This window comes from Panthera onca, chromosome A3 (assembly GCF_046562875.1).
Source record: "Panthera onca isolate mPanOnc1 chromosome A3, mPanOnc1 haplotype 2, whole genome shotgun sequence".
Lineage (NCBI taxonomy): Eukaryota > Metazoa > Chordata > Mammalia > Carnivora > Felidae > Panthera > Panthera onca.
In genome coordinates this window covers 105,000,598-105,441,759 of record NC_138341.1, presented here as the reverse complement: position 1 = coordinate 105,441,759, position 441,162 = coordinate 105,000,598, and the positions used below count along the sequence as shown (strand labels likewise).

The 441,162-nt window shown below is 40.5% G+C and overlaps 1 protein-coding gene across 15 annotated transcripts; it reads left to right on the top strand.

The window, feature by feature from the left end:
* The first annotated feature begins 11,273 nt into the window (after window positions 1–11,273).
* On the top strand, window positions 11,274–431,512 carry PLCB4 (phospholipase C beta 4). 15 transcript variants are annotated; one of them, XM_078444267.2, is made up of 42 exons: window positions 11,275–11,768; window positions 44,180–44,234; window positions 143,403–143,479; window positions 178,965–179,025; window positions 251,888–251,949; window positions 266,539–266,637; window positions 289,872–289,952; window positions 290,820–290,879; window positions 292,402–292,545; window positions 316,371–316,450; window positions 319,191–319,244; window positions 325,177–325,258; window positions 326,207–326,307; window positions 326,928–326,985; window positions 333,896–334,004; window positions 338,590–338,800; window positions 340,219–340,312; window positions 343,212–343,291; window positions 343,746–343,830; window positions 346,536–346,626; window positions 348,328–348,423; window positions 354,568–354,668; window positions 357,891–357,926; window positions 360,110–360,251; window positions 360,870–360,954; window positions 361,296–361,420; window positions 363,594–363,645; window positions 377,565–377,667; window positions 378,990–379,154; window positions 381,687–381,891; window positions 395,357–395,445; window positions 395,996–396,146; window positions 401,115–401,164; window positions 401,298–401,363; window positions 412,622–412,737; window positions 414,032–414,107; window positions 415,873–416,048; window positions 419,280–419,381; window positions 424,288–424,345; window positions 424,748–424,834; window positions 427,811–427,847; window positions 429,985–431,512. In XM_078444267.2, exons 6-42 carry the CDS (start codon window positions 266,554–266,556, stop codon window positions 430,071–430,073), a joined length of 3,621 nt encoding a protein of 1,206 aa, XP_078300393.1. In that variant the 5' UTR covers window positions 11,275–11,768; window positions 44,180–44,234; window positions 143,403–143,479; window positions 178,965–179,025; window positions 251,888–251,949; window positions 266,539–266,553; the 3' UTR covers window positions 430,074–431,512. The 15 variants fall into 15 exon arrangements, with proteins under 15 accessions (XP_078300399.1, XP_078300393.1, XP_078300389.1 ...); XM_078444263.2 differs by lacking the exon at window positions 251,888–251,949 and adding an exon at window positions 89,094–89,222; XM_078444265.2 differs by lacking the exons at window positions 11,275–11,768; window positions 251,888–251,949 and adding exons at window positions 11,920–12,060; window positions 89,094–89,222.
* The last annotated feature ends 9,650 nt before the right edge of the window (window positions 431,513–441,162 follow it).

The following is a 441,162-nucleotide window of genomic DNA, read 5'->3' as shown; positions in this document are numbered from 1 at the left end:
TTTGTGCAAGTTTGTGTTAGTCACCTTCCCACGAGTGCCTAAGTGCAACCCACGGTGGAGGGGCCCAAACCACAGCACAAATGGTATTATAAGGACATTATAATAGCCTCAAGGGTTACTAGCCAGCACGGTCTTAGGTGCGCATGCTCCAGAGTTGGGGCTGTCCCCGCCACCTGTTCTGTCCCAAACCGCGTAGGGTGCCGGTCTAAGAGAGAAGGGGCGTCTCTGGGTGGAAACTGGGTGGACCCTGGCAATTGTCCATTTGTCCTCCTCCTTTCTCCCTTCCTGCTCATGTCTATCGAACTGCCTACTCTAACAGAAGTATTGCTGTTCTTTTCCTGTTTTAAAATGTCCTAGTAAAGAAAATGCTATGTCCCTTTCCTGTTCAAAATCACCCTAAAACAAAAGAAAATGAGGAAAAGAAACATGACTCCATAACTCTTTATAAATATGTAACTAAGGGTTGCCACATCCAATGAAGATCAAATAGGGGTACAGGAAAATGCTGAAAGAAGACCCCTCCAACCTCCCCCAGCCCCTTTCACCTTCCCCCACCCTCCACCTTCCCCCACCCTCCACCTTCCCCCACCCTCCACCTTCCCCCACCCTCCCCCTCCACCCCAGCAATAGATCTGAGACAGGCAGTAGAGGACAGCTCTCCACAGCTCTCCAAAGCAGACTGGCCCACACTGGGGGAGGGGTGGGGTGGGAAGAGTGTTTGTTTTGTTTTTCTTTTGATGTAATTTACATATAATTTTTGTTTTGAACAACAGGAAGGCAGATTATCAGCTGGTGGTGAGGGCTTTACTGGGCCAAGTTTGTTACCAGAGAGTCAAGGCTGATGAAGATTCACATAGACACAACACAGTTGGAGGAAGCAGTTTCTTATAGCAGACAGGAGAGAGACCCTGCCTCAGGAATAGCCCTGAAGCTGCCTTTTTTGTGGGCTGAAAAGAGGAGAATGTAAACTTATTTCACAAAGATCTCAGAGAAGATACGAGACATAACAAGAAGAGCAGATATGAGAAAAAATGAAAGAGAATGTTAACAAAGAAGATGGAATTAAGACACAGCGAGCAGAATAGAACATAAAAGAACAAAGAATTAAAAAGGAATAGAAAAGTGATAAATGGGGGGTGCCTGGGTGGCTCAGTCAGTTAAGCTTCCAACTCTTGATCTCAGTTCAGGTCATGATCTCAGGGTTCCTGAGGTTGAGCTTCACATGCCTCTCTGTGCTGATGGCAATGGTGTGGAGCCTGCTTGGCATTCTGTCTCTCCTTCTCTCTGCCCCTCCTATGCTTATGCTCTCTCTCTCACTCACTCCCTCTCTCTCTCAAAATAAATAAATAAACTTTTAAAAAATATTTTAAAAAGATAAATGGAAGACCAGACAAGACAATCAAATGCATATATAACTCATCTCTGAAATAGTGAACTGAAACAATAGAACATAAAATATTTACAGATATAATCCAGGAAAATCTTGCAGACATAATAACTTTGAATTCACACCTTGAAAAGGCATACTATCTCTCACATTTAAATATAACCATTGATGCAAAAATATTCTGGTAATGTTTTACTTCAAAGATCAAGATTCCTTTGGGAATGTGGGTACAAAAATTAACCACCTGAAAGGAGGAAATCATCAAGCTGGCCTGAGACTCCCTCCCAGAAACATCAGATGCTAGAAGCAAGACCTACAAAGTCTTAAGGAAGGAAAATATAACTAAGAATTTTATACAAAGCAAACAATCATTTAAGTATACAGTGAACAGACAGACATATTGACATGCAATCATTAGGGAATATGGATCCTATAATCCCTTTAAAAAGAAATTCTTCAAGGCCAATGTCAGCAAACTTGAAAGGAAAGAAAAATAGAGCAAATAGACCACTGGTGAATCCATTTACTCCTAAGGATAGGACTAAATCAAATGCCAATCAATCCCTGAAAATGTAGGAATAATGGAAATAGCATTCAGGAAAGGAAGGGAGGAGGTAAAAAGTGGTATAAGTCTACCGATAACCTTATCAGTCAGATGTCCAAGATATTATTATACACCGAATAAAGCAAGCCAAGGAAGTGAAGATATATTTAAAAGCTATAAACATAAATATTACAAAAATAATGCAAACAGCTAAAATGTTGGATGGAAAAGAGGCGTAAGAGGAGTGGGAAGGAAGTGCAAACTTACTGCTTTCGTTATTGCTTCTAGCAAGGGGGGGTAACCAATCCCACAGATCCAATAAATTTTGGCACATCCATACAATGAAATGACATGAAGCTATTCAAAAGATTAAGACTGCTTTACATGTGTAGATATAATTTCTAAAATAGAATAAGTTTAAAAAACAGAGTGGTGTGTGAGAAAAGGGAAGAACACATGTTGTAAGTTGGTATGGTAAACTCACAGGCAGAATAAATAAGGCATGGGAATATGAGTTCCTCTCTGTACTCGAAGGTTTGGTGGTGGGAGGCAGCCCTTGCTTTTCACTACATACCCTTTTTTATGCCTTTAGAATTTTGAATCTTGTGCGTGTACCCCCTATTTTAAAATATATACCGTTATTTCTCTGGCAAGAAAAAAAAATGAGCTTGAATCCTGATTTTGCCCTCCAGAGTTTCACACTTCTTTCAGGTGAAACAGACAAACGGAGAAGTCTACAACAATGAGGCAAGTGCTATAAAATAGAAATGTACAAGGTGCTTTGGGGAGCTATAAGAGGTTTAATTTCTCCTGGAGGGTTTGGTCTTTAGTCCTGTGTCTTGAATGGAAAAAGGAATGATTTAAGAGATATTTTTAAAATGGAGTCAATCAATAGTACTTAATGGCTGCTGTAGGTATAACGTGAAGCTGCGGAAGAAGTAAAAACTGACACTGGTTCTGGTTTCAGCCACTCAGTGGATTGCAGGGCCATTCATTTTTAGTTCCCGAAACATTTGTTACTACCTCACTATGTTCCAAGCACCTGGTTGAGCCCTAGGGATTAAAAGCTAAAAAAGAAATGGCCCGTGTCCTTAAGGAATGCAAAAATTTGGATAATGCAAGGTGGTAGATGGCAATGATGGCCTCAGTTATTCACCTCTCCCTTTGCCACACCCTTCCACCGTGTTCAGGTCACCCTCCTCTGTCCCTAACACTGGGCCCCACCCAGTGACTTGCTTGGGGCACTGAGATGTTAGCAGACATGGCACTAGCAGAAGTGTGAAATGGACTTGTGCATTGGCACTTGCTCTGTTACTCTGTCATCACCATGAAGTTGAGATGGAATAATATGTGATCCACCAAGATGGACACAGTCATTTCTGGTTGCATTGACATTATTTTGAAATAGGAGTGGGGCAGAGGGAAGCACAAATATTACACAGATCCTTTGTTGTTAATTATTTGCCTGCAAATCTGCTTTAATTAGCAGAATATTATACATATAAGGGGAGTCTGGCGGCTGCGTGTGCCCTATAGGGTCTGGCCTATGCCATGACTTTCTGGAAATTAGAAAAATGTATCCCTTCTCTGATGGGTAAATACAGCCCTGTGTCAGGGAGAAGGCATGGAAAAGGGTGCACCTCAGCTGCCAGTTGCCCCTCTGCCCCTGCATTATTGTGCAGTGGACAACCTGGCCTATCATAGTGGTAGCCCTAAATCCGAGGTAGTACTTTCTTTAGTATCAGAAGCTCATGTTGGGGCCAGAAACTCAGTCTTCTCATTAATTCTATGCTAATGCATTTGTCACCTTATTTTATAAAGGGAAACTTCTTTGAGGAAACACTTATAAAATACAAAGAGAGGGGAAACACTTATAAAATACAAGGAGAGGGGCTCTTGGGTGGCTAAGTTGCTTAAGCATCCAATTTTGGCTCAGCTCATGATCTTGCAAGTTCACAAGTTCAGTTCGTCCAGCATCTGACTTTGGCTCAGGTCACGATCTCATGGCGCATGGGTTCGAGCCCCATGTCGGGCTCTGTGCTGACAGCTCAGAGCCTGGAGCCTGCTTTGGATTCTGTGTCTCCCTTTCTCTCTGTCCCTCCCCTGCTCGTACTCTGTCTCTCTCTCAAAAATAAATAAAACATTTAAAAAATTTTAAAAAATACAAGGAGGAAAAAAAATTGATCAAGAGGTAAATTCTAGGCTTTATAGATTTCTGTCAATATTCAATTAAACTTGTCTTTGTTATGTGATTGGATTTTGTTGAACTGATGTTCCTACAACTTCTGAAATGGAAGTTGGGGACTGAACACGTTACCAGCTGGGCATTTAACCTGAACAAAAGCCACACAGCATCTCTGAGACTTAACACATTCATCAATTAGTAGAAGTGATTGGATCACATGATCCTCTAAGTCACTTCTAGGTGGAAATTGTAAGAATCCATCGTTTTAATCTCAACCTGCATGAATCACAATGGCAGACTTGACTGAAAAAGTCAGAGAAATTCATTCTTGTGCATGGATGAAAATGTTGAGCTTCCTGAGACACAGAGGAGCATTTAACTGAATTATACTTCTGTTTTGATTCCAACCACATGGAGTCAGTGAAGGAAAGAAAAGAACATTGAGTCTTGCTGAATGTGCGATTGATATTTATATTGTAAATTAATTTATTTTTTCTAATCTTGCTGCAGCATAACAGAGATGGTAAGAACAAATCATTGTATTTACAAAACTGATCTGTTCACATTTAAAGAGTGGAGAGAAATATAAAGCCATGCAATTAGGCCAGCAGTGTGGCAGCCTCATTAAGCAGTGTGTATATTTTCCATACGCTCTCATTTCAGTTTATGTAATCTTGCCATAAACATTAGGTAAGTAGGAACAGTGTTCTCATTTGTAAATCACATCCTGTAGGTTACATGCTGACATCCATGTGTGAGGCTTTTTAATTTACATCTAACAGCACGAATTCATCACACTTCAAGGAAATGATTACAAATGTTTGGGCATCAGAAAAAATAATTTGCCTTTTGAATTATTTGGGGAAAAATCCTTTATTTTTTTTTATCCAGTTATAGGACACAATTTTACTGTGTTTCATGCATGAAACACTTAGAAGTTCACCACGACAAAGAATAACCTTTATTTTCACAGAACAACCCATTAACACAAGTACTGAGTACTTAATATACTATATTGTATCAGTAATGGGAAATACAAAGAAGTAGTATGGGAATATAGGGCCAATTTTCAAGGACCCTCCAGTGCACTTTTTAAAAACTGCAAAATTTTACCCTCATCATAGATCGGATGAATATATTTTGATATATTCATGCAGTGTATGTACAACAATAGAAAGGTATAAACACTAGATACAAACCACAAATGGATGAATCTCACACACATAATAATGAATGAAAGAAACCAGACACAGAAGAGTACGTTGTACCTGATTCCATTTATATGAAGTTCAAAAACAGAGAAGACAATTCTATGGTGTTAGAATAGTGATTACCCGTGGTGGTGTTAGTGGTGGTGGCAGAGTGTCTGTGTGTGTGTGTGTGTGTGTGTGTGTGTGTGTGTGTGTGTGTGGCACTGACTGGGAAAGAGCATGAGAGAAAATTTTGGAAATTGAAAATATCTTGATCCAAGTGGTGATCACATAGGAGTTTATGGAAGTAAAAATTCCTTGCACTCTCACTTGGAATTTTCATATTTTATTGCATATATGTTATATCTTCATAATATCAATCATCATCATCATCACACCAGTGCTTTTGAACTTTTGCAGTCTAGTCATATTCTAAGCCTAGCTCACAGGTAGAAAATTCCATTTTTTTCAAAAAAAATTTATTTTAGAAAGAGAGCGAGAGAGTGCGCGAGCAGAAGCGGGAAAAAGGGCAGAGGGAGAAAGAGTCCCAAGCAAGCTCCACTCTCAGTGTGGAGTCCAATGGAGCCTGACTCGGGGCTCAATTCCATGACCCTGGGATCATGACCTGAGCTGAAATCAAGAGTTCCACATTCCATAGACTGATCCATCCAGGCGCCCTGACAATCCCATTCTTTTTTTTTTTTTTAATCTAATTTTTTAAAATGTTTACTTTTAAGAGAGAGACAGAAAGACAGAGTGCGAGTGGGGGAGGGGCAGAAAGAGAAGGAGACACAGAATCCAAAGCAGGCTCCAGGCTCTGAGCTGGCAGCACAGAGCCTGAAGTGGGGCTCAAATTCAGGAACTGTGAGATCCTGACCTGAGCCACCCAGGCGCCCCCCCCCCCCCCCATTCCATTCTTAAGCTAAATTGTTTGGAATGGAATTAAACTGTCCTCTTTATTTTGCTTTTGTTTCTATTCTCTCTTTAGACCCCAATCAACAATTGATTTAACAGAAACTTTACTAGGTTTTTTGGTGATGTCATATTCTACATAAACTTAATCCTTGGGCGATTTTACCCATTACCTTTTTCTTTGGTTTTCAATGCCTCTAACAAGTTGTTTTTTCCTTCAGTACACAGAGGAACAGGATGCAGGTTAGGGAAGAGATACCCTGGGGCTAAGACCGCCTGTGTCAGGCTGGTCCTGTGCCGCCCACTTTCAAAGCTGTATGTCCCTAATTAAGGCAAACTGGACAAATGGGCCAGTGGTGATCTTTTCATTTACAAAGGACAGCATGTAAAAAGCTAGGAGGAAGCAGTGATTAATGTATCACTTTAAATCAGGACAAGAGATGTGCTGCCCTTTCTCTAAAAAGAATACAATGTGATCTTTTGCCAGCACAGTTGTGGCTATTAACCTGAAGGTCCTGATTATCTACTGTCCTCCTTTCATATAAAGCAACAATAACAAGTAAGACTTTATGAAAATGGTAAGGAACTGGTGGCATTGACAGTTTGCTTGGGCCTTTCTGGTGGTGAATGTTAATTCTCATAACAAGATGTGGCCCTGAAACTGATAACTAGAACCTGCAGTTGAGCACAAAGAGGTGCTCAGGGTCTCCTACTCTGGAGAAAGCCCCATAATTTCTGCCTCCTCAGGGCAGAAATGACTCCGTTTTACCCACCTTCTTTCTTACCAGCCTTTCAATCTGGTGCTTCCAGTGGGCACTGTGGAAGGCTGCTCGGCTTAACTTTCTTGTGGGTGGCCCACCCAGTAGGTGCACCCAGTAGGATGGCATGTGAGTCCTGGCAGTAAGATGCACTGCGCTGGGCCACCGTGGACAGCGTTGTGGGCTTGGACTAAAAGGAACAGTGCTGGGGGTGGGGTCCAGAAGGACCCTCCAAGGGCCTTACTTATGTCCTTTATAGCAGAGTACTGGCAATGGGGCACTGCCCCAGTGTCACTGGTGTCTTAGAGAAGCAGCTACAGTGAACTTAGAGAGGACCACAGTGGCCACAGGTCAAGAGTAGATACATTCATTCATTTCCTTCTTCTTCCTTCCTGCCCAACATGCTGGCTGAGCTAGACCTTGAAGGGCAGGTGGCATGAGAGAAAGTGTTTAAGGACTAGATCCTGTAGCACCAGCCTTCTGGTTCAAGGAGCAGTGGACCCAGTTAGAGCGTGCAAGGCATAAAGAGAAGACTGGACTTAAACTGAGTTTAAAGTTGAAGATTTAACATAGTCTGAGGTTTTTTTTTTTTTTTTTTTTAATGTTTATTTATTTTTGAGAGAGACAGAGACAGAATGTGAGTGGGTTAAGGGCAGAGAGAGAGAGAGGGAGACACAGAAGCAGAAGCAGGCTCCAGGCTCTGAGCTGTCAGCACAGAGCCTGCCGCGGGGCTTGAACTCATGAGCTGTGAGATCATCATGACCTGAGCCGAAGTTGGACGCTCAACCCACTGAGCCACCCAGGTGCCCCAGCATAGTCTGAGTTTTAATCCTGAAAGTGATAAACTCTGTCCAAGTGGAACCGCTGCTGTGTCCTTTTACTCAGCTCCCCTTTTGAATTTTTGTCTCTACAGGCAATCTCAACGTGAGCTGGCTAAACCACTGATAAGAATATGTCCTGAGCTTGCTCAAAATACTTCAATGGGTTTATATCACACTCGGACTGAAGCCCAAAGTCCTTTCTGTGGTCTTCCAGGTCCTGGCCCCTGCTGCCTCTGTGACCCCAATACCACTCATTCTATCCCTTGCTCTGCCAGTCTGGCCTCCTTTCTGTTTCCTGAATATGCCAATCACATTCTCATCTCAGAGATTTTGCTGTTCCCTCTGCTGAAAATGCTGTTCCCCAGATATTCAGATCTCTGTCTTCATTTAGGTCTCTATTCAATGCTGCATCCTCAGAGAAGCTGTCTGTGACCCCTATCTAAAAAAGCGGCCAGGCGCCTTGGTGACTCAGTCAGTTAAGCGTCTGACTTTGGCTTAGGTCATGATTTCATGGTGTGTGGGTTCGAGTCCCACGTCAGGCTCTGTGCTGACAATCAGAGCCTGGAGCCTGCTTTGCGTTCTGTATCTCCCTCTGTCTCCGCCCCTCCCCCATTCCTGCTCTGTCTCTGTCTCTCTCTCTCTCAAAGTTAAATAAACATTAAAAAAATAATAATAAGATAAAATAGCTGCCATTGCTAGTCACCTCATGCAGCTTTTGTTTATCCTTTCTACCCTGACTCTCAATACTACTAGATGTTATATACACTTTTATTGATTGATTGATTGATTTATACTTTTTAAGTTTACTTATTTATTTTGAGAGAGAGCACATGCACAAGTTGGGGAGGGGCAGAGAGAGAGGGAGAGAGAGAGAATCCAACCAGGCTCCACAATATTAGCACAGTGCCTGATGCGGGGCTCCAACTCAGGAACTGTGAGATCGGGGCTTGAATTCATGAACCGTGAAATCAAGAGTTGGACACTTAACCTACTGCACCACCTAGGCTCTTAACATACTTTTAATATAATATGCTACTTCTTGTCTTTCTCCTCCAATAGTATCTAAACTTCATAGGGGCAATGATTTTGCCTCTTGTTTACCTTGGTATCCTGGGCAAAGAACAGTACGTGGCACATTTAAAAGTTTCAAAAAATGTTTCTTGAGTGAATGGCTATCTAAGATAGCATTAAAGGGAGGGAAAGAGAATTTAGAATTGAATTGAACTCAGTACTTTGTGCTAAGTACAACTGAGTTAAGTAAGATTCCTTAATAAACTCACTATTAGATTGAAGGCCTAAGCATAACAACAAATGATTGCTATGGCATGGTTTAGCAATATGTAAAATTAAAGATAAGCTTAATCTATGCAACCTTGAGTGAACTCTAGGGCAAAAGGGCTAGTTTTATGGAAGTTGGTGTGTGTGGTAGATTGGAAAAACAAACAAACCCTTTCATCATGCATCTCCTTTCATCAAAGAATGAAGTTTATTATTATTTTTTTTTCATGCTTTGCATCTGGACATAGCCATGCGGCTTTCTTTGGTGAATAGGACATCAGCCAAAGGAAGTATGAAATGCTATTTTAAGTTGAGGCTTGCCCTGCCTTGCTGCTGAAAACCAGAAGTTCTCCATGTGAAGAAGCCATATAGAGAGAACACTCTTTCCTCCCAGCCATCTGATGAGGCTCCAAGCTTTCCATGTCTGCAACAGAGTGAGTGGGCCCAGCAGAAAACAGTGTAACTGATCTGTTGATTCCAGCCCAAACTGCTGATTCACAGAATTGTGAGCTAATAAATAGTTGTTTCAGGCTACTACATTTTGGTGTGGCTTTATACAGCAGAGGCTAAATGATGCTATATGTTTAAGTGCACTACATACTCAATGAAATTCCACTGTAAAAATGGTCAAGACACATAGATGATAGCTTGTAGCTCATCTGTGTATGAGTGATGCTGGGGGAATACAGTAACATCAACAGGATGTCCTGGAGGCACTGGGTTTGACACTAGCTACACTACTTATTGGCTGTGTGACCCAGGGCAACTTGCTTAGCCTTTCTAAACCTTAGTTTTCATAAATATAAATAGAGAACAGTCCTAAAAATACTGCCCTAACCTTTTGCTACTCAGAGTCTGATCTGAAAACTAGTAAAACCAGCGTGACATGGGTGCTAGTTAGAAATGCAGAATCTCAGGTCCCACCCCAGAACTGCTGAATCGAAACCTGCTCTTTAACAAGAGGATCTGTGTGCACATTACAGTTTGAGTAGAGCTGCTGGAGTACCCTGGCCTCACTCAACATCACCACATCTTGAAGACCCCTGCACAGTGAAGAGCCACTCAGCTTTTCCCTGGGATCTGCCTTCCTTTCCTTTCCAGACTGGCTGGGAAACTTGGTTTAGGCTATTTTTCTTGGCTTGTGCACAAGCAGACAGGCTCAGCTCACTTAGGCGCTTGTTTCAGGGCTCAGCTAAAATTCCAGCTTAGCCGCTCAGCTGGGGAGTTGTCAGTGGGCGCTCAGCCCCCTCCCACTTAAGGATACCCAGCTGATAAACTTTTGATCCCCCCCCCCCCCCCCCCAGCTGCCAGCCCCCTTTTAGCCCTGCCTGGAAAAGGCCAGGATGTGCCGGAGGAAGGAGACTTTGGTATCTACAACTGCTTCTGCCCATCAAGAGCCTGGACACCCACCCCCCGTCCATTCCCCACACTGCACGGGCAGCCAGGCTCGCTCTCTCCTCCTAGCCAGCCGGACCTGCTTAGGCGGCTGAGCATGCCCAGTTTAGCTGCGAGCGTGGCCCCAGTCCCCAATGCGCAGGTGCCACGTCTCCGGGTTTTGGTGCCCGCCGGCCGGGAGGAGGAGGTGGAGTGGCCTGGGGGAGGAGGGAGCCCTCCCGGGAGTTCTGGAGCAACGCGTTGAGGGTCCACACAAAGAGTGATGCGAGACTCTGCTCTGTTAAGGGTCTGAGTGCGAAGGGGACCCGGATCCACTGCGTGCCGTCGTAGGACAGAGGCAAGCCAAGAACTGGCTGGAGCAGAGCCCCGGCGTTCCAGGGACCAAAGTCTGGGGGTTTTGCGTCTCTGAGGTTGCACTTGGGGGAGGACTTTTTGGAACCACTTACTCTGTGGCTCAGTTTAAACCTCGAGAAAAAAAGGGGGGGGGGATAATAGCACTTGCTTTGGAAGATTGTTTTAAGGATTACTTGAATAAAAAGCGTTTAGAATAGTGCCTGAAGCCCTGTAAGCGCTTTATGTGTTTATAAAACAAAGTGTAATCAAATAAACACCTCCCCCACCTCTCGCCAGCCGCTTTGGGGTACCAGTTGCCGCCAGTCCTGACCCCCCTCCACTTTTCACCGCCACTCCCGCCCCGGGGCCCACGCTGCTGGTCTCCTAGCGGAGCAGGGTGCCACTCCCCCCTACCCCCAAGGTTCTGCGCCCCGCGCCACCCAGCGCGCACCCCGACCCCCAGACACTGGGCACGTGCCGCGGGGTTGGGGCTGCGGTGGACTGCCGGGGAGACCCCCGAGGAGTGCCCCGCAAGGCGGCTTTCCCGGATGCCCCACCCACCTCCTCCCAGCGCGGTCCGCGACCCTCCAAGAGTCGCTCGCCCCAGGCCGCGAGGCTGCGCCCCCGGCCCGCCGGGCGCCCCCTCCCCGCCCGCCGGCTCGCGGCAGCCGGGCGGCCAGCCCTGCCCCTGCCCACCCCCAGCCCAGCCCGGGCGCGCCGCACTGGGCATGCTCCGTAGCCTGGGCAGGTTGGGGCTGCGAGGCGACAGCTTGGGCTCTGGAGCCGGGAGGCGAACCGGGAGGGAGACTCGGGGCTGGGGCGGAGGGAGCGGCCGGCCACGAAGCGGCGGCAGGGCCCGGGGTCGGGGACACGCCGAGCCCCGCGGGCGGGCGGGCGGAGCGGGCCGGCGCTACCCCTCGGGTTCGGCAAGGAGCGCCCGCGGAGACCCCCCGCCCTCGGCAGAGGTGAGGATCGCGCGCGGGGAGGCGGGGAGGCGGGGAGGCGGGGAGGCAGGGAGGCGGGGAGGCTGGGGGCGGGCGGGGGCCGGCGGGAGGGCGGGACCGGACGCGCCGGGAGGGGGCTCGGCGGCCCGCTCTCTATGGGGGGAGGGGGCTGGTGGCGCGGGGAGCAGTAAGTGAGCCGCACCGCAAACAAGATCTCACACACATACGCGCGCACACACGCGCGCGCACACACTGGGTCTCCAGGCGGCGGCCGTGGCCGCATCCCCGGCAGCAGCTCCGGGCCAAGTGACAGGTAGGAGAAGGCATTTCGGGTCCCGCCCGAGGATGCTCCCGCCCGCCCGGGCCCGCCGGGCTTGTTTGCTCCCGGCGGGTGCGTCCCGGACGCGCGCGCGCGCACCCGGATGCCCTGCCGGGGAGCCGGTGCAGGTGCGGGGTGCGAGGCGCCGAGCGCGCGGGAGGCAGGGGTCCTCGCGCCACCCCCTCCTCTATAATCATCGCCCACTGGGTTTCCTCAGACTCGGTGCAGACATACACCGCTTCTGGCTAGAAATAGCTCGGCCCGACGTGTATATGATTATTTTGGTTGGAAATAGTTGGCACTGTGCAAAGCATGTAAATGTGTATGCATGGGGATCTTCTTACCTCTTCTGGAGAGGTAATAGAAATGATTATTTCCACTTAAAACAACACTGACAGGCCAGCATTCGGTGGGGGGCAGTGTTCCTGCCTCCTAAAGGCATATGAGTGATGGAGATTAAAGGCTGTCTTATTTTCAGAATTTTAAAGTTGCCTTTTCCTTAACTAATTAGACCCTGTTTATATAGTACAGTACTTCTGACTGTAGACTTTATAGGCAGGACAGTATAGAAATACGGAAATACAGAATTCAATTTCCAGTTGTTTCTAAATGTACCTTAATCTAGAATCATAAAACTCTCATAAAGTATCATTTTTCTAGAGAAAATACAAATGTCCATTATATTTTTAAACACTTGCATGTATTTGAGAGATCACTTCCTACTCCTCTTTTTTTTTATACTCTTGTAGTGAGTCTATTGTTATAAACACAGATGTTTTAAGTTTAATTTCGTTCAAACCATTAATGGCAGGTCACTTTTTTTTTTTTGCCATAAATATGATACATGGTGGTCTATAAGTTAAGTTATGAGTGTGTGGAAATAGATGCTTAATAATTGTTTGGCTGGCAATAGTATCATTCAAACATAGCTCTATGATACCTAAAATTGTATTGAGTTTCCTCTTTAAAGGGAAATAAGATTCATAGAGTAAACATGACTAGGAAAAGCAACTGGTGAATTTACCTGGGCCATCTACAAAGAGGGTAAGAAAGTGTCTAAGGAACTGTGTTCTTCAGGACAAACTGTGTGTGTGTGTGTGTGTGTGTGTGTGTGTGTGTGTGTGTGTGTGTAAAATTTAACTTTATCCTTTTAGTTTTTTCAGGACTCTTGGTTTCAAAAACATGTGGTTGAACTGAGAACCTAATGTTATGTACTCTTCAAACTTCAGTGGCCTAAGTTGTAGAGTCCTCTAGAAGCACAGAAATCCAGCTAGGTAGGGGCGAGTGGTTTAATCTGCCATTATCCATGTTATGTAATCTAGAATGCTGTGTTTTTCATAGGACAGTCTTGCATAGTTTTCACCTGGTGTTTCAATCTATTATGTCATCTTCATTTTGAACTGTAGAAGTTTAATAAATGATTGCCATCTTGGGAGAACACCTGTTTTCATAGAAATTTACTTCTTAAGAGCATTTTTTATCGGCATTTTTATATTACGAGATTTGCTGCCAGAGCTAGTAACCCTTTGCATATAACATAGCAGAGCTAAAGGCACCCTCTATTAGATTAATTGTGTTATTACTCAACCATCCGAACTTCGTTTTGATTTAGCTTTGATGATATCACCACCCAGCTTTGAATTAATGGCTGTTGAAAATGCTATTCTACAAGTAACTGTCAAAACAGAATTTCTAAGACTCTGATCACTGGATACACATTTCTATCTGTCGGAATAATTCTACCTTTATTTTACAAATGCACACCCACACAGAAGAGCTTTGTTCTCAAATACTGTCTTCTGAGTTTTATATTTGTGTGCCTAAAAATGTGAATGATATTAAACTGCTTATGTCCCTGGAATCTTGAGGTGGTATGTTTTTGCTTATGAGATAGCGAAAACTGGAGGTTTCAAGAGTGGTAGGGTTACCAAAAAGCTTTTGCAGAAGTGGACGTTTAAAATCTTTAAAATCTGTCACTTTGAGCTATTTCATGTCCAGCAGAGACCTAGCCAGTGCCTTTGACCCTGCTCTTTTGTCTTTCCCAAGAGTGCATCCAACTGTCTTTGCCTTCGTGTGTACTGCTGATTTTGGTAACATGGGCCAGTTATACTTATTAAGAATTGAAATGTGTTTACCTAGTAGTTATTCCAACCCCTTTAAGTTAAAATTGGGGTGAAAGTGACTTTTCTTGCTGCTGTATTTTCCTTAAACGGATCAAACTGGCGTGCTAATTTGTGAACGGATGTGATAGGAGTGAAGTCAGCTTCTGGATTTTGTGTTGCATTTCCATCCTAAAACTTTCAGATGTGGTCAGCAAACTCAAATATCACAATTAAGTAATACGTTTTATGGATTATGTATTTATTTGTTTAGTGTTTATTTTTATTTTTGAGAGAGAGACAGAGTGTGAGTGGGGAGGGGCAGAGAGAGAGGGAGACACAGAATCTGAAGCAGGCTGCAGGCTCTGAGCAAGCTGTCAGTACAGAGCCCGATGCGGGGCTCGAACTCACGAACTGCGAGATCATGACCTGAGCTGAAGTCGGACACTTACTGACTGAGCCACCCAGGCGCCCCCTCCCGTTTTATGGATTATTTTAAAAAATTGTTAGTAATTAGCTGCTGAGTTTGATTGTTGACGTTTTAAAGTCTTGTATTGAGAATAAATTTTTATCTTTTTGAATCACAGCACTTAATGTAGTCATAGAAAAGAAAGATTATTTCTCATATTCTCCACAAATGCCCTTAATAGTGAACTCAAATATTTTTGGAGAAGCAAAGATATTCTTTGAAACTTAAAATTATTTACCAGATTGCAGCTAAGTTGTCGTCCTTTGTGACCACTTGTAAAGTAGAGATGAAACCGCGTGTTTATTGGCATTCATGACCTAGGCTTTTAATAAACTGGCTATCACAGTAGGTCTTGTCAAACCAAGAACTTCTGCGTTTTATACGCAGAATGAGGTCAAGGACTAATGGAGACGCTTTAATGATCACACTTAGTATTTCATGTCCAGACTGAAGTTTCTAAAATAGGTGATTTTCCCCTTGTAATGTGAACTTGTAGGCCATATTAGTGTCAGCCAAAAAGACCCACCGTCTATCGAGAAATAAATACAGCTTTTCATTGCTGACGGTGGGCAGCAGCGACTTTCTGTGGTTTTGCTGGTGGCGTTCAGGTATTAACTGTGTCTGCAGGGACACTGCTTAGTTTTCATTACTGTCCAATCTGTGTTCTTTGTCTCCCCCGTGGTGTTTAGGAAATACAATAACCTTACATAGGTCTTTCCCCCATTCCTTGTTATTTGTTTTTCTGTGTCATAGTTTCTTTTTTGATAAAGCCTTCCCCTTTCAAGTAGAAATACTTCCTCAAGGTGTAGTATTGTTTGTCTAGTTATACCTTAGAATAATAGAAAGGTCTGGCACATTCAGAGGCTGTGATTCTTTAGCTAACCAAATATAAAAATGGGTGGTTTACTTCTACTCCCCCAGTGGAAGTAGAGCTGGGTGATAATGCATTACTGAGTAGGTGAGTGAAAAGTTTGCATTGCCCTCATGGGAATTAAGCCTGCTTTCAAAAAAAAAAAAAAAAAAAAAAAAAAAAAGAAATCACCCAGAGTTGCTTTTTATTCTGAAGGCCAATTTCACTTAATTGCAACAACCGCCCCCAAATCCCACTTTGTAAAAGTTTCTGTGGAAGCTCATGCCTTTGGACGCTTTTCATATGCTCAAGGTGTAATCCCAAGTTCATAGAGGAAGTGGAATCACTAAAACCCTACCTTCCAGGTCTTAGCTGGGAGATCCTTCTGTGCAAGAGGATGAATGGTCAGCAGTTTTTATTTTTCTCTGCATGAACTCTATCCACTTTTTCTTTTCTGTTCTTTGAGGAATCAAAATAGTTGAAAGATACATAAATCAAAAGAAAGTTTTTCTCTGAACACCTCTGTAGCCTACTACCTATAAATCCTTCAATGAGAAGGTCGCATACCAAGTGAAGGCCAGATAGCCTTATCTTATCCTGTTGACTGGGAGTCTCCTTCAGGGCTCCTCTCCCATGATCCTTTGGTATGCTGAGGGTTGGGAAATTCTACCTCTAGCTACCACACCACCCTTGGGCCAGGCAAATCACTGCTCTAAGATCCATTGCTCTTAAAGCATTCTTTTCCTCCTGAACAATTAAAGGATGTTTTTGGCTCCCTGACATGGCTGAAGTAGCCATTTCTTTAGAACCAGAGGAAGAGGGTCACTTGAAGTAATTAGTGATAAGCGGCTCATCCAGAGAGAAGAGACCACACAGACCATTAGATTTACACTTGACAGCTTGCGCTCACTTCTAGAACAGGAGTTCTTCTTCTTGGGTCTACCTCGTAATGGTTTCAGGATGGACTTTGGTGGGTCTGTGAGTATAGCTGGCAAATGAATTACATCTTTATTTGCACTTACTTCCAAGTGACAGACTAAGTATTATTGTCGCTCTGAATCTTGATGTTTAATGGGTTGCAAAAAAAGCACATATACTACTAGGTATGTCCAGTTTGTTTTTCTTTAATTATTTCGATAAGGATATTCCAATGTAGTTTCCTTTGCACTTGATTTTTTTAAAGTTTATCTATTTATATTTTTGAGAAACAGAGAGAGAGTACAAGTGGGGGAGGGGAAGAATGAGAGGGATAGAGCACAGAGCCCGATGTGGGACTAGATCCCATGAACTACAAGATCATGACCTGAGCCAAAATCAAAAGTTGGACACTTTATCAACTGAGCCACCCAGGTGCCTCATTTTTTTTTTTTTTAATTTTAATGTTTATTTTATTTTACTTTTTTTTTGAGAGAGAGACAGAGTGCAAGTGGGGGAAGAGCAGAGAGAGAGGGAGACACAGAATCAAAAGCAGGCTCCAGGTTCTGAGCTGTCAGCACAGAACCCAATGTGGGGCTTGAACTCATAGATCATGAGATTATGACCTGAGCCAAAGCCACCCAGGTACCCTCTTCCTATTTTTTTTTTTTAAGTTTATTTGTTTTGAGAGACAGTGTGAATGGGGGAGGGGCAGAGAGCCAGGGAGAGGGAGAGAATCCCAAGCAGGCTCCGTGCTGTCAGCACAAGCTTGACACGTGGCTGGATCTCACATATGGTGAGATCATGACTGAGCCAAAACCAAGAGTTGGATGCTTAACCAACTGAGCCACCCATGCAACTGTGCACTTAATTTTATGCGTTTAAAAATATTACGGGTGGCTCAGTCAGTCAAGTGTCCAACTCTTGATTTTGGCTCAGGTCATGATCTCGTGGTTCGTGAGTTCGAGCCTGGCATTGAGGTCCGCACTGACGGTGTGGAGCCTGCTTGTGATTCTCCTTCTCTCTCTCTCTTTTTCTGCCCTTCCCCTTTTCATTCTTCCTCTCTCTCTCTCTCCCCCAAAATAAATAAATACACTTAAAAAAATATTATGCTCATAAGGGTCTATACAATTCACTAGATTTTGAGGGTGGGGTCTGTGACCCCACTGAAGGTAAAGGACAACTGCTCTAGAAACACTTCGTCTTAGAGACAGGTGGAGGGTAAGCACGGGGTGGTGGGGGTGGCAGGGGCTGCACACTTTCAGCAGTGTGACGTTGCTAAGACCCTGAGGTGTTGGAATCAGGCAGACCCGAGTTCAAATCTTGACTGTGTTATCTATTAGTGTGTGACCCTGGGCATCTACTCAGTTCCCCCGTCTGTAACACAGGGAGAATGACTCCATAGGACAAAAGTGCCTGGCACTGTACTGTGCACGATACTGGGTGTTGTGTTACTGTTGCTGTTGCTGCTACTGTTATCAGTCCTTCTGATGCTGCTAGGGTTACTGCTCACCCTCTCCTTCTCCTCCTCTGTAGGAGCAGATGTTGGACCTATCCTTACAAAGCAGGCTGAGTCAGTTCCTGTAGAACTTAGGACGCTTGCTCTGCTCTCCCTGCAAGTTACAGAAAGTTCTGGGCACCTTTTTGGGCTGCTGTGAGGTTCTAGATCTTCCTCTGGATTCTCTGTGACTGCGGTTGGACAGGGACATGTGACATTAATTCAGCCCTAACTGCCTCAAATTCGGTGACTGTCACTCAGTGAGTCAGATGCTGTCACTAGGTCATCTGTGCCTCCCGCCAGGCTTGTACAAGAGACCATAGTAAGCCATCGAGGCCTGGAAGGAGAGAGGTATCCACGAGAGCAGTTTGGAGGTCGCTGGTGTTAGGAGGCTTGGTGGCTCCTGTTTTCCCACTGGGGCTTCAGTGGGTGCACTCAGTGTCTCCACTTTACATGGTAACAGCAACAGCGGCAACAAAACAACAGACATTTGTTGAGCAATTAAAGTGTGCCCTGTCATTTAATTTTTTTTTGGGTGGTTACTGGTAGTCTCTCCATTTTACACTTGGAGGCTTGGGAAGGTAAAGTGACTTTGTGGGGTTCAGTTTAGAGGTAGGATGCAAACCCAGGGAGACTGATGTTGGAACGCCGACTTCTAACCATTGGGCTGTTATCTGCAGCTGAGGTACATGCTGCCGAAGGATTTGTTGCCATAAAAACCTTTGTGACCTGGGGCGCCTGGGTGGCTTGGTGGGTTAAGCATCTGGCTCTTGATTTTGGCTCCGGTCATGATCTCAAGGTTTGTGAGATCAAGCCCCACATCGGGCTCTGCACTGACAGTGTGGAGCCTGCTTGGGATTCTCTCCCTCTCTCTCTGTCCCTCTCCTGCTTGTGCTCTCTCTCTCTCTCTCTCTCTCAAAATAAATAAACATGGGGAAACAAAAGCTTTGTGACCATTATTTTAAGTGACTGGGGTGAGGGATGACAGAGAAGCTTCTGGCAACCCTGCTGTAAACATGGCATTGAAATAGGAAGTTGAGCATCACACCACGGGTCTTCATCTAATCCTACATAGTTTTGTTTCTGCAGGTGCATGGGCCAGAGTCTGAGAGAAGGAGATTACTAACTACTACTCTGGGGTAGCCTAAAAAAGAGTTTTAGATTTCTGCAGGGCCAACTTTTACCTGGTAAGGTCCCTCCTGGTGCCATCCAGGGTGTGGCACACTCTTATTTTTCTGAGGGCCAGGTAAACAATAGGTAGCTGCCTGGGTGTTAGAGACCTTAGGGAGTGGTAGGGGTCTCATGTATCCAGGAGGCCCGTAGTGCCCCTTCCTAGGGAACAGCTGCCATGCAGGGCTGACACGTTTGCGCCAGGTGGGCATGGAAATTCTCTACAATCTTAAGAGAAGCATGAAATCCAGATTTATTTTTAAGTGTGTGATCTCATTTAAAAATGTTTAGAAATGAATTAAAGAAAAACAAGCATGTCAACCCCTGGGGTGGCCAAACAAAACCCACTTGTGGAACGAATTCTGCCCATCAGGTCCCGTTTTGGTCCTTTTGTCAACTGCACTGGGAAACGCTGAGTACTAGAAAGGGTCAGTACTGTACTTTCATCTTTAAGTAAGCATGGCATCTTCTCTATTCATGCGTGGCTTTTTTTCCTGTTAAATTTCTTACAAAGGTTGCTATGGCCATTTATTTTCAGTGCATATAGATCTTAGATTCTGAATTTCTGCCTGTTTTTCCTCACCCTCATTATTCTAAGACGTTAGCAAATTTACAAAGTTAAGGGAGGCAGGACATGGTTTTCTCTCCGATTACATGGTGCTGCTTTAAAATAAGAATACCTTGGGGTGCCTGGGTGGCTCAGTTTAGTGTCCAACTTTGGCTCAGGTCATGATCTCATGGTTCATGAGTTTGAGCCCCACATTGGGCTCTGTGCTGATAGCTCAGAGCCTGGAGCCTGCTTCAGATTCTTTGTCTCCCTCTCTCTCTTCCCCTCCCCTGCTTGTGCTCTGTGTGTGTGTGTCTCTTTCTCTCAAAAATAAGTAAACGTTAAAAAAATTAAAAAAAATAAAACAAGAACACCGTAAGTGTGGAGAATTAGGTGACTTCATTTATGGGGACATGCAGGTTTTTGCATACGTCACAGTCTCAAACTCAAACCAGTCCCCCACAACCCCCCAGCTATTTGGTGTTTGCTGTACCTGTCCTGGACATACAGAATGTAGATCTGTTTCTGCAGGTTAGCTTTGCAAGGTGCAATCTACTTAACAGCCCTCATTTTCCTTTTGGTTCTTAAATGAGTGATCACAAGTGATCAAATCAGAGTAAAGTCCCTTTGAGATGGATTTCTCCCATATCTGCTGATGCATTATCATTGGGCAAATCACCAAACCCCTTCTAGGATTTCTGTTAATTTTTTATTTTCACTGGTTTTTAAGATGATTAATGTGATGCATTAATATGTACCAATCCAAATGACAATATAGAAACACAGAAACAAAATGTAAAATACTCTTACCCACCTGCACTTATCCCCAAATATGATCATTGGCAACAGCTTAGAGTGCCTGTTTCTTCTCCCTTTTCTGTGCATTTATGTGTGTAAGTATATATTCATCTTTTTATTATTATATAAGTACCATTATTCTGTCTACATTTTTTTGTGACTTGCTTTTGTCCAATTAAGGTATGTCATGAAGCTCTTCCCATGTCACTGTACTGGTTATCTTTTTCCTTCTAACATTACAGAAACTTTGGTAGTGTGGGTACACCATATTTTATTTAACCATTCACCTGTTTTCACTGTTGCACACTGGAAGATTGGAAGATCATTGTACATAGGTCTTTGTGCACAAGTGCAAGATTTTATTGTAGCTAAGTTCCTAGAAATAGAACTAATTGGTCAAAGGGGTATGCATATTTTACATTTTGAGAGAGCAATGCCAAATTGCCTTTAAGAAAGGCCTCCAAGGAATTTCTATCTCATGGAACTTCAAATTATGAACATATCCTCTAACTGAAGCCTGTCTCATGTTGTTACATTGTTTCACTAATTCAGTGGGATTTCATTTATATACCCTGCACCAGGAAATGACTTGAGAAATAGCCTATGTCCTTAAATTTCTTGAAAATGCAATACTTAATCAAAATGAATTCTCAGTTCAGAGGCCGGTTTAAAAACTCCTTAGTAAAAAGATACCTTGTAGACTCTGAATTGAAAATCTGTATTCTGACCAGTTTGGTTAGCTGTGAAATTCTAGATTTCTCACACCAGGGACATGTCATAAGTGCCCTTGAATATGTGGTCAGAGAAGTGAGGCACTGGAAAGGCAACAAAGGTTGATTTTGACCTGAGAAAATCAAGTTAATTTCATTGCTAAAAATTCTGTCCAGGTGTATTTATAGCTTTTGACTTTCAAATACTTACTTATTTAAGAATCTCATTTACTTTCTACTTAGAGAATTATAAAGTTCAGAGGTAATGCTATTTTATTGAGATTTATTATTTAATAGATACCTGAAGGTAATTTTGGTAATATTTAGAAATGATATATAGACAAATGATATATATATACATTAGAAACCACTCTTTATTTTCATTTAAAAGAGAGATACTGGGAAAATGCAGAAAATCCAGGTCACCGATTCTCAATTTTTTTCAGAAGTCACAACTTCAACAACTATAGTTGTGACCAATAACACGAAGTGAATTAGTACTTTTTAGAATTTTGTGCCATCCCTTGAAAGACTGACTTGCTTGACCTTAAAGTATCGTGGGATCAGGTTTAGTAATCTTGATCTGGATAAAGTGTAGGAAAGTGAAATATTTCTGTTTTTAAAGATGGCTTTGGTTCTCTCATGTCTCTCCAGATATCCATTTAAAAAAATTTCTGGTTAGGTTGGCAGTGACATTCGGATTCTGATTGTGTGCCTTCTGCATGTTTATTTTTACAGCACGCTGAATTGTAGAAATATGGTAGGATTCATTTATATTTCCTTGGCATCGAAACCTTGCTATTCAAGAAAGTGTGTACTAGGTTTTGCTCATGGAAATGTTGCAATGATTTACAGTTTACAGACAATTTCCTTTGATAATGTCTGTGAGAGCCACAGTGGAGGGCCCCACCTGGTCACTCTTTAACTCTGTGTCATTCAGGGCCTGCCAAGGAACAGATGGCATGTGTAAACTGAGTCCTGCAGAGGGTTTAATAAAGGGACCCTTTGGAAGGTATGGGCAGGTGTAGGGAACACAACCAGGTGGGTGCTGCAAAGGGACTTAGCAACGGTGGGGAGCTGTTCTTGTTCTGATTGAAGGGGAAAGAAGGGCTGTCTGGCATGAGCTGTGTCCTTTCGTAGGGGGACACAGTCGACCTGGAATGTGCCTGCAGGGACACCGTGGAGGAATAAATATGCCTGCCTCACGCTTCCCTTGCCCCCCAAGCTTCTGTCTGGTGCCATCCATTAGCTGAATCCAGTCAGAAACCAAAGGGCACAGGGGAGGAGGCAAGGCTGGAGAAGGATGGCAAATGGGTCTGGGGAGTCAAATGGTGGACTCCACCCACCTGCCATTCCTTAGCAGAGGTATCAGAGGTCAGGCCAGGGTGGAAAGCCCATGGCCTGGTTTGGTGGGCAAAAAAGAGCAAACAGCTACAGTGATTACATTTAAATTGAAGATGGGAGTGTTCTACCATGCCACATGGCTAACATCAGTAAGATTTGTGTGGTGGGCCTTAGAGAAACCTTTTTTTTTTTTTTTTTTGGTAATTTTTGGTTCATTTGAAATGGATTCTGTTTCTTGGCATATGCATAGAATGGAAAACTTTATGGGTTTATCTGAAGAACCAAAAGTATAGGCTGTAGACAGCTGAGACAGAAGAGATTCATAAAGTCTGTCAATATGGAGTTGGATACGTAACATATAATTCTTTTGCTTTTAATATTTTATGAAAATATTTTACTTAAAATGTCAGGTACCTGGGGGAAGAGACTAGGAGGAAATTAAGGTTATTAGCAGTAATTTCCCTTCAAAGAAGTCAATTTAACTGAATCATTAGCATCACTGAATGGAAACGAACAAGCTTTATTTTTCCATTTGTTCAACATGGCAGTAAGACTCTGAGATTTTGGGCTCATTTATTTCCTCTTTTCCGTGGCCCTGTTGTTTGAAAAGGTAGACTGCTCTGTTTGGTTTGTGTACTTGTTCTGAATGAACAAGCAGTGAAACTTGATTAGAATCATAAAATCTTACTGCTGAAAGGAATATCAGAGTTCATCTCTTCTTACCTCCACATGTTATGGTATAAGAAAGCAAGGCACTAGCTGTTAGCAGCTACCACTGTGCAAATTCCCTGAGTTGGTGACTCTGGGGAAGTCATGTCACTTTGCCAACCTGAGGGATTGTAGATTAGTTCACTTTTGCTGTTACCTTACACACTCCCGAAGTCCTTGACTGCAAGTGCTTGCTTGTTCAACTTCTACAGTTTTATGTGTTAGAGACAGAGCTTGCTGAACCTCTTGTCCACCACCCAGCTCTTAAAATGGTATTCTCTGGAGGTCTCTTCCTGACTCCTCTTGCTCTGTTTTCTTTCTGTACAACATAACTCATCCACTTCTACCATTTTTACAACCTATTTGCTGATGACTCCTATATCCCTGACCTCTTGTCTGAGCTCCCCTTGTAGCCTGTTGTCTGCTGGATAGCTTAACATTCAAATCCTATGGATACTTTCACATCAGTGTGTCCAAAAGAGAAGTCCTCAACTTCGCTCCAAATCCATGTCTCATCCTGGGTTTTAAATCTTCGTGAAACAAGTCACTGATTTGTGGAGTCTATCTCATGAGTACCTTGCAATTCTGTCTGCTTCTCTCCATTCCTGTGCCTGAGTTTTGTTCTTAACATTCTGTGCATTGATTCTGCCTGTAATTTAAAAAAAAAAAAATTTAATGTTTATTTTTGAGAGAACTGGCAGCACGGAGCCCGATGTGGGGCTTGAACTAACGAACTGAGAGATCACGACCTGAGCCAAAGTCTGACACTTACCCAGGTGCCCCTATTCTACCTGTAATGTTTTAATCTGCCTCCCTGTTGTTCTCTCATTCATTCCTTATCCTTGTGTTGTGCTGGCTATTAAGTGAGTATCAGGTACTGTAACAGCAAGTGAGTTGCAGCTCTTGCCCTCAGGGCTTTACAGTTTACTGGAGGAGGTGGATAAATAGCTACTTTATAAATATACATCTCTGCCACTTTACCCCATTCTCTTTACTCAGCCAAAGTAATTTGCACAAAACAAATCTTTCCATAGTGTTACTTCTGAAATGCTTCAACAGCTCCTTATTGTTTTCAGGACTGAATTCTGTTTCTCTGATTTGCCAAATATAAGCCATCCCCAGCCAGACCGCAACAGTGAAGTTTTAATGCTTTAATTTGCCTGTACTAAGCTACATGAAAATTCTAAGAACACGAGGTCGGTGGCCATAGTGCCTTTGCTGACTTTGCATTCGACCCCCTTCTGCAACTGGCTGAATCCTGCACACCTCCCACAGTTGTCTCCTTCCCTGACTGGATTTCAGCTCCAGGTTGGGTGTCCCCACCTTAGTCCTCCTGTTGAATGGTTTGACAATTTTAGCCACAGTACAACTTTCTTGGGGGAAAGGAAAAATCTGGCGCATATTGGAAGACTAAATCATCGTCTCTTAAGTGATTGAATAACTAAATGCCATTATCGCAGAGTCTGCAGATTGGGCAAATTAAGGAAGCAGTCTGATGAGTCAGCAGAAGAGGTGCCATGTTACATAAATTGAAACCATCTGCAGACTTACAACGGAGGGAAAACATATTCCCTGATTATTTACACTGGCCTCTGAGAAGTAGCACAGTGATCAGTTTGGAAGGATGATCAGTAGTTTGAAAACTCTACATTCATTAATTTTCCTGGCAGAAGTTCTGATATTGATAGTATCCCAGAACCAGAGGAGACATTTCCCTGAAGATAGCTTATCATTCATTCCTGCTGGGCACACTCTCACATTGTTTTTTCTATGTTATGAGTTCGATTTTAATCAAGTTCTGCTTATTTTTCTTACGGCGTGTTAGATCTCCTAATCAGAGAAGCTTTTTTTTTTTTTTTCCTACTTGACTAGAAACTCACAGGAAAAATGTATTTATTTAATCAGATTATTTTTATTAAGTGGGACTCTTGGTAATCTAAAATGCTTTGTATTTATTTTCTTGTAGCATTTTATTTTCAAAATGGCCTGTGAACATATCAGTGCCAGACAGAGAGAGAGAGAGAGAGAGCGAGCGAGCAGGAGAGCTATTAATTAATTGAAGGAAAATACGCTGCTGAATATTGTTTTTTATTTTATTTTATTTTTTTTATTTTTAAAAAAAATTTTTTTTAACTTTTTTTTTTTATTTATTTTTGGGACAGAGAGAGAGACAGAGCATGAACGGGGGAGGGGCAGAGAGAGAGGGAGACACAGAATCGGAAACAGGCTCCAGGCTCCGAGCCATCAGCCCAGAGCCTGATGCGGGGCTCGAACTCACGGACCGCGAGACCGTGACCTGGCTGAAGTCGGACGCTTAACCGACTGCGCCACCCAGGCGCCCCTGAATATTGTTTTTAAGAGAGCATCTTTTGTAGTTCCCAAATCAGGAGGAGCATTTTATTTATGATGTTGGTTTGAATCCTACGATGATAGTGACTGTGATGGTGTTAACCCTGCTGCCCGTCCCACCAAGCTTACGGTGTCAGTTGTGGTTTAAGAGGTAGAGTTCCTGGGGTGCCTGGGTGGCTCAGTCAGTTAAGCGTCCGACTTCAGCTCAGGTCACGATCTCCCTGGTCTGTGAGTTTGAGCCCTGCATCGGGCTCTGTGCTGACAGCTCAGATCTAGAGCCTGTTTGGATTCTGTGTCTCCTTCTCTCTGCCCGTTCTCTCTCTCTCTCTCTCTCTCTCTCTCTCTTTCAAAAGTAAATAAGCATTAAAAAAAAGAAAGAGGTATAGGTTCCTTCTTTGTAATTGGCATCTTTTTGATGTAGCAAATTTCTTTTAGCTTTGTGTTGAAAAAGGTGCTGGCGAAGTATGTTAATTATTGGATATATCATCATTCCGATTTAAATGGAGATAACATTTAGAAGGATGGTAGGTTAGCTACTGTAGGTTTCACAACAGCACCATGAAAATACAGATAGGGAATATTTCCTTTCATTTAGCCTTTTTTTGGACCTGTGAGGCCCTCTGAGAACCTTAAGGCTGGCCTCATTCTGTCCATTCTTCATTCCCTTTGAAAGAACTTCAAAGTATCTAGTTAGAAGTTCCTCTCCCCTCTGTCATCAGCAGCATACAGAGATCTCTTGTGCCGCTACCAGAGGGAAAGGAGTGCATTTGGAAGCGCAGATGATTTGGGTGTGAACCTTTGGTGAAAGTGGCCGCCCTTGAAGCCAGCTGTCCTGCACCCTTCTGCTACATGTTAATTTTTATTTCCTCAGCTTGCATTGATAAATGTGGCAAACCAACAGCTTTTACATCAAGATTGATAACCAGGAAGAAGCCACTCCTTGATTAAGAGCAACAATGCGGCTGGAAATGTTGCACTTTTTACCCAACCAAGGCTCTTCCAGGCTTTGTCAGAGAGGTGAAGGCATAAATTACCTGAAAGATATACCTCACTGCTGAATAGGGACAGTGGTTTGGAATATCTCAAGAAAAATTCCCGAGAGCAGCTGTTTGATTGCAGAAGGGGTATGATGCAAGGAACAGAGAGCTAGTGAATCAGTGCTTCCTCCCCTCACTCGAGCTGCGAAGACCATCAGAAAGGAGTTGTTACGCATGTGTACACACACATGCACAGTTGGGGACCGTAGGCTCATAGGCCATGCTGTGGACCGGGATGTGTCAAAAGGCACCCTATAAAGAAATGGAGTCAGTTCTTTGATTCTTTTGAGTCATTACAGGGTGGCTTTGTGATTTTTCAGAATGTTGTTATTTCCCAGGATACTTGAAGACCAGGCCCCAAATCCACTGTCCCTTTAGGGCTTAGACAGTGTGCCCTGGGCTTGACAAAGGAATGCAACCCTATTTAATTCTCTGAGTAATTCTGCAGGTTAGGTGTAATTACCACCTTTGAAAACTGAGTGATTAGAGCACTTACTCAAGGTCGCAAGGTTGATCAGTATAGTACAGACACACAGGCTTCCAACTAAGGGCATCCCTACAGCTACATCTGTGGTCAGCCAGCTGCGCAGGACACAGTACTTCCCTGTTGTCTGATGAACTTGTGGTTCTGATTCAGGGTAGCAGTGTGTCCACTTGAAAATATTCCCCTCCTTGGCCTCCTCTGCAGCCGGGACTGCTTACCCAGTTCTGGCCAGCAAGATATGGATAGACATCTTTGGGTAGACTTTTCCTTCCTGATTTCTTCCTTTCCTTCCTGGCACCTGGACGTGATGCCTAGACTTGCAGATGCCATCTTGTGGTTGTGACAGTGAGCACAGGAAGTAGGAGTCCAGTTTCCTGATGACTTATTTAAGTGGCTTTACCAGCTCTAATCAACTTACCTGTGAGTTTCTTGTGAATTGAGAAGGATAAGTGACTGATTAAGTCGCTTTGATGGGTATTATAGACTGAATTGTGTCCCTCCACAATTCATACATTGAAGCCCTAACCACTAACTCATAATGTGACTATATTTGGAGATAAAGGCCTTTAAAGAGATAAGTTTAAAATGAGGCTATTAGGTTGGGACTTAATCCAATCTGACTGGTGTCCGTATAAGAAGAGGCTATTAGGACTCTGGAGAGAAACCAGGGAGGTGTGTGCACACACAGGAAAGGCCATGTGAGGACACAGTGAGAAAGTGGCTATCTTTACGCCAAGGAGAGTTTCCAGAAAACAACTGTGTTGGCACCTTGATTTTGGACTCACAGCCTCCAGAACTATAAGAAAAAACATCTCTGTATTAATTAATTAATTAATTAATTAATCATCGCAAGCAGGCTTCGTGCTGTCAGCAAAGAGCCCCATGCAGGTGGTGGGGGGCGGGGGATGGGGTTCCATCTCACAGACTGTGAGACCATGACCTGAGCCAAAATCAAGAGTCAGATGCTTGACCGACTGAGCATCCAGGTGCCCCCAACATTTCTGTTATTTTATTTTATTTTTAATTTTTTAACATTTATTTATTTTTGAGAGAGAGACAGAGACAGAGACAAGAATGTGAGTGAGGGAGGGGCAGAGAGAGAGGGAGACACAGAATCTGAAACAGGTTCCAGGCTCTGAGCTGCCAGCATAGAGCCTGACATGGGGCTTGAACTCATGAACCATGAGATCATGACCTGAGCCAAAGTCAGACACTTAACCAACTGAGCCACCCAGGTGTCCCCAGCATCTCTGTTATTTAAACCACCCAGTCTTGGTATCTCATGTGGCAGCCAAAGCCCTTAATACTGGGTGGGGGGGAGGGGTTCTTATACATGCAGCTGAAAGCAATCCTATGAATAGAGTAACCAAAACAAATGGAAGTATAACAGAACAAAATAATTTAGATGATTTATTAGTTCTAGTATTTATTTTTTTAATAAATGCTGTCCCCATAGTATTCATGACACTATGTTTACTTTAACTGCCACTGTTCTGTCCCAACACAGCCACGCATGTATGCACATGCACACCCACACGCGCGCGCGTGCACGCGCGGACACACACACACACACACACACACACACACTCTGAGCTTCCTTAGACTGAGGTTGCCTGTTTCTGTTTCCTCATTCATAGCACAATATTTGCACATAGCAGGTACCTTTTACTTGTTTGTAGAATAAGGTATTTAAAAGAATGTACAGTTGACCCTTGAACAACATGGGGCTTTAAGGCACCAACTGGCCAAGCAGTCGAAAATTTGCCTGTAATTTTGATTCCCAGGAAACTTTACTAATAGACTACTGTTGATCAGATGCCTTCCTGATAACACAGATCATTAAGATGTAGTTTGTGTGTTAATATATATTATATACTGTATTCTTACAATAAAGTGAGCTAGAGAAGAAAATATGTTATTAAATCACAAGGAAGAGAAAATACATTACAGTCCTATACTGTAGGACTTTTTTTTGAAAAAAAATTTTGAAAAAAAATTTTTTTTTGAAAAAAATTCACACATAAGTGGACCTGCACAATTCAAACTCCTGTTATTCAAGGATCAACTGTACTTGGCAATATTTAGGAAAACAGAATGGTCAGATCAGAATAATGATACAAAACATGTGTGCTCTTTTTATCATTTCTAAATAAGAATTTTGGTGTTTGAACACATATTCCTAATTTCAAAAGGTGATTTTTGTCTTAAATTGGTTTAGTTTACAGGGGATTTGTTTCCCTTGAACTTTCCTGTCAATTCATTGGTAGGCAGGGATTTAGATAAATCATATATTGCCTTTAGTCTGTTTCTCTTATTTTTTTCTGTATGAGTTTAACATGCTTCTTTAAGGAGTCATAGAGTTGAAACATTTCATGTTAAATGAGCTTAAATCATTTCCCATAATTAGGAACTTGAAGCACTGCCTGATTTGCAATTTGATAAGTAATGTGCGTTTATTGAATTTTGCTGCTATCAATCTAAGTCCTGGGGTTAGTTTTTTAAAACAAAATAAAAATGCTTTTGGTTCTTCTTTCTTTGCTTTTAACTTCTAACTGAGCTTTTAAGTAGTTCAGGAGATACTTTAATTTCTTTTTAGGTAGTTGGTGCTTTTAATATTCTTTTGTGTGAAGAATAAATACTTTTGCACATGAGGCGCAGTATAATGCTTTGCCTGACTTGGTGCTGTTTAGACTGTATAGTACTATTAGTTAAGTCATGCAGAAACTTGACAGCTTAGATATGATATATTTTTTTTAGAATACTCTACCCAGAACCTGACAGAGCTACAGTATTGAATGGGGTCAAGGTAATAACGTGTCTTGACTCCTTTTATATGTGTGTGGAATTTCCGTGACCACATGAATTCATCTGAACTTATTTGAATACACTAATTATGAGTCCTTTGGCTCTTTCAAGCAATCATAACTCATTCGTAATTTTTAAATTAGATTTGTGCAGTAGCTAACACACAGATTCTTAAATGTATCGTAAGATGAATTTGTAAGATGGGGACACTGACCATATGCTGTCATAATACTTCTCTTTATTTCACGGGTTTGTATGTCCTATTTTAGATTTGTATGCATTCTGCTGTTTCTAAAATTGGTAGCTAAGCAATGCATTTTTTAACATTAATTATCAAGTTTGGTCTTACTCTTAAATTTCTTGTGGTTGCATGAGGCAGCACAGTGAGCATCTACCTTGGTGATCCCCACTTTCCTGGGTTTAAATTATATTGATCTTGACTATAACCTTGACATTTAGGAGAGTTGCCTAGACCCTGAAAATATAAAGCCCAATGTGATCGTAAATGCCTGTTTCTATAATGTCCTCAATTACGCAACAAAAATAATCCAGAAAAATTGTCAGGATACATGAACATTTTATGTAGGTATTGGCCTTGTATAGCCCAGACTTACCCACAAGAAAGAGTTCATTTTCTGAAGAATCCTTCACCAAACCAAGGGTTAGGTTTACAGTCCCGAGGCTGTGACTCTTTGGTTATTATAATCACAACATCTGGAGGAATCTGTTTCTTCCTTTGAACATAATGGTATGCTTATGCTTTTTTTTTTTTTTTTGCTTTGCTTGGTATTTTTTGGAGGGATGTTATCAAATGTGTCTATCGCATGACTCATTTTATGGTGTAAGAGGTTATTTGGATTAAATTGTCATTGCAATTTTTACCCTGTCTGCTTTACTCACTTAGACTATACGACCTTATGAAGAGTCAGGCGAAGCCAACATGACAGAAGAAAAAGTGATTATCTGAAACTCATCTAGATCAAAAAGGATGTATTTTATAGCTTAGGACGTCACATAGAAAATATCTTTGCAGAGTTACTCTCTCAAGTGTGGCATCAACGTATGGGAAGAAAACCAGCATTTTTCAAGTGCCTAGTAAAGGTTAGGTATCCCACCAGGGGCTTCTGGACGTAACTCATTGGGGAGACGGTTTCACAGAATGGTTATGCCTGGAGTATTGTGGGGTCCCAGCTTTGTCAGAGTATCCTTGGGCAAGTTCCTGACCTCCTTCTCATTGTCACTTTTTACATGAATCCTTTGAGGTAGGCAGTGATATCCCCATTCTATAGAAAAGAAAACAGGCTCATTGAAGTAAATTTGTTCAGAGCCACATAGCTAGCAAGTTGCAGTGCTTGAATCTGGTGCCAAACCCTGCTTAAGATCCAACTCCCTCTCTCCCATTCCATGTCATCTCCTTTCCAAAGCTGTGTCTCAAACTTCAGTATGGCTACTGAGTTGAATGTTTCAACTAAGTAGGCTGGTCACTTTCATGTTGAATGAGCCAGATTAGAAGTACTGGTTATAAGAAGAAGGCTCGGAAAAGGGAATTGGGAGAAGGGACTTGGAGCTGGTCGTTCCCCTAGCTTGACTAAGTGGCCTTGAAGAAGTCACCTGTCCCACTTACCTCATAAGTGAACTGTTTAGGCTTACAGAACTTTCACATCAACCCTTTTATCATTGTGAACTATTCCTCTTTGTCTCTGGTAAAACTTCTTATGTTAAAGTCTGTTTGTCTTAATATAGCCAGTTCAGCGGTCTTTTGCTTACTTTTTGAATGCATGGTGTAACTTTACCCTTTCTTCTGACCTATTTGTGTATTTCTATTTAAAGTGTTTCTCTCTCTTGGGTGAGTATAGTTGATTCTTGCTTTATTGTTATTAATATCATTATCATTATTACTACTATTTTTATCCATTCTGACAGTCTGCCATTTGAATGGAGTGTTTAGTCCATTACGTTAAAAAAATTTTTTTTAACGTTTATTTATTTTTGAGACAGAGGGAGACAGAGCGTGAGTGGGGGAGGGGCAGAGAGAGAGGGAGACACAGTCTGAAACAGGCTCCAGGCTCTGAGCTGTCAGCACAGAGCCTGATGCGGGGCTCAAACCCACAAACTGTGAGATCATGACCTGAGCCGAAGTCGGATGCTTAAACAACTGAACCACCCAGGTGCCCCTAGTCCATTACGTTTAAAGGAGCTGTTGATATAGTTCTGTATTCTGGAGATAAAGTTTTAAGAGGCATATTACATTTGCATCTTGATTTTCTGTATCTTCTCAGTTTCTAATTTCTAATTAGAAGTTTTTCTTTCTAATTTAACTTTATGAAAAAAAGTCTTGTATAGGTTGGATGCTTATTAATGTAACTGGTTTGTTGTGTGGGTCACACTTAGTGAGACACAAGCAGAAAGCAGTTTTATTCTTTTCCCACCTTGATGTTGGGTGATATTTTTGGCAGATTCCATAGCTGTTGAGTCATTTTGTTTGAACTATTGAAACCACCTAATTTTCAAAAATTAGGAAAATGTGTTTATAATATGAATCAAAACTTCCTTTTTCCCATCCAGGGTACAGCTTCTCCCGTTTTCTGTCCTTGAGTCTGACCAGTGGCTTGGTCATCATGAGTGAGGAAGAAAGGTCATTTCTGGTCTAATTCTCCTCTCTGTTCTTCTCTCTATCCAGGGTCTCTGGCTCCTCCATAGTTGGCAGGGGGCAGAAAAAAGGTTTAAGACTGTTTTACTTAGCTGGTGCTGTTTGTTTTCATGGCCAGTTCATCCTCATACACATCCTGATGGGTTTTTGTGGAGGTACCACGCAAGTTCATTGACACCATGCCATTACTGGATGTGGGCATTGCAGCTCCTGGGTAACCATGGATAATCTTCAGCTCCTATCCTCTACTGGTGTATCACTGGAGCATCTCTGAGCCCTTGTCCAGGCTGCCTATTTGGGTGGAGATTTTTTAAGATCACTCAAACCTTACTACAATGTGTAGTATCCATTTGGTCTATAGGAAGACTCACATGTCAGCACCATCAAGCTCTGTAGTGTAGCCCATTTCCCCTTTCACTGAGACTCTGTTGCCTTGCTCTAATATTGAAGGCAGCATCTGCCAGGCTCCTGTGCTCCAGCCTCACGCATGGCCCACAGAACAGGCGAGGAGTTTCTGTGCAGAGGCAAGCATTCAGCCAAGGGAGAGAATATCAGCCTCCCTCCTGGCAAGTTGCTCCAGTGTGTGAGGGGTTGTTGTAGGCAGTTGGTCTGAGCTGATGGGAAGGAAAGGGAACCAACTCTTTGTTCTTGAGAATTCTCTCTGAAGAAGTGTCTTCTCATATGGAGACTCTGGGGGGTGACTTCTGGACTGGTTTGGTGTATGTAGCAAGTTCTGTGGTCACATGAAGGGAAATCCTCACTTATTGTCTTTAGCATTGAGACTTTAGCTGAAAATTTGAAACAGTAAGAGACTTCATCTTCTACTTCTGTTTAAAAAAATTTAGAAATTACTGTCTCTACAGCAGAATGCACAGATAAGTGTTATACTTTCAGTTACATTTATAACTTGTGAACTACCTACCACACTTTATAATCTTCTCCCTTCACAGTAATGAGAAATGCTAAGTATAAAATAAATGCTTAATGAATTTACTCATGGTGATTACAGGATATTGGTCTCTGGGGAAAGTAAGGATGACCAATACAATAAGAGGAATGAGGTTTCTAATCTGTAACACTTTCTGCTAATTTGATTAGCAAATTTGGTCACTTAAATGGAAAAAAATGTAATTTAAAACTATTGTTACCTTTTGGTTTTGTTGATGGTTTCCTTTGCTGTGCGAAAGCTTTTTTGTTTGGTGTAGTCTCAACAGTTTATTTCTGCTTTTCTCCTGGCCTGAGGGGACATATCCATAAATATGTTGCTAAGAGTGATGTTTAACAGATTACTACCTATGTTTTCTTTCAGGAGTTTTATGGTTTCAGGTCTCGTATTTAAGTCTTTAATCGATTTTGAGTTTATTTTTGTGTATGGTGTGAGAAAGTGGTCCAGTTTCATTCTTCTGCATGCAGCTGTCCTGTTTTCCCAGCACCATTTATCGAAAAGACTTGTCTTTTCCCCCATTGTATATTCTTGCCATAGATTAATGTCATAGATTGTCATAGATTAGTTGATCATATATGCGTGGGTTTATTTCTGGGCTCTCTATTTTGATCCATTGATCGACGTGTCTGTTTTTATGCCAGTATATTGTTTTGATTACTACAGATTTGTAGTATATCATGAAATCTGGGATTGTGATACCTCCAGCTTTGTTCTTCTTTCCGAAGATTGCTTTAGCTATTCGAGGTCTTTTGTGGTTCCATACAAATTTTAGGATTATTTTTTCTAGTTCTGTGAAAAATGCTGTTGGTATTTTGATAGGGGTTGCATTGACTCTGTAGATTGCTTTGGGTAGTATGAACATTTTAATGATATTAATTCTTCTAGTCTGTGAGCATGATATACCTTTCATTTGTTTGTATCATCTTCAATTTCTTTTATCAATGTCTTGTTGGTCAGGTTGGCCAAGGCAGGTGGAACCTGAAACTGGGTTGAAGGCATCTGTGGTGGAAATCTCTAAACAGTTTAGATCATATATGTGTATTTATATATTTTATATATATATTATATGTACACATCATACATATGTATATGTACTATGTGTATAAGTATACACGTGTAGGTGAATGTTTATTTAATGTATATGTATACATACACATAAATGTATGTATTTATAGTTCTGATATAGCTGTCAGAGAAAGCAATGACATATGATGATGTTAACTCAAATATATTTTAAGAGTTGGCAATGAATGAATAGCATAAATAAAGCAGAAAGATTTGGAACAGGAAACAGGTAATTCTCCTAATTTATGGAGCAGATACAGATAAATATAAAATGTATTTATCAGTCTTTTGGTCAGCTTATCTTGAAGTAGAAAATAATCTCAAAATATTTAATATGCTTTTGTACTAGAGTCTATAGGTGACAGCATGATGATTTTAACGGTATAGATTTAATCCTGATTGGAGTTGATTACCAATATACTTTCAAAATATATTAACATGTATCATTTATTACACAATAATGATTTATCTGAATAAAAAGTTCTAAATAGGTACTGTCTAATGCTTAAAAATAACCTTGGAGCTTATGAAAGTTATGCATGATCAACCTAAAAAGAGAGTAACTGAAAAGCACAAAGAAGGCAGGAAAGTGCTCTTAATCTAATCATAAACAGGTAACCATTAGAGGCCAGAATGAGAAACCCCAGATTGCTTTTGCTTATTGATACATTTTTTTGCCATGACTTAGAAAAATTGGTCTTTTCATAGTAGAACTTCCTTTGATCTATATTTAATTTGCTCACTTTATTTTTCTGTTAAAGACTAATAAGAATTCCCTTTCATGGCAAGACTTTATATGTGGAAAGCTATACCAGGATTGTATCCAATATAATCAGAAATCTGCTAAATATAACTTTCAAACATTATTTGTAGAGTAGAGTTTGATGTAATTTTCTGAGCCTTAGTCAGTTGTTAAGAATTACTTTAAGGTGCAGAAAAAGAAATAAGGAAAGTGAGCTGGTGCATAAGAAAAGAGGGATTTTAACATTTAAGACTGTTTTTAGTTCTAGCACTGGAAACTACTTTTGGCAGTTAATTTAATGTGGACCTCAATATTTCATTTTGTAAATGGGGAAGTGCCTGATTGTGGGGTGAAATGCAAGGGGGAATATAAATGCTTTTGGCCTGTTTTGGGGGGTTTGCTTTAAGTAAGATAAGCATTCACGAAGGAGTCCAAATGTGATAGAAAGCTTGGAGTTTTAAGCAAGATATTTAAAAGAAGTTGTGTACAGAGTTATACTTTATTACCAGACACTGTCTTTGTAAAAGTAACTTCATTATCTTTTTTCTTTCATAATGAAGCTTGTCTGTTAAAATCATTAGCCTTTGGTGAAGAGTGAATACTTAAAATTTTTTTTAACATTTCTTTATCTTTGGGAGAGAGAAAGAGAGATAGAGAATGCCTGAGTGGGGGAGAGTGGGGGGTGGGCAGAGAGAGGGAGGGAGACAGACCCAAGCAGCCTTGGCATTGTGAACACAGAACCCGATTTGGGGCTCGAACCCAGAAACTGTGAGATCGTGAACTGAGCTGAAATCAACAGTCAGCTGCCCGACTGAGCCATCCACGTGCCCCAGGAGTGAATACTTCAAAAAATAACTTTACAGAAGAAAAACTGAGTGCTATAGAGTTATTTAATTGAGAATACTGTTTTTTTTTCTGTGTCAGGGGAAAGTATTGAAAGGGGTTAGCTTAAAAAAAAAAGAGTATGTCCTTTTTTTTTAATGTTATTTTTTAATAATTTACATCTCAATTAGCTAGCATACAGTGCAACAGTGATTTCAGGAGTAGATTCCTTAATGCGCCTTACCCATTTAGCCTATCCCCCCTCCCACAACCCCTCCAGTAACCCTCTGTTTGTTCTCCATATTTAAGAGTCTTTTATGTTTTGCCCCCCTCCCTGTTTTTATATTATTTTTGTTTCCCTTCCCTTATGTTCATCTGTTTTGTCTCTTAAAGTCCTCATATGAGTGAAGTCATATGATATTTGTCTTTCTCTGACTGACTAATTTCACTTAGCATAATACCCTCCAGTTCCATCCACGTAGTTGCAAATGGCAAGATTTCATTCTTTTTGACTGCTGAGTAATACTCCATTGTATATGTATATACCACATCTTCTTTATCCATTCATCCATCGATGGACATTTGGGCTCTTTCCATACTTTGACTATTGTTGATAGTGCTGCTATAAACATTGGGGTGCATATGTCCCTTTGAAACAGCACACCTGTGTCCCTTGGACAAATACCTAGTAGTACAATTGCTGGGTTGTAGGGTAGTTCTATTTCTAATTTTTTGAGGAACGTCCATGCTGTTTTCCAGAGTGGCTGCACCAGCTTGCATTCCCAAAAGAGTATGTCCTCTTAAAGATAATCCAGCCATTATTTGGAAAAAGATTCAGCATCCTTATACTAAATTATGATTTTTTCCCCCAAAGATCTATGTACGGAAAAAAATTTCAAATATACCTAATAACTAATGAAAAGGGAGAGGAAAAATTGGAAATGTGTTGTATCACATAATAACTATCCCAATTGAAGTTTTAAAAAAAATGGGTAGAGGGGCGCCTGGGTGGTGCAGTCGGTTAAGCGTCCGACTTCAGCTCAGGTCACGATCTCGCGGTCCGTGAGTTCGAGCCCCGTGTCGGGCTCTGGGCTGATGGCTCAGAGCCTGGAGCCTGCTTCGGATTCTGTGTCTCCCTCTCTCTCTGCCCCTCCCCCATTCATGCTCTGTCTCTCTCTGTCTCAAAAATAAATAAACTTAAAAAAAAATGGGTAGAATCCATTTCTAGCTGTCCTGATGAAAATCATGACTTACAAAATACTTTGTATTGTTTAAAAATCAGTAGAAATGTTAACCTGAAATGGCAGAACAGAGAAGCTCATGTTTAGTCTAATGCACTGTGGTTCACTTTTCCATCTATGCACGTATATCATAGACTGTGCACATATTGTGTAAAAATAATTACCAAATGTTTCGGGGGTGGTGAGTCTATTTCTCCATCAGAATTTATGAAGTTGTTAAATTGGAGTCATAACAGTTTATTTCATTAAGATGTTTACTGGATAAATATTTTCACCAAATTTTCATCAACTTCGAGGAGGAATTATTTATTCAGTGAAAAGTGTTAGTAGTCTATTGCAAAATTTACCTATTTTTAAAATTCTTTCTGCAGTAGATTTTTTTCCTCTTTTGGTTCAAATGAGCCTATTATTTTAACTGCTTCAATATATCTGATATCTTGTATGCTTAGAAACGATAGGTGTTATGCCCGCCTGCCAACCAGTCTCTAAGATATTGGGGCCATATGATCTATTAATGTGCCCTGGAAAGAGTAGCTCATGTGTGTCCCTATGTGGGTGGGGGTGTGGGAGCTATTGATTTCTGAGAGAAACTGAAGCCATCGACTCGTGGGTTTATTTTGCATCATTTCTAGGTCATATAGTACCTTGTTTTTAATATGCCATGTGTATAGAAATTTGGTAATTCCTTACAGCTGTAAGATGAGCTAGAGAAGGTCACTATCTGTGTCATGCCAAACCACGTCAGATTTCTGACATGGACAAGAAATAATTGTGCTTAAGGTTACAGTGGACCCTTACTTACCCTGCGTGTGCTTTTGAGGTCACGAACTGAAGGTTCTTGTGACTGTTACCTCGGCTAATGTGTACGTTTTATAAACAATATTTGAGTAAAGATCAGAGAGAGGAAGCAGCATGGTACAGCAGAAAAGTGAGAGCTGACCTTTTTGGGTTTGAATATCAAGTCTGCCTTTTACTAGATAGATACGTGGCCTTAGGTGAGCTCCTTAGCTCCTTATGAACTTGTCCCCGTCTGAAAGGGGAGCCCCCAGTAACTAACTGGTGGGTCGTGAAGGTTATGAAATAGTGGCTGCAAAGTGCCTAACACATTGTCTGGCTTATCTAGCTACTTCTTGAGTGTAGTTCTTTCATTTCTCTAGACATTTGACAGTTGAATATGTCATGTTGGGTCAGTTGAACAGTTCATACCATCATTGTATTTCTAGAAATGATGCTCACAAATATTTTTTTAATAAGGATTGCATGAGGGGAAAGTGGGTGATGGGCATTGAGGAGGGCACCTGGTGGGATGAGCACTGGGTGTTGTATGGAAACCAATTTGACAATAAATTATATTTAATAAAAAAAAGAAAGAAAAAGTATATTTAAAAAATACTGTAAAAAATTCATACAGTAGTACATTTTACAGTAGTACCATTCCCATGCTTACTTCTATTCTGTCTGGAAGCGATCACTGCTATTAATTTCAAAAATGTTTAAATATACACAAAATCTTAATTTCTTTTCTTTTCCAGTTTTTCTTCATGTCCTTCCTCCTTTTCTTCCTCTGGCTATTGCCCTCTGACTGTGTCCAGGTTATTCATGTTAATTACATAAGAAGTAGCCTTTGCTGTTATCCCAGAGAAAAACAAATATATTTACTCATGAATTCTCATACAGACAATATATTAAAAAATCATGTTCAGGGTGTTTGAAATTATTATTTTACAAAATTACGACCATGTTATGTGCATTTTTCTGCATTTTTTTTGCTCATTCAGCAATATCACAGGAAAACATCTCCAAACCATTTGTCAAAGCCATCATTGCTTATTTTACATGGTGAATATTTCCCATTCTGTGACTATATTAATTATTTAGTGAGTTTACTATTAAAGTACTCTGTATTTTTCCCCATCTTTGGCCATTAAAACATTTCTACATCAAAAATAAAAAAAGGATTGCATACTTTTCATAAAGTCTGTTGGTAATGTGTAGTTTTACCCATTCATTCATTCGGTACTTGTCAGTACTTGTTACATGCCAGCTTTCCTCAGCTCTAGGAGTTTATGTTTTATCAAGAGAGGTCAATCTAAGAGAAATGACTAGAATTTTAAGTTCCACAGAAAGTACATCGCTGAGGCTCTGTGGAAGCACAGAGTAAAGGCATCTGAACTAGGATGCAGGGCAGCCCTTCAGCCCTCAAGATGTATCCTCCTGTTCCTGTTTTCTGTTTTTTAGAAATGTTTCCTTTTTTTTTTTAATTTTTTTTATGTTTATTTTGTTTTAGAGAGAGAGAGAGAGAGAGAGAAAGTGTGAGTCAGGGACGGCCAGAGAGAGAGGGAGACACAGAATTCAAAGCAGGCTCCAGGTTCTGAGCTGTCAGCACAGAGCTAGATGCAGGACCTGAACCCACCAACCGCGAGATCATGACCTGAGCCAAAGTCAGCACGTAACCCACTGAGCCAGCCAGGTGCTCCTGAGATGTTTCCTTTCTGATGTTGAATTTAGTTGGCCATACCTCTAAATATTTCCTTTTCTTTGTTGAGACATACAGATTTTGTAGATAGTCTTTAGGTAGAGCATGTTCCATTTCTTGATCACTGGAATAACATTGCTCTCTTTTTTGGCATCTTTTAATTTAATTTTATTTTTTTAAATTTTTGTATCCCTGACAGAGTGAGGTGGTCCACAGGAGGGTGCCGTGTGGCTTGGTAGAATGACATGGCCTGTTGTTTGCTGATGGTTTTCCTCATGACTGCTCACCCTCAAGCTTGTTGCCTTTTACTATGAGGCGTGCTCTTAATGAGTGGAAACTGTTGATGAGTCAGCAATAGTTCCGTGACTGTGTTATTGGATAGTTCTGTGGAGCATCAGTCAGTGGAAATAGGAGGGGCTTTGAGAACATAGCATGGGGTGGGGGGGATGAATCATATCTCGTGTTAGAATATTTTTGGCTGTGAGTTATAGAAAATGGCAACTTGAACCAGCAGAGGTTTGTCATTCCTAACATGAGATGCCAGTTTAGGAACCTAAGCATTTTGGGGAGGTGTAGCATCTCAGCAAAGCCACAAGAGAACCGGGTTCGTTCTGCTTTCTTTCTACTCATTTTTTGTCTGCCTTTTGTTCTTGTGGTTGTGAGATGGCTCTACACCTCCCAGTAGCTATTCCCAGGAAAGAGGGAAGGGAATGGGTTCATGTAATGAGAACAGACTTTGTTAGAGCCCTTTCTTTCGCATCTCATTGGTCAAAACTGTGTCACATGCATACTCCTAGCTGCAAGGGAGTCTGGGGCACAAACCATTTTAGCCTGGCGTATTGCCGCCTACAAGAAAATTAAGGTTATGCATGTTGGTTAGACAAATAGCCATAACTGCTATACCTGAGGATTTTATTTCTAAAAAAATTCTAATTTTATTTCTAATGACCTTAGGTTGAGATTTCATGATTGGTAGGTATTAGTTGCCACCTCATTAATGCATTTATTTGACAAATATCTATTAAATGCATAATTAAATGCCATTCCGAATTGAATAAAATATGAAAAATTTCTGAGTATGGATGTAAGCTAGTGAAAGTTTTTCTTAGCCTATATGTAGTAAACCACTGGAACTGTGATGTTTCAAATTGAAAACAAGTGAATTTTGTTTAGCTGACCTCCATCATGCAACTTGTTAATAATTATTACCCACACACTCCCTTCTCTAACCCTTGATCATTTTGCTGATAAATTTGGAAGCCTGCCCCATAAGGCCGAGTTGCTCTGGTTTTCCCATAATACTCCCTTTTCCAGCTTTTATGTGCTTACCCATTAGGTCAGACAAATTTCCTTTTCAGAATTTGGCATTGTTTCTTCATTGGAAAGGAAAAAGATTGTTTTAGGCCAGGAAAACTTAAAAAGGAAAATAGAAAACTATCAGCTTCTTTAAAAAAAAAAAAAAAAGATCAAATCTCGTGTTAGGATTTAGAGTTGGTCTTGTGCTGTTCTGTTCAGAGGGAGCCAAAGTTTGTTATTGCCCCTGGTTCATCTTTGGAGAAGACTTGGTAAAGCTTTACACATGTTCTTTTCCCAAACTATGATATAAATCCTGCTTTTTAATTTATGTCCAGTGTCAGATTTTCAATAGTGGTGTCTGGCAGGGTCAGTAAGTCAAATTCTGAGGCTGTAACGATGATTTTACTTGGCATGTGAGTTTCCCTGCTTATTGTGAAAGCTGCGACTACCCTCATATGACCCCTCCTAGTCTCTTTCAAATTCTAGCTGCATGAGTAGTGAGTCGTATGAGTGCCCATCTTTTGGCTGTTCCCCAGGAACAGATCATTCAGCTACATCAGTGGGTTGCAGATCTGATAGTTTATATCTGCAAACCCAAAATTTATACCAATAGAATCCCTCTGTCTGTCTCTCTCTTTCTCTTTTAATGATCCCCTCTTGGATCTTAGTTACAAAGATTTTTAGTTCATGGAACAGATCGCATTGATATTAATTATAGGTCATCCATTTTCCTACTTCTTTTAATCAAAGTCATACTTAATGAGCAACAATGTCTGACAATCCTGAGAAAAGCCATGCTTCTATGTTTCTGTCACTTAATTAAAAGCAGAGATACTTGAAATAATAATAAAAAAATAAGTTTATGGTAGGTAAGTACATACTTGTCATTTGGCTTTTAAAATATTTAAAGAAAGATTCAAGGCCATTATTACTTCATTAATAAAATTGTAACTGAAGGCTTTTCATCTTTTCTAGTATGTTATTTAATTTAAAATTTTTAAATTTATTTCCCCTTTTTGATGAAGGGTGTTTGGAAAACAGGAAGATTGTGATATTTATGCTCTGTGCATTTCTCTCTTTGTCATATTTTCACACATAACTTTAATTAGATGACCATCTTTTAATATTTTATTATGGAAAATTTAATGATAATGTAAAAGTAGAGCAAATATTACAGTGAACCTTCATGTATCCTTCATTGAACTACCACAAACTCACTGACGCTTTTTTGATTTGTTACCTCTCCTTGTCCAAACCCTGACTGGATTCTTTCAAAGCAAATCCTAGATATCTTCTTGTTTCTGGGTGGCCAATTTTATTATTTATTTATTTATTTATTTATTTATTTATTTGATAGAGTGCATGTGAGCAGGGGGCGGGGCAGAGAGAGAGAGAGAGAGAGAGAGAGAGAGAGAGAGTCTCAAGTTGGCTCCTTGCTCAGCACGGAGCCCGACGTGGGGCTTGATCTCATAACCATGAGATCATGCCCTAAGCTGAAATCGAGAGTTGGACGCTTAACTAAGCCACGCGGGTACCTCTGGATGGCCAGTTATGAACTGAAGATCTATGAGGACCTCCATACAGTTGTTACTGGGCCGTAGATTATGATTTCGCTCAGCCTGTGCATGTTGAACCATGTTTCTGAATCGATCGTGATTTGTCCTGGCTTTTTGTTGTTGTTGCCAGCAGAGTTTACCTGCACCTATAAGACCTTAGGTAATTTCAGAAAACAGAATAGGCAGCTGTTACCCTAACTGTCCTGTGTTGGTAGTGAGAGAGCCAAAGTAATGCTGTTTCTAAAGTGAAGAGAAGCAGGAGAGACAAGGCCCCAGATGCTGGCAGACTTTGGGAGTCCATGTAGGGATTTGGTATTGCTTCTAAGGAGAGACGTTCTGGAGCTAAGTGTGACCAAGATGGTCGTACTCAGGAAGGGCATATGCAGGTATGGATGTGGTTACAGGAGTCACATGCCTTTCAGCAAGATTTCTTACTTTAAAGGGGGTTTTTATTGTCTGAAAAAAAGGTGACAACTGGAATGAGCACAGGCTAATCTAGGGAGTCCCCATCCAATGTGTGTGTATGAGTGATTCCATTTACTCCGGAGCGTAATCTCCATGAATTAAATGCATTGGCAGTCATTCCAATTTTTCGAGTTCTTTTGGGTTAGAAATTATGGTCATTGTTTTTCAAAAACTCTCCATATCATTATCCCCACTGGGAGTTACATTGCTTTACACATGGAATCTAATGTATCAGGGTCAGAGTCACAATTACATTCGTGTGGACGTGATTCCATTGGCTGTTTTAATTAGATTTGGTTGAAACAGTTTAAGGAGTAGATGATTAACTTAGACTATAAACCTTTTACTTATTTGGACTTCAGTATATAAAGTTAAAATATTGGAATACTTTAATCTTTGCCAACAAGTAATTTTGAAGAGAAAAATCATATTTAGTATTTATTAGGGACTAGCAGGTTTTCTATGTCAATTATTTATTGAAAATAATAAATGTAAAATGAAATCACAGCGATCTTATTTTGATTTAGTTTCCTTTATATATTTTTCTTGATCCAAAAGTCTTAGCTAAGAAATACAGAGCCTGTAAATATGGCTTATTAGCTTGGAAAATAAAAAGTATACAACAGAAGGAAACAGCTGCTTATAATTCTGTTACCTTCTGTTACCTACACAGGCTATTACAACTTCTTCACCTCATTTCCCCCTTGGAAAAATAGAAACAGGAGTGGAATTTTATACATTTACTTCATGGAATGAAAGTATTGAGTATATGTCATTGGGATAGATGGGAAGTAAATACTTTAATTCTAATTTTGAAAAATTCCTATCTATATCCATTTGATTTTATTCATTTGCTCCTCAGAAATCAAATCATTGGAATCAGAATCTTTAAAATATTTCATTTAGAGAGAAATGAAGAAATATTTTAAGTCTAACTTGAAAGATTTCTATTTGTTTAATATTATAAATGAAGGCATAACATAAGGAAATTATAGCGTTACGGTCTTAAAAGTTCACCTTTGCTACTTTCTGTTATTAGTGGATGGTCTTTCTTCTTTTCCACCCCCACAGGAAGAGATGGTTACTGTATGATATGGAATCGTGAAACGTGATCTTTCTTAAAAAGGTAGGCGTGTGTGCTTTTTAAAATTAATTTGTGACATTTAAAAAAATGTGTTATCTTGAGTAAATTACCACCCGAGACTACTTAATCAAGAAGCAATTTTTATGCTGCTAATGCATGCCATTGTGAATTGAATTAAAACCTCAGATTCAGCTTTCTCAATTCAATACTGTGTTTCCCAGTCTTTTAAAGCATGACCGTTTTGAATGAATTGTTGATGTCTATAGCAGTCAATGCACGTGAAGTGTAGTAAGTGAATGTCTTTCAGTAGATCCATTTTAAAAATTGAAATAGATTAATTTCAGCCTATCTTGATGAACTATGTTCCTCTTTTTTCAGTGGGTGACTTCATTGTAGGAAGCCCAGAGTTTGGAAGTATAAAATGGTCTGTGGTTCAATCTGTCATATCTTATGTTTTCTTCTGTGAGACTTCTTTTTCAGAGTGTGGATTGTGATTTGCATGATACTATGTCAGACCTTGATCTTCTTTGAAGCTAGAATAATAATTGGAATTAACTGCTACATAAATAATTTATATTATACCTCTTGATACTTTACAGCTGTAATGAAATTGTGGGCATTCTTAGGTTTATGGAGCTTTTTGTAAACTATGGAGTCTCCAAGAGGTGTCTAGATTTCATGGGCTGAGCTCCAAAACTAGCAGTTGCTTTTGTTTTCATACGGTACCTTTTACTCTGTAATGTGAACCAACATCAGCCAGCTCCCCTGTTCTAAAATGTTCTCAGGAAAGTGGCATGTCCTGAGAGGTCCTTGGAGACATGAGTTATGGTGGGGTCTGATGGGGCTGTCACCCAAGCCACAGGATCTCCTCATAGGTTTTGGGATGTTCCAAGATCACAGAAGTCAAACCTGACTTTGTGCCATTATCCTTCTATGTCAGTTTCCTCTCCAACTGTAAGATTTTAGTTCTTTGGTCATTTCTGAGCAGAGAGGTTATAGTGTGGAAACATTTCTCCCCATTTTACAATCACAGACTTGTGGTGTTAATGGCATCTTCTTCATTCTTCCATCTGCTTCACAGAAGTGACTTTTCATCTTCAGGGGCACCTGGGTGGCTCAGTCAGTTAAGCGTCTCTTCTCTTGATTTTGGCTCGGGTCATGATCTCACAGTTTGTGAATTCAAGGCCCACATCGGGTTCTGAGCTGTCAGCTTGGGTTTCTCTCTCTCTCCCTCTCTCTCTGCCCTTCCCCTGTGTGCTCTCTTACTCTCTCTCTCTCAAAGATAAATAAATAAGGGTGCCTGGGTGGCTCAGTTGGTTAAGCATCCAGCTTCAGCTCAGGTCATGATTTCATGGTTCATGAGTTCGAGCCCCTCGTCAGGCTGTGTGTGGGCTCTGTGCTGACAGCTTGGAACCTGGAGCCTGCTTCAGATTCTGCGTCTCCCTCTCTCTCTCTCTGCCCCTCCCCCACTCCTGCTCTGTCTTTCTCTCAAAAATAAAGAAAAACATTATAAAAAAATAAATAAACTTAAAAAACAAAAGTCACTTTTCACCTCCAGCTTAAAATGAACTTGTCCAGAACATGGCCAACTCCAGTCTGGGAACCACTCAGTAAATGTTTGCTTTAAATTTTTTTCCTCAAATTATTTCTTTAGATTTTGGTTTCCAAGTTGACACAGAGAAATGAGTTAATCAGAGAGTGAGTGTATTTTTGACAAAATGATGATAGGAAGAGAGCTGATGAACATCATATAACTGTTGAGTTATAACAGTACACTTTTAGGAAACCCAAATTGTAAGACCTTGATCTTCTTTGAAGCTAACAGGATGATCGAGCTTCAGTACAGCATAAATAATCTATATTGTACATCTGCTATCAGATAGATGTTGAAAATACTTGACTGCCATGCATTAGGAAAGTTACTTTTTCTCATTCTCCATTACTAATCCAAAGCCCCTCTTGTGAACAGAGACCCTCATTTGTGCCACATATCATCACAGATCTGCTGACCACTTAGGGATGTGTCTTTAGAAGAGGTTTCCTAACCTGTGTGGGTCATGGAGCCCAGGATGCTGTGGGATATTGTAAGATGTCCTAGAATCTATGGTAATATCAAGGATTGCTCATGTATTGAATAAATTACCATCTCCTGTGTTTTCTATCTACATAGCTGCTATCATGATGAAGAAATATGCATGAATATAAAGTATTACTGACTTATGAGGAGCTTTTTTTTACTCTAATGGGTTTTCTTAATAGGAGTTAAAGCACCACTCTTATAAATGGTTAATAATGTGTTTTGACATGAAAAATGGGTCACTGTAATCAGAGACATTGAGAAACATTGTTCTAGAACATAGTGAAGGTACCTAAATCAAGGTAGGGTTGAACCCATGATCTAACGAAAACGGAGCCAGAATGAATGTTCTTCAATAGTTATGGGAAAGAAATATCCACATTTTTTAAAAAGATACTAGATAAGGTTACTTGGGGCAGTGGATTGGTTAGACACCACCAGAAAGGCTAGTCTGCACTGTCAGGTACAGATAGCCCGAAGCCGCATGTGGTTATTGAAACCTAAATTTGTATCTATCTATCTATCTATCTATCTATCTATCTATCTATCTATCTATCTATTTTCAACGAGGGCTTGAACTTACGATCCTGAACTGAGATCAAGAGTTGGATTCCCAACCAAGTGAGCCATCCAGGCGCCCCTAAATGTAAATTTTAATTAGGAAAATTAACAATTGAGTTCATCATTGACACTAGTCACAGTTCAGATGCTCAGTGGCCACATGTGGCAAGAGGCTACATCCTGGACAGCGCATAGATAGAACCTTTCCATCATCACAGGAAGTTTTGTAGGCAGTGTTGGGGATGATGGTCCATACTTTTGTAGCTTCGCCCATGAGGTCCTGCCACTGAGTGGACATAAAGCCTGGCTTGCCTTATAGAATCTTGGGGGATTTTATGGACATGAATTCCCTAGTGCACGACTGGAAAAGAAAATTGTTCTCCCCATATTCTTTTTCCAGTTTTCTCTCTCATGACCGCTCCCATTCCATGACAACCAACAGGGGTCTGTGTGCATTTGATTTGTTAATATTTTATTGTGTCTGTAATAGACCTTTGTCACTACTGGGGCTGCCTGGCATCTGAATCCTTTTCCTGAATTTAGGGGAATCCATCATTGTGTGAAGCTGGGTGGGTGAGAGTACCCTGTTCTTAATTTCCCAAACAGAAACTCCCGTGTTTGTGTTTTTTCGGACTTCTGCCAGCTAGAGGAAGCACAGGACTTAAGGTCTGCCAAACCTGGGACTGTACCCCCTGGCTTGAGTGATAACTCAGTGAGGCAGAAGGTGCTTTAGAATTCTCCCCATCCCTGGTGCAGTCAGCAGCCCTAGTGGCTGTGGACAGAGCCAGCTGTGGTGACCAGGGCCAGTGGCCTTGGTGGTAGGTGTGACAGAATCGACTGTGGAGAATGAAAGAGAAATGAGGAAAACAGCTTTTCTGCATATGTAAATAGTTTCACCTGTTCCAGCGGCCATCCCCCTCTGCGTGGAATAATGATAACAAGGTAACTAAAGAGCATCCAGAGAACCAGAAATCAGTGATTCCATAAATTAGCCAGGACACAAGTAAGATATTCTGATCTTCTTTTATGGAAAGAAATACTTTCATTATCCTTACCTGAAAGAATACATATATAAGAATTATGGACACCTCACACTGTGTTAGTAGTGGGACAACTCTTTTTTATTATTTTTGGTAGAGATTGGTGTTTGTAATTCTGTTTCTTTACACTGAGAATCTAATCAAAACTGTTGCCTGTGAAAATCACATTTTTGATTCTTGCCAGCTAGGTCGATTGGCCTGTTTTACTTGTTTCCCAGAATAAGTAGACTGTGGCATGTTGTTTTACGTTGTGTTTGAGCATATAGTCTGTTCCTCTTGTGTGCTGCTTCCTCACTTTGAGGCACACAGCAGCTGTGTGACCATCTGTGTCAACATGGGTGTCAGAACTGGGACAAGGCTTCTAAACCCATGTTCTACCTTCGTTCTTCCTCTGCTTGGATGGAGATGACCATGGACTGTAGTGGGTGGTGAGGGAGACAGGACTGAAGAAATCAGGTCTATATTGTTGTGTGAAGAAGCACTCTTCCCTAGCCAGGAACACCCACATATTCTTGAATAGAAAATCGCTGATGGCAATATTTTCAGTCTTTCGCAGTAACAACCGTATGCAATGGAAGAAGGAGCATAAATTATGTGAGCATGAGAGAGAGAGAGAGAGAGAAAATTAAACTTCTTTTGTGTTGAGAGTTTGTATATTTTTGGATCTATTTGTTACAAAAGCTGACATTACTCTTGTATGCCCTCATTCAGCACATAAATATCATTATTTCTTATCAGTTAATTAACTGACATTTTTCCTTGTTAGTTGCCCTTTATCTGCCTCTCCACTGAATTATTAGCATAGGTTACGTATGTAGTTATGACGAGGCTGTGGAAGAAGGTAGGGCACGTATTTCCCCACATTGCCTCATATTGCTTACAGATAGACCTAAGAGCCAGAAGGCAGCTTAATTCTTCATTGGAAAAACAATTTGCCAGTTTTATAAAATGTAGATTCAGCATTTTGAGTGAGTTTTTTAGCCATGAGGATTGTAGTGCCTGAGTATCCAAGTTCAGTGACTAATTTTTGCTTCATTAACATGTAGAAAATCTTTTATTCGTTTATTTATTTTTGAGAGAGAGTATGTGTGAGTGGGGGCAGAGAGAGATAGAGAGAGAGAAAGCATCTCAAGCAGGCTCCATGCTGTCAGCACAGAGCCTGACGTGGGGCTCGAACCCACAAACTGTGAGATCATGACCTGAGCCAAAATCAAGATTTGGACATTAACCGACCGAACCACCCAGGCACCCCTGTAGAAGATTTCTGACAGTCTTATTAGGAAGCATTTTTCCAGGCTTAAGGGTTTCAGGTAGGCTGTAGAGATAGTGAAGGTGGAAAGGGTGCTCTGAAATTATCTCAGTTTAATGTGCTGCTCATTCAAAAGCTTCAAATGTGGTGGTTCAAGAGATTATCCATTTTGTGTTTTGCATGATGTGTGAATGATTGGTGGGCAGAGATGAGGCATTAGGGATTTAATATTTCTGTATTGTAGTTTACTGTGTATTAACTAATAAAATTTTCCTCTTCTAAAATGTGGAAACAGGAACTGTGTACTTTGTGAGGTTATTAGTGGAGGTTTTAATGCATGCTAATACATTTGAAATGTTTGAGTCCTTTGGGGGAAGAGTGCTTAATAAACACGAATAACTACTTATATCAACAGTTCATTTCTGTTGACTTAAGTATACGGACATTTTTTTTTTCTCTTAATAATGCCGGAGCATCTTAGAAGCAGTATGTAGCAGCTTGAACAAAGTAGAAGACGTTTTTAGTGTCAGCACTGTGTAACCTGTCACAGTTGATTCAGTCTCTCCTGCCATATTCTTTACTGTTTAAAGGCACTATTCAGCAGGATTATTATGAACAAAGTAAAAAGTTTGAATGGAAAAAGCCACATGGCTGTCACTTCTACCTAAATTATGAAGGTGATGATATTTAAGTCTAAGACCATTCCTATAGGAACCCCACAAACTCATGCCTATTGCTTCCACTCTCCTTAAAGTATGCTCCCCCATTGTACTTTTGAATGCATTGGCGCATACTCTGTGCCATAGTATGGAGTGTATCTCAAACTTTTTGGTCTTAGATCCCTTTATACTCTTAAAAATCAAGAGGGTCTCGAACAGCTTTACTTTATGTGCCTTAACATCATAATTATTTGCCATATGAGAAAGGAAAAAGGGGACACAAAACTATTTCTGTATCAATTAATTTTAAGTAAGTAATAAACCCATCACATAACATAAAAAATTAAAAAAATTTTTTTTTAATGCTTATTTATTTTTGAGAGAGAGAGACAGAGCACGAGTGTGGGAGGGTCAGAGAGAGAGGGAAACACAGAGTCTGAAGCAGGCTCCAGGCTCTGAGCTGTCAGCACAGAGCCTGATGTGGGGCTCGAACTCACAGACCGTGAGATCATGACCTGAGCTAAAGTCGGATGCTTAGCCAACTGAGCCACGCAGGTGCCCCTAAAAAATATTTTAAAATGGAACATTAACTATATTTTTCTAAAACAAGATACATTTCGTAAGAAGCATGGCACTGTTTATATTTTCGTAAACCTTTCATTTCTGGCTTAATGGAAGATACTTGGATTCTCTTACTTGCTTCTGCAGTCCGTCAATGGAGATTTCAAACATGATGAGGCCTCTGTAAACCTCCACCTTGTGAGATAATGGGAATGCAAAAAGGCAAATAATGTCATAGGACCATTATAAAAATAATTTTGACCTCCTGGCTTCTCTGAGGTGGCAGTAGGCGCCATACTTTGAGAGCTGCTGCTGTGCAATGAATCCCAAAAGCCTGTCTTTAGAGATCTCCTGTTTTGTCACATTTGCTGCTTTGTACCAGAAACATTCCGCCCCCCCCACCCCCCATCCAGTGAATGAGTAAGAAAGCAACGATGAGGACAAAAACATTGTGTAATTTACTAAAACATTCTCTTTTGGTTTCATGGACAGAATGCTGCCTCACCTAATAACCCAAATGGAAGCATTTGAATTATCGGTACATGTATCTACCCATATTTCTTCAACTGAGCAGTGTCCCTAAGTAATGATAACTAGGATTATGATCGTTAACGTTTGTGATGAGATGGTGGGCCATTCTCAAATATTAGTAAATGTATTTGTCAGACACCGTGACATCTATATAGGAAATCAGTGGCATACAACCAGAAGCAGTTATTTATTTATTTATTGCAATGACTTATCACTTGTATTCTGTTGTTTATTACAATAAGTATTTCTGGCCTGCGTGTTTGGAGGTTGGCTGGGGTTTGAATGACCTACGCTAGGCTCCACTGGGCTCAGCTCCAAGCTGTGGGTTGGATTGAGGATTGCTCCTGGTGTCTTTCTCCTGAGACTTGAATGTCGCATGGTCTTCTGCCATAGCAGAAGTGTAAAGACCAAGTAGAAACTTGCAGTGTCTCTTAGGGCCTGTCCTTGGAGTTGACCCAGTATCATGTCAAGCTCACATACCATTGATATAGCAAATTGCATGGCTAAGCTCAATATTGATGTGGCAGGAAAATACACTCTTCCAGTGGAGAGTGTGGGGGTGGGTAGGGAGAAGAAATTGCTAACTGTGGCTTTCACATATTCTAATTCACTACAATGTGCAATTCTAAATTATTAGTAAATACCTATCTTTACCCAGTGAATTCTTTTTAAAAAAAGGTTTTGTTTGTTTGTTTTTTTGTTTGTTTGTTTTGTTTTGTATTTTATTTTAGAGAGCGCAAGCCGGGGAGAGAGGCAGAAAGAGAGAATACAGAATCCCAGGCAGGCTCAATGCTCAGTGCAGAGCCAATGTGGGGCTCGAACCTATGACCCTGGGATCGTGACCTGAGCCAAAATCAACTGACAGAGTCACTCAGGTGCCCCTACCTGGTTAATTCTTTTTTAAAAAGGTTTATTTATTTTGGAGAGAGAGAGTGTGAGTGGGAGAGGATCAGAGAGAGAGGGGGACAGAAGATCTGAAGTGGGTTCTGCACTGACAGCAGCGAGCCCTATGTGGGTCTCGAACTCATGAACCACAAGATCAGGACCTGAGTTGAAGTTGAACACTCAACCAACTGAGCCACCCAGGCGCCCCCCCAACCCCTGCCCCTGGTTAATTCTTAATCAGAAAAATAACTCAGGGGCTAAATTTTAATTTTAGGCTGCCATCTTCCTATTGACTGTGTCTTCAAAGTAGCACTGGTGTCTAGCCCTTACCCCCTTGTCACAGTTAACTTTTCAAGTTGTTCTTCATGCTATTGATCCGAACTATTGTGAGAACCTCTAAATTGGTCTCTATCCTAGTTACTGTTGCTGTGCAACAAACCACCCTAAACTAAGTGCTTAAAACGACAGCAACCTTGAATCTGCAATTAGGGCAGGGATCAGCAGAGAAGGTTTGTCTCTGCTCCTTGTGGCAAATGCTGGGTCTTTGCTAGGTGCTGGAGGATCCACTTCTGAGATGATTCAGTCACATACCTGGCAAGTGGAGCTAGCTGTAGGCTGGGAGCTAAGAACCAGGAACCTCGGATTGTCTCCAGGTAGGCTTTCCACAGACCGCTTGAGCTTCCTTAGAGCATGGTGGCTAAGTTGCAAGTGTGAGTGTCCCAAGAGATAGGATGTGAAAAATGTCAGTTTCTTTTTTTTAAGTTTTTATTTAAATTCTAATTAGTTAACATACAGTGTAATATTAGTTTCAGGTGTACAATATAGTGATTCAACACTTCCATACGACCCTGGTGCTTATCCCAAGTGCATGCCTTGATCCTTATCATCCTCATCACTTCTGTAACCCATCCTCCCACCCACCTCCTCTTTGGTAACCATCAGCTTGCTTTCTATAGTGAAGAGTCTGTTTCTTGGTTTGTCTGTTTTGTTTTGTTTTTTCCTTTGCTCATTTGTTTTGTTTGCTAAATTCCACATATGAGTGAAATCCTATGGTATTTGTCTTTCTCTGACTGACTTATTTCTCTTAGCATAATACTCTCTAGCTCTATCCATATCATTGCAAGTGGCAAGATTTCATTCTTTTTTATGTCTCAGTAATATTCCATTGTGTGTGTGTATATATATATAGATATAGATATAGATATATATACACATACATACATACACACACCACTTCTTATCTATATATTAGTTGATGGACACGTGGGTTATTTCTATAACTTGGCTATTGTAGGTAATGCTGCTATAAACATCGGGGTGCATGTATCCCTTTGAATTACTATTTCTGTATTCTTTGGGTAAATACCTAGTAGTGCCATTACTGGATTGTAGGGTAATTCTGTTTTTAACTGAGGAACCTCCATACTGTTTTTTAGAGTAACTGCACCAATTTGCATTCCCACTACCAGTGCACGAGGGTTCCTCAGAAAGGTGTCAGTTTCTTAAGGTTTGCCTGAGAACAGGTCCAGTGTCACTTCTGCTGGATTTTATCAGTCAAGCAGTCACAAAGTCCAAGTTCAAGGGGAGGGGACATAGACCCCTGTGTTTTAAAACTGTTACACTTTCTGCCTCAGTTCTTCTCAGCTCCAAATTGCCCTGTATTTGCATCCTGCCTCCAGATTCTTCTTCCTAAAGCATAGCTTTATTTGTGCCATAGCTCACCATTTTCTACCAAACAAGAAGCAAATTAATCTTGTATTCAGAATGATCCACTTATCAACCTTTAGCATTCTCTGTGCTCCAGCCAAACTTTGTCTGGGTTTTTTCTCCTCTTGCCTTTGATCATATGGGTTTTTTTTTTTCTCTTTCTAGAATATTAAACCTCTGATCTTTTCACATCCTGACATTCTGTGCTTAAAATAAATGCTACTTTCTTATGAAGATTTCCTTAAGCTCTCCATTATTCTGCAATATGTCTTTCTGCATTCTTCCACAGTAAATTTTAACTTTTAGAGACCTCTCAGTTTCTATCTTATACAAGAATATATGCATGTGTATGTGTTTTATTTAAAAAATTTTAGTATTTATTTTTGAGAGAGGGAGAAAGAGACGGTGTGAGCGGGCAAAGGACAGAGAAAGAGAGGGAGACAGAGAATCTGAAGCAGTCTCCAGGCTCTGAGCTTTCAGGACAGAGCCTGACATGGGGTTTGAACTCATGAACCATGAGATCACAACCTGAGCCAGAGTTGGACACCTAACTAACTGAGCCACCCAGGCACCCCTATGCAATTTATATACACTAGTAGATTTTATGTACCTCAGAGGAGCTTCATGTTTTTATATATTAATTTTCAGTTGTACCAGTATTTTGAGATGTATGTAACTACTTGCTTTTCTTTTTTAAATGAATGGATTGAAAGTATGAATGGAATTAACAGACCATGTTTAGACTCACATGAAAATCTGCTAAAAGCACTATGATTGTTGATTAAGGTTGCTGATTGGCTACAAAATAAGTAAAAAATAGATTGTTGAGTTAATTATGACATCAATGTTAGAAAAGATTTTTGAAGAAAAGATTCCACTTACAATTACAGTGTCATGGTATAGAAGTTGGGAGCAACTTACCTAGACATCTGAGGGACTAAGTGAAGAGAGGTAGAAAAGTCAATTGTAGGACATAAAATCAGTTTCAAATAAGTGGAGAAGGATAGTTTGTTCTTGGAAAGTAAGTTTCAGTACAACAATATAAAAACATCAATTTTGCTTAATTAAAGCACAAACATGATGCAATCAATCCCTATCAAAACTGGGGAACCTGCCAAAATGATTCTGAATACGATCTGGAAGAATGAACCTATAAAACTCTGCCAGAATTATAAGAAATATTAAACAGGGTACTTGCCATCTCAAATATTAAAGAATAGTATAAGTCAGTAATGATTGAACAGAAGTATTGGCACAAGAATATATCAATGAATAAAATACAGAGAGTCTATAGGTAAGTGTATATGGTAACTTAGTAAGTGATAGGGTTGGCATTTCAGATTGGAAGGAAAAAGATAAATTATTCAGCAAAAGGTGTTGGGACACCTACCTAGTCATCTGGGAAAATGAAACAGAATCCCTACCAGACAACTCATTTGAAAATAATTCTAGAGGAAAGAAATTATAAATGTAAAAGGTAAGATATAAATGGATGTGCATAATATATGAGTTGATATTTTTACAATCTTATGGTGGGAAGGGCATCTGTAAGTAGAAAATATGAAGGAAAGTTTCAAAAAAAGAAACTATATACACATTTTAAGTCTTTAATATTTTAGTGTAGTGGAAAACCATCTAAACCATGAAACTTGTTTGCATAACACAGGATCAACAAAAGGCTGATATCCCTAATATACAAAGTGCTCTTACCATAAGCTCTTACAATTTCATCAGTAAGATGAACGTCTTGGGGTGCCTGAGTGGGGTGGCTCAGTCAGTTGAGTGTCTGACTTCAGCTCAGATCATGATCTCACAGTTCGTGGGTTTGAGCCCCATGTCGGGCTCTGTGCTGACAACTCAGAGCCTGGACCCTGCTTCAGATTCTGTGTCTTCCTCTCTCTCTGCCCCTCTCCTGCTCACACTCTGTCTCTCTCTCTCTCAAAAATAAACATTAAAAAAAAAAAGATGAACATCTTAATAGAACTGTGGGGAAAAATATGAACAGGTAATTCATAGGGGCACCTGGGTGACTCAGTTGGTTGAGCATCTAACTCTTGATTTCAGCCCAGGTCATGATGCCAGGGTTGTGGGATCAAGCCCCACATGCTAAAGGTGGAGTCTGCCTAAGATTCTCTCTCTCCAACCCCCTAACCACCCTCCCAATCGCGCACTCTTTCTCTCTCTCTAAAACAACAAAACAAAACAAAAAGCAGGTAATTCGTCAAATAATGGGTATAGGGCCAGCAAACATGAAAAGGTGTGCAAACCTGCTAGCTATCAAAAGTGCAGATTAAGTCAACACTGGCATATCTCTGTGACCAAAATGATGAAAAAAAAAAAAAACCCCAAAGAAAATATGTCTGCAATTGGTAATGGTGTGGGGAAGCAAGTACTATAATTTAGTTTTTCTCAAACTGAGGTGAGGGACCATATGCCTCCACTCTGTTTTTGGCTGATATATTTGTAAAATACATTAAAAATAAATAGTCAAAAAAAGAAAATGAAAAGTTTACAAAATAAACTCTCAAATATATTTCTAGATATAAAATGTTTATCAGATGTAAAATTATTCTGTCAATACCTATACAAGTTTCTAAGTGTTTACTCTCAATTTCTGAACCTACCTGGTGGGCCAGAACTCTTTGCAGTCTGGTACCATTTTGTAGACCATGCTTTGAGAAGTGCTGCTTTCTTGTACTAATGGGAGCATATTTTGGTTCAGAATTTCTGAAAGGAAGATTGGCATTATGTATAATATTTTAAGTGTGCAAACTGTTCTGTTTCTAGAAATTTATTGTAATGTTATAATTAGATAGTTGTGTAAGATTTTTCTATCACTTCCTGTTACATAAAGAAAGGTGGAACGCAAATATTTTTCAGTATAGTAATGGTTACCTAATCATGGTATAATGTAGACTGTGGAATACCGTATAGTCATTACAAATAATTAAGCAAATGTTGTGTATTAAATTTTTTTACTGTAGGAAGTTCAAATATATGTAGGAAGAATAGTATAAAGAATCCCCATACAGGGGCACCTGGGTGACTCAGTTGGTTAAGTGTCCGACTTCAGCTTAGGTCATGATTTCATGGTTTGGGAGTTCAAGCCTCTTGTCAGGCTCTGTGAGGACAGCTCAGATTTTGGAGCTTGCTTCAGATTCTGTGTCTCTCTGTCTCTCTGCCCCTCACCTGCTTGTACTCTCTCTCTCTCTCAAAAATAAATAAAACACTAAAAAAAAAAAAAAGAATCCCCATACAACCATTACCCAGCTTCAACTATTACCCACTCATGACCAAATTTGTTCCTAGCCCTTTGCATTAGATGTGTATTTATTTATATGGAAAGATGATCGTGACCTTTTATAAATAAAAAATAATAGGTTATAGAGGAGCATTTTTTCCACTCATTTAACAATTACTGATTGCATCCCTACCTCAGGAATGGCACTGTTCTAGGAACTGGAGCTTCACAAGTGGACAAAAAGAAGTAAAAACTCAGCTTGATGCTTACATTCTCGTAAGGAAGACAGGACAATAAACTAATAAAATTACAGTATGTAGTTAGCGATCATCGTTCGGAGAAAGATCAAGCAGTGAAAAGGGAATAAGGAGCATACAGGTGCTGTAGTCTTAGGAAGGATGGACAGAGAATGCCTCCCTGAGAAGGTGGTCTTTGAGTCAAGACCCTGAGCTGCTAAGATAGGGACATGCGACTGTCTTCAGGAAGAGATCCCCGGCTGTTGGGGATGGGGATGGCAAATGCTAACACCCTAAGGCAAAAGTGAGCCTCATGTACATGAGGAAGAGCAGGGAGGCCCCTGTGACTAAGGCAGAAGTGGGCCGTGTGTGTGTGTGTGTGTGTGTGTGTGTGTGTGAGAGAGAGAGAGAGAGAGAGAGAGAGGGAGGGAGGAAGAGAGAGAGGGAGGAAGAGCAGTTGGGGCCCTCGGACTAAGGTGCAAGTGGGCCTCCTGTATGTGAGGAAGAGCAGGGGGGGTTCCTGGGACTAAGGCAGAAGTGAGCCTCCTGTACATGAGGAAGAGCAGGATGGGTGGGACTAAGGAGGAAGTGGGCCTGGTGTATGTGAGGAAGAATAGGGGGGCGGGGGCCTGTGACTAAGGCAGAAGTGGGCTTTGTCTATGTGAGGAGGAGCAGGGGGGCCCCTGGGACAAAGGAGGAAGCGGGCCTCAGGTACATGAGGAAGAAATGGAGGGAAGGCCCAGGACTAAGGCGGAAGTAACAGGCTCCTGTTACTCGTGTACGTGAGGAAGAGCAGGGGGGGGGTTCCTGGGACTAAGGTGGAAGTGAGCCTCGTGTACATGAGGAAGAGCAGGAGGGGTGGCCCTGGGGCTAAGGCAGAAGTGGGCCTCATGTGTACCTGAGGAAGTGGGGGAGGTTCTGGGACTAAGGAGGAAGTGGGTTTCACGTACATGAGCAAGAGCAGAGGGGCCCCTGGGACTAAGGGGGGAATGGGCCTCCTGTACATGAGGAAGAGCGGGAGGGGGGGGGCCTGTGACTGGATTAAGCTGGGGTGTGGGGACTCCAGTGCAGAAGCAGTGGGGGAGACTGTCAAGGACCTCTGTGAACACTTTGGCTCCCACTCTGAGTGAAATTGGGAGCCACTGGAGAGATTTGAACCCAGGAGTGGCATGCTGTTGCTTCTATTTTCAAGCACTCACTTTGCTGAATTGAGAATAGAGTGTAAGGGGGCAAGTCCAGAAGGAGGAAAATCAGGTAGCAGGTTATTGTGACAGGCAGGAAGGACATGGATGATACTAATTTGGACAAAGGTGCGAAGGGTAGAAATGGTTTGAAGGGGTCAGACTTTGATCCATTTTGGAGGGAGGGTCATTCAGTCGGATGGATCTGCTCAGGGATTCCACATAGGTTATGAGAAAGGGAGAGGTGGTAAGGGTATTTCTAAGGTTTGGGGCCTGGGCACCTGGGAGGGTGGAGTTGCTGTTTACTAGAAGGGGGAAGACCGCATCACCAGGGGTTTGAAAATGGGGACGATTAGGAGTTGGTTTTGGGTGTGTTAGATTTGAGACTTTCGTTAGACATCCAAATGAAGATGTCCTGCAGACAGTTGGATGTTAGGGTCTGGAATTCAGGGAGAGGCCTGGGCTGAAGGTGTGTATACGTGGGAGGTGTGAGTCTGGGTGAGGTCACTAAAGACGTGAATGCTTGTGGAAAGTTGAGAGGTCTGAGAGCTGAGCCCAAGGCCATTCACCCTAAAGGGCAGAGACACGAGGAGGAATCAATATTAGCAATCAGGGAGAGAGCCAAGGAAGTTGGAGGAGAGGCAAGGGCGTGGGGGTATCTTGGAAGCCAGCTGACAAGTGTTGCAAGGCAAGAGGAGTAAACAGAGGGCTGTCAAAGAGGAGACTGAGATTTGAGCGAACAGAGAGCTCAGAGGAAAGTCTGACCAATGGGATATGCAGGCTTGGATTCCTTAGTGGTGTGTGAATTGTGAAGCAGGGAGATGATGAGGATGAAGATACTAATTATTGTCATTTTAAGAATTGAAAGGGAACAGTGTCTTCTCATTTCTTTGTCAGGAATGTCAGACATCTACCCTGCCATTAAAATGGAATATGGCAGCCAAAAAAGGAAAGCAAGAAAAAGAAACTAAAATTACTGAAAGACAGTTTTTCTGTGTCCTGTCAGATAGTTTAAATTAATTATAAAGCTGGTTGATGCAGATGCAGCTGCCCAATCTTGGATGACGCTTTAGCAGGGAACATCCGTGGGGAAAAGCCCAGTGAGAAAGTGAAGTCAATTGAGTGGAAGAGAGAGAATAGCAAAAACCCGGAAAACCTGAGAGGATCGGGAGTGCTTGAAGCAGATACAGTTTGTTGAGTCTCCAGGAATAAAATACCAGACTCGTAGTAGCTGCTTTTAACACCAGCTTTAGCCTGAATAGACTTGAAAATGTATATACATTCTTTAGGGATGAATCATTTTCTTGACCCTTAAAACGATATACCGTGATCCCCTTCAAGGCAAAGGACCTGTGGACCTGTGTCTCTGAGGCCCTATTACCATGGGTGTGCGTAAGATGCCACCCCTAAATGAGTGACAGTAGTTGTGCCAGAGTATCTTCTCTAGGCGTTGATTTGATAAAAAGCTATCACATTTTTGGTAACTTGCTCTAGAGAATATTGATATAAATATTAAAACATTAAAATATAATTTTAGTAGTTGCCCTATTTAGAAAGGAAATCTCAAGATTTCCACTTGTGGGGAATTCATGTGGAGTCTGAATGCACAAGTTTGGGAAATAAAATGATTTTTTTTTTTTTTTTTTGCAGTGGGCTAAAATGATTGCTGCTTGATTTAATAGACATTTTGAACTCCTCCTCCCCCTGCCGACCCTCCCCCCCCCCGAAAACCACACACAATACACATATTCCAGTGCTTATCAAATTATGAAAGCTGTGTTCAGGTAAAATAACAGGAGTTTTTTCCCCAGCATCAGCCAAGAGTTATTTCAAAAACAGGCAGAACAAGTTAAAGTGTAAGCCTGATAGAGCAAAGGGAAAGATGTGTGTACCAGGCACAGATGGAGTGAGTTCATTCTCACATAAATATGATCTCCTTGTTCCTCAGGGCCGAGATACCAGTCACTGTCTTAATTGACTCAGGGAGTTTTCAGTTAATGCCTCCAAAACCTTAGTCTACTGGAAACTGTCAGGGGATTAATGTTACCCTAGCTAGCAATGACCCTCAGTGGTCTCCATGATGGGTGGGGAGAGGCAGATTCACTGCTTTCTTCCAGGTTTTAGATTCTGGGCATCCATTGTTCACATTTATGGACAAATTTCAACAGATAAGCTTAGCAGTGTTTCTATTATTAATGAACGGATATGTTACTCACCAGAATTCAACTCTTGTTGTGGTGTGTTAATTTCTAGAACATTCTGAAACCCACATAGAAAGTGAAGGCACTGTCAAGGCTAATATATGGTCTTTCAACTATTTTGTTTGGAATTGTATTTTTTAAATTTGCAATAAAAATTACAATTGAAAATATGGAAAATATATGTTTGATTGAAAAAATTTGTACTGATTAGCATTTATTTCAACAAAATTTGGATTTTTTAAAAAAAATTAAGTTGTTTGTTTATTTATTTATTTATTTATTTATTTATTTATTTAAAGTAATCTCTACACCCAGTGTGGGGCTCACACTCAAAACTGCAAGATTTAGAGTCGCATACTCTTCCGACTGAGCCAGCTGGGTGTCCCAAAACTTGGATCTTTAAAACAAAGGATTTAAATATCTTTTCATTCATATGGGCTTTATGGTCTCAGATACATAGAAATACCTCTCAAGCTATGATTTCTTTTCTATTTGCACTGCCTTTTGTGGGGGAAAATAAAGAGACTGAACAGTGTTTAGATTATCTCTACACGTTTAACATTTCTCGCAGAGCTTGCATGTAATGGTTGGCATCTGAGAAAATAAACAGGAAATTAGAGAGGCAGAGGTTCTCCTTCATCTTTTGCCAGGGCTGGACTCCTTGCTTCATTTATTTTCATAGGACACCCGAAATCTGAGAACGGTATTTAAGCTGACCGCATTTCTTTTATAACTGGTCTACACGTGGCAATCCACAGATTGCCAGATCTTTCTATTTTCCTCCACATTAGCATACTGACATTTGAAGTACCAAATGTACTTTTTATCAATGAGTAGTTTTTCTTTTAATTTTTAAAAAAGTTTATTTGAGAGAGTGAGTGAGAGAGTGCGCACAAGTGGGGAAGGGGGAGAGAGAGAGAGAGAGAGAGAGAGAGAGAAACCGCACTGTCAGCGCAGAGCCAGATGTGGGGTTCGAACCCATGAACTGTGAGATCATGATATGAGCTGAAACCAAGAGTTGGATGCTTAACCGACTGAGCTACCCAGGTGCCCATTGAATAGTTAAAAAAAAAGAAAGTTGAACAGTGTGGCACTTTAATTGTCCTAAAACTACATTTTATTTTCAAGTGACGAAAGTTGTAGATGTTGTTACAGAAAATTTGGAAAATTATTATAATCTGAAATTCTGCAACCCATAGATCCCCACTGTTAGTATTTTACTGTCATTCTCTTTACATCTATCCATATTCTTTTTTTTTTAAGTTTCATTTATTTAAGCAGTCTCTATACCCCACATGGGGCTCGAATTTATGATCCCAGGATCAAGAGTCACATGCTCTTCTGACTGAGCCAGCCAGGTGCCCCCACATCTACCTGTATTCTTTAAGTTTTTAGTTTAACACACTGTTTCCAACTGGAGCTGGTTAAGAACATTAATGGGTTTTCTGGGTGGGAAATAAAACATTTCCATGGTCACATATGTTGGGTGAATGCCAGGTTGAATAATGTTAGACTCAGCTTTGTCACAGACACCCTCCTCAGAGTTAGATCTCCTCAGGACTCCCATCTACCTGGAACGAACATCTGGTATACCCCTGGACATATAGCGCACCTACTAACATGGTGCTAGAGTTGTCCTATAGACAGCAGTGCAGACTGGGCTTTGTTTTTGTTTGTTTTATAAGATTGAGTTCTCATGCTTTTGCAACCTGCTTTTTCCACTTAACATATTATGAATGTTTTTGCACTTTACAAAAGATTGTTCTAAAAATTCCTTTCTCTGTTATTTTTCACAGTGTTCCATTTATAAAAGTTCTGTGTATAAAGCTGGTGCCTGAGCCAGGTGACAGATGATTTCAACCCTTGGTGATCATCTTGAATGATTCTGAGGTGTAAAATGTTTATACTCGTTTCCGCCTTTTGCCCACCTGTTCCCATAAACCTTTAATTTTGGTCAACTGCTGTTGAAGCTTGTGGATTCACAGTCCCCAAAGTCACTGCTAACTGTTAGCTTTGGAAAGACCTGACAAAAATAGGCTGCCTCTAATGCAAAGGGCTCATTTTCTCCTGTTGGTGGGCAATTCATTTAGGAATAGAGTGTTTTATTTATTGTTATTGCAAAAATAGCCTCTTCGAGAAGAATAGCCTGCTCCAAGTAACTCCCACATGATAGATTTTCTTCCGTACAATAATGATTACGTTGATCTAGAATATTTATTGCCTCCCCAAAGTATTTTTTCCACGATGAAGTAGAAATGTACATTTAGTGTTTCTTAAAGCCTGCTAATGGGGAGTGTTACTAGTACCCTTCTTTCATGGTTGATTATCTAAAGTATTTTTCTACAATTAAAGGCAGACATGTTTTTGCCTAGAATTTAGATCAAATGAAAAGTGGGTCTTCATTCTGGAGGTTCCCTTCAGCTATTTCTTATTTCCTTTATCACAAAAATATCCTTGAATCTGAGCTGAGTCCTTATGACTGTTTTTTATTGTCTAGTTGGAAATTTAAGAATCTAAGGAGAAACATGTTTCTCTGTCAAGACGTGTTTATCTTATGAACAAGAGTTTAGTTAAGTTTTGGAGACCTGTTGACACAGATGCCTTACTCTTTATTCAGTCTGATTGATAACCATCAGTTCGTTCACCATAGATAGTGCACCGTTTAAATATTATAAATTACGTTGTGAAGCCCTTTCTTTTAGAAACAGTGTATCTGGGCCAGCCCTGGAACACATTCATGGACTGTTCCCCTATGCAATTCCTGGGCAAGTGCATCACTTTTAAAGACTGGAGCTGAAAAGCATAATGTGTACTTTTGGCATGGGGACTCCTTATAGAGAGTATGCAAATTTCCCCAAGGAAAACTGAATTTGTATGCAAAAGCTCTCACCATAATTATAACGATTTCCTCCTTTTTTTTTTTTTTTTTTTTTTTTTTTAAATTCAGCTTCTCAACATACTCAGGATAAGGTTTTCTCCTTCCCACCAAGACAAGCCTTGCCGGAGAAATTGACTACTGAAAAACTTCCTTCTAGTTCCCTAAAGCAGTTAATGTGAGACATTGTAAGGTTTGAAATACAGTGTTGTCAGGGGCAGGCCGTGGTGGTCCCATGTGCCTTGAACATGATTTATGTGAGCGTCAAGCTATTATCCAGTGGTCCAAAGGCTTATACTTAGAGGAAAAACTAATGGATTCGTTAAAGGGGGGGAAAAAGTTTGATAATCAAGTCTTCTTTTTTCTGAGGGCTGTGCTCACATAGTTTAAATTGTAATAAAAATTAAAATGCCTGAAATGTTTCAGAGTTGCAGTCCTCTGCTGCTTTAGCTCATGGGCACCTCCCAAAATGTTTCCTCAGATAGCAACACAAAACGCTGGCAGCCCCCCAAGAGAACATTCTTTGAGGACCTCATGGCAGCTGGGAAATGGAACTTTGCGTTCTGGTTGTGCAGGCAGGATGTAGTCTCCATTCTAAGGTTGCTTTCTGTCTTCCGGGTAAAGTGTATAATTTTATTATTTTTTTCACATAATGTTATAGGTGGGACATTCAAATACACAGCTTTATCTTGGTCGGGAAATACAGGGGATGGGTATGTTGGAGGAAGGTCACATATTACTAGAGACACTGCCCTTTTGTGGATTATTAGTTCACTAATAACCAAAATCATTAACATACATTTTGTTTTCTAATAACTCAAGTTACTAAATTGCTAAATGAGCTAATACACCAAGTTGCTATAATAATTCCGAACATAATTAAGCTTCCATTTGTTTCTGAACATTTGATTCAGTGTCCCTGGGTCATTACCTATATTGTATTAATGGGAAATTCTAGTTGTACTGTGTTCCCGTTAATAGAACAGCAAACAAACTTAGTCCGGCAGATATACCCAGAATTGTGTGGCATGCGGCAGGATAGAAAGGGCAGGACCTGAATCAAACTCACAGCGTGACTTCTGAAGAGGTGATGTCTGATCTGGAGGGACACAGTCCTGTTGGAGGCGCACATTTCTAGCAAGATCATTTGGGCTCGACACAGGACCATGCTGAAAAAGGTGTTCAGAGGGGTATTGCAGATGCAAGGAGCGGAGAATAAAGAGGGTAACTATGGCTGGGCTTTGAGCTAGGCAGTGGCCGATATATGGAGCATTTGAAGGAGAAGTTAGAAAAGGTGATTAGAGGTGAGAGGAGAGGAGGATGAGAGGAGAGGATTAGAGGTGAGAATGAGTATTGAGCATGTCGAGTGGGTAGCGATAGTTCGTCTCAGCTCATTCATTACACTAAGAGTTAAGTGCGAAATACCAAAATTGAAGCTCCTTTCCAGCTCTGAGCCTTCCCCCTTCTCCTTCTATTCGGCAAGGAATTGAGCGATGATAATTCGAGATTGGTTAGAGGAGGAAGAATATCAAGTTCTGTTTGTGCATCACAGGGAGAAGCAGCTTAGAGCATTGGCCAGTGAGATTTTCACAGCCCTGGCTGGTGAAGGCCTCACTGCGGCGGGGTACTTTGCCTTATGTCACCTGGAATCCTCCCAGTTTGTTTTAACCGCCTGCTTCCCCAATTAAAGGCAGCCTTCTGGAACCCTTGTGTGGCACCCGGGGAGAATTAACACAGCTTCTGAGATGCCTGAGGAATGACAGTTCTTCCCCTCCAAGCACACTGCTGTACAAGGACAGCCTTCTTTCTTAGGGCCTTGACCAGCCTTACATTTAAGGGCCCGTGCTTACTGAGTTCTGCTGCCTGGAAAAGGGGAGCTGTGACACCAGCCTTTGGAAGTTGCTGATCCACAGGAGTCCATGCTGGGGCTGAACTTCACACAGTACCTGGCTGCCAGGTCTCCCTCCCTTACTCTCCTGTCTCTGAGGCAGTTGTTGTGCACATAGTATCCTTTGTTGACCTGTTTTGCCTGACCAAAGGTCAAGGACTTTTTCTATTTTTCTCCTCCAGTTCTTTATTTTAAGTAGTGAACCTTATTCCAAGGCTTAGTTCCTTTTCTAAGACGATGAATCTACATACTGTTTTAAAATTTCCATATATCTCATCTTAGCCATTTTTGAGTCCCCAAGTAATCATTTGAAACCACAGGAGTGCCGATGGTTCTCAAAGAAATTAAAGTGAAATATGAACAATTTTTAAATTGAGGTAAATAAGATATTTCCAGGTATAATACATATACGACTCTCCTCAAACTCTGTCGGCTTTAGTAATAACCATGTCTCCACACTGCAGGGCTCTATGAATAATAGGAGACTTAAACAATTTCTTATAGTATAATTAAAATGTAAATTTGGTACAGTTAACATGAATTTATTCAGTTATTTGATTTATTGACAGGCTGGATTCTCTTTAATCCTAGTGAATACTTCTAGGCAACATGGTGCTGTTCAGTATTGATAAAATTTATTCTAAATGACACATTGTAAGTATAATTGTAGGCTTTAAATTCAGTCTTTTTCTGGTTTATACTATGCTTTCTTTACTAAATATTAAAGACCACTTTAGAAGTAATGGAACAGGAGTTCAGAACATGATAACCAGTATCATTTTTGGGCATTTCCAGTCTGCCGTATTGACCACATATATTTATAGTTAAAAAAGGTAATATATAAACAATTTTGTCTCATTCTTCACTTATAAAATTAGCATTTCTGATGTTGTGTTCCCCTTGTATGTATGTGTATTTATGTATGGCTTCAAATCTATGAAATTGTGAGTTTATTATTAAATGAACTCATTAAATATACTCCTATTAAAAACTGTGAGTATATTAGTGGCCTAATCCCCTCACTATACTCTGTTTCTCTCACTCTCAAGATGTAGCTCTTCTCCTGAGGGTGCTATTTTTCTTTTCCATTTATATTTTGTATTCTCGCTTCATGTATGTGTCCTTTATATGTGTGTATATACACACATTTACACACATGCACACATTTACACACACAAGTGTGTCTACACACACATATACGCGACATGCATGCACACACATATATTCACACACATACGTGCATATATGTTACATACACACATATACACACACATGCATTATGTGTGTGTGTGTATATATATGTATGTATAATTAGAATCTTTCTATGTATAGGCATACACACACACACACCTACACACAAAGCCGTGTATTCTGAGACTTTACCTGGCTGGAACCATTTTGGCTGTCCACTTCTACTTTAGTAGTTTTGTTTCATCTATCCTTAGGTCAGTCCCACATTGCTAAGACTAGGGAACAGCAGGAGAGGTGCTCAGAACACCGAATTTAGGGAGTGTTTACTCTTAGGTGCTAAGAGCAAGTTCACTCTCCTCACCCTCGTCTTAGCCCTGGCTACAGCTTCATGGTAACTTTTGGCATTTCATCGGTCAAAATCTTGGCTATTTTTCGCCCCTTTACTTGACACATGAATTTAAAGAAACAGCTTGTCAAGTTCCATGAGATACCCTAAAGGAATTTTGAGTTGAATTACATGGAATTTATAGGTTCAGTGGGCTTAAGCTTTCCATCAGTACTTCTGTACCCTGGCTCCTTTCTGCCTGCTAACCTCCTCCACCACTGTTCCTGCTGTGCCCCAGCCACACTGGCCTTCTTGCTGTTGTTCAAACTTGCAGACTTCATTTCACCTTAGGGCCTTTGCACGTGCAGCTCCCCCTGCCTACATCCCTCCCCAGATCTTTATATGATCTTCTTATCATTCATGTTTCCTGTTCACATTTCACCTCCCCAGGGAAGACTTCCAAGGCCACCCTACCCCCTACCTAAGATATCCTGTTTTGGTCACTCTGTCCTCTTACCCTGCCTTATTTTCATCACGCACTATTTATTATCTGAAATTACCTAATATTGCTTACTATTTATTTCTTTGTTTACCATGAGCGGCTTCTATGAAAATGTCAGGTCCTTGAAAACAAGGCTTTGTCTCAAGTCTTGGTCATCATCATATACTAAATTTTCTAGTAGCATATTAAAAAGCAGAATGAATATCTCTCTGTCCCTCTCTCTAAATAAATAAATAAATACATTTTTAAAAAGATAGGATGAGGGGCGCCTGGGGGCTCAGTCGGTTGGGTGTCCGACTTTGGCTCAGTTCATGATCTCATGGTTCATGAGTTCAAGCCCCGCATTGGGCTCTGTGACGACAGCTTGGAGCCTGGAGCCTGCTTCAGATTCTGTCTCCCTTTCTCTCTGCCCCTCCCCCACTCACACTCTGTTTCTCAAAAATGAATAGATGTTAAAAATTTTTTTTTAGGGGCGCCTGGGTGGCGCAGTCGGTTAAGCGTCCGACTTCAGCCAGGTCACGATCTCGCGGTCCGTGAGTTCGAGCCCCGCGTCAGGCTCTGGGCTGATGGCTCAGAGCCTGGAGCCTGTTTCCGATTCTGTGTCTCCCTCTCTCTCTGCCCCTCCCCCGTTCATGCTCTGTCTCCCTCTGTCCCAAAAATAAATAAAAAACGTTTAAAAAAAAATTAAAAAAAAAAAAATTTTTTTTTAAAAAGGCAGAATGAGAAAGGTCAAATTAATATTAATAAGGCTTTTTAACTCAGCATATCTAAAATAGTATTATTTCCACATGTAATCAACATAAAAATTATTGAGATATTTTATGTTCCTTTTTTTTTCAGATTAAGCCTTGAAAATTTGGTGTGTAATTGACACATAAACACATGTCAGTTTGGAGTACCCACATTTCAAGTGCTCACTAGCCACATGTGGCTGCTACCTGCCATGTGGGATGGTGGAGGGCTAAGAAAATGCCTGACCTAAGAAGAAATCGATACATATTTGCTGAGTGGATGAACAGGTGAATGAATGAATGAATTTGACCTTTGTGTGTATAGGCAATGAAAGGCTGAGTCAGAGGAAGAGTGAAATCAAGTTCCCCTAAAGGGTGATTTATTGTTAGAGAAAAGCATGGAGGTAGCACTCGTCCTTTCTCCAAAGGCTGTTGTGGTATCCTGGTGGTTTCAGTTTCAACTGTCACCTTACTCAAGAACCTCGTGTGTGGAGCCTCCAGACTCGGCACTGAGGGCATGAGAAAAATAAGAGTCCTCACGATGTCTGATGTCTGGTGAGTTGGTAAGCACTTGCTGCTTCTCTGTGCTATGGGTTGTGTGTGTTACTGAAACAGCTTTGTGTGCTGTGGATTACATTTCTTGAATTTTTTTTTTTAATATTTATTTTTGAGAGACAGAGAAAGAGAGCATGAGTGGGGGAGGGGCAGAGAGAGAGGGAGACACAGAATCCAAAGCAGGCTCCAGGCTCTGAGCTGTCAGCAGAGAGCTTGACGCGGGGCTTGAACTCACAAACGGTGAGATCATGACCTGAGCCAAAGTCAGATGCTTAACCGACTGAGCCACCCAGGCACCCCTTTCATTTAAAAAAAAAAATTTTTTTTTTTATTTAGTGTTTACTTATTTTTGAGAGACACAGAGAGAAAGAGACAGGGATTACATTTCTTCAGTCAAACTGTTATTAATCTTTAAAAACTTAGACTACTAGTTGTAGATGCAGTTGCTGACCATCCACTTTCGATTAAACACATTTTACGGGCACCTAGTGTTATATGAAGGTGCTAAGGGGAGTAGATAATTGCCCTGGCGCTGGTTTTAATATGTATTTCCCCAGATTAGATTCTTAACTTGCCTGAACTATCCTCTAAGCAGGATTCTTAAGTATTTCAGCTATATTTTAGGTGCATTGAGATTCTAAACGTATATCCAGTGTGGTCTTTCCTTCTTTTTCAACTTCTAATTGGCAAGTTCCCATAGGAAAAAATCATTATTGGTGCTCTAAAAGCACTTCTTATCTGTCACATTTGGGAAATGAAAGTTTTGTAAAGGTCAAAAGAAAGTGTGCCCCCAATTATGATGATGAGTTGTACATCACAAATAGTTTAATAGCTTGGAACCTATCTTGGTCTCCCTTACAGAGTAAAAGAGAGAAAAGGGGGGAGGGGGAGAAACCCTTGTCACTTGATAGCTATTTTACCATTTAGATTTAAGAAGGATGAAAAAGGAGCCTATTTAAATGCTTTTATCAGCGTTTATTTATATACATTCTCTGATTTGGAACTACTTAAATTATGTAAGCCCTCAAGTTTATGAGTTCACCTTTATTAATTTGTCAAGGTTAATGAGTTGAAGATAATTAAGCATTCGTGGGCACCCATCTGCTAGTGTTTACTCCGTGTAGTAGGTTTTACAGCTCATCTTGGAATGTTTCCTGAGGAGGGTTCTTTGCCACCGAACCCATTTTTAAAACGCAAACCACGCTGCTGCCTTAGGCGATGTCAGAATTCTTTTCCTCAATCTTTCAGCGCATGACAGCCTGTTAGGGGCATCAGATGATGTACCTCCAAGAAGCGCTGGGCGTGTGTGCGATCCTGTTGAGAACGCAGTCATGCCAGCCGGTCAGACACATGATCCGGCGGCTCCGCTTTCCTCCGGCAGATGGTCTGCTGTGGAAGGCGGGCTGCAGCCGGCAGCGGAGCTCTAGGAGCTGCCCAGGGACGGAAGCCCCCTGTGCTCCTCTTCCGGGAAGGCTGACGTGCCTCACTGAAGCCAGGGAGCGGACTGAGCGCGGTGCTTTCCTGAGGGCCTACTGTGTGCATCCTCCATGATGGATCCACAGTGCAGCGAGCCACCTTGGAGTGAAAAAATAGGAGGGTTTGGGGCACCTGGGTGGCGCAGTCGGTTAAGGTTTGACTTCAGCTCAGTTCATGATCTCACGGTTCATGGGTTCAAGCCCCGTGTCGGGCTCTGTGCTGCTGAAAGCTCAGAGCCTGGAGCCTGCTTCAGATGCTGTGTCTCCCTCTCTCTGCCTCTCTCCCACTCATGCTCTCTTTCCCTCTCTTAAAAATGAATAAGCATTTAAAAAAAAATATGAAAAAGGAGGGTTTGGGGGAATTCAAGGCTGTCTGTGCATATCTCATTCACATTTCATTTCATCTGTATGGCCTTGATAAGGCTATTTTTCTAAGACTTTGTCTCTCCCTCTTTTCCTCTCTCCCAGCACCCACTGGCCATCTCTTTTTCTCTCTTTCCTCATAGCCAGTAATTTTCAGTTGCTCTCCATTCCAGTTCCAAAATCTTTCTCACCCCCATCCTCTGACCATTTTCAGGGTCAGTATTACCCATCTCCTGCATGGATGATTTCATTTGCCTCTTGGCTGGTTTCCTGCATTCCTCTGCCCCCTTGTCCCCAGCTCACCTGCACTCACCCATCCTCTCTGGGCACTGGTCTGGCCTCCCAGCCCTCTGCTGACATTGCCCCTGATTCCCCAGAGCCTGGGGAATAAAGTCAGGCTTCCTCCCACCTGCTAGGCCTCTACCTTAGCTGCCTTCCCCAAATGGTGCGGCCCCTGAACGAACAGCTGCCCTGTCACTGTGTACTTCCCCATACACCTGTGCTCCCCTGACCTGAGCAGCACTGGGCCTCACCTGTGCAGACCCATCATGCCCCAGGTCCACTGCTGCCTCCCTGGAGCCTGGCTCACAGTCGACCCCAGCCCGCCCTCGCTCTGTGATCTCACCTGTCTTAATAGTCCCCTGGCTCTTTAGGCCTCTCTGGAAGTCCTCTCAGCTTTTCCCTTTATGGCCATTCATCCACCCATCACGGAGACCCTGCCAATCAAATTCTAGAAGGCAGCGTGGCACCAGCCTGCTTCTGTGTCCCCTACAGTTCCAGTGAGCCCTTGAGCGCTTGCCGTTCTCTTGGCGAGGGCACACATGCTTCTTTAAACTTCCACGCTCCCTGGCTTGGCACATTTCCAGCTCTCTATTTTTCCCCCTTCATTCTTTAACTGCCCTTTGCTGTTTGTTGGTTTGTTTATTTATTTATTTATTTGCTCGGTAACCACCACTCACAGTGATCAGACTCTTCTGTCTTGGCTTCTGGCTTCTCCGCAGGGCACTGGGCTCCTGTTCTGTGTTAGTCCACCTGCTCCCTAGTTTTTGCCCTAGTTTCTCATCACTCCCGTGAAAGATTTCTCTGAGATGCTCGTTCTCTTTCCTGCAGAGTTAAACAGTGCCAGTCAGGGTGCTAGTTCCCAAGGCCTGGACCAGCTTCTGTCTGGTCTAAAAGCAGGAACTGGCTTGTTTGTAATTTCTTAAGACAAGCAGGCCAGTTATTGAACACTGTTGTAAAGTGTTCGCTGGAATATTATGAAATTGTTCAGGGAGAGTTGTTTGCTTTTCCTGTGAGAGGCAAAGATGAGTCTTCAGCGGAAACAGCACTTTGCCGCAGTTTTGAATAAAATGTGTCCAACACAGGCAGCCCTGACAAATATGGGTAAGGGACATCAGTCTTAGGAAAGCAATGTTTGCAATTATGTTATTTCCATTTTTTCCCAGTTACTTATATTAAGTTGACCATCTTTAAGGTTTATTTCTGACACTGGATTTGTCTGTTCTAAACTCTGAAAATGATAGATAACATTACAGCGTTAATTTTAATTATTACCCGCAGTGTTCCTGCCTACGTTGTTTTTTCCTCAGGCCTTTGCGTAGAAATGTTATTTGTTTAAGTATTTCTCTTTTTTTGGTGAATGTTTGCTCTTAAAGATAAACTTAATCGTGAAGGGGCGCCTGGGTGGCTCAGTCGGTTGAGTGTCCTCCTCTTGATTTTGGCTCAGGTCATCATCTCGTGGTTTGTGAGAGATTGAACCCTCTGTGTGTCTCTGTGTTGACAGCGTGGAGCCTGCTTGGTATTCTCTCTCTCCCTCTGTCTCTGACCCCCCTGCTCTCTCTCTCAAAATAAATATATAAACATTAAAAAAAACACTTAATCCTGAAATACATTTTTGGGTCTTCCCAATTGTGGAGACACTACCACTAGTTTAGTGGTGATTTTTGATGTATGTATATGTATGTATACACACACAATACACATATGTACGCCATATGTATATTTGTGTGTGTGTGTATATATATATTTACATATACATGTATATGCCAACAGGAATAAAGGAACATTACTTTCATGACAATTTTGTTTCTAATTGTAAAAATGGTTCTTATTGTAGATAACTTGGAATATTCAAGAAAACATAAAAGTGAAAACCACTGTTGCTCCATCACCCATGCACGCACACACACACACACACACACACACACAAACACACACACAAATCACTATAACTTAATATTATCTGTATCACATAGGACATAGATTGTATTTTTTATAAAATTAGAATTATATTGGGCATATAATTCTTATCCTGCATTTATCTCTTAACATTGTATTGTGATTACTTCTACATAATTGTGTTTTAAATGTGGCTTTTAATGGTTGCATACTTTTAAATAATGAGGAACTATAACATTTCAGGAATGTTCTATTATTGGATATTTAGATGGTTTTACTCCATTGCTTTAAAGTCATTTCTACCCCTCTTCAAGATGTGGGTTCTTAGAAATTGTCATATTACAGTGTATTTCATAAGAAAACAGATTAATTAGGTGTGCACTCTTGATTTAAATACTCAGCATTTCGGACATTAGAAATAGGAAGATTAATTTTGAGTAATGTTGTGTCATACAGGCATTTAAAATCAAATGCATTTAAGGAAAAGCCCAGTTTTGCTTGCCTCAGTGTTGGCCCAAGTTTGGAGACGAAAGCATTTACAGACCATTAGCTATAATACTTCACTCTTGAGACCACTTGTGGTAATGAGCTGTCAATTATTGTGCATCTAAGTGTAGTTAAAGGGGCCATTGGGCTTGCAATTTAAAAGCCAGCATTTATAAATGTGCAGGAATTGAATTATAAATGTAGTGGTTCACTGAAACTGTACCACATCATGCCCCTGTCTGGATGCACTGTCTGGTCTCTGGAAGATTTTAGTGTCCACTTAAAATTAAGAAATAGTAAAAATGTTGTGCACTTGAGCATATGGCTTAATGATTTTTATGTTCCTTACAGTATATTTTGGGGAAAATGTTTTTTTTGAAACCAAGAGTTATGAGCAGTATTTCTTTATTCAGCATGTAATGAATTAATTTCAACCAAAGCTATGGAGTGAAGAGAATGGATATTGGAGATACTGAAATGTCCTTCGTCTCTATAGGTGATTCACTGAAGCTACAGTCCCTCGGAATATATAGCCTGTGTTACCTGTTTATCATTAGTTTCTGAACAGTGTTTCACTCCTCGAAGTCTGTGTACTTTTCAGATTCCTTACTATGGCTTTTCTTCTTCTTAATGTGACATAACTGGGTAACATTTCACATTTTTTCCATGGTTAAAGATGTGCTTCACTGTGAAGGCACCAGTTCGAAATGATCATGCTGCTAAACTCTTAGAAATCCATTTTTTCCCCCTCTGTTTTGACATTTCAACTGTTTAATTTTATCTTCTTTTGAAAGGTCAATATTTGGTATGTGAAAAGTTCCCCTTGAATTTTATTTCTTTTTAAAATCGTTTTTAACACAAAAGTAGTACCTGTTTGCCAGGATAAAATGACATATGTCAGTAAAAAGTGAACATTTTATTTAATTTCACCCTCTGTCTTTAGTATCACATTTTGCTCTAGAGGTAACATCAGTAGCACTTTGCTGAGTTCTCTTTCAGATCTTTCATCCCAGTTTGTACGAAATAGGTGGGTGAGTAGGTAGGTAGGTAGATGATATGTAGATATTCCTATGCAAATTACCTCATTTCTTTCAAATAGGATACATAAAGCAGTAAAACCCAGGGACCTGCCATCTGTATTATATGTTGCTATTGTGTAAACCAGAGCAGGAGTTGGGAACCTTTTCCTGAAACAGGCCAGAGAGTATTTTTGACTTTGCAGGCTCTGTTCGTTTGTTCGTTTGTTCTTTCCTTCTTTCTTTCTCTCTCTCTCTCTCTCTTTCTTTCTTTCAAAAATTTTTCAACATTTATTTATTATTGAGAGACAGAGAGAGATAGAGCATGAGCAGGGAAGGGGCAGAGAGAGGGGGAGACACAGAATCCAATGCAGGTTCTAGGCTCTGAGCTGTCAGCACAGAGCCCGATGTGGGGCTTGAACTCACGAACCGCGAGATCATCACCTGAGCCGAAGTCGGATGCTCAATCAACTGAGCCACCCAGGTGCCCTTGTGGGCTCTGTACTTTCTATTGCTGCTCTTAAGTGTTGCAGCGCCAGACAGCCATAAGCAATAGATTAATGAAGGGGTGTGGCTGTGTTCCAAGAAAACCGTATTCATGAACACCGAAATTTGAATTCCTATAATGACCATGTGTTATGAAATAGTATTCTTCTTTTGATTTTTTCCACTATTTTAATATGTAAACACCAATCATAGCTCATGGGTGCTATAAAAGCAGTTGGATGGCAGTCTGGATTGAGCCCGTGGGCTAGAGTTTGCCAACCACTGGCTATTGTTTGCCAACTTCTTGTCTATAGTAAAAAAAAAAAAAAAAAAGAATTACGCAATTAAATTGTACTTTTTTTCAGAGTTAAATATCACAGTGTGATGAATTAAGGCAAAGAAACAAAGAAATCTGGTAGAACAGTTATTTGACACTTTACCAGATGAAAGGAAATATTTGGGAAGCAAGCAAAGGTAAGAGAAGAAAGGCTGAGAGTGAGCTTGCGTGGGGTCTCAAGTACTGATGTGTCAAAGGGGTTTTTGGTGTTTTGACCAATTCACAAACTCCCTTAACTCTTCCCCAGTGAGAAGTATTCCTGATCCTGTTTTTTACAGCATTAATACAGCATTCTGCTTCACATGGAGACCTTTATTTGCACGTATCATCTTTTTATATGAACTTTGTTTTGCAGTGTTAGTTGACAAGTATCGTCATTAAAATGGACAATTTTTTGTATACCCTGAATTGGATTTTTAAAAGTTTATTAAGTATGAAGTTTTATATTGCTTGTTAGAATATAAAAGAGAAACATTGAAGATTGCCTAGGAAATCCGTTTGTTACATTTTAAACCTCTCTGATGATTGCGCTTTCTAATGTTCAGGCTGGCCAGTTTAATTTATTTCAGGGGATGCTGTCTGAATACTTCTGATGCTCTGGATTTTATTCATTTGCCAGGTATGTCTCTTGATGGCAATTCTGCTTTCAGACCAGTGAGAACACTGTGATCCAGTTTTGCTGCCTTCTAGAGAAATTGCTGGTTCTATTATAATAAAAATAAAACAATAGGACACCATTGTGATACCTGTGAAATTGTCATTTTCCACCATAATTGCAAAAACAACATATAATTTATAAAACCAAAAAACTTATTTTTTATTAAATAGCAACAGTTAATTAAGGATTATCGTATCACACTTTATATGCTTGTATGGGACTTAGTGAAAGTGTGTGTGCTAAGAAGCAAAAATGGATTCATTGTGTTGATGTTTAATTTTTTTATTAAAAAATTTTTTTAATGTTTATTTTTGAGAGAGAGGGATGCGTGAGTGGGGGAGGGGCAGAGAGAGAGGGAGACACAGAATCCGAAGCAGGCTCCAGGCTCTGAGCTGTCAGCACAGAGCCTGACGTGGGGCTTGAACCCACGAACTGTAAGATCATGCCCTGAACCTAAGTCGGATGCTTAACTGACTGAGCCACCCAAGTGCCCCCACGTTGATTTTTTAAAACTACTTGTCCCATATTTCATTTTATTCACCTGAAGTGGAGAGTTAGTGTTTCATTTTTTTCCCCCCTATTGTATAACTTGACAGTTTGGGGAATAAATGATATTCTTATTAGGTAGCCAAAAAACGTGTGAAAATACATACATATACACACATATGCACACAAATGACACAAATGCACACATGCATATAAGAAAAGGGTTTATATCTTTTATCCTTTTGTTTAAGTATGTTTATTTATTTTGAGAGAGAGAGCATGAGAGCTTATGAGCAGGGGAGGGACAGAGAGAGAGGGAAAGAGAATCCCAAACAGGCTCTGCACTGTCAGTGTGAGATCATGACCTGAGCTGAGGTCCAGAGGCAGACACTCAACTGACTGAGCCATGCAAGCATCCCTTTTATTCTTTTTAGAAGATGTTCTAAAATGTAGAAACAATAGATCAGCATCAGGGAGAAAATAAAAGCATGTGTGTTTTCACCACCCAGCCATAACCCTGTTAGTGATTTTGGGAATGTCTTCCATTGTCTTGTGTCTGTTTCTGTATGCCTAAGCTCCTATGCGTATATTTGGTCCTTCATTTATTTCTCAGTTCATATTTGTTGGGTGGCTACTACTTGACGGGCACATGTGAGGCACTGGGGACCCAGAAGTGAACGCAACAATCCTCTTTGCCTGAAGTTTACTTTGTTTTAGTTGGGGCACATAGGCATCAACCAATAGGTCACTATGTATCGGATGGTGGTGAGCGCTGTGAAGAAAGTTTAGAACAGGAAAGAGGGCAGAGGGTCTGTGGTGTGTGTGTGTGTGTGTGTGTGTGTGTGTGTGTGTGTGTCTGTACTATTAAACATATTTTTAAAGCTTATTTCATTATTTATTTTGAGAAAAAGAGGGCAGGGGAGGGGCAGAGGGAGAGAGGGAGAGAGAGAATCTCAAGCAGGCTCTGTGCTGTCAGTGCCGAACCTGACACAGGGCTTGAACCCACACTGTGGGATCATGACCTGAGCCAAAGTCAAGAGTCAGATGGTTAACCGACTGAGCCTCAGGCACCCCTATTAAACATATTTTTTCAAAAACATTATTCTGAATGGTATACTCTACTTTTATGTGAGTGACAGTTTATTTTTATTTAACTAGTCCATAAACTATTTTTTTCTTTTAAAAAAAAATTGCTGTTATAATCAAGTCTATGAGGAATATTATTCACTGAAGATAAAACATTTTTTTGCCCATTTTTAGGATAAAATCCTAGAAGCAGAATTACTGGAGCAGAGAATAATCATGTGTCAAGACTTTTGATATGTGCCTTAAGATTTAAACTGTTATATGGCTAATTCATAGCTCAGTCTGTTTTCCTTTCCCCATATACCTTCCCCCTTCCCTCTGTATTTTCAGTGTTTCAAATCCAAGCAAAAGTAGATAGTATTCCCCCAATTTAAACAACTCTACTATGATAGCCTATTACTTTAGCGGTAAATTTTATTTTTTGTTCCTGAAATCAGATTATTTTTGTGGGTGAGAGGGCTAATGCACTTAGAATTGCATCACTGCACAAGCTAACAAAGTCCTATTTGTTGCTTGCAAAGAAGAAAAAAAAAGACATTAAGCATAGCAGAGCAGCAGCCTTGGACATGTGAGAGGGTCAGTGCAAGTTTCAACATGTCATTTCATTTACTTTTTTTTTTTTTTTTCCAGGTCTGAAAAAAGTCTAAGAATAGTGAACTGTATTACAAAAGAGGCATTCAGTTTTGGGAGAAAACCATTTTATTGTTTTTAGCTTGCCTGAGGATAAGTTGTTTTCTATTCCAGCAAAATAAAATAGAATTTGTTATTTCGGGTGGAAATTTTTAAATTTGCTGTCACCTTCTATGGGTTTTCTTTCAGGTGACATTGTATGTAATATTAATGCTAGCAATATTGGCCCACATTGACCTGGCATCTCCTCTGTGCCAGATCCTGGATTACCTCATTTGAAAGCTAGACAGGGAGGTTGTTTTCCGCAAGAGAAGGTGGAAATTTTAACACCGAGGCGCTAGAGGTTCAGCGGCTCTGGCGCTTTTCAGAAATCATAGGTAGAAGTAGAAGGCCTGTGTTAGAGCAGCACTTAAACTCCAGAGCACACCTGAATCACCTGCTTTTTAACCCAAATGTTAAAATGCAGATTCTGATTCATCAGGTTTGGGTGGAGCCTGAGACTCTTCCTTTCTAACAAGCTCCCAGGGAAAGTGGATGCTGCTGGGCCATTGACCTTGAGTAGTGAGGTGTTCAAAGACGTTGGCACAGAGTCTGGTGTTTACGGGTGGGGAGAGTGGGATCCAGAGGAGTCAGCAGCCCAGCTCTGCCAGCCACAAGAGCCCACTGGCGGCTGAGGTTGGGAGCTGCCTGATTTCCAGGTCTTTCTGTACATGGGTCTCCATGTTGCACATCCAGGGAGAGCCACCCTTGTGATGAGATTACAGATTAGATTTTCTTCTTTTATCTGTCTGCTGAGTTTTTAACCATGATCACGTATAATCAGAAAAAAATTAATAAATTTATTTTTTTTTACCTAGGATAGTCCCATTCCCCAAATCTCTTGATGGTTGTCCTCAGGCATCTTTTGCTTTATCAGATCCCTTTGACAGTAGGTTTGAGTACCTATCTTTGAGGTAGGTTTCTGAGTGGGGTTATTAGAATAAACCTACTTTGGGGGCTCTGCCCATAGCACCCTGCGGACTTTTTAAAAAAAATTGTAAAATACAAATAAGATGAAATTTACCATTTAGCCATTTTTCACGTACAGTTCAGTGGCACTAAGTATATTCACGCGTTGTGCAGCCATCCCTACCATCCATCTCCAGAACCTTTACATTTGCAAAACTGAAACTCTGTACCTGTTAAATAATAAGTCCCCATTTCCCCCTCTCTCCAGCCCCTGGCAACTACCATTCTATTTTCTGTCTCTACAAAGTTGGTTACTCTAGGTTTCTCATGTAAGTGGAATCATACAGTATTAGTCATTTTGTGGCTGACTTATTTCACTTGGCATGGTGTCCTCAAGGTTCATCCACATTGTAGTCTGTCAGAATTTCCTTCCTTTTTAAGGCTGCATAAAATTGCGTTGTGTGTCTGAACCATATTTGGTTTATCCATTTATCCATTGATGCACATGTGGGTTAAGAAGGAATCCATGTACAAATACTCCAGCTCCCTTGCCTCTTGAATGGGATAACTGGAGAATGAGTCTCTACCATCTTCCAGAGTTCCCCATGGGGTTAGACCCCAGTTGCCCACAATGATAACTTGCTTGATGTCAAACCCTGTACTGGCTTTCCTGTGTCATTTCTCCATTCTACTACTGGCTTCCTGTGGTCACCTCCCCAAATAAACTACTCGTTCTCAAGTCCTTGATTTAAGGTATGCCTAAGAAGGAACCCAAACTGGACAATGTTGAGAAGGCACCCTGTGACTACCTCTTTATACCCAGAAATATTCAGTTGGTGGAAAGCCACACAGTTTTGGATATTTGACGTAGATTCTTAGTTGTATATGTTTGCCTTCTCACACCTTCCTGCTAGAGGTTCCAGAAGAAAATCGAACCTGTTCATGCCAGCATTTGAACCTTGTTGTAGTAACATCTTAAACATGAAATATATTTTTCAAAGCTCCCTTTTTGCCTCTTTACTATCTTAACAACATAGTCTCTTAATTTAATTACCATACATGGAGCTAGATCCCAAAGAAAGAAGAAAAAGATTTCTTGTTGGTTAAGATAGTCCTTTTCTATATATAGATACTTGTTTCTTGCTTTTACTACCATGTTTAGCCTCTGGGACTCTTCTTGGTTGTATCTAGTTTGTTGTTTTTGGCTCATTTTGACATTCTCTGTGTATTGTATTTTTAATATTAAATTGTGTATTTAGCAACAAGCTTGAAAACAGATTAACTTTCTTGTACCAGAAATTGCTGCTCAGAATGAAAATGCAGCCAGAGGTCTAAGCTAGAGCTTTGCTTCAGTGTCTTTGGGGAGCCTGACTTCTAGCCAGGTGTGAACTTTCTCTGATGTTGGGAGCTGTTAATGTTGTACCTCGTTGGTGCATTTGAGGACCAACCCTACCTAGGGCTGCTGCTGAAGAACCACAGAGTGAGTCCTAGGCTTGCCATGACAAAGAGAAAAAGGGTATGTCTCTGAAGACTGCAGTTCACCAGCACCACCTCAAACCAATGATGAATCTTCAGCCATCTAGGTGACAACTCAGTAGATTTGGTGGGAGGAGGATGCATACGTACTTTGGAATGTTTGCTTACATCTTCCCATCTCCAGTTTAAAAGATAATTACCTTAACTGATGTGCCATCTAGCCAGTTTACAGCAAATGAATAACTTTCAAAGTAGAAAGCAGTTTCCGCCATACAAAATAGGCAGTAATGTCACCACAAGTGTTTCCTCCTTACAGTAGTTGAAAGAGTATCTATCACAGCAGATGTTTCTTGTGTTTGAATTGTTTTTCCATCAAACCTGTGAATGATGTTTGCAAGTTATTGTTTAGTTCTCTAGGTCAGGAGCAAACTAAGCTGGTCTCACATGTTGGAGGTCGGAAATCTTTGTTGATTTTGCACCAGGGCCACTATCCGGAAAGAAATAATCTTTTTCTTAGTAGGATCAATTGCAGTTGTGATCAGGTCAGCAAGAAATTAACATAAAAGCCAGGCAAAGCAAATTTCGCCCTTGTTTCTCTGTGTTAACACAGAACATCGTATTCATTATGCCTGTCGAAATACAGGAGGGCTAAATTAGACTGAAAAATAAAGTCATCTCTTCTTTGTGAAGGGAATCTCTAAGGGTTTCCTGGGAAGGAAGCTCATCTTTTCTAAGCCTGTTGCCTTTCCTTCAACTGTGGGCCTCTTGGCCAGCACACAGTGTCCTGTGGAATTACATTAAATTAGAGGACACTCAGGGGTGGTAGTAGTTGCATGTCTTGATATCTTTTCATGGCTCAAGGAGCAATCAGTAACATTATCTACTGTGAGTCAGGTCTGCATTGTGCTGGCGATACCTGAAAGTGATCAGTTCCTTCTGCTTGTCTGATAATCTCCCTATCCGTCTACTCACCAGTCATTTGATTTATAAGCCCATTGACTAACTGATCTATGAATGTGATTCCCTCCTCCCTCCCTTTCATTTGGTTCTCTCTTATTCTAAACAAAAATCCAAAGTAAACTAAGAGGCAGCCTCCTGGAAGTTGAGCTTTGGATTCTAATCTTACCTCCTGTCCTCTGTAATAAGATATTGCCTAATCTCTGAGACCTGTAACTTCCTCACCTATTGAATGAAGGGATTAGATCTGCTCCTTATGATGCAGGCACTGGTTAAAGGCCTACTTAGCCTCTGGATCAGAGTGCCTCCTTTAGATCCCTGCTGTACATTCCTGTTAGTGCGACCTTAGGCAACTTACTTAACCTCACTATGCGTCAGTTTCCTCATCTGTGAAATTAGGATTATAATTGTACCTACCGGCTGTTTGGAAGATCAAATGACAATATATATGTAAATTACCTAGAACAGCGTGTGGTGGATATTAAATGTTCAATAAATGTTAACATTGTTCGTACTGTCATTGTCTATCTTGTCTGCCCACAATAGATGCTGGACCTCCTTTCCTCTAGCCCAGTTACCTTCCTTGCCCATCTTCACAAAGCTCACAGTCTAGTATTGAGACAAGGATGATTACCTGGCAAAGATAGAGGAAGAAAATGATGCATAACTGAGTATCAAAGGACCAGAATGGTTTGTCAGGGAGAAAAGGCAGGAGGGCCATTGTAAGCAGAGGAAAGTGTGTTAGGAGGCAGGAAAGAGCTCTGCATGCTTGGTGTACAGCAGTTAATGTGTTGTGGCTGGTGCCTAGGATGCTTGTGAGGTGATTGGGTGATGGTGGGAAATGTGATCCTGCACCTCTGCTCTGTGCCACCCAGCTGAGTGACACACAGTCGCATCAGAGACGTTGGCTCCCCACCATGGTGATTCTGCTCCTTGTGAGGTAGGGCAGCAGTGATTCTCCAGGAGATGGGGTCTGAATCTTGGATAGGCTGGGAGGGACTCCTGTGCATCTTAAAATCCTTCCCATTCCCCTCTTGAGGTGCATGTTTCTGCCTTCATATTGATGCTTAATCTTAGGGCTCACGTAGCCACTGGCCACACTTTGGGGGATAAAGTGCCCCAGGTTTTATACTTAGGATGAATAGCTGAGCAGCTCAAAGAGCCTCATCCATGTTGGGTATTGAGAGGCCTCAGGCCTGGGTTTGTGTCTAACCAGTGATGGGAGCATCAAAGGCTGTTTTCTTTTACTGCCTCACCTTTCTTTATCTGTGGGATGGGAGAGGTGCTTCAGAGTTCTTATGGGCCTTTTTGGCAGTCTGGTGAAGACTCCATAGGCCCCTTCTCTAAATAGCTTTTTAAATGCATAAAACAAAATACCTAGAACTACAAAGGAAACCATTATATTTGAAATACAGATGTAAAAATAATAAATAAATGTGTGGCATAATAATATATGTACATCTTATTAACACTTTAAATGAACAGTTACTATTGTAACTTGGAATTATTGGTGAGTACAGTTATATTTTGCAAGATCTGCAATAATTTGATATGATAAAGTATCTGGAATTTTTGTCAAAAACCAAATCACAAGTACAAGCAATACTGTGATTTGTGATGTATTTTTTGTTTGTTTATTTTACAGAGAAAGAGTGAGCGGGGTGGGAGAGGGGTGGGGAGAAGGGTGGGGCGGGGGGAGGGGCGGGGAATGAATCCCAAGCAGGTTCCATGCTCAGTGCTGCCCCCGATGTAGGGTTCAATCCCATGACCCTGGGATCATGACCTGAGCTGAAATCAAGAGATGGCCACTCAACCCACTGAGCTACCCAGGCACCCCAATTTATATTTTTAATCACAGGAAATGCCACATTTCAGTTAGAGCTTAGTGAAAATAGCCATGTAATTGTTTTTTCCTATCCCAGTTTATGGCACATTGGATTTTACCTATGAACCTCTCTGGTGGTCATGGAACTCAGGTTAGTAGCCTTTGGACTAGATAACTTCTAGGATGGTTCTTTTGCTGTTCTATTTTTATCAAATTAGGTAACAGGTCTCATAATACTAAAAGATTTCCAAACAAATGAGTAAAAATTTAAATCCCCATAGAATCGTGAGGCTCATGGCACTGGTTATGAGAAAAACCAAGGTGCTCAGTGAGTATGGGAGGCCCTTTTACTTAAGGTATTTACTGATATCTGGTTCAAGAGTACTAGTACCCAGTTTTCAAGGTCCTCAATAAGAACAACTATAGAGGTATAAGTTATGTACAGTTTATCTCATTGTTCCCAGTGGTTATGTTCTATAAAGCCTCCATGAACACACTGGATTAGTGAACCCTGAGCCATTGCTCCTATTGGAAATACAGGGATAGGTTCCTCTGAACCTCTGGTCACAACATTTACATCAACTCATCAATATATAATCTTGTTTCATGAATGTTTCTTTTTTTTTTTTTAATCTTATTTAATGTGTATTGTTGATTCATTCCCATTGAACTCACAGCCAACAGCACTATGACTCATGCCTGAATGATGCTTATCTAACACATGTATTTGCTCTGCAAGGCACATCACAGCCTTCTTGTGCTTAGGAACATTACATAGCACTTCAGCGCTACGCTGGGGGGCCCTTATTTTAAACAGTGAAATAACTAACAAAAATCACAAACTTGTGGTAAATGTGGCACTAAATAGATTGTGAAAAGGATGCTTGTTTACAGCATGAGAGCTGAAACCAGAAGGAAGAGCCTTGTATGACATCAGCTGGGATTGTGTGCATGGGAGCTGACATTTTTGTCTCTCTGTGCATGTCTAGCAAAGACCACTGAAGTGATGCCTGTATTGCTTTTGCAGTCACAGATAAATTTTGGTGAGTAGATGAATTTGCAAATATTGAGGATTGACTGTATAGGCGAGTATTTCTCTATGGACCTGAGGTCTGGTTGTGACACTGCCATTCTTTGTGTTTGACTTTGGTTGAGTTGTTTCGTTGCTTTGGGTCTCTGTTTTCCTATTCATAGAACATGAATGTTGGGATATATTAGTAGCAGTGGATTTTTTTAAATAGCAGACGTAGCTTTTATTCATGTGAAAACCCAAGGTATAAAGCAGTAGTCTGCTCCCTGCCGCTCCTGCATCTCCTGCCGTCCCTCAGTTTTACAAAGAACTTATGGAAAACCATTGAGCTAGTTTCCAACGCCATTTTCCTGGTAGGTTATGTTTGATTCATTTGACCAGTATTTATTGAGCCAAACAGAATTGTAGGTGCTGTTCTTGTACCAGATTCCCCCAAAATGTTGCTTAGAACTGTTTGAAAGTGGCCTACAGATACTTTTTATTTGTAGTTTTTATTAAAAGGATTTTCATATTCTGAACTCTCTCTGAAGATTGAGTGGCCCAGATTCATCTTTCAACCTCATTGTTGTTTTCTACATGTCAGATTCGTTTAGGAGCTCACCCAGGCTTAGTTTATCCTGGTCTGGGCATCCTTCATTTATGACATTGGAGCCAGGAAGCACCTCCTAAATGGTCCTATCTGAAGGCACCCACCTATAATATAAACCCATTCAGATGGATACTCAGTATTTTCCCGGGCATCCCTGCCATTTTGGGGGTTATGTTTACTGCTCTACTTTAGGGTTGTCATGTGGAGATGACTTTCTCCTCTAGAGAATGCATTTTTTATAATACACATGGGTAAAAATAGTAAAATAATAAATTGTATGCATTAGAACACTCTTGATGTAAATTACTAGTTTAACTAAAGCAAATTATTATTTTACATATGAGAATTGGTATGTAACTTTACATTCCAATTTCAGTGCATGAAAACCTAAAGAATGATTTGTTAGGATTGTACTTAGTTCTTCAAAGGAGGTTCATTCCCCTAAGAAGAAAACTGGGAAGAAGGGATTTGACAATAGATTTGGATGTTTGTTTTAATTCAGTGAGTGTCTTTTCATCATGGAATCTTCAAGATTATCCAAACAACTGCATCTAATCTTTAGTGAGGGAATCTTTCATCATTGGTATTTCTGTCCTTCAGGGAAAAATAGGGATTTTTCTCTGACATGCCTTTTCCATTAGGAAATATGAGATTGAATGATTTCTACTTCTGTACTAAGAGCTGGCCTAAGGAAGTCATGAAGATGTGTGGTAGCTTTAGTTGTAATTTGGTATGGATTGTTTCATATCTATAATCTCTGTGTTTTAATCTGTTGATGTTTAGTTTAAGAGGTCTGGGTAAAAGAACATGATCTATAAGGAAACCCTGTTCCAACTGTGATAGACTATTACCTTGGTGACTCCAGTGGACTCTGCCTCTCATCACTCATGCCTTTATGTATTCTCCTTATTGACTCTAGACTGGGCCAAAATGCTTTGGTCAATGGGATATTAGCAAGCATGATACAAACAGAGGCTTGATAAGCATATTAGGGCTTGTCCTCTGGGAATGCTCCTTCTTAGGAGCCAACCTTGGTTCTTTTTTTTTTTTTTTTTAATTTTTTAATGTTTATTTATTTTTGAGAGAGAGAGAAAGACAGAGCACAAGAGCGGGAGGGGCAGGGAGAGAGGGTGACACAGAATCCAAAGCAGGCTCCAGGCTCTGAGCTGTCAGTACAGAGCCCGACACGGGGCTTGAACCCATGAACTGTGAGATCACTACCTGAGGCGAAGTTGGACGCTTAACTGACTGAGCCACCCAGGTGCCCCAACCTTGGTTCTTTATAAAAGCTTAGACTAAATCAGCCATGTGGAGAAAGACCCCAAAGGATGTGAGGCCATCTTGAATGTTCTAGCCCCAATCAAGGTCCCAGCTGAATGTAGCCTATTGAGTGACCTCAGTTATACCACATGGAATAGAATCACCCATGAGCCCAGCCAACCCAGTGAATTGTGAGAAATAATAAATGATCATTGCTTTTGTCACTAAGTCTTATAGTGGTTAGTTACACAGCAGTAGATAACTGAAACCATGCCTTACTTCAAAAGGTCTGTGAAAAAAAGGAATGTTCTGTAAAGATACCCTTGTGCATGTTTTGGTTCATGGAAAACTGCATCTCATACTGTCATAATACCATTGAAAGCACAGGCAGGGAGAGTGGGAGAGAGAGCGTGTGTATGCAGATTGGGGGGTCATTGCTTCTCTCTTTGCAACTGATTGTCATGCATGCAGTATTTTATTTTCATAGAGGAATTACCTAAGAAAGGTATCTTGAGAAGTAATTGTTCTTTTATTTGTTCAGGTCATGGAAGATACAGATAAATATAAAGAAAAGAGCAGTTACCCAGAATCTCACCACCTAGAGGCCAACTTTGGCAAGTTTTTGCATTGTAAAGATAGCATAATAAAAAAAACTTTACTTGATTCTTCTTTGAAAGCCTAGTGTAAAAATTAGTAAATCAGAGCTAATTGTGAGTGTAGACTCTCTGACACTCTTATGAAAGTGGTTCTTTTTTAAAATTTATTTATTTTTTTATTTTAGAGAGAGAGCATGAACAGGGGAGAGGGACAGAGGTGGGTAGAGAGAAAGAGAGAGGGAGAGAGAGAGAGAGAAAGAAAGAAGAAAGGAAGGAAGGAAGGAGGGAAGGAAGGAAGGAAGAAAGAAAGAAAAAAGAATTCTAAGTAGGCTCCACACTCAGCATGGAGCTCAGTGTGGGGCTCAACATGGGGCTCAATCCCATGACCCTGGAATTATGACCTGAGCCAAAATCCAGAGTCGGATGCTCAACCAACCTAGCCACCCAGGTGCCCCAAAGTGGTTCTACACGTGTACACAGATATACAGGTTCTTGTGCTGGATTGATGGTTCATGATGTCTCACCACCCCATTGTATCATCCATACTACTATCAGATTCTGACTTAGTTCTGCCTACACAACAGTTCTAGACTGCCTCTAGGATGTGGTTCTCAAGAAGGGTGACTTTTCTCCTGAGAAACATCTGGCCATGTCTGGAGAATTACTGACTGTGTTAGGGGTGTGAGGTGCTGCTCTTATCTAGTAAAAGGAAGCCAAGGATCCTGCCAGACATCCTACAGTGCACAGACCGCCCCCCCCCCCCCAATAAAAAATTATCCAGCTCAAAATGTCAGTAAGTGCTATGGTTGAGAAACCTGGCTCTGGGGTAAGGCCCAAGCTCTTGGCTGTTTTGCCCTTACTGACCTTGCATTTCTGACTTCAGACCTCAGACCTCTCATGCGTTTTCCATATGCAGTTTGAGACAGCCTCCTGTTTTCTTATTGTCTCATCTTTGTGGCTCTTTGCTTATGCTATGCCTGTAGTCTGGAAAACCCTTTCCCCCGAGGTAATTATTTTCTGTGTATTTTATCATTGTGCCTGTACCTACTTCCACTTTTCTAATTATACTGAGTGGCAGTTACTTCTTCAGATCTGTTTTCCCTATAAGCTGGGAGTTAGGGTGAGCTTAGGACCCAGCCACCTGTCTAGTAAATATTTGAGTAAACAAATGGATGTTTGAATAAGACCAGGGAAGAAGGAGCTGAAGCTGCCTGTTTCGGTAGCATTGCTTGACCTACTCTCAGTGAGTTTTCTTTGCCATTGGGTGATTCCTAACTGCAAAGGCACTGCAGACACCAGTTCTCCCTGCTGCACACAATTTTGATGCCCCTGTACTTCCTGGTGTTCTGGTGCTCCTGAGCCCTGTACCTGGCATCAATGTCCAGTTCCAGGTAGGCTTGAAAGAGTAGAGAGGCACCTCAGGCAGGTGAGAAGTGGAGAGATGAAGCTTTGTGCTCCAGATGTCCCCCTGTAAGGACCAGGTTGGGGTGGGGGGTGGTTGAGAAGTGAAGCACTCATTCAAGACACTGTCTTTTGCCTCAAGCCACATTAACATTAACTTAGTATAACGTAGGTCACTTGTTCTGCACTGTTGTGCACATCACTGTCACCTGGGCAGGTTAAAAAACACTGTTGTTGGGGGCACCTGGGTGGCTCAGTCGGTTAAGCATCTGACTTCAGCTTAGGTCATGATCTCATGGTTTGTGAGTTTGAGCCCTGCATTGGGCTCTGCACTGGTGGTGTGGAGCCTGCTTGGGATTCTCCCTCTCTCTCAATCTCTCTCTCTCTCTCTCTCTCTCTTTCTCTCTCTGCCACTTCCTGTAACTTTCTCTTTCTCTCTCTCTCTCTCTGTCTCTCTCAAAAGAAATGTTGTTGGTTGTCCAGCCCCTAGTGATGTTGATGTAATTAGCCTTGGATATGCCCTGGGCTTCAGAAGTTTAAAAAAATTTCCCAGGTAATTTTATTATGCACCCAACTTTGAGAACCACTGATGAAGACAATTAGGTCCATTATAATTACTCGTGCTGACATTTCCAAAGTCCTGTAATAGTTTACTTCTTGGTAATTTTATATTTCTTAACAATTTTGCATTTCAGTATAAATAATAAATTAGTACTTATAACTTTGTTGAAATTTGTAACTGCTATATGGTAATTTAATATCTCGCTTTTTAGTGACATTGTATAGCCTTGTTTTCTTCCTTCTTCCTCCCTCTTGACCTTGAAACTCAGATGAAATATCATAGAGAAGCAGTTGCCATTCTTCATGTTGGAGGAAACTGGAAGGAAGCCATGTTTTTGATAGTTTGCCCACAACGATACAAATTTAGAACTTTTCTCTTGGTTCTTGCTGTGCTTCTCCTGTTTCCAAGATGCACATACTTTGAATTCTTTGTGCCCAAGAGAAAAAGTAGCAAGAGTGTCCATAGTCCCAGATAGTCCTTTCAAGAGGTTCGTGGTTACTTTCAGGTTTTTCATTTCATTACAGATGTAATAGTATATTTGTTATGAATATGTTGGTTAAGAAAGAGAAGTAAACAAGGTTTTGAATACCTTCTTACCATGTTCCCTTCCCATGTCCTCTGCTTCCTCCCCCATTCCTTCCACAAGCTTTTTGTTTGCTTGTCCTATGTTTCCAGATAGTTCTGAGATGAGGTCTTGGTCACCAGTCAGAATGGCCTTGCTCATGACTGGTGGTTGGAATGACTTTTGCCATTATTTTAAATATGGAGGCTAGGAACATGGGCCTCATTCATTCCATGGCACCGCATGTCCAGCACTGAATTTTTGTTTTGTTTTGTTTTGTTTTTGTTTTGATAACCAGTTTGTGAAAGTTCAGGATCCAGTGACTTCTGCCACTGATTAGGTAAGCTCTGCTCTAGGATGGACATGCTGGGCCGAGGCAATAGCTCTCCAGAGAGGGATCCAATCATTCGGAGCCACAGAATTTTAGGTCACTATATTCTGTTTCGTTTCAAGAGGGAATGTGGGGGCAAGAAGACATTGTCAAGATGATATAGATAGCACAGCCATCCCATTCCTGTTTTTCTGTTTAATAAAACTAAAGCTGAGAGCCATTTCTTAATTCAACAGTTGATTATTGTGTGTGGAATGCCCTAGGTCTGTCTCCCTCTCGTGGAGGTGCCGCTGGGTGTAGGGAATGAGGAAGTGAAATGATTTGCCCCAGGAGACACATGAAGTTACAGCAGGAGCAGAACTACAAAGCCAGTCCCTATTTATTTTCTGAGGTATTACTTTATAAAAAATTTCCAGTCTTGATGTTTTTGTAGGTGTATCCTATAATAGACATTTATACAAGATTTATGAGTTTGAAAATAATTGACTATACGTATGCTGTCAAATCTAGGAAATTTCATTTAAAATAGGTATCTAATAGCCACTTGGTTGATAGATTAAATTCTTAGTTTCTGAAAGTTATTTTCTTTATGATGATGCAAAATGCCTTTGGCTTTTTGTGAAAATACACCAAAGAATGGAATTTAGTGTCCATTCAAGTAATGGGCCTCATTATTTATATCCCTTTTACTGCTGCAAATCCTTAGCAAACTTTAAAATTGGACAAGAAACTTAAAGGACTTTATCTGAGTTCATTTGACAGATGAGGATATTGGAGGCCTGGGAAGGTGGTTATTTCCGAGGTTCACAGAGCTAGTTCAAAGCCAAGTCAGAGACTTGCAAGTCATATTTTTTACTTCAAGTTCAGTATGTTTTTTTCTTTGGTGCAGAGTAAAGTAGGCAGAGTCTGTATCACACACATGCACGTGCGCATAACTCTTACACGTTCTTTGTGGCGAGTCTATTCCAAGAGGGGTGGGTTATGACTCACGCATTGTCTTAGGTGCTTCTCCCAAAGCTGGCCTGAGACAGGGATTGGAGCGCAAGTAGCAGTCTCCGGAGGTAGTCCCTGGAGGCAGGAGTGGGGGAGTGGGGCAGTGAGATAAGGAAGGAAATGCAGCCAGTGTCGGATGTGCTGACAAGCTGATTCCACTGAAGGCAACTAAGAAGACTGCTGTTTGCTGGAGACTGTAGAATATACTTCACAGTAGTCCTCTGGAGGGGGCGGGGGGGGGGGAGGATCTGGGCTATTTATTTACCAATTCTTATGTCACACTCTGCGGGTTATTCCTGGAGGTCTTAACTCCCAGCCACTTCCTGCTGTAAGGTCTCTTTGATGTGCTTGGGGACTAACACAAACGGAATGTAGAGAGGTGACTCCTGCATGCCCAGAAAGAAATGGGAATGGATGTAAGTGGAGCGTTTGCACATGCCATGTGATTCTATCAAACACCATGTCTTGGCTCTTTGTTCTTTCCATCTATACTCCTAGTGCTGTAGTCTGGGAAGGATGGGGCTGAGAAGTAAGTACCGATGAGGATTCTGGCTGTGTTGGCTTTACTCTGTTTGCCCTTCCAGGTCCACTGTCCATTTTCTCTGGCCTGCTGTTGTCCCTCAGGGGGAATGTCCCTCAGGGGGAATGTGTGCTGCCTTGGTGGGTTACCCTGCCCTCTGGCTTCTGGTCGCATTCATGCATCTGGCGGCTGTTGCGGGAGATTGCAGGGGGAGGACCATGAGGTTGGCCTGTTCATTCCTCCAGGTCTCTTCTTGCCATTGGGCTGATGGCTGCCTCTATGGCCCTTCTGGAAGCCATAGTCCGTCAGATGGCCCTCTCCTATAGTTCCTCTACTTTCTCTGGGTCCCTATAGCTCTGTCCTCATACCCCTTCAGGCTTAGGGCACTTCACATTCCCTGGCTGTCTTCCCTCCACCCCACCCTCAAATAATCCCTTATTAAACGCCATCAGTTGTGTCCTGTGAGTGTTCCATCTGTTTCCAGCTAGGACCCTGACTGAGATACCATCTTTGAAGACTTTGCTCTCTAGACAGAATTGGATGAGATGAAACAGCCAGAGATGTTATGAAGATATAACATAATGAAGTGTAAATTGTACTTGAGCCCTAAGGACACTCAGCATGTAGGATGCATTAACAAAAGAAGGGGTACTTATTAAAGAAGACATTTTTGGAGGGGTGCCTTAGGTTGTAATTAATCATCTTTTTTTTTTTTTTTTGTCTGCTCTATGGGTAGCTCTGTTTGAGTAGTGAATTGAAAATTAGAAGTTCTACCTTATTATGACCATGTGTGCAGTTAATTATAATGTATTTGACTCTATAAGGTGGAATAATATGTAATTCACACAAACAGAAGGGTGAAATGGATCTATCCATCTGGAAATTTCAGAATTCTCTCATGTATTCTAATTTTAGGTAAGTACATCTTTCCCTCTTAATTCCTTATATTTCTTATCCCTCTAATGGGTTATAATCCATTTTTTGGAGAGTTTTTAAAAAACCTCATGTGAAAGGCACTTCAGGCTGCTTAGAATAAGGCACTATAATGGCAGAAAGCACTCACTCCGTACATATTTACATAGGGCCCCTTGTGATTTAGGCACTTTGCTAAGCACCATGGAGTTAATAATGAATAGTATTTGATCACCGCTTTCAAGGAAATCACAGTGTAGTTGGAAAAATAGAAGTTCAACCAAATAATTATGATAACTATTTTAAGTATTATAGGCATATCAGAAGATTGTGTGTACCTAAATGAGGGTGTAGGCAGGAAAAGGCAGAGAGGTTGGTGAGTGTTGGATAATGCTTCATAGAGCAGGTGATATTGAGCTGGGTCTTAAAGGATGATAGTGGGCTCACCAGGGAGAGAAGGGGAGGAATGTTATGAAAAGAGGTGTGGAATTTCCTGGTGGGTCGGAGAATTAGTGACACATAGGATTATTTGGCCAAGTGCTGGTGGCCTTTGGAGAGGTGCCTGGACTCGAGGCCAAGGGACAGAATAGTTATCTAATCCTTACCGCTCATCATTTAAAATAATAGACAGCACATACGCTTTAAAAACATAAGGAATGAAGGCAAAACAAAACAAAAATAATGACTTTAAGAACCTTAACATATTGCTAGACCTCAAGGAGCACATGTTCTAAATATGGAGCAATGCGTGTTTTTAATTTGCGAGTGTCTCAGAGTCAGGGGACAGACTCATTGATACCTTCTCTCAGTGTGTGCCTTTACTCAGATTTGTAGGCACTTACACCAAATTTATCACTATAGACTCTCCTTGCATCACTTTAGAATTACCTGAAATATGGAAATATGATGGGTTATTTGGAAATATCGTGGATTATCTTTTCAATTACTAATGATTATATTACCATCTGTAGTCTACAGTCACCTGTTCAGTAGAACATATCTGACACCTTTATTTACCGTAAGAGATACTTGAACCTTATTCCTTCTAATTATTCTAGTCTCTAAAATTTGAGGAATAAGTAATCGATACCCTAAGGCAGGTAGTTGGTGAAGACTTACCAGTTCTACACAATGAATTTCTGAGTGCTGCTTACTAAGTCAGACACAGATCAACAAGAATTCCTTTGCAGAGCATGAGCAAAATGGTGACTAAAATACATGGGTGTGAGGGTAGAAACCTTTGTGGATAGAAATCCTTTAAACTGGTTATGTTAAAGGTCATTTTATTGTCAAGAAATTGAGCTTCATGAATTACAAAGAGAGGAACAAAGTCCAGTGAAGTGTCAGGAATGCAGGTGGGAAGGTCCAGAATGAAGCTTGATCTCCCTGTCCCACAGGGGCTGTCTCTGCTTTTCTTTGTATATCTGCTTTACTCATTCTTACTCTTACTCGCTACCTTGCTGTATATCTGTTTTAGTTATGTCTTGCTTTGTAACAATTACGCCTGAACGTACTGGCTTCAAACAACAACCACTGTTTGGTATCCCTCAGAAGTCTGGGCTGAATGGGCTCTCCTGAGCAGTTCTTCTGCTTTGTGTGGTATTGGCTGGGGCTGCAGTTATCCAAGGGCTCAGATGAACTGGAATCCTCAGGGTGACTCTCTCCCAGGGCAGGCAGAGGATGTTGGCTCTAGGATGGGAGTTCAGCCAGCACGCCAACTGGAGTACCTCAGTTCTCTTCTGTGTAGCGCCAGCCAGTGGGGCTTGGGCTTCCCACAGCATGGAGGCTGGCTCTGAGGAAGGAGCGTTACAAATGTGCAAAAGCAGAAATTGCCAGGGCCCTTAAGGCCAGGCCGCAGAAGTCCCAGCTGACTGCTCCCACTGCATTCTATTGGTCAAAGCAGTCATGGGGCCAGCTTCTCGGAGAGGGGAAATAGACTTGACCTGTAAATGGGAAGAGTGACAATTTACACTCAGGGTTTTTGTTTGTTTGTTTGTTTTTGTTTTTCACATAGTTCAACGTGACTAACATGTCCCTCCACTCTCACTATTCATGGAAACTTTTTAGTTCCATGTTTATCATCATTTGGCTGTAGTGTCATCTGTGTCTTAAGAACTCCCAAGTTCAAATGCTCCAAAGTTTGCATGCTCCAAGAAAACATTCATATTGGTTGTTAGTGGTCCAGTCATATGAGAGGGCCAATGGCCTTATGTTACTAAGTCTTTTCTTTGAGGGACTGGGGGTGGGGGGTGGGTTTTCACTAAGGAACTGTGGTCAGAGTAAGCAGTGGCAGGTGAGTAGAGAACATTTGGACACCAAGAATTATTTTATTTTATTTTATTTTTTAACGTTTATTCATTTTTGAGAAAAAGAGAGAGACAGAGCATGAGTGGGGGAGGGGCAGAGAGACAGGGAGACAGAATCCGAAGGAGGCTCTAAGCTGAGCTGTCAGCACAGAGCCTGACACAGGGCTCGAACTCACGAATGGTGAGATCATGACCTGAGCCAAAGTCAGATGCTTAACTTACTGAGCCACCTAGGCATCCCATTGGACACTGAGGATTTGAAGGAAGTCTTGGGGACTGCTCATTTCTCTGAGGCTAGAGATTTCTTTCCGTGTTCCACAAAGCTTTACTTGACCTACCTCTGCCTTCTAACTTCTTGAGCCATTCTCTCCCTGCTTTGCCCCCCCTCCACCTTTCTTCTTTTTTTTGAAGTTATTCCAGTACACCACTCTCCCTCCTGCCCTGGTGTCCTTCCATGTCCCCGTGACAAGAAGTCTCTTTTCTTTCCTCCCATCTGTCATTTAACGTTTAGTTTACTCTTCAGATCTCAGCTCAAGTATCACTTCCTCAGGGGAGCATGGAACCCTTTGGATTAAGTCTCATCCTCTGTTCCATCTCTGTTTCCTTCGTTGCACTAATTCTAGTTTGTGATTTTATGCCTGTGTGGCTACTTGATCACCATCTGCCTCCCACTGTAGATGCCAGAAGGAATGTGTCTGTCTTCCTCAGGGCCACAGTGGCTGCGCATGGCTCACATAAGGTCCTGGCAAGTTATTTGCTGTTTGCATGCATTAAAAATGGGAGGTGGTTACCTTGAAGAAGTAAGGATTAAAAAGGGAGAGAATCTTTATCTTGATGAGAGAAGTTAAGAGTAGCCTGTTTTGGGGACTAAAAGGATGTAATTTCTCAGGGAGTCCCCCTGCAGTAGTGATTTGTGAGTCAGTGAAGCCCTGTCATTAAGAACATACTGGTGGAGGCTACATGGTAGTTTCTGAGATGCAGCAGGAATTCCTGCCCAGAAATAGACCCTACGTGTCTGATTACATGCCAACTTCATTTTCTTTTTGCTTCTGCCACCACGTGGCCCTAGTTCTATACCCAGAGAGCTCAGTGATGGCCATATTTTGTGACTGGGACCAGAACTGCTCATTCCATTCCTGTTTACTCTTCCATGAAGCCAGGATCTTGTTTGATTATAAGTCAGAGATCGGTGAGATTATCACTTGGGATATGATGTGCCTATGAATGTAATCTCCACAAGATAACCCCAGCCGTAACTTCTCATCCAGTTCTTCGGGGGCACAGTATCTAAGAACAAGTTAGTGGAATGATCAACATGGCAGAAGAAAAACAGAGAGAGTAAGAAATAACAGACACTTTTAGCCAAAGATTCTGTCCTTTGAATTCTAGGGCTTTTCAATTCCCCACGTTCAGAGATTGAGATAAAGAGTAGGAGAATATTGTCTCAGCTAATTTATTTCACTCGAATAATTGAATTCAGTAAATACACAATGAACACTATGTATATGTATCAATAGAGGTGTGAAAACAGATACAAGTTGGTGTATGACCTTGAAGATTTACTCCTAGCCAGGAGATAGGGCATGTATCTGAGACATGAGGTCCTAATAAAAGGGTTGTGATAGGACCTGGATGGGGGCTGGATTAGTTAGGGGCATTTTTATAGAGGGGGCAGAATTTGAGCTAGTGTCCATGGACGAGAAGATTTAAGAAAGGTTGCACAGAAAAGGGAGAGAGAGGGCATTATTGGCTGGGAAAGCGCACATATGAAAGTTAAAAGTGCAAGAAGGAGGGGTGTCTGGGTGGCTCAGTTGGTTAAGTGTCTGACTTTGGCTCAGGTCATGATCTCGCGGTTTGTGAGTTCGAGCCCCACGTCAGGCTGTGTGCTGAGAGCTCAGAGCCTGGAGCCTGCTTCGGATTCTGTGTCTCCCTTTTTCTGCACCTCCCCCCCCTCTTCAAAAATATTTTTTTTTTTTAAAGTGCAAGAATGAGCAAGAATGTCTCTTCACACTCCAGAGGCAGTCGAATTCCTGTAGGTAGGGACCAGAGATCAGAGAACAGAGGACTATGGCAAGATCTATAGCCATTGGGTGAGACCCTTGGAGGCCAGGGTGCAGGGAGTGAACCCTTGTAGTCAGGGTAAGTCACATCATAAAACCCGTACTTTCAGAATATTATTTTGACGACAGCCAGCAGGGTGCTTTTGGTGAGAGAGAACTTGGAACCAGCAAGGCTACCTGTGAGATCGTAGGGGTTGGCACCCGAGGGCTGGCAATAGGAACTGAGAGGGAGGGAAGTGCACAAAATAGGGTCAGAGGAAGAACTGGTAGAGTTTCATATCTGGATTCACAGTGGGGAAGACAAAAGAGGGAAGAAACAAAGGGACGCCAACCCTGAATGAATGGAACCAAGACCATGGCTGGGAGTAGATGGTCATGCTGAGGTTGAGTGGACCAGAGGAATGCAGTGTCCTGGAAGCTGGGGCAGGTAACTGTGGGTCAGTTGAAAGATAAAGACTGGAGATAGCAATTAGTGCATCATCAGACCTGTTGGAGTAAATAAACACAGTGAACACAGATTTGGGCTTTGGGCATTTTAACTCAGAAAATATAAAACTTTACCTTCAAATACTGAAATCCAGTTCATCAGTAAATTGTTTGTTCTGAATTCAAAACATATCTCAAATATAATCCGATTCTGTTCCCTTCATCACTACCTCTGGTGCCATCATCATCCTCCTTCACCTGGATTGTGCTGTAGACTCCAAGCTGGTCTCCTTGCTTATGTCCTTGCCCTCCTGCAGTCCATTCTCAAGACCGCCACCCAAGTAAGTGATCCTCTTAATAGAAGTCAGGTCCCGTTGCTCTGCTCCTAGCCTACAGTGGCTTCCTACCTCATTCGAAGCATAGGCTACAGCCCTTATAATGGCCTTCAAGGCCTGGCATGACCCCTTCCATTTTATCTGTGACATCATCCATTACTACTCTCCCTTATCCACTCCATGCTGGCCACCCTTGCCAGCTGCCGTTCCTCACACACCCCCAGACACATCTCCCGCAGGACCTCTGTGCTCTCCCCTTGCCTGGGAAGCTCTTCTCCGTATCTGTAGGTCTGTAGGACATCTTCCCTTACTTCCTTCAAATCTTTGCTGACTGGGCCCTTCCTTTACCCTCCTGTTTAATGGTAGGGCCCTTCCTTTACCCTCCTGTTTAATGGGGACTCTGGTCCCTTTCTCTACTTTTGCCTCTTTCTTCTGTAGGCTTCAGTGTCTCCTGGTGTCCAGACTATGTACTTATTTGGGTATTGTTGGTCTACCCCAGAATGGAAGTTGCATGGGAATAGGGATTTCTGTCCATATTGTTCACTGTGGCATCCTCAGTGCTTGGTACCCAGTAATCCTTTGTTAAGTGAATGAACAAATTCTGCTAGCAGCTTCTGGTTTTGAATCTTGAGATTGGTTGCCAGTCACTTTTGTCTCTATATCCAGGGATATCAATAAATGTTGACCAAGTGCATGGAACCAGAAATAGGAAATCTTAACGTTTTGCATTATCTAGTTTCAGAAATTTCCTCTGCTAGATGGGCTTTTTGAAAAGTGAAGGGGGGAGGGGTGTAGAAGAATAGTTTTGCTTCATTTAGCTGAGCTTCCACTTTAGGCTTCAGAAGTCACATGGCAGTTTGGCATTTCTTTCATTATTACTACAATTATTAATTGGATGCTATTTAAAAAGTTGGCCCTTAAATGCTCTGCTGATGTTTTAGGAGATTATGCTATACAGGGCACAGAAATTGCTGGGGCTGACCGTATTCATGGCCAATTAAGGAACAGCATTGGCAAGAAGCTCAGGGTGGATTTGGTTGTGCCTTGTGGGAGTCCTGGTGGCAATGGTTCGTGGTCTCTGGGAAGCAGCTGCCTGACCTCCCTTCTGCAGAGGGGATCTGGGTTTGGTTACCTGGTTGGTGCTTTTTATTAAAAAAAGAGAGAGAGTAAAAAAAAAACAACCTTGAGTGGTTTAAAGTTGGGGGCGGTTAAAGAGAGAAAGGGAAGAATAAAGTAACGAAATGACTATTTGGGAGCACTTGCTTGAAAAGTGCCTCTGAAGTTCGCTTTTTGTTTTATTTGATATCACTTTCATCTCTTCCCAGGGGATGCAGATGTCTTTTGAAAGAATGCATGCAGAAAAACAGGGTGTAGGAGGCAGAAATGAATTCTTGAAAGTTTAACAGGCTTCCAAAGGACAGAGCTGCTCCAAGAAGCTGGGCTGTTAACACATCTTTAATGTTGAGATATGGGAGAATCCACTAGGGTGTTCCTTATTGCCACCACTGATTCAGTTTATGACAGAACTAAATGGCCAGGTTCTTATTTATATTTTTAGTGGGACTATTTAAGAGTTCAGACAGTAGGGAAAATAGCACAAAGGAACTTGATAAACAGCAACAGCAGATTATGACTTTGCCTAACTTGAGGGTTAAAACAATCCATGGAAAATTGTTTTGGATATTTCTAGCTTGTGACAATACTGTACATCCCTTGTTTTCAAATATAGGGTCTATAAGGAGTCAAAAGAAAGTTCAAATAAAATGAAAGCCCAGAGAACAAGGCTGTATACACACACAGCCAAAAGATCATCCATGTGACATTCCCTAAGATTACTGAATGGTGTCAGTTGGCAGGATGTTTAAATCAATGGCAGAGCTATTTTCCAAGCTCTGCCTAAAAGTGCCAGAGGAATAGTGGGTATTTGGTCTGGAGTAGAAAGCCATGTGAGAAGAATCATCAGAGACAAGACTTTTTTATTGACTTCAAAGTTTCTTATCTGTGTCTGCATTAATTTCTGCCCCCATTGAAGAGGACAACTCATGGAGTAACAAAGCTCATGAACTTGGTGTCCAAGGTGAAAGTGAATGAGAAACAAAATATCTGGAGAGTTTTGTGATGGGAAGCAGGAAATCTGACCCAATGAAAGCTCTCTCCTGCATCTTCGTTTGCTACATCAGAGAAGTCACATTCATTATATAGTGCGGTTCTTGGAATGAGTCCTTCACTTTCAACAAATGGGTTAATAAACTGTTTATCTTCAAAAAGTGAAAGTTACATCTTCAGATGTTCTGTGAGTAGGAAGAGAAAGGCACTACTGCATCCTACTTTTTTTTTTCTTCTGATTATCTATATTTTTGACAAATGCCTTCACTTCAAACAATGTGGGTCTGTATTAATTCTAGATTCATAATGATTAGTCTTATCCAGCTGATGATGGTTATCAACGTTCTTTTTTACCTTCTTTCCTCAGCTATTGCCTAGTGTTTGTAATTATATTTCCTTGATGTTGGGCAGAGGAGAGGATGAGAGAGGATACAGCAAAAATCAGCCTTTTGTATTCAGTGGCCCATCCTGCTTGTTCATTTCCCCACTCATGCATCCACACATGAGCCCATGCGATATTCATTGGCATTATATTGGGCTCTGGATCTAAGATGGAATAAGCTAGGATCTTTTCCATGAAGCAATCTAGATCCAGTGATAGGCATTTGTATATTATCATGTAAATTCTATTATGGTAGGGTCTTGCCATCTGTTCTTGGGTGTTTCGGCGAAATTTTCCAGGCAGAAGTGCTGTCTCCATTGATGCATGAAGGATGAATTGAAGTTAGCTGGATTAATTGTGTGTTTGGCCTTGGGTGTGGTGAAGAGATAAGGAGGAGTCTCTAGCAGAAGAAACTCCACCTTCTAGAGGTCACATTTTATGTGAGGGTTGTGTTTCTGAAGTCTTTGCAAATTCAGAACTCTCATAATTCAAGAATAATCCTGACAAAAGATGGTGGGTATTTCTGGTTATCAGCTAATGTGGCGCCACCCTGTGGCCACTCTGTAAACAGAGTTTAGCGTTCCCTAGGTCCAGTCAGCTTCGAAATGATAAATCTCCAAGAATGTTAATGTTTTGTGTGGATTTAACATTAATTCAAATTAATGAGAGACCGTATGATTGCTATTATAGCATATTATTTCAAAGCTGCACAGTTCAAGTTCACATCAAATAACACCAAATTCTGGAGACTTTCAGAGCATTGGCTCATGGCCCATGTGATGTAATTGAAAGTAGTTCATGGATAGTATGTACACCTGAGAGTAGGGGTAAGAAAGAAAAGCGATAGAGGGGAGGAAGAGATTATCAAAGGCTTGTGAACCATGATAGGGGAGCCTCTGAAGAATGTTCAATGGCAGGTCAGCATTAGGCTTTTGTTAAAGTTTGAATCATGAGAAAGTTGATATTAGACTAAGGATATATGGGTTTCAGATATTTTTGGAACATTCCCCTCATTTCTCATTAGACTTTGGATATAAACAATAAAAGCTTTCATGATTTCGAAGTGCCTTTAGGTTCTTGTTTTGTTTATTGTTTTGTTTTTGAAGTGTTCGTTAACTGTCTTGGAAGGGACCATAAAATACGTGGCCTAATAACTAGCAAGAAGGGTGGATAGAAGCTCAATCCAGATGTGGGATCTGAGACTGGGGTGGGGGGGGATTTTCTTAGCACATCACACTTGTGGTAAAATACGTTGGGGAAAACATGAATTAGACAAAGTTAAATACATTTATTTACTGTGGGACCACTTAGAGCCTTAAAGGCATTAATTGAGTGTTATGAACCGCTAATATAAATTTTAGGTACGCGGTGTATCCCAGACTTGTTTCATCACTAAAGAACCTTTGATCTGGAAACAGTCATTCCATTCCATCTGGTATCCAAAGAATGTGTATCAGTTATCTACTGCCACAATAATGCTGTGTAACAAGGAACTACAAAATATAAAACCTCAGTAGAACACAATAGTAAAAATGTATTTAGCTTACAAGTTGGGGGTTCAGCTAATCTCACATGTCTGTGGTCAGCTGTGGGTTGGGCATGTAGCTCCTCTGATATTAGCTGTCTTTGCTCCCATGTCTGGAGCCTCCGCTGGCTGTTGACTGATCTAGGATGGCTTTAGGGAGACTCAGATGACTCATCTCTGCTACATAGGTGTCTCATCATCAAGCACACTAGACCTAGCATGTTATCCTGGCCATGACAAAGGAGCAAGAATGAGAAATAGCCCAGTAGTATATGCACTTTTCAAGCATTTGCTTGTATGATGTTTGCTGATATCTTGTTGACCAGAAAAGTTCACATGACCGGTCCCAGAGTGGGAGGGCACTACAAGGTTACATGGCAGAAGGTGTAGATACAGGAAGGGAGAATAATCATGCTCTTTTGGCAGTCAGACTACCTGAGAACCCAACTTGAGAATTGCTAGGTGAGATCACAGTCAACTGAGAGCAAGGAATGAGGTCAGATTGTTTCTCAATGCCATGGCCACAGATTGTACTTTTAATTTTGATAAGCAGTCTCCCCAGCAGATGTCCAGGCCATGTCAAGTGAGAGTTCATCTGGTTCTGCACAGGACTTTTATTATCTTTCTGTGGAATCATTTCAGGGCTGAAAGGATTGTGGACATTATTAGCTCCTTCTGGTTGCATCATGTTGGAAATGAGGAAACAGAGGCCCAGAGAAGTTAATTGACCAAACTAAATCCACACAGCTACCTAGAAGCAAAGCTGAGCCTTGAACCCAGATCCTCCCTCAAGCTATTTGGGTTTTAATTACCTCAAAGTAGCTTTTTTTATTGGGGGGGGGAGGGGCAAGGCAAAATGGGGTTGGAAGGGACCAACATTTCTTCACAATCTTTATGAACAAATAACATTCCTTCTGGAGGGACTAGAGCATAAATAATTTTTAAAATAGATGTTAGAGGTCTTCAGAGGGGCAAAGTGGATACTTAAACCCTGAGTGGTTGCTGACTGTTGTGACTGGGGATCCATGTTTTTGGAGGAAAAGTTGGAGATGGAAGAAAAATTTGAAGTGGGAAGGGGCCCTCGATTGGATAAGTCATTTCACTTATCAGAGCCTGTTTCCCACCTGTGAACATTAGAAAAGAAGAGCAAAATATGGAATGCTTCACAAGTTTGCACAGGGTCCATGCTAATCTTTGTATCACTCCTGTGTTACTATCTGTGCTGCCGAGGAATCTTGGAGATTCCTGGTAATGTGTTTTCATTTTTGGGAGTTTTTCTCTCTTCCGCCTCCCTCCCTCCCCCCGAGAATTTCTGCTGCATCAGACAGAAGTCAGCAGAGGACTTCTGAGAAGAGAGGAAAGAATTTGTGTTCTGGCTCCTACTTTGTCAGACAGCAGATAAAATCGTGAAGGCATATCTAGCCTTCCAGAATAGAGCTACATTAACACCTAATTTAGCTCACAGTGGCAGGGAACAATTCATTCTATGTTAAGTAAGATCTTGATCATGAAATTCTACCCATTTAAGCATTGTCCAGTAAACTTGCTATTTTTATGATGGAAATGCTTTCAGAATGTTGCATCTATTGCCCAGATTTACTGAACAGAATCACTGAAACTTCTCAGCATCATTTTTTTCAGACCACAGTGATTGAACTGTGCAGTAATTAAGCAGTGCGCCTTGTAAAGGGCTGTGTAAGTGAGTCATTATTGCTGTTATTGTTTGCTTGGGGGCTGCTGAGGATGTAGGTCGTGGGCCTGCCATGAAAGTAGGTTTTGATAGATCTGCTTTGTATTTTCTTTTCAGAGTGTTTCTCTATACTATCTCATTGCCAGTTGATGTTTAGGCTGTATTTTCGGGCTGCTCAAACACAAGAGTTGTTCTTAGATCTACTCCTTGACCATCTTCTGTTCTCCATGCTACAGGGCACCATGTTTCCCGAGCTCCCTGGCTGCCTGGTGTGCAAGGGGAGACAGAAGGGTATCTCTCCTTGTTTCTCTCTGTTTATTTGGTATCTCTAGGAACAGCTGTGTGTCTCTTGCCCAGCTTCTGCCCCCACCAGACTGCCCTCCGGCTCTTCCACAGCAACCTGTGCTGTTGTTCTAGTCTTGGCCAGTTGGGCCCAGTCTCCTGGCTTTCAAAACCCCACTTCCTTCCCTTATGCCTCCGGCCTACACAAGCTAGCAGCACCCCATGGTTGCTGATGTCCAGGCTGCCTCTCTGTTCCCTCTGTGGCCTGTCAGCCGTTCTGTCACTCTGAAACCCATCCCTTGGTTTGAAAAATGTAAAGTAGCTTGTGTTACCTGGTTGTCTTTGAGAAGTTCATGGAGGTTGTTTTCTGTCACAACTCTCTCATTCTAATTCACTTATTGCGGTCTACTGTGAGGACAAAGAAATGCAGACTCCAGCGACCAGTAGAGCAGAATGATTTATAGCCTGGGCTCATGGCATCAGAATGCTTGGGTTCAAATACCAAGGCTGTGTAACTCTGGGCAAGTTTCTCAACCTCTCTGAGACTCACTTTTTTTTCATCTGAAGAATGGAAGTAATTAAAGTCCCTGTGCCAGGGCACCTGGCTGGCTCTGTCAGCAGACCATGCAACTCTTGATCTTAGAGTCGTGAGTTCAAGCCCTACGTTAGGCGTGGAGCCTGCCTAAAAAAGAGAGAGAAAAAGTAAAGTCCTTATGCTTTCTCCTTAGATCAACACCTAAGAAGGAGAAAGGAAGGATCTGGGACTGGGGAAGAGGGAGAAGTTGAGTTGCAAGGCCATCTTAACAGAAGCCTTAGACCCCAGAGTAGCTCAGAGTAGTGCTTGAGCTTGGATGGAACAGCTTTCTTCAGCTGAGGGCTGTTGTCTGTGTTGTGCCTGCAGGATTGGCAGCAGCGGGGAAATCAGCTCTTTAGTTCTAAAGTGCGGATCTTGTTATCACATTGTAGTGTCTATGGCACATCTCCGGGTGTGTAATTGTGAAAGAGAAATAATTAATCCACAATGAGTGTATTGCCCGGTGCCCAGGGCGTGGTGAACGCTCAATCTTATCTTATTAAGAAGTTAAATATAGCCAGTAAATGGACTTTACGATGTCTAGTTTAGCTATTCAGAGTTTTTAGTGACTTCCTTGCTGTGACTCTATCCTAGAGGGTCCCGACGAGCTAGGTAAGTGGTCTGTGGATAATAGTGTTCTATGGCTTCTACATACACACAGTTACCACCATTAGACTTTTATATTAATGGTGGTAAGATTTTAAACCATGGCTTATGTATAGGTCCTTAAATCTTTTTCTTTTCTTTCTTTCTTTCTTTCTTTCTTTCTTTCTTTCTTTCTTTCTTTCTTTGCTACTGTCACATACTTTTATTTTTTTAATTTAAATCCAAGTTAGTTAACATATAGTTTAATAATAATTTCAGGAGTAGAATTTAGTGATTCACCACCTACATACAATACCCAGTGCTCATCCCAACACGTTTCCTCCTTAATACTCCTCACCCCTTTAGCCCTTCCCTACTAACACCCACCAGCAACCCTTAGTTTGTTCTCTGTATTTAAGAGTCTCTTATGATTTGTCTCCCTCTCTGTTATTATATTATTTTTGCATCCATTATGTTCATCTGTGTTGTATCTTAAATTCCACATGTGAGTGAAATAACATGGTATTTGTCTTTTTCTGACTTTTTTCACTTAGCATAATACACTCTAGTTCCAGCCACATTATTGTAAACAGCAAGACTTCATTCTTTTTTTTATCGCTGAGTAATATTCTATTTTATATATATATATATATATATGTATATATGTATATATGTATATATGTATATATATATGTGTATATATATATATATACACATATATATATACACATACACACACACACACCATATCTTCTTTATCCATTCATCAGTTGGTGGATATTTGGGCTCTTTCCATACTTTGCCTGTTGTCAGTAGTGCTGCTATAAACATTGGGGTTCATGTGCCTCTTCGAATCAGCACTCCTGTATCCTCTGGATAAATACCTAGTAGTGCAATTTCTGGCTCATAGGGTAATTCTATTTTTAATTTTTTTTATATATGAAATTTATTGTAAAATTGGTTTCCATACAAAACCCAGTGTTCATCCCAGCAGGTGCCCTCCTCAATGCCCATCACCCACCTTTTCCTCCCTCCCACCCCCCATCAACCCTCAGTTTATTCTCAGTTTTTAAGAGTCTCTTATGGTTTGGCTCCCTCCCTCTCTAACTTTTTTTTCCCCTTCCGCTCCCCATGGTCTTCTGTTAAGTTTCTCAGGATCCACATAAGAGTGAAAACATATGGTATCTGTCTTTCTCTGTATGACTTATTTCACTTAGCATAACATTCTCCAGTTCCATCCACGTTACTACAAAAGGCCATATTTCATTCTTTCTCATTGCCAAGTAGTATTCCATTGTGTATATAAACCACAGTTTCTTTATCCATTCATCAGTTGATGGACATTTAGGCTCTTTCCATAATTTGGCTTTTGTTGAAAGTGCTGCTAGAAACATTGGGGTACAAGTGCCCCTATGCATCAGCACTCCTGCATCCCTTGGGTAAATTCTAGGCAGTGCTATTGCTGGGTCATAGGGTAGATCTACTTTAAATTTTTTGAGGAAACTTTATACCATTTTCTAGGGTGGCTGTACCAGTTTGCATTCCCACCAGCAATGCAAAAGGGTTTCTCTTTCTCCACATCCTCGCCAACATCTGTTATTGCCTGAGTTGTTAATTTTAGCCATGCTGACAGGTGAAGGTGATATCTCATTGTGGTTTTGATTTGTATTTCCCTGATGATGAGTGATGTTGAGCATTTTTTCATGTGCCTGTTAACCATCAGGATGTCTTCTTTGGAAAAGTGTCTTTTTTATGTCTTTTCCCTATTTCTTCACTGGATTATTTATTTTTGGGTGTTGAGTTTGATAAGTTCTTTCTAGATTTTGGATACTAACCCTTTATCTGATATGTCATTTGCAAATATCTTCTTCCATTCCATCAGTTGCCTTTTAGTTTTGCTGATTGTTTCCTTCACTGTGCAGAAGCTTTTTATCTTGATGAGGTCCCAATAGTTCATTTTTGCTTTTGTTTCCCTTGCCTCCAGAGACATGTCAAGTAAGAAGTTGCTGCAGCTGAGGTCAAATAAGTTGTTGCCTATTTTCTCCTCTAGGATTTTGATGGCTTCCTGTCTTAAGTTTAGGTCTTTCATCCATTTTGAGTTTATTTTTGTGGATGGTGTAAGAAAGTGGTCCAGGTTCATTTTTCTGCATGTCACTGTCCAGTTTTCCCAACACCATTTGCTGAAGACACTGTCTTTTTTCCATTGGGTATTCTTCTCTGCTTTGTCAAAGATTAGTCGGCCATATGTTTGTGGGTCCATTTCTGGGTTCTCTATTCTGTTCCATTGATCTGAGTGTCTGTTTTTGTGCCAGTACCATACTGTCTTGATGATTACAGCTTTGTAATGCATTTTGAAGTCCCAGATTGTGATGCCTCCAGCTTTGGTTTTCTTTTTCAGAATTGCTTTGGCTATTTGGGGTCTTTTCTGGTTCCATGCAAATTTTAGGATTGTTTGTTCTAGCTCTGTGAAGAATGCTGGTGTTCTTTTAATAGGGATTGCATTGAATATGTAGATTGCTTTGGGTAGCATTAACATTTTAACAATATTTGTTCTTCCAATCCATAAGCATGGAATGTTTTTCCATTTTTTTGTGTCTTCTTCAATTTCTTTCATAAGCTTTCTATAGTTTTCAGTGTATAGATTTTTCACCTCTTTGGTTAGCTTCATTCCTTGGTTTTTATGGTTTTTAGTGCAATTGTAAATGGGATTTATTCCTTGATTTCTCTTCCCATTGTTTCATTATTCATATATAGAAATGCAACCGATTTCTGTAAATTTATTTTATATCCTGCGACTTTGCTGAATTCATGGATCAGTTCTAGCAGTTTTTTGGTGGAGTCTTTTGGGTTTTCCACATAGAATATCATGTCATCTGTGAAGAGTAAATGTTTGACTTCCTCCTTGCCAATTTGGATGCCTTTTATTTGTTTGTGTTGTCTGGTTGCTGAGGCTAGGACTTCCAATACCATGTTGAATAACAGCAGTGAGAGTGGACATCCCTGTCGTGTTCCTGGCCTTAGGGCAAAAGTTCTCTGTTTTTCCCCATTGAGGATGATATTAGCTGTGGGTCTTTTATATATGGCCTTTATGATCTTGAGGTATGATCTTTCTATCCCTACTTTGTTGAGTGTTTTTATCAAGAAAGGATGCTGTATTTTGTCAAATGCTTTCTCTGCATCTATTGAGAGGATCATGTGGTTCTTATCCTTTCTTTTATTAATGTGGGTCTTTACCCACATTAATAAAATTCCCCAAGGTATTCAAGGAATTTACATCAAATTTGATAAGAAAAAATACAGCTTTAATTTTTGGAGCACTCATTAGGTAGCCACTGTGCTAAGCGTGTATTACATCATCATTACTGGACGACTCTCTAGGGTCCACAGATTCCCACTTTCTGTGGAGGACCTGAGGTCAGTGAGGTTAAGTCATCTGCCCTAGGTTACCCAGCCACAAAGTGGCAGCTAAGTTCCCTCTTGGGGCTGCAGCCTCAGACTCCTGCAAACCGACGCTTTTAACTAAACATTTCAACAATTTAAACAGCAGTAGGGGAAACCTACTCTTCTGAAAATAACTCTAGCAAAGTGTAGGTGTTGTTTTGGTAGAAACATTTCAGCTGCTGCCATAAAAATCTTCTCCCAAATGGCTTTGTGAGAGCAAAGCTGTGCAGCCTCTGCTTGTGTTTATGATGTGAGCCTTATGGCTCAGCCACAACACAAATGATTTGTTTTCCTGGCCTTGTTGGCGAAGCAATTTGATTTCTGGATTTCCCCGAGGAAGAAGCCTACACAAATAAATTTCTTTGTAATTGCATGTTTAAAGAGGGGCCATGAGGAACAGTTAAGATGGGGAGCCAGATATGTTTTCATTTGCTAAGTGATACAGTAAGGGAGGTACCTGTGCATGGATGGAATTCATCTGGTAGTTTCACTTCCCGATATTTGACTCTCTGCTCTTTATTAGGAAATGATCAGATAATCACCTAAAGCCCCACAAGCAAAATGGGTGTTTAGGTAAGTGGGTGTTCATCATTGTTGTGGAATAGCAAAGTAGGTTGCTTCTTTCTTTCCTTCTTTCTTTCTTTCTTTCTTTCTTTCTTTCTTTCTTTCTTTCTTTCTTTCTTAAATTCAAATCCAAGTTAGTTCATATATACTGTAGGTTGCTGTTTCTTTTTATGTAAAATAAAGCAATGCCTCCTTTTCTTTGTAAAAGATAATTTTTCAAAATAGGGTTGATGGTGTCGAGAAGTCTGGAAAGATATAAGGTAAGGGATTCCAAAAGTGTGTTCTGTGGAGCCCTATTTGGTGTCGCAGTTAGGATTCGTTTTGACTGTTTATAACAGGAAATGTAAAATAGCAATGACTTAAGATGGAAAGTTCATAGCAGACAATTTCAGTTAGACACGCTAACGTGTCCTGCAGTGATAAGGAGCCCAGATTCCTACCTTTGTGTCCTACCATTCTAGCCATGTGGCTCCCTTTTCAGGGTCCCTCGGGGCCAGGTTAGTTCAGGCCCTCGTGTCTGCAGCCCAGATGTGCAGCAAAAGGGAAGTAGTGAGAAGAAAGGAGCCTTCTCAGTTGAGAGGCAGCCCCCTCAAATTCTGCAGCCTTCCTGGAAGTTCCTTATGGCACTTTCATTTGTGCTTTGTTGGCCAGCATTCACGTACATAGTCACACCTACCTGCAAGACAGCCTGAAAATGTAGTCTTTCGTTGAGCACACTTGAGGTTGTCTTACTGACGGAGAAGAGAAAGGATATGGAGTAATCATTAGCAGTTGTGCCACATTTGGGATGGTAATAATAATGCCTTGGCCAGAACTTTTGACATGTTGGAGTTACACACAAACAGGTGAATTTTGTTGGCGTGGTGTCTGAATAAGCCACGGTGGGCTGATGTTCATCAGAATATAGACTTCCTGAATGTGCTTCATTCTGGCCCCCTTTACTAGAGGAAATAATGTCAAATAAGCACACTTACTTCATGTCATTCAACAAATATTGATCAACTACTATGCGCCATGTATTGTGCCAGATCTTAGCAGCATGTGGGAACTAGAACGACATTTCACGCATATATTTGATTACCCAGCTGGGGGTAAGACTTTTGTGTAGGTGGGTCTGTGACATCACTTGTTGCTCTTTGGGACAATGGTATTGCTCCATTTCTTGTGAAACTATCAGGGAGTAAGACACATGACACAAATAGGCTATAGCTCAGTCATGCCCACTTACTCTTCCTCACTTTTGTCAAGACTAATAAAAACCCTACGGACAAGCAGTCACACGTAAGGAGAGAGTGGTTTGAGCCAGCCAATAGCAAACATAATAACTGGTGACTGTTTATTGGTTGATTCCCCTTATCTTAGTCTGTAAAAGTGTTCTATTCACATGTACTGTGGAATGTCAGAATAAATTATCAATACTTTAAAACATGATGACAGTCATTAGAAAGAAGTTTCTGTATGTGTTTTCAGTGCCCCTTCAGTCATCTGCTGTAGGTGCTTTTGCTTTTAATCTTCAGTGTGCTTCAGGTGGGGCAAAGGGTAGAAATGATGCTATTTCTTGGCTGATAGACTCTGAAACATTGCCCTTGTTACGGCCCTCTGAAATCAGTCTCCTTATCCTAAAACGGGCATGTGGTGATACCCATGTCAGTGCGTTGAAGAAGTCATGTAAAGGTCACATATGACTATGACTCATAACATCTAACATTGACATGGCACTAGCCATGAGTACAGTTTTCAACAAACCTATGAGGTAGGGCACTGTTAATCCCATTCGTAAATGATGTAACTAAGGGACAAAAAGGTTAAGTAACATGCCAAGGTTTCACAGACCTGAGGTTTTGCACACACATACCTGGCCCCATGGCCCTGTTTGAAGAACTGCCTCGGAGGTGTGAGTGTGTAGTCATTTAAAAAACGAGAGAAGTAAAGGTCTAATTTGACAGAATTGAGAGGGATGGGAACAATGACTTAGATTTTAAAAATTAGCTTTGGACTCTTCATACAGAGCCTGCCCTGGAAATTTACATAGCTATTTCTTGCAGGTACATTTGACATTCAGAAGCAATCAGATTGTATTATCTGTTCTTGGAGGGATTACTGGCTCTGTGCATCTTGAAGGTTACATTTGCAATCATCATTAATTTCATTGTTAACCATTTTCCTTCACATTAGATACAGGGTCATTTCTTCTTCTTTTCTAGTTGGGTTCCAGCAGAGATGATAATTTGTGGGATTCGATGGGACAATTAAAGTTTATTGTTCAGGAAGCCACATTAGGCACAGACAGTGAACTCGCCTTTAGGAGCTTGGCCGAACCGTGTGGATAGCTAAACCAGTATCACGGAGCAGTATTGTCTGTCCTTCCTCATTTTATTCCAAAATGCCCATTAAACTGGAGTGGGGTGAAGAATAGGGAGTGGCTTCCCGACTACATTCTGTGATTCACTCAAGGGAGTCACACTAAGCTACATGAACATAGGGAGGAAATTCCCCTGGAGCCCAGGTGAGGGAAAATCATATGAAGAAAAAGATAAATAAGGGAGGCTCATTTGCTTTTATATTTGTCTTCATCCATTTGGGTGATAACAAAATACCACAGACTTATGGCATGTTTATAAATGTGGCTTATAAACAACAGACACGTACTTCTCACAGTTCTGGAGGCTGAGAGTCTGAGATCAGGGTGCCTGCTTCGTGGGGTGAAGGCCCTCTTCTGGATCGCATACATCTGCTTGTGTCCTCCCATGGTAGAAGGGTCTAGGGAGCTCTCTGGAGCCTCTTTTATAAGGCACTAATCCCATCCGTTAAGGCTCCAGCCTCCTGAGCCAGGCACCTCCCAAAGGTTCCACCTCCTAATCCCATCATTTTTGGGGGTTAGGATTTTATGAGTATTGGGGAACACAAACATTCAGACCATAGCAATATTCAAGCAGATTTTTTATTTAAAAATTTTTAAATGTTTTTTAAAATTTATTTTTGAGAGAGAGAGAGAGAGAGAGAGCAGGAAAGTGGCAGAGAGAGAGAGGGAGACACAGAATCTGAAGCAGGCTCCAGGCTCTGAGCTGCCAGCACAGAGCCTGACACGGGGCTTGAACTCATGAGCAACAAGATCATGACTTGAGCCAAAGTCAGATGCTTAACTGACTGAGCTACCCAGGTGCCCCTCAAGCAGATTTTTTAAAAGCCATTGTGTGTAAGTGGCTCTGGTTTAAGCAAAAAGTCATTTACTGGAGCCATATCAAGAAAACAGCCATTTTGGGGATGCTACATGGATCGGGCAGAATGTTAAAATGTTGGAGGAGCCATATGCCTGGTTGTAAATACATTTTGGTTGGTGTCATATGGAAAAGGAATGGCATCCTCATTTTAAACTCTTAGTAATTAAAATATTGGGATCTTTTAAGTAGAGAGGGAAGGAATATATAATGGAATTCAAGATAGTGCACTTGACTTTCTGGCTTCCAGAGGATCACATGGGTTTAAAACACTTTTCAATTGGCTACATTTGTAAATAAACAAAACAAAACAGAAGGAGCATTTCTTTTTCCCTATACAGGAGCCCATGAAGAAATCTTTTTACCTTATAATTCACAGGCCAGAGGATCAAGTTTGAATATATCATTATTTATATCATTAATCCCTACACTATGGTATTTCCCAAGTATCAGTCATTCATGCTTTGTGCCATGAATATATTCCACCTGTATTATTTAATGCTTTTCGCTTTTTTGGTCACAAATAAATGTACTTAAAAAGAAAACATTAAATCACTACCTTTTTTTTTACATTCATTTATTTTTGATAGAGTGAGACAGAGCGTGAGCGGGGGAGGGGCAGAGAGAGGGAGACACAGAATCTGAAGCAGGCTCCAGGCTTTGAGCTGTCAGCACAGAGCCTGACATGGGGCTCAAACCCACAAACCGTGAGATCATGACCTGAGCTGAAGTCAGACACAACCGACTGAGCCACCCAGGCGCCCCTAAATCACTACCTTAAATGGAAAACTCTAGGTGCCAGAAATAGTAGAGACATCCAATAAAAGGTAAAAAATGAAAACCAAATAGTGTCATTCAATCCTAAGTAGATGCCAGTGTTTGCCCCAAACCCCTGAGTCAAAGTCCTGCCCTTGCTTTATTGAGAGAGACAGTGAGAGACAGAGAGAGACAGAGAAAGAGAGAGAAGGGGAGGGGAGGGGAGAGAAGGGAGGGGAAGGCAAGGCAAGGCAAGGCAGAGGCAGAGGCAGAGTGGAGGGGAGGGGAGGGAAGGGAAGAGAAGGGAAGGGAGAGATAGTCATTTTTCCTGCTGGGAAATTCTGTGTTATTTTAGGTTCAATCCTTATACTACCTCAAATCATTCTGCAGTTTACCCGTGGCAGTGGCTCCTACAGCCTGGGAATCTCTCGTCTAAAATATGAAGATGTTGTGCTGCCTTCAGAATTATCTTGGGGAAAGTGAAGCAGAGGAATGTTGAAATGAATTCAGGCTTGTATTAGTTCAGCCAATCCAAGTAAAGCTATTGTCTGAATTATTAACCCTAAAGTATTCATCTGGTCCTTAGAAAACCTTTCAGATTGCTCTGTAGAAAGGACCATGGGTAATTTTTACCTAAGTTGTTATCTTTAGAGGAAGGTGTGGTTATCCCTGGACTTTAAAACAGACTACTTAGAAAATGGCCCTAAATGAGCCTTGCTTCATCCTTGACACATACCCGTTGGTTTGAAATATCAGACAGCTTTGGACCTCTTTCAAACACCCGTTAGAGGATCATTGGGACTAATGTCCCTTTCTCAGTTACCAAGATGACATTTCCTTATATATGCAATCTCCATGATTAATATAGGATTATTATATTTTTTATTCTGTTGGGAAAAGTAAAAGGTATCTTTTCTTCTCCCAGTTTAACATAAATAAGGAGACTTAGTGTGTTTTCATATAACGAAAAGGGATCTTCCAATTCACAGACATAATTAGAGTTATCAATGTGAACAATAAATTAATCTGCATCAGAAGGTTTTGCTGATTATCTGATCGCATAATTTCCACATATTCTGATTACGTTTTTCTGATGTTCTTTACATTATATGAATTCTTAATCAAGATGATTCTATTAGCAGTGTCTCTTCTGTGTACAATGAGTCTTGTAATAGAGCTCAGCTTGATGAAAGTTTTAATAGACTTGAATATGGGGGAAAAAACTGGCTTCCTCTTTTTTAAAATATTATAGTTAAATGTTAAAATTAAGCATTATAGCTGCAAATAGGCATCAAGATCCTAAACGTGGCTTGTGTGGCTGGAGAAATGTCACCACTGTTTGCTGTTCAGTGTGCTGGTGAACTTCAGAAAACTTCTGGTAAGATTTTAGCCTGGTTAGGTGCTCACGGTCAGGCAGAAGTCGGGGCAGATTGTGGGAACCGCTGTTCACACTAACGTTACTGTGGGGTCTGGGTCTCCGAGGGGCTGCCATGCCATTCCAGCCAGGACCGTGTTGTGGGCAGGATCGGCCACTATTTGGTGGCTTAGAGGAAACCACCTTTATTTGCAGATTTCATCGCGTGGTGCCCTGATGCATTTCATTAGTAGATTGTGGCCAGGGCTGATCACTAACAGTTTTGCCGTGGCTTATTTAGATGCAGTCTGTAGTTGTCCTACTCTGTCCCGGGCTCTGTTTTGGAAACCAGATCTAGCTTTAGAAGTGTGGCCTGGTTTTAGGAATAAGATTAGTGAAGGTCAGGATAGTTAGATCCTCAAGGGTGTGGGTCATGTCTGTTTACACATCAGGATACACTTGGCAGGCACTCAGTAAGTAATATGGCAGATCAATGAGGGAACGGAGTTAAACTGGGCAACTGATATTTTTGGCATCATATCATTGTTGCTTGGTGACAGGAAACCACAACAAGATGGGGGGAGGGCAGCAAATGTGTGTGTGTATGTGTGTGTGTGTGTGTGTGCACGCGCGCATGCACGTGTGTGTTTTATACCTTACTTAAGTAATAGAATCAATTCCAGTTTTTGGAACTAGAAGAGAATACAGAGAGTTATCTTGGAGTGAGTGACTGGTTTCTCACAATAAGTTTCCCTGACTGAAAAAGATAGTTACAGTCTCTTGAGAGACAGAAAAAAAGATGTCCAGGACTTCTGTTCCTTTCCTTTTTGTGTCTGGCAAGAAAAAAGAGCCTGTGAGACTTAGAATAAAGGGAAGCCATGTGGAAAACAGATAGTTTTCTTCCAGACTTCAGTCTCGAGGATTAGTAGAACATACTAGGAAATAAGGTTCTTTCTCTTGGGAAATTACCAATGCTGGCAGCTTGAAATAGCATGAAAAAGACTTAGTAGCAGCAGGTCTTCAGATAGTTTGCTAGAGAGTCAAAGGGCCCAAGTTGAGTGAAAGCAGAAAGAACGCCAGAATTATATTAGAAAGTGATTAAAACAGTGCAGTTTGGAACAGAAAGGCAGCCGACACGTTCTTAGCACCTACTATGTGTCAGGCCGTGGGATATGCATATAAATAGTAAGCACTTTTGAGACAACTGTTATTTGAGATGTCTTATATTTTATAGATACCATTATCCCCATTTTACAAATAAGGAAATTGAAGTTTATAAGGAGTCTGTAATTAATCCAAAACCACTCTAAGAGCTCATATGTGCAGTGCATCTAGAGTTTGAACCCAGGCCTGATTTCCCCAGGTTAAGCAGTCCCTTGCCTTTCTTATAATTGTATTCTATATTTAGGAATTATCCCGAGTGGTTCATAGCTTTTACCATTTTTAAGGAAAGAGTTCTATTTTTATAGGGAAGGTAACATTGGATTGTGGATTCAGTGTTTTGCATTTTAGCTAAGCTGTACCCGGGTGTGTCTGTGTGTTTTCATGGAGGTGGGGAGTGCTGGGGCAGGGGGATATCCAGGTGGTCCAAATCCTTAATATTTGAAGTGTGGTTCCCAGACCAGCTTCATCGGCATCACCTGGGAGTTGGCTAGAACCATAGAGTTCGGGCTCCACTGCAAACTTCCTGAATGACTGCATTTTTTTTTTTTTATTAAAATTTTTTTTCAACGTTTTTTATTTATTTTTGGGACAGAGCATGAACGGGGGAGGGGCAGAGAGAGAGGGAGACACAGAATCGGAAACAGGCTCCAGGCTCCAAGCCATCAGCCCAGAGCCTGACGCGGGGCTCGAACTCACGGACCGCGAGATCGTGACCTGGCTGAAGTCGGACGCTTAACCGACTGCACCACCCAGGCGCCCCGACTGTCTGCATTTTTAATAGAATCCCTAGGTACTGTGTGTGCAGGTGAAAGTTTCAGAAACTCTGGCCCCAACCACTGTACTTTTGAGGCAACTGTCTGAGTGGTTGGCATGCTGTGCAAAAGCAGTAATATTAGTGATGGTAATAATTTATTATCCCAGTTTGTTGAGTGCCTCCTATATACCAGATGATATGCTGAGTGTTTGTCATAGATTTTCTTATTTTAAAATTTTCAGTGACCCTATGAGGTGGGTATTTCTGTTCCTATTTTAGAGACGAGAAAGCAGAGCTGTAGAGAGGTTAATAAGTAACTTGGACAAAATCAGAGAGCTCCGATGTGAACCCAGGTGTATCCGATTCCAGGCTGATACCCTTAACCACCATTTGATGCTGTCCAGCTTACCTTAAAAGCCAGGCTCTGTTAGTTACCAACATCAGGACGGTGATAGTAGGGAGGTCTGACTTGCGGCGTAGAGCACTGCCAGTTCACAACCTCTGTTCTGTGAAGTGAATCATGTTTTATTGACTCTAAAGAGTGAGACAAAAATGAAGTTCTCTGTCTTGAATAATATCTGGCAGTGTTTCTGTTATGCTTTGTGTATTTTTTTCTTGGAGCAGGATAAAATATATAAACAAAAGAACTTAGGAAGCATTTTTGTTTGTGGATTCCATTCTAACTTTAAACATAACTATTTCAACTTTTACTGATAATTAGCTATGATTTAGTGATACTGATAATATTGAAAGAGGACATTTATAGGGATAACCAGTGATGCCATGAAAGATGTTGATTGCAGCTAACAAAGAGGGGAACATTGGTGAGTATGTAAGTTCATATGATCTTTTAAAAAAAAATTTTAATATTTATCTTTGATAGAGAGAGGGCAGGAGTAGGGGAGGAACAGAGAGAGAGCACGCGCAGGAGTAGGGGAGGGACAGAGAGAGAGAGAGAGAGAGAGAGAGAGAGGGAGAATTTGAAGCAGGCTCCAGACTCCAGGCTGTCAGCATTGAGCCTGACGCGGGGCTTAAACCCATGAACCGCGAGATCATGACCTGAGCCAAAGTTAGACGCTTAACCGACTGAGCCACCCAGGTGCCCCAAAGTTCTTATCTTTAATTTTAGTTTATTTCTTCAAAGACTGTTTTTTCTTGCTTTTGTCCTTTCTTTCATGATTCAGTAGGTGGTTGGTCTAGGCACATGGAGTTGGCAGTGTTTGTTAGCATGTCCTTACCATGCTTTAAAATAATCCTCTCTGCTAAGTTATCTTTTGTTCCCTAGAACAATGCGTTGACTTTACCCTGAGTATACAGAGTCCTTGGCTTTCCATTCCATCTTTATGGAGGTTGAAAGGATCAAGGGTGCTATTATATAATTGGTTTTTTTAAATTGTTTTACTTTTTAATAGACTTTTGGGGGGGAAAGGAGGTAGAAGTGTGATGTGTGTGTGTGTGTGTGTGTGTGTGTGTGTGTTTTGGGATTTTGGGGAGAGGAAGGAGAAAGATAAGAGTCAGATCTGCCTGAACCTAAAAGGTTTCTTCTTCGTTATGTCCCAGGATATGAACATGCTGATACTTCCTTAAAGTCCTTAGTACTGAGAGTCAAAAAATAGGCTTAATGTACAGTTTAGAGCTACTACGGGGAAAGATGCTGTATAATATATACTAAAGGGAATTGGTAAAGAGTGCTGTTTACCCTGGAAACACAGCCTTCATTCATGTTCACTGGTTTTATGGTATTCCAGTAACACTGCTCTGTCTTGTTGAGGCTGCTTACCTGGCCGTGTCAAATAGGTAAAGCTGTCTCTCTATCAACTCATTAAGAAAAGCCAAAATAGAAGTCTTGTTCTCATTAAACATTCTTACGTTCTTCCTTTCCACACAGTTCTAAAAAAAACCTGTTTTTTAAATTCCCAGGCGTTTCTGGTGGTGTGCTAGTTAACACTTAACACCTGGCTCTCGGGAGGGGGCAGGAAACTTGGTTCGCACTGTCTGCAGACTGCCATGGTGAGGTGCTCCCACCAGCACTGGACGTGGGAAGAGAGGCCCACCCTTGTCTTTTGCTGGCAGTGTAGCCTAGCTCAGCACACCGCTGATTTTGGCACTGAGAGATTTGAAAGGAAAGAGGCGGTTAGAGGGAGGCAGTGGTGAGGCAGGAAAACTAAAGAATGGAGAAAGCAATTAGAAACTTCAAGCAAGTTGGGAGGTGAGGGTTTCTGGTTCAAGGGAATTTGGGTGAACGTGTCCATTCTTTTCACTGGAACTGCAGAGATGAAAACCTTCACGGAAAAGTGGAGAGGGGGTAATCTTCACTGAGAGAAGGAAATGGCTAACCCCTAATTGTTCAGACTCTAAAGCATGTCTGCCAAATTTGGTGATGTTTGGAGCAACTCCAAGGAAGGTTCAAGGACAGCTCCCCTAGTGCCCCGACTGGTGGGGGCTCTGCAAAGCTGAGGCAGAAAGCCCTTACTTGGAACAGAGAGCTTGAAGGCACAGGTGGGTCTCCCCAGAAGTAGGGCTTGCTCCGAGAGTTTGAGGTTTTCTTTGTGTCTTGGGTTATCCGCGCTTTTTTTCTTTCTATAATTTAAGTGTATAAAACTGTCTTTTTGTGTGTGTGATAATTATCACAGTTGTGAGTAATAACAAACCTTATATTCATTGATTTACTAACTTTATACAGTATCTGTTGACTCCTAGATATGAAAATTAAAAAAAAAAATGAACAGTCCTACTTCCTCTCATCTTTTCATCCAATCTCTTGGTTATATTGTTGTTTTTATACTAAGATCTATAATTTTCTTTTTGCATAGTTACTATACCTGTATTGACTTTATTTTCTAGATTTATTGAGATAGAAGTGACATATAACATTGTGTAAGTTTAAAATGTACACCTTTAGGGGTGCCTGGGTGACTCAGCCGGTTAAATGTCTTTTTTTTTTTTTTAATATTGAGAGAGCACATGCATGAGTGGGGGGAAGGGCAGAGAGAGGGGGACTACAGGATCAGGATCCCTGACAACAGGGAGCCAGCTCCTTAAGGGGCTGAACTCAAGAACTGTGAGATCATGCCCTGAGGCGAAGTCGGAGGCTTACTGAGCCACTCAGGCGCCCAAGCATTTGAATCTTGATCTCAGCTCAGGTCTTGATCCTGGGGTTGTTAGTTCAAGCCCTGCATTGGGCTCCATGCTGGGTGTGGAGCGTACTTAAACAAAATTGAATATAGAGTGTACACCTTCCCCTCCCCTCTTTCTTGAATGTTTTTATTATTGCACTGGTCAATTGAACTTAAAAGGAGAAAATGGAGAGGTTAAAGGTATCAGAGGGCTGTGGTCCTTTTACACACTTCACATGTGTAGTCATAATTTTGTTTATGGCTGTATTTGAGTAGGGCTGTATTTATTTTCCAGCTTTAATGAGCCATAATTGGTGTATATTACCATTGTGTAGGTTTAAGGTCTACGTGATGATTTGAATACGTGTCTTGTCGAATGACTTTTAAAATAAGGGTCGTTAACACCTTCATCACTTCAAATATTATTTGTGGTGAGATTTATAACTTTTTCATAACATGCTGTACACCATCATTGCCTGGCTCCATTTCATATTTAAAGTATATTCCAAAAAGGAACAGCAAAGGAAAATATCAAACCAGGAAGCCTGAAAAAATGAAATGGTAGAATTCAGATCACCTGGTTATTAGAAACCATAATTGAAATGGGATAGATTCATTCATTAGAAGGAAACTGTTTTGAATATGAGCCACCTAAAAGTGATTACAGGTGAATGCATGCTAAAGCTCAGCAGAGGTGGTAATTAATATGAAAGATGGAGTTTTTACTTTTAATTTTGTCTTCTGTGGGCTGAACTGTTTAATTAAACAAACCTGTGTTACTTTCACAATGGTTAAGACATCTCAGCCTATATCCATTTATTATAATGAGACACAGATGGGTGTTCCTCATGGTAAACAGGGACTCTGGTTAGCTCCCTGGTTTTTGCTAAACAGTGGCTAAAAGAACGTCTTGAGATACTGTAATAACATGATATGTGTCTTGAATTTGTCCAGAGCTTTGGAGTTTGTATTTTTGTATTTTTCTTTTTAAAGTTATTTGTTTGAGGGAGGGAGGGGCAGAGAGAGGGGGAGACCATCTCAAGCAGGCTCTACACTGTCAGTGCGGAGCCCAATGTGGGGCTCGAACTCACTCACGAACCGTGAGATCGTGACCTGAGCAGAAATCAAGAGTCAGATGCTCAATCGACCGAGCCACCCAGGCGCCCCTGTATTTTTCTTTTGATTCTCATGCAGCTTCATGACATTATTATTTTATGTGACTTTTATTGCTTGTTTTACAGATGAAGAAAATAAGGCTCAGGGAAATTAAGCTCCTTGCTAAACATCACACCATCCTGTATTCTTTCAATCATTTTTTAAGTAAAATAATTGTTTCTCAATGTATTAGTCTCTTCAATAGAGAATTCTATTCAGTAGAATCTATATGAATTAAGGCAATTTGAAAATCATATTCAATATCTTACTGGAAGGATTAGAGGAATGTAACTCATTTTAGGAAGATTTTCGCCTTTAAAATGACATAGTTGGGAAAAATTGCTTGTGTGGAGTAGTGTGCTCTGGAGTAGCTGGGGCGGTTGGACAACAGTTCAGAGTTCACTTAATTATCTCGGTGCAACAGCTGTGAACCACCAGTCTGTTTTGGTTCTATCCTGAAATCCTGCTTCTTCATACAAATGAGGGTGGTAGACTGTGGGGATCTGTGGGGATTACAGGACCCTAAGATTCAAGATAAATGGAAGTGTTTGAAGTGGGAGTCAGGTGTTTACACATGGTCTGCTGGTGGCAGATGACTCCGTTTTCCTCTTTGTGAGTCTGTGTGTCAAAGTGGCTGACCTATGCACATATGGATGCAATTGGTATTGCATTTGGGTGATTTTAATGCTTACACCTGGCTTGGTGTTAGTATTTTTGCCTGGGGTGCCCTCTCCGTAGGATACATTGGCTGGATGTTAATATCTGAGGTCTGACATTCGACTTTTGAGGGCAAGTGGGTAACCATGGTGTAGCCGTGTGCCCACTATCATAACTGTCGAGGTCTAAAGCAACATGTCCAGCTTCTTGAGGATAGATGCCATCCTCTACCTCCTATTTTCCTGTGTAACTTGAATATAGTAGTATGCTTCCATTCCACATGCTTTCATTGAGAAAAGTTTAGCCTGATGATGATGAGTAATCTGGAAATGGATCACATTGTAATTTCAGAGCTATAGTGCAAGTTGAGATAGATGGGAAGCCTGATAATAGCTTTTCTAAGTGCTTTGGAAACTAATCACGATGTCAGGTTTGTTGCTTAAAAACTGGCAAGTGGAATCTAGTTATTAGCATTTCCCAAATTAGTCTCCTGAGATACAGTTCTCTCTGAATGGCCCTCGAAGGGTTTCGTGATTAAGTAAGTTTGGGAAGCAATGCAAAAAACTTAATAGATTGAATGTGAACATATTAAAAATTCAGAAATCCTGCAGTATACGATTCTAGTGATGTTTATGTAGGTTGACCATCCTAAAACTTTACCCTGGAACGTCGTTTTGTGAAACGTTTTATGTTCTCTGGCACATGTTGGCAAAAGCTGATTTTTTTTTTTTCATTGCCATGCTAGCGCTGATGGGTGGATAAATCCCGTATGTATAAGTATGTGTTAGCATCTTAACATGATGTAGAATTAAAATCCTCTTGATCTATTTAGAGGACAAAAGTCTATTTCACTATCTAGGCAAGGGAGATGATCTCCAGATCTCACTTTGGATATTCTTTTCTTTATATCCACATGACTAGTAACCTGAAAGTTCAAAAAGTTTGATTTCCTTTCTTGAACCCTGTGGGATTATAAAGGAGGAAAACAGGCAAAGGTGGCAGCCAGATGGGGAAGTGGAAACAAAGGTTCTCAGCAACATGTAAGTTACTACATTTCCTCAATTGTGGGCATTGGGTTCTGCTTTCCTTAACGTTTGTATCTTGAATCTTTTGTGGCCTTCCTTATAGAAAAAAAACCTAAAGGTTTGTTTTCGGGAAGAGTTCAAGGGGAGGTTGCACATTTTACCCTGCCTGTTGATAAACCCCAACGTCTGATCAAGTGGTACTTCTGGTGTGCAGGGCCTCTTACTCATTCCTGGGCAGCTCCTCGGCAAGATGCCTGTAAAAAGCATTTGCTTGCATTTGTTGTTCTGCTTGGAAGGGTGAACAGCGTCTCTCTTAGCCGCTCTGTCTGGATATTTTGTTGTGGCTGTGGGCACTGTTCGCCTGGCCTCTCACTTTGTGGCCAAGGGGTGGGACTCTGCGGAGAGGACCAGTCTTGTTAACGTTCGTTTGCTGGTGCGGGAGCTTGCTCATCCCCAGCGTCTTGCCCCCCTCCTTCCCTTCTGGAAAGAGTGAGCTTATCCTAAAAAGAGTGGTCGTCCCTGCACTTCTCAGCCTGCATCAGGCATACTCTCGAGAGCCTGTTTCTGACTGGGTGAAGTCTAAATCCTACTGTCTCCTTTTCAGGTAAGAGAACATACTGAAAAATGGCTGTATGAGTGGCAGTTAAGATTTACAAAGGGGGGTAGTTTTGGGTAAGTTTGCTTTTTTTTTTTAAATAGCTTGTAGAAGGGCTACCACAATTTTGCTTTCATGGTCCCTGAAGGGGTAGTGGTAGAAAAGAAAATACTGTTGTCTTTAAATTTCTCACGCCACTCAAACTTTTTTATGAAGATTGTTTTATTTATTATTTTTTTCTTCAGACTTTCTAATAACGGAGAAACCCAAGACAAAATTAAGACAAAGTGTATTAGACACTGTCTTGCGGTAATTCTGGCATTAGATACGGATTTATTGTCTCTTTAAAAAAAATTCCCTAAACCTAACTGTAACTCAAGTAGATTTTTCAGTAGGGCATTTCTCATATGATTTGATTGGTAGTATTTTTCTGTGTCATTTAGCATTTTGCAAATCTGTTCTAAAAATTACGTATGTGGGGGCAGGGGGAATATGGGAAATCTCTGTACCTTTCATCCAGTTTTACTACGAATCTAAAACTACTCTAAAAAATAAAGTCTAGCAAAAAAATTTTTTAACCAGTCTCTTAAATATTTTCTGTGAATACTTCAGTATGATGCAATAAAGCACAGAGTGTTGAACATTGAATATTTTTTCCATCATGCATAAATTGCTACAAAGTTAATTGATTTTTATTTTTTGTAATTAGCAATAAAACTATAGGACCTATTACAATACTATGTTTGGATTTCCACATTTTTGGTTCAACTGTATTAAGGTAGGCAGAATGATTGTTTTTGAAAGTCTCTTCTTAAATAAGTGAGGATGAAAATTTACTTTGTACCTACTGGAAATGTACTGATCCATTGTCTTGGAAGGTTAATCAGACACCATGTAAAATTCCTTCCTGAAGTAATAGAATGGAAATTAATAACTTCAGATTTGGTTTATGTGTTTGGTGACAGTCTTTTTAAAAACCATTTTCCTGTGATGACCCGTATTCAGGGACAAAGGAGTGATGGTGAAGTATAAAACTTGCAGTTAGCACAGAAGAACTGGCTTCTGATGGCTTTAGAAAAATACTTCATGTTTGTGTACTTTATTTTGTCAGGGATGTTTTAGTACCTTTAAAGACATGTCACTATGAAAAAAGGTGAAACCTTTAGCTTTGTGTGAACCACGACAAGCCACAGATATGAGCATTAAACAGTTTTTATTATAATGATTGAAATAAACAAAACATCATTAAAATAAATCAATTTTAGACAGATGTGTACATGAATAAAATGTGACATTCTGTGGCTATTTTTAAGGGGATTGAAGAACTTTCACAGCTGGCTCTTACTGTTGGAACAGACAGCTGCCTGAACTCTTGATTGTTACCTGTTGAAGAAAACCCTTTATACGCTTCTTCAATCGAACAGCAATTACATGCAAAGTGATCCACTCTCCAGAGACAGGCAGAATATTGCAGGATATGAAACCTGGCCAGATGTTCAAAACTGGTTCAACTGTGTTTCATTTTGATAGACTTGGTGGGGGCTGGTGGGGGGGCATGCTTTGGGGCTGGAGGTGGTTGTGCTGCACAGATGGAGGCTAGGACTGAAGCCTCCCAAAGAGGGGCCGTTGTCGGAGGAAGGTGCTTACAGCGGACCAGTGTCCAGGGTTTACTACTCACCTATTTGCCTGTACCTGTCTTCTGTGTCTGAAGTTAAAGCTCTGCTATTGAGGGGTGCCTGGGTAGCTCAGTCCGTTAAGTGTCGGGACTCTTGATTTCAGGTCTTGTCATGATCCCAGGGTCATGGGGTCGGGCCCATGCTGTGTGTGGAGGCTGCTTAAGATTCTCTCTCTCCCTTGCCCTGTGCTCTCCCCTGCGTGCATGTCCTCTCTCCCCTCTCCCCTCCCACCCCCGCAAAACAAAAACTATTGAGAAGCTTTGAGTTATCAAGGCTTGGTCTGCAGGCTTGTAAGCTCTCTCCCTGCTTCTCACACTTGAATGTGAATATGAATCACCTGTGATTGGGTTAAATGGTAAATTCTAACAGCAGGTGTTGGATGAGGCCTGAGATTTTGTAGTTCTAACAAGCCCCCAGGTGTTGCTAATGCTCCGGGTTCAGCGACCACACTTTGCCTGGTGAGGAGCCTCAGTATCAATACCTACTCGGGTGGTTATTTTTAACATATTAGACATGGTCTAGTCAGCACCAGCTGATCAGTTTGCAAAGCCAATAACTGAGCATGCAATGGAGGTGAATTGATGAACTGTAGACACTGGCCCGTTCATAGATGATGTAAGTGATGTGTGACCTACTGGTTTCTCTGGAAGGAACGTGGGGCATTGTAACCTGCGATGAGGTGCTCTAGCAGTTCCTTCCTGGGACTCCTGGTCGCCTGAAGCCCTGCCCCTTGCCCCTTCAGTACAAACCTCTTTCTCTGCTCTGCTGCCACTACCCACACCTCCTCTGCTTCTTCTGCTGTCACTTCCCACCCATTAGGAGCCTTTTACTGCCTTGGGTTTGACTCATGTCTTGGACCTGGGTCTTCGGACAGCATCTTCTGCACAGCCTGTCTTGCAGCTGCCCTACTTCAGCTCACTGATTTTCTTTTTTAATTTTTAAGATTTTATTTTATTAAAAAAAATGTTAATGCTTATTTTTGGGAGAGAGAGAGAGAGAGAGAGAGAGAGAGAGAGTGAGTCAGGGAGGGGCAGAGAGGGAGACAGAATCTGAAGCAGGCTCTAGGTTCTGACCTGTCAGCACAGAGCCCAGTGTGGAACTTGCACCCACGAACCGTGAGATCATGAGCCGAGGTCAGATGCTGAACCTACTGAGCCTCCTGGGTGCCTTGATTTTTTTTTTTTTTTTTCCAATAATCCCCCACACTCAGCTCGTGGTATGAACTCACGACCCCGGAATCCACATTCTCCACTGACTGAGCCAGCCAGATGCGCCTCGCTGATTTTAGATCTAGAAACTGCAGGTAGCTACTTCTCTTGCACTCAACACACAGTTTTCCCATGTAATCAACCAGTTTCAGGCAGATGTGTGTGTATGTGTATGTTTAAAACAGCTTCCATGTCTCAGCTTGTTATATTTGTGCTTTGAATTTTCAACTTAAATGTTCTTCCTGTGTCCTAGATACCATGTAAACTCTTGAAGAGAGTGGTCATTGGGGTGGCAGTGTGATAGTTTATATTCTTCAGTGATTCCTTTCCCATTTTCTTCAGTGTTTTAAAGGAGAATGTCACACATTTGGTAATTGGAGTTTTACAATGTAGAACTCTGTTCACCACCTATATTCCACCATTAATATTTTATATCCTCACATATCCATCTACCTTTCCCTGATCCATCTCACTGTCTTAATTTTGATGCCTTTAAAAACAAACTACAGGCATCAGTTTGCATATTTCAACATGTTTATTTCAACTAGAGCTCAATATTTTTATGTGAAATTAACTTATGAAATGCACATCTTCTTAATTGTATATAAGTTGAGCTTTGACAAATGCATACATCTGTATAAATCAATCCCTGGCAGGATACAGAACATTACTGTCACCTGAGAAAGTTCCTCATGTGCTTTCTCAGCTTGTTTGTGCTTTTGTGACTCTTCCCCCACAAAAGAACTCCTTGATCAAATAAGTGATTGTTGATCAGTTTATTTTTTTCAGACTGCACTTTGATCAATTTTACTTCATACACATTTACTCTCCTACTTTGAAATATAGATTGTATAACACTTTCTAATAAGTTAATATTTAGCTTATTTAGACTAACTCGTGCTATTTCTGATAAAAAATAAAAGTTTTAACAACAGTAAAGTAGAGTATCTGGTTTTTACTTGGCACGAATTACTTCCCAATGACTTGGTTGATTCTTCTAACATTATACAACATGGTTGGTGAGAATATATAAATTGAGATGTAGAAATCTGGAGGTAACCATATTCTAAGATTCTTTGGGTCAACACACCTAATTTCTCTGGCCAGCTGTTTGCTGTGAAGATTTTATTTGAGGATATATTTACCTCCTCACTAAGCCTGATAGATGTTGGTACACTCTTCCCCCCCCCCCCGCCCCCAAATCTAGAGGCATTTTTATTTTACCTTTTTGAGTATAGTTGACATACAATGTTGCATTAGTTTCAGGTGCACAACATAGCGGTTCACCTCTGTACATGACGCTGTGCTCCCCACAAGTGAAGCTACCGTCGGTCACCATGCAACACTATTACAGTCTCTCTGACTATATTCCCTACGTTTCCTGTACCTTTCATCCCCATGACTTATTCATTCCATAACTGGAAGCCTGTATCTGGAACAGAAAGCTTTGATCCCAGGACCGTCTTAACTCCTGATGTTCCATTTTTGTATGCTGTTGTGTCTGCTTCACCCCCAGTACTTCACGAAGGACAGGATTGATCTGGATCCACGCTGATGTGGATACACAGAGCTGTGTAAAACCTCCACTGTCCAGATGGCAACTTGCTTGAAATGCCAGGTTCTCAGAATGACCTGTAACTAGGAAGCAAAAAAACACCCCACAATGTCTTTGGTGACAAAGAAGTGGTGTTTTAATATATACCCGAAAGTAGCCTAGGAGAAAGGGTATGGTCAAAATGAATGAGTTCATAAAGTTGTTCAGGGGCTATAAAGTACTCAAATGGAATTCTTTTAAAGTGCCTTAAAACTTCCATTTTTTATTTTTTCATTCACATTAGTCACTGTAACACACTTTAATGGAGCATGTGACTCATGTTCTGAAAGGCCATGTAGCGTCTTCAACTGTTACTTACATTTAGGCATATTTTGCTTTTTCAGTGAATAGTGAACTATAAGCAATGGGTTTATTCGACTGTTTTTGGCTATAAAAACCCAGAGTAAAACTGAGTTAGAGATATGATATGGTAGGTGCTCAGAAGCTTTTTTTTTTTTTAGTCTTGCCCCAGAATACTCGATAGAAATTTATAGTGATTTTTTTAAAGGTACATCATTTAATAGGAAGTTTGCTTTCTTGCTTGTAAAGGCATGCAATAAAATATCCCAGCAGTTTTTAAAAGCACAATATATAACCCTTAGAACCAAATTGAACAAATACTCAACAGTTATCTATTCAAAAATTTAAACCAGGGGCACCTGGGTGGCCCAGTCAGTTAAGCATCTGACTTTGGCTCAGGTCATGATCTCCTGGTTCAGGAGTTTGAGCCCCACGTTGGGCTCAGTGCAGACAGCTCAGAGCCTGGAGTCTCAGTGGGTCTGTCTCTATCTCTCTCCCCCCCCTTTCCCCGTCCCTCCCCTTGCCTCTTCCCACCATCTCTCCCTCTCTTCTCTTGCTCAGTTTTTCCCTTTCTCTCTCAAAATAAGCATTAAAAAAATTGAAAAAAAACAAATTTAAACCAGAGACTGGCTATATATCATTAGGGAGAATACAGAAAGTTAACTATCTATGTAAAGTTAACTAGGCCAGAAAAAACAATCCCTATATGCATGCTTACTCTATTGTTTTCCAAGCTACTTAATTTATTGTTGCTTCTTTCAGAGATGAAAGGACAGGAGTAATTTTGGCAAACACTTGCTGAAGTTAGTACTGATAAAATAACTCAGAGCCACGTTTAAAGAAAAATAAATTCAGCTTCTAAATCTAAGCAGCTTTCCCCCAGTAGGAGACTTCAATTATATCTTAAGATGAAATACCTAAGTAAGAGGTGGGCGGGGGTGGTGGGGGTGGAGTATGTGTGTGTGTGTGTGTGTGTGTGTGTGTGTATAACTTGTACAAACGTGTGACAAGGTAGAGAATTGTGGGAAATGGTGGGGGAAGTTTCCCCCTCTAATAATATCCTTCCCTCTGAAATAGAAAGAAATATCAGTGATCATGTCTCCAATCCTGCAGAACTCCTGCATTTATGATATGCTCATCCTCCCAAAAAAGGCTGCCATTTATGCAAGTTTTTATTATATTTTAACCTTCAATTAAATCTAGGACAGGAGAGCAGTCACCAAACTCCTTTCTGTTGAGTGGGGTATCTTCCCCTTTTTCTACGTGCATCCTACCTGTTCTTGAAGGGTCAGCATGAAGCCCAACCATCTTGAAGCTTTTCTCACGTCAAATGTCTGCCTGTTCCTCCGTTTTGTGAGGGCCTATTATATTGACTTAAAAACCTTTTGGCATCATTCTTCAGGGCAGATAATTGCTCACTAATTATGGTATATATTAGCCTTGTCTTAATGATGTAAATTCCTCTGTGCAAGAGCCCTCTTAACATTTCTTTTACATTTTCTACCTTTTCACCTTTTCTTGTTTAGTGTTTTGGAGAGCCTTCACTCAGTAAGTATTGTTGGCTGATTGTCTGAATATTGAGAGGCCACTTGTCTCCATGAATGTGATTAACTTCATTTTTCCTCTTTCCTATCAACTTAGAATTAATAGAAGGATTATTTTGAGGCAAAATCATTTGGCATTTTGTTTCTTTTTATCTTCATTTTTAACTTACCATGTAGTAGGCCATATTTCAGTAATAGTTTCAACATTCACCCCTTTTGGGGTGCATCTTATTTGGGGTGCATGGGTGTCCCCATTAAGCATCTGAGTCTTGATTTCGGCCCAGGTCATGATCACATGGTTTGCGGGTTTGAACCCCGTGTTGGGCTCCATGCTGACTGTGTGGAGCCTGCATGCGATTCTCTCTCCCTCTCTCTCTGCCCCTCTGCCCTGCTCACTTGTGCACATGTGCTCTCTTTCAAAATAAATACATTAAAAAATATATTAAACATTCACCCCTTTAATAATTCCTTTCATCTGCGAAGAACAAATTATTTTTCTAAGATAATTTTCCAGAATGACTCTGTAGAGCAGTTAAGCCCTATTGAATCTAGAATGTAAGAAAAATCGAACTCTGAATTTCAGCTTCTGAATGACTTGGGAGCAGAGAATGTTATACACTTTGCTTTGTGTATTCTGGTCCGAAATGTAGGGGTTCTATCAGCAGCTGAGCTCTTTGTGTGGACATGCTTTGATGTGGTTGGGGTCTGAAGAGAAGCACTGAGCCAGAAAAGACTTACTGGCTTATCCATCTTCTTAGTCTTTTGTCTAGTTGTGTCACATGCTTGGATGTATCTCCCTGCCTCAAAAACCAATGACAATCAATGTTAAGGTCACACTTTGTCCTACATGGTGTTACTAGTTGTAACTTTATGCCAACAAATTTTCCGCATGTCCTAACAAATTAGGGAACCTGGCAAAACTGGGACTTGTGTTCCCTCCATTAGAGGAGGCATGTACTCTTGGGGAGGCTGGGTTGAACTCAAGATTTTTGTATTAGTTTCTTGTTGCTGCTGTAACAAATCGCTATGAATTAGTGGCTTAAAACAACACCGATGTATCATCTTAGAGTTCTAGAGACCAGAAGTCTAAAACCAGTCTGCAGGGCTGTGTTGTTTATGGAGACTCTAGGGGAGAATTCATTACCGTCTCCAGTTTCTGGAAGCTACTCACATTCCACAGTAGCTCAAGACCATGTCACTTTGGCCTCTGCTTCCATTGTCCTATCTCCTTTGATTCTCCTGCTTCCCTCTACCATTTGTAAGAGCCCTTGTGATGACATTGGGCCCACTCACCTCAAGACCCTTAACTTAATCATGTTTTTGAGGTCCTTGTTGCCATGTAAGTAACATATTCATAGGTTCCAAGAATTAGGATGTGGGCTTCTTCACAGAGCCATCATTCTGCCTACCATACCCTAAGTCTACCCCTTCCTCCCAGTGACACAGCTGTCACCCTTCAGGCTGTCACCTCTAAAGTGTTGGATAACTGCAATTGATTTCTGTTAACCTGGAATTCGATTTTTATCCAACAAATAAGATGGAAATATTTTCCCTGATATTGGTATATCTTATAAATGTTGAATAATTTTTAAAAATAGCTCTTCTTTCTCTCTTCACTTGACTTTTCTTCTGTTTTTATTTCAAGTGTATTTCAAGTGCTTTTCACATTGTGGTTTTCTTTTCATCTGTAGAACAAACGTCACACTCATTAAGCTGTTTCTCCCCTCCCTGGTCCCTTGACTATTAATCTCTCAAACTCTAGTCTTTTTCCCTTGGGGAATTTCTCGTTCTGTTGTGATTTGTGGTTCCCCCCCCCCCCCCACCTTTTCATGTAGTTTCTTCTTGTCACCCTCTGGTCCCTCCCTCACAATTCTTGTATCTTTGTCTTTTTCATCTGACAATAGAAAGTGATGTACATTTTGAACTTGCAACACTGCCATTTATCAGCAGAACATAGTATAATATCTGCTTTTGCTGATAAGAGAGTGGCAAAATTAATGTCAGAAATAAGCTGCTTAGTAACTTAAGAATTGAGGAAAAACCCATTCATATACAAAGGTATCTGAAGCAGGAACAATTTGTCCATCTTTTCCAAGAATTGTGAATATTTTCCTTTTTGACCTTTCTTGTTGTTGGTGCTGATAGCACAGCTAGTGAAATAAATTAGACCCCTTTTTGCTTTATTCATGGGTAAGGCTGTTCCAGAATTTTCACTGGTCCAAAAGACTAGAGCATTTAGCAGTGGTTTTCAAGTGTGGTTCTCAGGCCAGCGGCATTAGAATCACCTGGGAACTTGCCAGAAATGCAAATTATCAGGCTCTACTCCAGACCTACTGGATCAGAAGCTCTTGGGGTGGGGTTCAGAAGTCTTTGTTCTAACAAGGTCTCCAAGAGATTCTGATATACAGTCAAGTTGAAGAGCCCTTAACTATATTGTTTGGTCATTGTATTGGGTGGGGGGTGGGGGAGAGGATGAACTCTTTTTGATCTCTTTCTAGATCATTTTATGTGTTTACTAGTCCCAGTGTCCAGGGATGTTGCTTCCTATAAACTATGTTTACTGAGAATATTTACAATTTCAGTACACCATCCAAAGTCCCTTTATTTTGTCTTGGAATTAGTAATCTGTGGGTTGGCATCAGGAAGAAATAGTTCTTACTTGGAGCACCTACCTACCTACAGGGCGTAAAGCTTAGGGGGTATCAAAGTAAACACAACTCTCATTCCTGGAACCCCCTGATTTGTTCCTATCTCTGATAGCCCTACTTCCCATCTTTAAAAATGTGACAGTTATCATAAGTGTTAATGTTTCAACTCCTTGAAATCTTTAAAATGAATCACGATGTTATTGCATATGGAAAGAGAAACTCTCTCTCCCCTTGCTGCTTCTGCAAAGTCCTTCAAAGTAAAATTTATATCTACCACATAAGCATGTGTTTATGGCAAATCAGGTCATCCATAGGCTTATCTCCAAATGTGGTGAAAAGTCCATGGGGACACTTAATTATATTGAACTATAATTCACATGCAATAGCGTGCATCCGTTATTAGTGTCCATTTTGCATTTCAAGGAGTCTTGACAAATGTGTGTACCAGTGTAGCCATGACCACAGTCATACAGAAAACTGGTTCAAGCCCTTTTGGAACCCATCCCTCCCAGCCACTTGATTTCAGGCAACCACTAGTCTTTTTTGATTTTTAGTCTTTTTTGCTTTGGTCGTCTTTATGCTTTTTCTAGGATTTCTTACAAATGAAAGGATGGAATGACTAGGCCCTGTGCATGTTCAGCTGCATAAGAAACTGGCTTCCCAAAGGGTTGAACTATTTTACATGCCCACCAGCAATGCCTCAGAGTTTCCACTGAGCTGCTTTGACGTGCTGTGATATCAGACAGATAGAAATTCCGTGTTGATATCTAATGTGTATATATTCCTATTACACACGTGTGTATAACTGCCTGTGTGCATAAATGTGCAGAGAAATATGGATCGGTTTTATTGTATGAAGAACACCAATTTTGCTAGTAAATATAAGATCTTTCTATAGAACATAAAATTCTAACCCATGAGCATATACACAAACTGTTACACTACGTGTAAGTGATTTCTGTGTCTTTCCCTTAATATGTATTTTTATCATTTGCTGGCTATTACTAACAGCCAAGTGGCAAACTTCAGAAAAAGAATAGCAACCCTAACACAAGAAAATTGTTATTTTTTTCCCCTCCGACTTGGGAAAAGGTAAATGTTCTATGAGTGTGGTATTCGTTTAGTTGGGTATAGCTGAAGCCTCCAGTACTGCATGATGCAAGGTGCAAGAACCTAGTAGATACACAGTGGGCAATGGGGTGCAGATGAAGGAAACTGAGGAAGAATGATCCTGCAGGGAACAGGAGGAATAGACTGGCAGCATGGAAAAAATTCTCAAGGAGGCATGTTCAGGACCCAGGGGTCAAATGAGGATGGAATGAATGGATGCAGCCGCCGTGGAGACAGGGAGACTAGATTTACACACATGTCGTCATGACACTGAGAAGAATGTGCAGAATATCCAACAGAAGTAAAAGCAGCATGCTAAAAGGGAAGATGGTGACTCATTCTGTAGCTGAGGTGGAGAGGAGAAAATTGAGGAAAGCTTCAGGAAGAGCAGTTAGCAGTGGAACAGAAGAATAGAGTAGTAAAATGAATTTCATCTGTATGTGTGAAATGCTGGTATTGTTGAATACTGTTCCTAGAGGGTGGGAATAAAAAATAATGGTGGGGTGGTCAGATTACACAGGATTGCGTCCTAAAGGTATGATGGCTAGTTAAGCTGCTGCTGTTAATTTATGTCACACAGTGAGCAGAGTCCCTGGAAACGGCCTGAGACAGGGGCAAGGTGCCGGTATAAATTTCAGTGACTCATCTCTTGGGTCTAAAATAGCAGGCTAGAGGTCAAAGTGTAGTAAAGGAAGGAAGTCTTTGTGACACATGTTCCTCTCAAAAGCAAACTTAGACCCAGCATACGTAATGCAATTTCTCAAACGGGTGTAGAGAGATTGAGGTGGGCGATGGGACTTAAGCCTACATCAAATCTGTGTTTTCCATACAGGGACACTTTGACTTTTTTCCCCACTGGTCTGCCATTTTCCAAAAGACTTTAGGTATACCTTTGGGCATAAATATATTCTGTTGGGATACATGCAAGGGCTCAGAGACTCTTAAGGGAATAGCTGTCGAGGTTTTTAACTTCATATGTGCTCTTTGCTAAAGTTGATCTTCCTTAGAATGCATTTGCTTTCTTTTCTCCCTTTTTACTGAAGGAAGGCATTCCTCTTGTCTTCTTGGAATTTTAATATGGTATGTAGTCCTGTAATGTGAAACATCCCAAGTGCTAACCCTGAGGGTGCTTTGCTTATGCAGAATTCAAGACCTATTCATCAGTTGATGGGTAATTAAAAATAAACTTTAGGGCACCTGAGTGGCTCAGTTGGTTGAACATCTGACTCTTGGTTTTAGCTCAGGTCATAGTCTCATGGGTTTGTGAGATCAAGCCCCGCATCGGGCTCTGACCTTATAGAGCATAACCTTCTTGGGATTCTCTCTCTTGCTCTCTCTCTGTCTGTCCCTCCCTCTCACACACTTTCTCTCAAAATTAATAAATGAAAACTTAGACAAACGAATTTGATGATGGACCACAGTCTTTGGCTTGAAGCTCCAAAGGAGTTTAGAGATTTCAGTGCTGTGGCTGCAGCTACTCTTCTACACTCCTCTGCTTATTTAGGCTAAAAGGATTTATCAGCATTTGTGTATAGAAATAAAAATTGGAATAAAATTGATGCTATACCTTTGTTATCTTAGCATTAGGGAATATTTGCCCATGAATGTGTGAGTTAATTTTTTAAAGCTCTATGTATCATGTCAAGAGGTACATTTCAAGTCCAGTTTTACTCTTTAATAATTATTGACCAAAATGTTGTAATATTTATGTGATTTTTTTCAGCTGTTTACTGGTAACTGTATAACTCCAGAGAAATTACTTCATTCGTAGGGGCTAAATTCAAATTAACCCAAAACTTAAAATTCTAAATGATAGGCCTATTTTTGGTGGGTGTAGGGATGTATAATAAATATTTCAGTCAATAAAATACTTGGAATAAAGATCAATTCATTAGGATAAAACTTGTAGAAGTAGAATGGAAATGTGAAAAGGAAATGATAAAACGTGAATGTTAAAGAACTTATTTTTAAATTATTTTTAAATAACCTTTTAATAAGTACCAATTCACTATAGGATTTAGATTCTTATGGCTTTGAGTGATATAATAGCTATTTTACTTAAAAGTCGACACTTACAACATCCATTGTTGTAATTGCATTGTTAACTCTTGATTATACGATGAAAAAAATTAAGGTATTAACTTAAAATTGACTTTTAGTTGCATAGTTATTTCTAGGCTGTTCTAGAGGGATAGAAGTACAGATTTTTGAGAACCAATGTTATGGGTAATGGGACATCACTGAAACATTTTGAATTGGGGAACACCTGACAAGATTGATGGCTATGAAGAGGTATTCTTCTAAGTAGACGATGGGGAGGGTGCATCTCAAAGGTTGGAGGTGATGAGAGACTAGGAGCAATAAAATAATGAGTAGGATTTAACAGAATTTCAATGAGTGATGTACCATTTAGAATGTTTCTCACAGCAAAGAACTTCAGTTTGGCTCAAATAACAAAATACTTATGTTCCCTAACAAGAAATCTCAAGGTAGAGTGACATCTGTGTTGGTTAACTCCATGAATTACAGTTTATATGTTATGCTTGTGTCAAAAAATGGCAAAGGTGTTAGGGGCCACCATGAATCGCTTAGACCAATCAAGACTTATATCCTGGACCTGGGGCTGGAGCACACCTTGCCCTGAAGCACATGGCTTTAGAAGGACAGTGTAATTAAGTGAAAACCAAATTGAGGTTTGTGGCAGAAGAAAAAGAGGTAAAGAATTCAGGGGAAATCCCAACCTTTTAAATTTATTTTTTATTTTTTATTTTTGAGACAGAGACAGAGCATGAGCAAGGGAGGGGCAGAGAGGGAGGGAGACACAGAATCCAAAGCAGGCTCTGGGCTCTGAGCTGTCAGCACAGAGCCTGATGTGGGGCTCGAACTCACAAACTGTGAGATCATGACCTGAGCTGAAGTCAGATGCTTAACCAACTGAGCCACCCAGGCGCCCCCGGGGAAATCCCAATCATGAGCACAGCAGAGAGTATAGAGAGTGGGCACAGTACATGACCCAGGATTCGGAGTCCATAGGATTTAGCTACTAACTGCATGTGGAATATAAATTGTTGGGATTAAGTTAGGCATGCCCTTTAGGTTTCTGACCTGGTCATCAGATAGATTATGGGTCCATTTAATGATGAGAGTCAGAAGGGTGGGCAGATATGGTAGGCAGAGTAGTGCCCCCCACCAAGATGTCTGAGTCTTAATTTCTAGAATTTGTAAATTTTACCTTACTTAGCAAAAAGGGTGTTGCAGATGTGATCAATGTTAAGGGCAACCTTGATGGCTGGATTAGCCTGGATAATACAGGTGGTCACAATCTCATCATTAGTCCTTGAAAGCAGAGAACCTTAACTGATTGTTGTCAGAATAAGAACATGAATGAGAGCAAGAGATTGAACTGGAATGTTAGAAGACATGGCAGGAGAAATCCAAAGTATGAAAGGAACTTGGACTTGATTTAGGATTGCTGGCTTTGAAGATGGAGGAAGGGAGCCAGGAACCAAGAAATGTGCATGGCCTCTAGTTGCTGGGAATAGTAAGGAAACAGATTTTTCCCCTAGGCCCTCCAGAAAGGAACACAGCCCTGTGGGCACCTTGATTTTAGCTCAGTGAGACCTCTGTGACACTTCTGGCTTTAAGATAACAGATTTGTGTTTTAAGCCACTAGGTTTGTGCTTTTCATTATGGGAGTAATAGAAAACAAATGCAGCTGGTTTGCCCAGGTTTTCCACTGAGGAATGCATATTTCTTCAGTAGATCCTGAATTAGATGTGCCAAAGGTTAGCAGTCTAGGGCTGTGGGCATCTAGTCTCTTGATGTACATGCTTGCTTTAGCAAAGGAGAAAACAGAGTTATGAAGGAGCACTTTATTTGAAGCTTTCTTGTTTTCAGTGTTCTATACTTTGTCATCTTCCTCGAAATTAGGATTTGGCATGGATAACCTCAGGTTCCCTTCACCTTGAAAATTTTGAAGATCTTTGCCTTAGATAAAACAGAACACTTCCCTACCCAGTATAGTCTACTCTCTGTTGAACATGAGGAAAAGAGGGAGAAGTACATACAAGAATTATTGGGGAACATAGGAACATAACATTCATTATAAAATCTGAGTGCGGGACTCCAGTGCCTTGTTTAGAAATGTAGTATTCCTAAATGTTAGACATTAATCAACATGGGCCCTGGAATTTTTGTGTTGAAATCACTCCTTTTACATCAAGGTAAGTGAAACATAAAGTTCTGAACAGAAACCTGTGTTGTCCTAACTAGCTAAGGGGCCACATACCCACCATCATGAAAATCTGTGTGTTGGCATCATTGTGGATTATTCCATCACATGATCCGGGGGAGGTGTCGAAAGTGTTCCCCTTCACGAGCACTGTTATTCCTTGTTCAGAGTTTCAGTATCATAAGGAGAATCTACCACTTGACAGAGAACTGTTGCCTTATAAAGCTGATGCTATGGTCTGAATTCCCCAAGTGGGGCAATTTGTTAGGTATAGGATAGGATCAGATTGTAGAGGATAGCAGTGGGGAAGAATGCACACCAAAGTCCGTCCTTTAGGGCCACTCCTTGCCTTATCCCTGTTTAGCATGAGTACTGCTCTGACCGAAAATCCCATTCTGCACAAGGTTTTGAAAAGGTAGAATGTCTAATACAACTTCTGTCTTGAACACAGAGATGGACACTCTTGCCAGTCTGAGGGGTGGACTGCAGTCACTAGGGACATGAGGGTCCTACTTCATTGTTGTCAACTCCCCTGGCTGAAGATCCCATTCATACCCATCCTCACCCATTCGAGGACTCCCAGATGCAGATTCTGCAGGGGGAAAAAGGACCATAGATTTCCTAACAATTATCTCATTGACAGGGAGTCTGTAATGTGATTCCATCTGGATTAGCTTTTGCTCTTGTACCCTGGAAAACTTTGTTTAATAGTTATCTAAGCACTTGAGCAATAATTGAACAAATGTCTTTGAACTTGTTGTCCAGACCTGGGCTTGCCAAATGCTGTGGTGAGACTTGAAGTGGTTAAGTCCACCATGAATGAACCCCTTAAGCTGCAAGGCCTGTATGTTTGTGCCTGATTGTGTTGCTGGGAAAAGTTCTTTGGAAATTATGACCTTGACCAGACTTTGAATAGCTGATCAACATGAGGCCATGAGAGGGGCACTTGGGTAGCTTAGTAGGTTAATTGTCTGATTCTTGGTTTTGGCTCCAGTCATGATCTCTTCATTTGTGAGATTGAGCCCCGAATTGGGCTCTGTGCTGACAGTGTGGAACCTGCCTGAGATTCTCTCTCTCCTCCTCTCTCTGCCCCTCCCCTGTGTGTGTGTGTGCACACATGCATGTGTTCGCATGCTCTCTCAAAAGATGTGGCTGCAGGAGAAAGATCCACTTAATGTCTCTAAACAGACTTCTAGTGTCATAGGGCATTGGTCATAGGGGACTCCGTGGTAAGCCTTGTCTTCTCTTGCTCTGCCAATCACTATTCAAGGTGTACCACCATCAAAAATGTTTCCTTGAAGACTGTTTAGTAATATGTTTTCCCCTACACTTTCTGGGTCTCTGTTTTAGTCATTTCTGGCTGTTTTAAAAAGATAGATTGGGTGGCTTAAACAACAAACATTTCATATCCTTCTGGAGTTTGGGAAGTCCAAGACCAAGGTGCTGGCAGTTTCAATGTCTGATAATGTTCCTCTTCCTGGTTTGTAGATAGCCATCTTCTCTCTGTGTCTTCATATGGCCTCCCATATCATGTGGGGAGGAACAGATCTTGTGTTTCTTCTTTATAAGGTCACTAATCCCATTAGGAGGCCCTAGCCTCATGACCTAATCTAACCCTGACTCTCTCCCAAAAGTCCCACTTCGAAATACCATCACCTTGGGGACTAGGACTTCAGCATATGAATTGTAGGGAACACAAACATTCAGTCTATAACCATCTCAGTAGAACAAGAAAATGAGACAGATTGTTCTGTAATTTTTTTTTAAGCATAACGCTAATACACTATCCGAAAAGGATAGCCATTTTGGGGGGTTTTTGTTGCTATAAGAAGGAGGTTAATATTAATAGTAGTGGGACTTGGGAATTACTTTCAGATCTTGAGCCCATATCCTGAAGTGATTTTGAAGAAAAGAAAAGCAGAATAAGTCACTGATTTTTTTTATTAAAAATTTTTTTTTAATGTTTATTTATTTTTGAGATAGAGAAAGAGCATGAATGGGGGAGGGTCAGAGAGAGAAGGAGACACAGAATCTGAAACAGGCTCCAGGCTCTGAGCTGTCAGCACAGAGCCCGACACGGGGCTCAAAGTCACAGGGCGTGAGATCATGACCTGAGCCGAAGTCGGAGGCTCAACCGACTGAGCCACCCAGGTGCCCCCCCCCCTTTTTTTTTTTTTAAGAACAGTCCTGAAAATGGTGAGGGGCATGTGTGGGGTGCCTTTGTTTTGTTCTTTTTTCATAGCATCTCCTTCTAGCCTGGCCCAGGGTAAATGTTCAACAAACACATTTTGTTTGAATGAATCGATCATAAGTGGGAGTGGTTTACAGCAATAACTGGTCGAAGAGCTATTTCTTTAAATGCCATTCAGCTTTGGGCGCCATGCTTGGAGCTCACTGCATGAAAGTAATGGGTTAAAGGTTCTTTCTCATCCTTCTGATATCAGTCACTTGGGACTCTAACAGTTAAGAAACTCTTTAAAGCTGGCTGGTCTGGAAACAACATTAGGTCGTGCAGAAGTACTTAAGGGAGGCTTGTTTTTCCTTTTTTGTCTAAAAGTGAAGGCTGGTGGGAACTTACTCAGTCATCCGTGTGTCTACCCTCAGATTGTACCTCTGCACCCTGTGGGTTATTACAGAAGATGTGTTTGTGGTATTTATTGAGTACATACTTGGGCAGTTTACCGACTTGACTCTAATAACCAGTGACAGGAAGCTTGTGGCTGAGGTTGAGATGAACAGACAATGGAGTTGGCCTGTCATACCCCATGAAATGAGGTTTTCAGGGACTGGGACTGGGGTTTTCAGTTTTCAAAGCAGGACCAGTTGGTCACCTGGGACTGAAATTGCTGCCCTTTGCTGGCAGGCCATAAGGGGCTGACCTGTGTACTTCTTCCCACCCTGCCATCTCCCCTGAGTCCTGTCTCTGCTCTGAGGCATGGTTGGGGGGGAACAGTTTGAGGGTACATGTGAAGGGAAAGAAAAATGGGACTCAGTTTGAGTCACATGTAATTGCTCATTTCAAATTGTATTAATAAGGAAGAGTATGTTTACTGAGACTTGAAGCTTTCACTCCGTGGGGACATCAGAACCCATCACCTCATTCCTCAGGGGCCAGGGAGTCAAACTGCTTCTCTGCCTCACAGCAAAACCAAGATGAATCTGTGTGTCTATTAAACTGCAGTGAGAATAGGGTTCAGAACCCCTCCTGCCCCTGGAGGTTGTTGTTCAAACACAGGTGGCTTCTACTTGCCAGTCTAAGTACCTCTTACAGCGCAGTGAGGCCGGGGACTTGCCCATTCCATGAAAATATGCTATGTTATTTGTGCCTTGACCAGGATGCCCCTGAGTTTGATGGGGTGACTCCAGATTGGCTCATGGAGCCCATCTCTGACGATGCAGTGGCAGGAAGTTTTCTTGGCCACATTTCTTTCCTTCAGTTAGTGCTGTGAGGGATAGAATAATGAAGGGACTGGTGGGGCCCCTCCAGAATAAGATCAGGGAGGCAACTCTAAGGTAGAGCAGGTAGCATGGGCTGTGATATCCCAGAGGAGGTAGAAATTCTTTCCCATGACCACAGGTAAGGTAAGAGAAAGCTCTTCCAGATTTTTTTCTAGTGTGTGTGTGTGTGTGTGTGTGTGTGTGTATTTTTTTTTTTTTTTTTGAGAGAGCGAGTGCAAGATTGGGAGGGGCAGAGAGAGAGAGAAAGGGAGACACAGAATCTGAAACAGGCTCCAGCCTTTGAGCTGTCAGCACAGAGCCTGACACGGGGCTCAAACTCATGAACTGTGAGATCATGACCTGAGCTGAAGTCAGATGCTTAACCAACTGAGCCACCCAGGTCCCCTTCTGCCAGATTTTTAAGGTTAAGTTTTGGAGCAGTAGCAAAAGGGACCATCAAACTGGAGATATTTATTTTGATAAGAATGCTGGTCTAGTCTAAATGATTATTTTTAAGCGTTCTTGTTTGTAATTGCAATTGGAGAGTGATGAATAATGTTTGAAATGTTTTCTATGGTTTTTGGAAATACTATATGTAAATGTTTAAAGTTGTATGCAAATTAGGGAAAATGTAATCTCACTTTCTTGTTCATGTGCACTTTTGAGAAACATCTTAATTTTGAATTGGACATCTTGATCTATCACTGGTGAGTCTTAGGCTGAGCCACATGAAATTGATATTTTTGTTGATCAAAATGACTGAGTAATAATTTCATATGACTCATCCTAATATATTTATGCCCTTGGTCTTTCTAGATATGTGTAGATTAATCTATGAAGCTATTACTCTGTAGCGAATGTATTAATAAACCAAACAGTCTGCTTCGACCCCTCCCTGCTCTGTAATTTTTGCCCATTCAGATTTTTCTTTTCCTGGGTTTTAAAAGGGACAAAGTTAATTTCAAACCTCTGATGCAGCTGGAATGTACTAGAAGATGGGAACTTTCAACGAAGGGATGACATTGATGGTAGAAGGCATCCTTTTCCACACCATGACTCAAACTCCCAACACCTACTGTGAGGATTTTGAGGGCAATCCTTGGTCATGGATGTTCACATTGATACGGTAGCAATGGGCAAAAAATGGAAAAGGGATCAGACTTCTTTATTTCAGTTCAGTCTTTCCTATTTGGGTATATTGCCTTATTTGGCTCAGAATGAGCCTCAAGGTGTGTGTGTGTGTGTGTGAGAGAGAGAGAGAGAGAGAGAGAGAGAGAGAGAGAGAGAGAGAAGAGAGAGAAGAGAGAGAAGAGAGAGAAGAGAGAGATGCTTTCTTCACCTTAGAAAGCACTTCCTTTGAAGTTCTAGGTGAAACACTCCCGGTGTGGTGGATACCATGTCGTGATGTCCTTGATGAATGTGCTGTGTTTGGGAAGCCATCCGTAGTTTTAATTCTAAAAATAATTCAGACTGGTGACCTTACTAGGATTGTGGGTTTTATGTTGTTTTGAAATTTAGTATCAAAAGAAAGCATTTGAGGGTTATCCTGTTTCAAAAAAAACCATTGCCATCATGGACTGCTTTATGGGCTGTAAGGCACTTTTCTGAATTATTGCATACACATGACACATGCTTGTATGTGCTTGCCTTTATTAGCAGAAACAGTACCTTGGTGGTCACATGTGTTATTTTATGTAATGCTTACTCTAGTACAGACCACTCTCGTTTTTCTGTTGGAACAGAGCCATATGTAGGTGAAACTTGCTGACCATAAATACTTTGCTTCTGTGACTACACACTTCCTGGACTGGAATCCCTTATTAAATAAATAGCAGGTGCTAAATGGAAACCTAGAGTTTGAATGGCAACCTTGTCAAGAGATTTTGGGGGTATTTATACTGAAATTTAACAAGGGCGTGTTACTCAGTCTTGCTCCTAGAATCATCCTTCACTCCTTCCTTTCTCTAATCCACATGTAGTACGTTGTATGTTGTTGAATGCTGTCTGCTTTACCTTCCAAATGTACCTTTTTTTTTTTTTTTTGAATACCATTTCCATTGCTGTCACCCTGGTCTGGGCCTTATTCTCCTTCACCTGGATGACTGGCCTCTCTTCTTCCAGGCTCACTTCCTGCATCCCCACTCCTGCTGATCTGTTCTCACCTTAGCCAGAGTGACCTGTTAAGTATATGTCAGACCCAGTCCCCCTCTTCCTAGCATCCTCCAGTGAGTCTTCCTCTTATTCCTAGTACAAGTCAGGATCTTGACCATGGCCTCCTAGGCCTGCATGGTCTGACCTCTTGTCATCACCATTACCTCATCCCTAGCACCCTCAGCTCAGCCACACTGGCCTCCAGGCTGTTCCTTGAACACACAGGCATGCCCTCATTGGAGGGTCTTTGTGTTGGCTGCTACTCTGTCACTAATGGGCTTCCTTCCCCTCTCATCTCCTTCGCTAATTCCTTCACCTCCTTCAAGTCTACGTACCTTCTTATTTTTTCTTAAGTTATTTTTTAATGTTTATTTTTGAGAGAGAGCATGAGCGGGGCAGGGGCAGAGAGAGAGGGAGACACAGAATCCGAAGCAGGCTCCAGGCTCCGAGCTGTCAGCACAGAGCCTGAAGTGGGGCTCAAACTGAAGGTCCATGAGATCATGACCTGAGCTAAAGTCGGAGACTTAACCGACTAAGCCACCGAGGCACCCCTATGTACCTTCTTATTAACCTCCATCCTGTTCTCTACCTTTCTTTCTTTCATAGCGCTTTGCATTTTTCAGATTGCATAATTTAACTATTTATTGGGTTTAGTGTTTACTTTCTCTCCCTTCTCTAGAACGTATGTGCCACCCTGGGGGCAGATTTTGTTCAGTGAAGTGGCCTTAGGATCTTGATAGCTCAGCCTGACCCCCACCAGAGGTTCAGTAAATATCTGTCAAATAAATGAATGTTTGCACAGGGTGATGGATGGGCCCTTCTCATCCCTTCACTATGAGTACTTCTTTTTAAAAATCCGATTTAACAGATCTTAAAGCCATTTCATATTGTTTTGGCTTCAGACTTCGTATTTTACATATCCAGTAATAGATGGGTCAAAAGAAAGTTTAAAAAAAATAGTATTTGTTCTAACCCATTCTTGATTACTCTGTTAATGAGAGCTTAGCCTCTGCCAACACAATCTAGGAACTTCCATTTGGTTTTTAGAAGTTTTGATTGGGGTGAGGCTCTGTTCGGGAAGGGACTGTTCTAACATCTGTGGAAAATAATCCCACACCTTTGATTCTACTTCTCTGAAACCAACTGATAAACCGAATAAAAACGTTGGACATTGTAATTTTATAAAATGGCTTGAATAGTCCCCGAGGTCATGGTGTCATTTGAACTCACTTTCTCCCCTTCCTATTTGTGCCTCCTGGGTGTGGGAAGACTTGGGTGGTTTAATAGCTGCTTCTCTCCCGCTTTCTGTGGGATGGTCCAGGCCCTCTTTGCACAGACCCGCTGTCTTTTCTCTCTGCCAGGTTCCTTCTACGTCCAGTTAGGAGTATTTAGTTATCTTCAGCTTCCTTTACCAACCCACGTATGTAGGTCAGTTCCTTCCCCTCCAGCTAGGCTGCCTCCTGGGAAGGTACAGGGAAACCCAGGAAATGAAGCCATCACAGCTGCCTCTGAGCTTGCTGTTTTAGCCATCTGCTGGTCCTTTCAAAGTGGACGGGAGCCACTTGCCCCCAGGTCTTCAGCCTTCTGTGCTCTGGCCTCAGTGACCCTTCACTTCCTGCCACTTCCTTACAGGTGGCCTGTGTTCCCACCAAATGGGAAACTTGCCACTTCAAAGACACAGGCATGCCTGTGTGGGTGTGCTCACCCTCCAGGAAACATCAGGGCCACCTTCCACTCCACACGTTCCTTGCTTCCCGCCTACCCCCTCTCTGGAGGACCCCATTACATTTTGTGTTTCTCTAATAATGCTCAAAGTAGCAGCCTACTGTGGTCATGGTGTGCTTCAGTCCAACAACACAACTGTCTTAACTTCCATTCCAGACTGGAGACCCTCTGAGGGCAAGGACTGTGTGTGCTCGATTCTGTTTGGCCCCGTGTGTAATGCCTTGCTGTATTTGGTAAGTATTTCATGGAATCTTGGAATGTTACTGATTGGAGATAGTATACTGAACATAAAAACATTGTTCAGGCTGGGATTTCTGGAACTGTCCTGATGTATAAATTTTCGGTCCCTTTATCTTCCATAAATGTAATTGTATTTTTCCAACAACATGCACTGATGTTTAATTTGGAGAACTACAGTTGCCATAGACCCCAACTAGCAATTTAATCCTTCATATCTGTCTATTGTGACTGAAGGAAGTTTCAAGGTGGATGAGCTAGGCTCCCTTTATTACCTTCCGTGCCTTTTTTTTTTAAATTTTTTTTTAATGTTTTATTTATTTTTGAGACAGGGAGAGACAGAGCATGAACAGGGGAGGGTCAGAGAGAGGGAGACACAGAATCCGAAACAGGCTCCAGGCTCTGAGCTGTCAGCACAGAGCCCGACGCGGGTCTCGAACTCACGGACCGCGAGATCATGACCTGAGCCGAAGTCGGCTGCTTAACCGACTGAGCCACCCAGGCGTCCCACCTTCTGTGCCTTTGTCATGATAGCATTAGGGAGTCCATTTGGGAATTATTATTAAAGCTCTGTTTTCATACAAAATGGGTTATGAATACAGCCTTGGTAATAAATCTAAATACATACTTTTCCCCACTCAGACTAGAAGCTATCTCTCAGCCAAGATGCAGTACCTCTACTGGGTAATATCCATACATCCAGTTATTCATTTCAGCAAATATTTGAGTGCCTACTATGTGCCAAGTACCTAATATGGATAAATCAGTCAAAAGTTCCCACCTTCAAGAAGCTTGCACTCCAGGAGGTAGAAGGTGGCAGAAAAAACTCCGAAGTACAATGATAGGTGTGCTGGATAGTATGTGCTGTGGAGAAGAGGGGGAGGACAGTGCTGAGCGGGAGTGAGGGGAGCTGCAAATTAAAACAAGATGATTGGCGGAGGCCTGAAGGCAGTAGAATAATGAGCCCTGAGGATATCTATAGGAAGAACATTCTAGGCAGAGGGAACAGTGGCTGTGTGTGGGAGTGGCTCATCTAGTGCAGGAATGGCAAGGATACAGCTCTGTGGTAGGGGGTGTGGGGGAAGGGGACTACCTGTATTGGTGCAGGTGGAGGGAATTGAGACCACTTCAGTGCCCTGTTTGTCCACTTCACTACTGACATTCTGAGCTGGATAATTCTTTGTGGGTGCTGTCCTGTGCACTGCAGACTGTTCAACAGCATCCCTGGACTCGACCTGTTAGATTCTAGTGGCGTACCCCCGCCCTCCAAGGGTGATAACTAAAAAGGTCTCCAGACGTTGTCAAATGTCCTCTGTGGTGCAAAGTCACACCTGAGTTGAGAACCAATGCTTTAGACCAAAGTAAGGAACTTAGTTATTTGGAAGAGTTCTTTTGTTTTACTTATTTTTGAAAGCTTATTTATTTTTGGGAGAGAGGGAGCAGGGGAGGGACAGAGAGAGGGCATCCCAAGCAGGGTCCATGCTGATAGCACAGAGCCTGATGTGGGGCTCGAACCCACGAACTGTGAGATCATGACCTGAGCCAAAATCAGGAGTTGGATGCTTAACTGACTGAACCACCCAGGCGCCCCAGTTCTTTCATCTTAACAAGACTTTTCTGGTTGCTATGATGAGAATAAATGGATTAGGGACACAGCCAGGAGGGGGAAACAGGGGAGGAAATTCGCAAAAGTCCAGGAGGGAGGTGAGCACACCTAGAACCAAGACTAAGGTGGGCTAGGGTTGGTGAGGAGTGATCAGATTTGGGATATTTTGAATGAAGAGCCATCTGGATTTGTGACAGACTGGATATCAGGTGTCAAAGAGGAGTCAAAATTAGCTACAAGGATGTGGGCCTGAGCACAGAGCTTGCAGATGAGACCCTGGTTTCTGGGGGACATCTTGAGTTTTGTTTGAACATAAGACATTTGAGAACATTGATCATCCTGATTTCTCCCTCACAAATACCCCTGGGACGTGGGTATTCTCTCCTTTTACAGTAAAAGGACGCTGAAGTACACAAAGGTTATTGTTGACTATACAAAGTCACATAATCTCTATAGAACAAGAGAATTTTAATCCTGAAATGTCTACTTACCCCATAGCTCCTTGATACACTTTAAAGTGCTTCTTTATGGTTCCAGAAGTCCCCAGCATGAGATCATAATATCGTATACCCCATAGAAAGTAACTCAGCAATTGTTCATGGAATGAAGTTCTGCTTAAATGCTAACATTTCAAATGGAGACCATCATTTCTTTTGCATTTTGTACAGGCAGGATTGAAAGCAAACTTTAGAAATGATTTTGTGTGGTAAAACAAGCCACCTGGCATATTAGGAAATAGGGTTTGTGGGTTAATTGGCTCTAAGTCACCATTTCTCAGTTTATCCTGTTGAGCCCTATCAGTTAGTTTCCTGGCCCATCAAGGGTCCTGTGGTCATTTGTGTTTGGCAGCATATCCTGGGTCCTTCTTTTGGTGATCTACAGTGCACATTAGGGGACTCCTTCTCTTCCTCCCCTAAGATGTATTAAGCATCTCCTAGGCCAAGGTGCTGTTACACCATTTTTCTACCTTGGACGTATTTCTACAGGTCTGCCCTAATCATGGCTGTGTCCCAGCATCACCTCAATCTGTATTTTCTCTCAAATAGACACATCCCTGGAGCTTAGGTATGGTACTAGCAGGCTGTTTAAACCCCTTTAATTTTTCTACCAAACTCTTCTGACCTGTTAGCTATGTGCCCATCAGACCCCCGAGTGATGAACCTGAATGGATTTCTTGAACTAGATTCTGAGGTCTTTTGCATCCTCTGGCATCTAAAAGAAGGTTCTTTTTCTCTTTAGTTATATATTGTGCATTTAAACTATGGGACCCAACAGGGTAATTGCAACACTGGAGTTGTCAGCAGTTTGAATCATGGAGCAGGCGGTGGGGAGCTGTGCGCCATGATTGATTCCTTGGGTGTTTGTAAAGTCTTGAAGGTGATGTGAACTGAACTGCTTTAAGAGGTGCCCCCAGGCCTCTCTGCTACAATAAGTTATGTAGTCTTGTGGTGGCTTAACCTAAAACAAGCTGCTGCTGTTTCTCTTTTCTTTGAGAATCATCACTGCCAAGGGAGCAGTGTTAGGGGGTGTCTGATAGTTTATCTTTGATGAGTTCTTGGTAGGGCCAACTTCATGGGCATAGGACCTGTGCAGTTAGACAGAGCCCAGACTCAGGCTCTGTGTTTGGTTTAACACTCTCTTGTCACCATCTTGAAATTCCTACTAACAAAGGGCATCGTGCTTTCCTTTGGCAGTGGGTCCTGCAAATTATGCAGCTGGTCCTGATCCTAAGAACTAGCCCCGGTTCTTGACTTCAGAGCTTCCAGGGCTCACAGAGGTGTAAGGATTTTGCATCTGGAGGGCATTTAAGACTGACTTTCAGTGCTAATCTGCTGCTTTTTACACACTATAGTTTAGGGTTTGAGAGTTGCCATATCCATTAACTTTGGAGAAAGAACATCTTTCTAGATGGTGGACCTGTTCAGAGGAATGGCTGTCATAAATGGCAATGGTGTTCAAAAGGAAGCTATGTGGATCCTATGCCGTTCTCAGAGTCAATGTTCTGGCTGAAACAAGGGCTAATCATCTGTATATAAAACCAGCTTTTTAGATGGGACACAGGATGCTTCCTGATCAGCAGCATCATCAAGGTAAAAGTTAGCCATGGCAGTTCATTCATTCCATAAATATTTACGAAGCACCTATTATGTGCTGGGCACTGTGCTAGCAGGAGGGGATGGGTGGGATCTTGAATTTGAGTTCCCTCCAAGGCTAATCCTGTGACAATACATTTGAGTGCAAGTCATTTATTGGAAAAGCGATCCCAGGAAATTCTGGCAGGAGAGTGAGGAGGTGAGACAAAGAAATGAAGGGATTCAATAAAGGGTGTGTTATCAGATTGGTTATCTCTGTGGGCAACTGGGACACAATCCCACAGCAGACCTCTGGAAGACCGTGAAGAACAGGCCTTGGAATTGTCCCATAGAAGGACTTGGAGGTTGGGTATTTACCCTCTAACCGCCACTTGTCTCTGGCTGAGGGCTGTCCCCAAAGGCATTTTTGGCCTGCCTGTCTGTGCAAGGATGAACACAGCTCTTGGCCAAAGAAAGGTTTTAGGCAAAGAATCATAAGCACTTGGAGGAGGCAGCTGTGAGTGAGTACAAGATGGGTGGGTGCTGGGGGCGAGGGGGTAAAGCATGACAGAGGTGAGACTGCCATTTTGGATAGGTTTGTAGAGGAGGCCTTCCTGAAGGTGACATTTGACCAGAGACCTGAATGAAGTTTAGGAGCCATGTGGATATCCTAGGCAGAGGGACTAGCAAGCGTGAGGACCCTACACAGCAGCGTATGAGGGGGGTTGAGGAAGAGTGTGGAAGCCATTTTGGATGGAGTGGGATAATCAAAGGGGCAGAGGGGTAGGAAGTGAGGTAAATAGGGTACGCAGGGACTTTGAGTTGTATTCAGATTATATTGGGAATCCATTGGAGAATTCTGAGCAGAGAAAGGACATGATCACATTTAAGTCTTAAAGAATGGTTATGCCTTCTGGGTAAAGAACAGACTGGGGAGGGGATGGGGAGAAGCAGGACGATGCTGCTGCTTGATTGGAATTCAGAGTTCAGGGGTCTAGAGTCTCTTGGGAGGACAGATGACTATGGTCTATTAGGACAATGGTATATACATGTGGCCCAAGCAGCTGCATCCAGACTTACTTCCGTGTTCCTGCTGTAGGCCACAGCTCTGGATTTTTGTTGGCTCTGAGAAGCCCTGCCACTCTGCCCCTTTCGTGGTCCTGGGTCTCCTTCTCACCTCAGTCTGCTCTGCCCTTTTCCAGCACTGCTGCCCTTAAGTGCTTCCCTGATATGCACTCTTGCCCTTGCTGTGCCCTGGCATACGGTTTCTACAGGATCTGAAGATCTTACCAGAGCATTTACGTTTGAGCTGCTTTTCTCACTTTTGTAATTCAGTGTATTGCAGCTGAGCTTTTGGGTTTTTGTTTGTAGCAAAAGGATTCATGCAACCAAATTCCTCACCTTCTTAAGGAAGGTTGGCTCTATTGGCTTGCTGCATCACACACTATGGAGGCTCTGAGTTACCAACATCTGACTTAGGAGCAGCAGCAAAGGTGCTGCCATGGCTTTGCCACTCTGCCAACCTTGGCTCATCTTGAACACTTGGGCTGGGAAGGAGATAGTGCTCTTGCCTAGGCCATGGTAGAGCAGAGTTGTAGGAGACACCACCAGGGGAGGGGCTGGGAAGTTCCATAAACAGGGCTTGAGTGGCCATGCCAGGGATTCCTCAGGTGTGGTCCCCATCTTTGTGGAGTTCACACTCTGGACACCCTTCATGATGCTGCTCACTGAGGCCAGCTTGGTAGATCTGAAGGGCCCCACGGCCCATCATTCTGTTTCCTCTCCCCCATGGAGAGAGAAAGGAAGGGTGGGGGGCCAGTTGACCTGCTCATAGCAGCCATAACATGAGGTACTTTCCACTTAGTTTATCCAGGGTGATAAAATGGCAGCCACTGGAAAGGAGGTGGTGGTTTTCAACAGGAAGCTCAAGAGACCAAAGAGAAAGGAGAACCAGAATATGTTTGGAATTTTTGGCCTTGTGCAATTTTTTTTCTTAAACAAAAAGGAATGGAGAATGTCTTTTTTTGTTTTTTCAAGAATGAGAGGCATCTATCAAGGAAAAACAGAATTCTAGGATCATAAGGAATACCTACTAGACAAGAGATGAAAATATATTGTGATTTTTGGGAGTTTGGTTTTCTGAAAACTTGGTAACTTTGAGATAGTATTTGGCCATTTGGTTGCTGGGGTTCTTGATGATTTCTTAAATAATGTGGCTTCTTTTCATCTATGTCCTGGGTTTTTGCTGACATAGACCTTTAATCAGAATACTAAAATTTTCAAAAGCAAAATTATATTTTTTCTGTAAAGTGTGGAAAAAGTATCCGTAAGCATGAATTTTTTTTAAAAAAAGTTTTATATTACTCTTATGTACGTTCATTTTTAACTTGGTATTTCTTTGTGTTTTTAAACAGATAAGTGAAGACATAACTGCCTTTAGTAGGATTGTGAAGTAAAATGTAAATTTTCACATTAGAAAAAATGATTTTTACTCGTCTGCTGGAACAACAAGGTGAAGGGTGTTGATCATGATAAAATGTTTGATAAAAGGACTCCAAAATCACTTGTCTCAATACCATATAGGCATTCTTATCAAAATATACATTATAAATGTACCCCTACTGCAAAACCACTGAAGGGTGAACTCAGGAGGGTTTAGCTACATTTTTCTGTAAAACATGGTTTTGCATACCTTAAAATCTACATGTTTTACCATTTCCTTCCATTCAAATCCATCATTGTTTAAAAAAACTGAATCTCCCAAGTCATCCTAATGGAATTTGCAGTGTTCGTAGAAGGAAAATGTGTCAAAGGCTTGCGAATTATGAGACTACGTTTGCCGGCTTGTTTGGCAGTTATTCCATGTGTTGTCCTCAAGTTCATTAGGAAAAATATTTTACTTGTTGGTGTCTCTCTGTGCACATATGGAGTGTAAACTTTGACTTTCAAGGGATGGCAGGATCCTAGGACCACAGGAAAAAAGTTGGGTTTCTCTCTGGGAGCTATTTTATTTTCAGTTCAGTTTTAGGTTCGAAAAATAGGTTGAAAACAAAACCCAACAATTCCTAGCCTAATGAGAATTCAGTGGGTACTTGCAATTTGTATCAACTGTCCAGTTATTTATAAAATCAGAAATCAGATTCTTTTCAGTGGTGTCTTGGACTGGGCTTCTCACACTTTAACATGGATACGAATCACCTGGCACTGTTAGAATACGGATCATGCTTTTCATAAAGCTTCCAGATGGTGCTGATGCTGCTGGTCCGTGGGCATCCTTAGAGGAGCAGAGTCTTAGGACAACTTGATTTGGGACCCATCTTGCTTGACTGTGGGGCCTGGCTCTACTTGGGGGGGTGCTGACTGCTTTGGAAAAAAGATTTCAGAGGTAAGTCAGCCTGAAAAATTTTCCAATGCAGAAAACCCTTTTCATACAGACATCACTGCGGAGTGCCTGTCTTCCCAGAAGCAGTTGAAATGGAGAGATGTGGTAAAGGGGGAAATGCTTGGTTTTTGTTTATTTGTTTTTGGTTTTGGTTTTCTGTTTGAAGTCTGGTTTTGGAACCTCTAAACTACTGCTTCTCTGCCCAAACCCACAGTTATCCAGGGAGGGGTCCTCAAAGCTTGGAGGTCCCTGAAGTAACTGATTTTCATTCGCAGTAGAGGGCATCAATTGTTTATGACCTCAATTGGAAGCCCCTGAGACTTGATCAGGAATGCCAAAAGCAGAGGTTACCCTGTTGATCAGTGCGGGGCGCTTGATGTTAAGAAAAGTACTGGTTGAGATTACAGAGGAATTTCAGGTAGTAATTACAAAGGCAGCAGTCTCTTCTCCTTAGCAACCATCTAAGCAAAGGGAGCAGAAGCTTGGAATAGCAGCGGTCCCTACAGAGAAATCTGTGTGCAGACAGAATCAAAAGCAATTGGATCAAGTTTGCACTAATGACTTTGGGGACCAGAGTGCCCTGAGAATGGAAGAGGAGGGCCTTATTATCAGGGGTGACCTCAAATTTGCAATTACAATGACTGTTGAGCATATAAATGGACACCTGGGTGGGAGGATTGTGTAGTGTGGGTGGTACTCAGTGAATTTCTTTATCTTGGACTTTGGATGGAGAAAAGTTTTTCCTCTGCTTCTCACAAGCTCAGTAGTGACAGATGGTTCTTATTTTCTTGCTGGTTTCTGTTCCCAGAGGAATAAAGTGGGAATTGATGTTCAGAATTCAGCCTATATGAAGATTCTTGCATTGGGGTGGGCAATTTAGGAATACAGGACATTGATTGTGATTATTAAACCAAGACAAAGAAGGGCTGTAGAAGGTTGTGGACTGGTCCTGTGACCTTGAGCAGGCTGTTCTCTTTCTAGCATTGTTTTACTGTAGTGAGGGTAATAATTCCTGCCCTCAGTGGGCTGGAGACAGTGTTCACAAAGTGTCTAACAGCATATTTGTTATAGAGCTTTTCAGTAGGTGGAAGAGTTCTCTGAGGTACCTTAAGCTATAGCTTATGATTGCATTTCAAGATGAGAGCTGGAGTTCTGATTTGAATGTAAACTTGAGTTTCATCAGTTGGGTATAGCAACAACTAACAGATGATAGAGAATACAAGATGTCAAGAAAGTAAGATGTCCGAGTAGGAGGACAACCAATAAGTATTTTTCACAAATGTGACTAACTTCTGAGCCCTTTGCACATTGAGGTAACCAGTGAAATGCCTGGGGCTCTAATGATAAGAGGAGAGTGAAGTTCTAGTTATTCTAAGAACTTACAGAATCTTGGGTACTTCGAGACCAAGGACTATATGAGTCTCTTCAATTCTTTCTCTTCCAGTCACCTCGTAACAGAGTGACTGTGATTACCACTCAAAACCCATTGACTATGCATTGATCAATTCCAGATTCTCTCTAGGACCTGCTCTAGCATTTACGCTGTCTGGTGCAAGAGCCACTCATACATAGCATGTGGCTTTGAGCACTCAACATATGGCCAGTTCAAGCTGAGATGTGCTTGCTAGTATAAAATACACATTGGATTTCAAAGACTTAATATAGAAAAAGTAACAGTATATAAAAAAGTATATTACTAATTTTTGTATGTGGAATACTTGTTAAAATATTTTGGGTACATTGGCTTAAAGAAAACATTAAAATTTGACCCGTGTTTACTTTTTTGTTTTTTGTTGAGAGACAGAGTGCAAACAGGGAAGGGGCAGAGAAAGAGGGAGACACAGAATCTGAAGCAGGCTGCCAGGCTCTGAGCTGTCAGCACAGGGCTGGGCACGGGGCTCGCACCTGTGAACCATGAGATCATGACCTGAGCTGAAGTTGGATGTTTAATCGACTGAGCCACCCAGGTGTTAACATGGCAACTAGGGAATTTAAAATCACACTTGTGCTCGCATTTTATTTCTGTTGGACAGTGCTAGTCTAGACTGCACTGAGACCCATATAGGAATTAACTGGAGAGGCTTACCTCCTCAAACTCCCATCTCAAAAAGTTAACAAAACAAAACTTTGTAGTGGCTTATGGGAGCTTCCTGATCTGAGTTCTCTTGTCCTTTCTCAGCAAAAGGAGCACTCTGATGGTGCAAGTTAATCATATTTCTATGGCAAACACAGTAAGTCTTTCCAGATACAGTCTCAAAGTTTTTACATCATTTATATTCAGATTTTTCTTAATAGTGTTTTAAGTCTGCATTTGACAGTTGTTCCCTAAGGGGCAGTGTTTATGTGAGGGTGTCTGTTTCTAAAACACATAGAAACAAATAGGGCAAAAGAATCTTTAAACAAGAGAAAAACTACACAGTGTACTTTTAGTCAACATTGATCTTACTGTAAAAATAGTAGAAGAAAGAAAATAAGGTAGTTTTGCATCAATTTAATGGTATCATGATTACTGCTTCTCTTTCTTCATAGAATGCAGGGAATCAGCAAAGAAAATTTATTCTTCCTGCTTCTGAGTTGTCAGGGAGTTATTGAAAGCGAACCGCAATGCCATTTCTGCAGCAGAACGAATGTGAGAGGAGAATGGTAAATTAAATAAGGGCGAGATGATTTAGCCAGCTGCTTCAGTCTCCTGACTGATGGCTCATAAGATGCAAATACATGTAGGGCTTTGTGCTATTAAGTAGAGTTATGGTTCTCAATTTGAAATGAATACGGTGATGTGGCTGAATAGCCATATTAATGGGATATTTTTGGTCACCCATTTGTCCTTCGATTATCTCGGCTCCAGAGATGGGAGTGATCAACACTGCGCTTTAATCACGGGGAGTGGAGGGATGGCCTGTCGATGAATTGGGATTGAAGAACGGCCCGTGAATTCTTTTACCATATCACTGTATTCCCCAATTTTGATTTAACATACCATTTCTCTTTCTTGAAGGCCATCTATGGAAATAGAGGAATTTTTAAAACCTCATTCAACCCTTGGTGAATCCTCAAAGTTGAGAGGGTCTTAGTATTTCAAAGGTGTTTAGGTGTAGTTGGTCTATACTGTTTGTTGTATTGGGCGGGGTGGGGGGGGGGGACGAAACCTACATTACCAGTGAGACCCTACTAATAAATTGTTACTAAATGTTTTTTCTTTTCTTTTTAACTTTTTTTAAAATTTAAATTCCAGTTAGTTGGGGCACCTGGGTGGCTCAGTCTGTTAAGCATCTGACTCTTGATTTCAGCTTAGGTCACGAACTCACAGTTTGTGGGATCCAGCCCTGCATTGGGCTCAGTGCTGATAGCACAGAGCCTGCTTGGGATTCTGTCTTTCTCTCTCTCTCTTTCCCTCTCTCTCCCTCTCTCTCTCTCTGCCCCTTCCCTCCTTGTGTTCTCTCTCTCAGAATAAACAAACATAGAAAATAAATTCCAGTTAGTGAATGTAGTATAATATTAGTTTTAGGTGCACAATTTAATGATTCAAGTGTCACTAAATGGTGAAGTACTTTAACTTCCTTAAGAGATTCCAAAATAGTTTCTACTCTTTTTGTCTTTTAATGCTGGAGTTTTTGGATTATAACACCAAGTCACCTTGACAAACCCCCAGAATCATAACTAGGGAAATATACTGGGCCAGCCTTGGGAAAAGGATTGTAAAAATGGAGGAGTTTCTGTATTAGTCACTATCCTATGGTTTTCTCTAGGTAATGGTGGTAGAAAGTTTCATTCATTCAGTAAGCATTTATTAAACACTATAAGGCTTGTAAACACTATGTAAGATCAGGAGAATAACCCTAATGGACAGCATGGTGGGTACTTGGCTCCCTTTTGGCGTTTTCAGTGTCCCCTGTCTCTGGTGGAGTCCTGAAGGACCAGGTTAGCATAGCACTTGACTGCTTCTCACCCTTGAATCTCAGGTGGTGGAGATCATGAAATCTAAGGGAAAGTTGTCCAATGGCATTTGTAACTTGTCTGTCTACTCCTTCAAAACCATGTTGAATTTCTTCAAAATCATTACTCCAAGTCTTGAAACATTAGGTTATCTTCATAACAAATGGTTTTAATCTTAACAGTATCCTTCACTTTCTGAGAGAAATGAAAATTTTCTTTTTTTAAAAAAATTTTTTTTAACGTTTATTTTTGAGAGAGAGAGAGACAGAGTGTGAGTGGGAGAGGGTCACAGAGAGGGAGACACAGAATCCGAAGCAGGCTCTAGGCTCTAAGCTGTCAGCGCAGTCCCTGATGCGGGGCTTGAACTCAGGTGAGATCAGACCTAAGCCGATGTCAGACATGTAACTGACTGAGCCACCCAGGTGCCCCAGAAATGAAAATTTTCTATTCTAAACTCCAGGTTATCCAGATTTTTATGAATTCAGCTAATGGATAGAGTATATGAAACTTCCGGAATTATGTTTTTTAAAATTTTTTTAATGTTTTTTTTTTAAATTTATTTTTGAGACAGAGACAGAGCATGAGCAGGGGAGGGGCAGAGAGAGAGGGAGACACAGAATCTGAAGCAGGCTTCAGGCTCTGAGCTGTTAGCACGGAGCCCAACACGGGGCTCGAACCCTTACACTGTGAGATCATGACCTGAACCGAAGTCGGATGCTCAACCTACTGAGCCACCCAGGCGCCCCTGGAATTATTATTTACTATTTTGAATTTTAGCTCTTCCTGCATGGCGGTTCATATGCTCCACTGCATTAATCCTCATCTATTTATACTTCAATCACCTTGTTCATCTGTTAATCTATTCATCTGCAAAATATCTGCCAAACTCTGCTATAATAGCTGATATGCAATATATTACACAAGAGTCATTAAGGGCAAATGAAAAATAATGGTATTCTGACTTTGATCTTTATCTGGAATTCTCCATGACTCTCCTGTAGTGTCTGATGGCAGCAAATGTTCCAAAAGTTAGCTGTTGGATCGTCTCAGCTTTTTATCTTCATTCTTGGCATTTTAAAAATTGGATGCCAGCTAGTCAGTACAGTTTACTGTGTTGCAGTTTCTTAAATATCATTGTTGAAATGAAACTATTCATTGTTTTCCAGACCAAGCAATTTTAACAGTTTTGATGCTAGTTTTCAACTTCCAAGTCATCTCCTGTTTTGTTTTGTTTTGTTTTGTTTTTACACTCTGCATGTAACCCAGCAGCCAATCCTATTGCCTCTACATTCAGAATATATACTGAATTGACAACTTTTCATAATGTCAGGTGTCACCAGCATTGACCAAGCCATGGTCCTCACTCCTCTCGACTTTTGTAGCAGGCTGTTAACTGGGTTCTCTGCTTCACCCTTGGCTTGCTACAGTCTTCCAAATAGCAAAGTATGGATCTTTTAAAACTTAAGTCAAACTATGTAACTCTGCTCCTTAAAACTCTCTAGTTGCTTCACATTTAATGGAGAATCAGATTCAATCCATATCTTTGAATGATCTGGCTCCCTTTTTCCGATTTCATTGCCTTCTAGTATCCCCTTGCTCACTCTGCTTTGCTCACACGCATCGATCTTATAAAACACACATTCCCCTCAGGGCCTTTGCACCTGCTATCTTTTCTTACTGGTTTCCTCTTCTTCCAGTTCTTTACAAGGTTTACGCTGTTATTTCTCTCATTTCTTTGCTCAAATGCCACTTAAGAGCCCCTTCTGAAGTCCCTGTTTAAAAGAGAACACCCCCTGCCCTGCCCCGCTTGCTAGAAATGCAATAAATAGTTGTTGAATGGGTAAAGCAACTATTTTTCATGGAAGACATTTAATTTCCTGTTCCATTTATGGGAATAGATAAGGAATGTATAATATTCTTAGCAGAAGATGACACATAAATACTACAATAAAGTAAAAATAAGACATGGTAAAAATTCTAAACCATGTATTTAGTTAATTTAAAGTACAAACTGTAACAGAACAAAGACTCAAATTTTTGAAAAATGGAGATCTTTTTTGGAACAGCCAACATTTGTAATGAGCTCATTAATTTATGCAAATGTGTAGTGTTGTTGGTATAGTTTTAAGTATCCTTTTTCTAAATTAGTAAATACTCCTTTTGTGATCAAATTTAAACTATCTGCGTACTTGACACAATACCCTTTTATATCTCTGTGTATATGGTATATATACAATTCTATATGACACATGTTTAATTGTCAGTAATTCATGGTTTTTTACACTAATGAAAGTTATGAATTAGATTGTTATTTCCTATCGTTACTTGGGAATCTGTTATTTTTTAAGACTTTATTTTTTTTAAGTAATCGCTACAGCCAACGTGGGGCTTGAATTTACAACCCCAAGATCATCAAGTCACATACTCTATCAACTGAGCCAGTGAGATGTCCTGGGAATCTGTTATTATTGATGAATTATTATTTGTAGATATTAGATATACACATGCAAACTTATAGAAGGAACATTTCTTCTGTAATGAGAAGATCATCTTCATTTGTAACTGTGTGAACTTACTTAATTGTTTGGCTTGTTGTTTTAGTTCCAAAAGGAATGTTGTATATTACAGACTTAAAGGTAGAAATATATGGTGCTGTGAAATCTGATCTTGAAGATTCACAATTTTAAAATCACAGTAAGCTCTCATGAACCATTCCCCCCTTAGAAAGGCTGAAATAATCAGGCAAAAAATGGATAGTACCAAGTCGATGAGGATACAGAGCAATTGGAATTCTCCTACATGCTGGTAGGAATTTATAATCATTCACCCACTTGGTGAGAAAAATTGGCTGTTTCTTACTCTGTTACACATATATTTAAATATGACCCAGCGATCCCACTCCCAAGTGAAATGAAAACTTTGTTCACACCAAAATTCGTATGCTAATATTTATGGTAGCTTTATTTGTAATTGTCAGAAACTAGAAACAGCCCAGACATGCTTCAGTTGGGGAATGAAAGAACAGACTGGTACATCCATACAATGAAATCCTACTCAGCAGTTAAGAGGAACAAGCTATCGATGGAAACCTCAACATTGATGGATCACAAAATGCATTATGCTATGTGAAAGGAATCAGACTCAGAAGACTACAGAATGTAGGATTCCATACACTAAAGGTGACATTATGAGAACAGAAAACAGATCCATGGTTTGGAGGAGGGGCTGACTACAAAGGGGCAACAGGAAAGAGTTTTGGGGGGTAACAACTGTTTTATGTCTTGATTGTGGGGTAGTCACATGACTATGCATTTGTCAAAACTCCTAGATCTATACACCAGAACAAGGGAATTTTAATGTATGTGACTAATAAGGATTTTTAAAAATTTCTATTGAGGTATCATGGGCACACAACATTAGTTTCAGGTATATAAGGTAATTATTCAATATTCATATATATTGCAAAATGATCACAATAAGTCAACATCTGTTATATAATTTTTTTCTTATGCGAACTTGTAAGATTTATTCTTAGCAACTTTCAAATATGTAATATAGTGTCAGCTATAGTCTCCATGCTGTACATTATATTACTATGGCCTACTTATAATTGGAAGTTGGTACCTTTTGACTCCCTACACCCCTTCACCCATCCCTCATCCCTGCTTCTGGCAACCACCCATCTGTATCCATGAACTTAATTTTTTTTATTTTTAGATTCCACCTAGAAGTAACATATTGTGGTATTTGTCTTTTTCTGACTTATTTAATATAGCATAATGCCTTCAGGGTCCATCCATGTTGTTGCAATTGGCAAGATTTCATTCTTTCTTGTGGCTGGATATTCTATTTTATATAAATACCACATTTTCTTTAGTCATCCCTGAATGGACACTTGTTTCTATAGCTTGGCTATTATAAATAATGATGCTTTGAACATGGGAGTGTATATATCTTTTTGAGTTAGTGTTTTTATTTTCTTCAGATAAATACGAAGAAGTGGAATTGCTGGATCGTATAGTAGTTACATTTCTTTTTTTTTGAGGAGCCACCATACTGTTATCCGTAGTGGCTGTACTGATTTATATTCCCACCAACAGAGAATGTAATCTTAGAGTTGAGTAGGATATTAGTTGTGGGCTTGTTCATACATGGCCTTTATTATGTTGAGGTATGTTTCCTCTGCACTCACTTTGAGAGTTTTTCCTTCTTTTTTGTTTTTTGAGAGAGAGCGTGCATGAGCCAGGGTGGGGGTAAGGGGAGAAAGAGAGAGAATCTTAAGCAGTCTCCATGCCTGGCGTGGGGCTTGATCTCCCAACCCTGAGATCATGACCTGAGCCGAAATCAAGAGTTGGACACTTAACCAATTGAGCCACCGAGTTGCCCCAGGGAATTTTTATCATAAATGGAAGTTATTTTTTGTCAAATGCTTTTTCTGCATCTATTGAGATCATCATAGGATTTATATCCTTCTTTCCATTAACGTGGTATATCATGTTGATGGAATTGTGGGTACTGAAGCATCCTTGCATACCTGGAATAAATCCTACTGGATTGTGGTGTATGATCCTTATAATTTATTGCTGGATTCAGTTTGCTAATATTTTGAGGATTTTGCATCTGTGTTCATCAGGGCTAATGGTCTGTCATTTTCCTTTCTTATGGTGTCCATATCTGGTTTTGCTGTCAGGGTAATGTGGGGCTTACAATGACTTCAGAAGTGTTCCTCTTTTATTTATTTTTTTTGGAAGACTTTGAGGATTGGTATTTTTCTTTGAATATTAGGTAAATTCACCAATGAAGCTGTCTGGTCCTGGGCTTTTATTTGTAGGGAGTTTTAACATTACTAGTTCAATTTCTTTACCAGTAATTGGTCTGTTCAGATTTTCTATTTCATCCTGATTCAATCTTGGTAGGTTGTATGCTTCTAGGAATGTACCCATTTATCCTAAGTTGTCCAGTTTGTTAGTGTATAATTGTTTGTAGTCACCTTTTATGGTCCATAATATGCTATAGTATTAAGATATTAGTAGTGTCTCCACTTTCATTTCTGATTTTATTTGAGTCCTCTATTTTTTCTTGGAGAGTCTAGCTAAAGGTTTATCAGTTTTGTCGATCTTTTCAAAGAATCAGCTCTTTTTTTTTTTTTTTCTGGTCTTTTCTATTGTCTTTTTAGTCTCTTTCATTTATTTCTGTGCTGATCGTTTTTTTTTTCCTTCTAATTTTGGGTTTTTTTTTTGTGTTTTTGTTTTGTTTTTATTTTTATTTTTTTGTTTCTAGTTCCTTCAGGTGTACAGTTAGGCTGTTTGAGATTTTTTTGTGCTTCCTGAGGAAGGCATTTATTTCTATGTACTTCGCTCTTAGCAATGCTTTTGCTGTATCCCATAAGCTTTGGTATGTTGTACTTTCATCTTTGTCTTAAGATATTTTTTATTTCACTTTGATTTCGTTTTTGACCTGTTGGTTGTTTGGTAACATGTGTTAGTCTCCACATATTTGTGAATTTTTTAGTTTCCTTGTGGTTGATTTCTAGTATCATACCATTATGGTGAAAAAAGATGCTTGATGGATTTTCAGTCTTCTTAAATTTCTTATTACCTGTTTTGTAGCCTAACAAATGATCTGGTTTGTGAATGTTGATGGGCACTTGAGAAGAAAGGTGTACTCTGTTGCTTTTGGATGGAATATCCTGTATATATCTGTTAAGGCCATCTAGTCTCACATGTCATTTAAAGCTGATGTTTCCTTATTGATTTTCTATTTGGATTATCTGTCCATTAATGTGAGTGGGGTATTAAAGTCTCCTGTTATTTTATTGCACTGTTTTTCTTCCTTTATGTCTGTTAATATTTGCTTTATATTTTTAGGTGCTTCTGTATTAGGTACATAAATATTTACAAATGTTATATCTTCTTGGATTGACCCTTTTATCATTATGTAATGCCCTTATTACATAATGACATACATAATACATAATGACATTACATAATGTCTCTTCTTACAGTCTTTGTTTTAAAGTATATTTTGTCTGCTATAATTATGGTTACCCCAGCTTTCTTTTGGTTTCCATTTGCATGGAAATACCTTCATTTTCATTCTCTGTGTGCTCTTATATCTAAAGTGAGTCTCTTATAGGCAGCATATAGATGGGCCTTGTTTTTTATCCATTCAGTTACTCTGCCTTTTGATTGGAGAATTTAGTCTATTTATATTTAAAGTAATTATTGATAGGTGTGTACCTTTGTTAATTGTTGTTTGGCTGTTTTGTAGTTCCACTGTTCCATTTGTCTTTTGCTATCTTCCTTCATGGTTTGATGACTTTGTTAGTGGTGTGCATAGATTCCTTTCTTATTTTTTTGTGTATCTACTATAGGTTTTGCTTGGTCATTACCTTGAGACTTACATGTAACAAGTTACATTTATAACAGTCTGTTTTAAGTTGGCAACACATTCTAAAGCTTACATTTGTACTCTCCCCTAGTCATGTTTGTTTTTGATATCACATTTTACAGTTTTTTATCTTGTGTATACCTCAGCTCATTATTGTATTTATAATTATTTTTACTACCTTTGTCTTTTAATCTTTATACTACCTTTATAAGTGATTAACCCACTGCCTTTGCTATATATTTCTTTTCTTGTGAGATTTAGACTTTGATATATGCTTGTTACTAATTAGTACCCTCTTTTCAGCTGGCAGAATTCCATTTAGCAACATTTGTAATGCTGATTTAGTGGTGAAGAACTTTTAAAAGAATTTTTTAACTTTTGCTTGTCTGGAAAACTCTCTCTCTCCTTCAAGTCTCAATGATAACTTTGTTGAGTAGAGTATGCTTAGGTGGTTTCTTCCAGCACTTTGAATATATTGTATCACTGTCTTCTGTCCTGCAACATTTCTTCAGAGAAATTCACTGATGAACTTATGGGGTTTCCCTTGTACAGAACAGGTTGTTTTCCTTTTGCTACTTTTAAGATTCTCTCCCTGTCTTTGACATTTTAATTATAATATATCTTGGTGATGGTCTCTTTAACTTTATCATATTTCGAATCTGTGGGCTTTCTGGGTCTGGATATCTGTTTTCTTACCAAAGTTGGGAGTTTTCAGTCTTTCTATTTCTTTAGTCTGTCTTATTTCCTCAAATAGGTTTTCTGCCCCTTTCTCTCTCCTCTTTCTGAGATGCCTGTAATGCAAATGTTGGCCTGTTCCAGAAGTCCCTTAAAGTCCCTTCTTTTTTTCCTGCTCACATTGGGTGACTTTCTCTGACCTGTCTTACTGATCCTTTCTTCTGCTTTTTCTTTTTTAATTTTTTAAAAAATTTTAAGTTTATTTTTGAGAGAGAGCACATGAGCAGGGGAGGAGCAGAGAGAGAGGGAGACACAGAATACAAAGCAGGCTTCATGCTCTGAACTGTCAGCACAGAGCCCAACATGGGGCTCGAACTCACAAACCATGAGATCATGACCTGAGTTGAAGTCAGATGCTTAACCAACTGAGCCACCCAGGCACCTCTCTGCTTTTTCTGATCTGCTATCGAACTACTTTAGTGTATTTTTCAGTGTAGTTAGTGTATTCTTCAGTTCTGTGGTTTGTGTTTGGAACTTTCTCATGTATTGTCTGTTATATTGTCAGTGTGTTTTATCTCCTTTTCTCCCCAGCTTGGTGAGCATCCTTAAGATTGTTACTTTGAATTCTTTACCAAGCAAATTACTTATCTCCACTTAATGAAGTTTTTTTTTTTTTTTTCCCCCGGAGGTTTTATGTTGTTCTTTTGTTGGGAACATAGTCCATTGCTGCTTCATTTTGCTTGACTCTCTGTGTTGGTTCTATACAGTAGATGATACAGCCACCTCTCCCATTCTTGAAGATTTGGTCTTGTGAACTTTATTGTTCAATCTTGCTTTAGTTCTTGGTGGTCTCTCAAATGTTTGTGATTGTCCAGGGAACCTATTTTATTTTTAATTGATGTCAGTAGTTGAGGGTGTGGCAAGAGCAGTCAGTGTCCCAAAGGAGAGAATGTCAGCACCTGAAACAGACCCTCAGGCCACAGCATTTTAAGGAATGCTGTGAAACTGTCAGCATAAGTCCTACTGGCCCCCAGAGCCAGGCAATTGGAAGGTGTACCTTGGGCATCAGTTGCAAAAATCAGGGCTCCAGATGTGTACATAAAACTCCTTTCTGGGAGGTACCAGAAAGCTGTAGTGAGGTGGAAGGAGAGTATCTAGAGATGGTGTCTCCTAGCCTGTGTTCCCTGAGAGTACTTCTGTAGCCTCTAGATATACGCCAAACATGAATCCTGCTGCTAAGGCTGGGGGTCCAGGACTAGCAAGTAGGCCTTTCACAGAGAGGCTGGGGGTATTGCAGTCTGTTTTCTGTGTGTTTCCCTGTGGGTGATTACCTGCTAAGAACGGTCTCTCTTATGGTTATTGCCCCGTGAGACCCAGAAACACGGGCCCCTCTGGCTACCAGAGCTAGGTGATCAAGGGGTATCCTCTGGGCAGCAGTTGTAAAAACGAGGGCACCAGGCTTAAAACTGGGGTACCAGGTATGTAATGTACAAGAGCTCCCATCCTAGAGGTGCTGGTGCTCTGGAGCACGGCAGAGGGAGAGTGCAAGAATAGTGCCTGTCCTCCAAAACCTCAGGAAAGGTTGCAGTCACCCCTTAGATGTATGTTTTATTAGAAGCCTATCTGTCAGGCTGCAGCTATGATGGTAAGCTAATAGCCCTCTTTCACAGAAAGACTGAGCTCCTGGATCTGTTGTCCTTTGCTGTGCCCTGGGTGCAGTAGCTATTTAAGAACTCATTCTTTCTTGGGTTACAGCCCTGTGGGACCCGTGAATAGAAGCCTGTTGGTCACCAGAGCCAGGAGATCTAGAGGTGTCCCCTGGTAGCAGCTGCTGAAATCGGGGCACTAGACAAGGACATAAGCTCCTTTCTGGAAGGTACCAACGAACTGGAGCAAGGTAGAGAGAGATCACAAAGGTGGCATCCACCAGCCTGTGTTTGTGGGAGCACTTCTGTGGGCTCCTCTGAGTGCACCAGACCAGAAGCCTGACCCTCAAGCCGAGCTCCAGGACAAGCAGATAGTCCTCTTTGGCAGGAAGGTCGGACTGTGTTTTGGTCTGCTGTCTGTGCAGTGCCCCAGTACTAGTAGTCTGTAAAGAATGGTTTTTCTGATTGTTACATTCTCATGGGACTCATGTATGTAAGCCCCTCCACTGGCCTCCAGAGCCGGGCAATTGAGGGGCGTTCCCTGGGCAGCAGCTGCAAAAACCAGGTCACTAGACATGAAAACCGGGACATGAGATGTGTGTAGAAGCTCCCCTCTGGGTGCTACTGGCACTCTGTGTGCAGTGGAGATAGAGCATGAAGAGGACACTGACAGCTGCAGTGAGGCAGGGGGGGATTCCAAAGGCAGCACCTGCTAAAAAGGGGGAAAAGAATAAAGAGGAGAAAAAGGAAAACGTGCTGCAGAGAGAGATCATACAAGAAGGCCCCCATTGAACCATAAAGATGGGACTGGCCGGAAAGGAAACAAAACAAGTATGATGGTTTCTCTTGGCTTCAGCAAAGCAAAGCAAAGCAAAGCAAAGTAGAGTGCTTTAAACTTAGGAAACGAGTCTCTGTCACGTGAAGTCTAGGTACTTTTCTATGGACTGCTTCTGTGCTGGGCCCTGGCGGGTGAGTTTGCAGTCTGCCCACAGGCCTTCTAAGAACTCTTCCTTAGTTCCTCATCCTCCTGGGGTTCTTGTGAGTATGAGCCCTATTCTCAAATCCAGAGGTATTGGCAGCTCATGTCTCAGGTGCTGGTCTTAAAAGTTGGGTTGCTCGATGTGGGGTACGAACCCTTTGCTGCAGGTTTTGGGTTCACCCCTGATTGTGCATTGCCACATTGGGGATGGAATGCATGACAAGGTTATATTTGGTTGTATTTCAGCCTGTCCTACCCGCTTCAGTATGGTCTTCCTCTCATGTGCCCAATGTTGAAGGGGTCACTCTGCCAGTTCTTAGGGTTTTTGTTTTGTTTGTTTTGTTTTTTCAGAGGAAATTGTTCCATGTATAGCTGTAGAAATGATATCTATGGGAGGTAATGAGTTCAGGATCTTCCTATATCAACATCTTATACTAGAACTTGGAATTTTTTTTGATTATTAAAACCAGTTATGGGTGGCTCAGTTGGTTAAGCGTCTCACTCTTGATTCCGGCTCAGCTCACGATCTCATGGTTTGTGGGATTGAGCTGCACTGACAGCATGGAGCCTGCTTAGGATTCCTCCCCCGCCCTCTCTCTGTCTCTCTCTCTCTCTCTCTCTCTCTCTCTCTCTGTCTCTGCCCATTCTTGTTCTCTCAAAATAAATAAATATTTAAAACGATAATTTCTGCCTCTGAACCCAGGCATTGATGAAGCCTGAATGTCCTAGGTGGGTGTGCACATCTAAGTCTTAGTAACTCATCTCATTTTACTTCAGGTGCTGTGGTTTTCTAGAGAGACTCTTTCCTGATTCAAGTGGTATTTGTAGCTTGATGGACTTTGATTCTTATGTCAAAAGTAGTAATGGCAGAAACCCTCCCCATAATCTCTTAGCAGCTGTTTCATATCCTCAGAGGGACCCTCCTGACACAGTTTGATAATACTATAAAAACTGGGATTTTGTGCCGAATATTAGAGGTGTAGATAAACTGTCTGCTTTAGTTTCCTCATAAAACCAAATAGACATGAACAGGAAACAGCATGGTATTGTCCATACAAATTACTCCTAAGTTGTGCATTTGGAGCCCTTCTATTGACTAGGGTACCCATCTTAGGGCTCTGGCATTGCAACTATGTGTTCTGAGTCTTGGAGAGTTTGCAGAATTCAGTCTTATCAATAAAAACCAAGTTACTGCTGCACTGCTATATATCGGGTGTTAGTGGGCCAGCTCACAATGTGATTTCTCCTGAAACAGATGGTTGATCAGTTGTCTGTTGCCAAAAACTATGTGACAAACATAAATACCAGTCTGAAAATTCTGTCATTCGTAACAAGAGAACATCAAGCGTTGAGTGGTTCTTCTGAGCTGTACCATATTCTCTTTCCTATTCTCACTTGCTGACTGGAAGATACAGTTTATGTTTGTGAATAATATGAATATATAAAAGTTCTTCAGGTCTTGATTCTCTGTTGAAATCAGCTCAGTTGCCAGTTTTTAGATTATTTGGGGACCTCTACCTTAGGTGTATCTGCTCCTCTACGGCTATCTCACGAATGCTATAAACCTAGATTGATATGAAATCACCTTCCTACCAACAGATTAGAAGTGAATCAGAACAGGGGTGCCTAGTGGCTCAGTTGGTTGAGTGTCCAACTCTTGATATTTGGCTCAGGTCATGATCCCAGGGTTGTGGGATCGAGTCCTACACTCAGTGGAGAGCCTAAGATTCTCTTTCTTCCTCTGCCCCTCTCCCCTGTTCATGTGCTCTCTTTCTCTCTCTCTCTCTCTCTCAAAAAAAAAAAAATAATAAAAGCAAATCGCAATGGATTAAAATGACATTTTTCTCCTTGGCATTACTCTAGAGCATCAGTTCTTGAGTTTCTGATGTTACTATTCTTGGTTTACTTTGCACAGGATTATTTTCTCTCATGGGTAGTTATTTGAGTATAGAAACGAGTGGGAAAGGACTGTAATTGAACGCCCACTTGGGACTGCAGGAATGTGATAGGCACTTTTCGTGTATTCTTCCATTTAACTTTACAACAGTGAGTGAGGTAGATAATTTTGCTGCTTTACAACCAGGAGGTCCAGGAGAGGTCCAGGAGAGGTTAATTGTCTTGTATTCTCAAAGATCCGTTTCTCTCATTCCATAACCCGCTCTCTTTATACTCACCAAGTCTCCATTTGGGAATAGTGTTTTCTCATTGCATTCCCACTTTCTGTAGTGGATGGAGATTGCACTGGTCTTTTGAGATTGAGCCCTGAGCTTTCTGTCAGACCTGGTCTGAGAACCAGGTCTGCACCTTGTTTTACTTTTCAGAGTCCCAAGAGATTTGGCCTAATTTTATGTATTTTACAAAGCTGCCATTACACACTTATCCCTTGTTTCTTTCTCCTCCGTGGCTACCTGTAAAAGAAGATTGAGTCTCACCGTTTCATGGCTCTGAAGAGCAAACCCACAAGACCTTCTCATTTTAATAATTTTAATCACCAAGGAGAAGTAAGAGAAAACAACAGAAAAAACATCAGAGTTTCAAAAATAGTTAAAAGTCTTAGTTCTTGAGACTAGTCAATATACCATAGCTCTTGAAATTCTTCTTAGGCATTATTTTTTTTAATTTCTTTTTTTTAATGTTTATTTTTGAGAGACCGAGCATGAGCTCTGGGGGAGCATGAGGGGAAGAGAAAGAGACGGAGACACAGAATCTGAAGCACACTCTAGGCTCTGAGATGTCAGTACAGAGCCCAACGTGGAGCTCGAAATCATGAACTGTGAGATCACGACCTGAGCTGAAGTTGAATGCTCAACCTACTGAGCAACCCAGGCGCCCCAGGCATTATTTCTTAGAAGCTACTAGATGTCTCTTTTACAGGGATTATTTTTGTTGTGGAACTGTGGTCCAAACCAGATTCAGGTTGGTACCACTGATGAAATTTTCTCTCCCAGTTAGGTCACGTTTCCAGTGATTGTTCAAGCACCAAGGGTTTCATTACAAACCGGCTATGTAAGAGACTTTCAGAAAGCAAAGATATTTCATGTTAGAATGTGCCACTTGACAGGACTGGGAAATGATATTAGGCTTAGTTTAAAGTATTTTTGCTGCCCAGGACTGGGCCCCATAGCCACATGTGTCCATTGAACACTTGAAATGTGGCTACTTTGAGTTGAAATGTGCCATCAGTGTGAATGACTCACTGGATTCCAAAGACTTAGAAGGGGGTGGGGGGTGGGGAATCTCCATTTTTATATTGATTACATGTACATGAATTTTGTAATTCTTAATTTTAAGCTTACTGTAGATTCATATGCAGTTATAAAATATAATACAGAGAGATCCCCTGTTCCCTTCACCCAGTTTTCCCCGTGGTACCATCTTTCGAAACTATAGTATAATAGCCCAACTGCGACATTGACATTCATGCAATTCACTAACCTTATTCAGATTTCATCATTTTATGCATGCATGTGTGTAATTCTTTGCAATTTAATCACCTGTGTAGATGCATATGACCAGTACCACAGTCAAAATACAGAATTGCGTTGAAAGGATTCCCTGTGCTAAGCTTCCGTAGCTATAGCAACCCGCCTCTCCCCCATTCTCCCCCCTACCCCCAATTCCTAGGAATCTCTAATCTGTTCTCCATCTGTGTACTTTTGTCATTTAAAGATTGTCATATAAAGGGAATCTCCTATAGTATGGAGCCTTTTGAGATTAGCTTTTCTCACTCAGCAAAATTCTCTTGAGATCCATCCAAGTTGTTATCAGTTCTTTCCTTTTACTGCTGAGTAGTAGTCTTTGTTTCTTCTTACTTTTTAAATGTTGCTATTAGAAAGTTCAAAATTACACTTGTAACTCACCTTTGTGGCTTTCATTGTATTTCTATTAGCACTGATGTAAGTTCATGTTTGTCTGAAGTAATCAAAAAGCATATTTCTGTTGCATTTTCATTGAGTTTCAGGCATTCCTGTGTTAAATGGTGTATTTCGTTCTGCTGATTGTAAATCAGCTTATTTGGAAATAAACAAAAGGACAGTGCCTTTTGAAACAGACAGGGCACCTGGGTGGCTCAGTCAGTCAAGTGTCCTACTGCGGCTCAGGCCGTGATCTCCTAGTTCGTAAGTTCGAGCCCTGCATTGGACTCTGTGCTGACAGCTCAGAGCCTGAAACCTGCCTCAAATTCTGTGTCTTCCTCTTCTCTCTGCCCCTCCCCACTCACACTGTCTCTTTCTGTCTTTTTCTCTCTTTTTCGCTCTGTCTCTGTTGCTCTCTCTCTCTCACTGTCTCTCTCTCTCTCTCTCTCTCTTTCTCTCTCTCTTTCTCTCTTTCTCTCTTTCTCTCTCTCTCTCTCAAAAATATTAAAATTTTTTTAATAAAAAATAAAATCATTTCAGGAGAGTGAAATCATCTCAGGGTCTCTCCCTTTCCCCTCCCCCAGTTTTTTGGGGGTTTTTTTTGGTCAGTTTTTCAGTAAGAAACCCTTTGTATTTCTGTCTATAAAAGAGACTTTTCATAAGGTTAGGCAGCAAGGAGGGGTGTCTTACAACTGCTGCCAACGCTATTCAGTACACTGGTTTGAGACTAATTAAATGGCTCCTATTTATCTGATATTTTCCCCCTAGAGAGATTCAGAAATATTTTTTTTTCAACTTAAGCTTCAAAAAGAAACCAGCTCAGTTAGCTTATGGTGGAGGGAAGAAGCAGGACACGGGGACACTTCAGAGCAGATTAGAACTGAGGTGACGGATAATACCATTTTCAATTAAATTGCCTGGGGAAATTAGGTAGGCAGAGAATAATTACCTGAGTTGGCATATATCCAGGTTTCTGAAACTAAGACCCTGCTCGAATGTTCTGAGGATCACTGATGACCACAGGCAGCCAGGGACCTTGAGGGCTGTCTGATCTCAAACATATTTAAATCTTCCGGCTGCAGTGCCTGGCAATTTTAAGTCAAATTAGGTAGCATGAGAAACTCTATCAAATAAAACCTTGTAAAAAAAAAAAAAAAATCAAGACCCCCCCCCCCACCCCCAACAAGCCGCACTGCAAAGCATCATATTAAAGGGAGGCTTCTCGGACAAAATTTCTATTTATACATAATATAGAAAATACATCTGTAAATATATTAAATATACTACAAATTAGAGATTACATGTAATTTTTGAATACTTATGCAGTCATAGTTAAACTTTTATTTTCGTAACTTCTGCTGTGTGACTACCACCAGGACACTGGAGCTGAGATGGGAACCATAGGCAAAACCTAGAGAGGGCTGAGTGAAGTATCATGGTAGTCTTTCCCTCGCGCAGAGGGCCCTGGCAAGGTGACAGCCCTTGGTCATGCCTTGCGAGAACCAGGAAAGAACGCTGAGTAAATGTCACCTGATTTGTGAGTTCATCCAACCTAGTTATGGAAATGAGCCTTGAATGTAACCATACCTTTAATGCAGAAGTCAAGATGCAGTATTGTGTTCCCCACCCCAGTTCTGCCTCCAGTGACCTATTATTGTGACTGCTAAGCATGGGTTTCTTGAGGTCCGTGTCACTGGTAGCGCCTGGTGCCATGCTGCCCCTGCTTTGTCTAGGTTGGGTTGATGGAAGAGAAACGAGGTTGTTCAAGTATAGATTTTGTCTTTTCTCTTTACCTAGAGAAAAGCTCGCTTTGTTTTCTACAAAAGGAAATGGAGCCAGTGGTTTTTCTTTGCTTCTAGTGTTTGCTTTTGGTTTGTTCCTATCTTTTCATAATCTCTGAATTTCAGAATGCAGGTATAGGAAAATGGGTTCGGAAGGTATAAAAAAGGAACCAGTTACATTTTTCTTCCTCTCCGCCCCCCCCCCCCCCAATACAGCTATAAGGGGATAGCAGAATGCTTGGATTGTTTCATAGCCTTCCTTGAATAAGGTGGTTACTGGTACATGGGGGGGGGGGGGGGGGGCTTTATGCAAATTACAGAAACACACCCCTTGGCGAGGCTGCAGCCCCCATTTGCCCCCAGCCATGGCCATGAGCCAGATCTGAGTGCAGTGCATGTGTACTCAGCCTTCACCTGTGCTGTATGGTAGGTGCAGAAAGCACCCCTGTCTCCCAGCACTGGGAGCACAGATGGGTGCACAGCCAGATGCAGCTCTTAAGAGTAAGTGTACAGAGGGGCCTGGGCAGCTCAGTCGGTTGAGCATGCAACTTCCACTCAGGTAGTGATCTCACACCTTGTAGGTTTGAGCCCAGCCTCAGGCTCAGTGCTGACAGCTCAGAGCGTGGAGCCTGCTTCAGGTTCTGTGTTTCCCTTTCTCTCTGCCCCTCCCCTGCTTGTGCTCTGTCTCTGTCTCTCAAAAATAAACATTAAAAAAAATTTTTTTTAAGTGTACTAGGCCAGATCATCAGGGTTTGAAGTCCTGCTTCTGTGCTTCCTTGCCATGCACCCCTGGATAAACGATGTAACCACTTTGTGCCTCAGTTTTTTCTTCCGTAAAAAGTGTCTACCATAGGGTTTGGTGTCAGTTAATGACTTCATACACATAATGACACATACACATCCAGGTGAGTTAATACCTGGATGTAGTAATTTCTCAATAATTGGTAATTATTGCTATTGTTATTCTCCTAAATCAGTCAGTTTTGCTCTCTACCCTGTTTTTTTTTTTTTTAATTTTTTTTTTTTAACATTTATTTATTTTTGAGACCGAGAGAGACAGAGCATGAATGGGGGAGGGTCAGAGAGAGGGAGACACAGAATCCGAAACAGGCTCCAGGCTCTGAGCTGTCAGCACAGAGCCCGACACGGGGCTCGAACTCACAGCCCTCACGGACCGCGAGATCATGACCTGAGCCGAAGTCGGCCGCTTAACCGACTGAGCCACCCAGGCGCCCCGCTCTCTAACCTGTTTTTAAAGGGATATTTCTTAAAAGCTGCTTTTTTCTGTAAAAAAAAAAAAAAAAATCTAATAGGCATTGTGCTTGTAGATGTATGAAGCATCCTTTGAATTTTCTATATTCTTTCCCTGTAAATATTATTGTAGAAAATATAATATGTAGGAAATGTAATTTAACTTAAGGAATTTCAGCCCATGGCATGTGCTTGCTTTTCATCTTTGTTACCTCATCGTCCTACTCAAATGTTAATATTCTAGATGTTTAGTTTCATGATGGTTCAGTTTAACTGAAAGGGGAGAAACTTCTCTGGATTTGGAATTTGGAGAGTACATGCATTCTTAGGTTGGCTAATGGGATCCTAAGAACGTTAACTACTCCCAGTGACCAAAGTGAGAGTTGTTAAAAACAACAACAACAACAAAAACCGATACTCTCCGGTTTTAACTTTCATGTATTCTCTCAACTGGCCAGTTAGCTTTTCTTGTGACATGACCTCAGTTCCCGTCCTGAGAAGAAAACCACACGCAGAAACAAATGCATGCTCACAGTTACTAGGTGTAGTAGGCAGAATTTGGGGATGGCCCCAAGGCGCCCATGCACTGGTATATGCACCCTGAATAATCTGTAGTACTAGGATTACATCACTCCCGTGATTCAGTTATGTTGCATAGCACAGTTGGCTTTAAGAGTGAGAGCTTATCCTTGGTGGGCTTGCCCTAATCAGGAAAGCCCTTATAAAGGACTGAAGAAGATTCAAAGAGAAGTATTCCACACAAGAAAGGTTCTCTGTCTCTGGCTTTGAAGATGGTGGGGGTGATGCGGCAAGGAGTATAGGTGGCATCTAGGACCTGACAGTGGCCCCCTGCTGATAGCAAGGAAACCCAAGTCCTCAGTCCTATGGCTCCAAGGAAGTAAAATTAGCCAACAACTTGACTGAGCTTGGAAACAGATTGTACCTCAGCCTCCAGAAAGGAAGCCTGGAAGACACCTTGATTTTTAGCCTTGTGAGACACTGAGTGGAGAACTGAGCAACTGCGCCAGACTTCTGACCTTTAGGACTAAGAGCCAGTAAATGTGTGTTGTTTAAAGCCGTGAAGTTTGTGCCAGTTTGTAATGCGATCATAGAAAACCAATACATAGGGGAAACTAGGGGAAAGAATGTAGGTGGGTCATTGCAAAACCATTACCTTTATTTAGGGGGCAAAAAATCCCCCAAACACCTCATGATCTCCTACAGAGAGCCCTCAGTTACACATTTTAAAGCTGATTAGCCACAGTAAATGACAGATACAGAAGCTCTAAGTTTCCTGGGCCAAGTTTAGAGCCGTTTCTCAAACTGGCAGTTGGAGACCCAGTGAGGGGCAAAGGGATGGCTGAACTGCTCTCAGGCAGGATGTTTACTGAATAGTGGTACAGGGTGAATATGCAGAGCAGGGAGGCGGAATCCTCTTCACTCCATGCTTATAAATGTTGCTGACTACGTCTTTAATTTAGGGCTCACTAACTTGGAGAGGGCGAACAGGAAGGCATAGGAGAGGGGGCTGTCTGGGTGGCAGTGATGGGGCAGCTGGGGGGCTGTGGGGAACTAGAAGGTGATCATTTAAACATGTATGTAGCCAGATAAGGCCCATGGAAGCCTCTCCAGTATAGCCTGGTGGGGAGAGAGTACATGTCGGTTAGACAGAATCGGAGGGTGTGAGCTCGGGACCTGCAGTTTTGTTTTTGTCCACTGGCCTGTCTTCAGAGCTGGGAACAGGGTCTGGCACACATTGAGTGCTTCATAAATGTTTGTTGAGTGACTGAAGAGACAAACATATTAATACAATATGCAGAAATAGCAAATGTGATTGCATTGGTGAGAAATGCTTCTAAAATCCAGTTACTTTTAGTGTTGTGACATGGTACCACTCTGGGCTATCCTTTTGGCCTGCTGTTTACCTTTCTTAACCTACAGCTCCATTTGAGGACTGTTTTGGAAGTCATTAACTATGGAAGAAGACCAAGCCAGTGTTGAGCACTTCTGGCTGGCTGGCACTGCCCCAGGTACCTGGTGTTTGTTTCTTCTCCTTTTATCCTGACCCAGACTTCCAAGGTGGGTCTTAGTATGACCTGCCTTTGACAGAGGGGGAGATGGTTTCAGAGAGGCAAGGTCCGTTGCTCAAGACCACATGGCCGGTAAAGGTTGCCCTCAGCTTTATCTGATTGTCAGGCCCCTGCCATTGCTTGCTACTCCGAGCGTGTTCTGGAACCAGCATTGGCGTCACCTGACAGCCTGTTAGGGCTGCAGAATCTCTGGTCCCACCTTAGACCTATCCCAGACAGAATCTGCATTTCATTCAGATATGTGGGTGGTTTGTATCCATATGAATGTCTTGGAAAGGGCATTAAATGCCAGTCCTCCTGTGTTCAATATATAGATGTACAGAAACAGGCCTGGCGTTGTCACCCTCAAATACTGGGTTCTAAACTTGGGTTATTCATGGGCCACTTGTATGGATTTGGCCAAATTTTTCACCTGAATTTGTTACTCTTTTCCATATAAATGTATTTGCTTAAAAAGAAAATATAATTGGTAACAAACAAACCCTAAAACTATATGGCAATATAGTAATATTACTGTGGTAAATAGCTGTGCAACTGTATTTACAGTAATATACTTATGTTCGATAGAAAAATGACATTTTTTTTAAATTTTTTTTTTAACGTTTTTTTATTTTTGAGACAGAGAGAGACAGAGCATGAACGGGGGAGGGTCAGAGAGAGGGAGACACAGAATCTGAAACAGGCTTCAGGCTCTGAGCTGTCAGCACAGAGCCCGACGTGGGGCTCGAACTCACGGACCGTGAGATCATGACCTGAGCCGAAGTCGGACGCTTAACCGACCAAGCCACCCAGGCACCCCGAAAAATGACATTTTCCATAAAGAGAAGATAAGTCTTAATATATGTGCAGTTGTACATTAGCTCTCCGTGTACCATTGTAAGTTAACTGTATTTTACATGTAAGCTACGCCATTAATAATAAACTGTAATCTATTGTAAGATATTTCTCTATGGACCCTTAATGGCAATGTGTTTCATGTTACGACACACTGCTGTGATAGATTGTAAAAAATGGCCACAAAGTCTTCCCTTCCCTGCACCTATGCCCTTGTTATGTGCAGTGTCCCACTAATGGGTGAGACTTTCTCCATCCTTTATAGCTGGGCTTGACCGTGTGACTAGCTTTGCCCAAAGCCACGTTAGTGCATATGACGCAGCAGAGGCTAGCGTGTTGGGTTCTAACCACTTGCCATTCTTGCAAACTTGAGATCACTATGTGAACCAAAATAGTTACATGTTTTAAGCAACAAAGGTTTGAGGTGGTTTGTGATGCTATACGCTTGCTGACGTGAGTATTCTCAAACGCTGTTTACAAAACAATTTCCATGTTCGAGAGCAGATCAAAGAGCAATGAATCTGTTTTGGTTCAGTCTTGCCAAGTTATTCTTCATTTGAAAACAAAATCCTGATATTGAATGTCTCAGAAAGGGCATTAAATGCCAGTCCTTCTGTGTTCAATATATAGATGTACAAAAACAGGCCTGGCATTGTCACCCTCAAATACTTGCACATTTTTATCCCCATCTACTGAGAAATCAAAACTTGACCCTCGGCTACAGCGTCCCTGTTGCTTTGAAATAAGACTCTAATGCTAATAAGTCTAAATGCTGTGGCCTGTCGTTACTGGTGGTTTGCAGTAAGATGTTGGTGCTTTGTTACGGTTTGGAAGTAGTTCCGTGCATGTGCTTCTCTTTGGTGAGAGTGAAATGCAATTGTGTTTCCCATCACAAGGTATCCGTGGAGAACTGTGATAGCAAATCTTGTAGAAGTGTAAATATTCACCACTTACTGGGTTTCCTTGAGCAGTGTGAAGAAGTGTTCTGTTGTTTTTGAAAGAAGCCAATGAGTATTCATGGGTAGACTCACTGAAATGCAGTCTTTAAAAAGAAAGCTTTAATGAAATACAATTAACGTACCATAAAGTCCACCCATTAAAATGTACGATTGGATTTTTTTTTTTTTGTATATTTAGAGTTGTGCAACCACTGCCATGGTGTAACGTAAGAACACTAGGATTGCTTGTGTCCAGGAGCATTGACTGTCTTCCCTGCCCCTTCAGTCCTACACAACCGCCAATCTGTCTTCTATGGATTTGCCTAGAATAGGATATTTCATATACACAGAATCCTACAACATGTGGTATTTTGTAACTGGCTTCTCTCATTTAGTATAATGCTTTCTAAAGTTTGTCCATGATATGTATGTATGATATATATGTATGTATGATATGTATCCCTGTTGCATTCTTTTACTGCTGAATAACATTCTATTGTATTCCATCTGCATTTTGTGTGTCCATTGATCAGTAAATGGGCTTTGGGATTGTTTCTACTTTTTGGCCATTATGGATAATGCTGCTATGAAAAAGTACATGTAATCTTTTTATATGGACATATGTTTTTATTACTCTTGGGTACCGGCCTAGGGTGGAGTTACTGGGCCATATGGTAATTTTATGTTTAACCATTTGAAGAACTGCTAGACTACTTTCAAAGTGGCTACACCATTTTATTCCCGCAAGTAATGTACAAGCATTCTGATTTTTCCGAATTCTCATTAACGCTTGTAATCTGTCTTCCAATTATAATTATCCTAGTGGGGGTGAAGTAATAGCTTATTGTGGTTTTTAACTTGGATTTTTCTGATGATTTGTGTATTTGTGTATCTTTTTTTGAGAAATATCTATTTAGATCACTTACTGTTTCTAAATTGAGTTTTTTTGTCTTTTTATTATTGATTTGAAATAGTTCTTAACATACTCTGGATACAAGTCCTGTATTAGATAAGTGATTTGCAAAAATCTTTTTCCATTGTGTGGGTTGTCTTTTCACTTTTTTGAGAGTGATCTTTTAAGCACAAAATTTTTTAATTTGATGAAGTCAAATATTTTCTTTCATTGTTTGTGCTTTTGGTCCCAGATCTATGAAACTGTTGCCTAACCCAAGGTCACAAAGATTTATTCCTGTATTATATTTACTCCTTAGTTTTATAGTTTGGGTTCTGATATGTACATGTGTGATCCATTTTGAGCTGATTTTTGTGTATAATGTGAGGTAGGGATCCACCTTCATTCCTTTGCATGTAGATGTCCAGTTGTCCCAGCACCATTTGTTGAGTCGATTCTTTCCACATGGAATAATGCTGCCACCCTTATTGAATGAAAACCAGCTTTTGTTTACCAGCTGGGAATTTTGTCTATTTATTAGGTTTCTTTCTGTGTTACAGAAGAATAGACCAAAAGCATATGCAAAGACACACATAAACACAGACATCCAGAGACTTCTACACACACAGTCTCTCTTTTACCAAGAACTCATTTGTACTCTTTAACACCTGGAGTAATGTTAGAATGAAAAAGGCGGTAAGTTGAGGCCTTGATTCATATATGACTGCGACACTAAGTCAGTTATAAAAGTTCATCTGCCATATGCCAATAGCTAGTTCATGACAAACTGTTTAGACCATTTCACTCCTTTGTGGTTAAGTATTTCATCACTGACTTCCTCAAATGTTGCAGTATCCTAGCCATGCACAGAATTAGAAAGGTGTATGGAACGATGGGTTGTTCCTAGGGAATTAGAGAAGGCAGAGGAAAAACACATCTTGTCTTTAAGTCTTTTGTTACAGAAGGACTTGGGTGGCAAGTAGTTTCTCAAAATGAGGAGCATGGTACAGCAGGGTCTTTAATCAATGAGTGTTTCTGGAACTCTGCTTTGTTTCATAGTCCCAAGAGGCATAACATAGTTATGTAGTTGAAGTTCCTGGCTATCGGCAGGCCACCCAATTATTCACCTGTTCAATGAAGATTTCCTGAGCACACTAATATGCTAGACACTGAGCAAGGTGCTAGGGATAGCTGTGATGGTTTTCAATACTTTCTTACAATACTTCATTACAAATATAAATTTAATATGAAAACAGGGTGCGTGCCATGGAGGAGGCAGTTCCATAGAGGCTAAATATGTGTCAAGGTGCCTGGGGTTGAATGCCAGCTCTGTGTGATTTCTGAAGAGTCATTTCTGAGTTTTCTCTTCTATAAAATGTGAATAATCACAGTATATACATTTTAGAGTGTTTATGTGGATTATATATGATACAATTCATGCCTAGAGCCTGGGTCAGAGTAAATATTTGCTAAATCAATAAACAAATGCACATGATACTAGATATTCTCTATTTCTGTATTTTTAAAATGGAATATTTTGTTCTTCTAGAAAATTTGGGATGAATTGGATTGTTTTTCACTTTCAATTATAAAAGTAACAGGTTTCGTGGTAAAATAGCACACAATGGTAAAATGTTAGGTTAAAATGCAAAGGTCCTTTTTTTTTTTTTTTCCTCTTATGTCCTTCAGCAGCAGTTCTGGGACAGCTACACTCAAGTTTCTTGTTATCCCTCCAGATACATTCTCTGCATCTAATAGGATTTACACATAGGTTAGCGAGGTTTGTTTTAACACATTGGGGTCATAGTACGCATATTACTCAACTACTTGACTTTTTAAAAATTAATACTGTGACCTGATTTTTTTAAATCTGTACATATAGATCCAACTGTTTTTTTTTTAATGTGTTTGTATTTTTAGTTTTGAGGGGGGGGCGGGGGTATAGATACAGAGGATCTGAAGTGGACTCTGTGCTGACAGCAACAAGCCCGATATGGGACTTGATCTTCTGAACCCTGAGATCATGACCTGAACCAAAGTCGGGCGTCCAACCAACTCAGCCACCCAGGTGTCCTGCTTCTTTCTTTTTAATGGCATATAGTCTTGCATCATGGATGAACCATCCTACCTAGAACCTTACTGTAGACATCTCTATACATCGATGATGACTTTCTCAATAACGCAGTTCATGTTTTACAGACGTCATTTTCCCATGTTTCAATTGCCAATTTTCTTTAAAAAATTTTTTTTAATGTTTATTTTTGAGAGGCAGAGACAGGGAATGAGTGGGGAGGGGCAGAGAGAGAGGGAGAGACAGAGCATGAGTCAGGGAGGGGGCAGGGAGAGGGAGACAGAGAATCTAAACCAGGCGCCAGGCTCCAAGCTCTCAGCATAGAGCCCAACGCAGGGTTTGAACTCATGAACCACAAGATCATGACCTGAGCTGAAGTCGGATGCTTAACTGACTGAGCCACCCAGGTGCCCCTCAATTGCCAAATTTTCCACCTCTGCTCCTCCCAAATGCGAATGGATTTGCTTTTAACTTCTGTGTACTTCTGATACCACCTGGAACTTCCCACCCCTCCCAACCCCACCTTGGAAAGATCTCAAAATCTAAATTTCCACCAAACCAGAAATCTAATGTCAAATCCAGAATCTACATCACCAACTTGTTAACAAAGACAACAAAAAACATGTAGCAAAAATACACTTTTTGTAGAAAGATGCAAATCCGTTATAAATCTTAGGTGTTCAGCACTGTTCTTCATTGAAGTGGCAAACTTTTTCTTACAGTTCATCTAAGGACGTTTGACTGTTAATCAGGAAAAGATTTATATTCTAAAAGATCTTAGATGGTCTTGTTCAACTGTTCCTTAATTATCACGGTAAGAGGTTGAACAGTAGATCAGCACAGCGAAGAGGATCTATAAACCCTGTAGGCTGGCGTAGCGGTAACATTTCTGATTTGATGACTGTGTGTCTTTGTTCATTTGGAAAGTAATGTCACTAATGTATTAATGTGCCTTCCTGATGTGTGTGTGTGTTTTTAATATTATAGATTCTGATTTTGAAGTGCACAAAGCTGTTCCTTACATGAGAATCCTAAAGGTTCCTCTCATTGATTTTTCACTGCTCTGTGTCTGCTTGCTTCACAGAGGACGGCGCTGTGAGTTCAACTAAGTGGACATCACTTGCAGTCCCTTCCACATCTGCCTGGTGAGTATTCTGCATGCTGTGGTAGAGTTTCTAGTTGTGGGGTTCTAGAACTTAGCATCTGTAAGGTGAATCCCCCTTCATTTATACCGATGTCCACCCTGAAGTGCCCCTCAAAACTGATTGACAGCTACTTTCCTTCGTGCAACGGAGCATCAGTCCCCTGGAATTTTCCAGATTCCAGTTCATTCATTCCACCAACCTAGGGCACTTCACCCTTCACTAGCTTTTCTCCTCGCTGTCTGTGGTAGTATTGCCGGCATTTAGTGAGCCATTAGATATCATTTAAGTTCCTGTTCTCTGCAGTTATTTCTGAGGAAAAATGTAGGACTTGTATTCAGTCCCATGCAGATAATGTTTAGGAAGATTCCCACAAATGTGGAAAAAAATCACAATTACCCTCATTGTCAGCTAGAATCCACCATCCATTCTGTGGGAACTACCTGTGGAAATGACAGAAATAAATTCTCCCAGTGCCTCTCTAAGTTCCATTTTATAAATCTCTAAAGAAATGCTGAAATGGGGGCCAATAATAGCTCTATGTGGCCAATTATTTTTATTTATAAACTAGAGGTTGCCAATGCTTTATTCTAGAGCCAGGATCTTGATTAATATGAGTTTTCTTCTGACTTCTTAATCAAATTCCTATTTTTTGTAACTTCTGTAGGAACTTATATAGGACTTTTTGTAGAGAGTCCTATGTTATAAGGGAAACGCTTGGACTATGTATCATTTCTTCAACAGGCAAGAAGTCATTTTATAGTGATGCATGATAAAAAATAACCAGCAACTTCACTGTTCATCCTGAGAGGTGAACCCCAGCTTACAGGCATTTTAAATCAATGTTACTTTTTTCACCACGTTGCAAGTCCTGTCACACACTCTGTTACCTTCCAGCAGGGTCTGTGGCTGATTTTTTTCCAGCCTTTCTGTGAGGGGAGAGAAGAATCACACTTCTCTAAGTGATCAGTATTTAATGGTGACACAAGACTATCAAGAGAGTAGATTTATTATTGAGTGTCCCTACCTATTTTTAGTTGAGTGCACTGTGTTTTACTGCTTCCCATGGATGATTCATAAACTATGTTTTAGCAGGAAAACCAGAGTTGGGGTAGGGGTTTCTAAATAACTCTCTAGGGATTTTAAATCAGGATAGGCATGACATCTGCTTTTTAGCCTTTATTACATTCTTTTTGGACTGTTTGCTTTTGCTGTGCAATAGTTGTTATTCTTAAATAAGAAATCATTTTCATCGGCTTATTAGAAATGAATTATGTGTGTGGTGAAAATAAACACTTGATTCGGAAGTTTAAAAACATAGCTTAGAAGTTGTTTGTTAAACATTTTAAGTTCCAAGAAGAAGTTTTTCCATATGAAGTGGTATAAATGCCAGGCACTGGATTTTACAAAGACTTTGGATGGACTCAGGTCCCAAGACAGCTAATAGAGTATGTGGACTCTTTTTCCATTCCCTCTTCAAATAGGACCTGATTGGACCCAGTGCCCCACATGTCACCAGGTGGTGGTTACCCTTACCTTAGTCTTGCCTTCCTCCCAAAGAGAGAATTTATTTTCCTCCATCCTCTATTAAAAAAGCTCAGGGCACCTGGGTGGCTCAGTCGGTTAAGTGGCCGACTTCGGCTCAGGTCACGATCTCGCGGTCTGTGAGTTCGAGCCCCGCGTCGGGCTCTGTGCTGACAGCTCAGAGCCTGGAGCCTGTTTCAGATTCTGTGTCTCCCCCTCTCTGACCCTCCCCCATTCATGCTCTGTCTCTCTCTGTCTCAAAAATAAATGAACGTTAAAAAAAATTAATAAAAATAAAAAATAAAATAAAAATAAAAAAGCTCAACTCTAGCAACATTCAGTTGTTGAGTATCTTGTATTATGAGGCATTTCATTTTCACATTGAATTGAAATCTTGTTCTTTTATAATGTCTTTCCATATTCAAAATTGGAAACCTCTAGACCTGGGAGCTGGAAGTCTTCTGGTTTTATCTTGAACACCTGCTTTATTTCTCTGTGATTCCCATCATGAGTACCTATGACTGTACATTAGTTCTAAGCATTTGTGTTAAGCCTGTTGCTTGCACCATAGGTATTCAGAATATATTTTAATTCCTGTAATGGTACAAAGTGTATATTCTTATATATGTCCCATTCAACTTGGCTTTTTAGCAGTGTTAGGCTTAAACTCCTAAAATAGAAAATATTTACATAGAGAGCAAAATGACTATTTTTGGATTATTCTTGCCATTATATTTCTAGCTTCAAGATGACTCTTGGTAAAGAGGAATTTATAAGTCAAACCAAAGGTGGTCTTCAAATATCATGGAAAGAAAGAAAACAACCCTTGATACCTTCTTTCCTGCAGTATTGAAATTTGGAAGATTTACCTAAATTTGGGGCTCCTTGCTTTCTGAATGATTTTAAATTGTTTTTTATTAAATATTGATTATATACAGAATGTACACTGTTACTGTCAGGTATGAAACTCCCCAAACTTTAACGTTGACTTCTTTTTCCTTTTGCCTCTACTTTGGAGCCTTCCAGGCTGTCCTAATGTGTCTTGCAGCTGGAGGTATAGGCATAGATATATAGTGACAGCCGTATGTTTATATGTATGGTACCAGCTATTATTTTATTATTTATTTATTTATTTATTTATATTTATTTTATTTTTTAATTAATTAATTTATTAGATCTAAGACCTGTGTCCTAGGGTTGCTGCAGTGCTCTTCGGGAACAAAGATGATTCTTCGTAAATTGTGGATAGTGCAGTTATTTTGAACTCTTAAGTATTATACATAGAAGCTCTTATTTGTGGTACAACAAGAATCTGGTTTCATGTTTTCTTAGAGCCCATTCATGCATGACAAGAGTCTGGCTGAGCTCCCCAGAAGCAGACTTGAGATGAGGGATTTTTGCACGAGTGTCTTATTAAGGGAGTGCTCCCAGGAGAAACAAGTGAGTTGGAGAGGGACAGGGAAGAAGGAAGCAGGGGGATTTTTCTGAGCAAAGTCCTTGTCTCAGCCGTGATCCTGGAGGAACTCTGGAGCATATTTGCTCCTGAGAACCACTTCCTTCTGCCCCAGAGCAAGGGGCCAAGCTTCCCCATCCTTGCAGCAACCATTGGCTGTGGACTGGTTTGGGGGGAGGCTGTGAATTTGAGAGCATTTGGGGTCTTTGCATCTGCTGAGGAAGCAGCTCCAATAGTTAAGGGATATTCCTCTTAAGAAATCTGCAAGTGCCGGGGTACCTGCGTGGCTCAGTTGGTTAAGCCCCCGACTTTGGCTCAGGTCATGATCTCATGGTTTGTGGGTTCTAGCCCCACATCAGACTATGCTCCTGCTTCAGATTCTGTGTCTCCTCTCTTTCTGCTCCTCCCCCGCTTGCACGGGTGCACACATACACACTCTCTCTCAAAAATTAAAAAAATTGCAAGTGTCATCTCTTAGAAGCAAAGCACATACAAGCCAGGAGATGGGCACACAGGACAGCTAAAAGGGACCCAGTGGTGACAGGACATGGGAGTGTCTGTTCTGCCTAGCAGCAACCATGTCATTAAATGCCATGTCATTCCTTCACTCCTACAGACCTACTTGTCATCCCTTAAGACTTTCAGCCATATATTTCCTGGTACAAGTTTTCTGCATTTCAAGAAGCACCTTAAATTCACTTTCTTCCCCAGGGAAGTTAATAAGCTACTGCTTCAAATATTTTTAAGTCCGAAAGAGATTGCAGTGCAGAGAGATACCTAGGTAATTTGCAGTGAGTAAAATTTCTACATATATTTGACTTAAAAAAATAATAAATTCTGAAATCTCAAAGCTTTCCTTAGATGTATGTCAGCTTGAATAATGATTTCAGTGCCCTGAACCAGGAGGCAAGGATATTGTCTGATTGTATGATTGTAACTTATTCTTGCTAGCAGCATTTCTGAGCATACACACTAATTGTTAGTTTTCATTCTCTCTTAACCATCCTTTTTAATTGTATTCCTTAATATTTCACCTTTGCCTTTAAGAGTATTTTTTTCTATGGAGTTTTTAGGGAAATATATATGGTGTTTCCTTGGGTACCTTTAATTCAGTAGAGCACAAAAGTGTGATCCAATAGAAATATGTGAGCAGCATATACGATTCCAATTTTTCTTGTGGCCTCATTAAAAAAGTAAAAAGGAATTGGTTGTTATAGCAGCCTGAGCTGGAGGCTGGAAAGTCCAGGATCACAGCTGAAGTTAATTTTAATAATCTATTTAGCCTAGTACATCCTAATTATTATTTTAACATTTAATTAATATAAACAGTATTGAGATTTTACATTTCTTTCATCTGGTGTATATTTTGTACTTAAATCTCAGTTCAGACCAGCCATATTTCAAGTCCTCAGAAGCCACATTTGGCTAGTGGCACTGAGCAACTTCAGAATGTTCTAGAAAAACTCTGGTAACAGGCTTACTTCCTTTGAGATAAGACTTTGTTAGGGCTCCTGAATCGCCCTGGTAATCCTGCTCAATAAAGAAATGAGGCAGTACTGTTTTCCAGAGAAAGTGAGCTGACTTTCCCTTAATGAGCCAATGTCCTATACCCGTGGAGTATGGTTAAAACGATTGGGTTTGGCAGGTAAGCTGTCACTAATAACCTTCAGGAGTGTGGAATTCTAGTATCACTTTTTAGAGGAAAAAGCATCATGAATGAACGGTAGTATGTGGAAGGATTCTAAAGAGGAAAGGATGGAGTCTTGGGTAATGGAAAGATGTGTATATGTACATAATGTGTGTTAGGGAAGAAGGTTCTAAAAAATTTGGGGTACTTGCATGGAAACCGATGAGGCTGGAGTACTAAATACACAGTAAGAATGGAAGGTGGTGGCTAGATTGTGACCCAGTTCAAAACTTGCATTTTCCAGTGTATGGAGTAAGGTATCTGATGATGCAGTTTATATGCTGGGGTCTGTTTTAGTTATTTATCGTTGTGTAAGAAATCACTTCAGAATGTAGCGGCTTGAAACAGCAGCACTCACTCACTTCTGTGGGTCAGGGGTTTGGGTGGGTTCTGTTGTGCACTTCTGGCTTGGGGTCACTCCAGCGGTTGTATTCAGATGGCCTCTGAAGCTGAAAGAGCAAGAGGCTGGAGTAGCTGATGGCTGACTTGCCCCCCTCTCTCTTAATATAGATTCAGGATTTCTCCAGATGGTCTTTCTTCACGGGCAACTGTGGGCTTCCTCACAGCATGGCGGCTTCAGGGCAGCCAGAAGGCTTATGTGGGCTCTGGCAAGATGATTCCAGCTGACAAGCTGGAAGCAGCATCACTTTATGACTTGACCTTGGAAGTCATGCTGCATCATGTCCATCATATTATTTGGTTATAGGTGAATCACAAACTTGCCCAGTTTTAAGGGGGAGGAGACTTAAAAGCCCACCTCTCAGTGGAAGGAGTGTTAAAGTCCCATTGTGTGAAGAGAATGTTAGAAATACCATCTGCCACAGGGACCCTCTCCTATACTATACACATCTCAACCTCTTTGCCATGATCTGGGAATGCTCTAGGATGAACAGACCACTCATTACTGGGCACGTTTCTGCACAGTGGCTCTCTCCCTTTCCCTTCCCTGGTCAGCTAGACTGGGCTGCCCTTAAGAAGACTCTAAAGTCTTCTGCTTAGGCAATGAATGGCCAGCTGGCCATTTCATGGATTGGACTTTTCACATGTAGCTCATGAGAATGCTGCTGATGAAGTCATTATGACATTAAAATTGTTTCTTTGTGTCATTTCCCAAAAACCTGAGTGGTCATGACAGCAAGAACTTCTCCCCTCAGTGTTACAGACACCCATTTTGAGTTGGGCATACAGAGGCTTTTCCAGATGTGAAATATGGATTTTTCCCCCTGCCAAATGTAAATATTTGCTTTGTTTGGTTTGTTTCTGTAAAAGGGAGGGAAAAAAATAAATTCAGTAGAGCTCCCCAGTCTTTGTACACTTTTGTGCTGTATCAACAAAATGGCAAAAGCCCAGTGGAAATGGCTGCATTTAAAAACTCCTTACCTACTTTTCTGAAATGAAAACAGGAGCAAGGCATCTGGTCTGCTGTCCTCAGGTGGGAAAGGGCTATTTACTGAGGCCTGAGGACTAAAATAAACCCTCCCAGGAGAGGAACCAGCTTGTGACCTTGGGCCATAACCACCTCACAGATCAACTGCTTCATTTCTTGCTGTATTTTGTGGCCCCTGTCGTGGGTGGGGGCGGATTCAGTGTCACAAAAGCAGGAGGAGAGCAGTTGGAAGAGGACCCCGGTGGCTCGGTTGGTGAAAATGCTAACAGGATCTGCTGACCCTTCTTCCTGTGTGGCCAGAGGACCTGCGGTTTAACAGTGAGCATTCAGGTAGCTGGGAGAAGGCAGTACTCAGAAAAAGTTAGCAGCAAGAAGCTCCTGTGATGGTAGTGGTTTTCCTACTCCTTGAGTAATAATATAGCAGTCTAGAATTTGGGTAGGTGCAGCCCATTTTCTCATCGGAGATATGTCAAAGAGTCCCTGCAGGACTGATAGAAAAATAGAAGTCAAACCCACGTCCCTAAGCAATTAGAAGTTTACTTGTTCCTGGTGACCTCTGTACTTTCTCACCTGGGTGGACACATGGTGGTGTTGGAGTCAGAATGGGAACTCTGAAACCTGGGGCCTTGGTTTTCCCATCTGGAAAATGAGCAAGCAGACTGTTGCCTGATTCATGGGTTTTGGAAGTCTTTATAGGAGATGATCCTGTAAGCTCTCCTGAGGACGAGATGGTGCGTGTATGGGACCTGTCTTATACTCCGTATGTTCTTCGTGTTTTCCTTTCCTGTGGATGTTGCTGAGGCTTCAAACTGGTTGCTAGTTAACTGGCTGGCCTCTTTGTGCGCCTCTGTAGCCCTATGCTCTTTGTTCAGTACAAAAGTAAAGGAATAAACAGTCTGCAAAGAACCAGCCTTGAGGAACTCAGATACCATTTTGTCCTTACTTTAAGGACCTCCTACCCAGGGGTGCTGTGCCCTCTGGCACTCTACAAAGTGACTTTTCTGTGGATTCCAGACTATGCACAGATGCTGCTCTTCTGTGAGGAAGACCATCCCTATATTGAACCATCTTCTTTTCATGCGTTGTCAGTATTTCTGCTGCTTCCTCCATCCACATTTGCCAATACCACTGTCTCTTCTGGTGCACCTTTCTGCCATCCTCAGGGGCTTCGGTCTTAAAGACCTGGCTACTTTGCCTCTTGTCGTCGTCGTCATCTTCTTTCTTCTTCTTTCTTCTTCTTTCTTCTTTCTTCTTCTTTCTCCTCCTCCTCCTTCCCCTCCTCCTCCTCCTCCTCCCCCTCCTCCTCCCCCCCTCCTCCTCCCCCCCTCCTCCTCCCCCCCTCCTCCCCCCCCTCTTCCTCCTTCTCCTCCTCCTCCTCCTTCTCCTCCTCCCCCTCCTCCCCTTTTCCTCCTCCTCTTCCTCCTAAATGAAATTCACACAACCAAAATTAACCATTTGAAAGGGAACAATCCTTTGTCCTTTAGTGCATTCACAGTCTTGTGCAACTGCCACCACCTTTATCTAGTTCCAAGGTATTTTCATCACCCCCAAAAAAATTCCACAGTCATTAAACAGTTACTCCCCACTTTCCCCTTCTGCAGTGCCTGGCAACCACCATTCTGCTATTGGATATTTCATATGAATGGAATCATATATGAGACCTTTTATGTCTGGCTTTTTTTCCACTGGATGCAATGTTTTAAAAATTCACCTATGTTATATTACATATGTCAGTACGTCGTTCCTTGTCATAGCTGAACAATAACATCTGTTGTATGTGTGTACCATAATTTGTTCATTCATCCATTAATGGGCAATTGGGCTGTTTTCATCTTTGGCTATTGTGAATAGTGCTGCTTTGCACATGTGTGTATGTATTTGAGTCCTTTCAGTTGCTTTGGGTATCGAATGGAATTTCTGAGTCCTGTTTTAATTCTGAATTTAATGTTTTGAAGAATTATAACACTCTTCTGTACAGTAGCTGTGCCATTTTGCATTCCCACCAGCAATGTAAGAGAGTTATGATTTTTCCACATCCTCGCCAACACCTATTTTCCTTTTCTTTTTATTACAGCCATCTTAATGGGTATGGAATTATACCACATGTGGTTTTGATTTGCATTCCCTGATGACTAATGATATGCATCTTTTCATGAGGTGGTTGGCTATTTGTTTACCTTCTTTGGGGATTTGTTTGTTCAAGTCCTTTACCCATTTTTTAAGTAGGTTGATTGCCCTTTGATAAAAGTTCTTTATACGTGATTCATATCAGATCTATGGCTTACAGATACTCTCTCCCATTCTGTAGGTTGTCTTTTTACTTTCTTGACAGTGTCTTTTGAAGCACAGATTTTTTTTTAAATTTTGATGAGGTTGAATTCACTTTTTTGTTGTTGCTCTTGCTCTCATTGTTGTATATAAGAATCCATCACCAAATTCAAGATTATGAAGATTTACTCTTATGTTTTCTTCAGATAATTTTGTGGTTTAAAGCTATTATAACCATGTCGTTGATCCATTTTGAGTGAATTTTTTTTAATGTCAAGTCAGGGTCCAACTTCATTCTTATACATGTGGATATCCAGTTGTCTTGGCACTGTTTATTGAAGAAACTGTTCTTTATCCATTGAAAGATCTTGGCATTCTTTTTTTTTTTTTTTTTAATTTTTACTTACTTTAAAAATGTTAATTTCAGTAGAGTTAACATCCAGTGTTCTATTAGTTTTGGGTGTATAATACAGTAATTAAACAATTCCATACATTACTCACTGCTCATTACCATAAGTGTACTCTTAATCACCATCACCTCTTTCATGCATCCCCCCACCCACCTCCCCAATGGTAAGTATCAGTTTGTTCTTTGTAGTTAAGTGTCCTTTTTTTGGTTTGTCTCTTTTTTTTCTTTGTTCGTTTGTTTTGTTTCTTTAATTCCACATGTGAGTGAAATCATACAGCATTGTTGACAATCAGTTGGCTGTGATGTATAAATTTATTTTTTGAGTCTCAAATGTGTGAATTTATTTATTGAGTCTCAAGCATTTATTTATTGAGTCTATTGTTCTATATGCCTATTCTTATGCCAGTATCACATTGTTGGGATTTCTGTGTCCTTGTTGTTGTAAGTTTTGAAATCACGAAGTGTGAGTCTTTCAGCCTTTTTTTCCCCCCAATGTTGTTTTGTCCACTCAGGACTCCTCCTCCTCTTTTATTACTGTTTTGTCCTGTAGTGATTCTTGAATTGTGGTACTACACCTCAGGACAAAGGAGCAACCCAGTGAATAGTCATGTAGTTGCATGGGGGGTTATTATAGGCCTGGTAGAATCCAAAGGCTTTTCTTGCTTAAGATCATTCCTTAGGAACATTGACAAGAGCTGCATTGGTGGTATTCAAAGCAAACCCAGTATGCAGGCTATTGGGTTAAAGCTGCTCATTAGAATTCTAAGGGGCCCTTTGGAAAAAAGCAAATGTACAACCTCCTATTTGCTGTGATAACTAGATACTGTTTCCTGGTTTGTGCATATGTTCAATTGTATTAGTCATGGTCTTCAATTATATAAGCAATTAAAAAAACAACAACAACAACAAACCTCTCCTATAAAGGAAAACTCTGACCTAGGCATCAAAATCATGAAGTCAGAAGGTAGAAAGAATGAGGAGGTGGGAGAGTGATTTTGTGACTCTACCGGGATCAGTTGCTGGGGTGACTCACATTTGTTTCCAGTGTGTTTGACCTCTGGTCCATTCCTTTGAGAATATGTGGGATTTTCCTTTTGGAAATAAGTCTTATCTGTGAATCCTCGGCAACTGCTTTTTAAGCATTTCCAGATGGCCCTCAAAGTCCTCATCTAATAGAAGCTGAGAGCTTGCTCTTGGAGGGGGTTGGGGTGGGTGCTGGAGAAATCAGCTTTAACCCCTAGACACTCCACACTAGGAAACTATGAGAAACAGAGATGTGTTTTCTGTTTGACCCTCATTAGAATAAGAGTTTGGAAGCAGACTGCATTGTGTGTGGGCTATATACATGTATGTGTATTAATAAAATCATTTAAAGCACTGAGTGGAAAACCCAAATAAGTGTACAGGAACAAGTATTAGACTAATAAAACAAGGTAGCAAGAAAGGGATTTTGGGCAAAAGACCCAGGCCATCTATGAGAGTGTGGGGCGTAACTTCTTTCCCAAAAAGTGATGGGCTTAATTTTTGTACTTTATTTGGTAGCTTTAGTATGCATTAAAAATCTTTTTTACAATAATTCTTTGTGTTTAAGATTTTCATTGAAGCTTAAGAAAGGAATTATAAGAGTGACTACAAGGGAAAAAAATGGGAAACTTCACATCCCTCCCCCCACCCCCAGACCGTGTTATTAGTCATCCAGGGCACTCATAACAAAATGTCACTGCCTGGGTGGCTTAAACAACATAAATTTATTGTCTCACAATTCTAGAGGCTAGAAGGTATCATCAGGAGTGGTTTCTCCTGAGGCTTTTGTTTTTGGCCTGCAGATGGCCACCATCTTGCTGTATCTTCACATGGACTTTTCTCCATACTTGCACATCCTTGGTGTCTGTGTCCACATTTCCTCTCTCTATAAGAGCACCAGCCAGATTGGATTAGGTAAGCTTACCCTAATGACCACATTCCAGTTGAATCACCTCTTTGAAGGCCCTGTCTCCAAATCCAATCACATTCTTAGGTAATTGGCAGTTAATGCTTCAACATAAGAATTTTTGAGGAGACACTGTTCAGCGCATTACAGGCAGTGTAGGTAAAGGCAGGCATAGGTTAAGTAGGACGCCAGAACTTCGTGACTCAGGGCCATGAGGGATAAGGAAAAGTTGTGGGAGTAGAGTCTATGCACTGCTAATGGGAAAGAAGCTATTTCCCTTAGTGATCAGTGTGTCACTTAGCCTTTGCTGTAACAGACTACTACTCCCCCCCCCCCCCCCCACCAAAATGTAGTGGCTTAAACCAATGACCATTTATTTAACTCACAATTGAGTGGATTGGCAATGTCGACTGGCCTTGGCAGGGAAGTTCTACTGATCTCCATTGGGCTCACTTAAGAATCTGGAATACTACGTGGCAATGAGAAAGAATGAAATATGGCCTTTTGTAGCAACGTGGATGGAACTGGAGAGTGTGATGCTAAGTGAAATAAGCCATACAGAGAAAGACAGATACCATATGGTTTCACTCTTATGTGGATCCTGAGAAACTTAACAGAAACCCATGGGGGAGGGGAAGGAAAAAAAAAAAAAAGAGGTTAGAGTGGGAGAGAGCCAAAGCATAAGAGACTGTTAAAAACTGAGAACAAATTGAGGGTTGATGGGGGGTGGGAGGGAGGGGAGGGTGGGTGATGGGTATTGAGGAGGGCACCTTTTGTGATGAGCACTGGGTGTTGTATGGAAACCAATTTGACAATAAATTTCATATATTGAAAAAAAAAATCTGTGGTCAACTTCTGGGTATACTGAGGATTGGCTGGTTTAAGATGGCATTAACTGGAATGGCTCATTTCTCCTCCTTTGGCTCTTGCCTTCCAGCAGGCTGACTTGGGCTTGTTCACACGGCAGTAGCAAAGTACATGGAGCGAGAGCAAGGGGGAGAGAGTGAGTGGGTGCAAAAACACCCCAATTATTTCTGCCACGTTCTGTTCACCAAGGCAAGTCACAGTCTAGCCCAGATTGAAGAGGTGGGGAAGTAGACCCTTTCAGGTGAATGGCTCTTGGACTAGGATTATCTGACTGTAAAAGTTCTGTGGCCTCTTTTACTTTATATTCATAATACACTTGGCCTGTCCTCACAAATCATTAAATAACAATCTGGAAAGGAATTGCAAGTGCATTTATTTATGAGTGAGCAGTAATTCTTCCCAATTTGGGATGAATAGTTTAATCAGAACATTTATTTCAACCATGTGTATCTGTCTTTCCTGCATGGCTTGGTCTAGACAAATCACTGGGAGAGATCCTAATTGGGAGAATGCTAAGTGAGAGCTCAGTTTTCTTCCCTTATGCTACTTAGAATATTGAATACTCTGGAAATAAGGTAGTCTAGTGGAAACCTTCAGCTTTTTCTCATGGATACCAGCCTCATGAAACTGGAGCAGGAGAAATGGGATCTCTGAGGTCTTCCGTAGGGAGGATATTGAGCAAATTCAATTCTAATGCCTTATATGGGAGAATATGATTCATATAAACTCTCTTAGAAGAGAGTTATTTCCAGGGAGCCTGGGTGGCTCAGTCGGTTGAGCATTCGACTTCAGCTCAGGTCATGATCTCCCAGTTCTTGAGTTCAAGCCCCACGTCGGGCTTTGTGCTAACAGCTCAGAACCTGGAGCCTGCTTCAGATTCTGTGTCTCCTTCTCTCTCTCTCTGACCCTCCCCACTCGTTCTCTCTCTCCACCCCCCTCTCAAAAATAAACATTAAAAAAAAAAAGTTCCTTCCTTCTCGCGAGATTTACTAGTCATACCCACATGGGAGTCTGTTAAGGGAACCCTCCCCAATTCACTCAGTATCTCATATTTAAAAAACAAAAGCATTGCTGTGTGTAACAGTTGTTCCTTACAGGCTGTGTGTAACAGCCTCCCGTTGTGGGGTGACTCCAGCACGCTGAACTTTCATGGAGATCAAGAACACGTGAGCATCTTACGGGGCAGAGAAAGGAAAACTGATGTGTAGGGTCTGAAAGTTCCAATATTAAAATGTAAATCTGGAAAGCAAAAAGAAACCTATTTTTAGTGCATTTCCACAGAAAAATCATTTGGCAGATTCTTAGAAAGTTATTCACTTACAGTATGACTCCTTCAATTTCACTCCTAGGTTTCTTTCCCAAGAGAATGAAAACTTCTGTCCTTACAAAGACTTGTAAATGAATGTTCATAGCAGCTTTAGTCATAACACCAAAAGTTGGAAAGAACCAAATATCCAGCAACAGGTGATGGATAAACATATTATGATGTATGCATACAATGGAATACTGCTTAGCAGTGAAAAAGGACCAAGTTATTGGTGCAAACCATAACTGGGGTGAACCTCAAAAACACCCTGTTGGGTGAAAGATATGATCTGTAAAACGGTACATATGCTGTTATTTATAGGATATTCTAGAGCAGAAAAATAATCTGTAGTGACAGAAAGCAGGTTGGCGTTTGTGGCTGGTGTGTATATAGGGAAGGGTGTGGGGGTGGGGATATCAGGGGGGCCTGAAGGAACTTTTGGGTTGATATAAAAGCTTCCAGTATCTTGGTTGTGGTACTGGTGACATGGGTGCATTTGATTATATATAACCTTTACCTTAATCAATTTAGCTCTCCTAGAGGAGTTACTCCTGTTTCTCATAAAATAGATCTATAGTAGGGCAATGTGAGATTTTTATGATCATTAAGAGGGGACATAGGTTTGTAGAAGCTAATACTAGATGAGGCTTATTTGTTAGGCTCATTTTTCTCTAAGTTGTACGTTGTTGGAAAGACTAAGCAAGAACAAGCCCATTGTAGACCTGGCTCAAGTGACTAAGCCAACATCTTTTTAGTTAAGACCAAATTTGGGAAATTCTTTAATTGAATTGGGGACACTTCACTTATATAGCTGAACTATGGGAGGGACAGCTGGGTAAAGTTAACAGATCATTTTCAATATTTGATATAGCAGACAGGAGTAAAGATTGGGTTTATGGTTCATAGATAATATACTCACATCAATCAAATCTTATTCTTTGAAAATCAGAGTGTTTTAATAGTAGGTGTATGTTGTATGTGTACTATCCAAGTTCTGGAGGGGACAAAAGTACATAAGAACAGGAGAAAAATAGTCCCTTAAAATTATTTGGAAGTGTCCAATCCAGTCATGCAGAACTGGCTGCTAAGATCCTGTTTTGGTCTGTTCTCTCTGATTGTTTAAAAGATAAAGCTGTGAGGAAACTGTTTGTCATGTGTTTATTTAGATTCAATAGTTGGATGTAACTTAGTAAGAGCAACTTGTTTTCTTTTAGCATCAAAGGGTTTATTAATTCACAGATGTCATTCATGCCCCAGAGTGCTAGAGACAGTGATTTATGTTGTCAAAGGCTGGTAATGCTAAAATGAAAGCAGATTTTGTTTTGCTTCTTAGCCAAATTACAGTCTGCTTGGAGTGACTAAAATGTATCTCATTTTTGTTTTGTTTGGGTAATTCAGAAATGAGTTTCAGATTTTGTCTTTTTAATGTTTTAATAGTAAATGATAATGATGCTGACTCAGAAAAAACTATAGTTCGTTCTTCATTAGTGTTTTCTAAATGGTCTTTTTATTTTTGTATTTTGTGTCTATGATTTGTTCATTCAGCAAATATTTATCTAGTGTCTACAGTGTACCAGCACTAAACACTTAGAAGAAAGCAGTGAACAACACCTGTCCCTGATCTTACAGAGGGCTATTTTCTAGTAGAGGGAAGTACATAATAAGGGAATAAACAGTGGGGCATCTGGGTGGCTCATTTGGTTAAGCATCTGACTCTTGATTTCGGCTCAGGTCACAATCCCATGATTTGTGAGTTTGAGCCCCCATGTCAGGGTCTGCACTGGCAGCGTGGAGCCTGCTCCGGATTGTCTGTCTCCCTCTCCGTCTGTTTATTTATTTTAAATAAACATTAAATAAGTGAACAAATGAAAGAGCAGGCAAATTTCATATAGTGATAAGCATCAAGAAAATAAAATGAGATTGTATGATAGAGGCTGACTTAGGGTGGGGTACATGATTCATTTGGATTTACAGACAAGGATTCATTTGGGTTTATGGTATGAAATTTACTCATACGGGAAAGACTAGAGAAAAAATATGGGTTTTATTTTGAAAAATCAAGTGTTCTGCTTTAAACTTTAATATACTTCATATTGGAGTGGAAATGTCAAGCAAGTCATTGGATATAGGAGTCTGGAGCAATTGGATGTATGAGAGTTAGAGACGGAAAGGTGAGTGAAGAACATAGATGGCATTTGGAGCTCTGGGACCATCTGAGATCACCTAGGAAGAGAGAATATAGAGAGAAGAGCCCTGGGTCACCGAAATGTGTGAAGGTTAAGCAGAGCAAAAGAGGTCATTATTGAGAACAAGGGGCTGGTGAGCCCAAGAATAAATAGGAGAGTATGGAATTGCTGTCACTAAGAGAAGAGGATGTTTCAAGGAAAGAGTGGCTAATTGGGTCAAAGCTGTTGAGATGGTTGATGAGGACAGAAAAAAGCCCATTGAATTTCACAATAGGGAGGTCACTGGGGATGTTGACAGGAGGTGAGAATTCTCATTGGAGTGGTCTGAGGAAAGAGAGAGGGGTGAGGAACTGAAGTTGGTTTATGTTGACATATTTAAGAAGTTGAGTTTGGGTCAATATTATCATTGAGAAGGGGTGCAGGGAGGGGAGATTAGAGGTTTTGAGGAGAGTGTATTCTAAGAGAGTAGAAGAGTAAACACGCTAAAGAAAGACTGTTAGACAATCTTTTAGTGTTCATTTAAGGGTCTTGATCTTAAGTTGAAAGTGAAGATTGATCAGTGTTGCTGTGGCTTTTTCTCCACCTAAGTTCAACTCCATGACCACAGTTGCTTGGTAGACCAAGAATTCGCTGTAACCATGTTGGGGAATTGGCAAAGGGAGTATGATGGAGGGAAAGTTGGGAGGTGGGGGAAGAAAGAGTAAGTAAGATATGATAGGCAGTGGGGTTTGGGGTGAGTAAGAAAGGAGAGAGGTGTGAGAACTGTGATCGGTAATGAAAGAGCGATAGAGTCCTTGAGTCACAGGTCTCCATGAGATTGGGAATTGTTGGGCTTGAGAATTATAACTGTAGAGCAGATTACCAATGATTGTGCAGGGGAAGGGGTACTTGCATGTGGTTTTTATAAGGTCAGTCAAATGCTTATGAGCATGGGTGACTGCAATTGGGTGGATAAAAATACCATTGGATGAAACAAAGATACCTTTGGAGGTTAACAAGTCAAGCATCTTGACTTCACCGTTGCTTTTGTTAAGCCATAAATGATAAAATACATCGATGCCGATTTTATAGAAAAATATATAACAGCGTCTAAGACCCCCTTGACTGCAATATTGATGTAAATGTACTGTATTTATATAGACCAGACTTCTTCTCCCTTTAGTGGAAAATGTGACTTCCAACAGCCAATGAACTATACATATTAGAGTCTCAGGAATCCAGGAGGACAATTTTCCAATTCTGTTTTCGAAAATCCCTGGGAATACCAGGAAGGGCTTAACAACTGATCCCGAGGGTTACACAGAACCAGTTGTCCATGGCTGGCCAAGTTCCCAGCTATAGAGGCAGGTTGTTGGGCAGATAATCCCATAAATGCCTCCTATAAACACCAGTTGTTTTACATCATCTAGTGGGTAAGAATAAGGCTTGGTGTAGACACACTTCGTGGACAAACTCTTATTGAAGAAGAATGAATGTGATTTAGGCTCCACAGTCACTGTTTTTGGCATCTTTCATGTGTAATCTGGATCTTGTTATTAACTTACCTTTCCAGTTTAGTTCAGCAGGAAACTTAGCAGACTGTGATTGCCTTTATCTATTCCAGGCCAGATATCTCCATTGCCTAGATGCTTTGCTTTGTCTGTTACTTGTTTGTTTATAAAATCTCTTCATTGAAGTGTAACTAACACACAATTAGAAAAGCACACAAATCATAAGTGTACAACTCATTGGATTTTAATGAAGTGGATGCACCCAGGTACCCTGATACTGAAATAAGATATCCCCCAGGAGCCTCCCTTCATGGCCTCTTCCAGTCACTAGCCCTTCCCTAAGGGTAATAACTTTGCTGACTTCTTACACTGCAGATTAACTTTGTCTCTTGTTTGCACAGGTGAACCTGGTTATGGTGAGCAGGTATGCTAGATAAAACTAAGAGTGTTTAAAAAAATGTATTTAACATTTATTCATTTTTGAGATGGGGAAGACAGGACAAGTAGGGGAGGGGCAGAGAGAGAGAGGGAGACACAGGATCTGAAGCAGGCTCCAGGCTCTGAGCTGTCAGCACAGACCCTGATGCTGGGCTCTAACCCACAAACTGCAAGATCATGACCTGAGCCGGAGTAGGACATTTAACCGACTGAGCCACCCAGGTCCTCCAAAAACTAAGACAGTTTAAATGATCTTCCTTCCAAGTCCTAAAATTCTTGCTGCTACTCCCCTCCTCCTTCCACAACAAAAAAGAATAGCCTTCCAGCATAAAGACATTACCCTCAAAGTCTGCTGGTAATTATGTAATGATATAAATCGATAGGACACAGGGTTCCTTTTGTAGTATCCAGGCTCTTTCCTTTTGGTTTTGCTTTTTGTTTATTTTTTTGAAATATGAACCTCAGGAACATTTTTTTTATGAGACTCCTGCAGGGAACAGCCTATTTAGACCAAGGCTAATTGGACAAGGCAATGTTTAATCTTTTATTTTGTGTGTCCGTAATGGAGACAGCTCTTCTGATAAGGGTAACAGATGCTGACTTAAGTGCTCTCTGTTCTTCTGCAACAGAGCAGGGCTGGGAGATGTCAGGCACCAAGGCAGAGTTTTCCTGGACTCATTTTGAATTGATGGGAGAGGCACTTAGTCCAGACAAGCAGGAGCATCCTACAAGAGTTTCTATGGAAACCGGCAATGTCTGATGAGATCAACTGCTGAATGCCATTTCCTCCAAAGGGGGCTTAGGTTATGTGATTTTGGATAAAACTTGGCCTGGAAGAAACCAGAAGTTATTTCCTGGGAAAGGACAACAGGAATACTTCTATTTACCCAACAGCACACAGCTTGCTCTTGTTATGTATTACCCCACACGAGGCATTATGATACCTATGTGTTAGTTTTCATTCTAGTTACTTCCCTAAATATTTTTTTTCCTGATCTATTTACTATGTCACAAATAAACAGATTGTGGAGCGATGGGTCAGTCTCTCACGGGTCTTGAGCGAGTGGATGAAAAAAGACAAAGTAAGAACTTCAAAACATGGTCTTTCCTGTATTATATACTTTATTTATCCTCACTTTTATCCACTGTGTTTTGTTTATTTATTATGTTTACGTACTGTGAAATGTGTAAGTCTTAGTTCACGACTTTATGTGTGTGTGTATATATCCATATTACCACTTCACAGATCAAGGGGTGCATGTGTGTGTATTTAAGTGACTCCATAGGCTTTATACTGTGAGTTTAGGGATCATTTTCTCACATTTCTAACCTGGGCCACCATACACAACTGCTCATGTTGTGCCATAAATACGTTTTACAAAACTGTTTGGGGAAACCTCATTTCAAAGCCCTAATTTCGAAGAGGTGCTTAGTGTATTTTCACTGAATTGAATTTGAATGTAGCAGAGTTCACTTAACCAGGGTGGGTTTGCACACCCATCTTGCAGTTTAGAGTTACTAAGAATCTCCCCTAATTCAAATCAGCTGCTTTTGCTAGCCATGCATTCATTTACTTATCAAGTGCTTTTTGAGCCCTTACAATCTATAAAGCATTCTGCCAGATATGATCTAGACAATAAGTCAGACACAGAATATGCCTTCCTACAGCTTCTAGACTACAGTAGAAGTTAAGCAATTACAGATCAGGACAGGAAGTTGTAAACTGTGTAAAGAAGGCCAAGCCAAGCCCACCAAGCATCTGTTTGTCCTGGATCTTGAAGATAAAAGCGTTTGAGCAGAGGGAGATAATGGAGGCAGGAAAGGACAATTAGGATAGAGGAGGTATTTCTTTGGGCTACAGCGTAAAATAACCAAAGGGAAGTAATTGGAGAAAAACAAAGTGAAGAAGGTCTGATTAAAATAAGAAGGAACTTGGGGTGTCTGAATGGCTCATTTAGTTAAGCATTCAACTCCAAAAAAAATTTGTTTCAATGTTTGTTTATTTTTGAGAGACAGAGCCGGAACATGAGCAGGTGAGGGACAGACAGGGAGACAGAATCCAAAGCAGGCTCCAGGCTCTGAGCTGTCAGCACATAGCCTGACATGGGGCTCAAACTTACAAACCATGAGATCATGACCTGAGCTACAGTCAGACACTTAACTGACTGAGCTGTCCAGACGCCCCAAGCATCCACCTCTTGATTTCAGCTCAGGTCATGATCTCAGGGTCGTGAGATTGAGCCCTGCGTTGGGCTCTGTGCATTGGGTATTGAGCCTGCTTATGATTCCCTCCCTTCCTCCCTCCAACACTCTCTCTCTCTCTCTCTCTCTCTCTCTCAAAATAAAAGAGGAGGAGGAACTTGAATGTTGTGCTAAGGCGTTTGAATTTGTTTCCTAGAAACTCTGGTTCTCATGGTATTGTTAAGGCCAGCAGCATTACTCAGGAGCACCATGTGGACTCTGGGGTTCCACCGGTTTACTTGCCTCAGAATCTTTGGGATGAGCCTCAACAACGTAGGTTTTTCACAAGCCTTCCAGCTGGTCCTCATGCATGGTCAGGTTTGATAACACTACCCACCACCACCCGACTCCTGAGATCACAAACCGGTGGTATTGCCAAAGTTTGCTAAACAAGAGAGGAATTCCAAGTGGTGTTGATGGTTTTGTGCAGAATGAAATGCTGATTAAACAAAATTAGACAATTTTCTTTACCACAGGATTCCCAGAACCCAACGTATTCTAACGTTAGTTGTGAATCTCCCAGTGGGAGTTCTGGTATGTGGTGTTTTGCAGATTGTTTTTCCATGGTATCTTTTTTTCCCCTCTTTCTTAGCATTTTAATAAGAACTAATAGGGGCATTAGTGTTGCTCCTACCACTCTTGGGCACATACTAAGGTGTGCAGTGATGAGCCAAAGAAAGCTTTTCATCAGAAAGGAATGGAGTAGCATAAAGGGAGCAAGACTCTGTATCATGTAGATGTCTACTGTGGGTTGAGACAGTTGGGTTGGTTGCGGAGCTGCAAGCAGGGGCTGGTGGTTTGGGAAGAAGGAAATGACCTTGCCCTGCTGTGAGGAGGCTCCTGGAGTGGTCCAGGTGGGAGCTGGCATTGGAATCATGGTGCTGGGAAGAAGTATGGGGTGGGGGGTCAGGATATTGCAGGATGGGCTTGGAGACTGTGGATGCAGCACTTGAATATACTTCTTTCACATTCAGCCGTGAAGATGTTCTGCTGTCACTTCACCACAAGCACAACCCCTCATGGCCCACAAAGGTGGTTTCTGAAAATGGGTATAGTTCTGTATTGACAACCTGAGGGACTGGCTGGTTGATGAATACAGGCTGCTGCCTGTGCGCTGCGTTGGAGGAGGTGGGCTGGACACTCCAGGGTGTCCTCCATATGTAGGCATAGCTGTCCTTCAGCCCAGAGCAGGAGTGCTGGGAAATAGCCCAGCCTTTGATTTCCAAATCTGATCTTACCATTCCAGTCCTTTGTGCAATGACACTGTCTCCCCGCAACATCACATTTCCGGGCGGCTGCTGCCTCAACTGATTTTGATACCACAAGACCTGTCTGATTTTCCGGGGCATAAGGGGAAAACAGAGTTGTCAGCAGTTCCTCATTACTGAGGCTCTTAGTGCAGTTTTCCTTAGCTATAATGATAGTGCTCAAAGATAGATCATGTTTGACGGACTTTCTGACTTACCTCAAAAAATCGCCTTCTGGTGCCTATGGATTGACAACTGGGTCATCTATGTTGAATTATTCAATAGGAAGAGTGTAACATTTAAATTTCATTTTTAGTAACAGTAATGTATGCATGTGTAAAAAGAAAACATAGTGAAGATGGACAAAATGGACCAATTCCTGAACACCCCCCCCACCCCAGGTTCTTTGCAATCAATCCCTGTAACCATCTCTGTTTTTAAATCTTCTGTTGGTCATAGCTATAATCTAGATTATATTCTCATCCTCCAGTATTTAATCAGTTTTGGACATTAGCTGTTGATGTAATAATAAGGATTTAACTCCTATAAGTGACAACCTTGATTTTTTTTTTTTTATAATTACATTACTGTGTATCCTTCTTCTGTTAGTGGCCTGTGTTAGTTTACATAGCTTTCTTGAGCCTCTGTTTATTTTTCCTCCAACATTTGAAGGTCTCTTGACTTGCCCACCAGGTAAGGTGGTGGTGGTGGTGGTGGTGGTGTTTGATCCACTGTCCTTTCCTGGAACTTTCTGTCATTTCCACTTGTCTGAATAGTGTCCTCTTCTACATTGTCAAACATTAGAGCATTTTCTCTGTTCTTTTTTCACATCTTGGATCATGATCATTTTCCCATGTCATTATGTATTCATTACAAACTTGATTTTAATTAGGGGCATAGTATGGAATGTTAAGTATATCTCTTTATTTCCTTAACCGTGTTGTTTCCTTCTGTTCCCCTTCTGCCCAGTTTTCTGCTCTCTCTGCAATGTCAGTTCATTGTAAATAACTTTATATCCTTAGCCTTCTAGAATTTATTTTTTATGCAACCATTTTCGAGTCTTCTGTGCTATGTCTAAGCTTAATTCTTCCTATTTATTAGCTTCTGCACCAGCCAAGCTCAAGCCATGCCCATTGTGACCCCTTCCCACCATATTCTAGGCTGCAACTTTCCCTGCTCTGATCTCAGCACACTTTTGCGTCCTTTTTTTTTTTTTTTTTTTTAAAAAAGTGTGTTTTTTTTTTATGTTTGTTTATTTTGAGAGGCAGAGACAGAGCATGAGCGGGGAGGGGCAGACAGGGAGATAGAGAATCCCAATAAGGCTCTGCACTGTTAATGCAGATTTGGGGCTCGAACCTGGGAACTGTGAGGTCATGATCTGAACTGAAATCAAGAGTTGGACGCTTAACTACCTGAGCCACCCAGGCGCCCCTGTCTCCTTTATCTCTACCTTGTAATCCTGTTTACTCTGGACTCTTTCTCTTCTCTTCAGTTATCAATTATCTTCTTTATTCCTTTACTTTCATTTGGGGGCTGGGGAGAATCTCTGAGTTCAAGAGGGAGAGAGGGGTGACAAGCCGGTGAGTTCAGCCCAATAGCCCTGGCTGCTTAGGTTATACTTTTGTTGTCTGCTCTCATGTCCTGTGGCCCCCATCAGAACTTTGTTACTGTGTTTCCCTGTGCTGGCAAAGAATTGAATGATTTGAGTCGCAGAAATCTTATCAAGTGCATTGAATCAGTTACATTCCTTCTTCTATATCCATTCTTTTCTCAAGGTTATAGCATGATGGATGATTACCTGTGGAAGAAATATTTAGGCTTAGTTTTCTTTGAAATATGAGCAAAATAGTAAATGAAAAACAGGTAGAAAAAATTTTCGGTGGAATTAGTTTTATTGTTTGACTACAAAAGAATTACTCTTAACGGGAAGGCTTCTCTGATGTCTTGATACAAGTAAAAACTTTATGGGTGGGGCAAATTTCTTGCCCGAGAAGCAGGGATTGGTGAATCAGTCTGTCAGTCATTGTTTTATTTCTCTCATGGCAAACAACTAAGGGCATGCATATGTGTGCAGGAGTGTGCGTCTGTACACACGCCCTCCTCTAAAACTCCATAAGAGAAACCAGTAAACCAGAGACAGAATGGGAAACAAAGTTGGTCAAACATAAAACAAATGGAAATGAAAGAACTGTGATTAATGTTGACCAATGCTGAATATGGTTGCGCAGTTTGAGATAGTTGTGTGAGGAATCCGCAGATACATTCATGGGCTTATGCCCAAGGTACCAGTGGAAATGGGAGGCTTTAAACTAAGGGCATAACCTGAAGAGGCCCAAATGAGGACTCCTTTCCTAGAGAGCTAGTCTTAGTAGGAATCAGGCAGGAGGGAATCTTGACAAAGTCCTCAGAATCAGAATTGAGCTGAGGCATGACCAGATTATCAGGCATTTTGTCAGTTACCCATGTCCCTGATAATGCTGCATAATTGTCACCCCGGAATCTCCATTTATAACAATAACAAATTTATTAACTTGTTATTAATACTATAAACTTATTTTTGGTCACGAGTTAATGGTCCAGCTGGGCATTTTAGCTGGTTTGGGCTAGGCTCATTGGGCTTTCTCCTGCATTTGTGGTCGGCTAGTGGGTCAGTTGGGGGCTGACCCAGTCTTGGGCCCAATCTTGTCTGACTTCAGTTGAGATGACTTAGCTCTATTCAGTGTGGTCTCTCTTGCTCTGTCAGGTTCGCCTGGCCTTGTTTATGATGGCTGAGCGAAGTTCCAGGAGGGGGAGCAGAAGCGTGTAAGGCTTCTTGTAGGGCCAGACTTAGAACTGGTACATGTCATTTCTGCATTCTGTTGGCCAAAACAAGTCCGAAGGCCAACTTCAGAGTCAGAATTCTAAAAGACTTCTGAGTTACAGGAAGATGGAAGAGGATACAGGGAGACTATTAATATAAGGCTTCAAAGCAATCTAGGAACCCAAAAGGAAGCCTAGAAAAATTGTAGGGGGTTCAAAGACGAACAATCAAGATCATTAGCAGGATAGACATTCTAGAAAGAAAGGCTAAAGAAATTGACTTGATGAAGTCAGAGAGCAGGACATTGGTGGGATTATGAGTCCGGAGGATTTTATACGAAGGGAAGACTGCTAAGCTTGTTCTTTATGGCTGCTCACATTAACGCAGAAGAAATTTCTCTAAGGAAGAGGCAAGACTTGCTGTCGAAGAATGACTTCTGTGGGGGTTCTCAGTGACTCTGTGATTCTCAGTGGTGGTCAGGTGCATTCGGAAATCTCCTGTGATGGTGGTGCAGCCATTTTTCCAAATCTGTGTTTGAGAAGGAGTTGTTGAGAGAAGCATTTGCCAACAGGGGACTGGAGCAGATTACTTCTCAAGGTCCTTTTTGACCTCTCTTAAGATTGTTTGGGGTGGCAATTTTGCATCCTTTTTAAAAATTTTGGTCTTTCATTGTTTTTGTTTTTTAAACTCTTAGAGTTCATCTGGGAGGTCAGCTCTTCAGAACATGGCATGAAGGAGAGGTAGTAAGACAGTTATTAAGAGGATGCTTTAGAACCAGAGTGCATGGGTTCAAATCCCAGCCATGCTGTTTCTTAGCTGTGTGAACTTAGGTTACTTTGTACCTCATCTTTCTCATCTGTAAAATGGGAACTATTTATTATTAATTAGTGTTTCATGGGTTTTTATGAAGCTTCCTTGAGCTTATTTATGTAAAACATAAGAACTGTGTCTGGAACATAGTAAGCCCTCATTACATGTCACTTTACATTAGTAAGGACTTGAATGTCTCTCTACTGGGCATTCAGAGGTCCTCTCAGCCAAATGCTGGCATTGAATTGTCAGTTCATTGTCATGTTTGAGAGAGAAGTTGTCCCTTATGAGCAGTGATCTTGCCCCTCTCTGTGATGCTTCATCATGAAGTGTCTGCTTTAAACTCTCAGGGATGGCATTCTGCAACATCACTGCATCTAAGTCCTAAATCATTTCCCTTTCTTTCCCACATCTTCCAGAAACCCCTCAAGAGAGTTAGGTTTCATTTCCCATTACAAATTGAATTCAATTAAAAAGCTGTAAAAGAATGCCATATAATGTCACAGAGAACATAATGACATTTCCAAAATATTTTTGAGAAACTTGAACTCTAAATCAGTTTAGTTCTGCTAGTAAGGAGGCAGATTTAGTCATGGAAAGATTTTAATCTGACGACTAGCTTTTATCAGAATTATGGATCCAATTGGGATTAGTTACTTTTAGCAATTGAATTTTGAAGATGAAAATCAGCTGATCTTCTTTCTGAACTCCTGAAGAGGAAAAATGGTAATAATAAAAATAGGTAATAATGGCTACAATCCTGGAGGTAATATCAGTCTGCACAGCCTGTCATGGCCTTGTTAGGAAAGCAGTTTTGTCTGTCTATTCAGGAGTCCACTGTGTTTACTTGATGGTCCATAAAGTTTGTATTTAGGTAAAGTTAAACTCTTGTGTTTTTGTTCTTTTGAAAAGTTTAAACTTGTTAAGTGAAGCCCCCTTTTGAATTTACAAAATAACATTCAGTTTTACAGGACTCAAATTCTGACAGTAAGTGGTAGTGGTTATTTTTCTTTCAATAATGAAAATGCTTATGGTACCTAGGTCAATAGATGAAAACATTAAGGACTTATTATTCTTGAGTCTGAGTGCATTGGCCAGTTCTGAGTAAGTGGATATGGTTTGATCTCAGCTGGGCTTGCTCATGGGTCTGCCTCAGCTCATGTGTTATCTGGGAGCTGTCTGGTCAAGGATGGCCTCTCTCAGACCCCTGGGAGTTTGCCAACTGTAAGCTGAGAATGTTCTGGCTAGACCACATGTCTCTCATCATCCAGAAGGCCCATTTACGTGGTGGAGACAGTTTTTTTTTTTTTATGCTAATACATAATGTAAATTAAGTCCAACTAAACATTTCCATGTTATTGACAGAGACTAGAAGTTGGTAAGGTCTGTTGAGATCTAGGCTAGGAATTGGTACAAGATTATTTCTGCTGTGTTCTATTGGCCAGTGCAAATCCCAAGGTCAGTTCAGATTTAGGGATGAGGCAACTGACTCTACTTCTTGCTGGGAGGAGCTACAGAATCACATGACAAAGGACATTATGGTTGGCCACTAAATGACCCCAGAAGTCTATGTTAAATCCCTGGAACTGTTGATGTTATGTCATGGAGCAAAATGTGTAATTAAACTAAGGATCTTGACAGGAAGTGCTTATCCTGGACTTTTATCCAGGTGGGCTCTAAATGCAATCATAAGCATCTTTATAAGAGAGAGGCAGAGTTTGCAAGAGACCCCCAGAAGAGGAGGTGATGTGAAGACAGAAGCAGAGATTATGCTGATATGGCTTCAAGCCAATCAACCAACCCCAACCAACCAAAGTGGGAATTGAATCTTCCCCCAGAGCCTCTGTAGGAAATATAGCCCTGCTAGTTTCAGACTTCTGACCTCCAGAACTGTGAAAGAATAAATTTCTCTTGTTTTAAGTTACATAGTTTGTGGTAATTTGTCATGGCAGACACACACAGTAGACTAACACGGGTATTGGGTATAAGGGGAGAGAGAGAACTGAAGACATTTTTTTTTTTTTGTGATAATCCACATACACTTCTAAATTTATATAATTTTGTGTAGTGCTTTTTCACTTAGCATGACAAAACATCTTCTTCCCATGTTACAGAGCTCTTGAAAACACTATCTTAAATAATTGCATGATCCAATATGCATTTATGCATGCATGATACAATGCATAAGTAATTGTATGACAATACATAATGTATATTAAGTTAGTCTGACTAAACATTACCTTGTTATTGACAGTTAAGTTCTTTGGGCTTTTCAGATGAAGCCGTGTGCATGAAGCAACATAGCTCTGTGCTATGAATCACCAGTGAGTTTTCCTCTTGCCACTTTACTCCATCACCCATGGTATCTCTTGTTGGGGTTACTATAATCCTCTCCTTGATAATCTCAACCTCCCTCCAGCCCACTGTACAGATTGCTCTACCAGATTAGTTTTCTTAAAGAAAAATCTCCATTCAAGTCACTTCTGGCTAAACACTCTTAGTGATGTTCAATTGCACATGTTCTTTAATCCAATGTTTAATACCCTTGTAGAAAAGTTGTCTGTGTACAGTTACCTGTGTCGTTTTTTTTCTGCAAGGCTTTGGGCTCCCTGAGGACAGTGTTATCTTCCCTATCTTGGTATCTCCCCCATCACCTGCCATGGTATTTTGAAGGTATATGCTATCTGCTTGCATGAGTGAATACATGGGTTAAAAGGGAAAATACTTCTAATTGCCTTGTATTTTCATGTAGGATCCCATTCAGTTTGCCTGAATTTGAAATTGATTGGGTGAATTGACTGGTTCTAGCTCAGGGAAGTCTTAACATTTTAATGTCATGAACCCGTTGGGCATTTGGGGAAGCCTGTGGATCCCTTGCAGAATAATGCTTATAATAACCCAGGATTATCAAAAATCAGTTATATTGCACTGTAGCTGTGAATTGTGATATTGTAATAGGTATTCATCTTTAATGCATAAAATAATATTTAGTAGTAGGCCTATTAGCCACTATAATTTCAAGGTAGTTATGAGGGTACACAGAATTTCAAGATATTTCAACAACCATAATGTGATACTCAAATATCTGTGGTTCTGTTGGTGACAGAATCACAGATCCTGCTAAGACTCTTAGGGTTTGTTGCCTACGTCCATAATTATAGAAGACTAGATTTTAATGAAAAGCTAGTGTAAATAAAGATGAACCTTTGTTCCCATCTTAGTTCATGGACTCCTTGCCACCTTGAATTCTCTAGGCCCCAGGTTAAGGGCCTGGGAAGCTTGTTTTAGAAATAGTTCTAAACCAAGTCTCTGCCTAGCTTAATTGTCTTGTCACTTAGAGCCTACACTAAATGTTTTTGAAGTACTTTGTGGGGTTATGGGTCAGCAAGAAATTTCAGAACATTAGCATGTATACCAGAGCACCTGAGATATTGTAGGCACTGTGTAAAACCTTTTTGAATAATGACACAACCTTCTTCAAGGACAGATGGAAAATCACTCTTGTGCATCCCCTCCGGGTAGGGTGGGAACTGAGGCCTTTAAAATAGTTGTAACTTGGCCCATGCCCCCACTGGTCACACCCCTGTTTCTCATTTTCCTGGGCAGTTTCTCAGTTGAATTGAGTTGTTGAGTTGAATGTCTCCCTAATGGGACTGGGTTACCCGGTTGCTTGCATATTGTGTGCTCTAAGAATACGTACCTTTCATATTTATTTGGGAAGCTTGTTTCTTCTACTTCCAAAGGGGCTTGGGGCTGCTTGTCATCTGAAACAAACTGCAGAACAGAGTGATTATGGTAGGATACATCCTGGGCCTCCCGAAGTTGGTGGGGAGACAGATGTTCCAGGCCCCCAGGTGATCAGATTTCCCCTCCTGGACACTGCACTGTGGTCCGAGATCTGTGGGCTTACATAAACCGGGAAGCACGGTGTTCCTGCAGTTTCCATTCCCTCTCAATAGAAACTATACAAAAATATTTTCTATTCATTTCTTAAAGGAAGCCTCTTTACAAAAAGCCTGTAATGCATTCCTTCATTGTATGAGTCCCTGGCTTATAGCAACAAGGTATTTATGTAGTCAAGTCAGATCAGTGCAGGGGTTCTTTTAACAATGAAAATTGCAGTATTGTAGATGATGTTTCTAATTGTATCAGCCACCTGTTAGCTATATTAATTATGAATATAAGATGAATGTCTGTATTGTATATATTACATATCTCTGTATCTCTATCCGTTACTGTGTCTATATTATATATGTACATCTATACCATATACACACACACAATATGTGTTACATAGAATCACATACACAGAACATCTGTATGTAGGTATATACACACATGCACACAATGAGTAAAACTCACGCAGAATGGTGTTTACCCCAGAGCTGGAACTTCTTTATGTGATTGACATTTTTCTTTCAAGCCATCTAAATCCTCTTGACTTTGAGGCTAATACCAAGTTTGGTTGAGACTAATACCAAATTCGAAAGTCTTCTACTACACCATGTTAACTTGAATAGTTTGCTGATATGGTGGGATAAAAAGATAGTTTGTAAGATTAAGCATAATTGCATGCAGTAATCACTTGAAGTTCTCCAAGCATAGCTCTTTGTTAATTTTGGCACCTCTTGTGCATATCACTGGAGTGTGTAAGAAGGGCTGCCTTTTATGTGAGATTTAGTAAAAATGACATAAAGAGTGTGTTATTTTTGCTTTTTGTTTCGTTGTATGAAAAATTTAAATCTGACCTAGTGAATCCTTCAACACGTCAAGAGCTATATATTTATTTTAAATTTGAGTATCATAGCTATGTCTTCAAATTCCTTAAGGCCCAGCTCGAGGCTGGTTCTGTGACAACTTTTGCTCTGATCTCCTATAGTTGATTTCTCAACGTTAGTGGCTTAAAACAACACAAATTTATTATAAGTCTGGAGGTCAGAAGTCCAAAATGGGTCTCACTGGGCTAAAATCAGGGTGCCACCCACGCCGCATTCCCATCTGAAGGCTCTAGGGGATGATCTGTTTCCTTGTTGCCTTTTGGAGTTTCTAGAGGCCACCCGGGCTTGTGGTCCCTTTTATCTTCAAAACCATCAGCGGTCTGTGAGATCTTTCTCACAGTGTCATTTCTTCTTACTCCTCGGCCTCCTTCTTCCCCTTTGAAGGACCTTTGTGATGACGTTGGGTCCACCAGGATAAGCCAGGATAATCTTTGTTTTAAGGTCAGCTGATTGGCAGTCTTCATGCCATCTGCAATCTTAATTCTTCTCTGCCATGTAGCACAACATATTCACAAGGCTGGGCATTAGCAAGTGGGCATCTTTAGGGAGCTGTTATTCTGCCTGCTGTGTTCCCTAAGCCAGAAATGATTCATATGCTTTTCATGAGGTTTTAGTGACAATGGTCTCAACTTGCTGTTATTCACATGCATTTATATATATAAATGCATAAATTATTATTATTTTTGGTCTTTAACCTACAGACAAGACATGAGCACGTCTGTGTCATATCCGTGCTTTCTGCAGCCTATAGCAACACTGAAAGAACCAGGTGAATATATTCCCAGCAAAAGGATGATTCCATATAAAGCTTTATCCAAAGACACATTAGTTAGAAGGGAAGGAAAGTCAATTACAAAAGTATAGAAAATGGAAACAGGCAAAAATGGGCAGATTATCATCAGTACTGCTACCCACAGGAGAATAGTTTCATGTGTGTCATTGCATCTAAACAACAAATAATTTTACTGGTCAAGGAATATCATCCACTTAATAGAGTTATTACAGTTTTCCTCAGTGTATATTAATATTTCAGCATTAAACATTTCTTCAATGTCTTGGCTTTTTTAACGTGAATCGGTTCTTTGAAGCCTTCCTTATGAACTGTGGGCATCCTAGCCTCTCATATCTGAATCTGGAAACTGGAAAGTGGTGACCACACCGGGGGTTAGATTCCCTATGGGAAGACCTGCTGAGTAGTTCACCTGCACTTGCCAAGTGGTACCCACAAGCCATCCTCAAGCTCAGAGCTTTTTGGCTTTAAAGCACTTCCAAACACATGCAGCTTTTCTATGAAGTACACGTAAGAGCAGAGGGAAGTGAATGATTTCCCACAAGAGGTTCCGAAAGCCAAGATTTTTTTCTCCCAGGTGTTATCTTTAGACTGCATATGAGTTACTCTACTCCACGATGTGTTTATGTAGTTCTAAATACATACTTAAAAAGTTTAAACTCTGTTCCAAATACAAGAATTGTCATTTTGAGAAGTATGAGCCTATATTATCTTTACCATAGTTTGGTGATGTGGGCAGGTGTTATTTTCCTGTCTTAGGTGTGAGGAATTCAGCTCACGGAGTGTAAGTGGCTTGTCCATCCATCACACAGTGTATATGGATGCAGCACAATGAGTAATTTGAGTCTAGATGACTTCACCTCAAACCCCATGGTTCTTAAACATTTTAGGACTACACAAACTACATTTTCTTGCCTTGATGTTTTCTAAGTCATGATCTAAATAACACACCATTTCACAATATGTGAATGGATGTAATATGGATCACATTAATCCAGTGATATTCCCTGTGAAGAGAAAGTATTTAGTAATCAAGTCTGTAGTTAACGCTACTTGAAAAATTAAAGCATGTACTAGCTTAGTAGTGATTTGCATGCATGGAAAATCCAATAGTAGAGAAATGTGTTTTAACTTTTTATCCCAGCATCTTCCAAATTCATAAGACCACAGAACCCTTGCCTTCTGCCTCCTGGCTCCCATAATAGCTATTAGTATCTTTTGAGAAAGGGACAGATTCCTCGGTCCTGGGTTCCTAGTTGGTCAATCCTGATCATGCTGTCAGCCACAATTTGCAAATGGAGGAGCTACTGGGCAGAAGTCGGCTTGGCCTTCTGTTTCTACTAGAAATGTTTTTAGCAGCAAGTACTAAAGAACCTAAGTGCTTTTGGTTTGAACCCTGCTAATGACTGTATGGTGCTTGTACCAGCTACACAGATAGCACCTGAGAGCTTGTTAGAAATTTAAAATTCCAGGCCCCACCCTTGATTTGCTGAAAGGGTGTCTGCATTATAAGAAGATCCCCAGGTAATTCATATGCATAGTAACATTTAAAAAGCATTTATTTGAATTATTAGGACATTTTTTTTTATCTAAGAAGAAATTCAAAGGAAGAGGATCCTATTTTGATTGGCACTCTAAGGGCCATCCAGAACTCAGAGTCCTGTTTCTTCATGGTGATAAAATGGCTGCCAAAGCTCTATGTGTTTTGTCTTCTTCTAACTGCATTTAAATACAACTGGAAGAAGGCAGGTGCAAAGGGATTTTTTCTTTTGTGGACTTCTCATTCTCTCTCTGTCTCTGTCTCTCTGTCTTTCTCTGTCTATATTTGTTTATTTTTGAGCTAGGCAGGCTCCAGGCTCTGAGCTGTCAGCACAGAGCCCGATGTGGGGCTCAAACTCATGAGCCATGAGATCATGACCTGAGCCGAAGTTGGAATGAGCCACCCAGGTGCTCCTGTGGCCTTCTCTTTTTATTAAGTCCTCTAACAGGCTTTCTAGAAGGCCCCTCGCTGACTTCCTCTTAGTTCTCAATCAGCTTGCTGTGGGTCACATAGACTAATTAACCAATTAGACCACCCATTAGACCATTACTGGCAACATACAATAGGAAAGCCTTGATTGATTTCAATCTTGACCAGTACTGTCTAAAGGAAATAAAAATGGTAGCCTCATAGAGATTTTAAAATTTTATGGTAGCCATGTTTAAAAAAGAAAAGCAGCTAAAGTTAATTTTGAGAGTATATCCTATGCAACCCAGTATATCTGGACTATTATTGTAACAACCAATATATAAAAATTGCCAATGAGATACTTTATTTTCTTGGTTTCATGTTAAGCCTTTGAAATCAAGTCTATATTTTATGCTTCTACTACGTCTCAACTCAGACGCAAATTTTTATAAGAAGTACTTGATCTGGATGTGGATCTCAAAAAAGTCACAAGTATTCACATACCCAAATTGCTTCCATGTATAATTATTTTCCAGTAATTAAGTTTCAGGTTTTAAATTTAGAGTAAAAATGTGGTTCCTCAGTCACACCAGTCACATTTCAAGGGTTTGCAGCCACAAGTGGCTGGTTGGTGTCACGCTGGACAGTGCAGGACGAGGCCCTCACTACTACTCAAAGTGTGCTCCAAGGACCAGTGTAACAGCATCATCTGAGAATTTGTTAGAACTATTGAATTTCGGGTCCCACCCTAGATCTATTCAATAAATGCCTGTATTTTAATTTAATGTGCATAAAGTTTGGTCAACATTAGTCTGTGACATTCCCAATTTTGGCTATGATTGAAATGAACATGGGAACTTTAGAAAATACTGATACTGGGGCGCCTGGGTGGCTCAGTCACTTAAACGTCCGGCTCTTGACTTCAGCTTAGGTAATGATCTCGTGGTTCGTGAGTTTGAGCCCTGCATTAGGCTCTTTGCTGTCAGCGTGGAGCCTGCTTTGGATTCTCTCTCCCTCTCTCTGCCCTTCCCCTGCTCATGTGCCCCCTCTCTCTAAAAAATAAACATTAAAAAAAATAAAAAGAAATACTGATATACCCAACCTTAGAACCTTAGGATCAGATTCTCTGCCGTGGGGTCTATGCATAAATATTATATTGAAGCTTTCCAGGTTATTCCAATATGCAGCCAAGTTTGAGAACCACCAGTCTAGACTAATCCTGATGGTTCTTCAGATTCAGATACCCTGCAACCCAAGTAATACTGTAGTAGAAGCTCTGGGATAAGTAACCAGCAGTGGTTCCTTACTTGATACCCTCTGTTCCATGGCTATTTCCAGCAGGGAGAAGAGTCTGTCTGGGATCTGCTACACCTGTTTAGACTATGCTTTCTTTGTCTCCTTTCTGTTTTCAGTCACTGACTCTTTCCTCTGTTTCCCTGTCAACATTTTCCTCATTATCTTCTTTGTTTTCCTGGGTAGGCAACAGGTTAGGGGTCCTGCTCTTGCTAATACACACTTGCGTCTGACCCAGAGGGCTATTGGTGACTGCCAGTTTGTTCCAGCTGTTCATCCCTGCCCTAGCTCCAGCGAAAATACATCTTGCCTCTTTGTTGTTTTGTTATTCATCGACTCTTCATCCATGTTTCATAGACACTGGCATTTTCTTAGTTCTCACACTTCCTGATGGCATTTTCAGAATTAATTTCCTTCAGCTGTTTGTAATTCTGCCTTTGTTTTGCATGTCATATTTTTTTCTTTTTCTTTGATGATAAGCTCAAATGAGGTGGGCATGAAGTCTGATTCTTTAAAGCAGCTATGAATCTATGAGCTCAAACTGAGATGTGAGTTTTATGACCATATTCGGGTGCTTTGGAAGCTGCCCATGTACACTTCTCTGGGTTCCTGGAGACTCAGAATGTGTGTATACCTCAAAACCTAGGCTTGCACATATATGCCTCTGTTGCAAACTATACCTCCTAAGGAGGGGGCTTTAGCAGCACATATTTAGGAAAAACAGGTACTCCCTTACTAGGAGTCTTCCCCTGGGAGGCTCTTACCAGCACAAACAGAGCCACATTAAAACAAAAGTGTTCAGTCTGCCCAGCTCTCAGAGATGCTGTCTGTGGTCCCTTGGGCTCAAGAACAGCCTTTTGAAACCTAAGCTGTTCCTTGCTAGAGCAACTTCTGGGCAGGATACAGTTCTATGATGAGTAATTGCTGTCAAATTTAATAAAAGGACCCCTCTAAGATTTAGGTGTGTGACATTTAGGCTATGTCATAAATAAAACAACTGCATATTAGTTTGTATTTATTAGAGAACTAGATTTTAAGCAAAGTCTGTCAGTTTGTGGAAATCATTAAAATATACATGTTTTTAGTCTAAATTGTATAAGCAAGTGTGTGGACTGAGCACTGTGAAATATATAGGAGCCAACAAAATCAATTTTTCATCTTAACTCTGAAAATTAAATCAGTATTTTTTAAAAAAAAATTTTTTTAACGTTTATTTATTTTTGAGACAGAGACAGAGCATAAACGGGGGAGGGTCAGAGAGAGAGGGAGACACAGAATCTGAAACAGGCTCCAGGCTCCAAGCGGTCAGCACAGAGCCCAACGCGGGGCTCGAACTCACGGACCGCGAGATCATGACCTGAGCCGAAGTCGGCCGCTCAACCAACTGAGCCACCCAGGCGCCCCTAAATCAGTATTTTAACTATGTAGATTGTATGATAAAAGAAGTCTTAGATTAAGGGCACCTGGGTGGCTCAGTTGGTTAAGCATCCGACTTCAACTCAGGTCATGATCTCATGGCTCATGAGTTCGAGCCCCACATCGGACTTTTGCTGACGGCTCAGAGCCTGGAGACTGCTTCGGATTCTGTGTGTGTGTGTGTGTGTGTGTGTGTGTGTGTGTGTGTGTCTGCCCCTCTCCTGCTCTCTTTCTCTCTCAAAAATAAATAAACATTAAAAAAGAAGTCTTAGAAAAATATTATTTTTGACATTTAAGCTTATAATGTAGGACTAAAAACGTTTAAGTCTTATTTTGAAATTGATCACATTTACAGAAATGTTCTGTAATACTTACATTGCAGTAAAAACGAATATAGTAAAGTCCTCTTGAAATTTTTAGATATTTGTTAGAGATGGTCTAATGGGTATTCAGAGAAACTCTCTGATAAATAGGGTGCATGTGACTCAAATTATGTGTAGAATAGCAAAAAGCTAAAAATATAATGTCCACTTGCTAGAATTTAGAATTAAGTAATATAAGGAACCACCTAAATTGTGGAGAGCCAGAGAAATTTGATGCTTCTGCAATGAAATGCTATTTAGTAAAAGGAGAAAAGCTATTAATCAAAGACACCCATCTAGTGAAATACATATTTATGCCTACATATGTAATGAAGTAGATCTCATTTATGCAAGAATATACCTAACAAATGGGTGTGTTGTGCCTTGCCTCATTCATAGCGTTGTCACAATCTCACCTTCCTCTGTGCCTGTGGCAGAGTCTGTAATATGTTGGTCCCACTTGACAGATTTGAAAACAGAGACTCAGAGAAGAGCAGTGGATACCCAAAGTCAGTAGAATATAAGATTAGGAATCGTTCTTACTCATCAGCTAATGGGTTCTTCACTGCGGTGTGCACTGTCTCTTTATTTCCTAGGGCCTTCAGTGACCATTCTGGGCTTTTAGACATTAAAGGACTAGCGAGTGAGCTGGAACACCCCCATGTGGGTTAGACCAGTCTGAGGAACCACCTCTCTCTCCTCTGACTACAGAACCTTGGTCCCTTTCTCTGTAATTCTGAAAATATTACAGCTTTCAAAACTTAGTTTTCCTATAAATTTGGCAGAAACTTTGTGGCAAAATGATGCCTGAACCAACAGAAGGTTATAGATAATCTTTATTTAGCCCACTTAGGGTGAATAGCCTTAGGTTTTACTGCATAAAGAGCTGATGGGTTGGGGATCAGCAAACTTTTTCTGTTTCAATGGACCGTACTGTCTTTGTGGCCGCCACTCAGCTCCACCACTGTCGTTAGCGCAAAAGCAGCCAGATACCATACGTAATTGAAGGAATCACTGTGTTCCAACAAAATTTTATTTAAACCATAGATAGCAGGGCGGACTTGGCTCTCTGGCTATAATTGGTCAACCGCTGGATTAAGTGCATAGATTTGTTGGGGCTAATGCATAATGTATGATATAGGCGCCATATTACCTTTATGAATTTGAAACCTATCAGACCTCAAGCGTTTTTGGTAAGGGATCATGGGCCTGTATCAAAAATTTAGAGGTTTTGTAGAAGAGAAAGTCCTCGCCATTTTAGTCAAGCATTCAAACCTTGTATACAGGCGACTGGAGGGAAATTAAAATTCAGGTATTGCCAGTACATTCATCAGGAATGAGTTCTATGATCCAGAAAGCATCTCAGCACATAGGTTCATGTTTTTCCCACATCACAAGAAGTTCAGAGGTAGGTAGTTGAGGGCTGCAGGTTCAGGAGCTAAGTCATTCCCTCAGGGATCCAGCCTCTGTCCAGATCTATTCTCCACCATCTTTAGTTGATAAGTCTTCATCCTGAACTCATTGGTTCATGGTTACAAGATGCCTGCTGCACCTTCAGGTGTCACATGCGTATTCTGAGCAGAAAGCAAAAGAAGTAAGCAGGGGGCAATTGTATATATGTTAGAAAAGCAGAAATTTAGCCATCTACCCCTGTCCCCTCCAGCTGGCAAATCTCAACATACCTTTCATGGTAGTAAACAGGGTCACAAGGCTACCACTCATTGTAAGGAAGCCTCAGCAAGCAAGTATTTTTTATTGGGTTCATTTTCATCACCCACTGAAATCAGGAGAAAGGATGTTGGGAGGTCAAGTTATACCATCTGCTGAGGCATCTGGTCTTGTTTGGTGGCTGTTACATTTCATTACAGATATTTAACATTGTATAGTCTTCTCCCCCCAGGCAGCGTATCTTTTTAAGTATCCCCAGTGTTAGCAGTATTTTCCATCTGAGTTGGAAAATTAAATCTCATTATTCACATTCTTATGGAAAGGTTATGTAATGTGCATGTGTAATCACTTCAGAATGGACTTTTTCAGAAGTACATTTTCCTAAGGAAAGGAGAGGACTTTTAGACGTGACCCTTGGTGGGTTAGCAAGGTTGAGGGGAGAGTGAAGTTGAAATAAATGGAAGGCAACTTGAACATTGAGCTTTGTAAGCAAGTCTTTGTTCTGATGGGGGATGAATGCACATTAGAGCAAGGTTTCATGGCAGGGCGCTGGTGAACTCAGAGTACCTGAAGAGAGAACAGTTACTCAGTAAGCAAGTTTTTTAAGAGATGACTCTGCTACAAGTTTGAGAGAAAAGTAATTAAATAGCTGACAGAGGCCATTTTAATTTTTACTTGGGTATCTTGCGATTCTCGTCCTCTCTGAGGTGGTACTTATTCTCTTCCCTGTTGGGCACTTACTTGTCCTATCTTTGGTATAGACTAATAAGAAAGGATAGAGGTGCCTACACAATTTTAAATGCATCTTTTTGCTTTAGTAGGACATCCTAAAATGGTACACATGGGAATAGTATGAAATGAATAGATTCACTTACTGATTTGTTGGGACTTTAAGGGAAATTTTTTTTTTCTTCAACTAAGCTCTGTGATACTGAATTAATTTTAGAATCTCTTTTAATGTAGCCTTTATGACTAAGTTATAATCATGACCCTTTATCTGTCAGATGAAACCTAACCCCAGAATAATGTCCATTAGACCTCTACCTGCCATACTCTTAAAAATTGCAATAAGAAAACCCAGTTTTTAATCCAAATGTTAATGGTTCTTAGAGGCGCCAGGATTAAAGGGTCACCAACAACTATTTCAAAAATGGAATGGGTCTGTATTTTGATGAATAGAAATGAAGAAGCCATGAAGATAAGTATTTGGATCTGAATTCCTCTTTGGCTTCTAGATCATTCATTAACAAACTAGGATCAAACAAACTAGAATCAACAGATACTGGGAAGAAACAGTATAAAGAGAAGGATCAACATGAATAAATCTGTCAACAGAATCAGAAGAAACAAGTCAGAAGAGTAAACCCTTAAAATAATTCTACATTTTATCATCAGGATAGTTAAGAACAGATTCCTGTGGAAGAAAAATAGTTTAAGAATAAGAAGGAGTTCTTGGAAACTAAAGTATAATGCTTGCCGTTCAAACAGTAGTATAGTGGTGAAAGATGAAGAAACATTCGAGAAAAACAGCAAAGGAACGAACAGCTAGAAAATACAAGTGAAAAGTTGAAATGTTAGAGAATCAATCCAGTGTTCCCACATCTTCTAATACAGGATCTGGAAAGAGAAAATTGAAAAAGTGGAAGAAATACACACACTTTAAATTCTCCAAATCTTTAGACCACGGGGGTCCTCAGAATGCAAAGTAGGGTAGGTAAAAAGCACATGAATGGACTAAACATATTTTCATGATGTTTCAGAACACCAAGGAAAAGGAGGGGATGCTAAAAGATTCCAGAAAAAGGAGTGGGATAAGAAACTGACCACAAAGATGATTCTAGAAGCAAGAGCACTATGCTTTTGTGGTTTTCAGGGAAACTCATTTTAAACCTGTGATTCTATTCTCAGCCAAACTTCAAATTCAGTATGAAGGGAAAAATAAAAGCATTTTAAGACCTGTAAGAACTAAAACATTTGCCACATCAGTCCTCAAAGAATTAATGCAGCAAAGCCAGAGGGAAATGTGGGTTCCAAGGACCCCACATGTGGGTCCCCAAATGTGGGTTCCAAGTAGATAAACCATGGAATGCAATGAAAAAAAAAATTCCAAGGCAGTATTTCTTTGGGAAATCTTTCTTTGGAAAAAAGCTGTCAAAGTCAGAATAGGATTGTTAGAGAATTCTAAAATCCTAAAAGCAAATGAAATTCTATAATGGAAAGCTTGTTCTCAGAGAACAGATTAGGTTCCAGTGTTGAAGGAGGGCCCTCCTCTCCCCAGTTTTCTTTATTATAGTTCTTTGAGCTGCACAAGACTAGTGACAGTGTTATATGGCCTTTCTTTGTGTTCATATACACTACTGGTTTCTGCGGACAGTAATTACTATGTAATTTTCATACTGCAAATGTTACTCATTTTCCAATTGACAAAATCAATGTGTAAAGAAAGTTCTAGTACCGAGCATGGTATAAATGATAAAACTTTGACAATGTAATAGTTTTGCTGGGGAAAGGTTGGGAGGCAAAAAAGGGAGGAGAGCAGAAGGGAAATAGACCCTAACCTCTCATTTTACAGAGGTGGGGGGAGAAGATTTCCTCATTTAATGAATTAAGAGAAGTTTAGGGGTGCCTGGGTGGCTCAATCGGTTAAGTGTCGGACTTTGGCTCAGGTCATGATCTCATAGCTCATGGGTTCAAGCCCCACACTGGTCTCTGTGCTGACAGCTCAGAGCCTGTAGCCTGCTTCAGATTCTGTGTCTCCTTCTCTCTCTGTCCCTCCCCTGCTCACATTCTCTGTCTCAAAAATAAATAAATATTAAAAAAAAAAAAGAAATTTAAAAGCATTTAAAAATAAATAAGTTTTCCACTTACAGTCATAATGGAGTAACAGTGTAGTTTACTCCTCCCTAAATAAGGAGAAAACCAGATAGAAGGGGGTGTGGAAAGGTTTAAATAAGGGTCTAAAAGTAAGTTGAGAAGTGATTATTGAAACAACAGTAGCTGTGATGGAAAGAGAGAGAAAGGCATACATAGAGTCAAATGATAATTTCTAAGTTGACAAGGAATCAGGATTTGAACATATTATCTGAAGGCGCAGTCTCCAATTCAGTAACTACTGGTCATGTGGGGTTATTGAGCCCCTGACCTGTGCACATCTAGATGTGAGTGTAAATATGCGTCAGATTTCAAACACTTAGCATGAAATAACAAAGAATAGAAAACAGCTCTATAATTTTTGTATTGATTATCTGTTGAACTGATAATTTTGGATATATTTTGTAAAATATATATTGCTAAAATTAATTTTACTATTTTTCAGTGTAGTTTTTACAAATTATTTTCAGTCATCTCCATGCCCAACGTGGGGTTTGAACCTAGGACTCTGAGATTGAGTCGCATGCTCTACCAACTGAGCCAGCCAGGCGTCCCTAATTTTACCATTTAAAATTTTTTTAATGTGACTACTAGAAAATTTTGAATTACACATATGGCTCATGCCATACTTGTACTGAACAGCCCCTGCTTTACAGGTATGGAGGTACACTAGAGAAACTGAAATCAGAAATGGTCAACTTATTTATACATGTTGTGGGAATGGGTACAGTGGGAAAGGAAGACTTTTGTTTTATACTGGCACATATTTAAAATTTTTTTAAATGTTTATTTATTTTTGAGAGACAGAGATAGAGCCTGAGTGGGGGAGGGGCAGAGAGAGAGGGAGACACAGAATCTGAAGCAGGCTCCAGGCTCTGAGCTGTCAGCACAGAGCCCGACGCAGGGCTCGAACCCACATACTGTGCGATCATGACCTGAGCCGAAGTCGGACACTCAACCGACTGAGCCACCCAGGCACCCCTGTATATTTGCACATAGAATTGTTTTTATTAAATACTGAGCAATTTCAAAAGGATATTTGTAAAACATATGAAAAGCATGAGGGAATAACAAGATAATACTCTTAGCTTAAGGAAGAAAACAAAAACAACAACCCACCATTTACTTTGAAGGCACTTTTACCTCCCACTCCAGGCTCCTGGACTGTTTTAATTTTTATTTTTATTTTTATTACTTTTATAATATTAAAAATAATCACAATCACTTTTATTTTACTTTATTTTTTTAAATTTTAATGTTTTTTGAGAGAGAGAGAGAGAGAAAACATGAGCGGGGGAGGGGCAGAGAGAGAGGGAGACACAGAATCCGAAGCAGGCTCCAGGCTCTGAGCTGTCAGCATAGAGCCTGATGTGGGGCTCGAACCCACAAACCATGAGATCATGACCTGAGCCAAAGTTGGACGCTTAACCAACTGAGCCACCCAGGCGCCCTGATCACAATCACTTTTAAAGAAAGTTTTTAAGCAGAGCATATAGTATGTCGGTTTTTTATTTGCATAATTTGACAGTATTAAATTTTAAAACATGTATGCCATTCAAGTCAGTGACTCCCTTTACGAAATATGTTTTATGTTCTTAGAATGCGTACTGCAAAGAACTATCTAAAGCTGATGTCGGTTTTTTAAAAGCATGTATTTTTGTATATCTATTTTATAATTATGCATATGAATATACATATGCTGCCACACATATATACATGGTGTTTGTACATATACACACAAATATATGCATATATAATTACTAGTAACATTGCTTCTCCCAAGTCTGACTGGAAGACAAAAGGAGGGGACTTGATATTCTTGTTTTATAAATTTTCAGAGAAAGATGATCATAGAAGTGTATAATTCTTGTCTTTTTCCAAATGAAAATATTAAAGAAGTAAAATAAATATAAGTATGCTCTAACAGGGCTTTCTTAAAGCAGAACACTTTGCCTTAGCAGGTAGGAAGCAATATAGTTAAAATTTTAAAAAAGTATGGAAGGAAGGAATATAAAAATTAATAAGGAAGCAATATATTTAGAAATAAAAAAAAGGATAAGTACACAAAAAGTGTTAAAGCCATCGTTTTTCTTCTCTCCCATCTCAAATATATATGTCCAAGAGGCAAGTGTTCCCACTCTCATACTAATCCTAAAATCAGTTCCCTTCCTCATCAGGAACTTGGAAACCACCAAGTCTTTGGCCAGTGCTCATTGGTTCATTTTCTACACATAAAGAAGCATCTGAGCAAATCACACTAATGCAGTGAACTATATTTGCAGTAGGACAATCGAACAAAGGAGAAATAGGAATCATTTTAATTTGCTGAATGTAGACCATAGACATATAAGTAATATTTACTTTTTTCTAATTAAAAATGCCCATGTGCATTGAAAAGTTTTCATAAAATTACAAAGAAGAAATATATTTACTGCAGTCCTAACATTCAGATATAAATAGTAATATTTTGTTGTATTTCTAGTATTTCCAGACCTATACATATATTGTTTTTAAAACTTTGGACATACACTGTCTGTATGCTGTTTTTTTTTTTTTTTCTGAAGAACATTATATCGTGAGTGCTTTTTCATGGCATTGAATATTCTTTTTAAGCATAGTTTTAATGACTTTGAAATAGATCATTTTAGAGAAATCAAAATATTCTGAGAGCTTAAATTGCAAATGAATAGGTTGCATTTTTATTGTGCTTGGGATTGAACATAGTTATTCCTTCACTCGAGTTGAGCATGTAATTGATAGCATAAGTAAAAAGAATGAAATATTTACCTTCTCATAATCAATAGTGGTTTTATAACCTGTTAATATTAGGCAAATGGAAGTCTTCCCTGTGGATGTCGAAGACCTGTCCAGGAACACATCTTTTAATGAAAAATGCCTGGTTATGCACTTTTGTACCCCCCAGTAGTTGAAGAAGCAGTGACATGGAGCTATAACCTTGCATCTTAGTACAAAAATGAATCTGGATTCTGTTCTTGCCTCAAGGAGGCAGAGTTTACAGGTTCACCTTTGCCGCGCTGTTTACCTTTAATGACTCATTTGGCATAAAGTAGCATTATCTAGGTGAACTCCACCTGTGCCAAGTCTAACACCTGTCGTGAAAGATGGGATGTGGCGGTATTTGTAGAAACGGTGGGGTAGGATATAGAACTCTGTCTTCTGAGGTCAAATAGGCGAATGGGGTTGGGCGGGCGGGAGAAGGAACAGTCTTTATGGTATAGGGATCCAGGAGCTGGTGCCATCTGAGGAGAGCCACATTTAAAGTGGAAGAGCAGAGACATTTGCAAGGATTTATACTAAGAGTGTGGTAAGGCAACATGGGAGGCTCAGACAGTAATTAGGTTAGTGGGAGAGTGGAGGAATTTATAAAACTTTGTAGCTCCCACCTCTTGATGCCTTCTGCGGGCCAGCCACTTGTCTCCCATGGGGTGGGATAGGAGTCACCTGCCTGGGGAGGAGTGACGGAAGACTGGGCAAAGGTTTCTTTTCGTTTGGCCTGTAAGCGTAACAAGGTTGAAGGAGATGGGAAGGAAGTAGATTGAAGTGAACAGAATCTTAACTATTAAAGGAGTTTGAAGAGTTGACACTCCCTGACATTCCATGAGGACATAAAGGCTCTTTTTTTTTCTTAAATATGAAATTTATTGCCAAATTGGTTTCCATAAGTGACTTGCAGGAGGTCACAGATTGTTCACAGGTAGCCCCAGGAAGTTGCCAACCACGGTTGGATATGGACCTTTTCAAGATGTTTCTGCTAGAAATTCAAGGTCCAGGACGAGGATGGAGAGAGATGCTTATGTCTGATGCAGGGATCATAATGCATCCTTTTCTAGGTTGGCACCGAGGGGTGATTAGTGGGATGATAAAAGAGGAAAGAGAGAGCAACAAAAACGTTAAAATCATTGCCAAACAGAAGTACCACCAAACTTGCTTTTAATTACATAGTCATTATCTTGAGGTTAGTAACTGTCCTATAGATTAAATCACTATATTACTTGTTTTTATGTCCAGCTTTACAAGTTTTTAAAATCTTTAGAAAGGCATCTTTTTATAAAGCTTAAGTTCTTTGGGAGCTAAACCAACAACTTTTGATTATGGAGGGGTCACTAGATTGTTCATTTAGAACACAGGCACCCTCAAGAAACCCACTGGGTGAAATGCTTTGACAGCAATTCAGACATCCACGCTGTTAGCGTTTTGGACTTAGAAATCGGGAAAGAGAAATTGCAGACACTCTGCTTGGCAGAAATTCCGTCCTCCTGTAGTTTCTCTCATTTGCTCCGTAAAGAGCCCTGGGAACTAATGTGGGTCACTAGAACCTGCCATTACTATTAAATCCATCTTCTCATTTGTAGGGGAGCATTTATTATTTAGTAGCTTGACCAGAAAATCCATACAAATTTTCTTGTAAAACTCCGGACTTTGTAACTGCCGAAAGTGACCACCACATGGGAATAATAAGAATTTCTAATTCTCTGGGCAGCCAGAAAGCCTGGCCACAGTGAGACCCTTCTGACATGAGTTCAGATCTTAGTGCTTATTTTGTTGGAATAAAAACGTGTTCTCTGAATCAGAGAACTCTAGGCCACCAGCTTTCTATATTCATTAGAACAAGGGATCATTTTCCCTGGATGTTTAACATCTTTTCTTTGGATAGAGTATGGGAGTATTTGGCATCTTTGAAGTACTGTTTCTCATCCTTGGCTGTGCACTGCAATCACTGGGGAGCTGTGGCCATTGCCGAGGCCTGAGCATCCTCCAGAGATTCCGGCGTAATTGTTTGCATGCAGCCCAGGCACGGGGATTTGTAAACCCTCTCCTCTCCTCAGGATTCTAACGTGTAACCAGGTTGAGAATCATCATCTTATTGATCTGTTTATCAAACAGTCTCATAAGGTGGGTGTTTGTAGGTTTGCCTGTCAAAATGCAGATTCCCAGGTACCAGCAGGGAGAATCAAATTCAGTAGTTTTAGGACAGCCCAAAGAATCCAAATCCTTAAGCAGGCCCATTTGTAATTCCAATAGAGGACACCCTTAGGCCACACTTTAAATCACTTTCTAGGGACTCTTTTTTTGTTTATTTTTGAGAAAGAGAGAGAGCTAGAGCAAGAGCAGGGGAAGGGCAGAGAGAGAGGGAGACAGAATCTGAAGCAGGCTCCAGGCTCCGAGCTGTCAGCACAGAGCCTGATGCAGGGCTTGAACTCACAGACCGTGACATCATGACCTGAGCTGAAGTTGGATGCTTAACTGACTGAGCCACTCAGGCACCCCTCTAGGGATTATTGCTAAAAAGAAAATAATTAGTAGGACTTAAATGTATGTTCAGTGGTGGGTCATCAGGGATCCAGAAGTAAGTGATTCAGGCATATTTGGAAAAGATGAGAAAGTACTAGTCTGTTATAGGGGCAAGACTTCTAAGGTAGCAATAAAAGAGTTGAGTTCACGTCCTCATTCTGCTTCTCTAACCAGCTTTGTTCTAGGTAAGGCACACAATCTTTCTGGTAAGGCAAGCACTTTGCCTTTCAAATGGGACTTTGGGAAATAATCTCAGGTCTTCTGAAGCCCTAATACTTAATGATTCTCTGATGCTAAAAATTTTCTGTTGGCATCAATTCTTGCAGACATTTCCAGCAGGATTCTAGATGGATGTATTAAGACTGTGAGTCCATATACCTGGTTCCTGGGCCAGCAGCATCTCCATTATCAGGGCACTTGTTAGAAATGCAAACTCTGAGCACTGTCCCAGACTTTATTGAAGCTGAGGGAATGGGGCCACAATTCTAAAATATACTTGGAAAAAAGTTGAACACAGTGAAGAAAATCGCCTCTATGACTATGAACTTTTTACACTGTTTAAAAATAAGACCATATTATATATGTTGGCCCGCTGATTCAAATTGAAGGGGAATCTGCAAAAGCTACTGAAACGTAGAGCCTTGCTACACAAAATGTGGTCTCCTGACCATCAGTATCCTATTGCCTGAGAATTTGTGTGATTTGTAATATCTTTGGCTCTGCCCTTGTACTGGATCAGAATCCGCTTTTTTTTTTTTTTTTTTTGCTTTTTTGCTTAAGATCTCTTGGTAATTTATTTACGGGTTAAAGTCTGAGAAGCGCTGCTCTGGATGAAGATGTTAAGACCATATGTCAACTTTCCCTTACCTTCATAATATTATATAACTTTCAGTAATCTCTTCCACGCATATCTGTAGTCAAATCCAGAAAAAAATTTGCTCATGTTTCAGTTAAATACTTGGTAGCTATCACTTTCATTGTATTTTACCTATTTGATGCCTTTCAGCATTTTTCCCCCACTCTTCCTTGAAGAAAATTACACTTTTACTCATTTCTTCCTGTTTTCCCCTCTTTTGAAACTACTGTCTCAGTCTGAACCCCTGTGCTACTTGAAAGTAATGTTTTAACTTATTTTTTCTAGTATCTGGCCTAATTCTTTCTTTAAAATAGATGGGTGGGAGCAGAGTGTTGGTGGGTTATTTGGGGGGTTTTGTTTTGATTCACTGCTATGTCTGTTACCATTCTCAATAAAAGGATAAATTAGAAGAGGAACATGGCAGAATTTCCTTTAAAAGGGAAAAATGTATTAAAGGATCCATTAATTCCAGCAGTAGAACCTTCTCCACTAGCAATGAAGGGGGACAGCCCTCTGCAGTGGCCACCTTAGGTAGGCATGAGCAACTTAGGATTTCACAGTTGGAACAAGGCAAATTTAGGATGAAATAGATGGAAATGGAACACAGCACACTTTGTGCATACTCTTGTGTAACAACTTTAAAAAATAATCCTTTAAATCATTTTAACTTTTAGGTACTCTGGTCGCAGTTCCTGGGTTCCCAAGGCCTGTTTTCAGCCTTGTCAAAAAATGTGTGTGTTCTAGGGGCTCCTGGGTGACTCAGTCGGTTGAGCATCCGACTCTTGGTTTTGGCTCAGGTCATGATCTCACAGTTCCTGGGTTTAAGCCCTGCATTGGGCTCCACGCTGGTAGTGTTGAGCCTGCTTGGGGTTCCCTGACTGACTCTCTCTGCCCCTTTTGCATGTGTGCTCACTCTCAAAATAAATACACTTAAAATAATATATGTGAGTTCTGAAAAACTTTTACTGGCTCCATAATAGAAGATGAAAACTACAATATTAAAATTACGAAGTGTTTCATTAAATACCTCCCAAATAGGTAGTTCATGAACTATTTAATCAACTCTGACATTGTATCAACTTCATGAGTACCTAAAAGTTAAAATGATTTAAAGGATTATTTTTTAAATACTTCATGTACTTGTATATAAACACTTGCTGTGCGTAACCCTCCTGGAGTTCATATTACTGGAACTTTAGGAACTGAGAAGAAGAGAGGGGAGGATTTCAAGAAGAATGTCAGACACTCTTAGCAACACACAGGGGAAAGGTGTTAAGGGGCAAAGAACCAAAATCCACTGCCCATGAGGAACCTGTGCTGTAGAAAAAACATGTAATGAGCTCAAGCCAAATTTGTCTACTGCCATAGAACCCAAAGTACATACCTTTAATTCATTCCTCTAATAAAAACATACTGTGCATCTTCTGTGCAAGACGTTTTCAACCATGCATCCATGACTCTTCCCCTCAGTGAGGAATTTCTTCTTTGAACCTTGTCACATACGTTGTCCAAAATGCTATGCTTGTTTTAGCATGTGAGCAAGGTGGATAGGCATGTGGAATTTGCTCAAGTATCTTCCCTAGAATGTAAAGTGTATGTAGTTCAGTCCCCAGGCATCTGAAAATGAGGCTTATTCCTAATGCTTCAGGCTCTGGTTGCCAAGCCTCATGGGAAGTTTCTCTTAAGACAAGACTACAGCACTTACTTTAGGCTTAACTAATGTGTTTAGATGTTAACAGAGAAATAAAGATGCATTTAAACTCCCCAAGGGATGCACAACAGAAAACCCTTGAAGAGCATGAGTTGTTCAGTAGTCAGAAGGTTCATGTTCTGTCTTCATTTGTCAGGAATGGTAGTGACGTGGGCTGTGACCTCCCCTAGCTAGGGATGGAATGGTCTTGGTTCAGGAACAGACAGAATACCTGGATCTGACCAACCAGAATTAAACTCAGTCCTGAGAGTTAGGTATATGTGGAAAGCAGAGTCTCATTCCACTAGCTTTGCTACAGTGGATTATCAGCCTGGTGCTGTTGCCAATATGAAATAATTTGTTAAATTAATATGTCATCATTCCAACACGGTAAGCAAGGACTGAGTGGTACTGAAAAATCTAGAAAACAGAAGATAGCTAGCTGTACTTTAGCCATGGATTGCTGAATTTCAAAGGAATTTTTCTGGAACTTCCAAATAACCCTGTCTTAAGGGATCATGACATGGGGCCATTTTATAAATCAAGTTTATATCAATAGAGATCATGGCAGGAAAAACAAACAAAGCACCCACTCTAGGTGTTTCAAGCAGAAAAGATTTAGAGCAAGCGTTTAGGTGCTTCCAGAATGGCCTGAACAGCTAGGGAATGAGGAACTGTGGGCCACCACTGGACTTTTGAGAACAAGGGCATGCCACTTGTTACTGTTGGTGCTGCAACTCTCTCTAAACCTCTTTTAAACCTTGCTTGCCAGGAGCACCAGCAGCAGGAGGGTGACCACTGCCCTTCAGATATTTAAGTTGTTTCTAATTGTTTCCAATTCTAATTGGAACCAACTGCAGAGGAGTCTTGGACACTTAACAATGAGCTGGCCTCCCCTGCTGGAAAGGGTAGAATGGAGATCTACAGAGACCATCCACAACTATACTGCAGTTTTGAGAAGTGGGTTCTCTTCTTCCTCAAAAAATGAAAAATAGGTCTACCGTATGGTTCTGCAGTCCTACTTCTGGGCATATAATCCAAAGGAAATGAAATCAGTACCTCAGTGATCTGCACTCCCATGTTCATTGTAGTCTTATTTATGTTCATCAAGATGTGGAAAAAACCCTGTGTCAATGAATGAATGGGTAAAGAAAACGTGGTGGGTATATATGTGTTTATAGATGTGTGCCTGCACACACGCAAGTATTATTCAGCCTTGAAAAAGGAAATCCTACCATTTGTGACAACCTGGAAAGATCTATACTGCCTGATGTCACTTATACGTGGAATCCAAAAAAAGCTGAACTCATAAAAGCAGAGAGTAGAATGGTGGTTGCCAGGCACTGGGGTAAATGAAGACATGCTGGCCAGTCTTGTGGGATGAATAAATTTTGGAGATTGAACATACTGCATGGCAAATATCCTTAATAACTTGAAAGTTGCTGAACATATATCGTAAATCTTCTCACCACACACAAGAAATGTTAACTAGGTGAAGTGATAATGTTAATTAGCTTGATTGTGGTAATCCTTTCACTGTATATACCTATATCCAAACATCATTCTTTACATCTTAACTTTACACAGTCTTCATTTTTATTTTGTTTTTTTAACATTTATTTATTTTTGAGACAGAGAAAGAGAGAGTTGGGAGGGGGGCAGAGAGAGATGGAGACATAGAATCTGAAGCAGCCTCCAGGCTCTGAGCTGTCAGCACAGAGCTCACACAGAGCTCAAACTCCTAAACCGTGAGATCATGACCTGAGCTGAAGTCGGATGCTTAACCTACTGAGCCACCCAGGCACCCCACAATTTTTGTTGTTAATTAAACCCAGTAAATCTGGAGGGAAGAAGTAGGTTCTTTAAGGATTTTATTAATGAACTCCCTTTTTGTTGGAGAGAAAACCCACCTCTCTACCACAATTTAAAATAGTGTTAAGATTAAGTTGGGGCGCCTGGGTGGCGCAGTCGGTTAAGCGTCCGACTTCAGCCAGGTCACGATCTCGCGGTCCGTGAGTTCGAGCCCCGCGTCAGGCTCTGGGCTGATGGACGGCTCGGAGCCTGGAGCCTGTTTCCGATTCTGTGTCTCCCTCTCTCTCTGCCCCTCCCCCGTTCATGCTATGTCTCTCTCTGTCCCAAAAATAAATTTAAAAAGTTGAAAAAAAAATTAAAAAAAAAAAAGATTAAGCTTCAGTTTTAAAAATTCATGTTTAAATTTATGGATAGTAGAATTTATATTTTTGGTATAAATTGTATGAGTCTTAACAAATGTATGGAGTCCTACAGCCACTGACATAATCAGGATGCAGAGCAGTTCCTAACTCCAGAAAGCTCTTCTCTTGCCTGTTTGTAGTGAAGCCCTTTGTACATCCTTAACCCCTGGCAGCCACTGATCTCTTCTCCATCATTAATAGCTTTGCCTTTTCCAGAGTGACCTAGAATAAAATCACATAGTGTATAATGAATCTGACATTCGCACAATGCATGTGAGTTTCATCTATGCTGTTGCTTGTACGGATAATACCTTTCTTTCTTTTTTTTATTAAATTTTTTTTCAACGTTTTTTATTTATTTTTGTGACAGAGAGAGACAGAGCATGAACGGGGGAGGGGCAGAGAGAGAGGGAGACACAGAATCGGAAACAGGCTCCAGGCTCCGAGCCATCAGCCCAGAGCCTGACGCGGGGCTCGAACTCACGGACCGCGAGATCGTGACCTGGCTGAAGTCGGACGCTTAACCAACTGCGCCACCCAGGCGCCCCAGATAATACCCTTCTTTCTATTGCTGAGTAGTATTCCGTTGTATGATTGTGCTATTCATGACTTTGGAGAGTATTCCGTATTTCCTTTTATTCAAAATCTCCATGTGTATCCCGTTTTGCCTCTTACTCTTGGTAAAGAAAGGAAGAAGGCAAACATCTTCCCTTTCTTGGGTGACCTCAGACTAAGTTTTCTTTATTGACAATCAGATTATATCATCTAATTATGATTCCTGAATAGGAGCAGGATAATTAGACAAAGCTCAAGAAATGGAACTTTTCCATTCTAATATTTAGACCAAGTACCTAGAATGTAGCAAGTGCCTATTCTTACCACTTCAGTGAGTTTTCTAAAATATTAAATACTTTTTAAATGAATTATTTGTTGATTGGTGCCAGATTAGAACTGCAAGGCCAGTGAAGGCCACCTAAATTTCCATCTCAAAAAAGGGGAAACATTTTTGGCTCTATTCAACAGAGAGCCTTTCCTCTAGACAGATTTCAGCATATTCTGGTGATTCATTGTAGAAACTGGTTTATCAGGTGCAGTGGGAGAAAGCACTGTTAGCCAACAGCTAAGAAAAAGAGAAAAGATTACATCATCCACTTTCAGGTTCCTGAAGCCTCAGTGGGTAAAGCTTTGGATTCTTCTAGTTTTGAGGATTTTATCCCCCACCTCTTCTCTGAAGGGTTCTGTGACCTTTTTTTTTTTCTCAAGTCTCTTGGTTGCCCATTTGAGATCTTATTTGGACTCCGACTATACTTTCTTAGGCCCAGCTGAGCAGTCAGGGGTGAAGAAACCAAGATGTTTGTTTATGCTTACTGTATCGCAGACCTCGTATTATATTCATTGTCCCCTAACTTTTATCAGGTAGGTGGTAGTAATATCAACATTTAACAGGTAAAAGAGCTGAGGTTGAAATATGTTAGTACTTTCCCCAAATTCATGTAGCTCATCAATAGCTTGAACCCAGGGCTGCCTGGTAACAAAGTCCATGTTTTTCACGACTACGTTTTGACTTTTCCTTTGCATGTTAGCTTGAGGTCATTTAGAAGACATTGACTCTGTCAGCACTGTTTTGTATACATATAATTATATGTATCTGTAATTAAGATGATACTTGCTTATCTGGTTTACTTCCACAAATCATTTCTGAACAATGCGTGGTATGAGTAAATAATACATAAAATGTTTGTGGGCCAGTGAGATGGTTAATTAGAAACACTGAGCTGTTCCCAAGAAGGGTTGTCCAAATGCAGACAATAGTGGAATTCTTCATAGCACTTGCACCTGGAATCAGAAGACACGTTTAATGTGCAGGCTGCCTCCATCAGTTGAGGCTTTTAGAGTACATACTTATTAGATTTGAGAGGGACATGTTTTGACCTCCCAATGTATAAAAATCTTAACAGAACTTTTTTTGTGATGGGCTCTGCTATATCATTTGAAAGTAACTTGATGAAACTAAGATCAGGGCCTTGTACCTAAAACTTTTAGGTGCTTTAGTACATTTAAAAAAAAAAAATACTCTGTTCATGAGGATGCTGATTGGTGATCAGAAGTCCAGGATGGAGCATTACTGATGCTTTATATGCTGCCATAATTATTATGGTAAAATACTTACAAGGTGCTAACTCTCCAACCTAGTTGGAGTCCCCCACATTAAATGGCATTCTGGACAACATTGTTTGAGCATTTTCTAAGTACATTTCATTTTGACAAGACATATACCTCCTAGGTGGTTCTTTGCAAAGCATATAGGCCACAGGAGCTCTGCCCTTGGGGCTGTTAGTAAAACTGTTTTTTTGGGATGTTCTGGTCCCAAGGGTCAGTAGATGTGATACATTTTAGGGTGAGCATAGCCTTAAAATCAAAAGATGGTCTTGGTTGGTATGAGGCAAGGTCAACTTTCTCTTTGTTCAAATGAAAGGGTAAGTCCTCACTGCCAGCTTGCTCACTGGCAACAATGAACTTATCTTGTAAGCTTCTGGTGATAAGAGTTGTTTTTCTCATTTGATTTTGCCTTTGCCTCTTTTGGCACCTGGTACAGTGTCTGATACACAGCACATCCTTTCTGTGATTTATTTTTTTTGTGTTTTGTGTTTTTTTTGTTTGTTTTTGTTTTTGTTTCGTGGAAAAGATTATAAAGTTATATGGGAGTAAATCTGCACATGTAACTCAGAGGAGGCTGAAAACTCTCCCACAAGATGGAAATCTTTGATTTGTTTGAATCCTCAGTAGATATTTATTAAAGAATAATGTATTAAGTGCTTGACATGGGTCAAGTAGCACGCAGGAAGGATAATTCCTTCTATTTCTGCAAAGCATGCAGTCATCAGTGGAAGACCTATAGATGGAGCATTATTGTTCTGGTACCACTTTGGTGACGACTTCTGCCTAACATTTATTGAGCAACAATTAGATGTCAGGCTTTCTTTAAGTCATTTCTATATGACCTCATTTAGTCCACAAAGGGCCCTGTTGAAATAGGTACTGTGATTATCTCCATCTTATAAATGAGGAAACTGAGGCACAGAGAGGTTAAGTAACCTGAAGATCACTCAGCTATAAGAGGTGTGGCTGGGATTTGAATTCAGGCAAGCTGACTCCAGAGCCCATAGTTGTAGTACCAGAGTCTACCGGTAAGCTGGGAGAAATGGGGGATCTCCACTGGGGTCCTCCTCAGGAGTTGTGGGTTAAAAAAGCCTTCCCATTCTCTCTCTTTGCCTCTATACCCCTCTCGTGCTCTCTAAAATACAATAATGGTAATGATGGTGATAATAATAATAATAATAATAATAATAATAATAATAATAGGTGCCTGGGTGGCTCAGTTGGTTGAGCATCTGACTCTTGGTTTCAGCTTGGGTCATGATCCCAAGGTCATGGATCAAGCCCCCACATTGGGCTTCATGTTGAGTGTAGGGCCTGCTTAGGATTCTCTCTCCCTCTCTCTTTCTGCTCCTCTCCCCTATGTGCACGTGCTCGCTCTCTCTTAAAAAAAAAAAAAAAAAAAAAAAAAAAAACAAAAACTTCCCAGAGTCAGTGGCATCTGTGTTAAGTCTTAGATGATGGGTAGAATTAGCCTAGTAAAGGAGGAGGAAGTGGAGGCTGTAGAAGTATTCTGTTCAGATGGTACATCATACACAGCGTTGGTCACTATAGTTGCGGGGGTGGGGGGTGGTTCATGTGTGTGTTTGGGGGTAATTAATAAAAGTATGATGTGAGAGCCAGATTCTGTAAATCTTTGTTAAGCCATGCCATTAAATGAATTTTCTTCTTGTAGATGGTGGTGAGCCATTGAAGGGTTTTAATCAGGTGACATGACGCAACTTGGATTTTTAGAATAGTTAGGCTTCTTTGTAGAGCATAATGGGAAGGGTAAGTGAGAAGACTGCATGTAGAGAATAACTAGGAAGCTTTGCTGCAGCCCAGAAAAGAAGTGATGGAGACAGCCTGGAGCATGAAAAGGGGGCAGATTTCAGGGAGATCCAAGGGGTAGAACCAGTGGGACTTCATAACTGATTGGGTGGACAACAGAGAGGGCCCAGGGGACAGAGTCACATTTAGAGTATTTTGAAGCATTAAATGTGAATTTCACAGTTTCTGCTCCAGGCCAGCATTTGACTGTTCTCACAGTCCATTTCCCTATAGAAAGGGAAGGGCAAGTTCAATGTCAGAGGAATGATGTGCAAAGTTTCCTATGCACTGCCTTGGCTTTCCTTTAGAATGCTGTGGTTTCTTCAGTTCATATTACTCGTGACACAGTCTTTCAGTAAACTTTGTATGCGTGCAGTCTCTAAAGAACAGCAGTGCCAATCTCTCTAATTTACCATAAAAAGAGAATGAAATGCACCAGCAGGGTGAAAGGGGCTCTGTGAATCTTCTCTAGCTTCATGGGTGCCATACTCCTTAGGCGTTAAGACTGAACATGTCTTTTGCCTCCAAATAATAAGATTCAGGCTCTGTTCTGTTTTTATACATGTGAACACACATTTGAAATTGTGTGCATATATGAACCTTCACATGTATGTTTGGGAACAGTCATTTCCGTCAACCTTGAGTAATGCGTTTTTGTAGCAGAAAGCTATCCTTAAATGTACCATAACGTTAAAGAGAAACGTATCATTTGTCCTATGAAAACCTTGCCTTTTGCTTTTTTCTCTGTGCTTTGTTTCTGGAATATCCAGGCAACAGAAGCTGTTCCTTTGGAGGGTTTTTCTCCTGGCTGATAGGTTTTATCTGTTGCTCCAGTATGAAAATCAATGTATCACGTAAATATCCCTCATTAGCTGACAGTCTTGCAGTTTCTGTACAGTCCACATTTTCAAATGGTAAATTCCCTGCCTGTGTAAAAAATTTTAAATCTGTACTAATTACCTGGTCCTTTTGCTCTTTCCTCCTTTTAGCTTTGTAATATTTGTTCATTCAAGTGTGAAAAAGATATAATCATGCTTAATATGCTTAAATTTTTTCTAGTTTGGAACTCTTCGAATGTAACGGAGGTTCTTTTAGAGTTGTACTATACCATGGGTAATGCTAACATCAACCACATGGACAATGATTTATGAAAGTCCTTATGACATAGCATTACAGGGTGGGGGGAAGCAGGTGGCATATTATAAAATGGGACCTTATTCAGATGAGAATAAAAAGAAAAACAGAAGAAAGGATCAAAGAACAGAAGAGAGATAGCTGTTTATGGAGTGCTTACTTTGTCCAGGTAAAGGGCTAACTGCTCTACCTGCATGATCTCATGTGACCTTCCCAAGAGGTAAGCAGTGGTAGGATTACTTCTTCCATAGTTGAGAGTGGGGTTGGGAAATTTATCTAGCCATCCTTGTCCAATTCTGTACAAGGAAAGGATGGAAATGATTTTGGACCTAGTATTTCCATTTCAAAGTTTATGCTTTTATTTATTTTTTTTAAGTTTATTTATTTAGCAAGCGGGGAGGGGCAGAGAGAGGGAGAGAGAGAGAGAATCCCAAGCAGGCTCCACACTGCCAGTATGGAGCCCGATGCAGAACTCAAAACCATGAACTGTGAGATCATGACCTGAGTTGAAATATAGAGCTGGACGCTTAACACACTGAACTACCCAGTCCCCCCTCAGAGTTTATGCTTTTAACCAAAACACTGTAATTTAGGATACATGAGGGACACTTCCAAGGGAGAGTGCAGTAGGAAGGCAGGGAAGAGGAAGGAAGGAAGGAAAAATATGGGAGAGATACTGCATAGTTAGGCTAGCTGCTTTAACAAAGAGGGCCACAAATATACAATGGCTCACGTATGGTTCATGTTATTGTTTTGCTGATCATCTAACAGTACAAGGCAGGTGAAATGGTTGGGGCTGCCATGTGTTTGTAGTTATTCAGGGATAGAAGCTGATGAGAGCTCTGACATCTGTATTATCTAGCTTCCACGTTCCTCCTGGAGATAATGTCCACCTACATAGAAGAGGCAAATTGCATAGAGAATGAATGTGTGGAGGAGGATTTTATGGGCATGCCTAGGTGTGACATTCATCACTGCCACTCTCATGTCACACACCAGCACTATCGCACTGCTCTACCTAACTGCAAGGGAGGCAGGTGAATGTGGGTATGTATGGGCCTCAGAAGGGGAGGAATACATGGATTTTGCTGATCTTCCAGGAAACAATAGGTCACAAGTTCCTATTACAGTCAAGCCTCTATATACACATTTGTATTTTTCCTTTTTTTTCCTTATTTTTGAAAGAGTGGGTGAGCAGGGGAGGGGCAGAGGGAGAGAGGGAGAGAGAGGATCTGAAGCAGGCTCTGTGCTAACAGCAGAGAGCCCGATGTGGGGCTCGAACTCACAAACCACGAGATTATGACCTGAGCCGAAGTCAGACACTTAACTGACTGAGCCACCCAGGCACCCCCGTGTTTGTATTTTTCATTCTCTGTGCTTTGTGAAAGAAGGATCATTTGCCTCATTTTACAGAACAAAGAATGGAGATTCAGGGAGTTGCCCAATGTCATGTAATTAGTAGAGTCAAACCTCCAGCCTGGCTCAATTTTTTCCCTGAGCTTCATTCTTTCTGCCCATCTTAATATACACATTATCCCTGCCACTAGTTAGTTCACTGCCACAGTCTAGTCCTTTGATAAGGAGCAATCCCAGAAAGTAAGATTCAAATCCCAATTCTGTGCTAGTCAAAATATGGCCCATGGACCAGCAGGCAGAATGGAGATCACCAGAGAGCTTGTAGAAATGTGTATTTTAGTCCTCATCCCAGGCCAGCTGCATGGGACCAGTCATTTTAACGGGCTCACGATCTGGATGCAGTGTGCAGCCTGAGAAGCCATGGACTCAGCTCCTAGGAGCCAACTTCTCCATGGGATCCTATTGTGTGACTGTGCTCTTTCTTCCATGCATGAGAAGAGGTAAATTCACTCTGTTAGTCATGGAATATAGCCAGTTGAGCAAAATTTCAGCCTTTATGCAGGGTAAACATGTTTAACTTAGAAAGGACTACTTAGCAACATAATATTGAATGACCGCTCAGCCCAGTTTTTAAAAAGCATGGGATATTTCCATAGATGAGCTGGAGAGGCCTGAACAAAACAGAAGAGAAGAGAACTTTGCTGTTTTGGTTTGTGAGCAACAATTTGATTTTCTAAAAAGAGCAGCTTTGTTTCTTTTCCTGAGAACGTAGGAGCACTGAGTTCTTAGTCTCAGCCCGTGCAGTTTCCCTGCTATGGTTTATCATTAGGGCAAAAACAGATGAAAGACACACACTATGAAACCATCTGCCCTCTGATTCCAGATTTCCCACAGTGGTCCAATTACTAGTGTATCCACTGTTAACCTTGCATTACAGTTACAGAAAGACCACTGCTGGTGAGATTGTTAATAGTTGATGAGTGTCAGGGAGGGTCTTTGGTGTGGTTAGACCAGTTCCCTTGTGAGTCTTCCAATATTTGTTTCCTTTAGAGCATCATTCACTGCAGAGGATGAAGGAAGGGGGATGTCAGCTGTCAAGGACCCCAAATGCCATGATAGATGACTGTGGACAGCCTTCCTATGTGGGAGTCCACGGCTTGAGAGGCACGTAGGCTAGGCACTCCTGTTTTGAAACCATAAAACTATTTTCCAGAAGTTCTTTTCTGTTGATAATTTTCTTCCACATATGTGATATTTTCCTTCAACAAATCAGGAACAGTACCACTGTTCTAGCATGATTGCCTTAGAAGGCAACCTTATGCTATTTTTATTCAATTAAATTTCACAAGACAGAGCAAATGTTTCCATCTTATTCTCTTGGAAATCTGGACACTGAGAACAGAAACTTGCTTAAGGTCAAGGCAAGCAGAATTCCAGTTGTGTGGAATCTCCCATGCAGTTTGAGAGAGCTACATAGGATGATGCAGCCAGCAAAGATGAGAGCTGGGGGTCCAGTGTCATCTGATGCAGTCATTGCTATGAGATTTCATTGGCAACTAACATGCAAAATGATCATCGTCCATACATATATGATTGTAGTGGGGCATCTCAGCCAATGAGTCTTAGCTCATTCATTCATTTCTTGTCATTTATTTAAGAAGTGTGTATTGAGAATTTACCATGCACCAGGAGGACTCCAAAATGATAAAGGTTCACAGACCCTGCCCCTGCCCTGCCCTATGGAGTTCCCCATCTAGTTAAAAAGTTTGATTGTATTTCCTTCCTTGATGGTTGCATGTAACTAACAGATATGTTGTGTGCTAGATATCTTCCCTTAAGCAGGATGGCTGATGACTTTATGAAATTGTGGGCCCCAGAATCTGGGGTTTGGCATTTGGCTAGAGAATGGGAAAATCTCTAAGGATAGATTATAAAATGAAACCTAAAGTTAAATACTTTGCTTAATCATTTATTTTTTTTTCTGTTTATTTCATCTATATTCCTTTGTAAGTATTGAATGCTCCCTATGTGTGAGACTTCATGTGGGGTATGCAAAGATGGATTCAGTTTCCTGTGTGTCCAAAATTTCTTTCAGGCTTAGACATGAGCTAGGAATAATTACAGTGCTAGGTGTAAAGTTTCATTGGCTGGGAGAGGTGCATGTAAAAAGTTGTGGGTTCAAGGGAAGAGAGAATGAGATCTCATTTGGAGGAGGAAGTGACATCTGAGCCAGACAGGATTGTAAAATGGGGAGATAAGTGGACAGGGGGTTTATTTTAGGCAGAGAGACAAATAGGGAAGAAAGTACAGAGATGAGTGACTAACAAGACATTAAGGTGAACTGTGAGATATGAAAGCTATGTCAGAAGTATCAACAGTTGTCTTACTCAGCAGCTTCCGGGAGCCCATCATCATGTTAGTAATCCCTTAGGGAGATTGGAGTATTTTTTATGTGTTTTTATTCTACCTACCTACCTACCTACCTACCTACCTACCTACCTATCTATCTATTGAGAGAGCAGGGGAGGGGAAGAAGGAGAGAGGGGTTGGAGGGAGAATCCCAAACAGGCTCCATGCCCAGCACAGAGTCTGACGTGGGACTCAGTCTCATAACTCTGGGATCATGACCTGAGCCAAAATCAAGAGTTGAACGCTTAACCACCTAAGCCACCCAAGCGCCCCTGGAGGATTTTTTAAAAATCCAAATAAGATGTGATCATTTAAAAAATATAGAAGGTGCATAAAATTATAAAAAGAAAAAAAAAACTTGGCAAGAAACCTTCACCCAAGTGAAACCTCACTCTGGCTGACACTTGAGTATTTTCCTTCAAGTCTTTTGTATTTTGTTTGTGTGCATCTTTTTCAATAGTTGAAACTGTGTGATACATTCTTCCATTTAAACCCCAGCATTTACCTGTGTTATGAAAAGCTCTTTGAAACCGTCATCGTTAATGGCCTTGTACTGTTCTGTCCTGTGGCTTTGTCACACTTGAAGTGACTTCACCCTGTTGTTGGAGGTCTAAGCTGTTCCACGTTTTCCACTACAGACTGGCTGTTGGCCAGCTAGCACCTTTTGTATTTTGCAGATGGTTAAAGCCAGGATACTTAGAATAGGCTGAGATGGGGACTGACTTACTTGGTTGCTAGGAGCCAGAAGGAACCAAGAGACTCATGTACACAAAAATCAGCCCTCTGGCTAGACCAGGGAGCTATGAAGTTTCTAGGAGTGGGGGTGGGGGTAAAGATTAATTAGGTACTAGGGGATGTCCCCTGAGAAGTTTGATCTGAGTGGGCCCCCAGGAAAGAGATCAGTGATCTTCAGGCCCAGGGGCATTTGGTTACTCCCATTTTCCAGGAGAGTTTGGGCCAACACATTGGCTCTTCACCTTGGATTCCCAAGTTGGGACAAGGAGGCAGGGAGACCTGTGAAAAGGCAAGTATGTTCTGCTCCCTTCTTTGACCTGGGGAGGTAGGATGGGTAGGGAGGGGTGTGAGATGCTGCCCTAATTTTTTTTTGAAAAATGAGATTTTTCATCCCATTAGTTGGAGTTAGAAACCAGAAAAGCATTCTCCTCAGAAAGAAAAATGAGGAAAAAACTAATGCCTGCCTTGCTTGGATTTTTAGTGTTACCAAATACCGTTGTGTTTGTGACTTATTTGTTGTATACTGTGGGCCTGGCCTGCTCCTCGTTGACCCTTCTTATCTTTGGCCCCAACTTACCTTCATGAAAGTTCACTCTAAGAGAAGAACATTGAAATGGAGGGAGACAAAAGTCCTCACCGAGTGTGGTCCAGTAAATCCAGATATTAACTCCATTGTAAATCCCAGCAGACACGGGTGTATCAGAAATGTGGTTCCGTATGCTGGATGTGTGTTCGTAATAACTGTGCCTGAAGGCCTGCTCGAGTTACGATTCAGCAAAGGAAGGAGACAGGAAGGAGACTATTAGCTTAGGGCAAAGAAACATCTGTTCCAGGAGACCCAAAAAAAAAAAAAAGTATACCACATTTTACATAATAGATGCTGCTTTGAAGGTTTCTTTGGAATTTCCCATATTAAATCATGCTCCAAACTTTCTTAGAAACTGCACTTTTTAAAAGAGCCATTCTATTATGGTTTTTTTTTTTTTTTTTGTTTAGAGAGAAAGCAGAATTCTCCACTCTGAGATGAGGTGGTCTTCATTCAGATATTGGCCTCATGATTTAATAGCTTTGTGACTTTGGAAAAATGATTTCATTGCCCCAGATCTTAGTTTCCCTATCTGTAAAATGAATGCAATCCTAACACCTGTCACACAAAGTATTGATACAGATTAGATGTGAGAAAACATTTTTTAACACAATGGGAAATAAAGTTAAACCCTTGAAAATGTGACTATTAATAATCTTCAAATTAGCCAAGTGATATTCGGCATGTAAAGTAAAATTTTGGAACCATATTTTTCTGTCTATGAGTCATATTTGTAGGCTATGCACATTATCACATTCAAAACAATTCGTGGTATATTAGGTTGAAATGATGGAATGAAAATACTCCAGCCTAGGAGGGTCAAAGTAAGTCAGCTGAACTGGGAAGTAACTACATATCTAAACCGAATTCTAAATTGTTTTACGATATTATGTTTATCACATAATAGTGTATTACCTAATTTTGCTCAAAACGTGTCGGTTCTTATATTTAAAATGATAGTCTTGTGTTTAGTTGGAAATATGGAACTGAATGATTTTGTAAAATTGAGGAGGAGTTAAATTTAGGGTCCCTGGGAAAACTCTATGGTTAGATGGTTAATATTACTTATTTAAAGTATTGAAGCATTAAACACACTCAAAAATTTCAATAAATATTACATAACTATATTATTTGGGTACCAATTTACAAATATCTGCCATATGAGTTAAACAAAAGTAAAACATCCAGAAGTAAAAATACGGCTAAATATTATAAATGGCTATTTTACAGGCCTTGCTACAAAATGCTATTATAACATCCAGATGCCCTAACTCAGAACCTTCATGATTCTTACTTATCGCATTACCATTGCCTTACTTATTCCTCTGAATGGAAGGGGAGCCATAAATAAGAACAATTTGGGAGAATGCAAAGGCTGACCTGGAAAGGGATGTGGAGTGAAGTGTAGACACACACTTTGTTGTCACATAGCATAACTGAGTCTTTCCTTCCCTCATTCCATATTCATTCCTTATTCAAGAGTCTCTAATCTCGCCTCTTAAAATACCAGTCACTCTGCTAGGTACGGGGTTTGAGAAGCAGGTGGGGAGATTCAAAGATAAGATACAAACTTCTTTTTTTTTAAATGTTTGTTTATTTTTGAGAGAGAGAGAGAGGGAGAACTTGAGCAAGCGTGAGCGGGGGGGGGGGGGGGGGGGGGCAGAAAGAGGGAGACACAGAATCCAAAGCAGGCTCCAGGCTGCTGTCAGCACAGAGCCTGATGCAGGGCTCAAACCCACAAACCTTGAGATCATGACCTGAGCTGAAGTAGGATGCCCAATCAACTGAGCCACCCAGGTGCCCCAAATACAGACTTTACTGTGTCAAGTTGTTTGTGGTAAAATGGACAGATTTGTGCTCCTGATAATTACTGTCATCCAGAAAAATGATGTTGCTAAAGTCCTTTAAGTCCTTGCTAAAGTTTTAAGTCCTTGCTAAATATCATAGGTAACTGACTTTAATTTTATTATTCTCCTCTACTCATATCCTGGATGGCTTTTCTAGCTTATTGCTCCCTTATGATTTTTTTCTGAATTCCTTTAACTCTTCCTCAGAACTTCTTAATCCTTTTAAATAGCTTTTTTACATAATAAAACTAAAATGTGCACATACTGCCAGAGCCGTATAGAGTCAACTCTCACCCCACCCATCCTTGTCTAGCAGGTGTATCAGTTAGCATTTGCTATGTAACAGATCACCCCAGAATTTTGTGGATTTAAAAAACAATTGTGTTCTTTTCCACAATTTTGTGTATTCATTTGGAGGTGTTACTAGTCTTGGCTGGCTCAGCCAGGACTGGATGGTCTAGGATAGCCCCAATCATGTATTTGTTTGGAGTGTCAAACAGGATAACTGTTTTGACGAAGGCTTCTCTCCATATGGCCTGTCCTCTTCCAGCAGGCTTTCTTAGTCTTTTAACATAATAGTCTCTGAATTTCAAAGAGAAACGAGAAAGAATACCCCAGTGTGGAAGGGCTGTACGTGCTTTTCATGTGTCTGATTTGCAGCAAAGCTGAGTCATATGCCAAACCCAGATCCAAGATCCGCTTGGAGAAATCTCCACATCTTGTTGGGAGAAGCTGCAGGGTCACCTTGCCAAGGGGCAGGATACAGAGAAGGGAAGACTTTGTGACTGTTTTTGCAAACAGTCTATGGTGGCTCAGGAGGGAGCAATATATGTTTGAGCCAAGAAGGGTCACGCCTCCTCTTCGGTCAAAGCCCATTGGCTGGAACTAGACATGTGGCCCCTTGCATGGATGCAGAAGGGGATGTAGAGTAAAACCGTTTGTGCAATTAGGTGTTACGTTGTCTCAAATGATAGTTAGATCTCACCCTTTAACTCCATAAAAATCCATTCAGGCCTTTGAGAGTTGGTCATATTCAGAGATACCATCAATTTCCATCTTCAGGCTTTCAGGGATCAGAGGTGGGTCTTCTAACGATACGGATTTGTGGGAGGTCAGAGAGTTGTATGAAGTGGTTTGTATTTTCAGAAGCAAAATTATGATAGAGGTTATTTCTCCTGTCTCTAAATTCCTGTAAAATATTGTACTGTTTGTGTTGAATTATCTATCTACCTCTTCTTCTCTGCTGGATTGGGTTTCTAAGTGTGGAGGCTGTGCCTTACCACTGTCAAGTTCTGGTTAGTGTCTAGTCCAGCAGGGTTACACTGAAATAACTAACACAGTCCCTTGGAGAAGAGGCAGAAGACTGTAGTTAACCCTAGGACCCTCATTTATTCCCTTTACATTGTGTTAATGTCCCATTTAATTATTTGCTGTCCCTCCCCAAGTCACCAACATAGAGTCAACCAACATATTGGACCACCAGCTTCCTCTGTTAATTTCTTCATTGCAGCAAAGTCAGAAGAGGAACGCATTTATTTATTCTACACAAGTATATATTGAACACCAACTTCATGTCACACATGTTTTATATGACAGATGCAGCAGAAAATATATAAAGTTTCTGCTCTGTTGGAAGGATATAACAAAATATATTGAATAATAGGTATCAGATGTTGATGTATTTTATGTAGAAGAATAGAACAGGTAGAGGGAAAGAAATCCTGGTGGTGGTAGTGCGTGGTATGTTATTTTGTAAATGAGAGGCATATACAAAAATACAGTGACATGCGAACAGTGATCTGCATGTAAAGAGCCAGGCAGATACTCAGAAGAGCAGTCCAAACTGAGGAACAGTATATGCAAAGGTCCTGAGACAAATTATGAATGGCGTCTATGAAGAACAGGAAGAAAATCCGTGTGTTTGGAGTCAAGTGAGCATGGGAAAGGAATAGGAGAAGGGAGGAGAGTGGTATAGGGCTACATAATAGAGGGCCTTATAGCACAGTGCACAGACTGGCTCATATTCTGAGGAAGATGGGGAGTCATATAAGCAAAGGATAGAAAACCAAAGGCTTTGAGAATTCTATGGGCTTGGGGACAGAAATGGCAAAGGGGGAAAATGTGTATTTTTATTCTATGATCTTTTTTTCTCCCTCTCATCCTTCACATACCTGTGTAAAAAAAAATTACTTTCAAGATTGTGTGCTAGCAAATCATTAATATCTATGAAAATACATAAAATGATATTTGGACATATGTTGGAAATACTGCCTTCCACCAGCAATAAATAGATTAAGGACAAATAGACTGTAGCTTTTGCTATTAATTCTTGAGATACATTCTTTTGCTATTAGTTCTTGAGATAATTCTATGAGATACATTCCTTCTAAAACTGAGTCCTATGTTAATGTATTGCCTATATTATAATCTAGGCTCTCAAAAGGATAGTTTTTAGACTAAGTCTAGACTACTTAAATAGTTTTAGTAAAACCCAACTAACTGTATGTTATAAATAAAAATAAGCAATTGTCTAACTTAAAATGGCCTTCCTGTCATATGGCTTCACATGGGATGATGCAGAGGGGTGTAAGCATTGACTTTCTTGGTGAAAAAACAACCCTCATGAAGATACTTTGTTTTTTGCAGACTTATTTTCTATAAAGAAAACCATCAAGCACAAAGAGTGCTTAAGTGTGGTAGGAATACTTAAAAAAATATTACAACAGTAACAATAAACATAAACAATGGACAACTTTTTAGAAGCATTTAGAAATACAGTTAAAGTCAATCTCATGGAATTATTTTAACCAAGCCAAACCCAGCCTTGTTATGAACATACTCATTTCTTTCCAGGGTAATTTGGTTAGAACTGAGTTACTGGTTTCATGTGACTAGCTTTGGGCTGTTGTATGCATTTTTGGTCAAAGAAAAAATTGAATTATCATTTTTACTTGGAGTGGCCCTCAGTACATAAAGCCTGATCTTCGGTCCCTTTGCACAATGTAGTCCTCCTAGTCCTAGAATTCATAGAAAATGTAGGGGTTGGCAAAGGCTAGAATGCTCTGCTAGCAGCTAACAGCTGCTAATAGAATCCATGTCTATTATGAAATAATTCCTTCAATAATATATAGGGAGCTGCATTGTTCCCAGAGCCTTCTATGTATGTCATCTCGTCTACCTTTGGGAACCCCTTCAGAATGACATGCATGACCATCTTCAGACGGGGACATTTCTTGAAGAGTGATTTGTGGAATTCTCCTTTGGTTTCATGATAATTGGTTGAATCCGGTCTTAAAATTAGTCTTTTCCTCTCTGAGTGCACTCTTGCCCACTGGACTGAGTCCGTGTGTCTCATGTAATTGTGAGCTTCCCTGTGTAGGTGTGTGTATTGAGGCATATTTAAAAATAGGCTGGAGTTTAGGGTTCGAGCTTCTTCCCTACTCCCACCCCATTTACTATGTATTTTTTGGACGCAGCTGCCTTCATTTGGATTTAATAATTAAGTAGGCTGAAAATATAAGTAACCTATAAACATATTTGGTATGTATCTCTGCCCATAAACGCTCACACTTCAAAAAACTTTTGCAGAAGTGAGTCCTTATTTGGCATATGGGGAAGATGTTACAGCTATGAGGGAAGAGGCTGATTTAAGTTTGGAAGGTAGCATTTAGGGGAGATTCTTTGGTGTCTGGTTCTGCATCCTTAGCATCCATTTCTGCAGGCTTAAAGCCTTTGTGCTCATTGCCTAAGAATAGCTGAGAACTATTTCATTCTTTTGACCATAAAGGGAAATGTCAGTTCTGTAGTCAATCATTTAAGCTTTGGAATATGATCTACTGCTTTGCAGAGAACTATGAAGGCACCTTGGAGTACTACATCTACTTTAAAACACAGCCACAAAATGCAGTGGGAGTCCCAAGTCTTTAAGACTACGGGAAGGAGGTCATCATGAGTCATGACTTCACAGAGAGAGGATTCAGATCAACTGTTCAAATCTATAGGAAACTAAATAGAAGGGAGGGCCTGAGGTCCAGTGAGAGGTTGTTTTCATGAGCCCTCAGCATCTGTGTATACACTTCCCATCACTAGAATCTGTATATTCATGTAACCAGGAATGCTTCCATAGCATCTTCCTGGGCACAGAGCTGTGGGCCAAGTGATGTCTTCAATCTTATGCCTGGAGTCAAAGAATGACTCTACTTATGGGGCATCTGGTGAAACTGTGGGTGCTCTGTAAATTTCAGGGAGTGCTTTTCACTCACCAGGGAGCATCATCATTTTCCAATGTGTTTGTTACCAATGAATATTTTATTAAAAAAAAAAACAAAACCAAAAACTCTGACAGTAATTTCACACACTGCTGGAGAACGGGCTTCTGCTGTTTGATTATATCAGATAAAACTTACACCTTCCCTGAAATATAGGAGTTAAAGAACTTAAGGCAGCAGACTCACCTGACTCAGGTACAGACTTAAAAGATTTTCTCTGATTAATCATCAGGCATTCATAGATGAAAATATTAGGAGACAGAAGGGACTAGGAGGATAGCTCACATTATTATTGGCACTTGAATTAGAATTTGTCTTAAAAATACCAATTTACTTTGATAAATGCTACCCAGGCCTTAACTGTGTTTGTGACTGATTCCTTTGTGAAATGAAAGCGTCAGTGCACAATGAACTGTTCTGATAAGCTGCTTCACAGGTTTAGAATATATTTAAAGCTAATCTTCAAGAACTAATATGTAATGATGCTATTTTATTTTTATGAACCATGGTTTTATATCCTACTGTTTATCTGATTTGAAATGGTTGTAATGTTTGGAGAACGTTAATACTGAACCATGCCAAAACCTTAATAAACTTAGTCTTGAACTAATATTTCAGGCTCATGTAGGATTTCTGTATGCTAAAATAGTTTTTAATATTGCAGAAATGCAATAGTGACCTTTCCATAAAACCTTAATAAAATTACTTTGTGATATAAACTGCAGGAGAGAGGGGAACTTTCTTGAATGAGATTATGCATGATTTATCTGCATTTCGTGGTTTATCTTCTATCTCATTTCTTCAGATCCCTTGTGTTTTTCTTTCCCTTTAGCCAAACAGTGATTTGAATAATTTAAACTAGAGAACAGATACAGAATTTTCAAAGACATGTTTTCCCTTTGCACCAGTGTCATTTACCTGTTGCTGATGTACCAGTTGTCTTGATAATTCTAATAGTCTCCATGCTGTTTAAAAGAAGTAAACAGGGTGCCTGGGTGGCTCAGTCGGTTAAGCGTCCGACTTCAGCTCAGGTCACGATCTCGCGGTCCGCGAGTTCGAGCCCCGCGTCGGGCTCTGGGCTGATGGCTCAGAGCCTGGAGCCTGCTTCCGATTCTGTGTCTCCCTCTCTCTCTGCCCCTCCCCCGTTCATGCTGTGTCTCTCTTTGTCTCAAAAATAAATAAACGTTAAAAAAAAAAATAAACAAGGTAGAAAATTTCACCCATAAGTTTCAGGTATTTAATATTGAAAATACAATTGGGCGTCACACATAGCTGCTGCTTAGCAAAGCAGTGTACGATGGTTTTATGACAAGTGTTGAGTAAGAATAGCGTACCAGTTTATAAAATTAAAGTGATGGATGTTTGGCAAGCAAACTGCACCTTCTCAAAATTGAAATGTTGGCCAGTATCCTGAAATTGAAATTCTTTGTTTCCCAGAGACTGGCATACGAATGACCAAAAATGACCAAAATCAGAAGCCTGTAGCTTGGGCTTTATAATATATTTTGTTCTAGTTTAGGGTGGAAAAAGTCTTAATTAAGTGTAGTCACTGTGAATCATTGTTTTCTAAACTGCTTTCTGTGGTCTTTTTGATGGCTTGGCTCTTGCAAGACTCTTTCAAGTTCGCAAATCAAAGACAAGATGATGGCTGTTTAAGTAGAAAGTTGTGTTTTTTATTAGTTCCAAGACTATTTGCAAATACAAAATTGTACAAGCATTTCCCAATCATTCTGTATCTGTTTATCACTTGAATTTTAACCAATATTCGTATACAGAATAAACATCAGAAAGCATTTCACTGCATACTTGAGTTGAGAGAATGCTCAGACTACTTTGGGTCAGAAGAATCTGGAAAAGGGCTGATAAGATCTAAAGATGGACTAACCCTACTTTATTTTCTGAAAAGTCATTAGAGGGCAATTATTCCCATCTCACTCAGTGCAACAATCCTTTTACAACTTCTAAGAACAGAGGGACATCTCAGTCCTTAGGTGATGAGAAGTGTCTACTCTGAAACCTGAAAATTCACACTTTTCATTGTTAAATAATTTTCCTGATACTGATTTAAAGTTACATTCCTTTTTTTCAAAATATATGTTATTGTCAAGTTGACTAACATACAGTGTATATAGTGTGCTCTTGGTTTTGGGGGTAGATTCCTGCAATTCATCGCTTACATACAACGCCCAGTGCTCACCCCAACAAGTGCTCTCCTCAATGCCCATCGCCCATTTTCCCTTCTCCCCTACCACCCCCCATCAACCCTCAGTTTGTTCTCTGTATTCAAGAGTCTCTTAGGGTTTGCCTCTCTCTCTGTAACTATTTTTTCCCCTTCCCTTCCCCCATGGTCTTCTGTTAAATTTCTCAAGTTCCACATATGAATGAAAACATATGATACCTGTCTTCCTCTGACTGACTTATTTCACTTAGCATAACACTGTCCAGTTCCATCCATGTTGCTGAAAATGGCAGAATTTCATTCTTTCTCATTGCCAAGTAGTATTCCATTTTATATATAAACCACATCTTCTTTATCGATTAATCAGTTGATGGACATTTAGGCTCTTCCCATAATTTGGCTATTGTTGAAAGCACTGCTATAAACGTTGGGGTTCACGTGCCCGTATGAATCAGCACTCCTGTATCCTTTGGATAAATTCCTAGTAGTGCAATTGCTGGGTCGTAGGGTAGTTCTATTTTTAATGTTTTGAGGAACCTCCAAACTGTTTTCCAGAATGGCTGCACCAGTTTGCATTCCCACCAACAGTGCAAGAGGGTTCCCATTTCCTAAGACCACTAATCTTTGGTACATAGTTTTTCCTCTGAATGAACACAGAATATCTCTATTACTCCGTCTTCCATATGAGTGAGTTTCAATACATGCCATCTGTCAGGATGGGGATCACATTGGTATTGGACCAGCAGTTCATGGTCATTGTTCTTTCCCAGCTCCATCAGTAGGGCTGTGGGACTCAGCCCAGTTCACCGGTTCTTGCCTTCTGTTCCCACCCAGTTATAGGAAGAGCTTAGATTGACTCTGAAATTTCTGGAAACTTCTTTTATTAATTGTTGCTTAAATGGCATGACTTCCTTCACCAACTCCTCTGTTTTGTTGATATGCTTCTTAAAATTGTGACATTGAATTTACAAAATAGTGCAAAGCAGTGGCAGGATCTGAGAGAGTTTGCTGAGATTGTTCTAGCCATTCATCGATTTCTTGTCTTTCCCAGATCCCATTAGGGTACAAACAATGACTTCTTTACTATTAGCTCATGAAGACTGTCGTTCACTGAAAGTTCAGATGGTTTTCATATAAAAAAGCCAGTTTTTAGAAGTTTTTAATTCATTATTTAATAAAGAGTGTTATGTTAGTTTCAGGTGTACAATAAAGTGATTCAGCAACTCCCTACATTACGTAAGTCCTCATCATGACAAGTGCACTCCTTAATCCCCATCACCTATTTAACCCATTCCTCTACCCAACCCCCCTCTGGTGACCATCAGTTCTCTATAGTTAAAAGTCTGTTTCTTGGCATGTCTCTCTTTTTCCCTTTGCTCATTTGTTTTGTCTCTTAAATTCCACATATGAGTGAAATCATATGGTATTTGTCTTTCTTTGACTGACTTATTTTGCTTAATATTTTACTCTGTAGCTCTATCTATGTCACTGCAAAAGGCAAGATTTCATTATTTTTTATGGCTGAATAATATTCCATCTGACACACACACACACACACACACACACACACACACACCCCACACATACACATATCCCACACATCTTCTTTATCCACTCATCAATAGATGGACACTTGAGCTGCATTTGGCTATTATAAATAATACTGCTATAAACATAGGGGTGCATGTATCTTTTTGAATTACTGTTTCTGTATTCTTTGAATAAATACCTATAGTGCAGTTACTGGATTGAAGGGTAGTTCTCTTTTTACCCATTTTCCACAATGGCTGCACTGGTTTGCATTTCCACCAACAGTGCATGAGGGTTCTTTTTTCTCTGTATCCTTGCCAAAACCTGTTGTTTCTTATGTCGGCTTTTTTTTTTTAATTTGGTCCTGTAGGTTTGTTGTTCTTGTTGTTGTTGAAGATCTTTGTGTTGATTACTCTTACGTGGATCTTGATAGTTTGACTCATTCTTCCAAGCAATCATTTTGTAGTAGTGAGCTCAGCTGGGACATATCAGGACATCTAAAGTGCTAGGAGTGCTGGTGGAGATGTCGCAGGAGGCAACTGAAAATGAGGAGTGGAATTCTGGAGAGGACCAAAGAACAGTGATATTGCAGGATCACCACAGGAGGGAGAATGAGAACAAACAAGGATGGAGGACAAAAGTGGGAAACCAGGATGAGTTGACTATAGGGTGATGGTAGAGGTTAAATTCTACAGAGATTAAGAAATCTCAGGAACGAGATAAGGATACTGCATGTAAAGCCTTAAAAGTCCAGCTTCTCAAACGTCATTTTGGACAGAATATTTAACATGGATTTCATATTTTAAAATACTTACAGAGAATTGATAGTTAGGAAATGGTCATATGGAGCACAGCTTATTTTTACTATTTAAAGAAAATTGGCCATGGGAGTGTGTGACATAGATGGCCAACATATGCCTTAATGATAAGTGTTCCTGTCTTTTAAACTTCAGATGTTTTGTCCACAAAACCTGATTTAACTCATTCATGTAATGGCCATAATTGAATCCTATTTCCTTTCCCGTTTTGCCTCGAGGGTTGGTTTCAATTAGGGCAGAAGAAAAATAAAAATATTTATCATGGCTTAGTCACACTTGTGATTTTATTTGAGTAAAGCATAGGCAACCACATAAATTTTATTAAAATGCCCACCACAAATATTCCAAAATAGCGCTGTAGGCCAACTAATGTCATGGACTAAGTGGTTAGATCTTGATGTTTTGATAATACTAAGTTTTCTCTATCACATTTAAAAGACTCTAAAAACAGAGCTAAGCATTAAAGATAACAGTGATCTTTTTAAAGTGGAAATTATGAAAACATTTAAAAATAAATGCAAGAAACTTGAATTCCATTTTCTTTTAGATAACCAAAAATATCTCCTGATTTGGAAGCTGGAGTAACAAGGATCTGTGTGGGGTGAATTTGAAATGAGAAGTTGGATATTGACAGAAATATAGGCATCTCCTTTATGGAGGTAGTCCTTAGTTTTGGTTGAAGTACTTCTTATTAAAATATCTTATTAAATACAATCCCAAGAAGAGATGACTTTCCCTCATTTGGGTTGGAGGCCATATATTCAAAATGTTTTACTGAATTTAAGGAACTTTCATCATGACGATCAAGGTCAGACAGTGAGAGTTTAAAATCAAAAGGCTTAAGTGCTAGTTCTTAACCATAATTTGAGACAATCTAAGCTTTCTGAGCTCCACTTTCCACACTCTGCATTTGAGTTATGATTTCCAACTTAGAGAGTTTGTGAACGTACTTGGTAAAATGTAACTATCACATGGATGTCCAGCGCCCTTATTTTGAGAGCTTTGTGAAGCTTGGCGGGTCAGCACGTTAGCCCCCAGCACCTGCATTCAGAGCTGAGTTGTGACAGGAGCCGCGTTCATATCTCATTACTTAAGGACGTCCTCTTCTCTTGCCTAATGAGAATGTCATTTTCCTCCTCCGTGGGTCAGGCTGTTGACTTCTTCCTGGTGTCTTTGAAACTTGCCTGAAATCTTGTAGCATTTTAAAATATGCTGGGTCAAACTTTACCCCTTAAGAAACAAAATAATTGATTGCAGACACATGGGCCCAAATGATTTTCAGCAATTTTGCTTATTAGTGTGGACACGGGGTGGGGGGGGAGGGGGTGGAATCAGAGGGTTTGTCTAACAAAGGGGCAGGATATTTCATTCAAGGAGCTCCGTTTTTGCTCTTTTTCCCAGCCTGCTGATATGGCTTGAATTAGAAGTTGGAGACATTTGCTAAAATAAAATACAACATGAACCCTTGGGAATTGCTTCACATCCTACTTCTCTGACCTCTGATCTCCTTCCCATTGCCTCTGGGCTTTGTGAGAGTGAGGGATATTTTTCAGTTTCTATATAAGCAATGGAAGCAAACACATTTTAAAATAATCCAGTAAAAGCACACATCGTATGAAAGGAACAATTATTTGAAGGCCGTTGACCTTACCAGAATTGGGCAAGCATTTGGCATCTTTAAAGTCTGCTTTGCTACTGAAGAGCTGTTCTAGAAATGTCACCGTGTCATTACCTTGTCAGTTGCTCTTCAATACACAATAATAATACATTGTTTTTAATCTTATTTGGAGCCATTTGAATGTGGCTTTAATTTTGGGAAATAAAATCTATTTCAGGAGGACATACATGGCTTTTAAATAACATCTACATTTATTTGAAGCCCAAGTAATGTTTAGTCAAACCAACTGGAGCTAGAAGGGTTCAGAAAAATGACTGCTTCAGCCCCTGAGACTGTTTGAGTCTCCTTACAGGCAAGGAAATGAAGGCTCTGAGAGCTTAGGGGCTTCCTCAAGGACACACAGCTAGTTGGGGCAGAGACAGGACCGGAATCCAGGTCATCCATTTCTGACCACCCTGCTCTTTCTAGACCCACAGGCTATACAGGTGCTATTAATTTAATATTGATTGTGGAAGTAATGAAATCTATAATTCAAGTCAGACCCAGTTTTTCGGGTGTGGCCAAATTACTTAACCATAAAATTTGGATCATACTAATTAGAAGACCTATTAGAAGACCTGTTTCAAGTGGTGTGAACATTGGTGCTGGTGAATGGCAGTGAAACATGAAGCGTTCAATCCCTGCTGACCTATCAGACAAAGCCAAGACAGTGTATGTTCTAATACGTACACATAGTTTGGTTTTTTGTATTTTTTTGTTTTTCTAAGTAAACTTGACATCCAATGTGGGGCTCGAACTCACGATCCTGAGATCAAGAGTGGCATGATCTACCGACTGAGCCACCCGAGTGCCCCTGAGGAATAGTAGTTTCTATGTGCCCTCTCACTTACAGAAACCAACACACGGTAAGTTTTCTGCCTCGTTGGAGATCATGGCTAATTATGACACCACATCTGGAAAAAAGGAAACCAAAATCCTGAAAGTATGACCGTTCTCTCACAAATGAACTGAGATTAGAGATTTTTGCTTCCTTTTCCTTTCAGACTTCTTATATAAAAATTGCATAAAAAACAAAGAAGAAAGGTTTGTGGGTCTTTGAAAGAATTTGCACAAATAGAAAAAAAATCAACCTTCTAAAACCTTAAATTCCAAGTAACTGTTTTTCTCACTATCTCTAGGAGTTTCATCTCTGTCCTTAGTTTAAGCATTTGAAGAGTGGAGATGGAACAGTTTTGAACATGTAAGTAAGGAGGTCATTGAATTTGTGTGAGATTTGAGTTTATTCGGATTAAATCTCTTTGACCACAGCTTATTTTCAAGTCGGGTAGTACCTCTGTGTGTGTGAATATTATAAAAGCTGTTAAATTTGGATACCTTTTAGCTCAAAACCTAAGGAAACATATTTTCTCCTTTTATGGTCTGGACTCCACTCCAATATGCACAGTCCTAGGCTTTATCCTCTTCTTCTGACTCCTGTGTAATAATAGCAAAGGCCTATTTATAAATTTGCTTGGAGAACACTTAAATATCAGGAATCTTGATTAAATTTAAGAGCTCGTTGTCTCTGTGTTTATTTTAATAGGAAAATAGTTTTTAAAATGAAGGATTTCTCAAGCCTTTGAATTGGCACCTGCTCCTAGTCCAAAGCAGTTGCCCTGTTTTTGTGAAGTCCTGTCTTGCAGTCCTCAGACTTATCCCATACACCTGCCTGAGGCAACATTCAGATAGATTATTCAAGCAAGGATAAAATAAAAATCTTTCCTTTGAAACACTCAGATAATCAAGGCAAGGTGAAACCTCTAAAGAGACCTTTTTTTTTTTTCTCTTGACATGTATGATTCATATCGGTGATGCTTTGCCTAGTAATTATGGCAGAGCCAGTCCAAGGGCAAATGAAGGGCAAAGTATGGAGGACTGGGCATAAGAGAGAGAAGGACCTTATGAGCAGTGGGGTAGGGTTTCCTCTAAAGAGGCAAGCTCTGTGGAAAAGAAAACCACAGGGGCGCCTGGGTGGCTCAGTCGGTTAAGCAGCCGACTTCGGCTCAGGTCATGATCTCATGGTCTGTGAGTTCTAGCCCTGCGTCGGGCTCTGTGCTGACAGCTCAGAGCCTGGAGCCTGCTTCTGTTTCTGTGTCTCCCTCTCTCTCTGCCCCTCCCCCGTTCAAGCTCTGTCTCTCTCTGCCTTTCAAAAATGAATAAATGTTAAAAAATTAAAAAAAAAAAAAAGAAAAGAAAACCACATACCCCCTGAGAACATGTCTAGGGTGCGTCCCCACCTTTGAGGACCCAGGTGCCAATCTGAGCCATCCTCAAGCTGACCTCAGAGGTCACAGCTTAAGGATGGGACCCAGCAGAGGTGAGGTTAGGATGTACAGTCAGCCAAGAAGTGATTCATAGGCTCAACCAGCTGCAGAACCAGGTGAAGAACGGAAACTCATTCTACAGACTGAGTTCCAATTGGGCACCAATGGGGGGTCAGGGGGAGAGCAGGGTATGAGTTGGGAACAGGAGCCTGGGAACAGAATTTCAGGATCTTGGAGAAAAGGGCAGGTGCACGCAAAAGTGGAACTGACATGTGCATTTGGGTAACAGGAAAAGACTTTATTGGCCTTGGCCTTGGTTTTTTTTAGGTTTGTTTGGGAGCTCTCTCCTCTACGCACCTCCTCTTGCTCACCCATTCTCTCTCAAACAAAAAAACATAAAAAATGAGGTTCAGGCATGGAAAGGGAAGAGAAAGATGCAAAGGGCTCAGTATATTTGGGGCAATGAGTTAAGTCTCATAAATCCAGTGAAGAATGTAAGTGGCAAACTGATACTTTTTGAGTTTTTTGAAATGACCCTGCTTTTCAGTGCAGCTACAGGCATGTTTATTCTAGAATCCTCAAGTTGTATTGTTTTGTTGTTGTTGTTGTTGTTGTTGTTCTTGGTTGTTTTTTGTTTTGTTTTTTGTTTTTTTAAGTAGGCTTCACGCCCAGCGTGGAGCCTAACATGGGGTTCGAACTCATGACCCTGAGATTGAGACTTGAGCTGAGATCCAGAGTCAGACACTTAACTGACTAAGCCACCCAGGCATCCCTAGAACCCTCACGTTTCAATGTGATCTTCCTCCTCAGCAGTTTTGTTCGTTGCAGCTTCTTAAAGATTGAGTTTTCTGGGTGAATCTTTATTTCCCCAATATTTCTTCTGAGTTTTTAAGAGAAATACTAGCACTTATAGTTTGCAGTTATCAGGGACCATAAAGGTTTGGGCCAGAAGAAGGAAATATTTAAAGTTATTTGGTAGGTGGCTTCACTGTCTATGTTGTAGATTAAATAAATAGCTGTAGATTAAATAAATCTACATTGTAAATTAAATAAATAGTTGAGTTTTGGGTTATATCACCCTTTGTTTGCTTTCTTCACGTCACCTGTCACCCTGAACTGGTTTCTTGAGACTTAACCCTTAAGGATGAAGCTTGAAAGAAATGGTTGTAGAAATTACCCATTTACTTAAGGCCAGCTTGGTATCTACTCTTGATCTTGGTGGGAATGTGAGTACCGGGACCCAGAATTTCCATATCCTTGATTTGCAAGGCCTTCTGAAGAGAAGTGTGCATTCTAGGAAAATGGACTATCTTTATTTCTTACCTGAGCTTCATTCCCAAATGCCTAGCAGGTCTCTTGCTCAGTGAGCTAGTCTGGGCCATAGATTAAGATCAAAAGATCCTGTTTTCTCCTCTTGTCTTCTCTTCTCTTCTCTTTCTTTCTTCACCTTTTTCCTTTTGGTGAGGACTTGATATAAGGCAGTTGTTCTCAAACTTTACCTGACATCAGAATCACCTGGCCTGCTGGACACAGCATGGATTTTTGGGCCCCACCCCAGATTTTCCAATTCAGAAGGTCTGGGTGGGGCCTGAGATTTTGCATTCTAATAAATTCCCAGACGATGTTTACTGACTGGGTACCACACTTTGAGAACCACTGATCTAAGGCAAGTCCATGTGACCTAAGCCTTCTCTGGTCTTTTCACTATGCTCCTGCCTTAGTCCCCAAGAGACTTGAGTCCCCACCTTGGCTATCCAGATATTATCATCAGTAGTTTAAAGAGTGTTCTAGTTAAGAAGAAACTAAGCCTGAGGGAAAGGTCAATCCAAACCCCCATTCTCCTAGTTCCCTCCCTGGAGCCCCTGGACTGGAAGCACAAAACTATAGACTACTACCTTAGCTGCACAATCAAGAACACCATGAATAAGATCCAAGAGAGACTGCTGTTTGTAGAATTTATGTTTGAGCTCCATCTAAACGTACCTAAAGTACTTATTCTATCATATTGCCATCTTTTTTTGTTTTCTATTCCTCAGACCTTATCAGGGCCCTTATTGTGGGAGTGAGGAGGGCTGAACTCTTTTGAAACATTGTTGTGTGTGACTAATACCTGCTACTAAGGGAGAGGCTGTAAGGGTAAACTCTATACACCACCATATATTCTGTTAGTTCTGGTCTTGAAAAGAGAGACGCATTCTTTCACTTGTGAGAAAGCAAGGGGGAAAAAAGCCCAGTCCTTGTTTATAAGTATTTCACATTTGCCTAATTATTTTATTTCTTGGGACTGCTATAATTCTCAGGGCTGATTGGGTTAATTCTGTTTATCTTACATACTCAGTAGTAAAAAAAAAACTTTTGCTGTTTGCTATAACCCCTTAGTCATTAAAAACAGGTACTCTATTTCAGAGGCACAAAAGAAATAAAATGCCTTTACTTCGCAGAATTTTTACAGCATGTATAAAAGAAAAGTCTTACTAAAACAGATTTGAAGTTAATTTATATCTTCCTTATCCCAGGTTCCTACCACACACTACATATTTTCATATTATAGAAGGTGATTTATTTTTCTTATCAAACAAAAATTTCTTTTTTAGAAGCCATGTCTATGATTCAACTGTAAATAAATATCATTAATCTGCAAATTATATCTTTTCTTCTGAAAGATCAAAATACTAGTAAGCCAGGGACTCCCTAAACATTTAGAAATAGGAAACCACAGTCCCTAGAGCTCTTAGCTTCTGCCACTGAGTCCTTTTCCCCACAAGGTTGCTCCCTAAAGATGGGCATCTTTAAAGGGCTCCCTAAAGTTGAGCCCTTCAATGGGAATTAACTGTGTGGAAAGAGGTGAGTAGCAAGGCATCAACAGGTCAGAGAACCCCAGTCATAGACAACTACTTTTAATATAGTTTGAACACTCACCCTATTCAAGGGCTCTTGGGAGGCTGGCACATGAACTCAGATGTCATTTTCAAGGAAATTGTTGTAGGCAAGCAACCAATATCCAAACAGTCTTTTGAAACCAGTTCTTTTCTTGGAAAACTATATACTTCATCATATGCTGATTTATTTGAAAATTGGTCATTACAGACTGAATTATATGTTAACAATTATTCATTATATTCAAATTAAGCCACTCTTAAATACCCCAGATAAACAAGCATCTTCTAGATTTTTTATAAAATTCTTAAAAATAATGATGCATATAATATTATAAATATCACCTAATACATTTATAAAGGCAGTTCATTTTTGGGGTGCCTGGGTGGCTCAGTCAGTTGAACGTCTGACTCTTGATATTGGCTCAGATCAAGATCTTACAGTTCAGGGGATTGAGCCCCCTGTTAGGCTCTGTGCTGACTGAGTGTGGAGCCTGCTTAAGATTTTCTCTCTCTGTCTCTACCACCTCTGCCCCTCTCCTCAACTTGTACTCTCTCTCTCTAAAATAAAAAACGTAAAGGAAATTCATCTTAGTATTTTTATTAATCTATTTTATAATTATTAATTTTAAGAAAGTTATGTTTGCCTTTTATGATTAATGTTGAGCAGGGGGAAATAGAGACAAAGACCAGATGTTTGCTGTTCTCATTTTATTTCTATTCAGTTTGTGTGTTTTATAAACTCCAGGAATTATTTTGAATCAGGTGGCACTTTATCGATAAACCAATTTATTATATATTTATGATAAATTTTGTAGATTCATGACAATGGCCTTATGTTTTTATTTTTATAGTTCAGAGTTCATTAAAGACTAAATCCAGCATAACCATAATCTGTTTCACTTCCAAAGATAAGTAGAGTAGAAATTTTAGACATAATACCCAAGTTTTAATCAGTATTACTAAGTAACTCCTTCCTAAGAACTGGTCATAATTGGTGTGTGAAGGGTCCCAATGTGCAGTCAAGGTTTTAAATGTCAAAAAGAACACTTCACAGGTTTATTTATTAGTTTCTTCCTGCTCTTTGTTCTTACCAGGAATTCTGTTGGAAAACATGGATCTATATGAAGAAAAGACATTTAATGTCTTTTTTTCTTTAGCAAACATTTTTTTCCTGAATACAAAAATTTATAGTCACTATAAGTATTTTAAAACACAGGAAGTATTAAAATATCACCTAAACTTCTATCACCAAGACATAACTACTATTTGTGTTTTGTATATGTTTTGCTAATCTTTTTCTCTTGTTAAAAAATGTGTGTGTGTGTGTGTGTGTGTGTGTGTGTGTGTGTGTGTGTGTGTGTAAGCTGTATATAACACATAAAAATTGGGATCATTCTTGGATACAATTTTGTAACCAGCTTTTTTACCTCCTTAATAATATGTTGAGAGCATTTATATTTGTTTGAGTTGTGACTGTTTTTAGAAACTCTTCTAAACTTGCTGTTGTTCAGCAAACAACTATTCATTCGAAGCATTATTTTTAATGAGTACAGAATATTGAAATACTGTAGTGTATTTAACCAATTGCTTAGTGATACTTATATAAAGAAACTATTTTTCTGGCACTAGCAGCATCACAGTATCTTTGTGCATGGATTTTGTATGCATTTATGTAGGATAAATCTTACTGGTAGGATTACTAGATCAAAGAGTATGGACATTTCAAGCCTATAGAAATGGATTGCAAATTAGTTTTTCACCAAACTATCAAGAATGCCTTTACCCCCAACCCTCAACAGCATTGCCTATTATCATTTTCTGAATCCTGCAGCCTTTACATGCTTTTTGAAAATGCTACCTAATGGCTTGATGAAAACGGAGGTATTTTTAGCAAAAGGGGAAAATTGTCATTAATGATGCAATATATCAGTGTCAGATTCTCATTTTAAGGAAAGCCATTTATTCAAAAACTCTGGGTGATTAGGTCGCTCAGTCAGTTAAGTGTCTGACTTTGGCTCAGGTCATGATCTCACAGTTCGTGTGTTCCAGCCCCGTATCGGGCTCTGTGCTGACAGCTCAGAGCCTGTAGCCTGCTTCAGATTCTGTGCCTCCCTTTCTCTCTGCCCCTCCTCCACTCACACTCTGTCTCTCTTTCTCTCAAGAAATAAACATTGAAAAATTTTAATAAAAAAAAAATAAAGAACAAAAGGTCTGGGTGATTTGATATAGCTGTCCATCTGTTTTTAGAAATATAAGGATATCTTATTTAAAGATTGAAGAGCAAGACATTGACATGTGCTTGATAGTCACTAATTGACTTTAAGTCAGTGGAAATTTTATCCTAACCCTCGGTGTTCTGGAAAGCAGCTTTAGTTTTTCTGATCATGGGGTCACTTAAGGTCATGGGTTATTTGGTTTAGTGAGATTTGTATGGTTGGATAGGGAAGCAACCAATTCTTAATAGAATATTTTTGTCATAAGGTTAAAGGTAAAAGTTATACTTCAGGAAATTCGTATCTGAGCCATGGTGCATTTTTGTTTGAGAGCTGTACGTTATGTGAAAGCAAGTGATTCATTGTTGAAGCACTGAATTCATTTGTCCACAAATAGAAACAAAAAAATGGAGACTGACTTGATTGCTTTGGGGGAAGCTGCAAGGTTTATTTCAAATTTGTATTTATTGCAGAGGTGCAAATTTGTTAAAAGACCATTGGATCCTGGGAAAGATGTCTGTAGAAATATCTTTATTCCTTTCCTTGGATTGCTGCAAAAAATTACCACAGACTTGTGATTGAAAACAACAGAAATTTATTCTCTCACAGTTGTGGAGGCCAGAAATCTGAAATGAAGGTGTTTACACAGGACCATCTTTATCCAGGCAAAAGGGGGAATCCATCCCTTGACCCTTTCAACTTCCTGTTGAGACTTTTTCCTTCAACACTCCTTGGCTTGTGGTGGCATCTCTCTAGTCTTTGCCTTTGTGGTCACATTGCTTCATCTTCTGTGTGTTAAATCTCCCTCTTCCTCCCTTTTATGAGGACACTTAAGATTGCATTTAGGGCCCACTTGGGTGATCCAAGATAATTTCCCCATCTCAAGATCCTTAACTTAATCACATCTACAAAGTCCTTTTTTGCCATGTAAGGAAACACTCAAATTTCAGAGGTTAGGATATTGGGTATCTTTGGGGGGCCATTATTCAGCCTGCCATACCCAGGACCTTAAATAAACCTGATTTCACGTACTTCCCTCTGTTGGCATATGTCCAGAAACAAAAAACTCTTTACCAAAATTTTGACCCAACTGTCTGGGGAGGGGGTGGGGGATGGGCAGAGTTGACTTCATAATCGATCCAGCATATCTGGGATAGGTGAGGTCTCATAAGGCTTGAAGACTACCCTGTAGGTCCGGCCAGGGAGACAAGAGAACAGATTTAAAGATTCAGGGTGGAGTAGGCCAACAAATAGAGCTGTTCTTCCTCAGTTCTTGTCACCTGAATGGATGGAGGGTCATCTCCATGTGAAATGCACATGTCTAACTTGAATATGTTGGTCCCCAGTAGCCTGCCTGAGCTCCCTTGTTGGCCTCATACTGACGCTTTCAGTTTCTCATCATCTTCTTTAGAAGGAGCTTTTTACCACTTGCTATGAAGCAAGGCCTTCGAGGACTCCCCTCCTTTCTTGTCCCCTCCACGGTCCAGGGAGCTTTTCCTCTGCAGCCAGTGCAATAGCTAATCTTTTCCAGTTGCATAAGAATTGAGAAACAATGAGACTATTTAAAAGCCCACTGGCCTCCTTCCAGTAGCTGCTCACTCCAGTGTTTACTCTGGAAAAGGTGCCCAGTTATATATCCATTCTTTGTGTAAATTCTCCTTTACTTCCTGTGTCCCTCAAGGAGAAGGAGGACCTTTCCTGGGGGCAGTGTATGGAGACATGGTGCTCTAGGGGGGTGGAGGAGGCAACTGAACCTTGAAGTATCTTGCGAGGCCTTAGATGGCAAGCCAGAGAATGGGAGAAGAGGAGGCTTTGGCACAGCAAAGGGAAAGCATTTCTGTTTTATCAGTTAGCTGGTAGGTGGAGCTTTGAGATGGTTTCAAAAAGGACATCATTATAGAGTGGCCATTACCTCCCCTTGCCTTTTAAAACAAGTAACTGTCCTTTTAACTTTCTCTGGAGTTGGCTGGACTGCAACATGTACCTTCATTTGTTCCCATTTTAAAATCAATTACCTGTATCAAACTGCTGTTAAAGGCTTGGCCCACTTCTTGAATCTGTAGGTCAGAGTTGTACCATCTACATAAAGTAAGCCAGCCGCTCACTGCCCCTAATGCTGAGCCCAATGAAGTATTTCAGAGGCAGTGTAAAGTACAGCCCCTGCCTGCCAGTTTGAAGTTGGGAAGATTCAGGGTACTTCAGTGTCATTTTGTGAGAATGCCTCTTACCTTGTTCGGAACCCCAGAGCTCTGAAAAAGTAAGCGATGAAATGAGCTACCAACACCATTGCAGATCTCTTGAGAGATAAAGGTCTGAAGTGCCCTCTTTCCATCAGCCCCCGTTCAAGTCCTTCACATAATGAGACCATTCTGATGAAGCTAGTAACCAAGGTAGAGATGAATATTTTAGTGGTAAAGACAGTAATGAAATCTGGGAAACATCACGTACTGAGGACTGCATTGTGTGCCCTTTCACTGAAGAGATCCTTGGAGAACCAGTTAAACCAATGAAAGGTGACGAAAGCTGATAGAAGCTTTCTTTTCATTTTTGATATGAGCATTTTATATCAGAAGCCTCTCATTACTATTTTCTTTAAAATAAAACCGAAGGGAAATATTAAAAGAGATGGTTGGCAGGAGTGAAAAGATGATGGAGCGCCTAAAATTTCGCAAAGGGGAGTGTTTTGCCACTGATTTCTGAAGTCTGGTTTACCACCATCATGTTGTTATTTCATCTTTCTTTAATGCTATTGTTTAGTTGCCTTGATTATCTTGTTCATTATTCTTGTTACAGATTATTCTTGTTACAGATCCCTGAATAACACATCCATGATAGCCTGAGGGGCGTCTGCAGGTCTCTATTGCTCTGCAGATCTGTTTTATGGCATAGAAAGCATGAATGCACATCACTGTACCAGAAGGTTGCTTCTAAGCCACCTCGAGTGAAGGGGCCCTGTGTGTGTCCGTCCGTCCATCCATCCCCAATACAGACACTGGGAAATAGACATGGAAGACACATAGAAAAGACAAACTGATAGGAACTGAGAGAAGTAGGAAGACAGACCGAATTACAGTCATTTTGGGGCAGACAGAGTCATGGACCTGACAAAGCATCTCTGCCTTCTCCCATTGTCTGCTGCCTGGCTCATCTTTGTGACTTTATTTACATGGGAAACCTTGGTGCTAATTAATGGAGGGCTGCTACCTACCTCAGCTGGGCTGGTTAGCATGACCTTCATGCTTTCAACAGCTTTTAGCCTGGTCACTAATGACTAATGGAATCATTCCTCCTCCAAACAGCAACGATTGCCATTGTGAGGAAGCTACCTCGAAACACGACCTACTATGTTGTTCTTTCTTCTGCTTTAAATTGTTTGGGACTAAAGAATAACTGCATCTGCCTATATGCGGGCTTTTTTTTGTTTTCCTTTTTTGAAATTTGCATTCTTATTTACGCAAGCGGCACATAAGTGCAAGAATATATTTCTATAATAAAAATGTCCACCACAGAGATCATACTAAAGATACCTTGATTTTCAGCCCCAGTCTTTATGTCCTTCCCAGAAGTAGGTAGAGTCATACATCTGCAGATTTTTTAATTATTTATTTATATACACAAATACGTACGTAGAGAAATATATGGGTTTGTCTTGTGTGTATTTACGTAGGTGGTATTACACTGTTCATATCCTTCTGTAGTTGTGGATTTAGGTAAATGGTATCACACTGTTCATATTTCATATCATTCTGGGACTTGCTATTTTTTATTGAATGGTATGTGTTAGAGACCTTTCACACTCAGGTTGATTTCAGTTTGCAAGGTATGCTAAGATATGCACGTACCAGACTTCTCTCCTTAATCTCTTTAGCTAGTGAATCACATTGATCTGCTTTCAGTGATGAAATATCCCAAATTCTTCATTTAGCAACATTCTGGGATAGATTTATTCATATTTTAGAATTTTTTCTCTGTGAGAATTGAACTCTAAGGTTGGTTGGTGTTTTGTTAACCTTATGGTGTCATTGTCAGGACCTGATCATGGACTTGTGAAATGAGTCAGGTAGTAATTTACTTTTTTTCTATGTCCTGGGAGAGTGGTAGGTATGTGGGATTTGCCTTTTCCTTGAAAATTTGATAGAACTCATCTGTAAACCTATCTGGGTCTAATCTTTTATGTTTTTCAATTTTCCAAGGTCACTGTTCAGTTTATTCTTTTTTGGGTCGACTTTATTTTAACTTTGAAAAACCCATCCACTTTATATAGGTTTTCAGATATCTGGGTTAAAGATATACGTAGTATTAGTGTTTTCTATCCTCTTTGTAATTACACCTCCTTGTTATCATGAACAGTGTGAATTTATACTTCTTCCTCATTCTCTTTCTTAACCCATCCTTCTCTCTCCCCAACACTTGCCCCAACACTTGCCAAATGTTTACCTAATATATGACTATTCAGAAAGCAATTAACTTTTTATAAAGTTTATTTTGAAAGCACAAGCACGGGTTGGGGAGGGGGAGAGAGAGAAAATCGCAACCAGGCTCCACATTGATAGTACCTAGCCCACCATGGGGCTCAAATTCATGAACGTGAACCATGACATCATGACCTGAGCCGAGATCAAGAGTTGGAGGCTTAACCAACTGAATGACCCAGACACTGCAGAAAGCAATTAACTTTTACTGATCATTTTAAAATTATTTTTGGCTACATATGACATCCCTAGATTTTGACGTGTAATGCTCCCACCTTTCATTTTTAAGAAAGGTGTAATTTCTGCTTTGACTTTTCCGCTTAACTCAATTATTTAGAAGTCTGTGTAAGTTTGTGTTTAATTTGTATGTGTATAGATTTTATGCATTCATTAATTTGTAAGTTGTAGCCTAGTTGTGGCTAGTGAGCATGGCCACCTTAACGTCTGCCTTTTGAAAAATGCTGAGGTTTCCTTTGGCCCAATTAAGATTCGATTTTGAGATTTTTAAATGTGTAGGGAGTAGCTGCAATATAAAAAGTAAGTGAAGAACATAGATAATAATACTATATAATAATTACATGTTATATATTGAGGACTCAATGTTATATATTTCATGTCTATATATAAAGAGGGAAGGTTATATCTAAACTCAGTATCATATTTAAAATATGTTAAGTCATCTAAATTGTTTTGGTTTGGGGGTGCCTGTGTGGCTCAGTCATTTGGGCTTCCGACTTCAGCTCAGGTCATGATCTCATAGTCTGTGAGTTTGAGCCCCGCATCGGGCTCTGTGCTGACAGCTCAGAGTCTGGAGCCTGCTTCAGATTCTGTGTCTCCCTCCCTCTCTCTCTGCTCCTCCCCTGCTCATGCTCTGTCTCTCTCTGTCTCAAAAATAAATAAAAACGTTAAAATTTTTTTTTTGAATTGTTTTGGTTAAACTAGTAAGTGTAATATTCAAATCCTCAATATTCTTGCATTTTTGTTTTGTTCCATTAATTTCTGAGAATCATGGTCTCCTAATGTGTTTGTGACTTTGCCAAATTTCTCTGTATTTTACCAATTTTTCAGTATATGTTCTGATGCTGTGTAGTCACATGCTTTAATGTTAATGACTTCAATAATTTTGATCATCCCTTTTCTCAATATGATTTATCAGGGTCTCTTGTTTTCCCTGAATCTATTTTGTCTGATACGTTCCTGTGATACCTGCTTTCTTTCCTTCTGAGCATGTACCTGTGAGATCAATTTTTTTCATCCCTTCATTTTTGAGCTTCCTATATCATTTTTATTTTGTAAATATTTCTGGTAAACAACCATAATGCTACCTAATGTAAAAGCCTCTGTATTTTTTTTTTTTTTTTTTTTTTGGTAAGTGAAGTTAGCCAATTCATATGTATTATAGTTAGAGATATGTTGTCATTTTATTTTGTGTTTTCCATTTATTGTATTATTTTTTAATTTTATTTATTTTTGAGGCAGAGAGACAGAACGTGACTGGGGGGAGGGCAGAGAGAGGGAGATACATAATCTGAAGCAGGCTCCAGGCTCTGAGCTGTCAGCACAGAGCCCGATGTGGGGCTCGAACCCCCAAACTGCGAGATCATGACCTAAGCTGACTGAACCACCCAGGCGCCCCATGTTTTCTATTTATAATGTGTTCTTTTTTCTCTCTCCTTACCACTTATTTTCTTTTTAAAGGGGACTCCTGTTTCTTTGTTCTATTTTCCCCTCTAATAATGTGCAAGTTTTACTTTCCATTTTTAATTTCTTACAGAAAAATTCTTAAACTTCTATTTTTCTGCCAACGTATAGATTCCTACATACTTACACGCCACTCCTAAAATGGTTTACCTCCCTTTGGTCCATTCTTCCTGCCTTCTGACCACGTCATCTGCTCCAACCTCTATGCTGATATAATCAGGAATTTGGAAGCTAGATTATGATAATTTCTTTACATTTCTTTTGTATAGTAAGTAAAACTTAAGAGTAAGCTTGCTCTTTTTTTCTTCTTTTTCTCTATTACTTCCCATATCCCTTCTCTACATTTATTTTTCTTCTTGACAGAGGACAATACTATCCCAAATCTTTCAGAGTAGGTCATTAAATCTTTTTGATACCTTGCATGTCCATAAATATCTTTATTTTCTCTTAAAAATTAAACTTTTATTTGAATGGATACCGAATTTTAATCCCAAATTCTTGTCCCTCAGACCTTTGAGTTTATAATACTACAGACCACATGCCCGATTGCTGTCTACTTATCAGTCATCTCTGGAACTTTGTGTTTTTTTGTTCTCCTTGTCACCCAAAGGTATATCTAGGTGTGTGTATCTTACACCCACCCCCCCCCCACCAACCCCACCATTTCTACTTCTTGCATCAGTGGATTTTTTTCAATTGAGGACTCAGGTAGATATTCACATTGAGGACTCAAAACTGAACACATAGATACTCAGATTTCAGAAGTGTTCTTCCACTTTTGCTGTGATTAATCCCATCCTTCTACTGGCTTTCTTTCCTTGTAATAGAAGAATTTGTTCTGCTGGGTGGGTGGTCAACCTTTGGTTTTCATTTTCCACCTCTCTAAATTTTTCCATTGTGCTTTCTTTTTGTGTTGAGTTCTATGAGAATCCCTTGGCTCACCACTTCATCTGAGTTCTCTTTATAATTCAGGCTCACCTGTTCAGAGTTTGATTTCAACAATCTTTTTTGAAATTACTAGAATATTAAGTTAATTATGTTTTTGGAACTGAATGCACTTTTTCCTTCCACACTTAGCCGTGCTTAAGTCAAAATCAGGTTCTGTCTGTTCGGTTAGCTCTATTTTTTTGGGTGTAAGTTCTATTTATTATGTTTGGTGTCAGTCCTCCATGTTCTTGGCATTGCTTAAATATTTGGTGATTCCTGGTTGGATGCTGACATTTCATTTGAGATGTCCTGCTCACAGCTAGTACAGGTACAGGATGGTGCCTGATGCTAAGAAGCGTAGGTAGAAGGAGCACTCCCTTTTTCCTGAGTGCAGGCAGCCACCCTGAAGAGTGCCTACATTCTCTTTCAATGTCATACATGCTGCCTGTGCTACAAAGCAGACATTCTGTAGTCCCCTCACTGGCCCAAGTGAGGAAGGGATGAAAGGGTTATTGTGAGAACCAAGAGCAGTAAAATATTCCAGCTCTTCCTCCTTGATTCTGCGACCCATCATCCAGGCATCAACTCCTGTCCATGCATCCACCTTCAGGCTCATAGTGTAGGCTTGTGTAACCACCCACCCCTTTTCAACAGGCCTCTCCTATAAATAGGGTCAGGTTCATGATTTCTTTCTTTTATCTGATGCCATCTGATTAAAATATGTATCTTATTATTTTATATGATGTGAAGAGGGAGGGGAAGCTTCCCAAATGATCACCTCTGGTTGATCACCTCTTTGTTGATATCACAGTTGACCCTTGAACAACATGGGGGTTAGGGGCTCCAGCTCTCCACGTGGTCAAAACTTCATACATAACTTTTGACTCCACCAAAACTTAACTACTGATGGCCTACCATTGCCCAGAAGCCTTACCAATAACATAAACAATTGGTTAACACGTATTTTGTATGTTATATGTGGTATATACTGTATTCCTACAATAATGTAAGCTAGAGAAAAGAAAATGTTAAGAAAATCTTTAGAGAAAATATGTTTAAGTACTATGCTATAATTTATTTTAAAAAATCCTTGTATAAGTGGATGCATCCAGTTGAAACCCATGTTATTCAAGCGTCAACCATATTTCCCCAGGTTTTGAGACAAGGAGGAGGGAAGATGGAATCAGATGAAATAAAGAAGGAAAAAGAGACAATTTATGGGCTTATTCTATGTGTATGAAGAAAAGCTTTCACAAACATATAAAATGATTAACCTTTGATCTTTACTTGTTTTTAAATTTTGTATGCTAATGAGATATTCTTTTTCATTTTAGGTCTTGAATATAATCATGGCCAAACCTTATGAATTTAACTGGCAAAAGGAAGTTCCTTCCTTTTTGCAAGAAGGAGCCGTTTTTGACAGATATGAAGAGGTAAAGAAGTGTTACTAATTTTTTCTCTCAAAACATTCTTACAATTACTTCATTTTAATTTTAGTATTGAGTAAACAGTCTTTGACATAAGTAAGAGTACCAGTGAGATTTATAAGTTGGAATAGTTGGAAAGAGGCAAGTTTTGAGATATAAGGATAATGATACTGTAATTTATTGAGCACTTACCATGTGGCAGATACAATAATGATAATGATGCCATAAATTATTGAGTGCTCACTGTGTGCCAGACAGTCTTCTAAGCACTTGTGTATATAATTGTTTAATTCTTCACAACAACCTTTTAAGGTTGTTGCTATTATTGTCCTGGTTTTACAGATGGGTTCATGTAGTAACAGTTGTTGCTTAATGAAGTGCTTTTGGCAGACTTTCCATGCAAAACTTTGTATTTGTTATAAAAGGAATAGTGATTGGACTTTGTGCTAGTCATTTGTTTTGCTCTTTCCATTCATGTAGAACAACTGGACCCAAGCTTTGCTTGCCCCTATTTCTGTCATTTATTGTTTGTGCCCTTGCAAGGTGCCAGTGGCTCCAGACCTTCTATAGAGCAGGGGCTTGGGGCCACCAATCTGTTCACAAAGTTTAGGTTAGTAAAGTGAAGCCTCATTAGCAATTGTAAGCACATCTTTTTTTCTTAGATTGTACTTGAATTTGAGGTGAGTTGAGGGAGAGAAGGTGATGAAGTTGTTCCCTTTGAGGCAAAGTGAAATGTGAAACTTGTTAAGACTTCATGTAAAGTCAGGATCGGTTCCTCTTGTGTGGAGAAGGAGCAACCCTTCTGCCCTGCTGGTGGGAATGCAAATTGGTGCAGCCACTCTGGAAAACAGCACGGAGGTCCGCCAGAAAATTAAAAATGGAACTACCCAGGGCGCCTGGGTGGCTCAGTCGGTTAAGCGTCCGACTTCAGCTCAGGTCACGATCTTGCGGTCCGTGAGTTCGAGCCCCGCGTCGGGCTCTGGGCTGATGGCTCAGAGCCTGGAGCCTGCTTCAGAATCTGTGTCTCCCTCTCTCTCTGCCCCTCTGCCGTTCATGCTCTGTCTCTCTCTGTCTCAAAAATAAATAAACATTAAAAGAAATGTTTTTTAAAAAATGGAACTACCCTATGACCCAGTAATTGTACTATGAGGTATTTGTCCAAAGGATACAAAAATGCTGATTCGAAGGGGCACATGCGCTCTGGTGTTTATAGCAGTGCTACCCACAATACCGAAATTATGGGAAGAGCCCAAATGTCCATCCACTGACGAATGGATAAAGGAGATGCGGTTTATGTATACAATGGAGTGTTACTCAAAAAGAATGAAACCTTGCCATTTGCAAAAAGTAGATGGAACTAGAGTGTATTATGCTAAGTGAAATTAGAGAAAGACAAATATCATATGATTTCACTCATATGTGGAATTTAAGATACAAAACAGATGAACATAGGGGAAGGGAAGCAAAAACAAGATAAAAATGGAGACAAACCTCTCTTAAATACAGAGAAGAAATTGAGCGTTGCTGGAGGGGAGGTGGATGGGGGGATGGGCTAAATGGGTGATGGGCATTAAGGAGGGCACTTGTTGGGATGAGCACTGGGTGTTACATGTAAGTGATGAATCACTAGATTCTATTCCTGAAATCATTATTACACTATATGTTAACTAACTTGGGTTTAAATTTTTTTTAAGTCAAAAAAAAAAAAGAATTAGTTCCTCTTGAAGTTGATGAAACGTATGTGGTGGCTAATTGTGCTGGCCCACTCAGCGGTTCAGATTGTCAGGGCTTTTCATAAGGTCTGTGGGCTGGCGTGACTGTACTTGTTGACTTGGTTTTTCCAAACCGTGTATCATAATATCCTCTAGATTTATACATGGTTGCTTTGTAAGTAAACAAAATTGAGAAAGGCAAAGGATTGGCCCCAATGTGGTTACTCTTCCTAGTATTGAATTAAAATATTGAAGTGACAGCTATATGTATGACAAAATTTACTCCTTCCCAGGAGGAACAGCTAGCCACATTCTGCTATAAGAAGAAACAAAATATTCTGCCACCTGGAGGCAACCACGACTAATTCTGGGCAGTTTTCTTTGTCTTTTTCCTATTTCTTTCTCTTTAATCTTTTGAAAATCTAAATCAGAACTTGTGATTGCTGTGTTTCAGATGCTTCCATGATTCCCTGTTGTGGAATAAAGCGAACTACAAGGCCATCCTTAATTTGGCTCCCACTTCATTCTACAGACTTGTTTCCCACCAGTTTCCTACACACACTCTCTGTGTTAGCCATAAAAATCCCCCGGCGATTCCAAGATACTTTTCTGTTACATGCTTTGTGCATGCTGTTCCTTTTTCCAAAATGCACTTGTTCCTCCTAGTTTGATTGGTAAACTCCTCCTCATCCTTCAAAACCCAGTTGAGAAATCTCCACCTCTTTGATACCTTCCTTAAGCCATTGAATAAGAATTGGTAACTCCTTTTTGTTACCACTAACCTACCTACCCTTGCACACTATACACTGCATTCACATTTTATTTACTGTTTTTATGTCTCCTATTGTACTCTGAGTTTCTTGAGGTCAAAGACCACACTTTACTTATCTTGCTGTCTCTGAGGTCTACCAGGACACGTGCAACTGCCAAACTCACTGTAGATGTAGCGTTACAAAGGATTTGAGTTAGAAGTGGTTCCAGCGCAGTCTGGTTTTGTTGTTTGTTCCTTTTCTTGATAAGTGAAATGGTGAGGGTACTTGATAATCTTGAAGATCTGTGTGGGGACCTGAGCCTCAACAGATTGAAAATATTAGGATAAATCGTATGACATTTTCCATCTTTTAATAAAAAAAAAAAAAAATGACCCATGTCAACAGTTTGATGGAGTTCAAGCTTAATACAAAGTAAGTTACTGCAATTGGCTACTTATTTCTACTTTATTCAGTGTGGCCAAGTAAACCAAGGACTGCCGTAGACACATTTACAGGTGCTTCTCCCAAGTAAACCACGTCTAGATCGGGGGGGGGGGGGGGGGGACACTAGAGTCACTAAGATAATAGCCATTGCCCTCTCTTTCTTTTTTATTTTTTTAATTTTTTAAAATTTGTTTATTTTCAAAGAGAGTGTGAGCGGAGGAGGGGCAGAGAGCGTCCCAGGCAGGCTCCGCACTGCCCGCGCAGCCCAGTTTGAGGCCTAAACTCACAAACTGTGAGATGGTGACCTACGCCAAAGTCAAGAGTCGGACGCTTAACCGACTGAGCCACCCAGGCACCCCACCATTGCCCTTTCTTATGAACTGGTAGGACTTCACTCCCTGAATACACCAGAGTGTCCCAAAGATTGGCAGTGTCTGAAGGCAGCACCTCAAGCACTGGAAACCTTTAGGATCATTTAAATACACTGCATGGCTTCTAATAATTCAGAGAAGGTCATTTTGAAGAGATTAAATGTAACCACTGGCTGAGTATCTTGACTACTGTCATATAAGCAGAAACATATTGGAGAAAAAAAGTACTTACACTTTTTTGACTGAAATGTGGTTTGATGAACTAGAGGTTCATTATCGCTTGAATTATTTTTATTTCTCGGGGTGATTTTCTTTGCTTATTAATCATCACCTCTCACTCATACTTAGGAAATACTGATTCCCTGGGCTTCTAAAGGCATTTGCTTTTCACCCGGGTCCCTCTGAAAATCTTGAACACGTATTGAATACAATCTTGCTCAGCTTTCAACATTAAGTGATATCAAGATTTTCAGCAAAAAAAAAAAAAAAAAGCTTCAATAAAGCAAATGCCTCTCTTCATAACATATCAAACAAGAAAGCCATAGTACTTCGAGTTGGACTGTAGCCACTTTTTTATTACTGTTTCCCAGTCCTGTAAGATTCAGTTCTTGGGACCCACGACCACCAAAATATTGAAGGCAACAAAGTGCAAGCAGAAAAGGTTCGTTTCCACAGTGAGTGTGAACAGCGGTGAGAAACAACAGCTGATAGCAAGTGGGAGGAACAGAAACTGGAGAAAACACAGCCCAAGCGCCCCAAAGGCGTCATAGCAAAGGGACCGTTTATGAAGGGACATAAATGCCTTTAGCACCATATGACAACTAACATTATCATAATGGCCTGAAGGAGCAGCCACATATTAAATTACATTCCACATGCTTGTTTAAAGAAGGCAGGAGAGTCTGCCAAGCTGTGGGTGAACCCTCCCTAGGTCAGAAAAAAAGCAGTGCCAACTAGGGACGATTTTTAAAGTACATGTTATTTTGCCAATAAGTGTAATCAGCGCAACTGCATTTAAGCATTATTATTTCTGTGTTTCTTTTGAGGTGGGCAAAATTGTTAGAGACACAGCAGCCTGCACGGTAGCCTCTTATGGTATCCCTGTGCCATTTCTACATCTGTTTTTTAAATTTTTTTTGCATTTATTTATTTTTGAGAAACAGAGTGAGACAAAGTGAGAGTGGAGGAGAGGCAGGGAGGGAGACACAGGCTCCAAAGCAGGCTCCAGGCTCTGAGCTGTCAGCACAGAGCCTGATGTGGGGCTCGAACCCACGAACTGTGAGATCACGACCTGAGACGAAGTCGGACGCTTAACCAACTGAGCCACCCAGGCGCCCCTCTACATCTGTTTTTTATGTAACTTTACTTGTAAGCTACTTAAATGCAAAATAGATTTTGTGTCCTAAGGGATGCTTATTATTAAATCTTTAAAGCAGATTTCAAAAAAAAAAAGTTAAAAAAAACCAAAGCGGTGATTTTTCTATTGCCAAAGAGAGAAATAGCAATACTTTTTAGAACACGTGTGACCCAAATGTCTCTAACTCAGTCTCCTGACTTTCCTTTAATAACCTGTTAAAAGGCTGAAGACCCCCATCCCCCTGGCTATGCCAGGCCCTCCCCAGTCTTTCCTAGAATTCCTACATGCTTACATACTCTTGGTGATGACTCCTATCCTCAGTGCCTTCTTACCTCTCTGTTCTCAGGACTGTTCCCTGCTCTGGTTTATTTCACTCTCTAAATCCTTTGCATATATCATCAAATCCCAAGAATCTTTCATTTAAGATTTGGTGGTAGCCGAGGAGGACTGGACCCACAACAGGGCACACTTCAAGATTAAACGTCAGAGATCATGCTGAACAAACTTCATTAGCCAACCTGGCCAGATATGTTTCCCATGGTCTTCTCCTTTTGCCCCCCTTTTCCACTAAGATACATGTTCCTGTTTCTCTAATTTTCTTTTTTTTTTTTCTTTTATTTGAGAGAGTGTGGATGAGCAGGGGAGGGGCGCAGAGAGAGAGAGAGAGAGAATCTCAGGCTCCATGCTCCATGCAAGCCCAATATGGGACTTGATCCCACAACCCTGGGATCCTGACCTGAACTGGAATCAAGAGTCAGATGCTCAACCGACTAAACTGCCCAGGCACCCCTCTTTTCTTTTTTAATCTCTCCCTCAGAGTCCTTTTCTAATTTATCTACTTCCTCTTTTCCACATGCCTCTTCCCCAAATTAAAAAAAAAAAAAAAAAAAATTCTCCCTCTCAAGCCAAACAAGCAAAACAGAAAATTTTAGTCCTTTCTCTCCCTGAACAGTTTGGAAGTGAGAGTTTGGGGTAAAAAGGGAGCCAGAGTCTTTTGAGAGACCTTCACGTTTGTATGACTTTGAAGGGCAATGAATGTACTTAAAATTTAAAAGAGCTTTATCCTGAAGAAGAATATCCTGTTGCCCTTCTAGCTGAGTGGTCACCAACAGAGCTTTGCATGACAGACAGGGTCGATATCTGTGTTGCCCATTCCCAAGTGTGGCTGTCCAGCACTTCAGATGTGGCTGGTGAGGGGTGCCTGGGTGGCTGTCAGGTCATAATCTCACAGCTTGAGGGTTTGAGCCCCGCGTCGGGCTCTGTGCTCACAGCTGAGCTTCGGCTCAGGTCATAATCTCACAGCTTGTGGGCTTGAGCCCCACGTCGGGCTCTGTGCTCACAGCTCAGGGCCTGGAGCCTGGAGCCTGCTTCAGATTTTGTGTGTGTCTCTCTCTCTGCCTCTCCCCTGCTTGTGCTCTGTGTCTGTCTCTGTCTCTCAAAAATAAACATTAAAAAAAATTGTTTTTAAATGTGGCTGGTGGGATTGAGAGAACTGGGTTTTTAATTTTAATTAATTTTAATTAAAACATACTTAACTCCACGTGGCCAGTGCCTATGTTATTGAACAGCATGGTTCTAGACCACAAGCTCAAACTACAACCAGAGTTTAAAATACCGTCCTCCTTTCCCAACACACAGAAAGAGTTCTGCTCTCACTTCGTTGGAATCTACAGTTTACTTCAGCCATTTCTTCTTGATGGCAGCCAGAGCAGAGATTTACGTGTTTTATACATGACTCACCTCAGGCCCCACCCTTCCCACATCAGAGATCCCCTGGTGGGGGCCACCCCTTTTTCTCACCCATGGGACTTTATTGTAACTGAAGCAAGGAGCCCTGGTGGATTGTCTTTTTATGGCAAAACCTTGGTCTTTATACTAGCTCCTTCCCCCTTCTCCCTCCAGCCCCCTCCCCTAACACACACACATATGGAATCTGCCAGGATAAGGGAAACCGTTACTGCAGTTATCAGATCCAGTGGAGTATCAAAGTGCAGAATCAGTACCAACCTAAAGTAGGGCTGAGTGGGACAGGCTGACTTTGGCCTCTTTCCAGGACAGCTCTGAAATCATGTCGAGGGCCATGCAGTGAAACTCCAAAAGGCCCAGGCAGCCTACACACCCCAGGCTGTTCATCAGTGAAGTGAAGAATTTTCCAAATATAATTTTCAAAAAAACTAAAACCACAACCCTCATAGAAAGTATTTTGGCTTCAAGATTTATTTAACCCCTCAATGAGGACACCAGCAGGATGATAAAGCTAGTTCTAAGAGCACTGGAGGTAGAAAATTGTACTGTTAACCTGAACAACCCAGGGTTTGGGGCAGTGACCCCCATACAGTGAAAAATGCACAACTAACTTTTGCCTCCCCCGAAACTTAACCACTGATAGCCTGCTGCTGACCAGAAGCCTTAATGATAATGTAAGCAGTTGATTAACACATATTTTGTATGTTATATGTATTACCTCTTACAATCAACTAAGCTAGAAAAAAAAATGTTATTAAGAAAATACTAGGGGGCACCTGGATGGCTCCGGCTGAACACCTGGACTCCTGATTTCCACTCAGATCATGATCTCATGGTTTGTGAGTTTGAGTCCTGTCTTGGGCTCCACACTAGGAAGTAGCATCATGGAGCCTACTTGGAATTCTCTGTCTCCTTCTCTCTCTGCCCCTCCCCCATTTGCTCTCAAAAATGACTATTTTTAAGAACTTGAGGCAAACACATTTATAGTACTGTACTGCATTTATTTAAAAAAAATCCACGTATAAGTGGACCCATGCTGTTCAAGGTCAACTATAGTCAGGAGAGGAAAGTGGACACAAGTTTTGTCAAGTAGATACAGAACTGGTTACTGTCCTGTGCAGCAATAAAACTAAACTGTAGCGGTTGTCTTTTCTATCAGACACAAATCACATGCATCTCTGTGGAACAGAAAACAATGGCAACTTATCTAGCTAACTCTGCAAAGAATCTGGGCCCTAAAAAATAGTAACTAGTAAGTCGAACAAAAGTACACTCTTCTATAGCAATAAATCCTCCTTGGTTAGGCCTCTTAGACAGTGCTCTCTTCAGTGTCCAGAGGATATATAGCCATTTTTTGTCTTATTCCCAGGTACTGGATCATTTAAAATGAATTGTACCTACAGGGTCAGGGTATTAGCCTCAAAAAGTAGACAGCAGAATTTTGTGTATTACTTGTATTTGCAGTGAGTGATAAAATTGTACTTCTTTAAACTCCACTTCATGCGAATGAATTCCCCGTTCCTAAACACTATGAGGAAATGTTTTTGTTGTTGTTACTGATTTTGGTCTTTTTAAAAAAATTTTTTTTTGTTATTCTTGAGACAGAGACAGAGTGTGAGTGGGGGAGGGGCGCAGAGAGAGAGAGAGAGAGAGAGAGAGGGAGAGGGAGACACAGAATCTGAAGCAGGCTCCAGGCTCTGAGCTGTCAGCACAGAGCTCAATGTGGGAATTGAACTCACGGACTACGAGATCATGACCTGAGCTAAAGTTGGACACTCAACCAACTAAGCCACCCAGGCATCCCTGATTTTGGTGATTTTTAGGGAGGGTGCTTTTTAGTCCTTACAGTAGAAGTTTCTTCCATGATGAGCATTCACTAGGTGCTCTACAAAGGGTGTTATTGTCTAAATGCTGTTGAACAAACGGTTGTTTCATTTAAGCCCAGAAGAACCCTATTGTTAGGTCTGTCTCTAGCCTCCTTTTACAGATTGCAGAACCAAGGCTTGCAGTGGTTAAACCCCTCACCCCGGTGCCATAGCCAATCACAGCTGAGCAGAAAGATTCCATGTGCTAGCCTGCAGTGGTTCTCAAAGTGTGGTCCCTGATCAGCAGCACATGGAACCCTTGGTAGAAATGCAAATTATCAGGCCCCACCCCAGACCTACCAAATCAGAAACTCTGAGAGTGGGCTCCAGCAATCCTTGTTTTCAGAGCTCTCTGGGGTGATTCTGATGATGTAGCTCAAGTTTGAGAACCATGAGGCATAGCACGTCAAAGAGTTCTAGACTTCCTTGGAAAGAAAAAAAAAAAATGAATGTATTTAAAGTTCTTTACAGCTAATCTCCCCCAACCAAACGATGCAGATAAAGAGGGGAAACCATTCAAGAAAAGAAACTTTTCTCTTTCCAGAGGAGTTCAACATAATAGATTTTATTTCCCTCTCAGTGTGCCAGGCACAGTGCTAAGCACTTGACCTCAGTTATCTCTTTAAACCCTCAGCTGGTGGTAGGGATTAAGTGGGATTGTTTCTCACATTACACAGATGAGGAAAGAGAAGCCTAAATTAGTTAAGGAGTGGCCTACTAGTCAATGTGTAGTGACTGATGGAGCCTGTCCCCAGAACTGATTGATAAAGAGAACACACGTGAATCACAGCTACCTGTCCCATGACTTGGGACCTTGAAATGGCTGCCATGTGCAAATGATGGCATTCAAAATACGGCATGTTAGTGCACTGAGTGTTTTAACCTGAGGGAGTTTGAGAAAATAGCAAGTGCCCTCCTTCTACCTGGAAGAAGGAAGCATCCTTATCTGCAAAGACAAAGGTACTCCGAGAAGAATCTGAACAAACAGGCCTTTCTTAAGATCCCCCAGTTTACTACACTTAACCTCATACTCCTTGACCTATCATGTTTCTACATGACCATCCACACTGTTCATCATACCTAATACAGAAATACTCAGATTTAACCGTTTTTTCCGGTCTTCATTTTCTTATGCAGACTCCCATGTCTTGTGTTAAAAAAAAAAAAAATCATCTGAGTACATGTGAAGATCAAGTTGGCTTTATTCAACAATTCATGAATTTCATCTACGCATCCAGCAAACAGGAAGAGGCTCTGTTGGTTTGCAGGAAGGGAAAGGTTTTTTAAAGCAAAGAAGAAACAGAAAACGGGACTTACTAGTGAAGAATGCATTGTTTTAGGCAAAGTTGCCCTCCTGCCTGAGGGGACGGAGGGGATCTATCAGTGGACTACATACTAGTGCTGACCAGAAAACCCCAGGCTGGCTGGTTACAGGTCACATTACTTAGGGAGATTGAAATTGCAGTAAGGTCAGGTATTAAGTCTTGGTTTTCTGACATGGGGTCTTAATGTAAGTGACTCCACTTGGGGCATATGGTTTTCTTTTTAATCATACATATAACTTACAGTAAATAAATGTGTATGTTCTTCTTTTGCTAATCTGTCTTTGTCAGTTTAATTTTCAGACCCAACCAGGGACCCTAAGAGGATTAAGGAAATTTTTTTCTTCTTCTACACAGTTTTTTGAAGATATGTATGATTTTTAAATATTTATATACACACACATATATATGTATATGTATGTGTGAATATAGATGTATATATACATACATATGTATATATACACACACATATATATATGAAAGCTACTTAAGTCTTTTAGTAACCTATGTGCTGTATGTATCTCAGACCATAATTATTTATATTACTATATCCAGGAGTTCTTAATTTGATTCTTTTAAGGAGATGAGGATGGAAAGAATTTATTTTTCAGATATTTGCCCCTCCCAGCAGATAAGTGCCTCATTAGTGCTCCTCAGAACACTAATACCTCTACCTTATAATCAATAAGTATCCGCCTATAGAAAAGTATTAATCAGGACTTCTTTAGCCTTTAGTTTATTGGGGGAAAAAAAAACCCAACTAGGTATAATGTACTCTATGGAAGGAACATAATATTTTCTTTCAATCAATGAAAATAGACAAGAAATATCCTCAGTAGGGAAGTCTGTCTCTTAATACTTAATATTGATAGATTAATAAACACATGGTTTTTACACTTAGTCTTAAGGCCATAGATAGTAAATAATTGCTCTGAAATGATAGTGTGTCCGAAACATGTAATGAAGTGTGTGGGTTGAGCCAATATGGCTTTCCCAGGTGGGAGGCCAACGTGCTCTTTCTACTAAGGAATTTCCCTGACGACACTTTGCTGGCTTCTCTCCTGTTCTTCTGTAGATCTTCTTCTCCCAAGTACCTAAAAGGGCGGATGATCCTCTTAACTCTGTGAAATATAAAAAGGAGCCTAGTTTTTGGATACTCCCCCAAGCCAGGTCGCCAGGATATTGTTTGCAAATAAAGAAAAGGTTTGTAGTACATGGTATTTAGGGTAAAATCTTTACAAGAGAGCTCTTTCTTGAAAAGTCTGAAATACACATAGTTGGTTAAGGGCATAGGTTTGGAGTTAAACAGAAATTATCTTTACCTTTGGATTTGCTACTCAAAACATGGCACTATAAGCCAGTCTTAAACCCACTGAGCATTAAGCCACAGCTTCCTTATCTGAAAAGTGGGGATGATAGCACCTACCTTGCAGGGCCATTGTGAGAAATAATTAAGAGGGATATTTTTAGAATGTGAGTGAGTGTATACCTGTCTTCTGGTTAAACCTTCAGTGGCTTCCTACCTCATTTCAAATAATTTCTGAATTCCTTCCATAGCTTATAAGTCCCCATGTGACCTGCCACTTCACTGAGCCGTGGATGTTCCCTGAAAATACCAGGCACACAATCCTCGGGGCCTTTGCACTTGCAGCTCCCTCTCTGGACTGCTCTTCTGTGAGCTCTTCATGCATGCGCGCACAAGTTCACATACACAGACATTAGCCTTTTAGGTTTTGGGGTTTTTTTTTCCTTCATATTTATCAGTTCTGATAGATTGTTTTTTGTTCATTGTCAAAATTCCCCCTAGTGGGGCGCCTGGGTGGCTCAGTCGGTTAAGTGTCCGATTTCGGCTCAGGTCATAATCTCACGGTCTGTGGGTTCGAGCCCCGCGTCGGGCTCTGTGCTGACAGCTCGGAGCCTGGAGCCTGTTTTGGATTCTGTGTCTCCCTCTCTCTCTGCCCCTCCCCTGCTCATGCTCTCTCTCTCTCTCTCTCTCTCTCTCTCTCTCTCTCTCTCTCTCAAAAATAAAGAAACATTCAAAAAAAAAAAAAATTCCCCCTAGAATATAAGCCATGAGAGCAGATACTTTGTTTTTATTTACTGCTCTATCTCCAGCAGGGAATTCATTCATTAAGCACCTCCAGCGATCCAGCGATTCCTTAGCTACACATCTGGGACTCACTTTTTTTTTTTTTTCCTATTTTAAGTGGTTCCTAATGTTTAAGGAATTCTAAGGGTACCAAGGAGCTGGAACTGGAGGTCCTTCTGTGGGGGGCTCTGGAGAACGGTTAGCAAGAGGTCCTGTCTGTGGCAGCCGTGGAGGTATGCCACTTACGTCTCCTTCCGGGGGACCCTGCCACTAGATGTGTGTCACCAGACAACCTCTAGCTGCTGTAGCTGCTGATGACATTCATGCTGAGATCCCCAGCCAGTGAGTGACCTGGAAGAGATTCTGGAACTGTTCCTTTTCTGCCCCAGCTGAGGCCAGTGGGCAGTCCTTGCTCCAGGGCTTCCATCCACCTGGTGGAGACCCTTCCTCTCTCCCCTCACAGGTCTTAGTTCTGCCTCATGGTTTGAAGGCTCTCCCTGTCTGCTCCTGCCTCCTCTCCCTTATCCCTGATGCAGTTAGCGCTCCCCTCAGTGTAGAATGATGCTAAGCCTTTGGATCTGCAGTTTTCTCAACGTTTTTTTTTTTTTTTTTTTTTTTTTTTTAATTTATTTTTGGGACAGAGAGAGACAGAGCATGAACGGGGGAGGGGCAGAGAGAGAGGGAGCCACAGAACCGGAAACAGGCTCCAGGCTCCGAGCCATCAGCCCAGAGCCTGACGCGGGGCTCGAACTCACGGACCGCGAGATCGTGACCTGGCTGAAGTCGGAGGCTTAACCGACTGCGCCACCCAGGCGCCCCTGGATCTGCAGTTTTCTACAGCTCTTGTCTCACTATAGAATTCTCTGGGTGATAGCAGTGGACTTTGTATACATGTTTCAGTAATTTCTGCACTTTTGCAGACTGCAAGAAGCGAAAGAGGATTGGCCCTAAGATCCATTGGGACTGTGTCTTTGAGGCCCAAATATAAGCTGTTTCAGAAGACAAAGTGTAAGGGAGTGATATAGCATGCAGCTGGTGTAAAGGCAGGCATTTTTAAAAGCTGAATTACTGAAGTAGGAAATGTGTATATTCAGAGGGAAATTCCATGAAAGTCCTTTGAGGTTCCTTTCCCTTCAATGACTCTGTTCAACTTGGACTACCATCTCCAGATAGCAATAGCTCAAAACATTCTTTCCTCGACCTGCTTCTTCAGATATATGTCTTCTCTGTCACTTTATTTCTAATCATTTGCTCAGTGCGGTTTATAATTCTGGAACAAATTGTGGTTTAATTAGGAGCGTTTTACTGAAAAGGATTTTCCAGCTTGTGGTCATGCTTCAAGCCCATCTGCCAAGAGCACATCTCCTGCTGTTCTTAGAATTTTAGGTGGTGGCCGGGGGTGGGGGTGGGGGGGTGTTAGAGAAAAAGTTATTTGGGCACTTGTTGAAGAATGATAGGGCAGACTATGGTCAAGAGATGACTGCAGCGGAGGTTATACACTACTTGGGGAGAGGTTGAGCTCCACTCTGAATACAATGAGGAAGGGGGGGGATTTATAGCCAAGGAGCAGGTGGAAGTCACCTGGAGACGGTGGAAGTTGAGGCACCTGATCAGATATCAAAGGTAATCGCATCCTGACGGTAGGAGATTCTGGCTAAACCAACTTAGCAGGATTCCAACTAAAATCAATCAATGCAAAGACAGACATGGAAGCCCACAAGTGGAGGTCTGGCTGGGAAGAAGATGCAGAGGACCCCGCCTAAGGTTTGCTCAAGGAGAGAATCTTTGGTGGCAGGGGAGAGGTATGGGGAGGAAGGGGACATATTTGATTTTAATGTTTGTTGTAAATATTTATTACAAAAGTAGTTCTCTTCCTCCCTGGCTCTGAGTAAGTTTGTCATCTTTAATTTTTCCTTATTTTAATTGCTAAAGTCACTAAGTTTTGACTAACATGACAGTTTTCCTGTCCAAGTAAATTACTTTCAGTGACCACCCACTCCTCCTAAAAGTGTGTTTCGTTGACCTTGTTCTTCCTTCTGCAAGCTAAGACGTAGTGACTGAATATCCTAGGAATAATTGCTTCAAGTGTTCCATGGCAAGAATCAGGGAGCCCGTCCCAGTGTCCTGCCACAACACAAGAGCTCTCTCAGAATGTGACATTCCAGATTTGGCTTCAGAATACCCACATCAGAGGTTCTTCAGGGAGGGAGAGGGACAGAGACACAGTCTGGCATCTCACACTGGCAGACCTTAAAAATTTAATCCCAGAGCTTTACGTCTGTATCTGGAAGTAAACGGGAAAGTGGAAATTCACAAATACTGATTCCCATACTTTAAGCAATCAGAAACACGGAGTTTGACTCTCTTATGTGGCCCCTCCACGCACATCCTCCCCCGATACCAATTCAAATCCTACTTGAGCTGACTACAAATTACCACAGCCAAAAATAGGGTCAGAGGCCTTGTTAATAATAAGCACCATCAAGTTAAATTTCAGGGTTTTAAAAGATATATAACTTGAAAAATCAGGAAAGGTGTTATGCTTTTCCCTTGCTGCTTTTCAGTAGCCTTCATCGACTCTTCTAAGCCAGGTCACTTGGAATGTTGAGGATATTCTTTCTTTCTTTCTTTCTTTCTTTCTTTCTTTCTTTCTTTCTTTCTTTTTTAATTTAAGTAGTCTCTACATCCAACATGGGGCTCGAGCTCACAACCCTTAGGTGAAGAGTTGCATAGTTTTCTGACTGAGCCAACCAGGTGCCCCGACATTCTTTGTTTCTGAAGAAAGGAAAAAATGAAATGGTTGGGGGAAAAAATGGAAAAAGTGAAATGATTAAAATTTTCCACTTGATATCAGAAAAAGAGTTCACTGTATCTCCATCATTGCTGAAATGAGCAAGTTACATGCTCATGGATGGTTATTGAGGGGGAGACATTTTCATTTCTGTTCCTATAAAATTTAGAACAACAGGTCTGGCACCTTGTGCAGCTTGCCAGATAACTTCCTGGATTGCCCTCTCACCATCTGAGAGCATCATCCACCCCGTCAGGGAGGTGCAGGGCAGGGGCTCCTAACCCCAACAGTATCTCCTTGGGTCACTACTCACCAACTGAAGAGGCTAGAAGCTAAAACTGTGTTCTGAGGGCTGAGCCTGTGTGCCTGATTTAGCCTGAGGCTGGCTTGTGCGGGGGAACAAACATGACCTGACCTCCTTGTGCAAAAAACAAAATTTCACTGAGCCGCGTGCAGTAGTAATTTACAAACTCTGGATTTCCTCCATACTTCGCTCCCAGATTTGCATTCTGGAGCAGTGGAAGTAAGCACACAGTAGTACTGTTGCTCATTGTGAAGAGATGCTCTCCCTGCCGCCACGGAGATGTGTCTCTGCTGCTTATTATCTGTGTCCTCTTGGGCAACTTGCTAACCTCAGGATCAGTTTACTCATCCATAATGTAGTGATGGTGGTATTTACCTCCTTTGTTCTTGGATGATTAATTGTAACCGATAACTGGCAACATTAGTAATAGTTACTGGTACAATGTTATTAACAGTCAAGAAAAATTTACTGGGTTCAGATTATGCCTGAAGCACTCAAATGCCCAGAGGTAGCCTGTGAAATGGGCAGTTGTTACTGGTTGTTCTCCCTGCTTTTGGGAATGAAGAAACAGAGCTCAAATAAGCTTATAAGTGTCCAGCCACATCTGGATCTGGTCTGTCTGATCCTGAAACCAGTGTGAAATGCCCAGTGGTTTCTGGTGTCCATGAAGTGATTTTTGTGCTATTGACACATGTTTCTACCACATCCCAAAGTAAGCTGTGATGCAAAGATGCGTACCACTAGATAGGATGAATGGAACAGGGGTTTAGCCTGAAGGGAGGGAAAGAAATATGTGAAGGACTTCAAATTACAGGCAAATTTAGCAGTCAGTCACTCTGTGGACAGCAAAAATGTTCCATAAAGTTGACCAAAGTGAGCTTCAGAGCTGCTCCTTGTGATCCTAGTGGCCAAAGCAATGCAGGAAAGGCCGTCATGCGACTGTCTGCTGGATCATAAAGGAAGCAACAGATCAGGAAAAACCATTTTACTTGGTACTAGATCCTAGAAAACACTCTGATGTGCTGTACGCAGCTGTGAAAAACACCCCTCCGAAATAACCTGTTAATAAGTACCATCTGTGCAGCTTGGGGGATTCACAGGGAGGCCTCAAGACATACTGTAATAAAACCTAAAAAGTTTCCAGCGCCTTCTAACCCTAGTGATGGTTACTGGCATTCGGTGACAAGAAGAGCGGAGCCTCCAGATACGACTGCTGAACAGTTACCTGGGCCCAGCCCTGACAATGGCACCCTCCCTTCTGGGCCTCAGAGCAGGTACGATTCAAATGTGTGCTTTGGTGGAGCCAGCAATCCCAGCTCTGCCCTGTCAGCTATTCTGTACTGGACCAGACGCTACATTGCTGTGTCTTGACAGCCTCCTTTATAACATAGGAGTAAGAATAGTACCCTCCTCGTAGGAATGGTGGGAAGTGAATAAGGTAATGTGTCTGAAGTGCACGTAGCATCGCCTGGCGCTCAGTAAGCATATCTGCTAGTAAAAGCTGGCTCAGGGGCACAGAGGCAGTACTCTGTGTATTTGGTGCCACAGATGCCTTGGGGGTTGCTTATCAACATACCAAAACTGTATATATCCATCTTGGTTTCTGGTTGAGCATTAGATAGGCGGAGCAAAGGTTTATATTCAGTTTAAACAGTTTAACCTAGTAGGGACATCTGTCTAAAGAATCAAAGGCCATGGAAAGGAATACAAAAGCTGCGAATGCTCTTAATGTTACGTGACCAGTCTCTTCACAAGGTAATAGTGCATAGCAACGGTCTGGGTTGGAACAGCCATGACCAGTGTCTTCCTGCTCCTCTGTAGAATGTGAGCTGAGAAGCCCCAGTGTCTATCATCTCACAGGGTCTATAAATTAGAAGGGAGACTAACAAATGCAGTGAACATTCTGGATCCTTCCAGGGGGAAACCATACCCATGAGGGTAAAAAACAACTTCTGGACCCATCTGTTATAGCAGGTCTATAAATCATTTCTGCTGACAGAATGTCATCACCAAGGGCTTTAGTTCTAACTTGAAACCAAGTAAAAAAATTGTGATTCTGAGAGAGGAAGCGTTTGTGCAGAATCAGAAAGGCTCCGCTACCTCTAGCCAATTCCTCTGGAATAAAGAGCTGAAATAAATAGGCCATGTGGCATCACTTGGGCTCTGAAGTTCCAGGATCTTGATAGAAAGCACTAGCTCCTGGTTAACCATTCCAGACTCCACCTGTGTCCCTAGTCTGTCGTCTGTTTTCATGCCAGTGGTTTATAATGTTATCGAAGTTTGATAAGACCTCTAGTGGCGTTTCGGTAACTCAGATGTCACTTGTCTCTCTCCAACTTTAACAGAGCCCTTTTCTCTTCCTGTCAGTTCTTATCAAACCAGGAAACAAGGACAGTGAGCCCCAAGTTTCCCCAAAGGTGGAGCCTGCAAACGCAGGGTTCGTTTACTGACCGTCCAGACATCCGCTGGTAATAGGCACAAATTAAAAATCACCTTTGTTGCACAAGATTTGTTGATTTGTTTCCAGTACTTTATAGCCCCATGTGGTTCTCATGGCTACCATGTGTAGCTGTGCCCACCTGGCACATTTGCATCATCACTGAAAGTCTATTGGACAGCACTGATCTAGTCTAAAGCCTTGCGGAATTGGCAGAACATTTAAATGAGATGGTATTTGTGAAATGTCTTGCACAATAGCCCCAAATTAAATAGTACTAGCTGTTTTCTAATGACTACTACAATTTATTCAGCACTTAGCTTGTCCCAGGTACTTAGGCTTTCTCAATTGTGAGAGCCCTGTAAGGTTGGGATCCATTTTCTTAATTTTACAGATGGGAAAAGTGAAGCTTGGTGAGGTTAGGCAGCACCACCACCCAGATTCTCCAGCAGATGCCTGCTGAGGAGACTGGCACTGGAGCCCAGGAACTGTGAACTACAAAGCCTGGACCCCAGCACCACCTCTAGAAAGAGAGTCCCCTTTCTAGAAAACAGGAGACTCCTGCTATGATGTGAATGTCTCCACCCATTCCACCTCTCTTTATCTCCCCATCCAGTCACAAGCACAAAAGAGCCTCTGCACAGCTGTTTAAGTAAAGTGGTGTTGACACGTTGATTAGCCAGCCCCAAGTCCCTTTCCCTAGCTGGTGGTAAGACTTGACCATTGCCTGTTTGATGATGAGGCCCCACAGTAGAGAGTTGTAGCATTTGTAATGCTGGTGAGTAATGACGGTGGGCAAGAGGGCAGGAGAGCAAAGGTAAGAAAGAGCACAAATAGGGGCATCTGGGTGGAGCAGTGTCCGACTCTTGAGCTCAGCTCAGGTCTCAGGGTCCTGAGTTCAAACCCCATGTGTGCTCTGCATTGGATGTGGCGCCTACTTAAAACAATAAATAAATAGACACACAAGTAAAATAAACTCAACCACCTGTTACCTGGAAGCCCCACTGAATACCTGCCTCCTCTTCAGAGTATTCAGTCTGCTGAGATTTCTGCCATTCCTCATATGAAGAAATGGGATTAAATTTTGTTTCGCCAAAATACTTTTAGAATTGAAACAGGGAAAATATTTTAATGTACGTCATCTCGAAAGTGACCTGAATCTTTGAAAGACAGGTTGTGATATTAAGTAATGTTGAAGTGGCATGTGTTAATAGGGGGAAATATGCTAAAAACAGTGTTGAGACACACAGCTTTTAAATATACTCGAGCCCACGGGGCGCCTGGGTGGCTCAGTTGGTTGAGCATCTGACTTCAGCTCAGGTCATGATCTCGCAGTTTGTGAGTTCGAGCCCCGCATCAGGCTCTGTGCTGACAATTCAGAGCCTGGAGCCTGCTTCCAAGTCTGTGTCTCCATCTCTCTCTGCCTCTCCCATGCTCATTCTCTGCCTCTCTCTCTGTCAAAAATAAATAAACTTTAAAAAAAAATATATACTCTAGCCTTGATGAAATGGCAGAAGTGCCTCAGGAAGCCCATCGGAGCACCGAGCAGGGTTCCTTGAGGCAGAAAAAGGTTTTTGCCTGTAGTGATTCCAGCCAGAGTGATTCTTCGCGCCTCTCAAAATGCCTCACCCTGGTCCCCTGCCTGTTCACAGTTCCACAAAAGGAGTTCCTGTGCCTTTCACCCTGTCTCTCCCAGGGGCCTAAGGAAAGAACGAGGTTGGGCTGGAGGAGTTAACTAGTCCTTGAGCTCTAAAGTGTGGCTGTGTCGAATTTTAGGAGTCCTGTGAGAACTGAAATTCTGAGCTCCCTGGAGGAAGTTCTGTTCTGGTTTGTCTCCTTACTAGAGAATCCCATCGCCATTTGTTAACTGCCAAACGGATTTGCAAAGGAGGAGACCAGCTTCCTTTGATGACCCACCCCCCTGCCATGCCCAAGTCTGGAGGGCGGTTTTCCTGACAAGGAGACTGAGAATATTACTGCCTCAGCTAGGTCACAGGGCCACAACCCTAGTTGTGGTCAGTAACTCTCCTTGTGACTCTGTGTGAAATTTAACACAGCTGGTAGGGGAAAAAAAGAATGGAGATTGTGTACTTAAACTCACCCTGAGGGCCAGGTTCTTCTGCGTGTTCCTGGGAGTGGAGAAAAACCTAAATAGATTAGGTTTCCTTCCATGATTGCTGCATACTCAGATTTGTTCTGATTTTTATGGGGAGTTTGAACACGTTTAGTCCAAGAATCTTGTGGACAGAGCAGACAACATTATTGTGAACTTCGTTGGGAACCTTGTCTTTAGCATGGGTCAGGGCTCCTTGGAGCTCCCACAGAGAATTTCTCTTCTGGCAACTGCTTCTCCTAACAACCAATGTGTTTTTATCTGTGAACTGTATGGGTTCCTAGTCAATGGTGTTTTCTCCCTTTTTGCTTTGGTTGCTAGGGAGCCCAGACCCAAATTAGTATCCTGTTTTAACTGTTTGGGATCTTATGGTAAGCCTTTTTGGAGCTATCTTTTGTTTTGACCTTACTCTACTTTTCTACCTTATTTTTCTTTTCTTTGTCCAGATTCTTATCCTGGTTTGGAAATGATTTCCTTGTAGTGGCATTCAAACACTGCTCCTGGTCCAGTGGGTATTCTTGGGAGGTACCTCAAAGCCACACCCAAACTCTGAGATGAGCTTGTATGAATTGTAAAAAGGAGCCTGTCTGCCAGGCAGACAGCCTCATTGCAGTGCCCTTGTATTTGTACATCTGTCTATGGCAGCCTTCCAAGGACTGACCCTGATGGATTCTGGGCTTGGTACAACCCCCTCAACCTGAGTAATTTCTTGTTTATCTGTTTTGTCTGTTGGCCTACTGAAAAATGTTTTATTTGAAACAGGATATCGTGTGTTCATTTATTTTCGAGCGCAGGACTTTAGTTTCAGGGTGCCTTTGATGTGCTAGGCACTCAGAACGCAAATGTGAACCAGAATGTCTCAAGGACCCTGCCATGTGGAAGTTACACTCTGGTGTGAAAGCCACACGATAAGTCAATAAACAAAGAAATAAAAATAATTGCAGATTGTGATTGGTGCAATTGAGGATATAATCAGGATACTGTAATAGAGAATAAAATGAGAGCCTTTTTAAGGAGGTGTTAAGAAAATCCCCTCTGAAGACAGGTGAGGCCAGGTCTGCAGGATAAAGAGGCTCTACTTATGCCTAGGGCAGTAGGAAGGGACTTCCTAGGTAGTGGAAGCTGCAAGTGCAAATGCCCTGAGGCTAGAAAGAGCTAGGGAGGAGTTCAAGGAAAAGAGTTCCCATGGATTGAGTGAAGCAGAAGGAAAACAACAGAAAGTGGCATGATAAACAGTCTGAAGGACCCAGATTGTCTAGGAACTTTGAGACCCTGGTAAGGAGTACGATTTTATCCTAAATAATTCAGGAACCCATTGAATGGGTTTAACGCACTGATGAAAAGTTTAAAGAGTCGATCCGGCTGTTGTGGGAAGAAAGAAGAGAAGCGGTAAGATCAGACCTTGGGTGCAATAATGATGGTTTGGACCGAAGTGGTGGTAAGATGGAGTAAAGTGGATATACATGAAATATGAAGGAGACTCGTTAATGGAAGTGAGAGAGGAAAGTCAAGAATACTCTGGTTCAATAAATCAGTAGATACTGAACAGGAAGAGGTGAAGAAGTCAAACGAATATAGGAGAATGTGTTCTGTTGTGCTAGGGGCTAGAAGGATCAGGTGAAATGGCCCAAGAGTGGGATGTTAGGAATTGAAATTTCAAGGCGGTAATGATAAGCTCTGGGGGTACTTCGTAACTGACAAAGAAAGAAAAAAAACATTACAGTTACAGAGGCCAAGGAATTGAAAGTTCCACCTCAAAATAAGTTGAAAAACTATTCTTATCATGTATGTTTCATGGATCATTACAGATCCTTATTTAGAATAGGATAGAGTGCACATAAATAATAACTATGGTGGCTGGTTCATTGTGGGTCTACTCTGTAAATACCATTTTAGGACATACTTTTGAATGTTGTGCACCAGAATTCTGTACTACCATAAAGATACTGCTTGGGGAGTATTTGAAAATGTGTGAATTCTCCTATTTTAATTAGTTGCTGATTCTTGTTTCTCAATCAGTAATGACACCAGACTCCCTACCACTTTGTAGGTCAAGTTTAATACCTTTTGTGTGGTATACAGTACCCTTCTGATCTAGCCTTATTATGTGTCCAGTCTCATCCACTGCTACTCTTGTGAGGTAGTCTAACCACACCAACTCCTCAGAAGTTCCCACAGTCGGATCAAGCCTACATGTCCTTGCAAATGCTGCTCTCTGCTCCTCATGGATAACTTCTACCCATGCTCTAAGACCTATATAAAGTGTAATCTTCTGGGTCAAGCCTTTTCAAAAAGGTCGCACCATTCAAAATGCTATCATTGTGGGTCATGTATTGGCAATATCATGTTGTTAGTAATTTGCTGCCACAAATGTAAATTTGAACCATACGTTATGGATAGTAGCTACAGTTTGCTGAATTGTAATTGTGTGTCAAGTACTTTACGTTTATCAACTCCTTTAATTCCTACAAGCCTGAAAGGTATGTGTAAATACCTCCATTTATTAGATAAGGATTCTGAGACTTAGGGCTTTTCTAGGAGACGATAAAAAATAAATGGCAGAACTGGGTTTTGAGTCCAAAAGCAAAGGTCATCCCATGCCCTCATTCTTTGTATTTTTCATTGCTATGTGTGCAGTGCTTAGCATGTATCTGGCATGGAATTGAAATGGGTATGATATTCTTCTCCTGTCAGAAGACCACCCAAACAAATTTGAAGTCTGACTTTGTACAAGGCCCCTGGGACTCCAAATTCTGACACTTTATGGTGGCCCAGTATCTTGACATTGGATTTACCTTGGTGAATGTCTCTGCTTCCCTAAAATTTAGAGAGCTCTGTTTTGATTGGTGAAATCTGAACTACCCTTAAAGTCTTAATCCTGTAATTGCTCTTTATTTGTTTTAAGTCACTGCCCTGATCCATGTTTGGCAGACAGGTTCCCTATTGTTTGCTCTGTGATTATCTAAGAGGACAAGTTCTTTAGATCATGAGAAGGACATGTGGATTTGTTGACACATGGGTGCCAAGGCTTGGTGCAATGCAATCAGAGGGCAGAAGGTATCTGGGTTCATTTCCTGAATATTCTTTTACTTTCATTGTTATAAAATTTTCCTGCCGCTCATAAGCACAATGGCGCTTTCTTGCTAAAGACCAGGGATCCTTTGCCAAGTGTATTATAGCTGCCCTTGGGCCCCTGCATGTGGCTAACGTTTCTTCTTGATTCAGATTTTGATTCTGTAGGTTTCAAACATAGTTTCTGGTGTCAAAGGCCATAACAGTGCTTCTCAAACTTTAGTGTGCATTAGAATCACCTGGAGGTGTTGTTGGAACACAGATTTCTGAGCTCTACCCCTGGAGACTCTGATTCAATCCATGTGGGCTGGAGCCCTAGACTCTACAGTTCAACCTAGACTCTACAGTTGATGCTCTTGGTCCAAGGACTACACTTTGTGTAGCTCAAAACCCTGCTCAAGCTCTGGTTTACTGGACACCAAATGAGGTTGGACGTAAAAGCAAAAATTTCAGCAGTTTTCTGAGTAAGCATCTGAATGCTGAGTTGTGTAGACAAAAAAGAAAAAAACATAGACTAAAAAAATTATCTCCTGGTTTTTTACATTATATTAAATACAGGCAATGGTACCTCTTTTGTGGAGGGAGACCAGTTGGCTAGAATCTGGGAGTCCTTCTTCCTTCTCTGAGTTCTTCTTGCAATGTCCTAGAGAAACTTTATTCTCTGTGATCAGTCTTTCAACATAAAAGTGAATGCAAAGAGTTTTCAAGATGAAAATACTCCATGATAAGAAATGTGGTCATTAAGGTTTAGGATGCAAAAGCGTGATTTCTCATTTTCCCTCATTTAGAGGCTAAAAGGTACTTGCATTTTTATTATATTCAAAGTGGTATGAGTCATACAGATCAACAAATTTCTTTTTAACAGGAATCCTTTGTGTTTGAACCCAACTGCCTCTTCAAAGTGGATGAATTTGGCTTCTTTCTGACCTGGAGAAGTGAAGGCAAGGTATGGCACAAGAACAGCAAGTTGTTCTTTCCTGCTCTCTGGTTTAAACTACTTTATTTCTCAGCAAGCAGGCAGAATGCCTCTTGAGAGCATGGACCCTATGCTTATTCATTACTTCAAGATTTTAAAAACGTACTTCCATGTGCTGGGCATTGGGGATACAGTGCTGATCAAGGACAATATCTTAGACCTCATAGATTCCAGTCTAGGAGAAAAAGCAGGCATTACAAAAAAAAGTAGAAGTCATTGAGTGCTGTGAAAGAGAAGGTCAGGTTGTTACAAGAGTTAAAAACAGGCAGATCTGATTTAATCTTGGGAATTAGGAAGGTTTCCTAGAAGAGATATTCAAGCTGAGTCTCAAAAGCACATTAAGAGGATGGTCATCTTGTTATACCCCAGGACTTCACTCAATACACAGCACAGTGCACACATTTAATGAATCTTTGAACTGAATTTAACACAGTATAATTGGAATTCTATAAAAGCATTATTCCCACTTAATATTTCATGTACACACATATATTTAATGATATATATATATATATATACACACACACACACCAGTAATATAGTATTATATGCATAAAGGTAACAGCACTTTTATTATAAAAGTAATAATAAATAATTATGCAGACTTACATTCATATATATGAACATATACATATATATGTATATTTGAATGGAATATATTGAAATTGAATGGTCTTGACTATTTATGATCATTGGGTATTGCAGTTACTATCCTTTATTTTTCACTCCCCCTCTACCTTACTGTCATTGGTGTTGCCTTCATCATCATGTACCTCATCTGTGCCACAAGTCTGGCAGGATTTTGCCTCACTGCTGTATTATATTCTCTCTTTTCAGGAAGGACAAGTTCTAGAATGCTCCCTCATCAACAGTATTCGATTGGGAGCCACCCCAAAGGTACCTGTGATTGGTGTTTGCTGTTCTTCTAAACACAGATTTCCTTAGGTTGGAAAAGGTTTCTAGAATGCTATTTTAACCTGTTATTGCCCAAACTCATCAGCTGGGAGTTAAGAAAACACACAGTTCAGAAATCTTTTCATCTATGGAGTGCCTAGGTAGCTCAATGGGTTAAGCATCCGACTTCAGCTCAGGTCATAATCTCCCGGTTTGTGAGTTCCATCCCCAAATTGGGCTCTGTGCTGACAGCTCAGAGCCTGGAGCCTATTTCAGATTCTGTGTCTCCCTGTCTGTCTGTCCCTCTCTCACTCATGCTCTGTGTCTTTCTCTCTCAAAAATAAACAAACATTTAAAAACAATTTTTTAAAGAAATCTTTTCATCTGTACCTTTTGGGTGGTTTGGATTGCATTACATTTAGTTATATTAGAAACGTTGTTCACCTTTCAGAGAGAGGATGCTTTCATGGTATCAGCATCAAAGAAACCGTTTCCTTAACTCAGAAATTAATTTGTCAAGGGCCCCCTCCCTCCGCTGCCATTTTTTTTTCTTTTCAGCAAACAGTGAGTCACTTCTGGTCTGTGGTTGATGTGGAAATTTAAATAGCTTGGGTAGTTTCATATTTGTGCACCTGTGCACGCAGACATTGGCTCACCTTGGAGGCTCAGTTTGCCTCTGAGAGAAAAAGATGACAGAGCATATAAATCAGTCTTCTTCACAGTGATTGATTTGTTTGAATAAGAAGCTGTTTGCATAGTGGTGCTAGGAATTTAAAAGCTGGCTTTTTTCTAGAATATTAAAGCACAGTATTTATTCCCATTTTCATAATAGCCCTGCAGGTTTTTAGATGTTGAAAACAAAATTATGTTCCTCGTCTTGTTCCTCTTTGTCTTTTTTAAATCTGTCCTCTTTTTATGTTAGTTAAAATTTCTGTGTAACTATGTTGGCATTTCCTTCTGAGTTCTCCTGGAGGACAAAACGCTATTTTATTTGGTATTTAGGGTAAAATTACGCTGTCATCATTCCAAATGAAGATGCCATGGCTTCTAGAGATGAGCATACTTTCTGTGTCCAGGTTACTTGACAGACTTAATCTTATTTTTTAATGACCCTTGATTGCTGGCCATGGCAAAGCCCATGTTTTTTGCATGAGACCTCAGTCACTGTCCTCTGCTGAGAGACCCCTTTGATCTTTGTGGACATAAGCAGGTCCCAGTCACAACCTTTCCATCCCATTTTCATATACCAGGCCCTGTAATAATTACAACCAAGAACCTAAAGACAGACCCTCACACCTAGTTTTCTAAATCAATAGTATTATAATACCTTTCTTACCAAATGAGTTCAAGTAATGTGTAGTGTTATAAGTTTTACCTCTACAAGCTTTAGAATAATGCTAGATATCTGGGCATTCTAGGTAAAAAGAAAACATTTGTCCTGTGTATTTTTACATCAGATGAGCAATGTTTCCTCCAGTCTTTGATCTAACAATTTTTTCCTGTGTGTATATATATGTCTATACAGGATCCCAAAATCCTGGCTGCTCTTGAAGCTGTTGGAAAGTCAGAGAATGATCTGGAAGGGCGAATAGTTTGTGTCTGCAGTGGCACAGATCTGGTGAACATCAGTTTCACATACATGGTGGCTGAAAATCCGGAAGTAACTAAGGTAGCCTCAGTGAAAGCACCTCTCTCCCTTTCCCCCCCAGATGTATATGGATGGTGTGCATAATCTTTATGTATAATGTCATTTTGATTTATATATTAAAAGCTGTATAGTAATTTAAGATTTAAAAAAATCTATTTCCATTGCCTAGCTGAACATTGGTGTAGAAAATTCAGCAAGCACCATGCTTTTAGAGCATCACTTCCATATACCAAGAATCCAAATACCTCTGTGGATATGTTGTAGGGAAAACTAGCTCAGGACCTCTCTCATACTAGAATGTGCACAGGAGTCACCTGGGAATTTGTTAAAATGCACATTCTGATTCGGTAAGTCTGAGATGGGGATAAAATTCTCCCTAACAGGTTCCCAGCTGATACCGATGATGCTGGTCGGAGAACCACATGAATAGCAGGGGACTAGATCAGCACTGCCCGGTAGAAATGTAAATCAAGCCACAGATATCATTTACATTTTCCTAGCAGCCACATTTAAAGAGTAGGAAGGAACAGGTGAAATTAATTTCAATAAAATAGTTTATTCAGCACAGTATACCCAAAATACCGTCGTTTTAATGTGAAATCAAAATAAAACTTATTAATGACATATTTTACATTTTTTTATACCAGGTCTTCAAAATGTGATGTGTGTTTTCAATTCAAACCAGCTACATCTGAAGTGTTCAATAGCTGCATATGGCTGATGGCTATCATAGTAGAGAGTTCAGGTCTAGACGGTAAAGATATTCAAGCTCCAATCCCTGCCCCTATAAGTTATTGAAGTATTGGATCATGATCCATCTTTTAATACCATACCTAGCATACCATTGCCCTGGCAAGCAAGTCTGAAAGAGATTTTGTCCCAAGTAGAAAGCCTCAAACATAAATCAGTTTGCTGCAAGTCATTTGTTTTCAGGGTGGTTTTACCTCTGAACAGAGAGAGCTCTCATTATCTTTCTGTAGTAGGTGTGAAGAGGCCTTAGCCTTGATTCTCCCATTGCAGAGACCTGAGTTTGGGGGCTAAGGGAGGTGTTTCATTTTCCCACTTAATCGTATAATGTAGGATTGAATAAGAAAGTCATCATTTAGAGCTGGGGGTGGGGGTGGGGAATGTACAGATAACATCATCTGACAAAACAAGACTTCTAAGACTTAACCCTGCACCCAGAGCTAACTGGTGGCAGAAGTGAGTTCTACAGACTCTGAGAGCCTATAGGCTCTCTACTCCCACTCACAAAGTATGGTCCACATTCCAGCAACACAGCCTCACCTAGAAGGTCCTTACACTTTAGAGTCGCCAATCCACCCAGACCTGATCCAGAATCTTTGCTTTTTTAACAAGATGCACCACCCCCCGCCCCCCCCCCCCCCCCCCCCCCCCCCCCGCCCCAGATGACTCAGATGTGTGGTGAAGTCTGAGGAGCTCCCAGGCTTAGGCTTTGGAGCCAGGAATGGTTGCTCCATGTTACAGGGAAGGCTTTGTTTCTGTCTTGTGGTGGTTTTGTGGGTTTTGTGCTGTTGTTCCAGGTTGCTTCACTTTGGGAGAATAGATATTGCAAAGCCTTCAAGTTCTTTTATTATCTTGCTTAGATCAACACCAGTTTGAATGGTTTCTTGAACCCTGCTGATGTCAACATACATTGTTCCCGCTTTTTGGCATTTACGTCTGCATATTTTCTACAAAGGTCTTTTTTAGTGGCTATTTGCCATAGCAACATTCAATCCCAGAAGTCCATGTTGACCACCCACAAAGAAAAAGTCTCGTTAATCAGATGCAGGTATTGAGCTGCCCAACATTTTGCAAAAAGACAGCTCTGTAGACCTGTGTTTCTTGGCTTTCATCAACCCGTCACATTACAAGAAGCAGGGTGGCTCAGTATAAGCTTGGGCTTTGGCATCAGGTTGCCTGGGCTCAAATCCTGGCTTTCCCCCTTAGCAGCTGTGTGATTTAGGCACACAGTTTACCTCTCTGTGCCTCATTATCTTCATCTGTAAAATGGGAATAATACCAAAGTATCTGCCATTAGGATTGTCATGAGGATTGCATGAGTTACTACTTGGAAAGGGCTTAGTTCAGTGTCCCTCATTGAAAGCCTTTGATGAGTGTTAGCTATTAGGATCACAGGGTCACAGAATATTATTAGGACAGGAAATGGAGTTTAGAAAGCACTTCCTAACACTTCATTTTTCAGATGAGGAGAGTGAGGCCAAGGAGTTAGCAGAACTCACCTAAGACTACACAGCGGGCTAGGCCAGAGTCTGGTTTAAAGCCCAGGCCTTCTCACTTCCCATGTGATGCTCTGGCCGTGCCACCCCACCTGATGCCCTGGGCAAGTACAGTCCTGGGAAGATGGCTTAAATCAGTAAATCCCATAACATTTTTGCTTTCCATGGTTTGATTGCTATCAATCTTAGTCCATTTTGCTTCAGAACCATGTTTGGAGACCCATACTCATGAGTAGGTAGTATATATGTCTATCTTTGAGATAGAGGGTATGTACTAAAAGTTAAGATTTGGGGTTCTTTTCTTGATAGCATTTCCACTGAAGCTTTGACATGTGGAGGAGAAGAGAGTGAAAAAGCTTGTTATTGAGTATACATTTATGTGGGTAATCTTGCCTACTTCCTGATATCAAAACTTAAAATAACTGCATGGTTCATATCATTATGCTACCTCCAGCACTGACACTATCTTCCCTGTCCCCACCATCTTATTCCTATTCCTATGTATGTGTTACAATCCTTAACAGAACACACAAGCCATCAAGGTGAGAGGATTGATACAGAATACAACAAATGTAATGACCTCGGGTCACAGTGATGGCAGAACTCACAAATTCGATCTGGTTAAGTGAGAAATGTGGAGATGTCCCGTGTGTCTGAAATGGCACTTGTGACTGTGACTTTGTGATACCACTGAAGCATGATTACAGGCTATGAGCCTGGAATCATGGTGCCACATGATACGCTAACTGCCTTCTATTCTTGCCCTGTGTTCCTGGTCAGTTTTTCACAAAAGTCCGTTAAAACAAGTCAGCATAAAATAACACATACATATCTTAGACACTTTCTTTTAACTGGAAGCATATAATGTGATTCGGTTGTTGGCCAAACTCTTAATATCAGGTATGAAGTATCTTCATTCAGTATGGGTCTGTGGATTGGGGTCCATGTCGTTTTTGCCTGTATCTCACCCATGAGGCATTCGTTGCCACAAATATCCAGTTTGGTTTCTTTGAAGTTGAAGTGAGGCTTCTAAAGACATTCATGAAGCAATGGGAGTGCAGAACCCTACAACTTTATGACTCCTTTCTCTAATCCTATTGTTGTCCACACAGTTTGAGAAAAAAACATGTTGAGCAACTCGCCTTTAAAGACATCTTTCCAAAATATCCAACTTAGAGAAGGAACAACTCTCTTTCTTTCCACGAGCGTATTTCATTGGTTCATATGGGTTTTTTTATGTTTTTATTTTTGAGAGAGTGCAAGCAGGGGGAGGGGCAGAGAGATTGGAGGACAGAGGATCTGAAGTCGGATCTGCACTGACGGCAGAGAGCCTGATGGCGGGCTCAAACTCACGAACCATGAGATCATGATCTGAGCCAAATTCAGATGACTAACCAACTGAGCCATCCAGGCACCCCTGGTTCATATAGTTTTTTAATTACAATGGATATGAACAGGTTTGGAAACAAACATAAGTAACTCATAGTAAGCATGCAAGGTTAGAACAAAGGATCCAACATATTGGACATTTGCTTACTAATTGTGAGAGGTTAGCATTCCCTGGGTGGTCAGAGTGTTTTGCTTGTTTTATGAGCATCTGATGAGTGCTGGTCTGACTAGTGAGAGATCAGTCAAGAGACTTTCTAGTATAGAACTTGCTTAGGAGTCTTTATCCTATGAGATTCTTGACTCTGTTCTTAATTCCTGGGCTCTCAGGACACTAATGACCTGACCATTCTGAAAAAACAGTTTACCAAACCTTTCATCCAGGCAAATGGGCCAACTTTTCAGTCTCATGTACTGTCCATTGAGGACCAGCTTTCATGTGGAGGAGGAACTTTTCCTGACTTTGAGCCATTTTACTTTCTTCCCCAAGAAGTTCTCTGCTCTTTCTTATCTTTTTATTTCAAGTGGGTATTTTATTTTATTTGTTTATTTATTTTGAGAGATTGAGCGCGAGCAAGCGAACAGGGGAAGGACAGAGAGAGAATCCCAAGCAGGCTCCCCAGTGACCGTGCATGGCCCAATGCAGGGCTTGAACTCACGAACCGTGAGACCATGACCTGAGCCAAGATCAAGAATTGGAAGTTTAACTGACTGAGCCACCCAGGCGCCACTTAAGAGTCCATACTATTGCATGGTATCTGAGTTTCTCAGAGTTGAGGTTTCAAATACAGAATATTTTCCTGTACATGTGACTGGGAAAATATGGTTATGCTTTCCTACAGTAGAAGGAGGTATGGGTATAAAAGACATCTTTGTAGCTTGGCTTGTATTTTCTTCAGCCGCCTTCTCTGCTTAAAGAGCCAAGAGTTTGCCATGCGACTGTACCTCTTTGGAAGATTCGAGCTCAATGCTACATCCTTTCTCCTCTACAGAATAACTAACGGTATTGTAAACTTACGTCCAAATCTAGACCCTTCACCCACAGTCCTTGCAAGCAGCTGAGACCATCAGTGCCGCCTTTGTCTCCTGCATCAGCCCATTACAAACAGCCTTGTATCGAGAATCTAGCTGCTTCCCATCACCCCATCACTACAGCGTGCGCCAGGCCAGTGTCCTGTCTCTCCTGGTTTCTCTGCCTTGGACTTGCTCCTTTAGTCTGTTCTCAAAATAGCAGCTGGAGGGATGCTTTTAAAACGGAATGCAGATCACATCACCTTAAGACTTACAAAGCCCTACAGGAAGCCACCCTCACTCTCGCTTTCTGCCCATGTCTCCCTCTCTCTACTTCAGTATCTCCCTCCAGCTCCAGGGACTTTACATTTGCTATTCCTTTTGCCTGGAACACACTCTTCCGCCAGTTAATGCACTGCTTTCTTGCTCACGTTTTCTCACGTCTCTTCTGGAATATCGCCTTACCTCCCATTCTTGCCATACTGCGGCTCTCCCTCCTTTATCCAGCTGGGTTGTTTTCGTAGCATTGATCACTATTTACATATCATTTATTCGTTTATTCACTTCCTCTCCTGACATCCGGGCAACGTCCTGTTCACTGCTGCATCCCCAACATTTAGAATGGTCAGTGCCCAACATTCAGTAGGTGCTCGATAAATGCCCATTTTACTGAGGTCCTTATATTGATGGAATCAATAAATTCTAACCCAGGTGATAAATGTCTAACCCTCATTGCTATACACCTCCAGTTTTGTACAGTGTAGCTCCAAGAAAAATTAGGCAAATGCTCTTTACACAAGAAGCCTGAGAAAATGTGATGGAAAGATCTGGGATTCCATGGTGTTATTTTTAGAGTCACTTTGCAAGATGTCATGGGACTGTTGCTGAGAATCCATGACAAGACTGGAGGTTTTAACCTGGTGTCTTTCCTCTCTCCAATTTAGATCATTATTTTTCTGCTTGCCTAAATCCTTCCCGTCATTCCAGTTAGAAAATTTAGCTTTTATTTCCTTTCCTTAAAAACCCTCTATTTAAAGGAATGGCTAACAGATTGCTAGCACTTCTTCCTCAAACACCTGTGCCTTTGGGTAATACGTGAGTATGATATGTAGCTATGAATGCCCATGAGTAAAAGCAGCCACATGATGGTGGTTTCCAGTTTTTTTTTTCTAAACTACAATAAAACCCGCCCCCACACTCCCCTGCCCCCTCTCCCTCTCCTCCCCCTACCTCTGCAGATAATTCTCATCTCTGCAAATAATACTGACTATGACAACTGCATTCCTTAGTTAGGAACGCAATTCCGGGGCAGGGGGGTGGTGCAGGGGGGTGGTGATGCCACCTGGGTGGCTCACTCAGTTAAGCTTCTGACTTTTGATTGCAGCTCAGGTCATGATCTCAGTCATGGGATCAAGCCCTATGTCAGGCTCCCTGTTCAGCAGGTAGCCTGCTTAAGGTTCTCTGTCTCCTTCAGCCTCTCTCCAGCTCACACTCACTCTCTCTCTCTAAAATAAATTAAAAAAAAAAAAAAAAGAATGCAACCAGCTTGGAAGGATTTTGTCTCTGGCTTGTTGAAGGGAGTTCAGATGTCTTTCATTACGTTACAGCTGGTGCGGCACAGCAAACTGAAATCACAGAGTCACTGTACATAAGATGGAAATGCAGCCCTCATTTAAAATCCCCAAAAATAAGTGTGTTATTTTATACTAAGTTGAATTTTCCTTTGATTACAAAAATAAGCTGTTTTTATGAGGTTCAAAATGCAAAGATTTACACTGAATTTAGACAATTTCCAGACTGCTCATTATACTTCACGCAGGTTGTAAATATTTGGCAAACTCTATAAATTAGGCTTTGTAAGTAAGTCCCCAAATAAGCCCATCAGTAAGTACTAAAGAAATTAAGTTACAAAACTGTTATGTGTTCTCTTTTGTTTACAAAAAAGGTAAAGTCAGATAATTTATTGCAGGTAATAAAATCTTAGTTTAGTAAATTGGGTTGAATACCAAGACCGCTTTGCTGAACTTGAATAATGTTGAGTGGAAGGCTTACTACAAAGGTTCATGGCAAAGGCCCTGAAGAACCTGTCTCCCCTCAGCTTTGTTGTTGTTGTTGTTGTTGTTGTTGTTGTTGTTGTTGTTGTTGTTGTTTTTCCTCCCAAACACACAGTTTCTCCTAGGGATCTGACCACTGGCCTCACCTTGGGAGCCTCTTAAAAATGCAAATTCCATGGGGTACCTGGGTGGCTCAGTCCATTAAACCTCTTTGGCTCAGATCATGATCTGGCAGTTTGTGAGTTCGAGCGCCATGCCAGGCTCTGTGCTGACAGCTCAGATTATTCTGATATTCTCATTCTCTCTCTCTCTCAAAAATAAACACTTAATTCTCTCAACCCATGGAATCTGAAATTCTGGGAGGCAGAACCCAGTAGTAATCTGTTTTAAACTAAACTGCCAGGTGATTCTGATGCAGGGTGACGTTTCAGTCCTGTTGGTTTAGCATACAAATGGACTTAGTCCAAAAACCACAGTGATTTTGAACTTACACAAGTTTTTATCAAATTGATTGACTACAGCAAACAGGTTAATCTATAGACCTGTGGATTCTACTGACCTAGCCATTGATTAGAATTCACTCAGTAAGAACACAAAAAGCACCATTAAAATGAATTAGTGTCTGTGACCCAAGCAATAGCTTTCTTTCAGAGCACTCCCTGTTAAGATGCTGTTTCTTGACATGCAGGTTTTTTAAAGTTTATTTATTTTTGAGAGAGAAAAATGCATGAGTGAGGGAGGGGCAGAGAACAAGGGAAAGAGAGAATGGCAAGCAGGCTCTAGGCTGTCAGTGCAGAGCCCAATGCGGGGCTCAAATGCAGGAACCATGAAATCATGACCTGAGCCAAAGTCGGATGCTTAATCAACTAAGCCACCCAGGAGCCTCAGCGTACAATTTTAATTGTATTATATATGCCAGTCATTCTCAAAGTGTGGTCCCCAGACTAACAGCTCCAGCAGTACCTGGGAACTTAATCAGAGATGCAGATTCTCAGGCCCTGGCCCTACTGAATCTGTAACCAGTTTTAGCTCTCCAGGCGGTTCTGGTGCACACCCAAGTGTGAGAAGCACTGCCCTGTGGAGAAGTTTAGCAAGGAGTGTTTATATCCTGCTTCTCTTTAACTCCTTGGTCTGCTACCCAGGCTCACCTGAGCCAATGCCTTTGGAATGCTAAAGTAGCTACATTATTAATCTCAGCTTCCTGTGTTCTGATTGATTAAAGTTTTTCACCCCTTTGCCTCAGTGTTTTTTGAGGCTCAAGTCTGGGATAGGATGTGTGTGTGTTTGTGTTCTCATGTTTCCAAAACTGAAAGTTGACATGTTCTTGTTTTTACTTTAAACCGTTTTTGAATTCATGTGAAACAAAGCAGTGATGGCCAGTTAAAAAGCTCTCTTAAGGACAGAGCTGTGAATCAGCCAGTGTGTGGGCGCATGTTGTAAGCTTTAAGTGCCCTGTCCTTCCTAGGTGTTTTCTTCTTGCCAAATGAGGATAATGGAGTTCATTTGGCTTATTGCTGGGTTGAATTTAGAAACCATCATCCTCTCTCTGCCTCAGGAGGGAGGGCTGCCTTCATTGGTTAATCTGTGGAGTGGGTGAAACTTGTCTCCTTGGGCCTCCCACGACCGCCTTCCATCTCTCTTGCTCCCTCGGTTCTCATTGTGCTTGTAAAGACCGTCTGTCCCAGAACCCAGTACTTCAGTGTCTCATCCATGGTGGTGCTCTGTCAGCTCTGAACTTAGTGCTTCATTGCCGTATCAACAAAAGTTGTAGTTCCTTTAAACCACCAGTTTTAAACTCAGATGCCTACAGAAGCCAGGAAGATGATGTAAATAATGAAAAAATGCCAGGTGATGACAAGGGATAGTGTAGACAGTAGCGAGTTGGGGGGTACATACACCCTCTAGGGGGTGGAGGGCAGCATCTACTTCAGCCAGTTTTCCAACTATCTAAGAACATGGGCCTTAAGGTTGCTAGATTGTTGGAGATGCTGATATTTTGTCCGTAAGATACTAGACATCTGGATTTTTTTTACATGAAATCTGTTGTTAAAATGTTGACAAATATATTCATTTTTTAATGATTTTTTAAAATGTATTTATTTTAAGAGAGACAGAGACAGCTCGAGATCAGGAGGGGCAGAGAGAGAGGGGGACAGAGAATCCAAAGCAGGCTCCACACTGTCAGCACAGAGCCTGATGTGGGGCTTGAACTCATGAATCCATGAGATCCTGACCTGAGCCAATGCCAAGAGTTGGATGCTCAACCGACTGAGCCACCCAGGTGCCCTATGTTCATTTTTAAATGCCATGTATGCCAAATGACAGATCTGTCTGTGGCTCATTTAGAACCTTAGATCTAGACCTCAGCCAACATGCAGCATGAATGTACTTACAGTAAGATGAATGCTGATATTTACCTAATGTGTTCATTTCACTGACATTTTAAATAAAGATGCCTGTTGGGGCACCTGGGTGGCTCAGTCCGTTAAGTGTCTGACTTCAACTCAGGTCATGATCTCACGACTTACAGGTCCGGGTCCCATGTCAGGCTCTGTGCTGACGGCTCAGAGCCTGGAGCCTGCTTCAGATTCTGTGTCTCCCTCTCTTTCTGCCCCTCTCCAGCTCCCGCTCTGCCTGTCCCACTCTCTCTCTCAAAAATAAATACACGTTAACATTTTTTTAAAAAACTAAAAAAAAAAGATGCCCTTTTTTTTTTCCTTTGTACCTTCATTCATCCAGCTATTCATCCAAGAATTTTGTGTGTATGTGTGTGTGATGATTTCTAAGGTTGGACAAATCATTTCTACTACATGGGCTTTTTTATTCTCACAAACAAAAAAGAGAGAGTTGTACCAAGTGACCCTTAAAGTTATTTCCTTCTATAAGAGTTAAGGAATCTCTTTGCAAGAGAAAGTATATTAGATGCCGAGGACAGTATGGATCAGTTGTTTGGAGGGCACTTGTATATACGTGGAAGTCTTTGGTCTAATGTAGGTCACATCCCCATCTCTAAGGCCAGTCTTCAAACTGTTAGGATGGGAGGTTCTGTGGTTAGAGAGGGAGTGGGGGAGAAAAGTATTTCCGTAAAAGAGGCAGGACTTTGTACCCAGAAGAGGGAGGGCCTGCTGGTCCCCTTATGGTGATGTCCTCAGTGTGCAGTCACCCGAAGACAGAAGGCTGTGCATGTGGCAGGGTGAAGACATGAGCAGAGATTCAGAAGCAGAGGAATATTGTACCTGCAGTGGTAGATCCAGGGTGAAGACTGGAGTGAACACTTCTCATTGGGAAATTCGAAAGTCAGGCCAAGCCTGTGGCCTGCTGGGAGTGCCAAGCTGAGATGCTTGTGGAATCCATCCTGATGATTCTAGGGAGGCAATGGAAGGCCATGCCTGGTGTCATGGGAGGGATACAACATACTCTACATTCTCAGATCAACACATGGTAGTAACATGTGGCTGAGAGCATCTCTCCTCAGCATCTGGGTCTCAGCAGCAGCACCTGGGAACTCTGAGCGGAATCTCAGGCCCTGCCTCAGCCCTGAGGAATCAGAATCCGCATTTGATTAAGATTCCGAATGTACTTATGGTTTGAGAAGTCCTGAGATAGAATTCGAGAAAATCAGTTGCACTTGGCTGCAACCAGTTACCCATGGAGGGAGGCCTGAGACACCTCTGAACACGGACTCCAGAGAGCTTGTTCCTGGGTAAGGGGAGAGAAGCTATGGGGGAGACAGATTTTAAGTCTGATTAGCTGGGAGTATGATATACGGATACGGTTATCAGAAAGTGAGGGCCTAGTGACATCGAGACAGAGGGGGGAAAGGGCAGTAAATTTATTTAAAATAGGTTCTCTGAGAATGTGTATGCCACAGGTCCCGCTGTGGATCCTACAACATAAAGGAGCTCACTTGCTAGTTGGGGGCCCTCAGGCCGTGTCTGTGGACCAGCCAGCCCTGGCCTGCTGTCCCTGTGTTCTGCATCTGTAGCCCCTTGCCATTCTAAAAACACCTATCTTCGTGTTTTTTTTTGTTTTTGTTTTTTTGGAATTCTCAAATTTCTTTAGTAGTCAATGGTGGATTTTAACTATCGGTTCTCATGGCACCAGACTTACTTCAAAGTTAAGCTCCTTGTCTGGGGCACCCGGGTGGATGAGTCGGTTAAGCGTCCAACTTCTCAGGTCATGATCTCATGGTTCCTGAGTATGAGCCCTGGCGTCGGGCTCGCTACCGTCAGCATGGAGCCTGCTTGGGATCCTCTGTCTCCCTCTCTCTCTGCCCCTCCCTGCCTGTGCGCTCTTGCTCTCTCAAAAATAAATAAACCTTTAAAAAGAAAAGAAGGTGCCTGGGTGGCTCAGTTGGTTGAGCATCCGACTTCAACTGAAGTCATGATCTCAAGACTCGTGGGTTCGAGCTTGGCATAGGGCTCTGTGCTGACAACTCAGAGCCTGGAGCCTGCTTTGGATTCTGTGTCTCCCTCTCTCTCTGCCCCTCCCCTGCTCATTCTCTGTCTCTTTCTCAAAAATAAACGTTAAAAAAAATAATAAAGCTCCTTGTCAAAGTTCACATTCAGGAACCAGACACTGGAGCTAGAAGAGATTTTGCTGTCCTTTTAGGCAGTTTTCTCACCTGCATCAGTGAGGTCTCTTTGGGGTAGTAAGAGGAGGAAAGTGTGGCTTAGAGCCCCAGTCTGCAGCAACCCTGAGCACACCGGCAAATTCATTTTAAACATTTGCATGGACCATGCATTTTTGTATTGTTCACAAGCGTTTTCTGAAGGCAGAGGGAGTATTGCTTATGGTAGAGCGGGTACTTCCAGTACATTCGAGTAGAAAGTGCAGAAGAGGACACAGAGGAAAAGAACCACCCTCCCCCCACTCCGCCAGAGTGCATTACCCCGTCTTCTGTGTCTTTTTTTAAATTGAAGGGAAATTCACATAATGCAAAATGTGCCACTTAGAAGTAAGTGGACAATTTAGTGCCATTTAGTAGATCACAGTGTTGTGCAACAGCCCCTTCTGTCTAGTTCTAGAACCTATCGTCCAGCCCCCAAAGGAAACCCCATTCTTGCTCCCTCCAATCCCATCCCAGCCACCCCAATGTGTCTTTTTAATTCACACAATTTTCTTTCATACACAGTTGGGCTCATACTGTTTATAGAGTTTAATGTACTGTATTTTATCATTTAAAATTTCTATCACGTGCATTTCCTTGGTCTTTAAAATCTTTTCTTGGGCTTCGGTGTAATTGTAAATCCCCATGATCTTTGAGGTAGGTTTTCTTGGTGTTACCAGCTCATCTTCAGAACGAGTCCCCTAGGTGCTCCTGTACAGAATGTGGGGGCTTTGTGAGGGACAAGTTTTCATCGCAGGGGCCTTCTCCCCACCCTGTTGTGTTTCATGAACTGGACAGGTTTCCTAAGAGACTCTATGCTCTAGACCCAGCTCAGAGCCGCTCAGTCTGCCCTAATTGAGAGTGTTATCAAATGACTCCACCAAGGGAATGCAAAGTGAGTTACTCTAATTGCTCCAGAAGTATCATGTGACGTTTGGATTTCACCTTTTGGCCCTGGGAGAGAAAAATGTCACCAGCTTTAAACTGCTTCCCTCCTTAACGCATAGCTCCAGTTTTGTTTTTTGTTTTTTGTTTTTTTTGTGTGTTTTTTTTTTTTTTACTGCTGGCAGAAATTGCCACTGTGAACATAGTGTATGTGTAAAAAGAGCTTACATGTGTTCGTGTGTTTTCTGATCTTTAAAAAAATAGGATGAACGAGGAGATGGGTGGGACACCTCATCTGAGATGAGACCTTATTGCCTCTGAGCACTATAATCTGGGGCAAGTTTAATAATCAGGCTGGCAGGGGCCCCAGGGTGGTTCAGTCAGTTACGTGTCTGATTCTGATTTTCAGCTCAGGTAATGATTTCGTGGTTTGTGGGATGGAGTCCCACATCGGGCTCTGCGCTGACAGCAAAGAGCCTGCTTGGGGTGTGATTCTCTCTCTCTTTCTCTCTCTGCCCCACCCCTGTTCACGCTTTCTCTGTCTCTCAAAGTAAAAATGAAAATAATCAGGAGCTGGGAAAGTGCAGCCTATGGGCCAAACCCAGCCCTCAGCCTTAGTTTTTGTATAGCCAGTGAGCTGAGAATGGCTTTTTACATTTTTAAAAAGTTGTTAACAAAACATAAAAACTATAAAACAGAGAATCATATGTGGCCTTCTTAAAGCCTAAACTATGTATTTTCTGGCCCTTTACAGAAATGCTGACCAGTGACCCCCAATAATTACAGTAAGAACAGCAGCAATGGAATTTTTTAGTTTATATTGAATACCAGGTAATGTTCAAAGTGCTTTACATATATTATCTCATTTAACTCTCACAGCAGTCCTCTGGGCTGGGCATGATTATCATTTTGCAGAGGAAGAAATAGGCCCAGAGAGGTTGAGTAACTTGCCCAAGGTCACACAGCCAGTAAGTGGCAGAGCTCATGTCTTGAAGCCAGGTGTCACATTCACTCTAGATCCTGTATTCTGTTACTGCCCAACCACTTCTACCTGAACGTTGTATGATTTTACTGTACTGTTGAGGTAAAAGTTAACATCCTTACCTGTGGGAGTTGAAATCATAAGGCAGCCCTTCCCAAACTGGTGAACTGCAAAATAGATTCCTCACAAAAGCCTACATTTAAAGGAGGCTCCCTGGTCAATGAAGCACGAGAAAGCCTTGTTAGGTTTCTTCACTGTAGTGCTCCATGAAGCACTATTATCCTGGTAGGAATCTCAGCCCCAGGGGGGTGGTATTCAGCTATTTACCAAACTGGTATTTTGTTGTTGTTTTTCTGTTGTTGTTGTTGTTGTTTTGTGGGGTTTTTTGCCTGTTGAAGGCACACAAATGAAACTCTTCCAGAACTATTGCTTTCCAGTAAGCGGTCAACAAGCAAGGTCACAGAGGCATTCTCAGCCCCACATTTTCCCGGCAGTATGAAAGCAACGTAATCTAGGCATTCATTTGTTCATCTCTGTCATAAATATTCTTTTTTTCTTTCCATTTTCCTGCTGTCACATTTCTTCTCTGACTTTCTTTCTTTCTTTCTTTCTTTCTTTCTTTCTTTCTTTCCTTCTTTCTTTCTTTCTTTCCTTCCTTCCTTCCTTCCTTCCTTCCTTCCTTCCTTCCATGGGAAGTTTGGGGGAAAGATTTCCATAAAAGATGGAAAGGTAATGAAGGTTGGCCCCTTTTTAGCATCTTCTATAGCAAGTCCCTATTTAGTTTATAGGATTACCTATAGATTTGATTTGCCTGAGCTATGTAGGTTGATGCTACATAGGCAAGAATTGGCCAGCAGCTCCCTGATGGGTTATGTTTATCACAGAGCCTCTGCGTGTAGAGATACCGTTAGTGTTCATTTTGGCATGTCTTGCATGTCTTAATTTGCCAGCTCTGTCAGCTGGTCCAGGTCAGGAGGAATGTGACTTCAGAGCTTGACAATACAGGCATCAGCCAGAGAAACCACTTCACGAATACCTTTTAATTCACCAGCCATTTGCTCTTCCTTTACCACCAGGATTTTTGCAGATTTGACAGCTGCGACCAAAAGTGCACTTTCACAAAACTGGTTTCTGACTGGCATAGGGTAATGCTCTTGGTTTTCTTAATATCTTAAAATTCTTCAGTTAATTTAGAGTTCTCTTTGCAGATGCGAGAAAAAATGTTGCATAAAATAAAGCAAATATCTCATTTTGTTTGTGAATGAGTTCTAGAGTTTGTAAGATTGGAGCTGCTTGCTCTGTTAAGTCAGGAAAGAGCATTGTATGTCGTTATAAAGTCTATAGGCACAAATGAACCTAAGGCATTAATGTATTCTGAGTGTATAGATGTACCTCCATTTTTAGTTTGTGTTTCTTCAGCTGGGTCTGTGAAATAAACTGACAAAAGACAAATTAACAGAGAAAAGGCATACAAATTTATTAATTTTATGTGCATGGTGCAACACAGAAGGAATTAAATAGCCAAAGGAGCAGGGATATTTAAGAGTTTGTACCTCCTCTTAGCAGGGGAAAGAAAGGGGGCAAAGGCTACTTACAGGAGAACAAATGACTTTTAGGAAAGATAAATGAGCCCTGAGAATAGGTGGACATGAGAATTTTATGACCATTTCTGTTAGAGTGTGGTGCCAAGTTTTTGTCTTCCAGAAGGGAAGGTTAGAGCCACTCCTGGATCTAGATTTATGACAGTGGGGTTCTTTCAGGCAGGATCTGCTTTTAGTCACAAAAGGGATTTCAGGAATTCAGATGCCTTCAGCTCAAAATAATTTTTGGACCAAAGCGTCATATTTTGGGGTGGCGTATCTTGATTCCCTTCTACAGTATATTTATTGGAGTACATATCTGGAATTAGATGTGCTATTTGAGACAAGGTACTATAGATACACTAGGACAGCTTAGGCAATGCAAAAATTGCCTCTTGGAATGATAATGAACAGAATCCAATTGGTAGGGGAATTTGACACTTCAGCTTCTGAATGATGATCCAGAAAAGCACAATGTCCTCCCATTTCTTATGACTATTTAGAGGTTCTTTTTGACCTAACTACCCAGTGTTGTCAAGATAACCAGCCAGGCTAAGAGAGTGTTTTGACTATCTCTGAGTGCCTACACTAGTTTTGACTAGAAAAGGATAAATATTATCCAGGCCCATCCAAATTTATCTTTCAAACACAGCCACATATACTCCTTCCTGGCAGCTAATTTCCTGCCCAAATACTTGTTTGCCATGCTCTGAAGGTGATTTAAGAATTAGAGGACATTGGGGTACCTGGGTGGCTCAGTCAGTGGTTAAGTGACCTACTTTGGCTCAGGTCATGATCTCACAGTTCATGGGTTCGAGCTCTGCTTTGGGCTCTGTGCTGACAGCTCAGAGCCTGGAGCCTGCTTCAGATTCTGTATCTCCGTCTCTCTCTGCCCCTCACCAACTTGTGTGCGCACGTGTGTGTGTGTGTGTGTGTGTACTCTCAAAAATAACAGATGTAAAAAAGAAAAAGCATCAGATGGCACTTAATGCCTTCCTCCTTTTACCTTGATCAGTTTTACTCTGTGGATGGAGGACAGCAGATGAAAAACTTGTATTTTCTGGAAGGTGCTCAGATGATGTCAAGAGAAAAGGACCCCAGTTGTTCTTCCTTTTTTCTTCTCTTGGGTCTTTTAGAGTTGAAAAGTTTATCAGAATTATTATTGACTTCCCAAGGGCTTTTGAGATTACCATTTAGCTGTCTCTCTACTGAGCTTTTGTTTTTTCTGCGAAATTCCCAATTGCTGTTTGGATGCCAGTTTCAGTAGTTCACTATTGGTCATTAGTACAGGCTCCTTAATTTCCCCTTTGATGCTGGGTTTTTTCTGCTGAATTGTATCTAGGATTGCCAAATTTAGCTCCTTGATTATGCATGAGAGTCCTCCGCTTCTCTGTTATCTTGTACTCCTCTCTCTCAGGGTAGCAACTGTGGTGACTTTCAGGCTCCAATGCCCGATTCATTCTTGCCATCAAGGCTGTCTTTGTCTCCCACTTTGCCTTCTGTCCCAGGCCAGAAGGGAATTTCCAGCACTGTCATGGAAAACTCCTATGACTGACACTGAGTGCATTCTGCCTGCATTTTCCTCTCTTTAGGAGAACCGGAGGAAGTCGCTGATGTGAAAGAGAAAGTTTTATTTTTCCCTCTTAATCTGATGTAGAAGTTGGTCTGTGATATGCAAACATTGGTAGATCTGCTTCTATTTAATTTCCGAATGGATTCAGAATCCTAGATGAGCACATTTGAAGGTTTAAAAATGTGATATTTTTTTTTGTCAAGTCCTGCCTAAATCACCAGACTCTCTGATGAAGTTTGGGGGTGTTGGTGGGGTTCAGAGCTGACGGCCAAGAAAGAATTCTTGGAGATGTCTTTGATACAGAAAGGTGATTTTATTAAAGCACGGGGACAGGACCCATGGGCAGAAAGAGCTGCACTGGGGTTGTGAGGAGTGACTGGTTATATACTATGGAGTTGGGAAGGTAGAAGCAAATGGGAAGTTTCCAAAGAGATTTCCATATGCTAAAGAAGACTCACAGGATACTGGAGGCCTAGCTATTGTCAAGCTAAGGTTGTTTTCCCTCTAGTAAGGCATTAACATTATGACAGTAGGACCTTCCGGGAGAAATGGTACAATCTGTATTTGCCTCAAGTATTTGTCAATGGGCTGCAGGTTATAAGGAAATTTAATTTTACCTGTCATTTCCTTCTTGCCTTTCTTCCTACATCACTATGGAGGGGTGATGTTAGGGCCCCCGGAAACTGAGTCTACAGATTTCTGAAGATTAGGCTAATTGTTAAGATTGCCTTTCTCTCATAATTTACTAAGATATTTGTAAACTGATGGAGACTCATGTCCTGTATGACTGTGATCTCTATCAATTAACCTTTCCTTTCCTTTCCTTTGTGTTTTGGGCAGCCAGGAGTGCCTGAGGAATATCACACAGGTCCCACCTGGGGGTGGGGATGTGCTAGCTTGTGCTTTGTCCTCAGCCTGACTCAAGCTCCCTCATCCACAGGACCAGTGGTGGTGTGGGTTATGTTCTGATCATGTACCCCAGCTCTGGGAAACAGACTTCCATCTTGCTTCTCTACCGGTTCTCCAATAAGTGTTCTTCCCAAAGCCCAGGCCTGTCCAGATTCTGTGCTTGCCTCTCTCAGAACCTGGGGGAGCTGTCACTTCTAACTGGCATCCGCAGAGCCATCTCTTGCTGCCTCCTGAGATCCTGGAATGTTGCCAGCAGCTGGATTTCCTGTGGAACATCCTTTGAACCAACTTCCTTCTGGCTGCCTGCTCTGCATTTGCAATGCTTGCAACTTTCCTTGCAATGCTTTAGCACCGGGGTGCCTGGGTGGCTCAGTCAGTTAAGTGTCAGACTTTAGATCATGATCTCACTGTTCGTGAATTCAGTCCCCACATTGGGCTCTGTGCTGACAGCTCAGAGCCTAGAACCTGCTTTGGATTCTGTGTCTCCCTCTCTCTCTCTGCCCCTCCTCTCTCTCTCTCTCTCTCTCTCTCTCTCTCTCTCTCTCTTTCTCTCTCTCTTTCTCTCTCTCTCTTTCTCTCTCTCTCTTTCTCTCTCTGTCTCTGTCTCTCTCAAAAATAAGTAAACATTAAAAAAATTTTTTTAAATATTTTAACACGTGTGTGTGAATTTAAACCAAAACAGGGCAATGAAGGTTTAAAATTTGAAGTGTCTCAATTGGCAGTCCTCACCCTAAGGGTTAGTTACCATTTGAAAGACTTGAATCAAAAGCTTCTAGGCCATTCATTATATTTAAATTATACCTCAATAAAATTGTTTAAAAACAAAACTAGACAAGCCTATCCTCCTGTGGCCACCTCCACACCCTCTTCAGTTATCTGTATCTGTGATCAGTACCAGATGCTCCATACTAGGACTGCATGATTGTCATCTGGAGGGCCTGTTGAAATGCAGGTTGCTGGGCCCCATTCCCAGAGTGGCTGTGTGGGGAGATCTTGGGTGGGACCTGAGAATTGGCATTATTTCTTCTTCTTCTTCTTCTTCTTCTTCTTCTTCTTCTTCTTCTTCCTCTTCCTCTTCCTCTTCCTCTTCCTCCTCTTCTTCCTTTCTTCCTCTTCTTCCTCTTCTTCTTCTTCTTTAATGTTCATTTATTTTTGAGAGAGACAGAGAGCAAGCAGGGGAAGGGCAGAGAGAGAGGGAGATACAGAATCCAAAGCAGGCTCCAGGCTCTGAGCTGTCAGCACAGAGCCCGACCCGGGACTCAAACCCACAACTATGAGATCATGACCTGAACTAAAGTCGGATGCTTAACTGACTGAGCCACCCAAGCACCGCTCTTTTTTTTTTTAAGTTTATTTTGAGAGAGAGACAGTGCAAGTAGGTGAGGGGCAGAGAGACAGGGAGACAGAATCCCAAGTAGGCTTCACACTGTCAGTGCAGAGCCCATCTTGGGGCTCGAACTCATGAACCATGAGATTATGACCTGAGCTGATAGCAAGACTCGGATATTTAGCTGACTGAGCCACCCAGGTGCCCCACTTCCAGCTTTCTAAAATGTCCTATAAGCTCCCCAGGGGTTCCAATGTACAGCCAGCTCTAGAAACTACTAATCTGGTCTCTGAATGATATACACGTAGTTTGCTTATAACAGTGTACCAACTGAAAATGTCTTGCTTCTCCTGCCCTCAAAGTTAAATATTGACAATTTAATGGCAACTAATCCTAACTTACCTTAACAACTAAAATTATTCACCTTGCATATAGGGACCCATAAGAGAAAACACGTAGAATTCTACCTACAGTGTCTTTATTTTAGAGTCTGAACCCCTTTAAAGCTCAAATGCCTGTCTGAAACCAAGTTTCTAGTTTAATGTGTAAAGATATAGGTACTGCACTGATTATTCATCTGGAGATATGTGAAACGTTGCAATTTTACGTCTTAAGCACCTTATAAAGGGTCTTGTCCTACTGCAACCTTAGACCCTGTGGAGATCTTTACTTGAAAAGCTTCATAGTTTGCCCCTAGTGCATGGTGTAAGGGAGGAAAAATAAATTTCCCTCTACCCTTCTGAGTTCTTGGCTGAGATACCCACCTTTAATAAAAAGAGATTAACAGGAGAAAACCAAATTTAATTATGTGTGTACGGGAGCCCCACAAGACAAGAAAGGCTCTCTGATAATCAGATAATTGAGGTTTACATGCCATCCTGAGCCAAGGAGAAGAAGGGGGTAAGGGTCTGGGGTTTCAAAGGCAAGGGACACAATCGGGGACACCTAAGTGGCTCAGTCAGTTAAGTGTCCAACTCTTGATTTCAACTCAGGTCATGATTTCACGGTTTGTGAGTTTGAGCCTTGCATAGGGCTCCTTGCTGACTGTGGAGTCTGCTTGGGACTCTTTCTCTCTTCCTTTCTCTATGCCCTTCCCTTGCTTATGTGCATTTTCGCTCCCAAAATAAATAAATGAATTTAAAAAGAAAAAGGCAAAGACAATTCACAGGAAGATGGGAAGGGCAAATGTTTGGTAAACAAATCATTATCATGCTCTTTGGAGAAGACCTTCTTTTTGTATTTTTTTAAATTTGTTTATTTTTGAGAGAGACAAAGCATGAGTGGGAGAAGGGCAGAGAGAGAGGGAGACACAGCATCCTAAGCAGACTCCAGACCCCGAGCTATCTGCAGAGAGCCTGATGCAGGGCTTGATCTCAGGAGCTGTGCGATCGTGACCTGAGCTGAAGTCAGCTACTCAAATAACTGAGCCACCCAGGTGCCCCCGGAGAAGACCTTCTTATGTTAAAAAAAAGAAAAACAGAAAAAAACTGTTGTCTTTGGTAATAGCTCTCTTCCTCGTACAAGCCCCCTAACTAAATTCTTTTAGGCAGTTAAGAGAGAGGTAAAAAGCTCTTCTTGAGTTCATTGGGCCTTGATTGTCTTCAGCTCAAGGAAATCCACATGCCAGAGTGGCACATTCTGGGGTTGTCTGCCCTGGAAAAGATTAAAAAATGAGAGGACCCTAACAAGAACAGCATGCCAGGGAAGTGCAAAGACTGCCAATTTGGACATCAAATTGATCCTTCGGGCTGGTTCCCTGCATGCAGGCTGCGCTGGCCCACTCACGAAGGCCAGACCAGAGGGAGGCACCCAGTGTAATAGGAATCATAGGGTGGGTGTGTCATCACTGAGCCAATGAGTGTGCTCAACGTGTGTCAGGGAACGACCCTTCTAGAAACATGCAGCCCTGGGCTTGAAGGTGCATCTTTTGGGGCATGATGTAGACTGTTAACATATGTGCTTATTTTCAGCAATTCAAGAAAACTTATCTAAGTTGCCTTTTTTTTTTTTTTTTTTTTTTTTTTTTGGCTTCTTTTAATCTGAAAACATTCAAAGAAGTTCATGTGCCTCTAGCTCACCCCTAGTGCAACTTCCCAACTAAACTCTGGGGTTCTACTGACACCTGCTGGCATCTCATCTATTTTATGTTGAAAACAACAAAACAAAACACTTCACCTATTTCCTTAAGTCTTTTGGCCTTAATATGCTAGGTGTGCATTATCTGGAAGACAGGAGAAAGGAGGAAAGTCCTGATGGGACTTTGTCATGCCAAGGAGGGAGATGTGTGAACAAGCCCCGAAGAGGGGCCGATAACAAAGTTCTTCCTGCCTCTCAGCTCTGCACCAGCTGCTCTGTGATCTTGGGCAAGGCCCTTGACCCTCACTTCTATCATCTCAGAAGAAGCAACAACCTCCCCCATCCCAGTGCCCTTTAGGGCTCGTGAGGATTCTGTTGGCATTTCCCCCTTAACTAACGCACAAGTACTGTCACTGGACTGATGACCTCCACTCATGGAGACCTTTCGGTCACAACAAACAAGAACCTTCACCAGCATTGTATTTTCAAAAGATGGATGAAAGTTGTTTCAGCCTCCTCAAAGCCTGGTATCTCTATAATTTATTTTTAGAAACAACTACATCAGAATGCTCAGAAAAAGCCAGTGAACAGTCTCGGATTGTCCACTTTTTTATCCCTGGAAACCATGGACTCTGTGTTTTGGAACACGTAACAAGCCTTCAGGTTGAGAAAATGCCTCCCAGTTAATGCCAACCAAATTATTTGTTTTTCTGTCTTCTCTTGGGAAACTGTGTGTGAGCCTGTAGTTTATTAGCCCAATAACAGGTTATTTGATAGTCCCCAGGGAATTATACTCCCATATTTAATCTGACAGAGGAAGTGAAGGCTGCTGATGAAAATAATTGAGCATTTCTTTAATGCTACTATTGCCTTTCTTCCTCATGCCTCAGGATCTTGGTTTCACCATCAGGAGGCTTTCAATGCTGTTTACGTCCTCAGGAAATAGCCTTTTCTAGTTGTGGAAGGAAATTTACCTCTCATGGCTCCTAAGTCCTTCTTTAGAAAGCCGTTAGGTATGATTGAAGCATAAAGAAGAAAGCCAAAACTCTCTATTAGATTCACATCCACCAGGATAGCTACTGTCAACATGAAAACAAAACGGAAAATAACAGGTGCCAACAAGGATGTGGAGAAATTGGAACCCCTGTTCACTGTTGGTGGGAATGTAAAATAACACAGCTGCCATGGGGAACAGAATGGTGGTTCCTCAAAAATTAAAAACAGAGGGGTGCCTGAGTGGCTCAGTAGGTCAAGCGTCCGACTCTTGGTCTCTGCTCAGGTCATGATCACGGTTTGTGAGTTTGGGCCGCACGTCAGTCTCTGCGCTGACAATGCACAGCCTGCTTGGGATTCTCTGTCCCCTCTTTCTCTGTGTCTATCCCACTTGTACTTGATCTCAAAATAAATAACTTTAAAATTTTTTTTAATGAAAAATAGAATTACTACTTGGTCCAGTAATTCCACCTCAGAGTATCCAAAAAAAATGAAAGCAGGAACTTGATGAAATATTTGTGCACCCCTGTTCATAGAAGCATCGTTTGCGATAGCCACATTAATCACAATAGCAACCCAAGTGTCCATTAGCAGGTGAATGAATACACCAAATGTGGTCTACACCTACAATGGAATATTATTCAGCCTTAAAAATGAAGGATGTTCTGTCACCTGTTGCAACCTGCCTGAGCCTTGAGGACATTATGCCAAGTGAAATAGGGCAAATTTGTCAAAGGGCAAATACTGTATGGCTCCATTTGTAAGGAGAACCTAGAATAGGCACATTCATAGGGACAGAAAGTAGAATCGTGGCTGCTAGGGTTGGGGGTGGGGAGAGGAAAACGGGGAGTTGTTTAAGGGGGAGAGAGGTTCAGTTTTGCAAGAAGAAAGAAGTTCTGGAGATGGATGGTGGTGAAGGCTACATAGCAGCATGAATGTTATTTAATGCCACTGAACTAACTGTTCCTTAAGAATGGTTAAGATGACATTTTTAATGTTATTTTCTCACAGTAGATTAAAACCACACACATTTGATAGAACTCAGTCTTTACCACTGGCCTTTGCAATGACTAAATCACTAGTATTATGTTGTGCTGTCTGGCAGAATGTTCTATAATGATGGGAATGTTCTTTATATGTGCTGTCTGATATGGTAGGCACTAGCCCCACGTTGGCTTTGGAGCACTTGAAATGGGGTTAGTGAAAGGGAAGCACTGAATTTTACTTTTATGCAGTTTAAATAGCCACATGTGGCTAGTGGCTACCATACTGGACAGTGCAGATTGAATATACATCTATATTACTATCGACTCCAAATTATTTCCCCTTCCTCAGCACAAAGCTATAGCAGTCACGCTATGAACCAAAGAAGGGGAGGTACTGGCTTTTGTGGAGGCCCCAGGTCCGTTTTAACCCCCAATGTCAATTTGTTACAAAGCATGTTGCCAAGAGTGTAATTCTTTATTTTAGCAACTTGGTATGGCATTCATTGGCATCAGTTGTTGGACCCAAGGGCAGAGTTGGCCTTAATTCATAGGCTAGCCTTTTCTAGTAGAATGTCCTTAAGAGACCCAAATTCCTTTATTGCCATGCAGTCTTCACTTTTCCTTGTAAATCCATGGAGTAATGTTATGAGCTAAAACTGAGGTCCAAATCCTTAAACAGAAATTATGTAAGCACTTCACTGTTTGCTCTGGATCCCCTGGCAATCAGTACATGCTTTACTTTTTAAGGCTTTGCTGGAAAACACAGACAGGTAAGATATGTAAGAAATTCTTAGATTGAAATAGAATCACATGATAAAATTGATGAACCCCAAATGCTCTCATCTTCTAAAATGGGAATAGCTAAATATGTCATAGTGTATTGTATAATGTTGCTTAGAAATAATGAAGATTGCCAGCGGCTGAAAAGGACTTCTATTTAAACAGGCTACAACTGGAAGGTTTAACAAGTCAATCAGGGGGCAGCGTTCCTTTGTGACAATCCAGCATTTAATGATGCTATAGATGTTACATTTATCTTCATGGAAAGAATGAAAGCTATTTATTAAAGAATAAAGTATGGCACTAGAATGAAGATTGCTCTGTGGTGGGGAGGAGATAAACAAAGCGTTTACATTATTCTTATGCAAAATGGATACAGGCTATCCAATAAAAACCACCATTTTTACCTCGTAGTTTTACTCATCAGGAATGCTTTCTCTTTCTCTTTTCAGCAATGGGTAGAAGGACTGAGATCAATCATACACAACTTCAGGGCCAACAATGTCAGTCCAATGACCTGCCTCAAAAAACAGTGAGTTTTGTTATATCACTCTTTGTTCTTGGCTGTTAAAAATCAAAAGGTCAGATTAGGACATGAAGGCTTAGTATATGGCCAGGCGGCATCTTACTTGTCTTCCCCTCCATGCTCCTGACCTTGGAGAGGAAGTTCCCAATATATATCTGTACTCTCAGGCCACTTGGCAAGGCGTGTATGATAAACCCGTAGTCCAAAACAGATGTGAAAGGAATGGTTGATGGCAGGAAGATGCTGGAACCTCAGCATCCCCTGCGGTATCCTCTAGGTAGTAGGCACTGACCTTTGTGTCTCCAGACAGAATGCTGATCGTTAGTTTTCCATGCCTAGGGAGATATGTAGTTGGATGCTGTGGTAGCTGGAGCCTCTGTTGTGTGAAACAGAATTGGGGAGTGTGGCCAAGAGAAGCACTTACAAGAGCACCCATTGCTAGGGTCAAAAAGGAGCACTGGCCCGGGGACTGTTCAGCACACAGTCAGGGATCCAAACATACTGGCCTTACCCCAGCTCACTGTATCCAAAAATGCGGTGGGGGGTGAGTTGGGGGGGGGGGACGATGCACCTCACTGGTAGATTTGTAACCCCTACGAAGTTATTCCATCGGGGTGACTTGAAAGTTACTCAGGTAGAAATCCTAGCCAAAGCCAAAGTCAGGCTGTTGAAAGAGCAGCAATCAGCAGAGTGGGGCCGCCTGCCATGATAGGGCCACTGGTAGGCAGTTGTAGGTGCAGAAGGGAACTACACTGAGAAATTATGGAAATAAACCTTCACTCTCAACCTGGCCTAGCAGCAAAGGTGTGATTCCTCGAACTGTCAGGCAGGAGGAAGAGAAGTCAGCCCTTGGGGCACTTTCATCCTTACTTTTGGTCCCTTTGGCAGGTGCTTTAAGAGTATGTGCTCTTGACTAAGATCCTAGTTGGGCTGCTTAGTTGTTGGGTGACTCTTGGCAAGTTCTTAGCCTTGTGCCTCACTATGCTAATCTGTGACTGGAGATGGTCACCATAACTCATTTTACAAGATTACCTCACAGGTGCAGTGAGGTCCTGGAAAATGCCCAGCCCAGTGCCTGGCTCCCAGTCCTCCTTCATTCACTATTAGTAGTTTTGATTTATATGCCATCCCTCCTATATTCTTTCCATCATCTTAGTAAGGGGTAGTTAGTCTTATAAATACCTCTTTGTTGTGCAGCAACTTCTCCTTTTCTCCTGCAGTTGCTGTGGCATATTTTCTTAAAAATAAAGAGCCATGGTGGATATTTGATGTTACAGTTTGGGTATTGATTGAATCCAAAGGATCTGAGACTTAGAGAATGCCCACTTACACCTGAGGGACCCCAATATCCGTATCTGGACATAGAATCATACCTGTCCCCAGTGGTATCATGCTCAAATCCCTTTATAGAGCTGGTGTTCATCCATCCACCAGCCACCATAAGGGTTAGCTCGTCAAGAGGTCACACCTGCCCACTTCTACAGAGAATTACCCTCTGCTGAAGGGGAGTCGCTGTGCCTGGGAGACTGTACTCCTCCCTCTTCCTGGTGGGAAGCCCATGCCTGATGATGGGCTAGCACAGGATACAAAAGGCTAGCCCCCATGCCACCAAGTCGGATGCACATCACACTCCAGAGCTCCCCATGGCATCGAGCTAAAGCCCCAGCAGAGACCACAGCTTTGTGTGACTGTTCTCCCTGCTCTTTCTGCTTCCCTCACGCCTATTGTCTTGAAAACATCAGTTGAAAAGGAGTCACTTGTGCTTCTAGGAAACTGACACAGGACAGAAACTTTACCAATTTGTCATTTTCTGCTTTTATTAGAATGTTATTGACTGGAAACAATGAGAATGTGAATTAATAGCTAAGAACAGTCTTACCATCAATGTACAAATAAACGTTGTGGGTCCCCGTGTGTCAGGAAAGCAATGAGTTGCTTCCCGTCAATTTGAGTTAATGAACTTCTCTTACTATTGGAAGTTAGGGAAGATGCCCATTCGATCTGTGCCTTGCTGCACTGGGAGCTGAGAGTGGAGATCCCTATGTGTCCTCAGGATAAGGTTGGCTGGTGTCAGCATGCAGTTGCATTTCTTACCACCTTAATAGAGATTATTTTTATTTTAATATTTTGCCAGAATTTTTTTTTTAAGTTTGAGAGAGAGCAAGAGAGTGCAGGGGAGGGGCAGAGAGAGGGAGAGATAGAAACCCAAGTAGGCTCCACGCTGTCAGTGAGGAGCCCAATGCAGGACTGGAACTCATGAACCATGAGATCATGACCTGAGCCGAGATCAGTTGGTTGCTTAACTGACTGAGCCACCCAGGCACACCCTTAGTAGAGATTATTAAGGATGAGGCCAGTCACCAAGTAAGTACCCACAATTTGTTTTGCTCAGTGCAAGCACCCAATTTTCTAATTCATCCAGGGTTGCTGAGAAAAGTACAGAACTCCCAGTTAAATTTAAATTTAAGACAAGTAATAGTTCTTTCGCATAAGCATATCCTGTGCAGTATTTGGAACATACTTGTAAAAAACATTATTATTTTTCTGAAGTTCTAATTTAACTGAGAGTCTTGTATTTGTATTTGCTAATTGTAACAGCCATAAATTCATCTCACAGTGTATTATTGTCTCTGACCTTCAGAATAAATGTTCTTTGTTTGAATGAACTTTCTTTTAAAGTTCTTACCTGGATTGAAGTATTCCTCTTAAGAAACATTAAAACAGTGTTGTTACCGTTGTTTTCCAGCTGGATGAAATTGGCATTTATGACCAACACAAATGGTAAAATTCCAGTTAGGAGGTAAGTCGATCATTCCTGTCTGTATTTCATACCCTGGGTCGACCCTCATGATACCAGACCAAAGAGAGAGCCCTTCACAAGTGATTGTTAAATGCTTTCACTAAAGATATTTCTAGAAGCTTATTTTAAATCACTCCATCAAACGCTGTGTTCAGTTTGTAAAAATCATTTGTGGATGTAAACTTGCATTTTTCCTCACAATGGGTAGCATTAACTCTGCTTTGATGAAGAACGTCCGAAGATGTATCAGTATTCTTTGTATCTTCAAACAAGTGGGCTTTGAGGATTTTAATGTCTTTCGTCTACTTGCCCTAAGCAACCATTTGCTAAAATTAAAGAAGTTGTATTGTGCACCTGTAGCAGAAGTGTATATAGACTGTGTCTTCAGAAGTGTGGTGCCTCTGGACAGTGCTGCTTGTTCTGGGCCTTGCTGTTCCTCTGGTGGCCAGAGGGAAGGGGGAGGTAGACTCCTTTGGCTTCTTGCCACTTGATCTCTAGGTGTACCATTGCTGACACCACACACTCTTCAGAACTGTCACTTTATCCCCTCACTCTGCCCAAGTTAACAGTGACAATGAAAAAACAATGGCAGTAAAGCCTGAAAGGAATCAAGAAGGAAGGAAAAAAAATGAAAACATGAACAAGATGTGTCTTCCACATGGGTTCTTTAATACTTAAGCTGGTATGTTTCTCCCTCTGAGGATTCCTCATGCTTCCCTCTTTTCTGCCTCTCTACTCCCTCTCTGGTGTTAGGATTTGCTAATGGTCTGTGGGTACACCCGGAAGCTCTTGAGATGGCAGCAATAGGGATTATTTACCAAACTCCCCTGGTATCTTTTTGGCTGGCATTTGTGTAAGCACTTCATGGAAATTTCTGAAGCTGGAGTGGGCATCATCTGTCCACATGAAACCAGGAGTGTGTTTGGATTCATAAGCCCAAGCCCACAGCCTGAATTAGTCCCGGGTTTCCCGGATACCAACCCATTCTTCTAGGATTCTCCAGACTTAGGTTGATGTTGACTTCCTCTCTGGATACCACTTTAGCAAAGAAGCCAACAGAAACAGCAACAAATAAAAACCAGAGCTACTAGGTAGAATCTTGTCTTAGAACTGCCCTATCTTTCAGAGATGAAGTGAACAGGTCCCCAGCTGCATCGCATTTGAGCAAGCGCATTTGAGCAGTGGCTTGCTGATCACACTTAGCCATTTCTGACTTTTCTCCATCTCCTTCTCTGCCAGGCACTTCATTCTGCCTTGACATTTCTGTTCTGTTTCCCCATGAGGTTATGACTATACTCTCTCAAAATCGTTCTTTTCACGTTTAACAGAACTGTCCTAGAAGTCATCATTTTTCTTAATTCTGTGTTCTGTAACAGCCCATGTGACACGACAGAAATATCAATGAGGAAATTAAAAGCATATGAATCATAAGACCATGGACAGTATTTTTACTTAACCTTTTATTGAGAGCTTACCAAGTTGTAGACCTTACACATGTGTTATGGTCTTTACAAATCAAGATGTAGGATTCTCTGCTTTTTGTTAACTTACTAGCAAATCAATTTTGTGTCTACTCTAGAAAAAAGTAGACCTTAAAACAAAAACAAAAAACCCAGTTAGCACCCTTGATTGATAATTGTTGGCAAAGATACTTTACACTGATCTTTATTTCACTTAAAATCCTTTGCTCTGCAGGGCACTTGGGTGGCTCAGTCAGTTAAGCATCCAACTTCAGCTTAGGTCATGATCTCATGTCCCGTGTGTTCGAGCCCTGCGTCAGGCTCTGTGCTGACAGCTCAGAGCCTGGAGCCTGCTTCAGATTCTGTGTCTCCCTCTCTGTCTCTGCCCCTCCCCTGCTCACACTCTGTGTCTCACGCTCTTAAAAATAAATATAAAACAAAAAATTTAAAATCCTTTGCTCTGTTGAGCAATAGCAGGACAATTATTTTAATGTATCCCAGCATCCTACAGCAAAGTACATTTTTCTTTAAAATTTTTCTTTAAACTTAGCACAGACAGCAGTGTGAATAGAAATGTATATTGGATCTGTTTTTACATGCTTTACTGTCCTGCTTTCTCTTCCAAGATAAGGTTCAGGAAATGGACGAAGTAGAAACACATAGATTGCAATCAAAGCACTTCTAACTAGCAATTCTGGTTTCATTTATACGTATCCTACTAATCAAGCCATTGTTAGACAAGATTGGAAGTCTTTTATGATTTCAAAGATCTTTATCTAGCATGTTCACATGCAAAATTATTACCATCCTTATGTCGTTTTCTTTAGCTCTCTTTGACATGAACTCTTTGGTGCCTGCCAGTATTAACAGGTGTTTGACACAAGACATCTGTTATTTGGGGGCAGTTTGTTAAAGTTGATGGAGAATTGATAGCAAGCCAGAAAAAAGCGGTAAGTCTTCTGGTAGATGAGCTGCCAAGGGCTAGGTGGAAAGTGTTCTGAATGTTTTAATGGATATGAAGAGTAAACACTTTTAAAATGTCATTTTATCACTATCATTCTGGAGTTCCTAAAATGGAAACTATTACTATAGTGTGCATGCTGTTAAAAAGGGTCTGGCTTCATAGTCGTTACATAGCTTGGGAATGGCCCCTGCTCTTGAGTATTAACCAAAATATAATATCCAGTAAGTTGCACGAATGATTAATGAAGAAAGTCTTAACTCTTTATCTCCCTCTTTTCTTTCTATGTACATAAACTTGCACAGTCTGCTTTTCTCTCAAACCTACAAACTCCTACTCAATTTATCTTCTCACCTAGACCAAGGCTTTTGAAAATCACTCTTTTCTTTGCCATTTCTTATTCCTTGTAACCTGGAGTTGGAACCAATGGCTAGAGTCGGGAAATAGTAGCCAGACAAAAATTATGGGCTGTGGCAGGAAGTAGTCTTAAAAGAGATCGTTGTGTTAAAGAGGCAGTCTGAGAGCCTCAGGTATGATCATGGTAGCCCAACTCCTATGTAATCTGTACATGTCCTGAAGTCCTAGTTTTTCAACAAAGTTAGTAGGATTCTGCTGAGGCTTCACTCCATGAGTCTGACCTGAGTGTTTCAAAAAATGGTGTTAAAACCATGGAATGGATTGTAGGCCCATTGAGGACAAAGAAAGAGTGAGACTCCCTTGGTTTTTTCAGGATCATTTCTGTCTTTATCACCTGTAAAGGCTGGTTTCATTTATATGTACATGAACATGGAATTGAACCAGGACTCTAATAGGACTGGGCTCCACTCAAGGTTATTTGCTTTTGTAGCATTTCCTTTGGGGAAGGTGGTTTATTATGATTCAACAAAAACTCATTGAGTATCTGTTAGCCATGAAGCACTAACCTGTATTCTGTGGGTGTGAGGCTATATATAAGAGTTGAATAAATCACAGTCCTTTCTAAATACTCTCCTACGAAATGCCTATGATGGTATGTAAAAATGTCCCCAGGTTGTGATAAATGTGTTTCTTACAGGACCCTGTTAAAGGGTATTCTGCTGGGCCTCTAATGTAACCGGAAACTCTAAGAATTCACCTTTGTGCCACAACCCACCCCCCCCAGCTTACCTCTGAGTGAATCCATTTTAAGGCCCAAGGCTGATTCTGATAGCTGCCTGAAGCAAAGGCAATAAAGGCACTTTATTAGATAGACCAGGGGAATGGTCTTTTCAACTTCCTTGTTTCTATTTTCCATCCTGGGTTTGGTCTCCGTCAGAATGAGGTGAGCAAATCCATGGTGACATTGCCCAGCCCAAGCCCCCTCAGAAAAGAAGGCCAGAGAAAGAGCCCCTATGGCCATAATACCATTTCTCACCTTTATTTCCTGTGCAGTCATGTTGTTGGGCTCTGACTTTGCCCTCACTAGTATATCCCTACATGGATTTCTTTCTCTCCTGGCACTGGACACCCTAATTCCTTCTTTTTCTCTCTCAATCTGTTTACCTGCCCCCTAGCCCCAAGTGCTAATGCATAGACCTCCTCCTCCCATGAGACATTCTTGTTCTACTTCCTGTTCATGTCTTGGTACTTCAACAAGCTCTAGCCAAAAGATTCTATTCCTATAGTCTCTTCCTTTCCTCCCTACCCTCCAACCCACACCCAGAAAGGCTCAAGCCCTGTACCTGCTACATTCATGACCACATCAATCAGTTTTCATGTCATTTTTCAGGCCTATCCACCCTAACCGAAGCTTGAGTTCACTGAGATACCCTTGAGGTTGCTGTACAAACAGTTTCTTCCTGTCCCAAATCTGGGGATGCTGGGGCCTGTAGCTCTCATGTTAACACATACTTAAAAAAAAAAAAGAGAGATTGAGAACACTGATTAGCTACTTTCCTGTTTTATAAAGGTCAGGTAAATTGCTTCTCACCCCAATTCAGTGCATGAAAATTCCATGAACTAGAGAAGTGGAAAATGTGGACATAACACCCTGTATCCTAGAAACTGGTTTACTTGATGTCAAACACATATGCTCTACCATGTCTGTAGATTTGTTAAAGAGAATCCGTGGGCCTCCCTATACTTGAATACAGCTGTCTCAAGCGCTCTTAAAAATGTACTTCTAAGTATTCTTGGACTGAGTATGAAACAACAAAGCTTTGAATGAACACATAACAACTCCTTTACCTAAAGTTAGATCTTCCCAATCTATTTTGGGAAGTTGTATTCTGCAGTTGAAGAGGTGCGTTTTCCCACTCATCAAGAATAGTTGGCGCTTAGTGCTTGCATTTGGAGCTGGCCTCCACTTAATATGAATGGCGGAGTGCATGACAGGGTTGGGGCGTGGGGAGGCACTGCTACCAAGCTCCTTGTGCTCACACCAAAGGCATTCCGAAGCCAAGCTTCCCAGATGAAAGTAAGCTCTGTCCTCAGGTTGGACTTTTGAAATTAAAGTTTCAGTTATGGTGACAGCTTACCTGGGCTTCCAATCACAGAATAAAGGAAGTTTCCTTTGGTTGGCTAAGGCATGGCTCAGAGCCAAACATGAATTCTAGGGTGCCAGCTTGACACCTCACTGGGTCATTCTGAATGCCATCAACACATTTCTCATAGGAAATAGGCTCGACGCACACCATCCTAATTAAAAGGCAGCATCATTATTTAAAATTACCTTGTGTCAGGGGAAAGCCAAGATTCTGTGGAAACATTGAATAAGTGTTCACCTAACTCCCCTCCCACCACACCTTTGCTTTTTCAATAAATGTCCTAAGCCTTGAGGCAGCTGGCACATCAGAGTAGTTCAAGCGTACTTAGCTCAAAAAAATTTTTTTTCAAAATATGTCTGATAATGCATGTCTGCTATAGTACCAAGGCATCAGGGCCATCACCAGCCTAGACTGACTTCTTAGGGGACTACTTTTTTTCCCCAAACCTATATAGTGTCAACATGAGGTTTTATTCTAGACTTACTGTCACATCTGCCATATTCCTCTTCCCTGAGAAAGAGGAATTGTTTTTGTCCATTGTCCATTGTCATTGTTTTTGTCCAACAACATGTATCTCCCAGGGCTTTTGGGGGGGCGGGGTGGAGAGGTGAGAGAGAGAGCGTGAACAGGGGAGGGGCACAGGGGATCTGAAGCAGGCTCTGTGCTGACAGATGTGGGGCTCAAACTCACGAACCCTGAGATCATGACCTGCGCAAATGTCAGATGCTTAACCCACTCAGCCACCCAGGCACTGCTCTCCCAGGGGTTCTTGTGTTCACAATCACCAGGGAGACACCTGTCTTAGAATCAAGTTGCCTCACTAGCAGAACCAGAGGGATATTGCAGGAGAGAGTTAGTGAAGTGAAAAACACCCAGAAATGAAAACGAATTGTATTTTCCTTTCCTTTCTCCACCCCCCTGTCCCACATCCCTAGTATTTCTTAGATTTTTGCCTCCACGAAATTAGAATTAACAATAACTTGACTTTTCTTTATTTTCTGCCCTAGTATTACTAGAACCTTTGCATCGGGGAAAACAGAAAAGGTGATCTTTCAAGCACTCAAGGAGTTAGGTCTTCCCAGTGGAAAGGTATTTATTAGTTTAATTATGTGTTTTGTAAAACGATTTTGTCTAGTTATGTTCTCATATGTAATAAGCCAGATTATTTATGTAACACTGATCTCATTTAGATTCAGAACTAGTTTCAGTCACATATAGTACAGGTAGTTTTCTCCTTCCTGCCTGCCTTTTGTTCCCTGGGCATTTAACCTAAATGTTTCCAAATTCAAACAGTGTACTTCAAAATGTTTTTGTCAGTTTCATTAAGAAAAAGAAATGTCAGCAAGGCTACTCTTCTACACAGCTGGTGGGAAGCTTATTTTCAAGAAGCCTGTCCACATCGCCTCGACCAAGCACAATGTCAGTGTTCTTCAAGGTGGCTGTGGGGTACTTTGTAAAGCACTCCTCCCTACACAAACCATTTGTGTTCTTGGCCCCTTGGATTTAGAGTATTTGAAATTAATTGATTGACTGCAAGAAAGATTTAAGCCTGTTCCTACTTTAACAAATCCTACTTGAAATACAAACTGCAGTATGTGAAGGAAAATTTTATGTGGTTGTCCTGAGCTCCTTCATGTGGTCTTGTGAAAATTCATAAGATAAGCATAAGTAAACACTGGCTTTGATTTATTCAGCAGCCTTTAGGCAGGCACATGATTTTCTCCATAGTGGAGAGAAAGAAGAAATGTTTCTTTATATTTTATGGGGTGTTGCCCAGAGCAAGCCTAGCCGTAGCCAGTGTTTGAACCCACAGATCACGGCCACATGGTAATAAGAGACGCCCATTTACACATGCTGGTGTGCTGGCAGGATGGCCAGGCCACAGTTGGACTTGGCCTTCTGGCTTCTGTCAGTAAGAGTCAGAGATTGAGGCCCTGGGATCCCAGGTGGTCATTGCTTTGCTTCATGATCCTGTGGATTCTTTGCCTTCACGAGAAAAATGTGACAGGAGTTATGACACCCTCTTGTTCTTTACAGAATGATGAAATCGAGCCTGCAGCATTTACTTATGAAAAGTTCTATGAACTGACACAAAAGATTTGTCCTCGAACAGATATAGAGGATCTTTTTAAAAAAATGTAAGTTCCATTTATGGAGTTCTTGTCCTTTTAGATTTTTAAGACACCTTTTTGTCATAATATTTTAATACACTGTGTTGAGAGTCTGGAGGAGTATCTAGTCAGGGTTACATTTTCAGCCCTTAGTTTATGACCGTAAAAGTTCACTCTGACTTTTTGAGAAACTTTTACAAAAATTAATGGCAGCACCTGGAACTATCCCCCCCGCCCCTTGCATTGGCTTTACTAACTACCTACAATTTTAACCTGCTCCTTTAGGTATTAACCCATTATGTGAACTAACTAGATTCAATTATGGAATGTTATTATGTCGTTGAAAAGTTCATTCATTCCAGTTATTTCAAATGGATGACTTACATGTTGTTTTGAAAAATAACATCTTTTGATAATACTAAAGAAGAATTGCAGACATTTTCTGAGCTAATGGGAGTGTTTTCTTTCTCTTGTTGGGTTGTTTGTTTTGTTCTTACGAACAGTCTCTGGCCATTTTAAGAGTGCACCACTACCTCAGGGTTAGAAGATAAGTTTAGAATTATCATCAACAAATGTCAACATGTAAATCGTACCTACTTGTAGCATCATATACAAAAACTTACTTTTTCTAATAAATTTCTTTTCAGCAATGGAGACAAAACTGATTATTTAACGGTAGACCAATTAGTGAGCTTTCTAAATGAAGTAAGCTTTTTCATACATTAACTCCATAAAGTCTGTGTGCAGTGGCTTGCCTCCTCCAGTGTCCCCATTGCATGTCCGCATCATATGCCCGCATCATATGCCCTTATTCGCTTTGCTTCTGACCTGCTGATCTTTCCAGATGGCTTTCTTTACCAGGTGCAAAAATCAGCTGCTGCTCCTGTGTGTCCATGCGCTTCCGACACGTTGGCTTTGCACACTGCTTTTTTCTGTTGGTTTTCTCGCTATGATGTGTAGCTCTGGTTCTTTGTGTGCGTGTGGATTTTATAATATATTCATTTAATTAAATGTGTCTGTGTTTTTGCAAGATGATATTGAAGGTACTTTTTTTTTTCCTATTGATCTCATTAGAGAATGGATTGAGATTACCACACTGTAGTTGGATTCTCCATTGCTAACTTTTTCTCATACCTTTGCATGGACTGGAAAGCTTTATTTTTGCCTTTTAATGGATTGCATGTAAGGACAGTATGTAGGTTCAAATAGAATATTTTGACAACAAGCACAACACTGGAGTTCCTGGGTGAAAATATAGTACATACTAGGCCAATTAGATTGCAGGTTAAATTTTTACATTTTATTTTTATAACAAGCTTAGGGCTCATTTTAGAATATGATTCACTTAACAACCAAAACTGGTTGACAACATTTGCTTAAGCACAAGAGAAAAATATATTTTAGAACACGTAAAAGTTGCAACTTTTCTTACAGCTAAAATTAACTTTTTTTTTTCTTTATGAACGTAGAGAAGAATGTTCTGTTCAGTGAAACCCCTTGAAGTTTTTGCTAATCCAAAATGGAAAATTTACTTTTTTTCTACCACATTAATAAGTTTCAGTGAGGAATGGACAATGTATTTTTGTTTCAAAGCAATTTTTAGTATAATTTAACCATTATACCATATAAAAAGAAAATATTAGAAGAGAGAGTATCATGCCGGACAGGAGGTATTGCCCCAAAGAACAGGCAACAGGCAGGCTGTGATTTGCCAGGATGTAGAGACAAATCACATCTTTGCCAATGGGCTTCTCTTTTCTTGCCTTTTTAGGACTTACTGGCTCCCAGTTTGCAGGGTTACCCTTTCAAAGCTCTGATAATGAGAGCCTAAAAGCCCATGTGCAGGAAAGACTAACCACTCCGTTTTTCAGCACAGATGCCTCACCTCCACTTTTAAATAAGCCTTTCAGTACAATACAATATTTATTTTACTTGAAAACATTTCAAGTCTTTCCACCCCACTAGTTTTTGGTCATGCGAATACTATGTTTATAATCTTTACCCAGATAATATCCACATTCCTGTGCCACCGTTGCTCAAGTTGCCTTGCTTTGTTTCCTTAACTCCTTCCTCCTCTCCTTTATTTTTAAGATTTATTGTTTTATTTCTCTCAGCTTCTTCATGCACTTGGGGTCACTGATCATCTTAAGTTTTGGTGAGATGGGCAGGAATATCTTGCTTTTTGCTAAAGAAGGAAGGCCTTTTAGAGGCATGGACAAAATTTACATCATTAGTTTGTTGCTTCCTAAAAACAAGGTCTCTTGCACACTCTGGGATGAACTGACACCCAGCCATCTATTAAACATGACAGAGACTTTTCTATGTGTGTCACTGTGAAAATAAAGAGTTCTGAAGTCTTGAGGTTAGGTGCTGCGTTCATGGGCTCTTAAGGCTTTCCCCTTAGGGGTTGTTTTTGTAAACCTACCCAGTAATCACTTGCAATTCTTGCAAGTCTAAGATATAACATTAAATATTAAAAGATGTAATCATCTGTACATTCTGCCATCCAAACTCTTTCTTAAAATGCTATTAGTTGATAAACTTTTATACATTGCTATCACAGGGGCCATTAGCACTCATTGGTTCTTATATTTTCTTCTGTTTGGCTTTTCATTCACAGTAAGGAAGCACCTTTAATTTTGAAATGGGACAGATGGAATCAGTGGGATTCTAGATTTTGTTAGATCATAAAGACTACAAGATGGTCCAGGAAAGTGTGCAACCTTTATTTTTAATCAAACTGTCTGCCTGAATCTCTTCCTTTTCTGTCCTAGTGAACTGAATTGGAAAGACTAGATAGAAATCTGAATGTGTCCTTGAAGAAGTTTGTGAAACTTAGAGAACATTCTGCCAGCTCCTTGCAACCTCTCTTTTGAGTCCTACAGTGACCCCCTCTTCTCTCTCCAGAACCAAAAGCACCCTTAAGGTAGAGCACCTTTGAAACCCATAATGAAAGGAGACAACATTGACTCAAGAAGGAAGCAGGCATTGCAGTGTAAGGGTCTATGGCTCCAAAAGCTTAGATCTAAACTTTTTCAAAATTCCTTAGCCATATAGTGTCAACAAGCCATAATTCAACATTGTATTAGAAGCCCCAGATTATGCAATAAGATAGGAAAAATAGATGAGTCTACTGAATACAAAAAGATGAGGTCCTACTCATTATTTGCAGATAATGATTGGGTACCCTGAATATCAAAAACTGTTAATTAGAAAGCTCTTTGAATAAGAGTTCAGCAAAGTAACCAGAGAAATGACTGATAATGCGAAAATCAGTAGACACACACACCAGCATTAACCAATTAGAATAGGTAATAGGGAAAAAAGTCATGCTGCCTCCCACCACTTTCCAGCTTGTAAATCCTTTTACTCCTTAGATGAAATTTTATGTTCAGTGTGCTAACATGTATCTCCAGGAAGCTGTAATGATAAGAGAGACTACTGGCCACTCACTACCTTGGTCACCATGTAGGGGGGTTTGTACCACCCCCTCCCTATCCATGTCATAAATACCTACTGGCTTTTCATTGGTAGCTTTAGACCTGCTTCTCATCTGCTTCTCAGTATCTCTTTATTCATTGCTCCCCAAAGTGTGATCTGTGGACTAGCAGCAGCAGCATCCTGTAGGAGCTTGTTAGAAATGCAGAATCTTGGGTCCCACCCAGACCTACTGAGTTGGAATCTGCATTTAACAACATCTCCAGGTGATTTGTCTTTACCTTAAAGTTTGTGAAGCACTGTCCTAATAGATTATCTAGATTCCTTCTTGGAATGCTTAGCATGAATGGGAAGAATGTGAGAGCGTCATATACCTTCTGTTACTTCTCCATAATGGATTTAGTCATGGAAATTCACCACTCAGATCTAAAATTTTGCCACAGCTGTGTCTCTTGGTCCCATCAGTGGACCAAGAGAAACTTTTCCTATTTTTTGAAAATAATAAACCAGAGTCTGGGAGAGCTGGTAGAAGGGCCCACTGTGAGCTGCCATTTGGTTAGATACTGCTCCCAGCTCAGGTCTCTATCTGTGGTGGGGCTGATTCATGTCCCTGAGCTTCAGTTAATTTCACCTCTCTTTGCCTGTTTCCAATAAGAAGCTAAATTGATTTCAGTTATCTTCATTATCTCACAAAGATGATAACTGAGAGGGCAGGGCTACAGAATTGGGAGATGCATGGAGGGCTGGAGAGAATAGATCAAAATGAGGAAAAGAGAAAAAAAGTCTTAGATGACAGTAATAATCCAGAATTAGCTTTATTGTTGCTAGTGATCTGCACCCCTTCCCCCTCCCCCCGACCTCACACCCATTATATGATTACCTTAGGGCTAAACCTACCTGTTTCTTTGTTTGTTTGTTTTTATTTTGCAGTTGAAAGAATATAGGAAAGGGCATGAGATCTCTTTCCATTGACAATGTCTTTATTCTTGAATACATAGACACAGAAAGAGAAGGAGGTGTTTCTTAGTCTTATGGGTAAGCCTACCCTTGCAAATTATTCCTTCATCTTCTTATATCTCTTCTGAATATTTGTTGTCAACATCCATCTCTCCCAATTCTGTTGGGATAAAGCCAATGGATGCCTTTTCTCAATAAGAGTAAAGACATAATAATTGAGTAATGATCACTGTCTCCCCATTCACATGGGCACAGTTCTGTGATCTATTTTCAGAGGCTGTTGACATCACTTAACAAAGCTCTGGACGTCCAGGGGTGAATGTCCTAGGTACACTGCTTCCCCTGAATCCCCACTGAAAACAGATGATCCCTCAGAGTTGTGAAGCATTTTCCACACTGTGCTTATGTCCATGTGGAACTCTTCTGCAACCTTATTACTCTGAGGTCACCTGGAAATTATCTTTTCCCTCTTTGTTTTTTCATATAAAAATTATAGTTTTGTGACTCTAATGCAAATCTTATTATTTGCTTCCTTGTCTTGGATTATCCAGAATCCACCGTGCTTCCTTTTTGAAACATGAAAATTTTAGTGAAGCAGACAGTTACGTTATCTGGTGGAGCAGATGCAAATACAAAGGCAGTTTCATACTGTCTGCTTTTAATGCTTATTTCCTGCAAATTTACAATTAGGGGCTTATGATACAGCCGTTTTAGGGCTTGGTTTTCCTAGCTTTTGCTTCTGACAGGCAGGATGTTCTAGTGGATATCATGCTTTGGCACTAAATTTTAAGACGGTTTAATAAGAAGGACATCTCAAACATTTAGCATTCTATCCTTGCAGGACTTAGGTGTTTTTTTGGGGGGGGGGCGTATTGTTGTTGTTTTACTCTTCTGCAAATATGTTAAAATGCATACTTTTACACATTAGAACAGTGTTTCTTAAACTTGAACACGTCAAAATCACCTGGAAAGCTCATTAAAACACAGATTCACAGGTTCCACCCCAGAGAATCAGATCTGGTAGGTCTTTGGTGGGGGCTGAGAGTCTGCATTTTAACTCCCAGGTGCAGGAGATGCCACTGCTGCTGCCATCAACAGATCACACTACAAGTATTAGTCACACAGGGCTCATGTGCACATACACGCATATAAAAAGTACAGAGGAGCATCTGGGTTTCCTCTCCTTTCCCTAACTTAATCTCTTCTCTCCCCTCCAGCTTACTCTGTTCTTTCTCTCACTTTTTTAATTCATATGGATTTGCCCCATCATCTCCATGAGTCCAGAATTCCTACCAACGAGCACATCTTTAAACCAAAAGCTTACTTTGAACAAAGAGAAATCCAGTGGCCAACCATGAGCATAACTGCAATGGAGTCTAAAAAGGACCTTTACCTCCACATCCATCTTCTTCCGTGCTGTTATTTACAGGGACGGGAGAAGAAATGTGCCTAGAAAGAGCTTTTTGTTCGTTCGTTTTTTTGTTTGTTTTGAAAACGATGCATTCTCACCAGAGGGGTGGTGCTTGTCATCTCCTTGAATAGTGGGCTCCAGAGTTGCATGATGCCCATCCGTTTCATAAATAAGATTGTAGCATGCCTTCACGTGCCTGGCATTCCACGGTCCACCTCTTAGTTTCTCTCTGCATACCCCATGAGTTTTGTTTCTTATGGTTTCAAGGCCTGTTGTTACTATAACAGTTTCTGCTCTAGCACATGCATGGATGTGAGCTGTTACGAGCCGTAATTTCTTAGATTACAACAGAAGCATGCTTCATTGGGATAAACTGACCAAAAGATAACAATTCCTTTTGAGTTAACACTCTTAACTGGGTGAAGAGGTGGGAGGACCAGAATAGGCTAGGCCACAAGTGCTTGAAGAAATTACATCACATGTGTTCCGTTGGCCAACAGCATTCATTCTGTGTTGCCCACTTTTTCAAACGTTCATTTCAAAACAAATGGGGAAGGGAAATCCATATGAACTTTGAACAATTGTTTCTTAAATACTTCTCAGTACTGTTTCTCAAAGTCTGTGCATATATTTGGGTAAAGAATTATTGTCAAGGTTCTACCTGTTGACCAGGTTTCTTTGCTCACATCTGCTTATCTGCCATTATTTCCACTGAAATTATATATTTGACATATGGCCAGGGTCACAGTGTTTTGTTCTCTGATCCACGGTGAACGATAAGGAAGTTTAATGGACCCACTGTCTCCAGATATAGGCCCGCAGACACAAATACAAAAGATTATAGCTGAGTCAGTAAATTGGACTTTTTTCACCACTGCTGTGAAAATTTGGATGTCAGAACTCCAGAAATAGTATAGCTCCTGGTGCCCCATGTACTACCATGAGCATCCAGGTGTTGCTTTGAAAAGCATGGTATTACCAGCATCCTCATTGCCTTAATCATTCATGGACTGCCCCCCGCCCCATCCCCAGAGAGTTTTTTCAGAGCAAACAGAGTTCTAGTTCATAGTGAAAAAGACTTTATGAACTACTGATATTCAAATACAGATTTTCCATATTGTCGATAATGTATACATATCCTTGTGCTGATTGTCATCATTATTATAATTTGTTCGATTTGATAAATATTTACTCAAGAAAATGAAGTCTGCAGACTGCCCAAGAAATCTCTTGTTTATGTAAAAAATATATATATAATGAAAATGAAATACTAACCTTAGGGATTTTAACCTTATGGGTTTTTTTAGCCTTAGGGGTTTTTTTTTTCTTTTTGTTACTGTTGCTATTGTTTTTCTTTTTTAGGCACTTAAATTAGTGTGTTAGCTATTTGAGTTATTTGGGTTTTTTTTTTGTTTTTTGTTTGTTTTTGATTTTGTTTTTGCTTCCCCACCCCACCCAAAGATTTTTTTATCTCACTTTTTGTAGATATGCCAAATTTTTTATCTGTGGTATGGAAACTAGAAGACCATACAACTGACATGCACACCATTTTATGTATCCTTTAGCTTTTGAAGGGAAAAAAAAAAGTATGTTCTATATTCTCTCTCTAGTTCAGTGAGGGAAACCAACAAAGCACTTCCAAATTTGGACTTTTTTGAAATATATTTTAGGGACAGTGAAATCCTATCTTTGTTAACTATAAATGTGATATTCTAAATATATCTTATTTTAGAAATTCTGTCCTTTAGTGATGTGTCATGCCCAAGGGTGAGAAATGTCAACCTAAATGGAGTTACTTTCTCATCGTAGCATCAGCGAGACCCTCGACTGAATGAAATTTTGTTCCCATTTTATGATGCTAAAAGGGCAATGCAGATCATCGAGATGTATGAGCCTGATGAAGATTTGAAGAAAAAAGGTAACACAAGTAAAAGAAGAGAATTTTCTTTATTAAAGAAAAGTAACAATATATGCAACTTTAAACATTCTTGGATTTTTAGTTAGACATATCTTTAAATGTTTTGGAGCTCCCTAGAGCCAAGGATTCTTAACAGACTGATTTTATTTTTTTCCTGTTCTGAGTCAGTATAAATTTTACTTACATCAGAATTTGCTCATGTTGCCTGAGTTATAAATGTTAAATTCACTGTATTAAACACATTATAGTGATGTTCTCCTAGTGAACTCTCTTGTTTTCTATCTTTAGTATTGCATAATGCTTAAAATGCAGTAATGCCCATCTAGTCTCTGTTTGCAATCCTGGAAAGAATTTCACTTCCTATAAAATTTATCCCTCCTGTTTTTCCTTTTTTGTTTTGCCAAGCCAAGTGAATTTTAATACATGATTTGGTGAGCCTTCTCATCATTAGGCTTCTGGTAGAGAAGACAAATGCAACTGATATGAAATTAAATAGTCAGAAATTAATTTAGCAAATTATTGGGGTTTCTGAACGTTTGCCTCCTTCAGTGAAACATTGGAAACAGTGTGCTGTCCATTCCAATATTTGACAAAGAAAAGGCATGGACAGGAAATTTAAGATCCATCTCATAGCAGTGGGAAGCACCCTCCAAGGACGGGAGAGATGATGCTAATTTAACTGGACAGGAAGTCCTGAGACAAGAGATACCTGAGCTAGAGCCTCAGCTTTGTGTCCCAGTAAAGAGTTGAAAAGAGATTCAGATTCAAGTTCTTTCCCTCCCATGTGCCCATGAGTATCATGGCCTCCATTAGTTCTTTTTTTCTTTGTATCTCAGTGAATGTGACTGAAAGGTTTATATATTCTCTGGACCCACATAAAACCTGTGGATACACTTGCTGGCCCACCACACCCCGTGACCCACCCTGGATATTTTTCCAAGTCAATAGAGTTTTCCCTTGATTGAAGATGTACACTTAAACTTTCTGCTAAGACCCCAAATACCTACTTTCAGCAAGAGTGCTTCATTACTTACCTCTTTGCCAGTTTTCTGAGTATTATCATTTCTGCTATATCACATGGAATTAAAGTAAAAGGAGGGGTGCCTTGATAGAAAATACAGCCTTTGCAATTTTGATTTGATTCTTGTTACCCTGTCACTATGTGACCTTGAGCAAGGGACTATATTCCTGGGCCTCAGCTTCTCTGCTTGTAACTTGTCAGGGTTCATTCAGTCATTCAACTAGTATTTAGCCCCTCTGCCTTCATTTCTTAAAGTGTATAGAGGGCTGACTGGGTGCCAAGCACTGTGCCAGATGTTGAGGATTCAAAAGTGAGTAAGGCAGTTGTGATCTGTTGAAGGACAAGGCCCAGAAGTTCCTTGGCAGTGTGATAAATGTTATGCTAGAGATGTGTCTTTCATTATTTCTAAAGTCCTAAAAGTCCATGAAATTACATTGACACATCTAAAACTCATAGCTTCATCATTTCACAAATGACAGAATCTAAGTTTAAAGTCTGTCATTATCAAGTATGATTGAGAATGTGGTGCACAAGGCATTCTTAGATATAAACTTCTGGGAGGAATGTAAATTGGTCTAAATAACCAGCTAGAATAATACTTTGGCAATAATTGTAAAATAGAAGATAGGCTACTCCTACCTCCCAGCCTTTCCACCTCCAGGTATGTACAATAGAGAATCACCCATATCTTTCCCAGCCCTGGATGTCAGAGGAAGTGCACTCATCCAGGCCAATGGCTTACGTTTCTTGTACACATATAGCTTTCAAATTCTCCACTCATAACCTCTGACTTCAACTACAGACCTATGATGGAAGTCTCCATTCAGATACTAAATGGGCCTTTCAAATGTATATGTACAATGAGTTTTGATTCTCCCTGCCCAAAGACCTGTTCCTTTCTCAGCCTGGAAAATGGTATCATTATTCACCCAAATCTTCAACCCCAAATTCGTGGAATCTTCCTTGACTTCTTTTTTTCTTTCACATCACTTCTGATCCATCAGCAAAACCGACAAGATCTAGCCTCAAAATAAGTCCTGAATAAATCACTTCTCACCATCTCTGCCTTCATCAGAGTATCCAAGCCTACATCATGTCCTCTTAGACAATGCCAGTTGACTTTTAACTAGTCTTCTTTCTACTCAGTGGCATAGAGTTTATGCTCCACACAGCAGCCAGACTAAACCTTTAAAAACTCAATCCAATCACGTTATTCCATTCTTCAGAACCCGCCAAAGGCTTCCCAACACAGTAAAATCCAAAGTACTTAGCAAAGGGGCGCCTGGGTGGCTCAGTCGGTTAAGTGTCTGACTTCGGCTCAGGACATAATCTCCCGGTTCACGGGTTCAAGCCCCGCATCGGGGCTGTGCTTAACACAGCTGTGTTTGCCACAGCTGTGTCAGCTGTGCTGACAGCTCAGAGCCTGGAGCCTACTTCAGATTCTGTCTCGCTCTCTCTAACCCCTCCCCTGCTCACACTCTCTCTCTTTCTCTCAAAAATAAATAAACATTAAAAAAAAATTCAAAGTACTTAGCAAAGACTTAAGTCCAACCAATGTAGCTTTTGGCTTCCTCTCCAGCCTCATTCCCAGCTACCTGTCCCCTCAGTCACACACTCCTACATCAAGGTCTTTGCATTTGCTGATCCTTCTACCTGGGATAGCATTCCCCAAGATGTGCATGTGACTTGCTCCCTACCTGTGAATGTGACCTCACAAGGGCTTTTGCTAGCCATGTATCTAATAGAGCATCCTGGTCATTCTTTATCACCTTCATTCCCTGCTTTCTGTTTCCTTCTAACACTTGTATAACATTATATTATACTTATACTTATTTGTTAATTTATTTCCCATAATATGTTTCATGAATGCAGGGCTTGTCTGTTTCTCCCATCACTTTATCTGTCTCAGTGCCTTAAAAAGTATTTGCTCTTAGGGGGCACCTGGGTGGCTCAGTCGGTTAAGCCTCCGACTTTGGCTCAGGTCGTGATCTTCCTGTTCGTGAGTTCAAGCCCTGCGACGGGCTCCGTGCTGACAACTCAAAAAAGTACTTGCTCTTAGAATGGCTGTGTGCCCAAGGAGGGCTGCACAAATTTTTATTGTAGTATGTTTTTATAGTTATAAATTACCTAAATATCCATCAACAGAATAATGGACAATGAACTAGTATATTCATACACGGGCCTACCATGCGTTACACGTGCCCACCACAACGTACTACTACTATACACACTACTATGTTATTCAGGGAAAAATAAATCCTCAAGAGCTGAATAAGTTCAAGAAAATATAAAAAGAGCAAGTTGCATATGCAAATAATAAAATGTCTTTTATATAAGTTTTTAAATATTCACAGCTATCCATTGTTAGAATAAATGCATATGTAGTAAAGTTACAAAGCCGCTTTAAGAATGTTAAATACAAAAAGGAATGGTTGTCTACAAGGGAGCAGAAAGAGGGACTGGAATGGAGAGCAGGGACACAGGGTGCTGCAAAGGCATCTGTAATTATATATTCCTCTGAGAAATGTAAAGCAAGTAAGGTAAAATGTTACGAAGCTGTGGTGTAAGGGTCCATAGTTATTTATTATTTAATACATTATTATGTTCTTTTTTGCAAGCCTAAAATCAGTTCATAACTTGCAAATGCTTAGCTATAAACAAAAAGCTGAGGCAGTTGATGGTTGACAGAGTAAGAGATGGAGAGAGTTTTGTTTTGTTTTTTAAGTTTATTTGAGAGAGAGAGTGTGTGTGCACACATGCATGGGCCCAAGTGGGGGAGGGGCAGAGAGAGGGAGAGAGAGAATCCCAAGCAGCCTCCACGCTGTCTGTGCAGAGCCCAATGCGAGGCTTGAACTCAAAAACCCCAAGATCATGAAGTTGAACGTTTAATGGACTAAGCCACCCAGGCACCCTGTGATGCAGAAATATAAATTGCTTCTCCTGAGAAGACCACAGGGACCTGCCCTATATCAGAAAAGTGTGACTGAAATGAACAATGGGGCTCTTGGGGCAATATTTCAATGCCTACTGCGTACTCTTCTCATCAGTCCCACACCCTATTTTGTAGGAGAAATGAATTGTTTAAACCCAGAAAGGCCATTAATTTCATCTTCAGTCCAGTGAGAACAGTAGTGCCCTACAGTTGTATATTTTCTACTTTTTTAGGAGCCCCTCTTGTAGGTATTCTCATTTACCATTCAGGACAATCCTGGAAAGCAGGTGCGGTCAGTATTTATGCCCATTTGACAGAAGAGGAGTTTGAGACCCAGGAACATAAGGCATGCGTGATAGAAGCAGAACTGACAAAGGTCCCCTTGACCCCTGGTCGCCACACCTGGAGCTGTGCTTCTGCGCTTAGGGAACCGTGTGCTTCTGCCGTCATACCTACAAAAGCCACCTGCCTGTGGAATGCATTAGGTTCCTTGTAGTGTGCAGCTCTGTTCAAGTTCTGAAGGATGAAGGTCCTTGGGGAAGAGACTGAGAAGAAGTTTTTACTCCTGTTCAAGCTGTCTCAACTCTGTATTTCAGAGCCATATGTCTACTAACTCTTGTTTTTTCCCCTAGGCCTCATATCAAGCGATGGGTTTTGCAGATATCTGATGTCAGATGAAAATGCCCCTGTCTTCCTGGATCGTTTAGAACTTTACCAAGAAATGGACCATCCTCTGGCCCACTACTTCATCAGTTCTTCCCATAACACCTATCTCACTGGCCGACAGTTTGGTGGAAAGTCTTCCGTAGAAATGTACAGACAGGTTCTCCTGGCTGGTTGCAGGTCAGAACCTCAGGACACCTCTTTTTTTTTTTTTTTAATATGATGGCTTTCCATTTAATTTACTTTTTTCTAAAAAATAGGAAGTATTATTCAGCGTGAAAATTTTGGACATTTTTCCTTTTCTTTAATAGATTACGTTGGTCACATAACCTTGAAAAAGAACAGATAATCTCTGTTCCAGAAAGCTCTGGAATTCTCCTATGGGCCAAAAGATATTTTTTACTATAAATTTTTAAATATCCCCCCCTCAAGGGGCACCTGGGTGGCTCAGTCAGTTGAGCATCTGACTCTTGACTTCAGCTCAGGTCATGATCCCAGGGTAATGGGATCAAGTCCTGTGTCAGGCTCTCCACTGAGCATGGAGTCTGCTTAAGACTCTATCTACATCTTTCGTTCCCTCTCCCTCTGCTCCTCTCCCCAACTTGTGCACTCTCTCTCTCAAAATAAATAAATAAATAAATATCCCCCTCAAAATTGAAGGAAAAAAAACCCTATTTTAAGAAGTCATGCTAAGTTTCTTATGGCCGGAAGCAGTAGCAGATTTAGCTTTACTTAATGTTAAAAGTTCTAAAATGCCATTCTCTGAGAATATTATTGAAAATGGTTTTCCCTTTTATAGAAATTGGCAAATATTTGAGGTTTAAAATACAGCAATAATGCTGAAGGTGAAAAATAAGAAACTCAGTTACATTATAATTTTTTTTTTTGTTATCAATAGCTAGTACCTTATTTTTAATGACAGTTTTTTGTGTTTGGAAATATTCTACAAGAAATTACCTACATCACCACTTCTATCTCTGAATACCTGACAAAATGAGAACATTTTCTTTCATGGCCAAAGCAGTATCATTTCATCTAACAAAATTTTAAAAATTATTTTTTCACATCATTTAAAACCTAGCCTATACTCAGATGTCCCCAGCTGTTCCCAACTGTCCTTTGTTGTAGCTTTGTCACAACTGGAATTTCATTCCCCCACTGATTGTTATATCTCAAGTTTGTCTTAATCTCTGACAGTCCCTTTTTAATGACACCAACTCAGTACAGAATACAATGTGATTTTAACCCAAAAACTCCATGAAATAATCATTTCATTCCATTTTCTACTTACATATTTTTTAAGTTTATTATTTTGAGAGAGAAAGAGAGCATGCAAGCAGGGGAAGAGCAGAAAGAGAGAGAATCCCAAGCAGGCTCATGCTGTCAGTGCAGAGCCTGATGTGGGGCTGAACCCATGAACCAGGAGATCATGACCTAGGCTGAAACCAAGAGTTAGATGCTTAACTGACTGAGGTATCCAGGTTCCCTCCATTTTCTACTTATATAAGAAAACAACTTATTTTGATGTCTGTTCTTTCAGTTTGCACACATTATTTTATGGTAAGTGTTCAATATTGTAATTTCACTCTGTTGCCCAGGTGTGTTGAACTTGACTGTTGGGATGGAAAAGGTGAAGACCAGGAACCAATAATAACTCATGGAAAAGCAATGTGTACAGATATCCTTTTTAAGGTAAGTTTTAAAATCACATAGCTGTAGTCTTTTCCAGATTATTGTAGAAATAGATGAAGTGGAGAACACAAATTATTCATTTTCTCAAGCATTTTACTTTCATATTCCTTTCCTCTGGTTTTGAAGAGAAAGTCAAGAAGAAATGCTTTCTCTACTTAATAACACCATGAGGGTCCTACATAATGAGTTTCTCTGCCAGCATCCCCCTGATTCTAATTACTTTAAAAAGTCTTTCATTTTCTTTTCTGTTTTCTTATTTTGCATTATTTCTGAAGGACTTAAAATTGGCGTAAAAAATAAATAGAACACAGAAAATAAAATAGATTCTAAATAGCGCCTATAAGAGTAATAAAGTAAATGAGGTTAGAGTTTATGAGTACTCAATAATAAGTCTTATAAACTGCCAAACCATACCACAAATGGGCCCCAAACTTTCTAGAATTCAGTGCAAGGAGACAAACATAATTCACAAGATTCAGAAAATAGAAACAGGGCTGTTGGTCCAAAGAAGTTGTTCCCAGTCCTGATGCCAGAGAGAAGACTTTTCCCCATGGACCCTCAAAGAGGAGAATCTACAGTTACATAAACAGGCATTTCAGTATTGGCCTTCTGGTGATTTCTCTGTACAGTTTGAAGGTTGGTTTCTTAGAATGCTCCTTAATATGCTCCATTGATAGCCTGCCAAAGGACAAGTTAAAAAAATGAAATTCCATAGTTGGCCAGTGCTGTGGTTGGCCAATATTCAGGTACATCCGTCTCTGTCAGTTTGGTGTAATTTGGAATAGTTATTTCAACATCTGCAGCATTGGTTCTCAACTCAGCTTACGTATGGAAAATCACCAGAGGTATTTATAAAAACAGATGCCTAGTCCGTATACCCATAACTTGATGCACACCATTTCTCTTAGCCAGATGCTGGTGAATTTTGAGCAGCAGTGAATTCAAGATTATGCTCCATGAGAAGGAATTACACTCCCTGAGAAGTACCAAGGGTATATTCAAGTGGGAAGCCATGAGTTTGCACAGCCAACCAAATTGGGAAGGGTTGACATCTTCTTTAGAGATTTAAGGAGCCCAATAAGGAAGCTTAGCTAAAAAGAAGGCTATTTCCTTTCAGTTTGGAGGTGAGCAAAGGAGAACCCATGAAAAGAGCCAAAATTCTCCTCAAGGAGTAATTCTTGCTCAGCTGAAATGGACAATCAAGGTCATAGACATTTTTACCAGGAAGAGAGTTTAAGCAAGAATAATTAATGAACCACCTTAGCCATAAGTGATGAGGTTTTGGAGTGGTGGTGGGATTCAGAGCCAATAGCCAAGAAAGAATTCTTGAGACATCTTTGGTGCAAAAAAGGTGATTTTATTCAAGTACATGAACAGGACCCATGGGCAGAAAGAGCTGCCTCCGGACCATGAAGAGAGAGTGATTACATACTTGGGAGTTGGGGGGAGGTAAAATTAAGGGGAAGATTCCAAAGGATTTTCATTTGCTAAAGAAGACTCATGGGATACTGGAGGCTTAGCTGTTGTCAAGCTAAGGTTGTTTTCCCTCTAGCAAAGCATTTACATTAGGACAGTAGGGAGTTCCTGGAGAACTGTTACACTCGCCTGCCTCAAGTATTTGTCAATGGCCTGCAGGTTTTAAGGAAACGTAATTTTATATGCCATTTCCTCCTGCCTTTGTTTCCCACATCAGTAAGAATGCTCACTAAAATACTCCCCGGTTTATCTAACCTAAGGCATTATTGTTTCAACTGGACTTCCGGAGATTACTATTGTAAAATATTTTCTCATTTAACTGAATGATGCGATTTTCCCTGTGGTTAACTACAAGCCAGTTAGAATGTGGGGAGTTTTACCAAGTATGATGTTCTGGTTGTAGAAACATTAGTTTGAGGGGCGCCTGGGTGGCTCAGTTGGTTAAGCGTCCGACTTCGGCTCAGGTCGTGATCCCGCAGTCCGTGAGTTTGAGCCCCGCATCGGGCTCTGTGCTGACAGCTCAGAGCCTGGTGCCTGTTTCTGATTTGTGTCTCCCTTTCTTTGACCCTCCCCTGTTCATGCTCTGTCTCTCTCTGTCTCAAAAATAAATAAACATTAAAAAAAAATTTTTTAAAAAAAGAAACATTAGTTTGAAACCATGCTTTCTAAAGCCGAGAGCAAGACCAGCCATCTGTGGGAAGGACATGCTCAGCACATTCAAAGGTTATTTCAAATGACCAAGCTTCTAGTTCAGGGAGGGACATCTAGAACACCTGTTTCACCTCACATGTTGCTTGACCATGGAGAACCCCCACTTCCTGGTCACCTACCCCTCCAACCACTTTCATCAGGCTAATAGGAAACAGGGGATGTTGTAAATGTCACATCAGTTCACAGGAATCTTCATCAAATTAATGAAATGTAGCCAAGGACAGACTCCCAAACACAGAAGAAAGCCAATAAAAGCCTCCGTTAATCCTTAGGTTATCACCAATACATTTCTCTTCTAGGCAGGAGAGGTGAAAGAGTGGTCTGCTGTGAAAATCGCTGTACCAAAACCTCACCTGCCCTTCAGCAAGAAAGGGAAACTCTGAACCTGTCTTGCCAGATTATCAAGCAAGAAGCCAGCATGTGATTTAGATGAAATTTCTTGTTCGTTACTAGCCCCATAATTTTAGAGAAGTCAGAGAGAGCTTTGCAGGGGAGGGAAGGGTCATTAACCATAAACTGGTCCCTGGGCTCTAACGAACCACAAGGGGACTCCACGTGTGAAAGTAACAAGATGAATGGGTTCTCCAGGTCTTATTGCCAGAATTGACTTTCTGAAAAGCTCAAATTAATAGTATCTGAATGGTTTCAGGTGCCTTAATTGTGTTGTTGTTGTTGTTTGCTCCTCTCTCATTTACACTTTTTATCTTTAAAGGATGTTATTCAAGCCATCAAGGAAACTGCGTTTGTCACATCCGAATATCCTGTAATTCTCTCCTTTGAAAATCACTGCAGGTATAAGGGTGCAATCTCCTCTAAGTATCTACTACCCATTCCCCACTCCGGCTCTCCATCTTTTTAAATAGCTGAACAGTTTTGTGAAATAGTAAGGACACTTGTTCTTATGCAAAAAAGAAAGAGGAAAAAAAACAAAAGGTCAGAGATCTGGACACCTTGTTCAAGGTTCCATTGAGTTGGAAGATTTGGCAGTGTACTTGATCTCAGACTTCATGAACTTGAAAGCCATTTTTTATTCTGTGTTCCAGCTCTTACTTGGGGAGGCAAAATCTACTTGTTAAACTATACCAGTTAAAGTTCGTGGTATATAACAGAGCATCTCCCTTAGCCGTAGGAAGACAAGCATGTACTTTGCAGAGTGGGAGTTTTTAATCATCTAGGAATGGATGTCTCTTATTCTTGGACTGTTAATGGATGTTTGAATTTACGAATGCCAGTTCTCTCTCTCCAGCAAATATCAACAGTACAAGATGTCCAAATATTGCGAAGATCTATTTGGGGATCTCCTGTTGAAACAAGCACTTGAATCACATCCAGTATGTATTTTTAGCAAACTGTATTTCTAACCTGAATGGATTTGTTTTGAAATTCATTTCTAAAGGGTCAAGTAGTGCTAGAGGACTAAAGATCTTCATATTTATTTAAATTAATTGATACAGAAAGCTGTTGTGCTTCAGACAGATGTGAAGAGAGAGACATAAAATAAACATGTAGCCCAATTTAATCTGGAAGGTCTCAAGGTCTCTATGGTTTCTGAGATCTCTGTCCTAAAGTTTTATAAAATGCCTCCTGGAAGAGAATCTATACTCAGCAATTGTCCTTTAGTTGGTTGCATGATAGGATCATCTATAAGGAAGATTAAAAATACCTTTGCCTGGGACCCGCTCAGAGATTCTAAGTTAATTGATCTGGGTAAGGCCTGAGCATGGTGTTTTTAAAAAAGCCTCTCCAGGTAAATCAAATGGAAGACCATTGTGGTGAGAACTCCCTAGATGGAAGAAGTCACAAGAGTCTGAAGTCCAGTGTCCCAACTCCACAACAAATACTTGGAAAGTGTTAGACATGCATTTTTGAGTTTCATTTTTACACCTGCTGATTGCTTCATAAAGCAAAGAATTTTTAACCTGTGGCCCGCAGATAGGCTTTGTGAGGTCTGTGAATTCATTCTAAATTGCGTATGGTTTTGCATTTGTTTTTGTTTGTTTGTTTGCTTTGTTTTCCTTCTTTTGGTATATAGTTTGATTCCAGAGAGTTCATCACATTTTTGCAAGGGTCCATAACCTCCAAAGTGGTAAAGATCCACTGTCACAAGATGGTATGAGTAGGAAGCAAGCCAACAGGATGAAGTATAAAGTACAATGCAGTAGTGGAAAAAAAAAAAAAACTGAAAAAAATATAGGACATGAGGATATTTGCATCCTTTGCACCCACCCCTGATTACCTTCAGCCTACTGACTCTGCAGGCTGCCTGCCCCGCATCCTTGCAACCCTCCCTGTTCCCTGCACACTGGCCTGACTTGCAGCTGCTTGTGCCTGCAGCTTTTTGCATGAGGTGCGGTCCTCTGCTCACTGGAGCCTGCTCTGCCCGTGTGTGAGAGATGGGCCTGAGGTGCTAGAGACCAGACAGCCCTCCCGCTGGGCCCCTCACTCCTCCCTCAGGAGGGACCGCTCAGCAGCACGTTCTTTGTTCTGCACCGTCTGCCAGGGCTCCCCAGGGGACCACACTCTGGCCCCCTCAGTGATAAGTCGCCTCATAACACCCCCGTGCCTGCTGGGGCACCCCCGTGCCTGCCTTCTTTCTTTCACTTTCCCACTCCTCTGTTGGCCCTTCCTGAGGCTGCCGCCCAAGTAATCTACAGGTATATTCACATCCTTGTCTCTGAGACTGATTCTGAGGGAACCCAAACTAAGAAACAGCCCTGTTTAGTTTTATTTTACTTTATTTCATTTTATAGTTCATAGTTTATTTATTTTGAGAGAGAGAGAAAGAGCACAAGCGGGGAAGAGAAAGAGGGAGAGAGAGAACCCCAAGCAGGCTCCACACTGCCAGCACAGAGCCCAGTGTGAGACTGACCTGAGCCAAAACCAAGAGTCAGACGCTTAACCCACTGAGCCACCCAGACGCCCCTTATGTTATTTTTGTTTTATGTAGACCCTCTGTTTACTTTTCTGATTGGGCTAAGGTGCTTGCTGCCATGGAAAGACCACCATATTCTTTATGGAACGACATGCACATTCATGAAAGGTGTTTTGGGAAGCATAGGTAATACACGTGGGAGTAAGACCTCCCTGAACTAAATGTCTGTGGGAGACATAGAGCATAGACATAAAACCACAGCTAAAAAGGAAGATGGCCTACAACCTATTGAATATTTATTAGAGATATCCAGGTTCAAGAGAGATCGCTAGGGAATAGACAAGATTCAGCAGGCTTCTGAAGGAAGCAGAATATGGGCAAAGAGCTTTGAGGCAACACAGACATGGGAAGGCACAGTGCCTTGCATGTAATAAGTAGTAGAAAAATCACTTTTGAGAAAAATGAAAGGATGCATGGAAGAGATGGGTGGGTGGATGGGTGGGTAGGTATGTCCATGCATGGATGGGGGTAGGGGGAATGGATGAGTAGATATGGCTCAGTTGTGTGGATCAGAGGTAATAAAAGAAAGGACATCTCCTTTGCAGACATAAATCCAAGCAAACGAAACCACAGTAGAGGTTAAGTTTCAGTAATTAAGACCACTCCCTTCTTGATTCTCTTATTGAACCCACACAACCACAATCCCAGGTATTGGGGTTGCATCAGTTTACTGAGCAAACAGGCTTACTAATACAGCCCCAACACTTGAGGGGATCAGGGGAGCCTCTCGACTTCTGCCTGGGAAAGCACTTCGGACCCCAGCTATCACAACGATCCCCTGTACTTTACCCAATACATAAAAAGAGCAAGACCTGAGGCTAAGCAGGAGCCCTTCCCCCAACAGCACCCCAGGTCAGACCCAGGTCCCACTGGGGAAGGCGGAGTGGCTGTGCATACCTCTGGGAGACTGGATGTCCGGTTTGCAGTCTAGGGCAAAGTTGCATGCAGTAGGCTAATTGGGGCTGGGGAATGAAAACATAAAAGTGTGTTGACTGCCATCTAGTGGACATTGGGCTGTATAACACTGGCTTCCATGCTCATTCTGGGCTGGGAATGAAACTAGTGAAGCACATCATTAATTCAGCCTTTTCTGTTTATCTCTAGCTCGAACCAGGCAGGCCCTTACCATCCCCCAATGACCTCAAAAGAAAAATACTCATCAAAAATAAGCGGCTGAAACCTGAGGTCGAAAAAAGTAAGTCAAAGACACACATCAATAATGAGGCATACACTCATTGTGTTTGGACAAATTCAGCTGTCTGGAGTGAAATAAATTTTCAAACCACTGATTTAGGGGACGAAAGGGGCACAGTGGTGTTACATATACTTTTCATAGCAAAGTGGCCACGTGTATGTTTAAGTTCAGTTTCCACATCAACTCGTTCCTGCAGTGGGAAAAGCATATTCATACATTCATAGGATGCAGGAAAACGAGAAGAAAGTGGAAAGGGGCATTTTAGAATTTATCGAGATGGAAGGAACTAGCATTTTATCATTTTATATGCTCTAAAGTCTTCTTCAAAAGTTACCCTTTGCAGTTTGCCTGTGTGAGGTTTACATATCTAGGGATCCTGAGTGAATGTGTGAATGTATATATGTGTGTGTAGGGAGAGAAATGATTTTATGTAGACATTTTCCCTGGAAATATTGGAAAATATTTTCTTTTATCCCATCTCTTAATTGAGTGAAGCATTAACTAATGGTATGATCGCATTGTATTTTTACCCTAGGTATTCTAAATTTTAAATTATAGTGCTTATAGTTTATTACAAAAGCAATAATACCATAGGAGAATGAAAACAACAAAGGAGAACATAAGGAAACAATAAAATAGCACTAAATTATATATTTTACACATACGTACGTGTACTATAGACACATGTATATGTTTAGACGTACATTTTTCATATCAGTGGGATCATGTTAAATATACTGATTTTTTATTATGTTTAACTCAACCAATTTAGTATACTTAAGTTCATACTAAAGTTACAACTTGCTAACTATAATTCTAATGTATGAAACACTATACAGAATTTATTATGTGGGATATGGTACCATGTGACCAGTCCCAACTGATGGATGTTCATTACTGTAGAAACGACAGTGACAGACACACGTCGGTGTTCATTCTGTACATTTACGCAGCTTCTCGTTGGAATCCATTGGTGCAATTAGAGTTGGGTGGCCAAAGCATATACACGTTTTATACTGTGATTTACCTTTGTCTTTCAGAAAAATTGTACCAATTTACATTCTCGCTATAACGTAGGAGGATGCCTGCTTTCCAGGGATATTCTTACTGCTGGCTGTTGGCCATGTTGTATGTATATGTGGCTGACTAGGAGAAGGGAAATGAGACTTGAGTTTTTTTGATATTTATGTTTTTGGTAACTAGTTTCTTTGTATATCACCATTTATAATATGCTTCTACATGTTTTCTCGCTTTTAAAATTACTTCATCTATCTTTACAGACTTATCAGAGCTTTATACATGAGGATAATTGTCTCAGATCTGTCACTTGCAGATATTTGTTCCTGAAGTTTTTTCAGTCGCTTGTGCACGTCTCTTTTCCATCGCTTCAATATCACATTCAAATGACGCACCTTTATTACCAAGCCTTAACATCTTTCTTAGTGACTGAGCCTTCCTCTCAAACTTATGACCAGAACTTTGGAATTTCACCCATGCTCCATTAGTTCTTCACCCTGTGTAGACAGTGTGGTTGTTGCAAGTCCCTTGAGACGTCCAAGCAGCGATCTGCTACGGTCTTAGGAATGTAGCCAGTGGGAGCCCAGACAATATATTTCCTTCTCAGTGTCGATCTTCAAGCTCAGGCTTTGCAAGTGATGGAGCACCTGTCACCATCTCCTTCCTGTTTGTTTTTAATGACAGAACAGCTTGAAGCTTTGAAAAGCATGATGGAAGCTGGAGAATCTGCTGCCCCGGTTAACATCTTAGAGGATGATAATGAAGAAGAAATAGAGAGTGGTAAGTTGGTTTTCTTTTAACTTAAGTGTCACAAAAATAGTTTTTAAAAAAAGTTCATTTTTAAGCTCTACACCCAACTTGGGCTCAAATTCATGACCCCAAGATCAAGAGTTGTGTGCTCCTTCAACTGAACCAGCCAGGTGCCCAACATAGAAAAAAATTTTTTTTTTAGTTTATTTATTTTGAGAGAGTGAGTGAGTGTACAAGTGGGGGAGGAACAGAGAGAAGAGAAGGGGAGAGAATTGCAAGGAGGCTCCACAGCATCAGCGCAGAGCCTCATGTGGGGCTCGAACCCATCAACTGGGAGATCATGGCCTGAGCTGAAATCAAGAGTCAGTTGCTTAACTGACTGAGCCATGCAGGTGCCCCCAAAATTTTAAGATAAGAAAGGAAAGAATTTGTCTCCATAGACTCTCTTGGATAATGTGAGGGTTTAATTTCTAGTAGTCAAGGATGTATTTGTGCACCAAGCTTTAATCTTTTTTTTTTTTTTTTTTTTTTTTGGTATTTTTCCCAATGTTACTTCCAGTTTACCTAGGCACTAGATTTTCATGGCTGAGTCATCTCCTTTCCTGTTGTGCCTTCAGCTGCTCAGCAGAAATTCACAGCCAAAGAATCCTTGCTGTAGAAGGCAAGGGGTTGGAATAAAAAGAACATTTGGCAATCCCTTCCTGTAAACAAAAACATAAATGTCGGTGTTGTTAATGATGATAATAGAAGGCAAGTTAAAAGGAAGGGAACATGGGTAGAGACCCTCAGGTAGATGATTGGTTTGTATGCACACATGAAATGAACTGGAAATTCAAAGCTAATATTAAAATTTCAAGTTCAGATTCCTTCAAATCACCAGCTCACCAGAATTATGAATAGCAGTAGATAATTTTAGCAAAGGTAACCTTGCTTAAAATAGATGAATATTTGCTACTGGGGCCATATAACCATAAAACCATAATATAGGGCCATATAACCCTCATGTTTGATTTTAAATGGGTCCTTTGAAAGGTTTGGAATATTTTTAGAAAAGTGTTTGTTCATTAGGTGGTATGAAAATTGATTAGCAAAATGCTTTGGCCTTACATTGTGTGTCTGTTGATTGGACACTGCCTTGGATTTATGTAGTGGTTTGAGGCTAAATAATTTAGACACATGCAGAAACTCTCTTCAATTACTCTATAATATCTGAAATAATGAGAGTAGATTTTAGGAAAGCTTGATATTATAAGTGAAAATCTGAAAGCTGTGAGAATTAATCTCGGTAATAAAGACAGCTTAATAAATATGGCTTCCTGTGGAACTGACTTCATAACGATGGTTTGTGTTGCGTGTCCAAGCCATGGGTTCCACTCCACTCCCAGAGAACAGTCATGACTTACTTTTCATATGTTGTATATGGCAGGGAGTTTCTAGGAGGGCAGAGGTATCTGGAATTATTTAATCGATGACTGCTACAATTATCTATTACTGTGTAACAAACCACCCCAAAATCTAGAGGCTTAAAATAACACTTTATTTCTTTAGTTGTGTAGGTCATCTAGGGCTCAGGTTGGTGCTTCTCCCTTAAGTTTCTCATGCATTTTCAGGCAGATGACATCTGGGGCTAGAGTCATCTGAAGGTTCACTTGGGCTGGTTGTCCAAGGTGGCACATTTGTGTGGCTGGCAGTTGTGGTGAGGAGCTTAGGGTCTACAGACCAGAGCACCTCTATGTGGCCTTTCCATGTGGTTTGGCTTCTCAAAACATGGTGGCCAGGTCTTTTTTTTTTTTTTAAATGTTTGTTTATTTTTGGAGAGAGAGACAGAGTGTGAGCGGGGGAGGGGAAAAGAGAGAGGGAGATACAGAATCAGAAGTAGGCTCCAGTCTCTGAGTTGTCAGCACAGAGCCCGACACGGGGCTTGAACTCACTGACTGTGAGACCATGACCTGAGCTGAAGTCGGATGCTTAACCAAGTGAGCCACCCAGGGGACCCAATGGCCAAATCTTTAGATGAAGCATCCTGAGACCCAGTGTTCCAAGAGGCAGAAAGCAGAAGCTGCTAAACTTAAGAACTGTGCCCACAGCAGGCACATCATCATTTCCTGTATATTTTATTCATCAAAGCAAAATTAAGGCCCACCCAAGTTTGAGGGGGGTAGGTGAGTGGAAAGATCACATTATACAAGAGCAGGTATTCTTGCAGCTGTCTTTGGAAAATGCTATCAACCACAGTGCCTATTCTATTATCTCACTTTTTCTTTTGCAAATAATAAGCCTAATCAAGATTTAAGAATAAAATATTGAATATTATTTCAAAAGGCCAGTAAAATACTTCTAAAATTTGAAAAGATGAAAAATATGTAAAATGAGTTCCTTAACTCAGGTTAAGTTTTATAGATGGTAGTTGAAAGCATGTCAGACATTACTAGATTGCACAATCCAGTAAAACAAACTGCAGAATAATAGACTAAATTAACAAGGAAAGTAATAATAATATGAATAGCAACCACCATTGTTGTGCCAACTGTGAATGTAGCGGTTTACATCACTGCCTTATCTAATCCTTGTATGGTCCAATGAGATCGGTATCATTACACTCCTTTTTCAGATGAGGAAGCTGAAGCTTAGGTAACGGATTCTGCACATGACCCCACAGCTGGTGAGCAATGGCATTATAGTTCAATCCCAGAATTGCCTGACTCCAGGTTCAAGACCTTTTGTACCTTATAATACAGCCCTTCTAACATACAGGAATATGAAGAGAACACCAATATGCAAAATTGTTGTTAAATTGTTTTAAACAAAAAATGTAACTGATGAAAGTCAAAGATGTGAAAATTTCCTGAACACACAAAATAATCCAAAATGAGGGTCCTTTTGATTCCACTTATCATCCATAAGGGTACTTCCCATCTTTTATGCGTATGTTAATGATTCCTACAAAATATTTGGCTCTAGGGGCTCCCATGTTATTCCAAAAAATACTTGAGATTTTGATTAAATGTTAACAAATGATATTGGGACATGTGGGGGATAGCGTACATGTAGAAAATTGGCTGAGAGGACAAAATCACCCACTTGAATTTCTCTTTCAGGGCATAGAAGTTTCTGCTGTGCCAGTTATATTTATGATTTTTAGGTTCCCTCAGTGATACCTGGCTTAATTCTGGTCAACCAGTTGGCTATAATTACCCTGGTGTCACAGTATGATCCTACTATACATGAATGACTAGACTCTCTAATTTAAATACTTCAACACAGCAGGCAAGAGGAAGCCAAGCATAGTTCAAGAGTAACCCTGCCGGGAGGCTGTAAAAAAATAGAAGAGGCTCTTAGTCTGTGAGAGCATTTCCCCAGTTGTTAGGCTGGATTTAGATTCAGAAGGATTCGTGGCTTCCAGGACTGTAAAACGAGCAGTGAGGAATGCCAAAACTGGATGTGGTTGTGGGTATGCCTCTGCATTCTTGCACACTCAGGGAATGGTACCATTCATTCACACACCTCTTTTAAAGTCAAGTCTCTACCACTTGTATGGGCCACATTCCTTGACTTCACATAGTTTATATCTGGCTATATGATCTGGTTAGACTATGAGATATATGAACTGGAAATTTAATGGTGGGAAGTTTCAAAGTCTTGGTTATAGACTGTAAGTCACGGAAATTCAATGGTCATGGAAACTTAGCATCCTGTTAAAAGCATTGGCTAAGAATCCAGAGAAATATAGGCCCGTATTTTACTCTGTGACCTTGGTTTTATAAATCATATCTCTGAATCTATTTCCTCATCTATAAAGTGGACACACTGGACTAGATTTTTTAAAGACCTATTCCAACTTCTTAAATCCTTTTTTTTTCTGCCTAAGGCCTCTATGACCTACTTTTTTCTTTTTTTAATCATCTGTCTCCACGGTATCCATGCATCCGAATACCAGTTTCAAAACAGGAAAGTGTCTGTCTCTCTTGTCTCACTTTTTTCCGTGTCTGAAATAATACTTTGCAAAAAGAAATTCCAAATCTAAGGTATCATCAGTTGAAAGACACCATTATTTTATTTATGACTAAGAAAGAAAGATGCTTCCAATTAATTGTAAAATGTCATTTTATAATTGAAAACACATTATAACATCAGAAATATTAATATGTAAAAAAATGCATCTTGCAACTGATGATGAAATAGTTGTTCTTTTATTCTTGTTCTGGAGTTCTTTGCACATTTTAAACATCTAAAAAAAAATCTCCAATTATGGGTCTGCTTCCCACTCTGCTCTTGGGAGTCCATTCTCAGAAATCATTTCACTGTTTTTGTCCAGGAGGGGTCCCTCGTGCCCTGTGTTGTGACATGGTGGATTTGTGTTGGACTTGTCCTGAGACCTATGGGTGTCTCCTGATTCTGGCTGGTTTTTAGGCAGATTCCTTACATGCGAGCTTTTAGCAGAATGGCGATCATGGGAATCCAGATCTCACACCAGCATGTGGCTCATTTTTCAATGGGTGATTCTTTTTCCACTGACAGCCTTGAGAGGATACCAGAGTTTGTCCCTCTCTGGACTGGTGGACTGAGTGCTTCTGTGCCTCCTTTCACAGCCTGGGCCATGCTCTTGGGGCATCAGCTTCAGTTAGCACCCACTTCCAGCCTCCCTGTTAGCATGAGCTTAAGGAATGATTTTAGAGTCTCCCAAACCTAAGCCAGGTTTGACAAATGGTTTACAGGTGCAGTACAATCCTTCCAAGGTCTTTATATATAAATACATACATACACACACATACATACCTACATACATACATACATACATGCAAAAATATATATATATATATATATGTAATTTATTGTCACATTGGTTTCCATACAACACCCAATGTTCATCCCAACAGGTGCCCTTCTCAATGCCCATCATCCACTTTCCTCTCTCCCCCACTCCCCATCAACCCTCAGTTTGTTCTCAGTATTTAAAAGTCTCTTATGGTTTGCCTCCTTCCCTCTCTGTAACTTTTTTCTCCCCTTACCCTCCCCCCTGGTCTTCTGTTAAGTTTCTCAGGATCCACATGAGTGAAAACATATGGTATCTGTCTTCCTCTGCCTGACTTATTTCCCTTAGCATAATACTCTCCATCCACGTTACTACAAATGGCCAGGTTTCATTCTTTCTCATTGCCAAGTAGTAGTCCGTTGTATATATAAACCACATCTTCTTTATCCATTCGTCAGTTGATGGACATTTAGACTCTTTCCATAATTTGTCTATTGTTGAAAGTGCTGCTGTAAACATTGGGGTACAAGTGCCCCTATGCATCAGCACTCCTGTATCCCTTGGGTAACTTCCTAGCAGTGCTATTGCTGGGTCATAGGGTAGGTCTATCTTTAATTTTTTGAGGAACCTCCACACTGTTTTCCAGAGCGGCTGCACCAGTTTGCATTCCCACCAACAGTGCAAGAGGGTTCCCATTTCTCCACATCCTCTCCAGCATCTATAGTCTCCTGATTTGTTCATTTTAGCCACTCTGACCAGCGTGAGATGGTATCTCAGTGTGGTTTTGATTTGTATTTCCCTGACGAGGAGTCACGTTGAACATCTTTTCATGTGTCTTTTGGCCATCTGGATGTCTTCTTTAGAGAAGTATCTATTCATGTCTTCTGCCCATTTCTTCACTGGATTGTTTGTTTTTCAGGTGTGGAGTTCAAGCTCTTTCTTTTTTATGTTACACCACTCCCAACCGCAAGTCACTATGCTCGTAACCTATAAGTGGACAGTTAGTCTCTCTTTTTTTTTTTAATTATCAAGTATATTTTCTATTTCTTGTATCTTCCCATGGAAGATCAGAAGACCCTTTGTAAGTTACAGATATTCTTGAGTGATCGAGGCTTTAATTTTTAGGGTTAGTATAATGGGGTGGAAGTGATCAGTCACTTAAGAAAAACGCATTAAGCATCACACATGTCACATATCATGCTAGGCGCAAGAGAAATAACAGCTAACAAGATGTGCTCCTTGGCCTTGAGTAGGTAAGAGTTTAGTAAAAGCTTTATTTGAAAGAATTGCATATTTAAATGTTCCCATTTTCAGTTAGCTTCATTTCCGTGTAAAAGAGTTTGTGTTCTACCCAAGATTATGAAGATGATCTGACTGGTAGTAATTTGGCTTCATTGTTTTTCTTTTCTTCTTTGACACAGCTGACCAAGAGGAGGAAGCTCACCCTGAATACAAATTTGGAAGTGAACTTTCTGCTGATGACTTGGGTCACAAGGAGGCTGTTGCAAATAGTGTCAAGAAGGTCGGAGTCTTGGCATCCCTTTTTGTTATGACTCTCAAGAAGAGGTAGCAGCTGTTAGGAAGTTTTCAAAATGTGACAACCACAGAAAATAAAGTAGCCTATAATTCCCCTTCTGAGTTGGGTGACCAGAGTCCATATGTTAATCCATGCATGAACAATTTTAAGTTAGAAAGGACATTTGAATTGCTTATTAGCAGTGGCTACTGTTGATCACAACTTATTTTGTCCAGTGTCCTTTAGGTAAATCATGTATTACATTATTATAGGTGAATAGGGAGACAACAGCATCCTGGTGGCAAAGGTTAACCTGTTGAAGTCATCAGAAAAATGACTCCAATCATCCCAAGCAAGCCCTCATTAGAAAATCCATCCTTCCAGTTAGGTATCGCATCTCCCACCTAATGTAGGATAAGTATAAAAGTATTTCCGTCCATCCAACCATTCAGCCAAGAAAAAGTTATTATGTACCGACTATGTGCCAGGCATAGTTTAGGCCATAACAACCCAAAAAGGTCAAAACATGCTTCATTTCTGCTCTCATGGAGCTTATAGTCTGATGGGAGTTTACCGGGAGGGAATAGGAAACAGGCAACAAATAAACCACCAATTCTATAATTACAATTTGTGATAAGTGCTATTCTGAAACTAAAAATGAGTGCTAAAATGGAGAGTAATGAGGTCGAGGGAATAAGGAAGCCAGATCCCCAAAGGCAAAGGAACCAGCCACACACAGAGTAGAGAAAGGGCCCCAGTTGTGGGGTAACAGCAATAAAGACACTGAACAAAGTGGACTGAATGAGGGGCAGAGTGAAACAAGATGAGATGGTACAGGAAGGTAGGAACTAGATGATGCAGGATTTGGGAAGTTACTCTTAGAAACTCAAATGTTAATTTAAGTGAAATCTGAAGCCTTTGAAAATGTTTAAAGAAGGGAGCAATGCAGCCTGATAGTTTTTAAAGACCACCGTAGGTACCATATGGAGATTAAAAAGAAGCAAGAGTGAACACAGGAAGAGCAGTTAGGCCAGGCTGTTGTACTCAGCCAGACTCCGGAGTGTTAAACTGGACAGTTGGAAGCAGGACTGAGTGGATTGAAGATCTGTTGAGGAAGCAAAGATGATTCAACTTGCTGATGGATTGAATGTGGACAAGTGAAGGGGAAAGAGGAAGCAAGATGACTCTCTAGGTCTGAGTTTGAGGAGCTGGGTGGAAAGTAAAGAAGACTGAAAGATAAGGAACTCAATGTTTCAAACAGGACAGGATCTTTGAGGCCTGTGAGCTGTTCCAGGGGCAGCAGCCATCTGGGTGCATGTAGCATTGACATTTCCTGACTGTGTAGCCTCAGGGAAGTTACTTAAGCTCTCAGTGTCTTGGTTTCCTCAACTGCAAAATTAAGATAATAACACCTATTTCATTGGTCCATTATCAAAAGTAGATGGGTTTAGGATATGTAAAGAGCTTAGAGTTGGGCCTAGCATATGGTCATTCCCATGAAAGCATTCATTATTGTTGCTACATTATCATCATTTTCATCTTCGCCATTGTAGTTAGCGTTGTCGTGATGTGTATCTGGAACTAGAGGAGAGGTCAGGCTAGACATACAAACTAGGAGTTCAGAAGATGATGATCATGGGAAGAGGCAGAGAAGGTGGGTCAGAAAAGAAGACTAAGGTATACCCTGAGAAGTAGGAGGGAAATTATTGAGACCAAGGAAGCCAAGAGAACAGGGATAAGAGAAGAAGTGAAGAGAGTTGGGATTTCTTTTCTCCAGCTTAATTGAAATATAATTGACATAACACTGTGTAAGTTGAAGGTGTACATGTGATAATTTCATACCTGTACACATTATGAAATGATAACCGCAATAAGGTTAGTGAACATATCCATCACCTCACATAATTACGTGTGTGTGTGTGTGTGTGTGTGTGTGTGTGTGTGTGTGGTGGGAACATTTAAGATCTGCTCTCTTAGCAACTTTCAAGTATATGATGCAGTGTTATTAACAATAGACACCATGCTGTAAACTAAATCCCCAGAACTTACTACTCTTGTAACTGGACGTTTGTCCTCTTTGATCAACATCTCATTCCTCCCACCTCCTAGCCCTTGGCAAAGTGGCTGGTTTTTGACTGCTGTTGATTAAACGAGTGGAGACTCAAGAGTGTCCATTGGACTGGTAGCATGGAGGTCATTGCTGACTTGAAAAGAGAAGTTTCAATAGAGTGGTGGGGGCCAATGAAGCAGATGGATATGAATAAGTGGAGACTATACTTTTGTTCTAAGTAATCTTTACATCCAACATGAGGCTTGAACTCATGACCCCGAGGTGTGTACCAACTGAGCCAGCCAGGCATCCCAAGTAGAGACTATACTTTCGAGAAGTCTTGTTGTAAAGGGAAGCAAGAAATAAGCTGGTGGCTAAAGGCAATTTGAGAAGTCAAAGGAGTGTTATTTTTAGAATGAATGAATCTGAAGTAGGTTTGCAAATATTGCACATGGCACCATGGAGAAGGAGAGATTAGTCTTGCCAGAGAGAGAGAGGATAACTGCCTGTTAGTTCCCTGAGGAGGTAAGAATGGAATGGTATGGTGGTGATGTGAGGGTGTGGTCTTTGATGGGAGCAGGGATCCCATCATTGAAGACAGTGAAGAATGCATGGGTATATGTATTTTGTAGTAGGAAAATGGGAGAGTATTTGAAGAGCAAAGCAAAAGAGACACTTTCATCATACCCACCCTTGTCTGATAGTATTTTGACTACTTGGATACTACTGGATGCTTACCAAGACTCAGTGTTTACCTTGATGCTACCTTACCACATAAAGCCTTTACCAATGTCCAGACATGAGTGTTGAATTGCCACAGAGTATCCATTCATGCTTGCCTGCCCTTTACGTGTCAGAAGAGTTGGCCACAATTATTTCCCAAACCCCATGACTAAATAATTGATTAAAGTACTAAAAGGGAAACATCTGAATAGGCAAAGACTATCAACAAAGGAGAGATAGCGTTAGGATTTGCTTTTCTGGTATGTATGACAGGCTGTTGTATTTTTCCAGTACTTGCTTTCGCCAAGGCCTTATGTCCTCAATAACTTTCCACCTTAACAAATAGAATAACAAGCTTACATATATCTATTTAAATATTTGCATACATATGGCTAGTAAATTTGGAATTTTGCCCTTTAGAAAAGTAAACAAATTTTTGTCTTTCTCTAATTTAGGCTTCAGATGACCTTGAACATGAAATCAACAAAAAGGTAAAAAAATTTCCTTGTGCAGTTTGTTTATTATGAAATACCATATGTAGCTTTCTAATATTGAACAGTTTGTACTAAATGTTAACTCTATATCTCCCCCTTCCCAATGGAATATCAGACTTACTATTTATGAGTATAATATTTACATGCTTAATGCATCTAATTATAAGAGTTTTCAAAAGAAAGAATTTTTCACAGTGATGAAATGATTAAATCCTGATGAAAATCACAAAACCAGGGCAGGTGAATAAGATGATTTCCCTAAAAATAAGTGTTTAGTGCAGTCAGGCACTTAGTTGACATTAGAGATTTCATTCCTATAATAGGAGTACATAATCATCAACACATTGAATCTGAAAATAAAAATGACCTAAGAGGTCATCAGATCTATCTGATAGTATACTAGCAAGGTGACCTTGGTTCTGACTACACTAGCATTTTAAAAGATCATTAGTTAATTTCACACTACATACATTTTGGACCTGTATTGGTTGTTACTAGATATCGACTTTATTATAAGGAAAGTAAAGATACATTTTTAGTTTCTTTTGCCCTCTTCAGCATTCTTCAGGATATCACAGTGGTTTTATTGAGTAAATACACATGGTTTATTATAGTAATGATACTGATGGCAAAGACAAAAATTTGCCTGGAAATTTAATCCCCATACTTGAGAACTTCAGAATATCATGTCTGGCTGTCTGTGGGGCCCTGTCTTATTTGGAGTGAGGCTCTATCTTCTTACTGTCTATATAGTAAGTTTGGAGTAGTTATGGACATGTCTGATCTCAGACCCTCCCATGACATTCATGAAATTCTCTTTTAGAATGTCATAAAGTATTGGGGTCGACAAAGCAGGGGTTGATGTTTGGTCCCTACTGTGTGTTAGCTAAGTAGCTGTGACCAAATTATTTTAATCCTCAAGGCCCTAGTGTTCTCACATGGTCAGTGGGTGGGACTCTAATTTTTATTCCACATGATTACTGGCAGTAATGAAGTTGTGTGTGCAGGAATTCAGCCCAGTGCCCAACGTGTTGTCCTGGTGTCACTTATTATCATTAAACACCCAAGAAAGGAATCAGACATAGTCTCTGCACTTATTTGAGTGGGCGAGACATATAAAGAAATGGCTAAAAATAAAAACGAGTTATATTATTTGATTATTTATCTCAGGTTTTTATTGGTGAAATCAGTTTGATGATTTAGAATGCTCAGATTATTAAGTCATCAGATAAGAAAATCTGAGCATTTAACTAATGAACGGATTCACATAACTGAGCAGTTCGGTTTGTCCTCCTGTATCAGTCTCTGCAGGAAATTTAGGTTTTCAAAGTTCTCAACAAAATGTTGATCATTTGCATTATTTTTTGATGTTTTTTTTTTCTGTTCTGACTTACCAAGAAATAAATCAAAGTAATTTTTCTTGTTTCCTCTCTGTAAAATGATGCAGTGTTGACATGTCCTATGTAGTGGGTTATCAGATTATTTTCAGAATAACCTCTTTAAAAAGATACTGTAAACTACTTACATATGTGGCTTCAATTCTAGACCATTGTTAAGCAAAGTGTGGTCCCCAGACAAGCCACATCATTAGTACTTAAAAATGCTGTTAAAATGGAAATACTGGGCCTCACCCCACAGTCACTTCATTGTAAACTCTGAGCATGAGGTCTAAGACTTTATGTTTTAACAAGCCCTCCAGGGATTCTGATACACACTGAAGTTGTTTTTCCACTTTCTGTCACAATTTGTGAAATTAGAAATGATAATATATGCCATATATATTTCATAGATTGTTGTGATCCTCAGTATACATTCTTGAATATTTTAAAGTAGTTTTGAAATCTTAAAAAAAATGTAAGATAAGCCTTATATTTTATTATGATCTCCTTTTATGTTATTAGGGACTATGATAGACATGAACTTGTTTTTTTAAGTGGGCTCCACCCCAACATGGGGCTCAAGCTCACAACCCTGATATCAAGAGTAACATGCTCTACTGACTGAGCCAGCCAAGCGCCCCTGAACATGAACTTTTATAATGATCCTTTAGCAAAGTAGAGGAAGAAAAGGTCTTTATCTTTCAATTGGTGTGTGCAGATCATCTTTAGTGAGGATGTCTGTAGCATGCATCTGTCCCACTGAAGTCCTCAATGTGCATATTCCTTTCCTTGTGCTTATAGGGCCTGGTTACTGTAGAAGATGAACAGGCATGGATGGCATCTTATAAATATGTAGGTGCTACCACTAATATCCATCCATATTTGTCTACAATGATCAACTATGCACAGCCCGTAAAATTTCAAGGTTTCCATGTGGCTGAAGGTAACCCCAAAGGTTAAATTATCTTGCCTTTGTTGCCTGCTTTTACTATGCTGATGAGCTGTGATCTGACTTGTCACCATTGTCTTTTCTGGGTATAGGGGCTGTTCTACCTTATTTTTGTGCCACAGACCATGCTCTTACCCACGTGTTTAGCACGCAGTGGCATTGCCTTGTCATGCCCTACATCATCCACAAGGTGGCTCTGAGATACTGTGGATTGGTTAGCATTAGTAGAGCTTAGTATTGCTTTTTGCGTTAAATGTATTTTCATAAGATCTCTCTTAATCAAAAACCTGACCTCCAAAAATGTATATTTTTAAACTTTCATAATCATTTGTGGTCTGGAGAAGCCACCATTGCCATCCAATATAAATATTTCAGGGGTGGCTGTGGAGGACATGTACACATAATTTGTTTAATGACGCCAAATTTAATCCATCACTATTTAAGTCAGCTGTGTCTGTCCACAGGACATTAATGAAAGTAGGAGCTGCAGATACAGTAATGGAACATCTGCCTCCAAAGCCTTGTGATTTGGGATGTAATTACATTTATTGCTTGTCTTTCCGTGAGGTTGGGTGGGACCATCACTGAATGCATCTTTATTTTTCTTTACAGAGCGCAATATTCATTATAATATGTCTTCTTTTAATGAGTCCGTTGGTCTAGGCTACTTGAAGACACACGCGATTGAATTTGTGAAGTATCCTTATGTAGTGAATAGAACGAACGGCTGCTGTGCTTTGGGTTTGGCAGTAATCTCTAAAGCAGATAAATGCCTAATAGATAATTGTGGTTGTAGAGTTAATAAAATAATATGTGTGAAACACCTCTGCAACTGTGAAAATCTGCCCAAATGTGAAATGTTTTTATAGTCTACACAGTGGACTATGGTCTTTCTCCTAAGCACCACTTACAAATGTGAAATTTGCTGTTATCTACATTTTGTTATCGTTGGTCTAGACCATTGTTGTTTTAGGTCTTTGTTTATTCATTGCTTCTGGAATACTCTTTTTTTTCCATTCTCCTTAATAAGTTACACAGTTACAACAAACGGCAAATGAGCCGCATTTACCCCAAGGGAGGCCGGGTCGATTCCAGTAATTACATGCCTCAGATTTTCTGGAACGCTGGCTGCCAGATGGTTTCGCTCAACTATCAGACCCCAGGTAGGAACTGATGTCCAGTGACCTCGAATTCCAGGAGAACATTTTGACAGGATGGTGCCAACAGTTGCTATCAGTTGGCCGTGGGCATTTTTTTAAAGGAAGCAGACATATGGCAAAACAATGTGATGTTGGATTTATGTAATGGTGAGATATGAAAAACCCAAAATAGAGCCATAAAAAGGGTAGAAAGCAAAATATTTTGGTTTAAATTGAATTTCTCTTCATAAATACCACAACCAATCTGCCAAACATTGTCCCCTTTTCCAGAATATTTCTAATTTTTCTAGTTTTTGGATCAAACTTATCTTCATTTTCAAAGGCCAAATTAAATGGGAAAAATTTGAGTCTCTCTATATAATAACGGTGACTCATTTCTCCCTTGGAAAGTACCCTTCCCACTGTTAACATTCAGCAGATATCAACACAGTGGCACCTCACCATAAAAGTACAGAAAAATATTCTAGCATGGACTCCAATTAAAACAGTGTGTAAAGATTCATATATTCACAGAGGTACTAATCTATAACTTAATCTTCCAAAGTATACCCAAAGGCAAGTTTCCAATATATGATCTTCTTCCCGTCCAGAAGGAGAGGAGTCAATTTTTTAAATGCATAAACAATTTTTAAAAACTTTTTGGAGTTTGCTTCAGAGCCTAGGATCACAATTTTAAGATTAGAGGTAGAGAAACACTGGACTCTAGTTATCTACCTAAAAGAGGTAAGATAATAGGCCACAAAACTGATTCACGTGCTGTGGTTAATTCCATAGTGTGGTCCTTAAAATTGGTAAAACAAAGCAAAATAAAAACCTTTTCTTGTTCAGTCCTTTGCTATATAAGGAGATGCCTCCCATGTTTCCTGATTTGGGAGTATTTTCCTTTTCTAGTCCATCTACCATACTTTGAGGACTTTTTTTTTTTTATGTTTATTTTGAGAGAGGGCACACGTGAGCATAAGCGTGAGTAGGGGAGGGGCAGAGAGAAAGAGGGAGAGAGAGAGAACCCAAGCAGGTTTCATGCTGTCAGTGCAGAGCCCAACAGGAGGCTCAGTATTACAAACCATGAGATTATTACCTGAGCTGAAATCGAGAGTCAGACGCTCAATAGACTGGGCCACCCAGTTACCCCCATACTTTGAGAATTTCTATCCTCCTTGTTCCCTATTATCTGGACTGATTGAAGGGTCTTTTGACTTTCATCCCTTTGCCATAAGTGTGGCCTGACTGTATTTCCTTCTCCTCAGTGGGGGTTAAATGGAGTTAAATGTCTGTACAGCATCCCTATCAATCCTTGCTATGTTAAACTATGACCAGGTACCAGTATAATCCCATAGTGTTTATAACAGAGGCAAAAGGGTACAGATGATTTTACTTTTAAAAAAAAGGAGGGGGGAGGTCAAGTTGTATTTTCAGTTTTAGTGAGTCAGTCCATTATATGGGTTAAATGATCCTAGATCCTAAACCAGTTGATTCACTAGGTCACCTTAGGTTTTATTTTATAATGTTAGGATTAATTAACCACAACATGTTGAAAAAGAAAAAAATATCCATCAGCTTATTACTTTTCTAATGAAAAAAGAAAAGATTGTATCTACTTGCAAGAGAAAAATCATAAGCCATGCCCTGCCAGCATAGGCCCCACTGGAAGAATTCTCCCTAAATCTAAAAGTAGGAACAAGCCACCAATTTTTACATGATGCTATCTATTTTGGGTTTTTTTTTTTATTGTTTTTAACCAAATTTTCTACTCCTGTGACCCTACTGGATATCTCCAGCATACCTTCCCTCTGTGATCATGAGGCACATTCTCCCCAGCTATATCAAATTGGACATCTGTACTTTCAACACTCATGGAACTGACTCGTATATTGAATCCAATATATTGAATACATACAGAATCTATTATATTGAATCTGACTCATATATTGAATCCAATTTTTAAAGCAATTGTACCATGATTTTTGTGAAAACACATTTGATGTTTAACTTAAACACGAGATGATTTCAACATGGAAGAGAGTTGTGTGCTCTAAACAGACCCAGAAGTACCTTGCCACGTTAAAAAGGACATTTCGGCCTAGGATCAGTATCTGATTTCCATTGTTTAAAATCACCCAGCGTGATCTTCTTTGTCCACGAGATGAGATGCTAAATTATTTTTGTCTCTTGACAGATTTAGCGATGCAATTGAATCAGGGAAAATTTGAGTATAATGGATCATGCGGGTGAGTAATGTGATTTAAACTGCTGTCACCGTGTTCCTGAACTCTATACTATAGCTATGATGAAACTGTGTCATTTTTAACTAGGGGCTGCTCAATTTAAGCTGGGTTTGTGGGATGGGATAGATACAAATGAAATCCCTAAATAGATTCTATTTGCAAGTATACATGCTTCATCTACCCAACTTACTAAGCAGATTTGCAAAAAGTTTTTTGAAAAAAAAATTGAACCATAAGTTAAGTGGTTTATCATACACACTCTAGAATTTAATTCTCTCACTTTTGAGGTCAATAGTGGAGGTTTTTACGGCTATGACAGATAATGATCCCTGCTCACTTGGACATTACCTGGAAATATGAATATTAGCTATATGTATTTTGCCTAGGACCCATAGAGGAATGAAGGTGATTTAGTATATAATGAAGTCATGGGTGTCAATATGAATTTAACACACCTAGGCAGAAAGCTTTGTCCTATCTTGATCCTTTTGCATGTCTTGTAAATAGCAGTTGTCAAAAAAATCATGCTACATATATTGTCTAGTTTACTTCACTGGCATTCTTTAAAATGTGTGAACCACAGAGTGAAATAGGAAATGTTAATTCCACTGAAACACTGAAAGGTTAAATGAAAATGTGAAGTTAAATTCTGTAGAGATGAAAAAACACCCGTGTCGCCATTTTTTTTTTCCCTCCATGCATCTGTCCCAGAGCCTCTAAATTAATCCAGCAAGGTACCACCCCATCCATAATACTCCTGGCAGGAAGTTCTTGCCCTCCCTGGTTGAATACCTCATTTTTATCACAAAAAAACAGCCAGTCAAGATAAAATTTTTCAGCAGTTGTGGGTTCGAAGTGCACACTCACACCTCTTCCTGCTTACCAGATGGCTCTCTGCCAGCGTACCTACGCCCCTGAGTGATGGTCCTATTCTCCAAATCACCTGGGACACATGTATCTGGGAAATACATTATATTTTCCTCTGCTGTGTGCTTTGAAAGAAATTAAAATTGTACACCTTGAACTAGTACGTTCTAGGTCAATGATAAAAGGAAATAAAAACTATGTAGTTCAAAAGAAAACCACTAAATACGCATTCCAGAGTTTTTTAAAGCTGTTTTGTTGCTTTAATGCAAAATGTTCATAACCAGGAGATTGTGCAGATAAATTGATGGATGGACCCCCAGTGGCAGGCTGAGGCAGTGAGGCTGCAAGGGACAGGTGCGGCCTGGTGGTTAAAGCTCAAGTCTAAAGCCCAGCTTTGAGCCCCAGCTCCTGGGCATGCTAGTTGCATTGCCCTGGCAGGTGTGTGAAACTCTGGGCCTCGATTTTCTGCTCCATAAAATGAAGACAGTAATACCTACCTCGCCGGGTTTGTTGCAGCGGCTTGGTAAGGATGAATGGGAGTGTGTATGAATGTACTTTGTGAACTGCAAGTTTCTGTGCAAAGGGAGGCTTAAGAAAAGCTTAAGACCTTATGGCTGATCACAAAACTGAGGCCAGAAAAGAGTAAATAAGAGCTGTGTCCAAATCGGGCCTTTACAGAGTCCAGGGAGACATCCACAGCCCTTGTGGTTCACACCATACCTCAGTCAGCCCTGGTGGGGCTCCCTCCTTGGAACCTTCCCTGGGGCCTAGTAACACTAAAGTTTTCCCCTTTTGCCTCAGCTGTCCCAGGGCTAGTACTTAAGGAGGGGAATTGTTTCCAGATAAAGAGGTCCCAACAGGAGTTGTACAGTTACCCTCCATTTCTTTACAGGAGTTTCTGTTTCACCGTGGTTATGATCTGTGTCTTGTTTTTATGCACCATTGTTGATTTTAAAGTGCGTTCACAAACAAGGACAGTGCTCCCATAGCCCGAATTCTGTGATGAAGTGTCTGAGATGATGTGACCAAAAGCCGAAGTCCCACCAGAGGGGCTAGAAAATTAGGATCGTTCAGCAAGACAGCCCAACTTGAAGAGGCATTGATGATAATGATCAGTCACATGTCACCACCCCCAACCTTTCCCTTTTCCCTACACTCAACCTGGAGGCAAAAATTGTCGCCCACAGGAAAAAGGGAACAAATCTTTCTCAGTTGTGTGTTTCTCTGCTCCTCCATGATGGAATCATCATGGCTGGTAGACACAGGGCTGGCCACACAGGGTGCATTTCCACGGAGCGAGGGCATCAAAGGCACTCTGGCTTTGACTACATTTCCCCTGTAATTCTCCCACCCCCCTGCAGGGTCTTTTTAAAACCTCCTTGTTGGGTTGGCTGAGGGTTGGGTTTCTGTAAAGAGGCTTTTGGTACCTTTTTAGACTTATGGTAGCAACAGTAGCTGTTTTATATAGAACATTGGCATGGAAGCAAACGTGTATAATTTCTGAATCTATCAACATTAACAAAACATTGGGAGCCTGTCTCGGGATCCCTGTCTGCTCTGTGGGCTGATGTTTTGGGAAGCCATGCCATTGGGCTCAGTAAGTGTGATTTTTAGTAGGAAAGTGAGCAGTAGTTTATAACAGACTCATTTTTAAAGGTGTAGACATGGGAGGCATTTCTATAATTCCTAATAAAACAAAATAGAGCAAATTAATTTCTCAAGCCTGCAGGCTTTCACAGAAAATTGGATGATGGGGTCGGCCAGGCAGAGTCAGAGCCCTGCGAGGTGGCATCCATGCCAGCACAGTCACCACCACGGTCCTTTAACCACCTGGGAGAGATGACCGGGAGATTGTGATCTAAAACCTGAGAGACGACTCTGCCTGGTGCACCTGCCCCTGGTCTCTGCAAAATCAAAACAACTCCTGTGGCTTTTACAGTGCAAATGTTTCTTCCCATACAAACTGTATCACTCGTTCTCTGAGCAGAAGCTCCTTGAAAATAAGAAGCGGAGGAGCCAAGATGGCGGAACACTGTGGAAGTTTTTGTGTATCTCGCGTCCATGAAATACAGCCAGACCAACACTAAACCATCCTACACACCTAGAAAACTGATTGGAGGATTAACACAACAATCTGCACAACCTGAACCACAAAATTCAGACGGAGAAAAAATTCATTTTTATTTTCAATTTTTATTGAAAATATTTTTCTTTAATTTTTATTACTATGAAACAGGGAGGGTGCTGTCGAAAAAAACCACCAGACGCCAAATAGAAGCGAGGCAAGATTTTATTCACGGCCGGGCCAAACCTGATCTCCTGATCTTAAGGAGAAAAGTGCAGAGAATGGCCCCGAACAAAGGCAGCAGTGGGCTTATATGGATTTTAGCAAGTCAGAATACATCATTATTTGGTTAACCAATTACAATTTACAGCATTTCATGGTAGCCAATTATATTGTGACACACAGATATCAGTTTTGGCGGGAACCTATCAATTTAAAGATCTTTGTCCTAAGAGGTTTTAAAATGACCAATCATAGTTAGACACCTGAGATGCTGTAGGGCAGTGAGTATGTGACTTTTTACATGTTGGTCTTGCCTAGGCCAGATCAGTAGAGGGGGTGGGGGAGCGTTTTGCATCCTAAGTTATCTATTTAGCAAGCAGGCAAGGTCACAGAAGTGAGATAGGGTGGTTAGCAATTTCCAATAACCCTAATAGGGAACTACATAAGGCTTTTATCTCAACTATTCATGAAAGATGAATTTAAGCCGAACTTACATACAATAAGCTTTCTGATATCTTATAAGTTGACCTATTAAAACTATATTTTTTACTTTTGTGTAAATTTTTTCAAATTCTATTTTATTTCCATCATTTTATTTTAGTCTACTTCAGTGTATTAACCTTTTCAAATTTTCAAACAATTTCCTTTTTTTCTTGTTTTCTCTTTTCGTTTGTTTTCTTTTTCTTGAATGCAGAAACAGAAAAACTTCACTTTTACTTTCAGTATATATTAAAAATATTTTTATTTAAAATTTTTACTATATTTTTTGCTTTTATGTAAATTTTTTCAAATTCTATTTTACTTCCATCATTTTATTTTAGTCTACTACAGTGTAATTCTTCAAATTTTCAAATGATTTCCTTTTTTTTATCGTTTTTCTCTTTTTCATTTCTTTTTTCTTAAATACAGAAAGAAAAAAATCATTTATTTTTAATTTTTATTAAAAATACTTTATTTTTTTCTACTATATCCTTTAGTTTTGTGTATATTTTTTAAGTTCTATTTTACCCCCCATCATCTCATTTTAGTCTACCTTAGTGTATTCATTTTTTCACATTCCCAAATGATTTCCTTCCCCCCCCCCTCACTTTTTTTTCTCTAATCTGTCAAACCACTTGCAACACCCAGACCAAAACACACCTAGGATCTAGCGTCATCTATTCCATTTGCGTGTGTGTGTGTGTTTAACTTTTAATTTTAATATTTTTTTAATTTTAATTTTTTTTAATTTCAATTTTTCTACCTCATTAATTCCTTTTCTCCCTTCAAAATGACAAAATGAAGGAAATCACCCCAAAAGAAAGAGCATGAAGAAATGACAGCCAGGGATTTAACCAACACAAATACAAGCAAGATGTCTGAACCAGAATTTAGAATCACAATAATAAGAATACCAGCTGAATTGAAAATAGATTAAAATCCCTTTCTACAGAGATAAAAGAAGTAAAAAATAGAATAAAATTAAAAATGCTATAACTGAGCTGCAATCATGGATGGATGCAGTGGCAGCAAGGATGGGTGAGGCAGAACAGAGAATCAGTGATGTAGAGGACAAACTTAAGAGAATAATGAAGCAGAAAAAAAGAGGGAGATTTAAGAGCAAAAGAGCACGATTTAAGAATTAGAGAAATCAGTGACTCATGAAAAAGGAATAACATCAGAATCATAGAGGTCCCAGAAGAGGAAGAGAGAGAAATAGGGGTAGAAGGGTTATGTGAGCAAATCATAGCGGAAAATTTTCGTAACCTGGGGGAAGGCACAGACATCAAAATCCAGGAAGCACAGAGGACCCCCCCCCCATTAGATTCAACAAAAAGTGACCATCAACAAGGCCTATGATAGTCAAATTCATGAAATACTCAGGTAAGGAGAGAATCATGAAAGCAGCAAGGGAAAAAAAGTCCCTAACCTACAAGGGAAGACAGACAAGGTTTGCAGCAGACCTATCTACAGAAACTTCGCAGGCCAGAAGGGAGTGGTAGGATATATTCAGTGTGCTGAATCAGAAAAATATGCAGCCAAGAATTCTTTATCCAGCAAGATAGAATTCAAAATAGAAGGAGAGATAAAAAGTTTCCCAGACAAACAAAAAGGAGTTTGTGACCACTAAACCAACCCTGCAAGAAATTTTAAGGGGGACTCTCTGAGGGGAGAAAAGATGAAAAAAAAAAAAAAAATATATATATACATATATATATATATATTTGTGTATATATATACATATATATGTATATATATACACACACATACACATATATAAATACCAAAAGCAACAAAGATTAGAAAGGACCAGAGAACACCACCAGAAACTCCAACTCTACAAGCATCATAATGGTAATAAATTCATATCTTTCAGTATTCACTCTAAACGTCAATGGATTCAATGCTCCAATCAAAAGACATAGGGTAATAGAATGGATAAGAAAACAAGACCCATCTATATGCTGTTTACAAGAGACCCACTTTAGACCTAAAGACACCTTCAGATTGAAAATAAGGGGATGGAGAACCATCTATCATGCTAATGGTCAACAAAAGAAAGCCGGAGTAGCCATACTTATATCAGACAATCTAGACTTTAAAATAAAGACTGTATCAAGAGATGCAGAAGGGCATTATATCATAATTAAGGGGTCTGTCCACCAAGAAGACCTAACAGTTGTAAACATTAATGTGCCAAATGTGGCAACACCCAAATATATAAATCAATTAATCACAAACATAAACTCATCAATAGTAATACCATAATAGTAGGAGACTTCACCCCACTCACAGCAATGGACAGATCATCTAATCAAAAAATCAAGGAAACAATGGCTTTGAATGACACACTGGACCAGATGGGCTTAACAGATGCATTCAGAACATTTCATCCTAAAGCAACAGAATATACATTCTTCTCCAGTGCACATGGAACATTCTCCAAAATAGACCATATACTGGGACACAAATCAGCCCTAGTAAGTACAAAAAGATCGAGATCATACTGTGCATATTTTCAGACCACAATGCTATGAAACTGGAAATCAACCACAAGAAAAAATTTGGAAAGCTAACAAATACTTGGAGACTGAAGAACATCCTACTAAAGAATGAATGGGCTAACCAAGCAGTTAAAGAGGAAATTAAAAAGTATATGGAAGTCAGTGAAAATGATAACACCACAACCCAAAACCTCTGGGACGCAGCAAAGTTGGTCATAAGAGGAAAGTATATAGCAATCCAGGCCTTCCTAAAGAAGAAGAAAGATCTCAGACACACAACCTAACCTTACGCCATCAGGAGCTGGAAAAAGAAGAACAAATAAAACCCCAAACCAGCAGAAGACAGGAAATAATAAGGATTAGAGCAGAAATTAATGCCATCGAAACCAAAACCAAAAACAAAAACAGATCAACGAAACCAGAAGGTGGTTCTTTGAAAGAATTAACAAAAATGATAAACCACTAACCAGTTTGATCAAAAAGAAAAAGCGCCTAAATAAATAAAATCAAGAATGAAAGAGGATAGATCACAACCAACACAACAGAAATAAAAACAATAATAAGAGAATATCATGAGCAATTATATGCCAATAAAATGGGTAATCTGGAAGAAATGGACAAATTCCTAGAAACATATACACTACCAAAACTGAAATAGGAAGAAATAGGAAATTTGAAGAGACCCATAACCAGTAAGGAAATCGAATTAGTAATCAAAAATCTGCCAAAGAACAAGAGTCCAGGGCCAGATGGCTTTCCAGGGGAATTCTACCAGACATTTAAGAGTTAATACCTATTCTCTTGAAGCTGTTCCAAAAAGTAGAAACAGAAGGAAAACTTCCAAACTCTTTCTATGAAGCCAGCATTACCTTGATTCCAAAACCAGACAGACCCCACTAAAAAGGAGAACTATAGACCCAATTTTCCTGATGAACATGGATGCAGAAATCCTCAACAAGATATTAGCCAACCGGATCCAACAATGCATTAAAAAAATTACTCACCACGATCAAGCAGAGTTTATACCTGGGATGCAGGGCTGGTTCAATATCCGCAAAACAATTAACATGATTCATCACATCAATAAAAGAAAGGGCAAGAACCGTATGATCCTCTCAATAGATGCAGAGAAAGCATTTGAGAAAATACAGCATCCTCTCTTGATAAAAACCCTCAGCAAAGTAGGGATAGAAGGAGCATGCCTCGAGATCATAAAAGCCATATATGAAAAACCCAATGCTAATATCATCCTCAATGGGGAAAAACTAAGAGCTTTCCCCCTAAGGTCAGGAACACGACAGGGATGACCACTCTCACCACTGTTATTCAACATGGTATTGGAAGTCTTAGCCTCTGCAATCAGACAGCACAAAGAAATAAAAGGCATCCAAATCGGCCAGGATGAGGTCAAACTTTCAATCTTCGCAGATGAAATGATACGCTATGTGGAAAACCCAAAAGATTCCACCAAAAAACTGCTAGAATTGATTCATGAATTCAGCAAAGTTGCAGGATATAAAATCAATGCACAGAAATCGGTTGCATTCCTATACACCAACAATGAAGCTACAGAAAGAGAAATCAAGGAATCGATCCCATTTACAGTTGCACAAAAAAAACCATAAAATACCTAGGAATAAATCTAACCAAAGAGGTGAAAAATCTATATACTGAAAACTATAGAAAGCTTATGAAAGAAATTGAAGAGGACAAAAAAAATGGAAAAAGATTCCATGCTCCTGGATAGGAAGAACAAATATTGCTAAAATGTCAATACTACCCAAAACAATCTACATATTCCATGCAATCCCTATCAAAGTAACACCAACATTCTTCACAGAATTAGAACAAATAATCTTAAAATTTGTATGGAACCAGAAAAGACCCCGAATAGCCAAAGCGATCTTGAAAAAGAAAACCAAACCAGGAGGCATCACAATCCCAGACTTCAAGCTATACTACAAAGCTGTAATCATCAAGACAGTATGGTACTGGCATAAGAACAGACGCTCAGATCAATGGAACAGAATAGAGAATCCAGAAATGGACCCACAAACGTATGGCCAACTAATCTTTGACAAAGCGGGAAAGAATATCCAATGGAATAAAGACAGTCTCTTCAGCAGGTGGTGCTGGGAAAACTGGACAGCAACATGCAGAAGAATGAACCTGGACCACTTTCTTACACCATCCACAAAAATAAACTCAAAATGGATGAAAGACCTAAATGTAAGACAGGAAGCCATCAAAACTGTAGAGGAGAAAGCAGGCAAAAACCTCTTTGATCTTGGCCACAGCAACTTCTTACTCAACATGTCTCCAGAGGCAAGGGAAACAAAAGCAAAAATGAACTCCTGGCACCTCATCAAAATAAAAAGCTTCTGCACAGTGAAGGAAACAATCAGCAAAACTAAAAGGCAGCCGACAGAATGGGAGAAGATATTTGTAAATGACGTATCAGATAAAGGGTTAGTATCCAAAATCTGTAAAGAACTTATCAAACTCAACACCCAAAAAAAAAAAAAATGCAGTGAAGAAATGGGCAAAAGACATGAATAGACACTTCTCCAAAGAAGACATCCAGATGGTGAACAGACACATGAAAAAATTCTCAACATCACTCATCATCAGGGAAATACAAATCAAAACCACAATGAGATACCACCTTACACCTGTCAGAATGGCTAACATTAACAACTCAGGCAACAACAGATGTTGGCAAGGATGCAGAGAAAGAGGATCTCTTTTGCATTGGTGGTGGGAATGCAAGCTGGTGCAGCCACTCTGGAAAACAGTATGGAGGTTCCTCAAAAAACTAAAAATAGAACTACCCTACGACCGAACAATTACACTCCTAGGTATTTATCCAAGGAATACGGGTGTGTTGTTTCGAAGGGACACATGCACCCCCATGTTTATAGCAGCACTATCAACAATAGCCAAAGTATGGAAAGAGCCCAAATGTCCATCGATGGATGAATGCATAAAGAAAATATGGTATATATATGCAGTGGAGTATTACTCAGCAATCACAAAGAATGAAATCTTGCCATTTGCAACTATGTGGATGGAACAGAGAAAGACAAAAATCATATGACTTCACTCATGTGAGGACTTTAAGAAACAAAACAGATGAACATAAGGGAAGGGAAACAAAAATCATATAAAAACAGGGAGGGGGACAAAACAGAAGAGACTCATAAATATGGAGAACAAACTGAGGGTTACTGGAGGGGTTGTGGGAGGGGGGATGGGCTAAGCGGGTAAGGGGCACTAAGGAATCTACTCCTGAAATCATTGTTGCACTATATGCTAACTAGTTTGGATGTAAATTTTAAACAATGAAAAAATAAAAAAAAATTAGATGATGGGTATCAAAATAGTAGGATGTTTTATGATTCAGTGATGCACACTTTTTGTGGAACTTGTGTCTTGAAATCCATGACATCTTATAGTTAAAATCAACCATTTTGCTTTCTTGTTGGTAAAGGAAATAATGGAGTGTTGAACAGTTGATGCTATCTCGGGTGTGTTCAGACAGGTTGTCCTTCCTTATGACCCCATCTTCTGATTCTTATGACTCCTGTCTAACCACCCAGCTGAAGGCCTTTCTTCTCTTCCTCTCTTGCCTTCTGAGTCCCTACAAAAGGCCACAGAAAATCCTTGGATCCCTTCAAATGTCACTGGCTTTGGCCTATCCCCTTGTCTATCACACAGACCTGGATGCTTGGAATGAATTAATTTTCTATACCAAAAAATACCAGGTGGGACCAGCTACCTAGTTTGTGGGGCCCAGGGCAAACTGAAAATGAGGGCCTCCTTGTTCACAAATTATTAAGAATTTCCAGACAGTGGCTGCAGAGCATGAAACTAAGCACAAAACCCTTCTGAGTTCAGAGCCTTGTGGAACTACACAGGTCCCATTGATTCCCGGGGGTCCCTGGCAGTGACTGACAATCTCTGCTGCATCAGCAGGCCACCACAGACCCAGAATTAATACTCCTTCAAGACGAGCTGGCTCAGTGTCAGCCCCAAGCCAAGGCTTACCTTGTGGCCTGTCAAACTTCTACATGCTTTCTTTTATTTTAAAGTATATATACATTACACTGAAGGCTGCCTGCTTTGGAGAATTAGACTTCAGTTTCTTGCCCTTTTCCCCTGGCATTTCTTATTTTGGATCAGTTCATTTTCTGACAGATTAGTTTCCTTCTAAGCAGATATGGGAGCAGGGAACATAGAAGAATGTTTTTGGCAGCAGGAATTCATCAATACCCCAATTTTGTGTTTCTGGTGAGAAGAGTCCCTTCAGAAATGGCTGCAGGGAGTGCGGAATACTGAATCTCCAGACAGCCATTGCCCACTCATCTCTCAGGAGGAAGAATCCCTCATTCCATGCAACTGGAATCCAAATGCTCCCATTATCAGCTAATTCTGATACTTTGCAGAAGCCAGTGGGCTTCGCTTGAAGTAGTGCATGTGATATTGTAGCTGAGTCTTCAGGTTTTTCTGTGTCATCATAGTTACCAGTGACTAACACTAGCCACAAAAAAGGCCCAAATCTAAATCTCTGTGAATATAGAAAACAGTATCTTTTTTGTGCAGTGAGAGCTTTTAAAGTAATGTTTTGGGTTGCATTCCCTTGGGGACAGGTAAAAGTTCAAAATCATCATTTATGTTTGAATGATTCTGAAGACTCTTTATACCCCTGATTTAAAAATCAGTGTTGTCCCCTGGAGGTTCTTTATTGAAGATAACATCAAAGTTGAATGTGGGGTTATTTTCTTTAACATTTATTCAAACTTAGAAGATAGCAATGAATGGCAACTGTCTCAAAGCCAAAAAATAAAATGTGACTTGGAATTTTTCTTTAAGGAGAAATGTCACACCTCAGAATCCTTTTTGGTTATATTTTAAAAGATAATAAATTTGACATCATCTAGAGTTAAAATTAGTAAATGTTATGCTCCTAAAGAATGGGAAAGATTTGATCCCTCTAATTATGATTCTTTTACACTTAAAAGTAAATTCATTGTTTTGGGGAAAGTGCTTTTATTGCCCTTTATCTGCAGTTTGTCTGAGTATGGAATTTTTCTATCTTCAGCTATAGGCCTTTCTAACAAAAAAATTTTTTTTTAGAGAGATGACGTTGTCTGATACTAGTTCAGGGTGGTTATGGAATCTGGCTGCGGTATGAGTATGTGACTGTAACCAAAGGGCATGAGGGGCAGACATTGTGTAGTTAGGTCAATTTCAAAACATTTTCCTTACCTCAAAAAGAAAACTCATACCCTTGAGCTATCACCTCCCAATATCCCCTGCTCCCTATCCCCAGCCTTAAGCAACCATGATTGACTCTCTGTCTCTGCATTTGTCTCTACAGCACATTTTATATAAATGGATTCTTATAATACATGGTGTTTTGTGACCAGCTTCTTTCACTTAGCCTCATGCTTTCAGGGTTCATCTGTGCTGTAGCAGGTATCAGTACTTTATTTCTTTTTATTGTTGACTAATTTCCCATTGTGTGGATATACCACATATTGTATATCCATTCATCTACTGATGAACTTTTGGACTGTTTCCATCTTTTGGTTATTCTGAATGATGCTCCTATAATAGTCACAAAGAAGTTTTTGGATAGGTATGTTTTTATTTTTCTTGGGTGTATACTAAGAGTGGAATTGCTGAGTCATATGGCAACTTTATATTTAACTGTTGGAGGAACTGCCAGACTGTCTTCCAAAAGCACTGTGTCACTTTACATTCCCACCAACAATGTAGGAGGGTTCCAGTCCTGATCAACACTTCTATGTCGTTGTCAACACTTACTGTTATCTGACTCGTTTACTATAGCCATCCTAATGTGTGTGTTTAGTGACATATCGTTTTGATTTGCATTTTTCTGATAATCAGTGATACTAAGCATCTTTTCATCTCCTTTTTGGCCATTTGTTTCTCTTATTTGGAGAAATGTGTATGCAGATCACTTGCCCATTTTTTAACTGGGTTATTCTTTACATTTTCTAGACACAAACCCCTTATCAGATAATATATGATTTGTGAATTTTCCTCCCATTCTATGGCTTGTTGATTCACTGTCTTGATAGTGTCCTTTGAAGAGCAAAAGTTTTTATGATAAGGCTGAGTTTATTATTATTTTATTGTTGTTGGTGGTGCTTTTTGGTGTTATATCTAAGATCCATTGCCAAGTCCTAAAGATTTATCCCTATGTTTCTTCTAATGATTTTATCATTTTGGCTCTTATATTTTTGTCTTTGATCCACTTTGAATTAATTTTGGTACATGATGTTAGAAGGGCCAATTTTATTGTTTTGCATGTGGTGGTTAGAGTTGTCCCAGCAACATTTGTTTAAAAGAATATTCCTTCCCCCGTTGACTATTGTGAGTATCTTTGTCAATAACCAATTGACCGTAGATATATGAATTTATTTCTGGATTCCCAGTTCTGTCTCATTGATTTATATGTGCATCCTTATGCCAGTACTACACTATCTTGATTACTGTTGCTTTGTAGAAAGTTTTGAGAATTAGGAGACTTTCAAGTTTGTTTTTCTTGTTCCACATTCCTTGGCTATTCTGAGTCCTTAAGTTTCCATATTAATTTTAGGATCACCTGTTAATTTCTAAAGAAGTCAGTTGGGATCTGGATAGGGATCAAATCTGTATATTAGTCTGGTGAAATAGTGCCATCTTAGCCATAGTAAGTCTGGTGGTCCATGAACACAAGATGTTTTCCCATTTACTTAGGCCTTCTTTATATCTTTCAACAATATTTTGTAGTTTTCAAAGTACATGCACTTATTTTCTTAAAATGTATTCCTAAGTAATTCTTTTTTGGTGCTATTATAAATGGAATCTTCCTAACTCATTTTTGGAATGTTCATCGCTGGTGTGTAGAAATACAATTGATTTTTGTATATTGATTTTGTATCCTGCAGCCTTGCTGAACTCATTTACTAGTTCTAATCATTTTTTAGTTGATTCCTTAGGTAGATTCCTTTAGTAGATTCTGTATGCAAGATCATGTCATCTGTGAATAGAAGTTGTTTTACTTCCTTTTTTCCGTCTAGGTAACTTTTATTTCATTTTCTTGCCTAATTGCGCTGCCCAGAAATGGGGAGGTAATTACATCTTTATGTTCACCTGCCTCTAACTGAAATTGCCTGGTTCTTTTGACTGTGAACATAGACAACAATTCACAGTAATATTAATGGTACCTGTGACTCTGACACCAAATGTAAACCAAATATTTTCATATCTCATTACTGTTGGTATAGATCTCACAAAATATTTTTATGCATACCGGTACTTTGAAATTATATTTATTAACTTGGCATTATATCTCATAATTTAATGTAGTAATTAAAACACAGAGAAGTAGAATATCATGTACCCTTCATATTTTAATAACTATAGCTCATATAGTTGGTTTTTCATTGTTGTTCTTTGAGTTTTATTTTGTGCATATAAGAGTAAATATCTAAAGAGTTCCATGACAAAAAAAGTTCAAGAGAATGTAATAGTATCAGGAAGTCCTAGATGTCAAGGAGCCTGAAATCTAAAAATCATTCCTTCTTTCCTGCTTCTCTTTAGGATTATCCCTAGGACAGGAATAGTTTCTTCAGTCCTTAGAATCATCTGCCTAAAAGTCGAGCTCCTAACTTAGATATGGGGAAAAGGAAGTACTTAGTGTCCTGAAGCAAGGGTATTACAATCTTTGTAAACACAACTAATAAACTCTTTCTATGCTTTTGTCCCACCAGGTACCTTCTCAAACCAGATTTCATGAGACGGCCCGATCGAACATTTGATCCCTTCTCTGAAACTCCTGTCGACGGGGTTATTGCAGCCACTTGCTCAGTGCAGGTAAGGCCCCTGCTGTCCACAGTATTCTATAAATGTGTATGCAGATGGCCCTGGAAAAGACTTAAAATATCACAGTAAAATATTTTATGCCAAGATGTAGGATCCATGTGTTGCTCTCAGCTTTGACTCAAAATGCCCCCTTCTTAAGAGATACATTTTGGTCACTAGTAAAACTATTAGCTACTTTTAGGAAGACATCAGATCAAAAAAGTACCTAGTGGAAGATGTGAAGCAATAGGAACTGTCATTCGTTGCTGACGAGACTGCAAAGTGACGCTGCTTACCCTACAATCCAGCAGTCATGCTCTTTGGTATTTACCCAAATGAATTGAAAACTTACATCTACACCAAAACCCATGCAGAGATGTTTTTAGTGCTTTGTTCATAATTGCCAAAAACTGGAGGCAACCAAGACATCCTTCAGTAGGTAAATGGATACGTAAGCTGTGGTACAGCCAGATGATGGGATATTATTCAATGCTAACAAGAAATGAGCCGGCAAGTCATGAAAATAAATAGAGGAAACTTAAATGCTTATTACTAAGTTAAAGAAACAAATGGAAAGACTATATACTGTATGATTCCAACTACGTGACATTCTGAAAAAGTCAAAACCATCAGTTTCTCATATGTGCACATAAGTCCAAACTGATCTTATTATACACTTTAAATATGTACAGTTTATTGTGTGCTAGTTTTACCTTAAAAAAAACTTTCAAAATTATCAGGTACTCAATATTATGGAAATGATAAGTGGCTGTAGTCCTTTGGAAAGTAAATGAAAAATAGTCTCTCCATGGCGTTACAATAGATGGAATTTAATGCTGGTCTTTATAAATCTGTAACACTGACCATTGTCAATATTGGTAAAGGATAAGGGGCAAATTTTAGCATTCCTTTTTTCTTCAGTGTGTCTCTTTCCCAGACTTATAAAAGAATTCAGTAAGGTATGAAATGGCAGAATTTCAGAGCTATGATGGGATCCTAGAACATATTTGAACCCTTAACTTCATTTCATACATGTGGGCACTTAGGTGGAATTAAGCTGCTGTAGACATTATTATTTTTTTTTTTTGTATTATATGGTTTATTATTTTTTTCTTCTTTCTTTCTATAGATGGTTCTCAAAGTCAGAACCTCTGTCTTGAGTTTTTTTGAATATACTACTTGCTCAATAGTGTTTTAATTTAGTAAGCAATGAACATATTATTTTCATAGATAACTAAAATTTCTAAAGATGGACAGAAAATTTCTTCTAGATTATTCTTTGCTCTTGATAATTACACAGACTTCTCTCTTATCCTATTTCTGTGTTGCTGCAGGTCATATCAGGTCAGTTTTTATCAGATAAGAAAATTGGTACATATGTAGAAGTGGATATGTATGGTTTACCCACTGACACCATACGTAAGGAATTCCGAACTCGCATGGTGATGAACAATGGACTCAATCCAGTTTACAATGAAGAATCATTTGTGTTTCGGAAGGTAGGGCATTTCCAATGTGTCAGACTCGCTCTGCTAAGTTAGGGGCCACAGTTTAGTGTATAGACACTATATGACATAGGGGCAGTTAGGCAACCCAAAATGTCTCCTTTTTCTCTTCTTTCAGTGGATGAGTTCTAGAGATGACATGTGATTGTTGTTATGTTTGTCCTTGTCCTTTCGGCTCCCCTTTCCTCCTCCAAGGAGCCCACCTTCTGTGTGGCAATGCTCACGGTCCAGGTTCGCAATCTCTTTAGAATGTGTCCTCACAGATGGACATCATCCTACACTGGAGAGTTCTGTTCTGCCAAGGCAGCTGCTGGTAACTTGCAGTGCTCCTTTAGCCAAGAGGACAGGTAGGATGGTGCACCCAAAAGGCCAATAACTGTCCTTAACTAGGCCAGTTGGTATTGTCCTATGCTTCCAGAAAGCATGTCACCTGTTGCCACCCCCACAGTCTGTTTTGGGTTTGGGGGAGGTTTCCTAATTCTATATCTTGATCCTAAGACCAATCACAGCCATTCTCTATAATGATTCAGTTTTTAATCTTGTAATAATTTTCCCTTTGTTTCTCTTTTGTCAGTGTAAGATGTATTGAAAACCCCATGCATTGGTTGTGTTGTCTCCAAGAATATCTGGTTTTCTTTCTCACTTGCTTTATTATCCTATCCAAAATAGTTTCTCACTGGAAACTAATTTGACAATAAATTTCATATATTTAAAAAAAAAAAAAACTTAACAGAAACCCATGGGGGAGGGGAAGGAAATAAAAAAAGAGGTTGAAGTGGGAGAGAGAGCCAAAGCATAAGAGACTCTTAAAAACTGAGAACAAACTGAGGGTTGACTGGGGGGTGGGAGGGAGGGGGAGGATGGGTGATGGGCGCTGAAGAGGGCATCTTTTGGATGAGCACTGGGTGTTGTATGGAAACTAATTTGACAATACATTTCATATATTTAAAAAAAATAGTTTCTCACTTCTTCTTTAGGCAGAGATTTTCCAGGTGTTTCTGCTCCATTTGCATGTCCCACAACACAGATAACTGGCTTCTTATCTTAACAAAAGTGAGGATTAGCAGCTTCAGAATAGGCTAACTGGTTTACAGAAACCAGGTTACAGAAGATCAGTAGTTCAATGAAACAAGCCATTGTGAGATCCACGCCCTCCACCATTATCCGTGCAACCCCCACTATGACCTTCTCTTCTATAGTCAAACTGTACTGTAAATTGCATACACACCTCTCATGGGCCTTTTTTTCCCCCTGGTTTTTTATACTTTGTTGTAGCTGGATCTGTTGTCAGTGTAGCCAGTGTGCTTTGGCAGAATGAATAATCCCTACACACATTTGTAGAGGTTCAGAAATTTGACTTCAGGCATTCTTTATTTTTGATGAGTAAGGAAATATCAAACTTGGTTTTTACATATAGCATTACTGGCCCCAGAAACGAGATGCCAGGTCTGTATCCTTCTCTGTTCTTTAGAAGTTAAAGAAGGCAACCAGTCCATTGTCTAGCTTCAGGCACAATGCTTAAACTAGCCAAGATGTCTTGGTTGTTCTTAACCAATGAAAAGTCATTCCTGATTAAAAACATTTGATTTCCTTTTGTCATGTTGCTATTTTATATGTGAATTAGGATTCTGCTATCTGAGCTTAGATTTTATGTCCATTTATTCATTTTGGAGATGGTTGAGAGTAAATGTCTTGGATCATTAATGTTTTTCGCTGCCACATATCACTGTATTTTGTATCCCAAAATCTATTAAAAACTGAGAAGTGCAAGAGAAAGGGAAAATCCAAATTTCTACATACATTGTCCTTTATATGCAAAGCGTTTCTTCAGAGATACTTTCCATAATCTTAAAAACAGAGCTGGATGTCAGAAGCAGCCCAGGTAGGAGACAAACCACAGGATTCAAAGTCAAGAGCCCCAATTCCGGGCCCAGATGTTACAGTCTCTGACATTAAGGAAAGTCACTTGATCTCTCAGGGTCTCCCTTTAAAAACAAAACAAAACAAAACAAACTTTATTTATTTTGAAAGAAAAAGCACAAGTGGGAAAGGGGCAGAGAGAGAGGGCAGGAGAGAATCCCAAGCAGGCCCCATTCTGTCAGTGCAGAGCCCAGTGCACAGCTCCGTCTCATGAATGGTGAGATCATGACCTGAGCTGAAATCGAGAGTCTGATGTTTAACCGACTGAGCCACCCAGGCGCCCCTCTCAAGGTCTCCTTTTTCTTGTCCACTACATGCATAGAGATTGGGAAAGATGACAAGGGTTGGACTCATAATTTTTCACAACCATTTCATCTAAAAATTTCAATGAGATGATTTCCAGGAAACCTGTTCAATTGCTTTCTCAATGGCTTGGACACTACAGTTTGTACAGTGTACTTCAGGAATGCAAATTGATCACGGGCATCGTTTCACCATAAAGGCACATTTAAGAGCAGTGTGGATATGGTCCAGATTCCTAGAGTCAGGGCTCTTGGGAGCTGCTTTCCAAAAAAATCCATGAAAGGTATCATTCTTTGTTTGCAGGTGATCCTCCCTGACCTGGCAGTCTTGAGAATAGCTGTGTATGACGACAACAATAGGCTGATAGGCCAGAGGATTCTTCCGCTGGATGGCCTCCAAGCAGGTTATCGACACATTTCTCTTCGAAATGAGGGAAATAAACCATTATCACTACCAACAATTTTCTGCAATATTGTTCTTAAAACATATGTGCCTGATGGATTTGGAGGTAAGTTAAGAAGTCCAGATTTTAGGATCAGAAAAAATTTCACCGGTGGTTAAAAATATATATACCTGTTCCTACCAGTGCAGCCAACCCTTATAGCCACAAAGAAATCAAGGATAGATAATAACTTCAGGTTTCCTAGTAATAAATTAAAGGGCAAGGCTGGATTATCTTTAAGGTTCTTTCTTATTTTAAAATACTGCAGTTTTATATGGTTTATCTATTTTTACGAATATGTTTGTGAGGGATTTTCTTACATCATCATTCAAAGGGAGAAAAAGACATAAGTCATATGGAACCATAGATCTCAATTGGTATCACTAAAAAATTTAAATTGAACTCAAATATCCACATGATTGGATTTTCTTCCACATTCATCAGAGTGTTCAGTTCCACAAAAATTCCCAGTCATCCATCCACAGAAGACTTGTGGTTTTACTAAGGTAAATCAATGGGAGAAATCCTGGACCAAACCTAGGATTTTGCTTACACCCAAACATATTAGCTTGTTATTACCCTAAATTAAGCCAAGAACATTAAAAGATAACAAAGATCTTCTCTACTCCCAGTGCATTGAATTCTAAGGGAATGGTACAGCAGAGTGATTGTATCAAATTAACCAAGGGTGCAAATTCTCACTCTCTACTCCTGGCTGGGTGACCTTGGGACAATGACATAACCTTTCAAACATTCATTTCCTGGCCTGTAAAGATACTTCTCCTGCCTCCCTCTTAGCATTCTTGTGAAGTGCTTATCATTACGGTATATCCTATAGCAAGGCTCAAAAATGTGTGCACACACGTATGTGTGGCTAACAATACAATAAAATCAATAATTTCTATAGTAAGCTGGAACACATCCCAGCTTTGGGGATTGGGAGTTATTTTGTGGGTTGTTTTTGTTTGTTTTTGTTTTGTTTTTTAATAATGCTTGAGTCTCTGGTGGGAATATTTTCTCTAATCCTCAGCTTTAACAACCCAATTGCAGATTCAAGAAGTGATGTGAGCCATAAGGATTTTTTCAGTCACAAAATAAAGACTCCTTCTTCCTCCTCCTTTGTTTTTTATTTAAAAAGGAAGCCTGTATCAGAAGCCAGAACATACTGTAGCTGATTTAAGAGCACAGAAAAGAGGGGTGTTGTGGGGCTAGTAAATGGATGAGAAAAGAGACGGGGGACCTAAAGAGTATCTTTAGGAAGCTGTGATGTCCATAAGCATCAGCAGATGAGTTACATCATGTTCCAAATACTTGAGCTTAGACAGCAGGTGGTGTATACCACCTAATACATTTTAGAAATTGTTGTATAAACAAATATGGTGGAATACTTAAGGATTTTCCTTCTGCATGGCTTATTTTTCAAATGGAACTCTCTAATTCATTCCAGGGAAAGGGGAAATTGGACTAGAAAAGGGAAAGCATGATTTGTTGAGTTCCTACTTTGTGTCAAGAACTCTCTATAGAGTCCAGAAGTTGTTGAGAAGGGATGTGGACACATGTAGTTCTGTGCTAAAGAAACATCTGTATTTATAGTGCAGCTCATTACCATTGTCAATATTTGTGTACGTACTGATTCAGAATAATCCCTTTAAAAAATAGTCTCACATATTTTTTTTTCCCAACACATCATTATAGTCATTTCCTTTTTATCAGAAGCATTTGAAATTTCTTTATTGTGTTATCATGTGTGGGATTCCACAGTTGATGTCTGAATCTCAGATTTGACATTCAAAGACTTTATTCAGAATTCTCTGGTCATTTCTCTTATAGGTTAAGAAACTGAGGGCAGACACCCTGAGGACTTACTTAAGGGACTTACCTGAGGATAACAACATAAGAATATGAGAACCATCTTTTTCTAAGTTTTTTTATTTTCTTTATGGCCTCTCGACTTAAACAGTGTGTTTTTATTTCATCTGCTTAACTAAGCTCCCACATTCAGATATGAACATTTATGTGCTGAGCCACGACAATAGGAAATCTGTAGACTTCCTTTTCTCTAGAACATTGAAATTCTATGTTGATTCCATAGGAAAAGGTTCAAAATGAAACCGTATCCTTGCACACTAGCATTTTCTAGGGGAAAAAAAACTTTTTTATGGCTAAAGAAAGATAATATGGATTTATTCATTCCACAAATATGTTTAATAGGTCTTATTCTGTAAAAGGCAAAGTAGGTAAAATATGTATCAGAAAAGAGATTCTGACAGCGCAAAGAATGAAGGAAGGGTCATCCACTAAATCCACTGCTTAGAGACAGCTCTGTTGACATATTGGTCCCTTCACTTTCAATCTCATGTCTTCTGTTTTAATTAAATAGATCTTACTGTATATACTCATTTGGACCCATTACTTCAGAGAGTTCATTTGTTTTCACTTAATAGACCATATTTTTCCATGTCATGAAATCTGTATTATCCATAATTTAGTTATTGATAAACATTGAAGCCATTTCCGTTTTTTCTTATGAATAATAATGTGTAAAGCTCTGGAAATATTCATGATTGTTTCCTGAAGATAAGTTCTTTGAAGTGGAAGGAGTCGTATGTGTATTTAAAACTTCAGATACAGATTGCCGGATAACCCATCAGCAGGGTGTGAGCTGGAACTTTTGTTTTTTGTTTTTGTTTTTGTTTTTTTATTGTTTATTTATTTTTGAGAGAAAAAGCAAGTGAATGGTGGGAGGGGCAGAGAGATGGCGGGGGGACCAAGAATCCTAAGCAGGCTCTACACTGTCATTGCAGAGCCCAGTGTGGGGCTAGAACTCACAAACCGTGAGATCATTACCTGAGCCAAAGTCAAGAGTCGGATGCTTAACTGACTGAGCCACCCAGGCACCCCAGAGCTGGAACTTTTGTTAACATTTACTAGTTTCATCAGTAAAAACAATTTCTTAGTGTATTCACTTAAAATGTTTTTCTCAAAGGAAAAGATGTAGTCAACAATTATTAATTCATACCTACTATATGGGTAAGAGATATAAAGTTGGAAAAGTCACGTACACTTATCCTCAATTTTCCAGCCTTGTACACATATACATGTGCACATATATAAATAAGTATAATCCGTTATATTTATCCGTTATGGACCTTGAAAGATTGGACTAATCCGTTTGGACCTTGAAAGATTAATCACAGCAGGAAGGTAAACTAACTTTCCAGACAGAGAAGCAGCCCAAGCCAAGGCCTTCATAAGTAAAGTGCTGGACTTATTTATGCATTCTGAGGAAGCTGAAATACAGGGAACATGGTGCTAAAACCAAAGTTCTGTTCCATGTTTGAGGATGTGTCCTCAAAAGCCAGTGTTACTTGGCAAGAGGAGTGTGCTCTTCTTGTTGAATAATTTTGACCCCTTAAGGAGAATATGCACATTTTCAGGACACTAAGTAATTTGATAAATTATATTTTCTCAGCTTTTAGGTGAGGTCACTTTGTCCAAAACCACTCTACTAGTTTAGATTAGAAAAGTAAGACTTTATTTATGCCTGACCAAGCTAATGCAATCCCAACTTTTATAATTCACCAAATATTTAGCCTAGGAATTATGTATTTCTTTAATCAGATAGCTAAAAACAGACAAATTTTTATGCTATAATTTCATGCAGCATTATTTGTATAAAAAAGATCAAAAACAGCTATATCCATCAGTAGAGACTGGTTAAATGTGGATGGCCATTCTCTAGAAAACCATACATCTATTGAAAATAATGACTTAGATCTCAGTGTTCAGGATAGAAAGATGACAGTGATTTAGTACCAAGAGAAAAAGTAAATTGCAAAATGATCCCATTATTATTTGCTAAGAACCTTTACCATCTTTATACATATGCTTAAAGTGCACAGAAAAAATTCTGAAAGGATATACACCCAACTTTAAGAGTAGCGATCTCTTTGAGAGTGGGGGTAAGAGATGAGTGGCGCCGGCCCACTCCATTGGGTAACGTCCAGGAACATCACAGAGAACACACTATCCAATACGGTGGGACTTCACTTATCACTTCTGGGTCATTTAAGTGAGCATATGTAACCTCTGTAAATTTTTAAAAATTGTATTTTGCCCTATTTTTCTATAAAAGCAAGGTAATATGAAAATGGCACAAGGAGAGTTTAAAATATGTACATATTTATTTTGAATTGAGAAAAAAGAAATAAAACCAAAGCAACCTATTATCCTGCTACCTAAATAGTTCTTGATAACATTTTTAAATAAAAGACATGAATTTCTTCAAAAAGTATAAGAATATAAAACACAAAGCATATCTGTGTATATGTTAATATGTATATATATAAATGTAAGGTTTGTGTGTATATATGTATGTATGTATCACAAACATACATTTCCCTTTTAACTTAACCCAAAAAGATAATCCAATATACCATGTTCTGTGCTTTACTTTCTTTACGTAATATATCATGGAGCATATTCCTGCCAATGCATATAAGGCTTTTGAGTTATTTTTTAAAGGTTATATAATATTCCATCATATGTATATAGCTCTCTCTCTCTCTCTCTCTCTCTCTTTTTTTTTTAAAGGAGGCTTCATGCCAAACATGGGGCTTGAACTCATGACCCTGAGATTGAGAGTCCCATCCTGTACTCACTATGGCCAATTCTGGGTTCTAAGAAAAATTTTATTTTTCAGTAATGGTAGTAAAATTGGCATCTCATCATTTTTCAATTTGCTAATTTAAAATTATGAATCAGACTAAGTGTATCTCGTGTGTTTCTTGCTCACTTGTATTCCTTTTCCCTTAAAATACCTCTCTAGTACCCTTCGTGGGCTTGTTTAAATTGGGTTTCTCTTTTTTTGAAGTAATTTTTCAAAGTAAATTTTAATTACAAGTTCTTTCATAATTTCCAAAGCGGTCTCAAATACATCTCAATGTCTAGATAAACTTCTATGAAGGTAATGGTTGGGGATTTAAACACTGTCTATCGTTCTTGGCCTGCTGTTTCATGGAGGCTGCTTAGCAGGTACGTGAGGATGCTGGCTGGAGCCCCCACGGCTCATTGGCTGTGTGACCCGGAATGAGCTCTGCAGAACATTTTACCCTGTAGTGTCCTCATTGAGGCTCGGGGATAACAGCAGTCCCCAGCTCATAGGTGAAGATCTAGTGAGTTCTTGGTACAGTGCCCAACCATAGCAACCCTTCCATTAATTTCTTTTCATTTCTGTTTATTTTTAACAAGCTAAAGAAAAATCCACCGGTTACATTTTCTTCTCCCTAACTTTAAGACCCTTTACTTTGCTGCAGTAGACTATTTTGTCATAAGCAGTTCACCATCATAAGAAAAATCTTTTAATTCCATGCCTACTACAAAATTTTAGAATTCTAACGCATTAGTAATGTGACCATGATTTTCTTTAAGCACCAGCAACTCCATGTTCTATATAGTTTTTAAATGTATTTTAAGTTTCAGTAATGTTGGGTGGGTGGCATCATTTTATAGAAACAAGAAAAATGTTCCTTAAAAGGCTTTTCTAAGTTAAGAGATTCCTTAGGGGGAGGGCTTGGGCATTGACAGGAGCTTCTGGTCACTTACTTATTGGAGTTCTGTGCTGTGAGGTCACCAGGGGATGAAGAATCCCTCCTTACAGAGACAATTTGGTACTTCTGCAATTGCCCATAATTACTTCTGCCTTCATGCATATGGTGATCTTTAGACACCTTGAACTCTGGGCTGCCCCAGTTCCCTCCCAAAATGATTTGAGTCTTGACCCAGTATTTCCCCCTGACCCTTTTCCTCTCCTGTCAGTTTCCGGTTTTCTTTCCTTGCCCTGTCAGATGACAGAGGCAGGGAATTTAGTGCAACTGCTTCTCCTCCTTGCTTTAGCAAGAACTCCCATGACACACAGGAAAAATACAGAGCAAATATGGCTGCTCCAACTTCGGAGCTCTCTCCACAGATGGTTCTGTTCCTAAGCTGCATGGATGTAAAATGTCCCTGGGCTGAAGAAGAGAGATGACATCTCTTAACTATCAGAAACTGAAATTTGATGTGAAAACAGGCAGTAACATTTAAGACAGGGATGACTAGGAATGAATCAAAAAGGCTCCATTTAATTTCTTTAGTATTATTTTTCTACTAAACATAGAGTAAAATAGCCCTCTTGTTTACTCCCACACTCATACACAATAGGAAAGTGCCAGGCTGGGTGCTAAGGTCAGTTTTCCTTTGTCAAATCCAGTGAGCCTTGGAGACGTGGGGTTGTCTTTGCTGCCTTATCTGTAAGTGCAAATGCCATGGACCTCAGCGCTTAGCCATTGCAGCGGCCTTATCACTGCGAGCCACTGCTGTTTGTGATGGGAAGCAGTCCCAAAGCAGATGGCAATTAAATGAGCATTAGTATTTCTCTCACCCACTGTTGTTTTTGATCATTTGTATATCTCATTACTGAGTGGTAAGGGGAACAAATAAGAGAGTTGATGCCATGCTTCCAGAATATATGGCACATCAGCATTATATTTAAATGTCACTCTGAGATGTGTTGCGTGAGCTGCTCGCCGCCAGTTCCTTGAGCAGTGCTTATCACTGCTCCTAGAGCTGTAGGTTTTGTCTTCTGCACCTAGGCCCTTTTGTGCAAGGAAAGATGAAGTAGCCCTTTTGTTAATTTGCCTGTTCCTCCTTTCTGCCTGCCCTGTGATTAAAGAGCCATCCTGGGGCCTGGGGGTGGGTGTTTCTTGCTGTCTCTGCCCAGCATCTTACAGGGTTGTTTTCCAAACCTTCTGCAAAGATAGTGGGCCGCTTCTTACATCACATGGTTCAAAAGGAGGAAAGTTGTTAATCAAGATGCCGTTGCTGGGCCATGATCTCAGGATTTTCTGATAGAGTGAAAGGTCGCTCCATTTCCTCCTCTCCCTTGTGGATGCTAAAACACTTTTTTTCTATCAAACATTTGTTGGAAAATTGATTCGCGTTGCAGTGGTATCCATTATCATGGCTTCCTCTGAACTACAGAATATGTTGGTAAGAACACCAAGAAGAAAAGCTCCAGAGAAGGGGGCAGGATGGATTATGGAGAACTGGCTCAGGAGTTGCCAGGTGAGGTGAATTTAAACAGGCTCCTTATTACATCATTCCTAGAAATGTACTGTGGAGCCCAAGAAGAGGAGGACTCATAGGCATCTCCCAGTGTTACTTAACCACAAAGTCTTCCCCCACCCCCACCTACACCTAACATATCTCTATGCATTCTAGAAATGGAATTTGGTCAATGATTAATCATTTGCTAGAAGGTAAGAAACCTCATCTAAAATCATAGTTATGGGATTTGTTGATCTTTTTTAGCATTGCTTTGCAGAGATCCGGGGAATGTATATTTTTTCTGCTGCCTTTACCTCTTGATAAGATAGAAACCGTTGAGGGGATCACAGGAGAGGATCTGAGCCAAGAGGGGGCCATCTAGGTGCCATGGTTGGTGTTCATCACCAAGGCACTCAAATTAAATGCCTTGAGAAACAACGGTTAAACAAGCAAACAGACAAAGATGGACCTCCCTTATAAAGACTGCAAGTATCTGGAAGTCTGTGCTGAGGAATTGCTACCTTCTTTTCAGTTCTTGGGGATGCTTAAATTGATGTTTTCAACTCTGGAAGTGAGGAAGGGTGGGTGGGAGGGAAGGAGGAGTGAAAAAACGAATATACATGGAAAGTCTTCACCACGAGCAACCAGACTTTTGGAAATGGCACTCAACCTAGAAATAGTGGGTTTTTTTCCTTAAGTATAAATAAGTAAAACTTCTGTTAAGTTCGGAAGAAAGAAGCAAATGAGAAAAGGCAGACTGGTTCTTTATTATTTTATTTGTTTTAAGTTTGTTTATTGATTTTGAGAGAGAAAGAGCATGAGCAGGGTAGGGGCAAAGAGAGTGGGGAGAGAGAGAATCCCAAGCAGGCCCTACTCTGCCAGTGCTGAGCCCGACGACACAGGGCTCGAACCCATGAACCACAAGACCATGACCTGAGCTGAAATCAAGAGTTGGACGCTTAACCAACTGAGCCACCCAGGTGCCCCAGACTGGTTCCTTTTTGAAAAGAAAGGTTCCAGAGCCTGTGCCTTGACTTCCAGGCATCTGGGAAATTTCAGCTTGCCCTTGTGGGTTCTGTAGGGTCAGGCTCTTGCATGTGCAGGTCTGTACCCTGTTAGAAGGTCAGTGTGCCCTGTCCCTGGACACGCCTAGCACACAGGTCAATGTTGATCAGCATTTCAACTTCATTCTTGCCAGAGGGGATTGTCCTGTGGAATAGAGAACTACGTAACCAGCCACAGTGCTCCCCCAGTACAAGGGGAGGATGCCCATGAAATGCCACATTGGCACCAAAGAGAGATAACAGGTCTACTTGAATATGCAAATCTTTGGCCAAGAATATACTCTCCTGAGCTGAAGGAAGGAAAAATAACATTTTCCAATAGAGTTATACAAGCATATTAGAGGTATGAGATATTTGAGGGACAGCTTCTCATTCTCTGGTTATAAATTATTTTAAATGTTAATAAAAAGTGATTTCCCTTTTTGATATGCAGCATATTTATATATAAATGTATATATAATATGTGCATGTATAATGTGTGTGTAAATCATTCTTTAAATGTCAGGTATATATATGGCTTTAGTCAGAGGAGAAACTAAGTTACAAAAGGAAAATTACCTTAAAGAGGCCTCGTCAGGTCTTGACTCTCTAATCCTAAGCCCTTTTGCTGAAAAATTTTGGTGGAACTATCCCACTGGCTGCCCTCTGCGTGGATGTATTACTCTAGCTGCAGAATGAGCACCTGCCACCATGTGGCAAAATCCCGTGTCCTAGAAGTATCTGATTTATTCAAAATTGCGAAGAATGAAGTGCTTGTCTCAAGTAACCTGGTAACCTAAGCCTTGTTCCAGGTATTTTATCTTTTTGGCATCATCTTTTTGTCCCATGTGATTCAGTTTGAACAAGCCTTATTTCTACTTTGCGTATTTTTGTTGCCATTTGATCAAGAACACTATTGAGTTGTATATTATAAAAATTTTAAAGGCATATGTAACTGAAAAAGGCATCTCGTTTAAACTCAAATAATAAGGCACGATTTCAGAATCCGGGAACATAACTCCCCAGTGGCTTCTAGAATTGTTAATATTGGTAATTGAAGATAGGTTTAAGTAATGATATTTATCCAACTAATGGATAAATCTGCAGCATCTTATTTTGATGTATAATTTAGGCTATATCTACATAATCCTACAGCAGATGGCTGATCAGAAATCTCAGCCAGTTTGTCCTTGTAATACAAAGCAATATATAGCCTAGTTTACTGTATTGTGTCATGACTGTATGTTATAAAATATAGCACCTGTATTCAAGATCAGAATTGTACACAATCGACCCTCAAGGCTGGGATCATGACATAGCTGCAAGAAACAGGAAGAACACTCTGGGATTCAAAATATCCTTTCATCAAACCATGACAGGACGTTGGGGCGGTCTCCAGGGGCTGATGGATGGATGCTCCCTGTTAACAATGATAAAGCCTGTTTTATTTGAAAGATACACCCAAGAACAGAAGATTCATTCACTGCCATAACTTCAAGCTGAAGACGATTCACATATGTTGTCTACCTTGGATTCGGCTCCCTCTGCCTTTTGTAATTCCTGCATAGAAATTCCCAACTGACCAATGTTGACCCATAGGTAGGGACATCTCTACACCCCTCACGCAGCAGGAAGAAGTTACTGAAGCTGAGACTTGTGCCCAAATGCCAAAGATTTGCCACTGTCGATCTGTCAGGGGGAAGTATAGAGTCCACTTTTAGGCAACAGGCTTGAGCAATGAAAACTTGAGCAAGGCAGAAGGGCCCCCAGCGACCATCACCAAGCCGATGCGAACGGGCTCATTACGTGAGCCTCTTCAAAATAGCTATAGGCCCTAACTAACCAATGGGCTACTTAAAAACAAGCACAGTTAGGAGAAAAGGGAAAATTTCACACTTTCCTATAAGCCCTCACTCTGCTCTATAACTGTGGCTCCTCACCATCACCTCCTCCTCGCAGGCAGTCTCCTTTTTGCTGTCCTGCCCACTGCTCCCTTGAAGCGTATTCAATAAATTTCTATCTCCTTAATAGATTTTTTTTTTAATCAGTTAACATTGGTAATCAAATTTGCCACATGATGGGAGACTTGAAACAACAGAAGTTTATTCTCTGACAGTTCTGGAGACTAGAAATTTAACATCAAAGACTTGGCTCTTGGGGAAATCCTTCCTTGCCTCTTTTGAGCTCCTGGCAGGCCTTAGCATCCCTTGGCCTGTAGCTCCATTTCTCCATTCTCTGACTTCATCATCCCCTAGCCTTTTTTCTCTTTGTCTTTGTGTGTCCTCTTCTCATCTTATAATGTCACCAATCATTGGATTTAGAGCCTATCCTAATCCCTATCTCAGTCCTTAACTAATTACATACCCAAAGACCCTACTCGGAAATAAGGGGACATTCTGAAGTTCCAGACAGTCATGAATTTTGAAGGGCATTTTTGAACCTACTGAACCCTCTTAATTCTGCTGTACTTTCTTAGTACTTGTTCCTTCCATTAATTATTCTTAAATAACTATTTTAAAGCTTATTAGGAACATATCTTGTTATCAAGTATATAAGTTGTATCTTATATAGAGATATATATCTCTTATGTATCTGAATCACTAATTTTCTGATAAAAGAAAATGCTAAATCTGTTTTTGTACTAAACTATTTCTTGCAAAGTCATCTTTCATAAAAAGAAAAAAACTTGTGGGGTGCCTGGGTGGCTCAGTCAGGTAAGTGTCCGACTTTGACTCAGGTCATGATCTCCTGTTTTGTGGGTTTTAGTCCTGTGTCAGGCTCTTTGCTGACAGCTCGGAGCCTGAATCCTACTTCAGATTCTGTGTCTCCCTCTCTCTCTCTCTTGCTCTCGCTCACTCTCCCTCTCTCAACAATAAACATTAAAAAAAGAAAAAACTTGAAAGTCCATCTAAATATCTAGCAGTAGAGAATAGTTTAGTACATAAACTCAATGGGACATTATTCATTCACTAAAAGTAATTTTTAAAACTATACAGGTATAACCTAATAAATGAGAAAAGAAAGATTGGGTAATTTCAAGTAAACCATACAAGATATGTATTCATGTGGAAAAAATTACACAAGAATATACAAAAATGAAAGTAGCTTGGTTAGTTTGGATGGGTTATGGATCATTTCACACTCTAAGGTCTTTATTGGTTTTATAATGGGCTCTAAGTGATTAAAGCCCTATCTGTTATTCCTACTGGAAGGACTACTAGTAACCTCTCAGAAATGCCATAAACACCCCAGGCCCTCAAACTAATGGTATACCATTAAGGATAAGCAAGTGCTTGTTTCCTAACAAGCCGGCCCTATGGATCATCTACTGAGATGTGCCGGTGGGAAACCAAGGCAAAGTATATCCAATGTGGGCACGTGCAGGGAGGCCTACACCAGGTAGGTTTTCTCCAAGTGAAGGGCAGGGGGTTTGGTGGGCATGGTTTGAGTTTTACCTTGCCCCATAACACTGTAGACAGGTGGAAGGAGGAGGCATTTTGGAGTCAGACACAGATGGACTAAAAGCCCTGAGCCAATTCAATGAGTTTAGACCACAACAAGTGGGACAGTCAGGCTTTATCTGCGCTCATGTGACCCATATGCAGTCACAGTACCTCCTCTGGAGTATTCTTAGAAGAAGAGAAAGTCAAGCATAAATGACACATCAGGGAAACATTGATATTCAGAATGTGGGGCATTTCATAGGATACCTGGTCAGTCTCAACAAATCTATGCGTTGTGAAAAATAAATAGTAGCAGAGACTACTCTAGATGAAAGTAAATTTAAGAGACATAGTTATCAGAGACCTAGAATGGACTCTATCTTGATTCAAAAAAATTAATTGTAAATAGGTAACATATTAAGATGGGCCATTTATTATAGTAAGGAGTTCCTGCCAACTTTGTTGGATAAAGTGTTGGTATGGTTGGTTCTGAAAGAAAACACCCCTTTTTAGAGATGCGTAGAGAAGTAATTAGAAATGAAATGCTATAATGTCTGGAATTTGCCTTAAAATGTGTCAGCAGAGAGGAAAAAGAAAGAAAAAAGGAAGGATGATAGATGAAGGAAATGTAGTAAACTGTTTATAACTGTTAGGTCTTCATCAGTATATGAGGGGTTATTTTACCTTTCTCTCCACTTTTATGTATCTTTGAAAATGTTCATAATAATAAGGACTTAAAAAGGTAAATATTTTTCTGGAATATTAACTTCCAAGAAAATGATTATCTCTTATTTTTTCCTAAGCAAGATTTAAGAGCTAATTTGTTCACATTCCCCATTAGGAGAAAAAAGAGTTCTTAAGGACATAAGTGATAACTGGATTTTTAGACCTTCTCATATACCCTTGGTAGGAGAAAATAAATTGATGCAACTTCTTTGGAGGTCAATTTGTCAGTAACTACCAAAAGAACAAATACCCTTACCCATCATTCTAACCTCTAGTCATTTATGCTGTGGACATTGCAAATGTATGCTCGGAAATGTTCAAGGATGTTACTGCAATACATACAAGAAATAGATAACAATATACACTGGCTGTAGGAGTGTCAGGGAAGGAGATTTTTATATTTTATATGTTTGTTTATCATGCACATGTACTTTCTATTACAAAAAGGAAAAAAATTAAACAAAAATTATCTTAAGAATGTTATAAGGAGCCTGATTTTACTGGAAGAAATTGACACACATACAATTTTTGAAATTGGTAAATTATGTACTGTTTTAAGGTAATGAGAATAATTATTACTTCTATAGTATTGGTAAATAATGCAAAATTACAGGAGATTCTGCTAGAAAGTACTTGAAACTCTTCAAATGACATTATATAAAAAATGAAGTTTTACTGTTTTTAAGTGCCAGGTGTATCTGAGAAAATGCTGGGGAAATACTTCGTTTTAACTACCATGGAACCAAAATTGGCTTTAAATACGTATTAGCCTTCTTATCTAAAATTAAGACTTAGATACTGGAGGTACCTACTGTGTGCCAAGTTCTTTTTACATTTATCATTTCACTGAATGCTCCTAGTACACCTTCAGAGTGGGTGGTATCAGCCCTGATTTTCGAATGAAGAAACACAGTTGAGGACATGAATCAACCCACTCAGAGTCACACAAATTAGTCAATAACCCAGGGCAATTGACTTGCCCTGCCACACTGTCATCGTTATTCGGGGGGAAACCCAAAGAGAGAAAGTCATCTGGCCTTTGATCCTTGCCTTCCCTTCTTTCTTGTTTCCTGTAACTGGCTGTGTTTTCCAAACTTTGTCTTATTTCCTAGGAGAAGGTACTTAACAGAAGATATAACCCGGGTCCAGGATTATGAATTGTTTATTAGCTGAATTTTCTTGGGTGTTTATAGTAAGACAGAATCAACAGCTCATTGGCTTTTTCCCCCCCAGATATTGTGGATGCTTTATCAGATCCAAAGAAATTTCTTTCCATTACGGAAAAGAGAGCAGACCAAATGAGAGCTATGGGCATTGAAACTGTAAGTAGCAGTTGACTAAAGACAGCCAAGTTGGGGAATTTTGGTGGTCAGTGATGATAACAGCAAGAGAAAGTTATAAGTTAATATAGCAAACTTGAGTGTTTTTAAAACTGAAGTCATCAAGTCAACAAAATAGTTTCAAGGGACTGTAAAAGTGTAGCCTATTTAATAAATGGAAATCGATGACGCTTTGAGGAATGTTTAAAATACAGGATGCTTTTATGATACACTACAATACCCGTTAACCCAACTCAACAAATTAATGAAATTGACATTTACATTTCTTTGTTGTTTATGAAAGTCTTGCATCCCACCTTCTCCCATTTCAGTGCACACTTGTGTTGTTTGTTCTTTTGTTTTTAAAGTTCCCTTTACCATACCCTGCTTGTAAAAGAGTTGCACCTTTTCTCCTGCCAGGCCAAGATCCATTAAGAGAGTTGTAGGGAATTTGTTGAGTGGTTCAGACTGGATTCAGTAAGATAGAGAAAGCGCCAGACAGTTGAACGTGAGGTGGCTTACATCCGGGTTAACACAAACCTTTCTGTTCCAGAGTGACATAGCAGATGTGCCCAGTGATACTTCTAAGAATGACAAGAAAGGAAAGGCCAACACTGCCAAAGCAAACGTGACCCCGCAGAGCAGCTCTGAGCTCAGACCAACCACCACGGCGGCCCTGGGGTCTGGAGTGGAAGCCAAGAAAGGTAAAGGGGAGGTGTTTGAGCTCCTTGTGTGTTCTGGAAATTTTAGAGTCTTTTTGAAGTGTCTTTCTGAAGATCATTAGAGTTGCTAGTACTGCTCATTTTATTGCCCTATAAAACCCCAGAGCAGCAAGCTTTCTTGCAGATTGGACCAACTGCTTAATCTTCCTGAGTGTTTAACAGGGAGTCAACATTTGGATTTCATCTGCTAGATTCCTGCAGCTTAGGGCACTGGGTACAATATCTGTAGTTTTGGGAAATGTTTGAATTCAGTCTCCTTGATGAAAAGAATCCCACACAATGAACTTCACTAATTCATCCCTGTGCTCTTTTGACTACCAGACAGGCAGTGGGCTCATGAACCAACAGAATCATCATTGTTCTGATATTTCCAGATTCCCTTATTGGCAGTTTGCCCACACGGGTAGATATTGAGCATCCATGATTATTTGTGAAATTATCAGATGGGCATTTGAAGACCAATTCGATATGGTTACCTGTGGGTGAAATAATATATCCTCAGAAGTGTCACCACAAAGAATTATGTGCCCCAGGTGCTAATATTCAGCTGGTATGTAGGGACACAACTATATTGGTTATTTAAAGTTGACTTCCATGCTTACTGGCTGGGCTTTCATTCTGATTGGATGGTGCCCATCCCACACGGTTAATTATACATTTTGAATGTCCTCCTTGATCATGAATCATTTACTAAACTCATTCTTCTTACTGTGATAAGAATTTTTTTGAGTGGTTTTTTACTCAGTATGTATATTTCCCACTTACGTGTGAATTCAGTGCCCTCTATGTTAGAGAATCAAGTTGTACCCTTAACTACACACAGTGCTACAGTTTAAGGTAAGAAATGACAGGCTTTTCCAAACCATGGCAGCATAGTAATTTAGCAGGAAACTAAGAGTGTGTGGAGCTTTATATAACAAATTAGAAAATGAGACTGCACAAAAGTAGCCCAAATTGTGCTTTGCCTGCAGCTGTTTGTTCTTCCCTGGAGATATAAGCAAGCCCATGATACAGGCTTTAGGCATTCCATTCCAGTACTGGTCGTTATTAACATTAGCCGTTCAAACAGAGAGAGACAGTAGGAAATGGGAGAGTTTTTGTTTAAAGTGCTTGTATCATGCCCCCTAGTACATAAAGACATTAGTAATTTTAGTAAGTCAAGTGGCCTGAAAAATTGCAGTATGACCAGTTTACAGAAGGCAAAAGCAATCCTAGTTCTAGAAGGAATATGTTTGTGTTTAGAACTGTCTCACCCCTGGTTTCAAACAAGATACGAAGGAGCCAAGCATTTCTCATCTCCAGTCCAGTCTCTTCAACAGGCGCCCTGAGAAAGAGGGTCTACATGCTGTTTCCTTCTGGCCTTTATTTAGGAAAATTGGAAATCTGTATGTGACAAGACCAGGTTCTGTGAGAAATGCCTTCACATCTTCAGGGACCTCATGTGGCTAGAGGGGTAATGTAAACGGGGTCCCACACAACAGCCAGGCCAGGCAGTGGTCAGTGAGAGCTGACCCTTAGAAACAGGAGGGGAGAAGGCGTCCCTTCCAGCAAGTGTCCCAGAGAAGACTTATAAATGAGATCCCAATTGAGCTGGGCCTTGAAACTGAGATCTGACTTGAATAGAAAGTAATGAAATGCATTCTTCTCATGGATATATTGAATCACTATACTGGATGTTTGGGAATGCCTACATAGGGAAACCATGAGCTAGGTGAAGTTCATGGAGAAGATTAATGTACAGTTTCGAAGGACATGTGTGGAGGTAACCATGCTCAGCAGAACCTGGTCTCAGTGAAGGGCTTATTTATTTTATTTTATTTTATTTTGCATGGTGGCTTTTAGAAGAATGGCATAGAAGTGAAAGAGGGAAGTTTGTGGGTTTTCTTCCTACTCCTATCTATGAACGGGGGAGTCAAGAAATAAAATACTCCAGTGACCTTTGTAAGAAGAGGTGTCATTTGTGAAAGCAAGCTTCTTCCATAAGACAGAGAACTGTCTTAGAGTGCCTGGGTGGCTCAATCAGTTAAACGTCCGACTCGGTTTCCATTCAGGTCATGATCTTATGGTTCATGGGTTCGAGCCCCGCATCAGGCTCTACGCTGACAGTGCAGAGTCAGCTTGGGATTCATTCACTCATATTCTCTCTCTCTCTTTCTCTCTCTCTCTAAATAAATAAACTTTTAAAAAAAGACAGAGAGCTGTCTTAATTTGGGTCATCCCAAAGCAGACCCAAGGTTTCAAATGCAAGTAATTTATTGGGGGGCGGGGGGGGGCAGGGTACAGTGTACACAGGTAGGGGCTTGGGGAGGTGACACAAGGTAGAGAAGGTAGCCGGTAGTCAGAGTGTGTTCAGGCTCCACAGAGGCACCTGGAACTCAGTGCCCCTGGGAACATTCTGAGGGCTAGTGTTGGACACTAACCTCAGAGGCATCCTCCTGGATGAGCAGGGGAACATATACTTTGACTACAGTCAGCCTTTTGTTGAGAGCTCCCATAGGAGGGATCAGTTCCCTAATGATTTTAGGTTGACCAAAGGGTGGTAAAGCATGTTTTGGAGGGAGAGTCCTCAGGTAACTTCCTCAGGCAGGAAAATGCAGGTGCTGGCAGTTGAAAGTCAACTAGAGTGGCCCGATGTAGAGAGAGCAAGGTGTACAGGTCCAAGCCAAGCAGCATTTGCTGTGGAGGTGAGAAAGTTCTAATGGTTTCTCTTAGACACACAGCCAGACAGCAATAACTGCACCAATGCTGCTTGATTTTCTCTTTAAGAATAAGGAATCAATAAAACTAAACTCCTAGTTGATCTACTAATTACAGCTTAGGAGAAAACGAGTTATTTTTGAGCTTTGTTGAGAAGAACAAAAACTTTATGTAGTAAACCTCCATTTAGCCAAAGTCTTTGGTGCCCAAAGTGTAGTGCTTAACCCCACCTGCACACCAGGGAAGCTTGTAGAACTGCACTGGCCAGTGTAGTAGCCACCTGCCACATGTAGCTATCTAAATTTAAACTTAAAAATTAACCCTTGAACACCTCAGCTGCACTAGCCACATTTCAGGTGCCCAACAGCCACATGTAGCTAGTGGCTGTCCGTTGTTGGACAGCTCACATGTGGAACACGGCCCCTGTCGCCAAAAGTTCTATTAGACCCACTTCTTTAGGCCAACAGAGGGAACTGAGTATGTACCAATCCTGGTTCTGTGGAGTGTGAGTTTTTCCTGGCTAAATCCTTTATAGGAAGTATAATTTTTACAAGTTGTTTCTGTCTCAAAAAATGCAGAAACCAAGTTCGTGTTCCCATAGGTTCCTGTCCATAATGATTTACTTTAACCAAGACCTAAAAAGAAGTCTCACTGGACTGGGTCAACTCTTTATATAGCCCCTCCAGGGATCTTGCATGCACCCCAATACTCTGTTCATTTTATAGAAGAGAAGACAAAGCTGGGGAGCCAGGATTCACGGCCTCTCACTCTTGGCAGTAAAGCCGGGAGTTAGCTTGTATGTCAGACTTAAGAGGTCAAAGAGCAACCCTGTGGTCCCTGGACACCCTTATCATAAATGTTCTAGATCACAGGACTGATTCCTCTTAGCCATGACTCCTTTTCCCACTTCCTCACCCTCACATGGGCTGTGTGCATCTTCTTAAAATAAATAAAACTGAAAAACAAGAGCCTGGGACTCAATCCTACCTTTCTTGATTGAATATCTCATACCTAATTTTTTGGGATTCTAATGGAAATCAGTTATAGTACAGAGCACACATTCATTTTGTTTGTCTAAGATGAAAATCTGCAGTCAAACAGAAAATGGGGATCCTTCTACCACTGTGGTTGCCATGACGACACCTGGCCTAGCATCCTTCACTAGCAGGATAATTTAGTATGTTACTCCGGGTCCTTATGACAGCATCCTGTGAAGAATTCACTGGTCCATCACACAGAATAATAGCTGTTATAAAACAGTTTGAATTCAGGATGTCCTGTATGTTGAAGGCATGGCTGTGCTCAATAGCATATTGCTTAAAAATTAAATTTGGTGAAATAAGCTGGGAAAAAAAATATTTTGTTCTTTGACGATGAGGTGAGAAAAGAGCTGGGAGGTAGTTGACTGGTATGATATACAAAGATAAAAGTAGTGTTAATAGATGCTGTAGTTTGCCACTCCATCACCCCAGCTGCTATGTGTATTGGCTGATTTTTATTTTTTTTAATGTTTATTTTTGAGAGAGAGAGACAGAGTGTGAGTGGGGGAGGGAGAGGGAGACACAGAATCTGAAGCAGGCTCCAGGCTCCGAGCTGTCAGCACAGAGCCTGATGTGGGGCTTGAACTCACGAACCATGAGATCATGACCTGAGCTGAGGTTGGACGCTTAACCAACTGAGCCACCCAGGTGCCCCTGTATTGGCTGATTTCAAATCACAGCTGCAACACTCTCAGAGGACTGCCCTCCCAGACTGTGGCGGTGCCCTTGTCTAGGAACACCTGGAAGGTTTTGTGCAACCTCTGAAGCCAGTGGCTGACTATTACGGGGTTACAAAAGTCCAGTCTTCTTACCTTGAGGTAGAACAACTCCAGAGGGCTATGTACTCTAAAGAGCTCTCTGAAGGGTCAGGCTGAGGTTGGATTTCCCCTAGAAATACACCGTACCTTCTTTCTCTGCCCTGTTCTGCTTCTCTCACTGCCCTGAGTGTTTCTCTTGAGCACCTTTCCCTAGTAAGTCATGTGCACAAGGAATTCCAACTCAGGCTCTGCTCGTAAGGAACCTGAACGAAGATGATAAGCATGCCAACTGTCTATTTAATTGCTTTGTAATAAGAAATTAAGATGCTTGTATCCATAACCATCCACATAAAGCTGCTTCACTGTCTTTAGATGAGATTTCAAAGTGATGAATTTTGTATTATCAGTTATTCTCTTTAATTTTTAATACACACAGTGCTTTAATTTTTTTTAAGGTATCGAACTTATCCCTCAAGTGAGGATAGAAGATTTAAAGCAGATGAAGGTAAAATTGCTCATTTTGCGAGCACTCTTCCATTACCTATATTGGTGAAACCAATATATTTTTGTTTCTCACCAGATGTATTCATTGTGGCTACAAAAAAATTGATTTTGGGCCCTCTTTGCTTCTTCCACAGGCTTACTTGAAGCATTTAAAGAAACAACAGAAGGAGCTAAATTCTTTAAAGAAGAAACATGCTAAGGTACATCGTGCTGAGCGTGTGTGCATACGTGTGTGTGATTTTGTTTGCTGGTTTGTCTTTTAGCTCTCAGATGAAAACCTCAAGCTGTTGTTCTGTGTGATGGACCAGTGAATTCTTCACAGGCAAAAACATGGCTTAGAAACTGACACCAACCAACTGGGCAGTAGTACCTTGATCTTAACTGGTAGGAAATGAGGTTTAAAAATAGAATCCATTTGGGATTGGTTGTCACTGATTTATAATCTGCATTTCTGACATTTACCTCAGAAGCATAACAGAGCTTCACCCATTTAAAAATTGTTTAATAATCATGGGGCACCTGGGTGGCATAGTCAGTTAAGCATCCAGACTCCTCTCTACCCCTCCCCCAGCTTGTGTGCTCTCTCCCTCCCCCTGCCCCCACTCAAAATAAGTAAATAAACTTTAAAACTATTTAATAATCAGACTTTATCCAAGAGTCTGGCTAGGCTAGAGTCAGTCTCTGGCTAGAAGCACCCAAATCCCCTGGGTTACTGGCAAGTCATTTGCCACACACAGGGCATGGAGGGAGGTGCTAGCCAGCCCTGACTCTCTCACCCATGGCTCCTAGAGAGAGGGCTTTTCTCACTTGTCCCATTATGTAAACTCTGCTCAGTGACCTACTTCCGAAATAGAGTTGTTTTTTCTCTTCGCCCATAAGAAGAGGTTTTTTTGACTGTGATCATGAGAAATTCTAAGAGCTGGTTGCAAATTTAAGAGAAGAGCAGCAGCTGGTCTCAGGAGTTCTCGTGTGGGCTGAACACTTCACAGCACTCCATCATCCTGCTCCCAGTCCCTCCTCACAGAGAAAGGAGGAAAACACGATACCTCTTTCCTTCCCAAGATGGATCATGACAGCCACTGGGGCTGGAAGGGTAATGTGTGTGTTCCTCCGTTACAGGCAGCCGGAGCAAGAGAAACTTAATTTCTTGAAAGGACTTCTGTGTTATTTTAAACTTATCATGAGTTCTACTTTGTACTGTGACTCAGAACTCAAACCGAGGCATGTCTCTAGAGCTGGACTTGAATGGCCTATCTTCTAATCACTCTGGATATTAAAAGCACAAAGCTCGTGGGGCACGTGGGTGGCTCAGGCAGTTAAGCATCTGACTCTTGATTTCAGCTCAGGTCATGATCTTGCGGTTCGTGAGTTTGAGCCCTGCATTGGGCTCTGCACCAGCAGTATGAAACCTGCTTTGGATTCTTTGTCTCCCTTCCTCGCCCCCCGCCTCTCTCTCAAATAAATAATCATTTAAAAAATGTTTTTTAAATTCAAAGCTCGTGGCCACAATTTAAGTTTGTGCTGCTTTGAGAAATTCATCCTATTCTTGGCCTAGTAATATTCCCTGTATTATTGAATGGATGGTTTAGTGCATTTGCTCCACAGACTATTTGCTCCTAATTTCATGAATAAGTCCACTGAGTAGAATTCCTTCTTATTGCCCATAGGGGAGACTTGCCACAGATTTTCAGAAGTGTAGGAGACAAAGCTGCTTAAAGCAGTGTTTTCAATTTTGTTGGTCGTTGGCAACAACCTAGAGTATGGAAAGGCAGCAGAAGAGAGGGAGAAAAGGAAATAAGGAAGAATGCAACGTACCTTTGATTATTAGGGATGGAGTTGGTAGCCATATGGTAAGGCATCATCCCCCAGATTTTCTTTCCATTTAACTTGGATCTCTGTCATTGATGCTGACATCTCAGGGGCCTGTGGGCTCTTTGGAAACTTCTGCTTTTAACCTCACCCTCATTAAATATTTCCTTGAGGCATGACCAGGAGACATATACTGTGACATAATAAAAATAATCATGGCAGCTAGAATTTTTGCCTGCAAAGTATTTTCCAGATGCTGTGCACAGAACTTTATATATATCATCTCATTTAATACTCTCCACCCTATAAGGCAAATTCTGTTTAAGTCTCCATTTTACATGTGAAATTAAGAAATTAAGGATTAGGCAGGTTAAGGAATTGAACTAATGTCCCAGCACTGGAGAGCAGCAGAGCCAGAATTTGAACCCAAGCCATCTGACTCTAGAACCCATACTCTTACTTCATTATTCTGTGAAGGATGTTAGATGCTTTGACAAGTAAACAAGTTCCCCTCGCTGCAGCAAATGCAATGGCAGCACACAGCTTGTTATGAAAATCCCCATCTAGTTTGGACAATGTCAGTACACTGGTTACCTGTACAGCTACTGAGGAAAGATGATCCTCAATTCTTTAGAACTTGACCTACATACTACTGAGAAGGATTATCTGTTGATATCCTTCTCTGAACCTTTGAGTCCAGACTGACTCAGGTTGGCAAACATGCCCGTCTGCTTCATCAGAAAAGTGCCCAAGATGGTGTCTTCGTCAAATTGGCGTAGACTGGGTGGCTTAAGCAACAAACATTTATTTCTTAAAGTATGGAGGCTGGATGTCCAAGGTCAAGTTGCAGCAGATTCAGAGCCCCCTTTCTGGATTTGGGATAGCCTCCTTGCTATGTCCTCACATGGTGGAAAGGGCTAACATTTCTCTCATGTCTCTTATAAGGGCACTAATTACATTCATGAGGGCTCTGCCCTCATGACCTAGTCACTTTCCAAAGACCCCCCCCCCCTCCAGATTCCACCACGTTGGAAATTAGGGCTTCAACATAGGAATTTGGAGGGGAGACAGAACATTCAGTCCATTAATAGGTGGAAAATTACTTTTCTGTGAGACAGTTTAGAGCTGACCTTGGTGGATCTTCCCCTCAGACAACACTGCACTTAATTCAGCCAAATCCATTTCTTCACTCTTGTTGGCATGGATGCCTCCATGTTGTGTCATAACCAGTAGATCCCAGATGGCTGAAAGACTGTACGTTGCCTTCATTTGTAGAAAACAGAGGAGCTTCTTGGAGCCCCATATTATAATGGAACCAACACCTAAAAGAAGATTTTTAAATCTCCCTAAATCCGCAAATCTGAATTGTGTGGACCTTCATAACTGCGTTAGGGAGCATTTTTTGGAGGAAGCATTCAAAATTCCTTAGGTTGAGCGACAGAGTAAATTGACATGGTAAAATATTCCATGCTTGCCTATTGCCTTTCAGAGTGCTTTTCAGAAGTATTTCTGAGCAGGGCAATGCATTTCACAGCTTGTTTTCATATCCTTATGCACCACAGAAGTCCATGTTACAAGTGTGTGATTATAAGCTTATGAATGAATCCCTTCTCCTACATTCGGTACACAGGGGACCCACTTTTTTATTCAGACTGCTTCGGCAGCGTAATTTATGAATTCTGAATTCTGTAGTGTTTTTATATAAAACTACTAATAAGGCTAACATTTATTTAATGCCAGTTTTGTATTACACATTTTATATACATTCGCAAATCCTCACAGTATCCCCAAAACCCAAATGACACTGCCCACATTCTAGACATGAATAAAATGAGGGAGGTGAGTCCCTTGCCTAGAGTAATATAACTAGTTAATGCTGGTAATGAGCCTCATTTGCTTACTTTGAACGCACACCTTTTACAACTCACCACATTATCCACATTTATTAAAAATGCACTCCAGGGTGGCTCAGTTTGTTGAGCGTTTCACTCTTGATTTCGGCTCAGGTCATGATTCCAGAGTCGTGGGATCGAGCCCTGTGTCGGGCTTTGTGTTGAGTGTGGAGCCTGCTTGGGATTCTCTCTCTCCCTCTGCCCCAGGATGTGAACTAAAATTCTGACTCCAGAACTCATGCCCTCCTTTTTTTTTTCCAAGTTTTTGGAGTATCATTGGCATGCAATGTTAAATTAGTTGCAGCAGTGCAAGGTAGGGACTTGATAAGTTTATATACTGTTTTGTGCTCACAACAAGTATAGCTACATCTGTCACCATAAAAGGCTATTATGGTACCATTGAGTATATTCCTTATGCTGTACTTTTTATTCCTGTGACCTATCATTCTATAACTAGAATCTATCTCTCACTTCCATTCACCCATTTTGCCCATCCCCCCAACCCTGTCCTCTCTGGCAACCATCAGTCTGTATTTATAGGTCTGATTCTGCTTTTTGTTTATTTATTCATTTGGTTTGGCTTATTTTTTTTTTTCATGTTTGTTTATTTTTGAGAGACAGAGTACAAGTGAGGGAGGGGAAGAGAGAGAGAGACACACAGAATCTGAAACAGGCTCCAGGCTTCGAGCTATCAGCACAGAGCCCAATGCAGGACTTGAACTCACCAACCATGAGACTGTGACCCAAGTCAAAGTTGGACACTTAACTGACTGAACCATCCAGGCGCCCCTGTTTTTGGTGTTTTTAGATCCCACATATGAGTGAAATCATATGGTATTTGTCTTTCTCTGACTTATTTCACTTAGCATAATATCCTCTAGGTCCATCCATGTTGTTGCAAATGGCATGATCTCATATTTTTTATGGCTGCATAATATTCCATCTTATGTATATGTTTATGTATACACACACACACACACACACACACACACACACACACACACAGTAACTCACCCTACATCTTCCTTATCTGTTTGTCTACCAATGGACACCTGCATTGCTGCCACATCTTGGTTGTTGTAACTATAGAGATGCGTATGTGTTTCTTAATTAGTGTTTTCTTTGAGTAAATACCCAGTAGTGGAATTCCATTACCCCTGAATTTTCACACATTGATTTTTCTTTCTCACATCTTCTTGGTGGTCTTAGTAAAAGGTTTTTAAGAGCCATCATGATTCTATCAGGACACAAATATCTTGGCTTCCTTTGGAACTGTTTTTTTCAACATATGATCCTTGGGCCAGGAGCTGGAGGCTTTGTAAAAAATGCATATGCTTGCATCTGAGACTTAGTTATAATCACCAAGAAGAGGCCTAGTAAATAAATAAGCTCCTCTCCTTCACACATTAAAATTAAATTTTGAGAATTGTTTCTTTAGGAATATTATTTGGCACTCTTCATTGTCCCTTGACCCCTAGTGGAACCCCCCCTCCACTTGCCTTCAAGCTGTAGACCAGTCCTCCTTAAAAAAACAGATTTTGACCTGTTGTCAAGCGAGAAAAAATACCCCCAGCCTTTTTGTGAAACATCTATAAACCCTTTTTAACTGTTTTGAAGCAACCTAAGATGGGGCTGAGATTTGCTACTGTAAGGCCTTGGGTTATAAAGCAACTATTGAGGAGGGAACCTGGCCCAGGCTGTACCCTGCCAACCACAGCATCCATGCATCAACCTTAGCAGTTGGCAGCTAAGAGCAGAGGCTCTTACCTAGTCCATATTATTACTGCAGGGACTTTCCACTCTTACACATCAGCTGAGGTAAATAATGCCACTTCTTAGACCTACAGGGAACCAGAGAATCCTAGTGGCTTAAGACACAAATGTAATATGCAAAAGAAGTCTTGTTTTCAAACTTGAAGGTTAACCACAGGATGGAAGAGGAATTCTGGTGTAGGAGGATCTATCACTTGCAAGAGAGCCACAGAAATAGGCATGTGAGCTGCTTTTAGGATACTAAGAGAAAAATCAGGGATAATGACCTTTGAGCCTCAAATGAGATCAGGATGCTAGCTAACATGCCTAGATTTTAGAAAATGGCAGGGGTCAATGGCCATTGTTTTTGACCCTGTGAGTGCAGCTGACAATCAGACTTTTTTTTTTTAATATATGAAATTTATTGTCAAATTGGTTTCCATACAACACCCAGTGCTCATCCCAAAAGGTGCCCTCCTCAATACCCATCACCCACCCTCCCCTCCCTCGCACCCCCCATCAACCCTCAGCTTGTTCTCAGTTTTTAACAGTCTCTTATGCTTTGGCTCTCTCCCACTCTAACCTCTTTTTTTTTTTTTCCTTCCCCTACCCCATGGGTTTCTGTTAAGTTTCTCAGGATCCACATAAGAGTGAAACCATATGGTATCTGTCTTTCTCTGTATGGCTTATTTCACTTAGCATCACACTCTCCAGTTCCATCCACGTTGCTACAAAAGGCCATATTTCATTCTTTCTCATTGCCACGTAGTATTCCATTGTGTATATAAACCACAATTTCTTTATCCATTCATCAGTTGATGGACATTTAGGCTCTTTCCATAATTTGGCTATTGTTGAGAGTGCTGCTATAAACATTGGGGTACAAGTGCCCCTATGCATCAGTACTCCTGTATCCCTTGGATAAATTCCTAGCAGTGCTATTGCTGGGTCATAGGGTAGGTCTATTTTTAATTTTCTGAGGAACCTCCACACTGCTTTCCATAGCGGCTGCACCAATTTGCATTCCCACCAACAGTGCAAGAGGGTTCCCGTTTCTCCACATCCTCTCCAGCATCTATAGTCTCCTGATTTGTTCATTTTGGCCAGACTTTAGCCTCTACTACAAAGCTGTAATCATCAAGACAGCATGGTATTGGCACAAAAACAGACACATAGACCAATGAAATAGAATAGAAACCCCAGAACTAGACCCACAAACGTATGGCCAACTCATCTTTGACAAAGCAGGAAAGAACATCCAATGGAAAAAAGACAGTCTCTTTAACAAATGGTGCTGGGAGAACTGGATGACAATCAGACTTTTATGTGTCTCTCACTTTCTAGAACCACCTCTCCATTTGAAATGGAAACTAGGGAAATGGTTTTCAAGTGTCCATTAGAAGAGACACAGCAAAAACAGAACTAAGCAACAGTCATCTCCCCTAATGCATGACTCACTGGAGTCCAGAAATAGGGTTTCTTTCATTAAGAAATGGGCATACGCTTCAATTGTCTGATGTGGTTAAATTCTTAGAGCCAATAAAACCCAAAGTTGGTTAACTAGCCTCAATAACCCATTAGAGGAATAATTACAATGTAAATGCCTATAGGGACCAAATAAGAAGGAAGTTGGCCAGATACGGAAAGCAGAAGAACATTCATTCCCATTCAAGAGGCACGTCAGACTTAGCTCCTGCCATTGGTGCCTTGAGAGTCCATGGGCCAGCTTCATTCTCAAAAGGGGACTCATAAAATCTGGACTCTTAGATGAACTTCCATGTCTTTAAATATTGGCCCCTAATTCAGTTTTCTTTCAAAGCACACGTGAATTTGAGGAGTGGACTTAACATTTATAGACTGGATGCATCCGCTGGGATAGCAGTTTGCAACATCACCATCAGATGAGTCAGATGAAATGCCTGAGAAACTAACATTTGGCATTTCAGTAAAGCTACTAATGGAAAATTTGTTCTTTGCTATACAAGCAATTTAGCTGATAACATCAAGACTGCTGTTAAACTCATCAATTGTAATTCATAATAAGACCTCAATGCCAGACCCATAAGTCTGTCATGAAGTTGAAAGGGCCCGAGACACAGCAACACCCATGGAGGCAGCTTACTGCTGACCTCAGAGTCACATGCTGAGCAAACATGATTTACTCCAATTTTCCAGTAGGATCTGTGGTGCAGTCGTTCATGCCCACTGCCCAGTCAGTCACAAGAATGAATTGTAGCAAAAGTTTCTCCCGAAAGAAGCTGAGTGTACTCTTCACTCCAATGAGAAATGTACAAATCCTGCTAAAAGCTGTACATGCATTCTCCCCAAAGTGTCCCAATTGAGATTGACTTTTCAATGAACACATTTAATTTTGATACTCTTGACCTGAATGAATGAAAAAATATGTATGCCTCTTCCATGGCATGTCATGGTTTAATTAATGACCAAAGAATAAAGTCAATGATAGATTTGTTCTGCGTGAAAATGGACTGAGGGATCATTTCCTGGTTCCTCTATTTTGTACTTCGGGAAGCTGAATCTTGACCCCCAATCAGACAATAATCAGTAATTAGGACCCCATTCCTTTGTAAAAGAAGTTGGTATTTGGAAAGCTAATTATCCCCAAACACTTCTGTCATCACTGCATACCACAAAGGAATCATTTTGAGCACATAGAGAAACACAGAGATCATTTTTCCAGACCAAGTTTCTTGTTATTTGTATTACCTGTAATCATTGCAATTCAATATGCTTCTAAACTTTCATATTATTTCTGCATACATTAGGTAATTTTGCAGCTCATAACCAACCCACAAATTAGGTTGTGCAAGTGGATCTTGTTTAGTTTTCTAATAAAGTGAGGGCTGGAAAGATTAGTGTGTGTTTCACAAAGCCACTTGGCTACTGATTGGCTGAGCTAAGACCAGATTCCAAGTCCTCTTGCTGTCTTCCCTTGCTATTTTTTTTCATTCATACAACAAACATTTATTGAGCATCTGCTGTGTACCAACCTTTGTGCCATGTACAAAGACTTGCCCTACCCTTATAGAGCATAGTCTTACCTACTGGAATCCATCATGAACACCTTTCTGGCTCAAACAGCCTCATTCATATCTAATTGGGTGAATAAGATTCACCAGAATATTTCCTTAAGAAATAGTCTGTCAACTTCCAAGCTTCAAAGCCTCTCCTTTTCTTGTGCTGTGCTAGGATATTTAAAGGAACAACCTTCTCCACCCTCCCTTTGATACTTGCAAGAAACAGGAAAGCAGAAAGATTACATAGGAAATATTCTTAATATGTTTGAATCCGCACTTGCAAAGAGCCTCTTATTTATTTGCCCAGGAAGATTAGACATGTACGGAGCAGGCATAATGCCTTTAAATCTTAAAAGGAAGACTAATAATAGGGCATTTTGGTAGGCTTGTTTTTGTCCACAGCAACGCAAGCTTAGTTAAATCCATTCAAATAAGGATACGTTAACATGTTGATTCCTGAGGCAGTTGATTCATCATGGAGGGAAGGTTTACTGACTTAATTATTCTAATTGCTGTCCCTTATCTGAAGTCACTCTATATTATCATGGATATTGAATAATATAAACAGGTTATTATAGTTTGAATAAGATATAGCACACATTTGAAATAGGATTGATACTATATTTACTTTTAGTCCTAACAACCCTGTGAACTAGGTATTGCTCTCCCAGTTACAAAGATGAACAGATCAAGAGGCCCAGTGACTTGCCCCGGGATTTGAGACTGAAGATCCCATGTCCTGAACTCAATGCCACATTGCAGAAACCCTGGCTGAAATGTGTTTATAACACCAAGTGCACATACATTGAGAATGTTAGATTTATGAGGTGTTTCAACCACAGCTTAAGCAAGATGCTGTTACCTACAATTCCCTGACACCAAATCCACAGCAAGATAGCATCACCCTGGACCACCCTTTGTCCCCGTTGTCAATTTCTGTTTTGAGAACCTCCCCACCCAGCACTACCCTCCTCCACGACTTCTCCCAAAGATATTTATCCAAATGGACAAAAATTCCAGGAACATGTGCACTAACGTGTTTCCGAAAAATACATGTGCGACCAAATTGTAGTTCAAGTCCTATGTTAATTGACTAACAGTGCTGGGAAATTTAGGAAATCTTGGAAAAGTTAAAAATCACTTCTTTTATATTTTATGAAATCTTTTTTTTTCATTTTATTTTTTTTTCAATATATGAAGTTTATTGTCAAACTGGTTTCCATACAACACCCAGTGCTCATCCAAAAAGGTGCCTTCCTCAATACCCATCACCCACCCTCCCCTCCCTCCCACCCCCCATCAACCCTCAGTTTGTTCTCACTTTTTAAGAGTCTCTTATGCTTTGGCTCTCTCCCACTCTAACCTCTTTTTTTTTTCCTTCCCCTCCCCCATGGGTTTCTGTTAAGTTTCTATGGAAAGAGCCTAAATGTCCATCAACTGATGAATGGATAAAGAAATTATGAAATCTTTTAAAGACATTCATAAATTAGGTTTCCTTCAAGTCTAGCCTAACTTAGGAAGAAATTTTTTTTAATTAAGTCACTTAATTTAAAAAATAAGTAAAAGGAGGGGTGCCTGTGTGGTTCAGTCAGTTGAGCATCCAACTCTTTTTTTTTTTAATGTTTATTTAATTTTGAGAGAGAGAGAGAATGTGAGCAGGGGAGTGGGGCGCAGAAACTGAAGCAGGCTCCAGCCTCTGAGCTGTTAGCACAGAGTCCGATGCAGGACTCAAACCCACGAACCATGAGATCATGACCTGAGCCGAAGTCAAGTGCCCAACCGACTGAGCCACCAGGTGCCCCAGTTGAGTGTCCAACTCTTGATTTTGACTCAGGTCATGATCCCAGGGTCTTGGAATCTAGCCCCATGATGGGCTCCGTGCTGAACATAGAGTCTGCTTAAGATTCTCTCTCTCTGCCCCTCCCCCACTAATGCATGCATGCTCACTCATGCGTGCACTGGCTTGCGCTCTCTCTAAAATACTAAAAGGAAATAGGACTGTGAGGGAGGTTACATAACCCAAGCAACATTTGTCCCTTCCAGTCTTTAGTACCATCCTATCTGCCTAGTTTCTCAAGAGTAAGACTAGGATATAACATCAAGTATCACTTAGAGTTAGGTATTACTGATTGTGCTGATTTCCTCTCTGTTTGGCTTGCTGAGAAGCTAAGGAAATCTGACTTCAGAGAAGTCACTGACTGTGGCCAAGTTATCAGGAGGAAAGAATGTTTATGGAAAAACTCTTATTTTCTAAGTGTTGTAGCCCCAACTTCAATGATGACAGGAAGCAGATGGGGAAATATTTGAAATATCTGTAAAACTTATGGCCACAGCTCCTGGACACTATGTCCTCCTCGTGAATGCACCTAGGTGAGGAAGCCAGTGGAAGATCCCAGTGATGAGGATTTGCAGTCAGATAACAGTGACAACCCCACTGGCAATTCTCACTATTGAGTGATGGTATTTAAGACCTTCCAAAATGTGCTGGGTGTTTAGAAGCCATGTCACATGTGAATAGATAGCATGTGAAAGAGAAAATATGGGAGCTGAACTTGTGTATTTGAGGACCAATGTGTGAAAAGGGCTGTGGACTCATTAGGTGTCTCAGCACAACAAAGATGAACCGTAGAAGTCCTATGAAGAACATGGATATGTAGAAGACAGGACTTGAGGCCGATTGGTGCTGCCCTGTAGTAGGCAGGGATGCCCTTTGAGGGGGGTACATTCATTAGGCTGAGGCTATGGACTCCCTTGTTGGAATATCCCTGTTCAAGAAACTCTTGTGTTGGGTGGGAGGTTGGAAATCCTTCCAGTTCTCAGAATTGGTTACTCCTTGATTTCTAAACCAAGATTCTGGGAAAGCTGGTGAAAATCATGCCAGCCCAACATAGGTGAAGTTTACTAACCATCAGGAAGAGTCCTTGTAACTACAGATTCAGCTTGTAACTACAGATTGTTCTTCTTCAGGAGCACAGCACCATGCAGAAGCTGCATTGCACACAAGTTGACAAAATTGTGGCACAGTATGACAAAGAGAAGTCGACGCATGAGAAAATCCTAGAGAAGGCAATGAAGAAGAAGGGGTAATGGCTCTTTATTTCCTTCCAGAGGCTTTTCACCTTTTTATATTTTGTCTTTTCGCACAGTGACGCTGACTGTTTAGGCCAAGGAAGAACTTGGTCTTGACTGTGTGTTCTTTAAAAGTTTTTCCTGGGAATTAAGAGATTCATTCAGCTGAAGGCAGGGATTGAGGTGGAAAAGAAGAGCTTTATTCACGTTCGACAGCCATTGGTAGATGACACAGTAACTAATGTCTCTCCTGTGTTTTCCACCCAGGTGGAAAACTCAGGTGTTTTTAAGATGAATGGAGGGGAAAGGAAGGATAAGCTGAAGTTGGGAAATTTTGAAATTACAGAAACCATTTTGCATCACCATAAAATAAATATTAAGGTTGATCCACTCTTGAAGACAAAAATACAATCTTAGTTTTTAATATTACAAGGATCTTTAGCCCATGTCCCCAGATAAGACTGTTAAAGAAAACCTATCATTGAATTTAGTATAAAAGATTTTGTCTAGAATTAAGCCCAGGTGATATTTCTGTGATGCTACAAGCTCACCAAATAGCAGACTGAAGAGAAAGCATACTCAGTGCCAGCCCTTGAGAGGTAACAGTTTTGATGAAGTCCTAGCATTTTTAGAATAATGCTTCTCTCGGAGACATTCTCAGTAATATCGTGAAGCATTCTGACTTAGGGCATAATACATCAGAGCATATATGCTGAAGACAAGCTCAGAACCTGTTCTGGTTTCAGCAGTGTATAGATATTACAAAAGGAAAAAATAATCACTGAAATAAGCAGTAATGGTTGCTGGGAAATTGCCTTGTATATTTCCTCCTCACAATAGAAGAAGAAGCAAAAATTGCCCTATGATGCCAAGAAACGCTATTTTCTGCCTTGCTGGCATGTGTAAAAGACAAAAATCTGGCTTTACAACCAGAAAGAGCTTAAAAATTCACTTCAAGGCCGAGGACCTATTTTCTAGTTTTTATCTCAAATAATATTTTATTGAATAAATGAAAAATAGCCTAAAGAAAAGCAGGAACCAAAATGGAAACTCTGACAACATACCCTTAACAATGAAATCATTGTTAAGTCTGGAGTGTCTCTTTGTGTAGTGGTTGAATTGAGTAATCACGATACAGATATTTTGTAAGGTATACATCTGTTACTAGAAATACTGATGTTGCCCAATGAGCCATGGCCTCCCATGTTTGATGAACAAATTGTCTTCATTAGAAAGCTTTGAAGCAAAGGCTCATGGGATGGGAAGATATCTAACATTGGCACACATTTGTGCTTTTTCCATTTTCAGGGGAAGTAATTGTCTCGAAATGAAAAAAGAAACAGAAATTAAAATTCAGACACTGACATCAGATCACAAATCTAAGGTAAGAAAATGCCTAGATTTGCAGAAGATACTTTGTAATTTTTTACAAGCCCTACCTAATATAAATCAGAAGTAACAATAACTTGGGGCTAGTCTGGGAATTCAAGGGATCTAAGCATTCACCTTTGTTCCAGACTCAGTGGCTTTGAGAAGAGCCCTTTCATGGAATACCTTTTCCTTCATCTGTTGAAATATGCATTTCTATGTATCTATGTTGTCTGCTTCAGGGGCATCAAGCAAAACAGTACATTGACTAAAAGGAAATATTGTATAAAATACAGAACATGCTTCCCTATAAAAGTAACATTAAACATATGACAAAAAACCCACCCAACTTAGGGACTGAGTTACTCTTTGATACTTATTCCATTCTAACTTTGCTGTGGAAGTTTAGGATGGGGGAAAAAATGAAAAGCTGATATTCTAAGAGATGATTTCAACTGTTCATATTGCATAAGAAAATGGGAGCTTGGGAGACTCATTAGTTTGCAGATATTTGGGGAACTGAGCACTAAGTTCCAGTCAAGAACACAAATAACTCCTCCAGCATTAATAGTTATAAAAGAGGGTAGGGGGACTCTTAAAGCTCCCAGCTCTAGCTTTTGGTCAAACCAGTCTACACGCAGCTCTCATCCAGCCCAGTGGCCCTGCTGCCTGCGTGGAGCAGCGCCACTGTTCAAGCTGAGCTTCTCGGTGCTATGCATTTTGTGTCCATTCTACCCTGAAGTGACATAGGCAGTAAGCCATGTGTCTTGAAGAATTGTTCTTCACTCTCTTTCTCTCTTCTTAACTGGAATGTTTGAGAATTAATGTCTCTGCAGCATGCCATGATTTTCAGAAGCTTTGCACAAATAGGAAAGTAAAAGTTTTTGCATTGATATCAGTTAGCTTTTGCTGCATAATAAGCCATGTCAAAATGTAGTGGCTGAAGACCACTACCAGTTATTAGTTTAAAACTCAGTGCGTCAGAATTTGGGCTGTACTCAGTTGGGTAGTTCTACTGATTTTGACTAGGCTCACTCGTGTCTGGGCTTGATGGCTCTACTCAGATATCTGGCGGCTAGCTGGCTGCTGGTTGCGTTTTCCAACATGACTTCTCGTCCTCCATCAGGCTAGCACAGTCTCTGTCACAGGGTAGCCTCAGAGTTCCAGACAGCAGAACGGGGAGCGTTTTCCAAGCTTCCTCTTGCACCACATTTGCTACTGTCTCCTTGCTGAATCCACTCACAAGGTCAGCCAGGTTCCAGGAGGTGGGGAAATGGATTCTAGCTCTTGATATGAGGGAAGGTACAAAACCACATTACAAAGAGCATGGATGTGGGGAGGGGAAGACTTTCTACCCCAGCATCTGTTAGAGTGGACACAGTGAGTCATGATCCAGGAATAAGAGAATACAGAGCTCTTCATTCAGACCTGTGGCCTTGTGGACATGAAGCTGGAAAGGCATGAGTTGCTGGGGAGAATGTGATCAAATCAGTAAAGGAGCCCAAGGTCTGGACAAAAGGGAACATGGACAAGTTAGGCAGTGAAATCACAGTCCACGGCTGAATATTTAGACCCAAAGTGATCGATTATTTTAATAAGCTGTGATCTCCTGATTCCCATGGATTAGTACCTGTTTTTTTTTTTTTTTATTGTTGTAGTATCTACTGATTCACCAACCAAATTGGTAGGTGAGATTTGAAATACAGGACTGATGCTGTGTTTTCAGTTCATACCGGATCTGTGACAGTTCCAAGTGGTACCATCCCCTTTTCCCCACACAGGTCAAAGAGATAGTGGCCCAGCACACAAAGGAATGGTCAGAAATGATTAACACCCACAGTGCTGAGGAACAAGAAATCCGGGACCTGCACCTCAGCCAGCAGTGCGAGCTCCTGAGAAAGCTACTGATCAACGCCCACGAGCAGCAAACCCAGCAGCTAAAACTGTCCCATGACAGGTAGGCAAGTGAGCCTTCTCCAAAGCGAACTCCTAATTTTGTAATAGGATTGAGTGTATGTATGAGCCAAGGTAGGAAACAAGATCAACTTGACATAGGATACTGAGCTGTTACACATATCACGTCATACAGTTGAGATAAGAAATATGAGCTATAAGAAATGGCCTCTGCCATCAAAGTGCTTACAAGTGTTAGCAAGGTTGGGGCACCTGGGTGGCTCAGTTGGCTAAGTGTCCAGCCTTGGCTCAAGTCATGATCTTAGGGTTCATGGGTTCAAGCCCTGCGTCGGGCTCGCTGATGGCTCAAAGCCTGGAGCCTGCTTTGTTCGGATTCTGTATCTCCCTCTCCCTCCCTCTCTCTCTCAAAGATGAATGAACATTAAAAAATTTTTTAAGTGTTGGCAAGGTATTAACGCTCACATGAACAATTAAGTTGAATTCCAAATAGTATAGGATGCACACTAAAAAGCAGCACAGAACAAAGGAGCTCGGCTGCTTCCGGAGGGGTCATGGAGGCTCCACTGGGTGGTAAGGCTAACAATGGCCTTTGGAAAGTGGCCTGGAGCCTCGTAGGAAAGGAAGACACAGCAGGAGACAGAAACCAACCAGTTCAGCTCCTGCCTCAGATTGGATCTGGTCACTCCCTGGCTAAATGTGGTGAGACCCTTTACATTATTAGGAATTCTGGGAATTTTAGAAAGAGAGGCCTAATCAAGAAACAGCAAAGAAGTATCAGTTTATATGGGTTTCTTCCAGCTTCAGCAAATGGAATATCGCATTTAAAATACCGCAAATGATGAACTGGACTTTCACCCAGGGCAGAAGAGTGTTGATGTCAATTACGTCTTTTTATCCCAGCTTTGTTACAGCTTGTTAGCTTCTCCCTTCATGCCTGCTGTATGCCACTGTTAGGATCTATTGATATACACAAAAGAGTAGAGAATAGAAAAGCATTATACAAACAAAGCAAACAAAAAATTTTAAACGCTAACTGCATAAATTATCTGGGTGCATTCATGAATTCCCAGCCTCATTTTGGAGTGACAGATGCAGCCCTGAGAATGTGAAGCATTTTGCCATAGTTCCCAATTTTCTCTTTCAAAGCAAGAAAATGAGGTATACCATGCTAAGTTTGCTGTAGGTTCATGTCCTATACCCTATCAATTTTAAAGCATTCTATTAAGTTGTATAGGATTAGAAGTTGTCTTTCTTTTTTCCCTTAGAGATGCTGTTGATTTGGTACACAAAAAGGTCTGTTCAGTACCCTGCCTTTGACCCCTGCTGCAATACCAGATTGTAGGTATCTTACCCTCACTCAATGATACTTCACAGGCTGAGGCACTCCATTCTAATCTCTCTTGTAGTTGAATAAAGAAAAGAAGTTAGCCTCAACAGTAGGCATTGTCCAAAAGAAAAAAAGTAACTAATTCTTGCATTGCTTAGGAAGTTATTTGAAGAGAGCATAAGCTATTTACTAATTTACCTTAAAAAAATAAATGCACGGCAGGGGCATTTTCCCAAGTAACAGCAGTGTTTAAGCTTTTCTCAAGCACCCTGTGGTTGTGTGCATTCTTCACCATCACAGCTGTGGCTCTTGGTTAAAAAATCTGGCCTTCTTGGGGCTCAGTTGGTTAAGCGTATGACTCTTGATTTCAGCTCAGGTCATGATCACAGAGTCGTGGGATCAAGCTCCATGTTGGGCTGCATGCTGACAGTGCGGAGCCTGCTTGGGATTCTCTCTCCCTCTGTCTACCCCTCCCCTGCTAGCTCACTCTCTCTCTTTCAAAATAAAAATACTGCCTTTTTAATACTGGTCAGCAACATTTGGTCATTGAGAAATGCTTGTCGAATGAATGAATAAAGAAATGGTTGATTTACTAACACTAAATTGAGGAAGAATTTGAGAGCCATTTTCTTGGGCCTAGGAGTTTCTATGCATATTCCTGCATCTGGGGGATCAGTGTTATCTATCCCTTTTGATATAGTATAGATACTACTTAGAACACCTGATTCCTTGGTCACTCATTTCCAGCCAGGGATTCAAGGAGACCCCCCTAGGTTCCAGAAAAAACTCTGTTAATAATACTCATTTCAGTGTTCTAAATTGTATACCTTTAATACACACATAAGTAACCCAGGAGTCTTTGTCATGTGCACACAGACATTCTGGCACACGCGGTCATCAGTGGCCTTATGTTAACAACCTTTTTTTCTTACTTCCTGTGCTTATTTGAAATCATTTAGTCTCCTTCATTCCCATGAGCCGTCAGAAAACATGAAGGTCACTTGTGAGGGTCACAACATCCTGTCTCTCTTCCAGACCATCTGGTCCCAAGAAATGTAGGGCAAAGCTCAGAAATCTTTATATTTTTATGGGCAAACATAATGTCTCTTCATTCCATTTCATCACTGTTACTTTCTCAGTAGGTAACCCACTTCCACATCTCATGGATTCAGGCTCTTTCCTGCCTTTTCACAGGATACAAAATAACTTGATGAGCTCAATAATGGGGGGAAAGGGGCGCCTGGGTGGCTCGGTCGGTTAAGTATCCGACTTCGGCTCAGGTCATGATCTCACGGTCCGTCAGTTCGAGCCCCACGTCGGGCTCTGGGCTGACCGCTCAGAGCCTGGAGCCTGTTTCAGATTCTGTGTCTCCCTCTCTCTCTCTGCCCCTCCCCTGTTCATGCTCTGTCTCTCTCTGTCTCAAAAATAAACGTTAAAAAAAATAATAATAATAATGGGGGGAAAAAGTGAGAATGGGGAAATGAGCTCAATAATGGGGAAAAAAACAACAGTGGGACTGTTATATGTAGAATGAATGAATGGTTGGATGAATTTATTTATTTTTTATTTTAGAGCACGAGTGGGGGAGAGGGAGAGAATCTTTTAAGCAGGCTCCATGCTGTCAGCCCTGAGCCCCATGCGGGACACAATCCCATGACCCTGGGATCATGACCTGAGCTGAAATCCAGAGTCAGATGCTCAACCAAATGAGCCACCCAGATGCCCCTATTTATTATTTTCTTATAGTTCCATGTCCATAACATAAAATTTGCCATTTTAACTGTTTTTAACTGTGTGGCATCAGGTACATTCACACTGTTATGCAGCCATCACCACCATCCATCTCTAGGACTTTTTCATCTTCCCTAACTGAAACTCTGAATCTGATAAACACTAACTTCCCATTTCCCCCACCCCACCCCTGTTTGTTTTCTTTTTAATACTTAGGGAAAGCAAGGAAATGCGAGCACACCAGGCTAAGATTTCTATGGAAAATAGCAAAGCCATCAGCCAAGATAAATCTATCAAGAATAAAGCAGAACGGGAAAGGTAAGTCTGAGAACATTCACTGTGGGCATGTAGCATTGACTAGGAGGCATAGACTCAGTAATGTGTATGTGTGTGCATGCACACATACTCACATTTGAAATACAAAATCCTTGTGAGTTTTGACTAAGGATTCGGCTATTATAACTGCTGTGAAGATTTACTGTTACTATAGAATGGTTGTCTTCTGATTGCTTACTACCACCAGTAAAACAATCAATTGAATTTACATTCAGTATATGTGTGCTCATATACAAACAAAATTGTATAAAATATGGCAAAATATCCTTCCCACATTCCATTGGGTCATCCATCCCACAAGCATCTCACCTGCTCAGGTATAAGCCCAGTCTGGTTGGGTGGTTCTGAATAGCGGTGTAGGAGGAAGGTCTTCCTTTGATTTGCCCTGTGCTGTCCTTGATATCAGGGATCATCTCCAAAGTCCCTAGTCAGATTTTCTGGCTTGACCTTATCTTGGTTGGTTTTTTTTAGAAATTGAAACCAAGACAAGAATTTAGGTGCATGTCATTTACTGAGAAAGGGATCTTCAGAAAAGAGGAGTAGGAGAAGTAGGAAGGGTCAAAGGCAGGGACTAAGCAAGGATATGTTGTTCTCAGCGACAGTCCCTCTTTAGGCTGATCCTAAACTCTGTAGTAAGATCTGTACCACACATCTCTTTAAACCAGGGGGGTCTGACTTTTGTACTTCTGTGTTAGTCAGTCATTGGCCTCCTGGAGCTGGGGAAGGTTTATGTGACCTCCAGGGAAGGTCCCAGATGCAAGCCCTTTAGGCAAAGGCAGTGTAGGGGATTTGAGAGGACATCAATAGTCCTGTTATCCAAGAGAGGGAATAAACAGCACTTGATTCCCAGTGATCGCAAAATACAGAGCAAAGTGAAGATTATCTCTTGGGACTGAGACATGAGCATGTTTAGGGCTTCAAGTCACTTAACTCTCCCTTAGCTGAGTTGTTGGAGAACTTTGCAGCTGCAGAGGAAAGCACCCATGTTTCACTTACATGGACTTTTGTGGGTACCTGACGTTTCCTCTTTGTTTTGAACAGGGCAAGAACTGCTGTCCAACTTCCTCAATTTCATTGATTTTTTTTGCCATTATTAATAATGATATTAAACTTGAAATACAATCAGGTATAAAGTGTAATACCATCCAGTGCATTTTCATACTGAAGTTTTGTTGAATTAAGTACAATTGAGAATGGGTCATCAATAGGACATGGAATTTCACAGTAGCATGACCTGGAAATGAATTGACTTTTTAAAATGTTGGCCTCAGAAATTTCCCAATCAATGTGGAGTATCTAGGGAAATTATTACTTAGCTTAATCAATACTTATTTGCAACATCCTATTGTGGGTCTAGTTTATGTATTCTCAGAAAAGGAGTTTTTAAGAGCCTTAGATACATGGGAATGGCATTGTCTACTTTAGCTCAAAAACAGAATATTCCAGCCATTATAAAACCTCATAAATTTGAATTATTTTCGACTGTCCAAAGTGAAATACAGAATTCAGAAGGGTAAATGTGCTAATTATTAAACAGCTCTTTTTCATTTTTTTCAAGTATGTTACAAAGTGGACTTCCGTCCACTTTGTTTTTAATTTTTTTACTTTGATGTAATATACTTGTTTATTATAACTCTGTCTCCAGTGATAGGTGGTTCTAAAACATCTACAAATGGCTGGTTTTTTAAATAATTTCTGGGTGCAAAATGGTTGTCTTCTAAACACATGCATTGTGTGTCCACTTTAAGAAAGAACTTAGAAATGAAATTAAAAATTTATAAGCAGATAGCTATGAAAGATATATAGAAACTGAAAAACAAAACAAAAAACAAAAAAAAAAGAAACTGAAAAACACCATTTCTGAGTTGAAGACGACATTTCAACAGAAATTAGGCAATATTTATAACTGAATGACAATACAAGTACTCTCTATCAATGTGTGGAAGGTAGCTAAACCATATAGCAAAAGAAACAATCAACAAAATCAAGAGGGAACCTACAGAATGGGAAAAATATTTATAAACCATGTATCAGGGATTAATATCCAAATATATATAAGGAACTCCTACAACTCACAACAAAACAACCTGATTTTAAAATGACAGAGGACCTGAATAGACATTTTTCCAAAGAAAACATACAAATGGCCAACAGATACATGAAAAGGGGTCAAGATCACTAATCATCAGGGAGATGCAAATCAAAACTACAGTGAAATAAAACCTCATACCTGTTAGTATGGCTATTTATCAAAAAGACAAGAGAGAACAACTGTTGGTGACGATGTAGAGAAAAGAGAACATTTCTGCTCTGTTGGCACCACGTAAATTGGTGCAGCCACTATTAAACAATATGGAGCTTCCTTAAAAATAGAAATACCATATGATCTTACAACCCTACTTCTCAGTATCTATCTGAAGGAACTGAAATCACTATATCAAAGAGATATCTGCACCCCTATGTTCATTGCAGCATTATTCAAATAGCCAAGACATGGAAAGAACCCAAGTGCCGATGAATGGATAAAGAAAAAATGATTTTCCATGCACATGTGTGCATGAATGTTATCCAGCCATTAAAAAAAAAGGAAATCTTGGCATTTGTGACAACGTGGGTGGACCTTGAGGGCATAATGTTAAATGAAATAAGTCAGAGAAAGACAAATATGATGAAAGACAAGTATGATTTCACTTATGTATGAAATCTAAAAAAAACCAAGCTCATAACAGCAGATAAAATGTTGGTTTCCAGGAATTAACGGGGTGGAGAAATGGGAAAACGTTGGTTAAAAGGTACAAGCTTCCAGTTATAAGAGGATTAAGTTCTGGGGATCTAATATCCAGCATGGTGACTATAGCTAAGAGTAATGTATTATATATTTGAAAGTTGCTATACTATTTTCACCTTTTTTAAAAAATTTTTTAATGATTATTTTTGAGAGAGAGAATGCAAGCAGGGGAGGGGCAGAGAGAGAGGGAGACACGGGATCTGAAGCAGGCCTTGAGCTGTCAGCACAGAGCCCAACACAGGTCCCGAACCAATGAACCATGGGATTATGACCTGAGCCAAAGTCGGATGCTTAACAAACTGAGCCACCCAGGTGCCCCTATCTTGTTTTCACCTTAAGAAAAGCAGGTAGCTTAAGTGATATTTAGAGTGAAAATTATAGCCTAGCTGTATAGAGTTTTTTAAATAAATGCAAACTAATGAGTTACATACCCAAGAGAGTATAAAATTAGAAATGCCCAAATTAGAGTAATAAAATTAGAGTAAACCCAAAGATTGCAGGTGGGGAGAAATAAAAGAGTATCAGAGTAGAAAACAAAAAGTAATAGGGATGGTCAGCAAAAACAAAGGCTTACTTTTTGAAAAAACAAACCCCACGAGATCAGTGAACCTCCAGCAGGACTGCGCAAGAAGAAAAAAGAGCACAAGTTAGTAATCTTAGGTCTAAAAAGGAGGCATAACTGCAGAAATAATATTGTTGAAAATGAAGACTACTATAGGGAATACTACCAGTGAGTCTGAAAACTTGATGGACAATTGCCCAGGAAAATATAAATGTCCAAAATTGACTGAAAAAGAACAAGATAACCACAATAGACCTCTAGCTATTAGAGAAATTCACTCAGAGGTCTATTCAGTCATGAAGATCACTACAGCCTCCCTGGTAATGATGCCATTTCACAAAATTAACTGACACAAAAGTAAATGCCTGATAGTACCAAGAGCAGGCAAAGACATGCAGAAAAGTAGCATTCAGACACTGGTTGTGAGTGCAAATAAGGACAAGTGCTTTGGAGTAAAGGTGAAACCATTCATTCCCTACCAACCTGCAAATCTAGGTCTATACCGTAGAGAAATCCTTGCTCATATGCACAAGAAGATACACACTATACTTATTTAATCAATAGCCCCTGTGCCACATATCACAGGATCCTGTGCACCGGATCATTACCATTTGTCATTGATGGCCAACTAGAAATATTCTAGTCTCTTCATAAATGGAAAAACCCATATGGCATATGAAAATAATGAAGTGCTTTTAAACACAGCCGTATCTCTAAATTCTAGGTTAAGTAGTAAGTTACATGAATAAACCCAGAATATGTTACCATTTCGGTAAATTTGGAAAATACACAAAACAATACAGACCTGCAGCATCACTTGTGAGCTGGTTACAAATGCAGAGTCTCAGGCCCCACCCCAAACCCACTAAATCAGACCCCCTGGGGGTGGGCCCAGCAATCAGTGGTTTTGACAATATCTCCACTAGATTTGTAGGTGCATGAAAATTTGAGAAACACCTGTATGTGTTATTAAAAAATTTTTTTAACATTTATTTTTTTGAGACAGAGAAAGAGCATGAATGGGGGAGGGTCAGAGAGAGAAGGAGACACAGAATCCGAAACAGGCTCCAGGCTCTGAGCTGTCGGCACAGAGCCCGACGCAGGGCTCGAACTCACAGACCGTGAGATCATGACCTGAGCCGAGGTTGGATGCTCAACCAACTTAGCCACCCAGGCGCCCTTGGAATAAAAATATTAAAACATAGATGGGAAGGTCCACACCAAATTCAAAATAGTGGTTCTGTCCAGAGAGAAAGAAACTGGAATCAGGAAAAATACAAAAGGGGCTTTAATTATATCTCTAACACTTTGTTTCCTTTAAAAATACAAGACAAATATGGCAAAACATTAATATTGAGTAATCTGACTGGATACAAAGATGTTTGTATTTTCCACTGTACAGTATAGGTTTCAAAATTCCACAAAAATTAGGAAAAGTGGTAATTCCATCCATATAATTAAATGGAATAGGACTTTAATAGTATGTTAATTCTATTCAATGTCAGCTGCCAACTGATATTTGTACCTATTACTTTTAGGAGAGTCAGGGAGTTAAATAGCAGCAACACCAAAAAGTTTCTGGAAGAAAGAAAGAGAGTAAGTATTTTATAATTCTCTTGGCACTGTAAACAATAACTCACGCTTAGATATCAGACTTCTGGCTAATTTGTTTAATTTGATTTTTCTGTAAACATTCTAGCCTCTCTTGTCTGCTCCCTGAGAACTAAATAATCTATTACTAAAATCTTTAAGATATTAATTTGGCATTATTTTATATGGAAAAGGGAGCCAAGTTTTAATTGCACCTAAGTACTCTATTATTTTAGCAGGAAAGATCTTCCCAGTAAGAATTAGGGGGTTATACTCTTCCAGTTGTCAGACTACTTTTCATGATTTGTTTAAATAATTATCTCCCTGGGTTAAATTGTAAACGTAACGGTCATACCTCTTCCATCCAAAGTTTATCCGATTTTTTTTTTTTTTTTTTTTTTTTTGCAGCTCGCCATGAAACAGTCCAAAGAAATGGATCAGTTGAAAAAAGTCCAGCTTGAACACCTGGAGTTCCTAGAGAAACAGAATGAGCAGGTATTTTACCTAAAGGGCATAAAAAGACATAGACAGCCAGCCAGGTTTGGGGGTGGATGCCATACCTGCAGATAGTGACCCTTCTGCTAAAACCCATAGCCTGAGTAGCAGCATGGAAGGGTGGCTAGGATGTGATCCCTTTTACTGTATTTTCCCCATTGCATCAAACAAGAACAGAAAGTACCCTTTTCTGAAATGGGAGAGGAATGTAGCCATGGGAGGAAGAGATTCTGAAGTCGTCTTTGGAATAGATTGTGATGATTCTAATAGTGATGTCCCTGAGAGGAGAAAACAGAGGTTACAAATTATGTCTCCATTTTCATTTAGAGCTTTGTAATTTGCAACCTAGGCACATGTGATAGTCTATTTAAAAGCAGATGAGAGAAACCACCTGGTTTCAACCTCAGTCTTAAAAGTCATAAAACCATCTTAGGGCTTACTAGCAGGACCCAAGGAAAGGAGCTGCCCAAAACTCTACAAGCCACCTAACGTGAGTGGATACCATATTCTTGGTATTTGTTTTTTCCCAGCAAGGCACATAGTTACCCCAAACCCAACTCTTTAGTTAGCCATCGGGCATATACCAACACCAAGATATATATGTATGTTTACCCGAAGAATAGTGCAGGTGGGGTCCTTCCCAAATGGGCTACAGTCCATTGGCCATCCAGTCTCATTTCAGTATGATGGCACTACCACCAGCTTATAAGACAAAATGACCCTCCATGGCAGGTTAAATTTGAGTCTATCTTAGTTCAAATTTCAGTTTTTAGGTATGCTGGTTTGGAAGTTTTTTTATCTAGATAATTTACTTCTATCTAGGAACTGTCAAGAGGTTTTGATGAAACGTGTACTACATTGTTCTTTCCTATTTCCTCATCTACAAAGCAAGCCTCTTTAAGATGTATTTCTCAGAGTAAATGGCTCCTTTTGAAAAACACTTCGATTGGAATTATGCTAAAATGTATCTTTTAGAAAGTAAAACAAAACCCTTAAATCTTCTCTTTTTGTATTGCAGTTGGGTAACAAGTAAATCCAACTTCTGGTTTCAGATTTGTTACTTTTTGGTGGACAGAAGTTTTATTCATCAACATACTTCTGAGTTATGTTTCACATTTCCTTTTCAGCTAAATGCTTTTCTATTCATGAATAGTCCACAGATCCTCAAGGGGGACAATAAATGTTTTATTGTCCTGTGGGTCCAATTCATTTGACCATCTCATAGATACATCACGTTGTGGTACGAGTTACCTAGCTTATGTTGTTGGTCTTAAAGCACTTCTCAGGAAGTGTTCCCATGGGCAAAATGGGAATATGAATAAAGGTAAAGCCACCATCTCCAAAATGTTAGAACCTATTTCTGTGATTCAGGGCTGGGTGGGGATAACGATGCCTCTCAGAAGAAGGCAAAATGAAGGTAAGGCAGTTAACTAAATTAAGAAACTCCTTGGAAATCACTGTGTTGCTTAGCAACAAGTTTGACTAAAGAATGGAAATGTGCTAAAAATTACTCATTACTACAATAGTGGTGAATATCAGAGCTAGAGAATATGCTTACCTAGTGTTTTTTATTTCAGAGCCAAACTACATAATAAAAAAAAAAAAATCACTTGGAGCTTTTATCCTAATACATGGGTAATTCAAACCACCCCAGAGTTCTTGCATTAAAATATAATGGATTAGTGATAACTGGCTTGATAATATTGGGAGGATAGTGGCTTTTTGATCCAAAAATTGATATAATGCATTTCAATATGTTGTAAGCAGTGTCTACCACCCACAACTGATACTTTGAGTCACAGAAGCTTAGGAAAGCATAGAATATGAGAAAGCTTGAGATTTGATGAAGATTCAGTGAGATTCTATGACAAGAAGTTCACAGTATCCTCTTGATGCTTCCAGAAAAGGTAGAATTTGGACTTGAATTTCTGTGTTAAGCTTTGCTTTACCAAAACATGGCCTGTTCAGTAAAAAATCCAGTCCCAGATCTTTCTAGTGTGGTTTTGTTTGGAACTTAACAGTCAGAGAGCTCTCAGTTACTCTGTGTGTTACAACACTGTCCCAGGCATAGTGCAAAAGATAGAGTGAGTGACTCCATTTCTTCCCTCATAATAGGCATGGGCTGGAACCAGGTAGGAGAGCTCCCTTCATAGCCAATTAAACACTTCATTGGCAGAAAAGTTCCCGTATTTCCAGACATCCTAAATTTTTAGAACAGTCTCCCAAACCTTTGTTAAACCCAAAGACTACTTTCTGCTTCTAAGCCAAAGATAAAATAATTTTAACATTCATCCCTTATATCTCCCTTTAAGGCTTCTTACTGCTTCCTTATGACCCAACTCCCAGAGGCTCACCCCATCCCTGCAAAGCAGAGTGTGGAATGGATCTCCTTAATTAGCTACACCAGCATTGAGGGCACTGGCGGAAACAAGTCAAGTTTTAATCTATTTTGGCCCTGATTCTAGATCCTAACCTCCTGTGTTCTTTTTAAGCCATCTAACGGCCTTGTCTACTTGGTCAGCCAATGCTTCATTTAAAAGTCCAAAGGTCAGGGACTCGTTTTCTACTAAGTTTTCCCAAGTATCTCATCGTCCTCACATGTACCATTCCAAACATCAACAGCTCCATTACTTTCACACTCAAGCTTTAAAAATTGATTTTTGTCATCAACCCTACCATTTAATAAAGTGAGGGTTCTTGCTAAAAGGTGGGTTCTCCCCCCTCCAATCACTGCTGAGGAAGAGAAGCACAGTCTGGGCTCTTAGGCATCAGTTGTTTGTTTTGTTCTTTTTTTTTTTTCTGTTGAGATCAATTTGGGGAGAGTTTGTCACTGATGGGTGTATACATGTTATATTCTTAGCTTTTTTGCTTTTCTGTATATGGTTTTACATTCATTTTTCAAGTTCACTTCAGTATTCATTTATTTTGTTTTATATGTATGACTCAATTTTGACATTACTATTTTTGTACAAACAGCTATTGAAATCCTGCCATGCAGTGTCCCAAACGCAAGGTAGGACTGAAACTCTAATCAGCAAGACATTGCTTTCCTTCTCAGCTATGCTAGTGTTCTCGGGGCGATCTCCATTTATGATTCATATCTGCTCATAGCTAAGTAGTATCTCAAGGTTTTGGATGTAAAAGTTTGATCATGTCATGCTTGGACTTCTGATGTAATATACAAACTGACATGCCCAAAATCTTTAGAGAATGATTTCTGAGGGAGTTTGAACCAACGTTTCCTACTACAGACCTAGGAAACTCAAGTCATGCTAATAACGATATACCTACACATCAAGAACAGTGATATATGACTGTCATTTGGACTGACCACAGCTAACTCTGGGTCACGAGGTCAGATCTCTCCCAAACATTAATATGACTGCAATTAATTTTAAAGCACCCTCCTAGAAAGTTCATTGGTGCTTTTTTAATGACAGAGTTATGGTCTGTGTGCAGAAACATTATAGAGTGTTATGACCCTTGTCATGCTTTCTGCTAGATCTGGTCTGCCGAGGACCCTAATCACCTCTTATAAGTAAGGTGACCGTATAATTTATTATCTGAACCAGGATCATTTTGAGAGGGAAAGAGGGTGATGTTCATAATTGCCAGGACTACAGGCATAAACTGGAACTGTCCAAATGGGAATGCATGGTCACCCTGCTTCTATGAGAACTTAGCTCTGAGAATAGTCCTTTATTGTCATATGATTCTTCATTCTATGACCGTGTTCAGTAGTGCCTTTAAATGCTAAAAGGGGAGAAGCACAGGGAATCTTTTGTTACTATTTATTGAACATAAAAGTATTTAATTTCTAGTGCTGATAATGTTTCACTGTCCTCTCTTATGAATACCGTTTGTGTCATGGTTTCATGTTTGTATATTTTTCTCCATTTCTTCATTTCTCTATTAGAGTATTAGTATACTTCAGGCATAGAAGAATATCTAGGTAGAGGGAACCGTCCATCCCATATTTGAGCAGAAAGATAAAATTCTTTGGTACTACTCTATCCTCTTTGCCAAAAGGAAACTTGAAGCCACAATATAAAAATAATAAGAAAATGGTCCATGGGTCATACTGGTTTTGTAACAGGGCCTCTTTGGGACCTCTAGATGCTTATTGGATGATGTTCAGATTTGACCAGCCCCCCCCCCCCATTGACCTTCTATTTAGTTGGAATACCTAAGCAGACCTGAGTAGTAACATCAACACACTTCAGAGTCCTCCTCTGAGTTATGTCTTTACCATGTTTCCATTCTGAAATGTCCTTTATTTCAAAGTGGCATGTCACACAAAGAGGAAAGGGATGCTTTCTTATTCCCTCAAAAATTACATGGGTTGGCCTGGGCATAAGCATCCAGGAACCAGCTGGAAAGTAAATGTTGAAATAAGCCAATTAATTTTCCCTATACTGCCAAACACAGAATCTGTCTGCCCCCATCTGACTCCTTTCTACCTCCCAAACCCCCTGGTTGTCTTAGTGACAGTCTTAATTCAGGAGACCAAGTTCACCGTGGCTTACTTCCTGGGGAAGCCCATAAAAACTTACCTTGAAGTGAGAACCCAGAGGGATAATTTTTGGACAATAGGATTCCAGGAACCCTACACATTCCTGTGATGTTGTATTTGCAAGGTACTCCAGCCAAATCAATGTGATATGCTCCCAACTAAATTTCTCCATCAGATTCTTAGGGAGTTAACTAAATTTCAGGCTATTTGGGGAAAATACTGTGCATAAGAAACACCTGTTCTAAAAGTTCAAATTATACACAGCCAAGGCAACATGTCCATCTGTAGAATCTAAATCAAACGGTTTGATGTGAGGTAGTCTATTGAAGGCCTGGCTTAGCCTCTTTTCAAATGGTTTTCCTGGTGCTATGGAGAACTAGTTCTTCACAAGCTTTAATGTGCATCCAAATATCTTAAAGATCTTGTCAAAATGCACATTCTGATCCAGTAGGTGTGGGATGGAGTCCCTTGGAGTCCAAGGTTGTGCATTTCTCACAAGGTCCTGGTCCACAGACCTCACTTTGAGTAGCAAGGGACATAGTGACAGCATGGAATTTACGGGAGAAGAGAGGCCGGGGCAGCTACATGCCTTTGAGTGAGAATTTCAACACGTAAGGCCATGTTTCTGATGTTACAGGCGAAGGAGATGCAGCAGATGGTGAAGTTGGAAGCCGAGATGGACCGCAGACCAGCAACAGTAGTGTGAAACTCCAGAACGCAAACTGAAGCCCCAAAACCACACAGCATCAAAGATCACCCCCAAGCTTCCCAACACAGAGTTCACGCAAGAAGGCTGCTGTCTGTGGGTTTCCTTTACGCCCAGCCAAAATGTTACCTGAAACCACCGAGACTTACATATTTCTATTTAACATTTTGAGTATTGGATCTCCTTGGCCAACCATAAGTAGCTCCCAACCCACCCAAATTACTAGCCCAATAAGGCAGAGTTTCACCCATGATATTACAACTTAAACATGTTTGCTATAAAATACCATCACACGTGAATGAGCTTGGTGTCCACAACTCTGCTCTGTGATGCATTAGGACATGTTTGAGCTGCAGCAAAAATAGTGCACTAGCGATTGAATATCAAGTGCATGCACTAGGGGGAAAAAAAACCAACTCTGTCTACAAATTCATCAGCAGAAGTGGCAGTCTGCTAGACAAATTTTGCAGAATTTTTCTACATCTGAGTTACCTCATCAGTAAGTGCCATGTCTCTGCCATGCCGTAAGAAGCTAAGTTCCTGTAAAAGTTGTGGAAATTATTAGAATAAAAAACAGTAGAACAGTGTACCTGTGCCAAAACTCATCAGTGCTCAAGGGAGAACTCTGTTAGGCACATGTTAAGAAAGTTTACATCTGATATTGCTTTATAGGAATTGCTTCTGCCGATTCCAGACATTATAATACACTATTACACCATAAAGATCGCGAAGTGGTAATTGGCAAACGTTTGTAAATGTGACCATGTATAAAATATTTATACTCCTACTTCACACTGTTAGAGCAAAATCATCTACGTATTGCCACATGATGAGATTAGTAAACAGGAATACCAGAACTATGTTTGCATGATACACAAGCACCAGTTAAGACTAATCCATACAGATACAGTTAACCTAATGCCAAATAAATACTGGTTTAATAAAATGGCACAGAATATAATTTGACTATGAAGACTTTTAGCATAATGAAAAAGTCTATATATATGTGTATATGAATTATGTGGGCATTCTTGATACTTCAAGTTCTAGTTTCAAAAAAATACATAACTAATTTAATTTTACACAAAAATATTTATGCAGATTTTCAGAATTTCATATCAGGAAATAACCTTTTTACGTCTGTTAAATATCAAAACAATTTGCTACAGTGTTAATCTGCATGGTCTTTAAGCCTGCCATAGTTGTGTTGCAGACAGTGCATGAAAAAGTATTCTGCGGGGAATCAAGCCATGCCGCCCAAGCCGGGAGGAGCGCATGGAAACTTGGTAGTCTAGAACTAATCAGATTACTGATTTTAGGACACAAAACACCAACTGAATTGTTGTATATGCTTGTACAAATTGATTCTGTGTGTTCCCCTGAACAAAGCAGAGAAAATGATGTTACCGTCAATATTGAAATTAAACTTCCAACTTCTCTAATAAAAAATGAAAACACATTTACCATCCGTCAGAGTATATACTTTCCAGCAGACTTTTTGCCTTTTTCATAAATGAGCCCTTCGTTATTTCTAAAGGAGGCTTATTCGTGCCCCCACACATTTCCCCTGCCTCCAAATGACAACGAAACAGGCTCATTCTGTTTGACACCCAAATGTGATGCATTTGTCGATATACGTGTTTTTCTTTTTCTCCTATGTATCATTTGAACTGGTTTCTGTGAAATTTCTCTGGTTCCCTGTTTGCTGGTCTGGAAGACAATGGGGTTAGACCATATGTCTTTCAGCACTAATATCCCATGGAAAATTATGGCTATTAATGTAGCACCACATTGGGATGGCCAATTCTCAAGAATTCCAAATGGCTCCTCATCCGATCAAAGGACATTTTTTTTTTTTAATTTTTGAAAGAAAACGAGCTAGTGTGAGTGGGGGAAGGGCAGAGAGAGAGGGAGACAGAGGATCCAAGCAGCCTCCACGCTCTCATTGGCACAGAGCCTGATGCAGGGCTCAAGTTTCAACCAGACGCTTAAAAGACTGAGCCACCCAGGTGCCCTCCTCCCCCCATCAAGACTTCTAACAAGAGCTCAGCACACCGTTCTGTGGCACTTGGGTGAATTCAGCAATTGCTTCTCTTTCCCTTGCTCCCAGTTTTCCCTTTGTCTGATCTGATCTTCTCTGCCTTTTCATCCTTTTACACTGCCATAAATATTTCCACTTCCCAGTGTTCTATCCAGAGCTGCTTTTTTCTTTAACTTAGACTACTCCCAGTATTTGAGACATTTTGCCCCAACCTCAAAAAAGATTCCCCTGTAGGATTAAGATGTACAACAAAACGATGTTTTACTTTCAATTAGAAGGTCAGATTGCACTCATTCTGCATTCTCACGAAGGAAAAAAAAAATCTTGCCAGTTAAAGTAACTCAATCTTTTCCAGCTTAAAAAAACAAGTTATTTCAGAGGCATATTCAATTATTTCAAAGCCAAACCCCCTGTTAGAGTCCCAGCCACATGCAGGCCTTTCTCCCAGATGGCAGTGGGGAGGAGCATCTGGTCTCCTAACTGCCCTGCGCTGCAGCCCTGAAAAATGGATCCTTCCATCCAGTGGTTCAAGGTCTCTTCTCAGTCAAGTGTTCATCCTGAACTCAGTTTATATTAGCATTCTTCGGGGATGCACAGGAACTTCTGAATTTTTGTGAGCTGTTGGAATACCAGAGGTGCTAACACCAGTTCATTTAAATACCTGCTTTGCCCATTTGTCAGCTACTAGTGCCATGTTCCAGTGTCATAATGTTTCTCCAGGAGGCTTGCAGTTTGTCAGAGCAGTGCCCCAAGAATCAAGAGGCAATCCTGATTTATATTGGGCCCCAGGCCAACCTGGGTTTCTACTACGTCTTGATTCTCCCACCCAGCAGGACTTTCAATCTGGGAGTCAGGACCCTTGAGTCCATTCTCTGTCTCCTCAGTCCAGAAAGGATATAGAACTGCCTATACCTGACTGACTGGAATGTCCATACAAGACTATTCCCACTTCATAAGCAGACTGTTCTTACCCTTTTGTGAGGATAAAAGGCTTGGTGGGGAAAAAAAGAAACAGATTGCCAAAATAAATTCATTGGGAAGTATAGTTCATCAGATCTAAGATACCATTGGTTATAAGATGCACCATTATTCTATATACCACGAAGAATGAAAACATGTTGCCAATTAAACTTGGACACATCATCCTGTGATTATAGACATCTCAATTTCAGAGATGTGAAAATGTGAAAATATGTGTATCTTGGAATCCAAGAAATAGTATTTCAAAAATATTGTACAAGCTAATCAAATCCCAAGACTTAAGGGGCTGGCAGGGGTGGGGGGGGAGGTGTAGGTAAGGGAAAGCAAGTATTAAAGATAGGATACAAGTGGTACATCGTACCTGCTGTCAGCACAGAGCCTGCTTCACATCCTCTGTGCCCCTCCTCTCTCTCTGCCCCTCCCCCACTCTCTTGCTCTCAAAAATAAACATTAAAAAAAATGCCAATCAAAAGACACTGGGTAATGGAATGGGTAAAAAAATAATCATCTATATGCTGCCTATAAGAGATTCATTTCAGACCTAAAGATACAGAAAGATTGAAAGTGAAGGGATGGAAAAGCATTTATCATGCAAATAGAAGTGAAAATTAACCTGAGATAGCAATACTTAGACAAAATAGACTTTAAAACAAAGTCTGTAACAAGAGATAACAATGGACACTATAATTCAATAAGAAGATATAACAATTGTAAATATTTATGCACCCAACATGGAAGCACACGCAAATACATAAAGCAGCTAATAATAAAGGAAGTAATCAATAGTAATACAATAATAGTAGGGGACTTACATCAATGGATAGATCATCCAAATAATATTCAGATTACTCCATCCTAAAACAGAATATGTATTCTTTTCAAGTTCACATGGTATGTTCTTCAGGATAGATCACATATTAGGCCACAAAAACAAGTCTCAGCAAATTGGAAACTGAAGTCATACCACATATCTTTTCTGACAACACTACAAAACTAGAAATCAACCACAAGAAAAATCGGGAAAGAACACAAATACATGAAGGTTACATAACATGCAACCAATGAATGAGTTCCCAAGAAATCAACGAGGAAATGAAAAAACATGGAGGCAAATGAAAAGTAAAATACAATAGTCCAGAATCTTGGGGATGCAGCAAAAGTTGTTCTAAGTGGCAAGTTTATAGCAATAAGAGCCTAACCTCAAGAAGCAAGAAAAATCTCAAATAAATGACATAACCTCACACTTAGAGGAACGAGAAGGAAAAACCCAAACCCAGTAGAAAGAAGGAGATAATAAAGATTAGAGCAGAAATCAGGAAACAAACTAAAAAAAATACAATAGAGTAATGAATCCAGGAGATGGTTCTTTGAAAAGATCAACAATATTGACAAACCTTTAGCCAGGCTCATCCAGAGAAAGAGAGAGACAGAGAGAGACAGACAAATAAATATTTTAAAAAAGCAACTCAAATTCAGAAATGAAAGAGAAATAACATCATAGAAACACAAGTATTATAAAAGAATTATAAAGGATTATAAGATTATAAAAGGATTATAAAAGAATATTATGAAAAATATGCCAACAGACTGAACAACCTAGAAGAAATTGATCAGTTCCTAGACCTTCCTGAATCAGGAAGAAATAGAAAATTTGAATAGACTGATTAACAGCAATGAAATTGAATCAGTAATCAAAATACTCCCAATAAACAAAAGTCCAGGACCAGACAACTTCACTGGTGAATTCTACCAAACATTAAAGAAGAGTTAATAACTATTTTTCTTAAACTATTCCAAAAAGTAGAAGAGGAAGGAAAGCTTCCAAAATCATTCTATGAAGCCAGCATTATTGTGATACCAAAACCAGATAAAGATACCATACACAACAAAAAAAAAGAGAAATACAGGCCAATAACTCTGATGAATATAGATACAAAAATCCTCAATAAAATACTAGTAAACAGAATCCAACAGTACATTAAAAAATAATTCACATGATCAAGTGGTATTTATTCCCTATGCAAAGGTGGTTCAATATTTGCAAATCAACATGATACATCACAATAAGACAAAGGATAAAAAGCATACGATCATTTCAGTAGATGCAGAAAAAAACGTTTGACAAAGTACAACATCTAAGCATGATAAAAACCCTCAACAAAGTAGGTTCAGAGGGAACATAACCTCAACATAATTAAGGCCATATATGAAAAACCCACAGCTAGCATCATAGTCAATAGTGAAAACCTGAGAGCTTTCCCCCTATGATCAAGAACAAGACAAGGATGTCCACTCTCATCATTTTTATTCAACACAGTACTGGAAGTCCTAGCCACAGCCATCAGACAAGAAAGAAAAATAAAAGGCATCCAAATTGGTAAAGAAGAAGTACAACTTTCACTCTTTGCAGATGACATGATACCGTATATAAGAAACCCCAAAAATTCCACTAAAAGACTACTGGAACTGATAAATGAATTTAGGTAACAGAATACAAAATCAATGTGCAGAAATCTGTTGCATTTCTATACACCAATAATGAAGCAGCACAAAGAGAAATTAAGAAAACAAATCCATTTACAATTGCACCAAAAATGATAAAATACCTGGGAATAAACAACCAAGGAGATGAAAGACCTGTACTCCAAAAACCATAAAAGATTGATGAAAGAAATTGAAGACGACACAAACAAATGGGAAGATATCTCATCCCATGCTCATGGGTTGGAAGAACAAATATTGTTAAAATGTCCATACTCTCCAAAGCAATCTAAAGATTTAATGCAATCCCTATCAAAATACTAACAGTACTCTGCATAGAACTAGAACAAATAATCTTAACATTTGTATGGAACCACAAAACATCCTGAATACCTAAAACAGTCTTGGAAAAGAAAAGCTGGAGGTATCACAATTCCAGATTTCAAGTTGCACTACAAAATTGTAGTAATCAACAGTATGGTATTGGTATAAAAATAGACATGTAGTCCAACAGAACAGAAAAGAGAACCCAGAAATAAAACCATGGTTAAATGATCAATTAATCTTTGGCAGAGGATATGCAATGGGAAAAAGTTTCTTCAACAAATAGCGTTGGGAAAACTGGACCACTTTCTTTTATCATACACAAGAATGAACTCAAAGTAGATTAAAGACCTAAATGTAAGACCTAAAACCATAAAAATCCTAGAAGAGAGCACAGGCATTACTTTCTCTTATATCAGCTGCAGTAACATTTTTCTCGATATATCTCCTGAGGCAAGGGAAACAAACCAAAAATAAACTATTGGGACAACATCAAAATAAAATCTTCTGTACAGCAAAGGAAACAACAAACAAAAACTAAAGTGGGAGAAGATATTTGCAAATGACATCCAATAAAAGGTTAGTATCCAAAATATATAAAGAACTTACACAACTCAACACACACACACACATCCAAATAATTCCATTAAGCAATTGGCGGAAAACATAAACAGACATTTCTCCAGAGACATACAGATGGCCAACATACACATGAAAAGATGCTCAGCATCACTCATCATCAGGTAAGTGCAAATCAAATCCACAATGAGATATCATCTTACACCTGTCAGAATGGCTAAAACCCAAAAAACACAAGAAACAAGTGTTGGCGAGGATGTGGAGGAAAAAAAACAACCTTCATGCACTATTGGTGGTAATGCAAACTGGTGCAGCCACTGTGAAAACCAGTATGGAGCTTTCTCAAAAAATTAAAAATAGAATTACCATATGATCCAGTAATTCCACTACTGGGTATTTACCTGAAGAATACAAGAACATGAATTCAGAAAGGTGCATGCACCCCTATGTTTATCATAGCATTACTTACAATAGGCAAATTATAGAAGCAGCCCAAGTGTCCTCAATAGATGAATGGAATAAAGAAGATGTGGTGTGTATATATATATATATATATATATATATATATATCCATATCCATGAAAAGGAATGAAATCTTGCCACTTGCAACAACATTAATGGATCTAAGAGGTAGAATGCTAAGTGAAATAAGTCAGTCAGAGAAGGGCAAATACCATACGATTTCACTCATAGGTAGAATATAAGAAACAAAACAAATGAACCAAGGGAAAAAGAGACAAAACAGAAAACAGACTCTTAACTATAGAGAATAACCATCTGCTTATGGGAGGTGAGGGTGGGGGAGCTGGATGAAACAGATGAAGGAGATTAAGAAAACACTTATGATGAGCACCAAGTAATGTACAGAATTGTTGAATCACTATATTGTACATCTGAAACTAATATGATACTGTATGTTAACTATATTGGAATTAAAACATATATTGTGTATATATATGTATATATACATATTCCATGTATGTATATGGTCTACATATGTAGTATATAATATATATAGTATATGTATGTATTGTATATCTATATGGTATGTGTATGTACCATATAATATAGCACATTTAGTATAAATATATATGTAGTGTATATATTACTATTGCATAGTATGTAATATATATATGTGTGTGTATATATATATATATATATATATATATGGCTATAATTAATACCTAAGAAACAAAGTAATTTAATTTAATTTAATTTAATTTAAAGAGGCAAAATTCTTCAGCCAGGTCAGTTCTGTTGGAGTAAATTTGACACTGAAAAAATACCTCCATTTAATTTTGTCGGTCCAAAACTAGAACCAAGAAAAAACTGACCCAATAAGACTTTTCTGACATAGATATGGTTAAGAATTCCTGGAATTACTATATAAGTGAAATGAAATATATTTATTTTTAATAACACAAGTGAAAATTACATACACAAATATGTAGTATTGTTTCATGTTTTTTTGGATGAGATGTTTATATAAATGGGTTCATACTGTAGATATTGTTTTGCAATTTACTTTTGGACTTTACACTAGGTCTTGGAAATATTTCTATGTAAATATATAGAGATATACTTCCATTATAAAGTTCATAATGTAAAATTTAATAATCTCAAAATTAAAGTTTCAGAAATTAAAATGCATGTGAAACCAACCCATTATTGTTCAATATCAAAATATTACCAGCATCCCTCACCCCCAACAAAAAGGAAATAATTCTTTTTCACCATCTATTCAGAGAATCTTGTCTATATGTATTTTCCCTTAGTTGTTTCATGTGATCTTATGCCTTCAACTTCTACTTCTCTGTATAAAATCTCAAATCCATAACTTGAGCCTTGACTTTTCTTCTACTAAGCACTGGTTCTTCCTCTCGGATTTTCAGAATTTAAAAAATGGCCCACATGCACACTGTGTGTAATTAATAAGAAACAGTGACCTTTCCTCTACCTGTCCTTCCTATTTTAAAAACCCATAACAGGAGCTAACCCATGGGTCCATCTTGTTCTGCCCCATCTCATTTGTTCTCACATCCAATCTGTTGATGAAACCTAGGAATTCTACCCTGTCTTGGAAGCTTCCCTCTCTTCCCTTAAAATTTCTCTTCTTCCTTAATTTTGGTAACTTCCTATTGAATTTCTTTGGCCTTCAAATCTCTCTACACATAGACTAATCTCCCCAAATGACAGATCTGATTATATTACCCTTCTGCTTATAAATGTTGAATTCCTCTCCACTACCTAAAGAATAATGTTGAAATTACTGATATCAGCAGTTTCTGACCCCAACCTACCTATTCACCTAGTCAATCTGCATTTATCACTGTTCCCTATTCACACACACATAGCACACATCTTTTCCAGCCACATAACATAATGATGTTCTATTAATCCTTAAGAAGCCATCTCCAAAAATGTCACTTCCAAAAGCTCCCTCATTCCCCCCAAGGAAGAAAGAATCTCCCCTTCTGAATTTATCCATTTATACTTTAAAATCTATTTAAACATATAGCATTTCCACCAGCCCAGACTAAACTCTTTTCAGGCTTTATTTGCAAAGAACAGGTAGTAAATAACTATAAAATGACTATTTAAGTTATTTTCTGTGAGGCATAATGAAGGATTTGTAACTGTCTCTGTGTGGCCTCTTAGACGGGCAATGTCTTTGAAAACCTGAACGAAGGTCTAAAATAAGTTTTCTTGTGAGTTGTCATCTCAATTTCAAGAAAACAATTTTCCTCAAGTGGTACTGTTAGCATCCTTTCAAAACAACATGACTATCACAATGGCCAACGGGCACTCAACAGACACACCAACATTAAGTGTAATTGTGGAGAGTGAAAAGAAAATGTCTCATGTTATTTCAGTGTTGAGCTTATCTTAGGGATCCCTCATTCCAAACCCTCAATAGCCTCTCCCCCACCATCATTTCTGTATATCTGAGAGAAACCATACTTTCCTACAACTTGTTCTTGATGCTTGGCATTTAACAGCATCCCAAACACAAACTTTAATAATTGCATCTTTAATGTCATAATAAATCCTAGGTAATGCCTCTGGGATGAATTTTTATGAGCCATTTCTTTAATAATATTTCATGAAAAGTGTTCTGCTCCATAGGTTAGAATAATGAAAAAATATTAGGGAAGGGAGCAGGGAGATGGTTAAAAATAGCAGCATCATTTTTTTTTTTCACATCAAAAGAAAAAAAATAGGTGGCTGTGTTTATCTTCATAAGTGATAATGATTCCTCCTCTTCTCCTTTCCTCCTAACTTTTTTGGAAGTTTGGGGTGAGTAACCGTCCCAAAGCTACTTCATCCTGGAAAATTTTGAGACCCTTTGAAGTCTCCACCAAGATTAAAATATAGATATTTTCCTAAGGAGGCCAATTTAATGTTGTTTACCTAATTAGTCACACCTTGACCAAAGCTTTAGGTGAATCAGAATGTACCAAAAGAAAAACGGGGGGTAAAAGTCTTTGACCTTTGGTTGTTTTTGAGCTTTGATATCATAAAATTTGAATGAGGAATTGTCATATTGGTCCATCAAAATAATTATTACTTATCCCTTTCAAGCAATGTATGCATTTACGTTTCTCAAAATTCACACACAACTTTTTACAATTTACCTTTGCTTTTCCTTAGAACAAAATTGATAGGGGCACCTGGGTGGCTTGGTCAGTTGAGCATCAGACTTCGGCTCAGGTAATGATCTCACAGTGTGTGAGTTTGAGCCCTGCATCAGGCTCTCTCTTCTGTCAGCACAGGAGCTGGCTTCACATCTTGTCTCCCTCTCTCTCTGCCCCTCCCCTGCTCACTCTCTAACACTCTCAAAACAAAATAAACATTAAAAAAAAGAAAAAGTTTGGTATATGTGTTAGATGTAGTGTGTATAATACAGCATATTAAACTCTACAGGCTGTAACACTATTATAAATTGATCTACAAGTCTTGACTACCACATGAAGGGTTATTCTGGTCACAACTTTGGCAATGAAGTAATCTTATTCATTGATCAAATATTTATTGGAATCTGGGGGAAGATGGCAGAGCTGGAGGATCCTAGGCTCACCTCATCTACACATACACCTAGAAAACACCCACATCAATATAAATAACCCAGAAAATGACCCAAAGACTGGAAGAATAGATCATCCAAAGATAAGGGTAGAGAAGGAGCCACATTAAAGAGTAGAAAGGGCAGAGATGCAATGGGGAGCTAACTGGAGCCACAAGACTGTCTACAAGAGGGAAAGATACTGCAGATGCAAAGAGGTGGGAAAGGAGAAAACCCTCAGGCCAGGCGCCTCAGGCACAGGGGACCCACACTGGAAAGATGAATCCTCATAAAATTTGAAAACAGGAGGGAATGAACTTTAAGGGTTCTTAAAATAAGTAGGGATTACCACGGGAGCTTTAAAAATCAGTGGGCCCAGGTCTGAGAGAGTTGGAGGAAGATAGTCAACTGAGTCTCTGCCCTTAAAGAGACAGCAGAACAAACAGCCCTGCTGAGATACAGCATAGAAACAGCACTTTGCAAAAATGCCTAGGGTGTACAGGAAGAAGATTTACTTACTAATCTCAGAACATATGCTGGAGGGGCAGGATCTTTGAAAGACTTCTCTAAGAGCAAAAAGCTGGCAGGTGCCATTTCCCTACCCAGTCCCTAGCCTAGGTACACAGATACCTGTGGGAAC

Coding starts and splice junctions, on each gene's coding strand:
- PLCB4 (XM_078444271.2), top strand. CDS start 266,554: ATGGCCAAACCTTATGAATTTAACTGGCAAAAGGAAGTTCCTTCCTTT. Junction 325,259..326,206: donor TAGGTCTTCCCAGTGGAAAG/GTATTTATTAGT, acceptor TGTTCTTTACAG/AATGATGAAATCGAGCCTGC. Junction 340,313..343,211: donor GTACAGATATCCTTTTTAAG/GTAAGTTTTAAA, acceptor TTATCTTTAAAG/GATGTTATTCAAGCCATCAA.